The 572,896-nt window shown below is 48.8% G+C and overlaps 6 protein-coding genes, 2 long non-coding RNA genes and 1 pseudogene across 31 annotated transcripts; 2 read left to right on the forward strand and 7 right to left on the reverse strand.

Moving 5' to 3' along the window:
* Positions 1–44,294: 44,294 nt before the first annotated feature.
* On the reverse strand, positions 44,295–75,280 carry LOC147916923 (uncharacterized). Of its 2 annotated transcripts, none has more exons than XR_015552526.1 (5): positions 75,148–75,280; positions 48,161–48,255; positions 47,114–47,734; positions 46,538–46,682; positions 44,295–44,449 (listed from the first exon to the last, which is right to left on the reverse strand). It is a non-coding gene; the product is annotated as an uncharacterized LOC147916923 (long non-coding RNA). The 2 variants fall into 2 exon arrangements; XR_015552525.1 differs by having other exon boundaries at positions 47,114–47,903.
* Positions 75,281–114,923: 39,643 nt separating this feature from the next.
* OAT (ornithine aminotransferase) lies at positions 114,924–134,045 on the reverse strand. 4 transcript variants are annotated; one of them, XM_004438887.3, is made up of 11 exons: positions 132,825–133,344; positions 128,805–128,890; positions 126,681–126,908; positions 123,473–123,697; positions 123,288–123,383; positions 121,029–121,156; positions 120,089–120,211; positions 119,264–119,392; positions 118,392–118,505; positions 117,486–117,630; positions 114,924–116,330 (listed from the first exon to the last, which is right to left on the reverse strand). In XM_004438887.3, the coding sequence occupies exons 3-11, from the start codon at positions 126,877–126,879 to the stop codon at positions 116,170–116,172; spliced, it is 1,320 nt and encodes a 439-aa protein (XP_004438944.1). In that variant the 5' UTR covers positions 126,880–126,908; positions 128,805–128,890; positions 132,825–133,344; the 3' UTR covers positions 114,924–116,169. The 4 variants fall into 4 exon arrangements, with proteins under 4 accessions (XP_004438944.1, XP_087288920.1, XP_087288919.1 ...); XM_087432794.1 differs by lacking the exons at positions 128,805–128,890; positions 132,825–133,344 and adding an exon at positions 133,987–134,045; XM_087432793.1 differs by lacking the exon at positions 128,805–128,890.
* Positions 134,046–147,149: 13,104 nt separating this feature from the next.
* NKX1-2 (NK1 homeobox 2) lies at positions 147,150–160,226 on the reverse strand. Of its 3 annotated transcripts, none has more exons than XM_087432800.1 (2): positions 158,702–160,226; positions 147,150–150,172 (listed from the first exon to the last, which is right to left on the reverse strand). In XM_087432800.1, the coding sequence occupies exons 1-2, from the start codon at positions 159,066–159,068 to the stop codon at positions 149,457–149,459; spliced, it is 1,083 nt and encodes a 360-aa protein (XP_087288926.1). In that variant the 5' UTR covers positions 159,069–160,226; the 3' UTR covers positions 147,150–149,456. The 3 variants fall into 3 exon arrangements, with proteins under 3 accessions (XP_087288926.1, XP_087288928.1, XP_087288927.1); XM_087432802.1 differs by having other exon boundaries at positions 158,656–158,836; XM_087432801.1 differs by lacking the exon at positions 158,702–160,226 and adding an exon at positions 151,809–152,424.
* A 310-nt stretch (positions 160,227–160,536) lies between these two features.
* LHPP (phospholysine phosphohistidine inorganic pyrophosphate phosphatase) lies at positions 160,537–309,755 on the forward strand. Of its 9 annotated transcripts, none has more exons than XR_015552528.1 (9): positions 160,537–160,881; positions 187,421–187,608; positions 191,685–191,838; positions 197,554–197,617; positions 198,592–198,684; positions 209,081–209,237; positions 214,295–214,386; positions 220,658–220,762; positions 226,229–228,852. XR_015552528.1 is itself a non-coding variant. In XM_087432805.1 (9 exons), the coding sequence occupies exons 1-9, from the start codon at positions 170,198–170,200 to the stop codon at positions 220,703–220,705; spliced, it is 888 nt and encodes a 295-aa protein (XP_087288931.1). In that variant the 5' UTR covers positions 170,183–170,197; the 3' UTR covers positions 220,706–228,852. The 9 variants fall into 9 exon arrangements, 8 of the variants coding, with proteins under 8 accessions (XP_087288929.1, XP_087288933.1, XP_087288932.1 ...); XM_087432805.1 differs by lacking the exon at positions 160,537–160,881 and adding exons at positions 170,183–170,224; positions 185,664–185,728 and having other exon boundaries at positions 220,658–228,852; XM_087432803.1 differs by having other exon boundaries at positions 220,658–228,852.
* On the reverse strand, positions 172,309–180,601 carry LOC147916924 (uncharacterized). 3 transcript variants are annotated; one of them, XR_015552529.1, is made up of 3 exons: positions 180,382–180,601; positions 175,271–175,459; positions 172,309–173,968 (listed from the first exon to the last, which is right to left on the reverse strand). It is a non-coding gene; the product is annotated as an uncharacterized LOC147916924 (long non-coding RNA). The 3 variants fall into 3 exon arrangements; XR_015552530.1 differs by having other exon boundaries at positions 172,309–174,220; XR_015552531.1 differs by lacking the exon at positions 172,309–173,968 and adding an exon at positions 174,461–174,524.
* Positions 309,756–313,579: 3,824 nt separating the features above from the next.
* Positions 313,580–397,016, reverse strand: FAM53B (family with sequence similarity 53 member B). Of its 5 annotated transcripts, none has more exons than XM_087432797.1 (6): positions 396,874–397,016; positions 387,849–387,903; positions 373,574–374,352; positions 318,809–318,939; positions 318,353–318,441; positions 317,862–318,092 (listed from the first exon to the last, which is right to left on the reverse strand). In XM_087432797.1, exons 1-6 carry the CDS (start codon positions 396,967–396,969, stop codon positions 318,007–318,009), a joined length of 1,236 nt encoding a protein of 411 aa, XP_087288923.1. In that variant the 5' UTR covers positions 396,970–397,016; the 3' UTR covers positions 317,862–318,006. The 5 variants fall into 5 exon arrangements, with proteins under 5 accessions (XP_004438984.2, XP_087288923.1, XP_087288922.1 ...); XM_087432796.1 differs by having other exon boundaries at positions 318,809–318,942; XM_087432799.1 differs by lacking the exon at positions 318,353–318,441 and having other exon boundaries at positions 317,904–318,092; positions 318,809–318,942.
* EEF1AKMT2 (EEF1A lysine methyltransferase 2) lies at positions 397,012–473,069 on the reverse strand. Of its 4 annotated transcripts, none has more exons than XM_087432813.1 (7): positions 472,918–473,069; positions 471,440–471,505; positions 470,794–470,908; positions 454,940–455,047; positions 452,559–452,775; positions 448,212–448,302; positions 397,012–397,138 (listed from the first exon to the last, which is right to left on the reverse strand). In XM_087432813.1, exons 1-7 carry the CDS (start codon positions 473,034–473,036, stop codon positions 397,060–397,062), a joined length of 795 nt encoding a protein of 264 aa, XP_087288939.1. In that variant the 5' UTR covers positions 473,037–473,069; the 3' UTR covers positions 397,012–397,059. The 4 variants fall into 4 exon arrangements, with proteins under 4 accessions (XP_087288939.1, XP_087288942.1, XP_087288941.1 ...); XM_087432816.1 differs by lacking the exon at positions 397,012–397,138 and adding an exon at positions 450,800–450,878 and having other exon boundaries at positions 447,905–448,302; XM_087432815.1 differs by lacking the exon at positions 397,012–397,138 and adding an exon at positions 450,800–450,923 and having other exon boundaries at positions 447,905–448,302.
* Positions 473,070–480,112: 7,043 nt separating this feature from the next.
* On the forward strand, positions 480,113–504,020 carry ABRAXAS2 (abraxas 2, BRISC complex subunit). Its single transcript, XM_004438886.3, has 9 exons — positions 480,113–480,259; positions 484,051–484,141; positions 489,139–489,175; positions 491,442–491,508; positions 495,976–496,166; positions 496,983–497,102; positions 497,609–497,693; positions 499,567–499,681; positions 501,609–504,020. Exons 1-9 carry the CDS (start codon positions 480,113–480,115, stop codon positions 502,076–502,078), a joined length of 1,323 nt encoding a protein of 440 aa, XP_004438943.2. The 3' UTR covers positions 502,079–504,020.
* Positions 486,566–487,355, reverse strand: LOC101402474 (small ribosomal subunit protein eS1 pseudogene; annotated as a pseudogene).
* Positions 504,021–572,896: the final 68,876 nt, after the last annotated feature.

Consider the following 572,896-nt stretch of genomic DNA (forward strand, 5'->3'; position numbering starts at 1 on the left):
TTTTTAACATTTTGGAGTGTCTCTGTGTAATAGGACAATGCATGATTTTCATTTCCTTCTTCATACTTCCTTGTGCTTTCATAATTTTCTACAACAAATATGCGTTACTTTTATTATCAGAGAAGAGAATGCTTTCTTTAAGACGTACAGTCACTGAATGGTGACAGTGTTACGCTTTCCACATCTGCTCTCCCCTGCATACCTAAATGACAGAAGAAGAGATGAAAGGCAGAGCAGAAGGCCACCCCCTGTGTGAACTGGGCAGCTAAACAGCAGCCCTGAGGCTGAGGGAGAGGAGAGGATCAGGTCTCGGGCCACTGAGAGCCCATGTGGTGCCGTTGTGCACACCCGAGGAAGGACCCCCCTGAGAAGATGCAGCCCCATGAGCACACAGCTTGTCGAGCAGACGTGCCTTGGGGTAATCTCTGGACAGACACAGCCCCGAGCCAGGATGCACAGCGTGGCCAGCAGAGCATGGGCTGGATTTCAGCCCCACTTGCCTCCTCAGCCACACACCCTTGTTCCTGTCCTGTGGGTCCTCACCCACCTCTGAGAGACCCCAAGCTAGAAAGGCCTCAAACCCAGAATGTGAGGGTCAAGTGGGCAAAACCGGAGCTTCTGGGCATTGGAAGCTCACACAGCACCTTCCCACAGCTCACCTTCCCACTCCCGCCCTGCCTTGTGGGCAGCTGTTAGAAATGCCACCACTACATAGACAAGGACACACCCGGTAAGTGACTGCCCCAGGCCAAAGAGCAAGGAAGGAGAGGAGCAAGGACTTGAAGACTGGTCTCTCGACTCCTGCTCCAACGTTCTCTCTGTTCTGAACTGGACTCATTTTCTAGACCATCCTGACTTCCCATGTCCTGCTCCTCCTCACCCGTCCACGGGCCGTCTCGGCCTCACAGCACAGCTGTCTTCATCTCCAGGGCTTCCCCTGGTCCCACCTTCCTCTCATATTTCTCACCTCCTCCATCCAGAGGACAAGTCACAAGCCATTCAAAGAGAGGACCTCGCATCTCCTGAGTATTTCCTCTGTGCCAGGTGCAGCATGAGGCCGTCACACCTGCTACTTCAGACTCATCCTCAGCAGACATTATTACCCCTGACCTGCCAATGAGAACCCTGAGGCTCCAGGAAGGCAATGAATTATAGGAGGCCGCATAGCCATTGAGGGAGGGACAGGCCTGGGGTTGGAACCTCATCTGTATTAGTCCAGGTTGCCTCTTCATGTTTGTTCCACAGGGAAGAGAGGACAAGAAACAGGGCTGTGTGTTAGAAAACCCACACATTGTATTTTGTTTGTCAAATGACACGCAATAATTCAAAAGCAAGCCTGAGGGATGGAAAATCCCTGCTGGCTGTGTTTCCAGGGACTGGGAGAATCAAGAGACTCCCCTGACCAACAGGGCACAGGGGCCTGAGGCTGATCCTGCCACAGCGGGCAAGAAACTGCCTCACAGATCCCACTAGGCTCCACGCCTGCTGACCTGCCTTCTTAGGGAAAAGAGACAGGGTATGTCACCTCAGCAGAGGGTGTGGTTCTTGGGACACAGAGCAAGCCACTCGCCTGGCTACTCCAGCCTTGCCCTGGTCATGCAAGAGCTTCCAACCCTCCCGGGGCGCAGACTCGGGCAGCTGAGGTGCCCACGGCCCGGCTGAAGCAGAGGGTACACCCCTCCCGGCAGGCAGCCTGCAGGCAGGTGTACCCGCTCCACGCAGAAGGGAGAGGCCCCCGGTTCAGGGCAATGGAAAACAGCAGCATGGAGAGAGGATGGGCAGCTGCCACTTCGTGCCAGCCTTAGAGATGACCTCCCACATGGCGCCGCCATCTTGGCTTCCCAGCATGGCCTGGGCTCAGGAAATGGCCGCTCGGTGCAGCCTGGTTTATGAGGGGTGGATAAAGAAGGTGGGAGATGAGGAGAAAGAAGCAGATTTTTTAACTAAGTACCATGTGAGGTGTTTTTGTTCACATTTCCCTATTTACCTTCCACAACCCTGGGAAGTTGGCATTAACATTCTTCCCATTTTCTAGAAGAGGAAACGGCAACTCTGAAACAGGCAGTGGCTTGCAGGGGTCACATGGCCAGTGAGAACTGGGTTTAAACCAGGTGCATATTTCCCCAGCCCAGTCCAAAGGGAGGTTTCCGAGTTCCCTCGGGGATATCTGCTGCCCTGTCCTCACCTACCCGTCCAGGTGCCCTGCAGACCCCGCTCTCCTGTTTCCTGTCTAGGGGCGCACCGCCAAAGAGACCCACAGCAGCACCCCTCCAGGGGCCCAGCTTGGAGGGTCCCAGGCTCAAGAGCAAGGCACCGGCAATTGCTTCCAGCCAAGCATTACTAACCCATTTTACAGCTGAGGAAGTGAGGCCAGAGCCAGTCAGGCTGTGCTGCTGCCGGTGAAGGACCAAGCCCTTCAGCGTCCTGTGCTCTCAGCCACACGGCGGCCAGCACTCCACAGCTACCCAGGATGGCCGTTCCCTCCCAACCCCTGTGTGCTCCCAGGCCTTGGAGATTTTGAAAGGCAAGTTCAAGTCTATTTTGTAGGCGACTGTTGGCTGCCAGCTGCAATAATTTTGTATCTCTGACGACTTGGAAGAGCAGCTAAAGTGATATGAAGCTTATTTGATGAAAGCTGACTTGCCAAAGGAATGCAAAACCCTTCCACATGATTCACACTTGCACAGCCGCTCTTGGTGAGCTGTGAAGGGCACCATGGCGACATCAGAGCTCGGTGACCTCCTCCTTAAAGTCACAGTGAAGCCAGCTCTCTGCTCTCCAGGAAAAGCAGTAATTCCCTAAGGGGAGCCCCCCATGGCCGGGTCCTGGCTGGTTACAGCAGTGTTGAGTAAATCCCACAACAACCCTAAGACATAGGTACTATTATTATTCCCCCTTTACAAATGAGGAAACTGAGGCAGAGAGAGGGGCTGAGTAACTTGCCCAAGGAACTCAGCTAGCCACACTTGCCCTGGCAGTCGGAGCCTGGGAACTCACCCCCTGCACTGGGTGCCTCCCATGCCCTTAGAGCTGAGCAACCCAAGGCTCAGAAAGCCCCCAGCTTGCCCGACATCCCGCGTCCGGCTGGACCAGGACCTGTGTCCCCTCTGGATGAAGATCTGGGGGGACAAAAAGGGAAAATGAGGGGCACAAGGCCACCACAGCACAGACCTGGCAAAGAACACAGTATCCCATTTGTGGACGCTCGTTACATCCCTGTCAGAGGACTCCGAGACTGCCATCACAGGCCCAGGTAAGCTCCGAGCCGGCTCAGTGGATAAGGGGGCAGTTCCCAGGGGGACGGTCCTATTGGCACCGGCTTCACCGCGGGGAAGCAGAAGACGTTCAAAGCTGCCTGGATCCCTCCTTGTCCCATCTCTTCATCTCACTCGTGGGGGAGCTGAGTCCCGAGTGCCAATGTCACACAGCTCGTTAGGACATGGCCACTCCTGTCCTCAAACGAAGACAGCCGGGGCAGGGTGCTGGGATGGCCCTGGTCCCTGCTCAACCAGTCAATGGCAGTGGGACCTCAGGGCAGCCTCTCCCTCGCTCTCTGCCTCCGTTTCTCCATCTGTAAAACCGTGCAGGTTAAACCAGACACTGCTGCAGCCTGTAGCCTCAGCATGCCACGATTCCCTTTCAGTCTAAAAGGTTGTTGGCTCTGAACCCGATTAGGATAAATCAATTTCAGACAATGCTTGTCCCCTTGGGCTCTGCCCCACCGCCCCCACCCCTCCCCCCGACGCCTCCCGTTTGCTGTCATCATCGAAGTAACCACATACTGAATTATCAAGGAGAAGGCCATCAGATCAAGGAGGGGAAATGGCAAAAACCAATCTTAACAAAATGTATTTGAGCTCCAAATAAAATTTCATCTTCTTCCCCCTGGCAGATTTGATCCTTTTTTATTTAAGCCCAGTGCAGCTGAGCATATGGACAGGAGCTCGCCGCTGCCTGAGATAGAGAATAACAGGGGCCCAGACACAGGGCACCCGTAGGATGATGGAGGGCACAAGTACAGAGCCCCCTGCTCCACTCCCTCCGAGCCCTCCATGATGCCTGAACACCCCCCATCAGAGTGAGTCTCTTTGGAAATTACATTTAATAACAGTAACAACCATAGCAGCTCTCATTTCTTGAGCACTCACTATGTGCCAGATGCAGGGCTCAGCACTTCACATATAGTATCTCATTTAATCCTCTGTGGGGTGGACACTCTGGTAGTCTCCATTGTACAGATGAACAAACTGAGGCTCAGCAAGGATAAGTAGAGCCAGTTGAGAGCAGACCACGCTCTGCACTTCCCAGCCCTGGGACTCAGGAGACCCTGGGGCATTTCATTTATAAAATGTAAGGGATCATATCTGCTCTCAGGGCACCAGGATAATTTTTAAAAAGATAATGGAAATAACAGCTAATATTTATTGTACTCATTCTATGCACTAAGCACTGTACTAGGAGCTTTATTTGTATCAATTCATTTAATCCTCACAACAGCCCTATGAGGAGGAAGTACCACCACAATCCACATGTATAATCTGTATAAGATGAGGAAACTGAGGCACAGAAAGATTGAATAACTTGCCCAAAGTCACACAGCTAGTAAGTAGCAGAGTTGACCACGGGTCTGAAATATGCCCTAACCACCATGCTACAATGGTGCCTCTCAGTGGAGAGTGTCTGACTCAGGACTGCCCTGGGCAGAAGTGACAGAAACCCAAACAGGCAAGCTCAGGCATAAGAGGAAATACATTGGCTCATGACATGGAAAAGTTCAGGCACAGCTGGATCCAGGTGCTCAAGCGATGTGTGGAATCCACCTCCTCCATCTCTCACTCCACTTTCTCCTGGGGAGGCTCTATTCTCACGCAGAACAGGCAGTAAAGATGGTCCCAGGACTTCAGGCTTAGGTTCTACCTGTCCGGCAACCACCACAGAGCAAGGGGCTCCTTCCAGCAAAACTTCCAAGCTTGGGTCCTACTGGTTGAGCTTGGGCCACATCCCCATCTCTGAGCCAATCCCTGTGATTCAAGGGAGGCCCACAATTGAGAGTAGGGGGCTTCCCCAGAGGAAAATTGAGGGGCTATTCCCGAAGGATGGATAACAGCTGCTGGACAGGCAGAAACGTGAGCGGTCCCCTCCAATGTGGAAGTGCTTAGAATTCTGCCAGGCAGGGTCAGACGGGGGATTATTACTATAGGAGACCACTGTGTGCGTGGCATTTGCCACAAACCCAGGCTGAGAGACCTGGGGCCACAGAGGGGTTGGCAGGATGTCCCTGTTTGGTCCAACATCACCATACACATTCATCAGGTTCAGAAGGAGCCAGAAAGGAGCCTGGGTCTGCGGCCCTGGGGTCTGCATTCCTTCCCTCGATCTGGCACTCTCTGGCCGTGTGGCCTTGGGAAAGTGACCTAACTGTGCTCAGACTTGATTTTCTCATCTGGAAAATGGAAACAACAAAACCTCGCTTGTAGGATTGCAGTCAGGATTGAAAGAGAAGAGGATCCGGGTGCCTGAAACCATCCTGGCACACATCAGGGGCTCAACTGGTGATTTTTAAAAGACCGCCTGCCAGTTGGTGCCCGTGCTCCTGGAAAGCCCTTTTGGAGTCTGAACTGAGGACCAGAGGACCTTCAAGAAAGCAATTCCTCTTTGCCTTAGCTGTTGGCAGACTTTAACAAAAAGAAATTAAATAAAAGCCAATGCTAGGACTCTCTTAGATCAGCAGTGGTGAAAAGTCGAGGAGAACCGGTCCCACCATGCCAATCGATGGTGAAGATTAGCTCGAGGGTCCCTGAGGCCCAGTGCTCCGCGGTCCCCTGAGCCTGCTGCTCTGAGATGTGGGGACACAGTCAGGAGAAGAGCAGGAAAGACAACGCTGCTCGCCCACTGCAACAACAAGCAGGAGAGCTCGTCCAGAGCCAGTGTTCTGGTCTTGCTCCGCGGGAGCTCCCGGGAGCAGGGGTCCCACTCAGCAGCGACTGTCAGAGCGCTGTCTCGCTGTGAAATGCCACATCAATGGTTCCCAAAGAAGGAGCCACGACCCGCATCCCTTGGGGGACTAACAGGTGTGGTGCCTTCCAGTGATTTGAATTCAGGAGACAATGCGGCATCAAAATGTTAGGGAAGCCTCCCTTTGTGCAAAATTTAAAATAGTGCAAATCTCCCTTTCAAATGTTCAAAATGTGTCAAGAATTGCATAACTGCAAACCTGCTGGCTGAACGAGCTGTAAACTGGGCTTTCTGTACTGCCCATGTCAGCACCACAGTAGCTGGTGAATAATCATACCCTGCCATTTATCCCCGCTGTGGGAAATGGGTCTTGAATTATTCACATCATGGATGACACAGTAGCTTAAAGAATGGATCCTGTGCATGAAACCACCCCCTGACTTGAGAACAAGTGGCCATACTCAAACACACTCTCAGCACATACTTGGCACTCCGTACAATATTGTGGAGAGAGGGGGAGGGAAGAAAGGGGAGAGGAGGAGAGGGTAGGGAAGAAGGGAGATGATGGTTTAAATCAGAGGTCAGCAGATTACAGCTCACAGGCCAAATCCAGCCCACCTCTTGTTTGTGAATAAAGCTTCACTGGAACATTGATTTAGGTACCGGCTATGGCTGCTTTGACATGACAGCAGCCAAGTTGAGTGATTGTGACAGAGAGCGTGTGGCCTGCAAAGCCTCAAATGTTTACTATATGGTCCTTTACAGAAAAATCGGCCGATCCCCTGTTTTAAATAAAGTGGAACAAGTTTCTTTCCTGCAGGACTTCTCAGGGGCCTTTAAAGCATTATTTATTGGGTAATGTGAATCTCCTCACAAGGGACTTCCCAAACTCAAGAGGTGGTGAACCTTCCCTTCCCTGGGGTGTCTCCCCGCCATGGGGTCCACGGAGCAGCACTGGCCACATGGGCCCTGCAGTGGTCTGAGCGGGGCATCCAGGGACTGAGGGTAGGAGGAGGGGGGTGTCACAATGACTCCCCCAAGTCCAGGTGATGAAGAGGAGGTTCTGAGATTCCTGAACTGCACGTCCATCCTGCTTCCCACAACCATGAGCTCAAGGATGCCTCAGTCTGTATCCCCCAGGCTTTGGCCCCACTCACTGCAGCCAGCAGGAAGATGCGGCCAAGACAGGAAAGTGAAGGCTGCTTGGAAAATGCCCACGAGTAGCGTCCCAGGTCCCATAAGACAAAGCTGAGCGCTCAGGGTCAGCCCTCCTGCCCGGACGGCGTTAGCAAAACTGCAACCGCTCACCAGGAGCACCCTGTGAGCATGAGTCATCGCTCCTCTAGATGAACGAGCGAGGCAGCACACCCAGACAAGCTCTGTCCTCTCGGCGCTGCCTGCCTGCCCGGGGCCCCTGCCCTGCCTCTCCTGGGGCACTGAGCTGGCGAAGACTGGTGAGTGGAAGCAGCTGCTCCTTCCTCCGACCTCAGACCTCTGGCACATCCAGGCACTCACTGCCACACACACCCCAAGCCTGCTGCAACCGCTGCTGGTGTCCAGCCGGCCGGGGCCCAGCTCCGGGCCGGGACAGCGTTGCCAGAGTGCCCACTTACATTGAGCACAGGATCAGGAAACCAAAATCTCTGCCCTGGAGGGCTCATCAGCCAAGCTGAGAGGAATCATGGAAGGACAGGTGAAGGGCTATGACAGAGGGGAAATCCGAGAAGGCTTCCTGGAGAGAGTGGCTCCTGAGATGGGCCTGCCTAGAGGGCATTGACCAGGGAGACTGCAAGGGTAGAAAGGCATTTCAAAGAGCGGGAACAGCCTGCCCAGGGTCAGGGAGCAGGCAAGCACAGAGAATATTCGAGGAGCATTTTATTTCGTGTCTGCTTAAGGGCAGCCTTTTGCGCACTGAGAGAGCCTCGGCACAGCAGCCTGGTTGGGCCGGGTGGCGGCTAAGGGCCCTGAAAGGCAAAAGAAGAACCTGCTGGCAGCGAGACTGCTGGAAACTCAGAGATGGGCAGCAGCATGATCAAAACAAGTTGCTCACATGAAACCCCGCTATTCAACCCACAGGTGCAGAGGGTATAAATAAACATAACAACATAATAGTATCAGCTGCTGTTTGTGCGCACACGATGTGCCAGCAGTGTGCAAAACACTGATGTGCACTATTTCATTTTATCCTCACAACACCCTTACGAGGTGGGATGACAATTAACCCTGCTTTCCTAAAGAAGCTGAGGTTCAGAGAGGTTAGGTAACTTTACCCAAGGCCACTCAGCCAGGAAGTGGCAGGGACAGGGGTTTGAATCCAGGCCCTTGACCGCTCTTTCTTAACCTCTTCCTGTGGCAGAAAGAAGATACCCAGCACTTGGGCTGTGAGCTATTCTCTAATGCTGAATCATTTCCTCCAGATAGCCCCCACTGCACGCCACGTTAGAGCACCAGGAAGGACCCCGCTGGCCCTGGCCGTGGTGGTCTTCCCAGCAATGCTCCTCAGCAGGGCTGGGGGTCTCCAGGGAGGCACCAGTATCAGCCTGTCTCGGTCCCCATGGCCTGGCACAGAGCCTGGCTCATAGTAGGAACGGCTGTTTGTAAGTGACTGAAACACACCCCACGGCAACCAGCTTGCCTCTCTAATCCCTGTTAGAAGACAAAACGAAGCTCTCCAAATGTTTGCAAGATCATAATCCATCTTGAAGGTGAAATATGTTCCCTCAAATTACCCACCGTGTCTGGTTTCAAAGAACTTATATTCTTGTAGACTTCAGCTTCAAGATGGAACATGTCTAATTCTGACAGTCAGAACGAGAGGAGATCCTAAAATGTTCAAAAAGACAGCAGCCAACCCCTGACAGCTCTCCCAGCCCCCAGGGAAGAGGCCGGGATGGGAGAAGTGGAGTCTTACGTCTGGACTGGTGGAATTGCATGGTGGCATCAGCCGCTAGGGCTTCCCCACTCCTGATCATTCTTTCCACTAACCCAGGAATTGATGCAACAAATCTTGGGATTATTGATGGTTCCACTTCTCCAGGTGTGGACTCCTTGGCCAGGGATTAAACATCTTATTCAAGATGATCTAACTACATTTGTTGAGAGACAGACAGGCAGAAACAGAGACAGAAGAATGGAGGGCACATACCACAAATTTAAGGTCGTCCCTGGAGGATGGGTTTATGAGTAATTTTGGTTTCAGAAAGCAAAAGGTCATGTGTTGCCAGGACCCTGCAGCTGCCCCCACTGAATGGGGACATTCAGTCCAGCTGTGGTGATGTGGGCGGGGACAGGAAAGTGGTTGGGAAACAGGGATGAGCAAGTCTGCTGGGGCCCTGGCCTACAGGGTGTGGGAGAGGCCTGGAGGGTGGGGTGGACATTAGGCCAGGGACGGGAGGCAATGAGAGGGGTCCCCTTGCTAATCCAGCAGGGAGTGGGGGGCATCTGTGACCTGGCTGCCACCTCCCCTCGGTGCCCACCTGTGCCTATCACCCACTGCGCCGGCCTGTCTCCTCTAGCCAGAGGCACCCGTAGGGCAGGAACTGTGTCTGAATCCTCTCTCCCCATCCTGTGCCCATCCCAGGACCTGCACAGAGGAGGTACTCGGAGAAGGCTGTGGAATGGAAAAGTCACTGGTTTGGGGTTGGAAGGATCTGCCCTCAGAAGGCCCCCAGTACAAAGCCAGAAAACAGATATTTTGGTGGGGTTAAGAGTGGGCTCTATCATGAGAGGTTTAGGAGCACACGCTTAACACCTGGACTCAAGTTCTAGCTCCACCGTTGCCTGGCTGTGCGACCTTGAGGAAGTCACTTGACCTCCCTATAAAGTGGGAAAAACAATAAAACCCACCTCACGACCTTGTTGTGAGGATTAAAGGAGCAAACAGGCGTCAGACGGCCAGAAACCAGCTTTCCATGCATGGTTTGTGTCCATAAAGGCCACTGCCACATCTCCTCTCCTATCGTCTCTGCTGAAGTTTCCTCTGCTTAAAGAAAAAAATGTACGTGTGGCTGAGGATCCAGTAACACCTGGGTGTGGCACATCTCAGGCTGTCAGAGAAAATTCCGTGGACTCTGCGGGAACAGTCGCACCATAGAGGGGCCTCCGCGGAGGATGCTTTCCTCCTCCTCCAGGGGAGTTCTTTGTTCTGGAGTTTATTCTAAGGCACACAGATCCCATTCAGACCACCCATTTTGCCCTCCATTCTATCAACAAACGTTGATGGGTGCACACGACTGCCAGGCCCAAAGCGGGGGCACAGGATGGCCTTGACCTGTTACCTGCCCCAGGGGCCCACAGCCCGCTGGGTTCCAGACGTTGAGACCAGTCGTCACCACTCAGTGCCAGGGGCTCTGAGGAGGCCAACAAGGGCCTGTGGGGACCAGGCAGGGGCTGCGAGGGGCTGCTAAGCATCCCCGGGACTGGCATGACACCCAGGACCTCAGAGGGCTTTAATTTATGTCCACTCTTATCCAATGGCGGTGCTTCCTCTGCAAAGAGACTGCCACCCATTCCTAATAAAATTCCTCCAAACCTAGAATTCTAATAAGCAGATAAATGGGTAGTATCATGTTTCTTTTAAAATACGTATAAATAATGTTTCCTGAGCAAAGACTTAACGCATTCCCAATAATTCTGCACCGTCCTCATCACTCCCCTGGGCCAGTTTAGTTCTCCGGGGTTTGCTTCTCTCCCTGCTCCATGGTCAGGGCATCCAGCTGGTCCCATGTGATTCATCCTGGTTAACAAACTCCTCCCTGGGGCTTCCAGAGTACCAGGCACAGTGCCAAGAGTGCTTCAAATATTGACTCCTCTGGTCCCCAGGACAACCCTGGGTGAGCGGCTGCCATGATCCCTCTCCTTTTGCAGATGAGGAAACTGAGGCATAGAAAAGAGAAGGGACTTGCCCAAGGCTAAGCTGACTCTTTCCAAAGGGACCAGTGGTGACAAAGAGGGGGTCGGGCAAGCCATGACCGGGAGGGTGGAGTCCACGTCCCTCTGCAGAGCCCTTCAGGAGAGGGCGCCTGGCTCTCACACTTCCCCTCTGTGACCCGGAGTCTATCCTGCTTGAAAAGTGCAGGGTCCATGCCTCCCTCAAGGGCTGGCCTGGAAAACAGGGCCCAGCGTCCAGGACAGGGAGAGGTTCCGGGGGTTGAGAGGGAACATGTAGCAAGAGAAGACGCCTCCCCACCTCAGGGTGCGGGAGTTAGCCAACACTAATGCCTGCTGACATTTGCATTTCAGATAAACAGCAAGTGAATTTGTAACATAAGCATGTCACATGCAGTATTTGGGATGTACTTATACTAAGAAAGTATCCGTAGTTTACCTGAAGTACAAATCTAACTGGTGTCCTCTGTTCTTTCTGGCAGCCCCACCTCTCATCCCCCCACTACTCCCAATAGTGCTGGTAGAAGGTCAGGGTGCGGTTTGGTGCCCAAACTCACGCCCTTCTTCCTCAAGGTCCTGGTGACCAAAGGTGGTCACGTAGAATGATTGGCCGGGATGGAAGTCGCGGCTTTAGGAATGCTATCATCAGACTGGAGAACGTGCCTGAATTTGGAACAGACTGGCCTGGGCAGATGGCGGCTCCCCTGTCTCTAGCTGTGTGATCCAGCCAAGTCCCTTAATGTCCGAGCCTCAGTTTCCTTTCCTGCAAGTTGGGGCCAATAATAAATCTGCCCCACCTGCTCCCGGAAAGGCTGAGGGGATCGACCCCTCTGTCACGTGCAGACGTGCTCCTGGAAAGGTGAAGTGCTGCCCAGTCCTGCTGTATTATACTTTATTCACGCAATTTTAGTAATAATAAATGAACAGGTTGAATTCACTGCATGACTCCGAGGCCCTTCCAGCCCGAGCTCTCTCCACAAACCTAGTTTTCCGTGTGTACACAGAGCTAATGCAAACTCTATATTCTGGAGGTGGTTAAAAAAGACGAAAGCCGTAGCAAATTTGATTTAGGTGCCTAATTCCATTTGAAATGACTTCAGCAATAAATAAACCACTCTCTTTGATTCTTTTAAATCAGCACATTTCAGCAGCAAAGTGACATCTTGGAATCGGCAGTCCTCTCCATCTCGCTCTGTTGACCCAGGTGTGTCCACAGTGAAGGGACACCAAGGCCTGGCCCAATGCCAGGCCGCCAGCCTTTGCAAACACAAAGACTGTCTATTGCCAATGGCTTGAATCCTGGCTCAGCCAGGCAGTCAATCTCACCTGTGTGGGGCCCGCTGACAGTTGTTGCCTTATTCAGTTCCTCTGCAGTTGTGGGGCGCCTAAGGAGGCTTCCACAGGGTTGAGAGTGTGAATCGATGTGGAGCATCCTGTAGGGTGTCCGTGAGGGACAGGGAGGCTGTGGGTGGAGATGGTGGCCTGGGCAGGATTCCAGAACGGGAATGTGAGCCAGGGGTCCTGCCCTTTGGCCAGGAACAATTGCCCAGGGGTACTTCCTGGGGTCGGGGGATACTACTAGGGTGATGGGCATGGCTAAGCCCTGGAGTCAGACAGCCCAGGGCAGCCCCTTACCAATCAAGAGACGTTGGTGAGTTCCTGACCCCGTCTGGACCTCCACTTCCTCCCCTGGGTGGCGGGGAGGATAGAGGATGCGCCCCTAGGCTGTCATGAAGATGACCTCATAGCATCTGTCATCCCTCTTCGTGTGAAGAAAGCACCCAGCACAGGGCCTGACCACTGTCAGCTCAACGCAACAGGTAGAGAGCTTCCTACTAAGGGTCAGGACACTCTGGGGAGCTCAGAGACACAACACACATGCACACACATGCCCATAGACACACACATGAACACTCAGACACACACACACACGCAAACACACACACCCACGTAGAAACACTGATACAGTGACACCCATAGACTCAGACACACAGACACATACACATGCACTGACACACATACAGACACACATGCACACATATGTACACACACACACACACACACAAAGGGAAGACAGGGTCTGGACATAGCTGGTTGGATGTGACCACCAAGCAGCTACATCCAGCTCTGCAGTCACTGGTTCACGTGGACAACTGCCCGCTCCCTGACCCACACTCCACCCCAGTCACCACCCCAAGGTGAGCCCCAGCGATCAGGTGAGGACTTTACCTTTCACAACACTTGATAATAAAAAGAAAGCTGAGCAATTTGATGGCTTGGTTGTTAGGCTTCCTCAAAACGCCCCTGGGCCACTGGCTGCCTGGAGAGGCCTGTCTGGTCCTGGGCAGCGGCTCCTTCCCAGCCCCACCTCGCCCCTCCCCGCTCCGGGCTGTCTCTCCACTTGGAAAGCTCCCTAAAGCTCCATGGCGGGCCCTTAAACACAACCAGCAATCAGAAGCCCCTCCAGCCCTGGAACTGGTCGGGCCTCAACCACTGGAAACCACAGGGACCGCAGGGACCGGGGGACCACGGGCACCAGCAACAGGAGCAGCCACTGTCTTACAAGCCCCTGCTGCCCTTCGCCTTCTTCAGCGTGACAACCACAGCCCCTTCCTAAGCTCCATCCCTTCAAGCTTCCATGGGCCCAGAGCAGTTGGGGGACAGTGCAGTATGGAGGCCTGTTGTCCTAGCAGTTCCCAAATCCCCAGTGAGAAGCCCCTGTAAGTCAGGCATGGGCTTCCAGGGCCTTCCTGGGCCTCTAGTTCAGAGGGCCTGGCGTGAGGATGGCTAACACCCCTGGTGATCCTAATCACAGGGAAGGCTGGCACCACACTAAGGGAAACCAGGGCTTCCCAGCCCCCAGCAGCGTCAGAAACACCCGAGAGCTTGTGACACCACAGGTGGGGCCTCTGCAGGTCTAACCAGGCCCTGGAGATACTGAGGCTGCTGGGCGGGGCCCACACTTGAATGCGGATTGCTGCAAGCTGTCAAGGGACCTGCAGAGCTCTTTGAAGAGGTCATCTGACTTGATGGTTTGGGGAGGGACAGGGACATTGGCCATCACAGAGCTCCTCCACCCTCTGGACACCTCCAGCCGGCAGCCCACAGGTCCCTCTGATCCAACTTGTCCAAAGTAGGCCAGAAGCACCGGGACGTCTCTCTCTCCTCCATCTTCCTCACCTCTGCATCTGACTGGTCACCAAGTCCCAGGGTCCATCCATTCCAGTAACTGTTGCTGTGTGGCATAAAATTACCATTTATTGTATTCGAGGATGCATTTGGCAGGCCAGGAGTCCAGGCAGGTCATGGGGGACAGCTTGTCTCTGCTCCACCCTGTCTTGGGCCTCAGCTGGAAAGACTCAAAACGAGTGTGGAATCATCAGGAGGTATCTTCACTCGCATGTCGGGCAGTTGATGCTGACATCAGCTGGGACCTCAGTGGCATCTGTCCAACAGAACACAACATGTACATGTGGCCTCTTCATGTGGCCTGGGCTCCCTCCCAGCACAGCGACCTCGGAGTAGTCAGAGTTTTCTAAATGGATGTTCAGGCCTTCAAAGGTGTGTCTCAAGAGAACCAGAACCAGCCTCAGAAGTTATGCACTGTCACTTCCACTGCCTTCTGGCACCTAGAAGATCAGTCCAAATTTGAGGGGAAGGGACATGAATGCCGCCTCCCCATGGGAAGAAGGTCATAGAATTTGCAAACATGTTCCAAACTCACCTACCATCTCAGAAGTGTCTCCAGAATGCAAGGCCTGGTCTCCGCCTTGGCCTGGGGCCTCCGTATTTCCCATCTGGGCTTGTGAAACAACCTCCTCGTTGGTCTCCCCACCTCCAGCCCCACCCTCCAGGCCATCCATCACCAGCAGGGATGTTCATAACACAAGCAGGTCCAGTCGCTTCCCACTGGACTCCTCTAGCAGAGCCAGAGCCCCAGAGCCAGTTGTCTCACTTGCAGTATTCGTTTCTCCCAGCCTGCACAGCCTCCCTGCTGCTGCTCCAATCTCATTGCAATCCAAATCCTCCACTCTCCTTCCTGCTCTGTTGCCTTTGCATGTACTGGTTTCTCTACCTGGAAATGCCCCTTCTTCCCCTACAGGGATCCTAGGAAACTCCTATTTATCCTTCAAAACCCAGCTCCAACCTCACATCCTCTGTGATGCCATCCCCAACCCATTTATGATGATAATATAGGTGCAGGCCAGTGGTTCTCAGTCTTGGCTGCACATTGGAATCACCTGGTGAGCTTTAACATATGTTGATGGCTGGGTGCCACTCTCAGACATTCTGACTTAGTGGACTGGGGGCAGCCTAGACATGGAAACTTTAAAAACTCTTCAGGAGATTCTAACGTGCAGCTAAGATTAAGAACTACTGGTATAGACCAATGGTTCACAATGTGGCTGCACATGAAAACCACCTGGGACTTTTAAAAGCACAACTTTTCTCCAGGGCCCCACTTCAAATCCATCAAATCAGAATCTACAGACAATCCTAGACAGTGGCATGGATCCTTTAGAAAACCTCTCCAGATGATTCTAACTTGCAGCCAGGGTGGAGAAACACCCAGGTAGATTCTAGCTCTCACTCAAAAACATGACATTATGAGGCATGCTCAAAACCTCAGTCTAATTTTCGATTTATAGAAGATGATCTTTATCGTAGACGTGAACAAGGTCACAAGTCTTTCGGGTTTTTATAGAACACATCACAAGGCACTTTCTAATTCTAAACACAATAAATGAATGCAGAACGTAAATAATTGAAATATTAATTTCATGCACATAAAAGATGCTCTATAAATATTCATTGAATGAATTAATCAGTCAATCAATCAATACAGTCCTAGTTCTAGAGCTGCCCAAATACTTCTCCATCGCCCCGGTAGACTGGGAGTTTCCTGAGGGGGGACCCTAGCCCCAAACAGGGACATTTGATGAATGAGGCAATGAATCGACGCACAGAGCAAAAGGGCCCTGAAGGCCCGTGGCTATCTCTGTATTTTTTAGGTATGCAATAAATTTCTAAGTGAACAGGGAAATGCTAATATGTCATTTTTGTTGAAAGGATGACAATGTTACAATTTAATTATGGGAAAATCAGCTTGTCTAGGTTATTGTGCTTTTTTGGAGGCCTGGGGAGAAGCCCAGACGTGGTTTTCAACTCAGCAGGAAGCTGAAGGCTCACGGCCAGTCCCTAGCCATGCACAGACAGGCTGGTCAGGTGCCGGGCCCTGCTCCATGCACTGCCCCCGCCACGACGCGGTGGCTCAGCCTTTCCTAAGCGGCCCTCACTGGGGACGTGGCCTCTACTCTGTGACCAGTGGAGGGTGGAGACTGGAATGTACATCACCCCTGTCTTGTGATCTCAGCTGATTTGGCCCCTTGCTTGCAAGAATATTCCTTCTCCAGAGGCCCCCTTCAGCCATGGAGCTACAGTCCAGTGGTAAAAAGCAAGGGCTCTGGGGTCAGACAGACCAGGGGTCTAGTGTCTGGTCCACCACTTGTTAGCTGTGTGACCAGGGCAAATCACCGAGCCTCTCTGAGCCCTAGTGTCCCCGCCTATAAGATCACATCAAAGCAGTACCAGCCCCGAAGGTCATTATGAGATGAAAATGGAATGATGCCTGCAGAGCCTGAACACTAGGCCTGGCATGGAAAAATGGCTCAGGATTTGGCAGGTGACAGCACAGAGGTTGAGCCCTCAGACCCGAGGGCTGCCACTTAGTCACTATGCCGCTCAGAGCAAGTCAATTGCCTTGGTAAGCCTCGGTTTTCAAGTCTGTAAAATGGGACCAATAAGAGACTTCATCATAGATCATTGCAATGTGCAGTGCCATGAATGAGCAATCAGGGTGACTGGCTTACTCTGAGTTCTCAGTATTAGCTGCCGGCATTATTTTCACATTTAGGGGATCATGGTTATCAATAGTTGCCATTTATTATTATAACCAGGAGCTGACTCTTCTCCCAGCAAGGGTGTGGTCATGTTTTGTGTGCTGACAACATCCCAGAGACTTGGAAACAGCTCTTCTCCCACCAGCGCAGGCCTCGCCAGACCTCTGCGACAACTCTTTTCTCATCAGTGGAAAAACACGTGGTTCAACGGAGGCAGGGGGTGAGGGGAGCTGCACATCACAGGCCTGCATCTGCCCTCGTGCCTTCTGCTGCCACCAAGGCTGGAAGGAAGAACAAATTCAGGTCCCTGTGCAGGATGACGGGCCCTTTCCCCACTTGTAATCCGAGCCAGCTCTGCAACCAAACACCCTGTTACCCCAACCCCACCCCACCCTTCACCCCAGGGGGAGGGAGAGTGGGGCAGCCCCGCCTTCTCCACGCCCCTGAAGCAATCTGAGGGCCGAGGGGAACGTGTGCCAGGGACAAGGTGGTGGGTCAGGGGAACGCAGGCCGGGCCAGCTCCAGCCCTGGCTGGACACAAGGCTCCTTCCCAAATGCACACACGAGTCCCAGTACAGATAAGAGAAAGGAAGACAGAACATTCCTTTGGCAAAGAGAAACAGTGTGGCACTCTACCAGCCCATGTGCACTCAGGTGGCCACGTCCTTGAACAAAGGCCAGAGGGCCAGCTTCTCCCCGCCTACCGTGAGGAGATCAGCCTTCATCCCCATCAGGACCGTGGGGCAGCGCAGCTCTCCAGCAAATCAGCACTTTCCTAAAGCAGCCAAGGCCAGCCTCCCAGGTCCCCCAGGCAGCCGTGTGGCATCCCAGAGCACATGACCCAGAGAGGTGCATGCAGAGGAGAAAGATTGGGAGCACATGTCTGGAGGCAGGGGTTCCATCCGCGCTGCACATGGCTGGCTTCGGGACTCCGATGGCTTAACCTCTCTGTGCCTATAAAATGCGGATCAGGTAATTAATGCTGGGTACTTCCACATGCGGTGAGAGTTTGCAGAGTGCTAGGCGGGAGTTAGCGATCATTACCGGCTCTCCCTCTGGCCCTGGGGAGCCCCAGGCAGAGGAGGGTAAACTGAATCTGGGCTTCTGGGAGCAGTAACTCAGAGCAGCTCTCTGAAAACACGAAATTTCTGCAGTATCTCCTGTTTGATCTCAGAGTTCATGCAGACTTTATGTTTAATTCATAAAATCTTAGCTTGTTTTAATAAAATGGTGTTTTAAATTAGTTACCATCTGGTACATTGATGCATCTGGTAAATCAATGCTCCAGGAAGTTGTGGCTGGGGAGTGGAGCCCGTCCGTCCTAGCAGCAAAGGCTGCTCCTGGCTACGAGAGGTGAAAACCCCAGGACGCCTCCCACTAGGCTCATTCAGGTCCCCTCCCACCCACCCCATTCCCCTGAGGAGTCAGGGCTGCCTCTGGCAGGTGATCCCCCAGCCCCACCTCAAATGCGCCTGGGCTGCATGTTGGTGGAACTCTCCAAACAGCTTCTCATCTGGATTAACCTGGAAACCCGGACTGTGGGGAACAGCTTTGTGGGGTCATCTGGACACGGGGTCTGGGACACGATCAAGTCCAGCTCCCATTGTCCAGAAAAGGAAACTGAAGTCATCAGGACTGTGCCATTTCTGTCACCTCTTGGTGATCCCATTAAGTCTGAGACACAGCCTGGCTGACAGCCCTGGGGGGCCTGGTCTTATGCGAGGTTACAGGAAAGGGGAGGCTGGCCTCAAGTTGTGAGGAGGGCTCCGCGGTTCCTGAAGCCCTCCCTCCAGGTCCCAGGCCCAACTGCACTGTAAGAGCAGAGTTGACCCACCGTGGCGGTGACAGAAGCTCCCTTCTGGGCTGTCAGGAGAAGTCCCAGAGGGCACAGCTACCCAGACTGTCCTCCTCTTCCTGCGAGTATGTCTCCTGTCTTTCAAGAGCTTAGATTTGGGAGCCAGATGGGCCTGAGTTCAGATCCCAGCAAGTGGCCTTTGGCTTGGCTATCCGGGTCTCCACCTGGGAGGAGCTCTGGGGAAATTACCAGCTCCCTAGATTGGACCCAATAGCCACCACTAGGTGAGCACCTCCCAGAGCTGCGGGCAGCCCACTTGTCACCAAGGTCCTCGCCAGGACAGGAGAGCAGTGCATGCAGTGCATGCCCCCTCTAAGAGCTGCTGCAGGGTCTCCCTCCTCCCTGTGTGGAATTCCAATGAGATAGCCACGTGCATCCTCATGAGCTATGGAGCCAGCCCACCTCCCACTGGGGTAGGGCCTTAGGCAGGGAGCCACAGATATGGGACCCTGAGAAGGAGGGATCTTTGGCCCCCAAGGCAAAAGCTGATCCCAGATGTGGCCTGCCAAGAAGCCAGAGCTGGACCTCACAGTCATCCAGTCCAACGTTACTATTTCACTTGGATGTTAAGATGTCACATTTCTTAGTTTGTCCTAAATCAACGTAAACCTGTCTTGGAACACCCACTCAACAAGATGGATAAGCAATCTAATACCGTCCAGTTGGGTGGTCCCTCCAGCACCAGACAAGAGCTCCAGGAAATTTAGGGAGGGGGTCTTGGGTCTTCAGGCCACAGTGGTCCTCTTTGAGAGCTCTGCATCCAGCTGCCACGGTCCTGTGAAGGTGGGCAACTCTACTGTTTTTGTGCCAAGCTCGGACATGGCGACCTTAGCCATTGTGATCCAGGTCTCTGTGTGCCCCACAGAGGGCACTGCAGTTCTGTGCCATGCCCTTCTGAGACCCTTCCACCACCGCTGCTACCCCCGGAGATGTGTGGGAGAGGGGCCCATGTTCCTGCTACTTATAGAACCCACAAAACCCGTGACCCCAGCCCAGCCCCAGTCCACGCCTTTTCTCTCACTGGTCTTCTTTATCACTACTTTGAAAATACTTCTGTATAGTTCAAACGTTTTATTACTCATCATGTATTACTTACTCTCATTATTCATTTTTTTATAAAGAAAAAAAAAACAAAATAAAATGAATGGCCCTATTTCTTACTGAGAGAAGCCTGAGGTCAGCAGACAGAGGCAAAAGAATCAGGTGTGTCACCCCGGCAGGCAGGAGAGCAGAAAAGTTGGCAGCTGAGATCTGACATTCCAGGATTTCTGGCTATGCTACTTGCCAGTTATGGATGCAGGCAGGCTGCACAACCTTTCAAAGCCTTGGTTTCTTCCTCTGAAAAGTGGAAAGTAATTGTACCTGCCTCCCAGATTGCCATGGAGATGAATGGGCTCCTGCGTGTATCGTGCTTAGTGCAATAATGTGGGTTTATCATCATCCTCTTCCTCATCAGCATCCTGATGGATCCTGCCCCCAGCTGCTACCAGAGACCAGCGTCTACTCCCGACTCACCCCTGAATAACTCTAGGATCTCAATAGGCCTCTCAGGCTCCATTCCCTGCCCCAGGGCTGTCTTCATAATTGCGGGGCCCCATGTTCAAAATGAAAATGTGGGACCCTTGTTCAAAACCAGGGGAAAAGTGCTATTAAAGTCACTAAAATACCAAGCTTTCTCTTTTCTTCCGTGATACCTTTCTTCCTCTGTCTGTCTCTTTCTCTCTGCCTGTCTCTAGACTTGTCATGGTGTTTTTCATTTGCTGTTTAATGCCATCCTAAGTACACCATTCATCACTGTATGGTGCAGTGCCAGCTTTAAATGCAAATAAAAGAGCATTTAACTCACATGTGGAATCATGGAAATTACACACCTCATATTTCATACTTTGCACACCCAAGCATATTTTTGTCCTTACCAGAACAGTGGAAACGCTGCACGAAACTCAGCAACTTTATTTCAGTCCTTAATATTCTACCCACAGTCTGTGCCTTTGCCTCACTGCTGAGTAAGGAAGGACTGACGAAAAGGGAACTATGGTGCCCTGTCTCTCCCTTCCCTTTCGTGTCACCATTTTGAGTGTAAGTGCTTGACTAACACGGAAGTAACGTGAGTAAGAAAGGATAAGACAGGGTTCCTTGGTCTCTACCTCTCTCAGAACAGCACTGCCTTCTTTCTGCATTCAAAGCAGGCTGTGGGTTGAACGGGACATGCGGCCTAGCAGGATGTCAGCGCCCTCGATCACCCAGACCTTGACGAAACCTGTGTGCCTTTGAGTCTCGCAGGACTCGAGAGTGCATCAGGGCTCCACTGCAGTTCTGTGCTCATAGGGCTTCGGGAACGGCTCTGTGCGACTGTGGCAGCGCAGAACAAGTGACACGTATGTTGTGCGGATCTCCTCTGCTCACGTGCTGTTCCGTGGTCCCATCAGACTTCATTTAAAAAACACACAGGCCCTTCTGAGCCGGCCCCTGCTGTAAAATGGGCAGAACTTGCTTCAGCTTGCCTACCTGGGCTGGGGGGGCAGTGGGGGAGCACCACACGCAAGCGAGATGGTGGAAATGCTTTATAAGCCGCAATTCCCAAGCCCACGTGGAGCGTCATGCTCCTCCAAGGAGAGAGCAGGGGGCACCCTGAGCTCAGCAAGCATCCGCCTGGAGCCACAGGAGCAGCCTCGCCAGCCAGCGGGGAGATGGACAGCAGGGAGCTGATTTTGATTCCAGACAAGCTAGAATGACACAAAATCCATTTCCTGTCCGAGTCTGAACTGCGTTCAGGAACCCAGCAAGCTCAGCACCACAGCATGGTTCTCCCAGCGGCCGCTGGGCTGGAAAGCGACACCGCTGTCTGCAGCCCCACTCCACGGAGCTCGGAGGTCAAAGCCGGCTCACTGCTCAGAGCTTCGTCCCCGTCTGCGGACCTCGGAGCCAGCGGGCGAGGATGGAGGTCTTCGGCGACGGCTTCTGCCCAGCTGCTCTCTACGCGGTCGCCCATTTCCTCTGAACAAGCCCGTCCCCGCCCATCAGGGCTCAGTGGAGGTGTGAGGGCAGAGCCGAAAGCTTTTCCCTGTGTCTGCTGAGGGGTCACACGTTCCCAGCTCGGAAGGCGATTTCACACTCTCCTCTCTTCTCGGTGGGGAGCAGGCAGGCCCTGTGGACACGGGAGCGGGGACTCAGGTCGCACAGCACGGGGGGTCGGGGCTGTTCCTCGGCTCTGTCCAGCTCCATAGGCAGGACCGAAGAGGCACCGGACTGAGATCCAGAGGTCCCAGGTTCTCCAAGAACAGCCATGGAACCGGGGTCCCTCCACAGTGCGGAGGGAAGCCACCAAACCTTGGGTACTGTCCTCAAGTGTCACCTGGGAGCAGCGATGACCGCACGGGCACTGCACCAATCTCATGGCCACCCTGAGAGGGAGTGTCCTGGTCCACTTAGTGTGGACGCGCCTGAGGCTTAGAAAAGCTAAGTGACAAAAATGTTATTGTCCCAGCTTTACACATGAGGAAATTGAGGCTTGGAGAGGTTAAGCAACTTGCTTGAGGTCACCCAGCAGAGCTGAGGTCACACCCAAATCTGGGTAATGCCTAAGTTCACCCTCCAACTCAGGACAGAAGTGCCGGGAACAAATGAGCTCACACGTGTGACAGGGCATCGATCGCAACCTTTACTACGGGACAAGGTGCGTGGCTGTCACTCATTTTAAACACAGAAGGCATCTCATGGGCCACTGTTATAAAGAAAGGGGCCGCGTTGGGTGAGGGAGCCCAGCCTGTCTATCTCCAGTGCCCCTTGGCGCCCAGCCCAGACTGAGACATCAGAGGCATTCAGTCAGTGTGATGGGTCAGTAAATAAATAACGAGCAGAGACTGCACGCCCTGTGCTGGCCCTCTTCCTCTCCCAGCCCCAAATGGGGCAGTGCGCAGACTGCTTGTCCCTCCCACCCTGTCTCTGGAGGTTTGTTGTCCACGCGTTCCCCCAGCCTCCCTGGCTGTGATGCTGGTACCCAGGCCAGCATTTCTGCCCTTCAGCTAGAAAGTGCCCTACAGCCACGCCTCACCTCAGCCTCCACACATCCGAGTGGCGTTCTCCCCTCTGCCCTGCCCAGCTCTCCCCCACTCCCACCACACTCACATCGCTGTTTCTATGTTGGCCCCTCTGCCAATTGTATGCCTTCTTCTCCCTTTAGCCCACAAGTCTCGTCGAGACTCTGTCAAGCCTCCAGGTCCTTCTCTCTCACAATGCCATAGCCTGGGCTTCAGAATCACAAGGGTCCTAATTCCAGCTCAGGCCTTCCAGTCCCAGCTCTGAGCCCCAGCCCTCATCTGATGATGGTGCACTCTCCCTACATCAGAGGGAGAAGGGGTATGTATGTAATTGCCTGGCGTGTTGGGGCCCCACTGGCCTGACCACTCCTAGCCTATTCACGCTGATGTCCAACCAACCAGTCCACATACCCAGAGCTCTCAGGAGCACTCCCACTCTGAGGAGAAGGCTCTGGGGAAAACGTTAAAATTTACTAGGAATTCTAGAAAAAAAATTAAATGGACAAATTAATGAGTAATGGAATAACATCCCCAAGTGCTAAAGGAATATATAAATCTTCAGGTAGATGGGACCCACTGCCCAGGCAGAATCCAAGCAGAATGAATCCGCCCCAGAGGCAAAGAAACCCTCACCAGCTACAGACGTTCCTCACACTATTTCAGCCTCCATAAATACGGACAACCAAACAAGGGGCTAAAGAGCACCCCGGCACAAAAGGCAAGGATCCAGGTGAACAAGACAACAAAATTCAAGGAATGGAAATTCAAGAAGATACTGTGTACCCCAAAAGAGAACAGGTTGTGCTTAAAATGGAGCAATTAGAGACCAAGAAAGAGTTCTTAGAAGTGTGATTGCTAAAATAAAAATTCCATAGAAAAAACTCAAAATAAAGCTCAATAAATCTCTCTGAATATATATAAGGAGACAGAGGAAAATATATGAGACATACAAGATCAGTCTAATAAGTCCTATATCCATTTACTAAGAATTCTAGAAGAAATAAAATGTAGAAAATGTATAAATTATACAAATGGTAGAATAACCTCCCCAAGTAATGAAGGAACATATGAATCTTCAGATTGATAGAACCCACCAGGTACCAAGAAGAATGAATGAAAAAAGACCCATTCCCAGACATTCTCTTGAAAACTGGAACTCCAAAGGTAAGAAGAAGATTCTAAAGGCTTTCAGACAGGAAAAACAGATTATCTGCAAAGAAATTACAAGCACATTGACATATGACTTCTCATCAGCAACAGTGGAAGCTAGAAGACAATAGAGAAACACTCCAAAGTTTTCATTAAAGATAAAAAATTCTAAACTTAAAAATTCTATCTTTTCTTTAAAACATTTTGTTAAATTAGTGTAAGGACAAAATAAATACTTTCAGGTATAAAAATACTTTGAAAATTTACGTCCCAAATATTCTTTTTGAAAAACATTCTCTCAGGATATTCTCCAGCAAAATGAAAAAGAAATCCAAGCAAGAAAAAAGACGTGGGAATTCTTAAAAAGAGTAGAAATTCCAGGAGTCCAAGGAAAAAATTCCACGGTCACAGCTGGACAGCAGAACTAGAAACAATCTGCCCAAACCGTAACTGGAGATCAGAGAACTCGGAGAAGAAAAAAAGTCTTTGAGAAGAAAACATTTTCTTTAACAAAGTATGGTTGAGTGATGGATAGCCTTAAAGATATAATGGAGGTGTATAGTTCTTTTGTTAAAAAGGAAAAAAAAAAAAAAAGGTAATTAGAAACTTCACGAAAGAAAAAAGGAAAAGAAAAAATAATAAGAAAATGATAAAAAAACTAAAATGTAGCAAATTTTGAGCAACCAATGGATTATAACAAAAGAAAACCCTTTCATTTAGGCTCTTAAAATACTCTCTTTCTAGCATTTATTTTTTTCTCCTTCAACAACTAATCTGTAGATAAAGCACCAACCACTGAATTATAGCTAAGAATGTAATACACACATTATAAACATTAAGAGTGTGGAAATTACAGCGTGGTTGACAGACACTTGAGAAGGGATGGGATAAAGACAAGATGTAAAGAAACTATAGGAACACTAATTCTTAACACAGTTAAGATGTCCATACTTCCTAAAGCAATCTATAGATTCAAAGCAATCTGTATCAAAGTTCCAACAACATTTTTCACAGAAATAGAACAAAGAATCCTAAAATTTATATGGAACAACAAAAGACCTCAAATAGCCAAAGGAATCCTGAGAAAAAAGAACAAAGCTGGAGGTATCACACTCTCTGATTCCAAAATATACTGCAAAGCTATAGTAACCAAAACAGCATGGTACTGGCACAAAAACAGACACACAGAACAATGGAATAGAATCGAGATCCCAGAAATAAACCCACACGTCTATGGACAGCTAATTTTCAACAAAGGAGCCAAAAACATACAATGGAGAAAGGAAAATCTCTTCAAAAAATGTGTTGGGAAAACTGGCCAGCCACATGCAAAAAAATGAAAGTAGACCATTATCTTACACCATAGACAAAAATTAACTCAAAATAGATTAAAGACTTGAATGGAAGACCTGAAACCATGAAACTTCTAGAAGAAAACATAGGAAGTACACTCTTCGACATCAGTCTTAGCAACATATTTTCAAGTACCATGTCTGACCCGGCAAGAGAAACAAGAGAAAAAATAAATAAATGGGACTACATCAAACTAAAAAGCTTCTGCACAGCAAAAGAAACCAACAACAAAACGAAAAGACAACTTAACAGTTGGGAGAAGATATTTGCAAACCATATATCTGATAAGGAGTTAATCTCCAAAATATATAAAGAACTCATGCATCTCAACAACAAAAAAACCAACAACCCAATTAAAAAATGGGCAAAAGACCTGAACAGACATTTCTCCAAAGATATACAGATGGCCAACAGACACATGAAAAGATGTTTAACATCATTAACTATCAGGGAAATGCAAATCAAAACTATAATGAGATAGCACCTCACCTCTGTCAGAATGGGTATAATTAACAATACAGGAAACAAGTGTTGGAGAGGATGTGGAGAGAAGCGAACTCTCATATACTGCTGGTGGGGGTGCAAACTGGTACAGCCACTATGGAAAACAGTATGGAGATTCCTCAAAAAATTAAGGATAGAACTACCATATGATCCAGCTATTCCCTGCTGGGTATCTATCCAAAGAACGTGAAAACACCAATGCATCAAGATACATGCACCCCTGTGTTCATTGCAGCATTATTCACAATAGCCAAGACTTGGAAGCAACCTAAGTGCCCATCAAGGGACAAATGGATAAAGTAGATGTGGTATATATACACAATGGAATACTACTCAGCCATAAGAAATGATGAAATCCAGCCATTTGTGACAACATGTATGGACATTGAGGGTATTATGCAAAGTGAAATAAGTCAGAGGGAGAAGGTCAAATACCGTATGATCTCACTCATAAGTAGGAGATAAAAACAACAATCACATACAGACAGAGATTGGATTGGTGGTTACCAGAGGGGAAGAGGGGAGGGAAGAGGGTGAAAAGGACTATTAGGCACATGTGTGTCGTGATGGATGGTAGTCTTTGGGTGGTGAACATGAGGTAATCTATGCAGAAATAGAAATATAATGATGTACACCTGAAATTTATACAATGTTATACACCAATGTAACCACAATAAAAAAAGAACACGAATTCTATCCCTTACATGGTTGACAGTTGAAAATCTGTGCAAAGGTTATGGAACAAAAAATAGAGGTGTAAAGGTAGAATTTAAAGTTCTAAAAGTAACCAGTAGAATTGAAATATTAATGTAACAAGTTTCTTTGAAGGGATAGAGGTGAAGGGAGGCGGGGTAGCAGGAGTGAGCTAGGCCTGTCTTCATATGAGGGACTCACTCAGCAACACACGGGAGGTTGCCTGACCAAGAGAGACTAGCGACAGCAAAGTGTACGGAGACATGGGCATGAGACCTGAAGTACTAAAAGCAACTAAATCTATTTCTTTTTTTGTGTGTGTGAGGAAGATCAGCCCTGAGCTAACATCTGCCAATCCTCCTATTTTTGCTGAGGAAGACTGGCCGTGGGCTAACACCCATGCCCATCTTCCTCCACTTTATATGGGACGCTGCCACAGCATGGCTTGCCACGCGGTGCGTCGGTGTGCGCCCGGGACCGGAACCAGCAAACCCCAGGCCGCCGAAGTGGAGCGCGCGCGCTTAGCCACTGCGCCACTGGGCCGGCCCCCTAAATCTATTTCTATAAAGTAACACTTAGGGTGGAGATCGTAGGAAACGGTCTAGAAGAGTTTTCCCTTCTCCTCTTCTGAGCCATTTGAGTTGTTTCTTACATGCATACACATTTCTTTCATAGTAAAAATAGAAATGTGTTCCTCTGACCAGATCATTCCCTATAGCCCAGCTCCAATGCCTCCTCTTCCACGAAGCTTTCCTTCACCCTGGGAACACAGAGCTGGAGGAGACACTCTCCCTCACGTGAAGGAGTGCAGAAAAGCCAGGAAGTTTCTCTCACTCCTCTGGGTTCATGGCACTCATCCTCTCTGTCTTCTTCTGACACACTCTCAAGAGGGTCTCAAGTCACATTTATATTTCTGTCCTCTCAACATCTCCCTCTGAAATAACAATAAAGCCTCAACAGTGTGCTAAGTGACATGTAGATGCACGATGAAGCAGGGACTCACCTTGCCCTCAGGGAGCCCCCACTCTAATAAAAGAGATTAGCCACACACAGAAATGTCCAGAAGACGAAGTACCATGGTAGTCAGCATCATAAGGAAAGTTTAAATAAAGGTGCAGGAAAAAGAGAGGTTACTCAATGCAGGGTATGATGGGCTAAATTGAGTCCCCTCAAAATTCATATGTTGAAGTCCCCAGCACCTCAGAATGTGACTGATTTGGAGACAGGGCCTTTAAAGAGGTAATTAAGGTAAAATGAGATCATTAGAGTGGGCCCTAATCCAATATAACCGATTTCCTGATAAGAGGAAGAAACTTGGACGTGGATACATACCAAGGGAAGACCATGTGAAGACACAAGGAGAAGAGGGCCATCTACAAGACAAGGAGAGAAGCCTGAGAAGACATTAACCCTGCTGGCACCTTGATCTCAAACCTCCAGAACTCTGATAAAATAAATTTCTGTTGTTTAAGCCCCCCAGCCTATGGTACTTTGCTATGGCAGCCCTAGCAGACTGTTACACAGCAGGAATCAGAAAGAGTTTCTGGAGGCCACACGTCAAGGTTCATTAATAGGATGACCATACGTCCAGGAACTAACACCTCCCTTTCAATAATACTGTGTAGGAATACACAGGAACATGAGCAGCCAGGGATAGTCTTCCATTACCAGGTGGCAGGAGAAATCTCCAAGTCTGCTGCTCTTTCCAGCCACTTATTATACCAGCCAGGTGTTCTATGACCTGTGCCACAGCTCGTGAGAGCAGGCCCTCGGTCAGTGGGGTCAGCAGGTTACGTGAGAGACAATAAGTAATGTATATGTGAACTACGTGCACCAAATAACATGGCTTCTAAAACTCTGTTCTCTTTTGTTTATTCTTTTTTCTCTCTGTGCTTCAGTTAGGATAATTTCTACTGACTATCCTTGAGTTCACTAATCCTTTATTCTGCTCTGTCTAGTCTGTTAAGCCTAACCAATTAATTCTTTACTTCACACATTGTTGTTGTTTTCAGTTCTAAAATTTCCATTTGGTTTCATTTTAGGGTTTCTGCTTCTCTACTAAAATTCTCCACCTGTTCAACTACATTGCCCATTTTTTTCATAATTTTTAAATCATATTTGTATCAGGTATTTTAAAAGTCTTGTTTGTTAATTCCAACATCTAGATCATTTGTAGGTCTGCTTCTATGTACAATTTTTTTCTCTTGATTATGAGTCTCATTTTCCTGCTTCTTTACATATTCTGTATTTTTTAGTTGAACTCTGGACATTGCATATTACACAAAAGTAGAGATGAGGGTAGATAACTCATATCCTTTCCTCTGTCAAGCAGCTAAGCTAAAGAGTTGATCACTTTGACCCAGATAGGAATTGAGCTTGGTTGGAGCTGGGTTGCAACTTTAATTAGTTTCAATTTACCTCTGGTTTCAAAATGTTTGAGATTGAAATCAGGCCTCCCCTTCCAGCACAGCTTTGGGACCAGGCATCATGAGACTATGAGATCTCCTGCTTTCTAGCCACACCCTCAGCTGTAACTTACTCAGTTATTAGCAGGCAAAGAAGATTAGTTTTACATTTGGCGCTCTTCAAAATTCCAATCCCTCATGTCAGCTCACACAGTGATTAAAAGTTTGGCTTATTTTCTTCCAGCAAAATATCTTTATCTATGGCAAACTCACCCCTCTTCCCACTCATATACTGGGTAGGAACATCTCCCAGGTATAAAATTAGCCACCAGTCTTTGTTCTTTTAGGAAGGATTAGTCTCTCTCCCTGGTATATAAACATTTTTGCAACCACAGCTCTTCAATAGCTTTTTAAATATATATAATTTTTTATCCACAGTTTTCTTAGTGTTTCTTCAAGAGAGACAGTCTTTTACTATTTTCTACATTCTAATCAAAAGTAAGACTTGAATTTCCTTCATTTTCAATTCTAAACTATCATGTTCACGTACACAAATGAAGATCACTGTTTACATGTTGGCTCCATTAGAAAAACTATACAAATTGTAAAATTATGCAAATTTATTTCAGTGTCATCAGATTCTTCAAACAGGAAATCAGTTAATTCCAATATTTATATTTTTTTCATCCAAGTCGTGGACTCAAAGTAAAGCTTTTGGAAGTTTTCCTCATTAACTGTGCATCATCTGAGACTATTATGAACACCATTGTGAGGCTGACATTGCAGCTAAATAGTTCTCATTTTTGCCATGATAATACAAATATAGTTCTTGGTGAAGCACAGCGTCATGGTAAAAACAACATCCTTACTAAATGAAGAAACCTATGAAGCAGAAATTTACTTGGAATTGGTGATGGTGCACATATAACTCATAATCGGATCCAAGGAGGCTGATATTCTACCAATTTAAGTAAAAGCTGAAGTTGCCAACATTTTGTGACAACGCTGATGAAAAATGAAAAAAACAGAAAACATGCTTCAGCATGGTTTAATGTGCTTTCTCTCTTTCCTGCCTGCCATCTCTCAGGTTTTAGAAGAGTTGGAGTTTTGAAGTCAATTTAAATGTCCTACAACAATACTGATTTTTTTTGTAAGTGAATGCTCTAAATTTTGGATGCATGTTGTTCTAAAAATTAGATATTTTTGATCAAATTATTCAGCATATGGACTTTCAGTTTTTGAAGCTTGGAAAGAATTGCATTAATTGAAAACAAACCTTGCAAATGAAAAGACATTGGAATTTATTCCTAAAAAATAAAGGAGAAAGGGAACATATTAACTAACGAGAGCTCAATATTGAAATTCTATAAGGGTACTTCAAAATATCTTGACTTGTAAGAAGACTCTTTTGATGGAGCTCCTATTTTTAATTTAAAAAATTACATTCTGTCCCAAAAGGGCATGAAACTGAAAAAGCCTACAATTTTGCAGCATCTAAATTTAATGGGAAGTTCAAAAGAATCATAAAGACAATTTGTTTGTGAATTTTATCTTGTAAAAATATATTTTGAAGAAAGGTACTTTGAAAGGAGGCAAAAAGACAGTACCTGGTAAAATATTTGGGCTGAAAGAGTTTCACATTTTAAGGCCAAAAACTTAGCACTGAGAACAGCCTTCACTTGCCCTGAGCCAACTAGCTACCTCAACACTTGTAGAGAGAATATTTTCCCAATTTAAAATATTATCATAATAATTTCAAGTTTACTATCCACGAAATGTTTCTTTGAAGAAGATTATGGTAAATTTTGTGAAAAAAATATTAATATGTTGAGACCATACGGAGAAAAAAAATTAATACCATTGACATATCAGAGCAAGATGTGACTTAAGAAACTGATTAAAGTACACTATTCTGCTTTTGTTATTTTTAATATTCAGATAGTCAATATAAAAAAGTGTTTTTAATTTTTACTTTATTGTACAAGAATGTATGTTAGTTTTTGTTTTAGAAAGAATTTTATTATTGAAAAGTTTTTAATAGAACCATTTATGACACCAGTATAATAAAACCAATCTGTCAGTCAAGAAATAAATATATTCAAAATATACAAAATTTTAATCACTTTAGAAGCTCCTTTCACTCTCAAAAGTGCCGTGGTGTTGTCAATAAAACATATGGTCACTCTAGCCATGAAGGGTGAGGAGGCCTATTAGTTTTCTATTGCTACTTAACAAATTACCCCAAAACTTAACAGTTTAAAACAGCCAACAGTTATTATCTCACAGTATAGACAAGATATTGTGTGGCTCAAGAATCCAGATGCGGCTCAGCTGGATGCTTCTGGGTCAAGGTCTCCCGTGAGGCAGCGGTAAAGTTGTCAGCCAGAGCTGCAGTTAAATCTCAAGGCTCGACCGGGGCTGGGAAATCTTCCAGGCCCACTCGTGCAGCAGTTTCAGGAGATGAGCCTCCAGACTCACTAACACGGCTACAGGCTGGTATTAGTCGGCTCTGGTTGCCATAACCAGTACCACAGACTGGGGCTTAAACAACAGACATTTATTTCCTCACAATCCTGGAGGTTGGAAGTCTGAGATCAAGGTGTGGGCAGGATTGTTTCTCCTCAGGCCTCTCTGCTTGGCCATCTTCTCCCTGTGTCCTCACATGGTCTTCCCTCTGTGTGTGTCTATGTCCTAATCTCCTCTTCTCAAAGGACAGCAGTCATATTGGATTAGGGCCCCCCTAATGACCTCATTTTGACTTAATTACCTCTTTAAAGACTATCTCCAAGTGCAGTCACATTCTGAGGTACTGGGGGTTAGGACTTCAACACAAGAATTTGGGGAGACACAAACCAGCCCCTAACAGGGCCTCTCCACCTGAGTGTCCTCACAACACAGCCACTTGTGATTCAAGATTGGGAGGAGAGAGAGAAGAGAGATCTAAGACACCAAGACATAAGCTACAGTCTTTTTATAATTTAATCTTGGAGGTCACCTCCCATCTTTTCTGCAATATTCTATTGTTATAAGAGAATCAGTAAGTCCAGAGGAGGAGGGGATTGCACAAGAGCGTGAATATCAGAAGGCGGCCGTCTGGGAGGCTGCCTTCCACACTCTGTAACCCTTTTGCTCACGTCCACTTAACAGATCTAGACTGAGAGTGGAAACACTTGCTTTGGAAAGGCAGTTCATCCTCCCAGATCTCTAAGGAGACCATAGTAAGGCCAAAAAACATGTGAGCCTCTTGGGCTGCCCAGCATGACTAAAAGATCAAGGCCTCCACAAACAACAGGCATGTGCACACAGCTCTCTGGGCTCATCGGAAGATGAGCGCACAGCTGGGCGTCTCCCCATCAAATTCCGAGGTAGAAACTGTCCAGTAGGCTGACTCACCTCAAGGTGGCAAACTTGAGGTTTTCTCCCTCAACTGCATGTAGTCTCATATGTGAAGCCATAACCAGGAGCCTAACCAAGGTCACCAGCTGTGCAAACCTCCCCCCAAGGTTGGGGTCCCACCTCTCTGTGGGGTGTCCCCACACAACTTCCCAGCACTCTGGACCAGACCCAGCTGAGGTTTTCGTTTGTTCTCTAGATTGGCTTTCCCTCCACTACCTCAGCCTCTGATTTATGCTTAACAATTTGGGACACACGCTTCTCCATCATCTTAGACACTGCTATGCAGCCTCTTTCTCCTTCACAATGTTCACACATCACCCCACACTCACAGCAGCCTGGCTGCCTCCCAGCTGGAATCATTTTAAAATTGCTGTAAAGTGTCGGGGGTAGAAAACATGGGGCCTGCGATGATTTCGGGATTGTCCCCACCACAGACAGGAAGGGCTGAGAGGTAGGAAATGGAGGAGAAGGTGTTCTGGGCAAAGCCAAGACATCAAGGATGGGGAATTGGGAGCTGGTGTAAGGAACTCTGAGCAATCCAGGGTGGTGGGAGTTTAGGGCAGTGGAGGAGGAGAAAGGTGGGGGGCAGGTCAAGAGGGATTTGCCTATCAGAGGAAGAAGGTACTGTGCGCAGGTCTTGTATTCTATCCCTGCGAAGGCCATGGGCTCCTGGGGGCAGGACACAGCATGCTATTCACCTCCGCATGCCCTCCTCTCCCACCACACACACACACCACACACACCATATACACCACACACACCATACACACACAGACACACACACACCATACACACACACCATACACATATATCACCTGCCAAGCAGAGTCACATAGACACAACCCATACACACTCACATGCATGCACGCACACTCATATACAGTCACAATCACATACACACATGTGAGCACACATGTGAGCACATACAAGTCACACATGCACACGTATTCACACGTATACACTATCACCTACATGTGTGCACACACAATATACAAGTCACACGCACTTGCACACATGGTCATACACACACATGCACAGCACACACTCACACATCGCCACACATACACTCACATGTGCTCACACACACACTCTCACACACCACACAGCCCCTCCAGCACCATCCCAGGCCTGGCATGCGGCTGGTGCTCTGTGGGGGTTGACACCATTGACGAAACATTAAGTCAGGGGAAATGGTATTGGGGGATCCTTTTTCCCCGACTAATCTTTCAGGTGTTTAACATCGGCTCCTGGGCGTTCACTGCATGCACGTAGAGCCCGTAACTCGTGCTTCTCAGAGCTGGAGAAATAGCATTCCTCTTTCCTGCAAATTGCCTCTTAACTGACCATGCTTTGGGGGATATTTAATGAAACACGACTTTGTAAATTGGGCCGTGTCTAAGTCCCATACTTTACTAAAGCACCTGGGGGAGGGGGAAGCATAAACAATCCTCCCCAAGCAAACCACCTCCCCACGTTTTGGGGGTCCTTTTAAGCGAAAGGGAAACTTTTGGGAAAATAGTTCATGGCCTAATAGCTACTCAGTCTAGGGGGCTGCGGCTTCCACCAGCCCCCTGAGCATGCACCGGGAACGGTGCATCCCGGGGGAAAAAGCACAGTTGAATTTGTTGAACTATATTTTCTAAAGAATATCCAATAAATATGCATTATTTTGTAATCAGTTAAGGGTTATTTTTTAAGAGGAAAGAAATAATCCTGTTGACACAATGCATGCGAAGAATTTAGCAAAGTGCCTGGCAGGAAGAAAAGGCTCTATAGATATAGATATTGTTTTTTGGTTGTTTTAGCTATAAAGAACCCACTGGGAGGGAGCCTGCTTTCCGAGAAATTAGCATCCTTGTTAATTTGATGCTCCTTCCTGGAGCCCCTCAGAATCCTGCTTCTGAGACGGAAGGCTCAGTGTCAACACAGCTCCCCAGTCCCCACTGAAGAGGGAGGCTTTCCGCACACTCCATTCTTAACCACCAACTTGGGACACGAGAAATCCCAATGAAAATGCAGCAACGTCGGGAACACTCCCACAGTCCTGACCTCAGTGTCTGCCTCCCAACAACCCCCTGGTGTCTCTCTTTTATGACGGGGCTCCACCAAGCCTGCTATTTCATATTACAGCGTTATTCTTTATTTGATTTCAAAATTATTCTTTATGTGTCGTCTTTTTCCTTGAGCCATTTTCTCCCTCCAATGAAATCCTGGCACCCAAAGTAGCTCTTAAAACTAAATTAATTATAAAAGCATATTAATGTCATCCATATAGCAATGAAATTAATTTATTCAGTAGATCCAAGAGGAAGTCATCAATTATGACCAGCGACTGTAGCATTTTGTGTTAACAGCATTTACAATTCTTACAAATTTTAATATTTCCTCCAGCAAGAATTGCCATAAATATCACCTGCTGTGCAGCCTTGATTTGTGAATTAAGTGTAACTTTTAGATGTCACTAGTGTTCAAATACTACATATTTTATTCTTATCAAGTGTGTGTTCTGGGGATTTATCCTTCTACGAAAAATAAGGATCTCCATTCTCTTAGGGATGAACTCTGCCCTCCAGGTGTGGAAATATGCAATCGAGTCTGTGCTGGGATCCATACAAATTTCTTGGAAGTGTTCCCAACTTTCCCACAGGTTAAATTCCCCAAGATACAGTATAAGCTCAACACCAGGAAAATCTATCTGCACCCTCGTGTCAAGATCTGAATACATCTAAGGGTCCCGAGTGGCCCAGTCTCAGAATGAGTAAGACATTCAAAGGAACAGTCTGGTCTTCATTTATGCCTCTCAAAGGCCATTTGAGGAGATCCAATTCACTAGCCATAGCAATTCTTCTTAAATTTCTCTTTCCACTCAGTTCTTCTAAGTCACCCCCAAGACCCACAGCTAGCCGGAAATCCTCTCTCAGCTGTTCCCCAAAACTCCCCAAGAGAAGATAGCTGACATATATCTGACAAATAACGTGTATCCCAACTGTATAAGAAATGCCTACAGGGCAATAAGAAAAAGGCAGACATGCCAACAAAACAAAGGGCAACCAACAGACTAGAACAGGCAATTCACAAAAGAGGAGGCACGAGTGGCCAGCAGGCTTGCGAGAAGGGGCTCAGCTTCTTGAGTCCTCGGAGACACGCGAATTAAAACCACAATGAAATCAAAACAGAACACACTCACTAGAATGACTACCATGAAAAAGGCAGAAAATGCCAAGTTATTGGCAAGCATTGGAGAGCAACTGGAACTTTCACACATTGCTGGTTGGAGTGTAAATTGGTACCATTTGGAACGCCTTTTGGCAGTATACACAAGCTGAACATATGCATTCTCTATGACCTAGAAATTCCACTCCTAGGTAAATACCCAAAAGAAATAGTCCATATGTTCACCAAAAGACACGTACTAGATACTAGAATATTCATAGCAGTTTTATTCATGATAGCCCCAAACGAAAAACTACAAAATATCCATTAACAGAAGAATGGAACAGGGTTGCCAGATAAAATACAGGACACTCAGTTAAATTTGAATTTCAGATAAACAACAAGTAATTTTTTAGTATAAGTATGTCCCATACAGCAATATTACCCAAAATGTGCTGCTGCTATGCACAACGTGGATGGATCTCACAGACACAACGGTGAACAAAAGAAGCCAGACACAAGCAAGTACAGTTTGGGTGGTTCCGTATATGATATTCAAAAACAGGCAAAACTCATCCACGCTGTTAGAAATCAGGATAGTGAGGGGGTAGGTATTTTCTAGGTGGGGACACGAGGGGCATTTTGGGAGCCTAGAATGTTCTGTTTCTCAGTCTTGGGTGCTGGTTACACAGATGTGTTCACTTTGTGAAAATTCATCAAACTGTACACTTTTGATATGTGCCCTTTTAAAAATATAATACATGCTTATAGCAAAAAGTATTTGTTGTTTATCGGAGGTTCAAATTTAATGGAGTATTCTGAATTTTATCTGACAGCCCTATTCCATTCTCCTGTTAATGGACATCTCCATCAACACATATCAGAAGTGTATTTTGTACGTCAATAAAAGTTAAAAAAAAAAAAAAAAACCCTCATAGACACTGCTTTCAATACGGATCCTCCTATTTTTTCTCTAAGAAGGGAGTGGGGAAATGCCGGTGAGCAAAGTTGGAATTTTTAGTGGGCTGGGAGTAGGGTCAAAGCAGGAAACAGGACTGCAAATGCTCATGTAGTAATAATTTTTGTAACACAGAAAATCAGTCTTTCAAAGTCCAGAGATAGAACCTGTTTCCATCCTCTTAGGATTTAAATTTAGGTTGCCTACTAGGTACCTTCAAAATTTGTCTGTTTTTGTAGGAGAGAGGGTGGTGATCAAATGTGTTTATTTGAGTCCCTCTCGCCCTCCCCCACAATAACAGATCCTTGGCCCCCAGACGGGGATTAGGGAACCAGCAGAGACCCCCAACAGGGTCGGGAGGGACACTGAGAAGTGTGGCTGCTGGTTAGACAGTGTCCCGTTAAAGTGGAAACAAAACTTATAGCTGAGAAGAGCAACAAGTCAGCTGAGAAGCTCCATCCAAAGATCAAAAAGCAGCCTAGGAAAGGCAGCAGAGGGCACTGGTTAGACTCAGCCCCAACATTGTCTATGTGCCCTTGAGCACATTACCAGCCACCTGAGCCTCGATTTTCTCATCTCAAAAATGGGGATAACAGGGCCGGCCCTGTGGCTTGGTGGTTAAGTGCGCGCGCTGCGATGCTGGTGGCCCGGGTTCGGATCCCGGGTGCGCATCGAGGCACCACTTCTCCGTTCATCCTGAGGCCGAGTCCCACATACAGCAACTAGAAGGATGTGCAGCTACGACATACAACTATCCACTGGGGCTTTGGGGGGAAAAATAAAATAAATAAAAAATCTAAAAAAAAAAAAAAAAAAAAAAAAAAAAAAAAAATGGGGATAACAATGATACCTACCTCGTTGGGTTGTTCTGGGAATTGGGTGAGATAATGGATGGCAGATTATATTCTCCCAAAGTGGCCACAATGTATTTCCTGCTCCACACGCTCCTCTAGAACCTTGCCACTCCCCCGTCAAGGTGGAGTCGAATTCCCTTCCCTTGAATCTGGGGGGAGCAGAGAACTTGTGACCGGCCTGTGACCAGTGGAAGGTAGCAGAAGTGATGCTGTGTGACTTCCGAGGCAATGTCATGAAAGGCGGTTACCATCCCTTTGTTAGCTGGGATACTCGCCTTTGGAGCCCTGGGCCTCCACTAAAGTCCAGCTACCTGGAAGCCACCATGCTGTGGGGAAACTCAGGCGCCACTGAGAGGCCACGTGTAGCTGTTCCAATGGACAGCCGCTGCTGAGATGCCAGCTAACAGACAATATCAAGTCCCAGAAGTGAGTGAAGACACCTCCAGATGATTCCCACCCCCAGCTGGCCGAACCCGCAGGTATCAGCCCTTGAGTCTTCCCAGCCGAGGCTCCAGACATCATGGAGCAGACATGTCATTCCTGCCGTGCCCTGTCCAAATCCCTAACTCACCTCCAGGAGTGTGATAAAATGGTTGTTTTAGCAATTAAGTTTGGGGGTGCTTTGTTAGACAGCAAGAATAACTGAAATACAATGTCTTGTATCAGTTAGCTTTTGCTGTATAACGAACCACCCCAAAACTTAGTGGCTTAAAACATCACGCACTTATTTAGCTCATGACCCTATGGGTCAGTTAGACGGTTCTTTGCTTTGAGCTGATTCAGCAGATCTCTCCCGGGCACTCTCATGTCTGTGGTCAGCTGGCGGGTTGGCTGGTGGCTGGATGAGCTAGAAAGCCTCCCTCACAGGTCTGCCAGTTGGCAGGCTGTCAACTGGGCAAATGATGCAACTGGGCTGTGGTTCTCTCGTTATCCAAGAGGCTGGCCCAGGCTTCTTTGCAAGGGAACAGAGTTCCAAGAGCAGCAAGACTGCGCAAGCTTCTCAAGCCTCTACTTGTGACATACTCGCTAACATTCCCTGGGCCAAAGGAAGTCATATGGCCAAGTCCAAGTTAGAATGAGAGGGCTCCTAAAGTAACATGGGAGGAAGGTGTGACTCTAGGGAGGGGAAGAATCCACGGCCATTTTTGTAGTCTACCACGTTCTGGCACAGAGCAAGCCTCCAACACACGTGGGCTGCCCACATGCATAAGGGACACAGAGCATGTATTGCTCTGCACTCCCTGGACCTAGGCTCCCTGGACCTAGAGCATAAGGTGTCTGAGAGGAGCAGCTGGGGATGAGGGTGAAGAGATAGGCAAGGGGCGGGTATGAAAGGCATTCATCCCTGACTCCTCAGGGACAGGAAGTGTAGCAGAAGGGGACAGAGTTTGAGAGTCAGATGCCCGGGTTTAATTCCAGCTCTGCCGCGAGCCCCTGTGAGGCCCCTTGCTAGTCCTTAATGTCCCCATCTTTCATTAGGGATAAGAGCACCTACCTCTTAGGGCTGCAGTGAGAATGAGATGAGGCCAGGTGCCCAGGCCTGGAGCAGCCCTGCCAGAAGAGCTGCAGGTTGGCTGTAAGTGGGCCCCAGAGGCTGGCCGAGGTCTCTTTTGTGCCTGCTGAGTGACAGTGGCTGGCAAAGACAGAGCCAGCGGGAAAAGCTCCCCAGCCAAAGCCTTCACAGATGCTTGCTCCCCGAACTCCCTGTTATTGTGCTACAAAAGACTGGTGCAGCTGCTCACCAAGAAATGACTGGTGCTGTGCTTGTCTGAGGGTCGACCCGTGCAAATTGCAATTGCTCAGATTCCCGCACCTGGCCAGCCCAGCAGGTCCACGCGGATGTGCTTATGTACGCATTTCTCAAAGGCTCCTGCTGGGTGGTGCCAGCTGGTATGACTGACGTCCAGCAGTGGAGCAGAGCCAGGCCGCGGGCCCAGCTTGCAGGGTTAGATGTCCAAGGAGGAATGGTGCACTTTCCAGGGGCTGCATCCCAGAGCAGGCTCAGGAAGAAGCTTTTCCTGCTGCAGGATATGCCCAGGAACCAGGCTGTGCATGCAAAAGTGCACACATCTCACACACTCCCACCCACGCACCTGCCAACCCCCTTACAATGGCATGCCGTGGGGTCCCTCACGTGCCAAGATGCTGTCTACTCTAGGATTGCTACCCTCATCATCGCCAGGCCTTGTTGATGGGGGAGAGGTAAAGGCAATCCTGTAGAACGAGCAACAAATGAAAACACGTGGGCCTGAGATACCCCAAAGGTGCAAAGTTCCGTGAATAAAGTGGGAACAAGAGGATCCAGACCCCCCTGGAACATTAAAATTCAACTTGTAAACCTTAAGGGTCAAGGGGAGATTTTTAAGCATCAATGTGATGGCCAGTCACGGAGATGGGTTTCAGGACCACTCCCCTGGGGACAGTTAGAGGAAGGAGAGACTGGACGTGGGTGACCAGTTTGGAGATTTCCACAGCCCAGGGGAGAGCTGCTGGGGGAAGGAGGGGATGGAAAGAGCTCAGAGGAGGTGCCCAGGTTGGCATCAGCAGGCCCTGGTCACTGGACGTTGGTGTGGGGTGGCTGGAGGGGACGGGTTGACTTCAGGTTTCAGGTATGCACAGTGGGGTGGGGTGGGGGCCATTACCCCAGCCAGAGGGCACACGAGGAGGAACAGGTCTAGGGAAGAAGCCGGGCTCAGTTTGGGATGGTTTGTTCAGTCCGAGGGCTTGTTCAACTCTCAGCTGTTCATCATCTCTCCTGCCCTGTGCTGCAGCCACTCAGGAGGCCCTTCCGCTCCCCGCAGACAAGAGGACAGGCTCCACTTCCCATTTCTACAGCTAAGGCCACGTGAAATGGTCAGGGTGAAAAGGGAAGGGATGTCCCCACGGGTTGCCGATGAAGGAGGGGACCCGGGAGAGAGGGTCAGGCGACCGTGATGGAGCCCTATCAGGGGGCATGTCTGCTTCTGGGGCTTCACTCCGCCTGAGGGAGCCCTAAGGTCCTCAGGGTGCACATTCCATCCCCTAAAGACATCCGTCTTCCCTGGCATTTGACCCTCCAGGCCTGAGCCCCTGGTGCAGTGGGCCCATGACACACCGCCTCTCACAGGCAACCGGGAAGCCCTCCAAGTCATGTGTCACCCCTACCGCCGTGATCTAAGCCTGACCTTGGCTGGGACCCACAGGCCGTGCACACACATCCACACCCTGCCCTCGCTGATGGTGAGCACGATGCAGAGCTGTGAGAGGGGTTATTTTTGAAATCTATTTGCAAGGTAGATTTCTCATAAATGCAGAAAAGCAAAACAAATTCTCTACATTTTTTAAAGGCAACACAAAAACTTTATAGATTCTCTGAATGCATGTGTTTGCAGCATCACTTTTCTTTACCTCGTGGTCCTGCATGTTCAGACTCTGCAGGCGCTCCTGCCCCAAACCACCAACAGCTCCAGGAAGCAGCCACTGGGCACCTGTGGGGCAGGAGGTATGGGGGTGGGGCTGCCACAGGCATCTTGGGGGCCCTCTAGAAACCAGCACACCCCAGGCACCCACCCCTGGTAGTGACAGGCTCCAGACTCTACCAAAGAGAAGGGCAGAACCTGGGGGCTGAGTCTCAGGTCTCAGCCTCAGGCCATAGGAAGGGACATACATCCACCTTGGGGTCAACAAACTGACACCGTCTCCACCAACATTCTGCTGTTCCTTCCCTGAGCTCCCCATCTCCACGAAAGGTGCCACCCCCACATCCAGGGCACAGCATGCAAGAGGGGAGGGAGGCCTCTCACACTGCTGCCTCCCCTCCCTCACTGTTCCTATCTGTCTCCAGGTTCTGGGGTTCCACCCTCCTGGGCTTCTCCCCTCCACCCCCCATCACCATTCTGGTCTCCCACAACTAATGTCTCTTGCTCCAGGCAGCCTCTACGTATATGGCAACTGGAGGGGCCTGCCTGAAGCACAGTGTATCTGTCATGCTCTCCCTCATTAACCTTCTGTTGTTCCCATCACCTACCAAATCAAGCCCACACTCTTCAGTCTCGCACGACCTGGCCCCACTACTCCCCCAGGGCCTCAGACACATCGCCTGGACTTCAGCTCTTGCGCCTTTGCTCAGATGGGGCTCCCTTCCCGAGCAGCCTCCTTCTCCTTAGCAGCTCTGAAATGTCCTCCTCCCGGCCTATCCTCCAGGAATTCTTCCCTGACCCCCGTTGAGACCTGCCCTCCCCTGGCTGCCCCACGTCCTTCCGTGTGCCCTGAAGGTACCCACCCACTTTGGGTTACAGCCTTTTATATTTGCCATGTCCTCCAACCTTTGTGAACTCCAGAGGGAAGGGAGGGCCTTCCATCTTCATCTCTGGAGCCCCTTGATCAGTTGAGGTGATGCTAGCTGCTGTCACAGATAAACCCAGACTCTCAGTGGCCTAACACAGTAACAGGTGAGGTCTCACTCACGTCCCATCCTGGCCCGGCGGCCTTCCAGGGGCTCATTCAGGGCCCCGGACTCCATCCATCCTGTGGTTCTACCCTCCCCTCGGCCCTTGGAGTCCTCTCTATAGAGAGAGCGCATCCTAGTTTCGTTTTTTGTGTTTTTGTTTTTTTTTGATTGTGGTAAAAAATACACAGCATAAAATTTACCATCTTATGTGTACAGTAATGTTAACGTCATGCACATAATTGTGCAGTAGATCTCTAGAACTTGTTCCTCCTGCAAAGCTGACATTCTTACCCATTGAATAACAGCTCCCTTTCCCCCTCCCAGCATACCCAGTTTTCAACCAAGTCAGCTATGACGTGTGTCACTTCCACTCACATTCTGATAGCAAGATTTCACCACATGGCCGCACCCTGAGGGGTTGGGAAATGTAGCCACTGGGTGGGGAGCCCTGCAGAAGGGAGCACAGACCTCTGCCTCGGCTCAGCAGAGTGCACAGATGAGGCCTCGATAAACGTGTGTTGAACTGAGCATATCCAGAGCATGGAGGAAAGAGAGCCTTCGAGGAAGGAAGGAGGGAGGGTTCATGCTAACACTTCCTGAGCACCTACTGTGTGGGAAGTGCTGAGCTGGGCGTGGTCACACACGTTAGAGCCACCCAGTACTGTGGAAAGAGCCCTGACTTGAAGCCAGACAGGCCCAGTCCAGATTCCGGGTCTCTGAGCTTAGATGAGTTAATGAATTTCCCAAGTCCTCCATGAAATGAGATGAGATGCACAAAGGGCCTGGCACACAGTAGGTATTCAAGAGCAGGGAGGCACTGTTATTATTTACCTCACATAATCCTGCGATAGAGAAATCCAATCTCCAGTTGCCTTGGCCACTCGTCCAGTTAAGTGGCAGGGCCAGATCTGCCCTGGCACTAAGCCTGCACATAGCTCCCCAGGGCATCCCTGAGATGTCCTCTGACCTCCCAGCTCTGGCTTGATGAAGATCAGGGAGCCAGGGACCCCTCTCCAACCTCATGAGCTCCCTCCACTGACCTGTGGGATCTACCAGATGCCGCCACCTCCCTCCACACCCTTTTCAAGGAGCTTCGCCTGTCAATTCTCAATAAAAATACTGCAGAGCTGTGGCCAAGACCTGCTTGTTGTCTGTTCACCCAGCCTTCCTGCTGTCCCCCATCGTTGCCTGCCGAGTGAGTCCTCGCCTCCCACTGTTGACCTTTTCCTTGGTGTATCAGCCGTTGGCCCTCTCCACACACGCCGTCTCCCAGAGCCCAATCTGCAGGCGCAGCCCCCCCGCCTCTCCTCGAGAGTCCTCCCTCTTCAGGCCGGTGCAGCAGACGAGCTCAGCAAGGAGCATTCAGACATGCCGCGGCTAAAGAAAGCAAATCTGAGCTCGTGTCCCACGGGTGTTCCTTGGGAAGAGGTGTGGGCTGCATGGCTGACGGGGAGCAGGACCCTCAAAACTGACCCAGCGTCAAACCCAGCAGTGCAGGTGCAGAGGCATCATCAGGTCCCAGCCCCTCCTGCTGGCAGCTTCCTAAATGCTGTGGATGATCAAACAGACATTTACACCTCCTCCCCGCTGCCTGGCGCACCGCCGGCCTTAAGCTTCAGAAAGATGCGGAGGAGGGTGAAAATGTAAAAACCACTCCTCCCTGCTTGGAAAAGGACCTGTGTTCATTAGAACATTCTTACCTCACTGGCATGAGGCAGCTTATCACAGAGAAATATTGATTTGTGGTCAGTCTCTGGCACTCCCGGAGCTTGCTTTCATGTTCGCTGGGCCGTGTGCATGGAGAAGGCCCCTGCCCACGGCTCTGCTTCCTGTGCTGCGTGTGTGCTGTTTGATCCTGAGCCAGGGCGGCTGCAGGCTGGCAGGAACCGTGGGCGGGAGGCCAGGCCGGTTCAGGCGCCTGCAGCCCGCACACCGCCTTCCGGGCCCTGCAGCTTGTTAATGTTTGATGCATCACCCTCTTTCTTCTGCACCAAGGTGCACAGCAGAATGGAGGCAAGTTAAATCGTTGGAGGGGGGCCTCAGAGGGAGTGTTGAGAGGGAAATAAACCTCATTGCTCTTCATCAATACCTGAGGCCGCTGCAGGCAGGGCATGCCCAGGATCACATTTTCCTTTCTCCCTCCACCGCCCTGGAATTAGGCAGGACATTTGTCATCTTTGGGTGCTCAAATGTCAATCTCAACGACCTCTGGTGGGGCTTCCAGCTGCCTCCATCCTTCTAGACATGTGGTGTTTTTTCCAGGCTCCGCAAGGCCGGGCCCTGTCCAGAGGCTGCAGATGCTCTGGCCACGGCAGCCTACAGGACACACCTAGGATTTCAGTCCCAGAGTCAGTGCCCCCTGATTCCCTGCCCCTGATGCCCCAGGCCCCACAGCAGACAAACAGCTGCAGACCCACCTCCAGGCCCGAGGCCATGGGCACCAGCAGAAGAATTGTCAGCAGCCATGACCATGGCAAGAGGAAGGAGCAAACTTCTATCACCTGAGGTGGGGAGGAGGGCCAGGACCCCAAAGCACAGCATGACACTGGGCTCCTCAATGCTCCCCGAGATCCTTGCCTCCTCTCTCCTGCCTCCAGGCGTGGCATATGCTGCTCCCTCTACCTCAGACACCTCCCAGCCACTTCCCACTGCTCATTCCCATTGGACTTTCAGGTCTCAGCTTGGGTGTTGCTTCCTCCAGGGAGCCCTCTCTGACCACCCCAGACAGAGAGATGCCCCCCTCCCTCTCTCTCAGCTCCCTGCACTCCCCGCCCCCCATGCTGCCCCTGTCACTCTGGGAGGAAGAGCCTGTCGGTGGGTCTGTCTCCCTCTCCAGGCCGTGAGTTCCACAGGGCCAGGCAGGGACCTGGTCAGCTTGCTGCAGTCCCTGACATAGCACCTTCATGAAGATCTGCTCTCTGAATGAAAAGATAAAAAGAATAAAATGAATGAATGAATGTAGGCTTGTGAGTCCTTCCCAAGGACCTGTATTACCCAAAAGCCCAGGCCATGTTGCTGCAGAGGTGAGCCCTAAGCAACCATGTGGCATGGACAAGCTTCTCTCCTGCTCTAGCTGCCCCGGCTAGTGGGTGGGGCCTCGCCTCAGCCTGACTCTGAGCTTCCAGACCTTCCAGGCCAGTGCCCAACAGCCCACACCCCACAGACTGGAGCTTTCTACCACTGGCTGGCCCCAGCTGAGGCTGGCCTTTGCTCAGGCCAGGCCCTTCCTACAATGGGAGTTGGCTGTGGGCCTGGCACTGGCAGGCTGGTCCTGCTGCTCCCCATGGAAGTCAACCACCTTCCACACTCACTGTGCTGGACACAGCTAGCTTCCTCCTGCTGTGTCCCACCACCCCCCCCACAGCCCATCTTAGGACACTGGCTCCGACAGTACGATGAATGCCGATGGACCCTGGTGTCCCATGCCCCACCCACCACTGCACCTCAGGCCTGCCCCTCCAACCTGGATGGTAAAAATCAGCTCACTCAAACCTGAGTCCCATTTGTCAGACCTCAGAGCTCCAAGATCCCACCCTCAGGGCACCGTGCTTCTCACTGCACTTTCCCTTCCCAGTGAAAACACTTCCTGTCTGTCCTCTTTGGGTGTGAAGACTTCCACACTCTCCCCATCTGGTGTGAAGACTTCCATACTCTTCCCATCTGGTATAAAGACTTCCATACTTTCCCCGTCTGGTGTGAAGATTTTAAAGACGTCTACACTCTCCCCATCTGGTGTGAAAACTTCCACACTCTCCCCATCTAGTGTGAAGACTTCCACACTCCTCCCCCATCAGGTATTAAGACTTCCGCGCTCTTATCATCTGGTGTGAAGACTTCCACACTCTTCTCATCTGATGTGAAGACTTCCACACTCCCTGCCTTCTGGTGTGAAGACTTCCATGCTCTCCCCATCCGGTGTGAAGACTTCCATGCTCTCCTCATCTGATGTGAAGACTTCTACACTCTTCCCATCTGGTGTGAAGACTTCCACACTCTTCCCATCCAGTGTGAAGATTTCCACACTCCCTCTCATTTGGTATGGAGACTTTTCTGCTCTCACTATCTGGTGTGAGGGCTTCCACACTCTCCCCTTCCAGAGTGCACCCCTAACACTCCACTTTGTTCAAGCTATTTTCCTAGCTAGGAAGGCCTTCTACCACCTTTCTGACTGTCAGATGTTTACAGACACTTCAAGACCATGTACCAATCTTCTCCCTCATTGAATGTTGTCCTGATCACTCTGACCAGAGTGAGCTTCTCCTTTGTCTGGACCTCCATTTACTCATCCAGCATTTCCCACAGGGGCATCACCTCTCTGTTCATTGCCTGCTATGAAACGAGGCAAAATCTTCTAGGGAAACCCCTCTCCTGGCGCCCTATCTGTATCCTCCTCACCCCCATCCCACATGATTCAGGGGGCTTCTCTCAGCCTGACCTGCCCTCTGACTTGGACGTTTCTTCCCAGGCCTGGCATCTGCAGCTCATTTCTTGCTGTTGGTGCAGCTTTTCCTCTGCTCAGCTCAACAGATCAGTGACAGCCCACTGAGTTGCCCTCTCCTTTTTGGATTTTGGTTTGGCCCCTGGATCCTGCCTCTCTGATCATGTCTTCCCTCCCCATTCTATACTTCGCAGACTCCACTCCCAGCCCAGTCTTTGCCTTCAGACCTCCTGTCCTGTCCAGGGCCCTAGATTCCTGCATATCAGGGGTTGAGTGGGCCATCCAGCTGAGACAGATGTCCACTGTTCCCTGGACAATATTATTTGCACACAACTCCTTCTTCCCCCCGCACCCTTGCCCTGGGATCCCATGGATAGAGATATTTCATTCGTTTTTGTTGTCAAATAATATTCTATTGTACGAATAAACCACTTTTTAATTTATCCACTCATCAGTGGATGGATATTTGGGTTGTTTCTATTTTCCAGCTATTGTGAATAATGCACTATGAATATTTGGGTGTAAGTTTTTGTGTGGACACACGCTTTCAGTTCTCTTGGATATATACCTAGTTGTGGAATGCTGGGTCTTAGGGTAGCTGTGTTTAATCATTTGAGGAACTGCCACACAGAGGCCTCTTCTCCTCTCCGCTGTACTTGGACCTGGGAGGAGATGAGCCTGGAGCTGCTGGCTGTCTTGCCAACACATCGAGCCTGAGAAATAAGCCAGCATGGAGGAGAAAAGAGGTGAAAGAGAGAAACTAAGCCCTGGTGACATTGGATCAATCAATCCACGAACATTTCAGCTATACAAGTCAATATATGCCTTATTCGTTTATTGTTTCCCTCATTCATTCACTTATCATTTAAATGAGTTTGAGCTGGGTTTTGGTACTTGAGAAAAGTCTTAACTTATTCAGGCTGAATCGCCTTCATTCTAGTGCTGACTTCCAGCTCTGGACTTGTTCTCGCATTGGTTTTGCTCCTAAAGAGAACCCACAGTGGTCACTCGGTCTCTAAGCCCACCAGGCTTAGATGACGCAGGGATGACCACAGCATCACTGCGCTGATGGGGAGCAGGTCTGCATGGCCTGGGATGGACCAGGCCCAGTCCTTCCCCTCTCATCACTCACAGCAAGACTCACCTCTCAGCGAGCAGTGAGGCCCCTACCCTTCCACGTCATGCATCCTTTCACCATCGACCTCTCTTCTCTGCCCACGTAAGGTCGTTTCCCATTCAGGGATACAGCCCATCACTTTTCTGCACTCTCCATGCTCCAAGACAGTAGTCCAGGCCTGCCAGCAAGGCTGTCTCTATAAAGCCACGTGCCTCTTGGTGGCTCCATGACTTTGTCCAGATAGAAGTCACAGATTCCAAAACTACTAAGTCAGGTCTGCTAAAAGACTATTGGGAATGGTTCAGTTTGAGATGGAACAGTAGCCAACATTCAGGGGTTGCCATGGGCACTGTTTTCTTCTCTTCTTACACACAGAGCTGGGCTGAGCAGCCAGGAGAAACATAGGCAGAGCCTTGCCAAGGAAGAAATTGTCTCTCACTCACAGTGACTCTCTTCAGGCACAGGAAGGAAGAACACTGCTTCTGCCTGGGATTTAGTCTGGAAACACTCGAGCAGGTCTGCATCCCGGTGTAAAAATCTCCAGGCCCCTGCTTGCAGGTGCGGACAGTTAGAGCAGAGATATGCAAACACCTCTGCAGAAGGGCACAGTGACAACTCCGAAAGGATGAGGGTAGACAGCATTTTCTCCTGCAAATTGGTGAGCCTACGTGAGGACAGTGGGCAGGTGTGCTTCACCAGGGGGACAACCCAAGGACACAGGTTCTACCCATTTTTGGCCATCCAGAGCAAGCTATCAGAGTGTCATGTAGCCAAAATTTCCCAGCGTGCTTCACTTCATGCTCCTGGTCCAGAATCACTGTTGGCAAATGTTGCCTTGGGTTAATTAGACTTATTAATAAAATGTGATGGGAGGAGAGCCAGTTCTGGTCCATGTTTTAGATATTCCCTAGGGAGTTGGCGGGGGGGGGGGGGGGGGGGGATGGGGGGGGAGGACTCTGCCAACCCACAGCAAGGTTCCATAAAGCTAATCACTCTGAGGACTCGTAAATTAAGGGTTTGACACAAGTGTTGAATATCTGAGCTCTTTGAGGACAGGAATCAGGTGCCGCTCACCTCATGTCGCAGTGCCCTACTCAGCCGGGCTCACAGTCGGACACGAAGAACCCCTCCAGCACTTTTTGGGGAGTGTGATATCCCTTCGCTATGCCCTGGATGTTTGGAAGGAAGGATCACACACACAAAAGGGTTCCTGTTAGACTGTTCAGCACACACAGCAGTCCAGAGAATGAGGCCAAATGACTCTTTAATTTTCCCCCAAATCCCCCAATGGGCCTAGTAAGCACACTTTGAATGGGCAGAAAGGGCTCCCCTCTTCCTCCTCCCCACCGTTGTCCCATCCTTCTCTTAACCCCTCTGCCGTCCCCCTAGAATCCCATTACTTCTGCATCCCTGGCCCTAGCCAGTCTTTCAGTCCCACTGGCTTTGCCCCACTCCATGGGTGAAGGGCAGGGAGAAAGTTGGGATCCTGAGAGATGGAGGAAAGGGGTTCCGTCCAGGTCCAGTCTCAGACAGAAGTATCCACCTGGCAAACATATCTTGTCCTGCCCAGGCTGACTGCCCTTAACTCTGCAACGGTGCCATGAGTCTCGTCTCTTTGCTCTGCCCTCCAAAAGGCTCACTCCTGTTAGCCTAACCTGCAAAAGGCCAGTGCTCCACGCTCCTTGAAGTGACGAGGGAAGCAGAAAAGTCCCACCCCTGTCAGAGCTCCAAGAAAAAGCCCCCGTGGCCTCATGATATCTCCATCCCAATGAACATTCCCCCCCGTACACACGCACCCCATGGAAAGTGAAATAAGCAAAGGAGGTTCTAGGAAAATGATGAACTCACCAGCTCTTTGCAGACCTGACCCCTTTCAACTCTCGAGAGAGTTCTGTGCTTGTGCTGTCCCTAAGAACCAGGACAATTAACTGCACTTTGCACTTAACCTTTCCCAGTCTCCAGAATCTTCTGTGCATTAAATTCTCTCCGCCTCCTCTCCACCTCACCCACAAAGCCTACGCCTGTCTCTGGTTGGAACTTTGCTCCCCAGAGCCTGGGCTCTCCCAGGAACCTGTCAGCAACTGAGCTCCCTGTGGTAGTGACGGAAGGTGGCCGCCAACTCTGTCCTGAGGGTGGAAGCCACCATCCTCGAGCTTCAGCACACAGCCACTCTACCTCCCTTTCCATACTCGACTCTCGTCCCTTTACTGAGCAGCCAAGCCGCTCCTGGTTTTATAAAGGGCATGCTTGTTTTTACACTTCCAAAGTAAAGCAAAAGAAAGATCAACAGTGAAATTGGAAACAGATTCACAAATGCAGAGGGGTAGAAAGGGAAAAATTCTCATCCTCTCATCATTGCTCGGCCAGCTGCATCCCATGCCTGCTCATAGGCAAGGGGCTGGCCTGCTACCCATGGATACTTGTCGGGCAAAAGACAATGTCACTCTAGCCAAGCTCCTTTGTAATGGACGTGTTCATTCAATGAACCAGAGATGGCATGGGCAAAAGGTGGCCGCAGTACTGGCTTTATTCCAGAGAGGGTCACTCATAGTCCCGGCCTTCTTCCACGTGCCAAACAGCAGCCATTCATTTCTGCCTTTGAGGTAGATAAAAGACAGAATACAGGGTGAGGGAGAGGGAGAAAAAGTGAATCAGCACATGAGGGCAGCAGAGGTGAGGAAAGGGCAGCCAAGGGCCTTGGAACCATCTTGGATTTGACTACATGTTCAGCAAAGCCCAGGTTATCTGAGATCCCCATCTCTTTACACATCCTGAAAAGAATGGAGAAGGTAAGTCATAACACCAGTACCAGAGCCCAGCCTGCACCTTCCAGCCCGGGGCTCCTCCAACAGACCCAGCTGCCAATTAGTCTGAGTGCTTCCAAGAAGCCATAACAGGTCATCCATACAGGACTTGAACTTCTGGAGTAGGGCAGACTAGGTATCTTGAAAACCTTCTGTACTGCATTGAATTGTGACCTCCCACAATTCATGTCCACCTAGAACCTGTAAATGTGAACTTATTTGGAAATAGGGTCTTTTCAGATGCAATCAAGTTACGACAAGGCCATACTGAATGAGGATGAGCCCTAAATCCAATGACTAGCATCCTCTTAAGGAGAGGCAGATTTTAACCTAGAGACCCACACGGAAAGAACGCCATGTGACGACAGAGGCAGAGATTGGAACGCTACATCTACAAGACAAGGGGTGCCAAGGATTGCCAGCCACCACCAGAAACTAGGAAGAAACGAGGAAGGATCCTCCTCTAGAGCCTTTAGAGGGAGCAAAGCCCTGCCAACACCTTGCTTTCAGACTGCTAGCCTCTAGAACTGGGAAAGAATGCATTTCTGTGTTTTAACTCACCCAGTTTGCAGTAATTTGTTGCAGCAGCCTTGGGAAACTAATACACATTTCTCTACAAAATACCTAGAAATGCTAGTTAAAATAAAACAGAAACCCCTACCTAGATGAGCTCATAATAAATTAAAAGGCAAATATAATAGGGAAAATGAAAACCAGAATAATGATGATGTTGCCACATCTTTCTTGGGAACACGCAATTAACCAAGGGGCTGATGTTTTAAGGACAATTTAGGGATAGAGACAAGGCGTTGGGCCCACACTGAGCTCCACGTAAACCTCCACCTACAGCCAAGACCCTTGAAGGCCACATCTTCAATAAAGGAGTGGAGTAAGAAAACAAACCTCCCACTGACAAAGGGAGATGACAACAAAACTTGTCTCTCTCGGCCTAAAATCCAGGTAGTGGGGGAGGGGGTGATCCTACCTTCAGACAGGTTTGGGATTAAGATTTATATTATACATGTACACCACAGGAAACTTCAAGCCAAGAAATTATTATAAAGTCATCCCCAGAAGGTAACACTTTGGGGGACCTGGAAGAAGAAAATGCAAATACTCTCTGTGAGCACATCACCTTACCCCAGGCCCAACAGGAGCTCACAATCCAAAATTACAAAATGCATAAGAAAACAAATGGAAAACCAAACTTGCAAAAACCAAGATAAATAACACCCAGAAGAATTAGGTCCCCAAAACTTAACAGAATTGCTGGATACCAAATACAAAATAAGAATGTTTAAAATATTCAAACAAATAAAAGATAAAATTAAATACATAAGGAATAAGCCACTCTTAATAGAGACCAGGCAGATTTGAATTTGAAAAATAACCAAATAGAAGTCTGTGTGTATGAATGTTATACATACACACATATATTACATATATACACACATATATTACATAGGATATATGCATGTATACCATATTAGGCAGAGCTGAAGAGATAATTAGTGACCTAGAAGAGAGACATGAAGAAAGTATCCAGAATATAGCAAAGAAAGAAAGGTTAAGAATAGGAAGAAAAGTTGAATATACTTCTAATTAGAGTTCCAGAAGACAAAGGGAATGGAGAAAATGGAGAGAGGCCATATTGGAAAAGAAAGGAATTTTCTAGAATTGGTTTAAGAGATGAATACTCATATTCAGGAAACTTAACAAATCCCATGAAGAATAAAGGCAAAGAAAGCTACACATAGACAGATAGCAGAACCCCATGCAAAGAGAACATCTTAAAAGCATGTAGAGAGAAAGACAGATTACCCACGTTGAGACTGGCAATAAACTTCTAACGACAACAACAGAAATAAGAAGTCAGTGGAAAAATATTTTCAAAATACTGATGGCAAATATGTTTTCACTAAACTAGTATGCATAACTAAGCAATTATTCAAAAACAAGGGCTAAATAAAAATATTTTTTCAAAGAAAACAAAAATGCTTTTAGCCATGACGGAGTAAGAAGGTCTAGACTAGAAATTGGACAAAACATAGGAAACATCTCTTTTCAGATATTGGAAAACAGGTATCATAGAACTATGATCTCTGAGAAAAGGAAAACAGAGTGAATCTCAACATAACTCAGGCTAGCGGCACTTCTGGTCTGTGGTGCAAGGAGGAGAGCTCAAACAGAGAGCTGCAAGCCCAGAGTTGAGGAAACACACTGGTGTTCAGGGAGGCCACGGTAACTAGAATTTGTGGGAGAGAATACCCAGGAGGAGGAAGCATCACAAAGAAAAGTAGAAATTTAAGTAAGGGTCCACTTGAGTCTTGGGCTGAATACCACTCTAGGCGTGAATAAAATTACAGCCCCACAAGGCCAACAAGAACAACTTCCAAGGAAAGAGCCATTAATGAGAAACTGTAAGAGGAGCAATTCCATCACACAGGGCCAGGAACTAATCGAGTTCCCTCCAGACAGAGTGGAGAGATGTCATTCAAAACACAGGGCATTCCGTAGAGAATACAGAAGGGCCAGGCCTTACAAGTGGGAGCTAAATCAGTCATGGAATAAAGGATATTTGATACCTGCTCAGAAATCCTAAAAACAAACCTCAAAAGAATCAAACTAACCCACTAATTCAAACTAAGTAACTTAACTGCCTGTCTGAAAAAGCTCAACGCTTTTCCTTCAAAGTTAAAAGAATATATGTAAGCATCAAATTGCTTAGTCAAAGGAATATACCAAAATCCAGCACTCGACAGTGTAAAAATCACGAAGTTCATCATCCAATCAAAAATTATTACACATACAAAGAAATAGGATAATGTGTCCCCAAACTGGAATAAAAATCATTCAATAGAAACCGATCCAAAAATAGCAGAGAAGATAGAGTAGAAAAAGACATTAAAACAGCTACTAGAAAAGTCTCAAATGAATAATCTAAGCTTCCATCTTATGAAACCAGGGGAAAAAAAGGCAAAATAAACCCCAAGCAGGCAGAGGAAAAAAATCGTAGAGCTATCAGAAATGAGTGAAATTGAAAGAATAGTTGAAAAGATCAATAAAACTGATAAACCTCTTGAAAGACTGACAAATTAAAAAAGAAGGAGGGCCGGCCCCGTGGCTTAGCGGTTAAGTGTGTGCGCTCCGCTACTGGGGGCCCAGGTTCGGATCCCAGGCGCACACCGATGCACCGCTTCTCCCGCCACGCTGAGGCCGCGTCCCACATACAGCAACTAGAAGGAAGCGCAGCTATGACATACAACTATCTACTGGGGCTTTGGGGAAAAAAAATGAGGAGGATTGGCAATAGATGTTAGCTCAGAGCTGGTCTTCCTCAGCAAAAAGGGGAGGATTAGCACGGATGTTAGCTCAGGGCTGATCTTCCTCACAAAAAAAAAAAAGAAGAAAGAAAGAAAACACAAATAACCTACATCAGGAATAAAAGAAAAGATATCACTGCAAACCCCACAGAGATTAAAAGGATAGTAAAGGAACACTATGAACAACTCTATGCTCATAAGATTGACAATGATAAAATGGAGTAATTCCTAGAGAACAAGTACTACTAAAACTCCCCAAGATGAAATATATAATCTGAATACCCCTATAACTATTTAAAACATTGAATTCATAGTTAAAAACCTTTCAAAATAGAAATGTCCAAGCACAGATGGTTTTGCTGGTGAATTCTACCACACATCTAAGAAATAAACAACCCTAATTCTAAATGAGCACTTCCAGAAAATAGAAGAGGAGGGAACATTTCCCAACTCATTTTATTACGCCAGCATTACCCTGCTGTCAAAACCAGACAACAATAGTACAAAAAAGAAAACTACAAAGCAACATTTCTCATGAACATAGATGCAAAAGTCCTCAACAAAATATTATCCAGTCGAATCCCACAACATACAAAAAGAATTATGTGTCATGACTAAAAGTGTGATTTAGCACTGCTTGAGAATACAAGCCTGCTTCAATATTCAAAAATAAATCAATGTAATACATCATATTAGCAGTCCAAACAAGATAAACTACATGATTATATCTATTAATGTGTAAACGCATATGACAAAATTCTACATCTATTTATGATTTAAAAAAAAAAAACCAACAAACTAGGAATAGAAGGGAACCCCCTCAACTTGATATAGGGCAAATATAAAATACCTATACCTAACATCATACTTAGTGGTGAAATGCTGAATATCTTCCCCCCAAAGAACAAGATAAGGATGTCCAATCTCACCACTCATATTCAACATCACATGGGAAGTCCTAGCCAGTGTAATAAGGAAAGAAAAAGAAAGAAAGCCATACAGATTGGAAAGGAAGAAATGAAACTTCCTGTTATAGATGACATGATTGTCTGTGTAGAACATCCCAAGAAACCTGCCCCCAGAAAATATGTCTTAGAACTAATTAGTGAGTTTAGCAAAGTTGCAGGACTAAAAGTCAACACAAAAATCAATCACATTTGTATATCAGTAATGAACAACTAGAAACCAAATTTTTATTTAAAAATACAGTTTACACAATCTTGAAAAAAATAAATACTTAGACATAAATATAACAAAATGTGGATAGAATCTGTATGCTAGAAACTATAAAAGCTGATGTAAGAAACTAAAGAAGCCCTAAATAAATCAAGAGACATACCATGGTCATGAATTGGAAGACTCGCAAAGTTAAGATGTTAATTCTCCCTAGATAGATCTATAGATTTAACACAATTCCAATCAAAATCTCAGCATGAGATTTTAAAGATATGGGCAAACTAATTTTAAAATTTTAACAGAAAGACCAATAAACTAGCAAAGCCAAAACAATTGTTAAAAAGAAAATAAAATTGGAGGACTGTCACTAGCTGATTTTAAGACTTTCTAAAAAGCTACATTAATCAAGACAGTATGATATTGGTGAAGGAGTAGACACATATATCAATGGAACAGAACAGAAAATTTAGAGATAGACCCTCACAAATATGCCAACAGATTTTTGACAAAGGTGAAAAGGCAATTAAGTGAATAAAGTATAGTCCTTTCAGGAAATTGTGTTGGAACAATTGGACATCATGGGCAAAAAATAAATTTTTTAAAAACTGATCTAAACATACACCATATACAAAAAAATTAACCCAAAACGTGATATAGATCTAAGTGTAAATCACAAAACTTTTTAAAGAAAACCTTCATCACCTGGGATTAGTCATTCTTAGATATGACACAAAATGCAAAATACATAAAATAATGACAAAATGGACTTCATCAAAATTAAAAACTTTTGCTCTTTGAAATACACTGGTAAGAGAATTAAAAGACAAGCTACAGACTAGGAGAATTATTTCAAATTACATATATAATAAAGGACTTCTATATAGAATACACCAAAAACTCAAAATCCAACAGTAAGAAGACAAACAACCAAAATTTAAAATAGGCAAAAACTTGACCAGGCACTTCACCAAAGAAGATACACAGAAGACAAATATGCAGACAAAAGATGTTTAACGTCATTGGCCATTAGGGAAATGCAAATTAAAACCATGGTGAGATACCACTACACAGCTATCAGAATGGCTAAAATAAGAAATAATGATAATACCAAATGCTGGTGAGGGTGTATGGCAACTGGAACTCTCCTATATCTCTGGTAGGAATACAAAATGGTACAGACACTTAGGAAAATAGTTTTGACAGTTTTCTTTAAAGTTAAATATACACTACCCATATGACCCAGCAATCTCACTCTTAGATATATATCCTAGACAAATGAAAATGTATCACACAAAAACTTGCACATGAATGTTCACAGCATCTTTATTTGTAATGGCCAAAAACTGGAAACAACCCAAACGCTCTTCAGTGGGTGAATGGGTAAACTCTGGTGCATCCATGTAATGCAATGGTACTCAACTATTGGTCAACGCAACAATTTGGATGAATCATAAAGACATTACGCTGAGTGAAAGAAGTCAATGTTAAAAGGTTACATTCTCTATGATTCTACTTATATGACACTCTCAAAAAGACAAAATTCCCAAAAAGATAAAATTCTCAAAAAAACTGTCACAAAATTAGTGACAGAGTACAAATAGGTGGTTTTCAGAGTTTGATGTTGTGGTGGGGAGTCATTACAAAAGGATAGCATGATGAAATTTTGTGGGTGTAATGGAACTGTTTTGTATTCTGATTGTGGTGATGGTTACTCAATATTTACATGTGTTAGATTCATAAAACTATACACCTTCCAAAAAATATTTTACTGTACATTAATTTTAAAATAATATTTTAAAAAACTATTATAAATATGTTCTGTATACTCAAATATGTAAAGGAAAATAGGAACATGATAAAGAGAGAAATGGAAGATATAAAAAAGAAACAAATAGACTTCCACAGATGAAAAATACAAATGAAAAATAAATTGAATGAGAGTAACACAGATTAAATACTGCAGAAAAAAAATCAGTATCCTTAAGGACATAGCAATAGATATTATTTAAAACAAGGCACAGAGAGATAAAGGACTGTAAAATAAGACCAAGTAGTCTAACATGCATGCAATTGGAGTCCCAGAGAGAGGGCAGAAATAAAAAATATTTGAAGAAATAATGGCTGAAATTATTCCAAGTTTGATGAAAATTATAAACTCGAAGAACCAAGAAGCTCAACTAACTTCAAACAGGACAAAAACAAAGAAAACCACACCAAGGCACAACATAATTAAATTGCTGAGAACCAGTGATTAATGGAAAACTCTTAAAAGCCATCAGAGAAAAAGACACATAAAGAGGAACAAAAATTAAAACTACAGCAGACTTCTCCTCAGAAACTATACAAGCCAGAAGACAATGGAATTACATATTAAACATTTGGGGAAAGGGGAGTCAACCTGGAATTCTATACCCAGTGAAAAAACATTTCAGAAATGAAGGCAAAATAAAGACTATTTTAGATATACAAAATCTGAGGTAATTCATTGTCAGCAGATCTGTACTACAGGAAATGTTAAAGGAAATTCTTCACTCAGAAACAAAAATGAGGGGGTGACATCAGTGGAAATGGGAAAACAAGGATATCTGAAAAGCCTCTGCTCCACAAAAGCAATGAGAACCCTGGCAGAAATTGTCAGAATCAAGCTTTTCAGTATTCTGGAAATTAACTAAAGGCTTACAGCAATCTAGGGAGCATTTATTCAAGAAAAATCGATGAATGTTGGTAACAACAGTGTGCAATGTGGTATTTTAACTTGCCCTCTTCTCATATCCCCTACCCAGCTCCTTTTCCCTGTCTAAATATCTCATAGTAAAGTAATAATTTAAAAAACAAATATTTTGCATATCTTTTGTTATTTCTCCAAGTCTAAAACTCCCTGTTTAACAGACAGAAAGGCAGTTTTCTCCTAGATCCATACCACTGTGCTTTCAAGGATCTTTCCCTATTGACCCTATCCATGTACTTCTCCTTCTCTGGACACCCCCAGGCCACTCTCTCTTCTTGATGTTCCTACCATCCAGCACCTCAGACTTCCTGGAGGCTTCATCCCAATTGCCTCAACCATCATGGTACCCCTCTGCCACGCCCCAGGGTGCCCCTCACCAAGTTCTCTGCCCTGCCTGGCCCTGACTGAGAACTTCCTGCTCAGGGATGGGGTCACCAGGATCCCCTTACAGGCTAGTCTGACACATGGCAGGAGGGGCAAGCCAGTATCTGATGGAGGGCACTGCCCTCTGTCCCTCTGAGAGGTGAGGAAGAACAATAACTCAGATCCCACAGTCAGAGCAGCACTGCCTGCCCTCAGTCATTCCCTTTCTATATTAGCGGGTCATTGTGTTAGTTACCTGTCCAAGTTACCATAACATAATACCATAGACTAGGCGGCTTAAACAACGGAAATTTATTTCCCACAGTTCTGAAGGCTGGAAGTCCAAGATCAAGATTCCAGCATTGTTGGTGTCTGGTGAGAGCCCTCTTCCTGGATTGCAGGTGGCCACCTTCTCGCTGTGTCCTCACATGGCAGAGACAGATCGTCTCTCTCGTGTCTTTTCTTATAAGGGCACTAATCCATTCATGAGGGCTCCACCCTCATGACCTAAAAGATACCCAAAGGTATCTCCAAACTCCATCACACTGGGGTTTAGGGAGTCAACATATGAATTTTGGGTGGACACAGTGCAGTCCACGGCAGTCACCGTGTGTCGCCCTCTGCCCGGGAGCCTTCACACACCAAGCGAGAGCCAACAGCCCCAACCTTTGCACATAGTTGAGTTCTTCCATTCAGCTGGGCTCACTTATGTAGACAACCTGCTTATTTTAACTCAGACGGACCCACACATCTCTTCCTCAATAAAGGGGATCAGCCCCTCTGAGGCTCCCCAGCCATGCAATGTGAGTGGGAAGTGGGGAGCTGGCAAAGCTGTGTGCCAACAGCTTCCCTACAACTGAGCTGCAAAAGCAGGCCTGGTGGAGTCATCGGAGGAGGCTGTAGATGGATAGGAAATGACAACCCAAGGCAGGGCAATGGGAAGGCTCAACTTACACACATGGGTTTGCTGGGCATTCGTCCCTGTGTTTATTCATTTCTCCAGCAAATAGTTCTTGAGCAATTACTCCAGGTACTGGGCAGGTTGCTGTAGGCAACAAGAGGAGAATCAGATGGGCCCCTTCATGCCTCCAAGATCTTCCAGTCCTCCATCAGATGCCCTAGTATGTTACAGACACCATGGTGCACACCAAGACTTGCCAGCACAAGGCTTGGAGGTGGCCTGTCAATGGAATGATGGGCCCCAGCATACCACTGCCACACACATCATCTCTGGATGCCAGATGGCAGCAATCTCAAGACTGGTGTGAACAGTGACAGTGCTCGCACCATTCAGGGGCACTCAGGGCTGACACTGTGTACACACTTCACATGCAACTTCACTTGTAGCCTTGGACCAACCCTATAGGATGCAATTATCACCCCATTCCTCAGATTAGGAAACTGAAGCTCAGAGATGGGAGGTAACTTGTCCCATGGCTAGGTTAAGTCAGGTGTGAGTCCAGACCCTAAGGAGCTGCTTTTTCCCTCCACCCTTGGCCTCTGAAGCTGTCCCAATCCCGGGACCTGGGGACTGCTTGAGACACATGATCTGCAAATGTCATTTCCCGTTTCCCCATCATGAATCTCTGCTCCTCTGTGACTGCATGCCGGATGATTTTCATGGGAGCTCGGGGTTGAAGCTGGGTCTGCAGAGCTGTGTTTACACCTTGCCCCATCCTTGTGCAACTTCCAAAAGCAGACATTTTTGTGCTGTGACCTGCCACATTCCCATGACTGACCAAGTGCTTTCCGCATGGAATTGTTTACTTTCATAACACGTATGTTTCTCTAGGCATGCTCGTGCAAATACCCTCCTAAGGCTGCCAGGCTTCCAGAGGGAAGCACACTGCAGACCACAGCTGCTCTCCTGAGCATCCGCTCCTCAGGCCACACCAGCCTGGCAGAGGCTGAGGCCACAGCACCAGTCCAGAGGTGTGACGCTGGCAAGGCTGCCAGGTTGCTCAAAACCCTCATCAAGGTGTTTGTGTAGGTCCCACAGTGACTGCGCTGGGTGTGGTCTGAGGCCACCCCAGAATGACCCCTCCTTCCCCAGTATGGATGGTCCAGCACCCCGCTGAGGCCACTGTGACCAAGTGGCCTGCAATGGACTATGAGCAACAGAAAGGAGAGCCCCCGCCTGCGACCCTCTGTGGACTTCAAGACTCGGGAAGGCTCTGTGCACAGCCAAGTCCAGGGGAGGGACTGTGCGGGTCTCCAACCACCATGCCTCAAGGTGACAAGCCCTCTGAAGGAGGCAGCCAGGAGCATATGCTGGGAGACCTCAGTAAACCAGCGGTTTCTGAAGCTCCAAGTGCTCACCTGAGAAATGAGGACAATAATACCAGGAGAGTATTACTGTGAGCATCACAGCTCACAGAGCTGCCAAGAGGATTAAATGCAATACCGATGTTAGAACGCTTTGCATGGTGCATGGCAAATGCCCCTTAAAGGGGCAAGGGCCTCTTTAAGTGCCCCTTAAATGTGAGCTCTTGTCACCACTAAGATCAGGAATGTGAGGGTCGAGCAGGGCTCACCCACCTCCTGCACCAACCGCTGAATTAAGGTAGCGAAATATTACTTGATATTTATCAAGTGTCTTCGCATCCAGCTGGAACCAAGCAGGAATACCCCAAGCTCTCTGCAGTAGCTGCTCCCAGAGACCAAGCCACAGGGGACGCCCACGCCACTACTGATCTGGGCCTCCGTGGCTTCGAGCTGATCTCAGATTACAGGCTCACGATTCAAGTGCATTAGCGTGAACTTGGGGGCGAGGTCAATGTGCCCAGCAGCAGCTGCCAGATAAGCACTTCCACCACACCAACGCACTTTATCTCATTTCACCGCCTGAGGGCACTGAGAGGTGGGAGCTATAGTAAAGACTGGTAGGTGGATGGGGAAACTGAGGCAGCCTCTGTGGCATCCCTGGGTCATCAGAGACCCCCGGGGTGTGGCCCAAAGAAGGTAGGGAAGCTCGTGCTGGACAAGAGCAGATGTGGTAGCCAAAATGCTCTCCAGCAGCAAAGGCTGGACTCAAGTCAGAGGCTCGGAGCAGGGGACCCGCTCGTGGGAGTGCTGGAGACCCCTTGCCCAGGGCCTGGGGTCAGCACCAAGGGCCTGCACAGTCTTCTCCTGTCACATCCTCCTTCTTCCATCACTCTCCATCCCCAATCACCCCAAAGGGGCAGGGTTTCTGGTAAGGCCGAGAGCAGAGGCACAGGGAGCTCATGAGTGCAGCACATCGCGCGCTGCCGTGAGGAGGGGCCAGTACCAGCAGGAGAGCAGTCTGCCTCCTCCAAGATCACCTGGAAGAATTGGGGGGTCGTTCCAGTGAAGTCAAGGCAGGACCAGACATTGTGCGCCACCAGGACCCTGGTGCTCAAAGGGGTTAAGAATCCTGGCCCAGGAGATAAGGAGCGCCAGGCGCCCACCGAGATGAGCTCTACCTGGCCAGGTTGGCAACCGATGGGCAACGAGATGAAAAGTAAGACAGGCCAGCAGCAAGGATATCCTTCTGGACGAACCCACAGGCCTGCCAGACCCTGTAGGTCTGACTCAGGGAAGTCACAGCCTCACGGGTCACAGTGTCACCATGTCATAGCATCGTGACATCACCACGTCACATTGTCACCATGTCACACCAACACCAGGTCACATCAACACCATACCACACTGTCACTGCATCGCAGCATCACCATTGGTGGCTCTCGAGAGTTTTCTGGCTCCAGGTGATGGCTGCTGAGAACGTCTTTCCAGGAAAGCCATAATTGCCCAGGGACCCACCAGAATCCTGCCACCCCAGAGATAAACATCTCCAGATCCGTGACGGGCGTGGACTTCGACAGCCACAGATCCCCTGCAGGCTGTCAGCATGATGAGTTTATGCGACTCCCTTCGGAGTTCAACTTTAAACGGTGCCCAGAAATTTTTATAGATCTATTTTCAGCATCAACTCTGGAACAAGCTCCTCGTCAACAGCTAAGTAAACAGCCAGGTCCAGGAACACGATGAGGGGCAGGGCTTCCCATCCCTCTGCCTTCCTCGGACCGTCCCTTTGGGCAGGATGATTGCTTCCATACTCTCGAGCCTCTGCTCCCCGGGTCAGCTCCTCTCCAACAAGTCAGCCAGGAAGACCTGGCCTTTGCCCCCAAAGAGGCCTTCAGAGCCAAGTCCTTTGTATAAACCCAAACTCTCACCCACCGGCGGGCTTCCGGCAGAGGCACCAGCCTGAGAGTGAGTGATGTGCGCTTTAAACTGTTGATACCACCTACTCCAGGGCCCAAGGCCTGGAGAAGCAGCAGGCAGCTTCCCCATCTGATTTGCTAGGTGCCCTGGGGCTGGGAAGCACAAGAAGAATAGATCTTGCTGACAGACCTGTGTTTCCATTTTGTCTCCGCGTCTCTCTCTGTGACCCTGGGCTAGTTACAGAGCTAGTTACCCTCTCTGAGCCTCAGCACCCTCCTCAAAAAACAGGAGGATAACACCCACCCCTCCAGCAAGCTCAGGCCTAGTTTAGAGTCAGGGCTTGGCTGCACACTAGTCCTGCGCCAGGCTCGGCAGGCACACAGTGCCTGGTTGGTTCCTTACCCTCGTTCCTTACCCGAAGCCTTTAACACTAGAGAGATGCCAGAGAAAATGGCACCTTTGCCTTTTCTCTGCAGAGGCCATCACCTTCATAGCATGTGGACTCGCTGTCCCGCAGGGCCCAAATCTGCCGGAATGGCGGCTCCAGACTGGGGAGCTCAAAGAGCCTGGGAATGGCCTGTCCTCGCAGCACCCCCTCCCCAGATTGCACAGAACAGAGCAAAGGCCCTGCGTGTGGTCTGGGGTCTGTAGGAGCCAGACCCCACCGGGCATCAGTCTTCTCGGAAAAGAAACAAGGCTTCCAGCCCCTCTGCTCTGAGCCCAGAGTGCAACAACTTCTGGACACTGGAGAAAGGGGTCCTGCAGTCAAAATGCAGGCTGACGGGAGCACAGGGAAAGAGGTGGCCATCTGGAGGCTGTAGACAGGCCGGGTGGCCCAGACTCTGGGCTTTCCTGGGAGATAAGGACAACCCTAACGGCGGCATCTCTGAGAGCATCCAGGCAGCCTGCCATCCCAGGGCAGGGCCTCCCAGGCTCTTGCCAGACTCACTCACTCAAGAAAGGTTCATTTTGTCCAGACACTGGGGACTCAGCTGTGAGAGACACCAACAAGGTCCGTATCTTCTGGAACTTACAGACACAAATCAAAGAAACTAACAAATAGGATAGCTGCCAGCTGTGATAAGTGCTCTGCAGGAAACAAGGACGTGGTGCTGAGAAGGAAAATAGACTTCTAAACACCTCTCTGAAAATATGCTGTGCCGGGACCCGCAGATGAGAGGGGCCGCCTGGCTAAGCGCAGGGCCACAGCCGTCCCAACGGCCGATCCGTGGGTGCCAAGGCTCGAGGCGGGATAACAGCTAGGACTGAGTGAGTTCTTACCTACACCAGGCACGGTCCCAGCCCTTCACAGGTAGTGTGTTCCTCTCCACAACGTTACGAGGGAGCTACTACAATTACAGTTTACAGATGGGGAAACTGAGGCACAGAGCAGTTAAGTGACTTGCCCAAGATCATGCAACTAGAAGTAGCGGAGCAGGATTTGAACCTGAGTGATCTGGCTCTGCAGGTGGTGCCCACGTCTGATTTCTGTCCAGGGGCACTATCAGCCCAGGAATGGCCCTGCAGGCCCTTTATCTCAGCACCGAGGCCAGGTTGGGCAGCCCAGAGCACAGCCCGAGCTCTGGAGTCTGAAGACAGAGTCCATTACTCCTGAGGATTGCTCCTGAGACCGGGCTTCAAGTGGAGACACACTTGGACATGTACATTCGCTGCAGTGGGGAGCAGCCGTCTGGCTTGGGATGAGGCTGAATCTATGCTGGACAGGCAGGACGGCTCCCAGCCTCTCGGGTTCAATCCCCAGCTCAAACTCTTGCTAGCTGTGTGACCCAGGGTGAGTTACTTAACCACTCTCTGCCTCAGTTCCCTTATCTGTAAATGGGGATGATAAATGAAGATCAATTTAGAAATAGCTATCGAATTGCTCTGCAAAGGAAGTTTTTCCCAAATGTTGGCAACACACACTAAGAAATTTCTGCTATATGTTCCTCGCCGTTGGCGGGGAAAGGCAAAACCTGGCCTTTTCCAGGGTGCCTCAAGGACATTTGTGCTGCTTCAGTCCCCATGGGCGTGCAGTGCTATCCATCACTGGTCAGGACACACTTTGCACATTCATATCAGTGCACACCAGAGAAATGGAGATGAGCTGGGCACCAGCCAGGCCTGGGGCTTAGTGGAGTGACTTCAGGGTCTGAGTCATCAGCTCACCCAGGTCCTGCTTCTGCAGACACCTCCCAACCCCCACAGCCAGGCTGGGTCTACCTCTGTCTCCCACACACGTGCACACGTGTGCACACACACACATGCAGCCTCAGGAACCGGCTCAAGCAGCACTAGAGGCCACATGTAACCAGGCCTTGTGAGGATGCTCTCAACTGCAAAGGTCCTGAGAGCCAGGGCAGGGAGGAGGCCCCAGGTAATGACGGGGGTCATCTGTGCAGAAACCACCAGCCTCAGCAAGAAAAGGGGCCAGGCAGGCGGAGTGCACAGCCGGCTCCGCGTTCCTGGGCTGCCAGCCTACGGCCAGCACAGCGCTGAAACAGCTGTCAGCAGCTGTGGCCACAGGCTGCATCCCCTGGCTCCCTCCCGCCAGCTCCTCCTGCTCTGTAATTATCTGCCTCTAGGTAGGCCACGTCCCCACCCCCGCCCCAACCTTGCCTCTGGGCCCTGAGGGCAGCCCTCTCCCACCCTCCTCCTGACTTTGAGTGTCCCCAGAAAATGCCTAGAAAGCCTGGCACATCTGGGCTCCCTGCAGGGTGTGCCTCCTTAGTGCCCTGTCCCTCCCGACCCCTGGAGAGCCAGCCTGCTCAGAGCCGGGCAGGACACAAGAGAAGATGGACTCCTGCCGCTGCCACTTCAAGCCAAGCAAGTCCCAGGTCCCTGTGCCTCTCTGGGCTGGGCAGAAACTCCAGGGTTCTGGTCGCTGCAGGGCCGCAGAGCTGAAATCAGAGTGTGCTAGCTGTCCCAAGCGCCTCTGTAAAGTGATCGGCATAACCTCACTGCCCTGCGTCCTGGAAATTCTTCCTCCTAGGTTTCCAGGGCTTTCCCTCTCCTACATCTTCTTCCCCTCCAGCTGCTCCTTCCCCGTCTCGTCTGCAGCCTCCCCCAGCACCTGCCCCTTAGGTGTGGGGGTTCCCTCGTGGTCTGCCCCTGACCCTCTTCTGAGTCTGCCGTCTCCCTGGGCCGTCTTCGTCGCTCTGCTTCAGGAACCCCAGCTGTCTCTCTAGCCCCACCTCTGAGCCACAGACCCATTCGCCCCACAGCTGACTGGACCTGGCTATCGCGGTGGTGCTCCGGGCCGCCTCTGAGGGACTCGAGAGCCATGGAGCTGCAGACCCCACTTCCAGCCCCACAGAGATTTCTCCACCTGAAGGCAGGCCAGAAAGGGAGGCAGGGCCTTGCCCAAGGCTCAGGCTCAGCAGCCAAGAGAGGCCTGAGAACCCCACCCATGAGGACCTCGCCCTTGCCAGGCCACCCACTGTTCGTCCCAGGTTGGCCCTGGAACCTTCACTTGGTCCTCACCATAAGCTGTCATTATGCAGTGGTAAAGTCCCAGATGGACACCCTCTTGTCTAAATACCACCCCTCACCCCCAACACACACATCCACACCCACTCGCACCTAGGCCCAGGAGGGTGTAAGCCACGGGGGATTCTCCGACTCCCTGCTCCCCACTGTGACGAGGCCCAGGACTCCAGGTGCAGGTCCCGTCTGCGGTCTCGGTGTTGCCCCCAGACTCCTAGAAGAGATGGGGACAACCTCCTCTGTCCTCACATCTCCCCCTTCTCCACCATCTTTTCCGTGGCTGCCAGAGTCACATTCCCAGCACCCACACTGTGAGCACAGATCACCTTGTCTGCATTTACTTCCCTCAAATTCTTTCTGGAATCAACTGATGCCTAAATAAATAAATAGAAAAATGTAACTAAGATTATTCAAGCCACTGCCCCCCACCATTCACATGCTAAGATTCTGTTTTTACACATCTGTATATCTACATATTTTTATCAACAGATATTTGTAGATATCTAGGCAGCTAGCTGGCTGGATAGATAGGTAGGTAGATAGAGAGAGAGAGAGAGAGATGGATAGGTAGATAGGTAGATCTCATTTAATCCGCTATATATGTTCTGGGAAAGTCATAGAATTTTTTTCTAAATCAAACCACATTTTAAATTCATCTGGAAAGCAAGACTTTTGCAAAGCAAGCACACGCCCTCTGGTTTAACGGCTATTTACGTTAAGGTTTTCCAATATTGGATGGGCTTGGAGTGGGACACATCGAGGAGCAGATTCCGCTTCCCTCATCTCCCCTGTAAATCTTCTTGTATCCGACCGGCCTACTTTAGCACAATCCTCTTTGCTGCCCAAAGTGAGGTTAAGACAAAATTCAAAGTCTGCCTCCTTGGGTGCAATTAGTTTCCCACTGGCTGTTTCTTCACACACAACACCACCAGCTGCTTTGATCTGTGGCTTTGCTCCCCACCCGACCCCCTCGGGAATCTCACACCATCCTCCACCCCAGTGACCACCTGCCGGCTGAGAGCTGTGAACACGGCCTGAGCAGCCCGGCTGTGAGAGATGGGCCAGAGTCAGGCTCTCCTAGGACAATTTGGGGGAGAAGGGGTCCCTAAAAGGAATGGATATTCCCACCACCCAGGAGAGGGTTGCATGAGGAACGAAAGGCAAATGGAGGGAACGGATCTGGAGGAAAGGAATGGAGACTCTGGACAGCTGCCTTGACTGGTCACTTGGAGAAAAATTGCTCTCTGTGTCATGGGCAGTTTGGCTGAAGCCTGAGGTGGAGAGGAACCTGGAGAGGGTCTAGCGGTAGGAAGCCATCTGAGGGGAGGGTTGAGTGGTGGGAAGCAATCAGCAGCCACCAAACAGGGGCCACTGGGAGCAGCCTGTGAGAGGCCGTGGTCTGGCTTGGCTCTCGGTGCAGCTGGAAGGCTCTGGGCCCACATTTGGGCAACAGTAGTAGGGGAAGGTGGATCTGCCCTCAGCCCAGGGCCAGCGCTCCTGGAGTGGGAGCAGCCGTGAGCAGGGCACCCAGACAGCAGGAGCAGGGACATCCAGGCCACCAGCAAGCAGCACCCTGGCGCCTCCTCCCAGCTGTGTGGGTGCTGGGGCAGCCCAGAGGGGCATAGGGTGCAGGGCCCCAGAACCCCAGGCAGCAAACTTGAGCTCCATTAGTGAGTAGCAAGAACAAAAGTCACCTTGAGGATTTGGGGATCTATCTAGGGAGAGGGACCCAGGAGAAGGACTGTAGACTTCTGCTGACCTGGGTGTTGACTTTGAGGAATTGATGTGAGGTGACATTATTTGCACACTGGACTTCACTTATGTGGGTAGATTCTCCACTTTCCCACACCATGCCTTCAGTGACTATGGTGATGACTCTCCACCATCCATTCCAGCTGAGACGGTCAGTCTAAGCCAACTATGATAATACCACCCCCTTGGAAGTGACTGGAACAGGAATAAGCATGTGACCAAATTCTGGCCAAAGTGCAAAGTGAAATTGACTAGGAAGCTTCTGGGAAAGGTCTCCTCACTCCCAAGAAAGATATGGGAAGAGACAGCCTCGTTCTTCCCCTAGACATTGTCATGTCTAGATGTGATGCCTGGAGCTGTAGCAGCCGTCTTGTGAGCATGAGATGCACCAGCCTGAGGACAAAGCTAACCTTCAAGGACGGCAAAGTAGAGGCATGGAAATAACTCAGGTCCTTAACGACACTCTGGAGATTCTGAACCAACCAACCCAGGAGCCTACCTGCCTCTGGACGTCTTGATACATAAGATGGGTGATGACTTTCCTTCACATTTAAGCCAGACTGGTCAGCATTTTCTGTGACATGCAGCCTTTGGTTATTTCTCCATCTGTCTTCTCCTGGTGGGCAGAACCACCTCAAAGTTCATATCTTTGATGAGAAGTTCATACTGTCTATCTTTTTTAATGATGACAATACCCTCCTGCAGGTAGTTCTTCTCAACAGCAAATACTGTCACATCTGTCACCTTGGTGAATCCTTACAACCTCCCTGCCAGAGACACGTCTCCATTTGCAGATGAGAAAACAGAGACTCAGCAAGGGGAAGACACTTGCCCACATTTACACGGCAGGTAATCATTGCACTGGGCTTCGGCCTGCATCTGGCCCTAAAGCCAACGTGTCGTTGGACACCCATCTGCTCACATTTCCCAGGCAGTCCAAATCTTCCCAGCTTGTGGTTAGAGATGGTCCCTCAGCAGGGTCCAGCCCAGACAAGTCTCCAGGTCAGACAGTGGGGTCTTTGTGCCCTTCTCTGGCGGCCATCTTCTTGGTGCCACTTTGACCAAGAAGTGCCCAGGGAACCTGTGCTTGGCTGGAAGGGCCCCCTCTGGAGCCTCAGAAAATCCAGGATGACCTGGAGCAGCTAGCCACAGTGGTCACACACACATACACACACACACACACACACACACACACACACATCCTCTAAGGGGAGGCACAAACATGCCAATGAAGTGGCACCAACTCTACCATTTTCATGCTGTGTGATCTTGAGCAAATTACTTAACCTCTCTGACCCTCAATTTCTGCATTTATAAAAATGGAGAAAAGAATACCAACTTCCTAAGGTTTTATGACACATAAATAAGAATTCATGAGAAAGAATTCTGCAAATGGTTAAAGGTTGTATAAATGAAAGCCTTATTATCATCATTATTATGTATTTATTATTTTAGAATTGAAAATGTTATTAGCATTAGGACACCCAGAGTGTCTTCTCCAAGCAAAGCAAGAAGACCAAGAGTGTTAAAATGCACGTGAACAGCCAAGATGAATCTGTAGGTAGGCATGAGCGGGAGGAGGTCACTGGACCTAAGAGAAGACCACAGCGGCCTTCCTAGTTTGACCTGAGGCCTGAGGTGCCTGTTCTGGGCAAGGATCTCTAACTTCCAGAGGTTTCCCTCCCCCCGGCCCAGCCATGCCAGGGATGTTCAGGAAACAGCCAGCCCTTCTGTTCCACCTCTTCTCTCACAAGGGTACCTTGTGGGCCTGTCCATCTCCAGGGCAGTCTTAGTCCCAGGCAGGGTGACCTCAGCTCCCTCCCTCTGGGCCCATGGTTGCCCTCCCGCATCCAGCTGCCCCCCAGGGCAGGCGGCTGGTGGACCCTGGGGTCAGGAGATCCGGGACCTCAAGAGTCCTGGCATGAACACCCATCATTTTGGCGACCACGGTTCGTCCTCCGAGCCTGAGCCCTGTGTGTACGGATAGCACTGGCCTGCTGAGGCCACATCCAGTCTGGGTTACCCTCGGAGGTAGGTAAAGCCCCCCGGCCCCGCCTCTCCCAGTGCAGCCACCTGCGGCCTCCCTGTCCTGCAGGTCACCCTCTGACCACACACGTCGGTTTAGGGATACAGGGGGGAGGCCTTCCCAGCACCCCAGACCATGGGGTATGGTTCCTGTGGGCTTCAAACCATATGCCCACCCCTAAAGCTCCCTGTCACAGCCAGAGACTTGCTTAGGCAGAGCGAGATGGAGCAGAGGAGGCCACAGGCCTCATCGGGGTGAGATGCAGCATCCCCGGCGTCCTCCCAAGCGGGAGTGCCCCATCTCCCCACTGCATCCGCAGCATGTGGTCTCGGGCCCCCCAGGCTCCGTGCAGGCTGGAGAAACCAGGCCAGGCACCCGCCCACCCAGCTCCCACCCACTGCTGCTGACACTCCAGCCCCAGGAAGGAAAACGAAATCCTTTTCCTACACTCCTGAGCTCTGCTGAGACAGGCAAATCATGAAAGAAGAGCTGAGGACAGAGGAGGGAAATCTAATCCACCAGCGGAGGGAGAGAGCAGGCCTCCGATTCTGTGAGTCTCTTCCCCCCAGCTCCCTGGGGCCCCTGCTGTTGTTTCAGGCTCTTTCTTTGCTGTGCTACTAAACCAAAGATTGGAGGCGGCCCTGAGCCCCTAAAGGGAACACCCAGATACTCCCCACACACACAGCATTGCATGCAGGCCGCTGAGGGTGCCTGGGGTCGCGGGGCCCACTCTGGCCACAAGCGCTGCAAGCCCAGAGCACCGTGGGAGTAGGGGGTCCCTGGGGGCAGTGCTCAACCCATGACTGACTGGGGTTGCCATGTAAAGCCCCCAGCAACCTCGCCCCTCAGGTGGGCTATCTCAGGCTTGAGTCTCCCATAATTCCCCAGCAGCAACCTCCTTCCCTGGCTCACGTCTCCACTCCAGGTGCTTCTGGGATCATCTCCCCACTACTCGGCCTCCCTCCATTCCTGGCCTCAGGGTCTATTCCCGGGAGGCGGGACAGGAAGGGGGTGAGGGAGGTCAACCAAGTCAGAGGCCCAGGGCTCCGAGGTTGGCAGAGGAAGGACTCGTTGGAAGAAGTGCCGTTCTACAGCAGATGCGGGATAGGGGAGGTGGGAAGGAATTAGGATCTCAGGGCACCTACACACCATTCAATTCTCACAATGGTCCTTTTGGGTAGCTGTTATTATGCCCATTTCTCAGATGCGGAAACTGAGGCTCAGACACACCCAAGGTCCCCAACCAAGGATAGGGGGAGCTGGGATTCAAACCCAGAGGCCAGGTCCCAGCCTGGGGACCACAGTGCTTCCAGGCAGAGGGCGCAGAGCTAGAAGAAGTAGCACGTTCCCCGGAAGTGGAGCATTTTCACCCATTTCATGAAGGTAACATGGTCCCATCAGGTCTGTGAGATTGACGAGAAGGTGGTCGGCGGGCAGGACAGTGTTCTGTCCCCCTGGCGCCTCCTGGGACAGGCCCCTTGTGCCTCAGCAGCCCAGGAACACGGACAGCCCGCCCACTCCGCACAATGAACGGCCTCGTCTCCCACTCTCCCTTTATCTTAAAAAGCCCAGCGCTCAGCTTTCTCTTGAAAAGCTCCACTAATTAGAAGCATATTTTGTTTTCTCAGGGGAGGCAGCTGTGGGCTAAAAGTCAGAAGTATAAACTCTGGTGGTGGATGAATCATGTTGCTTTTTATTAATTTTTTTATGGCAAAGTTTTTATGGCTTTCTAAAAACAAGGAAGAATAAGGCTCATCTCACTTATTATTGGCAACGACTGATCGGGGCAGAGTTGAAAAGGCTAAGCCGTTTTTCAAATAATCTCCAGGGGTTGGCGGAGCTTGTCATCCTCGAAACCAAGCCCCACGCCCACCTCAGGCCCATGAGAGCATCTGTCCACGGCAAGACGATGAAGAGAGCGATCGGCACCGTGGAACTTCAGGTTCCTCTATTTGCACATCGTAGGTGTGCAGTGAGTGTGTGCTGGAGGAGTTAATTAACTGATTCCACTAAAACCTTCTGTTAGACAAAGGAAATTAAAAGAATTGACCTATCGTGGCCCATTAATAAGATGGAATGTGATAAAGCCATAAACCTAATGACTGGGAGATGTTTAAGGATGATGGGAAAGAATTCCCCTTCTATTATTAAGTGAAAGCACAGTGTGTAGACTAGGATCTGAGCCTTATCTTCAAAATATAACGTATCCGTAAACGACTATAGGGAAATCTGACGTAAACGCGAGGGCGGGCCAAATGCCGACGGCTGTTGGCTCTGAACCGTGCGGTAATGAACAGTCTGTAATTTCTTCTCTGTCTTTCTCTGTGTTTTCCAGTTTTCAATAACGAACATGAGCTACTTCAGAAATCAGGGAGAAGAAATGTTCTACTGACAATAAGAGGAAATACGATCAAGTACCAGACAGCCTGACTGCTGGCGTGGAAGGCGGACGTGACTTGTCGGAGCCTTTCTGAGCGGGGTCCTGCGGCTCAGTTCCTGAGATTCCTTGAGGACCCCTGGGAGGGGCGGGGAAGGAGACCTGCACAGACAGGGCACCGTCCCCACGTCCTGTTTCTGCCAGGCGGCTCTGCTCTGCTGGGTTCAGCGTGGACTTTACTCCACTGACGGAGGCACCAGAAATGGCACTGTGTATTTTTCAAAAGCAAATTAAATCTGACCCTGTGCTCCCCATCTCAGGGCTGATTGCAAATTCACCCTGTCAGTATTAGGGGCTCCCACTCTGACGAGGGTTGCTAGATTTAACAAATAAAAATACAGGATGCCAACATAAATAATGAATAATATTAGTATAAGTATATCCCATGCAATATTTGGCATATACTTATACTAAAATATTATTCATTGTTTATCTGAAATTCAGATTGAACTGCTTGTCCTACACTTTATCTGACAACCCTACCTCTGCCCGCTAGGGGTCTTGCAAAGGCCCAGGGAGATTATACAGAGCAGAACAGAGGGAAGTCTCCAGGCCACTGGTAGCCACTGTGAGTTCTGAGTCCACCATGGCTCCCTCAGGGCCAGGGAGCTCTCCTGTCCTCATACTGAGTGGGGCGGGGGGGGGGGGGGCATCTTTGCCAAGGCTGGGCACCTGGTGACCAGGGGTACTAGTTGGTCATCACCCCCCAAGGCCCTGCCACCTCTCAGGACACTGCTGGCATGGGGCCTACATGCCCACTACTGTCAGGACCTCGTGCAATATCCCTGGATCAGTCAGGGCCCTGGTGGGAGACCACTGGCCCATCAAATGGGTGATTTGGGCAAGTTTAATAAAGAGACCATTTACAAAGGTTTTGTAGCTTAAAGAATAAAGGAGTGAAAGCCAGGGCTATAAGCAAACCAAACAAAGAAAGGCACCAACTCAAAACTAAAATCCCCACACTTGGAAAAGTGCATGTAAACCAAAGCACTGCTGATGACATGCTCTTAGCATGAACATTAATCAGCCAGGCCCAAACAGACCTGCTCCACAGAGGATGCCTCCCTGATCCCATGATCCAGGGGTGGGGCTGATTTTCTTAAGCCAGTCAGCAAATTCCATTTTCCCTGGCCTCAATAGTTAGTTCAGAAATGGGCACCCAAGCCAGTCAAAATCAATGAGGCCCCTTTTTCAGTAAGAAAGCAACAAGAAGAGACTCAACCTTTCCCACTGTACACAAATAAGGAAGGATGTAGCCCCAGGAGCTTTGGCAGCCATTCTGTGACCATGAGGAGAGAACATGCCTTAAAATATGCCAACACCAATGAAGCAGAGCCAAAAGAGGAAAAGAGATTAGCCAGGTCCTGGTTACATCATTTGAGCCCTGGATCAAACCATTCCTGACACAGTTGAGTTATAAGCACCAATAAAATCTCGTTTTGCTGAAGCCAATTTGGGTTAGGCTTTCTGATACAAGCTGGATTCCTAAACAGCATGGGGCATATCGAGGGCCAGGAGTATCACTCCCCCGTCTTTCAAGGCCAAATAAGTAGAAAACTTATAGCATCACCTATGGTATGGACTATTGTAGAGATTAAATGAGGTAATACTTGTATAGACCTTAGAACAGTGGTTGGCACAGAACTAGGCTCATGAAGAGGTTTTAGCTGCTATTGTTGTTGTTGTTGTTGTTGTTGTTATTAATGATAATAATATATAAGCTCTCCTTGGATGAGGTTCACTCCAGAGGTTGATGGCCCTCCAGCCTCCTGGCCACATGTGGAAGAATCCTGCTGCCTGTCCTGCCTGAGCCCTCTCCTCTTTCCCCCTCTCCTTGCAGGCTCCACCAGCCTGACCCTGACCCTGACCTGGTGGGCTGCCCTGGGCTCCATCTGCTGGTCCAAGCACGTGCAAACTCAACCATCAACGCCTTTCCCCAGCCCCAGACTGTGACGTTTTTCTGTTGCAAGTGACAGAAAACCCTCCATAGACTGGAACAATGGGAGAGGTGACTTTACCATCAGGACTCCAGGGCTCCTGTGATGCTGTCACCCTCTACCTCATGCCACCTCTGCTGGCCGTGCTTACCTCTGCGTTGGTTATACCTTCTGACAGGTCGTTTTGAAGTCAAGGATAACTTTTTTAAAAGTCTGCAAGTTTAAAAGACCCATCACTTTAAAAATTAGAGTCAACAAGGAGAGGGAAAATGATAATCATTCAGAACACTGAATGCTGAGTAGCTAAAGTTACAAAAAAAGCTGAATCATAATGAACATCTACAGTAAAAATTCATGGATCGTGGCTGAAGTCATCCTTAGAGGAAAATTCAAAGCCTTTAATATATTAACTACAAAAGAAGAAAAAAATGAAAAGAAATGAATTTAGCTCAAGGGGCTAGGAAAAGAACAACAGTCAACCCAAGGCAACAAGAAAGACCGAAGCAAACACATAAGGGCGGAATTCAACAAAATTGAGAACAAAACAGAAATACAACCAAAATACAAGTCAAATACAAATTTATCAAATATAAAATGAGAACAGGAACAACTCAGACATAACAAACAGTTTTAAATTAAATATTTAAGGGATATTATTCACAACCACAAGCCAAAACCTAAAAATAGATTAAACAGATACATTTCTGGGGATAAAAACATACAGTGCCAAAATTGGCTCAAGAGAAAATAGAAAAATTGAATGAATCAATAGCTATGAGAGAAAGTAAAAACCCAAGAGAACCAACAGACAGATTAATAGAACGAATTAGAGAGTTCAGTGTGGCTCCCAGACACATAAGCAACACACAAGAAGCAGTAGTGTTCCTCCGTTCCAGCAAAAACTCACTGGAAAAACGTAGCCAAAAATATGATAGCATTTATCATAGCAACAAAAAATATAAAGCATCTAGGAGTTAGCCTAACCAAGAATGCACGAGATCTCTATGGAGAAAATCTTGACTCTAGTAAAGGCACACAGGAATGCGTGAGAAAATGGAGAGCTGCGCCCTAGGCATGGTGGCATGACTGAGCATTGCCAACATCAGTTTTCCTCAAGCTCGTCAGTAAATTAAACACAATCCAATCAAAGTCACAGCCACCTGTTTCCGGGAGCTTTACAAATTGACTCACAAATTCATATGAAAAATAAAGATTCATGAACGGCTAAAAGATCAAAGAAGTGGTATCGGCAAGGCAACAGATGAGAGGATCAAAGAAACAGAATAGAAATTCCAGAGTCATACCAAAATGATGGATGTGGCATCAAAAATCAGAGAGGAGGAGGCAGAACCAAGATGGCGGCGTAAGCAGACTCGGAACTCACCTCCTCCCGTGGACACAGCCAATTTACAACTACTCGTGGAAAAATTACCCCTGAGACAGAACTGAAAACTGGATAAGAGGAACTCCTGCAACAACGGACAATCCTAACTGAGGTGGAAGAGGCAGAGACTCCCTTCTGGAGAGGAAAAACGCCGCCTTCACAAGCCGCCAGCTTCACGGCCGCCGGGAGCAGCGCACAGGCACGCAGCCTCCCTGGAGGCGCGGGGCCCTGAGCCGGGAGTGCCCCCACTGTGGGCATTTTGTGGACCCAGCACAGTCGAGACCAGCGGCATAATATCTGACTTTGCCTGCGACTAAAACATTCGGGAGTACCCCTAGAAAAGCTGGTTCACAAAGAAACTAAAACTGGCTCTTAAAGGGCCCGTGCGCAAACTCACCCATTTCAGAAAGCATCCTAAAATCACCAGAAAGAAAGGTGCACAGTGCTGGGGTGAAAAGAGACTCACCTAATAGGCCGTGAGTGCATCTCGGTGAGGGGTGAGACCTCTCCAGGGACTGGGACGTTGGCGGCGGCCATTGTTGTGGCCCGGTGTGGGCGTGTTGACACAGACACCATTGGAGTTCTCCCTGAGGCCTGCTAGCCCAGGGTCTGCCCCACCCGCTAGAGCACCGATTTAATCCAGCTCAGCCAGGGCAGGCAGCCCACCCTAGAGACTGGCCCCACCCAACAACAAGCCCTCAGGCAACTTGTGGGCCTACATAGATCAGTGACTGGATTCGCTGCAGCCTGGCAACTGAGCCGACTTGAGCGGGGCAGGGCATGCACAAGGAGCGGCTGGAGAGTGTGGGGCGGTGGCGGAGTGTGTGGGGCTCCCGCTGTGGAGAGACTGGGTCCGCTTGGGGAGGTCGGGGCACTCACACGGGGCAGGACTGTGTTGACTCTGTGTGTGGACCTGTGGGCGGCAGGGTTTGTCAGCTGCAGAAGACTTGTGCTTCTCAAAGACCCACATAGGAGGTTTGCCCCACCTTCCAAAGCCTGAAATGATTGGGTGCTCCTGTGCCTGAGGCCAGCCCCACCCAGCTGCAATCCTCAGAGAGCTGACAAGAGACCTAATAGGCTAGAGGCTTATAGCAATTGTAAGGCCCTGAGCCTAACAACCTGGCACGCTGGGGGCCTACTCACTTAAAAGAAATACTGCAGGGGCTGGCCCCGTGGCTTAGCGGTTAAGTGCGCGCGCTCTGCTACTAGCGGCCCGGGTTCGGATCCCGGGCGCGCACCAACGCACCGCTTATCCGGCCATGCTGAGGCCGCATCCCACATACAGCAACTAAAAGGATGTGCAACTATGACATACAACTATCTACTGGGGGCTTTGGGGGGGGAAAAAAAAAAAAGAGGAGGATTGATAATAGATGTTAGCTCAGAGCCGCCTTCCTCAGCAAAAAAGAGGAGGATTCAGCAGGATGTTAGCTCAGGGCTGATCTTCCTCACCAAAAAAAAAAAAAAAAAGAAATACTGCAACACAAATGTGGTATTAGAACTTGCAGCCAACTGTGCTGGGGCTCCCCACACCTGATAAAGAGACTGAAGGGCCCACAACAACTACAAGCAGCTGAGCATTACAACAGCTGGCCAGGAGCAAACTCAGCCTCCCTGGGTGCCTACAGGGAAAGCAAACAGGCCACAACAGAAGGACACACGTAGCCCACATAGGGGTCACCCCTGGAACATTGAGAACTGAGGGAAGCACACTGCAGGCCTCCTAAGGCATCCACTTATATAAGGTCACCTATCCAAGAGCAGGAGACGTAGCTGACCTACCTAATATACAGACACAAGCACAGGGAAAGAGGCAAAATGAGGAGGCAAAGGAATACATTCCAAGTAAGGGAACAGGACAAAACCCCAGAAAAGGAACTAAGTGAAACAGAAATGAGCAACCTACCCAACAGAGAGTTCAAACTAAGAGTGTTAAGGATGCTCACTGATCTGGGGAGAAGAATAGATGAACTCAGTGAGAATGTCAACAAAGAAATGGAAGATATAAAAAAAGAACCAATCAGAAATGAAGAATACAATACTGGAAATGAAAAATTCATTAGAGGGACTCAAAAGCAGAGTAGAGGATACAGAGGAACGGATCTGTGAGCTGGACGAAAGACTAGAAGAAATTACCCAAGGTGAACAGGTAAAAGAGAAAAGAATTAAAAAGAGTGAGGATAGTCTAAGGGACCTCTGGGACAACATCAGGCACACTAACATCCGTGTTATAGGTGTCCCGGAAGGAGAAGAGCGAGACAAGGGGGCAGAGAATCTATTTCAAGAAATAATAGATGAAAACTTCCCTAACCTAAGGAAGGAAACAGACATCCAGGTACAGGAAGCACAGAGAGCCCTAAACAAGATAAACCCAAAGAGGGCCACACCAAGACATATCATAATCAAAATGTCCAGAATTAAAGATAAAGAGAGAATCCTAAAAGCCGCAAGAGAATGTCAAGTTACATAAAAAGGAAACCCCATAAGGCTATCAGCGGACTTCTCAGCAGAAACCTTACAGGCTAGAAGAGAATGGCATGATATATTTAAAGTGCTAAAAGGAAAAAACTTACAGCCAAGAATACTCTACCCAGCAAGGTTATCATTCAAAATGGAAGGAGAGATCAAAATTTTCTCAGATAAGCAAAAATTAAAGGAGTTTGTCACCAAGAAACCAGTGCTACAAGAGATGTTAAAAGGACTGATTTAAGGGGAAAAGAGAAGACCACAAATAGGAAAAATTATCTATTTCCATGATTAGAATGTATTGGATACAAATACACAAAAAAGAGGTTAGATATGATATCAAAAACATAAAAGGAGGGAGGAGGGGAGTTATGAGTACAGCTTTCAGACAGAGGTCAAACTAAAGTGACCATCAGTTCTGTATAGAAGAAGAAAGGAACAGAGAAGGACTACTAAAACACTGAGAAAAAAAAAAAAGTTAAAAAATGGCAGTAAGTACATACTTATCAATAGCTACTTTAAACGTCAATGGACTAAATGCTCCAATTAAAAGGCATAGAGTGGCTGACTGGATAAAAAAACAAGACCCATATATATGCTGCATACAAGAGACACACTTCAGACCTAAAGACACTCACAAACTGAAAGTGAAGGGATGGAAAAAGATACTCCATGCAAATGGCAATGAAAAGAAAGCTGGGGTAGCAGTACTCATATCAGACAAAATAGACTTTAAAACAAAACTATAAAAAGAGACAAAGAAGGGCATTACATAATGATCAAGGGAACACTCCAACAAGAGGATATAACACTTGTAAATATCTACGCACCCAATGTAGGTGCACCTAAATATATAAAGCAATTATTAACAGACATAAAAACAGAAATAGACAGTAACACAATAATAGTAGGGGACTTTAACACTCCACTTACACCAACAGATAGATCATCCAAACAGAAGATCAATAAGGAAACATTGGCCTTAAACGACACACTAGAACAGATGGACCTAGTAGATATATACAGAGCATTCCATCCAAAAACCGAAGAATACACGTTCTTTTCAAATGCACATGGAACATTCTCCAGGATTGATCACATATTAGGCCACAAAACAAGTCTCCATAAATTTAAGAAGATTGAAATAATACCAAGCATCTTTTCTGACCACAACGGTATGAAACTAGAAATCAACTATAGGAAGAAAATCAGAAAAGCCACAAATACGTGGAGATTAAACAAAATGCTACTGAACAACGACTGGGTTAATGAAGAAATCAAAGAAGAAATCAAAAAATACCTGGAGACAAATGAAAATGAAAATACGACATGCCAGAATTTATGGGATACAGCAAAAGCGGTTCTAAGAGGGAAGTTTATAGCTATACAGGCCTATCTCAACAAACAAGAAAAATATCAAATAAACAATCTAACAATGCACCTAAAGGAACTGGAAAAAGAAGAACAAACCAAGCCCAAAATCAGTAGAAGAAGGGAAATAATAAAAATCAGAGCAGAAATAAATGAAATAGAGACCAAAAAAACAATAGAAAAAATTAATAAAACCAAGAGCTGGTTCTTTGAAAAGGTCAACAAAATTGACAAATCTTTAGCTAGACTCACCAAGAAAAAAAGAGAGAAGGCACAAATAAGTAAAATCAGAAATGAAAGAGGAGAGGTTACAACAGACACCTTGGAAATACAAAAGATTATAAGAGAATACTGTGAAAAGCTATATGCCAACCAATTCGACAATCTGGAAGAAATGGATAAATTCTTAGAATCATACAACCTTCCAAAACTGGATCAAGAAGAAGTAGAGAATTTGAATAGACCAATCACCAGTAAGGAGATCGAAACAGTAATCACTAACCTCCCCAAAAATAAAAGTCCAGGACCAGACGGCTTCCCTGGTGAATTCTACCAAACATTCAAAGAAGACTTAATACCTATCCTTCTCAAACTCTTCCAAAAAATTGAGGAGGGGGGGAAGCTCCCTAACTCATTCTACGAAGCTGACATTACCCTGATACCAAAACCAGACAAGGACAACACAAAAAAAGAAAATTACAGGCCAATATCACTGATGAACATGGATGCAAAAATCCTCAACAAAATACTAGCAAATCACATACAACAATATGTTAAAAAGATTATACACCATGATCAAGTGGGATTTATTCCAGGGATGCAGGGATGGTTTAACATTCGCAAATCAATCAACGTAATACACCACATTAATAAAATGAAGAATAAAAATCACATGATCATCTCAATAGATGCAGAGAAAGCATTTGACAAGATACAGCATCCATTTATGATAAAAACTCTGAATAAAATGGGTATAGAAGGAAAGTATCTCAACATAATAAAGACCATATATGAGAAACCCACAGCTAATATCATCCTCAATGGTGAAAAAGTATCTCAACAACAAAAAAACTACCAACCCAATTAAAAAATGGGCAAAAGACCTGAACAGACATTTCTCCAAAGAAGATATACAGATGGCCAACAGACACATGAAAAGATGTTCAAAATCACTAACTATCAGGGAAATGCAAATCAAAACTACAATGAGATATCACCTCACGCCCGTCAGAATGGCTATAATTAACAAGACAGGAAACAACATGTGTTGGAGAGGATGTGGAGAGAAGGGAACTCTCATACACTGCTGGTGGGAGTGCAAACTAGTGCAGCCACTATGGAAAACAGTATGGAGAGTCCTCAAAAAATCAAGGATAGAACTACCATATGATCCAGCTATTCCACTGTTGGGTATTTATCCAAAGAACTTGAAAACACCAATTTGTAAAGGTACATGCACCCCTGTGTTCATTGCAGTGTTATTCACAATAGCCAAGACTTGGAAGCAACCTAAGTGCCCATCAAGGGACGAATGGATAAAGAAGCTGTGGTATATATACACGATGGAATACTACTCAGCCATAAGAAACGACGAAATCCAGCCATTTGTGACAACATGGATGGACATTGAGGGTATAATGCAAAGTGAAATAAGTCAGAGGGAGAAGGTCAAATACCGTATGATTTCCTTCATTAAGTAGTAGATAGTAACAACAATAAACAAACACATAGAGACAGAGTTTGGATTGGTGGTTACCAGAGGGGAAGGGGGGAGGGAGGAGGGTGAAAGGGATAATTCGGTACATGTGTGTGGTGATGGGTTGTAATTAGTATTTTGGTGGTGAACATGATGTAATCTACGCAGAAATAGAAGTACAATGATGTACACCTGAAATTTTTACAATGTCATAAACCAATGTTACTGCAATAAACAAAAAATTAAAAAAAAAATACTAAGTTTCAAAAAAATAAAAACAAATCAGCACCAAAAAAACAAAAATCAGAGAGGAAAAGATGAATTATTCAGGAAATGATGCCTTAGATACTAGCTGGCTGTGTGAAGATTTTGGCTCCTCCCGTGTACAGACTATACTCCAAACGGAGAGCCCCCAGTCCAGCGTCCCCCGCACTTTGACTCACGGCCGCATTTACCCGCTCAGTATCCGGTCGCCGCTTTGACAACCCTTGGTCTGGGTATTGCAGCGTCTTACCATCTCGACACACATTTGCGATATTTTTCAACGTGTAAGGCATATTGGGCGCCTGCGTAATCCAAACGTTTCCCGCACGGAAGAGGAGCAGGAAGAAGTAAGTTCTGACTGTGAAGCAGATTCTTGAAACCCTTACCCTGAATTAAGCAAGCAAACCATCCGGCTGCTTCAAAGGGAAGATAAGCCGCTGGAGCATCCGCTTCTCCAAGGCCGAGGGAGACTGCCCAGGACGAGGCATCGCCGCCCCATTCCAGCAAATCGGCGTCGGGGGTGTAAGAAGCAAAAGGAAGGAGAAAGAAAAATGTCTGCCCTGGGTGTTTACTTCCTGCAGACAGAGAGAGAGATTTTAGATTCTCGGTACAGGTTATGGAGAAAGAAAATAAAAAACGCTAACAATCTTTAGATGCAACTATCAGCGGTATTTGGAAAGTCTTCATACTGTACATAAAGACGAGAATGTGAAAATGAAAAATAGTATATGCGTATATAATACCACATGATAATATAATATAATATACAGACACATATTCCAAATAGTTTAAGGACTAAAGTATGTAAGTTAAATTAGAAAGCTAATAAAAGAGAAAAAGCTTTATGGTCTCCAAGTCAGAAAGAGTTTCTTAAACAAGATGCCAGAAGAATAAACTATGAGAAGAAAAATGACAGACTGAACTTCATCAAAATTAAAGGTTTCTATTCGATAAAGAACGCCACAGACAAACTGAACAGATGAGTGACAGACTGGAAGTTTGTCTTCAATGTCTGAAACTGAGGAGGAATTATTACGCAAATTATACAAGTAACTCCTACAAATCAGCAAATGAAAGAGGGTCAGCCCCTCAGGAAAATGAGGGAAGGTGTGAACAGAAGATTAACCTCAGGAAGAGCCTGCTGTCTAGAGAGAAAATGAGAAGAGCTTTACTTCTAGTCACCAGAGACACGAACCAGAACGAGACCCCGCCTCCCAGGCATCTTATTCGCAGAAAATCGAAGGTCAGAGGAAAGCAAGGGCAGCTGTGAGCTTGAGGAAACGGGGTCCCCCCGACCCCCCACTGGGAGGACAGACAGCTGCAGGACTGCAGACAGCCAGGCAGGAGCACCCGCTGAGTGTGTGCAACATCACAGACACAGGGGTGTGGCTTCTGCGGATGCATCCCACAGACATGTCTGCAGGGCCGCCAGGAGGCACAGAGACGGGCGCTCAGCACAGAGTATTCGTGGTACACAGTCACAGGGGCCTGTGGCTCAGGAATGGAAAAGGAGTGTGTGTGTGTGTTTTAAGTTGTCCTAGTCCATTCAGGCTGCTATAACAGAATGCCACAGACTAGGTGGCTCATAAACAACAGAAATTTATTTCTCACAGTTCAGGAGGCTGGAAGTCCAAGATCAATGTGCCGGCAGATCAGTGTCTGGTGAGGGCCGGCTGGTGAGGTTGGTTGTTCCACGTCCTGGCCATGCCACCTCTCAGCAAAGCCCCCAGGGAGCCCAACACACACTGAGGCCTCTGGGATCCCAGCCTTGGAGTCCAGGAAAGACGGCCCAGATGACACCCTGGTGACAGCCACAGCCTCAGCTGCTGTCTGAATGACTGCCGTGTGTTACTTCTTGTTAATTAGATTTCAGTTGGGATGATGGTAAAATAAGAGAACGGGAATAACCGTCCTCTATTTCAGGGATTCCCAAGGCTGCTGACAGGGAGGGGTGGACATATAACCCCCACAGCAGCAGCAGCTAAATGCCAGAACCTCGTGGAAGGGGCACTGTCAGGGGGGTGACATTTGTTGACCTTCTCTGTCATTATGAGCTTTTTGAAGGTGACGGTCTGAGCAGTGAGGGCCTTAGGACAGGGCTGGTGTACCTCCCACAGCAGAGGTGCTGGGGAAATGCCTACGGAAGGAAAGAAGGAAGGAAGGAAAGGAGAGAGGGAGGGAGGAAGGAAGAAAGGAAGAAAGGGAGAGAGGGCAGGAAAAGGAGAGAGGGAAGGAAGGAAGGAAGGAGGTGCAATCACACATCCATACAAACAAACCAGGTCTCCCAAGCGTACCAAGTGAGCAAAGGGACACAAAGGCCCTTTGACCACGGTATGTCCCATGCACACGTCTGGCCATGGTATAAACCAGAAACATGGAGTGAGCTGAGCATATCATGGAATCTTCTGGGCAAATAAAACTTAACCCTTTAAGCGCCGGTCTTTTTATGTTAACCATTTAGGATAAAAACACATTGCATGGGCCGGCCCCGTGGCTTAGCGGTTAAGTGCGCGCGCTCCGCTGCTGGCGGCCCGGGTTCGGATCCTGGGTGCGCACCGACGCACTGCTTCTCTGGCCATGCTGAGGCCGTGTCCCACATACAGCAACTAGAAGGATGTGCAGCTATGACATACAACTATCTACTGGGGCTTTGGGGGAAAAAAATAAATAAATAAAATTATTAAAAAAAAAAAAAAAACACATTGCAAAATGTACTAATAGTCCCCGTTTTTAATTACCCACAGGATACCAACAGTAATTTGGTTTTCTCAAAAGGATCATCACCTGGGCATTTGTGTCCCGCCTATTGTCACGCCATGAGGACCTCAGGGCTGATGAGGCCTGAGTGTCCCACCTGCCTGCCCCACCAGCCCACCAGCCTCACCTCTGCCTACCCTGCCCGCCACTCTTCTCTTCTACACCTCATTCTTCTCTCTGACCTTGGGCCCTCTCATAGGCTGTTCCCGCCGCCAGGACACTCTCCCCGTGACTCTGTAACGGTCTGGATCTTCACCTGCTTCTGCGAACACTAGGCCAAAACTCCGGGCTCCATCACCAGTGTACCCCCATGCCCAGCTCTGGGCCACGCAGCCTGCTGCAAGAGGGTGTGTTTACACAAGAGAAGCAGGTTCCTACCTGCTTTGGGGGCCTGGCAGTTACTTCTGGGGCGAGGGGTGGCCCAGTGTTCCCAGCGAGGGCACAGCTGAACAGGCCAGCTCCTTAGAGGGACCTGCCTCCTCCCCCCACAGTGGGGCCAACAGAGGACCCAGAACTCTGCCTTGGGCTCAGGACGCAGAGTCCTCAGCAAGCCCTGGGCCGAGACGGGGGAGAATGAGTGAGGATGCTCGCTGGGACCCCAGCTCAGAGAAGACAGGAACGGATGAGACCCAGAAGAACAGCTGAATGAGTCTGTGTCCACAGGAGACAGGAGCAAGGGGAAGTCACGTTAGAAGAACATCACCAGCGAAGACAGTGGGAGGGAGGTCTGGGTGCCAGGTGCTGGTCAGCCTGGCCTGGAGAGGCCAGTACGTGCTTGTCCAGCGGCACTCTCCATCTCTCCCCTGTGCTTGCCCCTCCTCCTCTCTCACTCAAAGACCCAAGGGTCGCTGGGGCTCAGTCCTTGGTCCTCTTTTCTTCTCTCTCCACACTCAACCTTGTGAATCTCATCCAGTTTCAAGACTTTAATGTCATCCGTATGTCAAAACTTCCGAAATGGACATTCCAGACTGGATCTCTCTCCTGAGCTTCAGGCTCACGTATCCAGCTGCCTCCTGAGCACGTTTCCACTTGGATGTCTAATAGACATCTGTGTCAGTTATCACTGCTGTGTAACAGACACCCCCAAACTCAGTGGCCTGAAGGAACAATGTATTGTTTCTCATGATGCTGTTGGTCGGGATTTGGGCAGGACTCCGTCTGGGAGGTTCTTCTGCTCCATGTAATGTCGGCTGGAGTCACTCCCGTGGCTGCACTCCTGGACCTCACCTGGAGCTGGAACGTGGAAGAAGGCTTTTCTCAATGTCTGGCAGTTAGTTGATGCTGCTTGCCGGCCTCAGCTGTCCTCCACAGGGCTTATCCTCCAGGAGTCTCTCTCGCTTCCTTACAGCATGGCAGCTGGGTTCCAAGAGAGCAAAAGCGGAACCCATCAGGCCTCTTTAAGGCGAGTCCTGGAACTGACACGGCATCATTTCCCCACACTCTACTGATCAAAGCAAGTTACAAGACCAGCCCTAAATCAAGGGCAGGGGTTGGGGATAATGGCTGAGTGGCATGGGGCTACAGAAGGAGAATTGTCAGTGGCTCTCTTTGGAGACTTTCTACCCAGCCTGCCAAAGTCAAACTCTCCATCTTCTCCCAGACATGCTCCCCCATGGCCTTTCCCAGTGGGTGACAAGTCCATCCTCAAGCCAGACCCCTGGCTGACATCCAGTCCGTCACAAATCCTGTTGGCTTTGCCTTGAGAATATATCCTGGGTCCCACCCTCTTCTCCACCACCACTGCTCCCAGCTGAGTCTGAGTCACCAGCATCTTTCTCCAGGTTCCTCGTCAGCCTCCTGACTGGTCTCCCTCTTTTTACCCTTGGAGTCTCTTCCCAATGCAGCAGCCCAATTGATCTTTTTACACTTTAGGTCAGATAATGTCACTCTTCTGATCAAAACTTCCTGTGCCTTCCTATTTCCCTGTGAGTAGAGCCAAAGCTGTCACAATGGCCCTCAGGGCCCTACGCTGTCTTCAGCTGCCCCCTTATACACACCGTGGCATTACCACTCAGATCTGATCTCTGACTACCATCCCCCTTGCTCAATCAGCTCCAGCCACCCTGGCCGTCCGTCTGGAGAGACCCCTGCAGTCCATAAAGCATTGTCTTAGCCAGGAGCAGCTACGTAATTTGCAGGGCCCACTGCAAAATGAAAATGCAGGCCCTTGTTCCAAATGACTAAGAAGTTCAAGATGGCAATAAGAGAGCATTAAACCAAGCATGAGGTCCTCTGAGTTGGGGCCCTGCACACCCGCACAGGTCACACGCCATGAAGCCGGAGCTGCCCATACCCCTTGTCACAGCTGGCCTTTAGAACAGCCCTGTAAGGCAAGAAGAAGAGATTTTTGATATTCCCCCCAATTCAAGATAAGGAAACAGACTCAAAGGGGGTAGGCACATGGCCGGGGTCACATAGCTGGAAAGCAGAGGGCTAGCTCTGGACTCCAAACCTCAGCAACAGAGTCTGGACTCTTTTCTCCGCACCCACCACCCTCCCCTCCATGTCTGGGTCCAGCCCTGAGAGGAGAAGGCCTCTGAGAACCCCCTTCCCAACCCCTGCCCAGGCTGCTTCCTGTCCTCTCCAGCCCCCATGGACCCTCCCACCCAGCAAACCCCCTGTCCTGAGCATCAGAGGTCCAGCCCCACCCGCTGAGCTCCCCAGGTCCCCCTGCGCCATGATAAAGCCCTTTCTCAAGGAATTAGAATTCGGGCTTCAGGCTGAGAATGAGACTGAGGAAGACGGCAAAACAGAGAGAAAAGCAGAACCTGGTGGGAAAATGTCACTTCCAAGTACAGGAATTAAGAGATAGGAGGGGAACTGCACAGGAAAAGGGGTAGAAGGTATTAAACAATATAAATCACAGCCCTCTGGCCACCAGCGCCAGGAGCCTGAAAGTCTGCCGGGACTGAAGGCAGAGCCCAGCAGGGCCGGCCCAAGGAGGCTGCAGCCCCAGGGCCGGGGGCACAGGATCCCTAATTAGGGGCTTACACAGAGCGTGCAAGCTGGGCCCCCACAGGCCCCAGCCCTGCGTCAGCTGGAGGGCACAGACTTAATGGCCCGGGCTGGAGGATTCCAACATAGAGTATTCTTGTTCCCCAGCAGTTTTTACAAGGCATTTATGGACCTGGGACAACCTCAGGACAACACTCAGCTTACGGAACTGGCCGCCCAGACAGTGGGGGCAAAGAAGCAGGTCAGCGCAAGGGCTCTGAGAAGGAGGCATAGAGGGGGGAGCGGAGGAGCATTCACCCCCCCATACAGGGGCTGGGCCTCCCCGCCTTGTCACCACGCAGCCCCGGGCTCAGCCCTGAGAGGGACCTTCACCTCCACCAACTGGAGGTGGGGCACACAGCATTGTAACCAGATTCCTGGGGCCTGGGAAGCCCACCACCTCCACCAATGTCTAAATGTAGCCCCAGTAGACACAAAAACCTTGGGAGGCAGGGCCTCTGAGTCACTGCCCCCCAACAGCACCAAGAATCCCGGGAGTATATTCAGCTCCCACAGACCACCCCATTGTTTCAATCAGCCCACGTGCTTCATAGCAATTGATCTGATGTCCCATTTTTGCTCATCAAAGATAGCCATAACTAGGGTCCAACATGTGGGAGCTAAGCCCTCACACTGATGTGATTCCAGCCCAAAACAGACACATTTGGTGCTTTGATTCATCTGTCTCAAATAACCTTGAGATTTCTGTTTTCCTTGTATGTCGTTACCATTTACTGAGAACTCAACATGTACAAGACCCAGGGGAAGGGCTTCAAGTGACTGATCTCATTCAGTTACTTCACAGTACCTTGGGAAGGAGCTTGTCATACAGAACCCCATGTCACAGGTAATAGATCAGGTTCAGAACAGCCCTGAGACCACATACTGGTAAGTGATGGGCCCAGGATCCCAACTCAGATCTGAAGAGAGTAATTCCAGTCTCCTTTCACCCACATGTCCACATCCATCCCCCTGAGAGGTGAAGGAGGTGCCAACACAGGGAAGGAGCAGCTAACTCTGCTTGGCACAGTCAAAGAGGGCTTTGAGGAGTCACAAATAGGTGGAGACTAAACATGCTACTGAACAACCATTGGATCAAAGGAGAAATCAAAAATTACCTGGAGATAAATGAAAATGAAAATACAACATACCAACTCTTATGCGATGCAGCAAAAGTGGTACTAAGAGGAAAATTTATAGCAATACAGGCCCACTGCAACAAACAAAAAAAAATATCAAATAAGTAATCTTAAACTACATCTAACAGAACTAGAAAAAGAAAGAACAAACAAAGCCCAAAGTCAGCAGAAGGAGGGAAATAATAAAAATTAGAGCAGAAATAAATGAAATAGAGACTAAAAAAACAATAGATAGGATCAATGAAACTAAGACCTGGTTCTTTGAGAAGATAAACAAAATTGACAAACGCTTAGCCAAACTCACTAAGAAAAAATGAGAGAAGGCTCAAATAAATAAAATTAAAAATGAAAGAGGAGAAATTACAATAGATACCACAGAAATACAAAGGATTCTAAGAGAATACTATGAAAACCTATATGCCAAGAGTGACATCAGCAACATGGTGGAGTGAACTATTCCCTTTGTCTCTCCCCTTCTGAATTACAACTAAATGGACATTCATCGACCAACAGAAGATACCCACACAGCACAACAGGATGCCTGAGAGATCCACGCTGCTATACATCTGAAGGTGGATGGACTGGATCCCTGAGAAGCAGTGCAGATAGGTAAGTGTACCCCCACCTCCTCCTTGGCAGCAGTGAGCCAGGTGTTGAAGCCTCACACAGTGGCTGGCACAACTCTAAGAGGAGGTGGGGACAGCCCAGCCTGCATGTGAATGCTATCCAGCCTATGGGAGCTCCCACCATGCCACAGCAGCCCCGCCAGTGGGAATGCTCCCCACCAAGTGGCCACAGCTCAGCCCCTGTGAAGGAGCCCCAACCACCAATCACAGCAGCTGGTGCAAATGTAAGAGGAGGCGGGGGCAGCCAGGCGCATGCACAAATGCCTTTGGAGGGATAGCTCAGCCTGCAGGAGTACTCACTGTGTCCCAGTTGCTGCTGCCGCTGGGAATGCTCCCGACCAAGTGGCTGCACCTTGGCACCAATGAAGGAGACCCACCCATCAAGCACAGCAGCCAGTACAAACACCTTCAGAGGGATAGCCTGGCCTGCAGGAGCACCCACTGTGCACCAGTGGCCCTACCAATGGGAACGTTCCCCATCAAGTGGCTGCGGCTTGGCCCATGCAAAGGTGTCCCACCCCGCAAGCACAGAAACTCAGCCAAACCACTAGCAAGCACAGTGCCAGCCTGCACCTGTGCAACCTGCCTGCTGAGCACAGAGGCACAGAGGCCCCACCCCCATGAGAGCAACCCACCAAGCAGCTGTGGCCAGACCATGCAAATACAGAGCAGTGGTACCCACACAACTCCCAGCAGATGGGGCAGGACCAGAAACACATCTCCTGCTTACCCTCAGTTGTGGCAGGTGGAATCTGCAACCTGATACTACCACAAACGCGCTGGCAAAGGTTCAGTTCATCAAACACCATGAAAAACTACAGCAACACCTCAGAGCAGAAGGAAAATGACAAGCCTCCAGAAACCAATCCTGAACTCACAGAAATTTACAATCAAAATGACAGAGAATTCAAAACAGTTGTCATCAAGAAACTCAACGAGTTGTAAGAAAATTCAGAAAGATAGTTCAATGAGCTCAGGAATAAAACTAACAAGCAGAAAGAATACTTCACCAAAGAGACTTAAACTATAAAAAAAAAAAAAAAAAATTCTGGATATGAAGAACACAATTAATGAGATTAAAAATAATCTAGAATCCTTAAAAAAATAGAGGTGACATTATGGAGGACAGAATTAGTGATTTAGAGGATAGGAATATAGAAATGCTTCAGGTGAAGGAGGAGAGAGAACTAGATTTTTAAAAAATGAAAAAATTCTTCGAGAAATATCTGACTAAATTAGGAAAAGCAACATAAGGATTGTAGGTATTCCAGAGGGAGAAGGGAGGGAGAAAGGAGCAGAAAGCTTATTCAAAGAAATAATAGCCGAGACCTTCCCAAACCTGGGGAAAGAACTGGACTTGTACATGAAGCCAATAGAACTCCTAATTACATCAATGCGGAAAGACCTTCTCCAAGGCATATATTAGTAAAACTGGCAAAAGTCAATAACAAAGAAAAAATATTAAGGGCAGCAAGGCAGAGGAAAATAATCTACAAAGAAACCCCTATCAGGCTTTCAGCAGATTTCTCAGCAGAAACCTTACAGGCTAGGAGAGAATGGCATGTGTATTCAAAATACTGAAAGACAAAAACTTTCAGTCAAGAGTTCTCTATCCAGCAGAACTATCATTCAGATATGATGGAGAAATAAAAGCTTTCCCAAATAAACAAAAGCTAAGGGAGTTCATCACCACTAGACCTCCCTTACAAGAAATGATGAAGGACGCCTTCATACCTGAAACAAAAAGGCAAAGGCTTACAAAGCTTTGAGCAAGGAGATAAATAGACAGATGAAATCAGAAAACTGCAGCTCTTTATCAGAACAGCTTAGCAAACACTTAATTATAACATAAAAGATAAAGGGAAAGAAAGGATCAAAAATAACTACAGATACTTCAATTTTGTCACAAACTCACAACACAAAACAGAATAATTTGTGATAACAATAACTCAGAAAGGGAAGAGGTAAGGGATGGAACCAGCTTAGGCTAATGGAGACAGGAGGTTATCAGAAAACAGACTATCTCATCTACAAGATCTTTTATACAAACCTCATGGTAACCATTAAACAAAAATTCAGAGCAGAGCCACAATTCACAAATAAAGAGAGAAAATCATCACAGAAAATCACCAAACTGAAATTGCGGTCAGAAATATAAGGGAAGAGAAACAAAGGAAATATAGAACAACTGGAAAACAAGAAATAAAATGTCAGTATTAAGCCCTCATATATCAATAATCACTCTAAATGTAAATGGATTAAATTATCCAATCAAAAGGCATGGAGTAGCTGGATGGATTAAAAAACAAGACCCAACAATATACTGCCTCCAGGAAACACATCTCAACTCTAAAGACAAACATAGGCTTAGAGTGAAGGGATGGAAGATGATACTCCAAGCAAATGGCAAACAAAAGAAAGCAGGTGTTGCCATACTTATATCAGACAAAGTAGACTTCAAGATGAGAAAAACAACAAGAGGCAAAGAGGGGCAGTATATAATGATAAAAGGGACATTCCACCAAGAGGACATAACACTTATGAACATATATGCACCTAACAAAGGAGCACCAAAGTATATAAAGCAACTATTAACAGACCTAAAGGGAGAAATGAACAGCAACACCATGATAGTAGGGGACCTCAACACCCCATTTATATTAATGGATAGATCATCCAGGCAGAAAGTCAACAAGGAAATACTGGATTTAAATGAAAAACTAGATCAGATGGACTTAATAGATATATATAGAACATTCCATCCAAAAACAGTAGAATACACATTCTTCCCAAGTGCACGTGGAACATTCTCAAAGATAGACCCACATATGCTGGGAAACAAGGCAAGCCTCAATAAATTTAAGAGGATCGAAATCATATCAAACATCTTTTCTGACCACAATGCTATGAAACTAGAAATCAATTACAAGAAAAAAGCTGGGAAAGTCACAAATATGTGGAGACTAGACCACATGCTACTGAACAACCATTGGATCAAAGGAGAAATCAAAAATTATCTGGAAACAAATGAAAATGAAAATACAACATATCAACTCTTATAGGATGCAGCAAAAGCAGTTCTAAGAAAATTTATAGCAATACAGGCCCACCTCAACAAACAAGAAAAATCTCAAATAAGTAATCTTAAACTAGACCTAACAGAACTAGAAAAAGAAGAACAAACAAAGCCCAAAGTTCAGCAGAAGGAGGGAAATAATAAAAATTAGAGCAGAAATAAATGAAATAGAGACTAAAAAAACAATAGAAAGGATCAAGGAAACTAAGAGCTGATTCTTGCAGAAGATAAACAAAATTGACAAACCCTTAGCCAGACTCACTAAAGAAAAAAGAAAGAAGCCTCAAATAAATAAAATTAGAAATGAAAGAGGAGAAATTACAATGGATACTACAGAAATACAAAGGATTATAAGAGTACTATGAAAAACTATATGCCAAAAAATTGGATAACCTAGAAGAAATGGATAAATTCTTAGACTCATATAACTTTCCAAAACTGAATCAAGAAGAAATAGATAATCTGAATAGACCAATCACAAGTAAAGAGATTGAAACAGTAATCACAAACCTCCCAAAACACAGAAGTCCAGGACCAGACAGCTTCTCTGGAGAATTCTAAGAAACAGTCAAAGAAGAATTAATACTTATTCTTCTCAAACTATTCCAAAAAATTGAAGAATATGAGATGCTTCCTAACTCATTCTATGAGGGCAACATCACCTTGATACCAAAACCAGACAAGGATAACACAAAGAACAAAATTACAGGCCAATATCGCTGATGAACATAGACGCAAAAATCCTCAACAAAATATTGGCAGATTGAATACAGCAATACATAAAAGGATCATACACCATGATCAAGTGGGATTTATACCAGGGATGCAGGGATGGTTCAACATCCACAAATCAATCAATGTGATACACCACATTAACAAAATGAGGAATAAAAATCACATGATCATCTCAATAGATGCAGAGAAAGCGTTTGAAAAGATCCAACATCCATTTATGATAAAAATTCAATAAAATGGGCATAGAAGGAACGTACCTCAACATAATAAAGGCTGTATGTGACAAACCCACAGCCAACAACATACTCAACAGTGAAAAACTGAAAGCCATCCCTCTGAGAACAGGAACAAGACAACAGTGCCCACTCTTGCCACTCTTATTCGACAAAGTACTGAAGGCTTTGGCCAGAGCTATTAGGCAAGAAAAGAAATAAAATGTATCCAAATTGGAAAGGAAGAAGTGAAACTCTCACTGTTTGCAAATGACATAATCCTATATATAGAAAACCCTAAAGAATCCACCAGAAAACTATTAGAAATAATCAACAACTACAGCAAAGTTGCAGGGTACAAAATCAGCTTACAAAAATCAGTTGCATTTCTATACACTAATAATGAACTAGCAGAAAGAAAACTCAAGAATACAATCCCATTTACAATAGCAACAAAAAAAATAAAATATCTAGGAATAAATTTAACCAAGGAAGTGAAAGACATACACTGAAAACTATAAAACATTATTGAAAGAAATCAAAGATGACATAAAGAAATGGAAAGATATTCCATGCACATGGATTGGAAGAATAAACATAGTTAAAATGTCCATATCACCTAAAGCAATCTACAGATTCAGTGCAATCCCAATCAGAATCCCAACGACATTATTCAGGGAAATAGAACAAAGAATCCTAAAATTTATATGGAACAACAAAAGACCCCGAATAGCTAAAGCAATCCTGAGAAAAAAGAACAAAGCTGGAGGCATCACAATCCCTGACTTCAAAATATACTACAAAGCTATAGTAATCAAAACAGCATGGTACTGGCACCAAAACAGACACACAGATCAATGGAACAGAATTGAAAGCCAGAAATAAAATGACACATCTACGGACAGCTAATCTTTGACAAAGGAGCCAAGAACATATAATGGAGAAAGGAAAGTCTCTTCAATAAATGGTGTTGGGAAACCTGGACAGCCACATGCAAAAGAATGAAAGTAGACCATTATCTTACACCATACACAAAAATTAATGAAAATGGATTAAAGACTTGAATGTAAGACCCGAAACCATAAAACTCCTGGAAGAAAATATAGGCAGTACACTCTTTGACATCGGTCTTAGCAGCATCTTTTCTAATACTATGTCTACTCAGGCAGGGGAAACAAAAGAAAAACTTAACAAATGGGACTATATCAGACTAAAAATCTTCTGCAAGGCAAAGGAAACCATGAACAAAATGAAAAGATAACCCACCAACGGGGAGAAAATATTTGCAAATCATATACCTGACAAGGGGTTAATTTCCAAAATATATAAAGAACTCATACAACTCAACAACAAAAAAACAAATAACCCTATCAAAACATAGGCAGAGGATATAAACAGACATTTTTCCAAAGAAGCTATACAGATGGCCAACAGACACATGACAAGATGTTCAATATCACTAATTATTAGGAAAATGCAAATCTAATCATCATATCAATGAGATATGACCTTACACCTGTCAGAATGGCTATAATTACCAAGACAAAAAATAACAAGTGTTGGAGAGGATGTGGAGGAAAGGGAACGCTCATTCACTGCTGGTGGGAATGCAAACTGGCGCAGCCACCATGGAAAACAGTATGGAGATTTCTCAAAAAATTAAAAATAGAAATACCATATGATCCAGCTATCCCACTACTGGGTCTTTATCCAAAGAACTTGAACAATTCAAAGAAATTTATGCACCCCTGTGTTCATTGCAGCATTATTCACAATAGCCAAGACATGGAACCAACCCAAGTGCCCACCAACGGATGAATGGATAAAGAAGATGTGGTATACATACACAATGGAATACTACTCAGCCATAAAAAAAAGACAAAATCATCCCATTTTCAACAACACAGATGGACCGTGAGGGTATGAGGTTAAGTGAAATAAGTCAGAGAAAGACAAACATCACATGATTTCACTCATATATAGAAGATAAACAAACACATGGATCAAGAGAACAGATTGGTGGTTACCAGAAGGGAAGGGGATGTGGGTGAGCGAAAGGGGTAAAGGGGCACATATGTATGGTGATAGAGAAAAACTAGACTATTGGTGATGAGCAGGATGCAGTCTATACAGAAACTGAAATATCATAATGTACACCTGAAATTTATACAATGTTAAAAACCATTATGACCTCAATAAAATAATTTAAAAAAAAAAGAGGGCTTCCTGGAGGTGGTGATATCTGAGTTAGGCCCAGCATGACGAGTAGGGCTTGGCTGAAAGAGAGGAGCAAAGAGGCCTGAGCATGGCAGGCAGGAAGCAGAGGCGTCCTGGTGCCGCAGTGCACATCCTTGGAGGCTCTGAGATCTGGGGTTCTGCCCTATTGTTGTTAGTAACAGTAGCAGCTGCCGCAGAGCCAACATTTATTATGCGCTCTATAGAATTATATTTTATCCTCACAAATACCCTATAAGAGAAGAACTATTATTTTCCCCAGAAAACTGAGACGCAGGAAGGTCAAGAAACTTGCCGGCCGTGTGATTTCAGGCAAACGGTGGAGCCAGGTCTAAAACGCGGGTTTCATCTACAGCCAGCATCACATGCTCGGTCACCACGCAGAGAGCCTGTGACAGGACTAGGAACGGGGAAGCCCTGGCTCCACTCTCAGATCTGACACACTTCTCAACTCCAGGAAAGTGACCTCACCTGTGGCGCGTCAATGAAAGGACCTGGCACTGGAGACACCTCTCAGCTCCTGCACCCAGCTGGGCTCAAAGCTAAATCTCCTGCTGAGCCTTCCAGTTACGTGAGCCAGTCAGGTTCCATTTTAGCTTAAGCTGGTTTGAACTGGGTTTTTTCACCTCAATAGAATAGTCTTTGAGCAATTAGGATTAAATGACCAAACACAGTGAAAGCGCTAAGCATGGAGCCCGGGACAGAGCCTGACAGGTTTTCCTTCCCAGGACACTTGATGTGATTAGACTCTGAGTGGCTTGTCCCACTAGCCTGGCAGATGGGCCCTGGTCCCATATCGACCGCCCCTCTCTGCATCACCCCAGAGGGCGCTCTCTGCATCATGGCCAAGATGGTTTCCTGCAACCAGGATGCACCCCAGCCTGCCCAGGCCCCTATCCCAGCGTTACACAAGCTTAGGTTTAGTCTGGGTCCTGGTGACACACGATTTTGCATCCCACTTAACATCTTTTGTGGACGTGTTCCCTTGTCATTAATATTCTCTGAAAGCCTGATTTTGAACGTCTAACAATCCAAAATGAGGGTTTCCCATAATTTTTTTTAGCTATCCTCCTATTGTTTGATATTTAGGCTATTTCCCATTTTCCACTTTGTAAGTTATGCTGTAAACGCATATTTGTACATAGAATTTTGACTGCATCCTAGGTTACTTTCCTGGGATGGATTTCTAGAAGTAGAATGACTAGGTTGTGGGTGGTTTTAGAGCTCACCTACTGAGATGCTCACTTTTGAAACAACATCTGTACTCTTTTTAAAGAGGCCGTTCCACTGTTAACCAATCTTCATTGCCCAAAATTCTTCCGTTAATTTAGCACTGCAGGCTAGGTTTACAGTGAGCATTCCGAGTGCCTTTTCTTATTTATAACAACTCTATCACACGGATAAGATTAGTGCCCAGTTTTAGAGGGGAGGAAACTGAAGTTCAAAGAACGTTTGCAACTTGCCAAAAGCAACACAGCTTGAAAGGATGGAGGCAGGGTGTGCTCTAGGTTTGTCTGACTCTATACGCTATGCTATCCTTCTGCCATGAAACCCTCTTGGGAGGGAGGGGTCACTTCCTGCTGGGAGTCCTACCTAAAAATAACTCCCCCTGCTGGTGCCTGGACAGTTCCTGTGTAACACTATGAGCTATGCCACTAGAAGCACAGTCTAAATTATTTTGGGTCCTACATCATGCAAGTTACACTTTAAGAACACCAGGGTTGGCTGTGTTGAGGCGCCTTTCTAAGCAAAGCACAGTTGCGTGTGTCTATGAGGAAAGGTCCCGTGTGGGACAAGGAGCCCTATGAATGGAGAATCTTCTAGGCTGAGGTCTTCGAGATGCAAAGTACCCCCTTGGTCAACAGCGCAGCAGCCTGGGCACTGGTTTACTGTTCCCTCGCATGGCATTGTCGTGTCCTTCCCAGGGGCAAGGGCAGGGGGACAGAGGGAAGAGCAGGTGCTAGGTAGACTGAGTTCACCAAGCTCCCCTGAGGACTGAGGGAGAGGGCAAAGAGCCTTGAGCGATTTCTGCAACTATGTCAGAAGTGAGGGCAGCGGGGAAGGTGTGTGCAGAACCCTCAGACTAGGGCAGTGGCTCCGAGGACCCAGCGAGGTTCTGGCACTTTGGTTTTGGAGTTGGACTTGTTATTCCTGTTCCTGGAGTGCCCAGCATGAAACTCTTCACTGAAGGGCCTGTGGGAAAGTGGGGGCCTGTGCCACCCGCTATAGCTGGTCTGGCAGAAGAGGGACCCTGAAAGGGAGAAGGCCACAGGCTGAGATGCTAAAGACCCTGGCGAGGAAGGGGAGCCCCGGGTGGGTGGAGGCAGGGGTACAATTGGGCCTGAAAAGTCCGGTGCTGTGGGGCAAGGTGGGGCTTAGCAGCCTGAGGACCTGTGTATTCCCCGATGGGGTCAACCCATTTCATTGTCCAGTTGAAGGCAGGCACTTCTGAGTGGGGAGAGCTCTGGGTAGAGTCGAGGCAGCTGGCTTTTGCTCGTAGCTCTGTCACCCACTAGCTGTGACCATGAACAAGTGACTTAACCACCATTCACTGCCTCCTTCCTTCCTCCAACCTGGGATGTGGTGAGGATTGACTGGAAGAGAGACCCTGAGTTTCTTACCGTTTGAGGCAAACAACATGCATCCTCCTAGCGTTAACATTGTTATCAAAATCAGGTACTCATCATCCCTAGTGCTCACCTCACCGGAATAGTCCAGATCCTTCCTGCTGAATGGGAAATTGAGAGGCCACTTCCTATAACAAGAAGCTTCCCGAGCTTATGTGAGCTAACGGCTCGTGGCAAGCAAGACCTCAGCCTCCGGCCGCCGCTCTGGGGCGCTCCTGCCCACCCGATCTGCTCCGTTTATTTATAGACCACTGGTCCAGATCAGGTAAGAGCCTGGGGTTCCCCCCAAGGACTGTGAGGAGGGCTGGACTTCGTCTGAGGCCCAGCTTCTGGGCTTTAAGAAGGAGTGTGATTTTGGAAGTGGACCCGTCAGTAAGAAACTGAGGTCTCTTGTTCACGCAGAAAGTCCTCCCCCTCAGAGCTGGAGCGACGTGTGAGGATGGAGACTAGACCTTCTCTCTTCTTTTGACCTCGTCATCTGAGCCACGGGGTGGTGGCCTATGAGCGGTAACCCAGGGAGTCCGGGGCTGTCAGGTGTGGAAGCACTTGAGCAATGCCCACATCACTCCGAGGCAGGGGTGCGGGGAGCTGAGCAGGCTCAATCCGTCACAGCAGGGGCCCTGGCATGTGCAGAGGTGGCAGTGCTGACCAGTTTTTCATGGCCATCTGGACATCAGCAGGCCCAGGGCCTCTCCTGTGCCCAGGCTGAGCCTCAGTCCTGCTGGGTTTTCCCTGTTGCTGGAGGAATTGGGCTGAGGGGGCCAGGAAGAGGCATACCAATCCCTGAGAGGACGCTGCCTAAGGCACGTGGGAGCCTGCACTGCTGCATCGCGTGAAATCCAGCAGCGCCCCCATGTCTTGGGTTGCCAAGGATCGTGCCATGAAGCAGGCCTCCGCTGACCAGCTGCCACGGGATCTGATTACGGCTGACAGGGCACTCCCGATGCGGGGACTTCTGAGTGTGCAGAGCAGCTTGTGTACAGGGTGGCCCCGAAAGCTTTGGTCCACAGCAGAGTCTGCGTGACACGCCTCACCTCCATCAACCCTCAGCCTTCTACCTGCTAGGGCCTCAGGGCACCTGCCAGCTGCATCCTTTGGCCAGATCCTACAAACAGGCAACCTTGGACTTCAGCATCGTCTACCCCCCAGCAATCTCTAGTGGATCTTGAGCCACGCATCATTGCCCTCCCACAGCCCCTCAATAGTGCTGGGCCCAGCAATCAGCCACCAAATACCTGGACACTGGGGCCAGGTGTCGCAGTGCTGGTGCTAGTTCATTCCGGGGAGCTGGTGCTGGTGTCTGGCACAGAGACTTGGTGGAGATGGGAGCTAGGGGCTGAATGCCATGCCAGAGCCACCTTTAGCTAGTGAATGAATGGAATCTTTTCCCCACAGGTTCCCCCACCCCTCACATATCCATCCCCTACCTGGGCTCTGCCACTGCAGTCTGAGGCCCTTGCCCTTCTGGTCCCCTCGGAGCCCCTCCACTCAGGTTTCTGTAGAGGCAAAGTGAGTTCGTCCCAGTCCCCTTGGCTCGCCTTCTGCTTTCTCCCGAAGGTGATATTAATAAAGACATCATATCCATAACTTGCTCCCAGATCGCAGCATGGGAGCCGGAGGGGAGGTGGAAGACTGGGTGGAAATGCTCTCCACAGTCGTTGCTGTGGGTTTTTGGACAGGAGGCCGTATGTGGAAGGGCTTTCAGTTGACTTCTGCAAGAAGGTGGGCGAGGCCAGCTCCATTCTAAGTCTCCATCCCTTAGCCCTTAAATCCTGTCCGGAGGGCCTGCCAGAGGATGACAAAGCCCCACTGGAGCTCAAGGGCAGGGATCCCCTTTCTCTCCACCCCTCATTGTCCCATGTGATGTCACAGCCTTGTGAACCCAGGTATAAAGGAACTCTTTTTTTATTATTCCACTTCAAAAGCTGGTGTGTGCTCCAGCCCCCATCTCTGTGCACCCCACTTTGAGGGGTGGGAGGTAGGTGTCTTTCCCAGCCCCCCAAGCCCCTGTAGGGGTTGTTCACAGAAGTTATTCCTGAGTTTTCTCTCAAGCACAAAACCCCTATGGACGGGGCTTGGGAGCCCGCGGCTCTGCCCTCTCTCTGGGATGGTGCCCTGGGTCTCCAGGGGCCAGGGGAGGGGGCTCCCTGCCAGGCTGCTATGCTTGTCTCAGAGGGCCCAGCTGTTGGCACCAAGTAGTGCCACAATGCTGTGCCCTCTTTTGGGGTGAAGACCACATGGGGGGCTCTTTAGCCTTTGAGACCTCCCCTCCTGGTGCCCTTTCCTTTCTGAGCTTTTTCCTCCCCATTCTTCCACCCGGCACCCCCCCCCAATCGGCTGAGTATCCATGGCAATTGGACATGGTCCCCTCGTCCCAAGGCCCAGCTCTGGCTCCGGGAACTGACGGCTGTAAGGAAATGGAGAAGGGATAGTGGGATAAGATGGTGGGAGGGAGTGCCCTCCCTGCCCTGCTTCTTCCCTGGAGTGGGGGAGAATGTCCTCAGCAGACTGTGGGCTCCTCGTGGCCAGTGCTGAGTGGGCATTTGGCACAGCGTGACTGTGCCTGGTCACTTCCCAGGCTTCCACTTTCACACCTGTAAAATGGGTGCAAGAATTGTATAATAAATAATATGTATGATTTATTATCCTAAAATTATATGATTATTATATAAATACATATATATAAATAAATGCATATACATATATATATGATTTACTATAGGGATTTGGTGTTGCCCAGTTGTGGGAGCTGGTTAAATGATCTCCGGGAGGTTGTCCCTTCTCTATCTGGTGCCACAGCCTGAAGTCAGCATTTGAGAAGGGAAGGTGGATGTGAAGTGGGGGAAGTCAGGGAAAACGAAGATGAGCAAAGCCAACAAGGATGGACTAGAACCAGCTTGGAAGACGGAGGTGGCCTGACTCTGGGACTGTTCATCACGGAGCCAAAACACCCCTGGCCCAGGATTTGCACAGGCTGAAGGAGGAGAGCTGGCAGGAGCCAGAGGAGCTGTAGCCCCAGGCCAGCCAGGTGAGCTTGCCAGTGAACAATGATGTTTGTGAGCTGCCACAGTTCCTTGTGCCCTGATCAACTCTCCCACGTGTAAAGGAACATGGCTGCTACTTCACTTCTGCCTTCAAAACCTCATGCAAAACATCTCTTGTGGCCCACACTAACCTGGAACTATGTAGGGAAGGGAATTCTGGAAAATGCATCCACCCCACACAGATTTCCACTACACTCAGAGAGCTGGGGCCACCTGGGACACTGCAGCACTTCCCTAGTGGACAAGAGTGACCAGAGGTGGACCACAAGGACATTCTACCCTGGGGTGGGGCCCAGTTCTCCAGTCTAGAAGCCCTCTTTCCTCAAGACAGATTTCTTTTAGAGACAGCAAGAGCCTACTCTGAGCCTAGAACCAGACTGGGGCCATGTTGAACCACTCAACAGTGCTCCCTACCTTGTATCTTGGGCAGCTGGGATCGGGGACTTGGTGCCAGCCTCTTCCTAAAAAGCCTTGGCTCCTTATACGCCTCCTCTCGGGAGTCTCCAGATTCCTGTCCCCCCATCCCCCAGAACTAGATGCCCACCTGCGCTCCATCTGCACAACTCAGGGAGATCACAGACAGGACTCTTGAGGTGAACACAGACGGTAATGAACTTCTGCCTTCCCAGCCACTGTTGCCCACGGTGCTGCGAATGTGGAAGGACTGGCTATGCCAGGGTATGCACAGAAAGCCCAGAAGGAAATGTGCTAACACATCCTCAGGAGTTCTCTCCAAGAGATGGGATTATGGGTGATTTTTCTGCCCTCCTGTATATCTTTTCTACATCAAGTGTTTTTCAGGGAGCATATATTACTTTATAACAAAAAAGAACATTTATAATGGAGTCTGGTCTTCCCTCCGTCCCTAGTCCACTCAGAGTAGATCCACTTACGTAGCAGGCGAAACAGCAGCCAGGATGAGCTGGGGGCCAAGCCGAGCCACGTGCCATGCTGCCTGCCTGGCATCGCGAAACATTCCCTAGCCGAGCAAGGAGGACACTTCTCAGCCTTTCAGACACCGAGGGCGTATCTGGGGCATGAAACTACCAAAAGGTTTAATCATCAATCTCTGGTCTCCCGGACAGTTTGCCAGTTGTCAGTAGAGATCTCAGGGTAGGGAGCTAGCGGACGGCATCCTAAAGCGGATGGGATTTGCCAGGGATGAGGGGAGAGGGGCTTGCCCCCTTTAAGTATCAAACAGCCCCAGTGCTGTGTGTACAGTCACCTCCCCAGCATGTCCGAGGGTGGTGGGAATCCTAGCCCAAGACAAAGACTGTTTCAAAGGAATGAGGCAGATGAGAAAGCCTGGCAGAGAGCTGCAGGCTGGCCAAGGAGCCAGGTGCCAGCCCAGAGAGCCGAGGGTTTGACCTAGCTTCTCTCCCAGGCCATTCAATTCCAAACCACTGCCTCAGAGAGCAGCATCAACCACCTCACTTCATGGATATGGAGGAACACATGGATGCATAGGTTGGGGACCAGACTGGGGTGTCCTGTAGCTCAGGGTACATGCCAGACTCTAAGGGCCAGAGAGCAGCGGGTACCCATGAAGGCAGATAATTTGGTACCTTCCGATTGATATTCTTGATATATGTGTTCGCATGTATTTGTCTAGTGCAGAAAAGGGACCGATACTTCCTACACTGTGTGCAGAGTAGAGACTTCCCTGCATGGGACTTTCCAACCCAGGCAACTGTCCAAGAGGCACGGAGAGAGGCAGCTCATTTCTCTTCCCGAACCCAAGATTACATTTGGCCAATTAAGCTTATTTTCTGTGATGCCGTTGTGCCCTTCAGATGGGTGGCCTGGGCAGTTGCAGCTGTCCCTCCCTTCAACCAGCGGCCAGAGAGACCACCTACATCCCACCACCAAGCTTCTGGGCCTGACCCCCTTCCTTTGTTGGTTACACTCCTGCCAGGGCTATAAGGCCCCATTTAAATGCTCCAGCTCCTCCATGTACCTGCCCCAAAGCCCCAGCTCCTCCGTGCTCCTCCCCTGACGCCCCAGCTCCTCCGTGCTCCTCCCTGACGCCCCAGCTCCTCTGTGCTCCTCCCCTGATGCCCCAGCTCCTCCGTGCTCCTCCCTGACGCCCCAGCTCCTCCATGTTCCTCCCTGACGCCCAGCTCCTCCGTGCTCCTCCCCTGACGCCCCAGCTCCTCCGTGCTCCTCCCTGACGCCCCAGCTCCTCCGTGCTCCTCCCCTGACGCCCCAGCTCCTCAGTGCTCCTCCCTGACGCCCCAGCTCCTCTGTGCTCCTTCCCCGACGCCCAGCTCCTCCATGTTCCTCCCCTGACACCCCAGCTCCTCTGTGTTTCTCCGCTGACGCCCCAGCTCCTCCGTGCTCCTTCCCTGATGCCCCAGCTCCTCCTTGCTCCTCCCCTGATGCCCCAGCTCCTCTTCCATCCTGACTTGCATGAGTTTTACTGTTTTCGCCTCTCCCTCCCCACGACCTTGAGGTGCCATCTATCTTCTCTTAGCTCTCGCCCTCTGGCCCCTGGCACTGTTCCTGGCACTGTAAGCACTCTACAAACTCTGATTGAAATTGAAATTGCTTGTCAATTTCTGAAATTAATCCACCTCAAGCTTTTCTTGGCAGCTGTCTGTAAATTGATTCAAGATGCCTAGCTGGGGAGGGGGCAGGTGTGCTGAGGGAATCAAGGAAGCCAATCTCTCCCCGTCCCTCTGAAAACCTTCCAGACTCTGATTCTTCTGTTTTTCCTTCACTCATGTCTTTGGGGGAGCAAACTTCTGCACCTGAATAAATATGAAGTTCCTTGTGAACATCAATGTTGTAAGCGCGATAAATCACTAGAAACAAGAGGCACCTCTCAGGGAGAACGGGAAGTGCTTTCATGAGCACTATCGGAAAGACAGCGACGTCAGGAACACCGCCACAGAGCTGAGGGGGAGTCAAAGCCCTTCCTGCCGAGGAGCCTGTTTAATTGATGCGCCGCATCCGTGGAATCAGGGCTGTGATGCACGCAAACTGGAGAGCCTAGAGACACTGCAGGTGAGAGGGTCAGGGGGTCCCACGGTCAGTGATGTCAGAGCTGGGACAGGCTGCCACGGGGTGGCAAAGACAAGCCCCACCTGGGATCAAAACTGCAGGAGGTGGCACGCGTTCCCCCCCACACACACAGCAACCCCAAACCTGTCACTCTCTCCGCGTCCCTCAAAGCACCAGGAAGCCTACTCTGCTTTCTGCCTCTTAGTAGAACAGACTATGTAAAGCTAAGGGGAGCTTCCTGGCCTCCGGGGGTGCTCTCTCTGGTGTCCAACTCAGCATCCCCCTGCCTCACAGTAGGTACTCAATAAAGTTTGCTGACTTATGGATTCTAAACCCCCAGTGTTGACAGTGGGTCAGCACGGAACACGTATGTGATTATAACTGCACGGTCTGATTCAGTGCCAGGAAAACAAATCTGTCAACAGCTGTCCTAGATGAAATCACTCATTACTCAGGTGGTGGATGATGCTTCTCTTCATCTCATCGCTGACCAAAGCTTCTGGGTTTGATCACTGAAACTTTGCTCTAAGCGTTCTCAACTTTGCTGCGCATCAGAAGCACCCGGGAAGTCTGTTACAGGGATGCATGCAGTGGACCCGCCCCAGATGGGTGCGTGCAGGAGCCGTGGAAGCCCCTACGTGTCTCGAGGGCATTCCAGAGACTGAGGACCACCGGATTCACAGAGGGGCAGAGTCAGGGGACACTGCCCCCGCTCTGCCACTGACGTCCTGTAAAGTTGGTGCCAGTCATTTTACTGGTCAGGATCTCGGCTTCCTCGTCGGTAAAACAGATGTGATAAAACCCTGGACCCCTCTGACCACATAGGTCTACCAGAGGCACAGGAACCCGCTCTGCAGACCTTATAAAGCAGCTGCCAGGCACAAATATTATTTTATTTATGTAACAAGCATGGCTTTGCTCCATGACACTCAGATTCGAAAAACATCTCATTTGGTAATTTTTCTTAATAAAATTAAATCTAGCTGAGGCCCCTGAAAAACCCCAACCTGGCCACCTAGTCTGCAGACCCCAGGGCAGACCTGGCTGAGCGCCACCGTCCCGACTCGGGCAGGTCACATGCACAGCTGAGTTAGCTGGGAGCCGTAATCCCACAAGAGCACTTCAGGCAGGCAGCAGGCCCCTCTGGCCAGCCTGTGGTATGGCCAGCCATCAGTCAGAAACCCCGCGATCCTGATAAGGGACAGACATAGTTCAGGGTCTTTGAACTTTCAAAGACCTGCCTTATTTTTCTTCTCCCAAACCTCACCCCTCTGCACCCAGCCTGATCTCTGGGCTAGATTGGACTCCCCACTTGACAGTAAAATGTTTCCACTCAGCTCTCAAACTTGGGTTGCTTAGGATTTTTTTCAACACCCCACTCACCAGGGTTGGCCAGACACCTAGATTTAGTAACACTGGGGCCTCCCTCTGCCCCCTCAAAGACTCAGTGGTACATGAACCCAGGGCCTACTGCAGAGGAGACCTCTCCTTGGTCAGCTTACTCCCATTGGGACTTTGCTACGTTGACCGTGAGCTCAGCCAAAGGGCCTCTAGCTGCTGCTCCTGCTGTCACAGCCCCCACTATCCAGCCCCATGCCCACCCCCAACATCCACGCAGCCACTTCCCATCTAGGCGTGTCAGGGCACCCATCTCTGCCAATCACAGAAACCAAACCCCAGCCCTTCCCTCAAAGCACACAGGGCCTCCTGCCCTCATGCCCACAGTCCCTCCCTTCTGTGAACCCAAAGAGAGGCTGAGGGGCCTGTCCTGAGGGCAGCCCTGGAAATGCAAAGAAACTGCTGGTCCTCCTCCTGGGTCAAGGGGGCTGACTCAGAACACAGAGCCTTGGCTGTTCTCCCAAGGGGCCGCAGAGCAGAAATCAACCTTTTCATTATTTTCAGTCTCCTGTAGCAGCAGGATCAAGTCCAGTGTCACATCTCAGCAAAGCCATATCAGCACCCGTATCAGCCGAATAACGCACAGTTGGTCTCAAGCACGGTTTAAATGCGGGTGGGGTGCAGAGGAGGCAGTGTGCCTCGAGTTGATGCACCTCGTCACTCAGAAACTCTGCCCTCCCTCGTGCTCTCTCACGTTTCTGTACAGCCCTCCATTTCTATGGCGGCCAGCCCCCCCCCCCCCGGGGGGCTCACGCCCTCCTCTACTGCCCTCCCCTGAGCACAGGTGGAACCTGCCACTTGCTTCTGGCCAATAGAATATGGCAAAGGTGGGGGCTAGGCACTCAGCTGATTCACTTGATTACGCCATGTTATAAGAGATTTGTCTCAGCCAACTGGAGTGGGAAACCCTCCGGCTGGCCTTGAAGAAGTGAGCTGCCCGACCCTGTGAGCAGGCCCCCTGAGGAGGCACTGTGGGCCTCTAGGAGCTGAGAGTGGCCCAGCCGACAGCCAGCAAGAAAGCGGGGACCTCAGTCCTACAACCAGAAGGAGCTGAATTCTGCCAACAACCCCACAGGCTTGGAAGAGGCCCTGAGCTCTTGAAAGGAACACAGCCTGCCGACACCTGCACTGCAGCCTGGGACACCCTGAGCACAGGACCCAGCTAAACCACACCCAGACTCCTGACCCACAGAAATGGTGAGATAATGAAGGTACGCGTGTTAATCTGCTAAGTTCATGGTGATTTGCTACACTGCAATAGAAAGCTAATACAATTTCCTTCCTATTTCATCATGCTGACTGAATATGTCATTAGCACGTAAGGGTCTGGGTCTAAAAGAAAGCAGACACAAACCGGGCCCCTTGGCTCCGATTTCCGACTCCAGAAAGAGAGCTGGGTTGGAAGTCCAAAGACCTCGGCTCAACTTCAGCTCCTGCTCTAACCTGCTGTGTGTCCTTGAGCAAATCTCCCTTTTGGTCAACTAGGGGGCTGCCTGGGGCTCTTTCCGGTCTTCCAGCTCTGAAATTCAGAGACTCTAGTTCAAGAGTACGATTGTACAAGGTCGAGGAAGTCACATGTATTTCCAGATTCTCTCGTCTTCCATTCCATCTGCCCACTGATCCTTCCTTCAAAACCAGAGCAGAGGTGGGGGACCCACCCAGCTGTCAGATTCCCCCCAGACTCGGACCCTCGCGGGGCCTTCCTGGGCTCCGTCCAGCCTCGCAGCCCCAGCCAAGTTCCCTCTCCCTCCTCGAGCAGAAATGAAAAACCTACCAGGCCTCAAGGGAGGGCCTGAGAAACAGAAACCCATTTTTCCATGCAAATTGTGAATTGCTTTGGGAACACTCTGCTGGCTAAGCAAACCTTTCCCATTTTTTACCTGTCCCAGCCCATTCTTCTGAACTTTGAGAGAGAACAATGGGAATCACAGCTCTCCCTTCAGACAGGCTAATTCACATGGGAATTCAGGGTGCCTGGGGCTTCTGTGCAGAGGTCTGCCCAGGAGGACGCGAAGCCTGTTGCAGGGACGTCTCCAAGCCTCCCTGACTGACCCCAATCCACAGCAGGGCAGGGAGGGGCTGGGGCTTGTGTGAGCAGGTCAGGGAGCTCCAAAGACCCAGGGCTGCCCCAGCCATCTGAGCCACGGACCCCCACGCTTGTGCCTGTGGTCGGTGAACCACGGCCATCAGGACACCGGCTGCAGACCCCAGAGTGTATTGCAGGGAATCACACAGGACCCCTCGGCCCAGTTTGGGCCTCACTCACCCCTCTCTGCCCCTGGCATGACCACCAGGCCCTGCTCGGCCCCAGGGCCCTAACTCCAGCAGCAGGCAGCTGGCCACCCCACTTGGTCCCACCCCTGGGATCCATTTACCACACTCCGAACAAGCCCTGAACAAGCACCTGCTGGGTGCCGGCCTCCGTGCCCGGCACAGACGGTGGGCACAAAGTCAGGTGACCTCGAGTGAGCCCACCAGGTGCCCACCAAGATTCATTCAGACCTTTTTAAGCAAGAAAGCTGGTGCTGTCACAGGAACAGCAGCATCTCCAGAAGAGTCTAGAAATGAGTCAGCTGCCACAACGGCCACATGGGACAACAGAGTACCCTGTACATGGGTGGATGTTCCTGCAGAGAAATGGGCCTCTCGCCCAGGAAGCCCAGGCCCTCCCTGGGTATTGTCTTCCTGCTATCCATCAGCACTTCCAGGGGATGTCCTTCACCTCCCCCACCCAGAGCCCTGGGGGGCCTGGAAGCGTGTCCCACGCGCAGTGAGGCCACTGGAGTGACAGCAAGAGGTCATCTGGACCGTGTCTCCCAACAGGGCTGCACAGTCAAACCACGGGGGAGCTTTTCACAACATCACGTGCCCTGACCCATCCACCCCAGGAGGCAGAATCATGGGAAGGCCCAGCCCCAGCACGGTGTGACCTTGGGCACATCAGTTATCCTCATGGACCCCAGTTGTCCCACCTGTGGAATGAGGGTAACGGTAGCGCCATCCTGCTAGGAGATGAAATGAAAGAATCTGGTGCTTCACACGCTTTCTCACAACAGGGCATAGCAGCAGCAGAAAATATTTTCACAACACACTGAGTAAAGGAACGAGACCTGGAGGTTCTTCCTGCCCCGGAGCCTCAGCCAGCCACCTCGGAGCTGGAGGGGTCCCCTTCCCGGTCCCTGTACCCCATTCACAGGCAGGAAAATGCTGAGGGGCAGCGGTGCAGGAGGCTTGATCCCCTTAAAGCACCAGGCAGGGGTCTCGCATATGCTAAGCCCCCACCCAGCGCTGGGTTTGGTCGTCTCATCAGAGGTCTGGGGCAGGGCTGCCGCATCACCATTTTTTAATGAGCTCCCTGCACCATTCTGGAGCATCTGGTCTGCAGGACCGGGTTTGGACTTGCAGTTCTGGCTGGTCAGAGCCAGCAGGCTCTTCCCCAGTGGGGTCACTAGCTCCCCCCATCCAGCCCACCCTTTCCTGCGGCCACCCACCAGCACAGTCCTGGTCCTCCCAACCTAATTAGCAGGCAAATCCCATCCCAGGAGAACTGAATGGGTCCCTTCTGCTCCCAGGGCATCCCTCACACTGTCTCTTTGTAGCCAGCCCGCATCCCCACCAGGCCAAATGGGGTCCTCAGCTGTTTACTCTTTGCGCAATTTTGACTTCGCCTCCTGGCTTCCACCTTCAAAGCCGCGATTAGGGCGTGTGGGGGCTCCTGTGGGGCCCCGTTTTCCTCTGGAAAAGTGGCTGGCCACAGGCGGGGCCTGGTCTGGCCACCGCAGACAGACCTTGGGCTGGCTGTTTGCAAGGGCGAGTCGACCCAAACAAACGCACTCTGGAGGTGAGAAGCACAAACAGCGGGCGGGCAGGAGGGGAGACGGAGTTCTGGCAAATGGGGGCAGGCGCGGCTCCTGCAGTCCACACTCCCCACAGCCCCATGAGGAGCTCCCCACCTTGAGGTAGAGCAGCCAAAAGAAGGCTGCAGTGAGGCGGACGTTCCTCCAGACAGGGGCCCAGGCCCCTCCCCACTATGGGAGAGCCCCTGGCTACAGTCAAGAGCAAACCAGCAGACCTCTCCAGAGAGGGCAACTCCCAGTGGGGTGGGGTCACAACTCCGCCTGGGGCTGTAGCTCCTCTCCTGCTGGAGGAACAGGGGAGAAGTACGGGAACCAGGGGCAGAAGCTACCCTAGAACAGCCTGGACCCACCCCACTGGGATCTGCTTACCAAACCAGCCCCGACCGCTCTTGGCTGGGGAACTTGGGGTCACCATTGTCGTGAGGGTGTGGCATGGAGTATCAGTTAACTCCGCAGCACAGACCGGGCATCTGGGCCCAGGCTCCATGGGGGTCAAGCCTCAACTCCTACCTGAAGACTCGGAGAGCTGTCTGACCTCCCCGGGAGCTACCAACTTGCAGGGCTGCTGTGGGGGTTAATGACTCGAAAGCATGGACTGTCCTCCATAGGGAAGGAAGGACAGGATCCTTAGCACTATGCATTCACTCATCAGGTTGGGTTCTGCGGGGAGAGAGGCAGGCACTGGGCAAGCGAACCCAGAATTAGAACCCAGGCCTCAGGGAAATGACCTCAAGATTAGAACCCAGGCCTTGAACAAGCTAACGCAGGATTACAACCCAGGCCCCCCGCAACTGAACCATTATGAGGACCTGACCCCCAGGCCACCAGAGCCCAGGATGTCCTCACTTCCCAGGAACAGCAAGTCCTCCTAAGTAAGACGCCAACTCAGAATGCCCAGAGTTCCCCACCCAACCCACTCAAATCCCTAACTCTTGACACAGCCCAGTTGGTGATGGGTCTGGGGTGGCTACCTCCCCCACACCCCACTCCCCAGGCCCCTCCTTGCCCAGGGCTGGGAGTCAGTGGGGTCCACGACCAGACCCCAGAAGGGTTGTTCCCAGGAGGATTCCTGGTGCCACCCAGACCTACAGACCCCGACTGTGGGAGCAGGGCCCAGGTACCTGTGAGTTTATCAAGTCTGGGTGATCCCAGTGCCCCCAGAGTTTGAGAATTCCCTGAGAAGGAGGTGGAGGCAGAGGGGGAGACAGGCAGGACCAAAGACCCAGCCTTGCTCCTGCCCAGCACTCTGCTCCCATTTCCAAATGAAGAAGCAGAAACCACAGAGGTTTCAGAACTCGGCTGGTAAGTAGCCCGGAAGGACTGAGAAGAAAGCTGGGGGCGGGGGGAGGCACCTGGAGGGGGAGGGGTCTCCCCCTCCTCAGCTCCCCGCTCCCCACCTATCCAGTTAGACTGCGGTAAGTCCAGGTCTGGGCCCCAGGCACTGGCCTCGCCCTTGGGGCCCACACAGCCAGGGCTGGCCAGACCTCGCTGGGGCAGGACTGTCACTATCTCGGTGATCTGCGGCCGGGGTCTGCGGGGCTACAGCCAGGCCAGGCGAGCAGCCGAACCCCACAAGCTCCCACTCATTGTACAACTCCCCTCCCCGAACCACCAGGAGAAGCATGAGTAACCCCATTGTGCCGTGGCAATTGAGGCCCCCAGAGACCAAAAAACCGCCCCACGGTCCTTGCAGGACCTCAGGCTGCTAATCCCTCCCACCGCAGCCGGTCCAAAAGCTTTCGGGAGTTCCGGGGGTACCCCTCTCACAGGGTCAGAGCGCCCCCTGTCCCGTGCCCGGTGGACGCACGAGCGACCATCACTTATCAAGCTGGCCCCAGGCTCTTTAAAAGCACCATCCCGGCGCGGTGGGTGATCCTCCCGCTGCTCCGGAGCCCGCACCTCTGCACAGCGAACAAAAGGGGCTCCAGAGGGGTGCAGCGGGCCGCGCCTGGGCTCTGAGAGAGTGGAAGCCATCCACAGAGACCCCCAGAAAGCTACAAAGCTGAGCCCTAGAGCCACATGCAGGCAGAGAAGCCTGACCCGGCGCCACCACGGCAACTGCGCCCGTCTCTGCAGGGAGATTTGTTTCTACGTTTTCTAATTTCCTACGAGGAGCTCTTCTAATAATAATGATAAAACAACTTTTACAAAAGTGCACTGCACGGTCGCGAGGCTCGCGCAGGCTGCCGCGGCCCCGGGACCTCCTGCCTGGCAGGCTCCGGGCGGCCTCTGCAACGCTGGGGGGCCCCGCCCCGCCCCGCCCCCCCGGGCGCAGGCCCCGCCCCGTCCCGCCCGTTTCCCCCCTCCGGGCGCAGACCCCGTCCCGCCCGCCCCATCTCGCCCCGCCCCCGAGCGCAGGCCCCGCCCCGTCCCGCCCGCCCCGGCCGTGAGAGCCTCCGGCCCCCAGCGCACGCGCGCGCACGGCTCTCGGGTTGGCCCCGGGGGCAAAGCTTTGCAGACAGCGCCCCCTGCCGTCCGCGGCGCCCTGGGCCTGCGCCTGCCAGCCGCTCTGGTCAAACCCCAAGATCAGGCGCCTAGTTTTGTCGAGTTGCCCCGGGAGTGCCGGATCTTGGAGACCAGGGGACAACTCGCCACAGCCCTGTCCTCCACCCAAAGCCCGAAGCTCCCTCTCCGCAGAATTGGGGCCTCCCGTTTCCGAAGAACTGACTTTGGGGCGTGGGCAAGTCCTAGCCCCTCTCCCGGTCTCCCAGGTCTGTGTTCTAACATGAAATGATTGGCAGTGGACCCTCCGTGATTCTAGAATTCCCAGGGCAGAGGCAGACCCTCACCCAGGTTCAAGCTCAGAGGTCACCCAGTGAAGTCCTGCAGCTTTGGGTGCTATTTGCACAGGTATTTTTAAATTACTCCCAGGAGTAATTACTTCCAGGTCACTAATAAGAACATGGCTTGGCACTCAGGAGCCACTAAATTAAAGTGCTTTTGTGATCAAAAGGAAGGCAGAAGAGATCGGGGGCTGGTGGCTCTTACTAGCACCCTTCACTTTCTATCTCCCAGAGGAAGATCCACTAGGCTGGGCTGGGAGGAGGCCACCAACATCAGAAGGCACCCAGGCCCTCCACCACCCATTCCCCGGGAGCCAGAGCCACCGAGTCCTTCTGGACAGGCTGCTCTGAGCCAGGTTCTGCCCTGCTCCCACTTGCCCTTAGCTACCGTCTGCTCTGCGCGCCAGTATTGTGATACAGATTATGAAAGCCATATTAGCTCAGATATTTCATTAACGATTTGAGGGACTGGACCAGTGCATAGGGGGACAAATCTCATTTGCAAGTTAATCAAAATAAAGGCTGCGGAGCTAATAAAACTCCTCTGAGCCACTCTACATGCAGGAACAGTATCGAAGTCCTGACGTGTCTTTTAAAGAGGTTTTCCTAAACGGACTAAGCTGCTTTTGTGTACATATTATCATTTGAATGGCTCCTGCTGGTATTTTTAAAAATCCATCCCCCAAGTTAGAAACAATTGAAAGGCTTTTACACCACCTGGGGCCTCTCAGCCGTGCTCCTGAGACAAAGGGGGGAGCTGCTCCCCAACACCCCCAGCCCCTGGGGCACCTGGGACTACTTCCTGCCTCCCCCCAGAAGCCTTGTCCAGCCCACCCAGGGCTCCAGGAATCCACCACTTACTATTTCAGTGACCTAAAGCAAGTTTCTCTGTCTCTCTAAGCCTTGGTTTTCCCATCTGTAAAATGGGGGTAATCCTTCCTGTGGTGAAACTTTACACATCTGGAACAGCACCTGGCATGTGCTGTTTAATAAATGCTATTTCTTTGGACCACTGCCTCTCCTCTAGGGTTAGCCAAGTGGTACTCAATAAGTAGTTTTCAAATAAATGTACCAGCTAAAAAGCCCCATGAGGTCAGAGGTCATGTCTATCTTATTCGCCAGCAGACCTTCCGTGCAAGCCCAGTGCCCGGCATCCTAAGTTGGTGAATGACACCCTGCTCTGCACTCAGTATCCACTCGTGCATCTACATTCAATACCCAACTTGCGAAAGCCGCACACTAGAATCTCCCGGGGAGCATTTAATATACAGATGCCCAGAGATTCTGATGGAATTGATTTGAGCTGGGGCTTGGACATGAATTTTTTAAGCACACCAGGTGACCCTAATAGGCAGCCAGCGTTGAGAAGCACAGATCTAAACCTACAAGCGGCCCCCACATGGTGTGTCCCCCTCATGTAGGGAGGAGGCTGGGAACTTTAAATTCCTAGTGCTTGAAATGCACTGTAACTTTGCCTCGTGTATCATCCTAGGTAAATCAGAAGTCTTGTCTGAACCTCTGTTTGCTTATGTGTGCAATGATGAACTTAGATGAGGTCTCCTGGAAGGTCAGATTCCAAAGAGCAAATCGTTGGGGTTTCTTATGGGCTGAATTGTGTCACCCCTCCCCCCCAAAATTCATACGTTGAAATCCTAACCCCCAATACTTCAGAATGTGACTGTATTTGGAGAGCGGGCCTTTAAAGAGGTAATTAAGTTAAAATGAGGTCATTTGAGTGAACCCTAACCCAATGTGACTGGTGTCCTTATAAGAAGAGGTTAGGACACAGACACACAGATGATGGACCATGTAAGAGAGGCCTCAGAAGAAACCAGCCCAGCAGACACCTTGATCTTGGGCTTGTAGCTTCCAGAATGGTGAGGAAATAAGTTTCTGTCATTTAAGACACCCAGTCTGGGGTATTGGGTCATGGCAGCCCTAGCCAACTAACACAGGATTAACGTGCAACTATCTGAAGTGCAAAATAGCGCCTGGGTTCTGATCTCTCTTTGGACGATTGTGTGTGTGGCATCCCATCCTCTGGGGGGTTCTCTCTACTTTGACAGCCAGTCCCATCAATTCTGCGCCGTCTCTCCTCCTCTGGCTGTCACCCTCATCCAGAGGTTCCCCGCCCCTCCAGTTGTGTGTTGGGGACTCCTGACCATGATCAGATGCCGTAGTGCAGCATCTGCACCGTGTGGGTTAGCAGCTCACTCACTGATACAGCTCTGCCAGGTCCTGGGCCAGGCTTTACCCACCCCATCTCCTTCAATCCTCAGACCTCTCCTCAACCCACTTCCTCAGATGAGGAAGCCCAGGCTCTAAGATGCACAGCAGTAGCTCTGACACTCCACACCAGGTCCAGTTCCAAAGCTTCCACCTCCTCCCAGCCTCCTGCTACCCGGGCTGCCCCTCATCAGGCTCCCCCACCTCATGCCTGGCAGACTGTACAGTGAAGCGTGCGGGCCTTCCCGCCTTGTCCTCCACTATCCACACACCGCCGGCCCCAGTGTGGCTGCCACACCAGGAAGCACGCGCTGGGTGAGCAGGTCCGCGGCATTCAGCCTGGTGGGCTTTTCTAGCACGTGTGGGATCGTCTCACTTCCCCGAGTCACTCCTGCCCTTCAGATCCCATTGCTTCCTCACCTCCTTGCCGGGAATTCCACTCTGCAGCATCATGGCCCATCTTCTTGCACCCTTGGTTCTAAGGGTTCTCCACAGGCCCCTGTGCTTTCTCCTGCAGTGCCTTTCTCAAACTATTCAGGCCTTTAAAGAATTTAGCAGGAGGCTTGTTGATTTCTTAAATCACTGAGCCGTTAGGGCTTCTCTGAAGGCTGAGAATTGCTGAATGAAAATTAAACTGACTGCTGCTGATGATCTTATGCCCGAAGGCAGCATCAGCATCAGCAGGACTGGGAGCTTGTTGGAAGTGTAGACTCTCAGGTACCCTCCACCCCCACAGACACATCGGATTCCTATGACAGGTCTCAGCCTTGACTGCACACCGCAATCACCTGGGGAGCTTTAAGGCTACCGATGCCTGGTGCCACCCGAGATTCCAGTCTGGGGCAAGGCCTGGGCAGACCAGCTGATTCTAATGTGCAGCCGCAGGCTATCTGGGGGCTCGAAGCTGGGGGCTCCAGCAGGTTTCCCAGTAAGGCTGAGAGACTGGGACCAGCACCAGGAATACCCCCTCCTATAGTTCAAACCAGGGGTGGAGAACTGGCAGCCTCTCAACGTCTTAGGAGAGGCCTCACACTCCAGTTTGCCATGTGTCTTATAAAGACTTGGATCTGTCTGGCTCCTGTGACATTTAAACCAGAAACACCCACTCAGACCAATAAGCATGGCCCTTAGTCTGAGCAGACCCTCCTGTAACTGCTCACACGTTTAGTCCTCAACTCCCATGCGGCTAAGAGGTAACTGGTGAGAACCTGGGGGTGGCAGGAGACAACATGGCACTATTAAATTGAAAAGTTCAGGACCAGCCCTGGTGGCCTACAGTTAAGTTCAGCATGCTTTGATGGCCTGGGTTTGGTTCCCGGGCGCGGACCTACACCACTGTTAGCAGCCAGACTGTGCTGGCAGCCCACATACTAAAAAATAGAGGAAGATTGGCACAGATGTTAGCTCAGGGCGAATCTTCCTTAGCAAAAGAAAAAAAAAATTTTAAACTTCATTCCCTTTGACACAGCAGTCCACCTCTGGGGACCTCCTCCACAGAAACACACAACTGTACAGACACAACCAAAGTGGTCACAACCAGCTTTGTTTAAAGAGCGAAAAACTGGAAACAACCCAAATGTTCCCCAGTATGAAATTATAATATACCCACGTATGATGAAACACTATCATCATTAGAGAATGAGATCAACTTATAATTACTGACATAGATAAGCATCTAAAATGCTCTGCTCAGGTAAAAAAATAAGAATAAAATAACCCAGAAAGTTGCAGAATACCATGCTTAATAAGGAAACTTTAATAAAAATGGTAAATACTAGTATACACACAGGAATAAACAATTATTTTGAAAGGGGGGAAGGAAGTATTATTATAAGAGACTTTCTTTTTATAATTTCTATTTTTCTAGAGATTATCAAAGAATCTGAATGCCCTTAGAAAACACATGAAATAAAGCAAGGTAAGAATATCCTCAAAGAGCTTTCAAACATGAGGTCATCGATAATACTGCAGTAATAGTAATAGTAATAGATACTGATCACAAAATAGACATTTTAAATATAAGCTTTACTTTAAATTTAAAGAAAAACTGAAAATAAACATTTTTTTACAAATTAATCAAACATTTGAAACTAATTTGGAAGTATTAAACATTAATTCTTTTTTTTTTTTTTTTGTGAGGGAGATCAGCCCTGAGCTAACATCCATGCTAATCCTCCTCTTTTTGCTGAGGAAGACAGGCTCTGAGCTAACATCTATTGCCAATCCTCCTCCTTTTTTTCCCCAAAGCCCCAGTAGATAGTTGTATGTCATAGTTGCATATCCTTCTAATTGCTGTACGTGAGACACGGTCTCAGCATGGCCGGAGAAGTGGCGCGACGGTGCGTGCCCGGGATCCGAACCTGGACCGCCAGTAGCGGAGCGCACGCACTTAACTGCTAAGCCACGGGGCCGGCCCTAAACATTAATTCTTAATTCAAAATAATGACCTTCATAGAACATATCCTGGTGTTGGCTTATATGAAGTTTACTTAAATCTAGTATTTTATATAAGCTTAACCATGAATCTTTCCTCAAATTCAGTGATTATAATTCAACTTTATAAGGCTAAGCAAGTCTTCTATGTAATACCCCATATAACTTTTTCAAATACAAAACATTTATACCAGCAAGGAAATTATAAAAACATATATAAATTATACTGAAGGACTTGATTAAAAGGCTGTCTATATAGACAGATGCATATTTCACTTTAGAAAGCACACACACGCAAAAACACTTAATCGATTATAGATGCCATTACATTCTCTTATAGCTATGTTACACAGCAAACTGCGTGTTTATAAATGTCATTCTATTATGTATGAACTGGAGAATATATATATTAAAAACAGAAGTCCTTGAAGACAGGGGAGTGGAATGTGCCTGCGTTAAGGGAGAAACGCAGAAGCTTTTCACAAGACATCAACGAACTGCCTATCTCCAGCTGCTTCCCAGGCCCGCTGAAAACAGTCACCACCCTCAGAAAGACAAGATGGTCTTGTTAATGATTTCCACGGACTCCTGAATCTCATCTTCCTTGATCACCAGCGGAGGCGCAAACCTGATGATGTCGCCATGGGTTGGCTTGGCTAGAAGTCCATTATCTCGAAGTCGCAGACACACCTTCCAAGCATCGTAATCTAAAGAAAAATGGTCAAACGTGTGCTGATCAAAGATCAATGTCTGAACGTTCCTTCACAGGATGCATGGACACGGGCAGCCTGGCAAAACAGAATTCCCAGTACTGACTCAAGAAAGACAGCTTTGGGCTGCAAGCTTGCTTTGTTTGTTCTTATTCTGTAAAATGAAGTTACTTTTCAGCAAGTGCCTAACTAGGTTTGAATGGTATGATCAGACACATGGTTTTTATTAGTTTTTCATAAATGAAAAAGACCAAGCAAAACAAAAATTACGTGTTGAGGCTGCTGTATTGATTACATTAGGAACCAATGCAAAAAGAATTCAGGTATGATACAGATAACTAACTGGCAGAGAACGAGCAATACTCAAAACCCAGCAAACACTACACATTCCTAACATGGATTTGCTTCCTGAGCTTGTGGAACTAGACTCTCATCATTTTACAGCCTGAATCTCAACTCTGGCTGCACATCAGAATCACCAAAAGGACCATTGCCAATGCCTGGGCTCCACCCCAGACCCATGAAATCAGAATCTCTGGGTGAGGCTAGGCTTGGATTAATTTTTTAAAAACCTCCCCAGGTGATTCTAAAGTGTGGCCAAGGTTGGAATCACTGCTTTAAAAGGAAGGGTTGTCACAAGAAAATCCAGCAAGGAACACTTAAGGCTTACAAATGATGCACTGAAACATCAAACACTCGATTAAGTGGCGGCTAGGGTTATTTCTGTTATCAACTTCCTCATCATCATTCAGATCATTGTTACTGCCACTCCTGCTGCCCCTACAGAGATGCCGAGTTTTAAAGCGAGGGCAGAAGGACAGCGAAGAGGAAACATAAGGAGAGTGCTCTGTGCAAACTCACTAACAGAAAACCCTGACAGCTCCCAGTGCTGCACAACTACCCTCAGGCAGACTAACAAATGACTTACAGAACAAAAATAGGGCAAATTAGTTAAATGTGCCCTTGTGTAGGAAAGAGCTATCTTTTTAAGACCATTAATAGAAATCAGATGATACTCTGCCTAAAAGACTCGGTCAATAGGAGTCAGTCAACAGTCTCAAACAGAGGAACCCAACAACCAGATCAAGTTCCAAATGTGTTCAGGTCTTCCCATCACAACAATATCTTGAGTAAAATGTTTGGTCTCCGTACCTTTGGTTTCTCTAATAACAATAGCATTTAGTAATCCTTTCCCTCTTACAGCAGTGACAATATCAGAAGGCAGCTTCATGAGCTCATTTCTCAAGATTGTACCCATTTTGTCTGCATTTTCAGCAAGATTTTCCTCTTCCAAGACCTACGTTTAAATAGAAATCACACAAATGTTCAGATTGCCTTTTTATGTTGTTCTTTGGAGGGGAATGTGAACTATAAGCATAAGAAGAACATGATCAGATAAAGATCAGAGTAACTTCACTTCCATTTCTATTTTTCAAAGCATACACCAGTTTAACTTCCAATTAAATATACACTAGCTCAGACAGAGCCTTGCTCTAATCAAAAATCCATCATCAATCTGATTTTATGGCAAAATAGGGATTAAAATTTGTTTAATGCAACTGGTACATTTTATTAGTTGGATAAATTAGTGACCCAAATATACTTTTTTAAACTGCAATAGAATTTATTTTTTTCCCTAAAAAGTCCATCCGTAGAGATTACATAATAATTTTATGCCTTTGGCAGACACTTAAGGAATAAGTCTAAAAGTGCTCAAATCCACATTTAAAAAGAAAACAGCCACGTGTGCTAAGCCACAGGCCTGACAGGCCAGGCCTGGTCACACAGTGAGAGCTCTGTGAGGCCAGCCAGGCCTACCACCCCCAAGGCCCCAGGTGGCCGCAAACTCAGGAAGCCTACAGAGGATTCCCATCTATTTGGCCAAGGTTAAATTACTTTCTGAGACTGCCTTGCCCCTAAAATCTTTCCTCTGTACTTCATGTTCTATAATGCTCGGCAATCTTACTACATTTCTCATTATACCAATGGGCTCAAACTTAAAAGTCACTTCAGCACTACCTAGAGGAACGGACACTGCACAGCTGTATCAGTTTTTACCTCAAGGGACGCAATGGCCACTCGGCAGCCTAGTGGATTGCCACCATACGTTGATCCATGCTCCCCTGGTTTAATGGTCAACATTATTTCATCATCACACAACACTGCGGATACCTGAAAGACAGAGTTCAGTGCTAACCAAGTCATTTCTCAGACTAACTATTCTTATGCTTGGCACACCAGGAACACAAATATACATGAAACTGATATTAAATTTGACATAAACCTTCAACAAACAAGTGCTACACATCTGCCATCTTAACTACCAGTGACAAACTGAATAATACCCTGACTCATTACAAGTACATCAAGCACACTTCAATGGCACAGAACAATGGCATTTTGGAACCAAGAGGGAAGTGTTTCTGCAATGATACAATTTAGAATTCTCACTTTCAAGGTCAAATGCTTTGTTTAACTGCTTAGAAAATAATGTTCTGCACTATACTTCAGAGCCCTTTAATCCAGTACCAATTACTGGCTCTGAATAGCAAACCCAAGAACAGAACTATAAAACGTTAATTTTTTCCAATCTATACTTTAATCGGTCATGGTTTTAAATAATTAGTAGTGCTATCTTTCTGAACAACGGAAAAAAACATGGAGGCCAACAGGAGTACTTTGGGGGTAAAAGGTTTCCATTCCATTCCAAAACAAATGCAGTAGCAAATTCTAAGGCTTGCTCAGTTCTTCAGACAAAATTAACTAAGTGAGTCACACTATGGAAGTCTGCAATGTTTTTATTACATATATTCCAGGTGACCTGTAGCACACTAAGTAAAACAAACCATTGGAAAGGCATTATTGTCACAATCAGCTGATGTAAAAATATTTTAGGAATACGTTTCAGGAGAGTAGGGAACAGAACTTACAGGGTATAAGCCACCAGAAAGTGCCTTTCCAAGAAGGATTATATCAGGCCTGACATTTTCATGATCAACAGCCAGCCATCTACCAGTTCTCCCCAATCCTGTCTGTATTTCATCAGCAATAAACAGAACCTATTGGAAAATAATATAACAGCATTATTTTTTTCATTTCCATAGGAAAACGAGTGATCTCTATTTTACTTCCCCCCCACAGATCTGTCATTCTGACATTCCCTCGGATTGTGAAAATATCTTAGCTACCTACACAACTTCAATCCTGTCCTATGAAAATCTTGTAGCCACACCAATTATTTCCTGTGTCAGCCACTCTCTCCCCAGAGGCCCACTCCGCACTGTTCTACATAGTGGAAAGGCACTTGTGCAAAGTGAGGGTTTTGTGGGGGTTTTGGGGAGATAACTATTCTCTGGGAACAAGTTAATTCACTTATTTATTCCATAAACATTTATTAAATATTTACTTCTTAATAATATTTACTAGCTTGGTGGGAAGCAGAGAAGAGAGCTTGAATGTTGGAGCAGAGGGATGCGACAAGGGGTTTGGGAAGGATCGCAGCCCAGGCTGCTGGGGAGGAGGGAAAGCAACCACAGTTAGGGCCCGGAAGTCTGCAGCTCTGCCAGGGCCCAGGGTCTGGCCAGATTCCAGAGCCAGTAAAAAGCTGGCTTCTGTGCAGGCTGCTGATAGAGAGCACTAGAAAGTTCTGAAGCTCTCAGGACAATGTCTCCCTCTAGTGGAAAGGTGATGCAATCTTTTCATTTATCCCACAGGCCAAACCCTAAGGGATGCAGGCAGGTGGGAACAGGGACAACCTGGTGCCGGGTGCAAAGCTCTCGCACGCCCACTAGGTAGCCAGGATCCGGAACCACCACCCCCGCTTCGCCCTGAATTGGCTCTACCATGAATGCGGCAACATTTGGATCTTGAAGAGAACGCTACAAAAAAAATATGAACACATTTTAGTAACTTCCTTTCTAAGCTATTTGGAAATCTGAACTCTCATACTGCACATACTTTCCTGTTAAGAATAAGCATGCAAATCAAGTTTTCGCACTAACTTATATTCTGACTTCAAAGTATAACATTTCTGACTCACATTCAATTACCAGAAGCTCCAAATACTTCAGCTTTAGGCTGCTCTATCCTGCATTTTCTAATATATAAATGTACATTTTAAGTGAATCTTGTTATTTTACATGTCCTCTACCACATAATTTTTAAAAGCTGGCTGAAAACTGAGTAATTTTGTCTAGTAGAGTAATTAACAGGTAATATCCAGTTAATACTCATGCAGGATACAAATCTAAAGTGGTTGGTCAGGGCCGGCCCCGTGGCTTAGCGGTTAAGTGCGTGCTCTCTGATGCTGGCGGCCCGGGTTCGGATCCCGGGCGCACACCGACGCACCGCTTCTCCGGCCATGCTGAGGCCGCGTCCCACATACAGCAACTAGAAGGATGTGCAACTATGACATACAACTATCTACTGGGGCTTTGGGGCGAAAATAAAATAAATAAATCTTTAAAAAAATAAAATAAAATAAAGTGGTTGGTCAGTTGTCAGGATTAGACCACGGAACATGATTTCCCCATGTTGGAAACTCACTGACCATTACAGAGAACAAGGCTCAAATCTTGGCCTAACTTAAATAAGATAGATTTTCATTACAGGCACATATCTATTTTTAATTCATACAGTCAAAAAATTTAATTTCTATTTATTATGAGCTAAAACACCATGATGTCACTGAAGTACCTCAAGAGCAGGCAGATCATTATATGGAATGATTTCAAAACCTGGCATAAATGGTCCAAAACCTTCGTAGCTGGTTGGGTCTGTGGAACTGGAGACGGCAGACAATGTTCTACCCCAAAAGTTTCCAGCTAGAAAAGAGTAATAAAGAGTGATTACTCCAAACAAACCTCCACATTTAATAAGCACTGTCCCCCAAAAATACCTTATGAAGTTTGATTTAAAATTCCACAGGTTTGCTTTAGAGAGCCTCCAGTGAGCTTTCATTTGTCAAAACAAAGCCTGATAGTAAACACCATGGTTCTTATGACCACTAAGGTCTGACCTTGCAATTACTATTTCAGGCACTTCTCTGCTGAACCTCCGACTGCAGTATACAGCCCTGAGGATAGATACTTATCTTCTCTTCCAATAATCCCAAACACTAACAGCGAGGCGTTCAGTACGTGTTTTTCTAGAGATGGTGCACTTACGACAGTGATATGAGAAAGATGACATCCTTCATAGAGAATCAGTAGTTTTCCTTTTAAAAATCCAATACGACAGGCTAACTATTCTACAGAATGAATTTTAAATTTCATTTGGAGAAAATATCCTCAGGCAATCCAAACACTTTCCGTTTTGCCTTTCTTGGTATTATCATCTTCTATGTGCTAAATGACAGACATGTGCCTTTGTTCAGGAACATTCTTTACTCATCAGTGTATTGCATTAATGACTTGGACTGAGGACCTACTAACCATCAGGCACTATTCTAGCTGTGGGGATGGAATGGTGATGACAACTGGCAGGCACCCTGCCCTCAAGGAACTTAGATGCTGGTAGGAAAGAAACACCATAAACCAGTAAAGGGCATGAACAAGATTGCTCCAGCTGGGCTAAATTCAAGGACAGGAAGAAACATGCAGGATAATAGAGGCTGGGGTTAGCCTACTCTTTTTTTTTTAAATATCTTCCCACCACCTCTGCCAGCACCAACTCAACGAATCCAGTACTCGATTATTGTACTTTGGCTTCATAGCATCTCTAAACACTACTCTTGCAAAGCCTCTCTCACCTGTGAGTAATCCCCACTTTACTTGTCCACAAGCAACAGCATATTGATTTTGACCAGGCTTGTTTAAGAGAAAATGCACCAACTAGACCAGGAGCCTATTTGCTCTCCTCTACCCAGCCTCAGGACTCTCATCCTCCATAGCTTGCCCTGCAGGAGGAAGGGACCTACAGCTGGGGACCGTCTTCTCTGTCTCTCTACCCCAGACTCACCAGCTTCTTTCAATACTCAGGTGAAAACAACACCTCTGCACCCTTTCCTAATATGAAAGAGACTAGATACTGTCTGTAAGAATGAAAATCACCAGAAATGCCATTTTTATTTCCAAGACACAGTTACGTTGTCCTGCGACTAAGGCACAAGATTCCAAAATGGCAGGTCACAGAGCTGTGCAAAGATTTCTTCTTCGGGAATACTAATCAGTCACCCCTAAATACCAACCATGGCCTCTCAGTCAAACTCTGGATTCTATTATGTAATGGGGTTTATAATTTAACAGCATATGTTCACAAGGCAGAATATTTAACGATTTCAACTATCGCAAGAATGAATTTTGACTATGTGCAGTGACAAATTCATATATACTTTGTGTTTTTAAAAACTAAAATCAAAGCTTTAAGAAATAGTCAGAACCCATCAACAGAACATCATTATAAAGATTCCAAAAGTCAGATTCCATCATCTCTATTAACTTTTAACCTCCTCTAATCAGTATTCGAGTCATCCTCTCAACCATTCCCAGAAATATATCCAGGCCAAACCTCTCCCTCCTCTTCCAACGTCTTCTAAGAACACAAGACAACAATACATCAAATAATAAGATTCAACTTTCATATCATACCTGGGACATGACCTCACTCGAACATAACCCAATCTCAACAACCTAACAAAAACCCTCCACAGTAAGACCATCTAATTAATCAGAAAACTAGTATAGGAAAATCAGATAAGCAAATCGAAAATAAACCATAGAGTCATTCATTTCAGGGAGGAAGGAGAAGGGAGCTATTTAGGAGAGAAACATCCTATATATAAAGAAATACTGGGAAATAAACTCAAGCAAAGGAAATCCCTCATTAAATTTATGAAACACTTGGCTTGTACATCACGTTTGAGGTGATCACATTAGAAATATTTAATCTGTAAATTAAAATGGTAAACAATATTGTATGTTTAAATCATGGCAGTTAATGTTGAATTTCACATACCTACAAAAACAATCTTTGCTTTGTATTTCGGAATACCCTTGACAGTATATCCCCACTTACGAGCAAGTTTGCAAGCGGTTTCTCCAGCCTCCACTCCTACCAAGAGAAAATTTTTCAGTTTTAAATTATCAGAAAATAATAAGATTATTTTCTTGGCTAGTTAACAAAAAATGGAAATATTTTACCTGTATTCATAGGAAGAACTTTCTGGTAGTTGAAAAGTTTAGTAACAAACTCTTCGTATTCACCAAGTACATCATTATAGAAAGCCCTAGATGTTAAGGTCAATTTGTCTGCCTGACTTTTCAGAGCATTCACAATCTTTGGATGACAATGCCCCTGGTTGACAGCACTGTAAGCACTCAGGAAGTCAAAATATTTTCTGCCTTCTACATCCCATAGGTAAATACCTAAAATATATAAGGAAAACAGTTTTAGAAAATTACTAAGTTACATAAAGTTCAAAGATTAAGACTGCTAGCAAGCCCCCTGAATACATACATAGGAACTCCTACTTAATACACAATTGTGGTTAAGATATGTTTCAGCTCAAGCATAATAAACTCTGGTTTATAAGGAATTATATTTTACCTGTCTAGCTTCAAATTACCTATTTAACAAGAACAGAATTACCCGAAAAGGTTTTATAAATTGTAGAGTGAAACCTTTAATCCTAGAAAACTGGTGTTTGGAATTTAAAGGCAGAAGTTATACGTAACATAAAAACCATAATTAGTTGACAATAATAATCACCAGAATGGAAAAAAATATTTCCAAATCATAAATATATCTGATAAGGATCTACTATCCAGAACTCTTAAAAGTCAACAACAAAAAGACACACAATCCAATTAAAAAATGGGCAAGAACTTGAATGGACATTTCTCCAAAGAAGATACAGAAATGACCAACTGGTACGTGTGAAGATGCTCAACATCATCAGTCATTAGAGAAATGCAAATCAAAACCACAATGATAGCATTTCACACCCACTAGGATGGTTATAATTTAAAAAAAAAACAAGTGTTGACAAGGATGTGGAGAAATCACAGCCCTCACATATTGCTAGAGAGAATGCAAAACGGTGTAGTAGCTATGGAAAACAGTTTGCCAGCTCCTCGACAAATTAAACATAAAACTACCATGTGACCCAGCAATCCCACCCCTAGGTATACACCCAAAAGAAGTGGAAGACAGTTGTTCAAACAAAAACTTGTATACGAATGCTCATAGCAGCACTATTCACAATAGGCAAAAGGTGAAAACAATCCAAATGTCCATCCACTGAAGAATGGATAAACAAAATGCGGTCTATCCATACAAGGGAATAGTACTCAACCATAAAAAGCAAGAAAGTACAAACACATGCTATAACATGGATGAACCTTGACAATATGCTAAGTGAAAGAAGCCAAGCACAAAAGGCCACATATCGTCTGATTCTCTTTATATGAAATATCCAGATTACGCAAATCCACAGAGACAGAAAGCAGATTAGCAGCTACCAGGCTGTAGGGGGAGGAGAAAATGGGGAGTGACCATTTCATCAGTATGGGGTTTCTTTTGTGGGTAATAAAGTTCCATAACTAGCTAGAGGTGATAGTTGTACAACCGTGTAAATGTACTTAATGCCACTGAACTGAATGGCTAAAATGGTAAATTTTATATTATGTACATTTACAACTATTTTTTTTTTTAAGTTGACTATAGATATTAAAATGTATTGGGGGGCTTAACATCTAACTTTTACCATGTAGTTAACATACTGTGTTAGGTGCTTTTGTCCCTTATCTCATCAAAAGCTCCCTATGCGAGTGTTACCATCCCTGCAGTACAGAGATAAGGAAACAGACCCTTAGATTAATAACTCGCCCAAAGTGGCACTCATGGAACCAGGACCTGAACCTAGGCAGTCAGATGCCGGAGTCCAGGCTCCGCTACTCGAAGTGAAGAATATTTTTGCAAACCAAACCGTTTCCAAATTCGTAATATATAAATCTAGATTTTCATTTGTTCAAAAGGAGATTTACCTATATTACACTACTGGTCCCAAATAAAATACAAGTAAATGACAAAAATGTTTAATACTCTTATACATCATCTTCTGGCCCAAAGCTAAGTAATAAACTTTGGTTTTATTTGGTTAAGGCTGTTATTTCAAAATGTGGATTAAATCACCATTTGGTGACTATCAGTAATCACTTATTCTGGAAAGAATCACTAATGGATGTTAGAAGTGTGAGTAAAAGTTTGATGAGTAACAGGATATTTGCAGAGTCTCAAACCATGACCCCAAAGATATTTAAAAAGGAAAAAGAGTAACTTTGCAGTGGAGAAGACTGGCAGACACTACCTTACCAGCCAACCCCAAACTGAGGTTCATTCCGTCAAATTATTGGCCTGTCCTCTTCAAAAATATCAGGTCAAGAAGACAAAGACTGATGAATTGTTTTGGACTAAAGAAAACTAAACAGACCTGAAAAATGAACGCAACCTATGATCTGAGATTTTCTTTTGCTATACAGGATAACAAATGAAATCTGGATCAGGTCTGTAGATTAAATAAAAGTGCTGTATCAATGCTAATTTCCCGATTTTTTTTTTTTTTGAGGAAGATTGGCCCTGGGCTAACATCCATGCTCATCTTCCTCTACTTTATATGGGACACCACCACAGCACAGCTTGATAAGCAGTGCATAGGTCCGCCCCCAGGATCTGAACCTGCAAACCCGGGGCCGCCAAGGCTGAACACACAAACTTAACCGCTATGCCACTGGGCCAGCCCCTACTAATTTCCTTATTTTGATAATTACACTGTTGTTATAGAAGAGAAAGTCTTTATGTTTCAGGAAAGATATACCAAGTATTTAGGGGTAAAGAGGCACCATGTCTGCAACTTCCTCTCAAAGGGTTCAGGAAGAAAATGTATTCATTCTGTGTGTGCTGTGTGTGTGTACATGTGTGTGTGTGGAGAGAGAGAGAGAAAGAAGATAAAGCCAATGTAGTAAAATGTTAGCACTTAGGAAATCTGGGTAAAGACTAAAAGAAAATTCTTTTCACTACTGTTTCAACTTTCCTTTCTTTAAATCTAAAATTATGCCAAAATAAAAGTTAAAGGAAAAAAATGACAGCAATATTATAGTACTTTACTCATGTATCTCACATTCCCTCCTGGCAAGGTCCAGCATGACAAAGACTGAATGAGTTCATCTTTGTATTCCCCATACACCTAACACAGCAAGAGCTAGACACTCAATAAATGTTGAATTAACCATATCTGCAATATAGAAATTAAATGCATCTGGAAAAATGTATCCTCAGAACATATAAAAGCAATTTTTACAAAAGTGTTCAAGCAAAAAAAGGGGGGGGAGTGGATTAATCCAAATGTACCTTGTCCTCTCTCCAGGGCTACAGGTAAAGGATGGTAGTTGTGGGCACCATATTTAGACTCCCGTTCAAAAATGTAATCAGAGGATGGAGGGCCTTGGACCGTTTTTTTAGTTGCAACAGAGGTAGCAGATGCCACTGAAGAATGAACTCCACGACGAAGCACAGCAACAGTCTGCAAATGTGCTAGTTTGGAAAACATCGTGTTCTGCAAGCAGGAATACCACCAACCTGTCCAAAGGAAAGAACAGGCATCAACAGTAAGAATCTTCCCAGAGTCGATGTCTGCCAACTCTGCATATGTGCCGAGCATTTTCCACAGTTCAACGAAGAATCACGAAAACGAGAGAGAACTGAGACCTAGCCCTTGCCTCTGGCAGGCCTGAAGGCCAACAAAGGGAACAAGCATATAAACATTGACAGTAAAACCCGACAAGCGCTCCAGCAGGATGTGCACAAGCACTCCAGCAGGATGTGCACAAAGTGCTACGGGCTAGAAGTCCAAGAGAACATGTGAGAAAAATGAGAAAAACCACGATGGGAGGTCGTGGGCTTTGACTTTTCCCTTATTCTCCTCTGCACACTCGACAGTTTTATAGTCAATACACACACGTGCTCACTCTTTGTGTTAAGTCGTCAGCGTGAGTCATCAAGGACAGGGACCTCACTCGGGGGTCAGCAGGGCTGACCAGCAGAGGACTAAGGAGCTGGCACCTGACCTTGTAGACTGAGCAACCCTCCAACAGGTATTGATCGGAGTGCGCGACTCCCCGACGGTTACGACCGTAGGGCAGAGACTCGAGGAAAGGAGACCAGATCAGAGGAGCAGCCTGCCGGAGAGCAGTCAGGGGGAGGGGACAGAGGGACTGGGAACTACTCTGCATATCACTCTGTCCTTGTACGTGAGGATTTGGTTTCTACAAAGATGTTAGCGTGATCATTTCGTAAGGTATATAGATGTCAAATCACGATGTTGTACACCTGAAATTAATATAATATTGTGTGTCAATTATACTTCAATAAAAACAAAGATAATAGGGACCATCCTAAAGGAAGAAGAGCAGGTGGGGAGAGGAAAAAGTGATTTTCTGGGGGATGGGAAGGGCTTTTTAAGTATAACACCAAAAACAGAAACTACAAAAGGTAAAATCTATTATTTAGCCACAAATATCTAAAACTTCTGTAGGTCAAAATTATCATAAACAAAGGTGAAAGGCAAAAAGACTAGGAAAAAAATGTTTTGTAATTTATAATAGCCTCTGAAGAGCTTTTACACTAAGTTGAACAAACCAAAACATGTATATACTACATATGGTATATATTATATAAATATAAGTTAAATAAAATATATATTATATATAATATAATAAATATATATTTTATATATATATGTATCACATAAACACATATATATGAGATGAAAACAGGCAATTCCCAAAAGAAACAGTCTACTCTGCTAGGATGGTTATTTCAATAAAACTTATCCCAAAAAACTGCACCATAAAAGCAACTGTTTAAAGGAGAAAAAGGTAATTAGGAACTAGAGAACATCAAACTACAACAAACTAAGAATTTTAGTAATAAAATCTAAACCTCACTGAGCAAACCAGCATTTACTCGCAGTCTATATATTTCAGAGTCTCAGCTTCCCTCATCCAGTCACCATCAGCCCTATAACCAGCCCCCCCACTGCAGTGCCTCCCTCAAGGTTTTGTATCCAATTGGTACATTAATAGGCATGATAATCCATGAGGTAAAGACTGAGCTATAAAAGAAGCTAAGAATAAAAAGGCAATTCCAGAAAATACACAGAAATCATGGGGGGGGGGTGTTTTTAAAGATAAATTCAAAATTAGTAGAAAGTTGCAAAAAACTAGGTATACTTAGTATGTCTACACTTATTTTTAAAAAAGACTGATTAGTTCAAGTTTCAACAGAACTCGATCAACGACAAGTCAAACCATGCGTCACCTTCTAGCACTCAATCTGAGCTGCCAAATTAGCAAAACTTAATACTTGGAGCTTGGCTTACCTCCCTTTCAACTTGGCATGACCCAGCAAATCCAGTATGTTCAAGAATTTGCAATTACTAAACAAAATCCAGCACTCTGGTTTGCCAAGACTCACCAACTATCCTTTCTTCCCACGGTTCCAATTAGAATACAGATTTTTAACCTGAGATCCAGGGACAGTCTTCAGGGGGTCCAATAACTCTTGAAATAAAATGCAGAATTGTATGTATAAGTGCATTTTTCTAAGGTGAGGATCCCTAACTTGCACCAGATTTTATTTCAAAGAGGTATGTATCAACAATTCAAAAAGTTATATGAGGGGCTGGCCCTGTGGCCTAGTGGTTAAGTTCAGCATGCTCCGCTTCGGCAGCCCAGGTTCGGTTCCCAGGCACCCACTCATCGGCAGCCACACTATGGCAGCAACCCACATACAAAATAGAGGAAGATGGGCACACATGTTAGCTCAGGGCCAATCTTCCTCAAGTAAAAAAAGAGGAAGATTGACAAGGATGTTAGCTCAGGGTGAACCTTCCTCAAGCAAAAAGAAGATTGGCAACAGATGTTAGCTCGGGGCTGGCCTTCCTCAGCGGGAAAAAAAAAAAAAAAAAAAAAAAAAGCTATATGAGAATCATTAGACTGAAGACAGCTGCAGCAAAAATGCAAAAATGTCTAGCACTGACAGAACGTCCCCAAAATACTACCGCTAAGTCTAAAACATTAATTTTAACCTTATCTCTTGGGCTCTTTATACTCTACTCAGTAAGAATTAATGCTGTACTTGACCAACTAAAATTAAAACAACGCATTAATTTTTGCCTTGATCAAATTAGCAATAAAACACAACACTCCTTACTTGTACACTAAACTGAAACACTTTCTGAAAAAACTTGTAGCTGTAATAAAAGCCTTAGAAATGTTTGTACTCTTAGACCAGTCATTTCACTCTCAAGATTCTATCCTAAAGAAAGATTCGGGAATATGGAGAAACATTCATGCATAAAAGATCTTCAACAACATGAGAATGGTTCAACATAATCACATCCATAATAACATGTTGCCATTTAAGATAATTACACTGTTTAATGACATGGAGACATGTTTTAGGATGTTTAAGTGAAGAAAACAAAATGACATATGCAAAATGTTCAACTCCGCAAAAACTATAGGGAAAATCTATACAGAAAGGCACAAATAAGTTCACTGTGGTTATCTTTCTACTATTCTGTACTTTCCACATTTTCTAATGATCATGAGTTACATTTATAATCAGAAAAAAAAGTTATTACAAATGAAGCTGAATGTCTGCCTAGGTTGTCACATTAGACAAAGAGAAAGCTTAGGCAACAAACAAAACAAAACTGAGAAACATAAATGGTTTGATAAACTTGAGAAAACGGATTGTGGTTAAAAGAAACGTAAGGGACATCTCTTTCTTGGGGACAGGGGCAAAAACTAAAATAAAAACTATTCTCTAATATTATTTTCCTATCAAGGTCTGCAGCTCTGTGAATTCACTAGAACCAAGCAGAGGGCACTAAAAACAAGAGAGAGATTTAAAAAATACTAAAAACTCTCTAACTAGCATGCTTTAAGTTAATTAACAGGCTGAAACAATATTGCAACTGAAAGGAAACTTTGACATGATCTAAACTCAACATTCTCATTTTATACAAGAAGTTATTTGCTCAGCTCATTTGCCACAGAAATGAGACAAAATATCCATTTATCTGCAGAGTTCAGGCAGTCTTATTAAAGATAACTACAACTTACTGACAGAGCAGCAACATTCAAAACTTACAAATACTCATCCTTAAGGTTTTTAAAGACCAACTCTGGATATTGAACTCAACTGGGAGAAGTGCTGCAGCCGGGTGCATGCTGATGTACCAGAATCCGGTGACCACGTTTCTATTCAAGAACCATCTGTGTTCAAGTTACTGTGCTTGGCATTACACCAGAAATATTACAACAGAATTAAGATGGGCTTCAAAATAGCCAACATCAATAATTCCCTCTTCCAAAAAGGCTTGGAAAACTAGGAGAGAAGAATGGAAAGTCCACAGAGATTGGAGACCAGGATTTAAATTCTAGCTGGGGCTCTTAAGAGGATCTCTTTGAGCTTCCCCATTTGTAAAATGTAAAATTTTATAAAATGTAAAATTTTGTAAAATTTGTAAAATATAAAATTTCCATTTTGTAAAATGTAAAATTTCCCCATTTGTAAAATGAGGTTGAAGCCATTCAAGGTCATTACTGAGGATTAAATGAGATAACAAAGGGTCAAAGCTAGCACAAAATGGCCACTCAATTAGTTCCGTTCCTCCCTTAAATTCATAATAAAGTTGGCCAATCTCTGCCATATAAAAATCAACAGTACCATGGTTTCTTTTTTAAACTGGAGTTTTTTTTTTCTAAAAAAAAAAAAAAAAGTAAAATTTTTCTACTCATAAAAAATTAGAAACACAGACAATAAAATTACCTGCAATTCCGTATTTAGGAGATAACCATTAACTTTTTATTTTTTTTTTCTGTGTAAAAATACTACACTCATGAGCTTTTTTTCACCCTCCCCCATAGAATTTACCACGTAAGACCCTCCTGAAGACTCCCAGGAACCTTGCACAGACTTGTGTCACAGGTCCTAACCCTTTAGGACACTTGTTTTCATGTGTCCTACTACTAGAATCCTACAAGGTGCCTTAAAAGAACAGTAAGGGTGCCTTAAAATTCACTTTGCATAAACCAGGTCATTCCGAAATACACTTGGGCCTCCTGAAGGAGTCAAGGCAGCAACAGAAAGTCAGCAAGGTGGTCCAGAGACAAGAGTGAAGCACCCATCCCTGCGGAGGTGAGTCTGGCTCCTCGAGGAGGCCAGCATCCTCTCAGACATCACCAGGAGCAACCCCTGTTTCCATCAAGAGCTCACGTCATTAGATTTAATGGCCTTCAAGAGTCAAATGATGTGCACCAACGTGGCCATTCCAGGCTACCATCCTGCATTGAAGCTAGGCCCACACTCAGGTCCTGGAGAAGAGAACAGGTTGCTATTGACAGCAAAAATCTTAACATTGAATGCTTTCAGTAATCCACATAATTAACAAAGTTCTTCAAGTTACTCTTACTCCCTCCTGTCTAATTCTTCCTACCTACACTAGAACATATCTAAAACAGAATTTCCATAAAGGGCTGCATTTTGAAGAGCTAATGTAGTGTACACTATGAAATACTATTTTTTTTAAATCACTCTAAAAGAAAAACCAGCCTAAATTCATCAAAAAGCCACTTAAAATATTCCACTAGAGAAGTAAACCTGGTTTTACTATATTTGTCAAATGTTTACTTTTTTTGAGGTAACCATTCACAAATACACTCCTTTTTTAAAAGTCCTGCCAACAAAAGTCTTTTGGTTTTCTTTTTTACGTAATCTGGCTAAAATTCAACTCAAGTGCGTCACTGGCAAACACCTGAAGCATTACTATTGAAAAAGGACTGGCTCGGCTAGACCACACCCTCCACACGTCTCCAAATTTGGTCCATTCAAACACCATTTTAAACTATGAGATCTAGCCCATCCTCCAAGACTCAGTAAAGGGCATAAAATATGCACACAAGTAACTGTACTAAAGGCAGACTATGGGGGGAAATACACATAAAACAGCCTCTTTGAGGGGAAAAAAATGCCTTTTCAAGAATTTTTACTATTTAAAGTTACACTGAGTTTTTTCAGGAAGGGATGCAAAATTAACCTTGAACATTATGAAAATTTGTAAACCCTAAACAACGAGTTTTACTTTTTTTGTTTTGTTTTGTTTTGCTGAGGAAGATTCGCCTTGAACTAACATCTGTGCCAATCTTCCTCTATTTTGTAGGTGGGTCACCACCATGGCACCACCGCCGATGAGCGGTGTAGCTCCACACCCAAGAACCAAACCCCAGCCCTTGAACTTAATCACTAAGCCACGGGTAGCTTTATGAGTTTTATTTAAATCTTGTTTTTATTAAAAGATTCCAATTTCATACTTGGATCTTTTTCATAGTCAGGAACTAGATTCTCTGCAGATGGAACCAGGATATTGGAATCAAAGAAGTCTATTGTTTATTTCAAATGGGTAAGGGAAGAATTTGGATTACATACCTAAAGAACAGTTCCAGGTTCAAACTGGGAGAACTAGTTTACCTACAGAAACTCTTATGATCCTGAAGAAGAGATTTAGAAATGAGAAATTGGAGATTAGTAATTTCTTAAGGTAAAGCCACTTCATTCTAAAGTCACTCCTTTTTCTCCTTATCACCCTAATTTATCAGAGGTAAAACTGAACACCAAGAAGGTAAGAGAGAGAGTGACAGAGGGAGGGCACCGAAGGTCACTGAGAACAAGTGTTCCAGTGAATTCAACCGGAAGTTATTGATGCTCAGCACTGCTGGCAAAGGCACTCTAAGGATGAAGTCTTCGTGCTGAAGCCCTGTTGGCTCCAGTCCCTTGACATCACCAAATTAACCTGCACGTTGCTGTAAGGTAAGGCTCTACTTTCGTAATTTCTTATTTAGACAAAGTCTGGAGGGAAGAAAAAGATAGGTTGGGGGAGGGGAGAGATGGGCATGCTGGCTGCAGGGCCCAGGAGCTGCCCGCTGGGGGAGGTGGAGGGGGAGGCTCGGAGCCCCTCTCCGTAGTCTCCATCGGAGCCCTCCGCCCTGTAACAAAAGCCACCGTTCACTGGGCAGGTCCCCGCATCCAGAATGCACCCTCCTTGCGGACCTCAGGAACCAGGGTGCCCGCGGCGCCCGGAGCCCCCGCCCCACGCGCCGGCGCCCCTAACGCCTCCTTCCCGGAAACCCAGAGGCGCGCGAGAGGCACCGGGCCAAGGCGCAGGGACCCCGGCGCGCTCGGGGCCGCGGCGGAGCTCGGGGGCTGCGGCCGGGAGGACTGCGGGCCGGGCCGCGAGCCGAGAGGCCCGCCCGGCTCCGCCCGCTCTGGCAGGTAGAGCTGCCACATCCACAGCCTCTCTGCCGCCCGCCCCCCCGCCCGCCCGGCCCGCGCTCCGGGCCGGGATGCGCCGCGCCCCTGCCCGCCGAGGCTGCGCGCCGGCCCGCGGCCCCCGGCCCCGGCCCCCGCCGCCGGACACGTACACGGGCCGCGGAGGCAGAGCCTACACGCCCGTCGAGGCCCAGCGCGCGCCCTCAGCCCGCTCCCCGGAGCCCGTCCCGGAGCCGCCCGCCTCGCCGGCCGCTGTCGGCGGCGCCCCGGCCCCGCGCGAGCCCCCGCTCCAGCCCCCGCCCCGCCGCGCCGACGCGGATACCCGGCAGCGCCTCAGAGACCGGCGGGGACACGCGGCGTCGACTGAGCGATAGCGGTGACGGCGCCGCGTCACGGACCTTAAGACGCGGCTTCCGCCCCGCCCCCGGGACGCCCTCGCCGCCCATTGGCTGGTGGCTCAGGGCTGGGCACCAATCGCCGTGGGCCCGCCCTCCGCCAGCCCGCCCCCAGCCGCGCGTAGCAGACCCCGCCTGGGACCCGGGTTCGAGCGGCGCTCGCGCCTCCTGGGCGGGGCTGCTCTGGGCCGCTGCCCGGGCCCTGCGCTCGGGCGCCCGCCTGGCCGGTGCCTTTCCCTCGGGTGGTCACTGCTGCCCTTTGCTGATGAGAAGACGAGGCCCGAAGGGATGACATGTCGATTGGGCCCCCTGGGGCTCCGGCATTTCCTGGACCCCCCAGACAGCGGGCTGGACCTCCAGCCCCGCGCTCCCCCGCCGTGCTCCTAGTCCCTGGCCTCGCAGAGCCCTACGTGGGCGGCAACCCAGCCCCGCCCCAGACGCAGCTGCGGGCCCCGCGCCCTTGAACCCCGGTGTGCGGCAGCGCTGTGGCGCTTCTGAGTCCACCCCTAGAAGTTGTCACTACAGCTGGAAGACACATTGGCACCTCTTCCTGGTGCTGATGGGCACTTAAACGACCGCAAAACACTCAGTGAAGTTTGTCTGCGAAACCCGAAAATAAAACTCAGAACTCAAAATGATGGTCCAGGATAACTTCATGTTCGAATCGGAAGGGGCTGGGACATCATTTAGTCTACACCATTTTTGTTGTATATTGGGAAACAGAGCCTGAGAGAAGGGAAGCGACTTACCCAGAGTTCTCCCAGGCTGATGAGCAGCCCAGCCCTGTGTACCACCACCTTGCTCTGAGAGCAGTCGCAGACAGTTGCAGGGACAGAGGACTGCACATCAGCACCGTGTTCCGTTAGACCACCGTGATCAGTCAGGGGCCCAGCCAGCACACATCTGGAAATTTGAGGTGGGTTTGTTAAAGGAATTACTTAAGTGTGGACAGATAAACCACAAGGAGTGGAGAAGTAACCCGGGGCTAGTGCACCAGGGAGGGCCATTGTCACTCCAAGGCCTAAAGGAAGTGGTTTCCTGAAGCCAGAGAGAGAAAGAAAGGAGAAGCCATGTGCCTGGCCTGTGGTCATCAGAGAGCTCACAGGGAGGGAGCTGGGGTGATAAGTATTCCAACCTCTCATCTCCTGCCAGGGTTCTCCATAGGCTGAATCCATTAGGAAGCCAGAGACCTAGGGAGCCCTTTAAGATACTCCCTGCAGGTCGGCCTCAGACAGGGTGGGCAAGGGGGAAGAGTAGATGGGGTGGGAGGGCAAATGGAAGACATTCAACACACATAACCAAGATAAGTCTTAGCTGGGTACAAAGTAAAGTCAAAGCTACATGGTAGTGGCTGGAAAATGGTGTAGGCACAGAGGCAGAGCTGTAAACAGCAGAGCCCATGTCTGCAGGTGTCCAGACCAAGACACAAAAAGGGCTTCAGGTCTCCTTGGCTCCACCTGCCCTAGACGAAGTTCACTTACTCAGACAGTTGTGGGCATGCCCTCTCGGAGATCATGCAGAGTAGAACTTTGCCTCTTATTTTCTTTGCTGTCCCTCCACACCCCTGATACAGTGTGATTAATTTCTTGGAAGCTAGGTCGTTCTGCCTGAGGGATCAGAGAGGAATTGTTTCTCCACAGTCCTGCTCTACGAACCTGGGCAGGTGTGTGGGGCCAAGCCCAGCTCTTTGAACTCCGACAGAGCCCAGGAATCCCCAGGTATGCGTTGACAAGTAGGAGCTGGTGCTTCTGAGTTCATGAAGGGAGACATGATGCCCAAGATCTGCCTGAAACATCAAAATATGTTGCAATGCCTTTGGACTCATAGATCAAGTGCCCTTAATAAAAAAAAAAAATGCTCATATACGAGAAACTGCCGAGAATGTCTGGGTTTTCTCTCTTCTGTCTTATCAGAAAAACACAATCGGTACAGACAGCATGATAATATTTTATGGTTTCTGTACTAGCAGTTGTTTTTCAGCTTAATGTGGCCTTAGAGACCTAGACTTGAAAGCAGCTTGTTTTCAATCAAGAAACAGAGCTGCTCTATTTGTATGCATTTTATTCGTTCAGTCTAGAAACATGAAAGGACAGAGCGTACATTACAAAGATTTTTGAGCCTCTAAGAGTATTCATAGATTCAAGTAACTAGCTGTACAAGAATCATACAAATGGAAGATATGAAGATTGACTCCATAGCAGATATCCAACACCTAAATTAATTTTATTGGTTCATTCAACAGATGTCTCTTGTGTGCCTATGTGCCTGACGCTGCAACGAGTTTCACACCAGGCAAGAGCAAGAGGGTCTCTTTAGTAAGGAGGGAGAAGTTCAGGAAATGCTCCTTCAACAGGTATGAACTGAAATCTTGCAACTCTGACCATCTAAAAATGTTGAACTACATAAAAAAGGAAAGAATTCTCAGTTCTCTTACACAGGCCACTCTCAATTATTCAGTGACCCGAAAAACAATTTATGGATTATGCAGGCCTCTTGCTTTTCGTTTCTTCCTTCTTTGTCCAACTTGTTACTACTATAGCCTACATGTCCTTGGGCTTGCAATGATTCAAAAGGAAAATCCAAGCGGACATCCAAGGAGAAAGTCTGGTAATGAGACTCAGAAAATAAGTGTTTAGTGGTTTTTACCCAGAAGGAGAAATTTTTTTTCCTCCAGATTATAATCACTCTGAAAAGATGTCTTCCAACAAAAGACTCAAAAAATGCACAACTTGTCCCTCCTGCTGCTACTGCACTGAGCTGGGGCAGGTGTTTAAATCAGAGGAGAGTAACCTCTTTACATCCAAAAGAGCAGGGATCTGGCAGGAGCAAATGAAGCAAAGTAGTGAGGAGAGTTGGAGGGGGAGTAGCTGGTTAAAGTTCTAAAGTGAAGTCTGAACTGAGGACAACGGGCAGAGATTCAGAAATTTTGCCGTTAAAATATTGATTCTGAGGGGCCAGCCCGGTGGCGTAGTGGTTAAGTTCATGCACTCGGCTTCGGTGGCCCAGGCTTCACAGGTTCGGACCCCGGGCACAGACCTGCACACCACTCATCATGCCATGCTGTGGCAGGTGTCCCACATAAAGTAGAGGAAGATGGGCACAGATGTTAGCCCAGGGCCAATCTTCCTCAGCAAAAAGAGGAGGATTAGCAACAGATGTTAGCTCAGCACTAACCTTCCTCACCAAAAAAATATATATATATTGATTCTGATATGAGGATGTGTCTGCCAGGAGTACTTATTTTCCATCCCTCATAGCTGAATTCCACCTAAGAACTCCAGCTTCAGCTCCTGTCCTCCCCTCACCCCTCACAACCCCCGCACCCTTCACATCTGTCCTGACTCCCCAGGCTGCAGAGCACCCCCTCTCCCTTAGCACTGCCTGTCCACTTGTCACGGTACTGCCTGCAGCCATTGTCCGACTTATTATACATCTCTAGCTGTCTCTACGTCTTATCTCCCCAACCAGACTCGAAGTTCTCGAAGGCAGAGCCTGTCTTGCAGGATTTTTACAGCCTCCCAGAACCCATCTCCAGGTTGCTCAAAAGCCTGGTAAGTTTATAAAGTTGTGTGCTAGACAGCAAGGGTTGGATCACTTCTTAGCATGGGGCATGAGATCTGGAACAGACCTGGGTCCAGAAGGGGAGCCTCTGAGAGGCTCTTGGGAGTTGGTGACTGTAGATAGAGGACACTGTGTACCTGGAAGGCTGAGTAGAGAAAGAGCAGAAAATACCACAAGAGGGATGGAGGCGAACCAGGCCAATTTGGCTCACAGAGCTAGAGGTGAAGGACTTTTAATTCAGCTCAACAGCAAATATTCAAAAAGAGATTTGGCTCATGGAGCCGAAAAATCAGCTAATTCTCAATACTGAAACATAATGAATATGTTATTTTGAACATATGGATTAGAGATGTAAGTGCATAATAGATTTTAGAGCTGAAGAGCTTTAAAGACCTAATCTAACACTTTTAAAGACAGAGACATCCAAGATTCCAAGGCGAAGGGCCCCAGTCAGTGTTATGAAATAGATGATGGGGCAGCCAAGCAGCCAGGTTCCCCGCCATATTCCATGCTTGAGACACTTAATCAGAAGAGGAATTTCCACTAAGAACAAAAAAAGGTTAAAGTAAAATTTTTTGACAAAAGTTTAAGTAGCGAGTTGGCAGCATTATTTATTTGGAAAATATTTGCATTGCTCCTTAACTAAAAACAAAATATGAGAAACCTCAAGTACTAGTTAAATATTTACATCCTTATCTATTCAGGTACTAAAAAGCTCAGTGTATTTTGCAATGATTTTTTTTTATTGATTCCATCAAGGCTGTTCTGACTGCCAAAACTTGGATAACTTTTATTACTTTTCTCTGGAGAAATTTAATTGTGACTCTTTTTAGTTGGGCTACAGTAAAAAGTAAAAATAAAAAATAACATTAATTGAAAATAATTTAAACTTTTCTCCTGATATTGTTGACTTAAATAAATGTAGTTTTAAGATTTTTAAAATTTCAGTTAAATTCTATTAAATAAATATATTATAATATGGTATTATAAGTCATTCCATCTTTATTGAAGACACTTAAAGTTTGTTTTGCTCAGAATTTCGCCAAGAGCGTTCATCATTTTAGAAAGTCGAGTCACAGACAGCGGTGCCAGCCTGATGTTCGAGTCACCAGTAAGCTCTGTGTTTGTGGCTGTCACATCCTTAAGAATGGAACGTGGTCCTTCTCTTTTCTTTTGACCCCGATTCTACCCCAAAAGGATTTTAGTGATAAAGATGGATGTAAATCCTTAAATTAGGGGTGGGAAATGATATTCTTCCCTGCTACTTCAAGTTTGACTTATTCCATTCATTAAACTCATTTACTTTTGTTTTCTGGCGTGTGTATTAGTTTAGATATGGATTAAAGCACCAGAAGATCTCCACTACATTAGTCTCCCCTTTTTTCATTCAATTTGGAACCATTTATGCAGTGCCTCCTAATTCACAAAGCACCTTGCTGAGCTCCGAGAGAATGAAGGGATGGAATAAATTGCAACTCCTGCCTTCAGAGGAGTGAGTCTGACTCAATGCTCTAATAAATGTGTTAGCCGGCTCAGGGGCACCTAGCATCCCAGCCCAATAGTGGCTAAGTGCAGGCTTCAGAGTCAGACAGTCCAGAAGTGAATCCTGATTCCACCAGTCCTTAGCTGGGCAACCTGAGACTTCACAGCTCACTTGCCCATCCTGTAAAATGGGTTGTCCTGAGGATCATGACAGAGGTAACACCCTAAGATATCCAGCCAATTCTGAGCCACCCAGCAGCTCAAAACATGGTGGCAGTAGTATTTTATTTACAATGATGAGGAAAGGTTCTCTTGCAAGTCCTCCTGACCGTCATCTGGCCTTGAGTCTTCCCTCTTCTGCAGATTCCTACTGAAATCTAAATAAATCATATATTATACTTAGAAAGATAGAAAAGTGTCGATTAACAAGGCAGCAAGGGGCCAGCCTGGTGAAGTAGTGGTTAAGTTCGCGTGCTCTGGGCCGGCCCTGTGGCTTGGTGGTTGAGTGCGCGCGCTGCGATGCTGGTGGCCCGGGTTCGGATCCCGGGTGCGCATCGAGGCACCACTTCTCCGTCCATCCTGAGGCCGAGTCCCACATGCAGCAACTAGAAGCATGTACAGCTATGACATACAGCTGTCTGCTGGGGCTTTGGGGGGAAAAAATAAAATAAATAAAATCTTAAAAAAAAAAAAAAAAAGTTCGCGTGCTCTGCTTCGGCAGCTGCGGGTTCACCGGTTCGCATCCCAGGCACCAATATACATACCACTCATCAAGCCATGCTGTGGCAGTGTCCCACATACAAAATAGAGAAAGATGGGCAACAGCTGTTAGCTCAGGGCCAACCTTCCTCACCAAAAAAAAAAGGCAACAACATTTTATCATTGGGATCTGCTGGAGTAAATGTTGTTTAGAAAAGGCAACTTTTTTTTACAGTTGAGCGATGTGTCGCTCAGATAGCTCAGAGACGTACTCGCTCTGTGCCCTAGAGTTCTCTCAGCTGCTCCTTGGTGTGTGGGAAGCCCCACTGGGCCAGTTTACATGTTAGCAACTTCACTCTGAGCTGACCTTCTTCTGGTCAATAAACAAGCTTTGGTGGCACCTTCCCATGTGTGTTCATTTTCTACAGAAACTTGAGATAAATCCAGGGAGGTAGCCCCATGCCCCACTGGGCAGATTGTCAAAAGACAGTTTCAGTTCTCTCCTTAACCTCCCAAGGTTGATACTAGAAGGAACTTTGGAAACTTTCAAATTACAGAAAGTATCTAGCTCTTTCTTTTCTTTTCTTTTCTTTCGATAACTCTATAGAACTACTTTCCGGGCCGGCCCTGTGGCTTAGCGGTTAAGTGCGCGCGCTCCGCTGCTGGCGGCCTGGGTTCGGACCCAGGGCGCTCACTGACCCGCCGCTTCTATGGCCATGCTGAGGCCGTGTCCCACGTACAGCGACTGGAAGGATGTGCAGCTATGGCATGCAGCTACCTACTGGGGCTTTGGGGGAAAGAATAAATAAATAAAATTATAAAAAAAAAAAAAAAGAACTACTTTCCTCTCTGACACTTCCTCCCCCAAGCAACTTATTTTTGTTTTGTAAATAGTTAATACATTTGCCTCATTTACAGATCAAGGCAAATTAAAAAGTACACACTGAGAAGTCTTCCTCCTGCCCCAACCCTATCCAGCACATATGCCCACCACAGGCAACCCTTTATATTAGCTTCTTGTTTATGTTTCCAATGATGACTCTTCATGCAAATAGAAGTAAATACCAATACATGTCATTACTTTCTCCACTTTGTAACACCTGAGATAGCAGGTTATTTGTGCTCTTTGTACCTTGCTTCTTAATATGCCCTGGCTCTCTCTGTGTGTTGATAGGACAGATTGCCCTCATTCTTTTGTTTATAGCTGTGTTAATAGCCCCATACTGCTGGACCCTTGGATTATTTCCAATCTTTTGCTATTGCAAACAGTGTCACAACAGATAACTTCATCTCTGACATTTCATGAAGGTATATCTGTAGGATAAAGTCCTAGAAGTGGGACTGCTGAGTCAAAGGACTGGCCTACATTTCCAATTTCAAGGCTAAGACCTCTAAATCCAGGGTTCGGAGGAGAGTCAAGCAGGCTATTCATTGTGTGGTCCATGGAGTGGTACCGGCCTCTGCAGTGGGCTAGTGCAGAAATTGGGAATAGTCAGAAAACTTAGAGTGACTTTCCATTGCTATCACATCCAAGTGCATGGTCATTTTTGTAAGTAATTGATTTTTATTGATTATATCCGTCTGTGATGACTGGAAAGAGAAAAATTACTTCTATGGCTATGCAAAAGTTATGAACAACTTCTTTGTTAATGTGAGAGTTCTTTTCCAATCATTTCAAATTCAGTAAAGTTTATACTCCATAAACACATGGAATCTTGCTACCAGGAAGGCATAAATTTTTCTAAACCACTGAAGGCAGTTCTACTCAACTTACTTTAGAAAACCATGATAGAAGCTAACAACTTTATAAGGGGAAAATAGCAGTTATGATTCACCTCAGGAAAACAAGTAACGCTGGTCCTTTGGACTTATCTTGGTAATACCACTAACTTCTTTGTTGGGAGTGTTTTGCCACGCTCTGGGAGTTATGAATGCCTGGCAAGACCTTTCTGAAACACAAACCAGGTCTGTGTAGAACAAGCATGGCAAAGATGAAATTAGTAGCATATTTATTTCCAGCCTGAATTCCAACTGACGTCAACACTGAAGAAAGTGTTTCTTTGTACAGAAACAGCTGACCAAAGGCCGTGGCATTTTCTATACTCCGTTGCACCAACGGCACACCTGTCTGTGACTTGCACTCACCTAAGCTTCTCTCTCCGAGCCCGGCTAGGGTCTTTCTGTTGCATTCCCAGAGCCTAGGGTAGTGCCTGGCACACAGCTGGTACCCAGTAAGTGTTTGTGCAAAGGAAAGGAGGAGGGAATCTTTGGACCATATATTTATTTTAATGTACAAAAGAAATGAAGGGGAAAGGATATAACTGTTTTGAATATATAAAGAATTCTTGAAACTCAACAACAAAAAGACAAATAACCCAATTGAAAAAGAGCAAAGGATTTGAATAGACATTTCTGCAAAGAAGTTTTACAAATGGCCAACATGCACATGAAAAGATGGTCAACATCATCAGTTATTAGGGAAATACAAATCAAAACCACAGTAAGATACTACTCCACACATACTAGGATGGTTTTAATTTTAATAAGAATAAGTGTTGGTAAGGATGTGGAAAAATTGGAACCCTCATACATTGCCGTTAGAAATGTAAAATTGTACAGCAGCTGTGGAAAACAGTTTGGTGGCTCCTCAACAAGGTAAACATAGAATTACCATATGACCCAGGAATTCCACTCCCATATCCAAAATGGTTGAGGATAGACATTTAAACAAAAATTGGGGGGCCAACCCGGTGGTGCAGTGGTTAAGTGCACACACTCCACTTCGGCGGCCTGGGGTTTGCAGGTTCGGATCCCAGGCGCACACCGAGGCACCACTTGTCAAGTCGTGCTGTGGCAGCGTCCCATATAACGTAGAGGAAGATGGGCACGGATGTTAGCCCAGAGCCAGTCTTCCTCAGCAAAAAAGAGGAGGATTGGCGTCGGATGTTAGCTCCAGGCTGGTCTTACTCACCAAAAAAAAAAATTTGTACACGAACGCTCAAAGCAGCACTATTCACAATAGCCAAAAGGTAGAAAGAACCCAAATGTCTACCAACTGATGAATGGATAAACAAAATGTGGTCTATCCATAACATGGAATATTATTGAGCCATTAAAAGCAATGAAGTAGTGGTGGCATGGCAGTTCAGTTCACACATTCTGCTTCAGCGGCCTGGGGTTCACTGGTTTGGATCCTGGGTGTGGATCTACTCACCGCTCATCAAGCCATGCTGAGGTGGCGTCCCACATAGAACTAGAAAGACCTACAGCTAGGATATACAACTATGTACTGGGGATTTGGGGAGAAAAAAGAAAAAGAGGAAGATTGGCAACAGATGTTAGCTCAGGGCCAATCTTCCTCCAAAAAAAAAAAGAAGAAGAAGAAGAAGCAATGTAGTACTGATACCTGCTACAACATGGATGAACCTTGAAAACATCAGGCTGAGTGAAAGAACCCGGGCACAAAAGACCACATATTATATGGCCCCATTTATATGAAATATCCAGAATAGGCAAATCCATAGAGAAAGCAGATAGTGGCTGCCAGGGGCTGGGGGAGCAGGCGTGGGAAGCATGGGTAGTAACCACTCAATGGGTACAGGGTTTCTGCTTGAGGTGATGAAAAAGTTCTGAAACTAGATAGAGGTGATGGTTGCACAACATTGTGAATATATTTAATGCCACTAAATCAAACACTTACAATGGTTTAAATGGTAAATTTTATATTATGTATATTTTTCCACAATTAAAAAAAAATTAGTGTTTTGAAAGATTTAGAAGTGTGATTCAATGTCAGGTATATTTATGAAGTCAGCCTGTGAATTTATCACACAAGACATGTTGTCTTTGGATTATCTCCAGCATAGTTGCTATTTGCTACTATTCACCAATTACTGAATTGACTTATATGGAAGGGAGCTAATTTCAAATTGGAGACCAAGCTTGAAATTTCGAAGTCTTTAAAAAGATTCCACCAAAATCTTGCTTGGAAATGAGTGGGGATTTTTAAGATCAAAGAAGAGTGGGTTAGTTTTCTTCTCCCTGTAGAGATATTTGTAGGAATTAAGTATCCTGAATTCCTGGGAACTTTGAGTGATTTAGTCAGCCATGATGATGTATTAAAAACAGCCCCCTATGCAAAACCAGAATACTTTAGAAAAAACACACTAGTGAAAGAATGGAACTTTCAAAAAGGGAATAAACTCTCCTTTCCACAGTTATTTTAAAACCTTCCTGCACATTTGTGGTAATTTTAGACCTCTTGAGTGTGGACTTGTGAAAGTGGTGTCTAAATTTGCCCCAGATCCAGCACCTTCTACCTTAGAATCTGCAAGTTATTTAGAAGCAAAGAGAACATCAGCCCCTTTTGTAAATGTATTAACTCACGAGAAATAAAATCGTCACAAGAAGGGAATCGATTTTTTTAAATAAGTAATTTTACAAGATTGTCCACTCGGCTCTTCTGTGTGGACTGTCATCTCCTGCCCCAGTGTTCTTGGTGGGGGAAACCTTGCAGAGGAGGACACCCGTGTGATCAGCAGCTGCCTAGGAGAGCGGTTTATTTGAAACACAGTCTCCACTTGGGGGAAGTTTAATGTTTACTGACAGCATAATATGTGCCTCTCAGAGGCTTAGAAATTTTAGGAGGATTGCAGAGCTAGTAAGTGGTGGAGAGAGGAAATAGGGCCGTCATCTTTTGACTGCACAAACCACCCTGGTGGTAGGAAAGGAAGGGAATACACAGACTGTAATCTTCCCTGTGCCTGGGACCCCATTTGCCTTCATAAGTTCCCATCACCCAAAACAGTCGTTGGCACGAAATGGGTGCTCAATACACGTTTGCAGCAGGAGGGAACGGGTGGAGGGAGGGAGGAAGGAGGAGCAGTGGATACCCTTTCTTTCTGATTCTGACACATCACCTGTACCTACAAAATGCCCAGACAGCTCACAGATGGTTTAAAAATATTTTTTTTACCAAATATTTTATATGATTGGTGGCCCCATGTACAATTTAAACCAGCCTGGGGTTATTAGGCCCAGGTTTCAGGCTCTGCCCTTTTCTTAGTAGCTGTATGACCTTGGGCAAGTCACCTGCTCTCTAAGACTCAGTTTATTGAACCAGTAAATGAGGGGGTTAAACGGTGGGCAGAAGATCTGACTAGGCACTTCACCAAAACAGATACACAAATGGACAACGGGCATATGGAGAGGTAGTCAACATCATTACTCATCAGGAAATGAACATTAAAAGCACGGTGTAATACTATCACATACTTTCCAGAATCACTGGAATGGAAAAGGCGGTCAATCCTGAGTGTTGGGAGGATGTGGAACACCTGGAACTCTCATTCCTCGCAGGTGGGAATGTAAAGTGCTACAAACACACTGGAAAACTGGCCGTTTCTACTAAACGTAAACATATGCACACCGGTAACCCCACTCCTAGACATATTACCAATGGAAATAAGAAGATATGTTTACCAAAATATATGTATAAGACTGTTTAATCAAAATGGCCCAACAGCATTCGATTCCCCATCAACAGTAGAATGGGTAAATAAGTTGTGGCATGTGTCTACAATAATATGCCAACAGTAATAGGAATGAATAATCTACAACTATACACAACATAGATGAAACTCATAAATAATGTTGAGCAAAGAAAGCCAAATATGGGCCGGCCCCGTGGCTTGGTGGTTAAGTGAGCGCGCTCCACTGCTGGCGACCCGGGTTCGGATCCCGGGCTCGCACCGACGCACTGCTTCTCCGGCCATGCTGAGGCCGCGTCCCACATACAGCAACTAGAAGGATGTGCAGCTGTGACACACAGCTATCTACTGGGGCTTTGGGGGGGAAAAAATAAATAAATAAAATCTTTAAAAAAAAAAAAAAAAAAAAAAAAGAAAGCCAAATACAAAAGAGTACATACTATAGGATTCCATTTTTATGATTAAAAGGAAAAGACAGGCACAGCTCATCGATGCTGTTAGAAGTCAGGATGGTGGTTATCCTCCAGGAGGTAAGTATCGGAAGGGGACACCAGGGGCTTCTGTTTCTTGATCTGGGTGCTGATTATAAGGTGTTCTGTTTGTGAAATGCACCAGGCTGTACACAACTGATATATTCAGTTTTCTGTATGTTTACTATGCTGCAGTAAAAACTTTGTAAATGAGGTGGTTGGGCTCGGTACAGCATCTTTAATGTTCTTTCCAGTTTCAATCGGAATAATAACTGTCTTCATTGTGCTTGTTCATTCACTAAGCTGAGTGCTCTCTACATAAACTCTCATGTGGTCCTCTCTTTAGTCCTCTGAGCTAGGCACTATGGGGAACAAACTGAGGCCCAAAGACATGGGGAACTTTCCAAGGTCACATATTGACTGATGGGTGGAAGTGGCTTTGAACCCAGCCACTCAGAGGCCAGGGGCCTCACTTGTAGTCCTTGAAGACCACAGCCCAAGGGACCCAGGAAGGGGTAGGTGTGGCAAGAGTGGCTTTCTCCGGCTGATGCCCAGCAGAGACCCTCCTGGGTATCTGGAGCTGGGTTTCCCTCTGTATCTCCACAGCCCGGCTCCTTCTGAGTTTTCCTCCTGCTGAGGGGGCAGGGGTGCACTTTCTGTTTCTCTTTCCTGGAAACTGTGTCTTCTCGCTGCTTGGACTCTTAGATACTCCCCTTCAACTGACCTTAGGGTGAAATTACATTTTCTAGTGTACTTAGCACTTACTGAAGAATTTCTTATGTTAGCCTACTCATAATTTTAAAAGCTAGTTAAAAGGTTCTTGCGAGTTATTTCTAAAAAGACAATTATAGTACATTGATCTGTGCCCATAAAATGGATGGAGGTCTCTCAGTGTAAGAAATGCTCTCCACTCACCCCCTTAAATATAAGGCTCCTTGGCTACATGGTTTCAAGTGGGGATCTAAAATGGTCATTTTTAACATCAGAAATCTATGACCAGCAGACAGCCCAAGTCTGAAAAGTTATCTACCAGGCCCTTTATGCAGTATTAAGAACTTGTAAAGTACTAGGAAGTTAATGTCCTAGCAATCCAGTACATAGGTGTTGATTTAATTTGTAGCCAATAATAAAAATTCTGTAAGACATTTTGCTTTTGGTATGAAAATGGCCCTAATTGTGTGTTTGTATATACTGCCTGCAGGTATAGCCAGTAGGTGCATATCTAGCAAAAGTCTGAAAAAGATGGCATAAGAAAGTAGTGTTAGAGTAGAAATACTCTCTATTTGTGAATGCCAGCTGGTGGGGGAAAGAGGATACACACAACTTCTGATAATTATAAAATTAGTTAAAAGCTTTGCTAATAGAGAACAAGAAATAATTCAACAAGAAATCATTACAAAATGAATTTATTAGACAAACACATCAATAGATTGAGTCTGAGGATTTGGTTGGAAAGCCACTCAGCTTTTTAAAGCAGCAGAAGTCCAAAGCCACACACTTAGAGCATTACTGAGTTACAATTTGTAGAAACGGAGTCAGGAATTACAGCCCTCCATGCTGGTCCACAGACTGATTAGCTTCCCACCTCCCTCCCTCCTCCTTCTCTTCAAGTGGAGTCTTCTGTGACTCAGGTACCTGAGAGGAATGAAGTGTTTCCCACGTCTTACAGAAACTCAGCGTCTTTATTACAGATCTTGCCTCTGTGCCCTTGAATTGCCTGTTCACGACACGTGGAAGGTTGCTTTTGAGAAACCAACAAATAGTTATCACAGGAGTGTTTATCAACATATAAAGTGAATAAACAATATTCTCTACTACAGTAACTGCACTTTTAATCTCATCTGGCATCAACTGTCTTCTAGAAAGTTACAATGTGTTGTTTGGGGACACTTTTCTTCTTTAGTATAGAAGGAAAAGAGTCTAATTAGTAAATAACACACAAATAATACATGTTCTCAGATCTTGTGAGAGTCACATGAATATGAAGTCTTCATTTAATTTGGGAGAAAGGGAGGATATTTTCTTTCATTCTTGATAGTAATAGAACTAGATATTTCAAGATTATAATATCATGTGTTCATAATACCAAACAGCATGCTTTTACTTTATATGAAGCCATTGATCATTAAATACAATTATTAACGGCATAGGCTATCAAGAAATAGCAAGGAATATGGTATGCACATAGATATCAGTAGGCCTCAGGTAATCAAATAAGGAGGAGAATGAAACATACATGACCTAGCTGGGGACTTCTGGGTTTCTGAGATACGGGCTACAAACCATATTACATAGAAGACTAAGGGAAGAGTATTGCAAACAAAGCTGGCAAGAGAACTTTACAGAAGAATTAATTTTTAAGGGAGATAAAGCAGCAGTGAGAATGCATGTCCATATATCAAGTTCCTACAGTTGAATCCATCATGAATATGCCTTTTGCTTCCCCAGTAGCTCTTTACACCCAAGAAGCATTTCTTTCACAGTCCCTTACAACCTTTTGCTTGTTCGCCATGCCATCATGGAGAGTCTGGAACAATAACTGCTTTCAAGTCAGAATCTTAGATGAAGCTCTAAAAACCTTGAATTTGTGCTTTTAAAAAACAGTCCAATTCATACCAGCAGTGTGTGCTGCAGGAGCTAACTCTGCCCAGCTTTGTTCACTACTTGCAGCCTCGGAATCGCTGGGACAGAGACATTAGCCAGGACTGAAGTTTTAAAGCATCAAATCCTGCAAATCAAAATAGGCAGTCTCATGCATAGACTTCAAGATGTCAGTTGAGCCTCTAGTCCCTTCATTACCATTTTTACGCCTTTGGGGCCATCATGGTGGCTTGTCAAAGCTGCTCTCAAAACTCCAGTGCACTAGAACCGTGTCTACTTTGGCAGGTAAGTCTGGCTACAAAGCTGTTAACATTTCCTAGCACAAATTTCTGGTCTTCTCAGAAAATAAGGTACCATTATCTCAGGAATAGCCTGTGGAGTGTCTGTTTGGAACAAACTCAGCTCAAGTCCGAATCTCAAATGAAGATCTAAAATGTAGAGTTTTATGCATTTAAAAAATAGTCCATTTCACAGCGGCAGCGTGTGCTCGTGGACCCAGCCCTCTCCAGCTTTGTTCAGTATTTGGGAAGAATCCCTGGGTTTGGGCCAATAATCAAGTATGAAAAGGGAAACAATCATCTATGAAAATGGAAAGCTCCTCACCCTCTGAGTGAGCGAAAATCTTTGAAGATTCCATCCTAGGTGTGAGCAGCTGGTAGGCAGGTGGTCTTGGCTCCCTGCTGCCTCCGTCCTCGCAGCTGTGTTAGCCCCGCGCGGAGCACCCAGACCCTCAAAAAGAGCCCTTGAACTGAAGTCTGCCCGAAAGTGAGGAGTAAGGTCCAGAAACGGGAAGATTTGAGGACAGCCTCTGTCCAGGACACTTTTAAAGAAGGCAGATCCTTGACCCCCTTTGTGGATCGCGTGGATTCAGGGGGTCGGCGCGGCAGGAAGGGGCGCGGCTGGGAGTCGGCAGGCGGCCTCTCCCTGCCCTCTGGCGGCACCTCCCGGAAGCTGGAAGGGAAAGGGCGCGCAGACACCCGCGCACCAGGAGGGGGCGGTCCCTGCGCGTCGGCGCCCTTCCATGGAGCGGGGACCACACGACGACACCAATCATTCGAGAGTTCCGACGAAGTGGGACCCAGGGGGGCTTCGGGTTCACAGGTGCGGGGCGTAGAAAGGGGTCAGGTAGGAGGGCGCGAGAAAGGGCGCAAAGGGGCTCCCGGCGGCGGCGGGCGTCAGCGGGAAGGAGGCGGCGGCTGGGAAGAGGACGTTGGCCGCGGAGTAGGAGGGGAAAGTCTGGAAGGGCAGAGCGCCCGGGCCGGGCGGACCCGGGCTGCTCCCCGCGCCGCCGCCGCTGCCCGCCCCCGCCGTCGCCCCGGGCGCCCCGGGTTGGGGCGCGCCGCCCCCTGCCTGCGCCGCGCCGTCGGCGCCGGGGTTCTGCTTCTTCCACTTGGTCCTGCGGTTCTGGAACCAAATTTTGACCTGCGTCTCAGTGAGGCTGAGCGACAGCGCGAGGTTCAGGCGCTCGCACACCGACAGGTAGCGCGTGGCCCGGAACTTGTTCTCCAAGGCCACCAGCTGCTCGTAGGTGAAGGCGGTGCGCGCGCGCCGCGGCTTGGCGCAGCTGGGCTCGGCACGCCGGCGCCGGGGCCGCGGGGAGCCCGGCGAGCCCGGGGAGCCAGCGAGGCCGCCCGCACCGCGCTCCCCCGCTGCCAATGCCGCCGCCGCAGGGGCTTCAGGGGAGCGCGCCGGGCCCGCCTGCAGGCGCGCAGGCCTCTCCCGCCGCCGCCGCCGCCGCCCCGCGTCCTCTGAGTCCTCTGAGTCCTCCTCCTCCTCGGCCTCCGAGCCCTCCAGGGGGGACGCAGCAGCATCTAGGAGAGAAGGGGGCGGTGACCAGAAGCCCCGAACCACCCGGCCCATCCAGATCCCCAGACCTCCTCCTTGGCCTCCCCAGAGCACGCAGCTCGCCCCCAACCCAAGCCCCAGCTCTGCCCCTCTCCCAGCATTGCGCTCCCCCCTACCCCCGACCTCACATCCTGGAAAGCGCTTCCCAGGAATTGGGGTTTAGGGGTGCAGTGCCCTCTTGCCCTTTACTCATCTGCCACCTAGCAGGCGTCTAGGAAGTGTATTTTGAATGAATGACACGCCGCATTAAGAAAAATAGACTTTATGGGACACCGTGGGGGGGATAGGGTCATTGTACATTAACACATCAAGACGTCAAGTGCGTTTAGGGCTGTGTCTCCCCAGTCCCTAGAAGAGTCTTTTGGTCTGGGACGCCTAGCAATTAAAAAAGAAGTTATTAAGCTTACCCCCCTTTTAAAGTGAAATTCCCCCTTTCCCATCTTCTCTCTCCTGCCGTGTTAATAGAGTTTCAGATTTGTGCGGGGCCGGATCGATAGATGTCATCTATTAAAGGTAAGTTTTAATCGAACAATATTAGGATCAGACAGGGAAAGGGGGTTTGAAGTCGGTACCTGCAAGCTGCGGGCAGGAGATATGCAGGCGCCAGTAATAGAATATCGATCATGGGGTGGGGGGAGGGGAGCGCTGCGCCTCCGAGGGGCGATCCAACAATTACCAGGCCGACCGCCTGGGCCCGAGAGCAGCCGCCAGAGGCGCCCCGAGCCCCAGACAATCACCGCCAAATTTGAGGAGGGGAAGCGGGGGGCTGCGTGGCATCCAGCCTCTCCCAGACCTGCGCCCCTGACCCTCGGCGTCCCTCCAGGGAAGCTCATGCCCACGCCTCACCCAACATGGGTCCTGCTGTCGTTTGTCCTTCCTTCCGGACACAAACTTTCCTGGACCCCTCATCAAGTGTTCGCCAGAGTTAGGAGTAAGTCAAAAGGGGTTTCGAGGAGAAAGGACCAAAAGCCTCCCATCACTCCGCCCCACCCCCGCCCACAGCCCAGTCAACCACTGGGTCTGGGGAGAGTGAGCGCGTGGGGCAGCGGAGTCTCCGCAGGTGTCTCTGGATGGTTAGAAGTGGGGCACTGAGTGCGTAAACCTGACCTCGCTGCTCACTAAGACCCCGACACAAGATTTAGCCTCAGCTCCCTCATCCATATAATGGGGGCAAAGTTAATGACGCTGTCTACCTCGCAGGTTCTGAAGTTTTCCATGACTTTTAGAACAGTCTCTAGCCCAGGTTCTGGCACGTGGCGGGCGCATTAAACGCCCGATACATGAATGAGACTGGGTCAGGTGGGCGCTGGGCGTTAGTTTTCACTGCCAGCAAATCAGAGCCGTGGTGCTTACTCGCTTGGCGGGTGAGCAGGGATGGGGCTCCGGTGGCAAATCCCTGAGTTGGAATGCTGGGGGCCTCCTTTCTGCCTCAATCCAATTCCAAGACAGGGCTACACTTCGCACTTCGTCCCGTGCGCCTTCTCCCTTTGGGGAAGACGCCACTAAGGGCCACTCACCGTGTCCCTGGCTGTCCCCCCCACCTCTCTGTCGCGTCATCCGAGCCGGGGCTTCCCGAGGCCGAAGGCCTCCTCGCATCCTTACCAGGGGTCTCCCTCTGCCGAGCCTGATCCCCCGGGCTGGCGTCCTTCCCCGCTTCGGCCTCTGCCAAACTTTTCTTGGCTTCCCGGGAAGCAGAGCGCACGGCCGGGAGCGCAGCGCGGGTGAATTTCTGCGGGTCCAGGATGTCCAGGACCGAGAAGGAGATCTTGTGGTGGGAAGGAGCCGCCTTGGCCCCGCCGTCCTGCCATGCCAGCATGCCCGCCGCCCGCAGGCCGGAGGCCGGCGGCGCGGGGTCCGGGATGGCCGCGCTCGGGTTTGCCTTCGGCAGTGGCTCGGCCGCAGCTCTCCAGGCGGTAGGAGGGTCGGGGCGGCCAAGTGAAGCTGGGGAGGGGGATGTGGAGGCGGGGCCGGGAGAGAGCCGCGGGGGCGGGGGGCTGCGCGCGGATTGGCACTTGAGCGGCCCAGACCCCCGCCACGTGCACGGCGTGCTTTCAGCAGCCCCAAGACTGCCCCGCGCCGCGCGGGGGCCGCTCGCCTCGGTGAGGGGACGCGTCGGTGAGTCTGGTGCGCGCGCCCGCCCCCCGGGACAGCGCCGCTGGCTCCGCGTGCCTCCGCCCAACAGCAGGGACTACGGGTATGCGCTAGGGAGGGAGGGCCGAACGTTTTCATTCGGGAGACACTCCCCCCGCCAACACACACACGCGCACACACACACACGCACGCACACACACGCGCGCGCGCACACACACACGCGCGCACACACACGCACACACACACGCACGCACACACACGCACGCGCACACACGCACGCACACACACACACGCACACACACACACACACTTGGGCTTGGATTTGCGCCCTTTCTCCAGTGCACCCGCCTTTGAATTGGGGATGCGATTGAGGCCAGCACTGATTACTGTACTTCAAGGTAACGCTCAGCACATCTCCCGCCCCGCCAGTGAATCACAGTGATCACGACCTCACACCCGGTCACCTCGGTTTTAAAAGCTCTCATGTTCTCACAGTTTACAGTTTACAAAGCCCTTGGGCTTCGAGATCTTATTTGATTCTCTGAGCATTCCTGTGAGGTGGGCGTGGCCTGGCAAGACTATTATCCCCGTTTTAAAGATGAGGAAACTGAGGTTCAAAGATGAGAAGTGAGTTGCCCAGGGTCACTGTTGGTTGGTGACAGAGTCTGGATTCGAACCCAGGTTCATTCCCGGACCAGTACCCTCTTCAGTACATCCTGCTGTCTCAGAAATGGAGGAAGAAAATCCTGCCCTGTGTCCCAGGCTTTCCCTTCCACTCTGAGCCCAGCAGGTCAGAGGGCAGCAGGGGTTTTGGAGAAATGTCTGAGTCCCTGCCAAGGTGCCCTGCTGCTTTGGAAACCTTGGCAGGTTGTGGGTCCCGAGCCAGGTGAGATGCCTCAGTGAGGGCAGGTGAGCCAGGGTAGGGTGGCTGCCAAGCACAACCCTCAGTGCCCCTCAGGCCTTCTTCACAGTCACAGATTCCATCATTTGTAGCAGAACTTGAGCCTCGGGGAACCAGGTTGCATCTTTGACCCCCATCCCCTTCCAGCCCCAAGAAGAAAAAGCTTAAAAGATGGTTGTCTGATTTGAATTTGAGGTCAGAGAACAGAGATGATTGAAACGGCCCCCAACTGTCCCACCAAGTCCTGTGGAATGGCCAACACCATTCCCTGGGGAAGCTTCCACCAGCCACGCCCGGCTTAACGTTCCTTTTTCATCTTGTCACTTCAGGAGCAGTCTGTGAGCACTGAGCATTTATCCCAGCGGCAAATTCTGAGGCTTCCCTTACGCCTTGGCCCAGAACCACTTCTAACTCGGCTGTGTCTTTCTTCCCTACCCCATGGGGTTTCCAAACAATGACTTGGCAATTAATACTGTTCGAGAAGGTAGGAGTGGGAAGAGGAGGAGAAACCTTCCTATTAAAGTGTGAGGGACCGCTAATCCCATCTGTTATTGAAGAGGAGGCCTTACCCGCCAGCTCCTTGTAGCTTTTCTCATTCAAACCTCGGGGCCCCTCCCGGAGGCGGCCACTGTATTCCCTGCGGACTTTAAAGCCCTGCCGAAATTCAAGCCAGCTCCGGTTCTAAAGCAAGGATGGATTGTGCTTTGAAAGGAAATCAGGAAGAGAAGTGCCCTGCCCAAGCCCACTAGACCACCTCCCACCGGAGGGAATGCACGCCCTGTGAAAACCAAAGAAAAAGTGGCCCTGGCACTAAACGGTGGCACCCAGGAACCTGGACTGCAAATCACAGACCCTCCCCGAATATAGACAGATAGGGTACTCTGTTTTCTGTTTTGACAACTGTCTCACACGATTCTCACTTGATTTTTTTTTTAATCTTTCTTCCCCCATCCCCATATTGATCCCAGCCCCTTTTACTTTTTTTCCCCTGTTTTCATATTTAGATTCTTCAGATAAATCTCCTTAAGGATGCTCCAGAATGGGCATTTGTGGCTTCCCACGATCCCTCTTCTTATCCTGTAAGAAACTTTGAAGCCGTTTTCACGGGAAGGTGGGCTGGTGTTCCAGAGGGCACCCCTTACCCCCAACCAGAGGGACAGGGAAGGCGCAGGCAGCCCAGGGCAGCCCCAGCCTGGGTCATTTTCATTTCACTTTATAAATTGCCTCAAAAATTTTTGTTTAAATGACATGAATCATGTTTCCTTTGAGGTCCACAGGTGTTAAATACAGAAAAGGAGCAGAAAAGGGAGAAGCAAGATATTGGAAAGTCAAGAACACGTTGTGTTCTTGCAGTTCTAAAGCACATGTGCTTTAAGACTGTGAATCTTTAAGAACTCCTTCTTGCAGTTGTTTTTATTTTTCTTGCCCCTTATTTTCTCTATATTTCTGATATGTGTGTTCAGTGCAACACAGGTTATGTTGGTTTCTGGAAATAGATGACACAGAAGAAATACCACAGTGTCTCCTACCAATATTTAGGGAATAGAAAATGCTCCCTCTAACTCACCTAACTTGAGAAACCCCCACCCAAAGAACAGGCTAAATTCTTCAATTTGGTGAGGGGAGGGGTGCCCTTGGGGAATTGTTTTTCTGGCTACGTGCTTTATCAATGAGCAGGAGGCAGTGAGACCTCCTGTAGGTACAATTTGGCCATGGGTTGACTCACTAACGTCCTCACACATGTATTTATAACCCAAGGTATTCCTATATACTAAATATATCCATATCCAGCAGGCCACCTTCCCTCTGTGCATGGAGTTGATTTGTTTTTTCAGCATGGGCATTAAAATTCCGCCTGAGTGCTGTCTTTAAATTGCTTTGATGCTAGGTGGGTTCCAACCCTGACCTGTCCTGATGGCAAGTGATGGCTGTAACAAGCTCGGGATCAATATTCATAGCGGGTGTCCTGGGCTGATAACACTATCCAAGACAATGTTCACTATCAGTGCAGACAGCTGAGATATTGCACCATTAGGGATGTTGTGTTAAATAACCTGATCCCTTTCTGGGGCTATTTAATGAATTTCACAGTTTAGATAGTATCTTTAAGGAGAAGGCAAAGGCTATTCCAGAGGCACTGATGCAAATCAATGGTGCCAAGCTTCCCAAGCTATTCCCCAGACAAAGTGGCCTATAATTCCAGCACAGCCTTGAGGAGCAGCTGCAGGAGCCATGAATGGTGTTAACAATGGAAAGAATTTGCAGTTTATGCAGAGGGAGAGCAATATAATGCGCCGCGTTAAAGCACCTTAGATAAAATCTTACGTTCCTGAAATAAAATAGGACCTAAATTCTTTAGGTAAAACCGTATGGTTTTGGGTAGCCCATGGGGAGGACTTATATGCCAAAGAGACAGCTTCATAAAGCACAGTGAGGTGAGAAGGGGGGTGGTCAGCTGCAGGGAGAGCCAGCCATCCGGCCACCCCTTCACCCATGACCTCAGCCAGCTCTCCCCAAGATGTACTTCTTCCACTCAAATCAGTCTACAAAACGAGGTGGGCAAGGCGCTGGGTTTGAAAAGGAAACTCCTGAACTGCTGATAGCGGCGGAATCAATTGTTAAATGTTTACTTGACTCAGTGCTCCTTGTTGCCGAGAGTTCATTTACAATTAAAGGCCAGCATTTACCTTTTCCCACCAGGCCTTTGAACTCGGGCTGCCAAGCAGAGCAAGCAGTCCTATCAGAAACCCACCTCGGAGACTTTGATTTGTGAAAGCTCAGAGCATAGTCTTCCCACCCGTCCCCAGCCTGCAACCAAAATCAAAATGTTTATTCAACATATTTTGCTTTCAGAAATCAGTATTTCTACTTGGAAATGAACAGGTTAAAAAAACAATCAACTTCTTTATCTTAGAAATGTCAAGGAAGCATCAAAGGAGGTGATAAAGCAATAGGGATTATATTGGTAAGTAGAATGCATGTTAATTTTTCCTGATAATGACAATTAGTATGAACAATAATAGCTATTCTTTCTTGGGCACTTGCTGTGGACCTGGCACTTGGCTAAGCTTTTTGCTTATTTTAGGTTATTTCTTTCAACCTTTCCCACAACCCCACGGAGCAGGCACTATTATCCCCAATTTGCAGTTGAGAAAACCAAGCTTAGAGAACTTAAGCAACTTGCCCACAACCCCAAAGCTAGGAAGTGAGGGAGCTGAGGTTTGAACCCAGGGAGTGAGATTTCAGAGCCCGGTTCAGTAAGGTTCTCATCAAAGAAGTCACATTCCTGCCCCAGGGTGAAATCCAATTGCAGACGTTTATGAATGGCTTTCCTTCAAAGTCAGGCACATAGCTGGGATGTGTCAGAGGACCTCCAAGAAAATAACCGAGCCCAAGCCCTGCCTGGGAGGATGCTGTGGTGCAGGTTTGGGGATCCAGTTTTGGAAGCTCTTACATTCAGTGTTTTCTAACATTTTAAGATATTCCCAGGAGGAGCTCAAGAGAAGGGAATTGCCAGGCAAGCCAAATTGCTCTGGACCTCTGGAAAAGTAGAGACGTGTAATTGGAAGAAAGAGAATGGGGGAAATATGCCAAGTGACAAGCTGAGGACATATAGGAGAGAACTGGTGAAGGACAGGGCAAGAAGGAACAGGGACACAGATGCAGTCTGGGCTCTTTCTGACCATGAGCATCACACGTCCTGTTAACACCATACCAGAGAGGCGTGCACAGAATAAAGACAAGGAAGCAAGGTAGGACTTCACAAGTATACGAAGCACCTGCTTCCCAACTGAATGGAGACCAGTAAGATCTGTCATTCTTCGGTGGTCTCCTGCAAGGTGGGTGTCAAAGCCCCTCGGTTCCGCACATCTGTGCCCAAAGTTCATCTTCTGTTCCCTGGTCTCCCTGCCTCCAGCTTTGCCGCCTCTGCAGGCTCCTCACCTCACATGGGTGTGCAAACTCTGGCTCTCCGAGGGCTGGGCTGTGGCCACATGAGCAAAGCCAGCTGGGTGAGGAGCCTGCAGGCTGGAGTGTTGGCAGTCCACGTGAAGGCGAAGCTGCTACTCCACCCATGGATGGTGGCCTTGTAGGAATGCTGATCAGTGCTGCCAGATCTCCATGTTGCCCAAAAGAAACTGGAAATCTGGATTCTTAAGTGATATCTCCAAAGTTTTAAATGCTGGCAACCAATTCAAAATGTTGAAAAACAGGCCATCAGAAACATGTCTGTGGGTCAGGAGTTGGCCACCTCAGCTGTGCACATGCCGAGTGACCTCACCTGATTCACTGTTCGGGGCATTTCCATGGCTACTGTGGTTCATGGGGTGAAGACTAAATGCCTTAGCACCGAATACAAGATTCTGCATCATCTAACCCAACTGCCTGTGCAGCCCTGGTCCCCGGACAGGCTGTGTTCTGTATGAGATGTGTGTGGGGCCCCCACTCATGCATGCTACCTTCTCAGAGACTCTGCCCAGCCCCTGGATCCTGGTGAGTGGGCAGTGGGCCAGGTGAGGGGACACTTGACCCATGGGCTGGCCTATTCCTGGGCTGCCTAATGTAATCAGCTCAACCAGGTGAGCTGGACCATCAAATTGCTCTCCAGAAGTCTGGATTAAGACCCAGGGACATGTTTCCTGCCAGTAGTGGGTGCTTGAGCTCAATGGGCAAGGAAAATGGAGATGGGGTGGCTCTTGAGGGGCCACATAAGCCTCAAAGTTATGAGGAAGTCCATACTCAGCAAGAGCTGGGAGAGTCAAACAGAGCAGATGTGCAGAGCAAAGCAGAGAAGCTGTGACAGACACAGATGGGCGAGTACCAGCCGCTGCCTGAGTCCCATTCTCCCTGAGGCCGGATGTTGTAGGTTCCCTGTGAGCCTCTCTGCCTCCTTACACACACTCCTCCCCCCTTTCATGTGAGCCACCCTGATTAGTCAGGGTTCTCCAGGGAAACAGAACCAACAGGGTGTGTGGATATACATATATAGAGGGAGATAAAAGGACTTTTTTTTATAAAGAATTGCCTCATGCAATTATGAAAGCTAGCAAGCACCAAGATCTGCAAGGTGAGTTGGTAAGCTCGAGACCCAGGAAATACCAATGTTTTAGTTCAAGTCTAAAGGCAGGAAAAAAGCCATTGTCTCAGTTTGAAGGCTGTCAGGCAGGAAGAACTCTCTTAACTTGGAGGAGCGTCAGCCTTTTTGTTCTCTTCAGGCCTTCAACTGATCGGACAAGGCACACCCACATGAGGGAGGGCAACCTGCTTTACTCAGTCTGCCAATTTAAATGTTAATCTCATCCAAAACACTCTCACAGACACACCCAGAATAATGTCTGACCAAATATTTGGGCACCCCTGGGCCAGTCAAGTTGATACCTAAAATTAACCATCACACACCCTCAGAGGGGTTCTAATCCTGGCAACTAGAGGAGCCCTGGGTAGAACTCGCTCTCATACCTGTGTGTGTGTCACTCCAGCAATGCTCTCTCCAGCCCGTGCCTACCTCGGAGCCTCCTTTCATCTTCAAGTCTCCTCTGTTCACGTGCTGTGTCTTCTGTGAGGCCTCCCCTGACTTGCCCAGGCTGACTCGGGCACTCCTTCCCGTGGGGCTCCCAGGCTGCCACCCAGCCTTGGTGGCCATCTCTTGCTTTTGCCTGGTCAGCATCCTCACCCCCTTTTCTGGTTCTGGTAGTTTGACTTTGCTCAGGTCGCCCCACCTCACTCCCCTTATATGTGGTAGGGGTGGGCCTGCCAATCAAGGGCCCCACTCCCCCCCGGCCATGGGGTGGCAGTGGGCTCCTGCAGGACCAATCAGGCTCTCTCTCCCCTGGGAATCCAAGCAGAGAGACACTAGTTAGGGGCCGCTTCATCCTGGCAGCAATGCCTGAAAGAAATCGTCTGCTGTTTCCCACTCCTGGAGCTGATGGTTCCAGTACTTTTTGAGGTCTGGTTGTTCAACATTTCCTTTGATTCTGTAAATTGCCTCATAGCCTTCTCAGCTCTCCCCTTCCCAACTCTCTCCAAATTCCATTTTGGAATTCAATTAGCCAAGGTCAAGAACCCTGACTGGCACAGCCTTTATCGCACTGCAGGGATACAGACTGTCTGGTCCTCCCACTGCCCTAAAGCCAGGGGCCACACAGCATTTGTCTTTGTGCCCATTAGTGCACTGGCATTTAGCAGATTGAAGAGTTGAAAGGAATAAATGGTGGCCCGATAGTGTAAACCCAAAGCTCCACAGCCTGATTAAGATGGATTGGAAACCCCACACCTTAAGAACTGAACTACAGGAACTCCATTTTATATTTCTTCTGTATAATCAACAGAGTACATGGATCTCCCAGTAATCTTATCAACCTGCTACACATAATTAATTGAACTGGGTCAAAGTTCTAACATTCTGATGAGTTCTTCATCTATCTGTGGATCAAGAGCCTGAAATGGAGTGGCCATCCTAATATGGTCTTCTTTTGAAACCTCAAAGCCAAGTCAGGCCAGGAGAAGTCAATTTTTTTTCCATTTAAATACTTGAAAGGGTCAGAGGGACAGTCAAGGAAACTCTTCCTCTTTTCTACCAATTTTTATTTATTGCAAAATTGATGTACCATTAAATGGAATGTAAAAATTCATTCAAAATCTCACTGGCCCAACACATTGCAATATTCCCATTTTCTTCTCAGCCCTATTCCTATGCATCCTTATTTTTGCAGGCTGTTGTCTAATTTTGTATTCTACTTTTTCATATAACGTTATAACATGAGCATTTTCCATGTTGTTATCTAGTCTTTATTTTTGTTGGCATAATATTTCTCTCATTAGCCATCCTACAATTTCTTGAACAACTCCTGTCCTTGAACATTTATTTTTCTTCCACCTTGTTCTGGCTTTATAGCTTACGCTGCAGTCGTCTTTGGAATCATCTCCTTAGCATCGCTTCCCATGCAGGGTTGTCGGGCCAATGGGTCCAACTATCTCCATCGCTTTCAGGGCTGTCACACTCTCCCGACAAAAGATGAAAACACCAGGAAAGCACTGGTATTGCCTGTTCTCTTTAATTTTTGCTGCTTTTGCAGGTGCCTCGTTGTCTCGGTTTGCCTTCCTCTGATTTTTTCTTTTTTTTTTTTTTTTTTGCTGAGGAAGAATCGCCCTGAGCTAACATCTGTTGCAGTCTGCCTCTATTTTCTACGTGGGTCGCCGCCACAGCATAACTGACGAGTGGTGCGCGTCATCGCCCAAGATGCAAACCGGCCAACCCGGGGAGCGTGCTGAACCTAACCACCACGCCACGGGGCGGTCTCAACCTTACTCTGACTTTTAGAGAGGTTAACTATTTCCCAGAGGCTTGTTTTTTGCTTTGCTTTGCCTGCTCTTGATCCACTGATCTCCTGGAGAAGACTCCACTTGCGGGTCAGGAGAGGCGCGTGGCCCCAGAGCCGGGAGGCAGCGCCCGGTTGTGCCCCGCCGGACTACACTTCCCAGGCGCCCCAGCGCGGCGAGCGCGGCCGCAGTTTCCAGCCGGCGGTGCGCACGCGGGGGCCGAGGCGCACGGCGGGGCGCAATGGCCGCGTGGGGCCCGCGGCTGGCCGGCGTGCGCGGGGTGCTGCTCGACATCTCCGGCGTGCTGTACGACGGCGGCGAGGGCGGCGGCGTGCCGATCGCCGGCTCCGTGGAGGCGGTGGCGAGGTGAGTGGGCCGCGCTGGCAGCCACGGGCGCCGGGCTCCGCGCTCAGCCGGGTCCCGCCGGCCGCTTCTGGCCGCTGCGGGGGGGCGAGGCGGGGAGGGGACGGGGCTGCTGCTCTGGCTCCGCGCCCGCCCCGGCGAGCTGAGAACCGGTCCCCCCAGGACCCCGCTGTAGCCCCCGGGTGCGCGAGGGACCGGCGCGCACAGGGCCTCTGCTGGTTAGAGCTGCGCTGTCCAGTAGGGCAGCCTCTTGCTCTTTGTGGCTACTGAGCGTTTGGAATATGGCTGGTCTGAATTGAGGTGTGCTGTAAGTGTTCAGTCCGCACTGGATTTCAAAGACTTAGTGAGAAAAATGTGAAATGACTCGTTATAATGTTTTATATTGATTACATGTTGAAATGATAACAATTTAGTTATATTCAATGGAATATATTAAATGAGTTCCACCTGTTTCTTTAGACTTTTGTTAGTGTGGTTACCAGAAAACTTTAAATTACACACGTGGCTGGCTTTATAATTCAGCTGGACTGTGTTGCTTTAGATGGGAAGAGGAGGAGGAGGATGTCTTGCCCACCAAGTCTTGTGCAGGAGGACACTGCCAGGACCGAGGTTGGTACCACTGGCCCCTGGACTTTGTCGTTACCATTGGCATCGTGGGCCAGTGCTGCCATGGTGTTGATGGGAAGCTGGGAAAGGCTAATTGCACAATACTTGGCCTCCCAGAGTCACTAGCTGGGGGACCCTGGCTTGGTGGCCTGACTTGGCTGGGACTCAGTTTACCTTCCTGTAGATGGCAGTTAAATGAGCTTCTTGGTCCTTCTCAGAGACCCCACCCACCTGTCTTTACGAGAGCCAAACTGTCCTGCACAGCAGAGCAGAATATATTTGGGAGGCCAGGAACTCAGGAAAGGAAGACAAGGCCTCCAGGAGAGCATGGGAAGGGCAGCCGAGACCTAGGAGACTCCCAGTGGCCCTGGGGGTGCAGTTCCTGAAGTCCACGTTTAAATGGCCTCTGCCTTGGTCTCTGTTTAGGCCAAGGCTTCGGACTAGCTCTGTCAAAGACAAGAGCATTATGTGGGTGGTGCCTGTGGGAATGGAGCAGGGGGCACTGGGCTGTGATTTGGGGTGAGTGGGCCCAGTATGGGGCGGCAGGAGGCCAGAGCCTCAGGGCTGTGACTGAGGTAGAAAAGGGCTCATGGGGCTCATGTGTGGAGGGAAGATGGACAGTAAACCTGGACACAAATGAATAAACCAAGTCACCAGATTGGCATAAGTGACATGAAGAAAATGGGTGCTGAGAGAGTGGGACAAGGATGAGGCTGCCTGTGCCAGGGTCAGGGGACAGCTCTGAGGAGAAGGCATTGGACTGAACCAGAGGGGAAGAAGGGCCATCAGGGTAATGGGGTGGAGGAAGTGCATTCCAGCTGGAGGGAACAGCGTCTGCAAAGGCCTGAGGCAGAAGCGAGCGTGGCACGTTCAGGTTCACAGAGCAGTGAGGGGGAGCATGACTACAGCAGGCAGGGACTTGAGGCTCACGGAGACGTGTCTGGATTTTATCCTGTGTGTAGTGGGAAGTCTCTGAGGATTTTAGGCAGGAGTGTCATGTGATCTTGTTACTGGATGCATACCCAGGTTCTTTACCCACCACACAAGAGGGGCCAAATAAAAACTGGAATGGCCAGGCTTATGGCAAGGAAAGAGTTTTTATTTCGGGGGACGTTAGCCGGGAGACGAGAGCTCTCAAATTTGTCCTGTCTCCCTGAAAGATGGGAGGCAAGGGGTTTTAAAGGTTGTGAGGGAGAGCATGTGCTGGGGTTTTAGGTCAGGGAGGGGGAGCATGTAGCTCTGCTGGCTGGCATCTTCCCACCAGCCTGCATTTGGCCTTGAAGACTGAATTTCTTTCCCTTGATTGTATGGACTTTTCTGGTTAGTTTTCATCTTCAGCCTGCGTTTGGCCTTGTGAGGCTGAATCTTGATGTCGAGACCTTGATTTCCTGGGAAAGACAGCTCACTCGTATACTAAGGAGGGACAGAAAGACCTGGTTAGTTGTAAACAACAGTTGATTATGCTGAATATGCACAGCTGCAGTTAGCAAAGCTTATCTCAAAGCTTTTGCTCTTTTCTTCTAGCCCAGGGAAGATTGTTTAACCTCTTCATTGCTCGGTTTCAATCTGATTTATATTTGAAAGAAATTTAAGTGTAAATAGTGAAGTCACATAAGTACCAAATGAAAACAGGGGAGATTTCCTTTGAAATCTTGGAGTAAGAGAAGACCTTCATAATTATGCCTCAAAATCTAGAAATCGACAACAACAAAAAATCAAAAGCCTAATAGAAAAATGCACAAAGATATAAACAATCAAGTCACAAGGAAAAACAAATGATCGCTAAGCGTATGAAAGATGCTCGGCCTTACTCAAGTAAGAGAAATGCAATTAAAACTACGCTGAGATGCCATCTTTCATCAATTAGAGAAAATTGGCAAAAATCCAGAACTTTGGGAACGCATCCTCTTGGTGAGAGTTTGCGGAAACAGACCCTGGCATACATTGATTGTGGAAGATACATTTGGCATTATCTATCAGCAGTTCCACTTCTGAGAATTTGTCCTACCTCATGCATGAGAGGTGACGTAAGTCTGGGGTCATTCATTGCAGTGCCTTCTGAAATAGCAAAAGAGTGGAAACAGCTCAAATATCCATCTGTAGGGGAGTATTACGGTCCATCTGTCTATACAGGGGAATACCGTGCAGCATAAAAAGGAATGAGCATGCCTGCCATGTAGACATATTGTCAGTGAAAACGGCAAGCACAGAACAGGATGCACGGTGTGCTGTCTTTTGGGTGGAAAAAGCAGAAATGCAAGCATGTATTCCTGCTGCTGTGTTTGTGTAAAGAAACTAGGAGGAAGAACCTCCTGTGGGGCAAGCAACTGGGGAGAACTGAGTGGTTGGGGGAGGCGTGGGAGCAAGAGTCTTCACTATATAACTTTGTATATGACCATTTTTAAAAGTTTTTGAACCATGTGAATGTATTTCCCATTCAGAATATTAAATTACAAATGTTTTGTTAATTATATCTCAATAAAGCTGGAAAAAATAACACGCCAAAAAAATATTAAAAATATGTTAAGAAGATCTCTCTGGCTGCAAAGTGGGGAATGGCCTGGCAGTGGGGCAGACAGCAGGGCTCGAGAGAGGAAGCAGGGCAGCCAGTTGGGCGACCATTGTGTGGTCCAGGGAGAGATGATGGAGCTTGGACCAGGGGAGTGGTCATGGAGATGGAGAGAAGGGGGTGAATTAAAGAGATGTTTTGGAAGTAGGACCAATAGACCTGCTGATATATTGGATATTGTGGGGACCAGAGATGAAATAAAGAATGGCTCCCACTGTCATACTGTTGCATCTGAGGGGATGGAGATGGGCGGGGGGGGGGGTGCAGGGCAGGTGCCATGATGTATGTCAAGTTGTTGGCCTGGCACTTGGCACAGGATAGACCCCACGACAGTATAACATTTAGATCTCATGTCCCATGTTATTAATATAGGAATTCCTATTACATAGGCTTTTAATTCTTTTAAAATCAGGACCACTTAAAAGCAAGTTTTTATTAAAGTAAAATATACATATATTCTATTGATAGGATGTAGTTTCCCATTTTCAGTAACTGTGAATAGTGCTGTTATGAACATTCTAGACATGTCTTTTGGTGAGTGCATGGATGTGTTTCTGTTGGGTATGGACCTAGGAGGGGAATTGCCAGGTCGTCAGAGAGGTGTGTGTTCGGCTTTAGTAGATGCTGCCATGTGAGAGTCCCAATTGCTCTGCGTCCTAGTCAACACTTGGGTTTGTCAGTCCTTCTCATTTTAGCAGGATCACTTTTGGCTCTAAAAAACCTGAGAAGTAAAGTAGGTCTAGGATATGGCCAGAGCATCCCTTCCTCCCTGGCCACTTCCCCTGAGGAGTACAGAGTCCATTTGGCAGTGGGAAAGGCAGGCTGCCTGTTGAGCCATGGTTTCCCCATCAAGAGTGGGTCTGGGGTCCCCCCCTCCCCTCCTAGGGGTGAGGCTGCTCTCAGAGTGCTCCCTCTGTGCTAGGGATACGTGCCTGTCTCCTTTAGGCCCCTAACAGTCTGAGGGGGTGCTGCTGTTATCCCAGTGTATTAGCTGAAGCAGCTGCAGCTCAGGGCTTGCCAGGGGCTCAGCTGGGATGCCCAGGACTGCAGGAACCCAGATCTTCGTGCCTCCTAACCACTGTGCCAGACCCGTGCTTAGAATCCTTCGAGGGAGAAGGGGGCATTGAGAAAGGGCAGGGGCTTCTCTCTGACAGCCTCTCCTGAGTCATGCTCCCCCTGACTCACAACTGTCCAGCAAACACACATACAGACTCCAGGGTATGGCGTTAGGAGGGTGGTCCCTGGTCCCTTAACCTCTGTGGGTGCTGCCCTGGCATCTTCTGACTGGTCCCCAGGAGGGTTTTGTTTGGACTTGCTGTAACTCGGGCAGATTCATCTAGCTGGAGTAGCAGCTACACTGTACAGACCTAACAGCGATATAACAACAGTCCTGAAATCCATCCCAGCCAGTTATGTAGCTGAGAGGGGAGCTCCTTCCCCAGAGCGCGGGGTTATTTTCCATGAGGGGACATGGTACTCCTTACCCCGGGGATTTTATCATTGTGCTGCTCAGGGCCCTGGAGGATGATATGGCCTGGTTCCTCTGAAACCCCCTGGGCTCCCATGGCACAGGCCCATGTCCCCACCGGTCCGCTGGGACCTTCTCAGGTGAGCTTTGTGGCCCTTTCTCCTCTGCCTCCGCCCACCTCACGGCCCTGCTCCCAGTTACACGGACTCCAACTGGGGTTTTCACTGACCAAGCTCCTGAGCCTCGGGTACCCCCGGAGCTGGGCCGCCCACATGGTGGTGCCCTCTGGCTCTCCTGACCTTCCTTGTCTCTCTTCAGCTCTTGTCCTGGCTCTGTAAAGATGAGGCCCCTCCACCCAGGCCTGGCCTCCAATGGCCAACTGATCAAGGACGCCCCACAGGCCCTCCTCGTGCGTGGCCCCGGGCCTCTGCGAAGCCCAGAGTCCAGAAGCTCCGTGGCAGTGAGTGTGGTGCTGGAAACTCCCCCCAGTCAAATATGCCTGCATTTGGAGTTTTCCATGGGGATGTGTCAGACGTGCGGGACACCATTATTTCCCTTGTGGTGGCTGAGCCAAGAATGGACTCTACCGGGAGTCTTTTCCGGAACAGGCCTGCTTGCCAGGGTGCATAAGACTGGGCATTCAGCTGCTTTTTGTGGTTTTTGCAGCCACAGGACTAAGGTTTCTTTGCACCCTGCTCTCTGTGGCCTCCTTGATATGCACGGCTTGCTTTAAAGTCGCCAGAGCTCAGAGGAAGTTCCTGGGGTGAGAGCAGTGCTACAGGGGGACAAGCGTGATGGGGGGGACCTGGGGTCCTGGGGGAACGTTTGCCTCCGTGGAAGCTCCTGGCACAGTCGGTTCTCAAACAGCACCTTCTGTTCTGGGAACCCCAGAGGGGGCGACTCACCGCTTTTCTTCCTAGACTTTCTGTGGTGACAGTTGTCCCAGACTTTCCCCACCTTGTTGGGGACACAGAGCACATGCGGGGTATAAACTCTGCTTTTTAAAACAATGTCAACCACAATAATAGCAGTCGCCAGTGATCAAGGGAGGCCTGTTCTGTCCCAGGTGGGTGCTTGACACACACGCTGGTTTCACAAGCAGCCCTGGAATAGGAGTGTCGGCCCCTTTTCAAGATGAAGACTGAGGCTCAGAGATTCAGGAACTGGCAGGAGCAGGGAAAGGGGATGAGCCATGATTTCCCCCCAGGGCTGCCTGGCTCCAAAGCCCCAGTTTTTCCCCCAATACCGCACTGCCTTTCAGTAAATGCATTCCTTCCCTCATTCACTTACACACCCGACCGGTATTTATGGAGTGCTTCTACTATACTAAAAATACCACGCTCAACACCCAGACTCTCGGCAGTGAACGGGGCAGATGGAAGTCCCTGCCCTCGTGAAACTGATGGTCCTGTATGGGGAGATTGGCGTAAACAGCACCCAGAAAGGCTAGTGTCAGGTGGAGGGACTGAGCCAGCAGGGAGGTGGGGAGCCAGGGTGAGCGAACATGGCCTCACAGATCCGGAGATGTGTGAGCTGGGTCTGAAGATGTCATCTGGGCGAGCAGTGTCCCAGACGGGAGAATAGGAGGCCCAGGCTTCTGAGGCCACGCTGACTCCTTCCTAGAGCTGCTGTGGACGGTGCTGGCCAGGTGGGGCCCTCCTACTGCTCTAGGGCTTGTGGGCGGGTGTGGTCATGGGACATCTGTAAATGGCCTGGGTCCCCCCAACAGGCCGTTTATTGGAGCCCATTCTTGGGCAGTTGGGCTCCCCGAGGGGAGCCATTCAGAGGCAGGGCCAGGCACAGCAGGGGCTGCAGGGGCCGGCCCAGGGCCTGGCCAGCACAAAGGGTAGCCCCGGAGGCATCTGCATGTGAAAGCCGGGTGGGCATTTACTGCATCCTGCCTCGGGCCACTAAAGCACATCTGCTGGCCCCGCCCGGCCCAGCCTTTTTGCAGCTGGCGGAAGGAAGCAGGTGCGGCCTGGGCCCAGAGCAGCCTCATAAAGCAATTCCCACCCAGGACCGCTCAACCCAAGACCCATCCTTCCGTGTGGGGCCTCTCAAACCCCAGCGTACACCTGAAGTCCTGGGAACTTGTTAAAACTCAGGCCCTCCCAGCAGGTCTTGGAGCAGCGAGGAACAGGGCCGAGGGAAACTTGTCTGAAGTCTGGCTGCCCACAGACTTTAGGACCAACCCCCTCCTTAGTGCTCAGCTGCGCTGGCACCACTGGCTCCCCAGGAGTGGCAATAATAATAATAGCTACTCGGGACGAGGCCAGGAGCCTCACCTGCATTGTGTCATCCCATCCCCCCACATGTGGCCCAGCACCTGCCAGAGGGGGCTTATTGGAGGGGTGGGTGCTTGTTTGAGTTTGTTTCCTGACTCAGCCTGGACTTTGGACGAGGGGTGTTCATCGAGACTATCCTGTCACTCGTGCTGTCATTTGCTGTCGGGGATGAACCACACTGTCTTCAGAGATGGGACTCTGTGAGAGCTCGACGCTCACCTCCCGGGCTGTGTTCTCATTTTATAACATCCGCTGTTTAAGCTTCAGAAGTCATAGGTGGCTTCCTTCTTGTAAACAGTCCCACCAGAGCATGAATATACAGAGTAAAAAGTCCAAATCCTCATCACCAGCCCTGTCCCAGTCGTTCCCTCAGGCTGACCCTGTGGATCCTTCCAGAACTTTTCCTCTGTATTTCCTTGAAATCACAGAGGACTTTAAGATGCAGTCCCCTCTCTTTCCTGGCTCTGTCCGTGCCTCCCATGGGCTCCCCATCACACCATCCACTGCCCTCTTCGTGGGGCAGCCCTGATGCTCAGGGGACATGTTTTGTTCTTTCACAGGTCACTGGAGGCTGGAGTCCCCTGCACATCCCGACCCAGGGGTTTCAAACTCTTGTGTAGCCTGAGAGCATTTATCCTTCAAATGAAATCTGGGGCAGAACCCCAAAATTAAAAAACAGATAAAAGGGCAATGTTTGAATAGTGTATATTTTCTATGTTCAAATCTATAATGTTGATTATGATGTCAGTCAATGAAAATGATGAAAGGGTTGTGATGAATAACCATATTGAAGTCTGGGGCAGTGGGCAGCTCAACACGGTTTATATGTTTATAATTTTATACATGTGGCCGGAAACAACTGCGTGTCTGTGGGGGGTGGGGGAATAAATTTTGGTTTATCCAGACTGCAGAATATTCTGCAGCTGCTAAAAAGAATGAGGTAGCTCTGTTTGGTTTGACATTAGTTTATATGACATGAGTATAGTCAGTGAAAAAGTCATAGAATGATGTGTATGAAATACCATTTTTGTTCAGAAAGATAAAGAAAGGAGACACAACGCCCGCATGTGTCTGGGGTAGAGTGGGAACAGGACCGCGAACCTGACTTGTGTGGGGGAAACTGAGGGACGGCGGCGGATGTGTGAGGCCACACCAGACGAGAGCTGTTTCTTGCTTTCTGATCTCAGCCTCAGTGGGCAGGGGTCACTATGGAAATCAAGAGAAGCCAGGCTGGGGGTTCTGGAGCGGAGTTAATGGTTTACGCCGACGATGCTGCCTCTGGTAGGAATCCCTGCCGATCAGGAGGTGAGCATGGCACGGGTTACTGATGAAACTCACAAATGGAGTTGTGACCCCCTAGCACCCCAAGGATGTATGGAGAGGCCATATTGGCAAAGCTGTGCCCAGGCCCTGCCCTTGGTGGTGTGCAGGGCGATTTCCCATGACCCGGGGGCTGGCGGGATGCTGCCCGTGTGGAGAGGAGGAACCTGAGGCTCAGAGAGGTGACGAGACTTGCTCAAAGACGCCTCATGAGGAAGGAGTGGAGCCGGCACCCTTGCCAGGGCAGGTGCTGCTTCTCACCTGTCACCTATAAAAAGGTAGGTGTCAGCTCCTGCGGGCGAGGGCCGGGGTTTCCAGTCCCAGCCCTGCCCGGTGGTTGCAATGTGGTCTTAGGCAGGGAGCAGGTTTCTTAGCCTTTTTGTGCCTCAGTTTCCCACCTGTAACACCTCCGTCACGGGGTGTAAGAGTTAAGTGAGATATTTTCTCTTAAACCAACATTTTACTTCTTCCACATCTAGGAGCTAGAGGAGTGTTTTGTTGCTTGAAGGGTCAGATAATGGTGAAGAGGTGGTTATTTTGCAGATATGCAGAGTCTTTCAGTTGTGGAACTTGGTGCACATTCAAAACAAAACCACTCAGCTCTGCCCAGGGAGTTGTCTTTTTCACATTTGTATATATTTTCATGAGGCCAATGTCAAAGGGTTCTCGTGCAGGCTCTGCGCCTGCGTGAGGCACTCGGCCCCTCCAAACCCTAGGTCCTCGTCTGTAAATGGGGATATTGACCCATCTTTCACATTGTCGCAGGGATTCCATGTGAGCATGTCGGTAATGCATGGGGGCAGGTAGCGGCCAGTCACTGGGAGCTGCGGTAGCTACTGTTGGAGCTCCCTCTGAGCTGGGTGCCCCAGATGTCCACCAGGACAGTCAGCCCCGGGTTTTCACCCCAGGCTCCCTTTGCTGGATTGAACTTTGTCCTCTTTCTTAACAGTGCCCCTGGATGGTGATGTCTGGGCCCCCCATGCAGGCCTCCCTCACCTCCTGGCTCCTCCTGCTGTCCCTGGTTCACTGGACATCTGACTTCCTGTCAGACTATCCACTTGGAGGGCCTAGATGTCCCAAGCACCCAGCTTACCAGAGGTGGGGTTTTCATTGTCACCACTATCGTCTTCATTGCCATTCGTTGAGTATTTGCAGCGTTCCGGGTGCTTCTCATGTTTTTTTTGTGTAGTCTTCATGACAGCCCTATCAAGTAGCTACTGTTAGTGCCCCATTTCATGGATGCCAAAACCGAGGTTGGAGAGGGTTCGATGACAAGCCTCTGTCACACAATGAGAAGGTGGTGGACGTGCTGTGGATGTGTCTGCTTCCTGAGCCAGGCTCCCACCTTACCCCGAGAATGCCTGGCCTCTGTCCCCAGCACTGGACTGGCTCATGACGGCGGTCGGGGGGACTGGCTGGCAGCTGACTTTCCAGGGTTGGGGAGAAGGCTAAGGAGCCCATGCCTCCCTGAAACATGCCCTTAGACACCTCATGTCCCTCGGGGCCTCGGTCTCCCCTTCTGTGAAATGAGCCACTAGGTGGACAGTCTCTGAGGTCTCCTCTGGCTTCTAGATTCCCTGCACTTGATTGTTAATTGTGTTTATTAATAAAGAGTAAATTGATGTTTGTGTACTCAGCATGTCCCCTTGCTCTGAGCTCAGAGGCTCAGGCAGGTCAGAGCGATAACACAGTGGATGGCAGGTGAGGCAGTCACGGGCATGGAAAAGGTGTGCCGTGAGTTTCGTAAGAGCTCTGGCTTGGGGCCTGCCTGATGTCTGCTTGACCTCATTGCTGTCCCACTGAGGTCACTGGCCGACTGGGTCAGACTAAGAGGCCCAGCCAGGGCCCGGCCATGTGCGTCACTGCCTCTCTCGTTCTTTCTCTTCTCTCCATCCAGACTTTGGACTCTGCTTCTTGCTTGGACTCTGATGATGTAACGATGTGCATTGCTGCCCAGGAGAGTGTCAGATGCAGAATGGGGAGGGACCTACAGGGTGGGTGAGCAGTGGGCATCAGCCTAGCGAAAAGCTCTGCTCTGGGGGTCGGTGGAAAGAAGAGGGAGGTGTAGCAGGCCCAACTGGAGCTACTGGCAAAGGCTGCCCCTCAGCGTTCGTGGTCCAGTGGTGATGCCAGCACGAGGGAGGGTTCCTGGAGTGTCCGCCGTGCCCAGCCCTGGGGAGCCAGAAGGCCAGGCACTGCCATTACCCCATTTCATGGCTGGGACTCAAGGACCCCAAAAATCTGCCCATGGATGCCCAGCCAAGGGCACGTGCCAGGTGCAGGACCCCAGGCAGGAAGCCAGACCCCATTCTCATGGGAGCAAAAGAGCCAGCTCTTCTGTAGCTGCTCCAGCCACAAGGTGGATGCCTGACTCTGAGCTGATGCCCATCATCGGGGCACACGGGGAGCTGGGCTGGGTCCCTCCCTGAATCAACATGGGTGCCCCTTGGAGTGTTCAAATGACTGTATTTTCCTACTGCAAAACCATCCCTGCTCTGTTCGTGGCCTCCTCTTTGACCTTCTATTTAAAAAAGTTGGGTTCTTAGGACAAATAAGCACTTTGCAGGTTTCAATTCTCCCAACATGTATTTTCAAGCTCCGTGGCTTTCTGAAAGGGAAGCAGCCAGAGATCTCAAAATCAGTTGGCAGCTGGTGCCGCTGCTGAGCCCGGCTCTGTAACGAGGGCTGGATGCTGTTGGGGCAGCTGAGACTGCTGTTCACCAAGGGCCTTGCCCCCGTTTTACTTCATAACAACCCCATGAGGCGTTGTGAATGTCCTTTCCCTCTGAGGAAACCGAGGCGTTTTATTTATCTGCAACTGTTCCCATTTCAGTAGTAATAGGGACCCTCCACCCCACTGGGTAACATCCCCAGGGGCAGAGCAGGTGGTGGGTCAGGGAGGCAGGAATGAGGGGGAAGCGCCCCTCCTCCCCCCAATACCCCCTTTCCTCCTGGTGTGAGTTTCTCCTACCTCATCATGGAGAGGGGTCCTGGCCTCTGCGGTAGAGGTGGCCCTGGTCCCAGTGGGAGACCAGAATTCCAGCCCAAGGTACCCATGGGCTTCACACAGCTCTTTGAAGACCAGCCCAGGGATGAGCAAATGAAATAAAGCAAACCCAGCTTTCTCTGTGATGTCCGAGTCACCGGTCCCCCCCGGCAGTAATCACATTTGTCACCTCAATTTTGACCTGCCAGCTCGTGCCCTCACCTTCCCACCCAGGAGCCCACTCAGCTTGAGGCCTCCTCTCCGCCATCGTCCTGTAGGGGTCTCTCTGATACCGAACCAAGTGCGCTTGCCTCCTGGTGAGTTAAATGAGACTCTACACCAGTGGAAGTTGTCTCACAAAGTAAAGTGTATTTGCAGCAAACAGCAGACCATGAGGAATCATTTCCAAAGTCATGGCGTCCCCAAGCAAAGGGAAGAGGGACTTTTATTTCGGTTGGGAAATGAATAGTCAAAAGGAAGAGGTGGGTATTCACTTGCACAGGCTCAGTTGGAAAACATGCTTCCACATACACTGCAGGTTACAGTAATGAGGCTTAATCTCCTCCTGAAGGGATCTTCGTATTAAAATTAAGGCAAGGTTGGGGCCCGCCCCCTGGCTTAGGGATTGAGTGCGCACGCTCTGCTGCTGGCGGCCCGGGTTCGGATCCCGGGCACGCACCGACGCACCGCTTCTCTGGCCATGCTGAGGCCACGTCCCACGTACAGCAACTAGAAGGATGTGCAACTATGACATAAAACTATCTACTGGGGCTTTGGGCAAAAAAAAAAAAAAGGAGGAGGATTGGCAATAGATGTTAGCTCAGAGCCGGTCTGCCTCAGCAAAAAGAGGAGGATTAGCATGGATGTTAGCTCAGGGCTGATCTTCCTCACACACACACACAAAAAATTAAGGCAAGGTCATGGGCGTAGGTCTTGTAGGGGGGCTTGGTTAGTTTCAGGGTGGTTGCTGGTTGTGTCTCCTTAACATAAAAATAGTTAAATGCCTCCAAACCCACCCTTGAGTTCCTCAGGGCACTAGTCAGTGACAAATCCCCCCTCTAGTTTTATCCTGCTCCTCATTCTTGAGGGGCACAGGTTGAAGGTCCGTCTTCTGTAACTGCTTCCTGCTGAGCATAGATGTTTTCATAGGAACCAGTAGAGGAGCGGAATTTACAGCTAAATTTCAAATAGGTTTGCGCATCACCAGAGGCATAGCCCCAAATTGTTTGTAACAACCATTTGTAATTTTATAGTCTCAATGTGTTTAGGATCTGGGCATACTTGCCCTCTCTTCCCCTGTCCAGATTCCACTAGCTCTGTATAGTCTAGCTGCTAGGTTGCCCATTCTCTGATGGACCTAGTCTTGCTGCCCAGGAACATGCAGCCTCCTTGTAAGCGTACTGTGCCTAAATGGTATGGGATTGGTTAGGATCCAGGGCAGAGCCTGGGGTGGATAGCCAGTCATTACTTATCTACGTAGTGTCGCCGAAACAAGAGTTTCAAATCAGAGAGTGGTTTGCAGGAAAACTTGGAGTCGTCAATTGTCGGTGGTGATTGCCCTTGATGTGCAGGTGTGGGTGCCTTTTTTACCCATGTGTGGTGGACCCAAGGGGTGACTTCTTAGAAAAAAATGCTCCAGCAATTTTGATCCTATCTCATAGTCCTTTTGAAACTTAAAGAAGTTTCATAGTCCAGAAGCTGAGTGGTAGATTGTTTCATCTCACTGAACACATTTCTTAGTCATGATAATAGATCATTCCAGTTAAGTTCATTTAGAAGATGGTGATGCAAGTGGGCTCCCAAGGTTAGGCCTATATTGTGGAAGCAAGCACTCAGGTATTTAGTAAGAAGCATTTCTATGGAAACAAAAGAAAAACAAGGTTAATGGTTGGAGCAAATTATATACCAGTTTCTGAGTTCAGAGGACAGCCAGTTAAGAAGATTTCTAGATGTCAGCCTTGAAGCATCTTTTGCATCATCTCTGATGATGTCATCTTGCATTCAGGTATCTTAGTGGCTTACACAGTGACAGACATGAATCTCTTAAGTTTATATCAAGTCCTCCAGCTTCAGTTTGCAAGGCTTCAGGAAGGGGTGCAGGTTCAGTTCTCAATGATTCCAAATGAAAGTGATGGGAAAATTGAAAACGTTAGTTCAGAGATTTGTAGCCAGATATTTCAAGAGATTAGAAGAATTCAGGATCCAGTCCAGTTAACAGATCTAAAACAAAACCCTCAAAGACAGGGCCGGCCCCGTGGCTTAGTGGTTAAGTGCGCGCGCTCTGCTGCTGGTGGCCCGGGTTTGGATCCCGGGTGCGCACCGACGCACCACTTCTCAGGCCATGCTGGGGCCGCGTCCCACATACAGCAACTGGAAGGATGTGCAGCTGTGACATGCAACTATCTACTGGGGCTTTGGGGGAAAAAATAAATAAATAAAATTATTAAAAACAAAAAGAAAACAAAACAAAAAACCCTCAAAGACAATTAACAGAACTAGAATCTAATATCCATGAATGTGTACTATAATTTCTATTGAAACATAATTTTTCTCTCTAAAATCACCATCATTTTTACCAAAGATAGCCGAATTAAGACTAACTGGTTTGCAAAATAAGTCTAGTTTCAATAAAAATTGGTTCAATTATTTACATAAGTGCAACAAGAATAGCAACTGATCATATAGGCTGTTTTAAATCTGCTTTGCTGGAACTCTTTTTTTTTTTTTTTTTGTGAGGAAGATCAGCCCTGAGCTAACATCTGATACCAATCCTCCTCTTTTTTTGCTGAGGAAGATTGGCCCTGGGCTAACATCAGTGCCCATCTTCCTCTACTTTATATGGGACGCTGCCACAGCATGGCTTGACAAGCAGTGCATCAGTGCACACCTGGAATCTGAACCTGTGAACCCCAGGCCACCGAAGCGGAATGCATGCACTTAACCACTTGCGCCACTGAGCCGGCCCCTGGCATTCCTGATAAGGAATCTCAGATTGAACTTTAAAGGCCTCTCGAGGCCGGGAAAGCCAAGCCAAGGACTTTGTCATCAGACTTTGCCTGCAATACCTACAGATTTGGGTGAATTCCTCCCTTCTTTTGAGGTTCCCCAAAATATTGAGGTTCCAGGCACCTGCCAGATAAGTGTTCTTCCTTACTCACCTGCATAAGATTGCTTGGAACTTCTGTGAACAAGGTATCAGGCCGATATTTCCAAGTGGCTTTATTCCGGAAAGTCCAATCTTTATTTTTCAAAAGCTGTTTGGTTGTATCTGAGTTTATGCATGTTTTTCTCAAATATGATATTCCATTCAAAGCTTTGGTAATATAACCAATGTTTCCAATTATGTCCTGTTATAAGGAGAACAGATTCTTATTGAACTTTTGCAAATAACTATATTGCCATGAAAACAATACTCACTAAGAGTTTCCAAATCCTGGAGGGATCAGGTGGGGAAAAAAAGATAAATGGTTTAGTTCTGCTTACAAAGTTATAATTTACCAAATTGTTATGTCATAGCTTAAGAGAAAAGAGAGAAAGTTTCCTTAAATCTGGGAAAAAAAACAAAACATCAAAAAATCAGCAATATTTCAAATGAAAAATCATAAAAATTATAATCATCCTCCCCAGTTCATTCAGTCCTGTATAATCGATTCTTGATCTTAATCTTCTGTTCGCAGTTTCATGAAGTCATCGGTTTCTCTGTTAGAGTTCTGTAATTTCTTACCCAGTTCAGTTTTATAATCGGAAAGTTTTTCAGAAGCCTTATTCTAGAGTAAGTGTGAGAGTGCTTTCCATGAATTTCTCTGAAGATGAAACATATTTTGCAAAAGCATCAGAGTAAAACAGTAATTGTCTGTAAACAACAACACCCCAAAATGGCAATTAACAAAGAAATTTGGTTAATTTTTGTGACATACAACACTTTAAAATAATAACCAGAATTATGACTGATAACCAGGACAGATCAGAATTTTAGTAATGTTATACAGTTTTTAAAACACTTATATCAGTAACATTTACCCACATAATACCACCTAAGAAGGTTTATCATCACTTATTTGACAATGCTTCCCGTGTAATATAACATACCAAATAAGCCTATTAAGTTTGGTGTCTTCCTTTCTATAGGAAAAGAGAAAATTTCTTTGAGACGTCCCAGGGGCCTTCTGAGAATTCTCAAAGGGAAAAAAAAATTTTTTTTTTCTTCCAGGTCAAAAGAAAGACTTCATTCAGGATCTGAATATTTTTGCGGGGAGAAGCTTGTCAAAAATATCAAAGGGTTTCAAAACACTTGATTAAGCAGGAAACAGTGCTCAGTTATCCATTCAATCAAAGTGACAACAGAAACAGTCAAGGGAAAACAAAGAGTTAAAACAGTACCTCAGTCTGTTTGCAGAGGAAATTATTTTAAGAGAATGAAGACCAAATTTTAATTTTGTACCAGCTTACTTTTGACATTAAAACTCATTTACTTAATTGGATTTAGTTTAATCTTAGCCAACTTGACCATGCATAAAACTCCTCAGGGTTTTACTGTCACAAAGTTTCTGTCACTTTTTACATTCAGAATTTGTCCCATGCCTTCCTTTCTTCCCTTCTAATACTTTAGGATAAATTTATCTTTCTTAGCAAATCAAACAAAAATATTTCTGTTCTTTATACCTTCTTTACTGAAAATATATATCTTGCTTTCCTTGGATACAAAGATGTTTTCCTCATTAATTTTTAGTAGCTTTAATCACATATTAGAATTTTTAACCCTTAGAAAATTTAATTTTTAAGTAAAAACTAAGCAAGCAATTATAAACTTTCTTTTACATTACATTAGCATTTTAAACACTTTTTGTATATATATATTTTAGAAACATGCTATTTCATAGTACAATCTTAATAAAACACAAGACATGTTTACCAATAGACCCAAAATACCTTTCAGTTTCTCTGTAATAAGAAGCCAAAAGTAGATAAACTTAGATACGTTTAGCAATAATGTTTCAGTATTTTATCTTATTTGGAAATGACCCAGATACTCAACATATTTTTATCATTTAATTTAATTTAGCAAAACTCTAAAGTTTTAAGTTACCAAAAAGGATTTGGAAGCTCTTTTTTTTTTCTAGTATACTGACCGTAAAATGTAATTATTGTACCCAAAAACCCATTTTCATCTAACCTGAATCATTTGTTTCCAGCAATTATGTTTAGATTACCCATGAAAACTTCATGAGACATTAGTCAAAATTAACTGTCACTTAAAGCTATTATTTTTTGCTGACAAATTTGTAACAGATAACGTGAGCTTATGTGACTAATAAACCCAGGCTGCATGTCGTATCACACCCAAACACTGACTACTCTGAGGGCATGCCTCTTCCAATCAAACCAACAAACTTAAACTGGCCTTCATTTACCAAAGATTGATTTATATCACGTTAACTTGAAAGACATTCGGGTTAATTTCTATTACATTTAGAATTTGTGTAAGTGCTTACTTTAAGCCAATTTCAATAGAGCTCTTCATTTTGGTCATACCATCCAGAGGTAGAAAAAGCTCTCACATTTACAACATACCCATTGACACACATACACAGAGGTTCCACAGCTATTGCTTTAAAATTACTGTCATGAATCAGGCACAAGGCTCCCTAGTTATGAATCCAAATTTTTTTCTAAGCTTTTTTGCTAATATTTTTGGAAAAGACACTCAAGATGCTAGATTTTTGGCGAGGGTGCTCCTATGGCTGTTTTTTGGCCTTACTCCCTTTTTTTTTTTTTCCCTCCAGTCTTAGGAATTGGTGATGGGCTAGATAATACTTCCCAGAGAGGCAGTAATCCTTTCTGAGATAAAGGAACTGAGTGGGATCTGAACTGCCTTTAGGGCTGCTTTTACCAGAAAAGCACAGTGAACAAGAGTAAGGTTATTATGCAGATTTAAGACCTTGCCTTCCAAATTGATAAGTTTCTAGAGATGAGGTCATCCCCCCCTCTTCCCGGTACAGAGAAGGAGATAACTTTACAAGTGGAGATTTCCCTTACAAATGTAAATGTTTGGTAAACAGAACTTTGATTAGAATGGGCTTAGCAAGGACCCTCCCAGTCTATCGTTGCCCAGAGTTATCTATGGTGATGGCCTGTCCTGGAGACAGTCCTCTTATCTTAAATTCTTTCAGGCATTTAGTGCTGGGGGAGGTTAAGTCTTCACTCAGAGTCCCCTGTTCCCAAAACAATCAAGGTAAAGAGACACATTTTGAGGTGGCCAACCTTGATCCCCCACACATACGTATAGACACACGTAAACACACAAGTAGACACAGAGACGTTAAATTTTGCTATGAATCAGGCACAATACAAAATTCAGTAATTTCTGAGATACATTTGCATTTCAAAGAATGGCTCTTGGGTTCTAGAGAAGATGGGAGCAGAAAATCTGCATCATAAAGACACAGAGAAAGCAGTCAAGTTTTCTTTAAGATGGAGTTTCTGGGGCATAACCCATCCAATTGAAAGTGTTTCCAATTAGTTAAAATACACCCAAGGGGTGAGTCTCTGGGGATGCTTGGGGCATTCCCCATGGCAGTAAAGCCGGTGTCCAACTGGCAGTGGGCCGGACAAGGGTGCTGAGCCCCACTGCCGGTGTCAATATAGCTGTAAGATTTAGTCAAGTCCCACTCAGCCCGGGCACTTAGTCCCTGAGCCAGCATAAGGCACGCCAGGGAGGCCATAGGCACAAGCCTGGAGCGGGCTGGCGGCCGGGGCTCCCATTGCCAGGATTGAGAGTTAAGTCCCTGGCAAAAGGTTTTCAAGTTTTCAGTTTTACAGAAGGTCCAAGTTCTGCTCAGGTCCAGCCTGAACTTAACCTCAACTTGCTGACGAAAGAGGAAGTGACGAACAAGATAGACAAAGAAGGGAAAGAGGTGATCAGGCCTTGCCCTCATGGCCTCTTCCCAAGGATTATCAAGATAAAAGTGACACACATTGTGGGGCAACACAACCCTGAAGGATAGCTTACAGAATACAGGTCTCTTGTCCCCAAACTGACTCAGTAGGCACCTGAAATACTCAACAGGTTCTTGACAGAGACTAAACAGGGTTCCAGATTGTCAGTCAAGTAACTGACCCAGGGGCCAACCTGGAATCACTCCAGGTGCCCACAAACCAGAGGAGAGCGTGGACTCTCTGAAACCAGAACCCAGGGGAGAGCTCCCAGAGGTGAGGGTGGGATGTGGAGCTTTCATTAAGACCATGAGAGGAGGCTGAGACTCCAGATTTAATTAGGTTCCTAAGACTAGCCGTTGCAAGAGCTCTCCTGACTGTGGATTCTACCGTCTTTTCTTTTTTTTTTTTGTGAAGAAGACCAGCCCTGAGCTAACATCTGATACCAATCCTCCTCTCTTCGCAGAGGAGGATTGGCCCTGAGCTAACATCCGTGCCCACCGTCCTCTACTTTACATGGGACGCCGCCACAGCATGGCTCGACAAGCAGTGCGTCGGTGCGTGCCTGGGACACGAACCCGCGAACCCCAGGCCGCCACAGTGGAGCGCGTGCACTTAACTGCTTGCGCCACCGGGCCGGGCCTCTACCGTCTTTTCTTATGGTCTGTTTCCAACCTCCTAGGAGCAACCTATAACGGTTAGTGGTGACGCAGGTGCCGAAAGGTTGTGCCCAGAGGAAATTTAGCACGCTAATAGCCTGAAACTAGACCCAGGCCATGTAACTAAATCCTTAGAGAAAAATAAAATGGGTGGACGCTGGGTTTCACCCAGCAACCACTGATAAGGTGGGCAAGGAAAAAAAGAAGACCTAGGAGTCCAGAAAAGCCAGACTGTGGAAAATGTCGAGCATCCTCAACCAAAACACACAAACAAATGAACAAACAAACAAAAAACAGGCTCAGCAACCCCAAGGGGGTTTAACCCCATCCAAGGGGACCCCTCCTCCGGTCACAGGCACAACACAAAGACAGACTCAGTGACCTCAGGGGACCTCAAACCCCCACCTCGTCACTCCAGATGAGATTCAATCTCCAGATGGGGTTTCACCCCTGACTAAACACTAGGGATTGCTCCCGTTTTGCCAGAGCTGAGCATCAGCCCTTCTGGAGTGGTTGGATCGAGCAATCCTTCCAATAGAGGGGACTCTCGTTCCCCTGAGCCAGGCTGCCTCCGGGTGGGAACTCAAACCCCAAAGCCAGGCCCCAATAGACAGGCTTTGTGAGACAGTTTAAGGAAATAACTCTTACAGCCGTGTTGTGGGGTTGGCACCACTTACCTCCATGGAGAGATCCTCCAAGCAAAGCACTTAGTGTGGCCGATGGGGCAGCGACATCAAGCCGGTGGCACAGGCACCATGAAGGGGTATGTCCCCTCTGGGTCGCCAATTTGATACTGAACCAAGTGGGCTCACCTCCTGGTGAGTTAAATAAGACTCTACACCAGTGGAAGTTGTCTCACAAAGTAAAATGTATTTACAGCAAATAGGAGGCCATGAGGAATCATTTCCAAAGTCACGGTGTCCCTGAACAAGGGAAGCAGGAACTTTTATTTTAGTTGGGAAATGAATATTCAAAAGGGAGAGGCAGGTATTCGCTCGCACAGGCTCAGTTGGAAAACATGCTTCTGCGTACACTGCAGATTACGGTAATGAAGCCTAATCTCCTCCTGAAGAGATCTTCATATTAGAATTAAGGCAAGGTCATGGGTGTAGGTCTTTTAGGGAGGCTTGGTTAGTTTCAGGGTGGTTGCTGGTTGTGTCTCCCTAACGTAAAAACAGTTGAATGCTTCCAAACCCACTCTTGAATTCCTCAGGGCACTAGTTGGTGACATCTCCCCCCTGGTGGAGGTGGAGGGATTTAGAGTCATGGTCAGCCCAGTCTCCCAGATCCTCCACACATCCCTCCCTCCTAAGAGCCTCCCTCGTAGGACCTGCCCCTAGCTCCTTGGAGGCTCCAGGTGGTTGAGGGCAGTGGGACCAGAAGGGGGGTCCTGGCAGCCGAAGCCTCTCTGCTGCTGAAGGCCTCTCTGCTGCCACTGCTTGGTAACAGGGGTCTGGGGTGAGATGGGCGAGCACCCCACCTGCTCTGAGAGGTTAGGGCATGTAGAGTGGGGAATGAACAAGGCTGGAGGAGCCTGCCCACTGGCCACTGGCAGACGTTCTCAGCTAGCATTTAGTGAGCACTTACTGTGTACCCAGCCCATGCAAGCACACTACAGGTCTCACTGGATCCTCACAATGTGAGGTAGGTGCTATTATGACCCGCATTTTACAGAAGAGGAAACTGAGCCACAGAGAGAAGAAGTAGCTTGCCGGAGGTCCCACAGCCATTAAGTGGCAGAGCCAGGACGCAGCCCACAGTCATCAGACTCTGAAGCACGTCCTTGTCACCACTTGGCCACCTGGCCTCCCTGCTCAGCAGTAGAGCATCTTCTGCACATCTGTTCTGCAGCCTGCAGAAAGGAGTGACTATCCAGCGTCCCTGTGCACAGGCCCCTCCTCCCCCTCCCTGTCTGGACTCATCCGGCTCCACTGTGCTTTCTCCTCCGGAGTTCTCTAGAAACCTTGCACTAGATAACGATTAGAGATGGAGCAGTGGTGAGGCAGTGTTGCCCACAGGCGGGATTGGCAGTGAGCATACGTTTCTGCCCGAGGTTCTCTGGGTACTGGGACGATTTGGTTCCGTTACCAGGTGGGATTTGGGTCAGTTAGGTGCTTCTCACAGAAAAGCATTGCCATGCTTCAACGGCTGTGAAAGCAGAGCAGGAGGATGGGCTGTGCCTGGGTGGGGCAGGGGCCTGGGGGCCTTCCCGGAGGAAGGGACATGTGAACCAGGCCTTGAAGGATAAGTAGGATTTGGCTATAGGAGAGGGTGAAGACAAAGACTCAGGGTGCCGGGAGGGCCTCCTGGGTCAGACGAAGGAAGGTGACAGATTCCTGAGGGCTGGGATGGGGTGAGGAGGGAGGAGGGCCCAGCTGGGAGGGGTGCTGGGAGGGGCAGCCTCCCAGCCCTGACTCTGTGAGCCGAGAGGGCCGCGGGCTGTGGAGCGATGCCAAGGTCAGTCAGGGTGTCCAGCAGTCGTCCTAGTGCTCTACCTGCTCCGGAACAGTAATGAGAGGTTTCCATTATTTTCGGGTGAGCGCCCCTGGCAGATGCCGACAGCCAGCAGATGTGTGAGGTCCGAGGTGATTTGCAAGGGACTGGTTCATGTGATCCACAGTAATTGCACCAGGCGACGTTGTCACTCAGAGGCTTGTTCTGGCCTGCTGGGATGAGGTAAAGGTCAGTTCAGAGAGCCCATGTGGCCGCAGGAAACGGGGGCAAATCCTGCTATCGGGGGGCTCCTGGGGAGGTGGTGGTCTCAGGGGCCACCTGGCCAGAGCCCTGCTCCGGGCTGCTGGGGCCCTGTGGTTGGCCCCCTGCCCCTGGGTTTCTTGGGTGTTGGGGGGATAACATAGCCTGTCCCAGAGCTGAGCTCAGCCCCGATGCTGAAATCCCTCAGATTCGCTCCCTTTGGGGGGCTCTTCGCAGGCTGTGCCTCCACCCTGAAGCCGCACCTGACTCGGGCTTTCCCGACATTCTGAGTTCTTGTGTTCCAGGCCTCCCAAGGCCAAATCTGTGACATCTGGCAGCAGACCGCCCCCCCCAGGAGATGCTGAGGACTTGGTTCCTCGGCTGTCTTAGTGGGTTTGGGCTGCCATAACAGAATTCCACAGACTGAGGGGCTTAAACAACAGAAGTTTATTTTCTCACAGTTCTGAAGGCTGGAAGTTCAAGATCAAGATGCCAGCAGGGTCAGTTTCTGGTGAGGGTTCTCTTCCTGGCTTATAGGTGGCCACCTTCTTGGTGTGGCCTCTTCTTTGTGTGCACAGAGAGGGACAGATCTTATGTGGACACTAATCCTTTCAGATCACAGCCCCATCCTTATGACCTCATTTAACCTTGGTTGCCTCCTTAGGGCTTCAACATATGAATTTGCGGGGGGGACACAATTCATTCCATAGCACTCGCCATCAGTGCTGACACATCATCTCACGCTTTCTGGCCCCTGTGCACGCACAGGTGCGCCCCACACACCCCTCCCCACCTGCAAAGTGTCAATTTCCCTTCCAGTGGGGAAGAGCTGGCCTGTGTTCCTGAGGCTGCTGGCCTTGCCTGGACACGGTGCTTTCCTTATCATGATGGAAAGCGTCAGCCACCTTTGCTCGCTGGTGTGTGGGTCTCTGCAAGCCACCACGGGACAGTTGAGAGCTGATGGGCTCTGCTGCTTACAAGTTGTGTGATGTTGTATGTCTCTGCCTCCCAGAGCCGTGTTTTCTTGTCTCTGGAATGGGGATAATGGTTCTTGCCTCATCACTCATTTACTTGGTCAGCACACACTTAGTGAGAGCCACCTGCATGCCAGGCACCGTCCCTGGGGATGTACGTAAGGGACAGACGGTGTGGCTCTGCCCTCGGGGAGTGAGGACAAAATTGGATCACGGGTACTGACCCCGAGGCTCGGCTCAGTGTAATGTTGCATTCATGCTTTACCATTTTAATAATAATAATGAACACTTTTATCATTTTCAGTGATTAAGAAAAATGAAGAGAGGACCTAGGACTCATCCCAAGTGGTCAGAAAGTGTCAATAGTGACACATCAAAAGGGGGTGTGATCAGGGGGCACAAATGGACAAACCCCCAGGGAGGGGACTTCCCTAAGCATTTTGCACCAGATATTTCAGGGGCTGATTTAATCCTAAAACGTACTTTGCTTTTAAAGCATGTGTTTTGGATGAACTTACAGTGAGTGGTGTTTCCAAAGAGACCGGTAGCTGAAGTGTCCTAACGTGGGTTCCGTTATTTACTGTTTTTTCATCGGCATCTGAAGTTGTGTATGGAGTGGCAGATGTGCGGCACTGTCATCTCACTGTCACACGGATTGTTCACTGTTCTGAGAAGGTCACATCGCAATTCATTAGCAATAATTAGTCCCCCAGCACCCCTGCACTTCCTCACTCAGCGGCTCCATTAACTTGGATGCGAATCACGCATTCACGCATTCCAGGCGCCAATCAGTGAAGACCCGTCAGTAATGTACAAGGTGATGCTATTAGTTAGAATATATTAACTGCCTAATTTAAAAATACAAAAGCTGTCTTTATGAAGGGCAATTAACTACTAAGCGTAATTGATAATTCATAGCCCTCTGATTAGGAAACACAAATACTAAGAAAGGACTGAATCACCTGGGCTATTGACGAAGACATTGTCAGCCTCTCGGTTTTCATTCACTCTGTTGTCAGTAGATTACAGATTTCTTCCCAAATCGCACCTATGGGCTCCGGGTGCTGGAGGATCTAGAGGCCCATCATAACGTGGGAATGCGTGTTTTCACCCCTGAATCCTGTCTGTTTCCCTCGGGGCTTGTGAGTGGGCTGCAGGCTCAGGACACCCTTGGGGAAGCAGTAGGGGTGGTTGGCATGGTCATAAGGAAGGGTACCTCTCACTGGCTGTCATTTGGATTTTCCATCAGTCAGTCATTCAGCAAACATTTATCTGGGGGCTGCTGTGTGCCAAGCCCTGTGTGAAGCACTAGGAATGCTGAGGAGAATAGCATCCCATTCCTGACCTCATGGAGCACAAAGGTTTGGGGGAGAGAGAGTAAACAAATATATAAATGGGGTGATTGGAGCTGCTGGTTAGTGTTAAGAAGAAAGAAAAACATGGATAGAGAGGGGTGGGGGCAGCGTCACAGAGGATGGTGGGAGAAGGGGCATCGGACAAACCCGCCACCTTTCCCCAGTTGCTTTCATTGCTAGGGAGTTGCGTTCAGATCTCCTCCACCCCAGGGTGGGGCAGAGTGCCTGAGCCGTCCCCGAACCTCCTCTCTAGCTTCTTTATCTGGCTCAGTGGTTCTTTAGGCCTGACCAGGGTCTGAGAGGGCAGGGGCCTGCGCTGTGCCTGTTCCTCCCTCTGCTCTGCCCACATTCCTTTGCCATCTCCGTGTCCCTCCTGCAGGATTCCAGTTGGACCCTGGGAAGCCTTGTCTAAGACCCCACCTGGGACGAGACCTTTCTGTCCTCTGGCCCCCGCTCGGTTTGTAGGGTAGCTCTGGTGCCCATGCTGCCTGTTCCTGACTCCACAGAAGTCCCAGGATCCGTGTTGGGGTCCAGTAGGAATTAGCCCACAGCCTGGATCTCGGATACAGGAGGAAGAACAGGAAGCACTTCACCTTTCTGAGACTTGGTGTCCTCACTTGTAAAGCGGGACAAAAGTATGTTCCTGCTGGGTTGAGGTGGAGTTGCATTTTTAGTTAGGTCTCACTTATTTGTGCAAATGGAGGTTGATTTCATGCCGTAGTTCTGAGTGTCTGGGTCTGATCTAGGTGTTACCTCTGGACATGGGGCGAAATCTGTATGCCCAAAGTTGAAGCCCATACCTCCCATATATGTGTATTTATTTATAAATAATAAATGATAGATTATGCATTTAACACTCTTTTTATGTAATACTTATAAAAAATATAAAGCTGGAAAGGATGGGTGACAAGTAAGGATATCTTCCTGTGTCTTCAGAGTCCACTGACGGGGACGTGTTGGGGACCTGTTACAACAGTGCTGGTGATGATTAGCCTGCCCAGGTAATTTTACCAGGGTTTCCTGGACCTCCTGACTTGCAGCCTGGTGTCTTTCCCACGACCCCATACTGCAGCTCTGTGCAGATGTCAAATGTGACTGCTCCCTTGCTGTGACTGGGATTTGTCCAGGGAGGGCCTTGTGCCTGAGCCGGGGCCTGTGTGGGCCTGTATGGCCCACCCGCCTCTGCAAACTCCTCTTGTCCCGCAGGCCCCTTGCTGGGCACAGCTGCGCTGGCCTCCTCTCCCGGCAGCCCAACCACAGCGCTGACTGTCGCCAAGTCTGCCCTTCCCTCTGCTGGTCATTCTTCCTTTGCCTAATTGCACGGCCGGCGCCTTCTTTCCCTTCAGGTCTCAGCTCCTGAGCTGTCTCCCTAGGGAGGCCTTCCCTGCACTCCCACCCACCCTGGCCGCCCTCTGTCTCTTCACTCGTTTACCTGCTTCATAGCACCTCTCTTTTCTCAATCACAAACTCCCCTTCCTTTGGCGTAGATTCGCACTCCACCTGCCACACTGTGGGCCCCAGGGGAGCAGGAGCCTGCCTGTGGTCCCGGTGGCAGTTCCGTGCCTTATCCCAGCCAGGCACTTAGTAGGTGCTCAATCACTGTTTGTAGAAGGGGTCGGTGTTATTTCATTTGGAGCCTCTGTGCTTCTGCCTTGTGGCTTTGCATTCCGAGAACCGGCCCCAGTGCAGCCAGGACAGCGGTCTCCTGTGAGCTCAAGCGGGAAGACGGTCTCCTGTGAGCTCAGGCGGGAAGACGGTCTCCTGTGAGCTCAGGCAGGAAGACGGTCTCCTGTGAGCTCAGGCAGGAAGACGGTCTCCTGTGAGCTCAGGCAGGAAGACGGTCTCCTGTGAGCTCAGGCGGGAAGACGGCAGCGCTGCTGACGCTTGGCAGCATCTCAGGTTCACGTCTGTTAGCTCTGGGTTTGCGTGCGATCCTCTGTCTACCTGATGACTCTGTCTGGCAAGCCTTTCTTCAGTGACAGCCATGAGAAGACACGCCTCTGCTTGGTCCCTCAGCCTTTGTACTTTTTGGGAAATATGGATCCAGAGTTAATAAGGCATACGTAGCTCAGATGCAGAGTGGAAGTACTAATTGTTGTGGAAAGGTACAGGGAAATTGCTACGGATGTTCGGAGATGACCCCTATCGGGCTGAGCAGGATGGTGTGGTGGAGGGGAGGTGTCAAGAGTGTGGATCTCAGAGGGTGGGAGAGTCAGCACTTGTGGAGAGGTGGCATGTCCCAGGAGGAGGGAGCGGGGACGTGTCCCAGGAGGAGGGAGCGGGGACGTGTCCCAGGAGGAGGGAGCGGGGACGGTGTCCCAGGAGGAGGGAGCGGGGATGGTGTCCCAGGAGGAGGGAGTGGGGACCTGTCCCAGGAGGAGGGAGCTTGGACGTGTCCCAGGAGGAACGTTGGGGAGTCTCAGGTGTGCCAAGCTCAGTGAGGATGAAAAGGAGAGTTGTGGGGCACGGTCGGGTCCCCTGAAAAGGATCTGCTCAGCTCAGAATCCCAGCTCAGAAATCCCAGCCTAAACATACCTGGGGTCAGTTGAGGCCCACCTCAGGCCCCCGCGGTGACCTGGGCTGCTCTGGGACAGTACCCACAGCCCTTGGAGAAGCATCCATCTAGCTTCCTCCCCTGGAGACCCCACGCTCTGCCTGTTGACAGCACCTCTGCCTGTCATTTCCACTTTCAGACTGAAGCGGTCCAGGCTGAAGGTGAGGTTCTGCACCAACGAGTCACAGAAGTCCCTGGAATACCTAGTGGGGTTGCTTCGGGGACTGGGCTTTGACATCTCCGAGGGAGACGTGACCGCCCCGGCCCCAGCCACCTGCCTGATCTTGAAGGAGCGAGGCCTGCGGCCACACCTGCTCATCTCTGATGGTAGGCCTGCTGCGGCCCTGGGACCTCATGGGGGTGAAGGCACCCCCTTTCTTGGGTGGGGCTAGGGGAGGGCATCCACTGTCACCTGGGCCAAGCCACTGGGAAGGACACAGAGGTAACACTTGGCTCCTGTGGGATGGAAACTTTTGGGGCTTCCTGCTGGCGACCTGGCCCATCCATCCCTTGGCCTCATACCAGAAGGTCTCATATCAGAGGGTCCTCAGAGGCAGGTTCCAGATGGCTCCTCGGAGGAAAACCCTGAGCTGGCTTTCTTTAATCCAGGATGGACTACGGGGGCAGGGAATTATCAAGGGGGCAAAATTCTTCTGTGTGTGTGTGGCAGGGAGGGGAGAGACAGAGATGCAGAATGAAAAGCCAGATTGAGGTCCATAAGGTTTCTAATGTCTGGCAGCCATAGCCTTGAAGTATATTTGTTTTTTTTTTTTTTTTTTTAAAGATTTTATTTATTTTATTTTTCCCAAAGCCCCAGTGGATAGTTGTGTGTCGTAGCTGCACATCCTTCTAGTTGTTGTATGTGGGACTCGGCCTCAGGATGAACGGAGAAGTGGTGCCTCGATGCGCACCCGGGATCCGAACCCGGGCCACCAGCATCGCAGCGCGCGCACTTAACCACCAAGCCACAGGGCCGGCCCTTGAAGTATATTTGTGAAAACCAGCCCCATTCTCTGCTGAATGGAACAAGTTTATATCCTGATAAAGTCTGAAAACTCCTCGGTGGGGAGTTTTTCTAGAATGAAGCAGAAGGAGCAATATTCTCTGGTGCCTTCTGAATATTTAAAAAGAAGAGACATAAGCAGTGTTTCAGAATTCAGGACACTTTCCTCTCCTTGCACTGAGCCCTCTTCCTTCCTTCATCTACACTTGATATTTTTATTTACAGACCACCAGCAGAGACAAGCATGCTTGTCTGTCTCGAAGCAGGAGTGGGGCTCCCTGAGGTGGAGGGTGCTCGGTGAAGGGCCAGAGTGTCACATCCACAGCTCTGGTGCCAGTTGAGGGCAACATGCCTGGCCTTAAGAAATCTTGTTTCTCAAAATCTTTCCTCTTTAATATTTATTGATTGATCTATTGATCATGTGTGCACGCTCGGGGAAGATCAGCCCTTAGCTAACATCCATGCCAATCCTCCTCTTTTTACTGAGGAAGACTGGCCCTGAGCTAACATCCATGCTGATCTTCCTCCACTTTATATGGGACGCCACAACAGCATGGCCTGACAAGCAGTGTGTTGGTGCGCACCCGGGATCCGAACCCGGGCCGCCAGCAGCAGAGCGTGCGCACTTAACAACTACGCCACAGGGCCGGCCCCCCAAATCTTTCCTCTTGATTTAGGATCCCTCCCTGCCAGTGTCGTTAGAACAGGTCCTCAAAGAAAGAGCAAGACTTAAGAAAGAAAATCCCCCTCCCCGGGGCAAAGGGAGGGGTGAGGGAGGAATGGGCAGAGATGAGAGGAAAATTCAGCATTTGCCTTGAAGGGTGGCATTAATCACTGAGTCCCCATAAGCAGATCTTAGAGCTTCAGAGGACCTCCCTCAGCTGGAATCCTGTGTCTGTGGTTTCCACAGACGTACTTGTGTTTTCAGGCTTTGAATCTTTTTTCAAGTTTTGTTGTTGATGAATTTATTCCCTCCAAAATTTTATTATGAGAATTTTCAAACATACAGCAAAACTGAAAGAATTTTACCTGGCCTATTTGAATACCCATCACCTTATTTTTATCAAATGACATTTTACTATATTTTCTTCATTATATATCTCTCCATCTCTCCATCCATCTATCTGTTTTATCTTTTGTTTTTTGGTGAGGAAGAGTAACCCTGAACTAACATCTGTTGCCAATCCTCCTCCTTTTTGCTGAGGAAGATTGGCCCTGGGCTAATATGCGTGCCCATCTTTCTCTACTTTATATGGGACACCACCACAGTGATCCGAACCTGGAGCATGTGAACTTAACCACTACACCACCGGGCCAGCCTCCATCTTATCTTTTTGATGCATTTCAAAATAAATTGCAGACATTGGTACACTTCTCCTAAACACTTCAGCACATCATCAGCTAGAGTTCAATATCTGTTTAGTTTTTTCTTTTGATGTAAAATTTACGTACAATGAAATACACAAATCTCAAGCGTACTTTCGCTGACTTTTGACAGATGCACACATCTGTGTAACCCGAACCCCTGTCAAGACCTAGAACATTACCATCACCCCAGAATTTCCCTCATGCTCTTCCCAGTTGGTCCCCATCTCCAGCCCCCTTAGAAGCAGCCACTATTTGGATTTTTTCCATTATAAATAAGATTGCCTTGTCTGGAATTTCATATGAATAGGATCATACAGCATCTGGTTGTGTTGGGGGTCCCAAGACTACCCTCAGGCTTGATGACTTGCAAGAGGGCCTCACAGGACTCAGAGAAGCGGTCCTACTCACAGTTCCGGCTTATCATAGTGAAAGAAGACAGATTCAACTCAGCTAAGGGACGAGACGCCTGGGCAAACGCCAGGAGACGCCAGGCACCCCTCCACTTGTCCCCTCCAGTGGAGTTGCGCTGGGACGCACTTACTTCTCCCAGCAGTGATGGGTGACAGCATATGTGACGTGTTGTCTCCCAGAGGAGCTCCCTGGAGCCTTGTGTCCAGGGTTTTTATTAAGGGTCAGTCCAGTTGGCGTGCAGTGCCTCTGTGACTGACCTTCACTACTCAGTCTTCAGCCCCCCAGATCTCAAACTGACACAGCATGGCCCAGGGCCCCAGGCATACAAAGCCCTCCTTCCAGGCAGGATATTCCAAGGGCTCAGAGGTGATCTCCCAGGAGCTGGTGGAGGGCCCGACCTGAAGACAGCCTTTGCTTGGAATGTGCAGGGCATGAGTAGCCCAGGCCTGCTGAGTTCACCCTTTCTTCACTATAGTCGTGTGTGTCAGGCGTCTTTCACCCAGCATGCTGTTTTGAGACTCATCTATGTGATTGCATGCATCAGTAGGGTCTTCCTGTTTTTGCAGAGTGGTATTCCATTGGGTGAACATTGTTTATCCATCCCCCTGTTGATGGACACCTGGGTAGTTTTGGGTTTTAAGCTATTAGAAATAAACCTGCTGTGAACATTCCTGTACAATTCTTTTGGGTAAATACCTAGGAATGGAATTTCTGGGTCATAGCGTAGGTGTATGTTCAGTTTAGTAAGAAACTGCCAGCCCTTTTTCCGGAGGGACTGTCTCATTTTACATTCCTGCCAGCTGTTGTGGCTGCTCCACGCCCTCACCAGCACTTGGTGTTTTCAGTCTTTTTAATTCTTGTCATTCTGGTGGGTGTTAAGTAGTATCTCGTTGTGGTTGCTATAATTTTTTTAATCCAGAAAGGTCAACATCTAATACCAAGATAGATGAGAATATGTGTCTTCCTCGGAACTGAAGACATAAGGCCAATGACTCGATTTATCCTTGCATCTTCCCCTATTTTAATTTGAAATGGGGGTGGGACAGAGAGGAGGAGGAGGAAGAGACTTTCCCAAGGGGGCTTGTGAACGAGGCTGGTGGGGATGAGATTCAGCTCCTCCTTTTCAGGATGTCCGTGTGTCCCTGCTGTCCCATCTCCAGTGGGGATTGGCTGAAATGTGTCGATGGTTCTTCGAGTTTGGGGCCAGCAGTACAACTCTATAAAGGTTGCAAGCAGCCGCATTTCGTCCTACGTCTAGGAATGTGTGTCTTCCAGGCAGATTTCCCTTCTTGGTTGCAAAGCTATGGGTTTCCTGCCATTGGTGGTATTAAAGTAAGGGAGCTCCTGGGATGATGCTGGTTTTAGGGTGGGGTCTCCAGGGCTGGGCCCATCTGTCTCCTAATGAGCTCTCTGACTGTGGGGAGCTGGATTCCTTCATCGGTAAAATGGGAATGACACCCCTTCCCTGCCTACCTGCCATGGCAGCTGTGAGGATCATAAAGAGAGCATCTGAGAAAGGGACAGCAGACGTGGCAGACAGAAGGTGTCTCTGGTAGGAGATGGGAGGCAGGCCACGTCACCCTGGGGCTTTATCCCCCTTTCTCTCCCTCTTTCTTTCCAGGAATCCGCTCAGAATTTGATCAAATCGACACGACCAACCCAAACTGTGTGGTCATGGCAGATGCAGGAGAAGGCTTTTCTTATCAAAACATGAATAAGGCCTTCCAGGTGCTCATGGAGCTGGAGAATCCTGTGCTCATATCACTGGGAAAAGGGTAAGTCGGCTCCAGGGTGAGGCATTTTTGGCTGCTTTGGGCAATGCTCCGTGCGTCTCTGACTTACAGAATCAGGAGACGATGCAGAAAAGTGGGCGTGGGGTAGGCACAGGATGACTTCCTTTCCTTCCCTCCCTTCTTGCTTTTTCTTATCATTTCCTCCTTCCTTTTCTTTTAATAACTTTTGAGGAAATTAGAATCCTCTGTCTTCAGGAGCTGGTTGGTCAAGCTTCCATATGGGCCCTTGGCTGGGAGAGGCTAGAGCAGGGAGGGTCATTGCAGGTGGAGACCCCATGGAGATCTCAGAGGGCAAGTGCTGACTGTCCCCCAAGTTTAGGAGCATTTGCAGAGAGTACAGTACAAGGTGTGAAGGACTGTGCCAAGGGGGTGCCTAAGTAGAGAAAAATAGGCTCGAGAGCGTGTGGGATGCTCTGGTCTGGACCCCACATCTCTGGCATATTGAGATATAGGGAGGGGAAGTAAGCCATGAGCCCCCAGCCAGTAAGTGCAGGCAGGGCCAGGAGTGCCACCCAGAGCCTGTGCTCATCACCTCTAGGCTCCATTCGAGAGCAGATATTTGGCCCACACAAGATCTTAAATTTTTTTGAGCCCGTGTTTAAAAAATGGGAGATTTTACATAAAATATACAGATTTCTGGATTCTTTTGAAAAATCAGAAGATCTGACAGTGCTGGGCCCCACATTCCCAAGCACACAGCAGCTTAGCTGGAGCCACTGCCTCCGTTAGTTCCAGTTCACCACAGACCCACCGCTTCTGTCGTCCCCTCTCCGAGCTTCAGAGTCACTTGCTATTATCTTGTGCTGTGTGTATTTTTCTCACAGTAGAGAAATATTTCTTCATGGCTATGTCTCTGTCAAAATAGGGAAATGAAAGAGATTTCAAGGAAGAAGAGAGAGGATATATTTCTTTTAGGAACTAAAAATATTCTAGTATGTTTATCATACAAATAAAATGTGTCCTGTATTAGTCAACATTCTCCAGAGAAACAGAACCAACAGGATGTGGAGAGAGAGAGAGATATATATATTATAAAGAGAAATTGATTGTGGACACTAGGTAAGCCCAAAATCTGCAGGATGGGCTGGCAGGCTAGAGACTCAGGGAAGAGTTGCAGTCTGAGTCCAAAGGCTGTCTGCTGGCAGAGTCCTTCTTTTTTTTTTTTTTTTAAAGTAACTTTTTTTTTTTTTAATTTTATTTATTTATTTATTTTTCCCCCAAAGCCCCAGTAGATAGTTGTATGTCATAGTTGCACATCCTTCTAGTTGCTGTATGTGGGACGCAGCCTCAGCATGGCCGGAGAAGTGGTGACGTCAGTGCGCGCCTGGGATCAAACCTGGGCCGCCAGCAGTGGAGCGCGCGCACGTAACCGCTAAGCCACAGGTCCGGCCCTGGCAGATTCCTTCTTGCTCAGGGAAGTCAGACTTTGTTCTATTCAGACCTGCAACTGATTGGATGAGGCCCACCATGTTACAGAGGGCAATCTACTTTACTCAAAGTCCACTGATTTAAATGCTAATCTCATCCAAGAAACACCTTCACAGAAAGTCCAGAATAATGTTTGACCAAATATCTGGGCACCGTGTCCCAGCCAACTTGTCACGTAAAATTAACCATCACAGTCCCATTCTAACCTTACAACCTCCTGCATTTTACGTCACTGCAAAACGCAAAACCTGGCCTGCCTCACTGATTTACGGTCCAGGCTTGGTCCTGTAGGCACCCCCTACAGTTGCTAACCCCTCACTGGAGAACAAGGTAATTAAGAAGCTCTGTTATAGCACGTTTGTGTTAAAACTTTTTTCTTTACAATTGTCTCTAATTATCGAAAGTTATTATTCCAGATTATGGTTAGTAGTCAAAATAAATACATTGTTGAAAAAGAAAAAAATACAGCATCAGTTGCCTTCAGCTTTGTAATTCTGCAACATATTCAGTAACAGGCCAGGGTTTGTTTTACAAATAAGTGATTAGTGAGGTCTCTAGCTGATGGGGGTTCTGACTTGGGCTGTGGGTCAGGTGCTCAAAAACCAGAGAAAGGAACCGATGGCTTTTGGGCCTAGGTCACAGCTTCTCGGGACAGCCTAAGGACCCATGAAGGGCTGCTGTCACGTCAGAGTGGGTCGCCCATGGTGAGGGGCTGTCCTCCACCAGAGCAGGGCTGAGTGGTGCCCCCGAGGAGGCAGGATGGCGGAGGCACTGGGGCAGAATGTCCTCCTCCTGGAAATGGAGTGATTTACATTTGGCATCTGTTTGGACTGAGAGTGGGAATTGCCTTTGTAATTTCTTCTGTCATGCCGCCATCAGAAAATTAAGCTGTTTACGTGACAGACTATGGAAGGTTAATGGCTCTTGTGGGAAAGGTCAAGTGGTCATTTTGAAGGGAGGCTGTGCTGAATAATCGGAAGGGCAGGAGAATAAAGCATAAAATCTTTCTGACTGCTTCTCCCTGGCTTTTTCCTGTCTTTCCGGCGTCCACAATTTCTTCTTTGTGGCTGCAGCACTCAGGTTCTCGCCGGGCCTGCTAGTGCTTTGATTATGCCAGTAAGCAAAGATAAATGTATCAAAGCTCTTGCGTTTCGGGAATAACATGGGCCTTTAGAATAAAAAAAATTGACTTAGGTCCTTGTATTTACTGTTTCTCTAAAAATGTTTTCATATGGCCTTCAAGATGCCTTTGTGTTTTCCTGAATGAATAAGAAATAAAGAAAAATTCTGGGCACTATAAAAACAAGCCCAGATTCAGTTAAAAAAGAAATCTTAAAATTTCTCATTTTGATTTATGGAAGTCAGTTTTTTCTTTAGACTCTAAAAATAAGTGTAACAGAGACACGGTTTTGATTGTGTATTTTAAGCTGCACGTTCAGTTTTTTCCTCCCATAGGACTAAATTTAAACTTAAGAAAGTCCGGGTTTCTGTCACTGTGGAAGAAGGCCTTGGGAGCTATGAGGCGAGCAGAAGTTGTGCGGCGTGGTGTCCTCAGGAGGGTTTTCCAAAGGCGAGGTGCCGGCCCCGGGGGCTGAGACAGGGCTGGGCCAGAGGCCCCCAGGCTCGCTGCTCCAGACAGGGCCGTGCCTGCTGCAGCAGGGTGGCGTTGTTTTATAATTTTCTCTTTGGCTTCTGGGTAAGCCTCTCCTACGCGGGCCGCGTTCTTTCCTCACCTCTGCCCTCCGCCCTGGCTCCCTTCGACATGTCCCGGCCTTAGGAGGCCTCCCTGGTCCCCCTCCCTCCAGTCTGGGCTCCCACTGTCCCCTTCTTCCCCGCCCGTGGCAGTCATCACGCGGAGGGCGAGGGCACGAGGGGGTGGCTCTCTGAGCGCCTGACCGAGGCGTTTGCACAGAGCAGCGTCTGGCCCACGGGGTCCCCAGGCCCAGACACTTCCACTCCCCTCCCTTGGGCTTCAGGTCTCAGCTTCAATGTTTCCCTCTTTGGGAGCCCCCTGTCCCCAGGGTGTCCAGCCCTACTCCAGCAGAGTGCGCAGAGCACAGGGTCCCTCATCCTGGCTTGTGTCCTGCCCTTTAGATTTGTTGGTGGACTCTCTGCTTCCCCACCAGACCGGGAGTCCCTGGGGGGTAGCCTGAGTCTGGGAGAGTCGCCGAGTCCTGCAGGGGGGTGTGGGGCAGCTGCGTCCTGAATGTCTGGGGGACTGAGTCGACGGACACCAACTGCAGTGCCAACGAGTACAGGCCCTAGCACCCAGCGTCTCCCTCTTCCTCTCGACCAAACTTTGCTTTACTTCATCGTTCACCGTTTCCTTGCAACTCTGGACCCAGCTAAGGAAATGGTCATACCAAAGTAGTTCATGGTAGAAATGGGAAAAATAAAGGGAAACACTGTTTTGAGGCTGAATAATGCAGAATATGTGTCTAGATTCTGGATTTAAGACAAATGCAATTAGGGACGTCCAAGCTTGTATTTTAGGGTCACCCTTTAAAAGGGGAGCATTTGCAGGTCCCGGCTCTATAAGCAGGTGGCAGTTCTCTCTGGCCACCAGGCACCTTCCTGCATGTGTGCAGTGTCCCAGCTGGTCCACATCCTTGTGGGGTGCCCCTAGAGCCCAGAGCCTCGGACCCTGATGGAGAGGCCTCGGGTTCGCTTGAAGACCAGCGAGTCCTGTCACTGCTGGACAGGAGATGCCCCACAGTTTCAACAGATGGGCTCCAGGCCCCAAATCCACCTGACAGGAGTGAGTGGCAGGGGACCAGTCCTTGCCAAGGCCAGGGGTTTGGCTACAGCCCTGCAGCCCAGCCGATGTCCAGCTCGGAAGCTCCTGAGGCGGGCAGTGGATAACGCAGGGCGGGAGAGCACTTGTCCCCTATGAGCGCTGGGTGAAGCTGGTGGGCACTGCAGGCTCCTGGCCTCCGAGGCCTCAGGTGGGGCAGAGAGGGACAGGTGGAGTTCCTGGGCGGAGCTGGAGGAAGAGCACAGCCCTGAGCAGCTCCTGGGAGCTCAGTTCAAACATTTTAAATAGGCACAGACCAGGTGTCACCCCCAAGATGGGAAAGACCTGTGCTCATTCTTTCTTCCCCGGCTCGTGTCTTATTGCCTACATCTCAGTCTGGGTGAACAGTTATTTATAGTAATAATCTCTAATATTTTTTGAGCAATTTATACATGCTAAGCGTCATGTTAAGAGTTTTGCATGCATTATTTTGTTCAAACCTCACAACAATCAACAATAAATCCACTGTTTTTTTTTTTTGTTTTTTTTTTTTTTTGCCCATTTTACAGATTAGGAAACTGAGGCCCAGATGGCTTAAGCAACCCAAAGCCCACAGTTAAAAAGAAGTGGAGAGAGGATTGGAAGCCTGAAGCCGGCATGCTTCACTGTTCTTCCCTTAGGTTCTTTGCATGCATGTCGTTTAATACCTCCCTATTCAAAGGGCCCGGGAGAGGGCTAACTGATGTGATGGGTCTCAACACATCTAGATAGTCCTGGGTTTCCACTAAGCCTGTCTTCAGAGCAACACGGATTAAACTACCTTCTCCCCTCTTTAGAGTCTTGCTCAGAGAGACCCAGGCTTGGTTCACCAGGTGTCCCGAGAGGTCTGCATGTGGCCTGGGGTGGGCCAGGCAGTGGTGGCTGGGGCTCGGCACAGTGCTCACAAGAGTCTTCAGAAAGGCATGCTCCTGGGAGCCGAGCTGTCTCGGTCTTTAGTGAGATGGGGAAGAAATAGTTGTCTTCTCGTAAAAGCATCTGGTGCCCACAGAACCTGGCAGCTCTCCTGACCTCTGGCTAATAGGAGATGTGGCAGGGTGCTGCGGAACTAATGGAGTTTTCTTCTTCAGACAGCAATTAGGGGTTAATTATTAGCAGTTAGAGGTTTGCCACATGCTCTGTGGGCCGGCTCTCCTTTCCTAGAACACAGGTCACTTGTCTCTCTGTGCGTTAGCAACTGGACCCATCTGCCCCTGGGGTCCCCTGTTAATCATCACAGCAGGGTCCCCACAAGGCTGGCAGCAGGGGGCCATTCCGCCTGAGAGCTGTGGCCCACTGTCTCTGTCTCCCGGGCCTGGCGGCCCACCGCTAGGCTCTGTTGTGCTGACCTCCATTGGTCATTCTCAGCATGGCGTCTGGACTGACCTTCCTCCGTGACGTGGCTCTCTTGAGCTGGCAGAACCAAGTCAGAACAGCTTCTCTTGGCATCTCCCAGACACCAGGCTCAGCTCACCTTGTCCATTTCTGCTCTTTTCTAGACGCTACTACAAGGAGACTTCTGGCCTGATGCTGGACATTGGTGCCTACGTGAAGGCTCTTGAGGTACCTGCCCTGGGTCTCTCTGAGCCCTCTTCAGATCTCAGGGCCATCTGGGATGTTCCTGGTCTTTCTGGAGAAGGGGGTGTACTCAACATCTGAATTGCCTTTTATGTTTTCAGAGTAGGCCCTCTCATTTGGGGCTTCAGGCCGAGCGTGCCCTCTCCTCTAGAGTGTGGCCCCTCAGCTGCCCTGTGGTCACTCTGCTCCCCTGTTGCTTCCACCCACCCCCCATACCCCGCGCTGCCTGTCATTGACCCGCTGGCCCTCCCAGCATGCTCTCTGCCGCTTTCCTCTCGGACTCCTGGCTTCTGTATCTGTGTGGACCACCCTCCTCATTCCTCACCTGGTCGTCTGCAGCACCTTGAGCTTGACGTGTCCTGACTGGGCTCCTCCCGACTCCCTTCCCTGGTTTCCAAGGCCAGGCCAGATGGGGCTCCCCAGTGTCTGCTCTGACCCATGCCCCGTCAGCTGCCCCAGCCGGCTTCCTGCCCCAGGTCGGCTCATGTCGCCTCTGCATTGACCCCAGCCTGCCTGCACTCAGCGGGGAGGGTGGACAGACTGGCAGATGGAGCCCTGGACCTTTTCCCCTGGAGGGCCTGTGACAGAGCTGGGAGTGGCGGGGGGAGAAGCGGGGGGAGAGGCAAGAGTGCCGATGAGAGCATGGTCAGGGTGGCCCATGTGAAACTTTGTGGCTTGGCCAGCCATGGGCCAACTCAACTGGGGTTGGGCATTGAAGCAGATGGCAGGGCGCTTGGTGGGGGTCCCTGAGCATCCTGGGCAGCCGCAGGTGGAATCGTGATCTCTTGCCTACAAGACATGTCTCTCAGCCCCTGTGTCCTGCCCCCTGGAGGCCCCTGGCCCCGGGCGCATGTTTGGGGTGTCTTCCCTTGATTCCCCAGAGGGAGGCCTTCACTTCAGGTCGGTTATCCACCTGGTGCTTCGTCCCAAACCCATGCTGTGTCCTTCTCTCCTCCCAGTATGCCTGTGGTATTGAAGCCGAAGTGGTGGGGAAACCTTCTCCTGAGTTTTTCAAGTCTGCCCTGCGAGAGATGGGAGTGGAAGCCCACCAGGTAGGAAGGGTGCGCGTGGAGGCAGCTGTGTTGGGGGAGGCCCAGAGCACCCACGCTGCGGCAGCCCTGGGCCAGAGACTGGTTTGAGGGCTCAGACAGTCTGTGGAGGTTGGCCAGGCAGCCAAGTGTGGACCCCCCATGAGAGCTGATTTGACTGGAAAAGGGGAAGAAGACAGCACAGGAGGCCCACTGAACGTTTTAACCTGTTAAATTAGTTTCAGTGTAAGAGCAAGACACAGAAATGCCTGTGGCTTTTCCTAAGCGACTTCTGCTTCTTCTCTGGAAGGATAAGAATTGACAGGTCCTATCAGTGTGTTAAAAATATTTCACTGGAAAGACAGTATAATAGCAAAATTAAAACACTATGTAAGAAATAATAAAATCACACATCTTGCCACCTTTACATGATGACTATTTGTGAGACAGATTGCCTTCCAAACATATGTCTTAAAAGGGAAAATGAAGTGGTTATGATTTTAGCATCTACAGTGCCCACCCCCCTTCCCAGTTAGTATGGAGCTAACTGGGTGGTTTCCTGAGAGCACTGTTGAAGCAATGGACATGTGTCTGCAGCCAGCCCAAGGCTGTCCTGGTGTCTGTTTTGGACATTGCACCAGGGGACGGTGTAAGCATCGTGGGGTGAGGCTGGTGCCCCAGGATCACCATGGTGCTGCCTTACTGTTGGACGCCCAGTTCCTGCATGTGTTCCAGCCTAATGCTTAGAAAAAGAAGGCTGGCAGCCATGGAAATCTAGAACCTCTGTGCCCACACTTCCCCTAAGATTCACAGAAGTCAGAAGGCACGGGGTCTTGGGGGTGCCCGGAAAACACCCAGGAAATGCCCTGTGAGGCTAGTAGAGAAGGAGAAGCTTGTTTTTCGAATGAATGAAGACTGCAGGAATAAACAACCTGGGTTTTCAGGACTTTGTTTCTTAGGGCCAAATTTGTTTTTTTATTGTGACAAATTGGAAACACACAAAAGTAGAGAGAATGGTACAGTGATTCCCTCTATATAGCCATCACCCAGATTCAGCAATTAAAAGATTTTGTCAAATTCTCTTCTTTTCTCCCTTTTCTTTCTTTTTAAAAATTGACTTATTTTTTGCCGTCATATTTTCAAGCAAATCTCAGACTTACTGTGATTGTATCCTCTCATACTGTAGTATGCCTTTCAGAAAAAGATGGTCATTTTTGACATCAGCATAGTACCTTCAGACACCGAACACCTGTCAACAAGGACGTGAAAAGATGCTCAGCGAACGCTGTCAGTCATTAGGGAAATGCAGATTAAAACCCCAGCGAGGTACCACTTCACACCCCCCAGGATGGCCGTGATAATAAAATAGAACAGTAGAAAATAGCAAGTGTTCGCAAGGATGTGGAGAAATTGGAACCCTCTTAGAGGAATGCTGGTAGGAACGTACAGTGGAGCAGCCACTGTGGAAAGCAGTTTGGTGGCTCCTCAGTAAGTTAAACTTAAAATTACCATGTGATTTCGCAATTCCGCTCCTAGGTTTATATCCAAAAGAATTGAAAATAGGTGTTCAAACAAAAACTTACACATGAATATTCATAGCACTATTCACAGTAGCCAAAAGGTGGAAACAGTGCACATGTCCATCAGCGAATGGACAAACAAAATGTAGTTTATTCACACAGTGAAGTGTCTCAGCCATAAAAAGAATGAAGTACTGGTAAATGTTACAGCATGGGTGAACCTTGAAAATATTATGGTAGGTGAAAGAAGCCAGTCACAAAAGGCCACATTTTATATATTACATGATATTTATGTGAAGTGTCCAGAATAGGTAAATCTGCAGAGACATAAAATGGATTAATGGTGGCTAGGGGCTGGTGGGGGAATGGGGAGTGACTGCTTAATGGGTACGAGGTCTCCTTATGGGTTGATAAAAATGTCTGGAACTAGATGGTGGTGATGGTGCACAACATTGTGAATACTTAGTGCCACTGATTTGTGCACTGTAAAATAGTTACTTTGGTAAATTTTATGTTATGTGTATTTTATCACAATGAAAAAACCCCTACCTAATGAAATCAACAGCAATTCCTTAGTATTATCTAATGCCAATCCGTATTTAAATTCTCTGGCTGTCTCAGAAATGTTCTTTTACGTTGATTTGTTTGATCAAATAGACAAGGTCCATACCTTGCATGTGGTTGTTCTGCCTCTTAAACCTCTCTTTTTACCTTTTGTTATGGAACGTTTCAAATATGTCCCCAAGTAGAGCAAGTAGCGTCATGAACCCCCAGGGCCCATCACTTCGATAATTATCAACTAATAACCACTTTTAAAAATTGTTTTTAACTGTTCATTTTGAAGTAATTTCACACTTACAAAAAAGTTGCAAAAATAGTACAAAGATTTCCCATATGCCCTTAAACCAGCTTCCCCAAATGCTAACATCTTACGTAACAATCAGAACAATTATAAAATCAGGAAATTGGCGTTGATACAAGATATTAACTGACCTGGAGACCTTCTGCAGACGTCACCAGCCATCCAACCAGGATCTTTTTTGGGGACACGTTGCATTCAGCATCGTGTCCCCTGGTGTCCTTTGCTCTGGGGAAGTTCCTCAGTCTTTCTTTGTCTCTCATGACCGTGGCGTTTTTGAAGAGTACTGGCCACTTATTTTGTAGAATGTTCTTCAATTTGGTTTTTTCTTGATATTTCCTCATAATTGAATTCAAGTTATGCAATTTTAGCAGGAATCTTTTAGAAACGACGCTGTGCATCCTGTCAGGAGGCACGTGATGACACTTGGCCCCGTCGGTGATGTTCACTTTTATCCGGGCGGAGGTGGTGTCTGCCGGGATTCTCCACTGTGGAGTTACTGTTTGTCCCTTTGTACCTAATAAGTCTCTTGTGGGAAAGGACTTTGACACTGTGTAAATGTCCTCTTTCCTATCGTTTTTTCCCCTCCTAATTTTAGCATCCATTGATCATTCTTACCTGAAACAGTTATTACTGTGGTCTTTGCCAAATGGCAATTTTCTATTTCCATCGTTCCTTCCATATTTATTAATTGGAATTTACTGTAAGAAAGAGCTTTCCTTTTTCTCCCATTTACTGGTTTATTTATTCACTTCAACATGGACTCAAGGATGTTTGTTTTATTCTACGAGTTACAATCCATTCTCGTTGTTTATTTTGTTGCTCAAATCATCCCATATTTGACCATTGGGACCCCCTTCAAGATTAATAGCCACTTGTTTAATCTATACCCCCGCCCACTCCTTTCTCCTAGATATTTTTAATCAAATCCCAGAAATCGTATCACTTCGTCTGTAAATATTTCTGTGTATCTAAAAGATAGAAATTATTTTTAAAAACATAGATAATGCCATTGTCGCATCTAAATAATACTAACAATAATTCCTTAATGTCATCAAATATCCGGTCATTGTTCACATTTCCCTGATTGTCTTATAATTGTTTTCCGTTTCTTACAGTTTGTTTGAATCAGGATCCAAATGAGGTCCTTGCATCGTGATTGGTCAGTGTGATTCCATCTCCCTTTTGTTTTTCCTTGCAACATTTTGCACAAGAAGCTGGCTTGTATGTCCTGTAGAGCTTCCCACGGCGTGGATTTTGTTGATTGCACCTCAGTGGTGTCCTTTCGCATGCTCCTCTGTCCTCTCTGCTTCCTGTGTGTTGGTAGTTAGATCTAGAAGCTTGGTCAGAGTCCAGTTCGATTTTTTGATGACTACTTTGTAGGTGGTGGTGTGTCCTCCATTAGGAGGCACAGAATGTCCAGTTGTCTCCTTTTGCAGTGTTAAAGCTATTGATGATCAGTACCTAAGTCCATTAATTCGCTGAGGGCTGCAAAATTGTGATATTTGAATTCTAGCATTCCTTCATTTTTCTCTGGATTACTTCTAGTAGGAAAACTGCTCACCAACTCTTTGTTACCCTGAGGTACAGTTTATATAGGAAACTCCAGGTAAATGCCTGTTTCTTTCCCAATATTTATTAGATTTCAAAATAATGAGTTGATTCTCTAGCACTCTCCCAAGTGACGAAGGAGATTTAAAACTACATATATCATTATAAATAAATAGACTTAAGCATATTTGATATGTTTCAATCCCCTGCAGTTCTTATCTTATTCACGTTCAAGTATTTGATCCCTGACCTGTGGGAACCTCTTCAAGGCGGCATCTGAGTCCTTTTGACCTGACCCCAGTGGTCTCCAAAGTTCTTTAATTCCTGTTATGACAAGATGTTCCACACCTGCCTGCACATTTCATTTCCTAAGCCTGGAATCCAGCGTCCTTCCAAGGAGCCATACTTACCTTTAGTGGGAAATAGTATTTAGAAACCATAATCGGGACAGTCACAGTTCTCATTGCTCCTGGGTTGGTTGTCATTTCTAAGCCTTTTCAGTCAACAAGGCTCAGAAAAATATATGTCTTTAAAGGTGAAATACATCATGAGTTCATACTGAGACTTCTGATTCAGATTCAGGCCTGTGGGTTTCTACTTAATCTCATCAGTCTTTTTTTTTTTTTTTGTGAGGAAGATCGGCCCTGAGCTAACATCTGCCAATCCTCCTCTTTTTCTTTCTTTCCTTTTTTTTTTTTTTTTTTTTGCTGAGGAAAACTGGCCCTGGGCTAACATCCATGCCCATCTTCCTCTACTTTATATGGGACGCTGCCACGGCACGGCGTGACAAGCGGTGAGTCGACGCGCACCCGGGATCCGAACCGGTGAACCCTGGGCCACCGCAGCGGAACGTGCGCGCTTAACCGCTTGTACCACCGGGCCGGCCCCCCTTAATCTCATCAGTCTTATATTTGTATTTCCTTTGTCCCTGTCAAAAATCCTCTCAAGAGGGCCAATGTAATAATCATTTGCTTTGGCCCATAATACACACACGAGTCTTGAATCTCAAAAACATGCCATGTGAAAGAAGCCAGACACAGGAGAATGTGTGCCACCCCCAGTCTACCAGCGCCACCAGGACTGTACAATGCTGTGATTGCTGTACCCATGGCCTGAGCTGTGATGATCGCTGTGATGACTGATGACTGGATATGGGAAGACTGATTACCAGTGCTGTTTAAGATTTCTTTTTTTGACAGTTCTTTTTTTGCTTAGAGCATATACCTCTAGAGATTTACAGCCAAAATACTGTATTTTATTTTATTTATTTTTTTTGTGAGGAAGATCGGCCCTGAGCTAACATCCATGCTAATCCTCCTCTTTTTGCTGAGGAAGACCGGCTCTGAGCTAACATCTATTGCCAATCCTCCTCCTTTTTTTTTTTCTCCCCAAAGCCCCAGTAGATAGTTGTATGTCATAGTTGCACATCCTTCTAGTTGCTATATGTGGGACACAGCCTCAGCATGGCCGGAGAAGCGGTGCGTCAGTGCGCCCGAGATCCGAACCCGGGCCGCTAGTAGTGGAGCCCGCGCACTTAACCGCTAAGCCACGGGGCCGGCCCTGTATCTTAAAGCTGCTAGGAATAGTTCCTTTCTGGGCGATATGCCACCAACAGAACCTCTTTGAATTCACTTTACTTCTCATTTTTAGGGAGTTGGTTTTTCACCATTTAGATTTGTTTTATAGGTATGTAAAATATTTATGTGGTTCCAAAATCAAATCCACAAACCAAGGTATATTCAAGGAAGTCTCCTCTGTCCTCTTCCTTCTGTGCTCTCCCACCCGTCTCATAGGTAGCCGTTTTTATGTATATCGTGGCTGATCTTTCCATTTTTTAAATATAAACGACTATGTATATATTTGTATCCTACTCATAGGATAATTTGAGAGAGAATAAATTCTTAAGATAACTTGTTATAGAGTGGGAGAAAGGCTAATGTAATGTGAGTTGAGAAACCAGTGTGAGAATTACATAAGCAGGCCGGCCCATGACTTAGCGGTTAAGTGCGCGTGCTCCACTACTGGCGGCCCAGGTTTGGATCCCGGGCGTGCACTGACGCACCGCTTCTCCGGCCATGCTGAGGCCGCGTCCCACATACAGCAGCTAGAAGGATGTGCAACTATGACATACAACTATCTACTGGGGCTTTGGGGAAAAAAAAGAAAAAGGAGGAGGATTGGCAATAGATGTTAGCTCAGAGCCAGTTCCTCAGCAAAAAGAGGAGGATTAGCATGGATGTTAGCTCAGGGCTGATCTTCCTCACACACACACACACAAAAAAGAATTACATAAGCAGTATGATAACCATCTCAAACAGCAAAAACAGTCAGCTGCCACTGCCGAGAAAGTGAGACTAGAGGAACTGAACATCAAGACGGTATCATTGGTTGTATTTGGGTAGTTCAGCCTTGAGTGATTCGCCCCCCCGCCTCCCTTTTTCCTGTTGGGTATTTTCCAGCTATTTTCACAGTCGGCATCTTTTACATTCTGAATGAGAAACTGCCCTCCCCACACCCCAAAGAGGAGCCCAGGCCCTTATGGGGATGAGGTTAATCCTGGCTTCTCATTTGGTGGCTGCAGGGTCTGGGGGGGATTAGGTCTTTGGATTCCTGGCGGTCTTCACGTGTGCTGAGGTTGTAGTCCCTGCACTGTTCTGTTCATCGCAGCATCTGTGGCCCTGGGTGGCTAAGGAATGGTTTTCTCTGTGGCTCCAGGCACACGTCGCAAAGCTGAATCTTCTTTACCTCCCACATGGTCATTATCTGTCGCCCTGACATGTCATTTTCGTCTCTGCCCTTGACAGACAGCTGAGCAGCAATTGCATGTTCTAAATACCCCCGCCCCACTGTTTTTCTAAAATGTTCGTTGATATTATTTGAGCCTCAGGATGTGTAGACATTTTAAAGCAGTGTGTCGAAATAAGGCCATTTCAAATGAACTGTGTCTTATGCACAAGGTAGTAATTCTCTGTTCCTGCTGCTTCCTTTTTTTTTTAATGAAAAATGCCGGTGAGGAGCTATCTTGCTGCTGAAGAGCCAGGCTGTGGCAAACCTTAAATTTTTCAAGCTGATTTAATCAATAAAGTTATCACCAGTCATTTCCCTTGATAACCGCTTCTTCCCAGACCCAGACTTGCTTCTTGCTGCTGAGTTTTCAGCCTGCACTCGAAATGGATATAACTCCCCAAATCCAATTTTCATTTTAACCTTTCCTCCATCGCCTAGGAATAACGGATTGCAGTATTACTCTAATAGATCAGAAATTCAAACCTCTCAGAGGTAACCAGGCCCTTTCTAGGATCCAGTAATAAGGCAAAGAGTAACATACCTTAAAGGTTACTTCTAGAAATACCTGATTCTCATGGTGTAAGGCTTCTGACTTAGTGGGTGGTTTTATAGCTTCAGACTAAAGCCCAAACGATGTGAAGGTTTTGGCAGTTTTCCACAATTGTAAGAAGTTCCATCAGTTGCAAATTGTGCAGGTTTAATGGAAATTGCAACTGTTCAAGCCAGAGTGCTTAATTAGCACAGGAGCAAATATGGGGCAGCCGGGAGGCCAGGGCGCCCGTTTCACAGATGAGGAGCTGGGGCTAGGAGAGGAAGGAGTTGGCATAATTTCAGCACTGTGTGCTGGGCACACCTGGGAACTGTCAGTGACCCATTTATTCATGAAATACTCCAATGCCCTGTCATGGGTACTTGCATTTCCATCTTAAGGTTAGGGCGGGATTTCTCGACCTTGGCGCTATTGACATTTTGGGGCCAGATCTTTCTTTGTGGTGGGGGGCTGTCCTGTGCATTATAGGATGTGTAGCAGCACCCGCCTCCCCCTGTTGTGAAACCACAAATGTCTCCAGACATGGCCAAATGTCCCCCAGGGAGCACCCCAGTGGAGAGCCCCAGCACTGGGGAAGAGTCACAGAAAAGTATAGTGTTGAACCCGAGGTTACTCTGCTGATGCGGAGTGAGGCCGGGACCCAGTCCCCTCCAGGTCTCTGCTGTACCCCAGTTCTCAAGGAGAGGCCAGTGGAATTTTTAGGTTTGGTAAATGAAGTTTGAAAAGGCATATTTAGTAGTACAATATCCTTTTCTATTTTGAAAAATATTAAAATATATATTGTTGGCAGAATACAAACTATAGAAAATAAAGTTAGACAAGATCTTGGGTGGTGAGGGTATGCACCCTCAGGACGGCCAATCAAAAATGGGGCGAGGTTTGTAGGTTTATCCAAAGAGGACATAAAACATGGACTGTGCCCCATCACTTCACTCCCTGGTTCTAAGGGCATTAATTCTAGCTACTGGGCAATGGGGCCAGTCTGTTCCTCTGGTGGGGAGGCCTGTGGGTGGGGAGTGAATGTCCACATGGGGCCACTTGGGGCCACTCATTTCTCTCGTGGCCTCCTCCCCTCAAGTGTGTCCATGGAAGGCCCATGCCCTGCCCTTTGTTGGCTGAGCCCCTTCCCTGGCCCGGGCCCCGCCCCCCAGCTGTGTGCCCTGTCTTTGGGTGTCAGTGCAGGGACGACTTGAGGCTCCCGGGGAGAGAGGGCCAGGAGTGGCTACCCGACTCCTGCAGCCCTGGTTTGGACTTGAAGCTCTGCCTCCAGACGCGGGGCTGGCACACAGCAGCGGGTCTGGAACTGCGGGAGCTTCAGGAAATTCCAGCTCCACGTTGTCTTCGTGTTACGTCTCGATCATAAGGTATCTTTAAAACCTCATGTCTTAGTTTTTTCTAATACATTTTCTTCCCTAGAGCTTATTGGGTAGATTTTATTTTCTTCTTCTCAAAACACAAGTATGTTTGTATCTGGTTATGTAGTAACTCATGTTCATTAAAGGAGATAGGAAAAATTCAGAAAGTACGGGAAAAAAAACCAAAACCATTCATGGTTCCATTAACTGGAAAAACACAAATCATGTTTAACCTTTTCAATTTTTTTGTGTCATATTATATATACATTTTTAACACAAAATTGGGATAATCCTGTATCCTCTGTTTGAAACTTGATGTTTTCCCCTTAATATTCTGTTGAGAGTAATTTATTTTGTGCTTATTTAAGCACTTTTAAGTAATTTTCATGACTATGTAGTGTCCCATCATGTGGCCTACCATAATATTCTTTACCAGTGCATGTAAATTACTTCCAATTTCCCTCTCGTACACAACCCTGGTGAACACCCTTGTGTGTGCATCCTTCTGGACATTCCTGATTATTAGCTTAGCGATCCTAGTGGGGTGGTTGTGAGGCCTTGATGCCCAGTGTTTGCTTCCATTTCAGAAAGGAGGCATCAGTTCACCTTCCTTGCCAGCTGCATATGCAAGTGCTCATTTCCCTACATCCTTGCCAACACCCTTGTTTCTTACCTTTTATAAAATAGTGGTCTTCGAGTTTTGCTGTGTTGGTATTGTTCCTTACGAATGTGTCAGACCACAGGGGAAGTTACTTAGCGATGAGCACCTCAAGGTGTCTGCGGGCCTGGGTTTCTCTGAGCCGCAGGCTGCAGGTCTAGTGCTAGGAGTCATCTCGAGGTCTCTCAGTGGGTGTGTGCTCCTGGGGGCTGAGATACAGGCTGAGCCCGATGCTTCTCACCTCCAGCCCTGCTGTTTGCTGCCCTGTGAGAGGGAGAAGTCCTTCTCCTGGCAGAGTCCCGGGATAACTAGAAAATTTGTGAAACGTGGGCTTTCTTGGGAAAGCTCTTTGGCACTGGAAGTTTGCACTCCCAAACATCACCACCTGTCACAATGGGTTCTTCCACTGCACCTAGGATGGCAAAGAGGAGACCATGGCAGGCAGGCAGATATTTAAGAAGGATGAATGAATCTGCTTTTTGAACCCAAACCAGAAAAGCTGCCTAAAGGGCTGTGGTGCCCCTCCAGCTCTCTGATCTCTGTGTTCTGTGGGAGTCGGACCTCCCCGTGTGCCTCTGTCTTCCTTTACCATATTGCATCAGAAAGGAAGTGCAATCCAGGCCTGACAGGTGGGGTTTTTTATTTCCCCCGACGGCGTACCTCTTGACCTCTATCTTCTTGCCAATGATTTTTTAAATCCTAAATGATTTGGCAATAATTGCTCCTCCTCGCGTGATTATTGCCCTTCACCGATAGTAAATCTGTGAAATCCCCAGGGGCCCGAGCGCACTTTGGTGTGCGGAGCCCACAAGCTGGCCCGGACAGGCCTCACTGCCCCGGGCGGCTGCACCCCCACGGCGTCCCTGTGCCCCACCCTCCCCCGCCCTCACACGCGCTTCGGGGCTCTGCCTGGATTTGGCATCGATTTATCGTGCAGAACCACAGCTGCCGCTCCTCCACGAGAGTTCTTCCTCCAAGGGCCCAGGTCCCTCTGGTTCCATCTCCATGGGCCACATGGACAAGTGTCCTGATCCGGGGAGGCCCTGGGGGTCTGTTCTGAGGGTGAATTTCTGCTGCCTTGGTGTGTCTGTCTGTGTGTACACACATGTGTGCATATGCACAAAATTTTATTTTCCCCAGAAGCATGGAAGCTGCCAGGCATGTAAAATTGGAAGACTTGTTTCATTTCCAAGGAACTTTCTAGCAAGACGGCCCCCGGAGCCCCTGGCAGCAATGGACAGAGTCCTAAGTCGGAATGCTGTGAATGTTCAGGTTTCAGGACACCTGCTGGAGAAGGGTAAAGTAGACTCTCACGCTGGGGCTTATAGGTGGCCCAGCCGCCTGGGCCAAGCCCCTACCATCTCCTCCCAGGGGAGCTGTGTGGATACCCAGGGGACGCTGGCTTCGCAGGCCCCCATAGAATCACCTGTGTGTGCCACGGGCTCTGCCGCTGGTCCCACTTCAGGGAACACACGTAACCACTGGCTCTTTCTTCTTTAGTGACTGATGATTTCCACACAGCTGTGTGGTAGCTTGATAAAAACACAAATTTGGACTTGGCAGTCTTCTCCAACATCAGTCATTCTAGAAAAAAAATTCCAATTTTTACCATATCTGGATACTTGCTACTGGCACTATTGGATACTTAATGTTTCTTTAAATTGATTCATTTCTTAAACTTAAATAAATGTATTTTAAAAGGCCCTTTGATCACTACTATAAAGGAAAACCAGAATCACTCACTTACCATAAATAGATTACTCTAAAAATAAATACAAAACGAATACATTGAAAATGTATGTCCTTGTTCTACCTAAAATCAAATGGTATGTCACCAGTATGCATAACTCACTTTGGTAAACATGGGATTAGGTGGAGAAAAGAGCAGAGAAAACGAGGGAAATGCATGAAGTTTAGAATATTCACTGGGAAGGAATGCAGTTTATTTCAGGTACGTCCTGTGTCTTGCAGTGGGTTGTGGCTACTAGGAAGTGGCAGAATTCTCAGCACCGTGGCCATTGGCCATCTCCCCCGAGCTTTCTCCTGGGGCCAGCCTCCCCCTGAAGCTCTCTGATGGAGGCCCCTCTGGCCTCTGTTGAATGTGATTGAGTGACGGGGACTTGGTACCTCCAGCAGCCTGTGCTGGTGGTTAGAAAAGCCTCGTGTTTACCTGGAACCACCTCCCTGGCCTCTGGGGGCAGCACCAGCTCAGTCTTTGTTCTTCTCCACAAGCTCCTCATGATTCCTCCAATTATTTGAAGGCCTATTCAGGAGATGTTTCCAAGGACAGTTGCTTCAGGCTTATTAGCCTGTGCTTTTTGGAATTCATTGTGTGGCCTGCCATGGTGAATGATGGCAGAGGGGCAGTGCACACGCATGTGGCGTCCCCTGCTGGCAATGCTCTCACCCCTTCTGCTGCACCCCCTAACCTGATTGACCCCTCTTGCCCTTCAGATCAAAGCTCAACACCTCACCTCCTCCAGGAAGCCTTCCCTGACCACCACCAACCCACGAGGTCAGGCCTCAACAGCCTCCTGCACTTTTCCCGCCCTGTGCTTTATCACAGGGCCTGGCTGTGTGTTTGTGAAATTATCTGGTGAACATCTGTCTTCTGCATTGGACCAGGAGCTTCACAAGGGCGGGGACTATATCTCCTTCACTCATTGTATCCCCACTGTTTGGCCCACAAAGGGCTAGATACCAAGTTACCAGGTCACTGGGGCAAGAGTCCCCTTGTAAGACAGTGGACTGTCTCCAACAGGGCTAGACTGAGTTTCCTCAACAAAACATTTCCTAATGTTTTTTTTCTTTGAAGCACGGATAGATAACTTACTACGTCCAGGCACTGTCCTTGATGCTTAACTTGTGTGATTTCATTTCAACACTACCCGAGAACTTGAGCTCATTGCAACACAGACTGAGACTTGAGCTCAGTCCGTCCATTCTGCTGGTCACATAGGGGCTGCCTCAGTTTCCACTACCCCCAAGCCCCAACTCCGAGATGGAAGGCAAATTCCATCTGGACTCCCGTCCTCACAGGCAGTGTTCAAACTGGTGGGTAAGATTTCTCCGGCTTGTGAATGCTTCAAGGTCATCGTTTTGGTTTTCCTTGATTTTGGTTTGTGTATTTATTCATTGGTAAGCCCTACCTAGCATCTGAATTCCAGAGAGGAAGCTTGCGGAATAACTGTCGCTTTCAGAGCTTCTGTCCCATCAACATCAGGACACTCACCCTGTCACAGGAGTCCAGTTTCTCAGGCCTGTCTGGCCTCTGACCAGGGAAATTCCTGACTGGACCTGAGAGCAGATCTGGAACACATTTGATGTCTGAGGCTTTTCTTCCACTGGCAGAATCTTCTGAAAATATTTTGAAGCTTTTAATAAGATTTTTGTGTTAGTTGAGTTAGTTGAGTGCTCTGTTTTCTTTAAAAATTTATTTATGTAAGACAATGTGAATCAATTTAAACGATAATATGAATAATTCATGTTGATATCGCAAAAGGAGACCCACCAATGACTCGAGTTTCGGCAACACTGAAGCGGATTGTACTGCCCCCCCAGCTCTTTTCCTTGGTGACCAATGACAAGTCCTATTGGCCGTGCCTCCAAAGTGTCTCCAGACGCGGACAGCCATGCCTTAATTCAGAACACTGATCCACTCAGTAAGCTTTTGTTGATCATCAGCTAAGTGCCAGTTATCAGTACGGGGCCCCCTACTCAGGGAGCTCAGACATTTCTGGTGGAGTGGGATAAGAGAACGGACCAGTGTAATGCACTTGGGTGCGTGCATTGCTGGGGGTAATCACAGAGGGTTTGGGAGGGCCGCGGAACCCAGCCAAGGGGCCCAGCCGGGGCCTTGAAAGGTGTTCACCTGAGCTGAGTCCTGAAAGACTGGTAGGAATTGGCCAGCAGATGTAGGGAGGCAAGCAGGCAGAAAGCACAGCATGTGCCCTTGGGTCACCCTCTCTGTTGCCCTCCATTCCTTTTGTAGATCCATGATTTCCATTTCATAGCATTTTCCTTTTGCCTAAAGGACTTCCTTTTACATTTCTTGTGTGTGGATCTGTTGGTGATGAAGCCTTTTAGCTCCAGATATCTGAAAATGTCTTTATTTCACCTTTGTTTCTGAAAGATAATTTTGCTGGGTATAGAATTCCAGGTTGGTGTTTTCCCCATTTCAGTATTTGAAAGGTGGTGCACCACTGTCTTCTCACTTGCAGTGTTTTCAATGAGAAATCTAATGTCTTATCTTTGTTTCTCTATATATAACATGTCTTTTTTTTTCTGGCTATTTTAAGATTTTCTCCTTGTCACTGGTTGTGAGCAATTTGATTATGTTGTGCCCTGATGTAGTTTTCTTCATGTTTCTTGTGTTTGTGTTGGTTGGGATCTTGGATCTGTGGATTTATCACTTTTGTTTTTGGAAAATTTTCAGCCATTATTTCTTCAGATATTCTTTCTGTCTCCTTCTCTCTCGTCTCTCTTTCGGGGACTCCAATTACATCTGTATCAGCTCCCTTGAAGTTATGTCATAGCTCACTAATGCTCTATTCATTGTTTTTAAATTATTTTTTCTCCTTGTGTTTCATTTTGGGTAGTTTCTATTACTGTCTTCAAGTTCATTAATCTTTTCTTCTGCATTGTCTAATCTGGCATTAATCTCATCCAGTGTATTTTTTATTCCAGACATTGTAGTTTTCCTCTTTAGAAGCTTGGTTTGGGTCTTTTCTTTTATCTTCCATGTCTCTACTTAACTTTTGGAACATATGGAATATGGTTATAATAGCTGAGGTAATGTCTTTGTCTGCTAATTCTCACATCTGTGTCAGTTTCGATTGATTTTTCTCCTCATTATGTGTGATATTTGTCTTCTTTGTGATACTTGTCTGATTTCTTTTTTTTTTTTTTTTTAAAGATTTTATTTATTTTATTTTTCCCCCCAAAGCCCCAGTAGATAGCTGTGTGTCATAGCTGCACATCCTTCTAGTTGCTGTATGTGGGACGCGGCCTCAGCATGGCCGGAGAAGCAGCGCGTCGGTGCGAGCCCGGGATCCGAACCCGGGTCGCCAGCAGCGGAGCGCGCTCACTTAACCACCAAGCCACGGGGCCTGATTTCTTTTTTTTTAATGGCATACCAGACGTTGTGAATTTTCCCTTTTTGGGTGCTGGATATTTTTGTATGCCCATAAATATTTTTGAACTTTGTTCTGGGATGCAGTTAAATTACTTGAAACAGTTTGCTCCTTCCACAGCTGATTTTAAGATTTGGGAAGCAGCACCAGAGTAGGGTTTAGTCTAAGGCTAATTATTCCCCACTACTGAGAACGCTACCAAGTGCCCTGTGAATTGTGAGATTTTTCCAGTCTGGCTGGTGGGAACAGGCATGATTCCCAACCCTGTGTGAAGTCCAGGCACTATTTTCTTTCGTTTTTCGGTGCGATTCTTTCCCAGGCCTTGGATGGTTTCCTCACTCGCATGTGCTGATCAGCAGTTGACAGAATCCTTTGGGGGGACCCTCTGCAGATCTTGGCCACTCTTCTCTGGGTAGCCCTCTCTCCCGGGTACTCTGTCCTGGGAACTCTAGCTCCATCTCCTCAACTCCGGGAGTATGCTGGGCTCCGCCTGGGTCCTCGCTCCCTGGGCCTGGTCTGGAAACTCTGAAGGTAGTAAGCTGGGGAATCACAGGGCTCACCTCATTTGTTTCCTGTGTCTCAGAAGTCATCCTTCATCGCTTGATGCCTGGTGACTTGAAAACTGTCATTTCATATAGTTTGTCTGCTTTTCTAGTTGTTTCAGACGGGAGAATATATCCAAGAGGCTGCTTTTTGAAATCATCTCCAGGCTGTGAGCATTTCTTGTGTGTGTGTGTATTTTTGTTTGCGTAGTATTTTGTTTTTTATAAGAAGTACCTCCACTGTTGAAAGTAAAACCTTCTAAATTGTGGGCTACAAAGATTTGCCAAGAGATTTACTTAGTTTTCACAGAACCAACAGTTGGCAAAATTACCTGGTTACAGAGTGTTGAGCTGCAGGTAGAATTCAGCTTATGTTCAAATAGAGGCAAGACAGTGTCAGCCTCCTCACATGTTCCGTGGCAGCCTATCAGTGATGCCTGCTGATTGATTTCAAATGGCCCAAATATGCACCATTCAGTCTCGGCCCATGGGGGGCAGCGGGAGATATATTCCAGGTGAGTTGACTTTTAATCAATATGATGACAACATCACCTTGTTTAATTTGTACGATGGTGGTTTTAAACATCAAGTCAAGCAGTGTATTATGTCAGAAAAAATGAAGGATCGCAGGAATAACACCCTCCTGACATCACTTCTGAGTGCATTTCACTGCGTCACAGGCCATCATGATTGGAGACGACATCGAGGGCGACATCGGCGGTGCCCAGCGGTGCGGAATGAGAGCCCTGCAGGTGCGGACGGGGAAGTTCAGGTGAGTGCCCCCCGCGGCCGGGCTCATCTGCCTCCCTGCCCCCTGGGTTCCCGGGGTCGCCATGTTTTTGTTCTGTTTTCTTCTCCAAAATAAAGGGGTTATTATTTCCAAGTAGAAGAGCAGTACGTGGGCATCACTGACTTCCATGTGACTGTCCTCTAAGGACAGGCCTGGCTGCCCTCTTATAGCAGAGAGTGGTAAGGGAAAGCAGCTCTTGATCCAGCTCCGAGTTCCGAAACTGGGACGTGAACAGGTGTGTAGTGGAGACAAAAAGACAGTGGCTGCGGCGTCGCAGGCCCGACCTGCAGCGAGTCGGGTGGGGTTTGGGCTGCGCCCCTTGCGGCCATGCGGTGGGATCCTGCACTGCGCGTGGAGGGTACTGCCGTGGGCGCCTGGCCCTCCTGGTCACCCTCCCTCTCCTTTTGCTCCGCCTTTGCTGATCTGCAAGCGACAGAGAATCTAGAGATGACAGATCCTCAGTCGGGGATGCTTGGAACTGAACCTCCGTCTCCAGAGGAGCTTGTGTTTTCTTTCCTGGGTCAGAAGTCAGCCTGGCCTTGAGCAGGTCGCTGGTGGACGTCTGTGGCGGGTCGGGCACTGGTGGGCACGTGGAGGTGCCCTGTGGTGACCGGCTCTGGCTCGCTCGGCTCTTGAGAGTGCCTTAGACATCGGAGTGTTGTCCTGTTGTATTCTAGATGGTTTCTGTTGTGGCCACTCAGAGAAAGTACAGTGTGTGGATGCTGCAGAGACCTGGTTAACATGGTTCCCCAGGGGTCCTTGGACTTGGGGGGAGGGGGTGTTACCTCTGTCCTGAGCTATCTGCTTAGACAGGGTCAGAGAAGTAGATTAGAGGGCTGGCTCTCGCTCTGAGGCCCCTCTCCTGTGTGAGGGACCCAAAGGACCTGTGGGTTTGGGGCTATAGATGGACACAGGTGAGTGAGGAAGTCTTGGTGCACCTGGGGTCTGGGGCCAGGAAGTTCTGGAACCCACCTCCTGGACCGTCCCAGAGCATCGGAGGCCCTCTTGAAGGGCACACCCGAAATATGGACCTTCTTTCTTCCCCAGGCCCTCAAAGAAGGGTTTCCTGGGTCCCTTCAGCCGTGTCGGGCCTAATTGAGGAGACCCCACTCACAAACCTCAGAAACATTCTCTCCAGAAGGCCGGCTGGGGGCCCCGAGATCCCTAATCCCACCTTTCCCCCAAAGTTGCAGAGCCCATCTTGTTGCTGAGCAGTGGGACTAGGCACCCTTTGGGTGATGCTGTTCCTTGGTGTTGCCCGGCGCATGGTGCCGCCCCAGGGTCACTGTCCCATCAGGAGCCCAGCCCAGCAGCCGGCGCCTGCTCGGTGAGCATCATTGACTGATGAGCAAAGGAGTGATGCCTCCTTGAAGACACAGTGGTGTGGCTTAGAAGGAGGTAAAGAGTGAGAACTATAGTGTTTGGCTGAGGGCTGCTTCTGCTTTCTTGGGGGAGAAACATGTCTGTCCCAATTAAATGTGGCCTCAGTTGGGGTCTTTCTGGCCAGCCTAAGCCGTGCCCCTATAAACTGAAGGTACTGACCTTGCCCTAGGCCCCAAGCATGCCTCTTGTTGCTGGGTCTCTGCAGAAGGTCCACACACACAGTCAGGAAGCCCACACATGGGCAGGGGTATGTGGGAGGCTGTGTCCCACCTTACACCATCAGGGTTGGCACTTTTCAGAGTCTCCCATGACCCTGTCCCCCGGAGAGATAAACCCCGTTAACGGTTGGCCAGATCCTTCCAGACTGCCTTTTCTGTGTAGATAAACATATGGCTAATATTTTGGTTTTTTTCTTTTTACGAAAATGGGATTATATTATTTCATAATCGACTTTTTCTTGAATAATGTCTTATGGCATCTTTCCATGATGATTCTTCATAATTTTAAATACCTAAGGAGATGCTGTATGTGAGTACTGGTTCGTGCCTGGCACCGAGCAAGCCCTCAGCAAAGGTGAGGTGATGATGGTCCTGTTGGTGATGTCCCTCTCACTTTCAGGAGCAGCCACCCGGCCCTGAGTGGAGAGGATGGGGCTTAGCCTATCATTTCTCAATGGTGTTTAAAGTTTCACATCTTTTGATTTGCTTGTTTGTAAGGACATAAATCTGCTTTGTTAACTATGCAGGATGGAAGGAGGAGAACCGTAGCCCAGTTAAGGTAGCCAATGAGCCACCTGAGGGGGAGGTCACGTGGCAGAACAGGAGGCCAGGTTCTGTGCGTGAAAAAGCGGCGGGAGACCTCTGCCGTTGGCCACTCTGTAAAGCCAAGCTGTCCAGTACGGTAGCCGCGATCTGTGGGTGGCTGCTGAGCACTTGAAATGTGGCTGGTCCAAGTTGAGATGTGCCGGAAGTGCAAAATACACACCAGATTTCAAAGACTGGGAGAAAAAGAATGTGAAAGGGCTCATTCATAATTTTTTATACTAATTACATGTTGAAATGCTGATATTTTATATTAATTTCACCTACTTATTTTTATTTTTGTTAATGTGGCTACTAGAAAGTTCTAACTTGCCTCTGCGGCACGCATCAGGACTCAGTGCATTTCTGTTGGTCAGAGGGGCCGCTGCACTGCCCCCTTCTCCCTGCAGATGGCACTCTTGGAGCATGGACCACACCCTGGTGGGGGCATGGCCTGCTGGCCAGACCAGCTGTGTGCTCTGCGGCCCCCAGGGGGTGGGAAATCCACAGAGGCCCCCATGGCACCCTGCATGGTGCCCTCTGCAGATGTGTGTCTGGCTCAGGGCCAGTGAACAGCCTCAGACGTCAGCCAGTACCCCAGTGACTGGGCAGTATGCCTTCCTTCCATCCTTCCGGGCAGCATCCAGCTCCTTCCAGGGCCACCCTGGCCCGCCCCCAGAGCTCTCTGCTCCTCTCGAGCAGGCGGCACTAGGTTTCAGGGTCAGCATGGCCCATGTCTGCACCAGACGTAAGCCGGTCGGGGCAGGGTCTGTGTCCCGTGTGTGAGCAAGGCATGTCCTTACTGTGTGCTGGGGCCTCTCCTCTGAGTGGCCTCACAGGAGCCAAGGGCCACTGGATGGGTCATCTGGGTCTCAGAAGGCCCTGTGCACCCTGTCCTCTGTCGGTGGCCTTAGGCTAGCTTTGGCTGAATTGGAGGAGTGAGGGGCTTGGAGGATGGCCTTGTCACGGGCACAGGTGCAGAGAGCCATGCGACGAGTGAGCTCGGCGCTTACACCTGGCCATGGGGCTTCTCTGCCGACTTTGAGGCTCAGGGCAGGATGGGGAGGCTGAGCCGAGTGCGAATCTGGGCACTGTCACCCTGTAGCACTGGAAAGGGAAGGAGGCTGGAGGGGGCAACATAGGGCTTCCTGATGGCCCTGCTACAGGATGCCCCCTTAGGCCAATGTCTTCTAGTTGCGCACACGCGTGCATACACACATATGTGCTTGCACACACACACACAAGCAATTGTGTTTTGGAGGCAGCCAGTCAGATGTCTGCTGGGGAATGTGGGATTTGGACTCACCTGTGGCTGTGAGATCTCCCTGTGACCTTGGATGTCTTCATCCCCATCGCCTCTTTCTGCTTTTATCACAAAATGGCCCAACGAGAAGAGAGTGAAGCCTCAGAATTGGGAGAGGTCACAGGGTGGCCTGCGCTTGGGAAAGACAGCTTCACAGGGCCTGCCCCACCAGCAAAGCTCCGGTTTCCTTGCAGGAGAGGCCTTGTGCTTTGACCTGGGGGGCTGAGTCCCTATGCCAACCCCACACATTGGGGCAGGGAGAGGCTCCCAGGGCAGATAGCTTGCAAACATGCCTCTGTCCAGCAGGCAACCTGAGCCACGGACAGAGGGACACAAAGCTTTCTTTTCATATCTGCTCTGTTTGGAAGTCCGGCCCAGCCAGGGCACGGCCCTCATCTGGCTGGCAGGTAAAGGCCTTTTGGGCGTTCTCCCCATCTGCCCCATTCTTGGCACGTCTGACGCGTTGGGTCTGTTGGCAGAACAGTCCAGCCCAAGGCCAGGAGGCTGCTGATCCTCCAGACTCCTTGAGATCCCACCCCGACCACAGGCCCCAGACACACGAGAATGTTTCCTTCACTGGGGGCCCTATGCCCATTGATGGCAAGTCCTTCTGGTCCCAGTGAGTCCTGGAGACCCAGAGGGTGCTGGCTAAAGGGAGTCTTTTCAGATGAGGTGGCTAAAGCCTTGCCCAGGGCCACCTAGTGAGGTTTCACAGAGGCTGGGGAGCCCGTCTGCTCCTACCCCAGGTGGGTGCCTTTGCCACCACCTTTTTCCTACTGGGAACATCCTGTCCTTGTGGTCAAATTCTACAGCCACAGCAGTCACGGTCCCAGCCTCGATTCAGGGCCCACGCAGGGCCCTGTGGCTGAATGATGGGCAGCTCGGCTGGGAGGACCGGTGCCCCCACCCCTGGGCACTGTAGCCCCCCTCTCTCTCTCCCTCCTTCTCTGAGGGGGAGGCCTCATCTTCCATGGGGGCTGGGGCTGGCTTCTGTGTACCCCCATTCTGGAAAATTCAGGCAAGGGCCATTCTTCCCAGTTCTGAGATGGCCTGTCTGTCCCCAGTGGAGAAGGAACAGCTGTCAGCGTGTCTGACAGACCCTTCATACCTCCTTATATCCCCACCTGACCCTTCCTCCTGCACATGCCAGAGACGGGGCAATGTTGCCCTGACTGTTCCCGCATCGCTCTGTTCCCCGTTCTACGCTGCACACTGCAGCCGCCACCCTGGTTCTTAAGCACAATTGTAGATGTCACTGTTTCAAAGTGCCTCCTCCCCCGTCATGTAGTTGCTGTGTGAACAAACCAGCTACATGGAGCCGGCACGGGATCTTTCTGATTTGTTGTTTGCTCAAGGCTGGAAGATGGTTTATGAGCCCAGAACATTTCTCACCAACAGTTTGCCCTTTTGGACTTGAGAGGGAGAGTTTCCTGGGACTGGGATTCCAGATGTCCTCTCAAGGGCCCCTCCTGGGCTGGGGCTCGGTGCTCCATTTGCACCAAAGCTCAGCGGGGGCCCAGGTGCTGTTGGGCACTTTCCACCCAGCGGGGCGGCCGACGGATCTGGGATTCCAGCTGCCTTGCAGAGGCTGAAAGATGAGGGGATGCAGAGAATTTGATGGTGGACCTGGTGGCTGCAGTAGAACCACCCCAGAGCCCGACTTGGGTGCACTCTAAAACAGCTGTTGCCCGAGCATCCCACCTTGGGTCTCCTCTGACTTTGCAGCCAGACTTCAGAGTTTTTTTCTGTAAGAAGAGGCTCTGGTTTCTCTTTGGAATGAAATAGATTTTACTTCTAGTGCCAGGTGGTGTTTGAGGGAAGTGAGTGAACTGGCTGTTAATTTTTCAGTAGTCACAGTGCTGGCTGTCAGAGCCTGGGGTTGGAGGTCGTGGCCTCCACCCGTGTGTCACGTCACGGAGCCTCGCCACGTGTGCACTGAGCAAGACCTCCTGCCCTCATGGATGAACACTCCCTGAGCCTCAGGCCGCTGGGAGACGCTCCCGGCTGGGGAGGAACCTCTGGGCAGCTTCAGGCAGGGCTGCAGTCCAGGCACAGAAACTGGAGACAGGGCCAGCTACCACTTCAGCTGCATCCTAGGCTGGTCCAGATGGGGAGAAGGGGTTAATGCTGAACTGGGGGGCTCACTCCTGGGTCCCTCAGGCTCCAGTCCTGACTGCCAGTCAGGGGAGGGCATTGGGGACAAACCTGTGGAAAATCGACTGTGGAATGCGTCAGTGGGCTGCCCGGTCCGCCCGCCGGCAGCCTCAGTCTCACAGGTGGATGGAGACTGCGGGTTCGGGTTGTGGCGGGCACTCCTAGGCTTCGAGAGGTCACTCAGCTCGTCTGAGGTCACACGGTGGGGGGTGAAGGGGGCACACCGAGATTTGAGCCTGTATGCTTTTTTTTTCTTTTGTCTTTTTTTGTAACAGCTTTATTGAGAAATGATTCACATGCCATACAATTCAGTGGATTTTCAAATATTCACCGAGTTGTGCAGCCATCACCACAGTCAATTTTATAATACCTCATCATTCCAGAAAGAAACTTTGTACACTTTAGCCATCATTCTGGAACCCCTCCATCCCTCCCAGCCCTGGGCAACCACCAGTCTACTTTCTGTCACACTTTCCTTCATTAAAAACATTTTTCAGAAATTTCCTGTTGTAGTAAAATATATATAACATAAAATTTGCCATTTAAAAAAATTGTGAAGTGAATAAAATCTGAATACACACTTATACATGAATAATGAAGGAAACTCCCCCAGGTCAAGAACTGGGACGTCGTCAGCTGCGAAGAAGACCCCAGTCCCTGATCAACTCCCAGCCTTGCAGAGGGGACCACGGTCCGCCTTGGTCACAGCCACGTCTTGGTATTCTTCGTAGTTCTCCTGCGTGGGTCTGCCTCCCACAACAACGGCGTCGGTCTTCCTGAGCCGACCTTTAGCTATACTAATGTGCTGCCTGGCTGCAGCTGGTTCATCCCCGTGGCCGCGCGCCCTTCGTCCTCCGCGGTATGAACACATCTCTCGCTGCCCACCCCAGAGGGGACACTTGGGTGGGTCCCAGTTTGGCCATTCTGCACAGTGCTGCCAGGAACATTCTGGTCCCTGTCTCCAGGGCACATGGGCCTGGGTCCTTCTAGGCTAGATCTGCTTACGGATGGGATTGCTGGGTCATGTGGGATGTCTATGGTCAACTTTACCACATCATGCCAGACTTTTCCAAATCGGTTGTGCCAGCTGACACCTGCACCACAGTGGGCCGGGCCCCGCTTGCTCCCGTCCTCGTCACCACTTGGCTGTGGAGGGAGGCCGATGTTCTTCCCAGTTTATGGCCCTGAGGAGTCTTGGGATAATGCTGGGTACAGTCCAGTCCACCCAGACCCAGGGCCTCAGGAGAGGTTGGGGAGGGACCCTGAGGGGCCCGAGGGGAGGGCACTGGAAAGGCAGAGATGGCGCCTGCGGCAAGGTCAGTGCAGCGTGAAGGTGGGATTGGCAGGGGCAGACACGCCCATTTTCGGCCCCTCCGCTCCGGCCCCGCCCTCCCCTCCGGCCCCGCCCCACCGGCCCCGCCCTCCCCTCTGGCCTTGCCTGGATTGGGCGGTTTCCTCCACACCTGCCCGGTTTTTCTGCTCTCTGGTTGGCAGGGGCGGGGGGCGGCGTGGAACAGAACTAGGAATTGTAGCGCTTTCTGGCACTTGACCCTTATTACCCTTTTTGGCCCGTGACCCAGCCTGCTTCGTGCCCGGGGCAAGAGGGGAATGGTCTTCAAGCTGAACAGCCTCGCGGAGCTCTGCGCCCGTCGTGGAGAAACCAGCGGGCCGAGGGCTGGTGGGCTCCGGGCTAGGAGGGGGGTCCCAGGTAGAGGCCAGGAGGTGGCTGCAGAGCGACGCCACGAGATTTGGGAGGTGGCCCAGAAGTTAGGACCCCGTCGGCAGCCTCTTAGTCCCAGGCACTTGCCTCTTGGGGACCTGCAGGTAACTCGGGGGTCCCGAAAGCTCTGGAGTGGTGGGACAGGGAGGGAGGAAGGGTCAGCAGGGCCCTCCAATCCCACTGGACCCGGCTGGTACATTCCAGGAGTCCCTCAGCAAATGGAAGGTGTGTGCTCTGGAGCGCTGCTCACATTCACTCTTCTCACCCTCATGACGGCCTGAGAAGGGGACGGAGTCACGGCTCCCATTCTACAACGAGCTGGCAAGGAAGGTGTGAGAACAGGGTGATGCCTCACAGAGGGCGTCTCACACGTCATGGCCTGTGCAAGTGCTACCTGCATCTTACCTCATCTCATCCAAACCTCACAATTGCGTGGGAGGCTGCACCTCTTGTTACCCCGCTTTATAGATGTGGAAATGGAAGCTCAGAGAGGTGGAGTAATTTGCTCAAAGGCACACAGCCCGCCAGTGTCCGAGTCAGGATTTGAACCGACTTTGCCTGATTCCAAGGCCTGTTCTCCTGAATGCTCTGACACCCTGCTGCTCCTTCTCCCCTGATTAGCCAAGTCTCACTGGAGCTCCGAGCTAAGGCTGGGTCTCACCAAACAAGAGTGGCCACTATGAGGCTCACAGGACTGTGCAGGTCCCTTAACTCCTTGTCGCCCTTCCCACCCCCTGCCCCAAAGCATGCTGTGCTCGGCCCTACTGGAGGAAAGGGGCTGAATGGAGATGAGCTGTGACTTGAACAGAGGCTGGCCCAGGGCAGGCCCTGAAGTGGGTCACCTGACCCCACCCAGTGCCTGTGGGGGGGTGACAGGTGGCAACCCCAGAAGTCACATCTTTGCTGCCTTTGTGGTTAAAGCCAGCTAAAACCAAGCCCTCCCTTCACCTCCTTTGTGTGTGTGTTTGGGGGGGTGCCAGGCAGTTCTGGGCAGCTTGGCCTGGCCGCAGCGTGCCAGAGGAATAAGGGGACACTGCGCTGAGAGTGCAGCAGGAACTGTGGCCCAACCGTCCTGCACTGGGCTGGCCGCCTGCCCGGAATAGTGTCTAACCCCGACATGAACCTGGGCCACTTGGGCTCTGCTGGATGTCCCCCGAGGGCTGTGAGAGCCCACCTGCTAGGGGAGCCCCTCTGAGACCTGGGCACAGCCGCAGCCCCCTCGCTGAAGTGTTGTTGCTTGGGGACGTGGCGCTGTTGGCGCAAGCCAGTCCCGGGGGCTGGCGTGGGAAGGAGTCCCCCAAAGCTTTCACTGTTGCCGCTATTTTCTAACATACCAGGGAAGATGCATTTTTGATCCATTGATGGGATCTCTGATTTCTACATCTTCCTCAGAAAAATGAAGAAGAAGAGAGTAGCTTGGGACCCCCGACCTGAACCCTTGCAGACAGAGCTCCATGCAGTTCTTGTTTCTGATGATCACTCCATATTTGGTTTTCTTTGTGCTGAGGCTCATCTGTGTCATGGGCAGGACCCAGGCTGTGCCTTTGTGATCTCAGCATGCTCCCCATCCCCAGCTCCAGTGGTGGCGGCCTTTTCTGGGTGGGGACAGGCAGGGACAAGGCCCCCTCCCCAGCCTCCTCCCACAGCCCCTGACTGGATGCTGCCTGACCCGGGTGGCTCTCCCCGCCTTCACCACGCATGAGCACCTGCGCCGAGACCAGAGCAGCAGGGAGACTGAGAGGCCTGGCTCCTGCCTTGGAGCACGTCCAGTCCAGCTGGCCAGAGACCTCGTGGCGGGGGGTAGTGAGAGCCCAGTCTCGAGGGGCTGGGTGTGAGTCCCAGTCACTCCACCACTTGCTCGTGGTGTGAACTTGGACCTCAGTTTCTTCATGTGTCAAGTGGGGAGGAACCTCCCCTCCCTCAGGCTCCCCCCAGCTGTGTGTGGGATGCAGGGGGGAGGGTTAGGCTAGGCACCCCTCCCGCACCCCCCAGGTGGTATCTTCCCTCAGCAGTTCCCGTTCTGTCCACCCAGCCCAGACCAGGCTGATGGGATATTGTTCTGGACTCCCTGGGCCTCCCCACTGGGCTCACCGCCTCCGAGTGCTCGCCACTCTGTGGGGGCCCTCCGCCCAGTGGTCACCCTGGTTTTCCAGACTACGGACCTAATCCTTCCCATTGCCTTTAAAATCTCAATGATCCTATTGCTGGTGGGAGGAGGCCCAAGTTCTCCCCTTTTCGCCTCTCTCCCCATTCCCAGATATTTACAGAGCACCCACCACGTGCCAGGCGCTGTTCTGGACAGGGAACTAGAGGGAATGTGACAGGGGTCCCCTGCCCTCCAGAGCTGTTCTGTCTAGTGGGGAGGGGGCAGCAGTAAAGAAACAAATAAACCCACAAGCAAGATCCTTCCAGAAAGGGAGCTTCAAGGCCCTTTCCTGGCGCCCACTGGCCTGCCAGGCAGCCTCCTCTCTTGCCAGCCTGCTCACCTATCCCTGCCCAGTTGCCCCAGCAGGCGGCCGTTCACACACACACCCCCACCCCCACCCCCCGTTTTGCTTACATCCTTCCCTGGGCCTGGACTGCCCCTCCCAACAGGTGTCCAGGTGTCCTCAGGTCACTGCTCCTCCTTCAGGCCTGACTACCCCCTGGGAAGCTTCTGAGAGAAGCAGTCCCTCATGGGTACCCCAGCCTTGGGCTCAGACTATCTCCCCACCAAATTGGGACCCAGCCCTCCTTGCCTCAGTGGCCCCTGCCTGACAGTGGTCCCTGGGGCAGCCGAGCTGACCGCCTGGTGCCCAGGTGGGGGTGGTGGGGGTGGCAGGCAGTGTGAGGCTGGGCCCAGCAGCCTCCTCTGCTTCTCACCTGTGGTCAGGGGTCTCAGCCCCCTGGTGTCTGGCCTCCTCATTTAGCCCATGCATTCCCAGTGGGGGTGATGTTGCCCTCAAGGGGGCCAAAATTCTTCTTAGGACTGAAAAAGTTGATGTTACAGTGGTTTGTGGCCTTCCAGAGGGCCGTGGTACATAGACAGGGTGGCAGGTGGGTAACGTGTTTCCACCTGCTCTGAGTATGGTCCCTGCATGCCCTTGGGGTCATTCTCCTCTACCTCCAGCGCCCACGGGCCTCATGCCTGGGCATGGGACTCAGGCTTGGCCATTCTGGAGCACGCAGAGCTCCTGGCCACAGTGATGGGTATGTGATCTGAGCTGGGCTGGTGAGTTGGCCCAGGATTTTCCAGAACCCCTAGGAAAGTGGCCAGTGAAATAAAAGCCGAGAAGTACCAGTGGCCATCTTTGCTACCCCAGGGGAAAGCCTGCCCCAGGGGGAGCTGACTAGCAGGAAAGCAGAGTCTAGAGATGGACAGAGTGAGAGAGACTCCCAATTACATCGTTTGATCACCTGGATGTAGCTCTGCCTGAAGCTGGTCCCACTTCTGGCCTTTTTAGTAAAGTGGGCCAATAAATTAGCATTTTTGTGAGCAATGCAGCAACGAGCACTGTGGTACCTCAGAACTGGTCCAAAAATCTCTGACATCTACCCGGGTGGTCGGCCATGTGGGCTTCTGTCCGATGTACGCCCACTAGGGAGCCTGCCCCAGGGTTCTGCTGTCTTACTCACGTGGATGATGTGTGCAAGGCCCAGTCCACGTTGCCCTTTCTGAGGGCCAGATAGAGACCTTTGCAACGGCCTGCAGCTCACGCCGCTGCTGGCTTTTTCCATGCTCTGGAAAGTGCTGGAAGGGACCTCATTTAACCTTGGAGGAAACTTCCCACAAAGGTGTGTCAGAGCTGTCCCAAAATAGAGCAGGTTGCCTAGGGAGAGAAGAGTCCTCATCACTAGAGATTACTCGCAGGGGTTGGCGGACCTCCTGCCGGGAGGCTGAAGGGACTGCAGTGGCCAGGGGCCGGGGCTAAATAAAGCCTCAGCCCTCCTGAGTCTGCTGACATTTAGCTGGCACCTGCGGGTGCCAGTCATTTCTGTACCTCTGGTCCCTGGGACAGCCCTGGGAGGCTGTCCTGTCCCCCCCGTGATGGACACTGATATTTCAGTGTTGCCACCTCCCATTTGCAGATGTGGAAACTGAGGCCCAGACAGGGCAGGGGCAGACATTGGTACTGTCATTCACCCTCAGATTCCACCCAGTGTGTGACCTCCTCCTCTGGGTCACGGGCTGTGAGCATCAGAGCTGGAGCCCAGCAGTGTGTGAAAACCACAGGTGTCCATGCAGGTGTGTAGGTATCTGAGCAACAGAGAGACTGCTGGGAAGACCTCCACTAGTTACAGATGCTTTGGTCGTGTCCTTGCGTCCTTGGGTGTCCTCTAAATGTTTATGATGAGAGGATAACACTCTTATCAGAACAAGAGTTATTCTCTCAAGTACACTGGATTCCCCTCCAGGTTTGTGAACTTGGGGGATTCTTACAAAGAAAAACCACCCAAAGGACAACTTCCTTAATTTAAAAACAGAAACCAGGCCAAGTACCCCAGCACTCCTGAGCCTTCATACAGCTCTGACCAGGCCCCCGGATGCCCAGCCAGCTCTCTCCTCCCACGCAAGACTGCAGACCACTGACAATGGGCCTCCTCCTGTTGGAAATCCCCACCAGCCCCAGCCTGGCTGCCCCCGGCTCCTCCTGCCTTCCCTTACTCCCCAGGAACACAGCCAGAGGAGCGTCCTGCACCCGCCGAGGGGTTTCATCCAGGAAGGATCGGGGTGAGGGGCTCTGGTCCCTGTGACTAAAATCATTGCCTTCTCTGGACCACCAAACATACACAGCAGTCTGTGACCTCCCCACAGCCTTCTCTGTCCCCCAGGCCTGGCAGGGATGTGGCCTCATTTGGTACCACACTCACACGCAGGTCCCACACCCTGGCTTACACATGCACTCACGCATACACACACACATTTTGACCTGTGGAAGGGGGACCTCCTGAGGGTGGGATCCCAGCACCCGATGCTGGAATGGGTGCCTGGGACCGTTGTCTCTAGGCTTGCAGACTCTAGACCCCAGGGCTGGGGGTCAGGGTGTGTCTTGGGTGGAGGGGGCTGAGCCCTAGTTGGAGACAAGTGGTGGGTAGGCAGACTCAACGGCCCCCTTGCTGAAGGGCTGGGCCAGCCCGACGTGTCATATGAAGCCAGTCCAAGCCCCCCTGCCCCGTGTCCTCTGAGAGGACACCTCAGATGCCAAGGGAGGGTGAGGCCTGGTGAGGACCCTGGAGGCGTGGGCAGGGGGTCAGTGTCAGCCACCAAGACCTGCTGCTCCCCGAGGACCCCAGGGAGTGTGCCTCCGGCCCCCTCGTTTTCTCCTCCAGACTCTCCCCTCTGTCTCTTTCTTCCTGTCCCCAGTCCCTGTCCCTCATCTGCGCCCTTGGCTTCGCTGCCTCTTTCCAGATCTTTCAGGGTCAACTTTCATTTTCCCTTCTTCCTCACGCTGCTTTCTGCTGGGGCCACTAGAGGGCGCCTTGCTCCGGGTATGGGGAGAGGCCCGGATGCCCACACGCTCATACATGCTCACGCCCAGGTCCCCTGCACTCGCACACGCACTCACACCCAGGCCCCACGCCTGCACACTAACACACTCACACCAAGGTCAAACACACTAACATACGTCCAGATCCCACATTTGCCTACTCACCTGCAGGTTCCGCACTTGCACGCTCGTGCATACTCACAGCCAGGTCCCCCCAAGTTCCACACACACTCACGAGGATCCCGAGACATTTACTCTGACTCACACTCACATCCAGGCCCCCCGTGCACACATGCACCTGGGGTGGCACACGTGGGCCTGCTGACATATCTGCACACACTCCCACCTGGCCCCCACACCAGCCCACACACACTTACACGCCCTCTCTGCCTCACTCACAGCTGCTGTATGTCTCTGCCAAGCCCGGGGAAGACTGGCCCTGTGGGTCCCGCCTCCCAGAGCCAGGCCTCCAGAGCCTGGCACCCCTCCGCTCCTACCCTCCTCTGCTGCCCCTTGTGGGCACGGGCGATGAGGCGTGGAGAACACCGAGGTGCTGAGGGCCGGGGGCAGGGAGAGAACTTCCTGCAGCCAGGACCCCGGGATTTAAAGCAGGTGAGCGGCCCATCGTCCTTGCCAGCGCCTTTTTTCCTTTCCAGCTGACCCCTTCTCAGGGGAGGGCAACCTGAGAACTGCCAGTACTCTTGGCGTGTGGCCTCCCAGCATGCCCAGCAAGCGTGCGAGAGGCCGGGTCTCCACTGTGAGGGGGCAGCCCTCCAGCCCCTCCAGGCTTCCTCCTGTCCCTGTCCCGCCTCCGAGCCTTTGTTCGTGCTGTGCCGTCTGCCTGTCCTGCCACCCCTTCCTCAGCGTGCCTGAATTCTGCTGTCTTCCAGGCCTTTCCTGACAGTGGAATTCCTGGAGTTTTCCCACCTAGAAGGCCCTTAGGGAACCATCTGGCTCCATATGGGGAGGCAGGAATGGCAGAGGGGCCGTCTCAAGGTCAAGGGTAACCCTGTGGCAAGCTGGGGTCTGTGCTGGCTCCCACACCAGGGCTGTTTCTGTTGTACCTCGAACACACCTCACCTCCCCGAGAATTATGTGGCACCTTGGACTTCCCACAACCTTCTTCTTTCCAAACCATTTTTGAGACTTCCAGAATGGTCAGGAATTCCATGTGCCCTTCTCCCAGAGCCAGACCGCGCCCAGGTTTCCCCTGTGCTCCGTGAACTCCTTTGTGGAGAGGAAGATCCAGTGGGGGCACGCAGCTCCGAGGTCCCGGCTCTAGACCTCCGTCTGGGGCACTGCTCCAGCCTTGCCTCAACCTTCAGGACACTGACGGTTCTGAAGATTGTGAGAAGTCAGTTTGTTTCCTCCTCATATGAGCCAGGTTATGCGTTTGGGGCCAGAATATCACAGAAGTGACGGCTCTGTGCTTCTCACTGCATCTCGTCAGGAGGCGTGCCGTGTCAGTTTGCCCAGAATTGGTGATATTTACATGGATTGTTTGATTAAGATGGTGATTGCCGTAAAGTTATGTATAGTTATGGGTTTTCTCCCCTGTAGGATTTGTAACTGTTTGTGGGAGATACTTTGAGACTGTATAAAATCCTGTTCCTCCCCGTACTTTCGTCTATAGTTTAATGTCTGTTACTGCTTCTCGAATTAATTATTTCCGTGATGGCTGCCGGGTCATTCCGTCATTCGTCCTTACATTTGTGGTTGGCATTCTACTGTAAAGAAGAAGGTTTTCTTCTACTTATTTATTTATACCAGTGTGGACTCATGGATTCCTACTTAGTTCAATGGGTTATAATCTGTTACTATCACTTTTTATTTTGATACTCCAGTGGTCCCTGATATGACAGCCCCTTCAAGCTGGCCTTGTGTCCTTTTGACACATCCCCACCATTCTTGAGCCCTTCCGTACTTTCTGGCACAAAAAGATGTTTCAGGCTCTTCATGTTGTCTTTGCCTCAGCCCTGGAGTCAGCCATTTCTCCAAGGAGCCCTAGTTGCTTTTAGTGGAAAGTGATACTTAGAATCAAATACCAGGGCACTAGCCGTTCTTATATTGCCTCTGGCTGTTGCTGCTCTCAGACTCTGTCAGTACACAGAGGTGGGAAGCATACGCCTGCATATACGCGTGTAATTCACACACACATCGGTACATGTCTCTGTACCTCTCTGTATCTATCAAAACCATGAGTTCACCCCAATACCTCTGATTCCAGTCCAGCACCACAGGGTTCTTCCCAGCCTTGAGCCTTCACAAGTTTGTACCTTCTCCAACGGGGAGAAAGCTGGTTACATTACTCTCTCTCCGTTTGCTTATTTGCTCAGTCCCCCTGTATATAGACAATCTCTGACCCCACTGGGCTGTTGGGTGCCTGCCCCTGCTGGACTGCCACCCCACCCACTGTCCCAAAGCCCTCCTCACTTGGGGCCCTGGCCCCTGACATGTGCTGGGTGCCATGGGCTGCCCTCCCACAAGGAAGGAAGGAAGGAAGACCCCAGACCTCTGCTGGCTCGTCTGTCTCCCTGCTCTCTCCCTCCCTGCTCCTTGAGTGAAGGGACCGGGTCTTTGCCAGTTTTGTTGTCCCCACAATGCCTTGCACGTGGTGGACGCCCGGCATTTGTTAAACTGGGTAACAGTGGTCTCTCCCATTGGGATAGGCCTTTCAGCTTCCCAGACTGTTTTCGCGTTTGTGGTTCTCATCCAAGCCTCGGGTAGGCAGAGAAAGTCTTCTGTTTTCTGGGGAAGAAGCTGACTGGCCCAGGGTCACCCAACTGGTAAGCGTGTTGCAAGGCAGTTACCAGCGCGTCTGTTGCTGTTGTCCCTGTGCCCCGTGAAAGCCTGGCCTCATGGTGTGAGTGTTGGGGTACAGGGGGCATTTGTTGTTGGCAGCTGGACACTCCCCTGGGCTGGTACTATTGTGGAAGAGCGTGCACTCCAAGGACACGGAAGAACCCTGGGCTCAAATGCTGGCTCTGCCGCTTACCAGCTGGGAGACCGCTGAGCCTCGGTTTTCTCATCTGTAAAATGGAGATTTTTTGAAGTATTCCCTGGTGTCGTCACCACCTTTGGTACAGGAGGAGCTCAATCATTATACAGCTGCAGGAGATGCGTCAGGGAAGCGACGTGTGTCCATAGCGCAGCCAGCCTGACCCTCCAGATGCCCGGGGCATCCCTGAGGGCCGGCTCGGCCAGGGCCCCACTCCTGCGTAGAACGCAGGGGTCATGAACCAGAACGGTCAGGGCACCACTTTGAAAATTCAACCTAGAGACCACGTCCTCTGATGTCCAAAACATTCCCCTAGCCCGGCTCCCGGTCTTGCCTTCCCTTTATGTGGGGGAGTGGACAGCAGCGCTCAGAAGTCGACGTACTTGGGCGAGGGGAGGGAGAAGTACAGGTACAACCATGTAGGATTTCTCTTCCTGTCCATCACCCTGTGGAGCCGGGCAGAATGTGCACGCCATGGGGCCAGCCTCTCCCAGAGGGATAGACGCTTATCAGAAAGTTGACTTTTCTTTAAATAGGGTGCAGTTGGCTACATCCAGGCTTACTGCGTGGGGAGGAGGGGCTGCTCCTGGCCTCGCTCACCATGTAAGGAGATGCAGCCCACCCTTGCCCAGCCCGCCTGCTTCCACCACCCAGAGTACATCCGAAGGGCCGCTCAGCTGTGCAAGCACCTGCTCAGTGCTCAGCAGTGAGTGGGGACATGAGATGAACGAGACCAGGTGGCCTGGAGGATCCCCAGCCCAGTGCTGGGCACAGAGTGTGTGTCCAGGGGGACTTGGGGGTGCTCGAGGAGGACTCGGTGAGATGCAGAACAAAGGGGGATGAGGCATATGGCATGGGGGTGGCAGCTCTGGGATCACCTGGTCAGCAGGGACCGTGTCTCTGCCTGGTTGATGTCCTGCTCACTGTGGGCACAGGGCTGGACACACTGCGGGCTCTCACTGACAGAGTTTGGGGATTGGGGCTGAGGATGCAAGGAGGCCTTGGGTGGGAGCCCAGAGACAGTGGCCCTTTGGTGCAGCAGGAATCCCTTAAAGGTTCCAGAGTGTGACACACAGGTGGGTGGGCTGCAGGAGAGAGCCCAGCAGCGTGGGTCACCCATGTTTCAGGAAGAAATGCCCCTCATGGGGCCAGCTGGACGGGCCACTGCCAGGAGAGTGTCATCGCCGTCTTCCCCCTGGTGCTGGGGAGCTCAGCACTGGAGACAGTGCTGGATCCACCTGGCTCTTCTTTCTCCACCACAGTGCCATAGGGTTTTCTCTAACTTGTTTGAATCTCCTGTGTGTGTGAGGTTCTAAAGAGAGCGGATGGCGGGAAGGAGGCAGCACTGGCTTGTTAGAAGCTGCAGCAGCATGGGCAGGAGGCCTGGGTGTGCGGCTCTCGGCCTGACCAGCCCTGGCCCAGGGGTGGGGCCCTTGGGGAAGGGCCTGAGCTTTGGGGCCCACGGCAGGGGATGAAATGTCTTGAGCCACCACCTGGCCAGTGTGTGACCTGGCACGGGCTGCCTTACCTCTCTGTCCTCCATTCCCATCTGTAAAATCCAGATGCTGCTGATCCTGCAGGATGCTGTGAGGCACAGGTAGGCGAGGCAGGTACGCATGAGCCTGAGATGAGGCCTGTCCCGTCCCCCCGAGTGCCTGACCAGAGATCTCTCATGGTTTCTGGTGCTGTCGGTGGCTTGGCTCTGGCTTACACAGGGCTGGGAAGAGCTCACTGACCTGGCTGTATAAAGTAGCAGTTAGGCCTTGCAAAGAGTTGCACATAAAGACTCGCAGGATCTGGGTATTTTCTCATGTGCTCTGGTCCTTGGAGCCTAGGGGCTCTGGGCTCTCAGCCATGTGGCTTGGGGCTGGTTACTTAACCTCTCTGTGCCCCAGCTTCCTCACTGTCAATGGGGGTAGTAACGTGTCTCCTTCCTAAGGTTTTTGGGAAAACACTACTTATGACAGTGACAGACACAGGACCTACTCCACCAGAGATTGTTCCATTAGCTCGTTTACCCTCAAAACAACCATATGGGATGGTTAACTGATATTATTTCAGAGAGGTCGGGTAACTTTCCTAAGGTCACAGAGCTGGTGAGAACCAGCCTTTGAACCCTGGGCGTCTACTCCATAGTCCGAGCTCTGAACCCCTCCACCAGGGGCAGTGTTACCTGTGATTGCTGTCTCTCTGTTTGTTTCTGCACGCTTGTAAATTAGTCCAGTGGGTTTTTAAATTGTGTTGGCCTCCAGGGGCGCATGCTGTGAAGTCCTGCTGAACGGGTGTGGGGAGTGGGCTGCGCCAGGAGGAGCAGCTCACAGCTGTCAAAGGAGCTCAGAGCCCCAGGGCTGAGAGCACGGCTGGATCAGGGTCCTCAGGCAGGGAATTAGGGGACTGAGGTGGGGCTTCCAGGCTCTTGCCCCTAATTCAGCTGGAGCAGCTCTCTTGTCTGTATCGGGGTTCCTTGCAAATTCCACTGGGCTGAGGTGGAAGGTTCTACTGCTTCAGAAGCATTTGAAAGCTTTGGAGAGCATTGATCTCTCCAGACCCCCCACCCCCACCCTTTTACAGGTGAGGAGGCTGAGGCGGGCAGGCCTGCAAGTCGGGGCTGGCACTGGCACCAGGGCCCCCGCCTGGCCCTTCCTGCGCCCGCCCATGGGAGCAGCCCACCTTGCAGCCGAGTAGGCTCGCCCATCCTTAGGCGTGTTCCTGGGTGTTCTGCCTGGGGCCTCATGGGCTCATGGGTGCCGTGTCTGGGGGCTGGCAGGAACTGTGCAGCGTGTGGAAGTCATTCCTTGCTTTTTTCTGGCCAGGGTCAGCTTGGAGGGAGAAGAAGGGGTTAACCTGTTTGGAACCCGCCAGTAAAGAGGAAGCATCAGTGTTTCCACATGAAATAGTTTAAAATAAACTCCTGTCCAGCCCCTCTGAGGCCGCCCCAGAAGGATCTTGCTAGGACCAGATGGAGGCTCATGAGTGCCTCCTAGTGTCCCAGCTCTCTGTCTGCAGGCTTGGGAGAGCCCCTCGGCCCTGCAGGTCGTGGCAGGACCAGGAAGTGGGCAGGCCGAGGGACCAGGGGGCTCGAGGAACCAGCTGATGTGTCCCAGAGCCAAAGCAGAAGACTCCCAGAGGGTTCTGTGAGTGGAGGTGGGGAGGAGGAGCAGGAGGAGGAGGGCAGGGAGAGCTTCGCTGCCACTTTGGCAGGGACCCTCTGAAGGCAGGAAGTGGGACAGGCCCACATTTGGTAGAAGACCGTTGGGAACCTCAGATATCTAAAAACAAAGCCTTTGCCACAGCTCCAAGCCCTGGGGAATCTGGACGGATCCGGCAAGGATCGGTTTGGACGATGGCCCTTGATGGGTCAGGTGGAAGCCATGGGCAGTCCTTTTGCTGCTGAGAGTTGGAGGGGCTGAGCCATGAGGGGTGGGGTGCTTGAACTGCCATCTGGTGGCTCAGGCCTCCTCACCTATCTGTAATAGAAATAATAGCCATTTTTGTAGAATAATCCAGCACTTAATGATGTGCAGGCACGAGCACTTCCTCCTCTGTGCAACAAGCCTGTAAGGTAAGTATCGTCTCTGGGTTTTAAATAAGGAATGTGAGCATCAGAGACGTTCAGTAACAACCTTGTGGACCCGGGGGTCAAACCTGGTGTGCTTCACCCCAGAGCTCTTGCTTACAGCCCCACTCAGCTTTTCCAGATTCAGTTTCCCCTGCGGCCTGAGAGGTTCTGGGAACACAGTGCTCGGGGGTACCATGGGGGTACCATGGGGAGAGGTGGGGAGTGTCAGAGCTCTGCCCAGGTGGCAGGGCCCATTGTTGCCAGAAGTGAGACTGGTTGGGAGGCTCCGGGCAGCAGGAATAATCGGGGCCACAGAGAGTGGGTGGCAGGGGTGCGCAGCCCAAAGCAGGTTGTGCAGTCGGGCGAGGTGGGAAGGCTGGGCCCTGTGGAAGGCTGTTGGCACCGGCAGAGCCTCTTCTGCCTCCCTGTCCAGCCCCAGGCCCCGGGGCAGACGCCAGAGCTTCCCTAAGCCCTTCCACAGTTCCTCAAGAGATGCTATCTGAGGCCGTGCCCATTAGAGATAATGGCCAGCCCTCATCTCACCCATCACACTGCCCTCACTTCACAGACGGGGAAACTGAGGCCAGAGACCCTCATGGCCTGGTATCCCCATTTCCTGCTTCTGTGGGCCCCGTTTCTGTGCCACTACCCTGGGGGGAAGGGAGGCTGATATGACCCAAGACGTTGGATCCATCAGCCAGGTGTGAGTGGTTTAGGCTACGTCATAAGCAAAAACTGCTGGGCTTATTTTGCCCTGTTATAAATGTGGGGGTTTGTGCCCCCTAACGTGTGCTGCCACAGAGCGGAGACAAGTGATGTGGGCAGGGCTCAGATGTGAGGGTGTGGCATGTGGCCATGGCAGGCGAAAAGACCCTCTTAGGACAAGGCAGGGTCCTTGACCCTCTGCTGTGACTGAGCCCTCTTCTGGGCAGCCACCCTGGTTTCCCCTTCCTGGGTGACCCGGCCAGAGCCTCCCACCCTGGTTTGCTGAGCAGTTCGCAGTCACTTTTCCTGCAGTCAGCAGGTCTTGCCTCCTGGGCCTGACCAGCTCCCAGCCCTGCTGCTGCCTCTCACCTTCCAGCAGTGTGGTCTCCTGGTCGCCCTCTCTTCTCACCACGTTGGGATGTTTGTGTGAGGAAGAGAGAGGCCCGATGCCCCAAGGCTCTGGTCTGCACCCTTCAACAGCTTCAGGAGAGCAGGCCGCTGCTCTGAGCCACGCCACCTGAGCTGGCAGAAGGGGAAACGGAGGACAGGCCTCCCTGCCCTGAGATGGAGGCCCATGCATGGCTGCCCTGAACTATGTGGTTCCCCAGAAAGACTTTGCTACTTATTTTTGGCTACTTGGGTCCGGAAGAGACCGGTGACGATGAGTCTATGCAGCCAGATATTCCATCTGTTCAGAGACTCACACGTCTAGGAGGATGCTTTGCAATTATCTAGGTTCTTCCCTCCCACCCCCTCATACAGAAAAGTCAGCCCCAGAGTGGTTTCTAATGTGCCAGGTCACACGGCTCTTTGGCAGTGGCCTCAAGCTCGGAGCCTGGGTCTCTCACCAGTGCAGGCTCTACTCCTCTTCATTCACGTGCACGCTGGAGGCGTGGCAAAGGAAGGAAGGGCTTCCTGAGTGGTTTGCGCTGGCCCCATGACATTTCAAGGCACTTTATTTCTCCCAAGATCGTAGGGATTGAATTATTTTTAGCCAGGCCTCATGGGATCAGAGAATAAGTTTGCTGCAACTTGGGCAGATGGACTTCCAGTGTAGAATGTTCTTCAGGGCCTCTTTCTGGGGGAATTGGGTGATTTGAGGGAATGTGGGTGCCTGTGAGGCATACCAGAGGGCCCTCACGCATTCCCTGTCACTCACCGGCCATCTTGAAACCAAGATACCGCCACCCCCTGAGTTCCCAGAGTGCAGATCAGGAGTGCTGAAGGGGGGCCCGGAGCGCCTCAGTCAGAGCCACTTGCCTGAGTCACATCCTGTTCCAGTCACTTCAGGCCTTGGTTTATCTTTAAAATGGGAATCATAGGATACCGACCCCCAGGTGGAGGAGAACAGAACATATTCTGCAGAGAACATTCACTACACTCCTGGCACATAGAAGTGCTGGGCAAATACTAGCTCTTGTTTTTTGGGGTTTTTTTTTGCTGAGGAAGAGTAGCCCTGAGCTAACATCTGTGCCAGTCTTCCTCCACCTTTACATGTGGGTCGCCACCATGGCGTGGCTGACGAGTGATATATGTCCGTGCCCAGGATCTGAACTCACTAACCCCGGGCTGCCCAGGCGGAACACGCCTAACTTAACCACTATGCCATGGGGCCAGCCCCTAGCTATTGTTATTTTTATTGGTGTTCCCATCAGTGTGGTTATTTGGGGAAACTTGGGCCCCAGGGTAACGTGGAGGGGAGGGGCTTTACTTCCCAGGCTCTTGGGCCTGACTGTCCCTGCAGCATCCCCGTCACCATACTTCTGAGGCTGTGTGAGCCCCTGTCTCTGGACAGATGCTCTGGGTGGGTGGGCAGGTGCCTGTGCTGTCAGGCTTCCAGAGGCCAGGGGTCTCCGACCTTGTCCCTCCAGGTCCACATGGCTGCAGGCCCCCACCAGGTGGCAGTGGGGCCTGGTATCTCTTGTGGCCAGACTGGGGCTGGGGGAGCCGCGCAAGGGGGGCCCTTTCCCTGCAGTCTGGAGCCCCGCACTCACTGACCTCTGGACTTGCTCCAGAGTGTTCTGAGGGCAGTTGCTGGTGCAGAGCACATGCCTTGGAGAGCTGGCTCCTTCCACCAGGCGCCCCAAACCCTGTCAACATGGCCCAGCCTCACGCTCCCAGCCCCCTTGCAGCCCGCTCTGTTCAATGCATTCTGCCGTTTGCAGTTTGAGTGGATTTTTCGCTGGGGATCTGGGCTGCTGTGGGCTGGCCTCTCACGCCCACCCATCCACTTCGGCTGCCAGGAAAACGGCTCATGTTTTCCAGCACTCCCCTCATCTCAGCACCTGGGCTCTGCAGGCAGGGCCAGGGCAGGGGTGCGAGGGCCCGGGGAGCACCCGCATCTTCTCCAGCGGGCCCTGCAGCAGCCCCGGCCCTGAGGGTCTGCACAGGTGTGGGTACCAAGACCAGTGGGTCAGAGTGCTCAGCGGTGTGTAGAGGACACTCGTCCTCCCTCATGTTCCCCTGAGCTCACTCCTAGGTTCAGCTGCAGGTCTGGGCTCCAGACTCTCCCAGGAGTTAGAGCCAGAATACCCTGGGCCCACTTACCCATCAGGCTCTGAGACACAGTACCTGGGGCCCGCAATACCTTTAGGGGCTTGTGAAGATGTTTTAACTTCTTTTAAAATTAGAAGCAAAAACTCCCAAACTTTTAAGATCAAAGAAAATGTTTTAATGTTTTTTCTCACATCAGAAATAAATGATATTTTTAAGGCCCGTGGAAATCTATTAAGTTATTTAAATTTTTTTTATGGAGGAAGGGGCCTCGAGAGTCATAAAGTGGCCCGGGGCATGTGAGAGCCCGCCACGCCCACTCAGCAGGCCTGAGCCCCAGAGTGCCACGGATCATGAGCCACCCCAGGATGGAGGCCGCACTGCAAGACGAGAGCTCGGATGAAGAGACAGCCCACCAGGCCTGCGGGGCCCAGATGTAGTTGAGATCTGAGCTTAACTCCACCAAGCGATGGGAACTTGTATCCAGAGCTGGTTGTGCAGGGAGCCGGGTCGGGCCCTCCACTTTGCAGGAACGTTGCCTTTGGCTCAAAATGGCCACGTGTGATGGAGTTTCTGAACCACGAAGCTCGCGGAGGAGCCAGCCCCTGCTAGCCCTTGACCTAATGGTGGCGGGGTCCCCGGCTACCCCGAGGGATTCCACACAGCCGCTCCAGTAGGAAAGGCTTGAGAGTCTCCTGCCTGTTTGCATGACAGCAGTGTAGACCCGGGACCACCTGTGGGGAAACACCTAGGCCAGCGAGGGGCACTGAGGCTTGGGGCTTCCTGTGGGCAGGCGGGGCGCTGTGGACCTGCTGGCTTGGAGCTCCCATGACCTCATCCCTCAATATACACTACAGGGGCCTCTTAGAACACGTGAGTGGGGGGTTCTAATACTATCTGCACAAATTTGTGTTGCTGGAGGCCGGAGTGGGGACTGCTGGGTGAGCCAGGCCCTAGCCAGGAGGGGGTGATGGTCCCCTTCACCCCACTCTCCCCCCCTGAAGGGGTGCTCCCTCCCTGAGGGGGTTATGCCCACACACGGTCCCTGCCAAGATGAACGGAGAACAGCAAGGGGACTTTGAGGGGCTCTCCTGAGACACTCCTCCAGCTGACACTCCTGGAGCCAGAAGCCCTTGCAGGCCTGGGGGCTGAGTCACCAAAGGCCATTGTCATACATTTGCCTTCTCGACCCTTTCGTGGTGCCTTGTCACCCGCAGTAGACTCAGGGCTGGTGCTCAGGCCAGCACAGAGCTGTGGATGCACGGTGTGCATATGGCTTCCACAGCACAGCACCAGACTGTGACCCAATCGGAGCTATCTCTGGGGCTCAGCCATGGGATGACGCCCACTCCTTTACTGACTTGCGTGTTTACAGATATGTTCACAACAGCCCAAAGAAGTGAGTACTTGGTATATCCCCATTTTACAGTTGAGGAAACTGAGGCACAGAGAGGTTGGGTTACAGCAGCAGGTGGCGTTCTGTTTCCAGTCTGTGTGCTCAGGCTGGGGCTCTCCCTGGCGGTGGTGCTGAGAGGGAGCTAGGGTTCTAGGTGGTGGTCTCTCAGGGGCTGGAGAGCAGGTGCTAGGGGAGTGGAGCCACCTTCCCTCCTCGGTCCTGCTCTGGCTTTGCCCACGGTTCTCCTGCCTCTTCAGGCAGCGACCAGAGAGAGGGAGCAGACAGTTAGGGGGAGTGGGTCTTCCACTGGCCCTCACCCGGTCCCCTGCACCCCCAGGGCCCAGCCAGGCTGGAGGCCGGTCTTTCCTGGAATCCTCCCTCCACGCTCCTTCCTGGGGCTCTGCCGCCCTGTGTGCGCCCTTCCTGAGGTTCCTGCCGCCTCCTCCTCGTCTGACCCTCTCACTTTCATGGGCATGTCCTGCCTGCATTACACCGCTGGTGTCCGGCCGTCTCCCAAGTGAGAACAGAGACGGCCTGCACATCTGTGCCTGTCACGGGTGCTCTCCCTGTGACCCGTGCCTGCCCCATAGCTTGGCCGTAGTTGGGATGCAATAACAGTCTCTGTTGTCCCCACTACGCCACACATGTCCTGAGAGCAGGGGCTGCCTGTGCTGGTCCTCGCTGATCCCCGGTGCCCACCTTGGGATGTAGGGCACAGCCGGTCCTCAGTCAGGACCGTTGGAGGGATGGTCGGCCGGGCAGGGCTTTGTCCGAGGGTCTTGGCAAACTCACCTCGGGGACCATGAGAGAGAACATCTCCTTTGCAGCCGAACACAAGTGTCCATCCTCCCAGACACAGCTCTGCCCCCTGAGGTCAGGGTCCTGAGCTGCGTGGCTGCTGCTTCAGCCTCCACGTGCACGGTCTCCCACCTGGGGTGGGCAGCTCACTTCCCGTCATTGGGGGCCAGATGCGTGCCCCAGAGGGACCTGAGTTCGTGACAACCTTAGGAAGACACTGCCTGTCCTCCAGACCCTGGACGCCCCCTGCCGGCACAGACCAGCCTGAGACCGCATCACTCCACACTCGAGAATCCAGGTCCCGTCTCTGAGTAGTCATGCCGTGGGGACAAGGCAGGCACCAGGTGACTGTGTCTGCACACATGCCCCAAGAAGGGGAGGTCCGGGGGCCCCACAAGGGCCAAGACCTAGGAGCCCGGGTACAGGGAGTCTTTCTGGGCTCAGAGCCTTTCTTTCAAGAAGGAACATCCTGGTTGCCAGGGCTGCTCACAACACAGAATTCAGCTGCCGGTGGTGAGCATGCACTGGGGTTTCTCTTCATTTCTCATCTGCTGCGAGGTGGGTTTAGTGGGGCCTGTCTGGGCCCGAGCACAGCAGCCCACAGAAAAGCCACCTTTACCCTGAAGAACTCCATTAATCCTTCTAGTTTTTAGGCTTTTGACAATGCCTCCAATGGGGTTTTTTTCTTTTTTTTAATTAATGTAATTTTTCTAATTATAGAAGAAATGGGAGCCCTCTTTGGAAAATACAGAAACACACAAAGAAGAAAATAATGCACAATTTCCCCTCCCAGAGGGAACAACAGCTAGCGTTTTGTTCTGGCTTTTTCTTTAAAAAAGTTGTGCTAAATGCAATTATTTACAAAGCACGATTTTGGAGTTAAGATCATACCCAGAGAGTCACTTGTATCTGAGCATGTTCCTGTCTCGGGGATGTGGTTGCTCCCTCCTAGCCGCAGCCCCCTGGCCTCCCAGCCAAGCCCCCCAGGGTGGAGCTTGCCCAGGAAGCTGCCGGCCCAGCAGAGCAGGAAGGCAGGCTGGAGGCACCCCTCCAACCGGGCTGACCTAAGAGACCAAGGTCTGAGCCAGGCACGTTCCCCACCCTCCATCACCCAGCAGGGAGGCCGCTCTGCAGCTGGATGCAGAGGAAAGCTGGATTGTCCTGTTGTTTCTCCTGGGAATGGAGTGGAACTTCTCCCCGCTCTGGAACCCCTGAGATGGGAGGAACCCTGCCCCCCGACATGAACATTCCATGGCTCTGGGCGAGCCTGCCGACCCAGGCTGACAGGCAGGCTCCAGCGTCCACCTCCACGTATCGCTCAATGAGTGTATGTGGGGGGTCGGCATGGAGGCCCCCGGGGAGGGTCTGCATGTGCCTCTGCTCCCCTCCCCACATGGCCCACTGGGGCACAGCCAGCCCTGGACGTACGCTCCTCGTGGGGTGGCCTGCCCCTGCACCCCCGTGGACAGCAGTGGCGGCGGGCAGAGAATTGGCACCCCTGGGCTGCAGTTTTGCCCACGCTAATGGGGGTGGTGAGCGGCCTCCACAAACCTCTGGCTGCTGTTAGCGCCTGGGCCAGGTTCCATTTACTGTGGTCAGGATTCTTTGTAATTTTTAAACTTATTATCGACACAACGTACAGAAAAGTACACAGAACTTAAGCATGTAGCTCGATAAACTTTATTAAGTGAACCGACCTGTGTAACAGAACATGACCAGCCCCCTAGAAGCCCCCTTCGGTCTCTTCCAGTCACTACGTCCCATGAGATAACCACGACCCTGACAACCTCTAGCAGCAGAGGTTAGTGTGCCTGTTCTGGAACTTTCTATAAGGGGAATCATATCGTGGTCAGGCTTTTAAAGGGGCTTCTGCTGGTGGGCCGCTGAGCCATGTGGTGTCATCTGTGGTGGGCAGCCATGCCGCTCTTGACTGCCGCTGTAGGCGAGGCTGTTCAGTCGTTCTGCAGAGGCTCCCTGAGTGCTGCTACCTGCCAGATGCCAGCTCGGTGCGAGGGACACTAAGGTCTGGCCTTGCTGTAACTCTCAGTCCACAGGGCGGGGAGCAGATGTGTAAATAGGCAACTTCTCCTTCTGGGGCTGGATGGCATGGGGGTTGCACCCACAGGAAACAGAGCTAGCCCAGAGGGTGATCAGGGTCTCCCTGGGAGACGTGGAGCCTGAGTGGGGTTCTGAAGGATGAAGAAGAGTTTGCCAGAGGGACAAGAGCTGGAGAAAGGGCAAGTCAGGAAGAAGAAAGAGCATGAGCTTTTGTCTTCCTGGTAGGACCCTGGCTCATGCAAACCCAGCCATACCCCTGCCCTGTTGAGTCTGGGGGCCCAGGAAGCCGTATATCAAGTCAAGTCAGAGGCTGGAGTGGAGCTCATTGCCCACCTAGCCCTTGGAGGAGTGGAGCTCATTGCCCACCCAGCCCGCGGAGGAGGCTGTTCTTCGGCACCACGTGTCCTGGTGTTGGGCCAGGGCCTCTGTCTCCAGGCCTCTAAGCCAGCTGCACACACAAGACGTGCTGGGATTCCTGGAGGAACCAGGAGGAAACTGCTGATCAAAAACGTCTCCCCATGTCCTTTCAACAGGTGGAGAGGATTTTCTTCCCCCTTGAGACCCCCTTAAGCATCTGCTTAAGGCAGATGCTTCTGGGAAGGACGACAGCGTGATGCAGGACAGGGCAAGGGACAGGGCGCCATGACTTGGCCTGGCCTTGCCCCTTGCCGAGCCTCCGGAAGAGGCAGGAGTTGGGTAGAGAGGTCGCTGAGGTCCCGTCCAGCTCTGACCACCTCCCAGTAAGATGTGTGGTGTGAATGACTGCGAGTCCATCACCCACAGTGAGCACTTGAGTTGGAAGGAGCATCCCACAGTAAGGCCTTGTGTGCCTAAATGTGGGCGGGCAGGGAGGGGTGGGCGGCAGAGCTGGAGATGGGGCCGTGGCTGGGTTTAGGGGACCACGTGCAGAGGTGGCGTAAATGGGCATTGCTCTGGGGTAAGGAGCTGTGTGAGGGGCTGTATCGGATTTTCTGTTACCCGGAATTACAGGTACTTCTCTCTGGGGCAGGCCGGGCCAGGGGCCCGTTTGCACTTTTGCCCTGGACAGGCCCTGACCTTGGTAGAAGCCAGGACGTGCCACTGAGTCATTCAGGTTCATGCCCTGCAGGGGCCAGTCATCTTGTCCTTGTTTAAGAGGGGAGCCCCTCATTCCACCTGCAGAGTCTCTGAGGAGCTGGGCAGGCCCAGCCTCCTCCCACGACCCGCTTTGGGATGCTAACATCAGGCAGGCCCCCTCTGCTCAAGCCAACACCACTGTCTTGATTTACTGGGAAGCCCCTAATTCACCTCTTGGCTGGCAGCCCCTCCTTGCAGAAGACCTGGCTCCTGTGATTGTATTTTATCACCGTTAGGTTGTGCAGGGTACAGGGAAGAGTCTGTCCAGAGCTCTGAGCACAAGCCTCGGTTCTACGGCTGGCTGGGCCGGGCCTCAGTGTTCTCATGTCTGAAGTGGGGAGAAGGATGCCTACATCTCGGGACCTCACAGGTAAATGAGATTGCAGGTGTGATGTGCAGGGTGCCCAGCGGGCCTTCGGTCAGGGTGTGTCTGTCCTTCTTGGCGTGGATACCAGCGCCTGGGAGCTGATAGCGTTTGACCACCCATGGAGTTGGGTGCCGTGGGTGGGTGCAACCCTGGTGGTACAATCTGTGTGCACCACTGTGCTGCAGTGGGGGGCCGGCTCGCCTGGGGGACTGTGGCTCCCAGCCGCAGCCCCCTGTCATCCCCTCCCCCAGGGATGTCAGGGCCAAGAGCCGAGTTACAGACGGAGCTTCTCCTGAGAGAGCTCTGCCCCCTCCGCCCCAGTGACCCTCCCACAGGGCAGAGAGAAGTCTCAGCCCCTGCCTGACCCCACAGCCCCTTCGGACTGAAGAGGGCCTCCTGTGCCTGAGACTGCTCCCTCAGGGCGGATGAGCAAGCCGGGCGTGAACCCCGGGCCCGTGGCTGAGGCCCTCACCTCTGTGAGCATGCGCCTCCTTATCTGGGTGGCGGGGGACGTGTGATCTTGCGGACTTCACAGGGCATCACAGGATTAATGAGGCAGTGCACGTGACAAATGGTTAACTCTCCTGTTTGGGGCCATCGCACAGTCCTGTACGTCAGCCTCCAGCTTCCCTCCTTCTGGGTGGTTGAGGGGCCTTTCTGGCCTCCAGGAAGGGCCCTGGATCTCCTCTCTGTAGCTCACCACTGGCTACCCCTCGGCAGCCCGCTACCCACTCTGAAGCTCCTTACCTTTGCCCTCCGTGTCCAGGCCACGAGTCCAAGCCTGGCGCTCTGATCTTTAGTTCATGGGCGGGGAGTTGCTGGGTGTCTGGAGCGCAGCGTCAGGTGAGCCTGGTACTCTCGTTAATGTCAGTTAGTGTAAGTTAGTTAGTGTTAGTTAGTGTAAGCAGCTGCAGCTGCTCCCAGGTAGCCAGGACGAAGGGCCAAAATCCGCAGTCATTGTGCAAGACCCAGCAGAGCGTGTGTGTGTGTGTGTCAGCATGAAAGACCAGGTGGAGTGTATGTGCGTGCGTGTGTGTGTGTGTGTGTGTGTGTATATCAGCATGAAAGACCCAGCAGAGCGGGGGTGTGTATGTGTGTATGTGCAGGTGTGTGTGTGTATATCAGCGTGAAAGACCCAGCAGAGTGTGTGTGTGTGCGTGTGTGTATCCCTGTGTGTGTGTGAGTGAATGTGTGCAAGTGTGTGTGCATGTGCGTATGTGTAAACACACTTGGAGGACAAATTTTTTTTTTAACATGTTTCCTGTGGTTTTCAATTTTCTTATGTTTCTGAAAATCAATATAAATCATCAGGCGTAATTCAGGTCTGTGAGCCTGGCATTGTCATTCTGTGGCGAGTGAGGGGGGAAGTTCAGTCCGGGACAAAATGCACCCGCCTTCACTGCATTAGGAGCTCAGAAGTCCACCTGGGGCAACGGTGATCACAGCTCTGATTGAACTTCAAGAAGAGAGTGGAGAGGGGGCCATTGATGAGGTGTCTGTTTCAGGAGTGTGCTGCTGAATGGGGGCGTCACTTAGTTGCTGCCCTCCTTCCCTCCGCCAAGCTGATGGGAAGGTCCAATGTGCACAGGACTCCATGAGGAGCACGGGGTCTGCAGGGGGCCTCTCTTCTTCTTTGGGAGCAGTGTAGGGTGGAAAGGATGCGCCGCTGGACCGCCACTCTATCCTGCCCTTAGGGGGCTGCTAATGGACAGGGTGGGGAGGGTGGCCTAGTGCCTGCTGTCCTCCGGGACCGTGCTGCGTGCTGTGCACATCCTGCCATTCGATGGCTGTCAGCCACTATGTGTGATTTATCACAGGCCTGCTCTCTGCTGGGCCCCTGCCCTGCTCTGTGATGTACCAGCCAGATATTTGCTCATATTATGAGCTAAATAAGGAGACAGTGAAATATTTCACAGTGATTCAGTATTTATTTGTGATTGAGAAATCATCGAGAGAAGTCCAGAGTCGTCCTAAATTCTTCCCCTCTCAGGTCCTCGGTCCCCAAGTCTTACCATTCTCCTCTCCCAATGTTTTAAAGTCAGGGCCCCACCCACTCCGCACTGCCTCTGCGTGGATCCCGTGGTGCACTCCTGTGCCGTCGGGACGCCTATGGCTGCAGTTGACAACACTCAACCAGCAGTGGCTGGTTCTTTACCTACAAAACGATCGGGGGTCCTCAGGCTCAGGGCTGGCAGTGCAGTGTAACAAGGGCCCTCTCCTTCTGTCTTTTTGACCCACCAGCCTTAATATCAGGGTGAATCCAGAGTTTTTGAGGCCTTGAGTTTAGACCCCTCCTTGGTGGAGGGGGGCTGTTTTAAGAAAAAGAATACAACATTAGGTTTAATGAATACGAAGTTAGGTTTGAAAAAATTGAAAACATATGTTCAAACAAAACTGTACACGAATGTTCAGAGCAGCATTATTCATAATATCCCAAAGTGGAAACAACCCAGTCCTTCAGCTGACGGACGGATAGACAGAGTGTGGCGCAGCCGTACAGTGGAGTGCTCCCCAGCCATAGAACAGAGCGAAGCACTGACACGTGCTGCAACATGGATGAACCTTGAAAACATCATGCTGAGTGCAAGAAGCCAGACAGAGAAAGCCCAGTGTCGTGTGGTTCCATTTATAGGAAATGTCCAGAATAGGCACATCTACAGAGCTGGAAGGTAGACTAGGTCGGCGTTGCTCTTCTCATTTGACAGTCAAGGAGACTGCAGCTCTGAGCGGCGGTGTGTCGCCCAGGGTCCCAGAGCTAATTGGCAGCGGGGTGGGATTCTGACTCACGCTGTCTGGCCATGTTCTTCCTGAAAACCTTGCTGTCCCCAGTGTGAAGAGACAAACTGGATGCTGGGGTTTGCAGCACGGAAGGGCCCTTGCCCTCGTTGGGAAGACAACTGTACCTCCTCAAGACCCCAAGGCCTTCCCCAGGTTCCCGTGCCCCATCCCAGGATTCCACTTCCCTGACCTTTCCACCCAGGGCGCCTCACACTCGACGTGCCTGTCACGGAGCGCCTGGCCCCTCTGCCTCACCCCTCCATGTCACCTTTGTTGGTGCCACTGCTCACCTAGACCGTGTCCTGCAGTCACCCTCCTCAGTCACCGAGTTCATCCCTCTTCTGCACCCCCACCTGTGCCCCGAGCTCCATCACACCGACATTGGCAGCAGCTGCCGGCTGGTCCCCTGTCTCCATCCTGCCCCCACCCTCCATCCATCTTCCCTGGGAGCCAGAAGGACCTAAAACACAAATTCGATCAAGCTGCTCCCAAGCTTGATCGCCCCTGCGGGTTTCTCAAGGCCTGTGGAGAATGCGGGTCTTGATGTGCTGCACTCCCCTCCATCATCACCTTCCCCTAACGTCCGTCGTCCTTGTCACTCCATTCTCGCTCTTTGTCCATCTGTGCATTTAGGTCGTCTTCATTAGTTTTTAGATACTTAACAATAACATATATTTAGAATTTTGTATTCTACATTTTCACTTAACATTACGCCACCCCTGCACATTTTCCTCTTTACTGTGGTCTTTAAGTTTTCTATACCTCCTCTCCCTCCTCTCTGCTACCCCCACCTCCAGCCAGAATAATCCAAGTTAACAACCTGCTATGCCTCTCTCCCTGCTCGCGCGTACACATGCACACACACCCGCTCCCACATGGGAGGGGTCGTCTTGTTTGTTTTTTAACAAATGAACCATACTGTTTTTCCTCGCACCTTGCGTTTCTCACTTCACATCCTGGACACCCCACCAAGTCCACGGCAGAAGCACTAACTCATGCTCTTTAATAGCCGCACGCTATAATAGCTGCACGCTTGTCCTTGGAGTGGATCTTCCAGTTTGTTCCTCCCGTCTCCTGTTAATGGATACTTGGGCTATTTCCTTTTTTTCTCCATTGCAAACAAAAAAATATGCTTTCTTAAGCTTATTTTCATGTTTTAAAACTGTTTCCAATTTCTCACTTAAATGGTTTGGACTTAGATTCTGTTAATGATTCTATTAATTCTATTAATGTAAGTCTTTGTGGAGGAAAGAAAAGTTCTGGAAAAGTCCATAGCTTGTCCTCCCAGGTGTTCACCAGGCAGAGGTTTGAGTATACAGGGATGTGGTCAGCCTCTGTCCCCCAGTCTCCTAGGTGAGGTTTCCACTCCCGGTCTCCCTGGGACCCCTGCTGAGTGCATGAAAAGCCCCCCTTAGCCCCTGAGGCCTTGACCTGGCTCTATGCTTGGTGATGTAGCATCGTCTCAGAGCAGAGGGTTTCTGGCTTCGAGGAGGAGGTCTGGGCTGGCAGTCTCCCTCCAGAAGAAACAGTTCCAGGGGAAGGGCTGCCCGGACTGGGGAGGGTGCTCCCGGCACCGTGAACGGGCCCTTACTTGGAAGTAGGGTTGTTGCAGATTTAGTTAGTTCACTTGAGGCCATCCTGGAGTAGAGTGGGCCTTTAATGCAGTGTGACTAGGGTCCTTATAAGAAGAGGAGAAGGAACAGAAAGACACACAAGTCAGCCACATGAAGATGGAGGCAGAGACTGGAGCGATGTGGCCACAAGCCGAGGACACCTGGGGCCATCAGAAGCTGAAGAGACGAGGAAGCATCCTCCTTGAGAGGCTTCAGAGGAAACTTGGCCCTGCCTACACCTTGATTTCAGACTTCTGGCCTCCAGAACTGTGAGAGAATAAATTCCTATTGCCTTAAGCCCCCCAGTTTGTGGTGCTTTGTTATAATTAGTATTTGCCAGGCCTGTCTAGTACTAATTGAAAGAAATACCAGATGTCATATCGTTTCGTCTGAAAATATTCCAGTCCAGAGCTAGAGACTGGCGGGCTGGGAGGGGCTGGGAGAGGGGAGTCAGGGAGATGGCCTGTTGGGGCCTGAGCAGCAGCTGGGGGTGGGGGCGGGGGCTGGGGGCATTGGGTAGGCCTGCCTTGGCCTCGTTATGATGGAGAGGCCTGTTAGACCCAAGTGGAGACCCGCAGGTGGTTGGGTCTTGGAGTCTGGAGCTCCGGGTGACAGGCAGGGCTGCGATCAGCCACACAGCTTGTCCAGCGGGCCTTGGCTGAAGCTCGGTCTTGGAGAGCAAGGCCGGCTCTTTCTGCTGTGGCCGTCTCCCAGGTCAAGGTTAGTGGCCTTAAGCCCTCCCTGACCTAGAAAGAAACAGAGAGGGGGGACAGTTTACAATAAACATATGCATTTTTAAAGGCATGGCTTCTTTTTTATTTATTTATTTATTTATTTATTTTTATTTTCCCCCAAAGCCCCAGTAGATAGTTGTATGTCATAGCTGCACATCCTTCTAGTTGCTGTATGTGGAACGCGGCCTCAGCATGGCCAGAGAAGCGGTGCGTCGGTGCGTGCCTGGGATCCGAACCCGGGCCGCCAGCAGCAGAGCGCGCGCACTTAACCGCTAAGCCGCAGGGCCGGCCCGGCATGGCTTCTTTTAACTTTTAAGCAGCAATGATGATTATCGTGTTGAGGTCTGAATGGGAACTAATAAGGCTAATATGAAAATCTAGTCCAATGAGATTTTTCCCACAAAACAATTTCCCAGCAATGCGTGGTGGACATGAAAGCCCTTTGGTGAGTGAATCTTATCTGCTAAATTCAGAAGTTTAAGGGAAAGGAAGGAAGTCAGTTTCTGAGCCCTAATTCTTAAATAAAAACTTCTTTTCTCTTTTTTATCTCTACTCTTAATTGTAAAACCTTAAAAATTCACAGAAAAAACCACTTGGTACTCTTTTCCCTTGATTGGGGCGCAGTATACGGGGTTCCTATGGTGACTAGTAGTGTGATTTGCAGAATGGGGCCTTTCATCCACAGAAGAGTCTGCCAGGCTGGGCCGGCCACTGGAAGCATTCAAGGGCATGGTCTCCAGGATCAGAGGCCCGGGTTTGAATCACTGCTCAGTCACTGCCTGACGGGGCACTTTGGGGTAAGTGACAAACTCTCTGAGCCTTGTTTTTCTCATCTGTAAATGGGGACGGCAGTGTCTGCTTTGTCAGGCGTGATGAGGATTAAATCCAATCAAGTTGTGTCTGTAAAGTGTCTGAGCTGACAGTTGCTGGCTGTGGGGGGACACTGGCCTTGCAGGGAAAGGGTGGCACAGACGTCCTGACCTTGGTGAGAGGGCTGATGGCCCAGGCCCCCACCCCTCAGAGGCCCTGGGGTTGGACGGACTCCTCTCATCTTTGTGCCTGCAAGCTGGGCTTGAACACCTCTGGCGATGGAGGACTTATTCCTGTTCAAGCGATCTTGGTCTGCTGTTGACGCCATTGTCTCTGTACCCTCTCTCCTGACCTGTGCCTTGTGGCCTCTACCCTCAGGCAGCTGTGGGGCAGGGGGCTTGTGGAGGACCTCGGTCTTGGTTGTTGAGCCATTACCCTGGCTTGAGGATGTGGCCCCCCCAAGACACACCCCTTCTTGTGCTGTCAGGGAGAGGACCTGTCCCCACTCTCCCTGCAGTGGCTGTGTTCAAGTGGTGCGTCTGCTTTTGCTTGTTCATAAGGTTTCTAGAAATGTGTGCAGGTGGGAGGAGGGACGTCGTGTGTTTCGTGTACAGGGTGGTGCGGCTGCAGTGGCATGGAGGCTGCCACAGAAGGTTCAGCCACAGCATGGTTATGTGCACAGGGCCCTTCCTTCCTGCGTGTGAACGTGTGTGCACGGCTTCTCCCTACCTTGACTGACCCTGGAGAAGACAGACATGCTTCCCGTCTCCTGGCTGTGATTCTGGAAAAGGGACTCTGGAATGCCAGCTGCGGGAGAGGGAAGCCAGGGAGCGGGGAAGGGCCCAGTGGCACATAGAGGCCTGAGATGGCTGAGCCTCCCTGCCCACAGCACTGCAGCCCCCTTGGTGCCCCCGGTAACGTCCATGCTCGGCAGCAGGGACCAGCTCTGTGCCCACAGAGGGGGCTGCACTAGGTGGGGTCTGGAGCCCAGCTCTGGAGGCCGACAGCCTGGGCGCAGATCCCCAGTCCACTGCTGAATAACCTTGCCGTCTGGGGTTCTCTCTGTGAGTGAGCCTCGCTGTACCTCCATTTCTACATAACCCATCTATGAAATGTGGCTGCGGGAGCTGCTGCCTTTCGCAAATCATGTGTCCCCAGAAGTGGTGCCTGTTGTCATCATCATCATGCCTGCCGGCATCAGTGCTGGGGTTCCTGGGGAGACAGCCCCCCAGCCTTACACCCACCTATTTCAGGACCAAGTGGAGGGGAAGGTGGGTTGGACTGATGGCCAGCTGGCTCTCTCCCCAGAGGCCTGGGGCTTTGTCTCATCCACCTCGGCCTCCCAGAGTTCAAGCCTGCCCACCACCCTTCGGGCTCCAGACTCTTACCTCCGCCCAGTGAACCTTTCCACGGGCCCCTTGGCAGTCACACTCCGCCATCAGCAAACCCCACATCCCAGCCTCCCAGACGCCCATCCTTGCCCTCATCCTCACAGAAACCTGCTGAGCCGGCACACCGCGTCCCCCACAGCCTCCCCGTGGGCTCTTCTCCCTCGCTGCTCATTCTGGAGGGGAGGTGAGGGACAGGCAATGGGACACGATCCCAAGGGGAGATTCAGAACCGCAGGAGCCAAGGTGGGCAGGGGGCCTGGGCCCCTGCGCGGTGGGGAGCCACCTCTGCCAGTGTAGCAGGAGGCCGCAGCCTTCTGAGCTCTGATACCAGCCACCCCTGCCGGGCTGGGCTGGCCTCCACGGGGAGAGTCCACAGCTGTGAGGGGGGTTGAGGCGGGCATGTGAGGGGCCCACAGCCTGTCCACTCCCATGTGGGGGCCCCTGGCAGGCCTCCTTGGGGAGTAGTGGGGCTTGGTCCAGGTGGGGGCTCTCATCTCAGGCCCCACTGAGCTGCTGGTCTGCCCTCGGAGCCCGGGCTCATCGCTGGGACACACAGAGGACGTCCAGAGTCATGGGCTTGCGGCCAGCTTCCTGACAGCGAGTTTTCCGAGGGACTCTGAGAGCAGGTCCAGCATCCTGAGACCCTTCACACACCCTCCACCAACTGCAGTAACTTGCTGTCCTCTCCCCCTGCTCCACTGGGCTGTCCTCTTGAGCCTTTCCTCTCTGTCCCCCTTGTTACCCCATCCATCCTCCAGGCTGTTGGGTGGGGGTCCCCAGCACTCCCTCGCCACCGTCACAAGAGGGGACCCAGCCCTCCTGCCTCCATGCCCAGCTGCCCTGTGGCCTCCCTGCTCCCCACCCTGGAAAGTGGGTTAATAACATTCACCCCCCGTCTCTGGAGATAAGGAGAGAAAGCCCTCTCTGCCTTGAGGGGCCGGGAGTCATAATTAACGAGTTGATGAGTGTCCTGATCGAGAAGAAAGGGGGGCTTTCTGGGCTGTCCTCACGGAGGAGCGGCTGAGCTGGGCCCAGCTCTTAATCCTGCAGTAACTGCCTCTCGGGCTGGGGCCCTGCCACCCCCCCACCTGCCGCAGCAGTCATTTCTAAATCAGGCCTAGACAGACTGGACGTGTGGCCACCATCCTTTGGAAAATGCCAGAGACTATGTGGACCGCCTTCCCCCGTCCCTCCCTCCAGACTCCCAAATGCCGCTGAGCCTGAGGGCCAGCCCCATTGTAAGGCCCTCAAAGCGCCAGCATTTTAATGGCCTGACCTCGAAGAATTAGGAGGACCCCCTCTGCTGATTTATATGCCATACGCTTGGGGTTTAATTGGAGCATAATTGTAATCCATATGCCTGTTAAGGTAATTACACTTATAAACGTAATATAATCCATAGATCAATGGGTTCGGAGCTAATTAAGGCAACCGTAATTAACATTTACAAAAAACCTTGCAATTACTGGAATATCCTTTAAGCTGGCCTTCTGAGCTGATAATGAGGCCACTCAGTGCTCCGCGGCCTCCTAGAGCTCTTTGATTCTGTGCATCGGGCCTCTGGGGACCAAGTGCTGGCGCCTTACCTCACTGGGGTGGGGTCAGCACCCGCCGTTTCCACCCCAGGGTGCTGGGACGGCCACCCAGCTGATGGCAGTAGCACCAGGGGAGCCAGATCCTTCTGACTCTGCTGTCCCCAGAGCTCAGCTTGTGTTGTGGCTCAATAGACTCAGACTGACAAGTGGATCATGGAGAAAGAGAACGAGAAATCCTCGTGTTGAACTAGAGGCAAAACCAAACTCAGGTTCTTGCTGGAGGGAACATGGAGCGTCCTCCCCAGCCTCGGGAGGAGAGGGTCTACCTCCGGGCTTTCCTCCTGCCCCGTCCCTGCACCTGCAGCTACACCTGTGCTCCCTCCCTGCCCCTGGGGCAGGGACAGACTGCCCTGAAGCACTGGCCTGGCTGTGCCCTGTTCTGTCCCCATGGGTCCTCCCCAGGAGAGGGAGAGTTGGCCCTGGTGGGTGTGGGGGCTGCAGGTGGCAGGGGGAGAGGCCGTGCAAGGACCAGGGAGGCACAGCCAGTGCCCAGGGGCCACGTGTGGGCTAGTACTGAGGGGAACCAGCCAGGAAATCCAGATGCCCTTGTTCGTATGTGGCTTTTGCATAGTCTCCAAATCTGTGTGTCCAGGAAAAAGAACCCTCTCTAATACAGAATGTTCCAGACCTCAGCCCTCTGCTCTCTCCACCCCTTCCCAGCCCCCGGGAAAGTTGACAGCTGCACGCTAGGGCCAGGATTCCTCCTGTTCCTGGATGTTGCCTGGTTCCTGGTTATATCGTCAGCTTTGTGAGCTGCACAGAGGCCCACCCGCCTGCCCCCAACCCCGTCCCGAGCAGAGATAAGCGGCAGCCCCAGCAGGCAGTGTCCATGGCGGGATTACTGAAGACTAATCTGTTTGGAATCTGTCCTGTTCTGGCTCAGGAAAGCAGCAGCTCTCTGGGAGGGACGGGGACCTCCTGCTGTCCTTGCAGCTCTGTCCTCTGGGAACCAGGTGCTCCGTTAGACAGCACCATATGGATCCTTTGGGAGGGATTCTCACGTAGATAGAAGGAGCCCTCAGGCCGGTACTGAGAGGGAGGGTGGCAGGGCCATTATTAGCCTGAGCTGCCTGGACTCAGATCCTGCCTCTGCCACTTAGAGGTGGTGCCCTTGGCCAGGCAGAAGTTACTTAACCACTTCAAGACTTAGTATATATAATGGGGATATGACAACTACATTCAATAGTGCATGTAAAGTGTTTAGTGTAGTGCCTGGTACACAGTAAGCGCTCAGCTAATGCTGCTGCCACTGCTGTTGTCATCACTGTCATTGACAGGTGCCCTGGAGGAGCTGAAGGACATGGGGGTGGGTGGGGTGGGGCCCGGTGGGGCAGTACCCAGAGGGCTGCTACAGGGACAGGTGTCTCGGCTATCCCCGCGCTGGCTCTTCTCTCTTCTCTCTTCACTTCTGCACACCAAGTCTCTGGGCCCCAGAGACTTGGCAGTTCTGGCAGAAATGTGCAGACAGGACCGGATTCTTTAACAGAGGAATGAGGCAAACGGGTACAAGGATTTCTCCACGGGAACCAGGTGGTCAGGGGCTGCACACACGTGTCAGGGGCTGCACACATGCGTCAGGGGCGAAAATGACAAATCATAATAACAGCAGCCATTTATTGAGCACGTACTGTGTGCTAGACTCTGGGCTAAGCACCACACAGACTCATTCACTGACTCCTGACAGCAGCTCCATGTGGCTGGTGTTTTAGTCCCTTTTCATGGATGAGGAAACTGAGGCTCCGAGAGGTTGAGTCATTGGTCTGAATTTGTCCAGCAAGGGGGTGACTGGGCCAGGATTTGAACCCAGTCATTCTCACCATCACTGTGCCCTTTCCTTCCCAAGGGGAGCCTCCCATCTGCTCTCTCTCTCTCCTGGGTGGGCCAGAGGGGCTGGTGCGAAGGGATGGGCATGTAGACGTTTCTCTCACCCCATAGTGGAGAACACGAAGGAGGAGGCAGGGCTGGGCTACAGAGGGGGCCGGCCCGGAGCAAGGTGGACAGCCCCTGTCTGGACCAGGGGGAGGAGCCTGCAGAATGCTGAGGGAGATGCCCTCTCCAGGGGAAATGAGAACTGCACTGTGGAGACCCTGCCCAGGGTGGGCTGGGGCGTCAGCCAGGCACACTTCCTCCCTGGAGGACCCTGCAAGGATGGGGGCACCTTCAGAGAGATGGGATCTCACCTGACCCTCAGCCTGGGGAGGGCGGGCCCCCTTTCCCTACTCGGGGCAGCTGGGAGGCTGGCTTCCTTGGTCTCCCTCTTCTGGGACCGCAGTCCTGCACGGCCAGTTGTCCAGGGCCTGAATACCGTGGTCTCAGGAGAATCACTCCAATGTGACTGTTAGCCTCTTTATCTTTTTTTAGAACTTCAGGATAATAATTCATATCTTTTCTTATCAATAACAACACTGTGGGCATTCCTGAGCTCCTGTTCTGGCAAGAGGAGGAGGAGGAGGAGCTGTTTGCATGTGTTGCCTCACTGAACCCACGTGCTGAGCCCACAGTGTGGGTGCTGTCATTATCCCCCATTCAGATGAGTTCAGCCACTTGCCGGAGGTTGCACAGCTGGGACGTAGTGGGGCCGGTCTGGCCCCTGACCAGCTGACCCCAGTGCTTACACACGCTGGCTCCTTTTGTCCCTACAACCTCCGAAGGCCACAATTACGAGGTGGCAGAAGCAGACTTCAAACTCAGGCTGTCCAGCTCCTCTCCCTGTGCTCATGTTGAAAATTTCGGAAAACTGGAGAAAGTGGAAGGAAGCAAGTTAACCTCGGACCAGCCTACCATCTAGAGGAGACTTCTGATAACCCCCAGGGGTCCCCTTCCAGACTTCCTGTGCAGGGTATGCAGGTCGTGGGTTACATATTCTATTCAAAAGTGAGGTTAGGAGCACATGCTGTTTTTGAAACTTGTCTCTAGTGACTGGCTCCAGAACACCTCCCACATCAGTGCAGTTCTCCTGTGTCATTGTTTTAATGGCCGCACCCAACTCCATCGTGTGGACCCACCGTATTGCTAGACATTCCATGTGTTTCCACCGCTTCGTCGGTGTGAACAGGGCCGCACTGCACGTTTTGGAGCATAGCCTTACACTTAGTTGTGATTTTGCGTTAAGATAAATTCTCGCGTATGGAATTGCTGGGCCAAAGGGTATGCAAAATGCTAGGGTTTTTGGTACTTCTATAGAATGCTCCCTCCCAACATCAGTTGCACTCCCGTATGCGGTGTAGATGGTGCTCTGTTTCTTTACACTCTCACCAACACATAATACCAGGGAACAGGGCCGGCCCCATGGCTTAGTGGTTAAGTGCACGCGCTCCGCTACTGGCGGCCCGGGTTCGGATCCCGGGCGCGCACCGACACACCGCTTCTCTGGCCATGCTGAGGCCGGGTCCCACGTACAGCAACTAGAAGGATGTGCAGCTATGACATACAACTATCTACTGGGGCTTTGGGGGAAAAAATAAATAAATAAAATTATAAAAAAAAAATACCAGTGAACAGTATCATAATTTTTATAAATGTCTCAATTGATAGGAAAAACTGGTACCGTCTCTGATTACTAATGAGACTAAAGGTTTTTCTCATCTTCCTTGATCACTGACATTTTTCCTCCTATAAATTGCATATTTATATCCTTTCTCATTCTTTATTGTGTGTTTTTACAACCAAGGCTTTTCTTTTAATGAGAAATCTGCATTTCATCAAAGATGGAACACAAAGTCTGTGACTCATTTATTCTCTGGAGAAGATGCTTCTTTTTTGTTCTTTAATCCAATCAGGTACCAAGGCTAAAAGATGTTGGCAAATTAATTTCCAGCATGAGAGACTGGCAGCTGGTGTGTATAAGGACCCTGGCTGAGAAAACTACATTTTAATTCCAGTTACTCAAAAGTGTGAGGCTGCCTGGGGTCACTGACCAAGGTTCAAATCCCCACTCGGCCACTTTCTTATCAATAACAACACTGCATGACCTTGGAATGCCCCTCAACCATTCAAAACTTTCACTTTCTGGGCCCTAGAATGAGGACCCCCCTGGGGTTGCCGTGCAGTTTACGTGAGGTCTGGGAGGATGTGATGTGGCTCGTACTGTGTCTGACACACAGTAAGCACTCAACAGATCTTCACCAGTGTTATCGCCAGCCTCCATCTCCTCCCCAGGTACTTGTGATGCTGGAATAAATCAGAAGAAAAAGCCACTTTAGCCTGGAAGGGGGTATAATTTAGTTATTTGTAAAGAAAATCTTAGTTGTTGCAAATCAAAACCTACAGTAAGTTGTGGGAGAGGCTGTTTTTCAAATATCGCTGGTGCTGGGTCAGGCCTCGTTCCTGATGGTGTGCGAGGTCAGGCAGGTGAAGGAAGCCGTGGATGGAGTGCTCGAATAACGTGACTCAGACCAGCTGGGCTGCATCGCTGCTGGGGCATCAGCGTGCTGATTACATCGGGAGTGCCAGGGAGCCCAGCAGGGGCCCTGGATGCACCTCAGGTCTGCAGCAGGGGAAAGGAAAGCTAGAGAAATCCTGCAGCTCGGTGATGGGCGGAAAGGATGTTCTGGTTTGCTGCCAGTAGTCTCATCGCAATTGCTAAGATTTATTGAGCATTAAGGCAGATGCTGTCTTATCCCAATTTTACAGATGAGGAAACTGAGGCCCAGGGAGGAAAATGACTTGCCAAGAAAGCACAGCTCGGGGGTGGCAGAGCCAGGACTCTGCTCATTCTGGATGTGGTCCTGTGTTAAGGGTCTTTGAGGTCTGTGCCCAGCAAGGGCCTCCCCACCTGCTCCATGTTCTATGTGTGCAGGGGTCGGGCGAGACCTGGCTTCCTAGTCCTGGGTCTCGTGAGTCTGTCGGGCCCCATCAGAAAGGAGAGGGGGGAAGGTGCAGAGGTGGCTCTGAGACTGCCTAGGGTGTTGTGCAGAGTCTGATTTGTGAATCTGATGGGACTGTGGCCTCCACCCAGGTGGGCTTTGGTTCCATCATGAGGCGAGGCCACATCAAGGATCTCAGAGCAGTTTTGAAGACATCTTTGCAAGCACTTGTCCTGGATCTGCCACACCATTTTCAAAGAACACAGTCTGAACTCCTCTCCCTGGCGTTTGAGATCCGTCTAGAACCGCCCCATCAAGCATTCTGGTCTCATTGCCCTCTCCTCCCTCACACCCTGAATTCCAGGTGAGCCAACCACAGCTGTGCTATTTCAGTCCTCTGCTGCCTGGAAGGCTCTCTTCCTCTCCCCGATTCCCCACAATGACTCTTCCTGTGAGTGCAACCTCCTCCAGGAAGCCTTCCCTGGTGCCAGTGGGGAAATTTAGGTGTTTCCTCCTCTGTTCCCCTGCCCCTCAAGATACCTCATTCGTGCCTTGGTCATGTCTGGACCAGGGCTTCTTCATTTTCTCGTCCCCAGTGTCTAAGCCTGGGGCCGGCTTGGACTGTGCCCCAGACTTGGTTTTGAGCTGATGAATGAATGAATGAATGAATGAAGGCACAAGCGAATGGCTGGCAGATCTGGGCCTCTCAAGGGCCTGGTACTCAGTAGTGCTCAGTACACTCCTCTTGGAGGGGTGGTGGTGCCAGGTGGCCTGCACGTGCTGTAGTCCCAGAGCTCGGTGGGGGTGCCGTCAGAGCTCATGTAGACCAGCCCACTCTGGTTGTGTTCGGAATTCGAGTCAACACACAGCTTCGTGGGTTTACTTTGTACTCAACTCCTGTGTCCCCAGGAATTGGAGAGACAAGAGTGCGGAAATAAATGATTTCTGTCTTGGAGTAAATCACAGTTCATTTGGAAAATCTATTTCCTAGAAGAGAGGTGGGGTGCTGGTCTTCAGGTGGGGCTGGAGGCTGAAGCCTCATGTGGCTTTGTCATTACCCAGCTGGTGGGCTCACCCCTGGGGTGGCCGTTGGTGGGGCAGGTCATCTGTAGCCCGCAGTGATGCCAGACAAGGCTGGCCACAGTGGGGAGGGGCACAGAGCACACAAGGGCGGGGAAGCTACATCGGGGTGGACTGTGGAGATCCGGGGACAGGGGTCCCACATGGTAGTCTTGGGCTGAGTGGTGGAGCACATTGGTGGGACGTGAGCCCATGGGGGTCCAGGGAGTTGAGGGTGGGTGCAGGCGTGGGTAAGGGGAAGCACAGAGGCAGCCGTGGGGTGTGGCCTCAGCGCCTCCCATCAGTGTGTCCCAACCCCGAGGATGGGCGTGTGGAGCCTGCCCTCGTACACCTGGTTCTTCCTCTGTCTTTGCCGTCCTGTCTGCCTGGCCCTTCAGGGTCACAGAAGAGAGGCACCCTGAGGACTCTGGGTGACAGTTGAGGGCACATGAGGCCGTGAGAGAGAAGCAGCCACGTGGCTCTGCATTCTCGTGCCGCAACTGGACAGCTGCATCAGCTGCCCCGAGGCCACTCTGCAGCTGCTGGGCCACCTGGCCCAGGGAATGGGCCCAACGGCTCCCCGGCAGTGCTCTCAGCAGCCTTTCTGGGGGAGGGAGGCACAGTGACACTTCCAGAATCTGAGCATCATGTTGGGGAGTGGCTGGAAGGCTTTCCGTGCCTTCCCTGAGCGGACATCCTCCCGTGGCTGTTGGGCCTCCTCGTCCCCAAGGAGCTGCCACCTACCTCACCCTTAGAGTGGGCCTGCATGCAGCTCGTGCTGTGTGCTGTCCATGCGTGTGCATGTGTTGTTCTGCACGGCTCCTGATGATAATCCGTCACTTTCCAGATGAGGTGAAGGAAGGGTGGGAGGCATAAGCCACTTGCCCAAGGTCCCACCAGTGAGAGGCGGACGTGGTTGAGCCCTCAGCAGTCTGACTCTGGCAGCTGTGCTCTGAGCTGCTCTGCTTGTCTCCCTCTTGGTGGTGGGGAGTCCCAGCCTCTCCCGTGGGTGGATGCGCTGGGCTTGTGTTTGTTCGGTTCAGACATAGAACCTCCTGGAAAGACTTGCAGGAAAACACTGGGGCAGAGCCCTGAGCTGGCGTCCTGGTCGGCCCTGCCCGGGTGGGGGTGGCAGGCAGCAGGCAGGGGGCAGTCACCACGCTGCCATGGCTCCCACCGCCCACTGCACATGTAACAAAACGGCTCCAGACCCACTTTTATTTTGGTGGAGCATTTAGTTCCCATTAACATGTTTTGTTTTTCCTTTATAGTCCCAAGTGTCAAGCCTAGCAGAGCACAGATGTCTCACCAAACAAAAATAGATTGGATCCAAGGAGGGCTGTGCAGTCACAGACATTCTCATGCTCTCAGCAAAACCAAGTTCCCTTGCCAAGCGCTCTTTGGGAGGATGTTTGGAAAAAATGTCAAGGCATTCATTTTTCTCTCGACCTTTTCAGTTGGAATTGCAGGGCCTTAACACTGAAAGTAAAAGAAGTTATAAATAAAGATGCGGCCAATGGCCAGGCCTGGCCCTGCTCTCCCAACTGGCCATCGGTGGTTTCTCCGCAGATGTTACTGAGCACGAGGGTCCTGCTGAGGCCCCGCCTCCGTTAGAGGAAGTTAAGATCGTTTCCAGATAGCAGAGGGACAGAGAGCAAGGTTTCCACACCCTACAATAGTAAGGGAAGGAGAGACCCAAAGAGAGAGGAGAGTGGCAGAGAACAGTGCTGGGGGATCTAAGGCGTGTGGCTTGTGGCAAGACGGTGCCATCAAGATGTGTTTGAACGCTTAGAATGTTTGCTGAGTCTGTCGTGGAGTTGGGAAGTGTTGGTTCTTGACTGCCCTTCGGCTCTCGGGCAGCACTGTCCGTCTACTGGAGGAATCTGGGTGGGTCTGAGGGCACCTGCCTGCGATGCATACCAGCTGGCTCTTAGCTGTGTTCACTTTCCTGCACTCTCCTGGCTGTGGGTCCCAGGCTCCCCGCCAGGGGGCTGGCTGGCTTCCCCAGGGCCCACACCCTTCCAGGGAAGCCATGACCAAGAGTTCCCTGCTAAAATGGAGGCCACCCACAAAGGCCACAGAAGGGGTCTGCTGGTGGGGCCACGGATGTATCTGCTGGGGAAGATGCCACACTTGGGTCCTGGTCTGCCCAGGAGTTGCTGTGGAGTTATTTCATGGAGGATAATGAGCACTTCTTTTGTCTCCCTCCTGGAGGGCTTCCTCTGGCAAGTCTGGGGCAGGCCTTGATGTGGGGACATTGATTCTTGGCAGTGCTGGGTTTTACTGTACTTCGGTCCTTCAGTGGCACTGTCTGTTGCAGGGCCCGGGAGCACCTACCACTGGCTCCGTAGCCCTTGGAGAGTAGGTTCCATGTGGTTCATCTCCAGTCAGAGCTGCAAAGCGACTCCCCACAGGGGCGTTGCCACCTGAGGTACCACTGAAACTGGAAAGCTTTGGAGCTGAGCGAGATGGCAACTTCAGATGCCCGGGGAAGAGGTGTAATTTCCACTTTCCAGGCCCTGGATCTGGTTTGCATCACATGCAATGGCACCAGAGTGCTATCTTGACTGCAATTTGTGGTCTTAAGGAGTAAGCCCAGATCCAGACGGGACAAGCAGCCTGTGATGGCTTCATAAAGTCACTGGTTTCTTTTTCTAGGGGAGAAAATTGGTTTTTGGTTAAATTTTTGTTTTTTAATTTTATGAATGTCATATGCTTACATGGAAAACATAAAAAATCTGAAAGAAGCAGCTAAAAAAAATCCTTTCATAATTCACCAGTAACATCAATTAACATTTTGGCATATTTCCTTCCAGCCGCCCCCCTTTATTTCGTATTTTTTAAACATAATTGAGATTGTGTTTTATGTGCAGTTTTACAGCATATATTTGTCAGCTTTGAAATAGACTCATCTGCATTGTCTGTATGGGCTACAGGAAAAGACCAGATTTCTGAGGTTTAGCTGAAGCTGTAGGAGAAGGAAATCTAAAAATATCCTTCTCATTGGCCTTGCACAAGGAGCACCGTGGCCTCACATTTTCCTCCCAGTAAAATAAGGGCCAAGACTGAGACTGAACCTCCTGATGGGTGCTCGGCGATTATGCTCATGGACTGCACTCTGCGCTCGCTCTGTCAAGCCTGAACACTGGGAAGGGGCTGTCACAGAAGGAGTCTGGAGCATGGCCTGGCCGGGCTGTGGAGGGGACCTGGAGCCCAGCTTCTTCCTGAGGGGCCCCTCGAGAGCTCTCTGGGGTCTTCTACAAAGCAAACACTTTAGAGGGAGCTGGAGGGGTCTTCTCTCAGAGACTCACGCTGCTTCTTCACCTAAGACCTACCCTGGTGACAGGAGAAAAAAGTCTAAACTGTTAACAGCATTTTGGAAACTTCTGCTTCTGGCAAGATGGAGGGCAAGTACCTTTCCCTATTCCTTCTGCTAAGTACAGCTAGAAACCCTGGGCCTTAGGTATAAAACCAACATTAGGAGGCTCTGAAAGATGGAGAGAAGAAGGCAGACCAGCTCGGGACCTCGGGACCCAGGAACAACCCAGTGGTGAGTTCCCTGGGTTTTCCTTTTGCCTCATAGAACCCAGACTTGGAGCTGAAGAAGCCAGCAACCCAGAAACACCAATGGGCACAGACAAAAACGCTCCTGCGGAAGTTGCTCTCTCTAGCCAAAGGACCAGGAAACAGGCAGCCTACCAAGACAGAAAACTTGTAGACAGTAACTGCTCCAGACAGTCAAATGCCACAGAAAAATCTATGGTCTGTCCCCATCCGTGCCAGCAAAGGCCAAGTGGGGAGCCCAGACTTCCACCCTGATCAGGCTATAATGAGCCCCCCACCACTGGGGGCTGTCAGAGAAGGCCAAGTGGGGACCCAGGAGCTGGGCGGTAATGACACCCCTCAACCGGGGTGTCAGTGGAGGCTGGATGAGAAGCCAGTGCTACCCCCACGCAGTGGTAAATATGGGCACCTCCCCCCGCCACACAAACACAGTGTCAGTGGAGGCCGTATGGGAAGCAGTCGTGAGGCATTCCTGCTCCTCCCAACCAGAGCGGGACTCCCACCCTCGACCTGAAGTAATAAGACTCCCTCCCCCACCTCAGGGTCCACAGAGGCCCAGTGGAGAACCTGGACTTCCACCCCACCTGGCAGTAATGAGACAGCTCTACCCTGCTGCCCCTGCCAGAGTTGTGTTCAAAAAAAAGCCAACTAAAAGAGAATGTTTAAATAAGGTTCGGAGTCTCATACCATCATACCCGAAATGTCCGGGTTTCAATACAAAATCACTTGTCATACCAAAAACCAAGAAAATCTCAACTTGAATGAGAAAAGACAATGAATAGACACCAGCACTGAGATGACACAGATGTTAGGACAAGGATTTTTTTTTTTTATAATTTTATTTATTTATTTATTTCCCCCCCCAAAGCCCCAGTAGATAGTTGTATGTCACAGCTGCACATCCTTCTAGTTACTGTATGTGGGACGCGGCCTCAGCATGGCCGGAGAAGCGGTGCGTCAGTGTGCGCCTGGGATCCGAACCCAGGCCGCCAGCAGCAGAGCACACGCACTTAACCGCTAAGCCACGGGGCCGGCCCAGGACAAGGATTTTAAAGGAGCTATTATAAAAGTGCTTCAACAAGCAATTGCAAATACACTTAAAACAAATCACAACGTCGAAAATCTCAACAAAGTTGAAAGTCTCAGCAAAGAAATAGAAGGTATAAAGAAGAACCAAATGAAAATTTTAGAACTGAGAAATACAATAGCCAAAATAAAAAACTCAGTGGATGGGCTTGATAGCAGAATTGAGGGGACAGAGGAAAGAATCTGTGAATGTGATGATAGAGAAATAGAGGTTACCCAATTAGAAGAGAGAAAAAAGACTGAAAAAAATGAACAGGTATTTCACCAAAGATGATATACACATAGCAAATAAGCACATAAAAAGGTGTTCAACATCATTAGTCATAAGAGAAATGCAAATGAAAACCACAATGAGATATCACCATGCAGATGGACCTATGTACATAGATGGGTACTGATGTACCTATCAGAATGGCTAAAATAAAAAATAGCAACAGCAGCAAATGCTGATAAGGATGCTGCTGGATCGCTCAGACATTGCTGGTGAGAATGTAAAGTGGTACAACCACTAGGGAAAATAGTTTGGCAGTTTCTTAAAAATCTAAACATGCAACTATCATATGACTCAGCAATGGCACTTCTGGGCATTTATCACAGATAAATTAAACTTATAATTCGCACAAAAACCTGTACATGAATGTTCATAGCAGTTTTTCTCCAAGCCTTAAACTAGAAGCAACCCAGATGTTCTACAGTAGGTGAATAGTTGAACTATACATCTATACCATGGAAAACTACCCAGCAAGGAAAAGAAACAAACTATTGATAGACTGGATGAATCTCCAGAGAAAAAAGCCTCTATCTCCAAAGATTACATACTATCCAATCTCATGTATATAACTTAATTCTCAAAATGATAAAATTATAGTGATGAAAAACAGATTAGTGGTTGACAGGGGTTGAGATGGGTGTTGGGGCAAGAGGGAGGTGGGTGTAGCTATAAAGAGCAACATGAAAGATCCTGGTGGTAATGGAAATCTTCTCTATTTTGACTGTAAGAATGGCAGTATAGGGCCAGCCCCGGTGGCCTAGTGGTTAAGTTTGGCACGCTGTGCTTTGGTGACCTGGGTTCAGTTCCCAGGCACGGATCTACACCACTTGTCTATTAGTGGCCATGCTGTGTGGCTGCTCACATACGAAAAGAGGAAGATTGGCAGCGGATGTTAGCTCAGGGTGGATCTTTCTCAGCAGGAAAAAAAAAGAATGTCAATATATTGGTTTTGATATTGTTCTATAGTTTTGCAAGATGTTACCATTGGGGAAAACTGGGTAAATCTATACTTAGTAGATTTCTTACAACTGCATGTGTGTCTACAGTTATCTCAAAATTAAAATTTTACTGAAAAAACAATGGAACAAGGAAAAGAAAACATTTGGGGGCCTAGTGGTTAAGTTGGGTGTGTTCTGCTTTGGCGGCCTGGGTTTGATTCCCAAGCACGGGTCTACACCACTCGTCAGCCATGCTGTGGCAGTGACCCACATACAAAATAGAGGAAGATGGGCACAGATGTTAGCTCAGGGTGAATCTTCCTCAGCAAATCAATTAATTAATTAACTAATTTAAAAAATGCTCATGACTTTCTCCCTTCCCACCTTTAAAAAAGAGAAAAACATTTGTAAGTAGCAACCCAGAAAATTGCTTATGATATAATCTGAAGTGACAGGAGCTGATGACAAACTTTCTTGTGTAAGAGTGTCGGTAACGCTGGAATAAGCTTGCTTGTGGGGGGAAGAGACTGGAAGGCAACATCCCCAGGTGCTCATGGTGGTTGAGTTAGAGGATTGGCATCGACCTGTCATTTATGTCTGAACATCCATTTCCTACTGTCTTTCCTGGTTCCCCGGTGCGAGACAGATGAAGAACGGGGCAGTTGCAGTGTAGGATGCTGAGTCTGGGTTGGGGATAGTGCACTGTGCTGTGGAATTATGGGTAGTGTTTTCTTCTTATCTCTAAGTTCCAAACAGGGGATATGGTTACATTATTTTTTTATGATGGAAGAAGTTATACATTAAAAAGGGAAACAACATAAGCAAGGTAAAGCTCTTCTGCTAGCCATTCTTGGGGAGCTCATAGGGGGCACCCGCTTACTAGACAGTCATGTGACAGCAGGGACTTGCCAGGGGGTGGGGGGATTTGCTCTGACCACTCTGCTGCTGGGGCTTTGCCCTGCGCTTCCCTGACACACGCGCATCCCAGGACCAGCTGGCTGGTGGTGGGTTCACCCGGCCCAGCCACACCTGTTCTAGCCTGTTTCCCACCACACAAGAAACCAGAAGGCAATTTCCAGGCAGGAGTGAGGCGGGGGCTGTCACAGGAGCCTGTGTCTTCCTTCAGTGGTGATGTCCTCACCTGCACAGGTCCCGTGTTAGGCTCCGTGACACTGATTTATAATAAGAAATATATATTTGGTCTTCATCTCCATTTCTGCACAGAGTTCCTAAAACCTTTGGAAGTTCCTAAGTGATAAAAGTGATAAAGGTGTTTCATATTCATAACAAGCCTCTTTCAACCACACCTGAGTTTATGTTGATGAGGTAACTTTTGGAAAGCACTGAGGATGGGGCTGGTTGCCAGGGGGCCTGATCGTGTGGTTAGAGAGTTGGAACTTTCAGTCCACCCATCTCTCTGGGGAAAAGGGAGAGGGGCTCGAGATTAAGTTCAGTCACCAATAGCCAATAATTTAATCAACCATGCCGACATAATGAGGCCTTCCTCCATAAAAACCCAAAAGGACAACTTCTGGGAGCTTCCGACTTGGTGACCACGTGGAGGTGCTGGGAGAGTGGCAGGCCTGGAGAGGGCATGGGAGCTCCTCGCCCCTTTCCCCGGCCTTGCCCTGTGTACCTCTTCATCTGGCTGTTATAATATCGTTTATCATAAATTGGTAAATGTAAGTAAATGTTTCTCTGAGTTTTGTGAGCTGCTCTAGCAAATTAATTGAACTGGAGGAGGCGGTCATGGGAACCTCTGACTTACAGCCGGTCAGTGAGAAGCACAGGTGACAACCCGGACTTGTGATTGGCATCTGAGGTTGGGGGTGGGGAGGCAGTCTTATGGGACTGAGCCCCTAACCAGGGCGGGGGGGAGGGGAGTGTCAGATGCTATCTCTAGGTGGATGGTGTCAGAATTGAGTCGGATTGTAGGACACCCAGCCGGCGTCAGAGAATTGCTTAGTGACATTGAAAAAACATATGGGAGGCTCCATGGGTTCTCACCGCACACTCTGCTCTCATGTTTGCAAACGTAACGCCAGGCAACAAGCGAGGCCACCTGAGATGCTCAAGGGCTTTCCCTGGGCGAACCTCCCCTCCCAGCAGCAGCCCTCGGCCAGCTGAGAGGCAAGTGTGAGAAGGGCATTTTCCTCCCTTGGGAATATTTTTTGGTTGAAATGGAGGGTTTTGTGTCTGCTTGCTCACTGTTTCACTATTTGTAGACAGTAGTCTTCCTTGCCATCCTTTACTGGAAGTGATAAAGAACACAGGCACCCGTGGGCTTGCTGTGCGGGTCATGGTCCCCGAGAATTCACTCACTGGTCTTTCTCCGCTGAATGCATTTATATTTAGGGTTATGGTATCAGTTCTTGGCACATCGGTTCTGTCAGGAGGGGGAGAAGCACAGCTGCCATTGTCCCAGCGTGCAGCCCGAGACCTGGGGGAGTATGGCCTTGCTCAAGGTCGCCGGGAGGCAGCTGGAGAGGTTGGCAGACCGAGCCTAGAACACGGCTGCCAGCAACCTGCTCCAGCCCAGGACCGGGTTACCGCAGGTCCACGCCGGATTGGAGGACCACCCTGCCCTTCTGTGCCTGTGTGTGCTGAGGAGAAAATAGAACTTTACGCCTTCAGAAACCCGACAAAACCAAGGCGCCAGAGTGGAGCGTGCCCCTGCTGTCCTCGGAGGCCTGTGGGGAGGTGGGCTCGGTGTGGCCCACGTGGCCCCCGGGTGGCCTGCAGAGCCGGGCTTGGCCACTGCAGTGTTTGTTGTGGGCAGTTGCCGTGCCACGTCAGGCGTCTCAGCGGCCGAGGCCTAGGGACAGGTGTGGCTGAGCCCAGTGGTTCTCCGGCCTGGCCTGGCCAGCAGGCGGCACCTTCTCCGGTAACTCTTAGGGGCCCAGATCCTGGAGACTGGACGTGTCATCGTGTCCCCTCCACGTGCTCGGGCGCCCCCTCCCCCAGGACCAGGAGTCTGGTTAGCATCGTTGGGTCCCTGGGGAGACCCACGCTCAGAAGGGGTCGTCTTTGCACCCCCAGGAGCATACCGCTTGTTTGTCCTTTATGGACACTAAGCTGGGGACCATGGGCGCCAGCCTCCTCTGTGGGGCTTCTGCCCACTTTCCCCTGGTTTTCTCGGCATTGACACTAAGCCATTTGGCTCAGGTGATGTATGTGACTGTAGTTTAGGCCTTTGGGGTGTTGGAGCCCCCTGGGACCAACTTGCAGGAGTTAGTTGTGTACGTCTCTTCCCAACTCTGTTCAGCCATATCACGTCGGTAGCTTGAAATCTGCCACCGGGGAGGTACGTATTTACCCCACGGCAGTCAGCAAGTGCCACAAAGCAGAGTTTGCCCCACCCCCTCAGGGAGCCAGTTGACCAGCACACCTCTGCATTGGGGGGCTTTTGTGCAGAGTTGATGGAATCCCAGCAGAAACTTGGCCAGGTCACTGTTAGGGTGACGGGTGGCTAGGCAGCTGAGCTGTCCACCTAGATATGGAGGCCCAGGGTCTGTGGGTCAGCAGCGATGCCTGAGGGCTGTGTGGTCATCTTGGGCACCCAAACCCTTTCCCTTGGAGATCACTGGGCAGCTGCACTTTGCCCAGGAGCAGCACGCTGCCTCCCCTGGTCAGGCCCCCCATTTCTAGGAGTGCTGGCATCCAGGCTACACACCCTTGTCAGCACAGCTCCAGAGGAGAAATAAGTCACCTCAGGAAACTAGAGGCCTACTCGCCTGCATCCATTCAGTTCTTCTCCAGATGGTGTTTACCAGGTGCCCAGAACCCGACAGAGGCAGGCCCAGCCCCGGCCCACGGATCCCCAGTCTAGTGGGGAGGACAGGTGGGGAGGGGGTCCCACGATGAAGAGTGCAGGGGAGGTGAAGATGAAGGGGGAATTCCCTGGGACCCCAGAGACTCAAAGCTGGGCCTCCCGCCCAGCTCTCGGAGCCCCAGAGGGCGTGGACCCTGCTCCTCTGTCCTCTGGACACCCGAGCCCTTTGTCCCCACCTCTTCTGGAGCTAATTGTGTTTGAGTCTGTCCCCACAAGTGGACTGCAAGCTCCCTGGGGGCTGGGTCCTGCCTTGGTCAGCTCTGCGTCCCCAGGCCTGGGCAGAGCAGCGTGATAAACGTTCTTGAATAAGAAAGGAGCCACTGAGCAGGGGGTGAGTTGCACACTCGTGGGCTAACGAAGGGCTCGGTTGGGTTCACATCCCAGCTCAGCTGCTTGTTGCTCTCTGTGTGCCCCCTCAGCCTCGGTCTCCTCCACTCCATATTAACGGGCATAAATCACAGAATATAAAATACAGGTCAAGTCTTGGCCTACCGTAGCAATGCTTAATAAGTAGGAACTAGTATTGTTGTTATTAACGAAAATGTCCTTTGTGGTCTCCTTTGTGGTCTCCTTTGAGTCTGTAATATGCCCGGATGACCACAGAGCAGCACTCTGGGTTGACAAGGGGCAGCACTGTTTGTTTACGTCCCCGGTCAGCCTCCGGTGGCCGCTTGTGTTACCAGCTGTGGCTTGTGATCTCCTGTGGTGGACGGAGTGTTGTCCTCCTCGGTTAGACACCCGTGCTCAAACACAGACATGCACATGTACATATGCACAAACTCATGCACAACATGTACAAGCACACACATAGGCCCGCACGTGCACACACACATGCATGTACTCATACACATATGCACACACTTGTGTACACACTCGTGCATATGTGCTCACAGGTCATGTGCATGCATACTGCTGCTCCCCGTGATCTGCTCGAATGCACGATTTAGTACCTGTATAATTTCCATTGTTTTTTTAAAAATTTCTTTAACTTTATTAAAAATTACGTAATAGAGAGAAGCGCACATATCAGAAATGCACAGCTTGATACATTTTCACAAAGTGACATACATCCCTGCAACCAGCCCCAGAACAAGAGACAGGACATTTCCATCCCCGAGAACCTCCCCACTCGTCCCCTCCCCAGCCCCAGGGTAACCGCTTTCCTGACTGGGACTCCGTGGGTCACTTCAGTCTGTTTCTTTCCTGTCTGTGGGTGGCGGCACGCAGGGTGTTCTCCTTTGTGTCTGGCTGCTTTTGCTCCACCCCGAGTGAGCGTCTCCCGTGTGCCGAGTGTCACGTGGCCTGTCCTCTCCTCTCTCACTGCTGTGCGGTTTCTGCCATTTCTCCATGATGCTGACGCGGGCATTCCGGGCCCTTAGGAACAGTGTGCTGGAACATTCCTACCCGTCATGGGTGCACAAGAGATGTGTTTCTGCGTCTGATGCTATTCATCGTAAGCGGAGGAGGGGGACACACCACTCATTTAATCTCTACACAGTAATCTTGCTATGGTGACCTTTCCCTGTTTTATAGAAGAAGAAACTGAGGCAAAGAAAATGAGGTGACAGCAAGTGCCTGGGGATACAGGATGGCCACCCAGGCTTATCTGTAGTGAGCCATGCTGGTAACCACCACACTTCACCCCACACTCCCCTCCCGGCTCTGCAGGGCCTTTAGGACGGGGGTCTCACCTCTGGTGCATGGGGGGCAGCTGGTAACGGGGGCTCCAGGTCTGTGCCCTGGGGCTCTGAGCCTCCTCTTGCCCCGTCTACTCCACACACACGGCCTGGGGGGCGAGGCTTGTTCCAGCTCTGGCCCGCACTCCGTCCGTGGGCAGGGCCCCGACTGGGAGTGGCTGTCCTTCTTCCGCCCATGGGGCGCAGCTCGCGGCTCTGGGTGTGAGACGGTGGGAGCTGGGCAGCTGGGAGGCCCAGGCTCTCGGAAAGATGGGGCGTTTTTTTCTCTCCCAGGTCTTGGATCAGGTGTTTGAGGATGTGCAGGTGTAGCTCTGAGGCCGCTCAGCCCCTTCGGGGTCACTGTGGGCTGCTCTGCGCGGTGGCCCCGCGGGGCGGTCAGTGAGCTGCTCTTCTGCAGCAGGGCCCCAGCTCTGCCATCCTGGGCCGGCTAGCACTGAGCTCGGTCATGCCCTGTCTAAAGGCAGAGCCAGGGTTTCCAAAGCAGGCGGGGGTGTGGAGGGCCAGGCAGCCTGGAAACAGTCTTGTCACACGTGACTCAGGCACTAACAAGCATTTGCTGGGTGGCCTGAGGCACTCCGCACCCCACTGGGGGTATCTCGGTAACCCAGACTCAGACCCTGCCCTCACGGAGCCACAGTCCAGAAGGGAGACAGGCGTCTGCCACCCAGCAATCACAGATGCAATGAATGCTGAGAAGGGAGAGACCGAGGGGAGCAAGACATTGTTGGATGAATGACTGTCGTCAGTAAGTCTTATCTATTCTTTTTTAAAAATGTTTATAACATCAGTAAAGTGCATTATTCTGAAGTGTACAGCTTGGTGAATTTTTGTACAGCTTGGTGTGCACCCGTGAACCATCACCCAGATCAACATACGGAACACTCTAGCCCCCAGAAGGTTCCCTCGCACCCCTTCCCAGTCGGTACGCCCCCCAGGTAACTGCTGTTCTGACTTGCAGCCCATAGATCAGCTTCTCCCCTTTCATCTATTCCTCACAGCAGGCGAGGAAGGCCTTTTACTTGGAGAAAACTTGGGCTGTTAGGTTTAAGATGTATTCCTTAACAGGCAGATCTGGCCGAGACCCTCCCCACTTAAATGTCTTCAGTGTCTCCAGGATTACCCCCCGATCGTCTGGACTCCAGACACAGCTCCGCCCTGAGCTGACCGGCATTTGCCCTTCCGGTCATGGCTTAGCCGCCACTTCTCGGGGTGGTGCCCTCTGCCCCCACAGTCCGCTCCCTGAGACTGGAGGAAGAGCGCCGCCTCTGTCCCCACAGCACCACACAGCGGCCCTCCCTGCCCTCCTCCTGGCCGGTCACTGCTGCGTGTGGACTCACCATCTCCCCCACTGCGTGGATGGTGCCCACCTCGCCCACTCCTATGGCCCCAGCACACAGCTCTTTAACTGGGCTCCATCTGACTTAGTTCCATGCGGCCAGCATTCGTTGAGGACCTACTGTGAGTCAGGCATGGAGCTGGCCCAGGGCCTGTGGGGATGAAGGGGACAGTCTAGTAAGATTGGTTCCAAATTAGAGGTTTTATCCTATGAGCAGCCAGGTTTAAATATTTTTTATTGAGATATATTCACATACTATAAAGTTCCCTTTAAAGTGTGCAATTCAGTGGGTTTTAGGTTTTTAGAATATTCACAATTGTGCAAGTATCACCACTATCTAATTCCAGAACATTTCCATCACCCTACAAAGAAACCCTGTACCTGTTAGCAGTCACCTCCCATTTCCCCATACCCTTAGCCCCTGGCAACCTCCAGTCTACTTTCAGTCTCTGAGTTTGCCTGTTGTGGACGTTTCATATAAGTGGAATCATACAGCATCTGTCCTTTTGTGACTGGCTGCTTTCATTTAGCATAATGTCTTCAGGGTTCATTCATGTTGTAGCATGTGTCAGTACTTGATTCCTTTTCATGGCTGAGTAATATTCCATCTCATGTCTGTACCACATTTTATTTATCTGTTCATCCGTTGATGGACTTATGGGTTGTTTCCACTTTTTGGCTGCTGTGAATGATGCTGCTGTGAACATCTGTGTACAAGTTTTTGGTGGACAGATATTTTCAATTGTCTTGGATATATGCCTAGTTGTGGAGTTTCTGGATCATATGGTGACTCTATGTTTAACTTTTTGAGGAAAAAGCTGCCATTTTTAAAGACTGGATAAGAATATGTTAGGAAAAGACTAAGTGAATTCACTTCCATTCAGGAAACTTACCAAATAACATGCCAAATGTGAACCTTCAGAGCCTTGACCCAAACAGCCCCAAATGTCCAGGACGCACTACCTGGGAGCCATGTACCCACATGTCTGGGAGGAAGACCAGCGCGAGGTAGAGTCACCCCCATTTTTCAGAGGGGCCGTTGGTGGAAAAGGTAAGTAACATGTCAGTGGTAACACAGTCCAGCTCGTCAGTGAGATCAAAGAACTCGTAAATGGAAGTGTTTTTGTGGTTTTTCTGTTGACTCATTCACTCTTTTAACCAGCCCTCACTGGGCGGTCACTCTGTGCCGGCCCCGTGCTGGGTGCTCGGGAGGCACCAGGGTGCTCGAGACAGAGGTGCCTGCCTCCTGGACCTCACATGCTGACAGAGGAAGACAGACGGTAGAGATGGCAAATACGCAGATAATATTGTGTGTGAGTGGGCGAGAGGGGCCCTAGACAGTGAACACGGTACAGGCGGGTGAGGTGCCTGGCGCTGTGGGCATGGTGTTAGCACGTGGGTTCAGGTAGGCCTCATCAAAGCAGTGAGGTTTGAACCAAGACTTGGAGGAGATGGTGGGGGGTGGTGCAGATTTCTGGGGAGGAACATTCCAGAGGTGAGAAGAGCATAGAAGCCGTGGCTGGAGCAGAGGGAGGGAGCAGAGCGTCTGAGGGAGTGAGCGGTCAGGGCCTGCACTGCTCTTCTGCCGGATGGCCCACTGCCGTCTTGCACAGAGGACAGACGTGATCTGACTTCAGGTCTCAAGGGGTCCCTCTGGCTGCTGTGCTGACAGAAGATGGCAGGCGGTGAGGGCAGGAGCAGGGGGCCAGTCAGGAGTCTTCTGCAGTAACACGAGGTGGTGGTCGCTCGCATGGAGTAATCTAGGCGCATTGTAGAGAAAACACTCTGTCAAATAACACAGAAATACGTGCACTAGGACGTGGACGTCACCTCGTCGCTGCTTCCCGGAGATGGTCACCACTGTCACAGCTCGACATCGGTCCTCTTGGACTCTTTCACCAGTGTAAACGCACTTTTTACCTTAATGGGGTCGCACCATAAGTATGAAGTTCAATAATCTTGTTTTTCCCCTTGATGTGCCCCAGGTGTCTGGGTCAGCGCCCCTGGGGCTGCCTTCTGTACAGCTGCACAGCAAGTGTGGCCCCGTTGTACCCTCACGTATTTAGTGGCTCCCAGACTGCTAGACCTTGCTGTTCCTACATTTTCACTATTTTAAACAGTGTTGCAGTGAAAATTCCTATACAGGCATATGTGTGTGTATTTTCAAAGATAAACCTTTTTTTGGAATAATTTCATGGTTACAGAAAAGTTGCCAAGATAGCACCGAGAGTTCCCATCCATGCTTCACCCACGTTCCTCTCTTGTCTATGTCTTAGGTTTCCATGGTCCACTTGTCACAACTGGAGAACTGACATTGGACGTGTATTGTTAACTAAACTCTAGACTTTATTTGGATTTCACCACGGACATGTATTTTTGTATGCTTGTTTGATTATTTCTTTAAAGTAAATTCCCCAAGGTAGAATTGCTAGGTCAGAGGGAAGGTAGTTTAAATCCTCATACCCGTTGCCTTATCGCTCCCAAGGAAGCAGGCGCCACTTATCATCCTACCAAACAGACGAGGGTCCCGTGGCCCCCACCCTCACCAGCTGCTGAGCACTGTCACTGGGTGAGATCATGGAACTCAGATGGAACGTGGGACTTGGGGTCACCTGTGCCAACCTAGCCATTTTGTAGATGAGGAAACCGAGTCCCAAGGAGGGAGGGTCCCTGCTCCCGGTCCTGCAGCACCTGGCACAGAGACAGGATGGAGCTGGACAGCTTCCCACTCCAGGCTTGAAACACAGAGGATTCTGCATTCCCAAATTATGATTTCATGTACCTGAGACATAGACAGATCCAAGTTCATGTTTGAGGAATGAGAAGCCACCCTCACAGCCTCCGGGCACATAGGCCCCAGGTGCCGCCGTGCAGGCTCATGAACCCTGTGGCCATCATGCCGTGTGCATGACCCGCCAGGCTCAGGCCCCACCTCCTAGGCACCCAGTGCTGTGGGAGCTGTGTCTGGCCGCGCCTGACCTAGCATAGGTGACGCAAAACCCCCGTGCTGGCTCCTCCTGATGCCTCTGCTGTCGGACGATGTGTGCTGTCTGTGTGCACATGTGTGAAGCCTGCAAGACAAGCAGAGGAGACCCGCCTGCCAAAATATTTGTGTTACGCAGAATAGTAAGTTGTTCTTGACATATGGCTCTCAACACACAGCTACACCCAATGAGCAGAATAGCGCTGAGGGCACAGGTTTGCTGGAAAGTGGGAGTTGGGAACATCGCCAGCAGCGGGCTCTTCTCCCCGTGGGAAGGTGCACACAGCATTCATTCGTTCCCCTAGAGCAGGGCCCTCAAGGGAGGGCCCTCGTCACAGTCGCCTTGGATCCCCAGAACTTCACACACAGACAGCCTGACTCAGAGGACATTGGGGGCTTGTCATTGGCTGTAAACTTCACGTGGTATCAGGTGTGCAGAAGTGGAGGGTGTGTCAGGACTGTGGAAAATCAGACATGGGAGCTGCTCCCCATGGTCCAAGTTCACAGGGACTGATACTCGGCGTCTTTGCTCTCTCAAGGGCACAACCAAAGTCCAGAGGAAACTAGGCCAAGGGAGGGGAGTGGTCACATCCCACTGGGCACCTGGAATGGCCCCAGAAGGTACAGCATCTGAATTGGGCTCTATAGGGTAAGAGGGAGGATGTGTAGGGCCAGGAGCAGGGAGGGGATGGGAGGCAGGCAGAGGGAAGGGCGTGGGCAGAGGTGCAGAGGTGGGAACTGGTGGGCCTGCCATCTTGAAGAACGAAGGATGGGTTCCAGTGTTTCACCTGCTGAGGCCGTGCGTCTTCTGTGGGCCTCACGGTACACGGTCATTCACGGGGCTCCTTCTTGGTCTCCCTGCTGGCCTCCTCTCCTCCCCGGTTGTCAGGTGTCGCAGGCTCCAGGGCGGGTTGGCCTAGGCCCACTGCTCTCCTTCTCCATTCTCCCCCAAGGTGACCCACCCAGGCCTGTGGCCTCAAACCCAGCCCCAGGATGCCTCCTGACCTCTGCCTGCAGCTGGCCCTGCCACGTTCCAGTGCTGGCATCAGCAGGCTCATGACCTCTGCCCTTACCTATCATTAGACATCTCTAGCCTGGCAGGTTCAAAACAGAGCCCTTTGGAAGTTTAAGCAGAAACAGAATATCTGCACAGCCTTAAAGTATACCCCCTCCTCCAAATATTTAGCAATTGCAAAGGGAAAATGGGAAGTTTACGGTGGAGGATCCTGGTAGACTCAACCTTAGCCAAGTGGTCCAGGTTAATGTCACCTGCAATAAGACATCACGTCCTCCCAACAATGCGCTGAGAAGGGCCCCTCAGCCCTGTATGCCTTTCCCCATAAGTCAGGGGGAAACCTTAGACATAACCACATAGAGGAAGGAATTGAAAGCAGGGAATGTACACAAATGTTCTTAGCACTACTCATCACAACAGCCAAAAGGCGGAAGCAACCCAAATGTCCATCAGCCGGTGAATGGATAAACCAAATGTGGTCTATCCCTGTGATGGAATATTATTCAGCCATAAAAAGGAATGAAGTTCTGACACACACTACAACATGGATGAACCTTAAAGACATTATACTAAGTGAAATAAGCCAGTCATAAAAAGACGAATATTGTGTTATTCCACTTGTGTGAAATATCCAGAATAGGCAAATTCATAGAGACAGAAAGTAGGTTGGAGGTTGCCAGGGGCTGCAGGGAGGGGATAATGGTGAGTTATTGCTTCATGGGTACAGAGTTTCTGTTTGGGGTGATGAAGAACTCTTGGAACTAGATAGTGGTGGTGCTTGCACAACATTGTGAATGTAATTAATGCCACTGAACTGTACACTTAAAAATGATTAAAATAGCAAATGTTATGTTCTATATATTTTACCACAGCTTGGAAAAATTAATAATATACCAAAACTCATTGGGTTGTACATTTTAAATAGGTGAATTATGTGGTATGTGAATTATATATCAATAAATCTGTTTCAAAAACAAACAAATTGCAGGACATTCTACAAAATGGTCACTGTTCTCCCATGGGAATGTTGCATTTTTCCCTCCCTTGACTGTGCTCAGATGCTATGTGTTAGTCTGCTCAGGCTCCCATAACAAAATACCACAGACGGGGGGGCTTAAACAACACACACTTATTTCCTCACAGTTCTGGAGGCTGAACTTCCAGGATCGAGGTGTCAGCATCCGTAGGATGGATGGAAGGGGCCGGCTCTTGTGTCCATCTTTCCCTGTGTCCCTGCCCCCTTTTGTCCCCTCCTCTCTCCTGCACTGGCCTCCCCCACACCTGCTGCCGCCCACATCGCGCACTTTCTGGGCAGGGGCTGTGTCTTGCTCCTGCACACTCTGGCCTCCAAAGCTGCCATGTGTGTGGATGCGTGAGGAAAATTCTCCCAGGAAGAGTCAGTGTTCATCCTGTTGGCGCGGTGGGTGTGTGCGCGGGAGTGGTGACGTGTCTGGACAGCAGGGGCCAGGGGCCGGGCCAGGACCCCAGGCAGCCTGCTGGCCCACCGGGAGGCTCGTCCCCCTTGGGTGTCTGCTGTGGTGTTCAGCCGTCAACGGTTCATAAAACAGGCACGAGCCAAAAGGAAACGTGGATCCCAACTGCACTGGTCATTTCCGCCCGGTCCACAGCATTCAGGCCTGGTTTTCTTGATCGCTTTGTTCTCTGAACACCCAGGGTTTTGATTATTAGCTGCTGGGGATGACTTCACGTGGAGATTTTACTGCCTAATGGAGTGCACACATATTAAAAAAAAAACCTGGCAGGACAAGAGTAAAAATACAGCTTTCCCAGAAATTTATTTAAAGAAAAAAGACGGTAAGAACCGGGCAGAACATAAAGCGCTAGTGTGAAGTGTGAGGTGGCAAGGGGATGCAGAGGGCATGCTTGGGCCGCGTGGTGGGCCAGACCCCCCTCCATATCCTGCCCCCAGGCCCCCCTCCACGGCCTGCCCCAGGCCTACTGGGAACACAGGAGCAGGGCCCTCCTGGACCCCTCTGCACATGCACACACAAAGAGCATGCACACCCCTGAGCAAGGGGCAGCCAGAGGACCGGGGAGAGCCCTACAGGACCTGTCCCAGACGAGGCGCCCGCAGGTAGTGTCCGTGCTGCCAGCGAAAGCCCTGCCGTCCCCCACCCTCCTTCCCCAGCCCACGATCCCCCAGACTCTGCCTCCCCCCATCTGACCCGTGCCAGAGATGAGCTGCTGAACGTCAGACCACAGCCAAGTCTCCATCTGCCTGTGTCAAGGTGACTTGGCCATTTATCATCCTGAGCTCTGAGGTGTGTTGTCCGGCCCAACCAAAAACTTGTGAAGGAGACAGAGCAGGTACTATTATTTGCATCCTCAGGACAGGGAAACTGCATAATAACATTAGTGCCTACTGGGCCGGCCCTGTGGCTTGGTGGTTAAGTGCGCGCGCTGCAATGCTGGTGGCCCGGGTTCGGATCCCGGGTGCGCATCGAGGCACCACTTCTCTGTCCATCCTGAGGCCGAGTCCCACATACAGCAACTAGAAGGATGTGCAGCTATGACATACAACTATCTACTGGGGCTTTGGGGGGAAAAAATAAAAAAATAAATAAATAAAATCTTTAAAAAAAAAAAAAAAAAAACATTAGTGCCTACTGAGTGCTCACTGTTGTCAGGCCTGGTGCTCACTCCTCTAATCACTCCGAAGAAGTAGGTACCATTGTCATCCCTACTTTAGAGCTGGGGGAAGAGGCCCAGGGAGGTGCCAGCCTGCCCCCATCTGTGGTTGGCCGGAGATGAACCAGGTGGACCGGCTGCTCCTGAGCACGGGCTGCTGGCCACCAGGTTCTGTGCCCTGAGCACCAGGACCAGGGTGGCTCGCCCCCACTCCAGCCAGCCATAGAATGGCTGTCCCCTGGACCCACCCCAGCCTCCTGGGCACGGAGGGCACTCCTGCCCCAGCCCACCCACACGCCTGGCCCCCATGTAACCTGCTCTCCAAGACATCCCCTGGAATGAGCCCACCCTGAGATTTTATTGATCCAAAGAAAAAACTTAATTAGGTTCATAAACTGTCACTCTTGATACTCTCCAGAGGGCCTGCCTCCGGTTCCCAGGGTTCCCAGGGAGCCCAAGGCCTGAGACAGGCAGCACACAGGCATGCCTGGGTCTGACTGTCATCCCTGCCTCTTCAGATGACGCCAGGTGGCCTTTGAGGCCTGGCCTGGTCCTGTCTTCCCCACCTCGCAGCTCGCACTGTGGACGCCTCCCTCCCTCACAGTGAGGCGGTGACGGGCTCCTCCCCACCCCACACACAAGCACATGCTTGCACACACCCACGCACACATACACATGCCAACACACACGCACGTGTTTGCACACACCCATGCACACATATACACATGCCTATGCTTGCACACATACACACGCCTGCACACACATGCACGTGCCCCCACACATGTACATACCCGCACATACACACGCCTGCACATGCTTGCACGCACCCACGCATGCATACACACATGTATATACTTGCACACACCCACACACACATACACATGCCTGCACACACCCACACACGGATGCACACGCCTTCATTCCCCATCCCCTTCTCAGCAGATGGCACTTCCTCAATCGCAGGCCCTTTCACACTGTGAGTAGCTACTCGTAACTCCTGTGTGACGATTCGTTCATGCGTGTGTGTCCCCCCACCCTGAGATGAGGTCACACCATCATGGTTGCCAAGGTTCCTGCGCCGGCCTAGCCAGGGAAGCTGGCTGAGGGAATGACAATGCCAGTAGCACTCGGTGGGTTAGGCCTTTTGTCCTGCCCCAGCTGAGGGGCCTGGAGGCCTTACAAGAGTGGCCCCCAGCCTAGAACTCAACTCCCTGGACCTCAGGAGCTCCTGAGGTCAGGAGCTGGCACACACACAGCGGGGTACTCTTCCTCCCACAGCCACGGGTCCAGTTCCCATTGCCCTTCCAGGCCCCCCAGATGTGTCACCCCCAGGAATCCTCCACAGACCCCTCCCCGCCACCCCTTCCCTGGTTCCTAGGGCATAGCTCCACAGGGGGGCTGCTGGCTGTGTGCTGAGCGTGGGCCCAAGGGCCTCATCCAGTTCCACCATGCCCTCCCCCAACTGCCTCAGGGGCGGTGCTGTGAGCCCCACCTGACAGGTGAGCCATGGGGCACAGGCGTGGCTCAGGGTCCCAGGGGGCTGAGGGAGCTGGCAGGACAGCATCTAGCCCTACCTCGGCAGCAGTGAGACAGGAAGGCGGTTGGGAAGCACATTCCTGTGCCCTCCCTGTGAACTGTGTCCAGGTACCTGTGTGTTTTGTGCCAGATACCAAGGAGGGGCAGACCCCAGGGGACCCGGGCATGGCCACTGGCCATGAGGAGCTCACACTGTGCTGTGCGTCTGAAGCTGGCGGGGTCTGAGCAGCACCCGTGGGCACCTGGAGGGCTGGGCCTCTACCCTGTGCCCTGGTGCCCCCCTTGGCAGTACAGCTGGGCCTCTAGTGGGCACTCACTCGTGGCTCCCACACTCTGGTTTTGGCCTTTGGAAAGAGGCATCCTTTATCCAAAGATCATTGATCTGTGCATCGTTGATCTTTGGCCCCACCCATATCAGGCTGCTTGGAGGCCCCACCAAAGGTCAGAGGGGTTTCTAGGAAAGGGGATTATGTGGAAAAGGGGTTCCGCAGGGAATAGTCTGGGAGAAGCTGGCTGCTCTAGGCTAACGTGCTGACGGTCCCAGTGCAGAAGCACGTGCCCCTGGAGGTGTTCCCGACGCTGTCACTGGGGGTCTGGGTCTCTGTAAGGCAGGTCTTCCCAGTGCTGTAGTAAGTAAATTGGCCGAGAAGGGTGGGGTATCTGCACTCCCTAAACAAGCTTGACCACAGAGCCCTTCTTTTGAGGAGTGTCACATGGCAGCAGGGTTGGCGTGCCCTTTGCAGAAGGTGCTTCTGCTCTAGGCAGTCCTGCCACCACTGTGGAACTGGCGGCCATGAGTCATTGCCGCCTCTTGATGGAAGCAGGCAGCTACTGGAAGGTAGAAGAATCAGCACTGAGCGCCTTCCGGTCTCCCTCAGCTCTGTTCATCGGACGTGGCACCAGCAGGGAAAATCGCACATAGGACCTGTTTACTTAGAGGCCTGGCCAGCTTCTGGCAATGAGCATTCCAGGGTCGGCCAGGAAGGAGGACAGAGTTACGCTGTAGTGTTTCAATGTATGGCTGTCCGACAGTTTGTATTCCAGTCTCCTGTTGATGGACGTGGAGATGGTTTCCAACGTTTCCGTGATTATAAATCACACGGTGGTGAACGCTGTTGGCAGGCCTCCTCGTGCAAATGCGCTAGGCTTTCTTTAGGACAATTTTCCCCACACTTGCCGGGTAATAAGCATCACCTTGGAGAGCTTGTTAAATATACATATGCCAGGTCTGTCCCTGGCAGGTCTGAGTTTTGGACCCGGGAATCTTTTCTTTCTTTCAATACTTCATCGGTTCCTGTTATCAGGGAAGTTTAGCAAGCCCTGATTCAGAGGCAGGAGAGCTGGCAGTTTACTAATGAGATGTTGTTGGTCACTCCAGAGTGCCCATTTCTACCCCCTCTAGCAGTGGAAAAGAATCCCATTTTCCCACATCCTTGCCAATTCTTGGTACTGTGAGGTTTTTCTCAAACTTTTCCAAATCTGCAGGGTGTGCAGTGGTATCCCGTTTTCATATAATCTGTGTTCCCTGTTCTTTTGGTGTGGTTGAGCACTTTTTCAAATGTTTAATGACCATTCCAGTTTCCTTTTTGTGAATTATCTGTTCTTATCCTTTGTACCCTTTACTGTGGAATGCTTGTCATTTTTAAAATGAGTTTGTCACGATTCTTTGTACATTCTACTCCTGCTCCTTTGGCAGTTTTCTGTGTTGCAAAAATTTACTCCCAGTCTGTGGTTTGTCTTTTCACTTTGTTTATGGTGTCTTATTGAGCAAAAGTTTTAAACTGAAATACTATCAGATTTATTAGTCATTTTGTCATGGTTTGTGCGTTTTGTATCTTGTCTGAGACATCCTCCCCTCCTCATAGTCAGAAAGATATTCTTCTACATTCTGCTCCAGAGTTTTAAAGTTTTGCTTTGATAAATCTACTTGAATTTGACTTGTGTGTGTGGTGTGAGGTAGGGATTAATTATAGAAAATAATTAATTTTGGGCCGGCACCGTGGCTTAGTGGTTAAGTGCGCGCGCTCCACTGCTGGCAGCCCGGGTTCAGATCCTGGGCGCACACCAACGCACCGCTTCTCTGGGCATGCTGAGGCCATGTCCCACATACAGCAACTAGAAGGGTGTGCAGCTATGACATACAGCTATCTACTGGGGCTTTGGGGGGGAAAATAAATAAATAAAATCTTTAAAAAAAAAAGAAAATAATTAATTTTATTTTCTATATGGATGACCAGCTGTTCCAACAGTGTTTTTTAATAGCCCACCCTTTCCCCACTGACTTGTAATGCCACCTCTGTCATATGTCAACTTTCCATATTTGTTTTTCAGTCCCTTTAAATGTGGGGTTTTTTTTTCTTTTGCTGAGGAAGATTGGCCCTGAGCTAACATCTGTGCCTATCTTCCTCGATTTTTTACGTGGGACACCTGCCACAGCATGGCTTGATAAGCGGTGTATAGGTCCACGCCCAGGATCAGAACCTGCGAACCCTGGGCCACCGAAGTGGAGCATGTGGACTTTACCACTATGCCACTGGACTGGCCCCTAAATGTGTTTTTTTTAAAAACAGCTTTATTAAGATATAATCCACAACCATACAATTCGCCCATTTAAAGTGTGCAATTTGATGATTTTTAGTATCTTCACACACCATCACCATCAGTCAATTTTAGAACATTTGCATCACCTCTAAAAGAAACTGTGTACTCACCTAGCTAGCCTCCCATTTTCCCGCCCTAAGCAACCACTAATCCACTTTCTCTCTCTGTAGATTTCCCTATTCTGGACATTTCACATGAATGGAACCATATAATATGTGGTCTTTTGTGACTGGCTTCTTTCACTTGGGTATATTCCTAGGAGTGGAATTGCTGGGTCATATGGTAACTAATAATTTTAATCGTTTGAGGACCTGCCAGACTGTTTTCCAAAGCAGCGACACCATTTTACATTCCCACCAGCAGTGTGTGAGGGTTCTGGTCTCTCTACACCCTCGCCTACACTTGTTATTATCTGACTTTTTGATTCTAGCTATCTTAGTGGGTGGTAAAGTGGTATCATTGTGGTTTTGATCTGCAGTTCCCTAATTACTAATGATGTTGAGCATCTTTTCATGTACTTATTGGCCATTTGTGTATCTTCCCTGGAGAAATGTCTATTCAGATCTGTTGCCCATTTTTAAATTGGGTTGTCTTTTTATCATTGAGTTCTAAGAGTTCTTTATATATTCTGGCTATAGGCCCTTATCAGATATATGATTTGCAAATATTTTCTCTCATTCTGTGGGTTGTCTTTGCATTTTCTTGATGGTATCCTTTGAAGCACAAAAGTTTTTAATTTTGATGAAGTCTAAATTATCTATTTTATCTTTTGTTGCTCATGCTTTTGGTGTCATATCTAAGAATCTTTTACAAATCTGAGACCATGGAGATTTACGCCTAGGTTTTCTTCTAAGAATTTTATATTTTTAGTTTTTACTTTTAGATCTTTGAGCCATTTTGAGTTCATTTTTGCCCATGGTGTGAAATAAGGGTACAATTTTATTCTTTTGCATGTGGCTATCCATTTGTCCCAGCAAATGTTCAACCATTTATTGAAAAGACTATTCTTTCCCCTTTGAATGGTCTTGGCACCGTGTTGAAAATCAGTTAACCTACACACATGGTTTTATTTCTGGACTCTCAGTTCTATTCCATTGATCTTTATGTTCATCCTTGTACCACACTGACTTGATTACTGTTGCTTTGTGGTAAGTTTTGAAATAGAGAAGTGTGAATCCTCCTGCTTTGTTCTCTTTCAAGATTGTTTTGGCTATCGTGGGTTCTTTGCAATTCCATATGAATTTCAGAATCAACTTGTCAATTTCTACAAAGAAGTCCACTGGGATCTGATGGGGATTGGTTGAATCTGTAGCTCAATTTGGGGAGTGTTGCCATCTTAACAATGTTAAATCTTCCCTTCTATGAACATGGGATGTTTTTCCATTTATTTAGATCTTTTAAAATTTCTTTTAACAATATTTTATAGTTTCCAGAGTATAAGTTTTACATTTCTGTTGTTATATTTATTCCCATGTATTTTATTCACAGATCTGTGAACACAGGCTTATGTATACGTAAGCATATAAATCATCATCTCTTGGATTTTTTTTTTTTTTTTGGTGAGGAAGATTGGCCCTGAGCGAACATCTATGCCAGTCTTCCTCTACTTTGTATGTGGGATGCTGCCACAGTATGGCTTGATGAGCGGTGCGTAGGTCTGCGCCTGGGATCCGAACCTGCCAACTCTGGGCTGCTGAAGTGGAGTGTGCAAACTTAACCACCACGCCACTGGGCCAGCCCCTGGAATTGTTTTTAACTAAGGAACTTGGAGGATTAACAAGTTCAAGTGGTATGCTTTAAATGTAACCACCAGCCCTTCAGGGGGAAGAAAGCCCTGAGTGGTAGCGCTTGCCGCTTTCAGTGGTGTAAATACTCCCATCATGGCTGATCTTGAGCCGTCAATCAATGTCACTGCACAGAGTTGGGAAGAGCTGTGCACAGTCAGTACACCAGCTCCAGCACACCACTGTGTGCAGCCGACTTAATTTATGTTCTAATAAAGAAAATGCGGTGCCACAGCTCTTTCTGGGATGAACCTGGTGTCAGCAGTGTAGACATCAGCTGATTTCATCCCTAGCTTGTTGGTGGTTGTGTTGACAGCCCCGGGAGAGAAGACATATGGGGGTCACTCAGAGAGGAGACTGTGTGTGTCTAGTCTTTGCAGAGCACAAAGCAGTCAGCAGTGAACGAAGTAAAGGGGTTTCTGGGTGGGTGGTAGAGAAGGGACGGGGAGGAGGTGGAAAGAGAATTCCCAGTCCCTTAAGAATGCCATCCAGCAGGAGCATTCGCTAGGCTCTGACCCCTCCACTCTGCAAGTCTGATGACCCTTGGTAACGCTCAGAGGAGGAGGCCGTATCAGGAGAACAGCCCAAGGAATTCAGAAGGTTCCAGGGTCAGGAGATTTGCCTCAAGCTAGACACCTGTGCCCCTGACCTCTGGAGCCTGGTCCCAGCCAGCAGAGCCCCTCAGACATAGCCCCAGCTGGAGCCCACGTTGGAGCTGGCACGCGGAGTGCCCCTTCCCGCTCTCTCCTCAAGCCCGGGCGCAGAGGGCTCTGGGGCGGCCCCTGTCGGCGCCTGGGCAGCTTTACAAGGGCTCCCAGGCCACCCTCGCCTCTGTCCTTCCTGCGTGCTGGCCACTCGGGACTGAATGGGGAGGTAGGTCCAGAGGGCCGTGGGAGCCTGGGCTGGGGCGTGGGCCCCAGGGCGGCAAGGAGGGGCCCCCCGGAAGAGTGAGGCTCCCCCCACAACAGGTCATGGCATGGAGAGCTTTTCTTTGGGGCGCAGTGAGCACCCCTGCCCTGTCATTTTGGCCAAAGCCACCTTCTTTCTCTCACACCAGCGCCTGTAACTTCACCTTTCTGCTCCTCGATTCAGTCTGAATGTCTCTTTCTCCCTTTCTGAGTCACTGCTTCTTCTCCACCCCTTCCTTCACCTTTGAGGCCAGGGTGAGCTTGACGATGTGGCAGCCGGCACCCTGGCCCATGCCCCCATCGAGATGTGCCCCGGCCCCACTGGGCCCTGCTTTGCCCCAATTCCTCCCCCGTCACCGCTGTCCCCCCATTCTGCCTCCACAGCCTTTGCTCCAGCTGTTTATTCTCACGTGTGGCCAGAAACCACCCTGAGTTAACAAAAGAAAAGCCAGAAACGTTTGCCAAGACCTCTCAGGGGCTGGCACTGACCTGACGACCTCCCCCAGAACAAGGAGAGTGTGGAAGGCTTGACTGAGGTGCAGACGCAGGTCGGGGACGGGGCTGCCAGCCTCTGTAACGATGGGTATCCCAGACCCCCAGGCCCCACACCAGCAATGCCACCCCTGCCTGCCTGCCAGCCACAAGGGAAAGTCCCACTGTGCCCCCCGCCAGCAAATAGAGCTCACAGGTGCTCTGTGTGTGGAGAGCCAGAGGTCGAGACAGTATGACCCACTGACCCGGTGTTCGTTGAGGTTTAGGGGCTCCGTGTGTTCCCAGCTCAGGGGAGCTGAGAACACAGCGTGGTCCTCCTGGGCCTCACCTCCAAGGTGACCACAGGGTCCAGCCGGCCTAAAGCATTGCTCTCTAGAGTAGCAATCTATGCTTTTTAATTAAAAAAAAAATAGAAGGGCCGGCCCTGTGGCTTGGTGGTTAAGTGCGCGTGCTGCAATGCTGGCGGCCCGGGTTCGGATCCTGGGTGCGCATCGAGGCACCACTTCTCCGTCCATCCTGAGGCCGAGTCCCACATGCCGCAACTAGAAGGATGTGCAGCTATGACATACAACTATCTGCTGGGGCTTTGGGGGGAAAAAATAAAATAAATAAAATCTTTAAAAAAAAAAAAAAAATAGAAGTTTTTACAAATGTCTGCACAAAAATGTCCGTATGGTGGGTTCTCGTTCCTCAGGACCTGCCGTGACAACAGCTTGCAGGGGATGTTTGCCTTCCAAGGGGGGACGTACCCACCCCAAGGCCTACCTCATCCTCTCCTTCTGCTGCCTGAGTCCCATCTGGCACTGGGGGGGCGTGCTGGGGAGGGGCATCGGGGGGCATCAGTGAGGGGCACCGGGGGGGTCATTGGTGAGGGGCGTCGGTGAGGGGCACTGGGGGCACTGCCCCCCCTCCACAGGGGCTGGCCCACGGGTTGCAGTGTGCTCTGGGAGCTGAGGAAGGAAGAGCAAATTTTAGGGAAAACCAGGCGCTCCCTTTCTTGACCAGCTGCCTTGCCAGCAAAGCACGGTTATTTATAGCCATGGTGGAGGGTCCATAAATCAGGGCTTTCCCCCAGCGGTGCAGCTAATGAGGACTCCGAAATGATCTCATGGGGCCCCCTCCACTAACCCATCTGAGAGAAGACGGCCCGTCCGCTGCGGGACCGAGGCTTCTGCCCAGCCTCCTTCAGACCCTGGGAGACCTTGTTCTCGTGCTGCTGGGTTTACGAACAGCCTTTGGGGCAATCTGCGCCGGAGGAGGGTCTGCTGGGTATTAGTAGGGACTACTTGAAGCAGGCGGAGGGTGGAACGGAGTTAGGGTGGTGTGGGGCAGGCACCTTTTCCTGAATGAGCAGCTCAGAGCTTAAAGACGGTGACCCCTTGGTGGTGGCCATGCTTGCTTACAGCATGCATTGCAGTCCTCATTTTTCATCTGTTCCCAAAGCTGCCAACTGCTGAATTCAGCTGTGGCCACCATGCTGGCTTCTGCGCCACCTCCAAAGGCAAAAGCCATCAGCAGAAGTTAAAACTTGGCTTTGAAAAGGTGACCAGGCCGGGGCCGTCCCCATAGCCTAGTGGTTAAGTTTGGAACACTCCACTTTGGTTGCGTGGGTTTGGTTCCCAGGCACGGACCTACACCACTCGTTGGTGGCCATGCTGTGGTGGCGACCTACATACAAAATAGAGGAAGATTGGCACAGGTGTTAGCTCAGGGACAATTTTCCTCAAGCAAAAAAAAAAAGAAAGTGACATGGGCTCAGCCGCAGAGTCGCTCAGACCCACTTCACAATCCTGTGGGCCCACACAGGATTGCAGCCAAGAGAAGGTGTGGGCAGTGCCACGTGGGCTCAGCACAGCCCCTTTGTCCAGGCTGGATGAGCCGGGAGGAGCTGGACCACTGATGTATGTGAGAATCAGGCTCCGTGGAAGGCTGTGGTGCTACAGGGCTCACCCTTCAAAACTTAATTGCCAATTGGGGATTGGCCCCAGGTACAGTGGAAGTCCCGTCCCCTGGCACTTCCTTGCTGTGTTAGTAGCAGGGAGCAGGCTTTTTCCTGTCCATCTCGACAGACCTGTTGGCTCTCCCACCTTAGTGGGGACAGATCTGTGGGATTCCCCACTGGCAGCCTTGATCATGGCTGCAGAGCTGAGGTCGGGGTCCCCGGTGCCGCAGCCCCTCTCATCTGCAGGCCCCCTGCGTGCACTCACTCTCCAGCCCCTGGGCTCGGCTTTGAATGAGTTTATTATTCCTCACCCTGACGGGGCGTGCTGGGCCAGCAGTTTCTTCAGGCTGGCGGGGCTCGGAAGCTGGCCGCTGCCAAATCCAGTTGCTTGACTTAATGTTTCAAGGCCAAGTCCTTTCAGGAAAGTTCTCTCCACCCCCACCCTGCCCCCTTGGAAAAATAGATGTGCAATTCACTGGCTTTGCAGGTTTTTAATCCATCATTCTTTGCAAAGAATAGTGTGAACAGCTCATTCGTTCATTCACATAACATTTCTCTCTCTTTTTGTCTCTCTCTCTGTGTCATTCCAAATGCACGTGAAGTGAAAGTGGGCGAGTATGGCCTAGGCGCATTTCGGCGATGGGGGTACAGAACAAGCGCTGGCTGAGGTCTGTGCAAAGGAAAGTGCCCCGGGCTGCCAGGGAGTGGCGGTGCCCATGGGTGGCCGTGGGGATGTGCTAGAACCTTCCGCATAGGGTTTGCTGCCGCTGGATGTCCCTTTTGGCATTCTTCTTTATGCCTGTGATGTTTTAGAAGGCCTGGCTTCATTAATAATCCATCTGTGTGTTTGTACGCCCACCTCTTCCCCAAGGTGGGGGTGGCGCCCTGCTGGCTCTGGACTGGGCTTCCCTTTCCTGGCGGCGGGGGATGAAGGATACATAGTCAAGGGGGTCTTTCTTGGGCTCCAAAGGTGCCAGCAGAGCCAAGAGAACTTTTCCTGGCCCAGAATTCTGAGTCGAAGTGTGATGTGGGCATTGGCCATGGCGAGCATCTCCAGGCCTTCCCCAAGACAGCCACTCTGTGGTGGAGTTAGAGGACTTTCACCCCCAGCCCAGCACACCCCTAAGCCAGCACCCCCCTCTGCCCAACCCAGCACCCCCCAACCCAGCACACTGCCAACCCAGCAACCCCTACCCTCAACCCAGCACCCTCCCAACCCAGCACCCCCAACCCAGCACACTGCCAACCCAGCAACCCCCACCCCAGCACCCCTAACCCAGCACACTCCCAACCCAGGAGCCCCTACCCCAACCCAGCACACCCCAACCCAGCACCCCTGTGCCCAACCCAGCACCCCCAACCCAGCACACTGCCAACCCAGCAACCCCTACCCTCAACCCAGCACCCTTCCAACCCAGCACCCCCACCCCAGCACCCCCAACCCAGCACACTGCCAACCCAGCACCCCCCACCCCAGCACCCCCCAACCCACCACACTCCCCACCCAGGAGCCCCCACCCCCAACCCAGCACACCCCAACCCAGCACCCCTGTGCCCAACCCAGCACCCCCAACCCAGCACACTGCCAACCCAGCAACCCCTACCCTCAACCCAGCACCCTCCTAACCCAGCACCCCCACCCCAGCACCCCTAACCCAGCACACTCCCAACCCAGGAGCCCCTACCCCAACCCAGCACCCCCCTACCCCCAACCCAGCACCCCCCCCAGCACCCCCCTACCCCAGTACCAGTACAGCCCCATGCTGGGATGGGGACTTGTCAGGCCCAGGCAGGAGCTGCAGGAGGGCAGGGTAGTGTCCATCTCATCTGCCCAGGGCTCCCCCACGTCCACACAGTGGGCCTCTCCCACGGGAGGCACCCAGTGACACTCAGCTGAGGGAAGCGGGCAGCCCCTGGACCTAGAGACAGTGGGTCTGAGGCCCAGCACTGCCACCTACCTGCTGTGGGGCCCAGAGGGTTTATAGCCCCTTCTGAGCCTGCTCCTCGTCCACAGACCAGAGGCCAGATCATAATCCTGTACAAATTGGGGGGCAGCATGGGTTCATGGGGGCTCTGTCCCGTAACGTCAGGGAAGACACTGTGGTTTTGGTAAATGCCCGCCTCTTGGCAGGAAGCAGGATCCCTATCCCAGAGAGAAAAGCTCTCTCCCACCCTGGGGCCCAGGATCACCGTTCTTTTGTGATGTTCCTGCTGTACCTGTGGGTGAGGTGTTCCCAGCTCCCTGGCTCTCTGGTGGGGAGCACAGAGCAGCCTCCTACGGGAGGGTGTGCAGTTGGCAGAACACGAGCCAAGAGGAGGGCGAGGGGGGCTGCGTTCAGTGCTGTCTCGGGGTTCGGGCTGGTTAATTAAAGGGGAGTTGGGGCAGGAGGGACAGCTCCCCACGCCTGCCCATCCCCAAGCATCCTGTGAGTGTCCTGGAGTGCAAGCATGTCCCGAGTGTCCAGTTGGGGCCGGGCCTTACAAGGAGAAAAGATGAAACCCTGCCGTGCAGAGGGAAGGTCCATGCAGAGTTGTGGAAGGAGATGAATTCGGCCACCACAGGTGACAGGGGCCACTTAGGCCACCACAGCATGGGACCAGGGCTCCTGATGGTGGAGCAGAACTGAGGGGCTTCATTGACAGGCCCAGGGCCCAGGGTGCAAGGGCAGAGTCCATGCCACCCCCCAGTGGAAGAGGTGGGGAGGCAGGGCTCCGAGCGACTGGCAGCCTGACCCCCACCCTTGCTGCCCCAGGGTCCTCAGTGAAGCTGGGGCTCCAAGCAGCATAGGTGGAGAACACTAGGTCTAGGACAAAGTCTCGTGTGGAAACTGAGGCCCAAAGAGGGAAACGGACTTGCCCAAGACCACACAGCCAGTGTCTGGCATTGTGCTGCCTTCTTTGTTTTACAGGAAACTGAGTAGAAACTGTGGCATTATCCGGTGGCAGGTTGCTCTTTCTTCCTCCAGGTCAGCCCTCAAGGTCTGCACTGGGGAGCAAGGTGGTCCTCAGCCAGGGCTGTCCATTAGAATCACCTGGGGAGATTGGACCACCCAGCCCCCAGGCTATACCTCAGACCAACTAAGTGAAAATCTCTGGGATGGAGCTCAGGCATCTGCATTTCTGATCTTTTCAAAGAACCAGTTCTTTGTTTCAATGATTTTCTCTATTGATTTTCTGTTTTCGGTTTCAGTGTTTTCTGCTCTGATCTTTATTACTTCCTTCCTCTGCTTGCCTGGGGTTTATTTTGCTCTTCTTTTTCTAGTTTCTTAAGGTGGGAGCTTGATGATGGATCTGACACCTTTCCTCCTAAACGTGAGCACTTAGTGCTATAAATTTCCCTCTGGTTCCTGCTTTGGCTGCACCCACAGCTTTCGTACCAGGCATATCATTCTTCTAAGCTTCTGTTGAGCAGCTGGATTTGAGAACCAGGCTTCTCATCTCACGTCTGATCTCGGGCCTGTAGAAATGGAGCTGGCAGCACTTCCCAGTCCCCTTCCTACAGTTCTGAGGAGGAAATTAGGCTTTTCCTGCTGAAGAACCTTGTTTAGGGAAAATTTAAGACACCAGCAGGGCCATCTGCTCTGCTCCCTCCTTTCCCCACTTTGTAACACACACTGGACAAGTTCATTCTCAAGTTTGTATGGAAAAAGAAGCAAGTAAATAGTCAGGAGACCTCGAGCAGGGGAGCCATGAGGGAGACAGGCCCTCTCAGAGGTTAACAGTGTAAAGCCGCAGTTGCTGGAATGGTGTGGTCCTGGCACACGCCTGGGCTGGGGGACCAGTGAGGGATGGCGTTCCTGCGTGTGCCAGGCCCTGTCCCCAGCTCCTGGTGCCCAGGAAGGAATAGCATCACAGATGCATCTGGGTCCCTGCTTTCCATGGGACCCTCAACCTGCACAGCACCGGAGGAGGCGGGCTACTACCCTCTTCCCATCAGTCACCAGGCTGGCCTGCCGGTCCTCCAGTCCCGGCCTACCTGAGCCCTTAAATACACTGAACCTGGGGCTCGGGTCCCAAAGGTCACCGGAGGGGACTGAGGCTGAGAGAGTCGAGGAAGATGAGTCACTGGGGTATTCCCTGAGCCTGGGGAAAGCCCCAGCCTCAGAATCCTGAGCCTAGACTACTGTCAATGGCCAGGCTCCCCTCTGGTCCTCAGTTTCCCCATCTGTAAAGAGGACAGTGCCCCCTGAGGATCACTGAGCAAACACGTCTGAGGGCCACCAGCATCCCCACACACAGCTGGCGGGCGGCGCAGCCCACTGGAGCTGCTTCCAGGGCTCTGCGGAGCCACAGGGCTGGTTTGTCTGGGGCCGGTTTATGGCTGCCCAGTGCATCGTGGGACAGGACCCAGGTTTGAGGAAGATCAAAACAGTGCCGAGTAAATGTTCTGGAGCAGCAACTCGTCTTCCTGGGCTGGAGACGAAGCTGAAGAAAACGAGATTCCATCTAGGAATCGCCCAGTGCGAGGCGGCCCGCCAGGAGCCAGGACAGCTTGGATGGGGTCCCTGCACGCACAATCGGCCCAGTGTGGGCCACGCCGTGCCGGCAGGCTGGCGTCCCTGAGGGCCAGAATGAATGGCCCCTCACTGGGCAGCTTTGACCATTTACGAGGTGCCGTCTGGACTGTGATGAATGAGGTGGTGTCCATCGGCTTTTCGGGGAACCCGGCCAGGGTGGAAGATGCTAAGTGAATACAGGGGGAGGGGCACGGGCCTCCCCTCCGGTTCACTCCGAGCTCTCCATTTCTGTGCCTCAGTTTCCCCATCTGTATAGAGAAACCGATGAGGAGTGCCCACTCCCCACCCCCAGCCCCCGTGTTGTAAGCACAGGCAGGAGAGAGAGTCCTGGGAAGAAGGGAGCCCGTGGGTGGCAGGCAGATGCCTTTTGCGCAGAGACACGCTGAGCTCTCTGGAGGACGTGGAGTCTTCCCATGGTGGGTGCCGCCTTGCTGGGCTGCCTTGGGCCAGCGTCTGCCCCTCCATGAGCCCGTTTTCTCACCTGAGTAATGAGAGGTTGTACCCTGAAGTCCCTCTAGCTCTTGGGCTTGGGGGCTCATGTGCCTTGTCTGGGGGTTCGTTTCATCCAGTGGGTACAGGGAAGGTGCCGGCATTGGTGTCAGCCTGGTGTCTGAGTCCCAGCCCTGCCAGATGCGGGCCACATAACCTGAAGCAAACCCCTTACTCCCGTGTCCTCCTCCCTAGGGTGAGAGGTGAGGTCTTCTCCAGGTGGATAGGAATGAGGTGCCACCGTGGACGTGCTGCCGGCCCCCGGAGCTCTCTGTCCCAAGGGTGGTGGGTTTGGGCCTATCTGACACACACTGTGGGTGGGCAGAGGGGCTGGGGTGATGGCCAGCCCTGGGTGGTCTCCGGGTGGCGTCTTTTGGACGTTGCCGGTCCCCCCAGCTTGGTTATCGTGGCTCACCTGGGGGTGCTCTGTACTTAACTGATATGCTCAGCAGAGCTGGTGGCATTTGCCATGCCCGGCCGGGTGTTTGGCCCCAGGAACAGGGCTGGCCGGGACTGTCCTTCCCCTGGCTGGCGAGCTGCTGGGTCAAGGAGGGCTGCTGCGCCTCTTGTTGTGTTTGGCTGGGCTGGAGCATAACTTTGACTTTCCAGCCTCGTTAATACCTCTGGTGAAGCAGCAGCAAGACAAAACTAGAAACTCTGCCTCTATGATGATGTACATTAGTAAGACAGCATTCCTGCAGCCTCCAAGGGAACTTAGAGAAGAGGTCCTACCCACTATCCCACCACGCTTAGACAGCTGCCTGTCTCCTCCGGCTCCCTGCCAGCTGCCGTCTGTAGCCGTGCTCTTGTACACGGAAAACTCGCATCTTCTACTTCCCCTCCCCCGGACCATTGTTCATTGCCGTGTCATATTTTATGGAGCAGATAAACATACCAGACCTAACCACTCCCCTATGTTGGACATTTGGACTTGTCTCTTTCTGTTGTAAACACTGCCAGCATGAACATCTCTCTTGCACCTATAACCTTTTCCTTCAAAGAAGCAAACATTTACTGAAAATTTTCCACACACCACACTCTGTATGAGTTCTCTTTAGAATTAAGTCTTTAGGAAAGGTTTCCAGGAATGGGGTTGAAGACTGTGATTCTTTTTACGGATCTATAGTCAGATTACCCCCAAGAGAAGTCGTGTCAGCTTGCGTCCCCAGGAAGGAGGACGGCAAAGGAGTGTGCGTCTACTCCCTGGGCAGGGTCTATGGTGACAAATGGAGACGCCACACGGGCGCCGCAGAATCATGCTCGGGGATGGGGAGGCCGTCCCAGAGGCAGGGGTGCCGCAGAGGAGACCGCAGGGGACGGTCCTCATGAACCAGGTGTCAGTTTCAAATGAACGAGCAGCCCCCTTGAAGCTGTTTCCTGGGACGATTTGGTCCTTTTTGTCCTGCCTGGGCTGTCGTCTGTGATGGCCATCAGCACTGCTGCCCCATCGCATCCCGAGTGCTCATGCGAACTACCGCTGGTTAGCCCACCGGCCTGACCGTGAGCTCAGCACCCCCCAGGTGCTCAGTGCCCACCGCCTTATTCAGGCCTCACGTCGCTGTGCCTCAGAAGGGGGGTCATCTGCTCAGGCGGGGTTTGGAACCAGCCGCACGACGAGTCCAGAGCCTGTGTGTGAAATGCTGTATCCAGGGCCTCCCCGCGTGACCCCGCCGACCTCCTGGAGGGGCCAGGAGGGTCCCCTTACCCCCTTTGCGCACGAGAAGCTCAGCCTCCGAGCTCAGGGGTGGGTGGGAGCCAGGCCCGCGGAACGTCCTTTCCGGCTCCGGGATGGAGGCTGACATCCGGAGGTGGTCGGGAGCGACCTGGATGCAGTTTCTGCTTCTACGCCGTCAGCGCTGCGGGCTCCTGATTATGGTTGGGAAGTGACAGGCCATTAACTCGCGACCCTCACGACAGAGCACAGCAGTGCTCAGTGCCCCACAGGAAAATGTTTCCTTGACCGTCTCATTTAGTGGGGCCGGGCTGCCTCTTTGTGATGGGAGAGTCCTCTCCGTGTGAGGGCCTCAAGTCGCCCTTTGCCATCGCGTGGGCCTTTGGGGGATTTCTCGAGCACGCGGGGCCTGCACTGCAGGCAGGTCAGCTCAGCCCCTTTCCTCCGTGTGGGCCCTGGGCCAGCCTGAGTGAATGAGGAGGGCACACAGCAGGCTGCCAGGGAGGGACATGACTGTCACCCCACCCCGGAGGCACCCTCAGAGACTTGTTATATGCAGGATTGGAAGTGAGCAATAAAATCCCTGCATGGGGCTCATTAAACACAGGCTCTCCCACTCCACTTGGCTCCCGGGACCTTTGCTGGATTGCCTATGCTGTACTGGCTGGCCTGCGCCCACCTCCCCCGGACCATCTGTCCAGGGCCAGCAGCTGCCTCTGTCTCCTGTCAGCCCCTCAGGTGTAACGTCCACCCACAGATAGGAGAAAGGAGTGGGAGAACAAGGAGGGTTACTGGAGCCCCCTGGCTTTATGAGTGGAGACTCCGAAGTCTGGAGAGGAGAAGGGACTTCCATGAACAGGGGGTGGCCAGGGGGGAACTCAGGAGCAAGTGGGATCTAGTTTGGAAAAACCTCAGCTGAGCAACCCAGTGACCCTCTCGTGGTGCCAGGAGTTGGGAAGTCAGGGGAGCGGGTCGAACCAGTCTCAGAGCCATGCAATGGGCACCTGGGAGTGAGAGAGCCAGGGGTCTGCTTGTTTGGGAATAACGACTTCTGAGCTTCTGCAGAGCCCTTGCTGGAGCCTCACCTGCATAAAGCCACGCATGCTCTCACATAGGGCAGGAACAAGACCCTCCTGGTCTGTGCTGCTGGGAAAATTGTCCCTCCTGAACAATCTGCTTCTTTGTAACCCACAGGGTTTCCCTCTTTGCTTTGGCTGCCAGGGAACTCAAAGCTACATTTTTTTTTTTTTGCTCAAATTCCCAGGCCTGTCATACAGGTATTTCCCCTCCTCTTCACTGGGGTTTCTGGGCCATCTCTCTAACTTCCTCTGGTTCTGTCCTAGTATAAACATCACTGTGTGTCTTTCTAGACTACCTGGGATACTTTAAAAAACCAACTCTTTATTTCATCCATGTTGTTCTGTGTAGCAGGAGCCTGGTCTTTTTTTCATTGCAGTGTCGGTTCATTGTATGACTAGACCACAATTTATTTATTCATCCTGCTGTTAATGGACACTTGGGTGGTTTCCAGTTCAGGGTCATTATGAGCAGAGCTGACAGAATGTTCCTGTCCATGTCTCTCTGGACGTAGCCTCATTTCTCTTGGGCATACATCCAGGATGGAATCGCCGGCTCACGCAGTACTCGTGTGTTTAGCGTTAGGAGAGATCTGCCAGACGTTTTTGCAGAGCGCTGCACCATCTTGCGCTCCCACCGGCCGTGTGTGCGGGTCTCCATTGCTCACGTCCTCCAGCACTCGTGGTCTTCCCTCTGCTGTTCTGGTGGAGGGGCTGTGTGTGCTGCTCTGCGTCTGCACATCCCTGATGGCTGGTGGTGCTGGGCGCCTTTCCGCAGGCACAGTGGCCACTTGGACCTTTTGGTCTGTGAAGTGCCAATTTTAACCCTTTTCAAGTGGAACATGTGCAGAGTAGATAAAGGCTGGTAGAGCCGCAGTCCCGTGTGAGCTCCTGGAAGGCCACGGGGTTGATCATGCTGCGTTTCTCAGCTCAGGCCGCACTTTACATGGAGTGAGAGCTCCCCACATTGGACCCTAAACAGCACCCAGGGCGCGGTGGCCTGGCCCGTTGGCAGTGGGCCCCCTGCCTTAGGAGACCTTCCTCCCAGGCTCACAGACGGACAGAGGTGCCAGGGGTGAGCCCTGCTCTGCCCCTTGAGCTCTGGGCAAGTTCCTCAGCCATCCTAAGCCTCGGTTTCTTCACCTACCAAGGGAGAATATGGATGCCCCCTCCCAGGACAGCTTGAGGAGGTGCTAGCATGGCCCCCCGCCCATAGTAACCCCTGTCATCAACAGGACCACCTGGCCCAGCCCCCCGGGTCTGCATGTGATGGAGACACCACCAGGCCTTCCATGAGTGTGACTGTCCCCCCCCGCCACCCCCAGGACCGGGAGGGGCACCACCCCATGCCCTCCCTCTCTCCTGGGCCACCTCATGACATCCCAGAGCTTGGGTGTGCAAGCCCGGGGCCAGCTGGGCTAACCTCGAGTGGAGTAGCCTCAAAAGGAGGGGGGTGGTGGCATTTCTGCAGGAGGCGGAGAGTGAGCCATGCCCTGTGCCCCTGTGGGCCTGGGTGGGGATGCACACGGACTTCTTGGGGGATTTGGCCGTTGGAGAGCACATTGCAAGGGGCTGGGCCAGCTTGTTTTAATCTAAACACACACCAGGTGTTCAACAGGTTTTTATCAAAATATTCTGAACAGCTGCAGGGGCTCCTCTGCTGCAAGCCCAGATGCCCAGCCCCGGCAGGCCCGCCCCTCTGCCAAAGCAACCTTTCCGGTGGGCCCCTGCTGCCGCCTGGTGCCCAGCCCCCCGGCTCCCCGTGGGGTCTGGACCGTGCTGCAGGTGCTGTCAGCCCGGTAGGGGGGCAGTAGGCCTCCCAGCTGGTTCTGTGGCCCCGGGCAGGCCACTTACCCTCTCTGACCCTCCATTTTGTCGGCTGCAAGCTGGGGGCAGTACCACCTGCCTCCTGGGCTGCTGTGAAAACCAGCGGAGGGTTTTCACCAGGTCCCCGGAGGGAGAGGGCCTCAGTGACCGTCACTGTTGTGAATAATATTATGAGCAGAGCGGCCTGTCGGCTTGGAGAAGTGGGCAGGCTTGGGGGCACAGTCTGGGTCAGAGGCCCCAGTGGTGCTCCTTCTCTCGAGAGAGAGAGTCAGACTGACCCCTTGCCACCGGTCCCTGGGCACAGCCACACAGGCATCTCTGCAGGTCTGGCATCGGCCACCGCCGGGCTTGCTTGTCAGCTGCTGAACAGGAACACAGCACTGGTCCCTGGAGGCCTGGCTGGCTTCTGCCGAGAGCCTCTGGGGGAAGCCCCGCTGAGGTATTTGGCCCCCAGGACCTGCTGCCTTCTCCAAAGGTGGCATCTGCTCTCCAGACACCAAGCCCAAGGTGAGCTTCCTGTGAGGAGCTGTGGACTGTGCCCCTCCCCTCTGGCCAGAGCGGGCCTGCGAGGGTTCTTCACCCCCCCAGTGCAGCCCCTGCCATCCGTCCATCCCTGCAGATCGTGCATCTGCGGGGGCCACACCCTGTGCTGGCTGCATCATCTCACTGACTCCCCGCTGAGCCCTGGGAGGGGTCTTCTCAGCCCCACTTCTGGAGGAGAGGATCGAGACTCCAAGGGCTTAAGTGTTTGCCCAAGGCCGCACAGCAGCCAGGGCCAGCCCAGTCCAAACCCGTGGCTCAGGCCTCCTCTGCCACGCCCAGCGGGCCACACTAGCGGGAGGCCACACACTCTGCCGGGCAGCCCCTGCCCCCAGCTCCCTGCCCTTCCCCTGGCCCAGGTGTGGGAGGCTCGAGTCCTGCGTGTGGTTGTAATTAAGGAGCTCCAGGGTCAGGCCTGAAATGTTCTCTGGGAACAAAAAGGGGGAAGAAAAGAGAAACTGCCCTTGCTATTTGGACGACCTGTGGGAGTGACAGGGGTGTGATGGCTGACTGCTCGGGACTGACTTGAGGTGCCCTGCCTCCCAGGGGGCTCCGTGCACACAGCTGCCCACTGTGGGGTGCTCTTCCCATGACCCTGTCAGACCCCCATTCTGGAAGGTCCCAACTAGACTCCCTGGGCCTGTGTCCCAGAGGCCTTACAGGTGTTCATTCATTCGTTCCTTCAGGGGGTAGGATGGGTCCTGGAGACGATGGGGTGGGGGGCCTCTCTGAGTCGGGCCTTGCAGAGGGGAGTGGGAGTAAGAGGATGTTCTGGGCCATGGCGTGGACAGTTTGGGGCACGTGACAGGATGAACGCCAGAGCTGGGGAGTTATGGGGGAGGAGGGGGTGTGGCTGGCGGGCTCCGGGCAACCTCACGGGCCACGTTAGGGAGACTGGATTTGGTCTTGGTGGTGGGGAACCGCAGGGGTGATGGTGCCCTGCATAGACCACTCGGACCCCCGCTGCTGTTCATGTGCAGCCCCAGCGTCCACGCCCTTCCACTTCCAACCCCCACACCGGCGGCTCTGCTCAGGACGCTGCCCTTGCTGCTGGAGCCTGCTCAGCCTGCAGGCGCAGAGAGCTGCAGGCCTGGGGCCATGAGGGGCTTGCCTCTCAGGGCTCAGTTAGACTGGAGGTTGGCCCTGGGGTAGGTGGCATTCTCACGGCTCTGACAGTCTGGGTCTGGGGGCAGAGGGTGTTTCATCCTGGTAAGTGGTTCTCCAGGAGGAAATGCTCTGTGGCCTGGCACTGCCACCCCAACCGAGAGCCCAGGTGCTTGGAGACTCAGCAGTGGAGCCTCCCCAAGGAGGTGAGGAATTCTGAGGGCACGTGGCCCACGTGCTGGGGCCTGGGCTCTAGGGAGGACGAGGAGAGTGAGGCCAGGCCAGGGCTTCCAGGCCCTGAGACTCAGACTCCTGCCCATCTGCCCTTCCCCCCTCGGCTATGGGGACAGACTGGCCCCCAAACCTAGATCTCTAGGGAGCCGGATGCCTGGGTGATGACACACAGCCCCTGGATGGTCAGAAGGAAGGAGGCCACTTGCTCACCTGCTCAGGCAGTTGGCTGACTGTTCCTGTCTTTGCCAGGAGCCAAGGCCGTATGCTGGGAGCATGAGGCCACCATGGGGATGCCCCTGACCTCAGGGGGCGCAGTCTGGAGGGGGGCATGACACAGGTAACCAGACAATTGTAGTAGAGTGACGGGTGCTCTGAAGGGTCAACACAAGTGCCATGAAGCACAGAGTGGGCACCTAACCAAGGCAAGGGCTGGGGGAAGGGCTCAGGGAAGGCTTCCTGGAGGAGGTGACTTGTTCCTTGGGAAATGAGTCCCTGATAGGCAGCGCTTTAGGGCAGGGCAGCAGATTCAGATACCTGCAGGGGCAGGCAGGAAATACAGTGGAGGGAACCAGGCCTGGGCTAAGAATAGAGAGACGAGAGAGAACGGTGGGGAGTGTGGCAAATTAGCAGCCACTTGCCCCATTCAAGACAGCAGCTGCCGCAGCACATCAGCTCAGTTTTGCCTGGGGAATGCTGGCCCATTGTTACTGGATCTTCCAGATTTTCAAAAGAAGCCAGATTTCCAGCTTCTATTTTTGAACAACACTATGTGACCCCAACTAGACATGTCCAAGGCCCACCAGGTTGTGACTGTGGCCTCACTGTGTGTGTGAACTGGGCAAAGGCCGGGGCAGGGGCTCCAGCAGGGCTGAGGTTCAAGGGACCTCGCTTGTCGGTGTGAGGGCGTCTAGAGACTGCCCACGTGCCGCTGGGCGGCCGTGCGGCACCGCCCACTCATTTTCGGGCGTCCTGCCTCTGTTTTCAGCACCCCCAGGTGCCTGCAGCTGATGGGCAGTGAGAACCGCACAGGAAACAGCTGGCGCTGGGGGGTCGGTTCTGGTTGACAAGGTGCCACCAGGCTGAAACTCACCATAAACAAGCCCATTTGCTCCCTGTGGACAGAGTGGCCCCGGGGGCAGGTGCTGGGGCCCACGGCGAAGTCCCGCCCCAGCCGGCTCGCCCTCTGCCTGGCTGGCACTCGCCCCTGTGCAGGCCTGGCCCCGGGGCTGGTGACCGCGAGGCCCGGATAAGGAGTCCTGGCGGCTCTGTGGTTCTGGCGGGGCGGCCTAGCTCCAGTGGGACTTGTGGCTTTTCTTTCATTTTCCTTGTTGGTTTTCCACGAACACTGTGCTGTCTGCACTGCATTGGTCAAAGCTGGCGGTCACTCCCCAGGGCCCATGTCTGTCCTGGGGCTGAGCCGGAGGGGAGCGGGCCCGCTGCCCACAGGCCTCTGGCCTGACTGGAGGTCGACCGCACATCAGTGATTCCCACATGCAGACTACGTCCCGGGCGCCGAGGGAAGAGGCGCTAAAAAGAGCCTGGATTTAAATTTGTGTGAAAGCCAGACACGCGGGGTTGAGGTCCCAGCTTGGCCATGTGCTTCCTGTGACTCTGGGCAGGTTCCTCCCCCTCTTGCGTCTGTGTCGTCATCTCTAGCATGGGCCAGTTGTGCCCATGTCATGGGGCATTGTGCAGGGTGCACGGGAAATGTTCCTCAGAGCTCCCCTGCAGCAGACGTGGGGCACAGTCGTCCTGGTCCTTGTGGCGCAGCGTCTGTGGTTCCCCCACCCCACTAAGCCAGGCGAGCTTCGCTGGCATCCCGGACCTGCCTGCTGGCTGGGTGGGAGCTCTAGTCTGTGGCAAGTCCTGTCCCCTGCCTCAGTTTACCCATCAGAGCTCAGAGCCCCTGGGGCTGCTGGGAGAAACTCCTGATCCTTCCCAGCTGGAGGGCAGGTCAGCCAGGCTGGGGTTCTGGGCCCTGGTGTACTGCCCCCCTGAAGGAAATGGGCACCTGCTAGCCCAGCCCTGGCCCTCGCCCCACTCATCACCGCGTCCAGATGAGGTCAGACCACCAGGAGACCGGAGGGACTGCTGGGGCCATGAGGCACAAAACACAGATAATGAGACCCTCCTCTCTCTCAGGTGGCACCCCAGCCACAGTGCACATGAGGGAGGGTGTGTCTCCCAGTTGGCGGGCACAGGACCCTACCCCACCTTTAGCTCCTCTGATAGGCAGAGGTGGGGGAGGGGAGGCAGCCAACCTGCAATGCCCCTGCCCCGCCCCCCTACGTCAGGCTCCCAGCTCTACTGAGTGCCCTGAGGGGCCTGGCTCCCCTGAGGTGCGAGGAGGGTGGTGTGAGGGGGTTCAGGCCAGCACGTCACCAGGGTGCACCTCTCCTTTCTCGTTTGTACAGAGACTCCATAGGGGGTGTTCTTGGGGTGGGTTACACCTCCCTGCCCTGGCCTGTTACAGATGAGCAGACGGCCAGACTGATGGGGGAGGCCCAGGCGCCTGCCAGGAAAGGGACCTCTGGGGCACGGCCTCCTCCCCTGGCAGAGCTCTGACCCCAAAGGGGGTCCCAGCCGCAGAAGTGTGTCCCCATTCCCTTTCCTGGCCAGAGAGCCATGGGCCTCAGAGGAGCCGGGCTGAGGACTCTTTCAGGCCTGGGGGTTTTATTTCGGTATTTTTCCCCACGTGATTTTAAAGCAGCCAGAGAAGGCCCTGTCTGTGTGAGCTGGTTGGGCGGGGGGAGGGCAGGTCTCTGCCATCCGTGGCGGGAGGTGCCCCGGGCTGCAGGGTCCCCAGGTGGGGCTCAGGGGCTCCAGGCTGGTTTGTGCCGGGCCTCAGGCAGAGGCTGGGCCCAGGCAGGTGGGACGGAGGACGGGTGGTGGGGGACACAGGGGCCAGGGGGGCCGAGGGCCTGGTGGGCGGGGCTGGGTGACACAAGCCTTGAAGGCTGAGCCCATCTCTGAGTGAGGACCGGGATCTGAGGCTGGAGCCAATGACCAGGCACCCAGCTAAGGCATCCAGGCAGGGCCTGGTTCTTGTTTCCATGGTGACCTCCCTGCAGGCAGGGACCAGGTCAGGGTCCCCTTGTGAAGCAGAGGCTCAGCAGAAATGGATGGAGGCACAGGCTCCATGGGGAGATCTTGCCTAGGTTTCTCTGTAAGCAGCAGGACCCCGTGTTTTCCCGGAGGCGTCCAGGGTGTCTTCCCTAGTCTGGGCCTGCCCCCCCTTCAGAACCCAGGTCCCTCGTTGGCCCAGGGGACAGAGGGGAGAAGCAGCCCGTCTGAGATCTGTAGCCGACTCCACTCTCCTGGCCACCATACTACAAGGTCACTGACCCGCAGGCACCTACCAGCAGCCAGCCCAGGTCAGGGGGTCGCTGGCTGCCCCTCTGGGCTCCAGCCAGCTGCCGTCTTGACAGTGAGCATCCTGGGTCAGCAGGTGGACAGCGGGAAGCCTGTGGCACAGGCCTCACGTTTGGGCCCCGGCCAGTGGCGGGGGTCCTGTAATCGGCCTTCAGAAAAGCGTGCACGAGGGCAGGTGGAGGTGGTCTCCCTGCACGTCCTGGCGTTTGCAGGAGCCCATGCTCTGGCCGTACCCGGGGGCTCAGACTCCTGGGCTCAGACAGGAAGACACCCTTTGCACAGTCTCGTCACCTCCGGCCCCATGAATCGACGCCCTCTGCCCTTTTCCTCCAACTTCGTCAGCACAGCCCGGGGTTGGTGTCCGTCTCTCACTGGCATCACCCTCCCCGTGCCAGTGCCCAGGTCCCTGCATTCACTTGGCCGGGCTGCGGCCGGCCCTTCCAAAACAGTCGAGGACAAGGGCGCGTGCCCTCCCGTGTGGGCAATGCTGTGGCCTCCAGGCTTGGAGCCTCTGTCCAGCCCTGCCCTGGAGCAGACCAGGGTGGGGGGCGGCGGGCGGGCAGCACCGAGCCCTCGAGAAGTCTTCAGGGAGAGGCTGCGGCTGTGTCCCCTCGGTCCCCAGAGCTAGGGAGAAGGCGCAGGCCCCACGTGGGCCCCGGGGAAGGAGGCAGGCGTGGAGATGGTCTTTGCTGGGCTCCTCTGCTTGGGAGCCCGGCCACCATTTTCCGTCGCTGGTACAAAGACCACCCCAGGAAGCTGTCCAGGCCGCCACACAGATCGGCCTTGTTCTCTGCCTCTGTCGTTCCCTCCTTCCCTCGGCTCACAGGGTGCGAGGGGGAGGAATGGCTAATGACAGGAGACACCCTGCCTGAGTGGGGGCCTTTGTTCATTCACTGGACGGTGGACACTTCCTGAGCGCCTGCTCTGGGCCAGGCCTGCGTGGGCAACCACTGAGGGGAGGAAGCCTGGCCCTTCCCTCTAGGCAGCCCAGGTCAGCAGGGCACCAGCAGGTGCCCAGCCAGAATGGCATGGTGTTGGTGGGGACAAGTCCTATGTGCTCAGAAAAGAGAGCAACTCGCCCTGTGGGATGGAGCACAGAGTTGGAGATGGGAACAAGTGGGTGAGGTCTTGAAGGGTGAGTAGGAGTTTGTAGGTGGAGCAGGACCTAGTGATCATGCCATTCCAGGACATAGCATGACAGCAGTGTGTGAGAGAGGGCACATCTGAAGGCCAGCGGGCCCTGGATGCTGGGTGGCTAGTGTGTGGAAGGAGGGCACCCAGTTAGGATGGACTCGTCTACTTTGCTGAGAGGCCGGGCTGTGCGTGGGCAACAAGGAGCTGTAGCAGAGTTTACACAGGGAGAGTGGGAGCTGCAGGACAGGGAGGGAGGAGCTGGTTGTGGGGGTGGGGAAGGGACAGGCTTGAACAGAAGACCCCACTACACCCTTCAGAAGGGGCCCAGCTGAGCAGGGGGGTTGGGGGGGTGCGGGGTAGAAGCCATGCTGCCTCCTGGAGACATCCTGTTCCTGCCGCCACATGCCGCAGCCCCGCCCCTCCACTTCCAACTCCAAAACTGGGGCAGCAGGACCCCCATGCGGCTGCTGTGCAAGGAGGGCCCACCCACTGGAGACACCGGAACACCGCGCACAGGAGCCCGGGAGAGAGGCGAACCCGCCACCCGGGAATCTGCCGCCGCCTCCACCTTTGGCCCAAGACCCGAGCCGCCTAGTTAGGAAGTCGTCCTCAAGGACCGTGTTTCCATGTTGCAGTAGGCTGGTGGTGAGGACAGTGGATGGGGGGAGGGGGGGTCCAGCCTAATGTCCATTTTTCTGGAAGTTTCCTTGACCCCTCAAGTCCCCCATGAGTTCCCTCACTCCCCTCCCCCTGTGAGCCCAGGAGGGCAGAGGGCAGGACGGGAAGCAGCCCCACCCCCCAGTGCAGGTGGAGCACCAGGTGCATTCTCAGCCACACCTCGCTTCTCGCTCAGAGTGGCCCTGAGAGCCAGGTCCTCTCCCCACCTGACAGATGAGGAAACTGAGGTTCAGGGAGGTGAAGAGGCAGCTCATGGGGTGCAGAGCAGGGAGCACACCCTGCGTGGGCCTGGGGCAGGGGAGGGGCAGTCCCGTGACCCCCACACGGAGCCTATAGGGTGCAGGGAAAGGGGGCCTCGCCTGAGTCGCAGAGGGGTGGGGGGAGTCAGGGCCACTGAGGCAGCCCTGGCCCCGCTCAGGGGCACGGCCAGGTGCTGCCGGCTCTCTGCCGGGAGACTCTGGTGCCGGTCCCCCCAACACACACACTCTGTGTGCTCGCTCGCTCCGTCTCTCTGTCTCTTCTGTTTCTCTGACCCTCTCTGCACGTCTCTCTTTCTCGCCTCCTTCCGTCCATCCCTCTCTCTGTCTCTCTGCCTACAACCCCCCGTGTGTCTCTCTGTGCCCCGCTCTCTCCCACCTTCTCTTCTCTGTTTTTCTGCCCCTCTCTGCTGTCTCTCTGACTCAGTTTCCCTTCCCGCCCTCCCTCTCTCTGTCATGCTGCCCTTCCTGTCCCTGCCTCTCCTGCCCCCCTCCTCTTCCTCTGTGTGCGCATCTCTGTGTCCCTCTGTCTGTCTCTTCCCCCCCGCTTCCCCCGCTCTCGTCTCCCCTCCTTCCCCCCACATCCTGCTCTGACCTGGCAGGGCCTGCTCAAGGCCAGGCGCGTCTCTTGGCCCCTTTCTCCATCACCTTCTCTGCTCAGTTCCCACTGCCAAGGGGCATGTCCTTGCTGGGTTTCTTGGTTCGGCTTCTGTAGTGTGAGGTCTTTGAGGCCCATGGGTCGCAGGTCACTGGCCCACATGGAGTGGGGTCCTCTCCTGCCCAGTCCATTAGGCCAAGCCTAGCCGTTCAGGGGCTGCAGGACAGGCAGGTCCAGAATGAGTCCCCTCCACATCCCCGGCTCCCGGAGAGCTGCAGCCCATGGCAGCAACACGTAATGAAGATATAAAACTCCACGATTTCCTCTGTGTGTTGGCAAACACCGCTGGCTGCTAATGCAATCCTTTCTTTTAATGGATTCTTGAATTTAGATGATATGTAATTAAACATAATTAGCCATGTACGCCATTCGGCTAGGCACCGTATGCCATGGGGCCAGCTGGAATCACATTACAAAGCATCTTCTTTTACGGGCAGATTTCTTGTTCCCTCTCAAGGTCGAGTTCATTTGACTGGACAGTAAACCTGGCCCAAGGGTATAGTAAAGGTGTCCGAGGAGGGGACCTGGGCCAGCTGCCCAGGGCCTGGATGATGAATCGGGGTGGGATGTTTGCTGGGAAGAGTTCTGTTCCGCTCTGAGCAACCACACTGACCTCACTGTGGTGGAAAGAAAAGTTGGGAGTCTGACAGGAACTGGTGGGAGAGGCACAGAGTGGGGGCAAGGGGCATCAGCACCTGACAGGTGCAGCCTGAAGCCTGCCCGGCTGTCCCACTGCCCCCGAAAACCCCCTCAGAAGTGGGGGCTAGGGCAGCCCCTACGTCACTGAGCAGGGTTTTGGGGCCACCCTCGGTAGGGCAGATGGCCGAAAGGGCACATCCAGGGCAACGCAGGACTCAAGCCTCACGCACACAGGCCGAGCAAGAGGCAAGACCAGGGCCAGGAGCAGAGCGCAGTGGGAGCCGGGGCCAAAGTGCTGGAGCCAGCCTGCCAGCCACTTCCTCGGGCACTCTGGGCTGTTGGGACGTCCCCCTAGGGTCCTGGTCCCAGCCTGCGTGCCCGTCCTGCTCCAGTGCCCGTGGTTACACACGCCCCCTGCACACACACACACGCTGTCTTCCCTGTGCCTCATATACTGATGTGTGTCCTTCTGTCCCGTCTGTCTGTCCCCCCGTCAGCCTGTGTGCCCAGCCCTGGCACATAGTGCACTCCCCAACAGCTTGCAGGGTTCTCAGTGGTTGCAGGAAGGGTCCGGAACCCCCGTGCCAGGCCTGTTCCCCCAGCCTCGTGTGTCAGTTCCCGCATTCCTCACGAGACCTGTGTGTTTCCTGTTATCACCTTTGTTTAGAGGCAGGGACACCAAGGGACAGAGGCATACAGTGCTTGCCCAAGGCCCTGTGGTGGGTAGGAGGTGGAGCCATGCGTATCCTCAGGGTACAGATGAGGAAACTGAGGCAGAGGGACCGTTTGCCCGGGGGTGGGTGTACTGCCCGTTCAGGTGCTCTATCTCTGTCTCTGTCTCCACTCAGAGGGCTCCTCCTACCCACCCACCCACCCACCTTGCTGTGCCCGGGCCAAGCCAGCCCAGTCTCAGAGGTGGAGCAGCCGAGAGAAGAATCCCTCCCCTACCTGCTCCGGGAAGGACGGGAGGGAGGGGGCACGTCAGCAGCCGCAGGGGGACCTGGGACCCCTGCCTGGCCCCTCAGTCTGTACTGGGGAGGGGTGCCCGCACACCCTGGAGCCAGGCGTGGCTGGCAGCACCCAGAGCCCGCCTCTGCTGCACCCCAGGAGGGCCTGAGCGAGAGCACTGGGTCCCCAGGGAGGAAGAGCCTCCACAGGAAGGGCTGTCCACAGGGACCCTGGGCGGCCGGGAGGCTGTGAGCACCCGCCCCTGGGAGGACGGATAGCCTGACCAAGGCTTTGCAAGCCTTTGCTGTAGAGGCCCGAGGAGGAGCTGGTTGAGGCTTGGTAGGCGCCACGTGGTCTCTGTTGCATATTCTCTTTTTACAATGCCTTAAATATATGAAAACCGTTCTGAGCTAGAGGGCTGTACCAAAACAGGCTGCAGGCGGGATGTGGCCCCACGCCGTAGAGAACAGCCATAGTGATGGGAATACACCCCCTTGTATTGTGAGATTATATGCGACTTTTGAGTCAAATTTTCCAGGTATAGCATATATCTCAAAAGTATGTTCTATATACCTATGTTTATATGCATATAAAGTGCACTAAAAATGAAGAGCATGATGCGTTTTCCCCTATGTGCCACCCCCGCACCCAGGTCAAGGTCTAGGCCAGCACCCCAGATCACCTTCCCCCAAGAAGTGACCATCTTCCAGCCTCTGCACTGGAGACCAGCTGTGTCCGTTCCTGAACTTGGTATAGATGGGCCGTCCCATTTGGGCTCTGTGGGCCTGGCTTCTCCCGCCCGCTGTGATGTCTGGGGGATGACGTCAGATACACGTTGCAGTGCAGGGAGCAGTTCCTTCCGAGTGGCCTTGTCTCGTGCTGTTCTAACGTATGCACAGACTACAGTCTGTTTCTCCTTCTCCCGTTGATGGACATCTGTGCAGTTTTTGGCCTTTTTGCTGCTCAGAACATTCTAGTACATGTCTTTTGGTGACCATGTTGATGCACTTTCGTTGTGTGCATACCTAGGAGTGGAACTGGTGGGTCACAAGTAGGTACTGACACACAGTTTTCCCAAGTGGCCATGCCATATACAAGCTTCTGATAGTGACAAGTGCACGTTTCAGCACTGAGGTAGGATGATGTAAATGTTAACTTCCCACGTGCACTAGATTGTGTGTGTGATGGCAAGAACAAAGTAACTCTCTCTTAAAAGACCTGCACGGACACGAGAGTTATTCTTGCTTGAGTGGCTGATGCCATGGGTGGTGGTGAGGGTCCCTGTGCACTCGTCCCCTTGTTTTGTCCCCACGACTCATGGTTTGGGGCCTCATCTTTGGAGGAGTCATGTGCCCTCCAGGGCATCTGTCCTGGAGCATGTTGATCCTCCAACTACAGGGTGGCCACACTCGGGAAGGCCAGAGGAGTGATGCCCGCTGGCCCTGGCATCTATAGATGGCCTCTGTGCTTAGAGGGGGTGCTGCCGACCCAGGACCTTCCTGGAGGGGGTGGGAACATCCAGCAGCCGTGCATGCTCATGGAGGCTCTGGCACCCAGAATACAGCTGGGAGTCAGAACAGCCAGGTCAGATCCCAGCTCTGCTCTCCCTGCTGCGTGACCTTGAGCAAGTCTCTGAACCTCTCTGAGCCCCCATTTCCTCATCTCTAAGAGGGGGTACCTGGCTCCTCCCCGAGGATGTAAGGAGAAAATGATGTGAGACCGGTGAAGGCTGTGCCTGGGGACTGAGGCAGGAGGGAAAGGGGCCTCAGCCTGTACAAGAGGGTGGGCGAGTGAGTGGGGGTCCTCCTGTAGGGGCGGGGGACAGGGCAGGGCCGAAGTCATAAGGAGTGTCCCCGCTGCCCTCCCCCCACGCCAGGTCCTGGGCCTCGGCAGCCCCTGGGGAAGTGGCTTCCAGGCCACTGGGCTGAAAACTCGGAAAGAAAAGGTGCCCTTGCCCACAACGGCCGGTTTAGGGTGAAGTGCTTTGCGGAAACCACACCCTTCAGAAGGGACAGCTTGGCTCTTAGGATGTTGTCAGAACCAACTTCAGCCACTTCCTCCCCGACCAGGCGGGAGCCTCCAAGGTGGTGGGCTGGCTGCTGGGGGGACATGGGTTTGCATTTCCCCAGGGAGCTTGGGTCAGACCTTGGGGGGATAGGAGCAGCAGGCCCTCAGGAGAGGGAGGATGCAGAAGGGCGGCCCCACCCCACCAAGCTCCAACCCAGGAGCAGTGGGAGGGGCCTTCCAGTCACCAGGACCCCACTCTCCAGCTCACTGACCCCCTAGGCTGCCCATGGCCCTGGGGACGAGGTCCCAGCTCCTTACACAACTGTCAAGACTCTAGGCAGGATGTCCCCTCCTGTGGCTGGGGCTCCAACCCCATTATGGTTCCCTTCCCCCTCCCACATGCCCACCTGGAGCCCCGCTCTACTTCAGGACCCCACAGCCCTTCCTTCAGGAAGCCCCCACGTGGGGTCCCCTTGGTGCTGCAAGGACCCCATAGGCGTGGTCTCGCTCCCCTTGTCCCCAGCATCTCGCCAGACCTCAGGAAGTGTCTGGAGAATGGATGAAGGCTCTGGGAGGTTCTAGCCCCCAACAGGAGCTAGAGCTCCTGAGCAGGAGGAGCTGCCTCAGAGGGCACCGACCAGATGGCTTGTGGGCCCCCCCAGGGTTTGGGCAGGAAGGAGCTCAGAGCAGGGTGGAGCTCACGGCCCCAGCCTCAGGGTGTGCTGCTTCTGCTGGCAGCATGGATGGAGCAGGGGCCAGTGGTCACTCCACCACGGGGCTCCAGGCAGGCTTCCAACAGAAGGGTTTGGGGAGGTATCCAGTGGGAGGGAACAGTCAGGAGGGAGGTGTGTGTGTGTGCCCTGAGTGGGGATGGCTGGGACTGGGGCATGGTGGGGAGGGGGACAGCCATTGGCCACAGGCCTGGCTGCCTGACCAGATGCGAAAGGGCCTGGAGGTTTCCCAAGGGCAATGCCAGGTCTGTGTTAGATGCTGAGAGAAAGTAGCTTCAGTGGGGTCACCATGGGGTCACCCACTGACTAACCTACAGCCCTGCTCTCCAGGCCCAGTGACGAGCACCATCCAGAAGTGAAGGCTGATGGGTACGTGGACAACCTCGCGGAGGCCGTGGACCTGCTGCTGCAGCACGCGGACAAGTGACAGGCCTTCTGGGAGGGCCCCCAGCCTCCTGCCACACCTCCCCCAGTGCCTGGACCACCCAAGGCCCTGCCCTCTGCCCTCTGCCCTGGACAGGCAGGCAAGAGGGCGCCAGCCAGGCAGTTCTGGGCTGCCCTGCCCCTGGGCCTGTGCCAGCCAGGCCCTTCCTCTGTCTCCTCTGCTGATCCCTTGCCTCCCTCCCCCCTCCCCAGTCATGCCCCCTAGCCTCTTGGGCAGAGTTCGTCCCCAGGAAGGCCTGCTTCCCTGCCCGCAGTCCCCTAGTGAAGTCAGGAGGGTGGGACAGACCTGTCGGCCTCCAGAGAAGGAACACCCTGCAGGCATGGGCTCAAGGTGCTCTGGGAATGTCCCGAAGCCCGAATCTGTTCACTCTCCATTTGCACTTGGTTCTTTAAATGCTCCACCTAATGAGACTCAGAGGCATTGCCCACTGCCTCTTTATCAAATATGCTTTGCATTTGGGTGAGGAGCCTTGAGAAAGCAGTAGCCTCCTATGCACAGTCCATGCAGCCCAGAGCTGAGCCAGCCTCCCTGGGACTTCCCAGTGGCCCCTGCCCACCCCCTGGCTCCACCTGATGTCAGAGTGGTCGTTTAGCACACTCCCCTGCCCCCAAATAATGCCAGCCCACCCTCTGCTCTTCCTATCCCCCCAAGTCACCTCTTGAGCCAAAAGCCGGGGCAGCTCCCGGGGGCACTTTGAAGACTCCCGTCCTACAGAGCATGAGTTTCACCCTCTGGAGTCAAGGTTGCAAGCAGAGAGGGTGCATTCTGGAGCCCTAAGTCACAGACTTGAGTGTGTCCTGCCGGGTGTATGCAGGAGGAGACTTATGGTTAAATAAACTCCACCCTGACCCACAGCCCACTCAGGCCTTGGCTGCGGAGGGCCGTGGGGGTGGGAGGCGGTGGGGAAGGGCTCTACACTGTCCTGGTCCTGCCTTTGGCTTGAACCCTGAACGTCAGAGGCCAGGGCCCTGAGACCTCACCTACCCCAACCCCTTCGTTTAACAGATGGGGAAACTGAGGCCCTGAGGGCCCAGGCGGGCCAGGGCACACGTCGGCCTTCCTCACAGAGCAGCCCCGTGGCTGGTGGTGGTGAGCCGCAGGCTTCTGAATTCACTCACAGCCCAGGTTTCAGAGTCATCAGTTGAACAAATATTGCTCTGTTTCTCCCCAAATCAATCCAGACGCCACTGACAAGTCTTGGGAGACAACAACTTCTCACAAAAGAAGTCCTGGGTCCTCCGTAACAGGATTTCCACTAAATAAAGGCAGACAGTGATAAAACGCTGGCCCCTGTACCTGAGTCCATGCACGGGAGCCTGGGGTGGCAGGGGCTGTGCAGTCCCCGGGCCTTGTCCCCCATTAAATCAGGATGGGGAGAAAATGGATGAGAGCAGCCGGGATGGTGACACTGGCATGCAGGGAGCAGGGGCGTTTGGCCTGTGAGCTGCCCATCATCACGGCTCGTCAGGAGCTCCGCGGTGGCGGGGCAGCGGGCACGCAGTGGGTCACAGCTCACCGCGGCATGGAGGGTGCCTGCATGGACGGTTTGTTTTGTGGCGCTTTGGTTTTCCTTTTTTCTTTCTTTCCCTGTCTGTGGGCTGCCGTTGCTCGCATCTTTGGCAGGAGCTGGCAGCCAGGGCAGCACCCCTCTGGAGGAAGGAGGCTGGTGCTCGCTCTCTCCAGGACAAGCGGAGCCTCCTCTTGCAAGCTGCTGCCCAGGAATGGGGACAGCGAGGGAGTCAGAGGGCAGTGTCGGAGGGACAGCAGGCACAGACATCCACTTTGGGCAAAGAACGTGCCCCCCATGCCCCGAGCTGTGGGATCAGTGAGGTGCATGTTATCTCCCGATTTTACAGACAAGGACACTGAGGTGCAGAGGGAGCAAGTGACCCGCACAAGGGCCGACAGTAAGGGCAGAGCTGAGGCTCGAATCAAGGTCTGAGCCTGCATCCCATATCCCTTCTAGTCCCTTCCGCAGCCCTTCTGTGGGGAGTGGCCTGTGGTGGCCCCAGTGGCTGTGACTTTCCAGGCAAGCCAGTACATTGGCGTCCTCCTTCTGGAGACAAAATTTTCTTTGGGATTGAAGTCCAGCCTTACTATGGGGGTGCCATGTAAGCCCTAAGCCTCAGCTGCTGCATCCTTTTCTTAACAGGCATCACTGAGCCCTGCTGGGGACCAGGCCATGCTGGGGTGCCATCACCTGGCTGGGGATGATGACCTCTGTCCTGCTGCCACCCAGGGTGACAGTGCTGCCCAGGGCAACGTGGACCTCGCTCACTCCTGGGTTCTTGCAGCTGCCTAGCCACAGCCCGCACAGACCATGACCCCAAGCTGGGGAGCACAGTTCTCGGGCCAGAGATAGACAGAGCCACTGGCCACGGGTGGGGCTGGAGTTCGGGGCTGTCTGTGGCCTAAAGACCTGTCTGCATTCAGGAGACGCAGCACAGACCTCCTGCTAAGAAACAGACACTCGAGGTCCAGGGAACAGGCCAGGATGTCCCCCCCCCGCCCCCTGCCATGGTCCTTTCAGCAGAGCCATGGAGTGGGGCACCAGCCTGGGCCCAGCCATGCTGCAAGAACGTTCCAGGCTCTAGGGGCACCCAGCAGAGCCACTGTTGGGCTGGGGGGGGGGGGTGGAGAGGAGAGACTGAGCATGTCACCTTTTGGGGGGCACAAGGGCCTCACCTACCCCTAGATCTTCCAACTCGAGGGTCCACACTGTACCAGCCCTGTGTGAAAACCCAATTCCAACTGGGTTAAGCCAACAAGATTTTATTGTCTCACGTGACTTCCAAGTCCAGGCCTGGCTGGATATGGGTCCCAAGAAAGTCTCAGGCTGACCCCAGGGCCACCCTACCCAAACTCCCATTAAGAGAGACGGGAGGCAGCATGGCACCAGGAAGAGGACAGGAAAACGGGGGCCCTCCGCACTGTCATCTCGCTGACGTGCGGCTGGGAGTGGGCTGGAGCATCGGAGTCCTCGACACGAGGCATGCGCCTGCCCCTGGGCCCAGCGGCTCCAGCGCTCCCTCCTCCTTCAGGCGCCTGCAAAGGCCTGACCTTCCCGCTGGGCCACTCCTGCCCCTCAGGGAGGCCGGCAGGAGCTGGCAGGTGGGAAGGGGCCAGAGGTGGGGACCCAGGGAGGGACACGTGCACGTTCCCACCGTGTGCTCACATTTCCACCTCCCACCCCAGCGAGATGACCCGCAGCTCGGCTTTCCCTCCCAACACCGTCCTGGTTTAGGTGATGTTGGGTACTTTGCATTATCTTATTTTTTCTTTTTTAAGATTATAAAAGCAATATGTATTACTGTAGGAAATTCAACAGAAAAGAAGTATAAAAAGAAACCGAAAGTCACTTAGAGTCTGACCACTTGATATTTGGGTCATTTCCTTTTGGCCTTCTTTCTATGTGAAGATAGACGTTTTTAACACAATCTGGATTGGACTGTACGTCTAGTATGGTCCTGGGGCTTTTTGGTGTTTAGTCTCTCATTTAAACCCCACAAGTATTATGGACCCTGTGTACACGTGAGGGGACTGCTCAGAGTCAGCACACTGCCTGGTCCCGCAGACAGTGCCCGTGTCAGATGCAGGTGCAAGCTGGCTCAGCTCAGGGGCCACAGTGGGGCCGGGCCCACAGAGACCTGCAGCTGGACCCAATGGCAGGGCAGAGTGGACCCAGCGAGCCCTAGAGCCTGTGCCCAGGGCAGTGTCCTGGTTTCAGCAAATCTCAAGATACAGGAGGGTGTGGCACTCTCCTCCTCCTGCCATGGGGAGACGCCAGGGTAAAGAGCGGGCGAGCTGGGCTGGAGGGCAGATGCTGCTCCCCCGACAGCAGGGCTGGTGCTAGGCTGGAGCCCAGCCAGGGGCCTCATCTGAGGAGGTAGATGAGGGGCTGTTAGGGGCTGGAGGTCCATCCAGGCTACTCTGTGCCCTCCCCTCAGGTAGGGAACATGTGGGGTCACTGTGGTTAACAAAGCCTCTCCTGGCCTCTGCCCTTCCAGTCATGGGGGACATGAGGCCGGGTCCCTGGGTCCCTGGGCCTTGACACTGCAAGACTGCCAGGGACAGGGTGAGGGGCTCCCGTCACCCGCAGCTTCAGCCACAGTAACCTTGCTTCACCCGTGTCGTGAACTAGGCATTCACAGGCCATTTTGTCTCAAAAAGAATCCGCTGCTAAACTGAAAACGTTTAAACAAGAGTCTGCACGGAGTGCTCAGGTCCCGAGGGGCAGCCTCAGGACCTCATAGATGTTCTAGGCAGAAACTGTGGTCAGACCCTGTGGGCGAACATTGCGATACAGAAATTAAGCCTCTCTCGCCTGTCCTCAAGGCTGCAAACATCCTGGTCTCCTGAGCTTGGTTAGCCAGGGGTCCCCAGTGGAGGACCAGGCATAGGGACTGATGCCCCAGAGCCCACTCTGGGCTGAGCTGCATACACTGGCATCCCTGCGGCCCAAGCAGTGCAGGTCTGAGCCATGCTGCCTTCCATGGGGCATGGGGGCCCGGCCTGTACCACCTCCATGGCTACCCTGGTGGGCAGATGGCCCTGCAGGGCGCCAGGCCAGGCCAGGCACTCCATAGCAGTGGGACCTGGAGCACACTGCCGTGGGGCCCTGCCTCTCAGCATTGCTGAGGGCTGAGCTGATGTGCTCATGAAGGCTCTGTGAAAGGCAGCTTCCTCCGTTGCTCCTGACTCAGAAATTACACACAGGAGGTGTCTCCACTCTGCTGTCTTGGGGTCCCTGACTCCTGGCTGGGGTGAGGAGCTGGGCCCCTCTACCACCAAACACACACGCATACATACATACACACACTGCCCTGGGCTGGGTTGCCTGGACGGCACCTCTAGAAGGGCTCCCCCATGACCACAGCTGTGCCGTGGCCAGCCCTAACCCTCACAGTCGCTCACGCAGTCTCCTGCATTTGAGCCCCTTGACCACTGAGAGATCTGCTATCCCCACTTTACTGACCTGACCCTGAGGCTCGGAGGGGACAGAAGGGTCCAGGCTCTGCCCCTGCCAACCCAGAGCCAATGCTCCCATGGGCTGAGGGGGGACCCATCAATGCACCGCTCCCAACAGAAACCACACTGTTGGCGCCCACGGTTAGGTACTGAACCAGGAAGCTTTATTTACACAGTAAAAGTAACAAGCAAATTCCTGAGAGACTAGAGCGGCTCTAGTGCAAGACAGTCATGGCCTGCACGGAGGACAGGCTGCAGTGGGTGGAGATGGGCGAGACACAGACCCAGTGCCTTCCGCACACAGACTGCTTCGCCCAGGCAGGGGCTTGGCCTGACACCACACGTCCTGGCCACCTTACCTCCTGAGGCTCTGCAACACCAACAACGTACGGCTCGGGAAAGCATGCTACAGCCCCAGAAACAGCTTGCACGCTGTTACCCGAGCTCCCAGGATATCTCCACGCACTGAAAACAATTTGCCAAAGAACTACGCTAGGTCAGATTATCCTATCTAGGCTACAAGATCTCTGCTGTGGTCTGAGATTTGTTTTTTAATCTTTTTCTTTTCTTTTCTCTTTAAAAAGAGGCATGGTTTTCTCTGACTGGCACCCAGGGGAGGTGTCTGACCAACGGTGTGGACATGGCAAGATGCAGCATCATTGCCTACACAGGGAGCTGAGCACCTGGGCAGCACCCACCGTGTCCTGGCCGGGCTGCCGAGCCCGCTGCTGGGCTGGACTGCTCACGCCCCAGGCGGCAGAGCCTGAAGTGGTCATCGTTTAGGTGACCGGCCCCGAGGCCAGAGTGCACACGACTTGAACCTCGTCAACGGACATGGAGGCGCAGCCCACGCCAAGCCTGAGCCTATGGCAGAGCACCCAGGGTGCGTTTTAAACTCCACGGACGCCTGCTCAGAGAGGCAGTGCCCTGAACGCCCCCTCGGGCAGCGTCAGCCCAGCTCACACGCCCCCCTGCACTGGGAGACCCATCTGGACATTTGGGTTGTTTTCTTTTTAATGCGGGCTTTTCCTTTATTTTTTTTTTAGCATACAAATTCACAAAACTCTCCTGCTGCAAAAATTTTGTTGAAAAGTAAGGCTTTCTGAGAATGAAAATCCGTATGTCTAGTCAGAACAAGCTCCCCTGTGGCCTGAACATCGTGTCTGTCTGCAGGCCCAGCCAGGCCAGCCTCCACCACGAGTAAGGCAAGCAAGTTCGCGGTAATCTAAGTGGGGAGGCTGCAGCCCTGCCCTGGGCCAGCCCCAGGCCAGCCTCTAGGCAGACAGCAGTCCATTAGTGCTGAGGGTGGAGAAGACGCGCCTTTGGAGTGAGCCGGGATGCATATGACAGCGAGCCTCTCCTCCCCACACTGCTCTCCTGAAGCCACGACCCCGCTCGTCCTTCAGGGCCCCCTGGGCAGGGGGGCGGCCTGGCACAGCCCTCCTTCCTGGCTCTGAACTTCCTCAGTCTCACATCAGAGGCAGGAGTTCATGGGCATCGGCTGCGAGAGGCAGGGCCCCAACAAAAGTGTGGCACCTGCAGGGTGAGTCCACCAGCCCACAGCTGCCCCAGGGGGACAGCCACACGGGGTCCAAGGGAGCCTCCTGGGTGAGCCCCTCCAAGAGCTACAAGAGCAGAAATCTTTATGCCAGTGGGTTGAGCACAAATGGGCCTCTGTGGGCAGTGTGGTGGCATCTTCTAGTGGGGTCTGCTCTCTCCAATCAAAAGACAAACATGAAACCACCTGAAGGTCATTTTTTTTCTCTGAGCAGAAGTGACACCGGCCATTCTCTCCCCTCACTGCTGCTGGTATGGGCTTGGGCTAGGAGCTTCTGAGGAGGCACAGACAGCCCAGAGGGACCTGAGGAAGCTAGAAACAACCGAACCCTGCCCTGCCCTGCCCTGGGCCGGGATCACTTCTGCCCGAAAGTGCCCTGGGGCTGGGTTTGCAGGCAGATGGGACCAGCCTGGGGGGAGGTGGGAAGGAAGGGGCCATCTCAGAAGCTCCCCTGCTTGTCCTTCCCTGCCACCAGGCCTAAGAAGGGGTTGGTGGCAGGCAGGGTCTGAGGGCAGGTCACCCGTACCACAGCCCTGTGAGACACACCCACCACCATGTGCCTCCCCTCCTGGCCCTGAGGAAAGGCAGCTGACTCAGCCCATCCTGGCTCAACCCCCGTCCCTCACTGTGGTGTGGACCAGGAGATGGGGCCCTGCCTCCCCTTCCACAGGAAGGGCTGCTGTAGAGGCCACGCTCCCTCTGTGGCCGCTCTTGGTGTGGGCCAGATGCCATACCTCCCACCTCAGAGGCCCCAGCGCGTGCTCTCTGAGTTCGTATGCTGCCGGACATCACACAGCTGCCCCAGCCTTCTCCAGATTTGCTCTAAGACGACGTGGTCTCCACAAGCCACTTGGTGGGGATCAGGCAAGATGTCATCGTGTACCCAGAGCTGCCAGCTCACCGGGTTAGCTCTCCAGGGTCCCAAGTGGATGTGCCTTTGATGGGAGCCACTGAGGCGCAGCTGGCTCCTGCCACAGGGCCTGCCCAGCACCCGCACACCCATTATGCTATCAACCAGATGCTTTCAACACAACCTTGGAGGGCCATTGAGTTGGGGTTTCTGCATGCATTTTAAGGTTACAAATCAGACCTTGAGCCACCACACTTTTGATACAGTAAAAAAGTGAAATTTTAAGTAGTTTCCCAAACAGGGTGTTTAGGGGCAAGAAGGTGAGAACCATTTGTACTCGACCTGCAGAAGTGAGGCATTCGCTGTCAACACGGGAGGAGCCAAAGCAAAGTGACTGCGAAAGCACCTTGATCACGTGGCAGCAACCCCGAGAGAATGCCCCAGTTATTTTTAGCCTTATGGGAAAAGGAGCCACTTGCTCATAAGTCAACCTAATTGCTATCGTCTGTGGAAGATGCCGAGTTTGCTAAAAGCCAGATTCCAAGAGAGCAAAGCCCATGTGGTCTGTCTGCAAGCCGGGCTGGGGCGGGGAGCTGCCTGAGAGCGAAGCCTCAGGGGGTCGGGGAGTCTGCCGGGTGTGGGAGCCAGTGCTGGTGCAGGTGTCAAGCTCTGTGCGTGTGGGTGCGCTGCAGTGGGAGGCAGCACTTAAGACACTCTGTCCCCCCAGCTGACCAGCAGGTAGGCTTGTCTTGAGGTGGACAGTGCACCTTGATTAAAGCCAGCAGTCCCCACCCACCAAGGAGAACATGCTTGGAATCCTGCAAGGACCTCGGAGGCCCCCGACCCAGGCCCCCCAGAGCAGCCAGCAAACATCCTCCACCCCCAAAATGTGCCAGGGCCTGGGTTTGCGCCCCTGCTCATAGCTCCTACCTTCTGAGGACATTTTTAAGAGGTCGCCCTTTTATGGTGACACCTCTCCACTCACCTGAATCAACTAAGCTAATCGTGCAGGGACAGGTTAGCCAGGAGAACGGCTGCCATCTGCCAGCCCTGCCAACATGGCTCCCAGGGTGGCAGAGAGCCATGGGGTCAGGCTCTCCACACCACTGGAGAGGCAAGTGGGTCTGTCTTTTCAGCCAAAAGATCCACCAAATGTCTACCCAACACAGCTGACCTCTAACAAGCACCCAAGCTGTTCCCTGGCCCCCAAGAGTTCAGACGTGGAGGGCCACCCTGGCATCTCTATCTTCCACACTTGGAATTAAGGCCAAGGTGTTACTACAGAAGGAAGCGTCTCCCGAACTTTCCCAAGCCCGAAGCAGGGAGACCTGGGAGAGAAGGCACGGAATAAAACTGAGTGAACGAAGCTGTGGGGCCGACCCCCCAAAACTGAACCTGAGCAGGAGGCCGAGAAGGGCCTTGACACCACTGGATGGACCTGAGCCCAGGCCGCCCCGACAAGCCCCACCAGTCGGAAACGCCGGCCGGGAGTCAGCATGCAGAGCAGGCCAGCCCTGCAGGAAATGCCACAACTGCCCAGTGGGGCGGCCGATGTCCCACGAGGAAAAGGGGGAAGAGACCCAAATCAAGAAGCTGCTTTATCGGCTACAGCAGTTCCGTGGACCACGGCTGCCATGCTGTGAGAGGCTGAGCGTTCCACTGCGTGGCGTGGCCAGGTCGGCTTGCACTGAGCCAGGAACCCTGAAGACTGGAAAGCCTCTCTGGGAGGTGGGTGGGCTCGCCCCCTGGGAGCCAGTGCCCTCCAGAAGCTTCCGTCAGGCCCAGGAGTGGGGCTCCCCTTTTCAAGTGCCCACCTAGTGCCCAGAGGGAGGCTGTCGATTCTAATGCACCCCCACCCCTGACCAGGGACCCACGACCCCCTCAGTTGTTCTCTATCTGTTCAATGTCCAGCTCGCCGTCCAGGGAGCAGGGGCTGTTCTCAATGGCCCTGCGGTCCCGCCAGGCTGGAGCCGACTCCCCCCTCCTGCCGTAGCCCTCGTCCAGGGCACAGCCATCCGACTCCTCGCAGCACAGCTCCTCCTTGCAGGCGAGGTGGTCATCAAAGGATGGGGGGAGAGGATCGGGGACCGGGGTCCCGGCAGGGGTCCTGCCCCCCGTGCTGGAGGCCGAGGCCGAGAGCAAGGCGGTCCAGGACCTGGTGCTACTGATGAGGGCGAAAGGGCTGTGGGGGCCGCAGTCTTCCATCCCCGTGCTCAGACAGCTGAGGCTGCTGAAGGTCTGACAGTTCTGTTGGGGAGACAGACACACAGGTCAATAAGGATCATACTCCCTTCCCAGAACCCAAGGACCACACACTTCACAAAGCCAGGCCAAAGCCCATGGGGCTTTCTGTCAATGGCTCCGCCGAGTGGTGGAAGACCACTCAAACTCTGGCCTCCTCCACCAGCAGGGCAAGGAAGAGGGGCCGTCAGCAACTCACTCATGAAGAAATACCCCTGGCCAATGAACACCGTGTTAATAAAGAAATGCAAAATTCAGGTATTCACCTACAAATTGGCGAAGAGCGCAAGCTTGATATTCCCCAGTGTGAGGAGGTTGCAGAGAAAACGCCCGGAACCCTTCACCTACAAGCTTTCTGAAGCGTGATATGGTAAAAATGTATCAGATTCCTTCATCAGGCAACTTCACTTCTAGGATTCCTATCTACAGAAAACAATTCAGGATGCATGCAAAAATTCAGCGACATGAATATTCCTAGTCACAATGTTAAATGGAAAAGAGTAACCCAATTCCCCTCGATAATGGTTACATAAACCGTGTCTTTTCAGCCAAGGGAAGGCTCTTCAGCCATTAGAAAGTGCACAGCAGGAGTGAATTTACTGATGCAACTGGAAACATTGCCAGGCTGCACTGATGCACACAGGGGGCATAATCCCCACCTCACCCACTTGCCACCCCGAGGACAGGGAGATGGCACCACAGGGTCGAGCTGATATTCCAACCTGGTGCACATCACAGCCATCCAAGGAGCTGGTTTCCACAGGAGCCCCAGGCCCGGCCTGAAGATGCTGATTCTCTCGGGGAGTCGGGCCCTGTGCCATCGACAGGCCCTCTGGTGGCGGATGCCGCAGCTCTGCTGGAAGAGAGGCTCAGCTCCAGGCTGGTTCTGGTGCTTACCAGCTAGGGGCCTCACACAGGCCCCTCAGCCTCCCTAGGCCTTGGCTGCCTCATCTGTAAGAGGTGAGCAATGGTCCCTGCCTGTCCCACGGGGCCCTTTGAGGCCCCAGTGAGACAGTGTGGCTGTCAGAAGCTCCCCACCCAAGTGCAGCCCCTATGTGGGGCTGGCCTGGAGAAGGAGACAGCCTGGGACCTGCCCGAGCGGCGGGTGCAGCTGGAACACTACTCCAGGGTGCTCAGGGCCACACTGTGCACAGTGGGTTCAGTTAAACACTTGCTTTCAGGGCAGAGCACAAAATTGGGACAGAGGATTGTGACGGCCAGGGGCATCCACAGCCCAGCCCTGGAGATGCCAACAAGACCAGCAGCAACATGGCCCCTTCTCAGAGGGGACGTGACAGAAGAGACGTGCGTGGAAGGCAGAGAGAGAACTCTGGGCTTTGCTTTCTTCCCAGCATGCTGAGGGGCACAAGGGAGCAGAGGCAGGGACTGGGGCACCACACGATGCCAAGATCACAGGCCTGTCCCAAGGGCCCTGGTCCTTTCACAGGCTACAGCATTCATGTCACTTTGAAATAAAGATGACCACTGCTGTCACAGTGAACAAGCTGCTGAAATGGGCTCGGCAAATGAAAAATAAAAGGCACTCTCTCTGGAGGAAGGTGGCTGAGCCTGTCATGCACACGCTCATTGTTCCTGAATGCTCCACGGAGGACACTGTTGTGATGGGATTGCTTTTCTTGGAATCTTTTGATTAACTGAGAAAAGTGAAGGCTAGGGTACTGGGGGCTCTGGGATTGAGGAGAGAAGGGCTAGGCCACCCATTAGACCCAGGATGCTGGCCCAGGCCATGGCAGGAGTCCAGTCGCAGCCTCACTGGACTGGGGACCCCGCAGTCCCCCCACCTGGGCCACTGTGGGGTTCAAGAGGTCCCCCCAGTCCGCATAGAGCATATTCTCTCTCTCGACACAGCAGAGGACTGAAGATGGCTCCTCATGCAAAATGCACAGGTCAGAACTCCAACCTGATGGTGGGCATAGGCCCCAGATGCCTGCGATGGGAGGGTCTCTGAGCCCCCTTCCCCTGATTGGCACAGACCTGAGCCAGGACAGAAGGAGAATGGGTAGGGGCACAAGAAAGAGGGAAGACAGCCCAGCCTGGGCAGGAGGCATCAACCCCCCGCCCCAACCTGTGTCCCTAGCCTCGCTGGCCCAGGCTGCCCAGGGTGGAGGAGGCCCAGGCATGAGGCTGGGAAACGTTGTGGAGCTCAGGAGCCAGCCAGCCAGATCCAACCCCAACACCCGGCTGGGTAGTCTGTCTCTGCCAGAGAGAAGTGGCGGTGTTCACGAAATCTTCGTGAAGGGTGATGTGCCTCCTGCTAGTACAAATAATACCATTCAGTGTCAGCCCAATGAGCTGCGGACGGCCCACAGGTGACGCCGAGACACTGCTGCCTCAGCCCTCAGGACTGGCCATGTCCAGCGTGCCGAACACCCAAACAGTGTCACTGTGCCCTGTGGGCTGTAATGTGGAAACAGGGGATGTGCTGGCATCAACCTGAACAGAAAATGCCCCTGAGTCTGCATTCACCTCCTCACGCTGCTCAGATTGTCCTGCCTGACCTGGTGCATTCCAGTACCTAAGATGCAGGTGTGTGGGGGGCGGGGGGGACTCTTGTGCCTGACTTCATGGGTAAATGTGATAGTGTGTGTCTGAGCACTGATCATGTTAAATGTTAGCCACGCCAGCAGCAGGGTGCTGGGGACCCCAGTTTGCTGGAACCTTTCAGAGACGTAGCTTTTGCCTCAAGTGTGCCCCAGAGAAGGCTGAGGTGACAAGGCTGTGACAGATCTGGGCTCTACCACACATGGGCATCATGGCCTCAGACAATACCCTCCAACCTCTGGGCCTTGGCCCACCTGCCAAATCAGGGCTGGGCCAAGGGCACCCAAGGCCACCCCCATTCTGGCTGTCTGGAATTACTGGGTCCTCTTTGCTCTGCAGCAGGACAAAAAGCTGCCAGGTTTGGTTGGTGAACGTCATCACAAGCCAACCCCAGGATCCTAATGAACCCCACCTGCCAAAAGTCCCAAAGGCATCTGCTCCTTGGCTGCAAAGCCAGTGTCACCTTGAAAACTTTGTTGACTCAAAACTCAGCCATTACAGCCACAGTGACAACCAAGACCCACCCACTGAATGCCCCAGCAGGTGGCACGCCTCACCTGTGGGGGAGGAACGTGACTGCCACAATGGGCAGTGTGTGTCCCGCCCAGACTCTATCCCCTGGGAGAGCCCACCCTGTGCTGATGTCCAGGGCATGGCCCATGCTCAGGCCCTGTGGCTGCCCTGTGACCACCACGCCCTGGGGGCAGGGTCCAACCCAGCCTGTCCTGGCAGCTCAAGCTCCCCAGAAGCCCAGCTCCCAGAAGATGCTGCACGTGCCTGCTGGGGACCTGGAGGCCTGTGCCCCCAAAAATGTCTGGGGAGAGCTGCTAACAAGTCCAAAGCCCATGTGCACACATCACTACAGGAGAAATGGCTGTTCTGGGACAGACAGGCCCCCACCCCAAACTCTGTTCTCTTGAGGCCCAGCCCACCCATGCAGGCACAGGCCTGTCCAGGTAACAAAGCTCAGAGGGACTGTCCATGTGACCTCAGGCTAGTGGCTGCAGAGATCGGTCAGCACCCCAGTGCTAGAGTCTGGGGTGACTTTGGAATGGAGCCCCTGAAAGTCAAGTCGTTCCATCCACCTGCCAGACCTCAGCTCTAGCCACCATGTCTCAGCCCACCCCAGCCAGTCTCCCAAGGCTTCCCAGCCAGGAGCAATGGCCTCCGCTTCTGCATGGCCTCTCTGTGCAGATATTTGCTGTGACACCCTCCCCGATGGGAGGCCCCTGGCCGGGCACCTGGGGACCTTGCCTCCCAGTGCTCACCCCCGACGGAACTCCATGCAGCCCTCCTCACAGATGGAAGCCCACCAGACCTGGGCAGTGAAAGCACCCCAAGAGCCAGGCCCGGCTCCCCTCTCCATGCCCAGGCCGTGCACCTATCCTGTGAAGAGTCTGGAGAGGTCACAGCCCCTCGCCAGCTGAGGGCACGTCTGCCTGGAGCTACAAGCTGAAAACCAAATTTCCCCTTGGGAAGTTCACATCAACTCGACAGACAATCCGCCCCATCTTGCTGTGTGCACCGACTGCCTCCCATCCTGCCAAACTTCGGGCCCACGAGCTCTTTCCCTTCCCCAAGTGCTACAGCTCCTGTGCCGGCCTGGGCAAGCACAAGAGAGGGACTCCAGAAACGTCCACTCAGCTGAGCTGCACCACACATCTTGAGAGTAAGGACCCAGAGGTAAGGGGTGGTGTGGGGCACAACAGACCTCTCCAGGAACGCTGCCTGGGTGTCAGGAGTCCCCACGTGGTGAAGGGTGGGGGGCATCCCGGGGAAAGGGCAAGGGTGGGCTGTTGGGGGCCATGGCCGAGAGCAGGCTGCAGCGGCCCCCTTTCTCCTGGTCATCTCGCCCTAAGGAGGACAGGCTCATTCTCGTCTCTCTGGGCCCTGACAAACCCCTGAAACCTGGAAGGGTGCAGGGATGAAGATTCTGGAGTTGGAGAAACTGGGCCCAAGTCTAACTCCTCCACTGACAGTCGCCTCATTTGGGAAATGGAAACAGTCACTGCTGGTTGGGCTGTTTCACAGGAGAAAAGAGAGACCAAGTAGGGGCTGTCAGGGCCCCACCCGCAGATGTGCCCATCCTCCCATTACTGACAGCTCCCCTGCCCCTTCCTCCTGAGAACTGCCCTCGGCTGGAAAGTCTAGGTTACCCCTCCTGGGGGGGGCGGGCAGCCCACAGCCAGGGTCTGGCTGATACGGGTACCAGAGCTGCCCCAGACTTCAGGGGGGATCAAGTCCCAGGTGCTCTTCACACTGTGGAGCTCCTTCCTCTGACCTGTCTGCTTCCCTCACTTCCCTCCAGGTTTCTCCTGAGAGCCACACCAATCAATCACTTGGACCAGAATCCCCGTCTCAGGCTCTGCTTCTAAGGAACCGACCTAAGAAGGGAGGCGAAAGCACTTTGTATGCTCATGTAGTCATGAATATACAACTGCTCATCAGTACTGTTGTTCCTTCCAGAACAGGAACGCCAGGCCCTGGTCAGAGGCTGGTTGTGAGGTCCTGTCAGGAGTCTAGCTGCCGGAACCAGCCTGCCTCGCGTTTGCTGGGGAGCAGTGGTTGCAGGGGACACTCCTCCTTGATTAGTGCGTGTCCCGAGCACAGTGCCCATGTGAAACTTCCTCCCAGCATCGTACTGGGACAAAAAACATCTCCCCGAGGCACACGTGTGCTTCCCCTTCTCAGACAAGAAGTGTGACAGAGCCCCTCCACTTCCCTCTCCCGGCACAGTTCTTCAAGGCTGGCACATTTGCTTTTCCTCTTTTTAATGCTATCTCCCTCTTTTTAATCCAATTTTACGGATCTCTTGGTGTTACGGATTTCTAGGGAGCTACCTCAAATCCCTCTAGAAAGAGGGGCACAAACAAGCCCAACCAAGTCAGGATGATCAGACAGGTCCCCAGCCTGGCCTAAGGTTCCTGGCGCCTTGCTGCCACTCCACTGGAAGCTGCTAGGCCGAGGGTTCTGGCTAAGCTGAGGCATTTCTTCCCCAAACAGACACTTTCATGAGAACAGAATTCTCCAAGTATCAAGAAAACACTAGGCCATGAGGATGGCTAGTAGCCTGGAAATGTTCTAAGTCTCATTTACGCTGGAAGCTGGCACAACCAGGATGGCAAGACGTGGTTTCCGGGGTGGTTTTTTAACTGTCTCAGAAAAGAGAAAAAGGCCCCAGCGTATTTTTGGCCTATCTTTAATCCATCTTTGGTTAATCTGAATTTTGCATGAAGGCCAGACTGTCACAGGAAGGCCCAGGCACAAGGGGTCAGATGGTGGGGCTGCTTCCCCAGGCTGCCCTAGGTCAGAGCTGTGGTCACTCTGGTGTCAGGCGGGTGCTGGAGATGGCCGAGCGCAGTGGGTGTGGGCCAGCCCCTCTCGGGGCTGCTGCACAGACCCCGCTGAAGGCCGGCCCCTTACTCTGGGCATCTTATCGTGCTCCTGCTGCAGCCCAGCTCCACTTCCTGTGCGGCCAGCTCAGCTGCTCACCCAGGCCTGTGTCAGGCCCAGCCCGTTTCAGTGAAATACTTACCTTTGGACCCCACAAGAGGCAGCCCTTTTGAGCCTGGACTGCTTCCCTACCCTCAGGAATAAGGAAAACACCAGCCCCACAAGCCAGACAGGGAAGCCGGGTTGCCGAGGCCTGAAAATAGAAATAAAGGTGCCTGGGGGAGCCCCTGGGGCCCAGTGAGCACCGCTGACTCGGCACTGGAGACTCAAGGCTCTTCCCAGATCACAGGTTCTACAACCAACAGCCCAGGGGGGCAGGAAGTATCTGCAGGGTGGAGGGATAGCCCTGTGCAGTTACTAGGAAGTCCCTGCCTTCCTGCGCCACGTTTCCTCAGCTTACTTCTGCAGAGGCCACAAATGTTTACTGAGTGCCTATTCACTTGGCAGGCTCCTTGTCACCCACTAATGCCCAGCTTCGCATCATTTCTTCCGGAAGCCAACCTGAGCCTGTCAGCACACTGCCTGGCCCCGCACAGCCCTGACTCTGCCCCACTGCCTGGCTCAGGGGCCACTCACAGTAGGTGCCCAGTGCAGCCTAGAGGGACAGGAAGGAAGGACACGCCCGGTCAGCCCTGCCTGGCTCGGCTAGTGTGTCTGGGCAGCCCTGAGGTCCCCAGGGTGCTGTGGGCAAGAACAGGCCTTGGTGGCCCAGAGCCCTGCACGTCCTCTGAACGGTGGCCAACCCAGTGGCCCGGAGGGCCCTCTTCGCTCACACCCTACAGGCCACATTGTAGCAGACAATGTTTCTGTACCAGGGCCCCAGGTGGCAGATGGCCTGCCAGAACACAGAAGGTGTGGAAGCCGAAGCCAAAGGGCCTCCGGCACTCTCACAACTGGAAAACAAACATTTTGTTTCTGTGGTGTGCATTCCGGCCAGCACACACTCAGGACGGGACTTGTGAAACCACCTCGCTCTCAGCTTGGCGTGAAGAGAGTTCTTTGCCTAACAAAAGTGGAGGGACCTTTCCAAAGCACACAGGGCTCTGGCAGGGGGCCAAGGTTAATGCGCTGCCGGGACGCACACAGTGTCAGGGGGCAGGTTCTGCAGCAGGATTGGGAGCACGGAAGGTGGGGCCAAGGCCCTCACAGGGGATGGTGGGCATTGTTTTTTGTTCAGCTGCCTGGAGCTGGGTGCCCCAAGGGCCACACTGGGCACAGGGGGACAGGACTGCAGAGCACTGGTACCCTCTCAGCTCCACCCTAGCAGCTCCATGTCTGTGTTCCAGATATTGACTTCCAGAGAAAAGGGATTCTTTTTGGAAAAATGAGCAAATCGCCAACCAGTTTAACAACCTCATTTTGCAGATGGGCAGACCGAGGCCAAGAGAGGGGATGAGACTTGCCCCAAATTGCAAGCTAGATGATGTGCAACCAGCCTCTCGACTTCCGGGCTGTGCTCAGGAGAACATTTGATCCTCGGGCAGGATGGCAGCCTAGAAAAGGCCGGACAAGCCTGGGCTGGAATCCCAGCTCCGGTGTCCCCTCTGGGGGACCTTGACAATCATTAAACTTCTGAGCCTTGGTTTCTCATTTGTACAACAAGGCTAATAAGAGCCCCAAACAAAGTCACAGAACTATTTGGAGGCTTAATTGCATCTAGGAGACCAAGGAGGGTGCTTGGCAAACCTGAGCTCCCCTCTTCCCACCCTCTGCCCACCCCACTACGCTCGGGCTCAGAGGTGTGACCATGGCTCTCTGCGGACACAGCACTGCATAGCAAAGGCGTCAGGGGGCTCAGCTTTCGGAACAGAATCTATACTATAGATGGTCACACCCAACTGCCCTTTTTAACCATAAGTTACTTTTAGGAGCAAGAAGGCATGCCAGCAACTACTTTTAGGAGCAAGAAGGTATGCCAGCAACAAAAAGGTAAACTCTCTAGGAATAAAAATACAAGAATTGGCAAAACTGATAGGAATAAAACCTTAAAGAACACAAACGTAGACTTGAACAAATAAAAAGACATCCTGTGCTGTGGACATGAAGACTTGACCTCAAAAAGGTGTAAAGTCTCCCCAAGTTAATTCATAAGTCTCATACGATCCCAATCTAAAACATCCAGAGCTCCCCTGCCCCCTACCATCTTAAGACAAGCTGATTCTCAACTTTTTTATTAAAAAATAAACAGAAGAGATTAGTCAGGAAACCTCTATGAACAATGAGGCAGGGCTAGCCCTACCAGATGCTAAAACATATATAAAGCCTCAACAAGTAAGAGTATACTAGCCCAGGAGGTCACGCAGAGAGCATGCTGAAACAGACAGAGGTCAGTGCGGGATAAAAGTGGAATCTCAAAGTAGAGAGGAAATGAGGGAATTTTCAATAGCTGGTATTGAGACAAATGGATGCCATATTTAAAAAAAAAAGGTTGGATCCATATTTATACCATACATAGGAAAACACGTAGATCAAAGACTGCAACATAAAACCATAAAAGTACTAGAAGGAAACATAGGAGAATTCCTTTATAATCTTGGGATGGACAAGCTTTTCCAAAATTCAAAATCCAGAGCCATCAAAGAAATAAGTTAATAAATTTGATAAAAACATATACATGTAAAAAAAAATGCCAAAAGCACTGGTGGGCAAGTAAAATGTGCAGTCACTTTGGAAAACAGGCTGGCAGTTTCTCAAAATGTTAAACAGAGTTGACATATGACCCAGCAATTCCATCCCTAGGTAGATGCCCAAGAGAAATGAAAACACATGCCCATACAACAATGTGTACATAAGAGCTCATGGCAGTATTACTCATAATAGCCCCAAAATGGAAACAACCCAAATGTCCATCAATTAGCAATGAATACATTAAATGTGGTCTATCTGTACAATGGAATATTATTAGGCCATGAAAAAGAATGAAGTAGTGATGCCTGCTACAACATGGATGAACCGTGAAAACATTATGCTGCTCAGTGAAAGAAACCAGTCAACAAGAGACCACATATTATATGATTCCATCTATGCGAAATACCCAGAATAGGCAAATCCAGAGAGACAGGAAGTAGACTAGTGGTTGCCTAGGGCTGGGAGTGGCTGAGGGCAATGGGTACTGTTAATGAGAACAGGGTTTCTTTTTGGGGGGATAAAAAATGTTCTAAAATTGATTGTGGTGATGGTTGCACAATTCTGTGACTATACTAAAAATCACTAAAATTGTACACTTTAAATGGGTGAATTGTATAGTATGTGAATTATGTCTCAATAAAGTTGTTAAAGAACAGTAAAAGCCAAGTCAAAAGACAAAGAATGAATTAGAAAGAAGTATTTGCAACTCCTATCACAGGCAAAAACTAATCTTCCTAATATACAATCGAGAAGAAAAAGATAACTCAACTGTTTTGAAAGGGCAAAGGAACACAACAAAGGACATATGAATGGCTTTTTTTTTTTTTTTTTTGGTGAGGAAGATCAGCCCTGAGCTAACATCCACGCTAATCCTCCTCTTTTTGCTGAGGAAGACCGGCTCTGAGCTAACATCTATTGCAAATCCTCCACCTTTCTTTCCCCAAAGCCCCAGTAGATAGTTGTATGTCATAGTTGCACATCCTTCTAGCTGCTGTGTGTGGGATGTGGCCTCAGCATGGCCGGACAAGTGGTGCATCGGTGTGCGCCCGGGATCCGAACTCGGGCCGCCAGTAGCGGAGCACGTGCACTTAACTGCTAAGCCACGGGGCCGGCCCTGAACGGCCCTTAAGTATACATAAAGATGCTCAACTGATTAGAAAAATGCAAACTAAAATGACACAGAGAAACCATTTTTCACCTATCTAGTTGGCAAAATCCACATTAGACCAGCGTCCATTGAGGCGGCAGTGGGGAAATGGACCACCTCCAGCCTGCGTCAGGGTGCGCAGCTCCCACAACTTCACCTGGGCAACATCCTCCAAGACAACAGACCCACACAACCTGTGGCCCAGCGATCCGACTGGTGGGATGTGCCCCACAGGAGATATACTTGCCACATCTGAAAGGACTCATGAGCACTGCAATTCACAGCTGAAGGAGACTGCACACGGCTGAGGGATCTGTTAGCAGGGGCCTGGGAAAGAAACCGGGACACATCCATGCACCTGAACATCCTGCAGTAGGAAAAAAGAAGGCGGCAGCCTTTCTGACACGGAAAAACCTCCAGGGTCTATTATTTAAGAAAGCAAGGTACAGAAAGGTAGATATAGCATAGTATCTTTTGTATAAGAAAGCAGAATAAAATAAGAATCAAAATTTTTATTTGATTGTATTTGCATAAAGGAATTCTAGAAGGATCACAAGAAACAAATAAGCAGTTAACCTGAGAGCGTGGGGGATGGGGGCAAGACTTGCCACTGTATATTGTTTTAATTTCTGAACATGTGAATGAACTATCAAAAACTAAAATGTGTGTGTGTGTTTTACAAGGAGGGGACACACTAAGTTAGGAATGAAGAAAAGGATGACCCACAGGCCAAAATCTTATTCAAATGGCCACTCATACTTCCAAAACAAAGAAGCCCCTCCTCCACCTCCATACTAAATCATTTCTGATGCTTCTCCACCAAAGTTCTTTTTGACTTTTCTTCTCTCCTTACTGGCAGGAACAAAGCTTAAGCATTTTTAAAAACGGCACTTTGCGAAATTGTGCAGACAAAAAAACCCCTACCAGGCCCGAGTTCCTGCACTTAATAATCACCAAATTAAATACAAGTTTCACACATGCACAGAATGTGAAAACATCAGGCAGAGCCAATCCTTGAACGGCAAATGGGCCACACATGTGCCAGACATCTGCATGTGGGCGGTTAGCCGTGTGGGCCTTCCCCCGCGGCTGGTAGGCTCTTTCACAGGACACAGGAAGGGGAGACCCCTGGAAAACATCTCATTGTTGTGGAGGTTCGCATGGCTCTCTGCCCGCCTGACAGGGGCTGGTTTGGGGCATCTTGCTCCACAGGAGAACACTGCTGAGCTTTGTGGCAATGCAAGGCAGGGCTGGGGGCTGCTTTGTGCCCGAAACCCCAGCTTTCCCTAAACAAGGCCGCTCTTGGACTGCACACAAGCCTCGTCCAAATGGGCCAGTGGCGGCCCTTCAGAGCAGCTGCCCTGCCCGGCCCACCCCACGGCAGCGAAAGAAGGAGGCTGCTTGTTTGTCAGGAATGGTCTGGGGGCAATGGCCCCCTCGTGTCTGCAACAGCCTCGGTGCCACAGGAACATTACAACACACACCGAAGACGGACATTTGGGCCAGGTGTCTACAATTCTGGTGCGTGTGAACACGGAGCCCCCATATCCACCTGTCATATTTTTACACCTGGCAAATAGATGAGAAGCAGAGATTAAGTTCAAAGTGTGAGATTCAGCTGGATTTCCTTTCAGTTTGGTGAGGGGGGGGAATCTCTTCTACCCTCCTGAACAATAAAACATAAATCATAAAGAAAGGCAGGCAAACATTGCAGAAACACAACTGACTGACTTATCTCCTCCAACAGGCCCCAGCATGGAAAACTCCAGAAGCAAACAGTCCCCATGCCCCTTACAGACTGCCCCTCTCCTTGGCAAAGCACTCCCCTCCTGCTGGAAAGGACTATCGAGTGCTTTTACCGCCCCACTCCCACCCTCTCTGGTTTGGTCCCACCCCTTCCGAGCTCTGCACCTCCAGGCCCCTGGCCCCTGATTTCAGGGAGGACAGAGCCTGAGCAGGGCCCAGAGGACCACCTGCAGAGCCAGGATCCATCCCACAGCACTGACTCCTTCTGGCGTCTATGTTGAGATCAATGGCACTGCAGGAATGGACTTCGCAGCAAATGGCCACTTAGCACTGATTCCCAGCTAAACGGCCCATGCCAGAAGGCCGGGAGAAGAAAAAGAAACACACATGCCCACGTCTGCTGTCTAGAACTTCTGCTGTCTCCCAAGGCCAAATACTGGAAAATCCAAATAAAACCTGCCACAGTCAGAGTGAATTCCAGGCAAACGTTAGGTAGAGAGAGCCTGCACCAACCATCGTAGGATAAGCCCAGCTCCCCCGTATGCATGCACACCCCTCTTAACTCCTGGGAGCCAGCATCCTGGCCGGTCCCAGACAGCACCAGCTCACCTCGTGCTCAGAGCCTGTCAAGGTAGCCAGAATGGGAGGGCAGGCGTGGGGAGCAGGGACGTGCTGCAGGCCCCAAAGGAGGGGCCTCTCCCCACTGACTGGACCGGCCCCAACCACCCACAGGGCGTCCTGGTCTGTGCAGGTCCCCTGAGAGGGACACGGGAGGGCCACTGAGAAGAGGCATCAGAGAACAAACACAAAACATCTGGCCGCCCTCACGTCTGCAGCATCAAGGGGGGTTCCCCCACCAAATCCAGAGGGGCTCCTCATTGGCTACGAAGTTGGCCATGTCACAAGCCATCCGCAGCCCTCCCTTGCTCTGTGACTTGGTCCAAGATCAGGAGTCCAAGGGCAACGGCATCCCCTAGGAAGGCACTGCTGGTGGGATAATGAGCCCCACCAGGGGCATCAGAAATGGGGTCTTCAGGCAAACTCTGCTCCCCTCTCAGCCTCCACCTGTCCTCTGTTCTAAGAAGGGGTGGTCCTCCAGGGTCGCTCTTGCTGGCTCCGGGCCTCACAGCAGTCTGCAGAAGGGGGGAGACAACAAACATGCTCCAAGGGCACCTGACGGGGACGTGGGCACCTGGCTTCTGGCTCCAGCCTGCCTCATACCAGGTGTGTCCTGGAAAATCCTGCCGGCTCTGGGTCCATCTACACAATGAGAGAGTCGTCCTGCATGAGCCCAGGGTGTCCCCGCCCTGCCCTGACAGGCTGATGTGAGAGACCAGCTTCGACACGACGTGAGGCCTGGCACCAAATGCAAATCGGAACTGTACCTTCAAGCCAACATCTCACGGCCTCTCAGCTCCACGTGTCTCAAACCTGATCCAGCAACTTCCTTCCCAGGCCTTCATGAAGAGCAAACGCCTCACTCCAAGGCCAAAGGCCTGGCCTGCTGCACACCACAGCCCAGCAGCCCCATCCCTGCCTCCCTCTGCCCTCTCTGCCCACTCAGGCTCCCCTGGACATACTAAGCTCTCCTGGGGGTGCCCTCCTTCAGCCAGGATTACCCCCTTAATAAACTTCTCTCTCCCTTCACAGCTAAAATGCCCTCCCCTGCCCCCACAAAGCCCTCTTAGAGCCTCCCTGCCCCACACCCTCCATCCTAGAGCCCCCACACCCACACCCACGGGCTGGCTGGCGGGGCTGCAGAGGAGGGGGCTTGGCCAGGGAGTAAGTCTTCTGCTCACTGCATCCCTGATGCCTGGAGGAACGAGGTCAGGTGGCTGAAAGAAGGGTTGAAAATGCTGATCCATCTGGGGTGGAATCCTGCCTCTGTGACTAGGACTGGTGTTTCCTTGGGATCCTTATGCAACCTGAGTTTCTCTTTCCCCATCTATAAAATGGGGAAACAAAACTGCCCTCGCAGGGCTGTAATGGGGCTGAAATGAGATCATCAACAGGGCCCGTCTCAGCGAGATTTCAACACCACTTTACAGTTCCCAGCTGCACCAAGATGGAGGTGGAGGGCCCACGTTGCCACAAACAGCCCCAGCGGAAACAGCATAAGGAGAGCCATTTACCCCAGCTGCATCCCACCAGGAAGTGGTCTGTGAGAGCAGAAATCCCAGGCATGCTGGGGAAAAGAGAAGCTGTGCTAGCCTTCGCTGGCCACCAGAGTCGTGCAGGGGTGAGGAGAGGCAGCAGTCCAGCCGGGCTCGGCCAGCATGTCCCAGCGTGCCCGGGCAGGGCAGGTGGCCATCGACATGCCTGCTGGCGGCGGGTGCGGCAGGACATTCCTGGGTACATTCCACCTCTCTAGGCTCGGCTGTCCCCACCCACAGAGCCAGAGGTGAGTGGCAGGGACACAGCGTGTGGGGCCCTGGTGCTCCTGAGCCGCAGAGGCCCTATTACAGGACTGCCTCTCCTGAGGGCTTTGTCTCACCTGGAGGCAGGCGAGACACTTGCTTACCTACGGGGTGGAGTGGGCGGGACTCACCTCGGACTCTTGCCCACCAAGCACCCTTCCTGGGGTGGCCTGCCCTCTCACCCGTGTAAGTCCTGTCTCCAACCAAATCCAATGCTGCTGCAGGGCGGGGCCTGCAAAACAGGGCGCCTAGGCAGCTGGGCAGGAGCCTAGCAGAGGGCCAGGGGCCCTGGGGCTTGGAGTCCCAGCTCTGCCCAGTGCCCCAGGGGTGACTTGAGTAGGTCTCATCCCCTTGCGGAGCCCAGTTCCTCTGAGCTGCAGTGAGAGAAAATGGGGGACAATCATGGGAGCCAGAGAGGGTGCAAAGATATGGCAGGCTGCGTGGTGCTCGCCAGACTTCTCCTAGACACCTGTGGCCACCAGCCCAAGGCACTCCTCAGTCTTTGCTGCCCAGGGACGCCCTGGCAGGGAACCCCTAGTGCAGGGGCTCTTGGGCTGCAGGGGTGGGGGGTAGGGTAGCATAGGAGGGGATTCTGTATTGTCCACCAGGACAGGCCAAACCCACCCCAGCAGGAGATCCAGATTCTGGGCCAGGTGCAGGCACCCAGGGGACATTTTCTTAAATGGCACTGGAGGTGCCAAAGAGGCTGTAGAGGGGCCTCAGCAGCACAGGTGTGGCCTGGAGCACACTCTTTGCCACCAACTAGACACAAGAGTGGAGTGTCTGCTGCTCTCTGAGTGACTCTGGACGAGTCGTTTTCCCTCTTGGAGCCCTGATGGGAATCATGATGCCGAGCTGGTGAGGGAGCCTGCGGCAGGCCCAGCCCAAGGCCTCAGAGTGCTGACAGAATGTGCTGCCCGCTGGGAGGCCTGACTGCAGGCTCCGGAAGGGTTGGCCAGGGTGGGTCCCTGCTTCTTTGGCTTTCCCAGGGACACACCTCAACATAACTGTGAATTTCCTGATAGGCTTATTTTTTCCCTTTCTATTTTTTCCCTTTTGTTCATTACTGTTTAAATGCTTGGCAGCACATACAAACACAGCACCCACATCTCGAGGCATCTAGAAGACCCAAGAAGCCCTTGAAGTCCAAGTTAACATACCAGAGGTGGATGCCCAGGGCCAGCTCTTGGGGAACCTCTCGCCTCCATTATCTCAGCACCTAATCCTGAGAGACAGGCTCTGCCGGCATCCCCACAGGCATGTGGAGAGCCCAAGGTTGACTCCCATGGAGGAGCAGTGCAGGGCTCTGTCTATCAGAGCCTGTGCCCTGACCCACCATGCCACAGTTCACTACTGCCAGAAACGCCAGAATTCAGGATGGAAACCCAACCTAATTTCCAACCCCTAAGAGCTTACAGCAATCCCCACGTGCTACTTGGTAAAAATTCCCAACTATGACGGCCAAAGGCCCTTGGGACAAAGACTCCAAGATGGCCCCCAAGGAATGCACAGGGCTTGGAGCGACCCTAAATCACTCCCAAATCCAGATGTTTCTTCATGTATAGAAAAGCAAGCCACAAGGCTTGCTGTAAATTCCACCCACCATCCCCTGGAATCTTGTCTGTTCTGGGAACAAAGTCAGGGCATTACTAGGGGTTTGTTCTTGTGTCCGAGCAGCTCTGGAGCCTCTGACGACAGTAGAGCTAACACTTACTAAGTATTTACCCTGAGCTTCTCAGGGACTGTCCCACTGAACCCCCACACTACCCTGGGAGTGGTGGGCAAGGTACACTCTTGTCCCTGGAGGTTCAGAAACTTGCCAAGGCCACACAGGGAGTAAGTGGGGAGGATCTGAACCCCGGCAGTCTGCCTCCGGGACTGAGTGCCCGAGTGCAGGAAGGAGAGAAACAGACAAAGGATAGGGCCTCCCTGATGCAGAACGCCAGCAAGGCAACAGCCAGGCAAGAGGCCAAAGAGAGGGTATGCCCCAGCTGACCCCATGTGGGGCCAGGCCCTCGGCCAGACGGGGAGAGAGGGGCAAAGGCCATGAGTCTATTACTTTCCCCTGGAGCCCACCCCTAGGTGATGAATGATGTGTCGGGGGAAGGCTGAAAGAGCCAAGCAGAAAGCAAACCACCGAGACAAAACAAAAGGAACCAGCAAGCGCCAGTGACGACACCCTCAGTGCACACAGAATCTGGTGTCTTCCCAAGGGTCCCAGTTTGACCCTCACTCCTTTCTTCCCTTTAGATATAAATGCGTGCACATGTGTATGTGCATGCACATCTTACACACACACACACATAGCTCCGCCATCTTGCAATCACCTCAAGATGTTGCAATTCCTACAGCGACTGATGATGACAGGGTCAGTTTGACTCTGACCCCACAGTGGTCCTCCCAGTCCAGACAGGTGAGAGGAGCTATGGTGGAGCAGTGGCAGCAGAAGAGGTGCCGAACACCAGGAGACCAGCTTTTGGACCTGGGGCCCCAGCCTCTGGCCTAAGACCACCACTGGCTAAGCCCAAGGCAGGAAATGAGCCTACCTCTCTTTTGCAAAAATGTCTGATGATTTGGACAAAGCACAGAACCCAAAAGGAAGTCCCTCACTTTCCATCTGTAAGTGACTACCACAAAAAGGAGCATCATTGGCTAAGGCCCAGGTTCCCTTGGAAAGGGGAGCCCAGAGCCATGGAACCTTGGGAGATAAGGTTCTATGGGAGATAAGGGGGCTGCCACCACGACCTCAGGAGAAAAGCAGACCTGAAGCCAACCCACCCCCAACAGGCTAGGACCCCTGCCCCTTGGACCACAGAAAGAGAGCCCCTTCTCTATCCTTTGTCTTCTAAGCAGATACCCTCTGTCTCCAAGAAAACGAGAGCTGACAACACTTACACTTCCTAGAACTGGGCGCCTACTATGTGCAGGCTCTGTACTAGAAACTTCACCCATTGTGGCCTCATTCGTTCCTCCAGAGCCCCTAGGAGGCAAGTATCAGCACTCCTACTTTACAGATGAGGAAACTGAGGCCTGGAGAGGCTGAGGGGCCTGTTAAGGTCACCAAGCAAGAGTGGGGGCCTAAGGCCATTCTCCATCTGAACAAAATGGCATGTGCATACACGGGCACGCACATGTGTGTACAATGTGCTCGCATGCACACACACACGCCGCCCTGCAAACCTCGAAGAAGAATGAGCTGTGGGGGCCCTAACCAGCAGGTCACTACAACTGCAGCCCGTGGTCGTGCCAGGCAGGCTCGGGAGACAGAGCAGTCATTATTCTTTCTCTCTCAAGGACACTGGACCTGCCGAGGCTTATCAGCAATCTGCTGTGCAAGCAGGTCAGGGGATCTTAACGAGGCTGGGGCTCCAGACAAGAGGGGATGAAACCCGGAGCCACGCATGTGGACAAATCCACAGTGACGGGTCTCCCTCCCATGCCAACACCTCTCCAGGCCGCTGTGGTGAAAGCAGCCCAGCGTCAAGGGTGGGCTGGCAGGGGTAGAGTGATCTTGCAGCGACAGATGGGCTGCCGGATGTAGCCCAGACGGCCCCAGATGCCACCTTCTCAAACCTGGCACCTCCCTTCTGCAGGAGAACCGGCCTGGGCTACGGGCCCCACCCTAATGACCCGACAGATGGATGGGTGCTCAGGCTGACACCCTTTGGTACAATGTCCCGGAGTGAACAAGGAACCTGAAATCCTGTGGGTCCGTGCCCACCACGACACATGTACACACACAATTTATGTTCACAGAAGCTGTAAGACTGACTCCTGAGAGAAAGGGTGGCCTTCTCCCTCTTTTGCACTTAAAATTGGTTCTCACCGCAAAACCAAATGAGCCAAGAATGTCTCCCTAATTGTTCCGGCAGGGTGGGGGTGAGTCCAGAACAAACCCCTTCAGATTGCAGCATAAAGCTCTCGGAGGTCAGACCGCACTGCCTTTCTACTTTCCGTTTTTACTTGCGCTCCCTCCCTCTTTAATCTCCGCCATTGTCCCCTCTAAGTGAGACCTCATAGTGTTTTCATGAAAGCAAGAAAAATTGACATTCCTGAAGGTATTGTAGGACCTATCGAGGCAGAATCGCTCACATATGCCTTTTTTCTCACTATTAGCTTGAGATGATCTTAGAGAAAGAGAAAGAAAGAAAGACACACACCAAACACAAACAAAAAAGTCCCCTCCTCGATGGCCGATGAGAAAGAAAGCCCTCGAGAGAGACATCAATTGTTGGAGCGCTCAGGTTAACGGAGAAGCACAGAATCAAGCATCCCACTCACCCAGCTGAAAACAAGAAAGCAACTTCCAATTGATTGGGGGGAAAAAAATTAATTGCAGCTTTAGAAAAATCTTTTCTCTCCGGCAGGGCCTTGGGGCCATTGAAGACCAGGCCGCTTTGCAGGCTCTCAGCGGTTATCGCTATTCACCACTCGCAGGTGGCTGATACGTTTCCCAGGGCTGATCAGCGCGTGCTCTTTCAGCGAGGGCTGCAGGAATCTATACAGGTCCACTTAAATCAGTCTGAAGCCGTGAAAGGCTCCATCATTCGCAGCCCGGGTCTGGTCGCCCAAACAGAGCCCCGGGAGGGCCAGCGGGCGGGCACAGGGCTGGGAGGACGGTGCCAATTAAAATCCCCAGCCTGTGGGCCTTTCTCTTCCTCGTTTTCATTCCTACAGCTACATTGTGTCCACTGGCAGTGGATTCCAAAAGCAAGGCAGCTGCATTCACCTCCCAGGGCTTTAGAGCCGCCATCCCCAAACTAGGCTAATTAAAAGCATGGTCCCTCCCAGGCTGCTCGTGGGGAGGAGCAAAGGCTGAAGGCTCAGAGGACGAGGCACGACTCTGAATGCTGGACTCCTTTCCTTCAAGGGCGTCTGGCAAGTTGGGAGGACGGGTCCCCTTCAGACCATTGCCCTATCCTCAGAGGCACAGGGCTTCTGGAAGGAGTAGGGCCCGCCTGGGCATCCACCCCCAGAAAAGCCTAGCCCCTTGGGTCTCTGGAAGACTCTAGTACTCCATGCGTGTGCCAACGGCCTCCAAACCTGCTTGGGAAAACAGGGCAAACTTGGTGTGGATGAGAGCAGGCTGGTCTGCAGCTCACACAGCCCTGCCCCAGACTGACATGCCTCTGGGGCGAATTCACCACCCGATGCCTGCTCCCAGGATGCCCAACGGACAGCACGCCGGCTAGCTGGGGGTCACCGACTACTGAGACACTCACGGTTTGAGGGAAGAAGGGACCCAGGCCTGGCCACTTTCTAGCTGTTATCTAAGGCCCAGTCCCTCCACCCCTCTGGGTCTGTTTCAACTGGAAACTGGTGATAATGAAAGCGCCCTTGCAGCGTTGCTGGGCTAGCACAGTGCATGGCACACACACGGCCTCACCGAGTGACAGCCACTGCTGCAACCACTGACCACAGCACTACCAAGTGGCCACCACCCCTTCTGAAGCTCTGCAAGCAAACCAAGGAACTTTGGTTCTACAAAGGTAAACCAGAACCTCCAGAAACAGGATGGGGGACCTTGCTGCCCTCCCTCCTGCCTCCCAAGTGCCCTTTAAAATTCCAGGACAGCTCTTAGTCCAGCAATGGATGAAGATGTGGGTGGCAACTCTGTTCTTTCAGCAAAATGCGCGTTAATTCCGGCTGACCTGTGTGGCTTTTGGCAGCCCTTCTCCAAATTACCCGGGTATCCAACCTGCTGAACGAGGTCCTCCCCCAGGAACGTCTCAGAAATGCACTGCTTAAAGGTTTCTGCCAGAGCGAGGCCAGAGGCGACCTCCCTGGGTTGCTCTAAGAGGCTGGGGATGTCGGTTTCCCAGATGGCAGTGGGAGGGGGCACCTGGAGAGATCGGCAAAGCCCAAGAGCTTGACCTGAGAGGGCAGGCAGGTCCTGGGGGTGGCAGCAGCAATGAAAATGGGGGAGCGATGCCAAGGATGGCAGCCTGGGGCAGCTTTTCCAGAGCCTCCTCTGGTCAGGAGGCCGAGAGACAGAGGGGATGGTGTGTCAGATCCCTCTGCTGTGGGACCCTGCACTGCCCAGAGCACCTGCCCCCAAGAGGGTGAGGGTGGCCCTCACTGTACCCAGAATTCTGTGGGGCTTGTCTCTCACATTGTCCCCTGAGAGGAAAAGGAGCTGCGTGTGTGAGTGTCTGTCTGCAGGACAGAAGCCAGGCCTGAGACGCAATGATCCCAGCAGTGGTCACCTGCCTTGGGGGCAGCTGAAGAACAATGACCAGGCTCAGTCTTAATCGGGTGGGGGGTGGGGGGATCCCCAGGGTGCCCGGGGCCCTGCAAGGAGCTGGGCTGAGCCGTCAGTGCAGAAAGGGGCAGCCAGGGCCAGCTCAGGAGCTCCCAGGAGGCCTCTGCGCAACTCGAGCTCTGCCATCACCTCCACTCTGTGACCCACCTTGCTCCTGCTCTCTCAACCTCTTCCTCAACAGAATATCTGGGACTACTGGTCCAGCTTCTTTTCTCTCTTTGAAGTTTTTTAAAATTGAAAATTGAGAATCATAATAAAAATAACACTCATTCTAACTGGGTGCTTCCTCAGGCCCTGCTGAGAGATGCAGTCTTAGCTCCTGCCGGGGACAGGCCAAGGGTGGCGGCAGTGCCCACCCCCAGTCCAGCCCCCAGGAGGGGCGGTGGATAGGGCCAGCTCTGAAGGCAGACAGGTGATGGTAAATCAAGTAGGGCTTGTGCCAGGCAGCTGCTAAGATCGCTCCAAGAATCTCAAAATCCTGATTAATGAGCAAGATGGCGTGAAGCTTTGGCAGTGGGACTCAGGCGCCTTTTCTTATGAAAAGCAGCGACACACACTGCTGGCAGCTGTCTGGCGAAATGCCTGCTTACCTGGCCTCCATGGAGGGGCTCAGGGGAGACCTTGGCATTGCCTGGGAGCTGGTAGAAGTGGGGCGAGAAGCTGACAGTGTCCCCATCCTTCCCAGCTCCTGGGGACGTGGACTCAGAAAGAGAGAACAGAAAACATGGGGCCAACACAGCTAACAACCCCATTCCAGCAGGCAGAGGCCCTGCACTGCCTGTGTCTTCAGGTACCAGGACGTTCTGCTGCCCAGCACCCCTCACCGGGCACACACTTGAGCTGAGTGGGCACTGAGAAGACACCTCTCCTTTGCCACTGCCCAATTCAGAAGGCCAGACACAACAGGGCCCCAGGGATGCAGCCACCAGGGAGGTCAAGATCCTTCATCCAGTCAGTGGTTCTCAACCGTGGAACGTCACCTCTGTCACACTTCAGGGGGAGGGTGGTGGGGACTATGGGCATCTGGTGGGTAAAGGCAGGGATCCTACAGTGTAGCACAGCTCCCCTGCTCCCAACAAAGAATTACCAAGCCCTGAATGTCAATGGTGCTGAGGCTGAGAAACTGCTCTCGTCCGATCATCACAGCACTTCTCCCTCCGACTGCCTTTTGGAAGCGCGGCTCTCTTTCTTTTAGGCATTCCCACTGTGGCTTCAATACAGACCAGCTAAATTTGCTCTGGCTCCCCAGTAGCTCAAACATCTTCCCCAGCCTTTAGTGCTTGATGGGAGAGAGGAGGAGAGACACACAATTCTACAACCAAGCACAGAAGGAACCCTAGAACAACCAGAGCCGCCTTCTGACCAGCTGCCCCAAACTGGGGCTCCCCGGCTGTCAGGCCTCTACCTTCCATTTACTCCCTCCATCCTTTTGCTCCCAGCCCTGGGCCTTTGGGACGTTAGGCCAAGGGCTAAAGACAGGAGACTAGACTCACAGTGGACGTAGGAGTTTGTGGTGACTCAGTGTCCCTGCCCTCAGCCCAAGTGGCAATGGTTACTCTCTGTGGCTCTTTCCCCCAGTCTCTTCCTGCTTCTGGGAGACCAGTCTGCAACCACTTGCCTCATGTGAACCCTGACTTCCCTTCTTGCTGAATCGTCAGACTGTGATACTGGGGTGATTCACATGATTACGGGAGGTTGGGAGCAGCCATGACAGATGCCCAGGGACTCTGGCAGTACTGCTGGAGTCTTCTCCCCATTGCAGGAGAAGTGTCTACGGAAGCAGAGTCAAAGTTTGAACACACGGACACCATTCTCTCCAGGTCTAAAGTGAGACCCCATCCACAGGATCCAAGGTACCCAGGCACCCTTGGAATCAGCCCCAGGGATCATGACAGGGTGACAAGGTCAACCTCCTGGCAGGGCTGTTACTAGGCACCGAGCCCTACCTGGGAGCCCAGAGCACGGGGGGACCAGCCCTGCCACTGAGGAGTTCACAGTGGCAGAAGGGGCAGGGCCAGTGAGGGGCACTCAGAGCAAGGGAAGGGGCCAGCATTTGTGGAGCACTTGGCTTGTGCTGGGCACCCTGCCAAATACTTTTGAAATATCTCATTTAATTTGTACCCGTTCCCTGAGGGACTCAACTTTATTATTATCCTCATTTTATAAAAGGGGAATTTGAGCCTCAGTAATTTGAATGAATGGCTGGCAGAAAGCCACTACCAGTCTCCCCACCTCCAAGGAGCTGCTCAAGCCCCTACTCCTCGGCTGTTTCTCCTGCTCCTAACCCCACACCTCGGTAATCAGGTGCTTCAGGGCCTCAAGCTAGATGCTGATTTGTACACTTTGAGGCCCCAAATCAGCTGGAGGTACCCTCAGAATGAGCAGGCAGAAGGAAAGGAAGGCGACCTGCTGAGGACCATTATGTGCTGGATCTTTCACAGAAGCATGATTAAGTCCTCACCACAGCCATGAGTGGAGAAACAAATGTCACCAACACTCTAATATGGAAGCCAAAGGCACGTGCCCAGTGTCACAGCCAGTGAGTGGTGGAGCACAAGGAATCTCCCCCAGGGTCACCCCCCCAGCACCTGGCTGGAAGTGTTGAGGGCAGATCCGAAATGAGCCAAGGAAACGTGTCTGGCTTCATGAGCGACACACCGTGGGAGCTTTAGGACTCCTGTGATGGCACTGTACTGGGGTCAGGGCTCCCTACAACGCCCAGGACAGCCAGGGAGCCAAACATGAGCGCATCAGTAGCTGCACTTAGCTCTCAGCCAGCAGGGCGATCAGGGTGGGGCGAGGGATGGGAAAGGAAGTGGGTGTGGTAAGGAGGGAGTCAACAGGAAATGCACTTGGAACGTGCAGAGAAGCAGGCTGAGGCTGCACTGCCACCCCCAGACTTCTGCATTCTCGGTTCTCCCTCAGATGTTGAAAATCTGCTCGCCTCTGCAGGGCAAAATGGCACACTCTTCCTCCTTGAGAAAGCCCTCTTTCTGGGAGCACTGAGGGTACCCAGGCTTCTGGGAGGAAACAAAGATACTGAGGCTCCTTGGCTCTGGGAACATTTGTGGGAAAACCTCAAGTTTGAGACCACAGGCCGGGGCACAGCAAAGGGCCAAGCCTGGGGCAGGAAAACTCCAAAACAGAGGGATGGATGGGCAGTGGCTGCCTCCAGACCAACATGCCCAGCACCCTTGAGCCCACACTCTCCATGCGGGGGGGAAGTCTTGGGGGGGCAGGCAGAGGGATGAGTCTCAGCCTGCCGTGTCCTGGCCTGGCTCTACACCACCTGCCATAAAGTCATCACCCATCTCCTTCCCCCTTGGAGCCTCCAACTCCCCATCTGTAAAATGGCAGTAATGGTCTCCGGCCAGCCCACCTCATAGGATTGCCAGGAAACCTCAAGAATAATTGTCGTGAGGCTTCGGAAGGGGGAACCCACTAAAGTAGTAGCAGCAGAGCCTTCAACTGTGCCCCCACCAAGAAGCCCTGAGAGGTGCTCTTCTTATCTTCACTTCGCAGATGAGCAAACAGGCTCAGAGAGGCTAAGTAACTTGCCCAAGGTCCTACAGCCGAAAGTCGCCCCAGCAAAACCTGGACGCAGCCACCTGCCCCGCTTGCTCAGGGCTCCTCTTGCCACTAAGCGGCCTGGCCAAGATTTGGAATCGTGGGAAGCTGCCCTGGGAAGAGAAAGCAACCATCCCAGCCCTTGAGGAATGTGCAGCGTCACTGGAGAGACCAGTGGAAAGTGCTTGCCACAACAAGAGAGACACTTAGAAGCTCAGGGCGAGGGCTGTGGAGACAGGATACAACCAGTGGGAGATGAGAGCCACGTCCTACCAACTTGCAGGAACAGCTGCAGGCCTGCTGGGGAGGGTGTCAAGGTGGGAAGGGCAGGCGACAGAAGTAACAGAGGGCTAGGGTCTAGGCGCTGCCCTGTCACCATCTCTCTCACTATGTGACCCTGGGCAAAGGGCCTCTCCCTCTCTGGACCTCAGTTTCCCCAGATGCACAATGACAGGATTGGACTAAGGTCCCTTCAAGCTCTGAGACTTACGAGTTTCTGCTAGAACCTTCTGCACCTCTTCATCCTCAAAACTGGCAAACCAGCCCTGATTATTGGAAGTTTTCATGTTGTCTTCCTAGAGGAAAATACCATCGTCTCAGTAGACACCAGCACACTGACCTTGGCCGAGGCGCCTGTATTGTTCTTGGACCAGGTTGGCACCCTCTGACCACCCACCTGACCAACCAGGATGGGGGATGGGTGGAGAAAGTGCTGCCCAGCACGTTGGCCCACGCATCAAAGGCAGTGGTGGGAAGCAGAAAGAACAGTCCTGGCCGGCCCCGCCTCCACGTGAGTCAGCAGCTGTTTCTTCCAACATATTTTTCCTCCACCACATACCACAGGGTATTGCCAACATCCCAACAACTGCACAGATCTGGACAATGCCAGTTCTAAACAAACTTTCAGATTAAGCCTGAGTCTGCGTTCACACAACTGTGGTGAAGGGCCTGCCATGGATAGTGCCTGACTGGAAGATGGCAAGATTCATGACCAGAGAGCTGCCCTCCCGAGAACTCGGTCTGATGGTGTCATGGTCTCCCTGGCACATGTTGGGAAGTGTCACTTCATTCTTTCTATTCCTTGGGGCTCCAGAAGCAACTAACATTTACTGCATGCATATCCGTCTCAGGAACTATGCTGTATATCTTTAGTCCTCATGAGGCCTCTACAAAGCAGGTATTATTAGCCCCATTGTTTCAGAAAAAAATAAAAATACTGAGGCCCAGAGAAGTAACTTGCCCAGGATCCTGCAGCTAGTGAACAAGAGAAGTGGGAGCGGCCCCCAGAGCCTCTCAGCCCCGGGCCAGCTCCCGCTCCACTGTGAACTCAGATCTCCAGTCACCTACTGAGATATTTATAGCAATAACAGCTAAAGTCATAAGATGATTTGGCGACATGTACAGATGACATAAATTATCTACCAGAAGACTTTTCTCCCTAATGGAGCCAGAATATTTTATTCTTAGTAATATAATTAAGTATAGGACAATTTTAAGATACTAGGCTCTGCCTTGCTCCCAGAGTAAGCACTAAGGAGACAGCAACTAACACTGGGACCTCTCCCTACAAGGAAGAACTTTCTACCAGTTAGAGGAGGCCAAAGGTAAAAGAGCCTTCTTGAGGGGGCAGAAGCCCAGGTCACGGCAATACCAGTGAGATGACAGGTATCCTCCACTACGATTCAGAGAGCCAGGCACGAGGCTGAGCCTTCTAAGTGTTCTGGTTGGACTCTCCATGCTAGATGATAACAATGATGGTGATCATGGTAGCAGCAATGATGATGGTGATAAAGGTGATGGTGGTAGTGGTGGTGATGGTGACAATGAAGATGGTGATGATGGTGGTAATAGTGGTGGTGGGGATGGTAGTGTTGATAGTGATGGCGATGGTGGAGATGATGGTGGTGATGGTAGTGTTGATGATGATAATGATGGAGATGGTGGTGATGATGGTAGTGGTGGTGATGATGGTAGTGGTGGTGGTAACGGTGATAATGGTGATGGTGGTGGTGGTAGTATTGTTGATAGTGATGGTGGAGATGATGGTGGTGACAGTAGTACTAACGATAATGATGATGATGGAGATGATGGTGGAGGTGGTGATGGTGATGGCGATGATGGTAGTGGTGGTGATGGTGGTGATGACAGTGTTGATGATGAAGGTAATGATGATGATAGTGCTTGTGACGAGCAGCTACCATTTGCTGAGCACCCACAGTGTGGCCAGATATGCTAGGTGCTTTAAACCTTTTGGTTTATGTGATCTTCACACTAACCCTCTGTGCTAAGTTATTATTATCCCCATTTTACCAATGAGGAAGCTGAGGCTCAGAGTGGTCACCTGGTTAGAGAGCAGTAAGGCTGAGATTCAAACCCTGGTCCACTGGATTCTAAAGGTGCTGTTTCTCCCCTACCTCATGTCTCCCCAAGTGACCCACTCCAGATGAGAAACCATTTCTTCTGCTGATGATCAATTTCCAGACTCTATTTCCTCAGCACAAATGTCCCCAATCCCCTATCAAGCCAACCTCCCTTAGCCATTGGCATTTGTTTGAAGAGGCAAAGCCTTATCTGAAAGGAAAGGGTTCATCTAAAGTGGACTTTGTGAGCTCCAGACTCTGACCCCTCCCCTGCCCTCGTCAATGAGAGTGGAAGCACACTTATTTGTACGACAAGGAAGGAAGAACAGTGGGGACTGATGGGTGCTGGCAGGGCGTTGAGGGGCGCTGCTGGGCTCGATGCACCTCCCTTCACCGAGGGCCCCCCAACCTCCCTTCAGAGGTCGCTTCCTGCCAAAGCCAAAGCCAAAGCCACAGCAGCATAGGTGGCAATGAGGCAGAGTGATGGAGAGGGCCAGCTGCACTCCAGCACTAAGGCAGAGCAAATCCTTTGTCCTTGCCAGCCTTGGTTTCTGCCTCTGCACTATGGGGAGAGGGGACGAGGTCACCCCTCTACCCTTCCCTCAGAGCCTCTTATGGTCCTGCTGCCAGCCTGCTACCAGGAGTCGAAGCCCCACTGCCATAACTTGGCTTCCAACGTTCCATATCCATCTGATGTGGAAGGGCAGGAGGAGGCCAGGAGGGGCAGGCTGAGTGGAGGGCAATGCCTGGAGTCTTCCCAGGCCTGCTCTGGCCTCCAACCTACACGATACAGGCAGGAATGGAGCTGGGACAGGAGGGCTGCAGTGGGAAGAAGTACAAGGGCGTGGCTGTGGCCCAGTCTTGCTCCTGACCTGCAGGCACCACAACTGGAAGCTCAGCTGCTGCACAAAAGCACAAGCCCACAAACAGGCCCAGGGGCCCAGACTGAGCACCCCACTCTCCTGCCTCCTCCTCTGCCCTGACTCTCCAGCAGCGGACATCCCAGCCCAGCAGCCTCCTCACTTCCTCCCCAGGGCAGCACGGTGCAGATGGTCAGCTGACTTCCTACCCTGGGACCTGACTGCTCTGGAGGGGCAAGGCCGCAAAGCCGGCTGGTGAACCCTTCCTGCAGACACCAGGCCCCTGCCCCAGGTCAGCAGATCTTGGCTTCTTGAGCACTGACACACGGCAGGGACTGCCACAGTCCCTCTGACCGAGCCCAGAATGTTCATGCCAACTTCAGCCTCAGGACGACCTGAAACTAAGGGCCATTCTCAACCCAGAGGGCCTTCACTCACTGGTTCCTTTATTTGTCCCCATCTGTGAAGCACCCACTATGCGTCAGGCACTGTCCTGAGTTCCATGGACTCAGGGACCAGCAAGACAGGCCCCTGTCTTCCAGGAGCCCCCTCCCAAAGGACACACCTGCAGAATTTCAAACCCAGCACAATTAGGACTCATGAAAGTACAATTAAGAATGAGAATTTTTTTGAGGCTGGAATTATCTCCCCTAGTTCTTCATTTCCAGCCTTCTTTTCCACTTGGGTCCTGAAACTTTCCCAAGTTTGTTCCTACAAAGAGGAAAATCATCCATTCCCCAAATGCTGCTACTCAGTAGGTCTGCACCTACATAACAGTGCTTAGGCTACCTGGGGTTTTATCACGCACACAGCACATCCACATCCAGCCCTGGGGGAGAGTAGAATGAGCAACTTGGCCCAATTCACAGATCAGGAAACTGAGGCCCTGGAATGTGCCCAGTGCTGCCAAATGGCAGAGGAGGCTGTGGCCATGGCCTCTCTGGTATGGGTTTTGGGGAGTTCTGAGAAGGAGCCTGGCCCGAAGCTGCCCTCGGATCTGGTCCCCTGGTGACAAGCTGCTGGGTGACCATAGCACAGCCCTTTCCCTCCTCCAGGCCTCAGTGGCTTCACCTGCAGACTCAAGTGGTTGAAGGAGGCGAGTGATGTTCGGTTTTTCTGGGTACCAACATGCCAGGAGTCCAGTGCTGGTGGGAAAGGATAATGTGTGTTCACATTGTCACAGAAGCACTGTGGCAGAGGGCCTGAAACTGCAGCGTTCCCCTGTCCTAGCTGGTCCCCAGCTTGGGGTTCTGATTCCTTCAATATGGAGAGCAGGAGTCCCAGGGGAATGCTCTTGCCGCCAAAAGGAGACACACTCTTTCCAGCCGACACACTCAGGCGAGTCCCCAGGTCGCAGACCCCTCTGTCCTTGCAGCCCATGGCTGCACAGGCATGGATGCCCTATGTTGGCATAGGCTCAACCAACCAAACACTTCCAAAGGTCTGAGATGAAAGGGCCCGCCTTCCCTGGGGCACCCAGTGCCTCAGCCATGAGGAGACTCTGCTGGCAGCCCCAGGAGTGAAGAGCCAAGCACCCATGAGGCCAGGGGAGCACTTTCCAATGGGTCCCCCAGCGCCCTGCAGAGAACTCAGCTAAAGGGAGCCTCGAAGGCTGCCTGCCTGCACCTCAAGTGCCCCAAACACACGGTCAGGGTCTTGCTCTTCAAAACTATTTAGATTGGTGGTTTCTATCCCCACCTTAGGAAACGGAGGCCACATTCCAGCTCCTTGGAGAGAAGTCACAGGCTCTGATGAGCTTCTCTGGTGAAGCCCCAAGCTCAAGGCCAGCTAGAAAGTAGTGTTTTCCAGATTTCATGAAGAGCTGTGCCTGAGGCCGGGGTGACTGGCTTCCTCTGCGCCAAGAAGGCTGGAGTACGGCAGGGGCTGACAAGAAGGGCCCTGCGTGGGGACTCTGATGCTGACTCAACAGGGGCATCTATGGAGCCAACTAGAGCTGGACACTGCGAGGGGCCCAGGCAGCCAGGCCTCACTCTCCATTCTCTCCCCTTTCCCGTGGCTCTGCCAATAAATAGCCAAGGATGGATGGGCTGTGGGTCCGTCACTAGGGTGCCACTGGGATGGCAACATCAGGCTAGGGGCCAGACAGACCTGAGCTCAAAGCCCTCTCTGCAGCCACCTCCTCACCATGTGGCCTTGGGCAGGCCCTCCACCCCTGAACCTCACTTTCCTCATCTGTAAGTTAGGCGAGCAGAGCCCATCTTGGCGGGGGAGGGGGGGCTCCCATGAGGAAGAAACAAAACAAGGTATGTGAGGGTGACTCTAATGTGTTGGATGGATGGGGGGGTGGGGGCGGTCTACACCGCGCCAGGCCTGGAACACCTGTTGTCCAGTTCAGGGCCAGTGCTGGGTGGACTCTCCAGCTTATGTTTTTACACTGATCGGCACCAGCCAGAGGCTCAGCTGGCAAACTGCGGGGGCTGGGTTCCACCTGTCAGGCTTCTGGCAGCTCCAGGCAGCCCCTTTCCCAGGCCAAAGGCTGTGGATGCAGGAAGGATGGATGCTCAGAGCCATTAAGAAACCTATGGGACATCAGCTACTGGCCTAGCTAGGCTGCCACATTTCTCCTTATTTGGAAAGAATGTGGCTCTGGAAACTCTTGGGTGTAATCCTAAAGAAAAAGTCTCATATCATTACCAAAGGAAATAATTACGAAGCATTAAATGGGAAAAATATGTCATGAGTAAATGCTGTGCCTGGCACGTGCTAAGTATGATTGTCATCTTCAGTCAACACTATGGTGCTCAGAAAAAGATCTGAAAACAGAGGACCCGAGGCCTTGGGCCTGACCGCCCTCTCACCCCATGGGTCTGAACAGTTGATATTCTCTCCACACTGGGACCAAAACAGGTCTGCCCTGGAACATGAGCTCTGGGAGAGGGGCATTTCCCATCAGTTGCCACTGGAGACAACGGGAAGGAAGGGGCGTTCCCACGGACAGGATGAGGATGCTCCCAGGTGTGAGGATGGCGGTGGGGGTGGCAGGGTGGTGAGGGCTTATTTTTCACATAGAGCAGAACAAACAGAAGTGAGTTACTGGAAGGCAAAACCCTCCTTTGATTCATCTCACCCATGGTCCTCCCTTCCCAGGGCCAGGGCAGCACAGCACACGTAGGGGCAGCTCCGGGCCGAAAATCTGAGTCCTGTCATGTGCAAAGGGGCGGGGGCAGGAATTTGCTCCCTTTCATTACCAGAATGGCCAGGGCTGACTAGGCGTGTGTTTTGGGTAGGGCCGTAGGTGGCTCAGCCTTCCTGTGGCCACTGACTTTATGCTCTCCCGGCTCTGGAGTTCCTGGGTCTGCAGGCCAGCACTTAACAGAAGGAGCCCTCATGTGACCGCCTACCCATCCACATTTGGACCGAGGAGCCTGGACGGCGGGTTCACACCAGGTCACCCCAGCTTCTTTTAAAAGTGAGACAGGCAGGAAGGGCACGGTGATCACTTTGCCGACAGTCAAGACTGACATGAGCCACGGGTCCCAAAACAGTGCTGAGGTTACAAGAGCCCAAGGCGCACACAGGTCACAGGCTTCTCAGAATTCCTGTTTTAGCTGACGGTGACACAGAATATGAGCTTTAGTGTCCGAGACTGCCTCCCCAGGCCCTCAATCTAGCGGCCCATTCATAACTTCACTGCCACACTGGACACTCCCGGCCGCAAAAGTGGACTGTCCACCGTGTCCCGCTACATTCAGGTGACAGGGCTGCTAAGAAGCTCAAGGACCCAGTCATCCCCCATCTCCTGGCCACACTCCAGGACCACTCCCATGACAACGCCCCCTCCTGCACAGCAGGCAGCCCATTCTGAGGCTGGGTGTTTCCACATGAATTAGGGATTTGTGCCAAGACCCACTGGGACGGTGAGGGGCCCAAAAGCCACAGCCTTCTCGGATTTCAATAGGAAAATGAGGGGCTCCTTGAACTTGACACCTTTCCCCACCTGGTCGCCTTCCCCACCAAGACATTCCCTCCCATGGACTTCCAGGCAAATGCTGCAGGACACACGGGATGCCGAGGAAAGAGGAATAGGCAAGAACGGCCCAGCACTGGGATTCTGGGAGATGGCCCTTCCTTGGAGGCGTCTTTGCCACTCCAGGTGATGGACTATCATCATCCAGGACACTGCTCAGTGGCAGAGCCAGGGCTGGGCCAGGTGTGAGTGCCTGATCCTGGACCCTGCTCATGTGCCGTGCCCCAGCCAGTTGCTGCCAGCCTCTGGGGTCACTCTAATGCCACCCTTCCCCACGGAAAGTCCTTCTGCCTCTCTGCCCATCATCTCCCCCCTTACCTGTGTCTCTGGTCTTCTCAGCACTGACTCTGTCTCACATGATCTTCTTTGCTCCTGCTCACTGTCTGTCTGCCCACACAAGGGGAAGCTTCCAGAGAGCAAGGCCCGTGGCCACCTTGCTCCACACTGTATCCTCAGGGCCGAGAGCAGTGCCTGCACACAGCAAGTACACACTGAACAGCACTGGCCCCAGAACGAGTAGGATCCACTGAGATGGAGAGAATGAGGTCTTGTTTCTATTTTTCTTGCTCTGTGGCACCTAGCACAGTGCCCAGCACACAGTAGGTCCCCAGACAGAGGTGTATTGGATTGAACACAAGGTGACAGAGATAGACCACCTGAATCTGAGTCCTACAAAATTCGGAAGGAAGCCCAGATTCTGTCCCTGGCATGGGGCAAGGCCTGAGAATCTGGGAAGCAGATTCTTCCCAGAACGTAGGTGCGACCTGGGTTTTCTCACATAAAATGCGCACCTCGGCTGGGCAGGGGCAGTGTGGAGGCAAAACAGGCCCCACAAATAAGTGTGTCCTGAATGAGCATGGGGGTCCTCGGGTTCTGGGGAGCACTCTTGTGGTGGGGATACCACAGCCCCAAAACGTAATGGTTTGCTTAGAGAAAATTACACAGTCAAACCAGCTCCCTGGACTCACGTACAAACTATTCATAAAGAACAAAACCAGGCCGGCCCCGCGGCTTAGCGGTTAAGTGCGCATGCTCCGCTGCTGGCAGCCCAGGTTTGGATCCCGGGCGTGCACCGACGCACCGCTTGTCCGGCCATGCTGAGGCCGCGTCCCACATACAACAACTAGAAAAATGTGCAACTATGACATACAACTATCTACTGGGGCTTTGGGGGAAAAATAAATAAATAAATAAAATTATTAAAAAAAAAAAAAAAAAAAAGAACAAAACCAAAACGACAGCAGGGCCCTGCCCAGACGGCACCCCTGCTCCAACTCCGTGGTAGAGGGCTGACGCTGGAAATGACTCTTGTGCTTGAATGGGCTGGAAACATCTGGCCAACTGTGCCCAGAGTAGCCATGCCAGCTCAGCTCCTGTACCCAGGCCAAGAAGCCCCCTGAATGGGTGGGATGATTGATTAAATCACAAGAGGTGTGTTGTCCACAGAACACACATGATGGAGTGTGTTCTGTGGTGTTAAAGGAAAACAGCATAGGACAAACTCATGATAACAAGAGAAGCAACACATTCGCCACAGAGCTTGGACCAAATAGCCTAAAAGAACTCAACTCTATTTTGCACAGGGCCAAGAATTTTGTGGTAACTTTTTTTTTTTTAACTATGTGTCTGCATTTCTTATTGGACAGAGTAAGAAACTGGTCCTAAGCTCCTATATTTTCTGTTTTAATAAGTAGTATTTCTTCATTTCTCTCTTTTAAAGGAACAAATTCTTATTTCTTTTCATCACTCCACAAACAGCTTATCTGAAACTGTGGAATCAATGGACTCCAGGGGCTAGAAGGAGCATCAAGAGTCTCTATTCAGCTGTTTAGAAAAAAGGCTGCAAGGATCTACAGCAAACATTCAACAATGGTTGTCTGAGGGTGGATTTCAGAGGAATTTCACTTTATGTTTTTACATTTCTGAACTGTAATTTTTTACCTTTTGAACTTTAAATTTTTTATATGTATGCATTAATTTTATAATCAGAAAAAACAATAAATATCAACTAATGTGGAAATTACTTGAGCTGATATACAAGTGTTTTTCCCTATTCCAAGAATTGTTATGTTCCATTATGTTCTCAATGTGAGACATACATCATCTCATTTAACTCACTATTATTATACTCATTTTACAGATGAAGAAACTATGACTCAGGGTCCCATAGCTAGATCCGCACCCAGCGCTGCTTCCAAAGGCCTTGGTCTCAGGCAACCTGCTGCACAGCCTCCCAGCAGACTTGAGGGCTCCTTTCTACCTGTCCCTTTTTCTACCTGGCCACTGAAAGCAGCTGTCATCCTAACCACAAGTAGTACAGAGACCACAGAATTGGGTGGGCACTCCAGAGGCATCTGGGTCATGACTGGTGACTTCTCTCCCACAAACAGCCAGGTCAGTTCCCAGCCTCATCCAGCAGACTGTCCAGTGCAGGGAAAGGAGCAGGCCCATAGGAGCCTGGGGAGGGGGCTTTGCTAGACATTAAACTGAAGAAAACACTGGTGTGTCTGGGGATGGGGATCCTACTGGGCAACATGGAGGCCTGGCCATCTTCTGTGCTGCTCTACACTGTGCCACCCCAGAAGATTTCAGGACCAGAAGCCCAGGGTCATCTCTGCAGAGGTCCCAGGCCACAGACTCAAGAACAGACGTCAAGTGGGTCCCCTCCCGCCCACTGCCACGTGCCCAGCCCTGATGACATGTTAATGGTGTTTCTCAAAGGCTGCTCTGCCATGGGGTCAGCCCCCACACAATGCATACAAAATGCTGCATTCTCCACTCCCTCTTGGGGACACAAGTATGTTCAGGCTCCGAGAACCATCACCTTAATGAGACCTGTTTAACTGTGTTGGACCTTTGAGAACCTTCTGTACAAGTCTGGCAGAACAAGAGTCTACAAAGCCCACCTCAGGAGACAGGGACAAAGGTGCACACGAGTTCCTAGGAGTGGACCTGGTGCTCTGACAAACTGACCTTTACTTCCCCAGCAACCAAACGGAGAGCTTCGGTGCAGGGAGGTGACGGGCACAGGCTGCCAGTGGCAAAAGTCCAGGGATGCATTCCTCACCTCCACCCACATTCCCCGTCTCCACCTATGAGATCTTCTCCAGCCTTCTGGTCCTCGGACCCTGCTCCCTGAGCCTCCTGCCTCTGTGCCATGCACTGGCTCAGCACACACTCCTAGCCACACCACCCAGGTTCAAATCCCACACTTGTCACGGACTGGCTCTGTGGCCGTGGGCAAGTTAGTAATCAAGTCTCTGCTTCAGTGTCCTTGGTGGTAATCCGGCATGTACAGTATCTGTCTCGTGGGTTGATGTGAGCGTTAAGAGAGCTCATACACAAATAGCAATGAGAGCAGTGCTGGGAGCGCACGGAGTGTTAGGAAAGTGCCTGCAATTTCATTATCATCACCCAGTCTTTCTCAGGGACCCCAGAATGTTCCAGGGCCCTCAGTTTAGCACTGGCCTCATCCACCCTCATTCTGGCTAACTGCTTATGCATGAGTCTCTCCCAGGCTGGGACTGTGGCTAATGCACACTCACCTCCAGCATCCTGTACACAGTAGGAGCTTAGCTTAGGTTGACAGGACTCGCAGAAGTCCTCGCACACAGTAGGAGCTTAGCTTAGGTTGACAGTGACTCACAGGTCACAGGACCTGTGAAGCTAAACTCCTCTTTGGAAAATCGTGACCCCCCAACCCAGTCTTCCTGCTTCTCCGGTTATGGATACCCTTAAGTCTGAGCAGAGTTGCCCACTGCACACTGCCCCTGCAGGACCAGGCGGGAATAAGAGGACCTACAGGGGAGCAGCTCTGGGGACCAGCCCTGTGGCATAGCGGTTAAGCGCACGCACTCCGCTGCTGGCTGCCCGGAGTTCACGGGTTCGGATCCCGGGCGCGCACCGAGGCACTGCTTGTCAGGCCATGCTGTGGTGGCGTCCCATATAAAGTGGAGGAAGATGGGCACGGATGTTAGCCCAGGGCCAGTCTTACTCAAGCAAAAAGAGGAGGATTGGCAGATGTTAGCTCAGGGCTGATCTTCCTCACAAAAAAATAAATAAATAAAAATAAAAAATAAAAAATACAGGGAAGCAGCTCTATTTAAAAGAGGGAGCACATCTCCTCATGGTCATCCTTTCCTCCTCACACCTCATTTTTTCACGTCAGCTTCACAGCGGGTCTGCGCCCACAGCAATGGTGGAAGTGGTTCCTGGTTGTATTAAGAACTTTCCAACCACATTCCTGGGTCCCCAAAGACACCCTGACCCAGGCCACAGCCTCCTGGCTCTGGGCTGGCTGCTGCAGATTTCTTAGGTGCAGAGCGGCTTAGCCCTGGAACAGGCCGGCCTCTGTTGACTGGATTTGAGGTGGAGTATAGGATAAAACCGCGGCCATCTCTTGCTTTTAAATGTCAGAGCCAACTCTCCCACCCTTATTTTCATAATGCTGCTCCAAAACGACCTCACTGGGCCAAGTTCTGTTACCACAAAGTTAATATTCTCTAGTAACTTCCCAGCTGGTTGTCCACCTTGGGGGCCAGAACATATCTGGCCAGCAGGCGACTTCTGGATTCCCAGCCAGGGTGAACTTTCTAGGGGTTTGTCTTGAATGACGAGAATCCCAGGGCCACCCCTACTGTCTGCGTTGGAGTTTTGTTCTCCCATACTGAGCGGAACAGCCTCACCAAAAAACCTCTTTGAGGGACAGGAGAAAACTGAGGCAGTGAGTGAAAGCAGAAGGAAAGGAACAAGCAACCCTCCCTTCGGCCCATGCTTCTCAAGCACAGAAGCGACGGCAGAGCAGCCTAGAAAAGACGGCAGCCTTGGGACTGGACAGGCAACCCAGCAAACGCTTCCAGAGCAACGCCACTGTGAGGACACAGTTCATTAAAAAAACAAGTGAGATGCTTTTGTGCACTGAGACACACTGAGCAGCTCGTCCCGAGCCAGGGCCCCAGGTAGCCAAAACTCACACGCTCCGGCCGCCCCTTTTCCGCAGCCCCCTCACCAGCAAGGCGTTCTCATTTGCCACTTGAGGAGCACAGGAAAAGGCCGCCCAGGGGCCAAGTTTCGGCTCAGCAGAGCCTTAGACAATTGGGCGGGCCACGTTACATCACCCCACATTCCTGACCGCCAGGATAATAGTGCCAGGCCCTTTCTAGGACTCGCTTTCAGTGAGAAATTGCCAAACAAATTCCAGTCGCTTTCCAAAGGAGGAAACTGAGGCACGGGGCCATCTAGATCAGGGGCTGGTAAAATTCTCTTAAAGGCCAGATAGTAAACATTTTAGGCTTTGTGGGCTGTGTGGTCTCTGTTGTAACACAACAGCAGCCACAGGCAACAGTAAATTGGTGGGCGTGGCTGTGTGCCAATAAAACTTTATTTGCAAAAACAGGCACAGCTGTGGGCTGTGGTTTGCTGACCCCTGATCTAGATGGTTTGAGGTGACGACTGCTACCACTCCTGGAAGACACGGGCCATGATTGTAGAATACCAATGAACTCCCACTCAGGAGGCCCCCGGGTCCACTTGGCAGAGCTCTAGTTAGAATATTAAATACACTATAATAAAATATTAAGTCACATGCTGTACAGAACTCAACAAACACTAGGCCTCAGTCCTCTGAGGTCCTGCTCTGTGACGAGGGGGGCCCCTCCACTCCCTCCCCACACAGGCTCAAGGGCTGAGGGAGGCCCAGGAGGAGAAGGACTCATGGCTCCCCTCTGTCCTACCTAAAACCCCAGCGGAAGAGGAGGAGGGACCAGCAGACTGGAACAAAGGCAAGTCCAGCTGCTCTGGACACCAGGCCTCCAAGAGGCCCAATACGGACTCTGAAACAGGGCTGAGGACCATGCTCCACCCTGTGCTTTTCCTTCTTCCAGCTGGCCGGCTCTGGGACCAGCCTCATGCCCACCACCCTGCACTGTGGAGTCTCTCTAGGGCCTGGGGCTGGGGCAGCTGGGAAGGTCCATGGAGAGCAGGGAAGGGGCTCTTCATTTTCTCCACCCACCACATCACGCTGAGCCTCAGGTGCCACTTCAGAAGCGCGGGGCTCCTCACGCAAGCCCCTGGGCTTCATCAAGGCCACCATTAGTGCCCCCATTTGGGCACTGCTCAGTGCTGCAGCTTCAAACTGGAGTTTCAGATTTCGGTAATAATCCAATTTTAGCCTACTTCATCCAGAACGGTGACAACTGTCACCTCAGACTGTCTAGACGGTTCCGACAGCTGGTGGAGCAGGCGCTGGACCGGGCTCCCCTGGTGATGTCACGTGAGCTCCCAGCTGCTGTCCCAGAACTGGGCACTGACCCCTGAGCCTAGCTGCTTCACTGTCCTCAAACCAGAGAGCCTCACGCATCCAGGGCCAATCTGTCCCACCAAGGGCCCACCACAACCAAGGAGGGGAGACTTGCTCCTGGCCAACCCTCAGCTCTGCGACTCCAGCTCTCGCTGGCCTGACCCCCTGTGTGGACACCTCAGATAGGATGGGTCTGGCACTCTGAGCCCTGCCCAGGTCCCCTAATGGAGAGTAGAATAAGCATGGACCTCACAGCCACGCCTGGCTCTGCCAGGCCTAGCCCTGTGAGCTTGGCTGCCACTCTGAACCACAGCCTCTTCTTCTGCAAAAGCAGGACAGCAGGGGCCGGCCAAGTGGCGCAAGCAGTTGAGTGCATGTGTTCCGCTGTGGTGGCCCGGGGTTTGCCGGTTCAGATCCCAGGCGTGCACCGACGTACCGCTTTTAAGCCGTGCTGTGGTGGCGTCCCATGTAAAGTGGAGGAAGATGGGCATGGATGTTGGCTCAGGGCCAGTCTTCCTCAGCAAAAGAGGATTGGCATCGGATGTTAGCTCAGGGCTGATCTTCCTCACCAAAAAAAAAAAAAAGCGGGACAGCAATCTCCATTTTCCTGAATTGTAATGAAGACAACATGTAACTACATGAACACAAGCCTCGGCCCTGGCCCACAGAGCACAGCGGAGCACAGGGACACGTGGGTACAGTGTAAGTATGCTGCCGCATACAACAAGAGTCTCGTGTGTTATCACTTGCACGTTGACCCAAGTTTCAAGGGGTGGGGTCCAGGCCACACAAGGTGCAGGGCGAAAGGTCTCCAACATGAACCATGCTGTCCTTATTCCTGAGGAGAAGGGACAGTGTGGGAAACAGGGTGACTAGGCAGGTGACCCAAACCAAGGCAGAAATCCCCACTGTCTCACTGCTCAGGAGTGTGCCCTCTGGCTTTCTTGGCTCCTGGAGAAAAAGGAAGCCATTTCTGACTTGGTTCGCCCCTCCAAGGACAAACTTGGTCATCCCCCTTTTCGCCGGATGAAGTTCCCTGACTGTGAGGGAGAGGAGGTACTCTCCTGAGTGGCCTCACAGAGCTCAACTCAGCCAGCAGGCCCCCTGATCCAACCTGTACCAGGCCCTGACTCTCGGGCCTGTAGAAACCAGACAAGGAATTCTCTGAAGGCTCCAGGCCCAAGCAGTTCACTCTGCACAGGCAGAGATTCCACAGCCCCCCTTCTCCACTAAGGGGCACCACAGACATGAGCATAGTCTTCTCCCTCTGCCCTGGGATGCTTCCTCAAACTACCCACAGCCAGACTGAGGTTCAAAACTCCAGTCACCTAGTTCAAAACCATCTCTGACTCCCCAGTGCACACAGAATAAGGCCCCAACTCGCTCTCACGGCCCTCCACACTCCATCTCAACCACAGCTCCAGCTGGACGGGTTGGTTCCTGGTCTTGGGAACATCTCTGTGCCATGTCTCTCCTTTCCACTCCAGCTGAGGTGCAGCCCAAGAGTGCAGCTGGGCACCATGCCTGGGCCCCAGAGAGCTTCTATGTTCCCCTGCAAAGGAGCTGAGCCCTGCACATGACAGGGAGAACCCACCACTTGCCCCTGGTCCCTACTGCTGGATTCCTAGAACACTCCTGCCAGTGTCCTAAGAGCCAAGTGAGAGCCCTGCATTCATCATCTTATTTAATCCTAGCAACAGCCATGATGGATCCTGTTTAACAGGTGAGGAGACCAAAGCTCAGAGGGCAGAGCTGCAAGAGTTGGTCACATTCTCCACATACATTTCTAAGCGACAACATGTTGGGGCTGTGACCTCCAGGAGGCCAGGGCTGACTGTCCTGTCTACTGCTGCTTCCCTGGAGCCTACAGGGGCCTGAAACACAGCAGGTGCTTGGTGAGTGGTGGCTGAATGAAGGGATGAGACCACAATTTGAATGCAGGCCCTCGGAGGACACAGCTATCACCCTGCAGATGCTGTAAAGACACAGCTGCTCCCAACCCACCCTCTATAGCCTGCAAGCTCCTTGAAGGTAAGGACACGGTCTTATGCGCACTGATCTCCCTGAGCCCCTGGCCCAGGCACTTGTACACAACCAGTGCTCAATCAATGCATGCTGATTTGAACCAGCTCACAGGGTTGTTGCGGCCTGGAGTCTGACGGCCCAGAAGGTTCCCATGGTGGGTGGGGCCATGTTTGAAGCTCCCAGACTGCTGATGCTGCAGGGCTCATATTCCTGTAAGTCCCTCCTGGCAGGGGGCACAAACTAGAACCACAAATGCAATTTTCCAGGAAAACTGTGGATAGAAGGCTGCCAAGACCCAAGGACAGGACTGCTCTGGAACCTTCTGCTTGGTCTACGGCCTCCCCTGCCACATTCTACACATGCCCTTGTGCCCCTCTAGGCTCACACTCACTGTCGGAGTGCAAGTGGATGTGGGACCCACCCTCAGAAATGGGGCCTGGAGCTGGTCAGCTGTGTGGACCCTGGCTCAGGTGGTGTGCTCAGGGGATGTGTGGGGACAAACATACAGCCCGGTCATCAGAGGGCAAGACCACAGCATGCAGAAGTTGCCCAGGGCTTGTCATGCTGCAAAGCGTATCTCAGCATCCCTACCTGGACCCCATGAGAAGAGCCAACCTCCCCACCCCACCCTTCTACTGCCGCCTGTCCTCTCCCCCAGCCCTGCCCTGGCCACACACCAGGAATATTAGACTGAGTGGGACCACATGAGTACAGTAACTTCAGTAGAAATGAGCACTCCAGAGACAAAGGCAAGATCTCAGAGAAATGGCACCCCCCAGCACCACCGCCTCCCTGACCTCACCTGCCCCACAGCGGGGCGGAGCAGGCAATCCTACACTGTTCCGTGATGGAGCTGTCCTGTGAGCATCCAAATGCTCCACTGCTCAGGCCTCCCCGGGCCTGCTCTCCCCTGACGCTGGTGCCCTGGCAAAGAGCGCAGTCCCGGAGAACCCAGCACAGGGGTCAAAGCAGGGGCCTCTCGGAAGCCCCCTCCTTTACCAGCTGGCACACGGGGCCTACCCAAAAAAGGGTCTGAGTGACGGGGCCGAGTCACTTAAACCAAGGCTGATTCCCAGCCCTATCTCTTATGTCCACACCCCAAAGCCTCTCTACCTGCTGTGCCATAAGCTCCCGAGTCTGACAGCTCAGCCACTTAATGCAGTGTCACCTTGCGCAAATGATCTGACCCTGCACTGTCCACTACAGGAGCCACCAGCCACATGTGGCCACTGGGCACTGGAAACGTGGCTAGTCCAAACTGAGATGTTCTGTGAGTGTAATGCACAGCCCGCAGCTCAGAAACTTAGTACAAAAAAAGAATATAAGTATCTCCTTAATGATTTATTTCTATTGATTACATGTTGAAATGACAGTATTTTGGATATACTGGGTTAAATAAAATATAAATTAATTTCACCTGTTCCTTTTTTCTTTTGAATTGTGGCTCCCAGAAAATCTTAAATTAGAGCCAGCCCTGGTGGTCTAGTGGTTAAGATTCAGCGTTCTTGCCGCCACGGCCCAGGTTTGTTTCCCAGTCATGGAACCAGGCGGCTCACCAAGAGAATTAAACTAACAACTAGGATACACAACCACGCACTGAAGCTTAAAAAAAGAGGGGAAAAAAAAGAAAATCTTAAATTATCTCTGTGGCTCAGATTCTGTTTCCACTGGACGAAGCTGATGTCAACCCTCTGAGACTCAGTTATCTCCTCTAAAACAGGTCAGATGCATCCAACTCACAGGGCTATTCTGAGGATAAAATGTAATAGGTGAGCTTCTTCTGCAAATCTGCTCCCACCTCACTTGCCGATGGTCAGCAGCCCTACAGCTGCTGCCTCTCACTCCACTTGTGTGTTCAGAGGCTGTCCTTGGAGCACCCCCTTTGTCCCCAGGCACCCGCCCTCCCCACCCTCCCAGTCCAGCCTCCCAGCACGTCCTGGGCCTCCAGGCAGAGTGCTGCTTCCTTCGCCGGGCTGCCCGTCAAGCTAATGACAATGTGCCTCCAATGAGAAAACTGTAAGAAACAGCGATCCTGCTTTAAGGTCACAAGCAATAATAGGTCAAAGAAATAATAATAATGATAGTGGTGACAACAAGGATCCCAGGGCCAACACCTCCTGAGGGCATACTGTGCACCAGGCCTGCTTTAAGTATGCTCACGTGCTCAATCCTCACATCATGCAGGAGGACACTGAGGCCCAGAGTAGGACAGTGACTTGCCCAGGGCCACCCAGCTGATGAGTGGCACACCAAAACTCCACACCAGGCCCATCTGGCCCTAGAGCACAGACCCTTTCCAGATGGGAACCAGGCCAGGGCCTGCCTTCCATTTCCTACCACCCCAGGTTTGGGGCAGACGCTGGCACATGTATTTGCTCCTAGTTTCCCTGTGTGCATCACGCTGAAGTTCTGGTGTCTCTGCCGAGCGACAATTAGCCTCACCACATTTCAGATGCCATCTCCATTCTCTTGCCAAACAGTGAATGCTGCATAATCAGCCCACATCTGCTAAAACACACTGTGCTGCATCTCTCTTGCCTGGGCTGTTTCTGAGCAGGCCTGTACCCAACATAAAAGGGTCTTTTCTTCCACTAGCTCCCCAGCCTGCATCCTTGTTCCCGTTTTTATTTGCCATCAATTCTTGGAAAATTCCATTGTCCAAGACTGTTCCAGATTAAAGTGAGATGGAATTTCTCTAGGTGGATTAGGCCTGTTTCAAGCTGGTCCCAACCATCATGGGCTACAGGACACATGTGCTTTCCCAGAGTGGGTGCAGTTAGAACTGTCTGAACAGCTGGACCATGACACTGAGCACCGGGGCAGGATCTACCCCCCCACAGGGGACATGTGATGCTCCGAGACAGAACGGTAAGACAAGATAAGAAGCTGGGTGCCCACATCAGAAAGATGCAGGCGAGAAAATGGGGCAACAGGGCAAGAAGAGAACTCATGACAGGGGGCCTGCGAGGGCCATTGCACCCCTTGTGCAAGTGTGAGCACAGCCCTGGGCTGGGCCTGGCAGAGCCGCCCCCACAGCCAACCCTCAAAGACACCTTTCACTTTGTTTGCCAAGTCAGCTCAGTAAGGGGTTTGCTAGGAACTTTCCTTTCACAGAAAGCCCATTTCTCATGCCTCTTCTCCCCATGCCCAGGCACACCGGTCACTTCAGAGGCGCCTCTCGGGGAGGATGAGCGGGACCAGGAGAAAAGGGAGAGGAATGCCCAGGGGCTGCGTCTGGAACAGCTGGCAGGGGGTTGAGAGGGGGAGGCCAGCCAGGCCCTGGGCTTGGGCAAGTGCGGGACCGGCTGGGACCCCCTCTCCTCCCCATCAGGAAGAGCCACTTTGGGGGTGGGGGGGTGGATGGCAGTAGCCCAGGAATCAGAGATCTTCCAGCAAGTCACAAAAAACAGGAAACCAAGGCTCTGCTTTAGGCACTAAGAGGATTATCCCAAATTCTGGATGGGTCCACCTGAGGGACATAACCGGCATTTTCCAGGTGCCTCCTCTCAGCACGGCAGTGTCAGAGTGCTGGCCGTTTTCCCTTGTGCCCCAGCCTTGTACAACGGAAGGACCTGGAACAGAACGGCTGAACCACACTGCCGCAGAGAGCTGAAGCGCTCTCTCAGAGAGGCCCTTGTGCCATACATGAGCCTCTCTAAGCCCCCAGGGCCCTGTTTATCAGCCAGAAAACTCACAGCTCAAGAAATGCACAGTCTGCCCAAGGGCTAGGAGGACGAGTCTGGGCGACGAGGTTTGGACCTCCCGATATTAGAATTTCAAGGCCACTTCATCGGCATATGGGCCCAGTGCGTATGATAAACAACAGCCATGCTTCTTGAGAATGTCCTGGGCACCAGGCCCTGGGCCAAAGGCTGTGAGCAGCCCCATGGTGAGGATGTCACCATCCCCACCTTATTGTCAGGGAACTCGAAGCCTAGAGTGGGTCCCAGACTCGCCAAGGCCTGTGGTTCACAAGTGGTGGCAGAGCTCACCCCAGGAAGGGGCCCTCTGGAAAGGTCATGGCCCACGAGCCGTGGGGGCTAAAGAATGAGCAGGGCTCCAGTCGCTGTTCTGCCACTCAGCAGGTGAGCAGACAGCTGACACTCAATTTTCGTCCCTGAAGAGGAAGGAGAGAAGCCCCTCCCAAGGTCAGTGAGAGGACCACACACCTGAGGGAGGGCCCAGAACAACCAAGCCCCCTGCAAACGTGGGCCAGTACAGCTGGCAGTTAGGAACCCACTTCCCAGAGCCAGACTGATGTGTAAAAATATGGAGAGGGGACAAGCCAAGGGCCGCGCGCTGCCACTGGCCAGCAGAAGGGGATGGGAGGTGGCACTCCACCATGAGAGACATGTGGCAGGAGGCGCCTGACTTACTCCCTCCAGCCCCTGAGCCCCCCAGCGCGGGGGATCCTTGCCTCAGTGCCTCCCTCAGTGTGGTTTCTCCCTCACACGCCTTCTTGCCATGACCTCTTTGCACCACAGTCTCCCTCAGGTGCAGTCTGAGGTCAAATCCCCAAGGCAGTTGATCCAGTGGGTCCCAGACATAGTGAATCACATCAGATGCTGGCTTGGAAGCACCGCTGGCTTTCTCCTGGGCTTAGTGCAAGGCCCGCCCGGGCTGGCCCTGCTGACCGACCTTGTTGGCCCTCCAGCACATCCCCTCGCTCAGACCCAGTCATATCAGCTCGCTTCGCCACAAACTTGCCACGCCCATCCCACCTCCCAACGCCTGTGCTTGCTCTTCCCTCCACTCAGGACGCTCTCCCTCAACACCTTTGCATGGCTGAACACGTCTCATTATTTGGCCCTTGGCGCAAAAGACTTCCTCAGAGAGGCCTCCTCTGTCCTTCCAACCTAAAGCCAGCCACTGCCATCTCCTCTCCTCCTGGCCGGCACTCCCGATCACGCCCACCTGATTTGTTTCCTTCGTGGCACTTTCACCATGGGAACCAATCTCACCTGCTGTTTGCTTGCTTGTTACCTACCCCCACATAGAACGGAGCTTACATGAAAGTGGCAATCATGTGTGTCTTGCAAAAATATCCCCAGGGCCTAGCCAAGAGCCAGGCACCCGGCACACACCAGGTAAGCACTTGCTGAGTGAGGACGAAGTGGCAAGGAGCAGAGAAGAGAGCGAGGACAGATCCCTAGCTTCATGCTCTAGGACACTGGATGGTAGTGAGAGAAGCACGCTTGGCCCCATCTTGACAGCCTGCCCTCTGGCCAGTCCCTCAGATGTAGGAGTTATGTGAAGTAAGGGCAGGCGGTCCCAGAGGCAGCAACAGGCAGCTCAGATCCTGGAGCTCCCCACGTGTCTCAGCTCCAGGCCCACCCCCACTTCTGTCCTCTCCTCAGGGGGTGGGGCTCTGCCATCTGCTCCCCAGGAGGCTTTGCCAATAGGAGCGTTAGAGGAGACCCCAAAGCCGGAGGAGGGAGGAGGGCCTTGCGTCTTCCTGTCTGCTTCCTGTGGCTGTCACTGTCACCTAGCCATGCTTCCTGACCCAGCAGGAGCGGTTTGCCCCATTCACAGCAGTTGCCTCCAGTTCACAGCTTTTCCAACATATGCAGAACCAACTTCATCGCTCCCCCTTTCCTCAGCCCCAGCGGGTCAGCACCCTCTCCTCAGGGTCTGGGTCCCAGCCCTGGGGGGCCTGTGGACACTAAGCAAGCAAGCTTTCAGAACTGAGCCTGTTCCCTTTGCTGCCCCAGCCCAGGTGGGAGCAGCTTCCTGCAGTTGCTTCCTCCATGATACCTGGTGTTCGCGTCTTGGCTTCTGCGTTCTTCAGAAACCTAGTTAGCAACTGTTCACAGTGAATTCTCTGTGACATACAGGGTGGTTTCTGTCAAGATAGGGCCCTGGATGATCCAGGCAGCCTGCTGCACTCTCTCCTCGCACAGAACTCTGGCAAAAAAACCGCTGCAGCACCCCCACCGCCCCCACCCGCTCCACAAAGATTAAATGCATTATGAGACCCTGCACTGTTTCAGGGAAGGTGTTGGGCGCCTGGTGGCCTTCTGTGACATATGACTGATGTGGGCTCACTGCTACTGCTCGCAAATGCAGCTTCTGGTGGTTGCGTCATATTTTGGAACCAATCATTTCTTTTGTTTTCCAAAAGAGAAAAAAATGCTACCCCTTCCCCTCCCCAAAAGGAATTATCCAAGAGTTCTACTATGCCTAACTTTCAAAGGAGGCATTGTTAATCTTTTGGCCATAAATAGCCAATTAACACCCACTTCAAGTCCAGTCAAACCAAGTTCCTGCTGGCCTGGGGACTGCAGCAAAGGATCTGCCCTCCTGTGTGGCATTTGCTTTCTTTAGTTCTCGACTATGGCCTGAAGCTGCAAGAAAGGGCAGTAATTCAGGACAGCTAATACCATAAAAATGTTATAGATAAATGACTCATGTCAACAGGGGAGATCCTACGATGCCGTGCTCAGGACAACAGAGGACTGTCTCGCAAAAGGCAAAATGGGCTACACTAAGGTTTCATTCAGTGCTGGTTCCCACGAAAGCCAATGGCCTGTACTAGGTAAAGCCAGTGGCAGGTGTCAAACCTGTTGGCTCTGGGCCTGGCTTGTAATTAATTACATGTCCATCTTGGTGACACTTTCCTGTGCTTCCCTGTCTCTGGACTTCTCTGGGGCTCTCAAAACCCCACAAGGCTCACCAAGGCCTTGGAGATCCTTCCCAGGAGGCATTATCCCCGCCCTAGTAAGGAAGCAGGAATAAGACAGGGAATGCTGTATTCCTTCCGGGTCTGTCAAGCACCCCCTTCCTCTGCATCCTTCCAGGCTGGGCTGGGATGACGCAGCTCTGAGTAGATTCAGAGAGGCCATCACGGGCCCCTCATTTTCTGGAGACGCTGCCCTAGCTGTTGTAAACAGACCAGATGTGGCACAGCTGAGACGAGATCCAGCATGACAAGCATTCAAAACTGAGAGAATCCTCCTGTGGCCTTAAGCCACCCCCAGCCTTCTCAAGCCCGAGTCCAGAACGGGGCACCCAGTTTCAAGTGGACAAGGATAGAGAATCTCCAGCAAATAGTCAGAGGCTCAGAGACAGAGCTGACAGGAAAGGGTAGGAACTGAGCTTCCACAAGGTGGGAAAGGGCAGCGTGGGCTGGCAAAGCACTGATGCGTACGGATTTGGGAGTGGGACAGCTTCAAGGATACTTGTGGAAACAAAATGAATCATGGTGATTGACTAGACTTCATTTCTACTGAGAACAGATCAAGAAGAAACACAAGCCTTTAAAGTGAGGGCTGCAGGTTAGATAACAAGAGGGACATATGATCAGCAAACTCGAAACAGGATAGCTTAAAGGAAGTTATCATCTTTGGAGAGCAGGGTGATTAATTCGCTGCCCAGATAGGTGGGTTGGAAACCAACAACAAGATTAACCCATCGGCTGGTCCTGTTGGTCTCACCTCCAGAGGGCTTGAGCCTCTAACACGAATCAACACGTCCACTGCCCCTGTCCTGGTCTAGCCCACTACTGTGTGTGCCAACAGCCTCCTGCTTCCCCCAAACCCCTCAGTCCATGCTGCTCACTCCACCCAGAAGGAGCTCTTTTGGGAGGGCTGTTGCTCCCCTGCTTAAAACTCGCTGACACTTCCTCCTACACTCAGAATAAAAGCCAAATGTCTTTGGAGGACCTGCCAAGAAGGCCAACTGTGCTCGGGCCCCGTGCCCCACCCCATCCACTCTGCTCCAGCCACATGGGGGCTCCTCCCACCCCCTTCCTGACTCCAACCTTTGCACATGCACTTCTCCTGCCAGGGCCGACTCATGGCTTGTTTCCCTCGTCACACTGATTCCAATGCACTCTATGAGAATACTCTGGAAGCCTAGCCTCTTTCAAACACTACCAGGGACCAGAGACACCCAGCACACACAGCATCTGGACAGAGCATAAACACCCACACCGGGTCCTGGTCATTCACTCTGCTGATTAAGACTCGGGACAGCGAGCAGACCTGCCTTTGACAACCCGTGCACAAGGACCTGCCTCGGAAATGCCCAACACTACACATTAGATGTTTTTCCAGACAATTCTGAGGTAGCTACGTCCCCAGATCAGCATAAGTCAACCCCAAACCCTCTTTAGCGCTCTGGAAGGTTCGCTAGTAGGTGGGATGCCACTGCTCTGCTAGGCACAGTGGCTCAGGAGGCTCCCGTCCTAGGACTCAGAAGTTAGAAAACTGGGCTCTTGAATCCCTTCTCCAGGTCAGGCTTTCCTAATCCAGGCTGAGCCAGTTCCTCCTGACCAAGGGGCCTCAACTCTCAATGCAGTTTTCACATGAGACGAGCCCGTCCCCCAGCCTCTGTAGAGTCACTGGGCTGCGCTGTGCCCACCTCTGCTGCTTCCAAATCCCCACTCACCTGGGGAGCTTCCAAAACACCCAGGTACTGGGGCCCTGGCCCAGACCCACTGATTCAGACTCCGGGGAGAGGCCCCTAGCTGCAGCTAGCTGCAGTTTCTCAGCCACACTGGGCAGAGGTGCATATGGTTAGAAATCTGGGGCTCAGAGAAGCAGGACAACTGGCTCATGGTCACAACAGAGCCAGCGTAGAGCTGGGTCTCAACTCAGGTCTTCTGACTCCAAATGCAGCTCTGTTCCAACGATAGGCCACACTTTGTCTCCCTTGTGATATGGGAAGCATCTACCATGTCACAGCAGAGCAAAACCCTGACTTTGGGGTCAGAGAGCCCTGGGTTCAAACCCCAACAATGCAACTCACCAACTCAACTCAGGCCCTCAGACAAGCCTCTGGGCTCCAGGCTCTCCTCTGGGGAGCAGGGATGTGACTGAGAACCTCAGAGCTGCAGAGACAAAGAATCCCCCTGGTGAGGATCGGCCACATTCGACTAAGAGCAGCTCCTTCCTTCTGACAAATTTCTCTCCCTACCCCTAAAATCGGATTCCCAATAGCAATGATGGCAGCTAACTCTTACTGAGCACTCACCCTGGGCAAACACAGGCCTGAGCTCGAGTGTTTTGTACAAATAAACTCTTTTTAATGCTGCCAGCAATAAGACGAGAAAAGGCGGTGCTACCCCTCCTCATAGATGGGGAAAGTGAGACACAGAGAGGTTACATAAGCTGCCCAGGATAAGACTGAGCCCGCTCCACACAGGGCTCTGGCATGAGGCCCCACTCTCCACCAGCCTCTGTCTCCTCGTGTCTCACCCCACACTCTGCTTCTTCAGCAGGCTGGGAGCAACGTGAGGATGTCTCTAAACCCTCCTCTGTGGGCCCTTGGAGTCAAGCCGATCAAAGAGTCAAGGCCAATGGGTCCACAGGCCCTTCCTACTCTGGTTTCCATGAAGCAGGACTGGAGATGTCTTCAGATGTGCCTCAGCTGGGAAGGTTCCTTCTCCCCTCTACCCACAGGCTATGGCCTCCTGAGGACAGGACCCGGCAAGCTCCAAGCACATTAACTGAGCAACTGGCTAACGAAGCAGAGGCCCCTACTCCAGAAAGCCCTGGGTGCCCCCAGAGCTTCATCACTTCATGTCTTCTGAAACACCCTTCTGCTCAGAAAGGCTCTCAATTAAAGTACGGAAAATCACCGAGTGGCATTAAAAGCTGCCTCCTTGGCATGTCCCCAGCTGAACTCCATCTATTTTTCTTTTCTCTGGGAGATCAAAGCTGTTGTGTCAACACTCGTCCCTGATTGGAAGGACCTTAAGCAAATTGCTTATGCAACCTGGTGACTGCGACTGGAGACAGCAAGGAGTGACCCAGGTGTCTCAATAGGGGTTTCCTCAAATTATGAGAACCCTCTTCAGGGGTTCTATGGTGTCACTGACACGTGTATTTCTGAGAGAACAGAAAGACCAGAGAGAGCTGAAACCAGTCTCCTGGCTCCGGCTCAGACCCACTCCACCGCTGGCAGGACCCAGGCCTCGCACTGATACCACGTATACCAGGAGTGGCAGGCCCAGCTGAGTGCTGGAACAGGAGCTACAGGAGATAGGGCGCAGGGCAGGGCTTTGTTGAAGCCGACACGGGTTGAGTGTCAACCACGGCCAGATCCACACTATGTGACTCCTCCCCACGCCCATGAGAAATAGGTACTATCATTCTCATTTTACAGACAAGGAAACAGAGGCTGATGGAGGGTGACTTGCCCAAGAACACCCAGCTCAAAAGTGGCAGAATGGGGAACTGAGCCCCATCGGACTCCGGAGCTCACACTGTTCACCTCCACGCTTTCTATGTCCTGCAAGTGCCGGCTACCTGGAAAGGCCAACTGGGTGGTCCTCACCAAGGATGAAGCACTGTAGTAGGAAGGGCACTGAACCCGCCTCCCAACCTTCCCAGCCTCCTAACCAACCACGTGGCTTTGGGCAAGTCATCGACTCTTCCTGGATTCTGGAGGCTGCACCCTCAAGCGAGGGGATAGACAAAAGAAGAGATGGCAGATCCGTTAGTAATGGCTGCCAAGATCACTGAGGGGAGGATTCTAAGACTTCCTCTGAGTTCAACGGGAAAGACTGCTACGATTGATTAGCGATGTCTGTCAAGAGCAGGGAGGACGTGCGTTGAACCAGTGCCCAGAGCTACCAGCCCCTGGCCTCCATAAGCTCTGAGGGTCCAGGTCTTAAAAGCTCTCTTCTTTGTTCAAGCCCATCCTAATTGCTTCCTCATCAGAAGCAACTAGTCCCATGTGCCCACAGTGGTTTTTCCCTTTGCTTTTATTCAGCATTTCTTTCCTTCCAGTTGGGATTCCAAGGCTTTCCATGCCTACCCCTCACCAGATCTTCACGGCTGTCTGCATTCCACGTTGTAAAGGGTGATCCACCCCTGGATTTCTCCGCTTGCTGTCAGAACGTTCCCCATGCCAGCAGGAGGGGTGCTAAGGATGCAAGGCAGCCGGAAACTGAAACCAGCGAAGTGGCCGGCAGCTGGCAGAGCAGACAGCATAAGGCCATAAAGGTGCAGGCAAGCCAGGCCTGAGCCCAGGGACTTTGCCAAAGAAAAGCACAGCTGGCTTACAGCTGCTGGGGCTGCCTGAGCAAGAAGGTCGAGCAGCCAGTGGTCTTAAAGGCCACTCCAGCCGGTGGCCAAGAAGAGCCACTCCCTCGTTAAAGGCGGCCCCCACTGGCACAGAAGATGGAGAGTAGAAGGCTGACCAGAGGGAGCCTCACCCAGGGATGTCCCTGCCAGTGAAGAACCACAAGTTATTGATATGCATCTCAGATAACTCAACTGATGACTTCCTGGTGCAACCACTCACCCATCAGAGCCCCCTCAGCCCGGGCCAATCCCGTTCTCCTGGACTCATCTGCAAGACCACAGCTCTTGGTGTAGTTTCTACCTCATGCCTCTTTCCTACCCCAAACTGTCCCCAGCCAGCTTTCATGGGCCCCTCAGACATCTGCTAACACAACAGTTGCTGCCTGTTCTAAGGCCTGCTCTGGGAGGTTCAGGGACTCAGTGTGTGGGCAGCTGCAATCAATCAAACCTCTGTTTCAGCATCCCGACCCCTCCTCACAAATGTCTTGCTTCTGTTTAAAGCACTGTTGAGAAATAGAATTTGTTGCTCTTTCAAGCTGACCAGCTTGGAGTCAAAAATACGGCAAGGACCATGACACCCAAGGGCATGGCATTCAGCGGGTAATGTTTAATTGTTGCTTTCTCTGAAATCTTTGTTCACACACATGTGATCCATGTCTAAATGGCCATGCATAGCTCAGGTCTTGCTGGGAGTCAACGAACACTTGGTGGTCAAACTAGGTCTCAAAAAAGCAGTAACTAATAACGTCAGCAAAAGTCCTCCTAATAAACTACTCGTATGCTCAGGCTGGGCCCTACCCTCAATGGCACACATTGTCATTTTGCAAAAGGGAGGCTGCAGTTTCACATAAAACACCAGGCAGAAGGGGCCTCAGCAGGCCACATGAGGAGGAAAGCGTGTGGGGAGGTCAGGAGAATCAGACCTGGGCAGGGTTGGGGCCAGACTGGTCCTCTGGGTTGCCTCTGAGCATCCTGCTCTGTGAACCGAGTGCTTGCAATGACAATTGTAGGGAGGGGTGGGCCTTTCTGGGCTGGGTCCTTGTGTCATTTCTCCCTGTAGGGCTCTCCTCACTATAATCACCCTCCCTCACTCAGGACGCAGATGGCTGGTTCACCTGTAGCCTCGTTCAGCATCCCTGCCTATGAGCTGGGCACTGAGGTTTTAAGAAGACATGAGCAAAGACAGTCTGAAAGCAACTTCCAGCCCCCATCCACCACATCCCAGCCTCAATGCTGCAAGAGATAAGAGCCACCACTGCCGGCAGGTTGGACAGCTGTGCCCCAAAGGTGTGGCTGAGAAAGGACAGGGCACCTGGAGGGGCGTCTGGAGGATTCCCAGGGTCATTTCCACTCTAGTTCCACAAGGAACAGATGTGAGACAAGAACACTCACATACAGCCAACCTCCTCTAGTGGATGGCACTTCTGATTCCGTCACAACCATCAGTTCCCAGCATGGAGTTCACCGCAGGCTGCGCTGAGCTGCAGGGCAGGCCTCCTTCCCATTTTCAAAAGAAAAGGATGAAGCAAGAAGAACAAACAAGAAGAAGTAAAGGGCAAGGACCGAAAAGGAAGGGTAAAAACAGAAGGAAAAAGATGGACAAATAAAGCAAAAAGGGAGTCCTTATAACGGATTGAGTGTGCCTCTGAGAACGTCACCCTCCAGGCCCAGCTCTGGCTCTGGCGTCTCCCAGAACAAGCCCATGCCTTCCCTCCCAAGCCCCGCAATTGTGACGATGATAATAAATCTTTGTCAGCACTCACCACATACCAGCCAGTGCACGAGGTGGTGTGTGTGTGTAGACAGATAAAGATACACACATACATATGTCAAAATAGATGCAGGCACATATATATATATTTACCCATACACACCCATATATAGATACACACATACACATATGTGCATGCATGCAGACACACACATATTATTTCCCTTATTCCTCCCAACAGTCCTATGTTGTTGGTGATGATGGTGGTATCATTTGCTACACAGAGATGTTAAGCAATTTGCCCAGGGCTGCCAGCCTCCTGCCCTTCCTCTGGAGGCCTTCTGATTTCTTGATGTCCCTCTCCGCCAAATGCGGGTCTACTGGTGAACACCATGCTCTAGAAGGGCCTCGGTTTCCTCAGGAGGGGCTGGAATGGACAAGGTCCGAGGTCACATCTAAATCTCACACCCTCTGCTTCTAGCCTGGAGCCTACATCTCACAGCAGTGTCCCACTCCCAGGGCACTTGCTCCTGCTAAACTCACCGTCAGTGTGCACAAGGGCAGGGCCTTGGACCTCAGAGCTTCTGCCCTCCCCTGTTGGTCTGACTCTCTTGGGTTCTCTCCATGGTCCCTTTTCTGCAGGCAATTTGGAGGGGCTTGGGCTACCATCCTCACTCTGGGTGCCCTAACTAATGGCCAGAGGAAAGCCCCTCGTGCTCACACAACCCTGGGGAGGTCTGAAGGTCCCAGGCCCAGTCAGTGCCTCTAGGGAATCAGGATTTATCAGAACTCCCAGTCATTCCAAAGGTACTTTGCACCTCCAAACTGAGGCTCTCAGGCATCTGGTCCCAGAACCCATGCACAAAGAGGCTCTTTGACAACAACTGGAACCCCCCAAAAAAGTGAATGTATAAACCAAGATCAAAAAACCCATGAAAGAGAGTCCACGAGCCAGCTTGGGAAAACAATGGCAGGAAACGCAGAGGGAGCAGCCAACAATCGCACAAGCCTACCTTTCTACAGATGTGCGACCCTGCTCACTTCCTGGGAGTGACAAATGCTGAGTAAAGCCACAGCCTGTGCAGGCTAGGGTCTGTAGGCAGCAAAGCCCACGTCAGCTGTCGTCTGGCCATAAGCAGGTCCCTATACACCAGCGACACACCAGCTCATAGGGTACCAGGCATAGGGCCCTACATCTTCCAGGCTGGGTCTAGGGCTCTTTTCAAATGCACAGGGGTTGCCCTGGGCCTGGCTTTCAAGGCTCCTGGAAAAGCGAGGCCTACCTCCTGAGGCCATAAATCCTCAGGTGGAGGAGCCCAAGCAGGCAGAGCCCCATGGAGAGAGGGCTGGCAGGGGTCTAGATGCTTGGGGGGGGGAGGGGCACTCAGGGTCCACCCCCGGGGCTCTGGCTGTGGCCCTTTCGCACACACACTCCCAAGGGCCCCTTCTCTACTCTCCCCAGACTCTGCCCTCCCAAGGCCTTGGCCAGGGAAAGACAGAATACTCTCCTTCTCTACTCTCCCCAGGCAGAATAGGGTGGCCTCCTCAGCATCTTGGAGGCCTGCCTGGAGCCATGAAGCGATCTATACCTCTGGGCACAGCACACCAAGCAATATATTTTTAAACGGTTTCTACCCAATTGAGGACAGGAAACGTCTCCAGTGATGCCAGAGGTCTTATTCCAACTTGTGGCTGGTAAAATATAATAACACGTGTAAGCTGTTTTTATTACCTATCTAGCTTATTAGCTAATATAATAAGCTCAGCATTAAAAATTTAACTGAAGCCATTTATCACACCCAGAACTCAGGGCCCTGAATTTCCTTAAGAAGTCACCCAAATCTGTCACCTTTCCAGCCTTTTTACCTATTTAAATTTCTCCAGAGAGGGAAAATTCCACTCACGTGTCCAACGTAAATGAACGTGTTTGATTGTTGTCTAGCTAGTAAAGTAAAAAATGTCCTCTGCTTAGGAAAAAGAGGGACACACCTGGAGCAGGGATGGAAGAAACAGAAACCGGAAAATGAGGGGCAGAAGATGGACGTGTGCCCAGTCCTCCTCTGGGCTCTTCCCCAAGTGACCCCCCCACGGCATGGAGGAGGCAGACCACATGATAAGCTTGTCCTCCAGCTGTGCCAGCCAGGGCCTGGGCTCTTGAGCAAAGGTGGCCAGAAAGTCTGGACTCTGGGGCCAGGTGTGTGCTCCAGACTTGAGATACCTACACTTCTTCTTTTCGAGGTGGAGGGGGCATCTAGGCTGGGAGGGGGAACTAAAGGAGAGAGAAGCAAACTTCATAAACAGAAACTGCATTTTCATTCTAAAACAAAAGGAGGTCCAGCTGAAAAAGGAGCACTAGGCACTGAAGGAAGGCCGTCGTGCCTGCCTGAAAAGGAGCGGCCATGACAAGCCTGCCTGACCAGATGTGGCCACATGCTGTGTGAGCAAGGCCAGCCCCTCACTGCCAAGGTCTCCACCCCCTTCAAACCCAGCGATGACGGATGCTCACATAACAAGACCGGAAAAGACCATGGTCAAACCGCAGCACTAAGCACCTGAAGGCCTCCTGGACACAGAACCCAGAGCGCCGCATTCTACCCACCACAGCCACCCATCCTTGAGTGGATGGGTCACAAAGGCCAACTCTACTCCCTGGGCCCTCACCGCCATGCTCTCATCCTCAGGCCTCCCCAGTAAGAACCAAACGCAGGCGCTGCTCAAGCTTAGAGACTCCTGATAAACAGTGTATTAACTCCAAGTTCATCTCACTCAAATCAATACCCAAGATCAGTGTTAACACGAGGCAGGGCTCCAAGATACAGAAGATAAAGTGCAAGTGACGGGGCACACAGCTGGAGGCCTTGCCTACAGCAAAAAGCAAGGACGATTACAGAGGTGACACAGAGGAAAGTGATCACAATTTCTTGTCGGTCTCACGTTTTCGACAATTTAATCAAAAGAATAAGTGCCTCCCCCATCTCGCAGTCTCTAAAACCACTACCCACTCCCTTGATCTCAGGATCAGCATAATCCAAGTGACACTCAATCCCAGCCTGTGTGAGCCCTTCTTACAGTGGCTGCAGGGATGGGTTCCTGGGAGAGGATCCAGCAAAGTGCCGGAAGGGAATCACCAGTGTTTGGTGACACTGGTCTGCCTGCCAACGCCCTGCCTCTCACCATCTATCTGCTCTTAAACCACTAGCACTGTGTCCACAGAGAAAGAGTATTTCTGATTTTAAATGGAGAAAAATAGACACTTAAAAAAAAAGATTCTATTTCATCTTTCAATAGGATTTAAAAAACAAGAAAATTAACCCACTCCTGGGCATTTCTGAAACTGGCACTCTGCACTTGCCTGGAATGGGCCAGGACCAGCAGAGGCTCCAGTGAGCACCTAGATGCCACTGCAGCACCTTCCATGCAGCTGGGCTCTTACCTGTGCCATCTTGGCAAGGTCTAGGGAAGGCCTCTGCTCCTGCACCTCTTCAGGGCGCCGCCGCTTAACGCCGACCTTCTTGTCATTAAGGACACATGGCTGGGAGCGGCTGCGGGAGAGCCCACTGGAGCGTCTCGCCAGCTCTGGCGTTGAGGCAGGTGTGCTGTTGGCTGAGGGTGGACAGTACTCTGCAAAGGAAAACTGCTCATGCGAGCAAGAGAGGGACCGCTGCATGTCAAGCCGGCCCCCTCCCATGGGGTTCGGGTCAGAGCTCCAGATGTCGCCTGCCTGTCCACAGGTGGCTGAGCCTGGTGCCCCTTGGCAGGGTTGGCCTCCAAATCGGTGGTGAAAGCCCGCCTGGTCATAGGGCGAGGAGAGCACGTTGGCCCGGGAAGGGAGGCTGAAACTGGAGCTCCTCTGCATGGTGTTGAAGCCATTGGAATAGCGCTGGACGCTGCCCCCGCTGTAACATCGTCTCTTTTCTACAGGAGTCCAGACTTTGGACCCCAAGGGCCTCCATGATGTCCGGCAGCTGGACATTTCATCAGAGAAGGACAGTGACCGGCACTGGCGCTTGCTAGGGGGTGCTGAGGGGTTCCCATTGTGGTCGCTGAGGCTGAGGTCTTTGATCAAGTTGGTCACTGCGCAGGCGGTTGCTGCCTCCCGGTGCCACAGAGCACTGTCCTGACACTTCTCAGGCAAGCATTCCCAGATGCTGGCGCTTGGTTGGTCAATCTGAAGAGGGCATTTCCTGTCCAGGTCTCGCCATCTGTCATTTTCTGGTTTATAAATGACAAAGAGAAAACAGGATTTGAGAAAGCCTTCACGCCAGCCCTCTATCTCCTCACCAAGAGCCCGTTTTAAACAGGATTTTAGAGCCAGAAAGTCCTTTAAAAACCATCCAGTCCAACTTCGTTTTAAAGATGAGAAACTGAGGCTCAGAGAGGGGACGTTAAGTCCCAAGGCGTTGAGTTAGAAGCAGAGTGAGGTCTAGGATCCAGGTATCCCCCAGGATGCCTGATACCGTTTCCTTTCTAACATACTATACTGCCTCTCAGGAAAGTCCAAAGCAATGTTTTTCACCCAAAATGCTTTCTCATTTTATGGATGGGAAACCGACTTGCCCCAACCCCTCCCCCAGCCAGCCGCAGAGTCGGGGCAACATGTCTGTTACATCTCGCCTCAGTGCTCTGCTGCTCTTGGGCCGGGCCTCAACGCCCTGGCAGAAGACCTCGACCAAAGATGAGTCTTTTGGTATTTCAGAGGGTCAAGGTCAAAAGGGGCTTGGGGGCGCTGCCAGGTTAGTTCATCTGAATTCCATCTTTAAAATACTTGCTGATAATAGAAACTGAATCTTTTATTGGTCTATGTCCCCTCCACAACATCAACAACCTCAGTAGCTGCCAGTCACTGAGTACCTTCCTCATGTTCACTTGATTTCTCCCTGAAATCAAGGATATTTAAAGGGGTTAAAATCTGTAGGAGCAAGTCTTGGGCTGCAGAGACTTAATGGTACAATTTAAACTTACATATTCAAGTCTCCACTTGAACGTATGAATAAATGAGCTAATCATATTATGAAATACTGACTTTGCACTTGAACCTTTATTTTAGTAAAATATTCAAGAACTATTTGTTGTTTTTCTACTATGGAATCAGGCACTGTGCTGAGAATTTTAGGAGAGCAAAGATAAATCTGACATAGTTCTTGTATTCAAGTTTATAATACAAAAGCAATATTGAGAAATATGTTGTGCTGCCAGGGATCAGTAAGTTAGCATGTTTCTATTTTTTCTAATCTCTATATATTTATCAACTGTGCAAATGTGAATATGGAGAAAACTATGGCTTGAGTCAGTCAGGCAGAAGACTGACAAAAGTAAAACCTGAAACAATATTCAGCAGGTATTTAATGCACACCGAATCTCACGACACTGCCATCAATTACTGAGCATCCACCATGGGCGGGGTAACCCACACAGCCACTGCCCGGATGGGGAGACCGAGGCTTGGGAAGGTTGAGTAAGCGGCCCAGGGCCACACAGCTAACAAATGACAGGATGCAAACCCAGGCTGGTCCGACCCAAAGCCCACACTCTTTTCACCAAACTACAGTGCTGAGGGGAACCACAGGGGAATCTGACAGTGGCCCTGCTCTCAAGGAGTTTTCTAGTCATGCAAGATGGGCCGCTGACTCAGAAAATTGTGATGTAACCTCCAGGCAGCAAGGACTACATCTTTCTCCTCTCAGTGGCCACTTCACAAAGGGCACTGAGAAACACCCAAAGGACTGACCCCGTGCTGAGTGTCACAAGCAGCAGCTTCTTGACAGGTTCAAAGGGAATGACCGATGAGGCCCAAAAGGAGCTTCATGAGCCAAAGCAAAACCCAAATCAGGGCTAAATGTGATGCTCCAACAGTCATGAGACACCGAGCCTGAGAGGCTGGGTCCCTGGGCAGGGGGCACGGGAGGATCTGTCCAAAGGGTGCTTCCATGGGAGGGCCTCAGAAGCTGGAGGTGTAGGAGAGAGGCTGTCATTAAGCCCAGTTAGGCCAGTTGGGAACAAGGCAGGACTATCGCTAAATGTCCAATTCATCTCATCCCTGAATCTTCCTGGGCCTGATGCACAGCAAATCTCAATACATGTTCCTTTAACTAAATTTGATAAATTATTACCAAAAATTACCTTTTTGCAAGTAGCATTTATGTTGTTCAAAATATGTCTTCACTACCCACGACCCTGACCCCTCGAGTATTTATCGTTCTGTTAAAAAACAGTTTCAATTTGACATCTGTCAGCAGTGTAAGTGCAGTAAACTAACACTAAAGTAAAATTAAAAGAAATACAAACTAACATTGATTGAGGCACGTTACCTGATTTGGAAGAAAAAAGTTATTCTCAGAAAAAAGTGGAGATTTATGTATGATGACGTTCTTCAAAACAACATGAGTGATAGCAAAATGGTGAATACCACGAAAATGTCCTACAAGTTAAAGAAAGTATCAAGGAACAGCATGGAGTATGAAAAAAGCAGAGTTGCAAAGAATATCAACGATGTGGGGAATGTTAATGATGTAAAGCTAAGCATAAAGAAACAGGATGTAAAACTGTATAGACAGCATGATTCCGATTTAGTAAAATCTGTATGTTATACATGAAGATAAAAAGGAAATAAACCAAAATGTTCAGAGTCGATTGGCAGCTGGCTGGTTGACTTATATTTTCTCCTTTTTGTTTTCCTACAGTTTCTTCTGTATTTCCTATAAGGACAAATGTATTTCCAGATATGTGGGGGAACGTGACCCACCAAGCCTGCTGGTGCTGTGCCAGGGTCACGCCTACGCTGACAACCCCACCCTCCTCTGGGTTTGCTCCTTTGGTTTTTCAAGAAGTTCCCATAGAATAATGCTGGCCACCAACTTCTCTTTTGGGACAAGGCACTGAGGCGCCAGACGTGCCACGAATGTGGTAGACTGAGGAAGAAACCAGTGGGCCCAGCCACAGAGCAGTGAGGGCCCCAAGATGGCAGCACAGTAGCCCCTTAAGGAGCCTGAGGTACACTACAGAATGTGTCTCATCCAGGCCCTGGGAAACCCGTGAAATTAAGAGACTGATCCCATCCTCAGAGGATACCACTTTCTGTTCCATTTTTATTTCACTGCCCTAGAATTTTCCCCATCTCTAGGGAAATCACGAGAAGAAAGGGGATTTGGGAGCCAGTTAAGCACGAACATTTTCTCTCTCTCATCTGGCAGTGCTGTTCCCGTGGCCATCTCATGATCTTGGTGCTTCTTGACTGGACCCCTCGGGTTTCCCTATCCAGTCCCACTTCCTCACTGCTTCCAGAGAACTTCCTAAGGCCCACACCTGTCATGGTCCACCCCCTTCAGCAGCTGCCCATTGCCTCGCAGAAAGAATGCAAACATCTTAGCCTGGCATCCAGGCCCCCGTCTACTCATCGACTTCCCAGGAGAGCTTACGCTCCAGGCACACCAAACTTCCTGTGGCATCAGAAGTCAGATGAGAATCAGGCTCAAGATCATCCTTGAAAATCCCTGAAACAGCCCATAAACCACACTCTTCCTGGTTCTGTGGACACAGCCCTGAAGAGTAATTCTTACACGCCAGCAATTCTTTATAAAACTAAAGTTTAACAACTGGACTGCAGGAATGAGTACAGGCAACATCTATATGTGGGGGGCGGGGGGGGGGCGTTCAATTTGTTTTTAGGTTAACTATCAAATTCCCAGTGAGGACTGGGGTTGGATGGCTACTTCTAACGTGTTTCTGCTTTCCTGCAGGAACTACTCTACTCTGTTTTAAAGAGTAAGCCTCTATGATCTCAACATATAAGATTTCTCTGTTGTAGGGAGGATTAAGAGAGTCAGTTCTCAACTCAGTCCACTGGTTACATACGAGTACAAGGCAACTGTGGTGGATTTGGAGCTTCCCCTAAACATCAGCCTTCATGCCTTTGTAAAGGCCTGGAATATACTTCTCATGCCTTTATCCTTCCACCAACAGTCTTTTACTCATCATTTCAAAGCCAACTCAAACATGACCTCCTCTGCAGATACGCCTTCCCCGTATCGGCCCTGGACACCCATACACTCCTTGCCTAGGTCTTCACTCATATGGTTCATACGTTAACTGAACCTCACTTATCTGTTCACATGTCTACTACTTCTGCTGAACACGAGCTCTCAAGCACAGTCCCAGCATGGCTCCCCAGTGACCGGCACGGAGCCTGACACACAGCAGACCTTAGCCGGTGCTGGGTAGAAGGAGGCGTGGACGACGTGCAGACAAAAGCTGTAGAGCAGGCCGTGGGTGCTCACTTGGTCTCACCTGTCTTTGCCCTGGGCACAGGTGACCCTTCCTTGGGCAGGCAGATCCAACCTGGGCTCTGCCTTGATGTCCCCACCCCACCAGGGCCATGGATGGTTGTATATGAAGCAGCTGGGAGGACTGGCTGATGGAATAACGTCTAAGATACTTTGAAAATGCAAAGCACTGCCCGATGTGGAGTGCTGCTATTGTGTGTCAACACCAGCCAGGTGGCCACTTGTTCTGTCTGCAGGGCAGATAATATTTTAATTGTTTCTATCTTTATCATTTCAAGAAGTACAATATAAGAAAAGTAAAAACAATCGAGGCTATGTTTAGCCCCTGTGTTTTCCCCCTTCATTCAGAGAACAGAAAGCAATTTGCTGGGTCAGGTCACCAGACAAAAGAAACAAGAATAGGAGCTAGTTTTTAATGGCAAACCACCCCGAGCTTTAGGCCCCAACGTCATGCTGCACAAACGGCCTCAGTAGGGCTCCAAGGAGAGGACGCCGGAAGCCCCTGCCCCTCCATTCAATATCACTTCTGCAAAAACAACTATAACTCTTTCAGAAGTGACAATGGTTATGGACGTGGGGAGTCCACGGAGCAGGGGTCACTTGGTGTGGGGGTATGTGTGTGGACCTGGGTTCAAACCTCGACTCTGCAAGTTAATCTCTCAGAGCCTTGGTTTCCTCATCTATCAAAGGAGGGTAATAGATAGTAACCACCTCACAGAGCTCTCATGAGAACTAAATATTTGCCCAGGATAGGGCCTGCGAGGACACAAAGCAGGCTCTCAATGATGGCAGCCGTCATGACTATGATGACAACACTGGAGAATGCTTGTATAGTTGAGGCTCGGCGCTTCTGCAACTGGGTACCAATCTCTGTGGGACCTGGCTGGAATGGGAACCTGTGTGCTCTATGCTAGGATTTCTCACAGAGTGGTTTCAGAGCATCCTTTCGGGTACTAAAATGCAGATTCCTAGGCCCACTCCCTGACTTGGTAACAGAATCTCTAGGAATAGGAATTTGCATTTTAATAAGCTCTCCAGGTTATTTTAATGCAAAGTTGTTGAGAACCACTGCTCTAGACTACTGGCTACACAGGGGCCTGGCTTCTCCAACACCTCTGTCAGAGTGGCAGCCCAGTCAGAACCATCCAGCCACACCCAGGAAACTTCCGGAGGATTGATGATTCCGGTCTCTACAAATTTAGATTCAGAATATCATTCAAAGTTGGTGTTTTGGTGTTTGTTTTGTTTTGGGCCAATAACACAAAGAGGAGCTACGGAGAGGGATAACCTTACCCTTCAAGTACCTAGGGGTCCCTTTTTCATAGCAGGCGGTGGGGAACCTGAGTTACACAGCATGTTTTGGATGGAGAGCCACTGGAAAAGGCCTGAGAAGCCAACGACTCATGTGAAGGGGAAGAATGTGAGGCCTCCCACCTTCTCCTTGAGACATGCTGTGGCCTAAAGCTTCTCAGGGAAGTCCCCAACACCAAGCCTCTGGCAGACATGGGGACAGCATGACAGCGCACAGTCTGAGAGCACTGGAGCTGGCCATTTAAGTTCTATGCCACCCCCACCACTTTAACCTTCAGGAACATCTAAAGTTTCTCCATTTCCCTGCTGACCCTATCTTCATAAGTTTGAGATTATACATGGGAGTGTGTGTGATGTGTGTGTGTAGTGTAAACACACACAGGGCTCTGCCTACAGATGGGAGGGCAAACCACACAAACACACACAAGAAAATCACACAAACCATCCAGTTCTCTCACAGATGGAACGACTAGGTGACTGCCAAGGTGTCTTTCAAAGCTGACGCTTGATGACCAAACTTGGTGTCTCGGAAGACTACTATGACCCTGGGAGGCACAAGAGAAGCCAATGCCCACACACATGGGGACAAGAATCTGGATCCCCCAACCGTACTCACGAGGCTTCCGTCTTGCGACCCCTTGATGAAGGAGGACAGAAGGCTGCTAGGTGCACAGCTCTAGAGCTAAAAGAAAGAAAACTCTCAGAGGAACACAAATAGCACTTGACCTCAAAAGTTCTTGTCTCCATTTCTGCTCTTAAACTTGAAGGGAAATTCCCAGGGGCCCAGATTCTTAGGGGACTACAAGCTTTCTTATGTTCAAAAGATAGAGGAGAGTTACAGCTCTGGAAATCTCTATGCTGTGTTTTAGAGGCTGCCTTATGGTGACATAACCACAGCAGAATGTGGTTTCTAGAAAAGGTTAAGCACCTGAAGCACAGACCCAAGCTATAAGATTCTTGCAGCCTCCCAGGCCCGGGTAGCAGGCCTCCAGCCAGATCGAGACCGGCTGACTCATTCTTGGATTTCACACCTGTCTACTTGTGCTGACGATGAGTCTCTCCTCTACCCTGTGGGTTGGGTTGTGCTAACTTGGCCTCGGGGCTGCAAGGACTCTTGCTTGATTTGGGGGTCCCCCATCCTTCAATGGGAAACTCAAGGGGTGTCTTTCTGAAGCCAGCTTTACTAAACCTATCTTCTGAAAAGAACACGGAGGGAAAAACATGCAGGGCAATGACATGAGCTACTCCACAATGGTGTCATTTATTTTTAAATGACCTCTAGAGCCCCTGGCCCACAGGAGCGCCTTTCTCTGTGTCACGAAAATGGAGACTCAGGGCTGGCCCCGTGGCTTAGCGGTTAAGTGCTCGCGCTCTGCTGCTGGCGGTCCGCGTTCGGATCCCGGGCGCGCACCGACGCACTGCTTCTCCGGCCATGCTGAGGCCGCGTCCCACATACAGCAACTAGAAGGCTGTGCAACTATGACATACAACTATCTACTGGGGCTTTGGGGCGGGGAGGGGAATGGAGACTCAATTCAGAGCTGTGTCAGGAAGAAAAGTTTCTCGGGCTTTGCCTGCCCAGGCCTCAGCCTCTGGTTGTGCCCTCTCACCTGTCATGAATCATAAAATGTCAGCTGCATCTCGCGTTCAGGGACAGTGACACAGGATGCCAAGCTCCTCGGCCAAAGCACAAGGACAAGGGATTAGGATGGCTGGAGAAAACACTCCACTAGCCTCATCAAGGGAAGCAGGAAGGCTGGCTCAAGGGGCTCTGGGAGAAGCCTAAGAGGCTCCCGGGTTCAGAGTGGTTACCAGGGCCCTGCCCTCACCAGCTGGGTGGGGGTGGCCTGGGGCAGCTGTCACTGCTTGTGGGAAGTCTTTGCTCTTACAAAAAGAGGCCCAGTGGAATCCCAAACAGACAGTGTAGAGGTGTAAAAAACATACCAAACTGGGCATTTAGAGTATGGGCTTCAGTCTCCCCATCTGTATGAGGCAAGGTGGACCTTTTAAAAGGCCTTTTAAAAAGGGCGCTGTGACAGCCCTTTCAGCTCTGACCCAGACCTCTTGCTCCACACCCCCAACCTCCAGGGGCATTTACAAATGTGCGGGAAAAAGCTAGTATTTGCAGTGGCAACAAAAACTCTGAAGGGACAGAAAGGTCACTTTCATCCATCTCCTTTGGATTCCCATCCTGGCTGTGGGTACACACAGAGCATGGGAAAAGGACAGCTGCTTGCGACTCATCTCTAAACCGATGCTCAGAGTAAAGCTGGCCCCATTAGACAGATGAGAAAACTGGCAGCTGGGAGAGCTATTCAGGAAACTGTCAATAAATGCATATTAACTGTTAATTAACTAACACTCCACCGGGATCCCAGCTGAAGCTGGGAAAGAGCACCAGCGTGTAACCCAAGCACATTACTCATCTCGAGGGGCGTCACAGCACTGCCCGTCTCACTGGCAGGGAAATCAAGCTTCAGAACAGCGTCACGTCTCACCTGTGGACACACAGCTAGTGAAGGACAGAGGCTGCAATCCCGTGGCCACGCTCTTGCAGTTGGGCCAGGCTGCCTCTTAACTTGACCGGCTTGACCACCTTCCCACGCGCAAGGCAACCTGGCAATGCACCATGGCAGGTGGCACCCAAAGTCAGTCTGGCAGTTACCATTCCCCGTGTCCTGGCACCACTGTGGCCCCCACCCCACACCAGGTCAGGCCAGCCCGGGTGAAAAGGCAGTCCGGGAGGCTCCCTTTTCACTCGTCAACATAAACAGCTATCATGTGCCAACTACACTTTGCACCTCCTTCCATTCTGTACTTTATTCAAGAAACACTGTCTGAAACCAATACACAGTGCAATGAGAAATTTAAAGCACCCTCTATGGAAAAAACCTTAAACTGTTTTAGAGATTGAAAAATCACACATATAATGACAATAAATAAAAATAAAGTAAAAGTAAATTTTTAAAAATCATACATATGCACAGTTGCATATGGCTACACTTTTTAAAATGAAAACAAGCCTCACTCTAGCCTATTTTGGTTAATAATCAGTTTCTAACAGAAGGCCCTGATCCAATGATCATATTCAACATGGCTCTGTTTTGAGAGATGGACAAAGTGGCAGAGACCAGAAATTGGGCCTGAGTGGCTCTGGTTTTGGTACTGCTGTTGGTCATTTTGTTTCACTCACGTATGTGGTTGTTCTAAGAAACCTAAAATGCTCAACCTCCAACGCCAGCTTCTTCATTCAAGGGGCAATCGCATTCCACTTTCAACAACAAACAGTAGTGGAGTTAAAAGACCAAAAGCTACCAAATCTCAAAGTGAAATCTTTTCATTCTGCACAGCTCAACACAGCCAACGGGTTTACCCTGTAGAAATTAACACAGAGTGCCCCCAGGAACAACCCTTTTATGTACAGAGCAGACTTTAACAGCCAAGTAATTAAACATGGACAGGAAGGGCTTATAATTAAAATGCTGACAAACCTGAACCAGAGGGGCACAAGCAGGGCTGCTATAATATTTTTACAATTCTTTTTATACATAATGTATGATCCTTCTGCTCAAGTTCCTTCTATGTTCTTTGCCTGTGAAATAATTTACATTAATAAATAATTTATTACCATAACTCCTAAAGTAATTATGGGTTTCCATCTAGGTTTTTTTTAGCATATGAATTGTTTTATTCTCTGCCCATTGACTGGTATTTACAAGACTTTTCCTCATGGCCTTTTTGAAATAATTGATATTGCATGTGCTTTCTCACATATTATTTGATCGCCAGGTCTTCTCCTCGCCTGAGTGGTGAAGAAAATGGAATGTGTAGTGTCCATTGTCTCTGCAATACAGAACTCATTTAATGGGTGCAATTAGCCAAGGGTGGTGGTGAATGCAGCCTGCTCTCATCCCACTTGCCTTATTTCACCAAAAGAGATTAAACTAGTACACGTGTGACCCTGGGTCAGCACGAAGAAGCATCTCCCATGGCAAATGATGGAGGACCCAGAGTAGCCATGTGCTAAGGATTCACATGCAGCCCCGCTTCTCCCGGCACAGAATGAATTCTCTTAAGCACAGCCAAGCCCCTTTCTGCACCCACTAGAAATCATGGCCAGGAACAGGGGCCAGCTTGCCTGCCAGGCCTGCTGACCAGTGGGAGGGCCACATCCAAGAAGCTGCCACCTGACCAAGGTTTCCTGTGTCAAGAACACAATAACGGGTCATGTACATGGCTCTTCCCCAGAGAAGCTATTTGTAGAGGAAATTCCAGTTCAGCACAGAAGGTGTGCTGGGGATGGTCTGGAAGGTGAGAAAGGAAATCAAGAGGCAAAACACTGTCTCTGCTAGAAGAAGCCCTGCAGTGACCAGGATGGGCTGGCACCCTACTAACGGGCACTGGGCTCTGGAACAGAGCAGGCCGGGCAGCAGCGTGGCTCCACCGTGCCCTGCTTCTCCCATACATACCTCACGCCGGCTTTGTTTTCTCCCCCAATTTGGAAAACCACAAAGCTACTTCTTTGTATCAAGTTCCCAAACTTGGGTGGAGAAGGGAGACAAAGCTGGGGAGGAGCCTGTAACCCAGCTCACAATAATGGAGCATGAAGTATTTAAAACAACACTGTTGTGAGCACTTGATGATATTAGTAAGGCATTTTATCTAAATGGGTGCAGAGGAGGCTGAGCTACTTGAAAGGGTAGCTTTTATTTAAGAGGAAGCAAACAGGCGCTGCACTCCCCACCCTAATGCACTTGCCTGGATTTTTTTTTAACATTTATGAAACTGCAACTCATACTGGCTTCCAGCTAGGACCCGTGCGTGGAGGCTTAGGAGGGAAATGCCCAGAGTCACAGGGCCAAGCTGTCCCCAGCTCTCACAGGAGAGTTCCACTGATCCAGGTCATAACATGAGTCCTTTATCTCCAGGAGAAAGGCAGGGGGTTTGGTGATTATAATAATATGACATTTTTATCTTTGCTGAGCATTGTCCAGCCCTGGAAGGGCCCAAAACCCTCTTGAAAGTCTGGCTGGACCCACAGGGTGTTCTCTTCCCTGCTATTGAACAGCGGGCATGGCTAAGATGAAATCTCGCTGCCTGGGATGCTCATGACACACCTTGATTCATAGGTTAAATGGGCAGGAGCAGTCACCTGAGCTTCCACCAGCACAGAGACTCGTGAAGGCTCAGCAAGTGCAGGAAAGGGATGGAGGTGGGAGGGACTGAGCCAGTACCTCCTCTGTGCGGCTGTCTAGTTAAGTCCCACAAACACTTGTAATCTGCAAGATGAGGAAATCAAGGCTCAGGAAGATGGGCTGATTTGCCCATAGTTCTGAGGGCCCGCTGTAGGTAAGTATTGTGGAAGTTGCCCTAACCCACAGGGAATTCACTGCTCCTCAATCTTTCTCCTTCACTAGATAAAAACCCTCTTGTGGGCAGGGGCCGATTCATCCCATCCCTGAGCCAAGTGCCTGACCCACAGTAGGTACTACTAGAACAAGCCACTGAAATGAACGGTGGTAAACAAAAAGCCTTGGTACTGCACACTGTCAGATGGGCCACGGTCTTCCTGAATCAAGGAGGAGCTGAGAACAGAAAGTTGAGCATGTGGTGGGAGAGAAGGCGAGAAGAAGGACGAAGGGGTCCACAGACCCCCACCAGCATGGCTGCTGCCGGCTGCTCCTCTATTGCCTGGCAGTGCCCTGGCGCTGACCTGCAGAGCAGAAGGGAGACAAGGCCGTGAGTGATGGAGTGCTTCCTGAGAGCCACTCTGCAAACAAGAGCCTGGAGAAGCAGCAGCACAGGCCCTGGTGGAAACCCTGGGCCAGAGAGAGGCCTCCCCGGTAGAAAGCAGGCCTCCTTGGCAGAAAGCAGGCTGCTGGGCTCCGCAGGCTCAGATGAACTCTGCTGGACAATCTGAAAGGAGAACCTCTCCCCGTGCCTCCGTCCCCTGGGACTCTGCCCTGGTCTGGGCCTGAGGATCTTCCCCCCAGCTATACCCCTCCCCAAGGAAACCGCGGCAGTCCCTTTGCTTGGGCACGGAGGCCTCTTGGAGAGAGTGGGATTCTCAATTTAGGTCTCAGCCCTCTGTTTCACCTATTACTTATGGAGAGCTCACTCTGTGCCAATCTCCTTACCAACATTATCTCACACAGTCCTCACAGCAAGCCTACGAGGCAAGTGCTACCAAAATAGCCATTTTACAGGTGAGAAAACTGAGGCTTGGAAAAGTTAAGTAGTTCAGAGGGACTACCTGAGCCCCACAGCAACCATCATAAACCCACAAGAGCTCCACCTTATTACAAAGTACTCAGTGCAAAGGGCAAGGAAGCCTAACGCCTGGATGGCCGTGAAATAAAGAGCAACATCTCCATAGGCCAGTGCACTAGTGTGGCCAGGAGCTCAAGTCCAGGCTGGTGGAGGGGCTGGGTGTGCCCGGGAGCCTCTCCCCTTCCTGGGCATGACAAAGGAAGGCAGCTCAACCACAGCTCAGCTGTGAGTCTGGCCCAGGAAGCAGGCAGTGAGGTAGGCTTCTGGGCCATGTGGCTGGGTCACTGAGGATTTGCTGAGAGCCGTTAACCACCAATGAGGGGTTCAATCAAGCCCCATGTGGGGAAAGGCCTCAGAAGTGTGTCACACGAAAGGCCAGGTGATCTCCCTGTTTCCATTTCCTCTGGGTGGCAGCATCAAGAGGACCGCCTGGGGCTCTCCCACAGAGCTATGGCTTGTGATTGAAAAGAAAACAATCTCCCTTCTCCCCTGACCTGGGTCCAACTCTGCCTCTCCAGGGACCTTAGGGGAGGGGTCACCTCACTAGACCTCGGTTTCCCTATATGTGAATGGAGCGCCCCTACCAACCCCCTGTGGGCTGCAGAGTCAAGGAGATCGTGCATGTAAGGAGCAGTGCCCAGCACACACCAACTTGACATATCCAGCACTCCCTCCTCCCTCATCATCCCATCTACGGCAACCTGAGTCTAAAGAAGAAAAAAAACACTATGCACAGAGGGAAAGAGCTGAGAAAAAAGGCAAGAAAGATTTCACACAGTCCTGCGAAGACCAGCTGGAGATCTGAAAGCCTGCAGTGGTTACCTAACATGGAAGCTTGGTTTCCACCTCAATGCAGACATTACAGAAACTCATCTGGTAAGGTATCCCCAAAGGGGGCAGAAGTCATGGAAAGACGGTGAAAGGAGAAACTGTGCCCGATCATTTGGAGCACAGAGAAATCAATATAATCAGTACAGTCATCTTTTCGGCCCTCTTACAAAAAACAGTAATCCACACTTGCACGGGAATAGGGGACGGAGACAACCTTTCTGGAAAGATGTCAGCAATATGAAGCAAAAGCCTTAAAAATGTTCCTGCCCTCCAGCCTTTCTATTCCACTCCTGGGAACTATCCTAAGGAATAATCCAAAAGGCAGACGAAGACTTAGACACTTAGTCACTGTTAATCACAACAGCAAACAAAACAGCCCTTTTACCCAACAACCAAGAAACAGTTAGGTCGTTAAATACATTTTGATACATCCACACAATGCAGTACTACAGACTCATTAAAATGCATGGAACAGACAATCTTAATGCTGTGGGAAAATGATGGTAACTACAACTAAGTGAAAAAAGTAAAACAAAAAAAAAAATAAAAGTAAAACAAATATTTTTATGTATACTTTTATATAATCATACGTTCATCATGGACTTGGCTGTGTAAAAAGTGCAGAGAACCTAAAAATACAGCAAAATTTATCAGTAGTTATCACTGGGTACTGGGGCTATGAGAGATTTTGTTTTATACTTTATACTACGGTGCATTTTCTGAATTAAAAAGACGAACACGATTACTTTAAGAATCAGACAGAAACTCTCAATGTTATCGTTGGAAATTATATCTGTAAACCACTCACCAGTGCCCGTCCACTCACCAGCCCCAGCAGCCCCCTGTACCACTCCAGCACCACTGGGACTGAAAGAGTTAAAGCACACAGAAAAGAGTCCCCACGGCTGCTCTTTGTGAACCTGTGTCCAGAAAGTGCTTTTAGTGTCTCACCTGGAGGACTCAGGCCCTGGAGAAAGGACTAGAGAAGGATCATTCACGGCCACCTTGGTTACTCACCCATAATTCCACAAGAGAAAAGTGTCGGTCCTTGACTCATCTTCTTTGGCGTGTGCTGAAAACAACCAGAAAAGCTATTCACTCTTCAAGTCATAAGAAGCACGTCTGCACACGACCCTGCACTGATCTCTTGCTAAAGTCACAATTACAGGGGTAACTGCCTTTTGCCGACATCAGACTAGGGAAAGGAGAAAAAAGTATTAAAAGAGACAACATCTGCCCATAATTAGGCCTGGACCATTCGTCCGAAGTCTCCAGTGAGTTATGGAGTCCATCAAGTTAATGGGCTTTAAAAACACACCAGAAAGCCCCATGACTTCTGACATTGGGGGATTTTTCCATGTGAGTGATGTGGAGGAGGGCACAGGAGGAGGTGTGATATAAACAGTTCACTGAGTTGGGCTGTAAAGAGGCCTCCCCACAGCCCAGGCTGGGAGAGGAGCGGACCTCACAGTGACAAGAAGAACCCTGAGTGAAGAACAGAGACCCGTCTGCCACCCCCAAATCCCTCTCCTCAAGATACAAGGAGAATGGCTCTTCCTTCTCTAGACAGAAGCACCAGGTAAAGCCCAAGAAGGTGGCCCTCTGCTCCGCAGGCTGCTTTGTGGCTACGAGGCCCCCTGAGGCATCCTCTCTGAACTGAAACAGAAACTCAGAGGTTATATTTGGTCTCCACATACAGCTATGGCTTTTGAACTCCTTGGCACCATTATTTCCACAATGGTTTCCCTTTCCACTGTAAACATTCTACATCTTTCCTTAAACCCACACCTAAGCCTCAGCTGAACGCTATAGCCATTCAGTGAAAAATAGGCCAGTGAGGCCTAGAAGAACCCCAAGTCCAGGCACTTGCTCCATGGCTGCACGGTAACCTGAGCATGGAACATTCAGGGGTTTCTTGCACTAGCTGAGGCACAGGTCAAGAGGCCTCAGCAAAGAGAAGATTGTGCCCATCGGGGCCCCAAGAAGAAGGGTCTGCCTCAAGTATTCCAAAGACTCACTCATTCTTCAACCACTCATTCAACAAATATGTACTGTTAAGTATTTACGTGCAGGCTGTGCTAGGGGTTGACCACGCGATGGTGAAAGAAACTCCCAGCCCCAGAAGAGTCAGCAATCATAGAGGGCTCCAACTTCTGAGAGGAGCCCCAGATGACAGGGACATGCAAGGCTTCTAGTCCAAGAAGTAGGCGGGAACCCAGGCCCTGGTTCTTTAAGGCCTGGAAGGACGAGGGTGGGGCTGACTAGGAACACCTGGCCCACCCAGATAAGAGGGTGGCAAGCTCCTGTGCCAGCTCCCTCACCCCTGTCCCCAGCTCCCCGATTCGGAGATATCTGTCCTCGGTCAGCAATGCGTTCATCCAATCAGGTTATTAAGGGTCTGTCCTGACCAGCCTGGGATGCAGAGGTGAAGGACGCCCGCCTTGGCCCCCAGGAAGCTCCCATTTCAGGGAGGACACAATCACACAGACAAACCATGACAACACAGAGAAAGTGGGACTGGAGGGGAGATGACCCAGGGCATGGGTGCTGGCTTCCTGGAGGAAACGCCAGAGCTGGTGTAGAAGGACCAGAAGGAGCTCACAAGGGGTGAAGGTGAATGGGCCAGTCCTTCTCCGGTGCCCCCTCCTCGTTTTAAAACAGTCGTTATATTTTTAGGGGAGGTCACCCTCCTGGATTCCACAGTGACTTAACCATCCAATCTACAGCCATCCGGGGAAATATCTGGAAAGAGTTAAAGACGGCTGCGTCTGCCTCCCTTCCAGCTTAAGGCAGCAGGATGCACACTGAGAACCCGAACCAAAGTCACTGAAGGGAGTGCGGTGACAAACACTCACAAGCCCTGCCTCCAGGCAACCTCGGCTCCTAGGGGAAGGTTCAGAGAGAGAGAGGTTGGGCTTGGCCAATGGCATGGGCCCTGTCTGCCAAGGAAGACAGCTCCAATGCTACAGGAGCACCCACCGGGGAACCACAGCCCCCACCCTTGTGCTGTGTGGCACAAAGCTACCCAGGCTGAAAGCCCACACAAACCCAAACCAGGATGGGGCCAGGGAAAGCAGAAGAGAGCAAGAACGCTGGAGCGGCTCATTTGCTGTGCTGGCACATAGGTGCCACTGAGGAAGACTCGGGGTTTAGAGAAACAGCAGGAAGCAAACCAGTGACTTGACTCACTGACCGTCAGTGGAGCTCTGCTCACTGGCCTTTTCCTTCCACTAAGCTGGTGTGTTCCAGACAGAGGAGCACCTCGGGGCCCTCCCAGGGAATGTGGACACATGAGTGGACGCCAGAGGTGCTGGGGTCTGTGCCCACAGAGAGAAGCCACTGGGCCAGTTCACAGAGGCTTCCCAGGCCCTCATTCACTCATTCATTCATTCATTTGCTCAGCAAGGATTTACCTGCATTTGCTGTAGACCCGTTTCCCAGGTTAGAAAGCACAAACTCGGAATGTGAGTGCTTCTCACTCCTCTGCTGCCCTACTCCAAGCCACCACCGCCCTCCACTGAAAGACCAAACCAGCCTCCTAACTGGTCCCCACCTGTGCCCTGGGCCCGTTCTCCATTCTCCACCCAGAACCCAGCAGAGGCCAGCCCACGTCCTTCCTCTGCTTACAACCCTCCAACGACTTGCCACAGCAACCAGAATAAGATCCAGGCCAACCCCTCTCCCCGCAGCCCTCCAGGCCCACATGAGCCAAGCCCGGGCGTCCTCAATCTCGCCTCTGTCCATCCCACCCTCACTCACGCAGCTCAGCAGGCACCAGCCCAGCTCGCTGCCACCTCAAGGCCTCTGCAGTGAGGTCTTTACACAACGGGCTCTGCGTCTCATTTCTGTCACGTGGCCTCCTCGGTGGCCTTTCTTGACCACCCCAGCTGGAAGGGTGCCCTCCCCATCAGTGCTTTTCTCCACATGTTTAGCATTGGCACTGCCTGCATCAGTTCATTTGTTTCTGTGCTTGTTCTCTGCTCCTTCTGAGAACTAAGCTTCTTGAGGCTGCTGTCTTGTCCACAATATTCCCAGCACAGGCAGGTGCCACGTGACTATCTGTTGACAGACTGCTATGGCCACCTGTCAGCCCAAGCTTGTCTCGTTCCTGCTGCCACACACCCGGCAGATGCAGGGCCAATGGAAACGGATTTTCACTGGGCGGAACCTGCTGCCTCCCAAAATTGCTAGGCTCGTGCCAAATCAAAACTTGGTGAGGAAGGGGAGAGAGCACCAGCCAGACAGAGTTGGGGTCAACCCCCATGCCGGCCTCTGACTCTGCATCCAACGGCATGGGTGGACCGGTGATTGCTCGCACTGAGATTTTACAACTTGAAGAAACACCTTCTCTACGTTCCCTGTTCCCAGTGAACCCCACTCCTGCTCCCCTCACTGAGCATGTGAAAATGCACGGTGGTACAGTCCCCTTTCTGCTGCTAACAGCACCCCAATTTTGCATTGGGACTCCTCGCCTCCCTCACTGGAGAGTGTCTTGGTGGGATGATGCCTTGACCTCCCCTGGCACGGGATGCAGGTATGGCTGACCAGACCCTCCCTGCTCCGGGGCTCTGAATCCTGGACCAAGGGGGTGCTGGTGCTGGTCACCCAGCAGGGAGGCCCTGAGCCTGCCATGAGCACCTGCTTCCAAAATCCTCCTGGCTGCTCTGTCCTGCCCTTTCTGAGGCCTCATTCACCAACTCTCCTCCAGTCTCGTAGCTCTCTCGGGTCACTCTAGTGAATTTTCTTTTGGTATAAGTTAGCCAGAGATGGTCTCTGTTGCTTACAACGGAGGAACCCTGGCCAATTTCGTGCCAGACTTTAAGATGAGATCGGGGTCCCCGTCTTGCTTTCTGAGCCTCATCTATGAGGCTGGGATGGCAGGGGGCAGGCAGAACATCACAGACCAGACGGCTTCCCAGTGTGTCTGACTGCTGGCAGGTTTCCCAGGGTCCAAGACCGAGGTTCCCACTGGGCTCCAGGTTGGCCACAGCTGTTTTATTCCCATTATACCTGGTATATGATAAAATTCCCACTGGTCTGTGCCATTCTGCAGCCAGCCTTCCTAACCCTTTGAACCCTCTGCACCCACTGCAGGAAGGGTGAGCCAATCACTGCATGGTGAGGCCCGACAGGCCCTGGGAGAAGCTCTCACCCTCTGGGGTTTCACAAGACACTCAGCGTATGCACAGAAGCGAGCGCCCAGGCCCTGCCTGGTGTCTGTAGTGAAGTACGACAATAAGCACAGTTCCCCCTGGTATTTCTCCCACTGTGAGGCCTCTGTTCCCAAGCCTACCCCAGGGCAGAGCCCGGTCTCTGTGAGATTCCTAAGATCACGAGAGAAGGTTTTAGAATCAGAATCCATAAGAAAGGCAAAAGGTAGAAATCAAATTAGAGGCTTCAGGGACCATCTGTCTGACTAAGGAAAAAAGTTCTCACTTAAAGACACAATTCAGGTCTTTATTTAATGAGGAATGAGCTCAGACAGAAAATGGCAGAGCTCATCTCTGGTCATAATCGTGCTTCTTCATAACTTTCTTCTGTGGATTACTGACTGAAGCAGTCACGTCACTGCTTCCTTCTCTTGACACAGTGTCACAGGGAACCACAACGCAACGTGGACAAGCTCACACTCATGCACTCGAAGGGAACAAGTAGAGCACCCGAGGGAGACTGTGGCAGTGGAAAGCAGAAGGGAGAGCCAGGCCAGAGAAGAAAAAGAGAAGCTGAGAAGGGAGTAGCGCCCTTGGATGGATGCTCTCAAACATGCTGATGGAGATAGAGTAAGCAGCCCTTGCTCCCCAGGCTGCAGGGTTAGCCAAGGCACGGGAGGCCGCTTGGTGTCTTTGTTTGCCCAGGATGGATGGCATCAGACTGCCGTGGACTCGCTGTGCACTTCTCAACTCTTAACTTCAGGCCAGCCCGTGGCCTGCCAGGGAACCTGGGTGGGACTGTTGAGCCCAATGCCAACTCCGGGTGACAGGGACTATGAAGACCCTTGGTGCCCAGGCAGTTAGGTGCAAGGCCTGACGTGGCCACTAACTCTTCCGACTGGGCAAATAACTTAACCTTGGCTTCCTAATCTGACAAGTGCAGAAGGAAGTACCTGCTCCAAAAGCCAGTGTCAGCTGTTCTGGGAAATACCTGTCTGGGGAGTCTGGGGCAAGTGAGGAGGCCTAGAGGCACAATCCATCCTCTGCCCTGGAGCAGTGCACCCACAGCGCCCTTTGGTCTCCAGACTTGAGAGAGGGCTGGGAGACTTGCTGGGGAAAGGAGGCCAGGCCTGGCCAGGGAAGATGGTCCCTCTGATGTGAGAGAACAGGCCCTGGGCCGGAGCGTGGGCGTGCGGAAGGAGCTGGGGGAATGCTGCCCTCAAGGTCAAATGTCTGGGCTGCCTTCCAGCAGCAGCAGCTAATGTTAGAACACTAGAAGGAAGAGCCCATTCGGCAGAGGAAAGCGACCCGGCAGAGTAGGGGAAAGGGGAACCGAGTGCCGTCATTGCTGCCCATTGTGCAAGCCAAGCCGGGGCTTGGGGCACTGCGGGCCCTCGGCCATCTCTCCCGGGCCAGGCGGGCCCTATGCTGGGGAGCACACGTCAGTCCCTTTTTCTGTTTTCCTACATCTCTCTCGGGAGTAGAGGCAGTCACGCTGTCACCAGTAGTTTTTAGGAAAAGGAGAACAAGAGACCATTACACAGGCTCCTAAGAGGACAGGGAGGGGCCCTGGCCAGGCCCCAGGGGAGGGAGCCCTGGGCCTCTCCACCAGGTGTTTCCACGGACCCCCCAGGTGGTCCCGGGTGACTTTCGCTTGCAGCTTTAGACTTTCTCTCCTCATTGCTAGGGCTCTGGGGCCTGCTCCCACAATTCCAAAGCGGCCTGTGGTGATTCATGTTTTCTTTTTTAATCTTAAACCCCCCACTTCTGTTCTCTTCTTAGTCTGATTAGAAAACAAAAGAGAAATGCTTTTCCATCTTTCCTGTTGTTATCTTGATGGTATTTACATGAGGATGATGTTACCAGTTTAGGAAGCTAAAGCGAAACCCCCATCCACTTCCTCTCAACCTTGCTGGCTGTTCAGAGCAAATTCTAACATCAGTTTATCTTACATTCTGTCTTGTTGGATATCATCACTAGACTGAGATTATTTTCAGTCTTTCTTCAGTTGTTTACAGCCTATGTCTCTCCCCAAGGCCCAGCGGAGTCCTGAGAAGACTGCAGCCTCAGGAGCGGGGCTGGGGCGTGCCTGAAGGCCTTGGGTGGAGTAGACAAGGGTCTGGACTTGACGCCTGTACCCTGGCACCCAGCTCGCCAGCTGTGTGACCTGGGCCCCCCCGTCCCCTGGGCTCTCTGAGCCGCAGCTTCCTGTCTGTACAACAGGGCAGAGACGGATGCACCCCTGTCCCTCAGCAGGGTGGGGGGAGGCTCCAGGAGAGGGAGGGGTGACAGGACCTCTGCAAGCAGCACACAGACCATGCTTCCCCTCCGAAGCCCTGGGTTCAGCCATGCTCCCGCCTGCCCGCTTGCCCACATTGTGCTTCCACCCGCCCTGTGCAAGCAGAACTAAGCCAGGCCAGGTACATGGCTGACAAGGTGTGATGCGCCAACAAACTGACAAACAAGAAAACCCCCTCCCAAAGGAGTCCCCTCCCCAGGCTGTCCTGTCTATCTGGGAGTCAAGGGGAGGGAAGAGGAAGAGGAAGACTGATGGCCTGAGCACTGTGCTGTGGGCTGGGCAATGACGAAAAGCCTATGACTTTCTAAGCAGGGGAGGGGGAGTCTGGGAAGAAAGGGAAGACCCTCATCTGTAAAGCTGCAGGAGTGAGCAGGGCGGAGCCCCTTTCCATGACCCGTTTGCTTCCCTTGACTTTCTTTCCTTTCCTATTCTGAGAAGATGAGTTTTTCTTCCCTAGCTAGGGCTGGGAGGTCACACTCCTCCTGGCAGGGGCTCAGGCCATGTCTCTTGAAAGAGCGGCTCAGCTGACCACGTGCCCTGGAACCAGCTCCACAGCCAACCCAAGCCAGGCCACCTAAGATGGAACCAAGCTCAGCAGGGCTGTCCCAACAGCACAACTGGAACCCGGCAGAGGTCCTCCCTTGGGACCTCCAGAAGGCCCTCACCCTGGAGGATGTTCCTTTCTGGTCAGAGCTACTATAGGTGTGTTCTTCAGATTTCACCAGGAAAACACCCACCAACAACAGAAAACAGGGCAACCTGAGCCATGAACCTGAGCAGCAGCCAGAGAAGGACTAAAACAATGATGAGCTGAGAAAAAGCTGAGCTCCTGAAACCCACACTCATTCACTCCACAGCGTTCACTGAGCAACTGCCATGTACTAAGCCCTGGTTTCAGGCACTAGGTATTCAGCAACAAGCAAAAGAGACAAAATTCCTTGCCTTCATGAAGCTCACATGCTACTGCAGAAAGCATTCAATAAACAAGATTAAAATGTTAGTAAGTCCTAAGAGCCTAAGAGGGAAAAGGGCGGACAGGGAAAGAGACAGGAAGTGTAGGGGTGGGGAAGTAGGGGCAGGGGTGAAATCACATTTTAGGCCAAGTGGCAGAGAAGAAAGCGAGGGAGAGACTCCTGCTACAGGGGAGTGTCCCAGGCCAGGAAAGAAGTACAAAGGCCCTGAGGCAGGCTTGTGCCTGCCATGTTTGAGCAGGGAGGCCTGCGTGGCTTGAGCAGAGTGAATGGGGGAGAGTAGCAGAGAGAGAGCAGAGTGGTCATGGGGAGCAGAGTATGTGGAGCCCTGTACATTCTAGTAAGGGCTTTAGCATTTGCTCAGCCTGAGATGGAAAGCCAGTGGAAGGTTCCGAGCAGAAGGAGGACAGATCTGACTTGTATTCCCTTTGGCTCCTGGGTGGAGAACAGGCTAAAGGAGCCAGAAGCTGGGGACCAGTTACCACAAGAATCCAGGCGAGAGAGGACAGCAGGTAGGATCAGAGTGGCAGCAGTGGGGATGGCGAGAGGGAATCTAATTACATTAGATATTAAATGCAAATTGGAAAGAAAGTGGTGATGGGCAGAGACCTGATGCATCTTTGTTGGTGGAATTCCTCCAGCCCAGTGCCTGACACACCCAAGGTGCTCTGTGAGGGCCTATGGAGTAGACACAGGTCTCAGTGGCTTTGAGATGCTCCTGTGAGGGCGAGAGACCCACCTGCCTGCTCTCGGCTTGGTTGTTGGTGTGAGATCAGGGAGAGAAGCCCACGAGGGTTCTAGTGTGGGTTCTCACGAGGGGCTGTGAAGGGCACCAGGAGGGATGCCAGGCAAAGTGACCCTGGACAGTGGGCCCCCCACTGACCACAGAAGCTGCAGAGAGTCCTGGGGACTTAACTGTCTGCAAAACTCCCCCACAAGCATGTTTATGTCTGAGTGGGACTTGCCGCTCCCTCTGTAGGGGAGCAGCCCCACTCACTTCTGAGGAGTTAGGGCTGGAAGGAGGGTTAGGAGGCTGTTTTGTTCGCGGTCTGAGAAGGCCGTGTTGTCTGTCTCTCTGGCCCAGCCCATCAGGTCACTTGGTCAGAGGACAACTCTGGCAGAGGGCAGCTGTCACCACGGCCCACCACCTTGGCGGCCAGACCATGCCTTGTTTCTCCATTGTCTCCCACTCTTGACATTTCTGAGGCAACAGCTCTCGCTCTGCACCACCCTTTAGAGGTACGCCCTTATCTTGGCCCCTACTCAGGGCACCACCCCCCTTCTAGAAACCACCTCCCCTTACTGGGTGGAGAACAGAAGGAATGTTGGCCTCAGCCTGGCAGAGGCGACAGAACCATGCTTGGTATTATTTACCAAGGTGCTGGCCTTCCCTTCTTCACTCACCAGAGGACTCCAATCTGGGTGGGATACTTCCTTCTTGCAAATACTTAGCCAGGCTCTGGTTACTTGGCCCTACTGGCCGGCCTGCAACATCTCACAGAGCTCTGCTCTTGTGCACTCTGGACTCAGTCTGCTAAGCCTGCACGCTCAGTCCACAGCCCCACTTGGAAACCAAGCCTCAAAAAGGGACCTCAGAGAAATGAGGCCTACTAGGTCCTTACCAGCTCAGGGTTGAAGGTCCTGCATGCTATGGAGTCAGCTCCCTGTTTGTCGAGGCTTTTACTTAGGATCATCACCATGGTAAGGACCTCAGGCATGGGGCTCCATCCCAGGGTGGGCACGAGCCATCTTCAGTTGGACAGACTTGGGCAGAGGAGACGTCCTGGGTACCTCCCAGGTGACAGATATCAGCAGAAACAGCTCCCCATCAGCCACTCACCCTCAGGGTGAGGCTCTTCTAGGAAATGGCCAAGTGTGGTCAATTCCCTGGAAAGACAAAGCAAAGGCAAAGGGATTCAGGACTGAGAAAGAGGAGTACCCTGAGAGAGCTCCCCGCTCCCCATCAGGCAGGGGCCCTGGTCGAGAATGGAACCACCTCCCTGCTGAAGGAGATGCATTCTGAGAGGGCCACGAAGACCCAAATCACCTTCTCGGAGTCGCCACCCCCCATGCCGGCCTTGGGGCCTCCCCATAGCCAACACCCTGGTGGGTACAACAGCGAACCTCAGTTCAACCACATGACACCTTTAAGACATAGTTCAGGGTCGGAGTTGCTCACAATCTGCTGTCCCCAAAGTGTGCTCAAGTCATGTAACATCTTACACTGAGCTGGCTTTGCAGACAGCTTCAGCCTATGCCTAAGGAGGCTGAGGGTCAGACACGCACCAACCCCACGGTCCAAAACTGAAGGGGTCGGCCCTCAAGCAGCCAACTGGCAGCGGGGGACCCACAGTCAGCAGGACAACTATTGTTTCCAACCAGTTATGAACAGAAGCTACTGGAAGAATTAGGAGAATCCACTGAAAGGCACAGATTTCCCATCCTTGGAAGCACCATGCTTCCGCATGACACATTTGCAACACTGGGGGCCTTTGTAGCTTTGCTCCCTTCCCGAGAAGAAGCCAAGCCCAGCCACAGCCCTTGGAGGGCCTGCCCACACCACTCTGAGCTCCAGCAGTGACAGGACCCCCCCGTATCACCACTCTGCACAGCCGGTCAGCACCTCTTCCCCGATCCACCATCATCTCCCACCAAGCAAATGCTGAAAGACTGCAGCCTTCAGCTCAGGTCTAAAAAATCGGTCCTTACAAATTAACTTTTCTGATCCTAATTCCCCCATCCTAACCACCCCTCTGTGGTTACACCTTCAAAGAAAGTCACATGGATACAAGCAACCTGAAGATTATCATCAAAAAGTAAAAAGTAATGATGGTAATAGTAATAAATAAATAAAAAGGCAGCTCCTGATCTGTAATTAAAAACAAACTGCTCAGTGCGGGAAAATGTTTTAGAATCTGCTGCTCTGTGTAAAAATTAATTGCACCCTGGTATTTACTTGCCATCCAGATTGTAAATCATATTTTCCTGTTTACTTCGATTAGACTTTACAGTGGGTGTTACTGAAATTGCTCAATTACGGGCCAGCTGGCAAGCACAGGAAAATTACCTTCTACTGTTCTTCGAAAACAAGGTTCATCCAAAGTGCACAAGCAGGGAAGGGGAGGAGGAATCAATACATTGTCAAAGGCCTGACTGTTGGGGAAGGGAGGCCCGGTGGAGTCTGCCGGCTCCTGGTCACACTGGGAGAGCTGATGCACAGTTTCAATACCGCATCAGTCTAGAAGCGACATATTCTGACCAAGTGTGATCTGCTCAAGGAAAGAATTTCAGACCACTCCTCTGAGTTCTGGCCAGACAGCTGAGCCAGAAATGCCCGCCAGTCCCCTGGACGCTTGACTCAGGAGCGGGAGAGGGGCCAGGGCCGCGCCAGGCAGGAAGAGAGCCCAGAGGGGTGTTGGTGGACTCTCCCTTCAAAGGGACCCTTTGTGCCACCTCAGTGGCAGAGGCGAGGCCTGATGGTGGCTGCCTTCTTTCTGGGTGCCACCTCAATCCAGTTCTGGGGCAGCCAGCCATTGGCTCAAGGCCCAGGCGGTGACCTGCCCTCCCCCACATTCCTTCTTCCCTAACAAGGCAAGAGGGTTCGGCAGATACAAGCTCAGATCCTGAGTCAAACACACCTGGGTTGGAATCCCAGCTCTTGAAATGTATTGTCCAAGCGATCTTTGCCAAGTTAGTTACTCTCTGAGCCTCAGTTTCCTTCTCCATAAAATAGGGACAACAGGGCCTGCCTCAGAAGATTAGTATTTCTTATGAAAAGCAAGCTCAAGCCCCTGGCTCGGTGAGAAGCTCTGGCTCACTTGAGGAAGTGTTCAACAAACAGTAGCTATTGTCACTAGTTTCATGGGGGAGCCTGTGGGTCCCAATCCTTTCTCATCAATGCACATTCAGGCACCTGTCTTCTCAAGTTTTGTTTTGTTTTTTTTTTTTTTGATGAGGACGATTGGCCCTGAGCTAACATCTGTGCCAGTCTTCCTCTATTTTGTATGTGGGATGCCACCACAGCATGGCTTGACAAGCAGTGTACAGGTCCACACCAGGGATCTGAACCTGCGAACCCTGGGCCACTGCAGTGGAGCACACAAACTTAACTGCTACACCACTGGGCCGGCCCTCAAATTTTTTGAAGAGGAAATTCCATCAAATTTTTTTAAAGCTAAATTCCATCAAGAGGGGACTGGCTATGGTATGGCCCATCCCCCTGGTGAAACAGTAGGTAGCCAGTAAAATCAACGTTGTGGAAATCTATTGCCATGGAAACACATTAGCCCATCCGGATGCAGCTGATATGCACCAAAAATGAAGCTGGACGGAGGCAGTGGTACAGGCAGTCTGACTCTCAAAGCTCCATCCTCACTGGAGCCCCTAAGGAGCCCAGGGCTCACAGAGGCAGCAGGGGGGTGAATACCGGAGCACGCAAGCTGTGAACTGAGTGGTCAGCAGACACGACAGGTGCTGAAAGGAGAAAGAAGGTCAGGCGCAATCCCTGTCCTCAGAGGTCACAGAAAGAGAGCACTGTGAACGCAGGCACTACGTCTACCAAAGGCAGAGAGGAGGGGGCACTGGAGCTGGCTGTGAACAGACCCCTTTGCAACAGGGGCCAACACCCAGCACTGCCTGTAAGAGCCCAGGAGTGGGGATGACCTAGATGCCATCAACAGAGGACTGGTTACACAAATCATGGCATTGCTACGTAAAGGAATACCACGTCACCTCCACCGCCATTTTAACAAGGCCACTCTAATGGTAAAGATGTGAACTGTTCTCCAAGACACGCTGCACAGTGAGAACAGCAAGACGAGGAGGGCAGCGTGGTCCCCTCACCATGGCTGCCTTGAGCCAGAGACTGTGGTTCTGGAGTGGGAGGAAGCACCTTGATTGTACAGCCTTACATGCTGTTTGAGTATTTCATCCAGTGCATATGATACTTTTTTGATGAAAAAGAAAACAGGCAAGATTTCAACAGGAAGCAAAGAGGCATAGGGGCAGAGAGACGAGTATGAGCCAAGCACGGGGAGCTGCCCTGTACACGGTGGGGGGATGATGAGCACACTGATGGCTGGCGCACAGGATACATAGAGAGGGGGCAGCAGGACAAGGGACTGGAAAGACAGATTCAAACCAGACCGAGGGCTCTGAATGCCGGACTGAATATGGACTTCATCATGCAGCCACAGGGACTCCCCAAGGGGCTAGAGTTGGTGGCTTGGATCTGTTGAGAGTGACTTTTTCTAAACCCTCTGCACACCTAGCACAGTCCCCTCATTACAGTGAGAGCTCAATACACATTTCTAGAACTAGGCTAAATTGTAGTAACATCTGAAATGATCCGGCACACTCTCAGACCTCGTGAGGCGAATCCAGACCAGCAGAGTCTGGCACAATCTGGAATTCCGTGGGATTCCTTTGCTCCGTGGCATAGGTCTGGCCAAGTTCATTGGGGAATGCCGGTGCCTGTCCAGAGACTTAGAGCCCAGTCTGAGAACAGGGCCAGGGACTGCTCAGGGAGAAGCCAGGGGCTCAGACTGTGAGGGGACAACTGGGTGCACAGCTCTGCCCCAGGTAAAAAGCAGGTGCCCCAGAGCCCACAGGTGGCAAAGTGAAGGGCTCCTGAGGCCACCTCTGGGGCACAGACCCTGCTCTGGCCTGCTGGGTTTTCTCTTAACCCATATGAAGAACAGCTTCCACCTACTGAGCACCTGCTGTGTACCAGATGCTTTACCCATATTAGTTACACGACAGGTTCAATTATCCCCATTTTACAGACGGATGAAGCAACTCACCCAGGGGACACAGGGTGAGCTAACATCTGAACCCAGGTAGACTGGCTCCCAGGCACATGGTTCCCACCAGAGCCCACCTGCAGCATGGCCCCCACCCCTCCCCTGCCTCTCCAGCCCAAACACAGCCTTCAGAAGCCCACTCGAGCAGCCAACACACGACCCAGCTGTTGTACTCCTTGGCATTCATCCTAGAGAAATGCAAACTTATGTTCACACAAAAACCTGCACGTGAATTTCAGAGCAGCTTTATTCATAACAGCCAAAACCAGGAAACACCCAGATGTCCTTCAATGGGTGAAAGGCCAAACAATCACACTACGGAACAATCACACTATGGGACACTACTCAGCATTAAAAAGGAACCAACTATTGATACCTACGACTTGGATGAATCTCCAAAGAATTATCCTGAGTGAAAAAAGCCAATCCCCAAAGGTTAATTATCGCACGATTCCATTTACACAACATTCTTGAAATGATAAAGTCAGAGAAATGTAGAATAGATTAGTGGTCGCCAGGGGTTTGAGATGGGGGTTGGGGACAGGGGCGTGGGAGCAGGAGGGAGTGGGATGTGGTCATGAAAAGGCAACAGGAGGGATCCCTGTGGTGATGGAAATGTTCTGCATCTTGACTGCGTCAGTGTCGGTTTTCTGCTTGTGATACTGTACTACAGTACAACAGTAAAGGGTACGCAGGATTTCTCTCTGTGGTTTCCTACAACTACATGTGAGTTTACGATGATCTCCAAAGTTATAATTTAAATTTAAAAAGTTCACTCAATCTATGCATTTGTCAAAACTCGTAGAACTAAACACCAAAAGAGTGAATTGCACCATATATAAATATAAATACTTAAAAAAAGAAACCCACATGGCTGCCACTGCCTGTACTGAGGAGACTGTGTGCAAGGCGAGGAGAGGACACTTGCTGTGGGATTAGCCCTGGCCTTCACTTTGAGCTAGTCATTTGACTTCAGTTTCCTCATCTTTAAAATGAAAGTGATAATATCTTTGCTCTGGAGGCTGCTGGGAGACTTAGATAAGAAAATATGTATCAAAGAGCACAGTACAGAGAAGGCCCCAGACGTCGGTGTCCACTCCCCTTTGCACAAGTAGCCACTGTGGCCGGCACTTCTGTCTGTCAACATCACCCAGCACGTCTTCTACAGTCTCCTTGACCTGTACTTAAATCTCATATTGTCACTTCCCTGTCCCTGCATTTACCTCCCACCTCTTCACTGAGACTCCCTGCACAGTGCTGATGCTAGACAGAGGGCCTCCTGCCCCACCTCTGCACACACCTGGGGTTCCTGCTGTTTGTGGTAAGAGGGCTTGGTAAGGGTCTCCCCTCGGCAGGTGCCCAACCTATTCAGGGGAACACGTGCTCTCTAGCTCTGACTCCAGGAGCCTCTACTCAGTGACTCATCTTCCCCAGGATTTCCACCAAGAGAGCAAAAGGCAAAGTCAGACTTTCCACTGACCCATGATCCCACTTCCCTGACCACCCTCATGTTCCCTGGGTGCAAATGTAGTAGCACAGGGCCCTGCCCACCCCCAAGTCCTCACCCCAAGGGTGTGTCTACCCAAGGACAGCCCTGAGCTCCCCAGCCCAGAGAAAGGCCTGCAGGGCGAGAGGGTTAACACAGACCGGCGAGCACCAAGCGACGCTGCCTGCAGTCAGTGAGAGGCCCCGGATCCAGCGCCATGGCACCCCAGCCCCAGAGCTGCCTCCACCCCGACGTGTCCACATACAGCTGCACCCCCAGCCTCCACATCCCTCAGCACCAACCAGGGACCTGGATCTTCTCATTAAATCTCTCACGTTCCTATGAATAGGCATTGCTGTTAGTAGTATTTCCATTTTTCAGATGAGAAGACTGAGGCTTCAAGAAACTAAATCAAGTATTTCACCAAGATCCTACAGCTAGCAGGGGTGAGGGCAAGATCTGAATCCAGGTCTGTCTGCTCAGGCCACTCTCTCTCTGACACTGCAGGGGACAGGGGACAGCTCTGCTCTCTCACACGAGTCATTCCTCACATGAAATGCTCTTGCTTTTGCTCTGCAGTCTTCAGTGAGCCTTCACTCATTTGCAGCCCTTGAACCCAGCTGTCTGATATCATTGTAGTTGGAGACACTCGGCTTCTGGCAAATGGGAATCCTGCCTGGTACATGCTAAATGCATTTATATATGCAAAAAAGTTCTGTAAACTCTAAAATTCTATACAGCTCTTAAGACGATTAAAGGAGTTTACCAAATGCTTCTGTAATGCATTTTGAAGGGCTATCTCTTAAAAAGAAACTGACCACTTGGCTGGAAATCGCCAAGACAATTAATAATACTTTTCCTTCTTTTCGTATCTTTCTCCTGTGTGTTTACCACTTGCACAAGTTAGTTTTATAGCAGAATATCTCACCACCCTAAACACAGGACTTAGAGAAAAGCCTAAACATGACCTTGGCACTGACAGAGATTTTCCTGACGGCTCAAGCAAGTCATTCCCCTCATTGCTTCCATTTCCCCCTCCCATTAAGCAAAGGAAATGGGAGGAAAACAGCGATTCTACAAGGTCTTCAGGAAGGCCGCATGCACTTTTAAACCTTCATAACTTTAGTTGTTGATGTGACAAAAGCTATCTGTAGATAGAATCTACAAGCAAATTTATGAACATTTGGGGAAGTGCTTTTCTCAGAGGGTCATGCTGCCTTCTGCCAGATCCTGTGACAAACCAATAGAAGGGTTGAGAGGGGAGCTGAATCCTGTGGTCGGCAGTCAAGGTTCCATCTGCCAAGAGAAGGGAAGTTAATCTGCCTGGGGATGCCTTTTGCTTGCTGTTTTTATACCTAAATCATCTGAGTTTAAAGTATAAAAGTTAAAAGCTGCCTAGGAACTTTATCGAGAGCCCATGCTTTCCCAGACCGAGTTGGTATTAGAAAGAGAGTCTGGAGTTTCAATAAGAGGATGTGTCTGGAGACTGTGCGTCTCCCAGACCGCAGTGGAACGTTTACACTAACTCCCTCAGCCCGGATTCCCAGGTCTTCAGGTCCTACTAAAAGATAAGTGAAAAAAGATAGCCACCTCTTCATCACCTTCAACACGCAAACAGAACCACAGAGACAGGGCCGGCCCTGTGGCTTGGTGGTTAAGTGCGCGCGCTGCGATGCTGGTGGCCCGGGTTCGGATCCCGGGTGCGCATCGAGGCACCACTTCTCCGTTCATCCTGAGGCCGAGTCCCGCATACAGCAACTAGAAGGATGTGCAGCTACGGCATACAACTATCCACTGGGGCTTTGGGGGGAAAAATAAAATAAATAAAATCTTTAAAAAAAAAAAAAAAAAGAACCACAGAGACAGACAAAATCTCTTTAGTCAATACTTTAACACCAAGGACAGGCTCAATACCAAACAGTACTGCTTTAAGGAAACGCCACAATACAGGCAGTATTCAGAAAAAAATACATTTTTGTTTATCACTTTCCTAGTATCTTCTTAGTCCCTATATGCAGAAACAACAGGTGATACAGAGTCTACCTTTTAACAAAGCATGAATAACATAATAGCCATAGCAACAGTGCCAGGCCCCGTGCTTACTGAACCCTCAGAGTATCCCTACAAGTGAGAACTACGGTCGTCCCACTTGACAGAGGGACAAACTGAGGTCCAGGCCCATGGTCACCCAGCTGTGATGGGTAAAACAAGGACTCAAGCCACATCTGCTGAACTCCAAAGTCTTTGTCTTAACCACTAACCCTTCTACTCCAAGATCTGTAAATTTCACCATAATTATCCTGTATTTGGTTTCTCAGTTAAATTGACCAAATGCTGAAGCACAGACACTGGGTTCGGAATAGACCCCTTCTCTATATAGCTCATCCTGAGGCACCCCAGGCCAAACCTCAATCTTCTGGAACTTAATGTTGAAACACAGCACTAGGGGTCCCACTGCAGAGGGGAAGTGAGGAGGCAAGAGGGTGTCTTGGAGAGGGTGGGGCTAGGACATAAAGTCATTGCTTTCCCTCCTTAACCACATGGATGGGCAGCTGTGCTGGGTGCCGTGCAGAAGGTGAAACGCCTCCCAGGAAAGCCAGGCTGCTCCCAGACCTGGGAGGAGTCGTGCTGGCTTCTTCCCACACCAGCGGCTTCTTCCCACATCTGCGTCTATGCGCCCCCATCTCCTGGGCTGCTCCTCCAACACAGCCCGCCCTGCCCCTCTCTCCAAGTCCATTCCCAAGGTGCTTGTGGGGAGCCCTCCCCTCCACATGTGCAGTCTGGGTACAGAACTGCCTCAGTCATCTTCTAGTCTCAGCAGAGAGCCTGCCACAGCAGGAACTTGACCCACGTCCATCTGCTGAATCAATAACAAAAGTGGGGAAGAACACTGGACTCCAAGTCCAGAAGCCACAATTCAGTCCCAGCTTAGTCCCAGATGAGCTGTGGGACCCAGGGTGAGCTACCTGACTTTGTCAGCACTTTTGTTTACTTTCTTTCTTTGTAATATGTAAGAAATTATCCTTGCTCTGCCCACTTCAAGTGGAAGGTTAAGGAGGTAAGGTGGGGGCAGCTCAGAGAACGTCCCTGGGGGGTACTGACATCCTTGGGTGAGCACAATTCCCAGCAGAGAGTAGACTCCCGTCAAACGCCTGTAAACTGGCTAACAAAGACCACATCTTCACAGCTACAGCACGGACTGCTGGGAGAAGGGAATATGCTTGCAAATCCTCCAAGCACCTCACTCGGGGGATGTGCCTGCTGGACATTTAAATCCGTTACTGAATCTCATGCTCACTCGGGGTTCCCATTTGCATGTGACAGGTGAGGAAACTAGGCTAAAAGAGGCAGAGGGACCTGACTAAAGCCACATGACTGGCATGCAGCTGCATCAGACCTCGGGGGAATGAGGGATTCTTTCTTGCTACAAGTATAAAGCACATGCTGTCCTTAGAGAGGGCATGCTCACCCCATCCTCTGTCCCTCACCCCAGGGTAAGGTGCGTCCTTGGAGGTGTTCTCTCCAGTAACTGGATGAATATATATTCCCTCGCCTATTCCTTCAGGTAATCAAAGGCCACTGAAGGCCCACATTTGAGGAAGGACTGGTAGTCACATTACCTGACTAGAAAGGGACCCACCCTGTCTCCTTGGCTCAACAAAGTGGCCCAGGTTCCCTTATGAGAATGTCTTAATGGAGGGGAAAGCCCAGTAAAATAAGCTGCTGAAGCAAAACAGGACTCCGTTCTCTGCCGTCACCCAGTCACTCTCACAGGGTTGTAGGGATGTTCTGTTTTTTTAAGCAAATCAGATTTTGAGAGGAGGGGGAGGAACGACATTATTCAGGGACATGAAAGTGTTGAGACCCAGAGCCAAAACAAATCTGAACATGGCAACGAGTCAGATCGTGTTGTTTCTTGAAACTGAAGCCAACTGCATGTATGATTTGTCAAGAGCTCCTTTATCAATGAGAAATAACTGACAGACAAGTTTCCTATAAGCACTCCTGTAATTCTCGCTACCGTTCGTGCCATTTTAACCCACTGGACACTATGGAAGAAGAGTGTGCTACGGACTAGAATTTGCTGAGCAAACTCAAAAGGAAGGACATGAAGGACAGGGGTAGGGAGGGGAGGAGAAGCAGTACTTACTGAGTGAGCACAGAGCTAGACACTGCCGTCCCCTCCAAACCTGGATGAGGGAGGCACAGGCAGAGAACAGAGGGTGGTGAGACACAGCAAAGGCCCCAAAGGTAATCGACTGAAATGTTAAACCACTCAGCCTAAGACGACCATGACCTGGTTCTTCAGACCTCTTTACAAGTACAGCGAATTTAAGCAAACCATGATTAAAAAACAAAAGAGATGGGAGGTAAAAAAAATAAACAAAATTGGAGAAGCCCAGACAAGAGGCAGTGTGGCCTGTATAAAGACACCAGGACTCAGGAAACACGGGTTCTGGCCCTGGCTCTGCCACTGAGCAGCTCTGCCCCATCTGCCAAGTCATTTCCCTTCTCTGGGCCTCAGTTCCCTCACCTGTCAAATGGGAGGCTGGGCCAGACAAGCTCAGTGTCTGACTAGCGAGCATCTAAGTGCAGCCACATACGAGCTGTGTGGTTTAGCCAGGTCACCCTGCCTCTCTGAGTCTCAGTTTCCTCACCTGTCACATGCAAATGGAACCTAAGTGAGTATGAGACTCAGTAATGGATTTGAACATGCTGTGTGAGCAGTGAGAAAGGATGGTAAGAACTGATGATGCCCGTCCTGGAGCAACTGCTCTGGTGGACTGTGTGTAGACCAGCCTTCCCAGTCCTGCTCAAACCTGACCTGCAGTGTTCAGGGTCCCAGGAAACTAGACAAATCCTCCCTCGCTACCATCAAGAGCCTCTATTATGACCTTCCATACAGCCAAGTGGGGAGCTGGAGGCCACCCTGACATTCTGATCTGTTTGCAGGCTCTCAGAGGCAAGTAACACATGGGTGCAAGGGGAAGGGAGGTGGGATTGCAGAACCAGCCCCGCTCTCTTACACATCTACGGATGGGGGTGTTTGCACAAGTGCATTTTCCAAGCTCAGTCCTTAAGCACACAGGCACCTTGGTGTCTTTCAGTGACAACAACAATGTTCTGAACTACAGAGTTGCTTGGAGGACCAGGAAGTTAGTCACGCACCAGTTGTCACACCTTCATCTCCCACCTCCTGCAACAAGAATATCCTCTTCCTTTCCAAAATGTTTATGGACTCTTAGGGTCCACAGACAGCTATATTCTCTCCCTCCTGAAAGATGCTCGCCACCCCCAGCCCAGGCTACATGCACAGCTTTCCTACCAGCAGGGCTCCAGAAGCTCTGAGCAGGAGCATTCCTGCTCTGGCCCTGGCCGCACAGAGGGAACGTAATCTCTTAGCAGCTGGCACTTGGGGCATAGCTGGGAGGGCAGCGATCTTTTTATCTCAGGGGCCTGGGGGCTGGTGCTCAAAACAGTATCACAAGTATCACACTGGAACACTGGAGGTGACACAGGTGGGGACCAAGGAGCTCTTTAGAAACTGCTGGGGACATGAGAGCCACCAGGTTTCCCATCTGCCACGCACTCAGAGGTCACATCCTGACCTCAGCTCACACACCAGGATCCCCCAGAGTCATATCTACCAACCTGTTTTACGGGGCCTGGTGTAGAAATTAATCAGAAGGGCTAACCAATCTACATTAAGCCTTCCACCTTCTCCCCTCTCCCCTCTTCACACTGCAGGCTCCACCACATGTTCAAGATCTGCCAAAACAAAACTCTTTGGAGGGACTCAGCTGTCTGACAGGTCTGTCATAACAACACATGCACCTGAACTCCATGGCACCTCTGAAGTCAAATCCCCAAGGCCATCTCTCTGGGACCTTCCGGGGAGTTCTAAAGGGCAGGACAAACTCTATTAAGAACACTGTGGCCATCAGCTGCAGCACCGTAGCGGGGGAGCCACTATGTCTAACAACAGCCATCTGTCTGCAGAAGGACCAAAACGACACCAGACTGTCGACTCTTTAGAGAGAGAAAGAGGCTCCTGTAAGAAGGGCTTCCCTGAGGTCCCAACTCAAAGCAAAGCCCAGGCATTCTGCTCTGAATGGCTCAGAACTGGCCATGGAATGAACATAAGGAGCTTGGGGCAGCAGCTGCTTCTCGGGTCTTGAGCTTCTTTTTTATTTTTTGGCAGGGTGTGGGGGCGGGAGAAGGGAGGGGTACCTCATTTGCAAACCCATCTCCACTTCCTTCTAAGCACTCTGGATATGACACCCGGGCCTCCTGGTGCTTACACCAAAGACCTCAGGGGTTAAAGAGGAAATGACACAGCCAACCAGGTTCACCTAGCTTAAAGGAAAGGTATCTTAGAAGCCCTGCTGAACTCTTCCAGTGCCTCCCGTGGGTATCTTGACAGCTCTAAGCGAGACTCAAAGGGCCTTGAGAGAGTTAACCCGACTTCCCAAGGTGAGCAGACCATCTCCCTCCTCAGAAACAGCCCACGCCCAGAAGAAATGGAGATTCACTCCATTGTCTGTCCACAACATACCCCAAAGTGCCTGAAAAACTGCCAAACGCACCAGCTACTGCATACTTGTGGTGTTATTGTCACTGTGCCCCTGGTGGAGCCATCAGAACCAGGTTTTGGTGCAGGCTTGCCTTGCTCTCTGGAAGCTCACAGAACCAGGCCTCAGAGCACCTCCCAAACCCAGCAGCTGCGGCCTTCGCCTGGCCACGGAAGCGGCCTTGCCTGGTCTGAAGACTCGTCTGGAGGAGTCATCAAACGTATAAGAGCAGGAAGGCTACTCATAAAACCAGTAACTCTGGCCTCCTTAATGAGGAGTAAGACGAGGGGAGGTAGGCATAGATTATAAATGTTCTCAGAGTTAAAAATAACAATAAAGTTAAAAAAAAAAAAAAAAGCTGTCAGACTGAATAAGGGGACAGGATCAGAATGGATGCAATTTAACAGGTACTGGTCAGAGGTCGGCATTTGGGCACCAAAACCAAGTTTCAGGTGCTCTGGGTGAACAGTCAACAACAGGCTGTCTCCCTTGAAAAGCCTAATGGGAGCAGGAGTCGTTTTCATTCATTCAACAAGCCCTCATCGAGTGATTACTTTGCCTGCAGGGATGATGGCAGGGTTGAAAACAGACACATGTAAGCCACAGGCCCTCCTCCCAAGGAAGTGACAATTATTAACGACTGATGCATGAGTGAAACAAAAAGTAAAATAAAATGCACTAGGAGGCAGAGTCTGTTTTAAAAAACGCATAACAGGGCCTGCCCCACGGCTTGGCAGTTAAGTACACGCACTCCGCTACTGGCAGCCCGGGTTCGAATCCCAGATGCACACCGACACATCGCTTGTCCCGCCATGCTGAGGCCACGTCCCACATACAGCAACTAGAAGGATGTGCAACTATGACATACAACTATCTACTGGGGCTTTGGGGAGAAAAAGGAGGGAAAAAAAAAAAACATAACAGGATAACATAACTAGGCCTTCTAATGTTCAAAAATTGGCGTCACAACCTTTGTGGGGTGAGCACAAAGCCATGCTGGGGTCTCTCCCACTGTACTCTGGCAGGTTCTCGGCCTGGGCAGACTCTTGCTAACTTCAATTATTAATAAATCAACAAAACATTTACTAGAGCTGGGATGTTTGTGAAGCACAAAGCCGAGCATGCCCAGAAGTGGCACCCACGTCCATGAGGCCCCAGCGGACAGGGCTGGCAAGGCCGCTGTGCAGGCTGCTTCCTGGCCCCTCGTTTTGCCTCGCCCCACCACTGTGAGTGGTGGAAGGGTCAGAGTCAGGCACGGTGCCCAAGAGGCAGTCTCTCTGAGCAATGGTGACCACACTCCCAGGTGAGCCGCACTTCGTGAGCCCACAGTGGGGCCTGTTCCCCTTTACAGAAGGGTCACTGATGGGAGGCAGCAAAGGAATAAAAGTTTCTCCCCAAAGCTCTCAGTAGAACCCAATTTAAAAGTCACTTGCCTTCCACAAAGAGGAACAAGTCAACCTCCAGAGACATGAACCCAAAACATAATTTGGGCAAATGTCTCTGTGCCATTCTACTGGCATCCTCTACCGCTTTCCCCTTGAACTGCATGAGCCTTGAATGCCAAATTAATCTGCCCTAGAGACAGTCCTGCTTGAGTGCAGAAAAATATAACCCCTTTGACACAGCCAAGACAGAAAGCAACCTAACTGCCTCACAGTAGGAATAGGATAAATAAATGCCGAGACATCCGTGCAAAGGAGAAGACGCAGCTTTCCAAAGGCTGAGAGCACTCGATGTGTACTGACAGGAAACCATCTTCCAGTACAGTGTTAAGTGAAAAAGCAAAGACCAGAACAGGGGGTAAAGTAAGCTCCCAATTGGGGAAAACTAAATAAATAATTGTAATCACAAGATAGAAGTCTCTGGAAGGAAACAGAAGAAACTTAACATCAGTGGTCTTCACAGAGGGTAAATGGGTGGCTGGGAACAGAGGTGAGAGGACTCTTCAAAGAATACCACTTTGTACGTTGTGTATTTTGAATCACGCAGTATGACCTATGCAAAAACATATATAATTTTTTGAATCCAAATTATATCCATCTGTATATGCTTGCACATGCATGGATTATCTTTGGGAGGATAAACAAGAAAACGGCAAGAGCGGTTCATCCAGAGAGGGAAGGAGATGTGTAGCCGGAGGGCAGGGATGGGGGGAGGGTTACTTTTTACCGTTGAGTCTGTATTGCGTGCATATATCGCCTATTCTTTAAAAATCAATTTAGGGCCGGCCCCATGGCTTAGCGGTTAAGTGAGCGCACTCCACTACTGGCAGCCCGGGTTCGTATCCCGGGCGCACACCGACGCACCACTTCTCCGGCCATGCTGAGGCCAAGTCCCACATACAGCAACTAGAAGGATGTGCAGCTATGACATACAACTATCTACTGGGGCTTTAGGGGAAAAAAATAAATAAATAAAATTATTTTTAAAAAAAATCAATTTAAACACCCACACACAAATTGCTTGCAATTCCCCAAATACCCCATGCTGTTCCATGTGTCCAGACCATTGCTCATGCTGGTCCCCCAGGCTAGAACTTGCTCCCTGCTTCCCCCTGCTCCTTTCAGCCTCCTCAGCCTCCAGCCAGGCTAACTGCCCTCATCTTTTAGATTCAGCTCAGGTGTCACCTCCTCCAGGAAGGCCTCACCCACTGTGCAGAGCTCCAATCACAAGAGCATGAAATGAACTAGCAGTGTATCTGTGTTCCCCACGGACTGTGGGTTTCTGGAAGGCACAAACTCAACCTTAGTCCTGAGAGTCCCCAGTACCTGGCGCAAAGAATTGCTCAGATGTTTGCCGAACCAAAAAACACATTCGCCACATTAAGTCAGGTCTTGACTTTCCAGGTGCCAAAAACTTTTGAAACCTCTCATGCTTGTGGGGTTTCCCACAGCTATCAAAATTGTGTTGTTAACACTAATTCGAAGCATTGCACCTCCTGGTCCACGGAGGGGCTGGGCTCGAAGCCGTCTGGGCTCCACAGCAGCAGAGCGCAGCAGAATCTGTGTCGCCACGAAATCCCTGTTTTCTGGTAACACTCACACCTCCTTGGAAGCCTGTGACACTCATCAGGGCCTCCGCGGGCGGGCAGTGGGCAGGCGGGCAGCGAGTGGCCCTTCTCACACCTGATCCTAGGAAAACGCATGCCCAGGGCCCTTCCTAAAGGCTTTGTCTTCCAGGTTCTGCTTTAAGGAGAAAGAGCCTGGCGCAGTCAGGGCTGGCTGAGAGGCAGCACTTCCGGGACAGCTCCAGGCTCTGCAGCACCCCCGTGGGCCAGTGCGTCCTGGGAACAAGGGGGCCCAAGGTCCTGGGAGCCTGCACAGTGAGCAAGGAGTGTCAACGGGCAGGATCATCCAAGAGAAGTCAAATGTGTATGTGACGCTGGGCCCCTAAACGAAGAGTAACTTCTAGATGACTTCAGTTTAACAGGCAAACCCTATGCACACCCTGTGCTGTGTTTCTCTCTTGTCGTTACTTCCTCATGGTATCAGAGTCCCGTCCCAAGTCCAACACTGCCTGGGCTGGCTGTGCCAGGGACCGAGGGAGGCAGGGAGAGGTACCCAACTAAATTCACACAAACCACCAAGTGTTTAAGAAGGTATACCACAAGGCATAGTAAGTGCCAGAATATGACGAATGCTACAGAACAGAGGAGTGAGCTGTAATCGCAAGTGGGGAGGTAAAGATCTGGGGAGATGTCCTAGAGGAGACGGCATAAGTGTCAGGCCTTAACGGACAGGTAGGAGTTTGACAGCCAGAGTCAGGGCAAGGGCATCCCAAGAGGAAGCCAATAAGTGACATGTCTGACACTCCAGCAAGCTGGGGAGCTGGGAGGTGAGGGCCCCTTCCTGGCTTCTGGTGGAAGGAGCCCCATGCCAACCAAATGGGCACATGTCCAGCTGATGCCAATGCCCCTCACACGGCTCAGGAGGGTAGGGCTCTGCCACACAGGGCAGCCTCAGGCCGCCACTCACCTCCCCACTCCCTGCCTGGCCTCCACCTCACTCAGCTCCTCTCTAGCTCTCAGGGGTCTGCCCTACCAGACCTGTCCTGCTCTCCCTTTTGCCGGCAAGAACACCAGGCAAACAAGCTGAGCTATGGGGGGCACAGCTGGTGGTTTACTTAGCTGAACAGTCAGGTGAGCCAGGGATCCTGACAGGGTAACCTAACCTCTCCCTTTCATAAAATGGCAGCATAAAGGTACAAAGCCGCAAAAGTTATTTCTCTCTCTCAGTATACCCACAGCCCCTGCTCTGACCCACGCAGCTAACCCAGAATGCCAAGAGACAATACAATAATTGTGTTCTCTCTTGGGAAGGAGGAGTGGCCTCGCACAGCCCTGCATGAGAATGTCACGATCATCTCGGACTCCCGAGTTACAAATACGTGACCAAGGCATGTGCTGAGCACGTGCTCACCACGTGTTTGCGTGGCTATGAAAGCACAAAAGCACAAGGGCCAACATGCTTCAGCTGCCAAGGACTAGCGTGGGGACGGCAGAGCACTGGGGCAGCGAAAAAGGAGTCAGAAAAACACCACAGAAATGCTTCATTCAAAACCATGACTGCTTTATTGTCCCCTAATTTTCAGGGAGTGGGAGTGGAATGGGGGACTCTCCTTTACAAAACAAAACTGCAAGGAAAACTTCAAAGCGAAGCAAAATTGGTGACTGCCACCACCTCCCAGCTATTCCATTATAAGCTCAAGACAAGAGACAAGTGTGATTTCATATTTACTCTGGACAACTGAAAGCCACAGGCAGTCAACAACCACTGACAACTCAGGTCCATCCAAACACTGGCTGACTCTGTATGGACTCAGGCACATCACTTCCTGGCCCCGGGCCTCAGTTTCCCCAGCTGTAACAAGGTCTCTTTCACCTCCAGAAGCCCAGGCTGGGCTCATCTGTCATCAGGTAGGAGAAAAAAGGGATAGGGCAGTTGATTCTGGGCATCACTGGTGTCCCAGTTCCCATCACTACATGGGGACAGTGATTTCAGGGCACCTGAGACAAAGGGCACCTCAGCCTGAGGACTGACACCTGGGAAGTCTTGGGAAGTCTTCAGAGAGCACAAGCATGGTGAGGGGATACACAGCTGCCTGAGCGGGTGACTGCAGCTGAGGCCTTTCTTTGGTGAGAATGGGTAAAATAAATCTATCTGGGAAACCAAAGCTCAGAACTCAAAATCACCAAGGTTGCCTCCTTTGGTATCTGGGGTCCAGATAAGGGGGGACCGTGGGTGACATGGTGCAAGAGACCTAAAGGTAGGCAATAAATGTTTTTCCAGCTATTACAATGAGAGTCTGAAGACAAAGAGCTTCCATAAAATGGCTGGTGTCTTAGTCTGCCCAGGCTGCTATAACAAAATACCACAGACTGCATGGCTCAAAAACAACACACACTTATATCTCGCAGTTCTGGAGACTGAGAAGTCCAAGAGCATGGTGCCAGCAGATTCAGTGTCAGGTGGGAGCTCTCTTCCTCATCAACCGCCATCTTCTCATTGTGTCCTCATGTGGCACAAGGGGCAAGGGCTCTCTCTGTGGTCTCTTTTATTTATAAGGGCACTAATCCCATCCATGAAGGCTCCACCCTCATGACCTAGTCACTTCCCAAAGGCCCCACCTCCTAATACCATCACCTTGGGCATTAGGTTTCAATATGCAAATTTGGGGAGGGACACAAACATTCAGTCCATAGCAAATGGAAAATAAAACATCTTTGGGCATCTAGAGCCAAGTTTCCCAGAAAATAAGATGTAAAAACTATACACTTCTGCTCAGTGAGAAAGTAAAAAGATCAGGCTTACAAGTCGCCAAGGGCAGGCATTCATCTCGCTAGCTGGGACCCGCACAAGTCTACCCAAACCCTGCTGGAGTAAACACTGGAACATTTGGCACCTGCTTCAACAATGTGGTTTTAGTGCAGTAGTTCTCAAAGTGTGATCCTCAGGCCAGCAGCAGCCTCACTTGGGAATCTGTTAGAAATACAAAGCTTCAGTCTCCACCCTAGACAGACTGAATCAGAAACTATGCGAGTACGGTCCAGCCATCAGTGCTTTCACAAGCCCTCCAGCTGATTCTGGTGCTCCCAAAAGTTTGGAAACCATTGTTTTAATCGATTCAGTACCCAGAGCCCTGGCAATTGGGAGGACAATTTTGCAGATGAAAAAACTGGGGTCCATCAAAGGTTGAGTCTCTTGCAAAAGAACATGAGGTCAGTAATGAGTGGGAGGCCTAGGCTCTGCCCCCAGCACTTCCTCTGGGCCAGGACCTGGAGATCTAGATAAAGATGACCTAGTGCTTGTCCACACAGAGTTCTGAGCAGTCCCTGGAATGCACTCAAGAACACCGGCCTGGTCAGGGCCTCCAGGCCCCTTCTCAAAAGTCTGGGGCCAGCAGAATCAGGTACCGGACAAACTCCCCAGATGTGGAACAGACTGACTGGTGGAGAGGAGAAGCCGAAAGGATGGCACATTTCTGCTGCAGATCAGGGAAGGCAGGAAGAGCTTTCAGGAAATGAAATTTATGGCCCACATTTCTCAAATTCAGCAAACAATCCAGAATGACACTAAGAAGCCCAAAGGTTGACCATGTAGTGAAATGTGTGAGAATCAGAAGAAAAAAAAATGTTTGCAGAATATTTGCCATAAGAGGAGGGAAAAATGGGGTTGAGTAAAAAAGGTAAATGAAAGGGGTGATTGATATTAAATATTTGGGGGACTATGAGAAAAAAAACAATTCCTAGAAAATTATAAATTGCCACTTGGAGAATCTTTTTCTTTACTTCTACTTGCTTCACTGAGTCTCTGTTGAAAGGAATAAGCCAGAAGACTCTGAGAAGCGTGTTCTCATTCACCCTAAGAAATTTCTCTTTTTCTACCACCAGAAGTTATCTACTTGATACACGGCAGCTAGACTGCCTGTCAAGATAATTTAAAGATAAAATCTTTGTTTAAAAACAAAATCCTGCAGCATCTGTTAAAATCCTGGAGACATTTTTGCACTAAGAAGATTAAACTGGGTGAAGCACCTGAGTGACTTTGTGCAGGGGAGGGAAGACAACCTGCAGTGAACACTGGGGTGGAAGGGACCCTGCGCTGAGACTGGCTTCTGAGTTAAGGGACAGGTTTGCAGTGCTGACTCCCAGAGTCATGTCAGTGGTTACTGCAGGGGCAGCAGGTGAACACTCCGCTGAGATGAACGGAGCATTTCCCCTGCTCTTAGCGCTGGCTTATCTTTGTCAGTTTACTTGCAGGTAGAACAACTAGCAGGATTATGGAGGGAATGACCTTGAGTACCAGGTAGTTCCACTAGTAACTGCCATTCCACCACCCCTCGCCCTGCACCAACAACCCGGAGAGCCAGAAAATCTGAATCTGTCTTCTGAACGTCTTGTCTACTCCAGGGATCTCAAACTCAAATGCCTTCCAGAGCCAAGCAGGGAATATAAATGAGTGAGGAGCACAGGGTGGGAACTGTGATGCCACACAGACAGCATGCCCCGTAGAGTGGACAGCTACTCAGCTATGGCTGACAGGATGCAGCTGTACAGGGAAAGAGGACCCAGGATAATATTTAAAATCTTCTGACTTCTCAAGAAAAGCTGCAAATCCAGACTTCTTTGTACAATCCCAGTTTTTAACTGTTGCCAAGAAATGCAAAAATTCATAAAGCTTCATGGGGGCCAAACAAATCATGCCTGAGGACCATGTCTGGCCCCCAGACCACCAGGGTGCAACCTCTGGTCTAATAGTCAGATGCTGAATATTCAAAACTCTGAAATCACCCGGACAACTACATTTTCACCTTGGTTTGAAGAGCCGTGTGGACTCACTTGGCCTCAGCACCCCACAGTCTTGCATATGCATCTGGATCACTCTCGGCTCATTCTGAGTTAGCGAAGGCCTACAAATGACTAGAAAGCGCAGCCTGTCTGAAATCCTGAGTACATCCAAGTGATGCCATGAAACTCCCAATCCCAAACAGTGAGGCCTGCCTTCCCCCACGTGGACTTGGAGAGGTCGTTGACCTGCTTCATTTCTCTGCCTGGCATCCATTCTACAGGGCAAGCTGCGGCATTATCGGGAGCAGGGGAGGACCCAGGGTCTGCCCTGCCCTCACCAGCAGAGCTCCTTTCTGGCCTCTCCCTCAACGTGGGGTTGGGGAAGGAAAGAGTTTCCATGCCAAATACTTTAAACAAATGCAAGTAAACCCAGCAGATGGAACAGACAATTCTGGATCCCTGACGCCTACAGATGGCTGGTTTGGAGGGTCATCGTGAACAGAACAGCTGCTTCCTCAATTACAACTACTGCACAGAACACAGGATTCTGTTTTGATGACTTCTATGCGAGATACAGAAATGAGAGGGGGGTTTCCTGCCTTTTATTTAAAATAGCCTGGGACAAATGAAGACTTCTTGTACCATAACAACACATTCAAAGAGAAAGCTCCACGAAGTGGGTGTTCTTAAATGTCAACCCACAAAGCAACCTACTTCTCTGCCCACGGGCCAAGACTGGGGAGCCCATCCAGAGGAGCAACAGATCTCTTTCAGACAGCAGCATGCTCCACAACTGGGGGACAGCACCAGGTACTGAGGAGAGAGGAGCTTCCAAACAGAAGAACCAGGGTCCAAGTCAGGACCACACTCGCAGGGTTATGGCTGGAGCTCAGTTCCTTCCCTATAGAGCTAAGCTAATTACCCAACAGCTGACTGTGTGACAATCAAATGAGAATGGATACACAGTGCTTGGCACATGGCTGGTGCTACACAAATATCAGCTCCCTAAGTAAAAACCAATTTCCATTGTAAACTTATCTGTCCCAGGATTCTTTTGGGGCACATGTAATTTCTCTCCCTTTCTGGGATGGCAGTGAGCAATTCTGGGGGCAGCCCTATTTGCCATGATCTCAGCCTTCCACTGGCCACAGAAGGAAGATCATTTTAGGAGTGGCTAGTGAGAGACAAGTACAGTTTCAGAGGGAGGGTATGCAGTCAAATCTGGACTTCCAGGGCTATTCTTTTCCTTTTTAAAGCAAGAGGGAAAAACACCTCTCTGTGTGCGTCCTCTTAACCCCAACTTCCTTCTTTCGAAGTGCTTCTTTCATGCAACTATTCTACGGCTAAATTCACCAGACTTAACTGGTTTTCTCCTTTCTTCACTCTTGCCCAAGGTTCTAAAAGGTCCTCCTGGTATCTTGCACTTTATAAATGTTTTCATCCTGATTATAAAGGGAGTGGGCACTGTCTAAGCTACAGAGATTTGTGCAGACTATATCCATGTAAACCCAACATGGACAGGCCCAGGCACTCCCAAGAGCAGGAGTGGATCAGACTCCTGACAACACACAGCATCTCACTCAAGACCCCAGAGCAGCCAGCCCTGGAACAAGAATAGCCAGCAGTAAACAACCACATGGCTTTCCTCTATGCTCAGAGTCCATCAGCGTGCACGAAGGTGGGGGGAGATGGTTCCGGCACTGATGCATTTATGGCTGGGTCCAATGAACTGAAAATCCACGTTCTCCATATTTGTCTTCACATCTCAAAATGACTCTACCTCTAATTAGCCTCTAAAGAGATTCCTATTCAGAGAATATTGGAAACGGGCAAGACAAGAGCTAGAGTTCAGCCCAGCTCCAAGCTAGTCAACAGACTGCCCCAGAGTTGCAACTGACCATTTTAAGGAGAAAGCCATGTGATGTTAGCTAGCTGAGTGACCTGTAACTCATCTTCCTTCCTCATGCTACACAGTAGCCACCATCCCGCAAGAATAAAGTAGTTCCTTATCTGGTGCCACTGGAAAACATGGCCATTTCCTCAGAACAAAAACATTCCCATCCCAGCACAGCAGGAACAATGATACAACCCGTCAGGTCCAGATGGTCCAAAACAGAGCATGATCTGAATCAGGGAAAGTTTGGATTTCTGTGGATTTCCACAGGGCCCAGCAGGCAAACACACACAGGAGGGGTGGGCACATGCTGAGCAAGGCAGAGCTGATGACGCCACCGGCCCAGGTGAGCCAGGACTGGGGGTCACAGCCTGGAGAGTGGCAGGCCTGAGGGGGTCCTCAGACAGCAACTTGTCACTTGCAGTTAGGGGCTATGGCCTGGGCAGTTTGGGTGGCTTGCCCATGGCCATACAGAAGGTCTGGGAAGCAACTTCTTCACTCCAGACCCAGGCTCCCTCTGTCACTTCACACCTTTCTCCATCACTTCTGAGTCAATGAACTCATTTACAACTCTGTGTTTTTGGGCCACTGTCCTTTCTTTCACTGGAACGCCTCCTCTACACCTTCGGTTCTTTCAGACTTGGATTTTCCACACACGGGGAGACAGTCTAGTGCACTTCTGCCCAGTGGAACTTTCTGTGATGATGACAATGTTTTTATATCCGCACTGTCTAACATGATAGTAAATAGCTACACATAGCTACTGAGCACTTGACATGTGGCTAGTGTGTCTGAAGAACTGAATTTTTAATTCCATATAGTTTTAATTAATTTAAATTTAAATAATCTTATAATTTTGTCAATTATACCTCAATAAAGCTGAAAAAATAATTTTAACAGCTACATGTGGCTAGTGGCTATCATACTGGACAGCACAGATCCGGAGTACATACAGAGAAGGGTCAATACATTTTTCCTGTAAAGGGCCAGATAGTAAATATTTTAGGCTTTGTAGCCCATATGGTCTCTGTTGCCACTACTCAGCTCTGCTGTTGTAGCATTAAAGCAGCCACAGACACTGTGTACATAAATGAGCACAGCTGTGTGCCAATAAAACTTTATTTACAAAACAGGCAGTGGGCCAGATTTGGCCTTTGGGCTTAGTTTGCCAACCCCTGATATATAGAGTATAGAGCTAGGAGTTCAAATCCCAGGACTACTGCCCACCAGCTGGATGACCTTGGGCATCTTTATCTTATTAAACCTCAATTTCTTCATCTATCAAAAGGGAACAATCATAGTACCCACTTCTCAAGGTGCTTATAAGAATTAAATGGGAAGCCTGCAACTCACTTAACACAGTACCAACACAGAGTGGGCATTCAAAAGTACTTTCAGGGTAAATGGAAACTGGATACATACTGGGAGCTCTGACTTATAATATCCTATTTATCCCTCCCTATCCTGTGAAGTAGGCACTATTACTCTGTAGACTAGTAATAGTCTACAGAGAAGTGTCTAGTGCAAAGTCAAATGCAATAAAGTGGTGGGACTAGAACCCAAGGCTCCCATTTCCTGGTTCTGTGCCCTAGTCTCTCTTCCTCTCAGGCTTTTCCAACTGACATCAGCCCCACCCAAGATTCTGCCTGACTGTCTGGGCTCATTTGTACTAGCTTGTACTGTAAGAGGCTTGCTCCTTTGTAAAGGAAATCATTAAGAAAAACGAAGTAGACGATTTCTTGAGGACTCTAAGATGTTGTGCTCTCTTGGTTCCTGTTCTGTCCACTGTTCTGGAGCCCTTCTCAGCACTAGTGACCAGAGACCCCTCATCCAAGGCTGTCAATCACCAGGACACCACAGGAACACCCTCACAAGGTGACTCCCCTTAACTGTGCAGGGTCAGAATGAGGTTCAGGTGCTGCAAATCCATGTGAAGATCTAGCTGTCACCCTTCACAGCACTGAATCCCCATTAAGTCCTCCAAAATTGAAAAACACTACCCCTACCTTGGTGATAGGGGCCACAGAGATGCTCTCTGCAGTTCCTTTCAGAGCTGCACAATCTTACACGAGCAAGCCCAGCTCAAACATGAACTGAATGACGCTTTTTTCTTCCTCCATGCAACACGAAGACCAGGCTCCCTTCCAGGAAGAAAGAGCCACCGAGGTCTTCTCCCCCATCTCCTTAGCAGAGTGTGCCAGGATCATTCCCGAGCAGAGGAGAGGGCACTCAGGAATACCATCTTCTCCTTCAGGGCCCTAAGACATCACCGGCTGTGACCACCATGCTGGTGTAACTGCAGCAACCAGGGGGCTGGGCCAAAACCTGAGCAGAGGCCAAATCAGAGATGGGCAGCCAGCCTGACAGGGAGCAAGCCCCTGGGCCCCAGCTCTCTCCTTCTACCACAGCCAGGGGCTGAAAGTAGGTGCTCTGTCGAAGAGCACCTGAAGCCTAGCCATGCCACTCACTGCCTTCCACGAGGGACATCACCTGGTCTCCCCTAAGCCCCATGGATCCACCCAGAAACTGTGCAGAAGCAGCCCACTCGATCGTTCTCTCACAAGTGCAGGAGAAGGGCTGGGCCAGGCATTTTTGCAGGGGTTCAAAGCCAAGCAGGATGCTAGCAGGCCCAGGAGCTCCTCAGGTGAACACAGAGCAGACTCCATGCTGGCTATGCTCTTCCACAGCAGAGCGGTGGGGCTCTGTGCCACATCCCAGAGCAGTGACATCCGGAGTCTTTTCTGTAGCACTCGAGGACGTGCTTAAACCTCACACAAGTTTAAAAAACTGATTTCTTTTTAAGGCAGGTTAGAACCCATTCACCTGTGGGCCACCACACCTTAGTAACCCAGCTGTCTGACCCACACGGGTCTTGGCCCCTGTTCCCGGTGTACAGCTCTCCTGCTCCCGTTTGCAGTTCACCTCTTGGCCTATGTAGCCTCATCCATGCCCGATCTCTCTTTTACTTTCCTTTCTAATAGGTGAGGGTGTTTGCTAACCTCCCTGGGAATTAGATGAACAAGGAGGTTTATTGCCAAAATTAAGGCCACTTGCAGCTAATTTACTTACTTCTCTCCTCAAGACTAAATACTGATAAAAACGACCCTACAGCGCTCGAAAAAGACACCCCAAAAGCCGAGACGGGAGGATAAACTGCTCATCCTCGTCGATTCATTATTTTCCTTAATACTCCTCCTCTGGGCCCAAGTCACATGACACACAGTCATCAGGGCCTGGAATCTGGGCTGGCATCTAAGGGTGTGGAGGCCGCAGGAGCGCCAGACGCCAGGAGCCAGGTGACCCAGGCAGAACATTCTCGCGTGTTTGTGTCAGCAACTCCCCCACCCTTCAAGACAGCAGTGAGAACACGCTATGACAGAGCCCAAAGGGCACTGAAGCTCCTTTTCCAATCACACCAACATGGTTACTTTTTTTTCCTTTAAGGAAAAAAACGTAGTTTTATACTGAATCAGATTTTTTCAACTCATGCAATGCCAAAAGGTTTTGTTCGTTTTGATTTCTTTAGTTCCAGTGCAGGCACAGGCAAGAAACTTTGGAAGTTCTTGGGAATCCCAAGTGTCCCCGCTGAAAGCAAGAGCTTCAACTAAAAATAAACAAAGACCACATCCCTCTGGCTAAGCAGGCAGCACTTGATGAAAATTCCACATGTAGGAGGCTAGTCTTGTGCCCTCTAAGGAGGTCACGCCAAGGTCAAAAGGACTGAGCCCCTGAGCAGTCTCCATAGAAGGTGGCCCCTAGTGAGGACCGCTGCAGAAGACTGTTTCCTTCTCCTCCTGCTTCCTCACCAGCATCCAGCTGGTGACTGACCAACTGCTACGCCCTTTGGCCCTCACCCTGCCCTGGTCCGCCGCCTCTCTCCTGGGTCAATCAGTGGTCTCCCAGTTGTCTGCTGCAACCCTGCTCTCCACCGCCACTCCCCAAAGGCAGAGCCTTCGAAAGTGCAAGCAAAAATCATATGTCTCCCCAGCTCCCAGCCCTTCACGGTTCAAGTCCTAACTCCCTCATCTTGCACCCACTGCCATCCTGACCTTGACCAGTTCAGCTACTGGCCCATCAGCACTCTTCTCACCCAGGTGCCCAGCTCTGGGTTATTCTCACCCACCTGCTGTTGCGCCAAATGACCCCAGAGGTGGTCTCATGCTGGCATGCCTCTGCCCACACTGCTCCCTGCTCTGGAACATCTCCTCCTCCCCATTCTTCATCTGTCTAAACTCCTGCTCAGTCTTCAAGACTCGGGGAGCCTTCTCTGCCCTCCTCCCTTTGGTTCAGTTTAAATCACCCTCCTGTGACTCCCGTAGGACTGAGGACTCACAAGGTACCTTGTGCACCCACACCTCCATTACATTTATTACACTGTCTGGTACATAGTAGGAACTGAATAAAAACAACTGCAGTCTGACTGTCCAAGACACAAGCCAATGGGCTCCTCAAAAGCAAAGTAATTCAGTTTACTCATCTCCGAATTCTTCAGGGCCTGACACACATAGTTTAGCAGAAACTAACTGAACTGGATTGCGCCTGGAGGACCACCAGCATGGCAGTGTTCTGTGGTCACCACAGAAAGTGACACATCTGAAGAGGCACAGAGGGCAAGAAAGATGAGTTCTGTCACATCCATCAACCAGAGGTAGTCCAGATGCCTTGGTTACCTCCCTCACACATCTCCTCAGTTACAAAGCTTCCTGATGTCCAAGAAGAGGGTGTCAAGGCCACACAAGCCCAGCCACCTTGGTGGGTCCTCTGGGGAGGGCTCTCTAAGGCAAGCCCCAACCACCTCTGCCAGCCTCTGACGGGATGGGGCTGCTACAGCCTGGAGTCAGGGCCTCTGCCCAGAATTCACTCAATACCAAATCTTCACACCCCGGTACCAAGGGGTCTCCCCCAAAGCTGCCCAAAGTATAGTAGGCAATCTCTTGTGCCAAGACTGTCCACCCTGTTTACCCCACGGGATGCCAGGCTGGGGGTGACAAGGTGTGACACTCAGAAGACAAAGGGAGTGGAGACCACCAGGAATCACTGGCCTGTACCAAGAAAAGCTCAGTGACCACTGGGGAGGGTACAGGCTCTTCCCTCGGTCATCCCAGTCAAGGGCTCACTTCAAAAGCTTTGATGAGCTTAGACAACCTCTTCCTCCTACAGAGACTGCCAGTCACGTTGAGGTGGTGGAGGGGTCTAGAGGCAGCCGGAATCACACTCCAGGAGTCAGCGAGAGGCAGCCAGGCTGGGGGCAAGTGCCCCGCTGTGACCACATAACTTGCACCAAGAGGATCTTGACTGCAGTTGTGAAAGGCAGCTTGTCAACTTGAAAGAAGAGGCAAAACCAAATAAAGACATCAGCTGCAAAGAATATAAAAAGGTAGTAAATGGACCTCCTACTCTCAGTCCAGATAGATGTGCAGCCATTGAAGTTTCCAGAGAATTCATTCACAGAAGTTGGTGACAGCACAGCCAAGATTTTGAGGCCGCATCATGATGCTTACATGCACTTAATTTTCCATGTTCAGGACCAAATTAAATCACTTTTGGTAAACAGAGATTTTGTTTCCTAAAGAGAAAGCTTAAAAGATTTCACTAGTCTTAACTCTTGTTAAGAAATATACTGCAGGGGCTGGCCTGGTGGGGCAAGCGGTTAAGTGCGCGCGCTCTGCTGCAGCCCAGGGTTCGCTGGTTCGGATCCCGGGCGCGCACCAACGCACTGCTTGTCAAGCCATGCTGTGGCGGCGTCCCATACAAAGTAGAGGAAGATGGGCACAGATGTTAGCTCAGGGCCAGTCTTTCTCAGCAAAAAGAGGAGGATTGGCATCAGATGTTAGCTCACGGCTGATCTTCCTCCCCCCCCCCCCAAAAAAAGAAAGAAATATACTGCAAACTAAATTATAACACAAGCTTTCAACTCTTCTCCCTGAACAAATCGTAAGACATCTGAGAACGGAGAATGCTGGATGAGGAAAGGCTCTACTTGCCCCAGTCTAACCCATCTAGCTGAATCCAGCTCAAATTTAAGTCCCCTCTGCTCTGTCCCTCATCCTGTCACCCACTGGGGCCATGAGAACAATTGCCCTTGTCCTTCCAGCCCTCCATCTGTCCTCCCAACAGCATGTGCCTGCCACAGACTGCACGAGATGCTCACTAACATTCACTGGGCTCTAAGTGTCCTCACCCATGGTCTCACTCAGTGTCCCAAACCCACAGGCTGGGTGCTGTCAGTATAGCCATAGTCCAGATGAGGGAACACAGGCCAGGAGAGAGAGTTACCTGCCCAAGGACAAATGGTCAGCAAAGGGCAGACCTGGGATTTGAACCCAGGCAGATTCCAGAGCTTAATGCTGTCCTTGCCCTAAATGACACAGACCTGGGTTTACCCACACTTGGCCCAAAGTTCCTCAGTGGTTCTTCCCTTGTTGGCTGGCAGCCTGCCCTGGACCCCATGGCAGAACTTCTGCCCATCCAGTCAGACTCACGTCTCCTACCTCACATCCATCCAGATGGCAACGCACTCTTCACAAGAGGCTTCTCAGACAGGTTCTTAACCAATCCTCCTAAAAACACTGAAGGCAGGGCCAGCAAGATGAGAAACCCGAGGCCAAGAAGATCACACAGCAAATCAGGTCCAGCAAGTGAGCAGTACTGGGCACTACCATCCGGGGAATACAATTGTTTGACTGCTAGAGGGACTTCATAGGAGGGGGGCTCCCACAGCCTGGCCCTTAGACCATGCCACAGAGGGGCCCCCTGCATTCCACACCCCCTCTGGAGTCTCAGAACCACAGACACCCCATTCCCCACCGTCCCCAAGAGATGACTGCCTCTCCTCACCCAGAGCATGGAGGCGGCTGGCTACAGAGGACACTGTCTTTCTACCTCCAAACACGCAGAGAGGCTGCTCCAGCAGATGGAACCTCCCTCCACTCCCAGGCCCCTGGCCAACATGAATGCCAGAGCAAGGGGAATTCCAGGCGCAGTCCAGGCCTCTCCCAGCTGGGCCTTGTCCATCAGGGCACTTCAGTCAGAGGGCAGCCGGGAAGGAGGGTGGTCTTCCCAGGGTGGAGGACAGGTAGACAGCAGCACCAGAACCCGCACAAGCCACCTCCTCTATCCAGGGCGTTGCTCACACTGCTGGGATACAGACAGGCCCCAGATAGGCCCTGTTCTCCAGAAGCCCGCAGTCCCACCTAGCAGGCTCCGCCGCATGGCCACCTGAGCCCCTTCTGGAAGTAGCAGCACAGTGCCCAGGCAGTAATCGCCAGGGAGCGCTCCATGGACGGAGCACCGTGCTTACAGCAGGAACTGTGCCTCCTCTGCACTGGCGCAGGCACTGGACAAAGAGGAAGCATGGCGTGGTGGAAAGAATACAGAACTGAGGCCAGCCAGGAAGAGCTGAAATCCCACTGTCCCTCTCACCCAGCAATAGCTGGAGCTGGTCCCTCAGCCATAGACTGCGCTGAGACTTCAATGAACTAATGAAGTCAAGTGCCCAGCTCCACTCGGGACACTCAGCAGGTGCCCAACCAATGTCCGCTAAATGAAGCAGGAGTAACAGGCCTGGAGAAAAGAACGATCCCCCTCTGCCCCACCTCATTAGGCCCAAACCCAATTCCTAGCAGAGGAGAAAGAGCCCTTTTTTACCACCACCACCACCAACACGCAGAAGAGCAGATGGACAAACCTTTGCCAAATCGACCAAAACCTTTTTCATCAAGCTCAAGGTTTCAGCACTTTCCACGGGGACTCAGTTTCACCTGCCGGGAGTTTAGTGAGTCTCTCTCAGCAACCCAAGGGATCCCTGATGAGTAGGCATCAGAGGAGGAGGTAAAATATGGGATGTACTGTCAAAATTGACCAAGAGTGACGATGGCATGTTTCACTTGGCTAAAGAACCCCTGAACAATGATCACAGTGCCTGTGGGTCTGTGCACGCTGTCCTGCAAGCAAGAATGTGTTGCCTAAGTCTCAGAGGAGAGAACACAGCACTCGAGCAGGGGACTCAGGAGACGAGGGTTCTCGTTCCTCTAGGCACTGGCTATGTGACCCTGGGAAGGTCACCACACCTCCTGGGGGTTGGATTTCTCCTTCGTAAGATCACATCAGCAGGCCAGAGAAGCTGGTGCTCTCCTCAGTCCCTGGTCATTCTAAACATAATTCTATAAACTGTAATCCCAAGTATGCCGCAGGAGGACAGGTTCTGAGCAGTCAGGTACAACCAAGGTGGCTGACAGTGTGATATTCACTGCAAATCAAGGTGAAAATGACCAACTGCTCACTGAGAATCACCAAGATGCACTCTGGACCCAAACTGCATCTTCCCTCCCCTTAACCCCAGAGGGTACCATGTGAAAACCTCTAGAAGGGTGAAGAAGCTGAAAAGACCAACAGGATGGTGGGGATGCAGGGCCTGCATGAGAAGTACCCTGAGACAACAGGCTGAATAAAACCTGCCCTCTTCATTCCAGAAAGAAGGTGGCTCAGAGGGGCTGTACCGAATCCCATGCAGGGAGATGCACCGGAGACCCGGCCCAGCAGAAACAGGAACTACCTGGATGACGTCTACAGCAGGCATTTCCCCCAGGGGTGGGTACCTTTCAGATTCTCCCTCACTGAGGCATGGCAGCAGCAGAAAATTCCAATAGGTTTATCCCACAACTGAACAGCAAGGTCTTTAAGCCCCTGCTAAAGGAAGCGAAGTATCACTGGGGTCTATTCCAGCCCTTGCTCCTTCAGTCTTGGATGCACAACAGAATCAACTCAGAAGCTTTAAAAATACCAATGCTGAGACCTACCCCTTCTCTCCAAGATTCTGAGCTAAGTGGTCCTGGATGCAGCATGGGCATCCAGATTTTTTTTAAACCTCCCCAGGTGATTCTAATGCAAAGCCAAGTTGAGAACCACTGCTCTAAATTCTAGAAACTCAGCACACAGGGGCCTCAGCCCTCTCCCACAAACTCTTTAGGGGCAGAAAGGGCAGCAGACCCAGCCCGGCAGGCCTTGCAGGAGATGGGTATCCTCACCCCAACCCCCCCCCCCCCCACGCAAACCAGGATCAATCTGCGAAGAGCCATCTGTCTGAGACAGAATGCAGGGCCTCTGCCCAGCCCTGGCTGGGGCATACCAAGTTCCCACAGGCTAGAGGATGTACAATTGGGTTTAGTTATTTGATTACTTCAGGCATGTAACAAAACGTGATATTGTACAAACCTGGAGTAGCAAGCACCACAAAATGATTTACTTTGAGACATCTGAATTACAAATGCAAAAAAAAGAAAAAAATGCTGGAAACCCTTTTAATGATCTCTTTGAATGGAAAATGGAATCTGAATAAGTGGTGATGCATCTAGTGGGCGGCCAGATTTATTTCCTTTTTCCCCGAGAAGGTCACTGAGAATAATTATATTTTCTTGTGAATCTGTCTTTTGTAAGGATGAAGCAAAACGTTTCAGTCTTCCCAAGTGAGGCACTGCCTTTGGTCCTAGGTAGATAGAGAATCCAATCACTCCTTAAAAAACAAACAAAAAAAGCTGTAGGAAATCGGGGGGAAGGAAAAGAAGCAGTTAAAATATCTAAGTTTCCCTGTGGTGTTAACAAGACTAAACAAAATTTATGCTTTGAGATAAAACAGAACCCAGGGCCTCTATCTTACAAACACGTCGACCGATAGCATGTGTATGGATTGCCAGCAGGCTCTGACACAGACAGACCAGGATATAGCTACTAGCCTCTTGGCCTTCCAGCTGTGCAGCCTTGGGGCAGTTACTTGGCCTCTCTGAGCCTCAGTTTCTTCAGCTCTAAGTGCAGGATTGCTTTGAGAATTAGAACCTATGCAAAGGCCCTGGCCCAGGGTGGACCTTCGACAACCAGTAGGCCCTGCTATTATTCTTTGAAAAATCCGCACTCATTTCAGCTGAATCCTACGGTACCCAACTCTTCATGGTCCTGAATCTTGGACCTGAATCTCTGAACTTGGAAAGAAGCACATCACACCACTGCAGAAGAAGAATCTGTTTCTTTGTTTCAGGGGAGAACGAAAAGAGAGCTGGAGGAGCTGGCCTGCCCCTGCATTCTGGGGTCAAATGGGCTGTTTACCAGCATGATTTGCTTTCACCTCCTGAGAATGGCCCTGTGGAAAAAGTCCCTCCAGGGACTACAGATGCCTAAGGGGCGCTGTGGATTCCGTGATATCCCTGCCTGGTCTGGCCAAGCTGCCCCCATCCCCCCTGCAAAAAGCAGCTTCCCGTGCAGCCCCCACAGCAGGAGAGAAGGAGAACGGTTAAAGAAGGGGGTTGCCTGTCAACTTCTCTGCAACGCCTGACGTGATGTGAAATTCTACAAGGTAGACCCTTTGAAATGCAAAATCTTCCACAGTCCTTCAAACGTGTTGTTATTTTCTCGGGTTCCTAAGGCTGCTTTCAGACCTACCCATCAGCATTTCCCGTCTCAATCAACCCACATGTAACAAAAAAAACAAGACAACGACGAAGGCTGGCTGCAGCAAAGACGTCTCTGTTTTCTGAAAAAGCTCAAGTATCTCCCCAGTCGGTGCAAGGAAAGAAAATTCCTGTCCTCAGCTCCAGCCTCCTTGTGTCCCTCCTCCCAGCCTAGTGAAGCCAAGTTTCCTCTGGAAGATTTCCTCCCATCCTAACCAGCACTGCACTAACTCTGCTGCTGCTCAGGATCTCAGAGAACTTGCTTAAGACAAGAATCCGGGTGCCCTCTGACCCGAGTTCGGGAAGGTTAAGACAGGCGCCACCAAAACCACAACCTGCAATTCTTGAAGCCCAAACCTGGATCCCAAACTGTGTGCACAGGAGGTTTGGATTAAACATCAAAAAAGAAGTTACCTTAAAACAAAGCTGTTTGGCAAAGAAAATTACTTTCCCATAAGAAGAACCCTGGGGAACAGTAAATTGCTTTTGAATATAGACTTTTCAGTGGCACGGTCATTAATCACGTTAATGTAAACTGCACTAAAACAAAAATTTTCTAAGCAAGTCTCTGGGCACATCAGCATATCTAAGCCTCTGGGTTTGTTTCCAAAGTTCACATCCCGGCACGCAATGAAACTGCTGTTAATGGGGTCAGCTATTACAGTGCAGTCCCCGACCTTGGGCCATAATAAAGGTGACTCAGCCATGTAGAAAGAACCCTCATAAAGTTAGGCAGGAAACAAACACAGAAATTAATCTGAGGAGAGTCAGTGATTTTGGGAAGTGTATTCATTGGACAAGTTTAAACAGCAACTGTCCCTGGATGATCAGATGTTTCAGAAAGGAGCTGAGGGAGATCAGTCAACATTCCTTGCAGCACCCAAGTCCCTCGGCTAGGCCCTGTTCTGGAGGGTGGAGGACAAGGGCAGCAGCTGGACAAGGCGAGGAGGGGAGTGGAGCCCAGCAGAGTTAAGCTGTGCTGAGCCCCGCCAGACTGGGCCATGTGCTTCGTGTTGGCAACAAACCGGTTCTTTCAAGAGAGGAAGAGTCTGACAAAAAGGACAGCTGCAGCAAAGCAAAAAGACGAGAAGCAAAAACCTCGAAAAAGCCCCGGGTTTGGGATTCTCCCCTCAAGTCAAGAAAAAAAAAAAAAAAAAAATCACCTTTGGGGTTTGCCAGAGCTAGTTAATCTATTAAAGTGTCCCCCTTGCTGGATCAATTAAAGAGAGCCCCTCCACATCTGGTTTCCATCTAAAACTGAAACTTGTATTATCAGCATATTACATAACAAATTATGCCTGCAGGTTTCTTTTATTACACATCAGAGAGGTGTGTGTGGTGGTGGTAATGATGGGGGTTGTGCTGATCTGAGTATCTGCTTATTTCAGTCTTTTTTTAAGGGCAAGAACAAAAAGTTTTCCACACAGTACGCAATTCAAAAAAGTCACACTGCCCGGATAACACATCAGCTGAACAGTCCAACAGTGGGTCCAGCGCTCAGTCTTCAAGGCCCATAGCACCAAGCAGTGGGTGAGAAGGGTGTGCTTTTTAAAGAGCAAAGATACACCAAATTGCTCTGAGGCGTCCTCTGCTGCCAGCTCCCAGACTGTACACAAGGCTCCCTCCTCTCCAGCCTCCTGCAGGGGGGAGAGCTGGCTGGCCTTTCCTGAGCTTCAATCAGGGGTCAGGTGCCTGCTCCCTGAAACCACTTAAAGCACACTCAGCCCACTAGGCTTCTACGGACCTGGGGAGATAGAGAGACCAGGGGATAGTGAAGGAATCAACCTGGGGACAGAGAAAGATTAAAAGATGTGGAGAGAGTCTAAGAAGTAACAACAGGGCTTCCCATAAAATGTCAATTAAGTGTAGCCACCATGGTGACAATAAGGTATCTTAAAGCTCTTCCCAAAAGAAGTTTATGAACTTCCAAACTGCTACTACATGCGACATACCCTAAGTTGAAAACAGAAGGGAGGAACTGACTTAAAACATTATCAATCATAACAGTGGAATGCTCTACTTGTTCTGCCAGCCTTAGAATATTCCAGTCCACTTCTGCAGCAATGGCACCACTAGCTTTTACTTAAAACTTGTCTTGATATCAGGATGACTGCACATCAATATCACCTTCTCAAGGGAAAATAAGAAGTCCTTGGGCAAAATTATTTGAACTGCTCTTAGAACCACCTTGTCCTCCAGAGGGGCATTTGGGAGAAAAACACAGCCCTGCCACAAGCTTCTCCTTCCATTTCGGGACTGTAACAGCGCCCTGGGAGCTGGATCAGCATGCTCCTAGGTCTGCAGGACCGCTGGCAGTATCCAGACCCTAGCCAAGTGCAGACACAGGGTTAAGAGCTACCAATCCTGAACTTAAGACCCAAACCTTCTCCCACTAACATGGGCCTATCAACTGGGACAAGAGGCTGTTCTCTGTTTATCTACTTCTCCACAGCTAAGAGAAAGAAAAAAAAAAACCCTACAGATCTGCAATTCAGTATCAAAACTGTAACTGAGATAAGTTACTGTTAAGTGGATAAATTAAAATGAAACCAAAACCTGGCCAAGTCAGGAACAGTGAGTTTCACCCAGTCTGCTAACACCATTCCTTCTCAAGTCCTCAAGCCGGGTGGCATTTTTTAACCCGGAGTCCAGGATCTGGAGCAAGGAGGGATCCCCTTCCAGCCGGTGGGAACTGCTGGGAACACATATGCTAGAATGTCATTTGGAAGTCTGCTAATATGTTGTAAGCAGCACAAGACGCTTGCCTGGCTTCCCAGGCCAATAAACAATGCCATTCCAACTCCTGCAGCAGTCAATAGAAAACAGCCTCTTGTCTCCACCACCCAACAATTCAACAAACATTTGTTCCTGTTGAACAACCGTCAGCCTGGCTCCATCTGCACCCGCTCCGGCAAGGCGAGCGCGGCAGCGGCACAAATGCCCTGCCCAGGGTCCCGGGCCCGGAATGCAGCCCACCGCGGGGGCCACTTGCCCATACCACCGAGTCCGGAGACTGTAACGTATGTAAGACTCGGAGTGTGGCCTATAGGAGGCAGAATCCCATTCATCAAATGCTGCAAAGAGCTGTTCTTTGTTCACCATCTTATGAAGTACAGTACGTGTTAATGAACTCGGGCGGTCAGACGGAGGGAGCCCGGTTTCAGGCGGCGTCCGGGGGCGAGGGACCCGAGTAACCCGGCTCGCGCGACTTGCCGGTGCTCAGCCACCCTGTCCCGCGCCACCAGCATTGTTCCCCAAGTCTGTGGGCGGAGGTGGGTAGTTGGAGGGGTGCCCGAGAAGCCACTTGGGACAACGCACACCGAGAGCCCTCCCCGGACTCTGGGTGTCCTTGCCTCACCAAGAGAAACCCCGAGCAGGGAAGCCGACTCCCAGGGTCTTGCAAATCAAAGACCGGCAAAAATGTGACTCGACCAGTGTGCCCGTGCCGGACGGCCCTTCTCGCCATGTGCAAAAGCCACGCCGGCGCAGGAGCCCCCCATTCGGAAAGCCCCCGCCGCGGCCACCCCGCGGGCTTCCCCGGCCCGGGACAGAACGCCCCTCACCCACAATGTGACCGCCCCGGCCGGTCCAGCAGCCGCGGGGCCCTCCGCTGCGCGCCCGCATCCCGTGGGTGGCGGACGCAAACTTCCGCGAACAAAAGAGTTGTCTGCAAACGATGCGGGAACTTCGGGGCGAGCGGGACCACCTGGGTTCCGGGGCTCAGCGCCTTAGCCGCCGCCGCGAGCCAGGGCTCAAGTTGAGACGCGGAGAGGAAGACACCCCCGGGCGCAGCCGTCCCCGCACCCGCCCCGGGAAGCGAAGACTTTTCCGCAGGGGCCGGGATGGTTCGTTCCCCTGGCTACGCTCTGACAAGTCTCACGCCCGCACCAGGGGCGACACTCAGCGCCCCGAGAAACCACCCGACCCAACGCGAAACAAGGCGGAAAAAAAGGAAACCAGCAACATAAAAAATAAATAATTTTTAAAAGGACAAGCCCAGCACACACGCGAGCAGGGAGGGCTCCCTCCAGCCGGCGGCCGGGGCGCACATAGCAGGGACCTCCGCTCTGGACCGGCCTCCCGGCCGCCACCGCCGCCGCCCGGCCCGGGGTCGCTTACTGTGCGCGGCGGGACGCTTCGCGCTCCGGCCCCGCGCCGTCGCCGCCGGCGCTCGCCAAGTCGTCCGGGCTGCCCGCCGCGCGTCCGCCGCGCGCACGCTCTCCTGCCGGCGCCGAGCGCTTTGTACCGAGCGGCTCCCAGAGAGGAGGAAATCGACTTGTCACTTCCTGAACTGTTTGCAACTCGTCCCTTTAACCAGCCCCAGCCAGGCCGCCCGCGCCCGCCGCCGCCGCCCGACCGCGGCTGCGTGTCGCTGAGTCCGGGGCTCTGCGGGCCGCGTCGCGGGCCCGGGCGCTCGGCGCGGCGGCGGCGGCGGCGGCGGCGTGCAAGAGCCGGGCGGCGTGCGGCGGCGGGCGAGTGTGCAGTGCGCGTAGCCGCCGGTGGGCGGGGAGTGGGGGGGGGTCGCAGCGCGCCGCCGGCGGGGCTAGAGGGCGTCCTGCCAGCAGCGCCGCGCGCCGCTCGCCGCTCGCCGCTCGCCGAGCTCGCGCCTGCGAGGCCCCGGGACGCGGGAAGTGGCCCCCGGGCCGGGCCGCCGCCACCTCCGCGGCTGCCCGGGCCCTGGGCCAGGGGCCCCGTGAGCGCCCTCCCCCGCCCCCCGCACAAGCCGGGACGAAAACCCTGGGCCGCGTGGACTTCAGACGTCCAGCTTCCGGGTTGTTGGGGTTTTTTTGAGGTTTTAAAGAAACGATCATTTCAGTGGCGTGCTGGGCGGCAGGGGAGGGGGAACCCTGTTAGTTTTGTCACACTTTGGGAAAATAAAGCGCTGGTTTCCTAACTCGGGGCGCTAATCGAAATAAAGGAATGTGTACTTCAGAAGCCACATCCAAAGTATATGCAACTGGTGAAGGAAGGATTTGTGGTTGCTAAGCAGAGGCAGAGCATGTTTAGTTCTGTAACTTAGGATGTTGACTTAAGTTCAGGAATGTAACCCTGATAGAATAAGCAGAGTATTTTCATTGTGCTGCTCACCTGGGGGAGGGGGATTGTTTTCCTTGTGAAGTGAAGCCCCAGATTTCCCATTACTCCTTCCTACTGTGTATGTTATTTTATTGACCTTGTATCCAAAAAGAGATTTTTAAAGAGAAGGTTTTTAAAAAGAACTCCCTATGCCTGTTTTGTGTTCTCCTTTGCCAAAAAAACAAAACACCTCATTACTTTACATGGATTGTGTCTGCACCATTTGAATGGTTCTATTCATAAATCAGGAAACTTTTTCTGTTGCTTCTAGGAACATTTAATTGGTTTTAATCCAATGTTTGAATCCCAGTATCAAACATAAATGAACAATTAACTTCTTGAGCTTGTGTGCACTTGGGAAACTATTATATTTCACCGCTATTGCTGAAATATTTCAGTTTCTCATCACACTGGACCCATTCTTTTTCAGAAAATCCTGAGCTAACATCTCCTTTCACACTAACTACAGCTCACTCCAGTGATTTCTGCTGCAAGATTAGGATGGGCAAAAATCAGAAGGATGTGACTCCATTCAAGCAGATGATGTGGGATATAATCACTTCATCCTTAGAAAGCCAAAATGAACTAATAGGCAGAATACTAAGATACTGATATCCTTATCCATAAACATTGCTTTAAAAAATTTTATCAAGGGCCAATTTTGAAAGGAGCAAGTACTAAGTCTTCCTTGGTTGAACAAAGAAAGGCACAAGGGATAATTTGAAAATGCTGCTACACTTCCCTAATGCCATCTTATCACTGCGTCACTCAGCCTTTGAAAGCTTTAAGGATATAGTTTAATTTACTTGTTATTAGGAGGCCTAGAGTGACTCCTGCTGGCAAACATTCAGTTTATTTCTGCAATTACTAGTTCATTGGGTCAACTTAAAAAACAAAATGCAGCGGTCCCAACTGGAAACAATTATTGCAACCATTATTCTTGTTGCTTTCAGGATGATTTTAGTCTCACAAAATTCCAAGGATTGTGATTATGGCAAGCTCCTTCGCTGTAACACCTCCTTTCCAACCTAAAGCAGCCTGTTTTTCTGGTTCTGACGCTTTCTTAAGAGTGTGCAGAACTAAAATACCTGTGTAAGGAGTTGTGCTCCTAACCAACGAATAGCTATTTCTCATTTACTTAATTTGAATCTTCAAAGGCTACAAATATATACACATTAAGGCCTGTCACTTAACCTTCCATACTATAGGCTCTTCCCATATTATGTAATAAGTCCTACAGACATAAAACACCCCACCTTTTAGGGCTATTCTACACAATTCTTTATTATAAAAAATCCTTTTCCAAAAGGTTGTATATTAGAGTTTTGCTCAATTCACAAGAGTAAATATAAACTCAGCAGAACTCCATATTAAAAACAATGTAAGTTGCAATCGGGGAAGAGGGGCTAAGCTGCCTACCTTTGTGCAATCCTAAAAGGTCAAAACCAAATCAAAACCAGATTTAGAGCACAACCAGACACCTAAACACAAATTCATAAGCCAATTTAGAAATAAATCCATAAATAATCCAAAAATGATAACTTGTAACTTTTCCACTATCATCAACCAACAGTAACCTGGTTAAGCCATGGAACGCCCTGGGAAATATCAAATGTAGAGATTACCTACAGTCTCACTCCAAGACCAATATATGAAATCCAGGGATAAAACACAGCCATACTGGCTCTCCTGGCTCCCCTCAAAGCACAACTACCAAATGGAGGAATGCCTGTGTGTATGGTATGCATCATATGTCTACTCAAAACTGCCTGGGAGATTTAAACTGAGTATCATTCTATACTAGAGAGCTCCCCCATTCGCAAGTTTAAAGCTCTTAAGCAACAAGAGACAATAAGGGTGTATTTTATGAAAAAAGGGTGTAACCAACTATACTTGTATCAACAAGCTAATAAAAGTATTCACCTAAGCACATTTGCGCAGAGGAGGGTAAAGGTTGGGAACTGATATGCACTAAGGAGTGTCCTAGGTAGTTAGTGGGTGTTTTATTTTTCTGCCTTTAGAACCAGATAAATGTGATATTCAAACAACAAGGAGCTAAGCTTTGAAGTCTGAGCAAGTACCAGTCAATGTTGCTCAGTTTTTCCCATCAAATCTATCATACCTATGGTTGTAAAAAGAGCTCACCACTAAAAAATGATAAACTAGTTTGTCTCTGAGAATAACATATTATTCTTTTTAGACTAACAAAGTAAGTGAAACAAATAGCAAACATGTTACACACTGGACCCAACAGCAGTATGCAGATGTGTATGTTACCCCTTTATTCAGCTTCCAAAAGCCACTGGCTCTTTCTCACAACTGTTGTATTAAAGGCCAGTCATTCACATTTCACACTGTCCTTTCTACATCTGAAAAGATCTTTTTAAAAACAGAACCTTTTGAAATTGTTTATAATAGATGTGGGAAAGACAGACATCACCAAGTCCACCTGAAGCATTTTCAAAGAGATTGGCTACTGAAAACAAGTTAGCAAAATACAATTCTTTGCAAAATATGGAAAGTTTTGGTTATAGATGGAAGCCAAAAATTTGAACCTACTATGGGGGCAATTTCCTTATGTGGATCTTATTCAGAGAAATTAAGTTCTATAATTGTTCCCACATCTATGATCCAGCTACAACTAACAGCCCTACCTACATAAGTGTATAACAACACACTAATCCTTCTGTTCTCTCCTTTCTGTTCTTTTTATCTTGTGTTCTGAAACCTTTCCACTGATGAAAATGAATTATAGCACTGGCTGGAGATATACAGATATAGAGATACACACACATATATATATCTATACACATGTACATATACATATATATATATCTATCCCATATCTATACACACACATGTTTTTTAAGAGGTATTTTGGTTCTTAAAGACAAAGTTACTTTTTGATTCAAGAACTAAATAAAACAAATTTATTTTCACTGAAAAATAACCACTGCAGTGAATTTAATGATATCAATCTAACTCCTTTGATACAAAATGCGAGTTGAAAGCAGCTTGAAGGGGAATGCCTATTGCAATCAGTACATGTGAACCTGCACAGCTTTGTAACCAAACGTCTAGCACCATTGAGGTACGAAGCATGCCAGCTGGGACGGCATTGTGCACCACAAAGTGTGGGTTGTAAGCCTAAGTCCTGAACACAAACCCTGGTTTCCAAGTTAGCAGGTGCTGAAAACACAGCAAATGTCACGCTTGCAACTCACTGGATGGAAGAGCTCTGGGTAAAGTAAGCTAAAAAGAACAGAGCAACAGTTAAAACTTAGTTCAATTTGATTTTACTTTGTTTGGTTTTGGGGTTTTTTTTTGCAGTTAATAGTAGTTATCGGTGTTATGTGCTACAAGAAAATACAAGCATGAAGAAACAGAGATTGAAAAGTTTATTTATGGTAAATAAGCAAAAATAAATATAACGAAGGCTTTTCACTATCTACATGCAAAGTTACTGGCATATGTAAAACTTACCAAACCTATTTTACTATTTTAATACTAAGATTCAAAAGCATAATTAATGCCTTGCCTTTCCCTCATCTATTTATGATCTTAGCTGAAGTAGACTCTAATTAGTATCACTATAACATGGTTAGTTATCCATAACCTAGTTTGCCTCAGTCACTCCACCCAAAACGTAGCTAAAAACAAGTTACAGTATTTTCATATTGCTATACATTGAATTTAATCTAGAAAATATTTCAACAGCATACCCAAACTAAATGTTTATTTTATCATCTTCAAATCATTTCAATTATTTTTCTTAAATATTCTTTAGTGGAATTCAGACTTAGTATTTGAGATACAAGCCCAAAATTTAACTTAATTTTTCTCTTCTGTCAACTATCTGCCATATAAGTCACGCCTCAAGAAAAATCTATTTTTAACTCATCCCCAGTGATATGCTTAAAGCTACTGCTATCCTGACTATCCCCATAAAAATGACACTGAGTGAATTTCATTTTCGTTAGGTAGAGAGGAAACTGTGAAACTAGATAGTCTGTGATTTCACAGAGTTTAAATACCCAATCTAAAGACTGAATCCCTTGGATTTAAGATATGAAGAAAAAAAATTAGTCTCTGGCTCCAATGGGCAGAACATTCCTGGGAGCAGTATGAAAAGAACATTTCCCCTAGATACGATATTAGCCTGTGAATTTCTTAACTCTCCTCAGCAGTCTGTCAATCTTCTACATTAACCAAAAGCAAGGGTGTTTTATCATACCCATTACTGTTTATAAGAGGGACTAGCCTTGCCTATTTTGTACGTGCATACCCTACAGCTGACCCGAAACAGAAAAGAACTGATATGAATGAGGACTTGGCTTGCAATTTTAAATACTATTTACAGCTCCTGTTAACTTTCATAAGGAACAAAAAAAACCAAAAACTTTGATCAAAACCAGGTAATTCAACCATTGTACTGGTAAACTACCTAATTTAAAGTAGTGAAGCTTTGATTACTTTCTGTCCTAATGACGTACATATCCTATTAATCTCATCTATGTAGAACTTTTTGAAAATGGTTCAAAGACTTAACCTATTTGAGGTTAACTAGAGTAAGTGACACTGCTCTGGCCAGCATTTCTATAGTCATACTAAGCACTCTAGGCATGGAGATATTCACTTAACCACTGATAAAAAGTTTAAATAAACAAACCTAAAAAACCAAATGTTTTCTAGACTAGCATAAACAACTAATTCACTGCACTTTACATACTATACTGTCAGTTCTAGTATAAACTAAGGGCAAATCAGATAAACTATTTAAAGTATTACCCAACATCAAACTTTGAAATGCCACTATGAATGGCACTTTTAACTCAACTTACAGCAAGGAAAATAAACATGCCTCAGTGATGAAAGAAATCAAATCTAAATGATGCAAGGTAGAAATCAATGATATGGGCCGGCCCTGTGGCTTAGCGGTTAAGTGCGTGCTCTCTGATGCTGGCGGCCCGGGTTCGGATCCCGGGCGCACACCGGCGCACCGCTTCTCCGGCCACGCTGAGGCTGCATCCCACATACGACAACTAGAAGGCTGTGCAACTATGACATACAACTATCTACTGGGGCTTTGGGGGGAAAATAAATAAATAAATCTTTAAAAAAAAAAAAAAAAGAAATCAATGATAAAAATCTTAGCCCACTACTTCCTCAACGCCCAGTAAAAGACACAAATCCAACTTAACAACTTTCATTAAACCTGATGCTTGGTCATTTGGGGCACCTGCTCTCAGTTCCCTTGTTTGAAGTCACTGGGAATAATACCTTGGCATTCAGATCTAAGGAAGGAAGGTGCACCATACCCTTGACCATTTGTTTTCAATTCAAATGCATCCACATTCATATTTTCCCCACCACACCTACATTTATTACTAAATAATTTCCACTTAGATAATAATCTTAAATCTGAGGGGTATTCTTAGAGTCTGCTGAAACAAGTCAGAAAGGACATTTCATAAAAATCTGGCATTATGACATGTGGTCATTTCCCAACTAAATGAAAAGGTACTTCAGCACGAGCCCTATCTAGAGACTAAGGAAAAAGGAGCTACAGAGCACGACTTTTTAAGAAGTTCTGAAAGGCCCACCTATTCCACACTGTCCTTCTGACTTACTTATCTACCACTCCTCCTCCTCTCTTCACTCATCTCATCCCTCCTGGAATACAAATACCTTACAATGGAACTGAATACATTAACTCGGTGGCACTGAGGATTAAAATCCTGAACAATTCAATATATTAGCTCCAATGAAAAGGTCGGTCCTTGGAGAAAAGAGTATTTATTTGGCATTGGTGTGTGCTAGGAATCATGCTAAGCTGCTCTACATTTATTTTTCTCATTTACTATTCACAACCCTATTATGTAGAGTCACAACTGCTTCTCGCTCCACTATATCAAACTGCTTCAAAGAAACGTACTGAAGGGAAACCAACCTTAAATAAGTATCTACTATGCATCTACTATGCATTAGGCACTTTGCTAGCACCCTTAACATACTTCAATTTCATTGAGGGGATAAACAGTTATAGGACAGTAGAGTAGGGAAGAATTAATAAGGAGATCCTTCAGATTATCACAATCTTGCTTAGGCCCAATCTTGATCTCGATATTTCTTTTTTTCTTTTTTTTTTAAAGATTTTATTTATTTTATTTTTCCCCCCAAAGCCCCAGTGGATAGTTGTGTGTTGTAGCTGCACATCCTTCTAGTTGCTGTATGTGGGACTCGGCCTCAGGATGAACGGAGAAGTGGTGCCTCGATGCGCACCCGGGATCCGAACCCGGGCCACCAGCATCGCAGCGCGTGCACTTAACCACCAAGCACAGGGCCGGCCCGGTCTCGATATTTCTATATATAAAATTGAAGTGGACTAAACAATTAGATGTAATTTTCTGAGTTTCTTGGACAAAACATCTCTATGGTCAAATAAATACAAACTGAATTATCAAACATATATCAGAGACAATCAATACTCAAATCTAAAGTTTACCAATGAATGCACGAAGACGTTTTTTAGATTGAAAAATACTCATGTGATTGCTTCGAATGTTTTATTATATGTACATATACTTCTTCATATACACGAACAGATAGATACCTTGGTTTAAAAGAACCATAAAGTGCCCTAACAATTGATATTTAGCTAATGAAGTATTTAAACTTCCCATATATAGTGGAAACCTATTTTGTAGGCCTTTCTCTGAACCTTAAATCAATTTCAGCTGTTATTATGGACTGAATGTTTGTGTCTCCCCAAAATTCATATGTTGAAGCCCTAACCCCCTAAAGTGATGGTATTTGGAGATGGGGCCTTTGGGAGGTAATTAGGGTTAGATGAAGTCATGAGGGTGGGGCCCTCAGGATGGGATTAGCGCCTTTATAAGAAGAGACACCAGAAAACATGCTCACTCACTCACGCTCACTTTCTCCCCTCAAGCACGCACAAAGAGGTCAAGTGAACATCCAGGGAGATGGCAACTGCCTACAAGCCAAGGGAAGAGGCCTCAGAATGAAACCTACCTTGCCAGCACCTTGATCTTGGAATTCCCAGTCTCCAGACTATGAAAAATAAATTTCTGTTGTTTAAGCCACCCAGTCTATGGCAGCCAGGCTGACTAACATAGGGATAGAGAAGAACTTTAAGTATCACCTACTGAACGCCTTTGTTTTACAGAGAGAAAAACTAAAGCCCAGAAAAGGAAAGTGACTGGCCTAGGTTTCGATCATTTTTTTCTCCAAAATTTATTATTAAAAAAAAATCATTTCTGGGGGCTGGCCCGGTGGCGCAAGCAGTTAAGTGCACGCGCTCCACTGCGGCAGCCCGGGGTTCACTGGTTTGGATCCTGGGTGCGGACCGACGCACTGCTTCGCAAGCCATGCTGTGGTGGCGTCCCATATAAAGTAGAGGAAGATGGGCATGGATGTTAGCCCAGGGCCAGTCTTCCTTGGCAAAAAGAGGAGGATTGGCAGATGTTAGCTCAGGGCCGATCTTCCTCACAAAAAAAAAAAAAATCATTTCTCTTTGATAGTTATTCTATTACCTAACAGATTTTAAACACAAATTATCTGTTACTATAATGAAAGGAACCAAAATAAATGGAATTTCAAGTTCAGAAAATAATCTGATGTTGGATTTGTCACAAATTAAATCATTAATCACATGGACTTAATAACAAAATGATCTCTCTTCCTTGGGGTATATAAAGTCTTTATCACACAGAGAGGTTCCAAGAGTAAACCTCAGCTCACTAAACGAACAAACCTTTGGAAAAGACAGGCTTATTTCATAGTGAGGTACAGCACGTGGAATTGCCCTCATAGTTTAATCCAGTTAATTACTTTTTAATTAAATAATGACTACAACAACTGGCACTTCCAACTACAAAGCCATACAGAATTCTGTCCTATCTCTTGAACAAACTATATTATCAGCGATTTGACCAACTGGCTCTCGTCACAGAATCAGAGCTTTCCTTCTAGACCTGTTAGGGTTTCCAGAGGGAATAAACAGTTGTGACTTGTGTGCCTTGCTTATGTCAGCTTCTCAAAAATCAACAAACATTATTCTCATTCGAAACAATAGCATAAAAGCAGTTTCACTGATTCACAAATGGACCACAAAGGTTCTATTTATAAATAACACAACATGTAGTTTTCACTTACAATTTTAGGCCTTTCTTCCAAAACTTGCACACAGCTCTTTAATTCAACCCAGTATGTTTCATTAAATACCATATTATGATTTTCCCCATTCAGGCTCCAACTAGGCTTCTTGTTGAGGATATGGAAGGAAAACCTAATTATTGCTGCTTCAGTGCATCTAAATTTATTTCATTACCAAAATCAACAGAGTAAAGGCTAGATGCTGTCGCAGAAAGGCAGAAGGATATGGAATGTAAACTGTTCTTTCCTCTACTCTGCCCCCGTCCTGCCCTACCCCTCCAAGTTCCATGGTTGGAAATCATCCTAACATTTTTCATCCTAACATTTTTTTAGCCAGGATGTACTAAAATTAGATGAGAACAAAGGACTGACATTTTCATTTTAGAGGAGGGGTTAGGAGAAAAATCTGAACTGGCAGCACCCACTCTCTTCTACATTCAGCCTCTTCCTCTCGACTATTCCCTTGTCTTTGAAGCAGTAAGGGAGGCAACAGCAGGGGAACTACAGCCACCCAACAGCACTTCTCTTCTGCTATAATCACTGATAATAATAAACTGCTTCATCTGTAAATATGTTAATGAAGAGTGAGAAATACAGTTCATGGTCCCCTTATTCAATCAGAGTACTTTTCATATGTCTTTCTAAGCTCCTCAGATAATATCCAGGATATACTAATTGCTGGTTCATGTGTAAATTTTTAGGTATTTGGAAAAACAAATGGGTTAGATTTGCTTTTCTTAAAAAGCTTCTGGATAGCATGCACAATAAAGATCACTCACTAACATACTTATTTCCTGATGCAGTAATAACAACACATATTTAAAAACATAACAGAAGAATTTACCATTTCTTCAGAATGGGACATTTAAAAATGAAAAAAAGTAGATTTTGGTTTTTTATATCTTCTAATAAAATAGGCAAGTAATTTGCAAATACTTTTAAGGTACAATTGATCTCTTGGTTGTAAGTCTTTCTTACAATGGTATCAGCATGACAAAAGTACATTCTGCCAGCCTCTACATCCCAGTTTTTGAAGTTCTACTCCATAAAAGCAGGATATTGATACATTCATGTCTTGGGAATTATTCCTATCTTTTTAATTTGGTTTCCCTGGGACTAAACTACAGGTCCACACAGCGACAGCTCAAAATTCAGTTAGAGAAGCCCTTTTAATGATAGTCTAGTGTATTGTGTTGTAAAGATTTTAAAAACTCAGTAAGTACCGACTCAAGCTCTCTTTTTTTCTGGTTACTGGAGCCCATCTTGACATCTAAGCTGGAAATGAATGATCTTTCAGCAACACTCCAGGGATTTTGCTAAGGTCATATTCAATCATTCATTAGGCTTCTTACCCCTCGCTTTTCAGAGTTCCATTGTAGAGCTGGTTTTATTCAGCATTTATGTAGCCTGTGGGCTTGGGTATTTGTCTGCTTAATGTTGAGTTTCATTTCTATGCCCCTAACATAGGAATCCATCAATTGACCAAAGAATTTCGAACTATTCTTTTACTTTTCTAACAAATTGCATGGTATGTATGAAGAATAAATTAGCATTAATTTTCTTCCATTGACTGTCAAGAAAACATGCTCATGTGCTCCCCCTTCTTCTAAGGACATCTCTTTTCCTGCCTAACCAAGAGAAATGATAAGGGTTTCCTAATTTTTTTCCCACTATGCAATTGTCCTTCAACCTACCATGCTCCTGCCTCCCACAATAAAGCTCTAGGTCATAAGCAGCCTCCTTCCAGTGAAGTGTACTAGACAAGACTCCTTTCAGAGCCCATCAACACCCGCCCCACAATTAGCTAAAGAGGTTACTACTGTGGAACACAAGACATTTGGTCTCTTGCTCTCAAAGCAGAAGGCTGTCTCTGGAGCACATACACTCTAGCACAGTACCAAAAGCAGGAAATCAAACCCAGGTCTCCCCAGAGCAGTAGAATGCTGGCCTGGAGAGCAACTGACTTTTTCACATTTGTGTATATTTTCATTGTAGGCTACCAGGCACACAGGTACGCATAAATATATAAAACTTACTTAAGAGAACATAAACCAAAATCTATTAATATAGGCAGAGATACTCTATTTCTTTGCATATCAACTAAAAAAATTAGGGCCGGCCCCGTGGCTTAGGGGTTAAGTGCGCGCGCTCCACTGCTGGCAGCCTGGGTTTGGATCCCGGGCGCGCACCGACGCACCGCTTTTCCGGCCATGCTGAGGCCGCGTCCCACATACAGCAACTAGAAGGATGTGCAGCTATGACAGACAACTATCTACTGGGGCTTTGGGGGACAAAAATAAATTAAAAAATAATTTTTTTTAAATTATTTCAAAGCCATATAAAACTTAATTACTAATTTAGGTTCCTTAAAAATTAAGGTTTCTATTATACTCTGATGAATGTGAATTAAAGTCAACATATAATACTGCATTACAATATCACAGAAATTTAAAAATAAATACGTGAATTGAAACACGTTATTCATACAAGGGCCAGCCCTGTGGCTTAGCTGTTAAGTGCACACGTTCCGCTACTGGCGGCCCGGGTTCGATCCCGGGCTAGCACCGACGCACCGCTTCTCCAGCCATGCTGAGGCCGTGTCCCACATACAGCAACTAGAGGATGTGCAACTATGACATACAACTATCTGCTGGGGCTTTGGGGAAAAAAAAGGAGGAGGATTGGCAATAGATGTTAGCTCAGAGCCGGTCTTCCTCAGCAAAAAGAGGAGGATTAGCATGGATGTTAGCTCAGGGCTGATCTTCTTCACAAAAAGAAAAAAAGTCAACATATAATACTGCATTACAATATCACAGAAATTTAAAAATAAATAAGTGAATTGAAACACATTATTCATACAAAGGCAAAATCTTTTTGTATATGTTTACCTCCCTTCTTCCCCCAAAATAAATAGAAAATTGCTTGCATATCACAGATGAAGAAGAAAGGCAAACTCACTGCTACTACAATGGGAAAAAAATCATTCAAGGACAGTTTGTACTTATTTTAAAATGGCTTTAGTCAAGCTGCCAAGAGTAGTGTCAGGTTTGATTCTCATATGCATAAATGCCAGTCCCAAAAAGCAACTGTAACTTGTGCACCTGGCTTAAAACAAAATTTTCTGAAACCTTTCTATCTGTTAATTGGTGTAACCCGCCCATTCAGGCCTCAAATCCCTTTGGACTTGCATACGCACTTCCTACACACAGAAGTGCCCTGTTATGCAGCAATAACATCATAATGAAAAGCAACAATACTGTGCAGGCTCCACAGAGAAATCTCCTTTGCATTTCAATCAAGTTTCCTCAAAATAAAAGTGTCTTTTGATGAAATAAAATTACAATTCCAACTTCTTATCCAGAGAAAACAGCATTCACTACATACTTACTGCTCCCTTTTATAAGTGTACAATTTCTTTCAGTTATCCCCCTTTTCATATGATTTAACAAAACTAAGTTTAATAATAACATATTTATGACTTGTTTCAGTAACTTGGGGACATTTACTGGCCTGGTTTTTAAAGCGCAATATTATTTGAAAAGACTAATTTATTGTTAGCATTTTTGGGCCTTCCATTTGTTCTGATTTAAACCTCCAAGAGGCTGGCTTCCAGTAGGATTAAACTCATAAAAGGAGATGACAACTCCCTTTCCCTAACCTTATCAACAGCTCCATGATTCCCAAACAAAATCCTTCATCTTTACAAACGGAACACACATAATACCCCCATGATAGTGACTCAACGAGCTTTTTAACAAAGGCCCACTCCAAGCCATCAGTGACTCAAACCCAACGTCTCAGTCCACTTGCACAAAAAGCCTCTTGTGTTAGATTGGTGCTTTAACATAGCATATACTTAACAACTCAGAATTCTAAAAACGTACTTACATACTATTATCATATTTGAAATCAAGGAATATTAATGTGAAAAAAACAACAAAGACCACATCTCCTCAATAAATTATAAAACTATTTATATGTTTCCATGGTTTAAGATCCCATGTCTAGTTTGTAAAACCAATACAATTTTTTTTACTGTTTAAATCACATATATTTTGAAGTAATTTCTCACTTTTCACACGTTAAAAACTAGAGCTTTTCAAAAAATGTTATTTGTGTTGAAAGTTTATGTAAATGTCTTCAGTTACCTTGTGCAAGGCAGGGAGTAATCTTAATGGGTGATTAATGTTGATCTAAATCAAACCATCCTCCTCCCCTCTCTTGCCACTCCAGGGCAAAAATGAAAAGAAAAAAGATGTAATGCTAGACTTACTCATCACCGGAGTAACATTTACCAAACACACAAAAATTCTGTTCATTCTGTAACCCAACAGGCCCAAAAAGCTGAAAATCATCAAAAATTATATCAGTTTTTTTTAAAAAGTGATTGTGACTCCAATATTAAAATATTAACCCAAATACAAAATGGTATTAAATATTAATATACCTTAAATATTAATATTCCTTATCTTTTCAAAAATGTTAATAAACAAACTGTTTCTCTTGCTAACTAGCCCCTAACTAAAACATCTTTGTCCCTGTATCCCTGAGGACTTTATATATATATATATATAAATAAATATATATAAAAATAAATATATATATATAAATAAATATATATAAATATATATATATATTTATACGTAACTTACCACCCTTTCACAGAATGACACGATTCACTTCTCGATTAGGCGAGTCTTTTAAGACAAGTAGGGAGATGGTGAAAAGTAATGAAGGATGACTCACTATTCTCACAGGCCATAGATCAACACTGTGACTAACAAGGAGCTGCAGAGCTCCTAAAAATAACTGCCCACTTCTCGAACAGTATCCTTTACGTACCAATCCTTGTTCCCCAAATGAACTATAAATGCCATAAAGACAGAGACTTAGCACCTGGGAAGCAGAATGGGTTTTAGAGTCAGACCCAGAAAAGAATCCTGGCTCCACCCTGTACTAGCTGTTTGATACATCAAAACAGGAATAAGTAATATACACCTCAAAAAGCTGTTTCGAGGATACAATGACTTAGTAAGATAATATAACTTAACACAGTGCTAGCATATAACAGTATCGCTTAGCTGTCTTTCCTTCTATTTCCTATTTATCCCTCACAGTGTGTAAAAGACCAATAAGTCACAACATACAAGCTCAATAAATATTTCTTGATCAACTGATACATTTATCTTACTTTGTTTAATTATATACATGAAGGCTATAGGACTTTCTCAGGTATTAATTTTTTTAAAAACCACCATTCAACCCAAAATATTATACTTATTATGTTTCATAAATAGTCTAATAAAACACTAAGCAAGTTGTTTTGCTTATTATTCTGGCCCTGGAATAGTTTGGACAAATCTTAATAAAAAGCTATATTCAATTCAACTTTACCAAGGCACAAAAATCAAGAATACACGCTTTCTGTAAATTCATTTACTGCTTTAAAATTTTAAACTGTTCATCAGTTACAGGAAATTTTTTTAGTCAAAAAGAAAAATATTTACATTTTAATACAAAAGAAATTTTAAAATTATTCTTGGTTGATCTCTAAAACCCAACCACTACATACTCATGATTTTTTTTACCAACCTATTACATCTATTCAACATGTGCATCCTGTGTACTTGCTAAGCATTTATTTGCACTTGCATTTTCTGTGTCAGGTTTACTTTGATGTAGAGCTTCTTAAAAAAGCTAACTGAATTTGTCCAATGACAAGTCTCACGTTTTTTGGAAAACCAATGCTGCTACACTGTTTCCAGATCTGCCTCCAAAGCTGAACTTGGGTGTTGGCAGCTCTTCGAAAAGTTCAAATCCTGTCAGACAAAATTAAAATACTTTCATTAGGAATTGAATCTCACGGTTTAGAGAAATTTGCATTAACAATGTACTTTCAAACCATTATAAAATTATCTAATTCCAAACTCTAAATTGTGACTGAATTTCATTTTATGATTTTTCAATTCTACTGTATACATGTGTACACCCAAAAACACTTTGAATCAAACACGAAACAGACAAGAACGAATTGCAGAAAAGAGGCTTCCCATCCATCGCCCATTTCCTCCACTTCCTGTTTATCATCTCTTCAACTCTGCATCTCCTTTAGCCTACTTCACCATCTAGTCTGTAGGAAGCAGCTACCATGTGTTGAGTTCTTACCATGTATCCAATACTGTTCTGAGTGCTTTACATGTAGTAACTCAATCCACATCACACATATAAAAGCACTTAATACAGAAAGGTTAAATAACATGGAAATCAAAATGAATTTGCAGAAGATGAAAAATTTCTGGAAATGGATGGTGGTGATAATTGCACAACAATGTGAATTTACTTAATGCCACAGAACTATATACTTAAAAATAGTTAAATGGGGGCCGGCCCTGTGGCTTGGTGGTTAAGTGTGCGCGCTGCAATGCTGGTGGCCTGGGTTCGGATCCCGGGTGCGCATCAAGGCACCACTTCTCCGTCCATCCTGAGGCCGAGTCCCACATACAGCAACTAGAAGGATGTGCAGCTATGACATACAACTATCTACTGGGGCTTTGGGGGGAAAAAATAAAAAAATAAAAATAGTTAAATGGTGGGGCCGGCTCGGTGGCGTAGCAGTTAATTGCACGCAATCTGCTTTGGCGGCCCGGAGTTTGCAGGTTCGGATCCCGGGCATGCACCAACGCACGGCTTGTCAGGCCACGCTGTGGCGGCGTCCCATATAAAGTAGAGGGATGGGTATGGAATGTTAGCCCAGGGCCAGTCTTCCTTAGCAAAAAGAGGAGGACTGGCATCGGATGTTAGCTCAGGGCTAATCTTCCTCACACACACACACACAAAAAAAATGGTTAAATGGTAAATCTTATGGTGTATATATACATATTTTTTTTTAATTTATTTATTTATTTTTCCCCCCCAAAGCCCCAGTAGATAGTTGTCTGTCATAGCTGCACATCCTTCTAGTTGCTGTATGTGGGACGCGGCCTCAGGATGGACGGAGAAGCGGTGCGTCGGTGCGCGCCCGGGATCCGAACCCGGGCCGCCAGCATTGCAGCACGCGCACTTAACCGCTAAGCCACGGGGCCAGCCTAAATAAATAAAATCTTTAAAAAAAAAAAAAAAACAAATAAAAACTGATCATAAGAAAACTTTTCCAAAGGACAGGCCTTTTATTTATTTATTTTTAAAGCTTTTATTTATTTATTTATTTTCCCCCCAAAGCCCCAGTAGACAGCTGTATGTCATAGCTGCACATCCTCCTAGTTGCTGTATGTGGGACGCAGCCTCAGCATGGCCAGAGAAGCGGTGCGTCGCTGCACGCCCAGGATCCGAACCTGGGCCGCCAGCAGCGGAGCACGCGCACCTAACCACCAAGCCATGGGGCAGGCCCTGGACAGGGCTTTTAAATAACATGATATATTTTAATGCTGGAAACTGGAGTCACTGTGGTGAGTACAAGGGTATACACCCATATTTGTTCTATGAAATTCTACACGGGGCCGGCCCAGTGGCATAGCGCTGGAGTTCTTGCCTTCCGCTTCAGCAGCCCAGGTTCGCTGGTTCGGATCCTGGGCGTGGACCTACTCACTGCTCATCAAGCCATGCTGAGGCGGCGTCCCATAGAGAAGAACCAGAAGGACCTACAACTAGGTTATACAACTATGTACTGGGGCTTTGGGGAGAAAAAAGAAAAAGAGGAAGATTGACAACAGATGTTAGCACAAGGCCAGTCTCTCACAAAAAAAAAAAGAAATGTTACATATGCTTAAGCTATTTCATAATAAAAATTTTCATGAGAAAATGGAGCTGTCTGTGTGAATTTTCCAGGACTAACCTTTTAACTCCCTGGACTAACCCTACAGAATTAAAGATATTATACTTCAATAAATAATACAGCAAAAAAGTGATTGTATTCCAGTGATAGATAAGAAATGATTTTAATTATCTTAATCTATATGTTTATGTGTTGGGGTTATTCATATTCTTCAATTTTCTTCATAATGAATCTGGATTATTTTCATAGTAAGATAGGAAGGAGAGTGATGTCAGCATCACGGCAGCATAAGTCGTTCCTCCTCTCTCCCCTCCCCCTTTTCTTCTACTAAGATTTTTTTTTTTTAATTCAGTAGTTGTAAGAAGGTCCTAAGTCCCTCGGACACCAAATTAAAACCTCCTAATACGTGGCAAATGATTCAAGTAATCCTAAAACAAGTGATAACACAAAATGTTTATATAAGTAGGGCTATAAAGGAAAAATGAAGATTCATTTCAACAGTTTTATGAACATTCACGTTTCAAATAAGGAAACAAGCAAAGTACCTTAAAAGATTGCTGAAGCAAGCTTTATTCTATGCAAAAGGGACCATGGAAGCTAATTCTGAGTAGCTGGTGACAAGACCTTCAAGAGAGATTTGTGGCAGTGTGTTCTGTCGGCGTCCTGTATCTAACTCCAAAAACATTTTCTAAGAGACATACGCCTCAAAAAATGTCTTCAATTGTATATAAACACGTCTTTAACATTTCCTGTTGTAACATTTTGCTTATTTAAATTCTGTGTTAACCTTTAAAACTGAACATATAAGTTAAAGAATGTACTCAGTAGTTCTCAGACAGACACATTTTTAAGCACTCTTTACCAGGATAAAGTCTGTTCCTCATTATCAAAAACAGACAAATATGCTTTTGTCTGGTGGTTCCAGGGGTAAAAGAGAACACCTGTATTTAAAAACCAGGAAAGGAACCTGCCCCTACACAGTGTAACTTTGAACATTTATTAAAACTGTCAAGCTTCAGGAAGAGGGAAAGACTTTTGATACGGGGCCTCAACAGTGCTAAAGGAAACAAATTGAACATGGAAGATAATAAAATTAATGGCATGAAATAAAAGACAATAAATCACATATATGTAATTCCTGTTTTCCAGAGACAACAGTAATGAAGCCACAGGCTCACATTTCAAGCCTCAAACACTTCAGATTTTACATTATACAACCTGCCAAAGCCACTGAATGCACACAAAAGGACATGTGTTAAGTGTTCTTCCCCCTACTGCCTATTCCCTCATTACCAAAAAAGAAAACAAACTCTAAGATAAAGTGCATTCAATACAGTTATAAATCCATCTCCCATTAGCTTGTGACAATTGAGGTTCAAAATATAACCACTAATTTAGTATTGTATCATTTATTAATACTCTATCCTGAAAATTCCTCTCATTCCTTTAAAAAATTTAATCCTAATCTGAAAAAGATTCTAAGGAAAAAACAAGCAAATATCTAGTTACAGATTCTCAAGGTACTTTCCCAGAAATGCATGTGCATTGAATGAACAAATTGGCAGGTAAAATATTCCTTAAAACATGCAGGAAACAGTCTGCCAAAGAACTCAAAATATTTGTGTATAGATTAAGACTCTCAATTCTCACAAGACCCCCACTTAGTAGACACAGCACTAATTATACTTTGTTAATGGGGCAAAAAAGAATCCTGTCTTGCACCAGAATCTTGAAAAAGGTAGAGCTCTCCTCAAGAATTAATAGGTAGTATTTCTACCATCAAGTCCCTACATTTTGTTTCTGTGCAATGTTAAAATTGTTCTATATACACTGAAAACAAGAAGACAAATCTAAATACCTAAATGACCACTAGCAAGACATATAAAGTATCTATAAAATTAAAACTCTCATCATGTAAGACTTTAAAAAATACTACTTCCATTTGCATTATTAATGATCCTATTATTACCATTTATCATTTATCAGACGAAGTCATGAGCAAAGTATATGTGCTTTCTTTGATTCTTTAAACAATAGATTATACAGCTTAAATAAAGAACTTAATTTCTACAGGCTCGAAAATTTTAGTACTTAACTGCCAGGATTTCTTGGAAAATTTTTAAAAGGACTCTGGATCTCAACCAATATTTCTTTGTTCTTTGTATATACAGTTAAATATTACCGAGGTTATTAACAGACTAGAAAAGCAGGTAATTCCCACAAATAGGAAAGTGAAACACTAATACCAAGAAAAAAAAACCTATTTAAGCACATTAAACATTTAAACAACATATAGCCATTTACCTTCACTGAATTCATTTAGCAACTCTTCCTTGGTCCAATTACATGAGGTTATTAGAAAAAAGCCTTTCACTTTCAATACCCTGGAGAGAGATTTCACATATTGCTTCCTCTTCTCAATTGCATTGTCAGGATTAAGGCTTATGGCATCAAAAGTCCCTTTGTCAATACAAATATGAAATCCAGACAGTTTTGTGGAAAGATTCAAAAAGTCTTCTACCTATATTAAAAATCAATATCTATGTGAGAACAATTAACATAATCTTTACTGAATTTAAATGATAACCTGTAAAAAGTTATAGATAAAAGGACCCACTAATTATGATGGCATTTTACATATAATAAACATATTTTCAACTTTATAGGTAACTTTTATGTGCTTCATTCTGAGATCATTAAAGCTAAGATTAGTAAGAGAGACTGACAGCGTTTCCTGGACATTCCAAATCTCTACAAATCTGGAAACAAATCAAAGCTGGGTAAAGGACCTAATACCAGCACATAATGAATCTCACAAGCCTGGTTTATGAAAAAGTTGTTTCTGTCGAAAGGTAGAATATTTGACATATTCTTAAAAATGACAAAAATTATCTGGAACTAAAACTCCCTGGATCATTGGAAACAGGATGATTTTTGGCTGATATTACTTGTGTGGTCTGAAGTAAACACGGTAAAACAAAAGTTCTTCTGCCATGACTCAGCACCTTACAAAGCAACTAATGGATAAAACGAATGGAATAAAACTTAAGAAATTAAATGACTGTTTAAACTGCAATTACTTAACTTCATAAATATCATGCACTTTACATTTTGAAAGTCATAGAGCAGCATCTCATTCATTTTCAATAACCTACTGATACATTATAAGCATTTGATATAGTGATCTGTCTCAATTTCATAAAATATTCACAATAATTTACCAATGAACTTAATTCTGAAAAGTTACTTTGAAAAAGTAATTAAGCAATTAGACTTTAATACAAACTAAATAAACTAATCACAAATAGTGTATTATCTAAAGCTCTCTTATTGTTTGACTTTAAAATGTGGATTTTATGTTCATTTACATTTGAAGATGGTTTTTTCCCCTCTCTCACATCCAAGTATTCACTACACCTGAAGCAAAATAATGACTACTGCTCTTAAGAGCTAACTTAGGAGAGGCTTCCTATCCTAAATGCCTGTATAAAAGTATTCATTTATTCAACAAATATTTCATAGACACCTATTCTACGCAGGGACTTTTCAGGCCCCGGGAATATAACAGTAAACAAAACAGAAAGGTCCCTGTATGAGAATATATCTATATTCTCTAAAGGGAGAAACAAACAATAAATAAGCTAACCAAATAATTTCAGATAAAGCACTACGAAGAAAATAAAAACAGGGGCTGGCCCAGTGGCATAGTGGTTAAGTATGCGTGCTTTGCTTCGGAAGCCCGGGGTTCACAGGTTCGGATGCCAAGCACGGACCTACACCACTCGTCAGCCATGCCGTGGCGGCAACCCACACACAAAATAGAGGAAGACTGGCAATAGATGTTAGCTCAGTATGAATCTTCCTCAGGAAAAAAAAAAAAAAGATCACTCTGGTTGTCCTGTGGTAATGGACAGTGGGGTGGCAAGACTGGAGATGGGAGAGTAAGTAAGAGGCTACGGTAGTCGGCTGGGCAAGAAATGATGGTGGCTAGAACTTGGGGGGTAGCAGTGGAAATATCAAGAAGTGATCACATTCCTGATATACTTTGAAGATAAAACCAACAGAATTGGACATAGAATTTAAAGGAAAGAGAAGACTCAAGGATGACTCTTTGGATTGGGTTAGTGCAACAGGTGAATGGTGGTATCATTAATAGAGATGAGAAAGACTGGGGGAAAGCAAGTTTAAGGAGGAAACCAAGAGTTGCATTTTGGACGAATTGAGAGACTATTAACTAGCCAAGTGGAACTGCAGAATATGTAGTTTTTATATAATTCTAGAGCCCAGAGAAGAGGCCTGGGCTAGAAATATAAATGTAAGAGTCATCACCTCACAGACCACAGGACACAAAAATTAAGCAATCTTTGGTGGCATTATATCACTCTATGCATTTACAACTTTTTGATCTAGTTAATCCAAAGTTAGGAATTATTTGTGTACGTTAGCAAATAAGAGAAAAAGAGTGAACACACTTGCACACAAAGAAGAAGAGAAAATAACTTCCCCAAGCTGACTAGACAAAATTTCCAACAGTTATTTAAAAATGTTTCAATTTGGGTTATTGACTGATCCCTTATTCAAATGAGTTCAAAAGATGTCAGCTAATTAATGTACTTTAGAAACACTTAAACTTATAACTTTTATTATAAATAAAAGTAAGTTATAGTAATATAAATAATAGTTACCTTCAACTTAATGTTAGATAAACCTTCTTTCTCTATAATACTTCCAGAAAGCTGTATTGCAGAAGGAGAGTAATCAATTCCAGTAACATTAGAGAAACCAAATTTTGCCTAGAGACAGAGAAATAATTTTATACGTTAGTTTCTAAAAGTTTTAGTATAATGCTTTGCCTACAAATCATAATATCCCTTTAGGACTGGGACTGTTTTATTTATTTTTTTTAATAGATCAAGTGATATATACTATCCAATAATCTACAATGTTTAAATTTTCTTGTAGAATCTAAATAGAAACTACAAATTTAAGTTTATATAATGTAACAACTCATTTGCTTTTATAGTATTTGATTTCTTTTTAAAAAGAAAATTCATTTTCTCAAAGATAATGAGAATATATGTACAATATTTCTGCCTTCAAGTAGAAAAATGTAGTATTAACTTCTGACATTGATATGCTCTGATTCACACATAAATCTATCATAAATTTTACTTAACACAATTAAGTTATATGAATAAATTAAATCATATGTAATAAGTTCTTGATTTAAAATTTTTCCTTCAGTGTAATTATAAGTCATGCTATTCTCCACTAGCCATGGATTATTAACCACCTTACATTTGTATAGTATTTTTTGAAATATTTCATACATTCCAATAGGTCTTTACAAAAAACCTGTGAAGTAGGTTAGGCAGGTATTAGTACTCCCAAAGAGTTAAAGAAAGCTCACTGAACTTGAGTTTGAGACTAAAGCTGTAGCCCCAGCTATTTACTAGCCATACGAATCCATTTAGGGTGTGGAGCTTGTGGCAAAAGCAGGATAGCTTCTGGTCTTCACTCCCACCTCCTAACTATGCCAAACATTTTAGACCAATCAGGCTAAAGGTAATTTCAAAGGAAATTCAAAGAAACAAAGAAGTTGCAAAATACAGTGTAGCCTGAAATTCTCTTCCTGCTCTTCACCATTTACTAAATGGTTACTTCCTTCAAAACTTAACCTACTCCCACATGAGCCATTAAGACTTACCTAGACTTTTCAACCCTAAGGGACTGATTCCTAATCTAAACTCAAGTAACAAAGGTGACGTCAGCATCGTGATGGAGTGAGCTGCCCCCATTGAACTCTCCCCCTCTAAGACACAACAAAAAGGACATTCATATTCCAACAGAGGCCATTCACACAACACAGGGGATGTCTGAGGCACGCAGGCAGTTGTACACCCGAGGACTGAGGTGCTGGAATCCCCAGAGTAAGTGGAAGGAAGCAAGAGGAGCTCCCTTCCTTCCCCAAGGACTGCCACCCAGAGACTGAGACCACGCAGCTCTCAGAGGAGGGAGAGGGGCGGCTCGCCGTGTGAAAAACAGCGCTCTCCAAGACCCCTCACGGCCAGAGGGGATCCCCCACAGAGGAACCGGAACTGTTGCGAGGGTAGTTTCAATAAGCTAGCCCTTCAGGAGAGCAGAGAGCAACAGGGAGGCAAGAAACCTCTGACATGGGGGAGGCAAAAGTAAGTGTCCCTCCCCCACCCAGCCCGCCTGACTGGTGCTTCAGCACAGTGGCGCTCCAGCTCAGCCTCATCCCCAGAGGCAGCGGCCCCCAGGCACCCAAGCCCCACCAACAGGAGCAGCATGACCGCACCCCACCCCCACAGGCAGCAGCCCTCAGGTGCCCGGGCCCAACTAGCAGCGGGGCGAGCCTGTGCCCCTGTACCAGAGGCAGCGGCAGCTCAGGCCCGACCACGCTACAGCCCCAGGTGCTCCAGCTGGACCAAGCCACAGCCCCAGCTTCCCCGCCCCCACTGTTCCCCGCCCCCACCGTTCCCCGCCCCCACCTCCTTCAGCTTGACCACAGCCCCTCCCCCTGGCTCCAGCTGCTTCGGTTTGTCCTGTGCTCAGGCTCCAGCTGACTTGGCATCAGCAACTTCGGCCCACTGCACTCCAGTTCCAGCTTCTTTGGCCCAGCACACTCTGGTTCCAGCTTCTTTGGCCCAGCAGTGCTCCAGCTCTTCCTTCTTCGGCCCAGCACTACTCCAGTTCCAGCTTCTTTGGCCCGGCGCACTCCGGTTCCAGCTTCCTTGGCCCGGCACACTCCAGTTCCAGCTTCTTTGGCCAGGCGCACTCCGGTTCCAGCTTCCTTGACCCAGCGCACTCCGGTTCCAGCTTCCTTGGCCCAGTGCACTCCGGTTCCAGCTTCCTTGGCCCGGCGCACTCCAGCTCTTCCTGGCCCACACACTCCATTTGCAGCTTCTTCGGCCCAGCGGTGCTCCAGCTCCTGCTTCTTTGGCCCAGCGGCACTTCAGCTGCAGCTGCTTCAACCCACCCGCACCCAAGCCCCAGCTTCTTCGGCCTAGTTGCGCTCCAGTCTCAGCTGTTCCCATGCCCCAGCTCCAGCTGTTGCCACGCGTTCCCCCAAGCAGCCAGCACTCAGCCACGCCTCAGATCAGCCAGGGGCCAAGAGTGCCCGCAGATGGAGGTGGGCCGGAATACACAGCCCTTGACCCCTACCCAGCGGCAGCAAGAGGAAACTGTGACCATATATTTTCACTATGAGGAAAAGTAAGCCGACAGGCACCATGCAAAAATATATTAAATCTCCAGACCAAAAGGAAAATGACAAGCACCCAGAAGTCAACCCGGAAAGCACAGAAATGTATAACCTTAACAACAGAGAATTCAAAATAGCCATCATAAAAAAGCTTAATGAAATACAAGAAAACACAGACAGACAACTCAAGGAAATCAGGAATTTCTTCACAAAAGAGATTGAAACTATAAAAAAAAAACAATCAGAAATCCTACAGATGAAAAACACAACAGAGGAGATAAAGACAAATCTGGAAGCCTTAAGCATCAGAACTGACAATATGGAGGAAAGAATTAGCAATATTGAGGACAGCAATGCAGAAATGCTCCAGATGGAGGAGAAAAGAGAACTAAGACTAAAAAGAAATGAAGAAACGCTCCAAGAAATATCCAACTCAATTAGGAAATCCAACATAGGGATTATAGGTATTTCCGAGGGATAAGAGAGGGAAAAAGGAGCAGAGAACTTGTTCAAAGAAATAGTACCTGAGAACTTTCCAAACCTGGGGAAGGACGTGGAAAACCAGTGAATGAAATCAACACATCTCCTAAATATATCAACACGAAAAGACCCTCTCCAAGGCATATAGTAGTAAAGCTGGCAAAAGTCAACAACAAAGAAAAAATATTAAGGGCAGTTAGACAAAAAAAAAAAATAACATACAAAGGATTTCCTATCAGGCTCTCAGCAGATTTCTTGACAGAAACTTTACAGGCTAGGAAAGAGTGGAACGATATATTCAAAATTCTGAAGGACAAAAACTTTCAGCCAAGAACACACTATCCAGCAACAATATCCTTCAAATATGATGGAGAAATAATAACTATCCCAGATAAACAAAAGCTAAGGGAGTTCATTGCCACAAGACCCCCACTACAAGAAGTGCTCAAGAAGGCCCTCATCCCTGAGGCAAAAAAAGAGAAAGGGGATTCAAAGTTTTGAACAAGGATGAAAATAGGTCGACAAAACCAGAAAAATTGCAGTCCTCTATCAAAATAGATTAGCAAACACTTAATTATAAAACCAAAGATCAAGGGAAGGTAAGTACCAAGCATAAATATAACCTCATCATGTTAAAATCAAGTAACACACCAGTTCTTTGCCACAGACCATTTTGCTCCCTTTGATTATTTTTATTTTTATCATAAGGTCTATTACCCCTCTTTGATGCCAAACAATACTCTTTTAGCTGTCTCACTCCATACTCTTCAAGATCTTCATTTTCTCCCACTTTTCCTCAATTCCTTCTCTATCAGCCCTAGAACGCAAGATGATTCTATTAATTGACTCTTACCAGTTCTCTCTTCTCCCATGCCTATTTATTCTTCCAGTAGAACTTATAAAAAGCATAGAGAGATGTTTTAGGTTGCTAAAACAATCATCTGAAGCCTCAAACTATCTACATTTTTCACATTCAATTTCTGGCACTCAGTGAAAACTAAGCAGACATTCAAGGAAATAATAAATGACCAAAAACCAAGGGGGAAAGACTGACATTAGAAAAAGACCCACAGGAGAACCAAATAAAACACTGATCAGAAACAGATTTTAACACAACTGAATAAACGACAATTTGGAGAATTTTGACAGAGAACTGAAAACTATAACGAAGAACCAAATGACAGAAATGAAAAATGCAAAGATTAAATTAAGAAACTCAAGGGTGGACTTGACAGCAGATTAGACACAGGAAAAAAATTAGTGAATTGGAAGAAAGATCAGAAGAAAATACTCCTGTTAAGCATGAAATTACAAAAGGACAGAAATTAAAAACAGGAAAGAACATAAAAGACATAATATGGCACAGAGTATAAGATCTAACATATAAATAATAGGAATCTTAGAAGAAGAAGAAGAGAGAATGAGACAGAAGAGAAAGTGACATATGACTTAGAATTTTCTAATACAGACAAAGGACCCCAAGTCACAGATTCAAGAAGCACTATAAGCCCAAGGCATGATAAAAACAAAGAAAACCAGTATAGTATAATATATCTGATGAAAATCAAAACTAGAAAAATCTCAAAAGCATCCAAGGAGTGGGAATGGGGTGGGAGGTACATGGGGACAGATTACCTTCAAAAGACCAACAATAGGGTGACAGCTGACAATAAGTCATAAAGAATGGAAGCCAGAGGACAATGAAAGGAAAATGCCAATCTAAAATTATATGCCCAGCAAAAAGAAATATTTATCAAAACCGTAGGTGATCACTAAAAAAGTACTGAATATAAGCAATGGCTGTTAACATCACAAAAATAGAGACAACCAAACGTTACATGCCACATAGGCAAAAATACACCACTACCTATTAAGTTTGCTTCTTAAAAAAAACTGAATTTGATAAAAATATCCAGATCAGAAGTCAGCAAACCTTTTCTTTAAAAGAACAGAGCATAAATATTTTAAGCTTGCCAGCCATACAGTCTCTGTCGCAACTACTCAGCTCTACCACTGCTGCACATAAGCAGCTACAGACAATATATAAATGAATAAGTGTGATGTATTCCAATAAATATTTATGAAAACAAGGAATGCTCAGATTTGACCCACAAACTGTAGTTTGCTGACCCTTATTCTAGATCTAACTTCCAACCTACAGAAAATACAGGGAACAGAAAACATGTCAAATGATACCATAGAGATTAGATTATTTAATTTTCAGTTAGAAAATCCACATTGTGGAAAATCATTTGGGACTAATAAACTACCTTTTACAACAAATAAATCACAAAGTTAAATAAAGAAAAGGTGTAAGGAGAACTTAAAAGAGCCTTAAGAGACTATCAACCAAGTGCAATATGTGGACTCAATAGGAGAATGGAAATAGCAGAAGAAAAGTCATTGAAGTTGAAGATACATCAATAGAAATTAACAAATCTAATCAACAGAGAAAAATAATTGGAAAAAAAAGGTCTAACGTTGATACTTACAGATTCACAACAGAAAAGAAGAGTGCAATACAGAATAAAAAATTTTTTGAAGAATAAAGGCCGAAACATCCCAATTTGGCAAACGACATGAGTTCTCAGATAAAGGTAAGTGAACCCCACATAGAAAAAGCACAAAGAAATCCCAGCACATCATAAGCAAACTGCTAAAAACTAAAAGACAAAGAAAAAATTTTGAAAGCATCCAGAGAAATGACTAATTACTTATAGAAACACAACAATTTAAATGACTGCAGATTTCTCATCAGAAACTATGGAGGTCAGAAAGAAGTGACATAACATTTTTAAAGTACTGAAAGAAAACAACAGTTAATTAAGAATTCTATATTCAGCAAAAACATCTCTCAGGAATGAAGGTAAAATAAAGATATTCTCAGATGAAGGAATACTAAGAAAATCTCTTGCCAGGAAACCCTCTCTAAAATAATTCCTAAAGAAAGTTCTTTAGACAGAAGGGAAATAATACCAAAAAAAGGAAGATCAGAAATGAAGGAAGAGCAACGAGGGTAAATACTTGGGTGAACACAATTAACTATTATTCTCCTACTGAGTTCTTTAAAAGATCTTTAATGTGTGAAAGGAAAAATTACAGCATTATCCGATAGGACTTTCAATGTACATAAAGCTAATATGTAAGACAACTACAATACAAGGGCAGAAAGATAAAAAATCCATATGTGATAAGGTTTTCCACATGCCACTTGAAATGGTAAAACACTGATTCTAAGTAGACTGTGAAAAGTATGTATATTGTAATCCATACAGCAACCAATAATAAAAAAGCCATACAAAGACATATATACAAATAGATATATCTAATTAAAATGGAATTCTAAAAAATGTTCAAATAAACCAAAAGCAGTAGGAAAGAAGAAAGGAAAGAATGAAAAACAGAGGTAACAAAGAGAAAACAAATAATAAAATGGTAGACCAAATCCAAACATATGAATACCTACATGAAATGTAAATGTCCTAAATACACCAACTAAACGATAGAGATTGTTAGAACAGATAAAAAACACGACCCAACTATACGATGGCTACAAGAAACTCACTTCAAATATAATGATATAGGCAAAATAAAGAAAAGTAAAAGAACAGAAAAAGATAAACCATGCAAAAACTAATAAAAAAATTTGAACTTCACACTCACCAGGATGGCTATAATCAAAAAGACAGATAATAAAAAGTGCTGGTGAGAATATGGAGAAACCAAAACACTCATACAGTGCTCGTGGCAATGTATAATGGTTTCACCACCATGAGCAACAGTCTAGTAATTTCTCAAAAGGTTACACAGAGTAACAATACAACCCTACGTATATAACCAAGAGAAATGAAAATATATATCTACACAAAAATTGTACACAAATTTTCACAGCAGCATTTTTTATAATCCAAAAAGTAGAAACAACCTAAATGTCCATCCATTGATGAATGGATAAACAAAATGTGATATATCCATACAATGGAATATTATTTGGCCAAATAAAAGAATGAAATATTGATACATGCTACAACATGGATGAACTTTGAGAACATCATGAGAAGTGAAAAAAGTCAGACACAAAAGGCTACCAGGCTACCGACTGATGATTCCATTTACATGAAATGTCCAGAACAGACAAATCCACAGACACAGAAAGCAGATTAGTAGTTGCCAGGAGCTGAAGGGAGAAAGGAACGGGGAGTGAACAATAATGGGTACAGGGTTTCTTCTTGGAGTGACAAAAATCTTCTGGAATTAAGAAAGTGGTGATGGTTGTACAAATTTGTGAATATATTAAAAACCAATTTAAAAGGGTAAATTTTATGGTATATGAATTATATCTCAATTTTAAAAAAAGCTGAAGTGGCTTTATTATTACCATTGAAGTCAAATTCAAAGCACAGAAACTACCAATGTTCAAGAGGTACATTGTACAATAATAGAAGAGTCAATTCATCAATACACACACACACACAAAATCCTAAATGTGTATGCTCCTAACAAGAGAGCCTCAAAGCACATGTAGCAAAAACTGAAGGAAATGAAAAGAAAAATAGATAAATCCACAATTATAGTCTGACACTTCAACACGCCTACCTACAAAATTAAGAGAACCAGTAGATAGAAAATCAGCAAAGATATAGAACTGAATAATACCATCAAACAAATGGGTCTAGTTAACATTCATAGAACACTCCACCCAATAACAGCAGAACAAATATTTTTTTAAGTGCACATGAAACATTCAAGATGGACTATATTCTGGGTCATAAAACAAACCTTAATAAATTTAAAAGAATTGAAATCATACAAAGTATGTTCTCTGACCATAATCAAATTAGACTAAAAGTCAGTTAACAGAAAGATAAGAGAAAAATCCCCAACATTTGGAAATTAAACAACAGAATTCTAACTAATGCATGGATCAAAGAGGAAAATGAGACAATATTTTGTACTGAATTAAAATAAAAATACAACATCAAAATTTGTGGGGTGCATCAGAGCTTACAGGAATATTCACAACATTTATAGGATTAAATGTTTATATTGAAATGAAGAAAAGTCTCATTTCAATAATCTAAGCTTCTACCTTAAGAAGCTAGGAAAAAAAGCAAAAATAAATTAAAAGCAAGCAGAATGAAAAAATAATGAAAATAAGAGTAGAACTCAATGAAAACAAAAGCTGGTTTTTAGATAGGATACAAAAAATAAATCTCTAGCATCACTGTCAAAGAAAAAAAGAGAAGATACTAGTTACTAAAATTAGGAATGAACAAGGGAACTATCACTACAGATCCCATAGACACTACAGGGACAATAAGAGAATACTATGCAGAACTCTATGTATACAAATTCAAAATGGACCAACTCCTCAAAAACCAAAAACCATGCAAACTCACTCAAATGAAATAAACAACCTGAAGAGGACTGTGACTATTAAATTTTTTTGTGTGTGTGTGAGGAAGATCAGCCCTGAGCTAACATCCATGCCGATCCTCCTCTTTTTGCTGAGGAAGACTGGCTCTGAGCTAACATCTACTGCCAATCCTCCTCCTTTTTTTTTCCCCCCAAAGCCCCAGTAGATAGTTGTATGTCATAGTTGCACATCCTTCTAGTTGCTGTATGTGGGACGCAGCCTCAGCATGGCTGGAGAAGCGGTGTGTCAGTGCTTGCCCGGGATCCGAACCCAGGCCGCCAGTAGCGGAGCGCACCCGCTTAACCACTAAGCCACGGGGCCAGCCCTATTAAAAAAATTTAATTCATACTTAAAACCTCCAGAAAAGAAATCTCCAGGTTAAATGGTTTCATTGTGAATTCTACCAAATATTCAAGAAGAAATAACACTAATTCTACACAATCTCTTCAAATGAGAGAATGCTTCCCAACTCATTTTACAAGGCCAGCCATGCCCTGAAGCTAAAACCAAATAAAGACAGTACAAGAAAGAAGACTACAGACCAACATCCCTCAAAAACACAGACGTAAAACTTCCCAACAAAATATTAACAAATTGAATCCAGCAATATAGAAACAGAATTATACACTGTGACCAACTGGGGCTTACTCCAGGAATGCAGTGCTTATACAATATCTGAAAATCAATCAACATAACTCACCATATTAACATTCTAAAGAAGAAAAACCTCATGATTATATCATTGATGCAAAAAAATTCTTTTTTTTTCCACAAAATTCAACATCCATTCTAGAAATAGAAGAGAACTTCTTCAACTTGATAAATAGCGCCTAAAAAAATCCTACAGCTAACATCATACTTAATGGTGAAAAACTGAAGACTTTCCCCCTAAAATCAGAACAAGGCAGAAATGTCCCATCACTACTGCTAGTCAATATTATATTGGAAGACCTATCTAGTATAATTAGGCAAAAAAAAAAAAAAAAAAAGAAACAAAACGCATACAAAAATGGAAAGGAAGAAACAGAACTGCCCCGATTCACAAATGACATGATTACTACATAGAAAATCCCAGGAAATTCACCAAAAAACTCCTAGAACTAATAAAATGCAAGATTGCAGGATACAAGGGCAATACACAAAAATCAACCATATTTCTAGCAAAAACAATTGGAAACTGAACTTCAAAAAGCAATACCAGGGGCCGGCCCCATGGCTTAGTAGTTAAGTGCACACGCTCCGCTACTGGTGGTCCAGGTTGGGATCCGGGCGTGCACCAACGCACCGCTTGTCCAGCCATGCTGAGGCCGCGTCCCACATACAGCAACTAGAAGGATGTGCAACTATGACATGCAACTATCTACTGGGGCTTTGGGGAGAAAAAGGGAAAAAAAGGAGGAGGACTGGCAATAGAGTTAGCTCAGGGCCGGTCTTCCTCAGCAAAAAGAGGAGGATCGGCATGGATGTTAGCTCAGGGCTGATCTTCCCCACCAAAGAAAAAAGCAATACCACTTAAAATACCCACCCCAAAAAGAAATAATAGGTATAAGTCTTAAATATATGTACAAAATCTATATTATGAAAACTAAAAAATACTGACAAAAGAAATCAAGGAAGACCTAAATAAATGAAGAGACATATCATGTTCATAGGTTGGAAGACTCAAGATAGTAAAGATGTCAATTCTCCTCAAATTATAGATTTAGCTCAATTCCAATCAAATTTTCAGCATAGATTCTTTTGTAGATACATACAAATTGATTCAAACATTTATTTGGAAAGGTAAAGGAACTAGAACAGCCAAAACAACATTTGAAAAAGAAGAATAAAGTTGAAAGAATCATACTATCCAACTTTTAAGATTTACTAAAAAACAACATTAATCAAGACAGTGTGGTGTTGGCAACGAGACATCAGTAAAACAGAATAGAGAACACAGAAATAAATTCACACAAATATGGCCAACTGATTTTTGACAAAGCCGAAAAGGCAATTCAATGAAGAAAGGATAGTCTTTTCAACAAATGGTATTGCAACAAATAGACATCTATACGCAAAAAAAAGAACCTCAAACTAAACCTCACATCTTAAAAAATTAATTCAAAAGGATTAAAGGAGTCAATTTCAATTCAAATTCAAAAGGATAATTAGGGCCGGCCCCGTGTTAGCGGTTAAGCGCACGCGCTCTGTTACTGGCAGCCCGGGTTCGGATCCTGGGCTCGCACCTATGCATCGCTTCTCCGGCCATGCTGGGGCTGCGTCCCACATACAGCAACTAGAAGGATGTGCAACTACGACATACAACTATCTACTGGGGCATTGGGGAAAAAAAAGGAGAAGGATTGGCAATAGATGTTAGCTCAGAGCCGGTCTTCCTCAGCAAAAAGAGGAGGATTAGCATAGATGTTAGCTCAGGGCTGATCTTCCTCACAAGAAAAAAAAAAAAAAAAGGATAATTAAAACAAAAATTAATTCAAAAAAGAACATAAATCCAAATGTAAACTATAAAACTTTTAGGGGGAAGAAAGAAGAAAGGGGACTCAGCAACAAGCTATTAGACATGACGCCAAAACCACAACACATAAAAGAAAAACTCAATAAACTGGACCTGATCAAAATTATAAACTTTTGCTCTAAACTTTTAGTTTTCATCTATTATAGAGGATGAAAAGAGAAGCTAAAGACTGGGAGAAAACATCTGCAATCACATATCAGAGAAAAGACTTGCATCCAGAATATATAAAGAACCCTCAAAAGTCAACAGTAGGGGCCAGCCCGGTGGCACAAGCGGTTAAGTGAGCGTGCTCCGCTGCGGCAGCCCGGGGTTTGCCGTTTGGGATCCCAGGCGTGCACCGACAAACTGCTTGGCAAGCCATGCTGTGGCGGCGTCCCATATAAAGTGGAGGAAGATGGGCACGGATGTTAGCCCAGGGCCAGTCTTCCTCAGCAAAAAATGAGGAGGATTACCAGATGTTAGCTCAGGGCTGATCTTCCTCACAAAAAAAAAAAAAAAGAAAGAAAGAAAACATGTTCAACATCATTAGCCATTAGGGAAATACAAACTAAAACCATGATTAGATGCCACTACATACATATTAGAATCGCTAAAATAGAAAAAAACTGACAATTCCAAATGCCAGCAAGGATACAGACCAACTAGAACTAGCACGCATTGTTCATGCACGTAAAATACAAATGCAAAATGATATGATCACTCAGAAAAATGGCCTCGAAGTTTCTAACAATGTTAAACGTACATTTACACTAGAGAAATTAAACACGTTCACACAAAAACATATACACAAATGTTTATAGCAGCTTTATTCATAACTGCCAAAAATGAGCAACAACCCAAATGTCCTTCAACAAGAAAATGGATAAAGTGTGTGTTATATCAATACAACAGAATGCGTCTCAGCAATAAAAAGGAATGACTACTGATAGACGCAAAAATGTGGATGAACCTCAAAAGCACTATGCTGAGCAAAAGAAAGTAGTCTCAACAGATTATATACTGCATGATTCTACTTTATAGGACATTCTCAAAACACAAAACTAGTGATGGAGAACAGATGAGTGGCTACCTAGGGGAAAGGGTGTGGCTACATAGGATGGCATGGGAGAGTTTTCTGGATGGAACTATTCTGCCTCCTGACTGTGATGGGATTACATGAATCTCTACATGTGTTAAATTTCATAGAACTGTATGCAAAACAGAGTCAATTTTATAATATGTTAATTTTTTTCAGTTTAACAGGAAATTATGAACAACTTCATGTCAATAAAATTTAAAAATTTAAAAATTATTAACCCTGTGGCCTAGTGGCTAAGTTCGGTGCACCCCGCTTCAGTGGCCCGGGGTTGGTTCCCAGGCACGGACCTACACAACTCCTCTGTCAGTGGCCATGCGGTGGTGGCAGCTCACATACAAAAACAGGAAGATTGGCAGGGGATATTAGCTCTCAGCAAATAAATAAATAAATAAATAAAGTGCAGACTCCATACCATTTATATCAAGTTAAAAATAGGCAAAACTCAATGTAGTGGAGAAAGGATAATCTTTTCAACAAATGATGGATGGAACAATTCAACATTCATAAGCAAGAAAAGATCTCAAACAGTATTTCAAACCTTATACAAAAATTAACTTAAAACGAATCATAGATCTAAATGTAAAAGGTAGAACTTGAAAACTTTTAGAAGAAAACATAAAAGATCTATGTGACTTTGAGTTAGGCAAAGAATTCTTTAATATGACAACAAAAGCACAATCCATATGAGAAAAAATTAATAAATTTGACTTCATCAAAGTCAAGAATGTCTGCTCTTCAGAAGATACTGTTGGGAGAATGAAAAAACAAGCCAAAGAATGGAAGAAAACATTTGCAAATGACATACCTGACAAAGAACTTATATCCAGAATACATAAAGAATCCTCAAATCTTAACAATAAATAAACAACTCAATTTAAAAACAGGCAAAGGATTTGAACACACACACACACAAACATTTCACCAACAAGATATCTGGATGGCAAATAAGCATATGAAAAGGTGCTCAACATCATTAATCATTAGGGAAATGCTAATTAAAACCACAATGAGAAACCAGTACAGCTAATAACAAAAACAGCCTACTGTATGATGATAGAAGTCAAAACAGTGGTTACCATTAGAAGGGAATGAGCAAGAGGGGGCACAAGAGGACTTCTATGGTGCTAACAATGTTTTATTTCTTGATCAGGTTGGTGAGTTACACAGAGGTGTCCATTTTGTAAAAGCTGTACACTTATGACCTGCTTACTTTTCTATATGTATATTATACTTCATTTAAATAAGTTCACATTAAAAAAGAAAAAAACTTCCCATAAGTAACTCCCTATCCAGGTGGCTTCGCCAGTGAATTCTACCAAACAATTAAGGAAGAAAAAAACCAATCATCAACAAACTCTTTCAAAAGACAGATTCTCATTTAATGATGCCAGCATAACCTGATACCAAAACTTGACAAGGACACTACAAAAAACGAAAATTACAAGACAATTCCTCTCATGGACAAAGTTGCAAAAATCCTACACAAAATATTAATAAACTGAATCCAGTAATATACATAAATTGGGTTTATTTCAAGAGCGCATTTAACATTTGAAAGTGACCAATGTTGGGGCCGGCCCCGTGGCTTAGTGGTTAAGTGCGTGCGCTCCGCTGCCGGCGGCCCGGGTTCGGATCCCCGGTGCGCACCGAGGCACCACTCCTCCAGCCATGCTGAGGCCGCGTCCCACATACAGCAACTAGAAGGATGTGCAGCTATGCAGACAACTATGTACTGGGGCTTTGGGGGAAAAATAAATAAATAAAATCTTTAAAAAAAAAAATAAAAAAAATAAATAAAAAAAAAAAGTGACCAATGTAATTCACCAACATGAATAGACTAAAAGAGAAAATTTACATTATTATTTCAATAGCTACAGGAAAAAAATTTGATAAACAACAAGATTCATGAGAAACACACACACTTAGCAAAGCAGGAATAGGAGGAAACTTGCTTAATCTGATAAGAGTTATCTACAAAACAAACTTTCAAGCTAACATCATACCTAACAGCGAAATACTGAAACCATTCTTTGAAAAGGGGAAAAAAGACAAGGATGCCTTCTGTCACCACTTCTTTTCAACATTCTACTGGAGGTCCTAGACAGCATAATAAGGGGGGGAAGTTATTAAGGATTAGAAAGGAAGAAATAAAACTATCATTTTTCAGTGTGCATAACTGTATATGTAGAAAATCTAAAAGAATCTACAGTTAAACTATTAGTCTCAAAGGATAAATCATTAGCCTCTACAAATAAACTATTAAAATCCAAAAGAATCTACAGGTAAACAATCTTCAAACAAATAAATAAAACTGCAGTATAATCATACAAAGGAATCATACAGCAATGAAAACAAATAAACTACTGCTACATGCAACAACTTGAGTGAATCTCACAGAATGTTGAGTGAAAGACACTAAAAAGAACACATACTGAAGACTTCCATTTATATATTCAGAAACAGGCAAATTAATCTATGATGTTAAAACTCCTCATGGTTAGTGGATAGTGGTTAGAGAGGAAGGAGGGAGTAATTTAGAGAAGACTGGTAGGGAGTTCAAGGGGAGTTTCTAGAGTCTCTAATACTCTACTTCTTGACCAAGGTGATAGTTACACAGGTGTGTTCACTTTGTGGTAATTCATTGAGTCATACTCTTTTGATTTCTGTACTTTAATGTGCATATGCTATACCTCAACATTTTTAAAAAGTTCATTACAAATTTTCTGAATCATATTCCACTGCTTAAAACATTTTAATGGCTCCTGATAGCCTAAAAGTAAAATCTAAGCTCTTAGGCAAGGCATAATACGATATGGCTCCTACATTTTAATCCTCATCTCTGTCCATCCCACACATACATTTGATGTTCTAATTTACCAAATTATTTCCAGGCCCAGTACATACTATGCTGCTTCAAATCTTCACGCCTTTCAATATTGTTTCCAGCGCTTGAAATTCTCTCCCTCTTTATACTCCACCCACACTCACATCCTGCCCCTGCAATTTCCACCCAACTTGGGTATTAGCTCCTCCAAGACCCCTCCTATCCCTCTTCCCCCAAGTTAATCACTCCCTTTTCCGTACTCAGTATATCTATTGTTGCACACATCAAGCTACAGCATTAACTGTTTATCTATGTTAGTCCATCTTCTATTATACTGTGAACAACTCAGGCATAAGGTCTAAATTTTCATGTTGCCAATGCCTAGCACAAGGCTTGGCACATGATAATCAATAAATTTCACTGTTATGTATGTACCTTCACAAATTAAGACAGTAAAACATCTAGAATGAAGCCTAAGTCTTATACTTCCCCCACAGCACACGGCACAGCAATGAACACGCTATAGGCTCACAAGAGTGATGGTTTAGCTAGTAGAAGAACCTGTTCCAAAACTCAGTTCCATGAACAAAATGCTCTTTTCAAACCACATCCTCACCTAAGATAAGGTACACATGTCCTACTGGAAGTGCAAAAAGTCATCTTCCTTTTATACACATAGATTTCTGGAGTTTTGAGCTAGAAGAAACCAATAGAGATCATCTAGTCAAAATCTTTAGGAAAGAACTGAAAAAAAAGTGGCTTGCTCAAGGACAAAGATACAGCCAGAAGGGTCAAGACTAGAAGCCAGATTCCCCGGCTTCTCATTTAGTGTTTTTTCACAGTCCATGCAGCCTCCTTTTTGTACCACGTGACTTCTCAAAGTAAGAGGTATGATTGCTTTACTACTTTAGATTTAGATAGTTAGTATTCTCAATTGCATGATTTTTTTAAATTTTCATTTTAAAATTTCGCTCTAACACATGAATACTAAAAGTACCAACAAGTTCAACCAGGAAAACACCATTTCCAGTTCCAATATCAAGCACAGAAGCATCCAATGGAATCTTGTGTTTTTGCATCCACCTTATTAGTCGGTTCATACTCTCTTCTCCAAACCTATTAGAAACAGAGAACCAGTTAATCAAATAACAGGTGGATATAGAGCAAAAGTTACAACTATATTCCATTTAAGCAGCTTACTCAATGTACTCAAGTCTTTTTTGAAAGTAAGAAGTGATATCTCTCACTGCTTAAGCTTCATCTCTACTATTATTTAGGAGAAAATACCTCCAAGAACAGAACAGAATAGATAAGGTTGGTATGTTACCTATTGTTTCTCTACATCAGCATTAACACTTGTACACGGTCATGGCTCAAAATTTTATTGCTTATTGAAAAAGGACAATTTCCTAATTGAAAAAGAGTAATTTCCTAATACTCTCATCGAATTTAAATCTGGGCCACTAGAAGAGAGAAAAGAGTGAGATTCTTTAAATCTACTCACTAAAGCCAGAATCAGCCTAAGGTTCCCAAGATTTTTAGGCTGTCTTTCTTTGGGACAAGCAACGAAAAGATACATATACACACACACACACACACACACACACAATCCTCTGCATCATAATTCCACTATTTTTTCTAACTCACCATATTTCTCCTGTATCTCCATATTCTTGGAAAGTTTTCAGTTCTCTCTCATAGACAGCATCCCAACTATATAAATAATCAAATGCAAAGCAAGATTCTTGAATTAAACTATATTAGGAACTAAATGAAACACTAATACATTACAGAGATATTTATGACAGTTTAAAACTATTAGTGTTATCAATAAGTGCACATAGCTCAATCTCTTAACATCCTTGTGTTGAAAGAATGAAAGACAGAATAAGTTTATACATATAAAGCAATTAGAACAACACCCAACACATAAAAAATGTTATGTTTTCGCTTTAAAAAATATTTGAGGGGTCAGCCCCATGGCTTAGCGGTTAAGTGCCCACGCTCCACTACTGGCGGCACCGACACACCGCTTGTCCAGCCATGCTGAGGCCGTGTCCCACATACAGCAACTAGAAGGATGTGCAACTATGACATACAACTATCTACTGGGGCTTTGGGGAGAAAAAGGGGAAAGACAGGGACGAGGATCAGCAATAGATGTTAGTTCAGGGCCCGTCTTCCTCAGCAAAAACAGGATTGGCATGGATGTTAGCTCAGGGCTGATCTTCCTCACAAAAAAAAAAAAAAGTATTTGAAGTATTTGTCCAAGGATCCCTAAATCCCAAACACAAGTTCAAAACTTGACTATACAGGCATAGTGTCACGACAGCACATTTCAGTCTAAAATGTGCAGACACAAGGGTTTTCTACCAATACAGTGGTTGCTCACAATGGAACTCACCGAAGATAAGTTCTGCTTAAAGGTTAAGCTTTCAGTTTAAGATTTACTCTTATTTCTATTAAGTACAGTTCCCCCTCCCCCATCACTTGCCTTCCTTTCCCACCTCATCTCTCCAGAATCCCTGCTCCTCTCACCCCTCCAAGTTACAGCTCATCCTTACCTTTCCCCCATAGTTATTCATTCATCCACCTATTAATTCATTAAATAATTACTGAGCTTTTGTTTTAGGTCAGATCATTTTCGCCTACCCCAAGATGCCCCACTATCTCCTCTCTCCCTCCTCGGATCATCCTCCACTCCCACTCTTTCCAGATCCCATATCCCTACCCTCGTCGTCTTAGCCTTTTCAGCCCCTGGGCCCGGCAGTTTTCCCCCCAGGCCTCTTAACCCTCGCCCACCAGCCCTATTCGTCGGCTCTGCCCTCTCTCCCTTTCCCCAAGCCCGCCCCTGAGGTTCAAGACCCCTAAAAGGCCTCCTCAAGAGCCTCAGAGCCCGTCCCGCACCCCACGAGCCCCTTAGACGTCAACCCCTTGAAACGCCTCCTAACCGCCCCCAGAGTGGCCCCTCGGGATTTTATCGCTTCAGTGCCCCTTCCCCTCGCCCAAGACGGCCCTTTAGGCTTCCTCCCGTCACGCCCCCAAGGCCCTCCCCATCTCCGTCCCCTCCCGGGGCCCAGTCCGGGCACCGCCGCTCGCCCTCCGCTGCCCTACGCCACACTCACTGCTCTCGGGTCCCCAGCGCCGACGGGACGAAGCCATCCGCTCCAGGACTGCCCCCTCCGACCCGCGCCTCGGTCCCAGCGCCGCCGCCGCCGCCGCTACCGTCGGCGCCCGCGCTCATCCCGCTCCGCGCCCCGGACGGCCGTTGGGGCCGCCATAGAGACGTGGCGCGGACAGAGCGGACGTGCGGGTTGGCGCCTCTAGGCGGCAGGAGGCGGCCCTCTCTACTGCTCCCGGCCCCGTGCGGGGTCCGCCGTCCTTATGCGCTTCTACCCGCTCTGCCTGAGTCCTGAGTCGGGGGTCCGAAGCTCAGGCATGGGCTGGGCTGGGCCTCGCCTCCCTCCCCCGCCCCTCCAGCCACCGTATGATGAACCTCCTTCCTCGAGGTGGCTGTCTAAGCGCCACTATATTTGGGAACGGCTGCTTATAGGGGACTAGTCAAGGTATTGCATTTTAGAAGCCTGACGGTGGGGAAGCCACACTAAATACCTAAAGCTGACACTGCTCAACCCAAACGCACAAATCACCTCATCTCTCCACGTCGTGGGCAGATCTGGGAAGCATTATTTGGCTTTCCGGCCGAAGACTAATTCCGTTTGTGGCTGGGATTCTGCCTTGAACATAGCATTCTGGCCTCTTCTGACTTGACGTCACGGGTGGACATGGGAATTTATGCCCAGAGAAATGAACGCCCTATACCCCGCCCCGCAATATGCCAATCAGGAGGATCAGAGTGTTGTGGAAGAAAGAGTGCTAAGTGAGAGTCAAGGGGCCCGATACTGTCTCAGCTCTGCCCCTAACCCAGCATGTGGCCCTGTCCAAGACTCCTAACTTGGTGTGTCTCCTCACCTGTACTGCGTGGAAATAGATGGTGACTTGTGCCATGAGATGGATCCCAACCAGTGAACGTGAGATTCATCTGTCTCTTGGTCTGAGTGCTGTTGGTGGTTCTGCAGTATAATGTGGGAGAACTTATGGGCCAAACGTCTGGGGGTTTCTGTAGCAGCACTGAAATACTGGTAGTCCACTGTCCTAGGCAAGGATCTCAAAGGCCCCTAGCAAGCCTGCCTTCCAACCAAAAGGAATGTTTCCTAGGCCACGTTTCTGTTGACTCTGCAGACGGAAGCCCAATAACAAGTCCCTAGAGGTAAACAGCAACAACGGTTGCCTCTCCAGCTCACAGAAATCCTGATTAGGACGGAATGTGCATCTTCTCCTAAGAAGATGTTCCAAGATTGTCAGGCAGCCACTGGTGATAGAACAGGTAAAAGACAGATGGGAATCCATGTGCATAGTGATTAAAGAACTCAAGAGAGAGCGTAAGTAACCTTATTACAGAGTAATAAAACCACCAGATGCCACAGCCCATTAGTGCTGCCCTGGGTGATTGGTTGTTTTGATCTTTTTGAGACTCTAGATGCTAGGGAAAGCAAGCTTGAATGTGACTGAGTAGTTCTTAAAAAGTTTTACGTTCTAGGGCCGGCCCCGTGGCTTAGCGGTTAAGTGCGTGCGCTCCGCTGCCGGCGGCCCGGGTTCGGATCCCGGGTGCGCACTGAGGCACCACTCCTCCAGCCATGCTGAGGCCGCGTCCCACATACAGCAACTAGAAGGATGTGCAGCTATGACAGACAACTATGTACTGGGGCTTTGGGGGAAAAATAAATAAATAAAATCTTTAAAAAAAAAAAAAGTTTTACGTTCTAATTAAGAAGCACGCATGAAAGATAAGGCCGTCTTCAATCTGATGTCTTGCCAACACTTAAGATGTTTTTGCTATGTGTGATGAATGCTATAAACAGCTGTTGGTATGGAGCCCTGGAAAAACCCACCGTTTATATGGAGTTCCTTCTCTGGCTCCAGGATTACTCTGGCTGTTTAGTCCTGAAGGCTGTGTGGGGTACCACCCCTGATCACCCAGGGCTACGGGATTCTTGGTGGGGGGTGGAGAAGCTCAATCCTAGCAGAGCTGCCCATCACCAGGGAGAAGCTGGAATGTGCCTAGGAACACAGTCCCTCCCACCGGGTACCTGTTACATGAGGCAGGAGGGAGGCTCTGTGAGTGCTCTAGGTTAGGTTGCCTGTCTCCCTCTCACTCTGCTGGTCCCTGCAGCCTGGAACCCTGCTCACCTACAACTTCTCTGAAACTGGTCTTTCAGGACTCCTCAAATGCTTCCCAATTGGCAAACCAGGAGTCATGTTCCAGGCTTTACGTCCTTGATCCTCAGTATGGGTCAACATCACTCAGCACACTCTTCTGAAAAACCCCTCCTTGTTTTCTCAACACCGCTTGCTCTTGTGAGCCTTTAAAAAAGGGGGCAAGGCACCCAGCTCTGGAGTTGGACTGCTAGGTTTTGAGCCCTGGCCTTCCCGTGTGTGACCCTGGGCAAGTTCCTTAGCTTCTCAGGGCCTTAGTTTGCCCATCCTTATAACAAGGATGATAATAGCACCTATGGCATATGGCAGCTGTAGAGATTAAATGAGATAATTCCTGTAAAATCCTACGTGCCTGATACATGGCAAATGCTCAATAAATGCTAGGTCAGTTTCTTCAGTTATAAAATGGAGTTTATGGGGCTGGCCCGGTGGCTTAGCGGTTAAGTGCGCGCGCTCCGCTGCTGGCGGCCCGGGTTCGGGTCCCGGGCGTGCACCGACGCACTGCTCCTCCAGCCATGCTGAGGCCGTATCCCACATGCAGCAGCTGGGGGGATGTGCAGCTATGACATACAACTATCTACTGGGGCTTTGGGGGGAAAATAAATAAATAAATAAAATCTTTAAAAAAAATAAAATAAAATGGAGTTTAAAATGGGTCTACTTCAGAGGGTTGTTAGGAAGATTAAGTTAATACACTGTACATGTAAAGAGCTTAGAACAGAGCCTAGCAAATAGTCAGTGTTCAGTAAATGTTAGCTATCATTCTTATTATCAATGACTTCCAATTCCATCCTCTACCCCCAGCTCCAGACTTTTATTGCAGCCGCCTAGATGTCTCTTGTTACATTAAACTCAACCTGTTCAAAACCAAACTCTCTTGCACCCTCTTCTCCCCACCACCCATGCCTCCGAACCCTCTCTTCTCTGTGTTCTCCATTCATGTGGTCCCTGACCATCCTACTGTCACCCAAAGCAGAGCATCATCCTTCTCCTTCCCTCACCTTCCCCACCCAGCCCCTCTTGGAGTCCTCTTGGTCTCTGGGCTCAGGGGCATTTTTCCATCCTGTCACCACTGCTCTGCCTTCCTTTGGGCCACTTAAGCTCACGGCTCACTAGAGCCATTGCAGCAGCTTCCAAATAAACCTCACACAAGCCATTCAGCATGAGGACCCTTCTCAGGTGCCAGCTATGCCCTGTTCCCCTCTCTTCCTCCAGAGAGGTGCCAAGACTCAACCAGGTTTTCTCTCCTTCTGTGCCTGACACCACTCACTCCTTTCCTTTGCATTTTCTTGCCTGATCATGAACTATGGAGTCAAGCCAACTTGAACTTCAATCACAACTTAGTCTGTACCAGGTATGACCTTGAGTAAGTTACTTTTTGTGCATGTGTGTGAGGAAAATCGGCCCTGAGCTAACATCCATTGCCAATCTTCCTCTTTTTGCTGAGGAAGATTAGCCCTGAGCTAACATCCATGCCCATTTTCCTCTATTTTGTATATGGGACGCCGCCACAGCATGGCTTGATGAGCAGTGTGTAAGTCCATGCCTGGGATCCGAACCTGCGAACCCCGGGCTGCCAAAGCAGAGCATGCAAACTTAACCACTATGCCACTGGGCCGGCCCCTTGGGTAAGTTACTTAATTTAAACCTCCTAAGTCTCAGTTTCCTCAACTACAAAATGGGCATAATCCAAATGAAACTGGACTTCTTATTCCCACTTTGAGATTCATTATAGCAGAGTGAGGCATTTGCATGCATAATACACATGTAAAAATACATTGTTTTGATAGATATATATAAATGGAATCTTACCGTTTGCATTGTTTGCATCTTGCATTTTCACTTAACAATAGTGTGGTGATATACTTGAAGTCTTTTCTTGTCAACACCTATCAATCTCTTTTAGCTTTTAACCTACTTCATGATAATAGAAATGATGGCTAACATTCATGAAGCTGTCACTGTGTTAAGCACGTCCAATATATTATCTCATTTACTCCTAAAGATAGCCACATGAAGCAGATACTAGAGTTCTCATTTTACGGATGAGCAGACCAGGGCACAGAGAAGTTGCCCAAGGTCACACAGTGAGTGCTGGAGCTGAGACTGGACCCAAGCAATCTACTATAAAGCCTTCAAGCTTACCCACTACATGGATGTGCACTACCATTATAGTTGTTTTGCTGAAGGTTTTCATGAGGAAGGCAGTCAAGAGGAATTACATCGTGCCACACACAATACTAGATCCTAAAAATTCCTTATTCTCATCTCTCTCTCTCCCTCTAAAGTCCAGAATCTCCCTGGAGCTACTCATTTTCCCCTCTTTCTTTCACCTTCTCCGTACAAACTCTGCCAGTCCATCTGGCTCTCTTTGCTCTCTCATCTCCTCCTGCATCCCAAATTGTTTCTTCAGTGGGCAACCCAAGGCACCTCATTATTAATAAGCTTACTCTTTTTATCAGCTTCTTCTATCTCCATCCCCCTCTTGCACCCTGTTGATAAAACAACCATCTTCTGTGGGGCCCTGCCCCTTTTTCATGCAACAGTCACTCAACAATCAGGTATTGGGCAATGTCTACATGCCAGGTATTATTCCAGATGATGGAGATACAACAGTAAGCAAATCAAAGATAAGTCCCTGTCTTCCTGAAGTTCAGAACATGCTAGTGGAAGGAGAGACAGTAGAATGGAAAAATAGGTAAAATAGAGATGATGTTAGCTGTTGACAGTGGTAAAGGGTAAAGTAAAGCAGGGAAGGAATATTGAGAATATTGGGTGAGGGTTGCAGTCCTGTAAGGGTGATAAGGGAAAGTTTCCCTGAGAGGGTGACATTGAGTGAAAACCTAAAAGAGATTGTCACAGGTTGTGTCCCCAGGGAAGCAGAGTCTAAGACTGAGATGAACATGGAAGAAGTTTATTAGGGAGTGCTCTCAGGATTACCACCTATTGGGGAAGAGAAAGAAGCAGGATTGGACAGAAGAAATAGTTGGGCTAGAGTACCATTACAACAGAGCATCAGCTAACACTCCCTCCCCACACAGGGCACTGTGAAGCTGGGATGACCTTTTGGAATTGCCCCAACTTGGAGTGAATGCGCTGGGCCTTTATTCATCTACATTGATCAGGCATTGAATGCTGGTTGCTCAGAAAAGGAGGATTGACTTTGGGCAATGAGACTGTCTTTCATTGAGGATGATTCCAGGAGAGGGCTGACAGCTGAGAGCTCTCAGCTGACAACCTCCCCAGCAGCTGGGATAATAATTCAATCAGTCCTGCAAGGGGAGGTCTGGGTTGCACATCACAGCATCTAGAGCAAAGATAAAGGAGTCAACTTTGCAGCTTTCTGGGAGAAGAGCTGTCCAGGCAAAGGGAACAGTAAGTGCAAAGGCCCTGAGGTAGAATGAGATGGGGATATCCAGAAGGCAGAAAGAAGATTGGTGTAGCTGAAGCAGAGTGAACAAAGGGGGCAGTAGCAGACCAGTAATAGGAGCCAGGTCATTATAAGTTTGGGGATTTGACCAAGAAGCAACATGATTTAAATTTAAGTTTTGGCATGACCATTTGGGCTGCTATGTTGAGAACAGATTTGGCAGGGAAGGGGTTAAAGCAGAAACTGGAACACACGATTTCTCAACCTCATCCCTTTGATGTTTTAGGTGGGATAATTCTTTGTTGTGAAGGGTTGTCCTATGCATTGTAGGATGTTTAGCAGCATCCTTGGCCTCTAACCACTAAATACCAGTGGCACCTTCCCCCCAGTTATGACATCCAAAAATGTCTCCAGACATTGCCAAATGTCCCCTGAGGGGCAAAAGTGCCCCAGTTCAGACCCCTTGAGTTAAAGGCTGTTACAGTGATCCAGGAGAGAGATGATGATGGCTTGGACCACCGTGATAGGTGTGCTGATGGTGAGTTGTAGGATCCTGGATATATTTTGAAGACTGTGCTGACTGATGAAAGGGGGGGGTGTCAAAAATGATTCTAGGGGGCTGGCCCTGTGGCTTAGCGGTTAAGTGCATGCACTCTGCTACTGGCCGGCAGGGTTCAGATCCCAGGCGCGCACCGCTTGTCCAGCCATGTTGAGGCGGCGTCCCACATACAGCAACTGGAAGGATCTGCAACTACGACATACAACTATCTACTGGGGCTTTGGGGAGAAAAAGGGGGGAAAAAAAAAGAAGGATTGGCAATAGATGTTAGCTCAGGGCCAGTCTTTCTCAGCAAAAAGAGGAGGATTGGCATGGATGTTAGCTCAGGGCTGATCTCCCTCACAAAAAAAAGAAGAATGATTCTAAAGTGGTTGGCCTGCACAACTGTGAGAAAACGGCTCTGTGTGATGAGCTTGGAAAGAGTGTGGAAGAATGAGCTTTGTGGGAGATCAGGAGCCCAGTTTTGAACCTGAAGCATTGAACAAATTGAAGAATAACGATTAGAAAGGTTAGTTCCTTCACTGAGTTTCTTTTCCTAACTTTGTTATGGCTTATTTTCACTGTTATTTCTTATTTATGTTGTTTTCATCTTCTTTCCATGATTTTTCATTAAATTTGTGTTCGTTTGTAACAAGAATCCAATTGCTTCTTACCACCTCCACTGCTACCACCATTTCACTTCTAACCACCCCCAAGCCGCCGTCGTCCCGCGTCTGGATTATTGTGTTAGCCTCCCTTCCACCTCCCCCCTTCCCCGGCACTGTATTCTCCACATTGCAGGGGGAGTCTCATGTGAAAATTGAGACCACATCATGTTATTTCTATGTCAAACACCAAACCGGACAATTGCCTGAATCATCTCACTCCTTTCATTCTTGAACACGGCAAATGTTGGCTATTCATACTAAGAGTTTCATTTGCAAAGAGAAAAAACGGTTAAGAGATCTCTCAAGGGATACACAGAAGAGGCGGGGTCTTGGGTGCGCTGCGCGCGAGACCCACGCGGAAGATACGATGTCGGAGTCGTTCTGCTGTCGTAAACCTGCACTTCTCAGCGCTCACTCCGCGGCGCCCGGCCCCTCGGCCCCTCCCGCCAAAGACTTCATTTCCCAAGATGCCAAGGGGTGGGGCCGGCCGGAAGGCTGTGTGCCCTCCGCGGGGCATGATGGGGGAGTTGGACATTTCCATCATGGCGGCTTCCATTTCGGGCTACACCTTCAGCGCTGTGTGTTTTCACAGCGCCAACAGCAACGCCGACCACGTAGGTGCCAGGCTCCCCGCCGCGGCCGCAGGGGCCTTCACCCTCCGTCTCGGGCTGGCGCCTGCGGCCAAGCCGGGACCACTCGTAGCTCGCCCCCCGCGCTCCAGGGCCGGCCCGTGGAGCTGGTGACCCGGGCGGCTCCCGCCCCCGGCGAGATCGTGCTGCCCGGGGCTACTTCGCCCCCGGGATAGGCCTCCTCCCTCGGTGCCTTCCGGCGCCCGGCCGTCCCGGGACATCCGTCTCCCGTTTAGCAAAGCTGCCCCTGCCGGCCGCCGGCAGTGTCAGGAGTCGCTTAGTGGAAACCGAACGCCTGCCCCTCCCTGAGAATCAGGCTTCCACACTTGTGATGGGCGCCTGGGGTCGAGAAAGAGCAGAGAGACCGGGCCTTAGTCCAGGAGCCGAGGGACCCAGCCCCGCCCGGTCTCACAGGTGGTTGTGGGATGCGACGACGGAAACCATAGTTGTCACTATTCATACTTGTTAGATACGATCGTTTGTTTTCTTTGCCTCGATGGAAAATGGAGAATGTAAACAAGAGTGTTAGGTGTAGGGTCTACTTGCTTTGAAGTTGCATGTTTAGTTCCTTTGCGAATGTCCTAAGACCACGGAACTAAGTCGCAGTGAAATAGGGAAGTGACAGGCCTACGTATGAGTGATCGGAAATGCATAGGCTTTGGAGCCCACAGAGGGAGCAGAGCTTGTCTGCTTCAGTATCTTTATTTTACGAATTGTCTTTTAATGTCACTGGCCTCTGGATGCAAATTCTTTGTGAAACTAGATAATTTATATCTTGAAGCATCTCTTTAATTTGCCCACCAAGTCGGGGGATTATTTTAAATGATGTTAATAGTGAATTATTCAAATTCGTTAAGTAAGTGTGGGGCTTTTGTGGTTGTCATTACAAAGCAAAATGATACACTGCAGAAGAAGGAACTGGATTTGATTTGATGTCAGCAGTCTTAGCTTTCAGTAATAAAAACTGATTTCATAGAGAGGTGATTCCATTAGTAAATTAGATGGCATTGAATTATCGTACCTTTCATCTCTTCAGTGTCAGTGGTAGAGATTAATGATAAGAATATACACAACATGGGTTTTTCCAGAGGCAGCTCCTTTCTCTGGACAGGAAGACCTTTGATACTGCAGCCAGCTATTTAGTAATGTAATGCAGTTCCATGTATGGGTAGTTTGTGATACTCCTAGTGTCTGTGGAAATATTAAATATGGTTTCAATAATGCTTCTTTACTGCTTTAGTTCTTGGAGTGCTTAGTAATATGGCAGTTTATGTATAAGGCGAGATTATGATAAGAATAAGCACCAACCTGTTGAAAAGTGGATAGTGTTTCTACAAAGTGCAGTGAGTTGGCCATGTTACTTGGATTATTGTTAATTTAATTCAAGAGGTATCTGTTTAATATCTATGCTGTGGCAGGGATGGTGCTAGGCTTTATGGAAATTTTCACCAATGACAGTAGTTTGCATCTGTATCTTATATGACCTTACCTGTTTATATTAACCTTGCCGCAATTTATATATGTGGAATACTTTAATGTAATCTCAATTTTATATATTTTAAAGTTGAAGAACCAAGAATTTGCTTTTGTAGTACATTCTTGTTTTATCCAGGCAAGAAAGTAGTTTAAAACCAGTCATTCTGTAGAGCTGGGGTTAGCAAACTTTTTCTCTAAAGGGCCACATAGTAAATATTTTAGGCTTTCTGAGTCATGTGGTCTCAGTAGCAACTACTCAATTCTGATGTTGTAGGGAGAAAGCAGCCATAGACAGTAAATAAATTAGGGTGACTATTTCCAATAAACTTTATTTATGGACACTGAAATTTGAATTTCACATAATTTTCATGTCATAAAATATTATTTCTATTTTTAATTTTTTCAACCATTTAAGAGTGTAGAAACCATTCTTAGCTTGTGGGCTATACAAGAACAGGCATTAGGCTGGATTTAGCCCACGCACCATAGTTTGCCTTCTCCTGCTATAAAGTAACAGTGGCTCAGATAATCCAGACCAGTAGATAAATAAGCATTTATTTTATACTCAGCTTTAGAATGTCTACATGTCACTGTTGGCTTATTCAGACTGAGGACTGCAATAGGGTTGCCAGATAAAATATAAGGCACCCTGTTAAATTCAAACGTCAGATAAAAAGTAAATTTTTTAGTAGAAGTGTATCCCAATATTACATAAAAATTATTTTCTGTTTATCTGAAATTCAGATTTAACTGGGTGTCTTATATTTTTATTTGCTAAATCTGGCAGCCCTAGACTGTGGAATACTAGGAATCCGTAGATAATGTTCTTAAGGTCTAAAGTTCTGTAGGAATTTTAAATTGTTTTTTTCACTTTGGTTAAAAAAATTTTTTTAATCTGTTACAAAGACAGAGCTTCTCTTTTGTAGTGAGAACTCATAACTGAAAGACTTTCATAGGATAAAACAAGCTTCTTTAGTCAATGTTTCTCCAACTAGTAGCCATGGACACTCCTTCAGGTCTGAGAGAATTTTTTTAAGGGGATCCCTATATTACTCAAGTTTGAGAAATGCCCTGTACACAATGATTTGGAATTTTAGGACACTCCCCTCCCCTAATCCGATACAAAAGCTGTGCGGTAAAGCATCCTTCTCTCCCTCCTCACCACCCAAGATTCTCACTTCTAACTGGGAATGTTCTTAAACTAGGAACCTTCTTTAATTGATTTGAAGGATCTACTTAGAATAGAAAGGTGTATAGTACAAGGGCATTGTTTCAGCTAGTACTTATTGAGCACCTCCTCTGTGCTGGACACTGTGCTGGGTGCTGAGACATAGCAGTGAACAAGCACGAAGTCTCTGCTCTCATGAAGCTGACATTTTGGTGAGGGATAGGCATTTATTTAATAGTGTAAGTATGTAATATGGTCGATAGTGAGAAGACTAAGAAGAAAGAATGCAGAGTAAAGAGCATCAAGTGCCTGGCAGATGCTGTTTCTGTTCCATTGGCCAGGGAAGGTGCCATCAGGTCTCCTCTGATAAGGTGCTATTAGAGTAAAGAGACTAATGGAGGGCAGGAGTAGGTCATGTGGGTATATGGGGAGGGAGATTCAGGACAGCCTATCAGTTTACCCTCTACAGGGAAGTTATTTTGACATTTAGGGTCTGTGTTCTCCAACTGTGCTTGTCCTGGACGTGACAGCAGGTACTCAAGCAGTAGGTTATATGCTGAGTAATCCAGAATTGATTATCATGGTGTATGTTCTCCAAAGGTGTACATAAATTACCTCTGTCTTTCTTAAAGAAAAACTTTCATGTGTATCATAGGAAATTTAATGTATTTGCTAAGATCCTAATTTCCCATGCCGGCCTATACAAGAGCAGTTAGTTGTGCGTTGTGTTAACCTCTTTATCCTTTTATCATTAGCAGTATTTTTAAAACAGTGAAATAAATTGTATGCTGTTTCGAGAAAACAACCTTGGAATAGTCCTGCTTCCTGAGTTTTTTTGGTATTGGTTATTACACTTAGTAGGATTTAGGTGATGAACTCACTCCATTTATTTTTACTTCAAAAAAACAGGGAAGACTTGCAGGGATTAAAATAATATTTCATCTTGTTATCGAAGAATCCAGTTAATAGATATATCTCAGATTGCTTTAGTCTTGTTGATTTACCGAATAGTAGTTTACATGGCAAGCTTATTTGGATTATTATTAAAATTATAACATCCTCAATTCCTCTTAATTCCCATAAAAATCATCTTTATTTTTAGTCTGCAACTATTTTCCTTTATTACTTTTAGGAAGGATTTTTGCTGGGAGAGGTAAGACAAGAGGAAACCTTTAGCATCAGTGACTCACAAATCAGCAACACAGAATTTCTGCAAGTAATTGGTAAGTTTACCTCTGACCTTAGAAATACTCTTTCTGTGTATATACTGTTTGTTTTGTTCTTTGGCCCTTAACTGATTTTAATCCAAAAGATTAAAAGAGTGCATAGAAAGCCACTAAAATCACAATGCAAATTATTTGCACTGATAAAAGATATGAAATGTTTTTCTAAGTCTCTGTAAACGTACAGTGCATAGCTGTAGTTTAGCTATTCAGTAAAGCCATCCCTTACCCACTGACTGGTCTGACTTTTACTGAATTGCTTTGTGCTCTTGCACTTGATAGTCTCTTCAAAACCACAGTGAACCTCGAGTTTGTGTTTTGGGCTCTCCCCATTGCCAACATCACCTTGTACTATAATGAAAGGATGTGTTGTGGTGGTCCTTCCTGGAGGGATCTGGCAAAGATGTTCACACTTGTTTACATGAGATTATTTGTTAAACCTACACAGCCTTCTGAGGAGTAAGCCAAACCATCAGTTTAGGGAAGATTATTGGGGAAGATGAAGGAGTATTTATAGATTCACCCACTCTCTTTGGATCAGTCTCCTTTTGATAAACAGGGATCACAGTCCTTTCAGCTGTACCTTGAGCATATCACCAGTCTATCAGCAAGAGACATTTCATTCACTTACGCAGCCAACATTTATTGAGGAACATTCCCGTGTGAGGTATGTGCTGGGCCGTGAGAGGAACATCCAGAGGCATCCCTGCCTTCCAGGAGTGTGGGGAGGATGAGACACGTATTCAGAAATAATAGATAGTGCAGATGAGTGCTGTAAGAAAGCAACAAAGAAAATCCCAGAGGTTGAAAATAAAATGGCTAGTGGGTGAAATCAGTAAAGATGTCATGAAGGAGGTGAACTTAGGGCCGGTAGGCGGTACATGCAGGGGAACGTAGAGCAAGGAGTACAGAAGACATACAGGGCATCTGGCCTGTTTCTATGTGACTAAAATACAGAATATGTGAGGGTGAGTGATTTGTGGTTTGAAATACTGCTGGAAGGTTAGGTTATGTTGGGGCCCAATCATCAATTTCAAGCCTGTTCTGATAACCTTCTAGTGCATGGATTGGGAGGCCAGGGTGAGGATTGAAGTGGGGTTAGGATTGGGGGGAAACAAGAGACTGAACTGTCTCCTGAAGGACCAAAACTATAAAACCAATTCCCACAATGTTGACTTGTTAAATAAAGACTTGATATATAGGGATAGCTATTGTCTCACTGAGGTTTTGTTTTTTGTTTTCCTTAGCTATTTCAAATCCTAAAATAGAGAATTTGGTTTCATCGGACATCTGTGCGATTATTTATTGTTTGCACTTGGGTTTTCGAAATTAATTTGGTAGATGAAGGTTAAAATGCCAGATGTAATTAAATGACAGCAAACCATGCAAGAAAGAGCTCTCCTATCTGGCATGATCACAAAAATAGCATTTCTGATGAATATTCTGGCTATTTATTTATTTTTAAAGAAATAGAATGGTAAACTAATTCAAATTCTACAGCATAATGTACTGATTCTTTGATTCGTAAACCTTCCGGTTCTTGCAGTAAATACGTTTCCATGGTATTGTAGATGTGGAGAAATACCAATCGATAGGGAGTCCCAGTTAATATAGTGCCATGACAACCATCTTTTGCAGTATGATCTTTAATTTATTAGCTACATTCAATTCATTGTTTGAAACGATTATGGATCTCATGGACAAAGTATTTGCTAGTATTACCTTAAATATACTGTTACCATTATAATATTTTTCTTTTAAAAATAAGTTCATATAAGAAAATGTAAACCAGGGACTCTGGAAAACCTGAGTTGAAAGGCTAAACATTAGGTAAAGTGCCATGAGTTACATTTCACACCAGTAGTGTGAAGAAGTTTTCTGGCATAGCTTAACCTCTAGAATAAGATGTTTTAAATAAAGTGAATTGACCAAATTTATTATTTGTTGAAATTGTCTGAATCCATGCAGACACCTTTACTTTATACAATAAGGAGGCATGTGCTAGGCAATTTATATAGAACATCACATTTTGAACACAAAGTATCTGTGTCTTGTTTGAATACTTATTAGTTTTAAAAGCTGTGCTAACCTACCTTTGCGCAGAGCTGTCCACCCTCAGTTCTAGGAGTGGTAGGGAGGAGACAACAACAGAAGAGCTTCCTTGGTTAATGAGGTGTTGCAGTAGCAGTTATTGGAAAGAATGGAAAGGGAAAGGAGAGGAACTGTTCAGCTCACCCACTACGAGGAGAAGCAGAGACAGGAAGATAAGCAAGAACAGCAGTACATCCCATGGGGAGTTTTAAAGAAATAGTGCAGAGATGCCTTATATACATGAAGAGAAGTCTCCCATGTGGATAAGCTCTTTTTTTTTTTTTTTCGCCAAATAAGGCGAAAAAAAAATTTGTCTCCATTAAAAGTCAAATTTTAAATAGATTCTTGGACTGGTGGCTCATACCCATCAGCTTGTTCAACTTTAGCACCTGTCTCGTCCCCAGTAGCTTTTCCAGGACTACTGCCTCCACCATGAAGCTCCATGAGTTTTCCCACTTCAAACTTGGGCTTCTTCAGCATTTTTACTTTGCTAACAAAGACGTCATGGAGTGAATAAACAGATTGGCAAGGCTTTTCTACATCCTTTCCAATACTATCTGGAATCAATTTATTGACCACTTCTTTCAAGTGATTTGTCTGCACCTCTCGGGTATGATTTCCATCATCTTCTTGTGGATTTGGCGGACCTGTTGGTACTGACCATAAGAGGTCTGTCGAATCTGATTGTTGCGTTTTTTAGTAAAGCCAACAGAGAACAGACGAAGCAAATAACTGTCCGTAGTCTTGACATCAACATGAGCTTCAATCATGGTCTGCCATTTTTTGACCGTGGAGCACATTTTGCCGCAAGTAAGATCCAGGCCATGGAAGTTAAGCAATTTTTGCCCTGAACATCCTCAGTAATTAGCTTGAATTTTCTAAATGCAGCTTCATCATTCTGCAGATCAGCAGGGCTCACTTCAAAAACATGACCCTTGAGGCTATCAGATGTGATTTGGGTTCCTTGAGATCTCGTGACTAATGTTTTTCCGATATTTCTTATATTGAACAGAGCTGGTGCTTTCACATCATACCAATCTTGCTTAGAAAATGGATCAACCACTTTCTTCTTGGCTCCCTTTGTGCCCCCTTTCATAAGGTGCTTATTCTTGCCAACCACCATGGTGCCGCTCAGAGAGCCTAAAGCGTGGATAAGCTCTTGAGGTGTGGGAAACTCTAGAATCCCAGGCGAGGCTGCCCTGCCTCGCCTGCTTCCAAAGGTCCACCTATCAGCTGATGTGTCCTCCAACTTCATTCCAATCTGCAGCTTTATCACCTTTGAGACCATCACCCTGTTTTCTCCATGGAATGCTTAGTTAGGTATTGCAAAAAATTGTATACGAGAAAGCTTTCACTTCCTTTAGAAAAGACCACATGATATCTAGAGCATGTCTTGTGTGTGCTTCTAATCCAGGTGGTAAATCTGCTGGCGCAGATTGATGACAGGAGTGTGTATTCAGAGTTCAGAATTTACTCTAGGGATTTTCTTAAACAAAATATTCTTTCCTTTAAAGTAGAAGATGAGTTTTTTTCTTTTTCCTGAACTATAGGTAATGTTTTTACTACAAATATTCCACATTCTAATTACTTTACTAACAGTATCTCTGAGATAACTTATGATGGTGTTCTGTATCGTTTGGTGATAAAAGAAGGAAATATTTCTTTTTTTTGTTTTTTTGTGAGGAAGATCAGCCCTGAGCTAACATCCATGCTAATCCTCCTCTTTTTGCTGAGGAAGACCGGCTCTGAGCTAACATCTATTGCCAATCCTCCTCCTTGTTTTTCCCCCAGGCCCCAGTAGATAGTTGTATGTCATAGTTGCACATCCTTCTAGTTGCTGTATGTGGGACGCGGCCTCAGCATGGCTGGAGAAGCGGTGCGTCGGTGCGCGCCCGGGATCCAAACCCCGGGCTGCTGGTAGCGGAGCTCGTGCACTTAACTGCTAAGCCACGGGGCCGGCCCAAGAAGGAAATATTTCTAGATAAGCTTTTCTTCTCTGCGTCACTGTGTCAACAGCCATGCTAGGCACATGAACTTTTCTTTCCTGTGGAAGTATTGCATTTATATGTGTGCTTGGCAGCATTAACATCAGTACAGAAGCTAATGGCCCCATGTCCTTCAGGGCTGTGGTTTCATTTTAATTGAGTTAAAATTGCAGCCTGGAATTCTGCGGCTGTGACTTTTTAAACAGCAGGTAATGAGTTGCTCTCCAGGAGAATGTGATTAATAGAATTGAATGGTTAATTAGTCTCATGGTCTTATAAAGCAACCCAGACCCTAAGCCCCCTGATGAGCTTGAAGAAATTGTTCACTCTGATTAATCACAGCAGTCTTTTCAGAAGCCATTAGGCTCTGCCTTATAAATGACAGTCTCTCTTGGTGCTGACCATCTTTGAAAGGGTAAATAGACTTCCAGAGTTTCCTCCCTTCCCCTTCAAAATGCCTGGCCCCATTTGTCATGGGTTGTTAGTAGGTTATTGATGGTAGGGTGGTTAAGACCCTCCTGTCCCCAAGCTGTTCTCACAGCTTTTATCCACCTTGATTAAATGCTTCCAGTCAGTGGTCACTTTTTCCTTGTATGCTTTGTTTCAATAGGTAAGATTGAATAAGGGCGCACAATAGCTGTGTGTTCCTGAATAAGAGCTTTCAGATGTGTGCCCATCATACGTGGATGAATGGAAACAGAACTTTTGGTCTCCAGTTTACTTTGTTCTGAGAGTGTGTCCCTGAGTTTAAATGTTAAGAAGACGTACTGCCTTCACTAATGTACACACAGTACCTATTTAAGAGAGGAAAACTGTCCTGTTATTGTCTGAGATTTTAGTTAAAAAAAAATCCTGAGCTATTTTATAATTGCCTATATCTTACATGATTAACTGAGATGTATTTCATCTTTCTAATTACAGAAATCCATAACCATCAGCCTTGTTCAAAACTTTTTAGGTAAGCCACATCCTTCTTTGTAGCTCTTAGTCCTTATTAAGAGATTAATTGATTAAAAACTAATGATTTTAGGCCTGTAGCTGATTATGGCTATAAAGTTACAAATATAACTAAGGGCATCCAAATTAACTTATTTATTGAGTGTCAGAAGTGTATGTGGCACTGTGTTAGGTTAGGAGGAGGGGAAGAGGGACAATATAAACCTTGACCTCAGAGGTTTAGAATGGAAGCCTTCCCCACCATCCTCCCTAGCAAGGGCTCTGCAGCCATAGAGAAGGAAGTTAATTGAGGATCACATACAGATAAAATAAATTAATGGGTGTTTTTAAGAAGAATAAAAAATGTTCAGTGTCCAACTTTAAAATATAAGGAAAGGGAACATAAAACTTCCTTTTTGTGTTTAAGTTAATCTACACCAGTTGCATCTTATGACCAACTAAAGGACAGAAAGAGAAAGCAATGGGAGGAGAGACATTCCGAAGGGAGAAAGCAAATAGCAGAGAGACATGTGGAGAGGAAAGGGTGAGGGAGAAAAATGCCAGTATCTCCCACCCGTCAGACGTCTCCCCAAACCACCACCCAGGCCCCTGCCTTCTTTCTCAGCCCCACCCCTTCCATCTGATGGCTGGTATGATGATTTCAACTGTGTTTCTTAAAACCCCCTGAGGCCTATTCTGCTACCTCCCTAGAAGCCAGGCCAATACTTTCCTTCCAGTGCTGCTCACACTAGTACGATTCAGTGTGCCTGTTCAGCACTTCCTTTTTTAACACTGCCAGCCCCTTGTGCAGGCTGTTGGTGCTGTGCATTCCCTGCAGCTCTCACCCTGACCACTCGCCTGTCCTCAGCTGGCCCAAACACCTAGCCCCCTTGCACCCAAGAACCCCTGGTGCTGTGCGTTCCCTGCAGCTCTCACCCTGACCACTCGCCTGTCCTCAGGTGGCCCAAACACCCAGCCCCCTTGCACCCAAGAACCCCTGCAGACTTGTATCACGTTCACCCCCACACACACAAACATACCTACTCATTGATTATTCAGAGGATTGTCATCATGCAACATGGCTACCTGTGGACGAAGCCTCTTTTAGATTTACTCAGAGCTGAAAGAGGAGCTGGAAACAAGACGAGCAACCAGCAGTTCATCTGAAAAGAATCTCAGTGCAAATGAAATGATTCAGGCCCTGGTCCACGGAAGTGTCCTATTTGGCCCTGACTGTCCAAAGCTTTGCTAGGTGTGCCCTGCCTTGTCCTTCCCAGGAATTCCTTAAAACGCTGTCAGCAAAGTCACACCAGAACAAGTTTAAATCATAGAATCATAATTCTTAGAGCTGAAAGAAACCTTAGAAATCATCTGTCTACTCCAAACTCTTTATTTTGGAAAAAAGGAAATAGAGGCCAGATAGGTTAAGTGATCATACAGTGAGGAGTAGAACTGGGCTGGAGCTGGTATCTCCTGATTCCCAATTCAGTGTTTTTACTATGTCTTAAACTCCTTCCTGCCTTACAAGGCCTGGAATTATGGTGGTGGGAGGAGGAGAGAAAGGGTGACATTTCTAAAACTACGATCCGTGGTAGAAAAGCCCACACATTATTACACCTGGACTGCTCACTGCAGGATCCTGGTCAGATTGGTCTGTCTTAGGGGTGAGTGCATTCAGTTGGAGGCTAGCCAAACCTGGCTCCAAATCCCAGCCCTTCATCTTCCCACTCTATGATTTAGGGCAAGTCACTTAACCTCAGTATCTGTATCTACAAAAAAGGGAATGAAACTTATTGACTTGTTGGGCTGAACTAATACTTACCTCCCAGCATTGAGACAAGAATGAAATGAAATAACATGAGAAAGCGTGCAGCTGAGCATCTTATTAAGCATCCAACAAATGCTCATTTCCCTTCTTCCTTTCTCAGAAATGAGCTCCTGAGTTCTTTTTTTTTTCTTCGGTAATTGATACTTAGAAACAAGGAAGAGATGTCACAGCCATTTGAAACCACACATTTTGTAATTACTTGCTGACAGCACCTCCCACACGTGGAAGTAATACTCTTTGAATGTAGCAGTCTCCTGAGTATTCTTGCATGCAAAAGATACCTCATGTAGTAAAGCATTTAGATTGATTTCTCTTTATATGCCTATTGAAGACAAGCAATTATATCTTTATTACTAACTTTTAGGATTAGATGACCCATAGACACATGTAGCTAAGTATATTCATGTCAAAATACTATGTAATTTTAATAAAATGTTTTTTCTCTTTAAAAAAAAAACAGTTTTTATGACTATGCAAGCAAAGTTAATGAAGAAAGTTTGGACAGGATTCTTAAAGATCGGAGAAAGGTATGTTCTATTTGTTGCCCAGTCTGATTTGGAAATCCCTTCTTATCACCCAAACTTAAAACCAGAAAGGAATGTAAAATGAAACAATATGTTAATGTTAATACGTGAGAGTTCTGTTAAGTAGATTTTAAAGGTAAATTGCAGATGTGAGACAATGTTACAATATATCAATAGAAAAAAATTTAGATATTTATAGTATGATTCCATTATGTAAAAATCAGAAGGAAAAAGACCGTAATTCAGAAAGTTAACAATAGTTGAGTTGATTCTGGGTTGTTCTTTCTATTTTGTAATGTAAAGAATAGTTTTGCAAATATTTAAAACATATGCATTAATTTTATAATCAGGAAAAATATTTCTAAAAAACGTAAATTGCAATCAAACATCTTTGAATGTGTTACTCTTTCAAGTTCAGTTAACATTGAACATAGATGTTTTTCGAAAAGGTCATGTGTTTATTATTTGTGTCAACATATGTTTATGATGTTCTGATTGTGTATAGTAAGCAAATCTGAATAGAATTGAAAATGAACCAAAGTTTTATTGCTGCAGCATTGTCCGATGGTCTCATTTCTAATTTACTCTATTGTACCATGTGTGGGTTTTTACTTTTTACCTTGGAATAATAATTTCAGAAAAATAGATTGGTTATTAAACCATCACTTGAGGAAAAAAATACCAATAAAAGTTTTCAACTTGTCAAACAGAAAACAAAATGCCTTTTTTTAGAAGCCTGTATTATAAAAAAGCTTCTAAAAGATTACTTGTGGATAAAAATAATCCTGGCAGTGTGGGCCTTGGTCTGTCAGGTGTCTGAAGAAGGGCATCGGGAGGAAGAGTGTGGTTAGAGTAGGTCAGCAGCCTTTCCAGTGCACGGCGGCTCCGTGCAGCTGTAGGCGTGAGGCAGAAAGAAAAGCAGGTGAGATAAAGGAAGAATGGGAAGTGTGGGGTAGGTGGGAAGAAAGGACAGATGGCTTTGCGAGTGACACCAAGCTCAGGAGGTGCTCAGTGTTGGCAGAGTCTGACCCAGTCACCTGCCCAACTGGGAAAGCGAGAGTAGCCACAGGAGGCGTGGTCCGGCTCTCTCGTTGTCAGTGACTTGCCCAAGAACACGCATTCTGGAATCTCTTAGCAGTCTATCCTTCATCTGCCAGCCATCACCTTACCTCCTCATTCCATTTATTTTCATATTTTAGATAGTGAACATTTATTATACTTTCTAAAACTAAAATTTGTTCCATGAAAATTCTTATGGAGCACAGTTTTCTAGAGCACTCACTACATATGGAAAGTACTAGGAGGTATTTTTTTTCACAGATTAAAAAATTTAAAGTGAGAAAAATGAATAAAGAATATGAACAGGAAATTCACAAAAGAAAAAGAAAATCCACCAATGGCCAAGAAATAAATGAAAAAACGTTCAACCTCAATCAGGAAACGCAAATTGCAACAGCGTGATAGGGGCCGGCCCCATGGCTTAGCGGTTAAGTGAGCGCGCTCCACTACTGGCGACCCGGGTTCGGATCCCGGGCACGCACTGACGCACCACTTCTCCGGCCATGCTGGGGCCGCCTCCCACATACAGCAACTAGAAGGATGTGCAGCTATGACATACAACTATCTACTAGGGCTGTGGGGGGAAAAAAAAAGGAGGATTGGCAATAGAGTTAGCTCAGAGCCGGTCTTCCTCAGCAAAAAGAGGAGGATTAGCATGGATGTTAGCTCAGGGCTGATCTTCCTCACAAAAAAAAAAAAAAAAAGAAACAGCGTGATAGTATTTTTTGCTCATCAGATTGGCAAAAGCGTGAAAGGATTGCTAATATCCAGTGTTGGCAAGGCTGTGGGAAATGAAAAGCTGTAGCGGGTGGGAATGTAAATTGATACAGACATTTAGGAGACGACTTGTGCAATAACAGAATTTTAAATATGCAGTTCCACCTCTAGGAATCTGGCCCAAGTAAATAATTGCATCTAGGCACAAAGATATGAAAAGATGGCATTATTGAACACTTTAACTCTATGCCAAGCCACGTTCTAAGCACTTTCCAGGTATTGACACATTTAATCCTTGCAACTGCCCTATGAGGTGAATTGCTGTTATTATCATCCCCATTTTACAGTCAAGGCAACTAAGTTGAAGTAACTTGCTTAAGGTCACCAGCAAGTCATGGTGGAGCCAAGGTTTAAACCTAGCAGTCTGGCCTCTTAATCAAGTGTACAAGGATGTTTGTTGCATTTTTGCTTAATAGTGAGAAGTTTGAAAACAATCTAAATGTCCACCAGTGGGGAGCAAATTATGTTGGTACCTCCATACTATGGGATACAAAGCAGCCACTAAAAAAAATGTGAGAGGTTCTCATGTAATGTCATAGAAAGTTCTGTTAGTTATGTTAAATGAAAAAAGTAGTATTATAATTTGAGCCTATTTTATTGTAAAAAACAAAAGTCTGAGTGCGTGTTTAAATTACAGAAAAAGATCTTGAAAGAAGTCAACCGAACTTAAAAGGGATTACTTTGGGAAAGGGAGTGGAGAGATGCTGCTGATGAAGGGAGACTTTATTTGATAAGTGTTTTTTAACTGTATTTTTTTTTTTGTGAGGAAGATCAGCCCTGAGCTAACATCCATGCCAATCCTCCTCCTTTTTTTCCCTTTTTCTCCCCAAAGCCCCAGTAGATAGTTGTATGTCATAGTTGCATATCCTTCTAGTTGCTGTATGTGGGACGCTGCCTCAGCATGGTTGGACAAGCAGTGTGTTGGTGCGCACCCGGGATCCGAACCCGGGCCGCCAGTAGTGGAGTGCATGCACTTAACTGCTAAGCCACGGGGCCGGCCCCTAACTGTGTTTTATAATTGAATATAAATTGAAAAAAAGAAAAGGACTCTACTCTGTAGTTTTTCCACATTCCAATCAATTTGGGGATTTTAAAATTGGATTTGCTGTTTGGGGGCACAGTAAACCAGTCATAGGTCATTACCTGGAGTTAACTTTGCTTTTCCTGGGGCCAGGATTTTCAAAAAAGTTAAAAGTTGATCTGCAGTTATGATTTTATAGAACTTTGTGCTAAAACAAATGTTTATGTTTTCCTTTGCAATTAAATATATGAGTTTGTTGCTTTAATTTACTTGAAAATTATCTTTTATTTTCCATGGTATTTGTTAAGGGAAGGAACTATATTTTATATTTCATTGTATGTATTTCCTGTGGCACCTTATGCATAATATAAACTCTTTAAGGATTTTTTTCAAAAACCGAAATTTCCAGCACAAAAGCAAAGATGACATATATTTAAATGACTGAAAAGCTTTATAGTTGATTCTAGTTTGAGTTATTTTCTCCCAGGAAAGGTACAAAATTGTATCTTCACCTCAAAAGGGTTATTGTACTACCCACAAATGTACATTTAAAATGTTAGGCTTAAGATAGAGGCTATTGTTTTTGATGTGAAAATCCCCCAGTAGGTGCAACGTGGTTGCATGCTGAAATACTGCTCTTGCAGAATCATAGTGTGTTTACGAAGTTTCCACAAGCCTCAAGTTTGGGGCTAAGGCCAAAAAAGCAAGGGAGAGGAGGATTTCTGCTTTCTGGAAGCATCTGCTCTGAAATAGATAATGATAAACATAACAGCCATCTTAATATCATTACAAGGCCAAAAAGGACACAAGCTGAAGATGATAAATGTGCCCAGTATTGAGGATAATTGCTTTGGCTCCGGAAAACCTAAGTGAATATCTAGTATAGAGAGTAGAGAGCAAAGCCTTTGTGAAAAATTGTCTATGAAACTTCAGCAGAAATAAGGTTTTAGGGAAAGATATCGATAATTTTTCATCACAGCCCAAACATAGCTATCAAAAAAGTGCCTTTCAGCATTAGCAACCTAGTTTCTCAGTAGCCTTCCAAGTAGCTTGTGAGCTCTAAAAGGCAGATTCGTGGCTGCACCAGTGTGAATTAATTTGGCATCTCATCGTTCATTGATGGGAGTGATGGGGGCATCTTTTTGGTAAATATTGATTGAATAAGTCGATTGCTATCAGCTGATATCCAAAATAATTTATAAGGTTCCCCACTTCTCAGAAAATACAAATGGAATAAAACAATTGGAATCAGCATAAGTGAAAAGCACTATTACGCATCTAATAAGCACTTGCAAGATTCTGTTAATCTGAGTATTTCATGAGAACAGCCAATGTACTGAGTGCTGCTCAGGTCTTTGCAGAGATGCAAAGGGAGTATGAGACATGCCCCAGTCCTACAGAGGAGCTAACTCCGGCGTTAGGTAGAGCACTGAGGCTTAGGATGTAATATGCCGTGTTCTTAGACATCGATAGCTCTAGCCAGTTGATAGGGCTACTGCACATAAAGCTACTGTGACCATTTGTGTACAGTTCTTTGTGTGGATACATTCAGAATTAAATTTGTAAGACTTCATGTAACTTTTAATACTTTTTTCCTTCTGTTTTGGTTGCAGAAGGTTATTGGGTGGTACAGATTCCGGCGAAACACACAGCAGCAAATGTCATACAGAGAGCAGGTTATCCATAAGCAACTCACTCGCATCCTTGGGGTGCCTGACCTTGTCTTCCTTCTCTTCAGCTTCATCTCCACAGCCAACAATTCCACTCACGCTTTAGAATACGTTCTCTTTAGACCAAATCGAAGGTAAGGAAGGTGTTCCCACCAGCCTCACATGTACAGGAAAGATGTTGGTAGAAAAGCTTTTATAATTCTCTTTTAGCTAGTTTTTTTTGTAGTTAGAGAAGGTACTTTTCCTTGTCAGCTAGTTGTATAAATTAAAATTGTTTTTGAATAAAGAACCATTAGCAAGTCATGTAAATTATGTATAAATTCTTTTAGGAATAAACAGCTGGAAATCATCATTTGCTTCTCTATAATCCATTATGTAGAAATAGAGCTTTATTGCTCTGAAAGTGATTGTAATTTTAAAACATAGATTTCCAGGACAAAATTGTAAAATTGTTCCACCTACTGGTTAATGAAGGTTTTGCATTGTGAACTTGTTAAAGCAAAAAAAAAAAATATGATCATATGATCATGATGTCTGTCTGTAAACAACAGAGAGGTTTCCCTCTGGAAATTCACTTATGGTAGAATAAGTTAAATTGACATCAATGAGAATAATTATTAATTCTTAAATAGCCATTTGCAAGATTTTAGTAATTAATCAGTAGGTATTTCTTGAGCGCTTACAACCTTCTAGGCACTCTGTCAGTCACTGTGAGGATGCAAAAGATGTATAAGACATGACCTCTGTCCTCATGGAGTTTATAATTAAGCTTCTACTTTAAGAGAAGGGAAAAAAATGGCTAATTCATGCATCCTTGGGTTGTCTATGGGCGTAGGCACTCCGTAAGACCTTCTGTTAGTTCATCAGTGCAGACTCGGACTCCTATTGCCACGACCCATTCTTCAAGCACAGCAGTGCTTCTAACATGATCTGTCTCAATCTGCCCACAGGTATAATCAAAGGATATCCCTTGCTATTCCCAATCTAGGCAATACTAGCCAGCAAGAGTATAAAGTGTCTTCAGTGCCAAATACTTCTCAGAGTTATGCCAAAGTTATTAAAGAACATGGGTAAGTTGAAAGGTAAAATGCAAGTTTTTTCTTTTGTTAACAACATTTAAAAGGTGTGTGGAGAAATGTGGAATCAAGTTTGATATAATTAAAATGGAAAAATGCAGTAAGGTAATTCTCTAGGACACCACCACTGTATATCAACATTTTATTCCTGTTGAAAAGATAGTTTACGTTTACTAATACTTAATTTTTTATCATTTGCTACTTTTTTTTGCAATTGATACAAAAGTTTGGATAGAGTATGTGTATTTCTGAGGTTCTAAAAGCTGAAAGTGGTCACTGAAAAATGTATAGCTTGTTATTTTTTAAATTGTCGCGGCAGCTGTGGTTCTTTTTATTTCTCCTCTATAATTCTCGTAGTATGGGCATTATTGCTGAGACATTGTCACCTTGGAGTTGCACCTTTTAAGTAACAGGTTAAGGTAGAAGTGATAGGAAAATGCCTTTCGGGTTTACAGCAGTTGTAATAACTGTGTGACATCTTTTTTCTATCTGTCTTCTAGTACTGACTTTTTTGACAAGGATGGAGTAATGAAAGACATCAGGGCGATTTATCAGGTTTATAATGCACTTCAGGAGAAGGTGCAGGTAACTGATTTATTTACTAGTTTTCATCTTATTTATATTGCCAAAATGCTTTTAATTCTACTTTAATTTTTAATAGTCTCCCAACTGACAAATGAATTGGGGTCCAAAAGTCAGAATATGCTTTCCCAAAATAATATCAGATGTATGGAATAGTTACTTACGCCAGCCTACAAAAGCCTATCTCACTCATTGTGTGCCTGAAGTAGAGACTCTGCAGTAATGTATTAATATGACTATTTTAAATACTTGTGATCCCATTTGTAACAGTGTTTCTTCTAGGGAAATGTGTTCCAAGATTAAAGGATTGCTAAGAACACAGTTGTCTCCATCAGTTATACTCTAAGTAGAGACTACCTCGGGAGGCACCCATAACTTGGTACAGCTCTGCTTCCTTCGTTCTAGTTCACTCACTCTGCCCCCAGCTGCCTCCATCGAGTGGGAGGATCACAGTGGAGTCTGTTCATTCCTAGTCATTCATGCAACAAATATTTATGGAAACATCTCTCACAAGCCAGATACTGAGCTAGGTGCTAACAATACTTTCCCACATTCTTTTCATCATCCCAGATGTGTTCTTAGGAGTGATTTGCTCTAAAACCCTAAGAACAAAAGAACCTTTGAGGACAAGAAGGAAAGTGGTAGAACTGAAGAAGCTCTCCTGGGACTGGAGAAAGCCTAGCTTTGAGGAGGAAGGCCCCAAGGAATAGAGAAAGGAATGAAGGCAGCTACTGAAAAAGAGGAAAGCAGACTGAAATCAGCCTGGAGCGAAAGAAGAAAGTGTACAACGGGCAATTTCCAGTGTTAGTGTTCCAAACTAGGGTCACGGTACACCTAGCAGTATAGGGAACTTTATACAAACTCACTGGTGACTGGCCTACTTTCCAGCAGTTTCTGGTATTTCTGCTATGGAAGAAACGTGCAGTGGAAAACAGCTTTTTGTCCTGAATTCATGACCACGCTCTTTTCAGACTATCAACACTGCCTAATGGACCTCCAAGTGGCTGTTGTGCATTTCTTTGCCAGTTGAATAAGGCCTGCTCTGCAGACACCAGTATCACACAGAGTGCCCTGAGCTGAATGGTTAAGTTGCATAGATGTAGTCTCAAATAGTTATCTTTTATGAAATCTTGACTTTGAAGCTTATTTTCTTTTTCAACTTTCCCTGATTATAAATATTTTCTGTTAAATAAATCTCTTTGTGTCATCGGATTTTGTTTTTTCTTTTATGAGGAAGATTAGCCCTGAGCTAACATCCAATGCCAAGCCTCCTCTTTTTTGCTGAGGAAAACTGGCCCTGGGCTAACATCCATGCCCATCTTCCTCTATTTTATATGGGACGCCGCCACAGCATGGCTTGACAAGCGGTGCGTCGGTGCATGCCCAGGATCCAAACCTGTAAACCCTGGGCTGCTGCAGCAGAGCGCACGAACTTAACCACTACGCCACCGGGCCAGACCCTGTGTCATCTGATTTTTGGTTGCTGGTTGTAAATAAAAGTTGAAAGCATCTCATTCCTGTCTTATCTTTTATTCTTCCTTTGTATGTTAGACTAGTATCAAAAATTCCCTTTTCATTTCAATAAAAACGAATAATCAAGGGAAAAGATTAAATCTTTCCCATCTTACCCTTATTTTTCAAGAATTTATAAGCTAAATAGCATAATCGTCTTAGCAAAATTAAGAAAGCAAGTCAGCGAATAACAACAACAGTGCTGGTCTCTTGGACCATCATGATTTTGTTCTACCTTCCGTGTCTGCTTTTTAACTCAGTAAAGCATCCGGGCTCCTCCTAGGATTGTAATCAGTGCTGTCTTTATGGAATGCCTGGTGCTTGGATTTGAAACTGATTGTTCTTTTTGTCATTTTTCCCTCAGGCAGTGTGTGCAGATGTAGAAAAGAGTGAGCGACTCGTTGAATCTTGTCAGGCAGAAGTGAACAAATTAAGAAGACAAATCACTCAGAGGAAAAATGAAAAGGAACAAGAAAGAAGTGAGTTTCTTATTAATTTTACCATTCAGTATCAGAGAACTGGCTGGTTTTAATTGTCAAATTATACAATAAATTGCATGAATCCTACACTCATCAAGCCCCAAGTTAAGCTGTTTGGGGAGAGCATGCACTTGCCTTTAAGCTTCTCCAGAAGAGAAGTAGTGTTTTTCATAGTATCCCTCTCAAGTCTCTGAAACTGGAAGAAAAAGAAGATGAAAAATAGAGAGGCTGAAGCACAAGTTAGAATAAAGCCCAAGAAGTGACTGGTGCAGACTTCTGCATATATTGACCAATGTAATTTGTTTACAACGCATGACTGGATGTGATGTTTCTCACTAAGTTAACTCGAGCATGCCTAGCGTGTGGGGACTATGTCCTGTGTTTCTTAAAGCCACACAAGGGAGCTACCTGAAATTCTTTTAATGTTATATTTGATTCATAGTGAAGGTCACAATGAAGGCTTTAAATGTCTTATTTTTGGTAGCTGTGGATGAATAGATACCATTAGGCTAAGGAGCCAGCTGGTTGAATGAGAATTAGGCCCAAGAATCTATTAATTCCAGCATGGTAACAGACATGTTTGCTATAATGCCATCAGATTTAACCTTCGTAAGTAAAATTTATAAAATGTATGGCAAATAATATCAAGTGTAAAAGAGGTAAGGGTGTGGCTAACCTCTAATTTAATAAGAATATTTGCAAACCATTAAAATGTAGTTTTTATTTCCAGGTAAATGATGTCTGATTTATTTTTATTAAAAATAAGTTAAATTTTCCTATAAATAATCAAATGCAAATAGGGATTTATGTACAAGAATGTTAATCACAACTTTATAATTCTCAAATCTTGGGAACAATCTATTAGAGTTGTTGAATAAACTATAGTAGAATAGTTGAGTAAATTCTGGTATGTCTGTATGTTGAAATACTGGAGAGCCATTGAAGTAAATTTTTAATAACATGGGATAATGCTCAATATATAATCTTAAGTGAAAACACTAGGATATAATATGGTATAAATATCTGATCTCAGCTCTGTTTAAAATACATATACCCCAAACACACACACAAGGCTGGATAATGAAACTGGAGTTCGGAAAAGAAGTTAGGGCCTGACACTTAAAATGCATGTCTTTTAACCCCAAATCTTGTGCTTTTTTCACCAAAACTCTAACAGTGTTATCTGGATAATAGAATTGTGGGAAATTTTTATTTTCTTTGTTCTTTTCTAAATTTTGTATGAGTATGTATCATTTTTATAATATAAAAAATGTACTTTAAAAAATTTTAAAGACTTGTTGCTGTGGGGCTGTTTCACAGCATTCATAAAAATGCTTAAAATTATGGCCTCGTACCTGGAGAATTGGTCATCTAACATAGGGCTTTTAAATTTTTAAGGAGAAAGAGACATATAAATGTATTGTGATGGGTAGTTGTAAAGAAATACATTTTCTGATGTGAGGTCTGTCAAGAAAAAAATTTACATTCAAATGACTGCCAAGAGTGGTGAGGACTATTTATTTCATCCTTAGGTCCCCACAGTCTTTGAGCACAGTAAGCAACAGGTGGGGGAAATAGTGGAGTTAAATGACCTGCATTTTGCATATCACGTCCCCACTTCTAGCTGTTCCCTCAAGTCATTTAACCTTTCTTAACTCTGGTTTCTTTGCCTCTAAAATGGAAGCAATAATAATAATAATGATGATAGTAATACTTCAGAAGGTTGTTGTGAGGCTTAAATGAATTAATGTATAAGAAAAGATTTTGTAAATTATAAAGTACTATGCAAATGTAAAATAATAGTAATAATCAGTTTTACTGCCTTGTTGCTATTTTCCAGAACATTTAGGTTGACCATTTAATGCACTGAGATGCAAAGCTGTGAAAATATAGAAAGTGTTACAGTTTTCTTCCTATTTTCACCTAGGATTGCAGCAGGCGATGATGAGCAGACAGATGCCATCTGAAAGTTTGGAACCAGCGTTCAGCCCTCGGATGCCCTATTCTGGGTTTGTGGCTGAAGGTAGAAGTACACTTGGAGACGCAGAGGCCTCTGATCCTCCTCCCCCTTATTCTGATTTTCACCCAAACAATCAAGAAATTACTTTGAGCCATCCCCTCATGGAAACTAGTGTCTTTATGCCTCGACCTCAGGCCGTGGGCTCTTCCAGTTATGCTTCCGCCAGCACTGGACTGAAGGATCCTGAAAGTGGAGCCGACCTTCCTCCTTCCCAAAGAGCAGCTGGAGACAGTGTTGAGGAATCAGACGACAGTGATTATGAAAATTTGATTGACCCTACAGAGCCCTCTAATAGCGAATACTCACATTCGAGGGATTCTCGACCCATGACACATCCCGACGGGGGCTCCAGGAACACTCAGACCTCTCAGATTTGACTAAACAAAAGAAACTCTCCACTTAGCACTGTTTTTCTTAATCGTTTATTGAGAGAGTTTTTTGAGGACGTCATCTGGGGGGAGAACTGCTTTCTCAGAACCCTGGACTCCCAAGAGGAGAGTCCTTGGGCACTGTACTAGTAAGAGCCTCACAACGCGGGGCTTCACTTACGGACGCAGTGTGCAGGTTTCACGGCAGAATCGTTAAGATAATCAAATTGTCCTAATTCTGGTGCGATTCACGGATGTGCTGGTAAATTTAGGCTAAGCGAAACTTATCAACGTAGTCTCTGTTCTTTAAAATAAATTGGAAAATTAGAGACTAAGCACAATTAGTCTATAAATATTCTATAAATCAAAAACTTACCTCTTGCACTATCATGCCTTGAAATTCACTTTTTCAAAGGGAAATGAGTTTAGCAGCAGCCTTCAAGAACTTTCTGTGATGAGCCAAATTCATCTTTGCCAGAAAAGAAATTTTGATAATTCCAAGAAGCCTGATTGGAACAAATTGGATGTACTTTCTCTCATCTGCATGACTTTGTGAGATCAAAAGAGAGGGCTTTGTTTCAACTTTTTTCTACTAGCCTGATATGTATTGTCACTTAAAATGGTTGCCTTTAAAAAAAATGTAGAAATACTAATTACCAGTAAGTAATCATCCAAATAAGTATGTCATAAAATAAATCACTTATTTTTCTTTTGGGGAATTACAGTGACTGCTATGTTGCACTAGCCACATTTATGGTCTCTGTTCTGGAGTCTTAAATGAAGGACACCCAGCAGTGGATAACAGAAGGGTGTTCTATTCCAGACCTGAGTTTTATGATGAACAGATTCCAGACGCAGTGGATTTAGCCGAGTTCGTACGTAAGGGATATAATTCATTTAGAGCTTCTGACAAATCCTAGTGTTAGTTTTATTTGTGGAGGAAAGACATTTAATGAACTATTTGGGAATCTTGGTGAATAAAGATTCATTTTAAATCTGAATAATCATACTTATTTTTTTTTAAGTTGCCATTTGGAAGATAATTGTGAATGTGTAGAGACTTTCTGTTGGGATGCACTTATATTTTTATTTAATTACTGCCTCTTTTCTAGTTTTGCCCAGAATGTGTGAAACCACTAAAGATGTTCATGAGCATGTTAGGCTCCTGGTTTGGAAATGACAAGACCCACCGTTTATGACAGGTCAGCCCATGAAGTTAATGCTTTGGAACGTAACTGCCTTTCCTTTGGACTAGTTAAAACCTGTAAGAATAAGAAAGTTGTTAAAGAGCCTTAAAATCCAGATTCTGAAAAAGTAGTTTCATTTTATAGGAGAGAAGTTTACTCACTGAGCTCCAGTTCCAATACTAAATTAGACGATATAATAGGGACTGAAAAATGAAATGCTAAAACTGCCGTTCTTCAGATACCCAGTTGCTGGGGTCTGCATTTTACTCCGCTCCTGGTTTTGTTGGCCTTCTACCACTGCCATTTGATTTAAAATGTTGCAGACCACTTTACCTGCAAATGCATTCCAGTTTTTATCAGCTACCTACTAGGGGCGCACCAGTGTGAATTAATTAATTGTTTTTAAGTGCCATTGCCATCTCCTCTGTTCAGATTCTGACATTCAGGAAAATGTTTTTATTTTATGCCATACTGAAACCTACAATGTATATCTGACAAAGCAGTTAAATGTGACAATAAAAACTTATTTAATCATGGTACCGTTGTTTTAATGTCTGTCTCAGCACCCAACAAGGTCTTGCCTCAGTTTACTCATTCTGGCAGTTCTTAATAGACAATACAGTTTTTTAAACAGTGTTAAAATTCATCTCTGGACAGATTTTTTTTGTCAGGCTGGTTTCAGGGGAAGTCCAGGAATAGGACTTACTAAAATGTTTCTGTTGATTTCAAGGAGAATGTGTTGAGTATCAAGTTACCAAGAGAACTGAGTATCAATGGTAACAGAAAACAGAATTGAATCATAGAAAGGTGCCCACAAGGCACCTTTCCCATAAGAACTGATCTTGTTTGAAGAGACCTCTCAGCCTAGATCACCTGAAAATAGAGATGTTGTCGTAGAACTTGGTGCTCTTAGAGTGCCTTAGGAATTACGGAATCGTCTTAGCATGAGGATGTGTGGGCTAACAAGTGTATTCTGGATTCTGTGGGAGCCATTCCATCTGAGTGATGGATCTCTTCCAAAATCCAATGTGAAGTCTGTTTTCACAGGATTTTAAAATGTGGATTGTAGCCTTTTAAAATTCTACTCTGGGGGCCGGCCGCATGGCTTAGTGGTTAAGTGCGCGCACTCCGCTACTGGCGGCCCGGGTTCGGATCCCGGGCGTGCACCGACACACCACTTCTCCGGCCATGCTGAGGCCGTGTCCCACATACAGCAACTAGAAGGATGTGCAACTGTGACATAGAACTATCTACTGGGGCCTTGGGGAGAAAAAAGGAAAAAAAGGAGGATTGGCAATAGATGTTAGCTGAGAGCCGGTCTTCCTCAGCAAAAAGAGGAGGATTGGCATGGATGTTAGCTCCGGGCTGATCTTCCTCACAAAAAAAAAAAAAAAAAAAAAAGAACCCAGTCTTTTCTCTAAATGGTTAGAGGAGACACAGTGTAAAATTTGTGTGTGTGTGTGTGTGTGAGGAAGATCAGCCCGGAGCTAACATCCATGCCAATCCTCCTCTTTTTGCTGAGGAAGACCGGCTCTCAGCTAACATCTATTGCCAATCCACCTCCTTTTTTTCCTTTTTTCTCCCCAAGGCCCCAGTAGATAGTTCTATGTCACAGTTGCACATCCTTCTAGTTGCTGTATGTGGGACTCGGCCTCAGCATGGCTGGAGAAGCGGTGTGTCGGTGCGCGCCCAGGATCCGAACCCGGGCCGCCAGTAGCGGAGGGCGCGCACTTAACCGCTAAGCCACGGGGCCAGCCCAAGACTGGGGTCTTTTAACTTAGAAGTCTGGAAATGCTTAATAACATGTTGTAATTGGCTTTTCTGAAGAAGGATCAAAACATAAAAACGGAAATTCATCCCCAAACATTCAGACCCTAAGAATATGTATTTTAAAATTCCAGACACAGTGGGGCAGTGACCATAACTGCTTTAATAAAAAAGATTTAAATTGTCTTGTGAATCCATATTTTAAGGAGGTAACAAAAGAGTCTGGGGGAAGGTAAAATAAAAACAATAGGAAACAATAATGGTTCTTAACTGTTCTGGGTCTAGTTTGCCTTGACTGTAGGTTTCATTTCAGTTACTAAAAGATCTTCACTCTTTTACAAGGTTCTACTTCATCCTTTCCCACAGCAAACCTTAATTCTGCCAGATAGGGAGCCTGAAGGCAACTGGTTCTGCAAATGTGGTGCTAATAAATAATGGAAAATGTTTACTTTTCAACTTGATGACAAACAGATTTGGGAGAAGTTCTGGAATTTAGCTTAACTGTCTTCCTTTTTCCAGTGATTTTTATAATGCCCTAAATAAAGCAGGAGAGTCAGGACATCGAGTACATGCAAATTGGCTTACTCTGGGGCTACTCTGATCCCTGGAGGTTGGGGGAGGGGCACCCTCTAGCAGTGAGGCCTTGGAACATCAGGGAGCTGTCCCCTTGAATACCAGATGCTACACATGGTCCAGATTGTAGTACTTAAAAGTGGCCTTCTATTTGTGCAAAGACTTAGCAAAAGGAAGTACATTGCAGCATTTTTCTAATAGCAAAAAACTGGAAATTAATGCTAATGATAGCAGAATGGTTAAATTTTGGTACACCCACGGAAGAAATAGTCTGCAACCATTAAAAATATTGAGGTAGAACTCTCCAGGCTTGACTAAAGTAGAAGCAACTATCATTCTTGCCTTCTATCACCTCTGGCCCCCTAATATAGCCATTCTATGAACTTGCTCTTCAGAGCTATTCTTGATATTGTTTGAGTCTATTTTCCACAGTATAAACAGACTTGCTTTGTTAAGTTCTCAGTGCTCATATTATGCTAGGCTCAATAGTAAGTATTTTACAGTCATTCTTTCGGTCAGCTGTCAGTGTGGTGTTAGACTGGCTGCATTAGACCTCTCTATGAAGGCTTTTGGAAAAACAGAACTACGGGTGCCACTCGGGAATTTCTGATTCAGTAAGTTCAGGATGGTTTTGGAATTTGTGCCAGTGCTTCTGGTGACCTGGTCATCAAGAAAGGTAACCCTCTATAAGAAAGATGTCATTTTCCCTATTTAATGTTGGAGTTAATTAAAATTAAAAGCCTTCTCAAAGCCACATAACTGTCTAGATCAGGGGCTGGCAAGTCCAGCTTACCACCTGTTTTTATAAATAAAGTGTTTTTGGAAGGTGAAAAAAATATTGAGGTAGAAGTCAAAAAGATTTCTTGGCATGGAAAGATGGTTTCTAGATACAAAATGAAGAAAGCCAGGTTTCCAAATGGTATGTAAGGTATGATCTGATTTTTATGGGGAAAAAAATTTATGTAATATTGCTATTGCTGTTGATAGAAAACATTCTGGAAGGATATTCACCAAAGTGTTAACTGTGTTGTCCATAGGTCATGGCAATACAGGTGATTTTTTTTTTCATCCTTCACTTATTTGCATTTTCTAATTTTTCTGCAATGTGTTTGTATAATAAGAGACTTCAGAAATGGTGGGTCGTTGGCTACATGAATTATTTCAGGCACACCACCCTAGAAGTGATTCTGGAAACATTCTTGATTCTGTGGGGGTCTCTTCACCACCGCACTTCAATTTTTTGGATTTGTGGCCAGTGTAAGATCGGCCTTGTTGATACTGCTAACTTCCCTGCATTCAACTTTTAGCTCATTTGCAGATGAAAGCATGTACTTACATTTTTTGCATTGACACTGATTCCTTTTCAAATAAGTCTAGAGCCAACTCCACTTTTCATAGTTTGGAATCCATTTCCTAATTTCAAAGACGCACTTAAATGCCTTCTGAGATTGAAAGTGATTCAAAACTGGAGCAATTATTTATGATACTTCTCTAAGGCAAAAGTGCTTACTACAAAATGGGTTTTTGGAGTCTTAAAATATAAGAATGATTTCCTTGATCTTAAAGATAACTCTGCAAGATTCACATGTCCTACTTGCTGTTATTCTTTAGTATGGTTCCCTTCCATTATTGGAAGTGTGGGCCCTTGATAGTCCAATCCACGCACAAGCAAGTCTGTGAGGTGTCAGATTCCAAAGGAAATATATGCTTGCTTGGGACCTTTGTTGTGGCCAACCAATTATGGGCACTGCTTGCTATAGCTTGGGGCCATCAGTCATGAATCACGACTGATTAGAAACAGATGTGGTTTAGCTGTACTAAAATGTGGATCATTGCAAAGACCTTTCAGACAGTTTCAGAGTGCATGTTATGTGGGAGGAATTCAGGGACGATAAGTAACCGCTCTCTAGAAATAATAAATCCAAGGAAGATCCCTGGCATAGGTGAGATGGGAAGTTAAGAGGTGGATTTTATGCAACTTGAATCTTTAAAAGTTCTCCGTCTTCTCAGTCTGTCACAGTCTTACTCATTGTTTAAGGCCCAGCTCAAATATCACCTCCTTTAGGAAACCTTTGTGACTCACCTGGGAGGATTGTGCAACTTGAGTACTGGGCTCAAAACTTTGTCTGGCCCCTTGCATGTATCTTGATACAGCACTCAGCATGTTATATAGCGTTATAGTTAATATGTCTGACTCCCCAGTAGCATGTGAAGTCCTCAAGCACAGGAAAGGACTGAGGCATCTCAGAATTCTGAGCACCAGCACAGGCTTGGCATAGAGTGAGTGTCAATAAATATTTGTCACTCAAAAGTTGAAAGTAGGAAGACCCAAATAAAACTGCACTGTAGATATACTTGTTCCTGAAGAATCAGGCAGTAAGGCAAACATTATCATCTGGACAGGTTACTAGTGAAAATGTTGACTTCTTTAAACTGCCCCTGTATTGAAAACCTTCTTGACAAACAGATCCCTAGCTGGGCCTGTTGGGACCGTTATGCACTGCACAAGGGTGGGCACAAATCCAGCAGAGTGTAGAGGCAAGATAGATGATTGAAAGATTTCCCTTCAGGACCAACTCCACCCTGTATCAGCTATGTGGTCTCAAGAAGTCTCTTAGGCTTTCAGGACCTCCATGTTCTTATCTGCAAAATGGGCTTGAGGGTGATGCTGCTTGTCTTGCAGGGTGGTTGAGGAAATTGCTGAGAAACATGTGAAAATGCCTTTGTACACTGAAAAGCACCACAGAAGCAATTATCTTACAGCTGCCCAGGCCTCATTTTAACGTCTTGCTAGGTTAAGTTCCCTGAGAGGCCAAGGCCCTCTCTGAAGAGAGTTGCATGCAGTCCCCCAGGGGAACCTGGAAGGGCCTGGAAAGCGGTCCCATGAGTATCATTGCTTTCATTGATTGGGTTTTCTTCCAAGGCCAGGAAGGGGTTCTGCCAACCACATCTGAACCCAAAGCCTAGTGCGGCTCCCAGAACCGTCTCCTCCTCCTCCTTCATGGAAACGTGGATGAAGGAAATGTGGCGTTACTCAAAAAAACCTACCTCTTAGAAACAGCTGCTGTTTTAAACTTCATTGTTTGGCCATTTTGGAAAATTATTTGTGACTTTTACTTGGACAAACAAGCATGAGTGAACTTTAGAAAGTTAAGATTGGCAAAAGGTATTTTACAGTTTAAAAGAGTTGTGACAGGGGCTGGCCCGGTGGTGTAGGGGTTAAGTTCTCTGCTGCTGGCAGCCCGGGTTTGGATCCCAGGCGCGCACCGATGCACCGCTTATCAGGCCATGCTGTGGCGGCGTCCCATATAAAGTGGAGGGAGATGGGTACAGATGTTAGCCCAGGGCCAGTCTTCCTCAGCAAAAAGAGGAGGATTGGTGTGGATGTTAGCTCAGGGCTGACCTTCCTCACAAAAAAAAAAAAAGAGTTGTGATAATATTCTGATCCATTTTACAAAGTTGGCTGCACGGGCATTTGCTTGGTGTGCTGTGAGGGCAAGAAAATTATTTGACACCATGGACACAGTCAGTAGTCTATGGGATTTGGGTTTGAACCAGTTACCAGTACATATTCAGGATTTAGCTGTATTTGACTTCACCATCTCCAAATCATTCATTCATTCTTTTTTCTCTTTTTTTAACATGAAAGTTTTATAGAATATGCAAAAGTATAGAGAAGAGTATAAAGAACCACTATTTTTCCCTCCCCCAGTTTCAAGGATTATCAACTATTTGAAACCCTTGCTTAATCTACCTCTTTTCCTCTAAAAAATTGTTGCTATGTTCTTTTAAAACATATTCCCAACATCTCATCCTTTCACCTACTCCTAAATACTTCTGTGTATATATCCAAAAGTAAGGACGTTTTCTTACACAATCATAAGCCGTTAGCACCCCAATGAAATGAATTCCATAATATTATCTAGTATTTTGTCCATGTCCACTGTCCTTGTTGTCTCAAAAATCTCTGTCTACGGTAGAGAGATCTCACTGTCACCCCCTTAGTCAAGTGATAGGTCTTAGCATCATAAACAAGGACACAGAATGACATGATGCTATTAGAGTGCATGTCACCTAGGAAGTATGCTTACCCACTTTCTACCCTGGATCTAATCAAGTCTTTAGGCCTAACTTCCAGTTTACGGGAAATACAGAGGAACAAGTTAAACTATATCACGAGGAAACCATCAGAAAAATCCAGAACATGGGACATTATATAACTGGCCTACTTTCTTCAAAAAATTTAGTGTCATGGAAAAAAAAAAAAAGGTGAAGGGACCATTCTGACTAAAAGGGATTATAGAAACACAACAGCCTTGGTTGGCTTCAACTTTGAAAAGTTGGGGAAATTTGACTAGACTGAGTTAGATAATATTAGGAAATCATTGTGAGTTTTCTTAGGCACAATAATGATATGGTTATGTGAGAGAATCTCCTGATTGTTGGGAAATACAGGCTATATGTTTAAGGGTGAAGAGTCATGATGTCCGCAGCTGACATGCAAATGACTCAAAAACCACATCCACAGAGAGAGACAACACGGTGAAGGTTAACAATTGCTGAATCTAGGTGATGGGTACATGCTTGTTCATTGTGCTATTCTTTCTACTCTTCTGTATGTTTGAAAATTTACGTAATAGAAAGTTGGGAAAAAATAAAAGTAAAACAGAGCTGATGATAATTCCACAGGCGGGATGATATTAAAAATATTCAATGACTGATATGGAATATAAATATAGAAATAATAAATTAACATATTTTATTCTTGAAAAAACCTAAAATATATAATTTCGTATATATATATGTATACATAAAACGAAGGGGTGTATATTGTAATATAAATTATTTATCACATTATTCTAATAATTTCCCAATTGCTTTCTGATGCTTAGAAATTGTTAGTGATCTTTGGTTTAGCATAGCTGTCACTAGCTAAATGGCGCCCCTGTCTGGGCCGTGATCTGACTTAGGAATTGCATCAAACTTTTCCAATGGCTTTCTCATTAAACCAATAGCGCTGACAGACTCACAGTCTCAGTAAGTAGAGAATCACTTTTTTTTTTCTTCTTTTTCTCTTTTGTGAGGAAGATCGCCCCTGGGCTCACATCTGCCAATCCTCCTCTTTTTGGCTGAGGAAGACCAGCCCTAGGCTAACATCCATGCCCATCTTCCTCCACGTTATATGGGACACCGCCACAGCATGGCTTGACAAGCGGTGCGTCGGTGCGCGCCCAGGATCCGAACCGGCGAACCCGGGCAGCCGCGGCAGAGGGCACGCACTTAACCGCTTGCACCACCGGGCCGGCCCGAGAATCACTTTTATCATCAGCAATCTTGCTCTGAACGCTGGAATCTCTCTCAGCGTCTACTAAGCCCAAAGCATCTACGTCTGGGATTTTTCTAGACTTTATCATAGTAAGGTTTTTATATAGCCAATCTTTCTTTATCAAGACAGATTGATACATTTATATTTTATAATATATGATTTATATATGATTATATTGATATTTATATATCAATCTGTCTTGAAAATACTTTGTTAGAATGTCATATAAGTTGGCTAAATTTTATAAATTTTTGTTTACTTAAAATCCACAGAGCTGGGCCGGCTCCGTGGCTTAGCGGTTAAGTGAGCGCGCTCTGATGCTGGCGGCCCGGGTTCGGATCCCGGGCATGCCCCAAGGCACCACTTCTCCGTCCAACGGGAGGCCGAGTCCCACGTACAGCAACTAGAAGGATGTGAACCTATGACATACAACTATCTACTGGGGCTTTGGGGGGAAAAATGAATAAATAAAATCTTTAAAAAAAAAAAAAAAAAAAAAAAAATCCACAGAGCTTTGCAAACATCAGTTGGCCAAGTTTTAGGATTAAATAAATTAAAAGACATCAAAATTTACCATGTTTATTTATTTTTATCATAAAACAGGAAATATGTTCTCATGTAACTTATTACACAATTTAATAGGGTTTTTTCTAGGAATTGCTACTTTGTTTCAGAAGACATGTATTTCTTTGTTTTCCTAATACCTTCGGCTCCTTTTTAATACATCTAGTTTTATGGGTCCAATCACTTCTATTATTTTATCAGCTTCAATAACCAACATGTTTCTTTCTTGTAGAACTAAGGAAAGTCCTGACATCTTGGTTAGAATATCATTTACTAAAACCACATCTCTTTAAGTGTTTTCATTTTCCAAATGTCAACTACTCCTGGGCCGGCCTGGTGGCTTAGCGGTTAAGCGCTCGCGCTCTGCTGCTGGCGGCCTGGGTTCGGATCCCGGGCGCGCACCGACGCACCGCATCTCCGGCCATGCTGAGGCCACGTCCCACATACAGCAACTAGAAGGATGTACAACTATGACATACAACTATCTACTGGGGCTTTGGGGGAAAAATAAATAAAATTATATAAAAAAAAACAAATGTCAACTACTCCTGTTTTGTAATTTCTGTTAAAGATAATATTGAAGACTCAGTTCAATTGTCAAACTACTTTTGTAGCTCTAGCACCTCAGAGCTCACCCACTGAGATCCAAATATCCTGATTTTCAATTTTTAGGTTCTCAGTTCATGAGGTATATGAGTTTTCTCTGATATTTATTTGATGTGATAGTAAATAGAATGCTTTTTAAAGAAGAGATTTAAAGTGATTTAATTGATTTACATCTTTTATTGCATCATTCACAGAAAATTGAATATACCCACTAAGTATCAAACTAAAACACACAGAAAATCTTCTAAACTTGGGCTGGAACTTAGACTTTCTCACTAGCATTACACGGATACTATCTAACAAAATCAATAGTGTTTGCTTGTAAAGTCTTCTCAGTGGAATCATTTTTCTTGAGCACCAACAATAAAGCTCAATATGTTACTTCAAATATTGTTCCACGAGGACAACAAAAACCATTAAACATCTTTAAAATCTTAAACTTCACTTCTAGGTCGAAATTATCAAGATATTTCTATATATGAGATGAAGATTCATCAATAATGATTAAAATTTTGTTGCCTTGATTTATAAGCTTTCCAAAAAGATGTTTTTTTATTTTGGTAGACTTATTTTGCAATAAGTTTTTTTCACTTGTTTATTTTTAAGTAATAGCTTTATTAAAATATACTTCATATACCATACACTTCAACCTTTTAAATTATACAATTCAGTGGTTACTAGTGTATTCACAGATTTATACAACCAGCACTACTATCTAATTTTGGAACATTTTCATCATCCCTAAAATGAAACCCCATTCTCGCCTCACCCCAGCCGTTGGAAACCACTAATCTAATTTCTGTCCCTACGGATTTGGCTATTCTGGACATTTCATGTAAATGAAATTATATAATATGTCACCTTTTGCATCTGGCTTCTTTTACTTATCATACTGTTTTCAAGATTCATACATGTTGTAGCATATATCTGGGCTCCATTCCTTTTTATGGCCAATAATATTACATTGTATGGATATACCACATTTTGTTCATTCATTTGTCAGATGGTAGACATTTGGGCTGCTTCCACTTTTTGGTGACTATGAATAATGCTTTGCAATGAGTTTTGCAATAATACACAAGTCTTCCCATTAAGAGGTGGAGTCTATTCCCTACGTCTTGAATCTGAGCTGGCCTTATGATTTGCTTGGCCAATAGAATGTAATAGAGGCCTGAATGTTTCTGCTGTCCCTTTTCATCCCTTCCTCCACCATGAGAACAAACCCAGGATGGTCTGTTGGACCACAAGAGACATTGTAGAGAGCCCAGCCGTCCCAGCCAAAACCATCCTAGACTGGGTCTACAGCCAGCTGACCCCCAAACATATGAGAGAGCCCAGCCAAGAGAGCAGGTCTGCGAGATAAACGAGGGAACTGAGCCAAGAACAGAAGAACGGCCCAGCTGAGCCCAGCCTAAATTGCCAACCTGCAGAACTGTGAGCTAAGTAAAAGGTTATTGTTATAAGCTACTACATTTTGGGAATGATTTGTTAGGCAGCACTAGCTAACCGATACAGTCGGGAACAAGCCTGGGTGTTAATGTTGAACACTTATTAAAAATGAGGAAATTGCATGATGCACAGTGCAGTTCATGCTGTTGGCACTGAAGAAAAACTGCCACTGTCCTGGATCTGTGGACCAAAAAGGCAGGGAAAGTGGGACAAAGGGGCCCCCAAACGGAACAAGCCAGTTGATATCCAGATCACCAAGGAAAGGTCCAAGTTTGGAGTCCCCAGCATCCCACCATCAGCACAGAGGGCCACTGCTGCACAGTAGAAAGAGCCCTGAACTGTGTACAATTGAAGAGACCTGTCATGAGTATGCTATGACCTTGAGCAAAACATCACAGCTCCCTGGATCTCAGTTCCCTGCTCTGAAAAAGTAAGGGGTGGCGATAAATGACTTCTGAGGTCCCATGACCTCTAAGCTTCCATGGATCCATCTTCCTGGAAAGTTGCAGGCAAAGTTAATGTTCATAAATCTACTCATACTTGGGAAAACCACTACTGAGAGGAATCTCAGAGCACAGAATCCGGTGGAATACAGATTCTTACTCCTCCTCTGGGTTGATCTTGTGTCTGAGGTTTGGCTTTCATGTCCTGGCCATTGCCTGAAGCAGGGATGTGTGTCCTACCTACCCCTCCAGGCCTTGTGGCCCTGCTAACCCAGCAGGTCCAACACTCCATCCCTTCTCAGGGGGGCAGGTCCTGAGAGAGGCCGTGCATGGTCTCTGAAAGAATGGAATCCTAGGACAAGCCTGGCATGGATGGGGAAGGTGGTGGGATTCCTTGGAGGCAGGTTCATGCATTCCGACATTCATTTACTCCACAAAACTTGAGCACCTGCTGTGTCACGCAGTGTTAGGCGTACCAGACATAGCTGCTACCTTAGCGGACATAATGTTTTCTCCTCCCTCCCCCTCCACGTGGTTCTAGAAGGGCTCTCATAGGACCCTGAGCCCCCAATCACCTCAATCACAGTGGTGGACACCTGACTGAAGCTAGGCCAATCAGACTCTCCAGAAATTTGAATCTTGAGCAGAGATGTGCAGAGTCGGAAGGTGACTGAAGCTGAGTCACCTGCTGGCTGTAGCCTGGAGGGAGGGCCTGAGATATCCCTGACCCCAAGATCCTTAGAGACGTCCCAGTTTCTGCCCTGGCTCTTCAGCTCTTCCTCTGATAGCGTGTGCTGCTCGGAATCCTCCTAGTAAATCCTGTTTTCCTGCCAAAGTTAGAAAAGGTTAGTCTTTGTTCCTTGCAACTATAAAACCTTTGCTGATACACAGCCCTCAAGGAGTTTCCGGTCTAGAATTCCAGAGAGCACCCAAACAGACCCCCACAGCCCAGAAGGTAAATAAATGTCAGTCACTTGGATAATTGGTAAGGCAGTAAAAGATAAATCAGTGAATAATTAGGGATGGGGAGGGAGTGCAGAGAGAAGCTTCAGAAGATCTTGAAAGAGTCCAGGGAGAGGCAGCGTGGTTTAGGACACTCCACAGAGCGATACTGAGAGACTCCGGTGTGTTGGGCTTTATTCTAGGCCCCAAGGGTGAGCACAGAGAGATAATAGCTATGAAACAAATTAGAATACAGTGTGATATGTGAAATAATAAATACATCTTCAAAGTATAGGAATAGCACAAAGGAGGGGCAGAGAAGGCTTTTGGGAGGAAAGTGACCTCCAGGCAAGGTTTGAAAGACAGGAGAGGAGATTGCCAGGCCGACAGGAGGGGATGGATGGCAGGTGCAAAGCCTGGGAGACACGAAGCAGCTTGGGGTGCTCAGTGGATAACCAGTCGTTTTTGTTTTTTAATTAATAAACTATTTTTTAGAGCAGTTTTAGGTTCACAGCAAAACTGAGCAGAAAATACAGAGAGTTCCCATATATCCCCTACTCTCACATATGCACAGCCTCCTCCGCTATCAACATCCCCCACCAGATGGTACATTTCTTACAATTGATGAACCTACGCTGACAGGTCATTATCACCTATAGTCCATAGTTTACATTAGGATGCACTCTTGATGGGATACATTCTATGGGTTTTGACAAATGTATAATGACACGTATCTACCGCATTACAGTACCACACAGAATAGTTTCACTGGCCTAAAAATCCTCTGTGCTCTGCCTATTCATCCTCCCTCCCCCCAAACCCCTGGCAACCACTTATCTTTTTACTGTCTTCATAGTTTTGCCTTTTCCAGAATGTCATATGGTTGGAATCATACAGTATGTAGCCTTTTCAGATGGGGTTTTTTCACCTAGAAATATGCATTGAAGTTTCCTCCATGTCTTTTCATGGCTTGCTAGCTCATTTCTTTTTAGTGCTGAATGATATTTCATCGTCTGGATGTGCCACAGTTTATTTATCCATGGTGACCAGTAGTTTCGTGACTCAGTGTACAAGGGAGAATATAGTGGCAAAGCCCACTGTTGCTAGAACATGCTTGTCTAGTAGGCATAAGGAGCCCAGAAAGGGATATTCAGCTTGAGGAAGTAAGGTGGGGATTGGGTCTTGGTTTGAGGAGGCCAAACTCGTGGACCAAGTCACTGGGTGTGGGTTCCATCACTTAGCTTTGCAACCTTCTGAGCCTCAGTTTACTTGCCCTTAAAATGGGCTGATGCTAATACCAACCCTGCCTGCATCACAGGGTTGCCATGAGAATGACCTGAGACGGTCCAAGAAAGGGCGTTGTGAACTGTCATGCACGGTGCCCAGAAGGGATTAGTAACCCAGTCAGCCCTCTCCCTCCCCCTCCTCACACGCTGTTCTCCTCTGGTCATTTAGATGAATGCTAGGCTCACTTATGTTTCTTCTGGTCAAAACCCAGAACAGATTCCCTTCCAGAGGGGAGGGAGAGAGAGAGAGACAGAGAGAGAGAGACAGAGAGAGAGAGAGACAGAGAGAGAGAGAGAGAGAGAGAGAGAGATGGAACGTCTTCTTCCGCTCAAGCCGGGATGCAGTCTATCTGAGAGCTTTCTCCTGGTCCCTTTTCCACCTGAGGTCAATGGGTATTTTCTGAAGCCTCTCAGAACAGGAGCACAGCAAGGGTTCCGTCATTAGATGGCACCGGGACTCCCATTCTCAACCCAGCCCCTCCTGCTCGGTGGCTGGCAATCCCACCCTTTTCCTCCTGTTTCAGCAACTGTGCATTATTTACTGAGAGGCTCCAAGCTCCCAAGTGCTCGGGCATTTTCATGTGGATTGTTGGCATGGGCGTTTCTGGCATGTACAGCCTGCATGCCAAGCCAAGCTCCCATCATCTTCCTCCTCTAGAAAGTTCTCAAAGTGCCTTCAGGTGCTAAGTCCCATGGCACCAGCAGCATTTAGAAAGTGAAGATAAGTTTCCTGGAGAGTAGCCACTAATTAGGGTGACCAGCTCATCCTGGTTTGCCAGGGACTTCCAGCGTTAGCACTGAAATTCCCACTTCCTGGAAACTCCTCAGAATGGTGGTCATCCTACCCCTACTTGAAACTGAGCTCAAGGATCCAAATGGCATTTAAGGGATGGTGATTTTGTAGGCTTACCATCCCTACAAATCCCCAGTGATTTTCCCAGCCTGCTTTAATAGCCTGTTCGTCCCTGGGAGAAATTGGCAAAGCCTGGTGCATCCTGGGCCAATCAGAGCTAGTAAAACTCCACATGAAGTGTGTTCACTGAGCACACCTGGGTGAAAAGTGACCTTAGGGTAAAGAAAAGCCAAAGGAGAAAATCCACAGGGGTGGAGTAGGGGTGGGGGGTGGGAAGACAGTGAACAGACTCGTCCTGGCCTCCATGGGATGCCTTAAGCCATCGGGGTCCTCCAAGTAACCAGGACCATCTCACCTGCCGGGGGGTGTTCTGTAAGAATGACCTTCGCATTCTGCTTCCTTTCAGAGTGGAGACACTATCTCTGCACCACCCCCTAACTGTCCAGGCCATCAGCTCTCGTCCAGCTGGACAGATGCCCTAGCTTCTCTCCTGAGCCCCCTGCCCCAGCACACCAGCTGTCCCAAGGAAGCACTAAGGCTTTCTGCACAAACTCAATCCCTGTCTAGTGGTAATGGAGACCCCCACCATGGAGTGGTGACCTCAGGGGCTTGCTGGTCACCTCTCCCAGGCCTGGGAAGTACTTAAAATGTGCTATGAAGTGGCCTTGGGAATCAGAATCACCTGGGGTATGAATTCCTCAACTGTGTGCCCTGGGGCAAGTTACTCAACTTCTCTGAGCTTCATCTGTAGGTAGAGATGGATGGTAATACTTTTTTCATAGGGTTATTATAAGGATTAAGTGAGATAGAGTGTGTGAAATGCTGAAAGCCTGGAAGACAACAAGTACTGATTACCTGTGGCTAGGGTTGTCTCGAACCACGTCTTCATCCCAGACACACAGCTTTATAGATGATAGACCAGCAAGCACTGGCGCTGGAAGCTCTTCCACGGATGGGGCCCCATGGAGGAACCTGGGGGCCATGTGGGATGTGGAGAACCTCGGGAACTCAGGTCGCCTCTTCCTCATTTTATCTGTTGACTGTGCTGGGCTTTGGTTGGAAGAAAGAGTTCTTCTCACTAATTAAAAAAAGGTCATGAAACCACAGATTGGTCTAGCCCAGCGTGGTCCAATAGAACTTTCTATGTTGGTGAAAATGTTCTACATCTGCTCTGTCCAATATGGTAGCCACTAGCCACATGTGGCTACTGATCACTTAACATTTGGGCTAGCACAACTGAAGAACTGACTTTTTAATTTTATTCCATTTTAACTGATTTGAATCCAGATTTAAATAGCCGCGCACCACATGGCCAGTGGCTACCAACTTGGGCAGCACAGGACACTAGCCCCTTCTGTCTCAAAGAGGGACGGAGGCAAAGGCAGCATTGTGATGTGCCCCAGGCCACAAAGCCAGAGAAATAAGCAGAGCCCAGGCTTCCTGCCTCCTCTTTCAGCTGTGTATGCTCCAGACCATCGCAGGCTCAGGAGGTTAGCCCATCTCGGACAACATTTGTCCCAGATGGAAGTAAACAAAGAACAGGCTGGAGCATTGGCTCTGGAGCCCCTGTGGGGTTTGGCATCCTGCACAGGAAGCTTGACTGTCCTCAGCTCAGCCCGAGATGCTCTCGATGGTGTCCTGGCCCCACGGATGCAGGCAGGCCAGAGCTGGGGTCAGGGGACCTCGCCTGGGCAGCTGCAATCTCCGCGACCCCTTCTGACCAGCATGCTCCTCCCACTGCCCCAGCTCGGATAAGAGGGGCTGGATCAAGGTGGAGGTCAGCCACATCTCTGCGGCTCCTGCACACATTCCACCTGCTCATTCCCTCGGCCTGTCCACTCACAGGTACCCAGGTGGAGGATCAAATTAATCCCCATTCTTTATCCGGAGGCTGGCATTCAAATCTCTACCCAACCAGGGAGAGTGGGCACAGAGTTACGAGCGAGGCTGAGTGACATCCAAGCCCTCAGGAGAAGGGGGGTGGCAGGAGAGATCCTGGCACCTTTCTCTGGCCATCTGTCCCCGACCAAATCCTGCGTGAGTGCGCTTTGCTGTAGCCGATGCTGGGAAATCATGCTCCGGGCACCTGGAGACCTGGTGGGATCAATTGTCAGCCCCGTTTCCAGCCCCATCCCCCGTAGCTGGGGGATGTGCTGTCTTCTCTCCCTCCCTCTCTCTCTTTTTCTGTTTCCCACCCCCTTCCTCTTTCCCCTTCCTTTCTCTTTTGTTTGAGTAAATTTTTATCAAAGTGTAACATATATACAGAAAAGGACACAAACTATAAATTTATGGCTTGTTGAATTTTCACCAAGCGAACATACCTATGAAACCAGCACAAAGATCAAGAAATACACTTATTGAGGTGATTACTTCGCTATATATACATATAGCGACTCATGTTGTACACCTGAAACTAATACAATGTTATATGTCAATTATATCTCAATTACAAAAAATAGAACATACCTGTGCCTCAGAATGCTCCTGCATGTCCCCTCAGTCCTCACTCCTGCTCTCCTGACTTCTCTCGTTATGTCCTGAATGTTTGTATCCTCGCAAAATGCATATGTTGAAACTCTAGTCCCTGGTGGGATGGTATCTGGAGGGGGGGCCTTTAGGAGGTGATTCGGGTTAGACCAGGTCAGGGTGGAGACCTGAGGATGAGATTAGGGCCCTTATAAGAAGAGACGAGAGAGGATTTGCAAACCAGGCAGAGGATCCTCACCAGGACTCGACCATGCTGGCACCATGATCTCAGACTTCCAGCCCCTAGAACTGTGAGGAATACATTTCTGTTGTTTATAAACCACCCAGCCCATGGTATTCTATTTTAGCAGCCCGAACTAAGACACTTACTGTAAATTAATCTACCATAAATTAATTTTGTCTGTTTATAAACTTGTCTGCTTCTTTCACTCAAGATTGTTTGTAAGATTCGTCCATGTTGTTGAGTACAGCAATTGTTCAACTATAGATGGACAGCTGAGACTTTTCTGGAAGGAGGTGCAAATAATGCATGTCAGAACATTCCCATCATGTGTTTTGGTAAACCTACGTCTGTATTTCTTTTGGGTATATATCTAAGAGTGAATTGCTGGTCACAGGGTATGCAAATGTTCAGCTTTAGTAGGTACAGCCAATGGTTTTCCAATGTTGTCACACCAATTCATACTCCCAACAGCAAAGTATGAGTGTTCCAGGAGTGCCATCCTCATCCACACTTGCGTTTGTCAGTTTAAGACATTTTAGCCATTCTGGTTAGTGTGAGTGGCGATCATTGTGGTTTGAAGTTGTGCTTCCCGGAAACTAATGAGGTTGGGCACCTTTCTGGGTGTTTATTGGCCATTTGAATAACTTCTTTTGTGAAGTTTCTGTTTCAGCTCATGTTTTTTGTCATGTTGTCTGCCTTTTTTCTTATTGATTTGTAAGAGTTCTTATATATTCCAAACATGTTTTAGAAATATGTGTGTGTATATATGTATGTGTGTGTATATTGTGCATATGTGTGTTTAAAGGTGTTTTTTGCTGAACATAAATTTTAAATTTTAATCCAATTTACCAATTGTTTTCCTTTATGGTTAAGTGTTTTTGCCTCTTATTTAAGAAATCTTTACCTATTCCAAAGTCATGAAAATTTTCCACTGAGTTTTTTCCTAGGGGCTTTATTTACTTTTCGTATTTTGATTTTTGCGTATGGTGTAAGGTAAGGGTGAAAATTTTTGTGTTATGTGATCTGAGTGTCAAAATTTATTTTTTCCCTGTGAATATCCAGTTGACTCAGCACCAGTTATTAAAGACAATCCTTTCCTCACAGCACCCCATTGCCACATTTGTCATAAATCAATTCACGTCTGTTACTGAACTCTCTTTTGTTCTCGTGGCCTCTTTATTGTAATGTAGGTTTATAATAACTGTAGATATCTGGTAGTATAAATCCTTGAGCTTTGTTCTTTTTGAACATTCTTGGCTCTTTGCACTTCCATATAAATTTTAAAGATTTTATTTATTTTATTTTTTCCCCCCAAAGCCCCAGCAGACAGCTGTATGTCATAGCTGCACATCCCTCCAGTTGCGGCATGTGGGACTCGGCCTCAGGATGGACGGAGAAGTGGTGCCTCGATGCGCACCCGGGATCCGAACCCGGGCCGCCAGCATTGCAGCGCGCGCACTTAACCACCAAGCCACAGGGCCGGCCCTAAATTTTAGAATCAGCTTGTCAACTTCTACATCCCTCAAATAATCTTGCTGGGATTTTGATTGCATTGAATCTATAGATCAATTGAGAAGAGCTGACATCTTTACAATACTGAGTCTTCTAATCCACAAACCACATATATCTGTCCATTTATTTAGGTTTTTATTAATTTCTTGTAATCCTGATTTGTGTTCTGTGTAGAGATCCTGCATATCTTTCATTAGTTTTATTCCAAGGCATTTGATGGGGGGTGGTGAACGCATGTGCACATATAATATTATAAACAGTAGTATTTTTAAACTTCGTTTTCTACTTGTTTATTGCTAGTATATTGAAATACAACTGGTTTTTGTTGATATTGACCTTGTATTGAGCAACCTTGCCAAATTCACTTATAATTCCAAGAGTTTATCTACAGATTTTTTGATTTTCTATGCATACAATCATGTTTCCTGTGCATAATAATACTCTTATTTTTTCCCTTCCATTCTTTATACCTTCTACTTCTCTTTTTACCTTTTTTCTGTTGCTTGGACCTCCACATAATGTTAAATAGAAATGTCGGTAGGGCACATCCTTGTCTCATTCCTGATCTCAGGGAGAAAGCTTTCATTATTTCATATTCAGTGAGATGCTCACAATAGTTTTTTTGCAGATATTCTATCAGATTGAGGAAATTTCCTAACCCTTCTATAAATTTCTATTCCTAGTTCTCTGAGAGTTTCTTTTTATTACTATGAATGAACATTGAATTTTATCAAATGCATATGATTTTTCCCCTTGTCTGATTAAATGTGGTAAACTACCTTGATTTATTCTTTTATGTTAAAATAATCTTTCATTTGTAGAATCAATTAACTTTGTTGTGAGGTATTATCCATTTCATGTGTCACTGGATTTTGTTTGCTAGTATTTTGCTAAGGGATTTTGCACCAGTGTTCATGAAAGAGATTCACTTGTAATTTTCCTTTCCTGTAATGTCCTTATCGGATTTTGAATCAAGGTTATGCTGGCTTTACAAGATGAGTTGGGCAGCGTTCCATCTATCTCTATTCTCTGGAACAGTTTGTGTAAGACTGGAGTTATTTCTTCCTAAATTGTTCGAAAGAATTCTCTGGTGAAACCATATGTACCTAGAGTGTGTGTGTGTGTGTGTGTGTGTGTGTGCGCGTGCGTGTGTGTGCGTGTGTGTTACCCAGTTTTTCTAGTTGTTTTCAGTGAGAAAATTGGTCTTCTCAAAGCTGCTGCATCATAGCCGGAAGCAGAATTCCCTGAAAGTCTCGTAAACTGAGCTTTGCTGCAAGTGGGTCATGGCTGAAAGAATGAGATGTGAAGAGCTTGAACCCCAGCTTCACATGCACTGACAAGACATAAGTCTGGGCAGTGGGCTTGCCTACCTGGCGGTCTCAGGCCCACATGGGGAGAAGGGGCAGGGTGATTTGACAGAAGGACCAGGGACAGTTAGGCCTTTCAGACTACGGAGTGAATTCTGGCTTAGCAATTTTACTCTCGGTGAGGCCTTGAGCTAGTTACCAAGCTTATTGCTTTGTCTGTGAAGTAGGGACCATACCTCCTACCTCACAGGGATCCTGTGGGAATTAGAATTTGGCTAATGCACATCAAGTAGGTAGTACTGGCAGACATTGAGGCAGCCCTCAAGAAAGGGATGGTAATGAAGTTGTAGTTAAAATCACTGGACCTCAGTCCTTAGCATTTTGCAGACAACCAAAGACCCAAAACGGGTGAGAGTCTGCTGCGTGGCTGGCCCAGCTGTGAGAAAGAGGCTGGTCCCACCAGGAACAGGCTGTGCTTTCCAGCCCATAGGTGGGTGTGCTGTTGGATCAGGACCCTTTCAGGTGCAGCCTGTGGCTGTGTGCAAGGGAGCCCCACCAGAATCATGGCCCAGGTCGGGCTTGACCTCTGACACCAACAGATTCCTGGGCAAGTGTCCTACCTCTTCCAGACCAGGGTAGCGGAGCAGGCCCTGCTGGCTGAGCTTGGAAGTCTTGCCTCCGTGTAACAGCCTGTAACTTGGCCTCACAGTTGTGATGGGGCTAGACGGCTCAGCTGTGCCAGATTCACACCTGCATGTCACTGGCCTTGGATGTATGAGTCTAAACTATCAATTCTATGCAAGGACACTTCTCTTATCGGTGGTTCTCCACCCTGGCTGTACTCTGTGATCCCCCAGGGAGTGTTAGCAACACACCAACACCCAGGCCACACTGCGGGGTCTCTCATCTAACTGGTCTGCTGTGGGGTTGGGGCGACTGGTGCGGTTAGAGTGCACCAGGCGATTGTGATGCGCAGTCAGGGTCGAGACGGCCACCCTGAGTCTGCACAACCATTCAAGTGGGCAGCCTGTTGAGGTGGGGGGTGCCCAGGGCACCTCTGTCCAGTCTTCTTCCTATGAGGGGAGACTGAGGCCTGGGAGGATCACCTGGGCCGGTAATGACAGGGTGGCAAACAGGTTCTGTTTCCTGGGCTGGCCACTCTGCGGCTGTGGCCTGGCACAGCATTCTCTTTTTAGAGCACAGCATGGCAGTGAGCCAGCTTCTCAGCCCCAAACCAGGTCAGGCCGGTGGGTGGAGTCCAGGGCTGGATGACCATAGCCGCTGTCACTCAGGGCACACCCACCGCCTGCCAGGCTCGGGGCACTTTATGCATCACTCAGATGGCATCATCCACACTCTGTGGTGATGACAGTGAGGCCCACTTGGCTGAGGCCATCTGGGAGCAATCATCCTGACTCAGAGGGCTGCGTGTGTCCCCTTAACCCTCCCTTCCAGGGGAGGCGTTCCAGCACAGAAGTCAGCCAATGGGGCCCCTCCCTGGGGCTGCTCCCAGAGGGTGGGGATGGAGGAGCAAAGACCTGTTGCTCTGAGCCTCAGTGTCGGGCAGCTCTCACGCTATCTTGTCCTCGGTGCAAAAAATATTTCTAAGAAATCCTGCCCAAGGATGGCTGAGCTTCACTAGCCTCACCTCTGGATATTTACATATTCATTAACACATGTCTGCCATTAAAAGAAAATGATGGTCATTTGATGTCCATATGTTCCCTTTCAAAACGACAGACTGATATTTATCCTCCTGAAAAGAGCAAATTCTAAAACAGACGGCTGAGCACGCATCTTCCTGATTTGCAGAGAAACAATCCTCTAAAAAGGCGTCAATGCAGCCCACCAACCAGTGGGTCTCTGTCCATGAGTCAGATTAAGGCTCCCACTCAGATTCAGCTAAATCTGAACATCATGAAGTTTGCTTTCTTTTAAAGGAAAGTGTTTAAACATGTTGGCAGGAAATGCATTCTTCCACCTTTTGGGTTAAAAAAAAAAATGCTTCAGGGGCCTGCCTGGTGGCCTAGCAGTTAGGTTTGCATGCTCCACTTTGGCAGCCCGGTGTTCATTGGTTTGGATCCTAGGTGCTGACCTACCCACCGCTCATCAAGCCATGCTGTGGCAGCGTCCCACAAAGAAAAGGGAGGAAGATTGGCACAGATGTTAGCTCAGGGACCATCTTCCTCAAGCAAAAAGAGGACTGGCAACAGGTTAGCTCAGGGCCAATCTTCCTCACCAAAAAAATTTTAAAAAATGCTTCAAAGGACATGAGGCATCCTCATTGGTTTTCCCATGTGGCCTCATGGCTGCAGGGAGCCTCTATGGGAAAGGAGAGACCTTGGGGTTCTGAGGACCAGACCGCAGGTGCTAGCCCCAGCTTGGCCACTGGCTGACTGCGGGACCTTGGACAGGCCACTTCCCCACCCTGTGCCTCCGTTACCCCCGCTGTCCAGGGAATTGGGAATTGGATTAGCTCCGTTGTCCTCAAGCCTGGCTACCCATCAGAATCACCTGGAGAGTTTTTGGTCTGTCAGCCCTTTTTAGCTCTTCAGTCTCTTCTGAAGTGCAGCTGGGTTTGGGAACTCCTGGCCAGCTGACCGCCCAGGGCCTCTAGCTCAGACATTCTGCATCTAGGGGAAAAGCAGCAGAGCCCTTGGCTGCACAGCACACCTGACCTGAGATTTCTTGCCCACTTCCATCTCTGGTGTGTTGTCAATACGGCAGGTCTGGTTAGTTCCTGGTGGCAGGCTCAGGACAATGACCATAGCTAACATCTGTGGAGACCTTTCAGAGGGTCAGGCACGTGCTGCCCACGCTTATCTCGTTTAAGCCTCAGAACAGCCCAGGAGGCAGCTATTATTATTAGCTCTATGTTCAGCTAAGGAAACTGAGCGAATAACTGGTGTGAATTTAGGTTGTAGGACTTCCAAGTGGTGGAGTCAGAACTAGAATTCCAGGGCCGGCCCCGTGGCTTAGCGGTTAAGTGCGTGCGCTCCGATGCAGGCGGCCCGGGTTCGGATCCCGGCCGCGCACAGACGCACTGCTTCTCCGGCCATGCTGAGGCCGCGTCCCACATACAGCAACTAGAAGAATGCGCAACTATGACATACAACTATCGCCTGGGGCTTTAGGGGAAAAAAAAAAAAAAAAGAACTAGAACTCCAGCAGCTTGGCCCTAAGCCTGTGGCCTTAGTAACTCCATCATTCAGTCAAAGTCACGGGGCCACCCTGAGAGATGCAAGGTGAACCGGGTCTTCCCCAAAGCAGCATGCTCTCCCCTCCCCAAGCCCAGGTGTCTACTGACAAGGATGTTTTACTGCCTTCCTAAAAGGCATACAGGGGACCTGGTTCAGTCTCGGACATCCTGGCCGACAATGACCAATTCCCTGAACATCCAGCTCCTTCTGAGATGGGTCGGTCACCCACGTGCTGTCCTTCTCCCTGTGACTCTGGAAGAGATTGCTCCAGAAAACACCCACTGCAGGGGTGGGAAACGTGAGAGGTGGGAGATTGGGCACATCTCTGGTGTCGACAGACATGCACGCACACTGCCATCTCCTGTCTCCTGGCCAGGCAGTTGTTGCTCAGCCACGTCCCAGCCCTTGGTGCTGCACGTGGGCGTGGCAGGGCACCTCTCCCACACCAGCCACACCGGAGAACTTATCTGGAATCCAAGGTCTTCTATCAGCTCCAGAAAGTTCAAGGAATCTTTGATGTGCATATTATTACTATTTTTTCTTATTTGATCTTTCCAAACCACAATCTATCCAGCCTGGGCATAGGAGTGGCCCCCAATACAAATGTGTGTGGATACATATGCCCTTGAGGAAGAAAGGCAGACATATTTAGCCAAGGAAACAGACTTCAGATTGCTGCTTCTGGGGGTGGTGGAGAATCAGCTGGAAAAACAAGAAAAGGCAAAACCACAACATCACATGTCAGTGATTGCTCTTCTGAACAAGAGGAGCCAACATTCCAAAAAAGATCATTACTAATGTGCTAGATGTTTAAACAATTTCAGGCACACCCAGTCCCAAATGAATTTTTTTTCCCCATCCAATTTGTCATGAACTTGCAAAATTCAAGTGTTGGGACCATCTGTCAGAGGTGCTGTGCACTGGACTTACATTATAAGGGCCTTGACCTCACAGGAAGGCAGGACATTGAGAGAGAAAAAACCTTTGATGTGTGCAGACGATGAACTTTTCTTTCTTGCCAACTTATTGCTCAAACATAGCGCTAAACTGGAAAGCAGATATCAAGGTCCTGCAAAAGATGGCATTTCATTGACGTGCATGAGGCTGGGCTTGATGAAGCTAAGGGGGGCAGGAAGTGGACAGGAAGAGGTTCTCATTCAGATCAGTTTAAAAGCAAAGGCCTTGATGCTGTATTTTGTGGAGGTTACTCATCCGCATGTGGTATGTGCTTTCGTGACGTAAGAGTGAATCTATCTGAGCGAAATGTCCTTCAGCCAGGATGTGTTAAATTATGTTACCTCCATACCAGGGAACATGGTTCCACCTTTCTCAAGAACTAGGCGTATCCACCTATTTACTGATGTGTAACAAGATGTATTGTTAAGGAAGATGCACTGTTTCACTTTTTTGCACATTTTGAACTTTGATTTTTGAACCTTGTGAATATATAACCAATTCAAAAAAAAATTCATTAAAAAGTATAATAAAATCAGCTAAAAAGTGACTGGGTTTGTGTAAACCAAGGATATTCACCAAATGATCATTGAGGTTACCTATGGGTATGGAATTTTGGATAATTTCTACATTCTTATTGGTATGTTTATTTATTATTTTTTTATAATAAATATGTGTCATTTTGATAAATGGAGCTTTTAAAAATTACTAAATAAAAGCCAAGGACTTTAAGAACATTTTCTTAAGAATACTAGCAAATGAAACAAATATGGAATGACTAATTGGTTAATAACTATGTCAAGTAAACAGTGGTGGAAAATCATATTTCTAACATCACACAGATAGGATAGTATTGCTTTAACATTTTTCATGATAAAACTAATACACATATGTTAAATTAGGAAAATTCAAACAAGTAGGAAGAAATCACTTCTAGATTCCTCCCACACACAATCACTGTTAATATGCTCACACATTTCCTCTGAATCTTTTATTCTAGACATAGGGATCCTCCGAGTCAGATAATCATAGCATAACCACATGACCACTATTAACCTGGTTAGTCAGCTACTGGACTAGCAGTAGGATTAACTTCCTCACTAGCTGTGGGTCCCCAGGTGATGTGGTTGAAGTCAATGTTTAACGTCCACCGGGATGCTCACAACGTGGATGCCATCCCCAACAACTGTGAAGGTGTTGATTGAGCGCAGACCTCCGATTGGAACGTTTCTGCTCTGTGACCACAGAGGGAATTCCGGCTGTACACTTAAACATGGTTACAGTGGTCAATTTTATGTTATGTAAAAAAAGAAAAGAAAAGCAAGTCTCCTCTTGAATAGAAAGCCCCTCCTGGAACCTGCTCCTGCTGTCCCTCTGAGGAGACAGGACCGGCTGCATAATTCGTGGAGCCCAGTACACAATGAAAATGTGGGGCCCCTTGTTCAAAGAGTAGGAGAAAAGCTTTTTCCTTTCTTCTGTGGTCTCTACCTGTCAGGGTGTCTACGTAACGTTGTTCTCCTTCAGGCATGGGGATGCTGGTAGGAGAGTGTAGACGCTCATAGGCACCCGGGGCCCCACTCATGCCTCCATATTCGAGACAAGAGCAATGGACTGGGTCCTGCCCACACCTGCACGCAGGCTGAGGGGTGGAGGGTGGCAGCAGTAGCTGCTGGATGGGGTCCGGGAGGAGTGGCTGAGAACTCCTCCTGGGAGCCGGGAGTACGCAGGAGCTGAGGCTCAGGGTCCCTCCTGCAAGCTCCATCATCCCATCAGACTTCACTTACAAAACACAGATTCAAAGATAAGAGTATTACACATTTTAAGACAATGACAGCAGAGCATTAAGCCCCAAGTGTGGGGTCACCTTCTGAGTGTAGGATCCCGTGTGATGGCTCAGTTTGCACACCCATGAAGCTGGCCCCAGGTGGGTATTTCTGGTTTCCGTGAGAGTCTCTATGTTCACTCATCCACATTCTTTAGTGTTTTCCCTGAGTCATCTGCAGGGGGCTGAAAGCCAGGGTGGGAGGTGGAAGGGTAAGGTCTGGCGCACCTCTTCAGCCATCTTCCCTCCCTATCTGCAGAGATGGCCCAGCCAGGGTCCTAGGTGTCAGGACTTGGGACAGGCTGCAAGATCCCAGCCTTAGAGCACCCCCTTCCCATCTGCCTGTGGTTCTGTGACTGCTCACTCCTTTGTCCCAAGGTAGTGACAGTGTCTGTCAAAATACAGTCTATCTGGAGGGGGCGACTCAGGGGGAGCGAGCCAGTGTAGTGGCCCTGGGCCTGGGCTGTGGGCCCAGCTCCCTCATCCTGTCCAGCAGGACCCTGGACTTGGTCACCACAGGTTCCTAGGGCCTAGCAAAATGTCTGGTGCATAGTGGGGACTCAGGAGGAATGACTGAACAAATGGTCAGGTGTGAGACGCTGGGCCACTGCCCCAGACACCATGGTCACCCACGGGGTGGGGTGGGGGTGTGTGTGGCTGGAGGACCCAAGAAGAAAGCCTGCTCTCAGAAATGCCTCAGTGGCCGTGGCGTTTCAGGCTCCTCTGTAAAGCTGGGGCCAGCCCAGGACACGAGGATTTGGGACCAAGGCCAATAAACACAGTGTGGACTGGGGACTCCCAACGAGCCCACAGTGGTGAGCCGAAGCCGCTTTTGGATGCGGGTGTGTGTGTGACAGAGGCCGGGTTAGAAACTGGACAGGCCCAAGGCTGGTGTCTGAAGGCCTGAGGTGACAGCCGCGTGATCCTTACAGGCTGCCCAACCTCCCCCTTCTGGAGCCTGGGTTTTCTCACCTGTTAAATGAGAATAATTACCTGCCTTCTTCATGGGCTGGTTGTGAGATCAAAAAGCTAACGTGTAGAAAAGCGTTTTATAATCTACAGAGAGAAAGGTGATTTGTCGGGTTTTAACTTCCTCTTTCCCTCCCTTCCGTCCCTCCTTCCTCCCTCCCTCTCTTCCTTCCTCGCTCTCTCCCAGTGAAGCCCCTCGACCCCACCCCTCCTGGGTGCCACATCCTTTGCCCTCTTCACTCTTGAAAGCCAATGTCCCTGACGCCAGCCCCTCCTTCTTCACCTTCTTCTCCTGGTGGCGAGGGCGGCTCGAGACAACCCCTGATCCAGCCTCGCAAAGTCTGCTGATCAACTTCCTGCTTGGGGACCAGCTCCACTGAGCCTTCAAAGCCACGGCCAGTGGGTGGGGGTGGGGCACGGAGCCCACCACAGACGCCAGAGCTTGCTTACCTGCAGGGCCACCCCAAACTCAGGCGGGCAGTGCCACTGGGGGCGATATTTCTGTCCTTGTGTCAGCCAAAGGCTGGACCTGCTGAAACACGTGGGGCCCCGTGTGCCTGATGACCTTGATCACAGCACCACCCAGTCTTAGTTTCCCCATGCTCCAGAGGCTCCCCTGAGGCCTTTCCCTGCTCTGGAATTGCTGCTCTTGCCCTGCTGCTGGGGCAAATCCTGGGCTGAGGGCACGGAGACCCCAATGGCTGCCCCCCATCAGGGATTTCCTGCTCCTTCCTGCCGCATCGTGGCCTGGGCAGAGAGGAAGGATCTGAGTCCCAGCTCCCGCCCACAAAGTAGCATTGGGGACCCATCTACCTGCCCAGAATCCCGGCTGACTCTGCCAGGAATAGGACCTGCCTCACTGCTGCGACCTCCCCAAAATGTGCAGTGAATGACCCAGGTTGTGCCAGTGTGGGTCCTCCAAGAAGCAGACACAGGACACGGCCAGACGTGCAGAGATTTATTGGAGGAAATGCCTGGAAGGGGTGAGGGGGAGGGAGCTGGAGAGCAGGGAGCCCTCCAGTGAAGACACAGGTCTAAGCCCTGAGCAAGGGGGGGGGGACAGGAAGGAAGACTGGGTGGTGTGTTAATCTGCTCTGCTGCCAAAACAAAACACCACAGACTTCGGGGCTAACCACACAAATCTATTGTGTTCACAGTCCTGGAGGCTGGAAGTCCACAACCAACCTGTCGGCAGGTTGGGTTCCTTCTGAGCCCTCTCTCCTTGGCTTGCAGGCAGCCGCCTTCTCGTTGTGTCCTCACACAGTGTTCCCTCTGAATGCGTGCATATCTGTGTCTTAATCTCCTTATAAGGACGGCAGTCAGATTGGATTAGGGCCTGCCCTAATGACCTCATTTTATCTTAAACACCTCTTTAAAGGCCTATCTCCAAATACAGTCACATTCTGAGGTCCTGGGGGTTAGGACTTCAACATAGGAATTTAGGGGGACACAATGCAGCCATAACAGGTAGGAAGAGCCTCAGGCCTCAATGCAGCTCTAACAGAGTCTCAGCCATGCTGATGGGGAGGCCCTGAGCCACGGTGTCCAGTGGGGTGTCCTGTGTCCTGCAGGAATGGGCTGGCACCAGTCTCCCTTGGAGCAGCTGAGGGAGGTGGATCCCAAGGGGCAGTGCTGGGGTGTCGGCCATCTGCGCCCCCAGCAAAAGGTTCTCTTGAAGGAGATACAAGCGGTGTGCTTCTGTGGCTATCACATAAGTATTTACCCAAGAGAAATGGAAATACACATCCACCAAAACCTAAACAAAAATACTCTTAGTACCTTTGTCGTAGTCACCACCAACTGGAAACAAATCCAACTGTCCATAGACAGGCGGACAGACGTATATGGGTGGTATGTCCAGAGAGTAATGGATATCAATTAAAAGGAATGAAGTACAGATACATGTAGCCATATGGACAAATCTCAAAAACTTATGCTAAAAGAAGCCAGACACAAAAGAGTATATATTGTATGATTCTGTTTATAGGAAGTCCAAGAAGATAAATTAATCTCTGGAGACAGACAATGAGTGCCTAAGGGGTTGAGGTCAGGGAATTGATGATGGAGGGAATTCACTAGGGTTATGGAAATGCTCTATATCTTGATTTGGGTTTTGGTAATACTTTGTCAAAACTCATTGATTGTACTGTAAATCAGTATATTTCACAGTTTATAAATTTTACCATAATGAAGGAAAAAATCCCCACTCTACATCCTAAGATGCACAGCAATTGGGCTTGGGTTGGAACCCTGATGCCCAAACCCTAGATCACGCCCATCTGAGATCTGGCTGTCTTGTGATTCCCAGGACTGACCCAAGAGACTCCTGTGCAACCACATAAATTCCTGGGTCCCTCCCCAGGATGTGGCTGTTATTCGCCTTGATGGCTGGGACCCTAGGATTCTAGAAGACTCTGCAGATCCCGGTCTGTGGTCCAGCCCCTGTCAGCAGAGCTGAGACTTGGCCCTAGTCAACCTCCACAGCAGGGCTGGCAGTGACCCTGGGAGGTGGGTACCTAGCCCCAAACAAGAGCTTGTTTTGTTAGGTCTGGGCCCGGTTTCTTTGAAACCAGCTTCTCTGGGCAAGCTGTAGCTGACGCCTCTTCAAGGCCCTGCTGAGCTCGGTGGGCAATCAGTCAGAGCCAAATCTTAGCCCACCCTTTACCACTAGCTGAGGATCCTGGTCTGACTATTCTGAGCCTGTTTGCTCAGGAGTAAACTGGGGGTTAAAAGTGGAGGTAAAAGAAGAAAACAAATGTATAGCACCTGAGACAGAGCAGGCTCTCAACAATATAGTTTCTTTCACCACTTCCCATCTGTTCACTGAGTCAGTCAGTCATTCAGCAAACATTTATTGATTCCCTACTCTTGCCAGAACTGTGCTATGCACAGAGATGAATCAGTCCTTGCAGTTAATGAGCTCACAGTGTAGTAAACAAATAATCAGAACTACTAGTAGCTTTATAACGTACTTTAATACCTAGTTGGGTAAGTTCTATCCTCATTAACTTCCTTATTTGAATTTTCCTGGGCTATTCTTGAATGTTTACTTATAGAAACCTCAGAAGCAGTTTGTCTAATTTTTAAAAAATCAGTATATAGAATGATTATGTCCCTAATATAGGTGGCATTTCAAATCAGTGAGAAAAAAGTTAATAATTTAGTAAAAATATTGAAAAAACTAGGTAGCCATTATAGAAAAAATACCCCAAAATAAATTCCCAAAGGAAAAAACTTTTAAATGTAAGAAATTAAACCATAAAAGTATTAGAAGAACATTTTCCAAGGGGGGAAAGAACTTTCTAGATATGACACAGAAACTATAAAGGAAAGGCTAATCAATTTGTCCAAGTAAAAATGAAACAATTTTTTGCTTTACTAGTTATCAGAAACAAAATCAAAGACAAATGACAGGGAGAAAGTATTTGCAGCACATATCACAAAAGCCCATTTTTATCTTATGTATAAAAGAATTCTTTTATATATATATATATATTTGTGTGTGTGAGGAAGATCAGCCCTGAGCTAACATCCATGCCAATCCTCCTCTTTTTGCTAAGGAAGACTGGCCCTGGGCTAACATCCGTGCCCATCTTCCTCTACTTTATATGGGACACAGCCGCAGCATGGCCTGACAAGTGGTACATTGGTGCACACCCGGGATCCGAACCTGGGCCGCCAGCAGTGGAGTGTGCACCCTTAAACACTGAGCCACGGGGCCGGCCCCCGAAAGAATTCTTATAAATCTTTATGTAAGAGACAAAATTAAAAATTGAAATTAAAATTAAATTAAAAAATGAGTGTACATGAGCAGATAGTTCACAGAAGAGGGAATACAAAGAACTGGGTTTTTTTGAAAAAGAAAACCCTTCTTATTTTGAGATAATATAGTCTTACAGAAGAGTTGCAAAGACAATACAGTTTCGGTGTTCCCTTCACCCAGTTTCCCCTAACATTAACACCTTGCATAACCATAGTACAATTGTCAAAACTAAGAGATTTCCTTGGTATGATACTAATAACTACAGTACAGAGTTTATTCGTATTTCGCCAGTTTTTCTGCTAATGTCCTTTTTCCAGTATCCTATTCATTGTTATATTCCATTGACTGGTCTCCTTAGTCTCTTCCTGGCTCTGACAGTTCCTCTGTCTTTCATGTCCTTGACACTTTTAAAGAGTACTGATCAGATAACTTGCAGCATGTCCCTCAGGGTGGTACTGCCTCGGGATGAGGTTGAGGTTGTGCTCTATTGGGAAGGACGCACAGGGGTGAAGTGCATCATCAGTGCACTTGTCAGTGCATCCTCGGGAGGATGTGATGTTGATATGTCAACCTGGACCCCTTGGCTGAAGTGGTGTCTGCTGGGTTTCTTCACTGCAAAGTTACTGTTTTTCCCTTTAAATTATTAAATCTTTTGGGTGAGGTAGTTTTGAGACTCTGCAGCTATCCTGTTTGTTCTTAAAGTTTTCCCCGCTAATTTCAGCACCCATCAGGAAATTTTGCCTGCCACGGTTATTACTGTGATGTTTTCATGGAGATCTCTTCCCAGTCCCCCATTCCTTCTACATTTATTGGAGTTCTTCTGTAAGGAAGAGTTGTCACTTCTCTCCCACTTATTTACTTATTCAGTTCAGCACTTATATCAATATGGACTCATGGATACTTATTACACCTTTGGTTTATATTCCAATATTATTTATTTTATTGCTCACGTTGTTCCCAAATATTAAACACAAAAACACCTTTTAAAAACTTCAATTTGAGAAAGGAAAATTAAAATACAATGGGATATAGTGCTTTTCACCAATTGGTCTGACAAAGGTGAGAAAAGCTAACTGACACGGTGTATTAGTGAGAATAACGGAAATGGGGGCTCATATTGGGGTGGGATTGGAGATTGCAGCACCTCTGTGGAGGGCCATTTGGCAATATCAATTAAAATGAAAATTCCTTAGACTGAGCTATTTAACTTCCAGGAATTCTTCCTAGAGACAGACTCTCACATGGGAAATGCTGAACGCACAAGGATGGTATTAGCAACATTGCTTGTAATATCAAAAGATGGGAAGCGGCATAAATGTCGGCCGTTAGGACACTGGGTAAGTAACTATGAGCTATCCTACAAGGGAGCACTATGTGGTTGTTATAAGGAGGCAGGTCTGTAAGTCTTGACATTGGGAATGATCCCCAAGCAGTGAGGCTATGTGAAAAGTCAAGATTTACAATGTGCATATAGAATGCTTTCTGGGAAATTTTCTTAAATCCTTTATCTGCTGACTCCATCCCCTTTATCTTCTTGGTTCTCTTCTTTGGGGAACTCATGTTATTTGTAAGTGGTGCCTCCTGGACTGGTCCTCTGATTCTCTAACCCTTTTTTTGACTATATTTTATTTCTTTGTCTTTGTGCTCAACTCCCTGGAAAATTTCTTCAATTTTATCTTCTAAATCTTCTATTAAGCTTCTTTAATGTAATTTTAAAATTGAAGTGTTTATTTACATTAAATCAAGTGTACAGATTTTAAATATATAGCTTGATACATTTCAACAAAGGTATATATCCATATTACCACCACCCACACCCAATAAGAGGTATTCTTTTCCATCATCCCAGTAAATTCCTTCCTGTTCCTTTCCAGCAGATCTCCAGCCTCCTCCTCTCTCCCTTACAAAAATCACTGTTCTGATTTCCATTAACTAAAATAAATTCCTGAAGGATGACAATATGAAAATTAAAACCGTAAAAATATTAGAAGAGAACATTTCAAGTAGGGAAAGGATTTTTAGGGCAATGTTCCTAAACATAACACAGTATGGTATTTTTTTTTTAACTAATAGATTTTATTTTTTAGAGTGGTCTTAGGTTCACAGAAAACTTGAGCAGAAGGTACAGAGAGTTTCCTATGTACCTCCCCCCATACCCTGCCTCCCCACTCCTCTCCAGCCTTCCTCACCAACAACATTCCTGCATCAGTGTGGCACATTTGTTACAATCTGGGAACCTAAATTGACACATCATTATCAACCAAAGTCCAGAGTTTACATTAGGGGTCACTCTTGGAGTTGTGCGTTCTATGGGTTGGGACAAATGTATAATGATACGTATCCACCATTATAGTATCCTACAGAATAGTTTCATTGCCCTAAAAATCCCCTGTACTCCCCCTATTCATTCCTACATCCCCCAGTCCCTGGCATCCACTGATCTCTTTATTCTCTCCATAGTTTTGCCTTTTCCAGGATTTCATATAGTTGGAATCATACAGTATGTAGCCATTTCAGATTGGCTTCTTTCACTTAGTAATATGCATTTAAGGTTCTTACGTGTCTTTTCATGGCTTGATAGCTCATTTCTTTTTAGGACTGAATAGTATTCCATTTTCTGGAGGTACCACAGTTTATTTATCCATTCACCTACTGAAGCACATCTTGGTTGCTTGCAAGTTTTGGCAATTATGAATAAAACTGCTATCAACATCTGTGTGCAGGTTTTTCTATGGACATAAGCTTTCAACCCCTTTGGGTAAATACATAGGAGAGTGATTGCTGGATCATATGGTAAGAGCATGTTGAGTTTTGTAAAATTCTCTTCTGAAGCGGCTTGTACTATTTTACTTTCCTTCCAGCAATGAATGAGAGTTCCTGTTTCTCCACATCCTCACTAGCATTTGGTGTTGTCAGTGGTTTGGATTTTAGCCATTCTAATAGCTGTGTAGTGGTATCTCAATGTTTTAATTTTCAATTCCCTAATGAGCATCTTTTCATTTGCTTATTTGCCATCTGTATATCATCTTTGGTGAAGTGTCTATTCAGATCTTTTGCGCCCCCCCTTCTTTTGGTATTTAAAAAATTTTGTTTATTTGTTGCTAGTATATAGAAATAGAATTATTTTTGTATACTGACCTTGTATTCTTGCTTAAATTCATTTATTATAGTATTTTTTATAGATTCCTTATGATTTTCGATGTAAATAATCATGTTGTCTACAAACACAGTTTTACTTCTTCCTTTTGATCTTCTGCCTTCTATTTCTTTTTCTTGCCTTAATGCACTGCTAAAACTCTGTTGAGTTTTTTATTGCTACACCTATGTTTTCAAGAGATTTTGTTCTCTGGATGTAACTTTTTCATAGTGTCCTACTCTTGTTTCATGATGCAATATCTTCTGTTTTCTCTCATTGACAGTTTTTTCTTTTAATTTAATTTTCCTTTCTGTACATAGTCTTTGTTCCCACCAAATTCTTTTTTTATGTTTTTTTTTTAACTTTTATTTTATTTTGTGTGTGTGTGTGTGTGTGAGGGAGATCAGCCCTGAGCTAACATCTGTGCTAATCCTCCTCTTTTTTGCTGAGGAGGACTGGCTCTGAGCTAACATCTATTGCCAATCCTCCTCCTTTTTTTTTTTGCTTCCCAAAGCCCCAGTAGATAGTTGTATGTGATAGTTGCACATCCTTCTAGTTGCTGTATGTGGGACGCGGCCTCAGCATGGCCGGAGAAGTGGTGCATCGGTGCGCGCCCGGGATCCGAACCCGGGCTGCCAGTAGCGGAGCGCGTGCACTTAACCGCTAAGCCACCGGGCCGGCCCTTGTTTGTTTCTTTGGTTTCCTCAGATGATCTGTTTTCTCAGATTTTTAATAATCCTTGGTTGTATACGCATGATTACAAAATGGGGTCTTAAAAACTTATTGGACAATCTGTGTACATGAGTGGGACTTGTTGACTTCGTGCTCCTCTGTGGGATGATCAGGTGGACCACGTACTGGGGGAACTCCTGTGGTCATAACTTGAGATATTTCCCCACGGCTGGCCAGATTCCCCAAGACATAGTCTTCCTATCTCCTGTCTACAGAGTAACAGCCTGGCTGCCAGCCTTCTAGGAGTTTGGGAGGACGCGACGGCTATTGCATTGTATCCAGTATTGAGGTGCATTTGGTATGGTGCCCACACCTTCAACCGTGCTTGCCATCCCTTAGGTTAGATCCTATTTTACCAAGGTGGAGATGGGGGTGGGACTGTCGTACAGCCACACGAATTAGGGAGGACATCTAGGAATTCAAGTGATTACCAAATAGCATCCACTCAGCCCTCCTCATTCTAACACATTCCCTTTCACCTCCAGTTCCAGAAGTCTCTGGTATTACCAGTTCCGTGCCTTTGCAAGGGTCTGCCATGTAAACCAATGGCTCTCAGCTTTCCTCACTGCTGGTGTAGGAACTGGCTTTCTTGGGTCTCCTAAGTCAGTTACCATCAGCTCATTTGATTTCCAGTTTCCAAAATGTTGTTGCTGTTTTCCTCTCTTGTTCTCTCTAAACGTATTGGTTTCTAGTTTTTTTTGGAGAGGAATATTGTCCCTGAGCTAACATCTGTTGCCAGTCTTCCTCTATCTTGTATATGGGTTGCTGCCATAGCATGGCTGATGAGTGGTGTAGGTCCGCACCGGGATCTAAACCCATGAACCAGGGTCACCAAAGCAGAGTGCACTGACCTTAACCACTACGCCACTGGGCTGGCCCCTTTGTTTTTTTAATCCCTTTATGGTAGATTTCAGGAGGAAGTGAAGTTAGGTGGATATGTTCAATCCACCATTTCAACCCCGCAGTCCTACTATCTTTTACTTGCTTAATAAAGAACAAAATAAAATTATGTCCCAATTCTTCTTCTATTCTTATATGGCAAATCTAGCAGAATTTTAAAATATAAAGTTGGCCCCCCGAGCTGTAAACTATTATTCCCAACATTACTGAATTTCTCATGTTCTTCCTTCAAAATTCATTTTAAGAGTGTGGGAAAAAAGTCTTGCTTTGTCTTCATAGTCATTGTGGGAAGTTTCTTGGAAGGAACATATGGTACTGAAATTTCTCTTGACAGAATAGTAACGTTAATGTGGGACTCAACGAATTCTTGAGCACCTGCAGCGCAGCAGGCTGAAGCATGACTGTTTAGTGAGGTTCAGTACCACTGGGGCACCTTCCCCTCTCCCTCAATCCTGGGACGGCCACAGCAGGACCTCGCAGGTCCTCGCCTCCAGGACGTCCTGGCACAAAGCTCCCTGGTCACTTCCATCCAGCCCTCCCCGTCCAGCTGGACCTGTGGGACAGGCCTCCCGCTCAGCTCTGCCCACTTGGCTCCTTCCAGTACTTTGCTGCTGAGAATAGCATTCTTTGGCTGGTGACCCCGTAGTCACAGAAACTCATGTGGGATCTCCGGTTTGGGTCTCTTTCCTCTGTGTTTTACTCATGTAGCTATTAAAACAGCCTTGACAATGACAACAAAACAAAGCCTCTTTCTGCAATGAGTGCAGTCAAATGATTCTCAGCAGTTGACTGAAATGTAGTCTCATTTGCTAATGTAACTTTGTCTAGGAAGAGAGGTCAGTGAGTGACCAGTGTCCCCACCTTCTAGAGGAAGGAATGGGACACATCAAAGGAGCAGCGAAGAGAGTGGGCCAAACTGGTTCTGCAAACTTGCTCTGCCAACCACGCCCCCCCCCGCCCCCATCAGAGTGAGGATAGGCTAGGAAGCGTCGCCAGCCTAGTGGGCAGTGGGCACTGAGGGTCTCTCTACACACTTCCTCTTCAACCCAGGGGAAGGGGGCACTGACAGGACCACACTAGGCAGTGGGGTACCTGCCATAGCAGGGACTGCCAGCACAGCCCTCATGTTGATGCCTGCAGAATTGCAGAGATCCTCCAGTGGTATACTAGTGACAGATGATGGTGCTCAGGGCAAGCTGCCCCAGGAAGCACCACTCTGGTATGCGGATTATTTCGAGCTGAAGACAATAAGGACTCAGAGAGCTCAGGAAAAATATTTGAGTTTCCCCTCCCAAACTGCCTAAAAAATTTAAAACCAAAAAATCTGTTTTAGGAAGGGGTTATTATCATGACTGCTATAAAAGATAATTTAGGATAGAGGTTACAATAGAAAAGGCACCAACAAGCCCATCTTATCGGGAGTTCTGTCTCTCTGGCCACATTCTTTGGATGGCCCTGCGAGGAGTTGTCAGACAATCATTTACAAGGGAAGTCTCCATTTGTAAAGGTATCTCCCTCTCTGTATTGAGAAAAAGGGGGGGTGAGCTCATTTCTAGTAACTTATCAATGTGGAAGATGAGGCCTTGGGGCTGTATAATAAACCTTACTCTTGTTTACTGTGCTTTAGTGGTAATCGCCTGTAACTGACTCCCCCCACCCCCAAATCCTCCTTTGTCATTGGCTGAAAATGATATTTAAGACGAGAATTTCTGCTATTGTGTTGAGAAACGCAGTGTCCCTGCTTTCTCCCATGTATACATGTTATTAAACTTGGTATTATTTTCTCCTGCTAACCTGTCTTGTTGATTATTTGGCCAGCCAGAAGAACCTTAAGGGAAAGGGCAGAGGGAGATTCTCCCTCTTCCCCCGACAGTTTTGGCGAGCCAGCCAGGAGAAGCACTGGCTGGTAAGTTGCCTTCTCTGGCTGGAAGACCTGCCTTCTCCCTGGACTACCGCAGATGATGAGATACGGGAACGCCTGACGAAAGCCGGCAAAAGGTAAGACTTCTTACCACGTCAGGCTCCCGGAATCTCTATCTGCGGAGTCCGGCGGAAAGAAGTGGTGAGAATTTTTTTCTCTTTCTAAATTTAGATTGGCAGGAGAAAATATTTGGGAAACTAGTTTCTTGGGCTTTTAGTGACTCTTGGTTTAAATTTGGTAGAGTACTCTTGGTTATGATCTTGATCCCTTTTCCTCCCAGAGGTAGTCTCTGTTTTTCTCTTTTGTCTGTGTCTTTTGTCATAAGAAGGAAATACCATAGGGTAGGACGCAGGCATAGGCCCTATAAGCCTGCTGTCCGGGCCGGCCCCACAGACTGGTGAGTTTGCGGGTCTCACCAGACCGGCGTCTACAAACTTTGCTGTGGGTTATTATGCACATGAAGTGAAGGCCATTGCCAAGGGCATCTTGGAAGCCAAAAAGGCCGCAAATTTAAGTGGGCGCGGGTCGAGCAGTTAAGAGCCATTAGGGCGCTCGCCACTTTCAGAAGACTCCTGTGTCAGGATAAGTTGGGTCACGGAACGGGGTAGATGACACAGGTCCCCCGCCAACTGCAAGAAAATGTCCGTGCAACGACGAGGTACTCTGTAAAGCACACAGTCCCCAACCCCGCGGCACCTCCCCCTCTAGGTATTATTCTGGCTCCAGGAGACCTAAGGCGTGGCTAAAGCTGTCATTGTGCACAGAAAAAAAAAAACCAGATGAGGTTTTTCCTTCTGTCTTGTTCTGTGTCCTGAGAAAACTTGGCTTTGTGACCAGTGAGAATATTCTCCTTGGTCTCCACCATACGGAAGGTGCATTTACCGGGGTGCACCTTGGTGGCCAGTCGAGTAGACTGGGGTTCCGAACTGTCTCTTTGTCCGGCTGTGCCAAGTTCTCAGGGGAGTTTGTCATAAAAGGCCCAGTCCATAAGGGCTTTTGTCGTCTTTACCTTCGTTGCTTGTTAGTGCTGGAAAAATCCCATTCCAGTATCGCCCGCCCAGTGTCACAGATTAGCGGGTCTGTGACTGGAGGCGTCCCACACTATTGTGGGAGACCGGAGACACCGTTTTCACTACACCATCCTTACCGCCTGTGCAACGAAGGTCTTTACTGTCTCTGAATATCTTTGGGAGTGAATTCTGTGGATCATGGGGGCTACATCATCTGCGCCCACCCAGGGACGCCTCTTGCGTCCATGGTGATGATTTATTCTAAGCGTGGAAAGTTACCTCCGGGTCTTTCCTTAAAAAGGCTTATTGGTTCGAGTCACTATTGGAATAAATATACAAGTGAAGATCCTACTGTCAATGGCCAGACGACGGATCCTTTGAATTGGAAAAACTTCTAAATTGGGGGAAAAAAAATGTTTTGAGAGCTCTCACATAATTGCTTAATTGGTACCTAAGAATTAAGGCCAAAAAAAAAAGGAAGGGAAAAATTTGACTAGTCTTAAGACCTTGACTCAGGTTACAATTGAATTGAGAACATGTAAAAGTGTAAGTGTTGATAAGATTATAAAGGTTGGAATGTTTGAGCTAATTTTATACAAAGAGGTTACATCAACTTTGCCTGAATATGTTTTAAAATGTCTGACTGGGAATGCTTCTCTTGTCCAAAATTAGAAGACCAAGACCTATTGATAAAAATCTTAATGATAATTATGTTTAAAGGTATAAGAGGTGATGAAATTTACATAAAATTTTGTAGAGAAAAACTGATGTTATTTCTATTACAGAACTGGTTAACAAAAATAGTAATTTAAATGATGGCTAATTTTATCTGAAGTCTTATGAAGTCTTATAGGCAATCTAAATAATTATTGGGAATAAGTAACTAAATAGTTGTGAAAAGGATGAATGTTAGATGAACTTTAAACAATAATTATGTGTTATGGTGGTTACAGCTTCCAAACTCTTTTTGGTGACTTAAAACTTGAGAGTTTTGGGCCGGCTCCGTGGCTTAGCGGTTAAGTGTGCGCGCTCTGATGCTGGCGGCCCGGGTTCGGATCCCGGGAGCGCCCCGAGGCACCACTTCTCCGTCCAACGTGAGGCCGAGTCCCACGTACAGCAACTAGAAGGATGTGAACCTATGACATACAACTATCTACTGGGGCTTTGGGGGGAAAAAACTGAATAAATAAAATCTTTAAAAAAAAAAAAAAAACTTGAGAGTTTTGCTAAGTTTTATGATAAAAATTCTCTGAGTATCATCATTTCCAAATAAGATAAGATATTAGACATTGATTGCTAAATGTACATTTGTCTACTTTTGGCTTTTCATTACAGGAAAACTAAAAGATATTTTGGGTCTATTGGTAAACATGTGTTTTATTAAAAGATTGTACTATAAAGTAATGTGTTTCTAGAAGTTATGAAGTGTTTATAAATTTTCCAAGCCACAAGATACTAATGTAAAAAAAAGTTTATAATTGTTTACTTAGTTTTTACTTACAAATTAAGGTTTCTAAGGGGTAAAATTCCTAATTAATATATGTGATTGAAGCTACTAAAAATTAAGAAAAATATGTCTGTGTACAAGGAAAGTAAGATGTATAAAGGTACAAAGAATGGAAATATTTTGTTTGGTTAAGAAAGATAAATTTGTCCTCAAGTACTAGGAGGGAAAAGAAAGACATGGGACAAATTCTGAATGTAAAAAGAAAGTTATAGAAGGTTTTTGAAAGAGGAATTCTGGAAAAGGAGTTTTTTGCATGGTCAAGTTGGCTAAGATTAAAATGAATTTAATTAAGTAAATGAGTTTTAATAGCAGAAATAAGCTGGTACAAAATTAAAATTTGGTCTTCTGTCTCTTAAAAGGATAATTTGCTTAAACTTGATAAAGAGGTTACAAAAGATTTTTCTTTACCTTTGAGTAAGTCTACCTAAAAGACAGAAAAAAAAAAAAAAAACTGTTAAAATAATTTCCTACGTTCAAAAGACTGAGGTCTCTCTATTAAGGCTTTTAGACTGTTAATGCTCTGTTTGCTTTGATTGTTTATATTTTTGACAAGCTCCCCCAAAATTCATATCTTAAAGTCTTTTTTTAACTTTTATTTCTTTGAGAATTTTCAAAGGGCCCTGGAACTTCTCAAAGAAATTTGCTCTCTTCCTATAAGGGGAAAGATACTAAACTTATTAGGCTTATTCCATATGTTCAATTACATGGAAAACATTGTCAGAACAGTGATGACAAGCCTGCTTAGGTGCTATTATGTGGGCAAATGTTATCGACATAGGTGTTTTAAAATTATATAACATTACTGAAATTCTGATCTGTCCTGATTATCAGTCATAATTCTGGTTATTATTATTTTAAAGTGTTGTATGTCACAAAATTAACCAAATTTCTTTGGCAATTGCCATTTTGAGGTCTTTTTGTTTACAAACATTTCTTTGCTCTAATGCTTTTGCAAAATATGTTTCAACTTCGGAAAAATTCATGGAAAGGACTCTGATATTTACACTGGAATACAGGTTTCTGACAAACTTTCTGATCATAAAACTGAACTTGGTAAGAAATTACAGAAATCTGATGGAGAAACTGACTTCATGAAGCTGCTAACAAAAAGACTGGGATCGAGAATGGATTACACAGGACTGAATGAACTGATAAAGATGATTATAATTTTTATGATTTTTCATTTGAAGTACTGCTGAATTTTTAATGTTTTGTTTTTTCAGATTTAAGGAAAACTTTTTCTTTTCTCCTGAGCTAGCTATGACTTATAGCAATTTGGTAAATGATATTTTTGTAAGTAAAATTGAAATATTTATCTTTTTCTCTCTACCTGATCCCTCGAATTTAGAAACTCTTAGTAAGTGAATATTGTTGTTTTCATGGCAATATAGTTATTTGCATAAGTTCAATAAGAATCTGTTCTCCTTATAACAGGACACAATTGGAAACACTGGTTCTATTACCAAGGTTGTGACTGGAACATCATATTTGCAATATAACCATACAGCTTTTAAAGAATGAAGATCGGACTTTATGGAATAAAGTCACGTGGAAATTGGCCTGGTACCTTATGTTCCAAGCAGCACTTACCAGGATAGGTAAAGAATGTCACTTATCTGGCAGGTACAAGGAACCTCAAAATATTTTGGGGAAACCTCAGAAGAGAAGAATTCACCCAAATCTATAGGTATTGCAGGCAAAGTCTGATGACAAAATCCTTGGCTTGGCTTTCCTGGCCTCGAGAGACCTTTAAAGTTCAATCTGAGATTCCTTATAAAAAGTTCCAACAAAGCAGATTTAAAAGAGCCTATGTGATCAACTGCTATTCTTGCTGTACTTATGTAAATAATTGAGCCAACTCTATTAGAACTAGACTTATTTTGCAAACTAGTTTTAATTTTGCTATCTTAATAAAAATGAGGGTGATTTTGAGAAAAAAAATTATATTTCAGTAAAAACTATTTCAGTATAAGTTTGCGGATATTAGATCCTAGTTTTGTTGTCTTTTGAGGTTTTTGTTTTATATCTGTTGACTGGACTGGATCCTGATTTCTTCTAGTCTCCTGAAATATCTGGCTACAGATGTCCAAACTAATGTTTTTGATTTTTTCCATCATTTTCATTTGAAATCACTGAGAACTGAACCTGCCCTTTTTCCTGAAGCCTTACAAACTGAAGCTGATGAACTTGATATAAACTTAAGAGATGACCTGACGATACCATCAGTTCCATCAGAGACATTTTAAACTGCAAAAGATACTTTGACGCTGACATCTAAAATTCTTCTTCACTGGCTGTCCTCTGAACTCAAAAACTGGTTTACAATTTGCTCTAACCATTAACCTTGTTTTTCTTTCGTTTACACAAATATGCTTTTGGAGTCTGCCATGCTGTTGGCACAATTTGGAAATCCCGTGGATTCTTAACTTCTGCAGGAAATCCTATTGCTAATGGACACTTAATTGCAGCCTTGTTACAAGCTATTCACCTTCCGTCAAAAATTGCCATTGTTCATTGTTCAGCCCATACTAAGGAGACTGACGTCATATCTTTAGGGAATGACAGGGCTGACAGAGCTGCTAAACATGCAGCTCACTATGGACCCCTTATCCGTTTTCCACCCAATTCTTAAACCTGCCTTTATCCCTGACTGATGTTATTAACTATCAGGCAAATGCCCCACAATCTGAAAAAGAAAATTGGATACAAAAGGGTGCCAAACAATTATCAGATGGATTATACATTGGACCAAATGGACTTCCAGTAGCTCCTGTTCTTTTGACTTTTTGGCTTGCACTTATCTCCCACCAAATGGGACATATGTGCAAACGGGGGATAGTTAAGGAACTAAAAGACAATTGGTTTTGCCTTGGCATCCATAAAATTTCTGACCAAATCACCTCCCAGTGCACAACTTGCAAATCTTACCAAGTTCCTGGGAGAAATCAGTGTGATCCAGGAAGTCCTCCCAGGCCCACGCTGCCTTTTGCGGCACTCCAAATGGATTTTATAGACTTGCCTTCAGCTTTAGGTTACTCTCACTGTTTGGTTATTGTCTGCATGTTTAGTAGATGGACTGAATGCTATCCGACCAGACATGCAGATGCCACAACAGTGGTAAAAAAAATTAATAACTGAAGTTATTCCTCGTTTTGGCATTCCTTTATGGATTGAATCAGACCAAGGAACTCATTTTACAGCAGAGATAAACCACTTGCTTGCAAAAACTCTGGGGTATATATTAAAATTTCATACCCCATATCACCCTCAGTCATCAGGGCAAGTGGAACGTAAAAATCTAGATATAAAAAGAACTCTAGGAAAAATCTGTCAAGAAACTGGACTTAAATGGCCAGAAGCTCTGCCCTTGGCCCTTATAAAGATTCAAAATACTCCAAATAACAGACATGGATTGACTCCTTTTGAAATAGTTTTTGGACGTCCGATGCCTACTGGTGTCTCTAAACCTTCAATTCCTGGATTAAATGAATATTATGGGAACTTAAGTAAACAATTTGATGCTATGACTTGTTATATACAAAAATTAACTAGTATACTTGAAGCATATCGTCAACAGGTAAAAGAGGCATGGCCACCACCTTCTGACAAGGCTTGCCATCCCTTTCGACCAGGAGACCGGGTGTACATCAAGGTCTTTAGAAAAAAACACACACTGTCACCTCGCTGGGAAGGACATTATGAAGTCTTACTGACGACCTGCACTGCCATCAAAATAAAGGAAAAATCTTCCTGGATCCATGCGAACCACGCCAAAATAGACCCAGAACATCGCTCTCAAGACAACTGAGAGATAATCCCCACAGGTGACCTTAAATTAAAGATTTCGAGGGCCAAAACACAGGCCCCAGAAACAGCCGACATCACGAAGTAGACAGCTTTTCCCAAGATCACGGATCAAGAAAACCTACTTTGACCCATTTCCCCCCCCTTGCTTTAAAATTCCCTATATATATATACACACTCACACACACAATCTATTAGTGGATATATATATATATTTTAATCATTTATTAGAAAGCTGACTGGAGAGTGCTGGTCTCTATCTGTCCCTCTTCCCTCTCTAAGTCTCCGCTATGGGCTCTTTTCCGATCTGTGTCTTGCTTTTACTAACCCTCTCCTTTTCAACAGGTCGGGCACAGACCAAACACCCCCTCGTGCCAGTTTACCAAGCCCTAGCCACGTTAACTAATCAATCTGACTGTTGGTTATGTCAACAGCTAGATAGTGCAAAAAACCCTGAACTCGTCTTTGTTCCTGCTGATGTGAACACCTGGTGGACTAAGTACGGAAAATGGACGAGTAACAGAGTATGGTATCCGCAACAAGGGAAACTTCACTCTGCTTCTTCTCCTGGTGGCATCTTCAGAACTCTCAAGGAAATTGTAAGTGACTCTATCACTACTCCCTCTGGCACAAACATTTGCCAAGTCACCAAGTGCTCTGGATGGCTTACGAGCCACCCGTGTGCAACTTGGGGTATAGCAGCTATCCACATGGTTAAGCTGCCCAATGCCACAGACTATATATGGGTGGATCAAAAATCTGGACTCACCTAGTCAGGTGACAAGACCTGGCTTTATAGCTGTCAGAATCAGACTGCAGGCCTCCTGTACCAGCTATTCCGCAATCTGTTCTGTTCTCGCAGACTGACAGGAGTTCATGGGAAATGGAGATGTTTAGGTAGTAACAGTGCAAGTGGCACGGATCATAAAATAGTCCAGATCCTGGGAACTACAGACTCAATTCTAACCTTGTCTTTAAACTACACTGGTCTTTTCATTTTATGCGGCAACAAAGTATATAAAAGATTCCCACCTAATTGGTCAAGACGATGCGGACTTGGATACCTGGCTCCTTCTGTCACCAAACACTCCACCTTAAATGCTAGCCAAATTACAAACTTGGGTTTGTTTGTTCATAAGATTGTGCCACATAAACGTGCCAGTCAAGAAATCGTGGAAAATCCATTTGTGTATCACAACTCCAAGTTCTTTTCAGCCTTGAGAGTCCTATTCCCCGGCTTTGGAGATTATGAGTTGGAAAAAGCAATATTAAATCTCTCTATGGTAATGGAACAAGAGTTCAACACCACCATGCAAACCTTAAACATACTCCAGTCAGAGATTAACAGCCTAGCATCTGTGGTGCTCCAAAATCGACGTGCTCTAGACGTACTCACTGCCCAGCAAAGAAGAACATGCGCAATCATTGGAGAAAAATGTTACTTTTATGTGAATCAAACAAGTCAAGTAATATCTAACTTAAATCTATTAAAAGAGAAGATTGACATTTTTCATCAGATAAACGAAGCTCACACATTTTATTGGACTGACTTATTTCCAGGATTGGGGGACTGGTTTAATGGAGTGTGGAAAAATATGCTCCGATTTGTTCTTTTCTGCTTGTTCATCCTCATTCTAATCTATGTTCTTTTCTCTCTTTGCAGACTTCTTATCACTCGGGTACTAACACGATTTCTCTCTCCACAGTCACCAGCTCAGCTTTAATATGCGAAACTTCTAGGGAAGTTTCAGAGGAGGGAACTGATGGTGCTCAGGGCAAGCTGCCCCAGGAAGCACCACTCTGGTATGCGGATTATTTCGAGCTGAAGACAATAAGGACTCAGAGAGCTCAGGAAAAATATTTGAGTTTCCCCTCCCAAACTGCCTAAAAAATTTAAAACCAAAAAATCTGTTTTAGGAAGGGGTTATTATCATGACTGCTATAAAAGATAATTTAGGATAGAGGTTACAATAGAAAAGGCACCAACAAGCCCATCTTATCGAGAGTTCTGTCTCTCTGGCCACATTCTTTGGATGGCCCTGCGAGGAGTTGTCAGACAATCATTTACAAGGGAAGTCTCCATTTGTAAAGGTATCTCCCTCTCTGTATTGAGAAAAAGGGGGGGTGAGCTCATTTCTAGTAACTTATCAATGTGGAAGATGAGGCCTTGGGGCTGTATAATAAACCTTACTCTTGTTTACTGTGCTTTAGTGGTACTGGCCTGTAACTGACTCCCCCCACCCCCAAATCCTCCTTTGTCATTGGCTGAAAATGATATTTAAGACGAGAATTTCTGCTATTGTGTTGAGAAACGCAGTGTCCCTGCTTTCTCCCATGTATACATGTTATTAAACTTGGTATTATTTTCTCCTGCTAACCTGTCTTGTTGATTATCTGGCCAGCCAGAAGAACCTTAAGGGAAAGGGCAGAGGGAGATTCTCCCTCTTCCCCCGACACAGACTTAGAAAAGCTCTTGGGTGGGTCACAGTGGGCCAAATGCCACCCCTGAAGGTGTGGGGCAGTGGCATGGGAGCTGGGGCATTGGGAGAGGCTAGCCTAACAGTGCCTCACCTGCATCAGGGACCTGTGTGATGTCAGGGGTAGCGCTGGAGGTGTGGGTGGGTCCTCCAATGTATTCCAAGAGACAAGGAGTCATCATTTAGACATCTGCCAAGATGGGGAGAATTCAACAGCCGAGTGAGAATAACAAGCTAAGGAAAAATACATTTTTGCTCCTTTACCGTACCGTCCCTCCCTTCTCCCTGCCCCAAGCCTGGAGGAGCCACAAGCAGCAGTTAGCAAGTTGGGGACGGGATGGACTGCAGCGGAGTGCAGAAGACAGACCCCTCTCTAGGCTCACCTTGGGAGAAGGGGAGAAGCTTTGACCTGGGAGTGAAACTGAGGTTTTAACTTAAATCAGACCACACTCTTTATGAGGACCAAAAGTGAGGACTGTTGGTCAACATGTGGAAGCCTCTGAGAAGGTGTGGGATCCACCAGAACTGTCATCTGGGAGGAGAAGAGCCAGCAGGGGAGGTTTGCAAGGCATTGGTGAGGGGAAAATACAGCTGGTTCCTGACTGCACCAAGTCCTGCTCAAGAAATGGGTTAAAGAAGGTGCCAGAAAGCCCTCTAGCCCCCTCCTACTTATCCTTCAAATTCAGCTCAGGTGTCCCTCCTCTGAGGAGCCTTCCTGGACAAGGACTGCATGGCCCATGCCGTCTCTCTCACAGCACTGTTTACTCTGCAGTGCAGATGTTTATCCGATCCCCAGGGCCTCCAGGGCAAAGGCCAGGCCTTACCCCAGCACTGAGCACAGAGCCCTGCCCATGGGGCTGCTCAGTGATGTTATCGGGTTAATGAATGAAAAGAAATGAGCATGGCAGGCCAGGCACAGGATTGTCTGACAATAAGTTCTACTAAAATGGCAATGACTGTTGTCTCCGCATTTTGTCTGGAGAAAATATTTACAACTGAATTTGCAAAAGAATTCTCTGTTGACTAAGACCTCAGGTTGCAAGCCCACTGGCTCCTATACTTGTTTCTAAAGCAGGTTTTGCGAAGTCATCAAAATTGCCTTGAGGGGGGCTGGCCCAGTGGCACAAGCGGTTAAGTGCGCGCGCTCCGCTGCTGCGGCCTGGGGTTCGCTGGTTCGGATCCCGGGCGCGCGCCAATGCACCGCTTGTCAGGCCATGCTGTGGCGGCGTCCCATATAAAGTGGAGGAAGATGGGCACGGATGTTAGCCCAGGGCCAGTCTTCCTCAGCAAAAAGAGGATTGGCAGATGTTAGCTCAGGGCTGATCTTCCTCACAAAAAAAAAAAAAATGCCTTGAGGGAAGAAGGAAGAACATCCACCCACCCAGGGCCAGCGGCCAGAAGAGTCTTTCTCTGACCAGTTGTTCACATGTGAAATGCAGGGCGATGCATTGCTAAAAAGCCGGTTATTAATTGTAAGTCAAAGTCAGGACACATGTGGTAAAATGATGTATCAGGAAATGGAGACAATAAATAAGAATGGCCAAGAGCAGATTAGCAGCTCTGAAAATTAGGAAAATGAAGGGCTTTTCAAATTCGTTCCCAAATTCTATTTATTAAATGTGCTTATATGTAAATAAGTTGTCCTGAATATCCCATGAATTAAAGGGGAATAATTCTTCATCTCAGCTTTTTGGACCTCTTTTCCTGTGTGTCGAACCGTTTCACACCTTGCCAAGAGAGCAAACTTCTGAGCTAAAATAGAGAACAGTGCGTGCAATGTTCTGTTTTGAAGTCGCAATGCTTGCCCCGTCACTCCCTTATACAGAACTGCTCATGTCTGTGATCTCATTTGCTTCTCATTCTCACTATAACCCCATGAGGTGTAGGAGGCTTGGCAGATGTTCTCAATACCTTAATTTAAATTTTACAGATGAGGAAACTGAAGCTCAGATAGATTAAGTGATTTATTTGCCCGAGTCACAGAAGTGGGTGGTGATGCTGCCAAACCATCTCAGGAATTCTGATTCCAGATTCTGTGTTGACTTCTGCAACGTCCTGCTGCCCGTCCAGATGTCCAGAAGGCAAGAAGTGGAAGCATTGACAGAACAGATTCATAAACACAATGTTTGTATGCTGATAAATTACGTTGAAAATAGAGATCTAGAGAAAGATTTCAGCACAAAGATGTTCACTGTAGTGTTGTTTATCATGATGATAAGGACTTGGGGGGGTGTATTTATGAATACTGGGTTTTTTTACTCACATTTATCATTTCCCTGTATAATTATATATATGTGTGTGAGTAAATTGCTTGAAAACATTTTACTGAATAACTACACTAAGCAATCAGCCTATAACCCCAAAGCAGAGCTTCCTGCTAATAGCCTGCCTAGACAGCTTGCCTAGACCTGCGACTGAAGGAGGCCTCTTCCTTCTCAAGTGAAATCGAGATACAGGGTCTGCATGATCAGGTGCATGGTGGAGAAAGATAAGGTAGAACCGCCTTAGGGTCCACTCTCCCCAGCAACTACACAGACGACAGTCACAGGCGTCTATACACCAGGGGAGGGGGTGGAGCAACACAGGCAAGATGATCTGGGTTTGAGCCCAGGCCATGAAAGAGGAATTGCCTGGTGCCCACTTTTGAGGACTGCGAACCCTGGTCACTAGTAAAAATTTGATCCAGATTAGGGTCAAAGTCTGGGCAGTGGGATTTACCCCTCTCTCTCTGTGGAGGAATTGAGCGAGAGCACTGTGGAAGCATCTCCTGTGTATGTTGAGGCAAGAGCATGGGAGAGGACGGTCCATGTCCTTTCTTCCGACAAATGGTAAAGTTCAGAAACAACCTAAATGTCCAGCGTAGGGGAATGGCGAACTTATAGTATGTTCATAAAACAGAATCTCATGCAGTTATTTAATAAAATGTTTTCAAAGAATTTATATGACACACACACACACATATATATGTATGTATGGAAATGATAAATGTGAATAAAAAAAAAAGCAGAATAGGTGCTGGCCTGGTGGCGTAGTGGTTAAGTTTGGCAAGCTCTGCTTCAGCCACCTGGGTTCACAGGTTCGGATCCCAGGTGCAGACCTACACCACTCATCAAGCCATGCTGTGGCGGTGACCCACATACAAAATAGAGGAAGATTGGCACAGATGTTAGCTCAGCAACAATTTTCCTCAAGTAAAAAGAGGAAGATTGGCAACAGATGTTAGCTCAGGGCCAATCTCTCTCACCAAAAAAAAAAGCAGAATACATACATAAATACAAACACATTCCAGGTCCAATAAGCATATATTCAAATAACATATTTCTGGAAATTCTTTAAAATGTTATCTGTGATTATCTGTCTTGGTTTGGGGTGGATGTGTAACTTTTATTTTTTATTTGTTCCTTCCCGTATTTTCTAGGTCTTCTGTAAGAAATAAGCACTACTTTTGCTTGATTTTCTCTTCCCAGAGAAGCAGGGGATGCTCCCTGAGAAGCCAGTGTTGGGTGGGCTGCCCACCTGGACCCTAGGAGGCAATTTGAAAGGCAGGATCTTGGGAAAATGTCACAGCAGAAAGCCAGGTAAACTGTCCAGTGTATCATCAGCTGGAAGAGGCTAGCAAGAGAGACAATCCATGGGCAAACTCGAAGAACCAGATGAAGTCCAAAGGCCGGGGGTGGAGGGTGTAACATTGCCCTGGGCAGGCAAGAAGGAAGCGCACATGAGCCTGAGCCTCATGTGTGGACAGGAAGAGAGTCATTAGTGTGCCAACTCCATCGGGACAACCTTTACAGTCGTAGACGTATTGGGAAGCATAACCCTAAGAGGAATAAAACTGCCTTGTGTCTCCTCTATGCACAACTTTATCACTGTTGTCTCTCTTGGCACGACAGCCTCCTCTGCCTGCTGCCTTATGAAGGGCCATATGCAATGGTCTTGGCAAAACCCTTCTGTAAACTTTGGGACCCGCAATAGTGATAACAGCAGGAGCTAGAGCCTCGAAGAGCCACAGCCTGGAGGGATACAGGAAGCACAAGCCCAAGACTACCAGGTGATGGTAGAGAACACGAGGGCAGCAGCAGTAATTCTGGGGAAAGGCATGACCCACCCAGACCAAAGAAGAGAGGTGATCTGGGCAGTGGAGCATCTTCCAGCTGGGAGCTCAGAGTCACACTGCTGAAGTTTTTCTCTGCCCCATGGTGGCCCCAAGACTGATGACACCTGGGCACACAGGTCTTCATCATAACCCCTCTGACCTTCCTTGGTCTCGTTCTTCATCTTTAAGTCCCTGTGTGGCCTTGTTGCTTTTGGACTCCAGCATTCTTCATGGGAATGAAGTAGGAGTAGACAGAATTTTCCAGGCCCTGGAGACACACGCACCTTTTCTCTGCACCTTTTGGAAGCTACTTTCTTCAGAGTCCAGGATGATATCTGAGTCCAGGCTTTGTATCTTGGTCACCTTGCAGTGGCCTCTTTTACAATGATGCTGTTTCTTCTCTGCCATTTATCAGTCCCTCTTGTTGGTCAAAATGAAGTCCAGAGATATAGTTAGTTCCCTTTTGTCTCCTCTTCTAGGATATATGATAGAAAATTGTCACCAAGTCAATAATTTATCAAGCCTTTGTGTCTTAAATTCTTAATTTTAATTCCTCAGTGAATGAGCCTGTCATCTAAATGCTGCGGTGACTTCTTTTTCCTTAGGCCCCAGGCTCAGGGTTTAGAATCTCCAGGTGCTGTTATATGTTGTGCAGTCTGGGTTGCCATGGTGCTGGAAATGGCCTGTAAATGCTGAACTCCTGCGATTTGGCCAGTGCCTCTCTGAGAGAGAGGACAATGTGTTACATGCAGATTTAGGTTATGTGTAGATTAAGTTGCTCAGTGATATTGGAGATGTGATGGGTGGTTTGCATCACCCTCAGATCCTAATCTGATCACACTCTTGACTCTGTCAACTGACTAAGTAACAATCAATTGTTAAAGCAGCCAAATAACCCATTCGATAAAAGAATGCTGAATTCAAGCTGCTAGATGATCTTCTTTGTGGCCTTGGTCTTTCATTGCACTTACAAACTCTGCTGCTGCTGGGGAGTCAGCCGAGAAGTCCCTCTGGATTTGGGGCTGGTCATCTCCCAAGACACATTGCCACCTGCTGAGCTCATTGACTTTCACGCCTCGGCTCCCCCAGCAGCAGCCCTTTGACCCCACTGTCAGCCATGCTCAGCACACCACCCCCTTGGTTGGGGGATAGAGCCTACCCGTAGTCAGAGGAGGTCTAAGCAGCCTCAGGAAAGGAGCCCTAGAGTACCAAATTTTTCACCCTGACCCTTCACTCCTAAGTCAACTGGACAACCATTTGTCACAGAGACATTGGATGTAGACAAATTTGTTATGAACACATTGGGGGCACCCCCATGCCCTCTCTGGATGTGCCCCCAAAGCCCTGGTGAAAGGGTGGAGCTAGGTAGCCATGTTTGCATTAGGTGACCCCAGCCCCAGCCATAGATGATTGAATGAGATAGATAATATATTTTTATGCTATATATGTACATAGCCTCACCATGCTGAGCTGATTAGACTCTCTAGAATTCCATCCAGTGCCACAGTGCTTGAGTTAGATGGCCCTAGGACTGTGCCAGGTGTTAGCGTCTGTTGTGGAGCCTCTCTACTTAGGTTCATTCTCGGATATCCCCTTGTACATGCCCCTTAGGCTTGCAGGGTACTCTCCCCATGAATGCTCACTTGGACTCGCCCCATCCACTCACTTTGGCTCCCCCTGGTCTCGTACCACCGACACCCCATCCAGGATGCTCATCCTAACTCTGGCCAGTCCCCCATTGGCCAACTCCTGGCCCTGCTCTTTCTTAAGGCCCAGGGCCAGTCACCAGGGCCTTGGAGTGACTTGTACAAAGACCCAGAGGGAGGAGAGGGACTAACAGAAGAAATGCATCCTTTGGGGAGTGGCTTCTACCCACCATGCCCCCTGGGTGGGCTCTTCTCCTAGCTCTCCTTGCTCACCACAAAAGTGGCACCTCCCCTGGAGACGCCATCAGAGCTCTTGTGATTTAAAATAGAGCTGTCCAGGCCGGCCCTGTGGCTTGGTGGTTAAGTGCGCGCGCTGCAATGCTGGTGGCCCGGGTTCGGATCCCGGGTGCGCATTGAGGCACCACTTCTCCGTCCATCCTGAGACCGAGTCCCGCATACAGCAACTAGAAGGATGTGCAGCTATGACATACAACTATCTACTGGGGCTTTGGGGGGAAAAAATAAAATAAATAAAATCTTTAAAATAGAGCTGTCCAGGGCTGGCCCTGTGGCTTAGCGGTTAAGTGCTCGCGCTCCACTGCTGGTGGTCCGGGTTCGGATCCCGGGTACGCACTGACGCACCGCTTCTCCAGCCATGCTGAGGCCACGTCCCACATACAGCAACTAGAAGGATGTGCAACTATGACATACAACTATCTACTGGGTCTTTGGGGGAAAAAAATAAATAAATAAATAAAATTTAAAAAAAACAAAAAAAAACAAAGGCAAAATACTTAAAAAAAAAGAAAGTTGGTAAGATATTGAAGACAACTGATTTAATTATCATTGTAAATGACTAGGTGCTTTGTTAATGGGCTGGTGATGTTTGTGTGAGTAGTAAAGACATAAAAATTTATAAATTATTCTATATTTATGCCACAGTATTTATTTTTCTTTCCTACATTTCAGCAAAGTCACTCTTTATGTTGTTATAGGCAAAATTTTCACATAATTTGTGTTCTATTGACAGTAATGCTAAATTAGACAACGTTTATTGAGTCATTTTAGTTCTTGATACTTTTTTCTTATTAATTTCAGTTGGAAGAAACTTCATTCTGTTGAAGCAATAGCAATTGGAATTGTCAGTAAAACTATTAAAGCAATACTTAGATTCAGAAATAAGCCATGGATTTCACGTATCAGAATCAAACATTGTAATGGGGTTTCATGTGATACATTATTTTTATTGCAGAAAATATTACAACATATTGGATTTTACCACATAAACTGCTATCACTTGTATTGCAATTTTCTCCGTCTCTTAAAGCAATATCCAGATCCACAGAGTAATGTAAATAACTGGCATTATGCTTCACACATGTTACATCGAAACCTATTTACGGACACATTTAAGAATAATTTGAATTGTGTAATATTGCACAGTGTTCCTTGGCCACCATGTGCAACTATTGTGAAAACTGTACTAAATTGTCAGTACCTTTCAATACTGAATCCGAACATGAGGAGAAGAAGAAAAAGGCACAGAGGACTATCGGGAAATGATGCTTCTCTGTGGAAGAATCTGATGTATTTGTGCTATTTGAGGATTTGACAAATTGATTGATCTGTCTTTCTCTTACCTAAGATCTTCACCTGTCCAAATCCTCCTGCTCCCCGAAGCAGTGTCTGTCTCCAGTGTTGGCAGCAGCACAAGCACAAATCTCTGGGGTGATCAGACATAGCCACCTTCTGTTACAGGACAGAGGCCAGGGATGGTGGAGGAACCTTTCCCCAGGGCCTGACAAGTGTTAGTCCTGGGTGTGGATGCTTACAGCTATTTAAGTGTATCAGCCAGTGCTGAGCACAGGATCCCAGGTGGCCAAACACCTGTGCTCTTTAATCCATGGGCTGTGTGTGTGTTTGTCACGTACGAGGCACACGAAAGGGGTCTCTCGAGCCCAGGTGTAAAGGTGGTACTGATTGGGAAAGACCCCTCTGCAGTGATACAAAAGCAGCTCTGTTTCCTCCAGGGAGTGGAGTGACACATACCAGGGGAGCACCTGCTAGTTTCCAGGTCCTGTGCTAAGCTTGTCCTCCCTCCTCCCTCCTTCGCTCCCTTCCTTCCTTCCTACTTGCAAATAGTAACAGATTTCCAATTGTTGTGCCCTAAGACCACCGCCCTAAGGACAGCACTGGAGAGAGTGTGGGTGTGGCTGACTGAACAGGAGAACTGGGTTCAGGAAAATCTGGGGCTCCTGGGACCTTGTTGGGAAGACAGGCCTGGGGGCATTTGGCCTCGTGAGGTTCTCCTAGAATCTCAAAGGGAGCTCAGCTCCAAGGATGGTTTATTCTCACTGCTATTGCAGCCTAGACCCCCACTCTTCCCATAGAGTGCTGGGGCAGAGAAGGCAAAGGTTTATCCTTTAAAGACAAGTTCAGAGCACTCAATATATTGAATTTAAGAAACCCCTTTCTGTGACACTAACCATTTCTCTTCTACAAGCAGAAGACCGACTTTATGGTTACTGAGTACGTTCCTTTCATTTCAAAATACATGACTTTCTCCTTGCCAGGATCTAACGGTCAGGCCCAGCTTAGCCTGCCTGTCCTCAGCTTACCCATCTGTAAATCCGCAGGGAGTCGTGGGACTTCTGTGAGCCGGTGTCTATGAGAGCAGCCAACATGGTGCACGCCTGGCAGCTCAGAGGAGGTTCCTTCCTCCTTCCCCTGTGGACAAGGCAAAAGAGCAAAAGAAATGAAAACCAAACAAACCCACGTGCGTGTTGTGTGTGTGTATGTGTGTGCATACAGGCCTAAATGCACACATTTTGCGGAGTATAATAGTTTCCTAAGGCTTCCATAACAAATTACCACAATCTGAGTGGCTTAAAACAGCAGAAATGTATTCTCTCACAGTTCTGGAGGCTAAAAGGTGGAAGTCAAGGTGTCAGCAGGGCGGTGCTTCCTCCAAAGGTTCTAGGGGGGATCCTTCCTTGCCTCTTCCCAGCTTCTGGTGTTGCCAGCAACCCTTGGTTTTCCTTGGCTTGTAGACACACCACTTTAAGCTCTGCCTCCATTGTCATATGACTTTCTTCCCTGTGTCTTCTCTGTGTCTTTGCATGTCCTCTCCTCTCCTTATAAGGACACCATCATATAGGTTTTAGGGCCTACCCTAATACAGTATGACCTCATCATAACTGATTGCATCTACAGAGAACTTATTTCCAAATAACGTCACATTCTGAGTTCCAGGTGGACATGAATTTTTGGGAACACTACTGGACCCAGTACACAGGATTACGACAGAAGGCTAAAACTCCTTTGTGAGACTCATCTTAAATTCAAAGACATTAAATGTAAAAAAATGCACATCTTAAACTCCATGAAATACAGCATCTTTATACACACGCACACACAAGATTCAACTATGTAGGTGAAAAAAATGCATTCTCAAACATTGCCATGGTAACAATCTTTTGGTGGGATTCCCATGGAGGTGCCTCAGCTTTGATGGACTGGAGGTACTCACATTCTCCAGAATAGTTGGGGTTTCCGGAAAAGGATTTACTCAGGATGAATTGGATCCTATGGGAGATAATGGTTGTGAAAATGCTTCACGAATGGTCAAACGTGGTACAAACAAAGGTTAATGGATAGGTAGGCTTACCCACTTTACGCCCTTAGGCTGTCCATTTGACACACAAACGAAAGAACAGTGGACTTTGACAGGTCACGGCAATTTCCTGTAAAATCCTTTCTCGCTGAGTAAAAGGAAGTATGATTTCTCCTGGCTTCATAAACACAAACCCTGTTTTTTATCAGGAGCTCCAGAAGCCCCTCCTGGGTTAATTCGTTTTAGAACCCTTTAAGTGGGTTTCCCACGGGTAGGTTTAACACACGGAAGGAGGGGCTGTGCTGTCTGATCACAGTTCCACAGACTATAGGATTTTGCATATTGTTTTGTAAAAGCAAAGGACAGTGGGTCAATCATTTCAAAAGGAGTTACTAGAATTTTATGGCTGCAAGGGAACTTATTCATGAACTCCTCTAACCCACTTATCTTATAAAAAAGGCCTAGAGAGAAGCGGCTGGTTGGCCTTCGGGCAGAGAAGGAGTTGGAGGTGGAGTCTGAGCTTGAGGAGGAACTGAAGGAGCTTCTCCGAGGCTCGGTCCCGTGGTTAGCCTTCTCTATCACGCTGCTAAGGTGGGGGTGACACACATTCTCTCATTTAGGCTTCCCAACAACCCTACAAGGCAGGTGTATTATTATTTTCATTTTACACATGAGTAAACAGAGACCACTTGGTGTAATCTGGTGTTAGGTGGGTGACCCCAGAGCTCAGGCTCTCGACCATCACACAGTCCTGCTGTCCAGGCAAAAACTGTGAAATTATGGTCAACCTGTTTGGAGCAGTCCCATTCTTCACCCCCCGAGATGAGCCAGGCCAAATGACAAGCATTTATTTCCATAAAATATATGATTTTATCCTGGCTCTAAATGTCATGATAAAATTTTGAAATGAAACAACTGTCTTTGGGGTCGGCCCGGTGGCTCAAGCAGTTAAGTGCGCGCGCTCTGCTGCGGCGGCCTGGGGTTCGTGGGTTCGGATCCCGGGCGCGCACAGATGCACCGCTTGTCAAGCCATGCTGTGGTGGCGTCCCATGTAAAGTGGAGGAAGATGGGCACGGATGTTAGCCCAGGGCCAGTCTTCCTCAGCAAAAAGAGGATTGGCAGATGTTAGCTTAGGGCTGATCTTCCTCACAAAAACAAAAAAAACAGCTGTCTTTATAAGCAAACTAAATTAATCAATAAAGAGAATATTTGGGGGCTTATAAAAGGGGCAGGAATCACAGATTATCCAGAGGAAAGCTATGATATTGCTTAAGGACTAGAGGCATGACTGGGAGTCTCCATCGAGGATAATGCCTCTTGCTCTGCAGACGTGGACACCACAGCTCTGCCTCTTTTGCTCTCAAAGGAGCTGATGTTCATCATCTAACAACGTTCCATCCCAGTCATTTTATTTCAGCTTTGCGATTGCTCTAGATGGAGGGTCCATCTGGTAATAGTACAGGCCTTAGGGTGAGGAGCTGACTTACTGTTACTGAAAAACTAACCAGATCCTGTGCTTTCAGAATTCAGAAAATTCAGAAAAAAAATTTCCACAGTTCTTTTGCACTCTCTAACTTTCTTCTGCCCTCCCCACCAGCTGCGTGCTGCTTAAAATCTAACGAGTCAGTAATGATTTTTACTGAGTGAAAGTGACTAAGGAACCAGTTTGGGAGAATTATGTGTAATGTGTGTAGGAATTATGAAACCACGTTCCATGTGGAGATAATATCTCTGTTGTGTTCTGGAAGTTTTCTAGCACTTAAACGAAACTAACTATAGAGCAGTTTACTAACGTTTTGTGACAACCATCTCTTAAAATGGAAATGTTTTTCCTTGTTGACTTTTCAATCTCTGGCAACTTATTTTCAGATTAAAATGAAATTCTAAAGCTCCTTCCACAAAGCACAGACCAAAGCAGCAATTTGGAAAGGGGAATTATTTTGATTAATGTTGATAATCTGGAAAATCATTGCTGTTAGAATAACTTTTTTTCAGTATGAAATATTTCATGGAGACAAAATTTTAGAGCTGGGAATGAATATGGCAATCAAAGACCACTGTCATTTTAAAGACCTCTCTTGTGGTTATTTATGCATTTGGTATTTTTATTTACTGAGTATTACTAATCAGGCACATATTTTCAAATACTGATGATAAAGAGCAATATTCAAGGGAGACGTGGAAATATGAGTCAGCCTCACACGTTGGAAGTTTGTAAGCCCCATGCAATGTCTGTTCTTAGTTTATTATCCTCTAAGCTGATTACCTAGTACAGATTCTATTTGACCTCAAAATCTGCCAAACACCAGAAGGCTGTCCCTTCAGCCCTCTGTGTCTGGTGGGAACAGGGACAATTTCCTCAGGGAATGCACTTGAAACCCTACTCTTAGACTAACCAGACTCCAGAGCGCTCATCAGAGTACTTCTGCCTTTTCATCCACCCTTCTCTGATTCCTCTGCCAGGATTTCTCTCTCCAATACCCAACAAAAGCCTGCTCCAGGCTTCTCGTTTGTTTTTTACCTTCAGAGATACGGAAATATTTACGGGTGAAATGATATGCTGCCTGGGATTTAATTCAAAATAATATGGAAAGTGGAGAAGCAGACGGGGATAAAATTGAAACAAGACTGGCCATGAGCTGGTAATTGTTGAAGCTGGGTGATGGGACCTGGAGCCCGTGACGGGCCGTAACACTGCAGGGAACAACAGTCTTGTCCATGTGTGGGAATTTCCCAGAACTAACCCAGAAGAGGAGCTGCTGGGCTTTATACATTTTAAATTTTACTGGATGCTATCAAATCTCTCTCCAAAGCACCTGCACAAATTTACATTCCCACCAGCCGTGCATCTCATCAAAACTTGAGATCTAACATTTTTATCATTCTGATTTTTAAAAAGTAGTATATTTCCTCTTTGTTTGCATTTGCATTATCCTAATACAAATTTGAGCATCTTTTCCCATTTGCTGGTTCTGCAGGGTTTTTTTCTGTGAATTATCTGTTCATATTGTTCCAGAATATAAATGAAGTCACAGTGAGTTCTTTCCTCTTTCTTCCAAGCAGTAATGTGCAGCAGCCCATTTATTTTCAAGAATTCTGCTAACTGGTTATCAAATATTGGTAGCTCAAAATTGGCCCTGTGGGGATATTTACATCATGGCAATCAGCAAACGCTACAAATCAGGGCTCCCATCCCCAGAGAGCTGGTTGTTAAACATTTACCAGTACACCTGTGCCTATGAACATCTACATCTAGACACAGCCTGGTTCAAAAGAGCATCAAGGGGAATTTGAGGCATGAATAAGGCAGGGGCCCCTTGACTGGCTAACTGGGACCAGAAAAGGCTCAGGGGCTCTGTGCTTCCTGTGCTCAGCATCAGCTGGTGGATATTAGTGGGGTGGGGAGTGAGCACCTCAAGGACGTCTGGGAGGTCCCAGCGCTCCTGCAGCAGGACTAGGTTGGCTTGGACGCAGGTCCCGGTGTAGAGTCTATTCCTTGGCCCCTTTCACTTCTGTGCCAGGTGCAGCCAGCTACGTACTCTGCAGGGCCCAATGCAACAGGAAAATTCAGGGCTCCCTGTACAAAGACAGGAAAAAAGCTTTTTCCTTATTTGCCCGCGATCCCTCTCTCTCCACCACTCACGGCTTGCTTCATTTGCTATTTAGTGTCATGTTCTCTCAGGCATGGGGTTATTTGCAGGGTGAACGCCAGCCCCATGGTCTCCTGGAGTTTTGCCTGGTGACTTGGCACACAGGGCATGCATGACCCACCTGGACGCTGGTCACTGCATGGTGACAGGAGGGGGCAGCTGAGCACCCGTCCTGGGGACGGGGCGAGGTGGAGGGAGGCGAGACTGTAGGTGAACTTGGGCTCTGATTCCTGGGCACATACTCCATTGACCCATCGAACTGCACTTCCAAAACACAAATTCAAAGATAAAATTAAGAAATTCAAGACGGCAAGCAACCTCGGAGCATTACACCCCAAGCGTCGGGCCTCCTGAATGCAAGACCCCGTGTGACTGCTTTGGCTGCACACCCTGAAGCCGACCCAAGGCCAGGTAGCACCAGGCAGGCCTCTGCTGCCAAACCCTCCCTCTCCTGGGGCTGTAGGAACCCAGATGTCTTCCCAGCCGTGGTGGTTACAATCAAGTCAGAGGCAGATTTGTTTCAAGAGTCCTCCTTCTAGCATATATGAATTGAGCAAATGCCATGGCCAGGCACTCTTCCAGGTATCAGGATAACAGATAGAGAAAAGTCCTGCCCTCAGGGAGCTTACCTCTGGCACAGGAGATAGGCAACTAGGAAGACACACACATATATATATTCCACATATATATATATGGAATATTAGATAGTGGTAGATGCTAACAAGAAAAATTAGAGAGGGACAGAAAGTGCCAGTGGGTGTGGCACTGACAGGGGATGAGTGAGTTAAAATTCTAGATGTCAGGATTTGGGAAAGTGACATTGGAGCAAGTCACCTCGCCTGAGGGGAGGGAGGGAGATGCCAGGCACCACATTCAGTCCTTTATTCCGAGTTATTCTCCTTGTAAACACTACTTACAGGTCTATCAGAATCATGAGGATTTGTGAGTACTGTATTTGCAGTATCACAACCTTTTTAGTCAAAATTTGCCTGCATAACTTTCAATTTTAGTTATAAGTTTTATTTTAAATGTTGGAAATGTCATATAAAAATATGCTGGTTAGAAACTTTTTTTTACTGTTAAGTTTATGAATTCGATTTTTTTTGAAGCAGATACTTCATTTATTGACATACTTTTATAGGGACTTGGGATAGTTATCTTTGGCGTCTTCTGAGGACTAAACACTTTCTGCAATGATCTTTTTTCCCCACATTCTTTTGGTTGCTCAACAGGGTTTCTTCCCACAAAAGCAAAGTGGAGTGTTAAGTCATAAAAACGTGAAGCTGCAGGAAGAGGAAAAAGAAAGAGCAATTCCTCCACATCAGGAGGGGGAGTGTTACTCTATCAGGATATTTGAAAAAGAAAATCCCCAAATAACAGTGGATCAAATAAGACAGATGTATCTTTCCCATGTACAAGATGTCTAGGGGAAGGCAGCCCATGCGTGCCCTGTATTTCTGCTCTACCATCCTCAAAATCACCTCATGGTTCAGGAAGGCCACAGGAGCTCCAGGCATCACATACATACTCCAGGAAAAAAGAGTGATCGGACTGGCCTGTTCCCTCCCTTTTAAGGAAAATTTCCATAAAATCCCTCACAACACTTGCATTTATATATATATCATAAACACATTATGGGCCAGAACTTAGTCACATGGCCATATCTACCTGTGTAGAGACTTGGAAATATAGTAAAGGCATTTAGCTGAGTAACAATTTGGTAGAAACTGATGTTCTGTTTCTTGGGAGGGAGAGGAAAATGGATATTGGGACGAGTTTCTAACAAGGTCTACCACAATCACTGACTTCATTTTCTTTTCAAGTTTATGAAGGCTATAAATCTCAGGATAATAAATCAGTACCTTACTCCCAGGCCCTTGAGAAACTACATTTTAAAATGTTCTCATTCTAGCCTTTTAAAATTCAGATGAGGGGCCGGCCCCGTGGCTTAGTGGTTAAGTGCGCGCGCTCCGCCGCTGGTGGCCCAGGGTTCGGATCCCGGGCGCGCACCGACGCACCACTTCTCCGGCCATGCTGAGGCCGCATCCCACATACAGCAACTAGAAGGATGTGCAGCTATGACATACCACTATCTACTGGGGCTTTGGGGGAAAAAATAAATAAATAAAAATTTAAAATTCAGATGAAAAACTCCAACGGGGAATTAATTTAGATCCTGTCATCCTTATTATTTTTGTATATGTTACTTCAATAGTCTACCATTTCACCTGCTTTGGAATTGTACAGGTAAGCAGTCAAAAGCAGTCAAAAGATGATTTCACTGTAGTTGCACAGGACTTTGTGTTTCATAGGACAAAATAATTTTTTAAAACATGCATATGAGAAAGGAACTAATAATAAGGGATTGATTGCAATGGTATTAGTTTAAGTTCTGGGCTCTAAAGAAAGCATTTCCAAATGGACATCTTACTTTTTTTTCTGTTGAAAATAATCTCCAACAAAGAAAGTGTTTTTCTATTGTTGACCCATGACACAATACAGTATCTGCTCAGACAGTCTTTATACAGTACAAGTGGTTTTCTGATGGAAAGCTAATGTATTCTTGTAAAAAAAAAAAAAAAGTCTATTTTCTTAGCTCTTGAGCAAGAGTCTGCCTTCCTCTTGAAGATGCATTTTCTTTCTTTCTAATGGGGACAGACGTTGTCTGCCCGCATAGCAACAGAAGAAAACTGTCGTACTTCAGTTACAATGACTGGGCCACGAGGATGGCAGTTATCCTCTGTGCACAGCGAGCCAGTGATTGAACTGCTAATATTTTATTTGTGGAGGGTTTTCCCTTAGGATTAGAGAAGGGATCTTTCTTATACAATTTGAGGAATATTATGTTAACATAGAGCTACATGTCATTTGTGAATCTGCTTTATTAAAATACATTTATCTCTGAGTTAGAGCTGGCTTCTTAACATAGTTCTTTCCTACTTATTAATATAAAAGATTCTTTGTCTCTAATCCTGATTTTGGTGATGGAAATCCTGCAGGCAGACCCAAAACTATATCGTAAGACAAAATCATAAAAGGAAAATCGATTATATCCCCCAGCTGTGGAAATATAGTTTAATTGTTCAACATAAGAGGATGACTGGCATTAAATTCAATCTAGGCGCCAATAAATCTTACCTTTTGTGAGACATCATTTCATTCCAAAGAGAGATAATCTATCAGTTTATGGACTTAAACTTTTTTCCTATTGCTTTGGGAGGCATTTCTTTTCTTTTCTTTTTTTTTTGTGAGGAGGACCAGCCCTGAGCTAACATCCAATGCCAATCCTCTCCTTTTTTCTTGAGGAAGAGTGGCCCTGGGCTAACATCCGTGCCCATCTTCCTCTACTTTATACGGGACGCCGCCACATGATGCCTTACCAAGCGGTGCGTCCGTGCACGCCTGGGATCCGAAGCTTCGAACCCGGGCCACCCAAGCGGAGCTCACACGCTTCACCGCTTGCGCCACGGGCCGGCGCCTGGGAAGGCATTTCTTGATGACTCTCCATTATTTCCCTGGAATGTTTCTGTACCACCTCTGACATGCATCTTTTCTGAGTTTCAGCTATAGAATGGATTCGTATAATTCTTTTTTATGGCATAAAGCCATGTTGTAGTAAAAAAAAGAAAATTCAGATGTTCTCAAAATACACTGTCTTTGGGTGGAATAGTCTTTGCTTAGGCAAAGGGATTCAAAATGGCAATAATTGTTGCCTCCAAGTAAAGCTCTAGAAATATCCATTCTTTTACATTTGCTTTGCTCTGGTTTCTGCTGGCTGGAGAGCCTCCACTCATCCCTCTAGACCCACTCTCCCCTTGCTCTGTGCCCCTGGGGCTGACTGACCTACAAGGACCGTGTCACTGGATCCCTAGTCTTATGGTCACCAGTCTGGTTTGGCCTGTGGGAGGCCCTGACAGAGACTGGAGGGAGGAGAGAGGGTCAGGGTATTTACTCTAGCTTGTTCCCTGCTGGGCCTCAGGTGGACAGCAGATGTGTTTCTCCAGGAAGGCCACGGCTCCTGCCAGGTGGCTCTCACTACAACCACTGCTCTCTCTCCAGGACTTGGTAACGGCTCCCGATTATTGCCAGCTTAGGGCTGTTTCACCATTCTTGTCGGTTTTCTTCAACCCTGCCCACACCTTTGTAAAGAATTTCAATTTTCCCATTGGAGTGTTCTATCTATTTCTGCCGGGGACACTGAGATGCAAGTCTTCTAATGACAACTTCTAAGAATGGGGGATAGCAGTTATTTTGCCTATGTCTTTAAAAAACGTTTTCGGCCGGCCACATGGCTTAGCGGTTAAGTGCGCGGCTCCGCTGCTGGCGGCCGGGGGTTCGGATCCCAGGCGCGCACCGACGCACCGCTTCTCCGGCCATGCTGAGGCCGCGTCCCACATACAGCAACTAGAAGGATATGCAACTATGACGTGCAGCTATCTACTGGGGCTTTGGGGAAAGAGGAGGAGGATTGGCAATAGATGTTAGCTCAGAGCTGGTCTTCCTCAGCAAAAAAAAAAGAGGAGGATTAGCATGGATGTTAGCTCAGGGCTGATCTTCCTCACACACACAAAAAAGTTTTCATCATGAATATGATTTAAAGCAAGGCCCTGGACAATTTAATTTTCCTCTGCTGTTTGTTTTTCACAACTAGAGTCGTAAATTGTTCACATTCTCACAAGAATGTAAAACAGGAAGGATGTAGTTCTGCAAGGTATTTGTACAGTTATAACCAGTTCTCCAGGCAGGCTGCTGCCATCTTGGGGGAGAGAAGCCTGTTCAGTGGTGGTCTTGCCACCGTGGCCCAGGGTCAGATGAATGTAGTACTGAGTGGGCCCTCCTCTGGTCAGCAGCTTCCTTCCCAGAGCTGCCTACTCAGCAGGGAGCATGGACTCCAGCTAACACCCTTACCTGCTTACTGCCTTACCCCGTCACCCACCTGTGTTCTGACCTTCACGTTTCAGAGAACTCTGGCAGGGCTCCTGAAACAAGCTCTAAAGCTGATGCTAATCCCCTGTCCTAAAAGGTTGGGTGAGAAATTCACTGTTAGAGCAAATTCTTTTTTTAGCTTCACCACGGCTTGAGTTTGGCTTCAAGTTGGGTAATTATGCTATTTCTCATTTTCCCCACAATTCAGATGACTCTTATTTCACAAGTGCGATGAGGCCAGTAAACCGTGATCTTGTGGGAAATTTTATTTGCAAGGACTGCTTCTTGAAAAAACTAATCTTAAAATCAGAGAAGGCATTGATATTTAGTTTTAATCCATAGCATCTTTTGTAAAAACACCTGTAAGCTGTGTGTCTTCTGGGTCCCAGCAAGGTAGCTGGAAAAGCTTGGGGGAGGGGTCATTGGGTTAGGACTTCAAGGGCTTTTGTTCTAATTCCTAAAAAGAGAGTCTTAAAAAAAAAAAAAGTCTTGTAACTTCTCTGTCCCTTTGCTTTTCCTTCCATCATTGGAGATAACACCTGCCTGACAAAACTGATAAAGATACAATGAGATAATGGATACTGAAGTGCTTTGAAAATTTAAATATCCTAAAAATGCAAATTACTGTTGTTGCCTAAAACATTGCAAAATGTAACCTAAACCAGTGGTTTTTAATCTCTTTTTGGGTCATGAAAGCCTTTAGAGAATTGATGAAAGCTATAGACCCTCTCTCCAGAAAAGTCTAAGCCATCCAGAGGATTTTCTTATACAATTTCAAGGCATCCATGGATCTTCTGAAGCCCACCACACCCTGGACAAATTTCATAAGATACATCTTGTTTTCTTTTTAAAGATTGCTAAATGCAAAAGTTAACGTAAATGTTAAATATAATTTTCATCTGCATTCATTTATAAGACTTGACATTTAAAATTCTCCACAAGATATATAATTACAAACCAAAGTAAAAAGAAAACGAAATATCAAACTACTCTAGGTTCTTGATCGACATTTAAATGCATTAGGTTATTGAACTAGAATAATGATGGTTGAAAATATCCTGAAGTACAAAATCAAGAAAGCCAAGTTAATTGATTCATTCAATAAATATTTCTCGAGCACCTGTATGTGCCCAGGACCACGCTAGGTGCTCAGGATACATCAATGAATCAAAGACTCCAAGCGTCTAAAATACAGGGACGCCAATTTCTATTCACTGTTAAAGCTCCAGGTAAAGTCTGAATACCAGCCAATGAGTCCATTAGTTATATAATTCATGTTTTCTTCCTTATGCGGAACTGAATAATTTTGTATTGGTCATAAAACTACATTTCTGTCTGATCAGCCCCTTTTCAACACTTAGCTTGTGTATTTTAAATCTATAGCTACTATAAAGCTTCCACATGGAAGGTAACAAAATATTGTGAGCTTCATGGTTTCCTCCTAGCTGTGAAGCTCCCATGCGGACTATTCTCTTTGGTCCGTGATTTGAATTTACATATTGTTTTCAAAGCAAATGAAATCATTTGCATGAACCACTCTTATTAATTTTAGAAATCCTTGAATGACATCGTGAATACTTTCAACTATTTTGAAATATTTTTAGACTATGTGGTCTCTGAAATGACTGGAAGGAAAGGAATGAAAAATATTATGGCATTCCTAACTTTTTAGACAATTTATCATTTTAGTGTTTGGCAAAATGGCAGAATATTTTGAATTCCATGAGCATTACACAATAAGACATGTAATAAAGTATTAGATTCTAGATCAGTAGGTTTTTTTTTCCTGTGATGTGTAGGTGTATGTGTATGTGTGTTTGTGTAGGTGAGTATTTGTATGTGTATGTGTATGTATGTGTGTGTGTGTTGGGGTGCTGGTGGAGGTGTCACCTTGTCAGCACTAAAATGGAAGAGGTATGTTTATAAAAACCATAAACCGGGTAAATATCCCCTTTGAGGTCATTCACATGGGGCGAGACTTAAAGCACATTTGAGGTTGACTAGATATCCGTCCTGCTTTTCACTTTTTTAGGGTTTCCTAAGAGAGACATCTTACTCCTCACGGAGTCACTCAACTTTCCCCCTATCTTCAGGTTCTTTTTCTCTTCTCTCCTCACTCAGCTAATCATACTTACCTGTGAAACAGCCTTTACTTCCCATTTCTACTTTCCCAGGGAATTGTATGGCTTTCCTACTCTGCGACCTACGTTGGAACATTAGTAAACTACTTTTTTTTTTTATAATTTTATTTATTTTTTTTCCCCCAAAGCCCCAGTAGATAGTTGTATGTCATAGCTGCACATCCTTCTAGTTGCTGTACGTGGGACGCGGCCTCAGCATGGCCAGAGAAGCGGTGCGTCGGTGCGCGCCTGGGATCCGAACCCCGGGCCGCCAGTAGCGGAGCACACGCACTTAACCACTAAGCCACAGGGCCGGCCCTAAACTGAGTATTTTATATGGAGTTTGCCTTTCTGTTCTGAGAAATGAATACAGTTCAACCTTCCACTACCTAGATTAGGGTTGAAACCTTTTTTTGTGTCATGGCTGCTTCAGAATAATTTTTTTAAAGCATAAAATAAATGAGATTACAAGGAAACTGATTAAATTGAAATACACTCATCAAAATATTAAAAATCTGTAATAGTACTTTTAAAATACATTAAATAATAAGCTAGTGGCAAGTCTAATGGCTGACATGATTTTGCAGTTGTGACAAGCATAAACTATGTTTTGAGATATCTACAATTGTAATGTGTTCTAAGAAATCTGTGATTTCTATTCATTCCAAAGCCACAGGTCTATTAATACTAGTGATTTGTTGAGTATGTTGATAATTGATATAAATGCTACATTTCCATTAAAGGTAGGTAGAAACAAAGATGTATTTTCTTCACATCCAAGTTCACAGACCCCTAGACAGTATGGGGACCCCAGGTTAAGAACTGTCCCCACTAGACTGTTGGTCCCTTGGTGCAGAGACAGCCTTATTTGTCTCTGCATAGCCAGCACTCAGCACAGTGTCTGACATGGAGTAATTTCTCAATAAATGTGACCTGTATTAAGTGAAACACAAAGCAAGGAAACTGACATTTATCCAATACTTATGACTATTGCCAGGGCTTTTCACCTCTAGTCTCACTAAATCTTCAATTATCTGCCAGAGAAATATTACCCTATATTTCTCAGATGAAGAAACTGGGCCTCACAGGGGATAGCTATGCGGAAGAGTAGAATTTAAACTCAGGTCTGTTTGACTTCAAAGTCCATGTGCTTTCCAGCCCTCACTGTTGCCTCTGACAAAACTTTTCTAAGACCAGAGAATAACACAAGTGAAGTTGTTTCAGATACTTGATGTCTCCAAACTTCTCAAAAGGACTCAATAAATCTTCAACAATTCTCTCATAACTCAGTAAGTCTAGCTTATAAGAATACCTAGTTGAAGGTTTATGAAAATTTCTTAATCTTGATGCAGGGTGATCCTGTTATTATGAGCATAAATTCCTACTCATGGGGACAACACTAGTCCTAGCACAGACCACAACTCGGGTAAGTCAAACGAGCTGTATTCTGTCTGATGCCTAACACACATACTTTGCCCTTCCGTGAGAGGTTCTGTCCCAGGCAGGTTTGTGGTTGGTGTCCGCAAGGATCACAGGATGAGCCTATATTCCACAGAACCGTGTCATTGAGCACATAAGAATGGGTCAGGCAGCATTATTAAGTTGGATTTTCCATTGTAAAGAGGTTTTTCCACTGAGGAATCATGTTGATCATATATAGTAAGTGGAAGATATTTTGCAGTTTATACAACTGATATTTTCTGCAGCGTGGCTGAGAATTTGTTCTTGTAACAATTGAACTTTCTAGTATTCTTTTGAGCGGAGCTCACCAATTTTATAAAACTTGCTTCATAAAAGCACAGATCCCCCAACAGACCCTAAGCAAGCTGGACCTATTATCATGTCCTTCAGCAAAGAGCCTTTAACTTTCCTTATTTGGACAGGTCCACCTCTCGGTAGCCTCTGTGGTCTGGCCTCCCTGTTCTAGGCCTGACTCAGGGCCGCTGGACCTCCTGGAGAAAGCGGCTCCTTGTAGTTCTTTCTTCACTCTTCTCAGTTTGCTTCCTCACAATCCTTGTCCCAAAGTCCCTCTGTTCTACTCCAGCTCCCAGCCCAACCCTAGCAGGTGACCTGCACTTGATTCCCCCAGAGGAGAAAGGATACGAAGTCCACTCCATCACCTATCTCTCTCATCAGAATCTCTCTGCAGCTCTATTTTTCATGTCTTCCTTTCTTCTTGTTTCTGAGAAAGAAAGCACCCCCTCCCCCCGCTTGCCAAGACAAATCACTGTGCTCTGGATTACCTTCCTCCTGGATTTCAATCATTTTTGTTTTCCCTATCTACTTTCTCTCCTCTGCTCACAAAAGTGCTCAGATATGCTCACTCTTTAAAAAAATATGTATAAGAAAATAGACCCTTTCCCTCATTCTTGTTCCTCCCTGTGTCTATTCTTCCATCTCCCTCCTTCCTTTCATTGCCAAACGTCTTGGACTGGTAGACTATAATCACTGCTTCGATGCCCACACATGCCTTCAGCTTTTGAAATCTGGCTTCTCTCCCTACCACCCTACTGAGAACTGTTCTTTAGAAGGTCACTAAGCCTCTTGTTTGTCAAATCCAGTGACCTTTTCTGTTCTCATTCCTGAGTCTGTAGAATCTGACATTGTTTATTACTGTGGTCTTGAGGCTCACTGCCCCTCAGCTTCTAGAACACCTTTTTCATCTGTCTTTCTGATGAATCTTTCTCTCCCCCTTTGGTTGTTTTTCTTTTTCTCTCCCACTCCTGTGGCTTCAGTTGCACGTCTACATAGATAACTCCCTGAGGTTCATCTCCAGCTCCAGTCTGTCAAATTTCAGACCAGCATTTCCCCTGCTTGCTGCACATTTCCTCCTGAGTCTAGGGTCTTGACATACCTGACCCGTAGTCAACAACTCCCTTCCTTTAGTTCCTCTCGCGTATTTCCCACTGTTAATCACACCACTATCATTCAGAGTTCTCTGACTTGTGATTCTTTCTTTTGGCCCAGCTTCAGACACTGGCAACCCCTGAACATTCTACTGCCCCCCTGTTTCACCCCTGCCCTACCCTGTCCATTCCACAGCTACTTTGGTTTTGGTCCCTCTTTCTAATTTTACCCCAGTTTGTCCCACAGACATTCCAAGATAAGGTATAGCTCTATTACCGGCACTTTCCTGCTCAAAATCTTTCCATGGCTTATACTAGTAATGAAATTAAGTACAGATCCATGATTTGGCATTCAAGACATTCACGATAAGGCAGACAAAGTAAAATGAAATTACATCTTCTACAAGTAGTTTGGGGAACACCTGAAATAAAAGCCAAAACAAATTAATTGTCAACAAAACTATAGTGTCCCTACACTCTAGTACAAGAGTTCTAAGAAAAAAAGTCTTTTTTTTAAACAATGGATACCTTTTTCCCCCAAATGAAATATTCCTCAGAACTCAGAAATATATGTAAGGAGAATGATAATTTAATCTCTTGTGCCAAACAGCATGAATCAGTCCTTAACTGTGACAGTGCTATCTACAGCATTTGTTGACATCTTTTTTACTCAAATATGGTGCAATGGAAAGAAGATTTAACTGAGAAATCAAAAGCTTTGTGTTCTAATTCCAAACCTAGATGGTCTGGCTTTTGATAAGTCACTTAAAATCTCTAGGCATTAGTTTCCACATCTGCAAACTGCAGGGGTGGGACTCTGTCAGTAGCTGGCTGCATACTACAGTCACCTGGGGAGTGCGTTTAAAACATAGCCATGCCCAGGCTCTCCTCTTGGGGACAGTTTCAATAGGGTTGGGGTGGGGCCCAGATATGTGTATTTTCAAAAAGCTCCTCAGATAATTCTCACGCATAGCCAGGGCCTGGACTGGTATCAAGCATGTTTTCAGCTTTAACAGAGTCATTTTTGGATTTGCTCTTCCTCTCAATTATAACACAATTTTCATTTGAATTTACTTAGCACATTCCACCTCATATTATAATTATGGTTATTTTTGTCTTGTCCTTTTTCCTAGGCTGTAGTTTCCTCAAACACAGAATGTGTCTTACTCATCTTTGTGTGCTTCTTGTTCCTTGGCACATGGTACTTAATTTA

Source organism: Ceratotherium simum, chromosome 6 (genome assembly GCF_057802395.1).
Source record: "Ceratotherium simum simum isolate JZ-2026a chromosome 6, ASM5780239v1, whole genome shotgun sequence".
Taxonomy (NCBI): domain Eukaryota; kingdom Metazoa; phylum Chordata; class Mammalia; order Perissodactyla; family Rhinocerotidae; genus Ceratotherium; species Ceratotherium simum.

What these genes read in the sequence shown, in the direction of transcription:
- OAT (XM_087432794.1), bottom strand. Translation starts at nt 126,879, where the DNA reads ATGTTTTCCAAACTAGCACATTTGCAGACTGTTGCTGTGCTTCGTCGT. An exon ending in AGCCCTGGAGAGAGGACAAG is followed by an intron (nt 123,698 to 126,680) that starts GTACATTTGGAT and finishes TATATATTTTAG; the next exon opens with GTATTTACCTATGGGATGTA. An exon ending in TGGCCATTGCGTCCCTTGAG is followed by an intron (nt 117,631 to 118,391) that starts GTAAAAACTGAT and finishes ATTTAAACGTAG; the next exon opens with GTCTTGGAAGAGGAAAATCT.
- NKX1-2 (XM_087432800.1), bottom strand. Translation starts at nt 159,068, where the DNA reads ATGAAGCGGCCCCTAACTAGTGTCTCTCTGCTTGGATTCCCAGGGGAG. An exon ending in AGATGAAAGGAGGCTCCGAG is followed by an intron (nt 150,173 to 158,701) that starts GTAGGCACGGGC and finishes CTTCTCTCCTAG; the next exon opens with ATGCTGCTGCGTCCCCCCTG.
- LHPP (XM_087432803.1), top strand. Translation starts at nt 160,757, where the DNA reads ATGGCCGCGTGGGGCCCGCGGCTGGCCGGCGTGCGCGGGGTGCTGCTC. An exon ending in ACACCTGCTCATCTCTGATG is followed by an intron (nt 187,609 to 191,684) that starts GTAGGCCTGCTG and finishes CTTTCTTTCCAG; the next exon opens with GAATCCGCTCAGAATTTGAT. An exon ending in CCTACGTGAAGGCTCTTGAG is followed by an intron (nt 197,618 to 198,591) that starts GTACCTGCCCTG and finishes CTCTCCTCCCAG; the next exon opens with TATGCCTGTGGTATTGAAGC.
- FAM53B (XM_004438927.3), bottom strand. Translation starts at nt 396,969, where the DNA reads ATGCCTGAGGTCCTTACCATGGTGATGATCCTAAGTAAAAGCCTCGAC. An exon ending in TTTCTCTTGTGGAATTATGG is followed by an intron (nt 374,353 to 387,848) that starts GTGAGTAACCAA and finishes TTTATAAACCAG; the next exon opens with AAAATGACAGATGGCGAGAC. An exon ending in ACCTTGCCAAGATGGCACAG is followed by an intron (nt 318,093 to 373,573) that starts GTAAGAGCCCAG and finishes TCTCCCCAACAG; the next exon opens with AACTGTCAGACCTTCAGCAG.
- EEF1AKMT2 (XM_087432813.1), bottom strand. Translation starts at nt 473,036, where the DNA reads ATGAGCGCGGGCGCCGACGGTAGCGGCGGCGGCGGCGGCGCTGGGACC. An exon ending in GTGTTTTCCTGGTTGAACTT is followed by an intron (nt 455,048 to 470,793) that starts GTTGGTACTTTT and finishes CTCTGTCTCTAG; the next exon opens with GCAAAATTTGGTTTCTCTAA. An exon ending in GCTAAATGAATTCAGTGAAG is followed by an intron (nt 448,303 to 452,558) that starts GTAAATGGCTAT and finishes TTTGTCTGACAG; the next exon opens with GATTTGAACTTTTCGAAGAG.
- ABRAXAS2 (XM_004438886.3), top strand. Translation starts at nt 480,113, where the DNA reads ATGCCAAGGGGTGGGGCCGGCCGGAAGGCTGTGTGCCCTCCGCGGGGC. An exon ending in CTCTTTAGACCAAATCGAAG is followed by an intron (nt 496,167 to 496,982) that starts GTAAGGAAGGTG and finishes ATCTGCCCACAG; the next exon opens with GTATAATCAAAGGATATCCC. An exon ending in AAAGTTATTAAAGAACATGG is followed by an intron (nt 497,103 to 497,608) that starts GTAAGTTGAAAG and finishes TCTGTCTTCTAG; the next exon opens with TACTGACTTTTTTGACAAGG.